Raw genomic sequence first — 576716 nt, 5'->3', positions numbered from 1 at the left:
GCGATCCGCCCTCCGACAAGCCGAGTCAAACGGGGAAGCCTGAACAACCGGGTGACTTGCTTAACAACTGCCGGGATTCGCTTAACGGCGGCGGCAAGAAAAGTGGTAAAACTGGGACGAAAGTCACTTGACTTTTGTCTTGCTTAGCAACAGAAATGTTGGGCTCCATTAGCGTCGTACGTCGAGGACTACCTCTCTGGATCTTCCGAGAGACTGCAGAATCATCTGCTGAGTGGTCTGTGGAGACCTGCATCTTACATACATACAGCAACTGCATCTTAAATACATACAGTGAGCAATTCGGTTGGCACCAATCCTGGACATAAACAGTTTCAACTCCTACCCTCAAAACGACGCTATCGAGCACTGCACACCAGAACAACTAGACACAAGGACAGTTTTTTCCCAAATGCCATCACTCTCTAAACAAATAATTTCATCAACACTGTCAAACTATTTACTGAATCTGCACTACTATTAATCTTCTCATCGTTCCCATCACCAATCTCTTTCCACTTATGACTGTATGACTATAACTTGTTGCTGGCAATCCTTATGATTTATATTGATATATTGACCATCAATTGTGTTGTAAATGTTGTACCTTGATGAACGTATCTTTTCTTTTATGTACACTGAGAGCAGATGCACCAAGACAAATTCCTTGTGTGTCCAATCACACTTGGCCAATGAAGAATTCTATTCTATTCTATTCTATTCTATTCTATTCTATTCTATTCTATTCTATTCTATTCTATTCTATTCTATTCTGTTGGCCTTCATTTAAAAGTCTTGGCCATTCCTCTCGAGGTTGATCCCAAAATAATTTTTTTTTATTTTATTTTTTTAACTGGGAGAGGTGTGTAAAGGATCAGCCAGGTTGATTGCTTGCTTTTATCTTGAATTGTTATTGTTGTGAGCTGCACTGTCGGACAGTTAAATGAATATACATTCATGAATGCCGGCTATCCCTGGCTGGAGAGGCCATTTCCTTGTCTTTTGGGTTGCAGGCTTGCGATGACACAAAATGGCAATAGCAAGAGCACTTAGACTTAAATACCACTTCATGGTGCTTTACAACCCTCTCTAAGCGGTTTACAGAGTCAGCCTATTGTCCCCCAACAATCTGGGTCCTCATTTTACCCACCTTGGAAGGATGGAAGGCTGAGTCAACCTTGAGCTGGTCGGGATTGAACTCCTGGCTGTAGGCAGAGTCAGCCTGCAATACTGCATTCTAACCACTGAGCCACCAGGAATAGGAATGAGAAAGGAAGAAAGGAGGGAGGGAGGGAGGGAGGGAGGGAGGAAGGAAGGAAGGAAGGAAGGAAGGAAGGAAGGAAGGAAGGAAGGAAGGAAGGAAGGAAGGAAGGAAGGAAGGAAGGAAGGAAGGAAGGAATAGCAATAGCACTTAGACTTAAATACCACTTCATGGTGCTTTACAGCCCTCTCTAAGCGGTTTACAGAGTCAGCCTATTGTCCCCCAACAATCTGGGTCCTCATTTTACCCACCTTGGAAGGATGGAAGGCTGAGTCAACCTTGAGCTGGTCAGGATTGAACTCCTGGCTGTAGGCAGAGTCAGCCTGCAACACTGCGTTCTAACCACCGGGCCACCAGGAATGGGAATGAGAAAGGGAAGGAAGAGAGGGAGGGGGGTGGGGGAGGGAAGGGAGGGCAATAGCACTTATATATTGCTTCACAGTCCACTATAAAAATATAGTATATGCAATATAGAATATCCGTATATCTTAACTTCTCTTGTGTCATATTCTCATCCTACATTAGATAATTATTATGTACGATTATACTATGGGCAATTGGACTTTCTTGTTTTTTTCTTTGAAGACCTTTTGCTTCTCATCCCAGAAGCTTCTTCAGTTCTGATAGAACGGTGGGGAATGGAAGGCTTGATATTCCTTGCAGACAGCTGGTCATTTGCATCCTTTTAGAGGGTCCTTGAAGCACTTGGAAGTTTATCTGTGTCTTCAGGGTCACCTGAGTAGGCCTCCTGGTTCCTATAGTCTGCTTTTTTTTTTGAGGACCCTGATTTAGTGCAATATAGAAAAATGCAAATAATTTTTCTGCGGACCACCAAAATTTTCTCACGGACCACCAGTGGTCCACGGACCACCAGTTGGTGACCGCTGCTCGAAAACAAATGCAAATGTACAGCTGTCCGCAAGGAGTATAAACCCTTCCATTCCCCACCATCCTGTCAGAGTTGAGGAAGCTTCTTGGATGAGAAGCGAAACCTCTTCAAAAGAAAAAAAACAAGAAAGTCCAGTTGCCCCCTGAAAAAAGCACCTTTGGGACAACCATGACCTGGATGACTGAGAGTCTCCATAGACTTCCAATCTGAGACAGTTTAAGTCCCATACCGTGGTGGCTCAGGCTGTAAGAAGCCTGTTATTAAAACACAGCAGCCTGCAATTACTGCAGGTTCAAGTCCCACCAGGCCCAAGGTTGACTCAGCCTTCCATCCTTTATAAGGTAGGTAAAATGAGGACCCAGATTGTTGGGGGGGCAATAAATTGACTTTGTAAATATATAAATAGAATGAGACTATTGCCTTACACACTGTAAGCCGCCCTGAGTCTTCGGAGAAGGGCGGGATATAAATGTAAATTTAAAAAAAAATACCTGCAGGCTTGGTGCGACACACACACACACACACACACCCCGATGCCCGTTCCTAAAATCTGACTACGATCCTGATAGTAACCGCATATTAACAACATTTGGACCAGTAGCGCCACTCAATCCCCCGAAAAAACAAATGCTTTAATGTTTGTAAAAAACAGAAAACAAAAAAGGAAAGAAAAGTTGAGTGATAGCTGGACAGTAATTGCTTGAGGCCATTATGTAAAGTAAAGTTCCCCGTGTGACATTGGAAATCGCTCATTTAAAATGCATTTTTTGTAATACTGTTCCTAAACCTATTTTATTCCCTGCGGCCTGTCCAGCTCTCAAAAGCTTTTCTCTTCAAGAATGAATTTCATTCATAATTGATCGTCCTCGCTGCGGCATGACTGTACAAACGGTTACAACTCTCCATAGCGTTTCTAGTCTGGAATATCCTCCAACTCATCTTCCTGGGATCTCTCTGAAAACAGGAGGCTGGTTCTGGTTTTGAAGAGCCACGATGCCCCTTGGGGGGGCCTTTCATTGTTGTTGTTGCTGTTGTTGTTATCTTTTATTCATTCAACATGAAACTCAGTCAACTGAACATTCAAAAAGGCATCACAAATACCATTGACCGGTGCTGATGGTTGATACGGGTTGCTGCCAGCGTCCCAGGTATCAACCAAGTACCTTTATTTATTTATTTATTATTTAGATTTTTATACCGCCCTTCTCCCGAAGGAATCAGGGCAGTGTACAGCCAAATTAAAACAGACCAATATACAAATTAAAACCACAGTTAAAATAACGTATTCTATAAATGGCCGAGAGTTAAAACCGTCAAATTTGACCCATAAATAAAATACACCAATTAAAATTATTAAAATTTGAAAAATTGAAAAATTTAAAATATTAAAAATTAAGCCAGTCCCTCTTGAATAAACAAGTACCTTCTTAAGATGTACGATGTTCCGAGTAGCACTGTTTGTTGTTTTTTTGCAGTTCCGCTGGTGTTATTGCAGGAAGCTGCAATTTCTTGATGTATTTTATAAAATTCTTGGACAAATGTACTAAGTGCCCCGATGACAATGGGATGATGATGATGGTGGTGATGATGATCTCTTTTATGCATTAAACGTGAAACTCATTCAACTGGACATTTAAAAATATGTCACAAATACCATCGACTGGTGCTAATGGTTGATACGGGTTGCTGCCAGCATCCTAGGTATCAACCAAATAGCTTCTTAAGAAGTACGATGTTCTGAGTAGCGCAGTTTTTTGCAGTTCCACCGGCTTTAGAATAGAATAGAATAGAATTTTATTGGCCAAGTGTGATTGGACACACAAGGAATTTGTCTTGGTGCATACGCTCTCAGTGTACATAAAAGAAAAGATTTTACAACACAATTGATGGTCAATATATCAATATAAATCATAAGGATTGCCAACAAGTTATAGTCATACAGTCATAAATGGAAAGAGATTGGTGATGGTGGTGATGATGATTAATAGTAGTGCAGATTCAGTAAATAGTCTGACAGTGTTGAGGGAATTATTTGTTTAGCAGAGTGATGGCCTTCGGGGGGAAAACAGTTCTTGTGTCTAGTTGTTCTGGTGTGCAGTGCTCTATAGCGTCGTTTTGAGGGTAGGAGTTGAAACAGTTTATGTCCAGGATGCGAGGGATCTGCAAATATTTTCACGGCCCTTTTATTGCAGGAAGCTGCAATTGGTTGTTGTTGTTGCTGCTGCTATTATTATTATTATTATTATTATTATTATTATTATTATTATTATTAATTATTATTATTATTATTATTCTCTCCACCATCCTGTAGAAGAACACGGCGTCTCAAAAGGTTGCTGGAAGAAAAGCTTATTGGGCAGAGCACATTCTAGAAGAAACGTGAACTAGAGATATAATCGGGAAGACCCAGCATTAAGAGGGGGCAGCGTGTGGGCTTCCCTACACCCTACTACTCCATAAAAGGGGTGGGGAAACACACACACACACACACACAGACACCGCAGGTCCCACATATCCAGAAAATCCCATCAGTGAGACTGCAAAAACATCTCTTGAGCATTGGAAGGAGCCGACGGGACTGTGGTTTGCTTGTCCGAGGCAGAGATCTCCATACCGTATAAAGGCATGTAAAAAAAGAAAAAGAGGGCAGGTCAGAGAACATGAGGCAGACGAGGAAGAAGACGGGGAAGCAACCTCAAGGACACATTGAAGCTGCCAAAAGAGCAAGATGCAGAACTTTGTTCCTCAACATCTGAAGAGTGGGGGTTGAGGGGGAGGGGGAGGAGGAGGAAGGGGAGGGGGAGGAGAGGAGAAGGAGGGGAGGGAGGAGGAGGGAGGAGGAAGTGGAAGAAGGAGGAGGAGAAGAAGGGAGAAGGAGAAAGGGAGGAGAAGGAGAAGAAGGAGAGGAGGGGGAGGGGAGGAGGAAGACTAGAAGACAGGAAGAGGCCAGGAGGAGGCGGAGGAGGAGAAGGAGAAGAAGGGGAGGAGGGGGAGGGGAGGAGGAAGACTAGAAGACAGGAAGAGGCCAGGAGGAGGCGGAGGAGGGGGAGGAGGAGAAGGAGAAAGGGAGGAGAAGAAGGGGAAGAGGGGGAGGAGAAAAATGAAAAGGAGAGGAGGAGGAAGAGGAAGAGGAAGAGGAGGAGGAGGAGGAGGGAAGGAGGAGAAGGGGAGAGGAGAAAGGGGGAGGAGAAGGATTGACCATAGTTTACCAAGTTGTTTGCTCCGTAGCCAATGACAATTGCTGTTTTTCCAAGCAGGAAGCCTCAAATCCCTCTTCTCTCTCTCTTCTCTTCGTCTTTTACTGCTTGTCTATCATTCCTCACCAACTCTCATCTTTACTGATTAAAATAAGCATGATTCATCAAAAATAAATATTCCTTTAGAAACCAAAGTCACAACGTCACTGAAAAAAAAAGTGACTTATGATCAGTTTTCACACATGCGGTTCGTTCGACCCTTTGCCGCGTTCCCACGGTCACGTGATCAAAATTTAGACGCTTGGCAACTGGCATGGGCTTATGTCAGTTGCGCTATCCCGGAAATCCCGTGATCTCCTTTTGGGACCTTCCCATCTGAGTTCAGACAAGCAAAGCCAACGGGGGTGGGGGGAGAGCCCAATGGTGGGATTCAGCCGGTTCGCACCACTTCGGGAGAACCGGTTGTTACCTTTCTGAGCAGTTTGGTGAACTGGTTGTTGGAAGAAATCATGAGGGCAGAGAACCGGTTGTTAAATTATTTGAATCCCACCACTGGCCAAATTCATTTACACGACTGCATGGTTCCCTTAACTACCGCAGTTTTTTTTGTGTGTGTGTGTTTTGTTTTGGGTTTTTTTGCTTTATTCTGGCAAAAAGCATCAAAAAAAGGGGGCACAACTCTCTTAAACAACTTTCTTGCCTGTCCCTTGGCTGACAGCAACTCCAGCCTGGCCCAGCAAGTTTTTATGCAGTTGACTGTAGCCTAAACTGGCAGGCCGGGTCTCGGATTCTTTGCTTGGTTTTTGCCTCATGAAATAACATCAGAGTAGACGCGGTGGCCAGGTGGCTAAGACGCTGAGCTTGTCGATCGAAAGGTCGGCAGTTCAGTGGTTTGAATCCCGAGTGCCGCGTAACGGGGAGAGCTCCCGTGACTTGTCTCAGTTTCTGCCAACCTAGCAGTTCGAAAGCAGGTAAAAAATGCAAGTAGAAAAATAGGGACCACCTTTGGTGGGAAGGGAACAGCGTTCTGTGCGCCTTTGGCGTTGAGTCATGCTGCCCACATGACCACGGAGACGTCTTTGGACAGCGCTGTCTCTTTGGCTTTGAAATGGAGATGAGCACCACCCCCTAGAGTCGGGAATGACTAGATATCTGTGCAAGGGGAACCTTGGTAAAGGTAAAGGTATTTAGATTTCTATCTATTTCAGTTTCCTTTTGTGAAGAAGGAGGGGAATCTAGGCTTGGACATGGCTTGGTGTTCTCCTTCTTTTCTTTTTTTGTTGAAGTCAGCCATTTAAGCCCCTGGGCTTTTAGACAACTTAATAAACTGCCAAGTTAAAAAAAAAATTGGAGGTTGGAATGACAAGCTTTTAAGCCTCTGGACCAGCACCTCCCAATAAGAGAGAGAGAGAGAGAGAGAGAGAAGCCTTTCTTGGCAAGGCAAATGTTGTCTTTGCAAAAAGCTGCTGCACAAAGAGAGGGAATGAGAGGCTAAAAACACACATATGGAATCAGTTTCAAAACGCGACAAGGTTAAGGGGCAGTTTGGGTGCCACTTACTTCACAAGGGGCATCTAACAGAACAGAACATATGGAATGGAATGGAATGGAATGGAATGGAATGGAAAATATGGAAGGGAAGGGAAGGGAAGGGAAGGGAAGGGGAAGGGAAGGGAAGGGAAGGGAAGGGAGGGGATGGGGAGGGGAAGAGGAAGAGGAAGAGGAAGAGGAAGAGGAAGAACAGAACAGTTGGAAGGGATCTTGGAGGTCTTCCAATCCAACCCCCTGCTCAAGCAGGAGACCATGTACAATTTGAAACAAGTGGCTGTCCAATCTCTTCTTAAAAGCCTTCAGTGATGGAGCACCCACAACTCCTGACGGCCAGCTATTCCACTGGTTTGTTGTTCTCACCGTTAGGAAATTCCTACTCATTCTTGGATGGAAATGGTTTTGTGCCTACTCTGGAAAGAGTTCCAAGTTTCCTCTCCCTGAAAAGATCTCAGAAGCCAAATCGACCTCTGTTTTGAGAGACCAGGAAAACTGCATTTCCGCTTAGCCATTCCTTTCTAAATTTTTGGTCGCTAGCTGGCCTCCATAAATGAAATTTTCCATCAGGGACTGCCACTGGATCCCGTAGCCTTCTTTTCCTTCCTCATGGCCTGGGTTTATCTTAACCTCCTGGAGAGATTTCTGTTGTGGCTGTCTTGCTTCTTCTTAAAACCAAGGTTTGAAATTCTGCGCGCTCCTGGAAATGGCCCTCAGGCTTTAGTTAGGCAACTAGACAGGGGTGGGCCTCAAAAATTTTAGCAAGGCGTTCCCTGTCAGGTTGCTGGGTGGGCGTGGCCATGGTGGGTGTGGCCTAGTCAGCCTCCTGCACCACAGCGGGGGGGGGGTTACCCTCCCTGGGCTCTGGAGGCTTTCCTCGAGCCTCTGGGAGGGTGAAAATTGCCTCCCCAGGCTCTGGAGCCTTCTGGAGGCCTTCCCAAACTTCCGGTAGGCCCATTTTTCACTGTCTCCGAGCCTCCGTACGTGCCTTGCACTTACCTGCATCCAAAACAAGCCGCATGGGGACTCCTAAGAGGGGAGGCCTTGTGGGGACTCCTAAAAGGGGAGGGGTGGAAGGGGCCAATCAGGAGTGGGATTTGGGCGTTCTCCGAACTGCACAGACTCTTAGCTAGAGGTTCTCCCGAACCCCTGGGAACCCCCAGCAGCCCACCCCTGCAAGTGGCACAGGATTTGGTTTCTGGGGTAATCCCATTCCTGCCAGATTCAAGCTGATTATGTGCGATCGGCTTCCTGCAGATTGAATCAAGAAAACGCTCTTGCAAATAATTTCTCTGTGGGCTTCAGACTCCTCGAAAAGCCTCCTTGTGTTTCACACTTAAGTGGAAATGAGACCCACACCTCTGATTTTTCCAGTCTTAGCAAACAGACCATGAGCTAATTAAATCATCTCTCATTATTCTGCCTTTCCACCCACCTCCTGCTTGGAGCAACAGAGCAGCTGACCCTAGTCTAAATTGGAAGTAAATTGTTATTCAGAGACTATCATCATAATTCCAAAAAAAAAAGAGTATCATCACAGCAAACCTTGGATCTGTCTAGGAAAAGCGGTACGGGGTTATTGGTATTAAACTTTAGAGCAGGAGTCAGGAACCCGTGGTTCTGGAGCCGCGTGTGGCTCTTTCATCCCTCTGTTGCGGCTCCCTGTCACCAGTCGGCACCACAATTTTGAGAGGACCTGCCGGTTTGAGACGGGGAAGCACGGCGCACCAGGAGGAGACTCTATGACAAGGGACGGGTTTTCCAGTAGGCTCCACAGTTGATAGGGCTTTCAGTGAGGACAGGTAGAGGAAAAAGGACACCGCATTAGGAGGAGACTCTATGGTGGGGGAAACGGACTTCCGGTCAGCTCCAGAATTGAATGGGGGGGGGGCTTCCGGTTAGGACCTTTGTGGCTCCCGGTGTTTTCTTTTCTGTGGGAAACGGGTCCAAGTGTCTCTTTGAGTGTTTAAAGTTGCCGACCCCTGCTTTAGAGGAAGAATAGGGGTAAGGAGTCGATGAAGGGCCCAGCCTGTTTTGTGACCCTGCCAACCTGCCTGTGCTGAAGCCAAAGGAGGGCATTGTTCACATGTTTTCTTTTATCTGACCGTTATTATTATTTAGCATAGGATGTCAACATGACAGAAGAGAAGTAAACTTATTAAGCCCGTTTAGAGTTTGTTCCTCACAGTCCGAGTGTCCTTCGGGTGGCTTTTTGGCAAACTCCAAGTGGGCTTTCATGTGTTTTGAACATTGAGGACAGCCTTCCATCTAGCCACTCTGCCATAAAGCCCAGTGTTGTGTCTGCGCCCCCGAGCCGGGCCTCCTCCAGAAAGTGACTTGGAAAGTGAGGGGAAAGGGCCATCAGGACTTATCTTGGGAGCACCGGCTTCCCTGGCTCAGCTCCAGGAGCCAGAGGCAGGCCAGGTGGAAGAGATAATGAGGCCTCCGTCCCCTGACTCTTCTCCCCCCCAGGCCACGCCTTCAGATCCAGCTGATGGCAATCAGGCTTGGTTGGAGCCTAGGTTTCGTAAGCAGGAGAGGAGGGAACAACAGAAGCAGGGGTGGGGCAGGCCCAGGAAGTGCTGAGTCATGGAGCCACACCCCACAGGACATAAAAGGCAGCCAGAGCTGCTGTGTCTCTTTGTAGCAGGCAAATCAACTGATTAACTAAGAGCTGAAGTTTGTTCCTGGGTGACTCATCGGCGTCGAGGGAGATAACAGAGACACTTGGCAGACGCTCGCTATTCTGCTGCCAGAGCTGATAGTGCCGGCTAATTAAGCCATCACTCGGATGGAGGCGAAGGGGGGACAGAACACCCAGAACGGTGGAGGGTTACAGTGATGGTTGTCCTTCTAGAACTTTCTCCCATCTCCACACAGGCTCTCTGAAGCTCAGTCAGAGCGACCATCAGGTTCATAGCCACCTTTCTTACCAAGCCCTCCTCCCCTGATTGCTCAATTTGACCAGGCGACCAGCTCTTGGAGGAGTCCTGGTTGTGCCGAACGTCTTCTATTTTAGAGTTATGGAGGCCCCTGTGCTCTTAGGAACCTTCAAAATTTTATTGTAGCCTTCCTCAGATCTGTGCCTTGCAATAATCCTGTCTCCGAGCTCTGCGGGCACTTCCTTTGACTTTGTGGCTTTTCCTCTGCTACGGTATGCATTGTCGGCTGGGATGCCTTTTGTAGAGAGGTGTGCGTGCCTTTCCAAATCACGTCCAGTCGATTTAATTTACCCACAGGTCGACTCCATTCAAGGTGTAGAAACATGTTGGCAACGATCAAGAGAAATGGGAGGCACCCAAGCTAAATTTCACATGTTGTTGCAAAGGGTCTGAATATTTATGCCAATCGATATTTCAGTTTGTTTGTTTTTTTAAAATAAATTTACGGACATTTCTAAAATTCTGTTTCCGCTTTGTCCTTGTGGAATACTGAATGTAGATACATTGGGGGGGTGTGCCTCGCCCGCCCTCCTCTCCTCAGCCGGGCCCCTCCCATCTCCTGCTATCTGAGCCAGAGACTGATAGTGAAGAGGAATGGCCTGGCATGCCTCCAGCCCCCAGCCCTGGCACCATGCCCGGACAGAATGAGCAAACAAACCTCCCTCCTACAGCGTGAGAGCACGAAGCCAGCCACATGCTAGAATTGCTGGCAGCAGAGCAGGAGGACGGAAAGACACAGTGGATGGATCCCCGCTTCCGGAGAATGGAGAGGCGATGTCAGCAAAAGGAAGGTAGGGGCAGGCCTGGATAAGTGCTGAGTCATGGAGCCACACCCCATGGCCTATATAAAGGATCTGCTTTTTGGCATTCCTTGAGTCAAGCAAAGTCTCATCTGGTTGCTGAAGTCACACCTTGGATTCCTGCCTGCCCTGAGAACTCTGACAGGAATTTGGCAAAGCTGCAGAGGCTTTGTGGCCACGCTTGATACAGACTTCCCAGATCCGGCTGTCGGAGGAGGAGTGGGACACGACAGGGGGAGGGGAATGAATTTCAATCACTGTAGAATCAGGCTGCGGCAAAACAAAATTGACAAAAGTGAAGGGGCTCTGAATACTTTCTGAATGCACTGTATATACAGTCTATGTAATTATAAGGAAAACTTCTATGAGGGTATCGCAGTGGTCTCATCACTGGATGTCCAATTCGGCTATCCAGGTGATTGCCTCCAGCCTAGCTTCATGCCAATCTCCCAGAGAACTGGAGAACCAGGGGTTAAATGGTCCCAGTTCAGACCGGATTGGTTAATCCGGTAGCAATGGCAGCAGGTGGTTCGGAGAACCGGTAGCAAAAATCCTCCCGCCCCCCAAAGCCCAGCTGAGCCTCACGATCATCAGAGGGTTTTTTTTTACTTTTAAAAGCATTTTTTAAAAGGTAAAAAAGCTGACGCATGCTAGGCAAAAAATGGGAGGTCTAGGCAAAAAATGGGGTGGGGGGTTCGTTGAGAGAGAGAGAAGGAAGGAAGGAAGGAAGGAAGGAAGGAAGGAAGGAAGGGGGAGGGAGGGAGGAAGGAAGGACTACAAACCAGGCACTAGATATGGCTTCAGAAGATAATCCAGGGCTGGAAGGGACCTGGAGGTCATCTAGTCCAACCCTTCTCCAGCAGGACATTGTTAGTGAGAACATTGTGAAGTGGTATATACTGTAAGTCTGTGCTGTTGCTATCTCTGCAGCGGTGGCACAGTGGTTAGAATGCAGTATTGCAGGCTAATTCTGCCGACTGCCAGCAGTTCGAGTCTCACCAGCTCAGAAGGTTGACTCAGCCTTCCATCCTTCCGAGGTGGGTAAAACGAGGACCCAGATTGTTGGGGGCAAGAGGCTGACTCTGTAAACCACTTAGAGTGTGCTATAAACCACTGTGGAGAGGTATATAATTCTAAGTGCTATTGCTATCATCACACATCTATTACAAGTTTATTAAGAGATGTGGTGCAATGGTTAGAATGCAGAATTGCAGGCTACTTCTGCTGACTGCCGGCTGCCAGCAGTTTGGCAGTTCAATCCTGACTGGCTCAAGGTTGATTCAGCCTTCCATCTTTTGGAGGTCGGTAAAATGAGGATCCAGGTTGTTGGGGGCTCTATGCTGACTTTGAAAACTGCTTTTCAGCCACCTTTTTCAATGCCTTTGTAACTTTGAACGGTCACTAAAAGAACTGTTCTAAGTTGAGAACTATCTGTAATTGGTTATTCCGATAACCAAAGGAATCTCAATTCCATATCTGGCAGAAACTTTGAATAGAATAGAATAGAATAAATTTATTGGCCAAGTGTGATTGGACACACAAGGAATTTGTTTTGGTGCATATGCTCTCAGTGTACATAAAAGGAAAAAAAAATACCTTCATCAAAGGTACAACATTTACAACACAAATGATGGTCATAGGTTGCAATTTAACCCTTAATGATAGCAACAAAAAGTTACAGTCATACAATCATAAGTGGAAAGAGATTGGTGATGGAAACGATGAGAAGATTAATAGTAGTGTAGATTTAGTAAATAGTTTGACATTGTTGAGGGAATTATTTGCCCGAAACCAATGCAGACGACCATTTAAATTAATTTATTAAAAACATATTTAGCAGCAAAACAGATGCAAAACTTCGTGATCTGATCTCCCTTAGTGTCCTTTAGACGTGAGCATTTTAACTTTGAAACAAAACAGGCTTCAAAATGCCGATATTTCTGGTCCAGCGTCCACCAGACGGGACTTGTTATATTTCTGCTGCTACGTTATTGAGTTAGACGGACAGAAGATGGAAGTATCAAGGGTGAGGAAGTAGCACCATTATTTAATAACATTGCTCAAAGGCTAGAGAACATCTTTCTCATTCCTCCTTATGTTGAAGAAAGGAGCTACAACTAACTCCCTACAGCTACTGGATCTCTGAGTTTTGAGTAGTCCCCTTACAACATATGCAGAATACGGTCCGACGCAGGTAGGCTGTCTCCAACGTTGAAGCTGGGTAGAAAAGTTCAGGAAAGCAGCATTGTGCCAATGAAGATTCGTGCTTCCTAACCAACATGATTTGGCTCAATAAAGCAAATATTTGATCACTGGGGAGCCCTTAATAAAGCATCTCTTACCGTTAGCAAGGTAAGAATGTTGCTTCCTTTCCATTCCCACAAACCTTTGACCTGTGTCCATCATGAATGAGGACACCGATGGTATGTTTATCTTTCCATAGCATCTTCTCGGGAGAAGGGATGGCTGTAGAATTAATGTGCGCACCCAGAATAACCACATCGGTGGAATGCCGGTAGCTATTCCGGATTGTTCGGCCAAGTATTTGGACCTCCCAAATCTGGACTTTTTAGAGGGTAGAATTTAGGCTTGTCTGTTTATTTGACTGGCTGGAGTGGGACACCGTATAGGGCTCCCAGAAAGGACCAGTTCCTGGTATTTCTCCACCACATCCTGGTAAATGGGGCCGCTGTTCTTCAGCGCAAACTTAACGGCCGAGTCTTGGTAATGGGGTTGAAAACTCGGACAGGGATAATGCCAACATTCTGGAGAAGAAGATACCACAGGTTGTAGCGCCACACAGACGGAAGCCGGGGGTTTTCCTGGAAGCAGATGTCTGTACCTGTCCAAAAGATAAAGAGAACAATAACAATGGTGACCGTTGTCTGCAGGGGTTGCATTAAGGAAGGCAGCATCGTAAGAGCCACCGTGGTGGCGCAGTGGTTAGAATGCAATACTGCAGGCTACTTCTGCTGACTGCCGACGGCCAGCAGCTCGGCAGTTCGATTCTCACCAGGCTCAACCTTCCGAGGTTGATAAAATGAGGACCCAGATTGTTGGGGGCACGATGTTGACTCTGTAAACCGCTTAGAGAGAGCTGTGGAGCACTGGGAAGCGGTGTATAAGTGGGTGCTGTTGCTATCCCTGCAACGGTGGCACAGTGGTTAGAATGCAGTATTGCAGGCTAATTCTGCCGACTGCCAGCAGCTCGAGTCTCACCGGCTCAAGGTTGACTCAGCCTTCCATCCTTCCGAGGTGGGTAAAATGAGGAGCCAGATTGTTTGGGGGCAATAGGCTGACTCTGTAAACCACTTTAGAGAGGGCTGCAAAGTACTGTGGAGAGGTATATAAGTCTAAGAGCTTTTTTTTTTTTTTTGCATTTATATCCCGCCCTTCTCCGAAGACTCAGGGTGGCTTACACAATGTTAAGCAATAGTCTTCATCCATTTGTATATTATATACAAAGTCAACTTTTATTGCCCCCAACAATCTGGGTCCTCATTTTACCTACCTTATAAAGGATGGAAGGCTGAGTCAACCTTGGGCCTGGTGGGACTAGAACCTGCAATATTGCAAGCAGTTGCTGTTAATAATAGGCTGCATTAGCCTGTTGCGCCACCAGAGGCCCTATTGCTATCATCACAATATTACAAGTATATTAAGAGTCATAGCGGTTTATAAGTCTAAGTGCTATTGCTATTGCTATCATGCGCTGCATTCTATAGACTACTTAAAGGTACAGGTAATCCTCAACTTACAACCATCCGTTTAGTGACAGCTCGAAATTATGACAGTACTGAGAAAAGTGGCTTTTGACTTTTTTCACACTTACAACCATGGCAGCATCGATGCCCAAGGCCACGGGATGAAAATTCAAGACACTTGGCAACTGGTTTATATTTATGCCCGTTTTAGTGTCTGGGGTGGCGGTGGTGTCATGTGATCCCCTTTCGCGACCTTCTGACAAGCAAAGTCAATGGGGAATCCAAAACTCACTTAACAACCGTGTTAGTAACTTAGCACCTGCAGGGATCCATTCAACGACTGCGGGCCAGAACGGTCGTCAAATGAGGCAAAAACTCATGTAACAAATATCTCACCCGGCAGTAGAAATTTGAGGCTCTGTTTGTGGTCGTAGGTTGAGGTCTACCGGTGTTTTAGACTAAGCTGAGATAGGACCTAGATTTGCCCGATCTCATTCTAAGCCATGGGGAAGCCATAGTTTGTTCCTGGGCTGCTTAAGAATGACTCAACCGTTCAGAGGTGGTAGTCAGCCGGTTTGAATGAACCAGTAGCGAACGCCCCAGCTCTATGCCATCCTATTTAGGTGCGTTTTTGAGCCCGGGCGCGTGCACAGAAGGCACACGCGCGAGCAAAGCGCATGTGCGCACTCACATTTGTGAACCAGTAGGGAAAGTAAAGGGACGTAGTGGCTCAGCAGCTAAGATGCTGAGCTTGTAGATCGAACGGTCAGCAGTTCAGTGGTTCGAATCCCAAGTGCCGCATAACAGAGTGAGCTCCCGTGACTTGTCCCAGCTTCTGCCAACCTAGCAGTTCGAAAGCACGTAAAAAAATGCAAGTAGAAAAATAGGGACCACCTTTGGTGGGAAGGGAACAGCGTTCCGTGCGCCTTTAGCGTTGAGTCATGCCGGCCACATGACCACAGAGATGTCTTCGGACAGCGCTGGCTCTTCGGCTTTGAAACGGAGATGAGCACCGCCCCTTAGAGGCGGGAACGACTAGCACATATGTGCGAGGGGAACCTTTACCTATATCTAGGGAAAGTAAGTGAATACCACCGCTGCAACCATCCAAGATGATGGCCTCCTTGCGATGAGGCTGAAGGAATAAGCCTAAATTCTCTGGCAAAGGGAGATATTGGCCCCATTGCAAATGCACACTGAGAGGACTCTATTTTCAGAGATCCACTAAGGACATTGGGAAACTGAGAAACTCTCGTGAGTAGCACCACAACCCAACTGCTTGAACAGAAGGTACACAATTGTTGACCACAATAGCGCCAGGCAACCAGAAGTCCCTTTTAAGAGGCAGCAGAACTGAGAGGGAAGCTTTAAAAAAGTCAGAACAAGAGAAAATTGAGGAGGAACAAAGCAGGAAGGGATTGAAATCCAGCTCCGGTGTCCCTCGGTAACACAACTATCTGGAAGTTTGAATTTCACCACGGTACTTTCTGCCTCTGGTGGAGGGAAAATGTTTGGGAAAGCCATGTATCTTACCTGCTGAGCATTTTGGGAGGTATAATGTTCCCTTGAGCATCCAAAGGTGGAGCCCGACACTCACTCCTGAACTTCAGGTACTCGCACTTGTTCACTTCTTTCTGCGTTAGGCTCAGGACTCGTTTCTTCTGTCTGAGGTCCACAAACAAGCCTTCCCCTTCAATGAATTTGGCGTAGGTGTTCCCATCCAAGAGGGAAGGAGGTGGGACCGGTGGCTCAGCCATGGAGGGCTTCCTGGGAGCAGTGATCCATCGCCACGTGTTGCTATCGAATGGCACGTCCGGTCTGGGCCCGTAGATGGGGGGCAGCCTCCCAACATCCAACCAGGTGTGGTAGCCCCAGATGTGCCAAAGGACAGCTTCCTCGAGAGGGCAACGCATCTTCTGGAGAACTTTGATCTTGGAATCTGTGTGCGGAGGCTTCTGAGTAGCTAGTTTGTGGTAGGGTCGGGGAGAAAACCCCGGCCATAGTATGTATTTCTCCGCACAGAGGTAGTGCCTCTCTTTCCAGGTAGCCATCTTGAAAAGCCCCTCGGAGGAGTCCTAGTTGGGGGAAAAAAGAAAGCGGCTCATCATGGGCTAGTGGTCCCCTGACACCACTAGATGACATCACTAGGGCTCACTGCAGGGGTGAAATGCTCCCGGTTCGGACCGGATCACCCATTCCGGTAGCAATGGCAGTGGGTGGTTCAGAAAACCGGTAGCAAAAATCCCTGCCCCTGCCCCCACCATGGCCAGCTGAGCTGTGTGATCATCAGAGGCTTTTTTTTTTACTTTTAAAAGCATTTTTTCTTCGGCTGAAAAAATGCTTTTAAAAGTTTAAAAAAAGCTTCTGATGATCGCACGGCTCAGCAAGGATCATCAGAGGCTTTTAAAAACATTTTTTACAACCTCTTTAGCTTTTAAAAAGCTCCTCTGATGATCCCAGCTGAGTTGCCTAATCGTCAGAGGCTTTTTTTTTCTTTTAAAGGCAAAAAAAAATGCTTTTAAAAGAAAAGAAAAGCCTCTGACGATCAGGCAACTCAGCTGGGATCGTCAGAGGAGCCTTTGAAAAGGATTTTTTTTTTACAACGTCTTCGGCCAAAGAGGTTGTAGAAAAAATGCTTTTAGAAGTTAAAAAAAAAAAAGTTGGCCATGCCCACCCAGTCACATTACCCACCCACCCCAACCAAGACATACCCACAAAACCGGTAGTAACAAATTTTACATTTCATCATTGGCTCGCTACCTTAGGAGAGTGATTCACACCCTGGTCAGCCCTTCTTTATTCTCCTAACATCGGGAAGGAGATATAGAAACATAGGCCACTGGACAAACAGGACTGAAGAACAGTTTTTATCCATGGGCTGTCAGACTCCTGAATGAAAAATTACCCTACAACCAGGGATGGACTGCTGGGGATTCACAGGGGTTCGGGAGAACCACTAGCTAAGATTCTGTGCAGTTTAGAGAACCCCCAAATCCCATGTGTGGCTGGCCCTGCCCATCCCACCTCTCCCCTCCCATGAGTCCCCATGTGGCCCATTTTGGATGCAGGTAAGTACAGAGCATACACAGAGGCTCAGAGTAGGGCGAAAAACAGGCCTACTGGAAGTTCGGGAAGGCCAGAAACTGGCTTATTTCAGGCCTCCAGAGGGCCTCCAGAGCCTGGGGAGGCCGTTTTGGCCCTCCCGGAAGCTCAAGGAAAGCCTCCGGAGTCCGGGGAGGGCAAAAATGCTCCCCCCACCCCCCGCCATGGTGCAGGCTACACCCACCATGGCCATGCGACCCAGCAACTGGGCAGAGAACCCCTTGCTAAAATTTTTGAAGCCCACCCCTGCCTACAACAACACAGTACAATTGACTTGTGGGGCCGGCTCGACGTGCAATAAGTTCACATGCTGCAATAGAACTGGGTCTTTGTTTGTTTAGCAGTGGGCTAGGGATTTTCTGTCTTTCACCGTGCGTTGTATTGTGTTGGAGGTAGGTGCAGGAAGGGAGGCTCAGCCAAGCTCATTGTACACATGTTGTACTCTGAGAATAAAGGTGTGAATTGAACTGAATTTGAATTTGAATTTGAATCGGCTCACAGCCCTCACAAGCTCCAACAAGGTTACAATATTTTATTCATATGATCCATCTTGTATGCCGCCCATCTAGCCGACCAGTGCGCTCTCACAGAGAGGGCTTCCTTCGGATACCGTCAGCCAGACAATGTCGGCTGGCGCACCTCCAGGGGGAGGGCCTTCTCTGTGGGGGCTCTTGCCCTCTGGAATGAGCTACCTCCGGGGCTCCGTCAACTCCCCGACCTCCGGACCTTCCGCCACGAGCTGAAGACGTTGTTGTTTCGACGTGCAGGACTAGCTTAAATGTAGTTTTAAATTGGGGTTTTAAATTGGGGCTTTTAAATGCGTTTTTTAATTGTATTTAAAAAAAATTTAGGCTGTATATTGAATTAGTTTTTTATACTGTTTTTTAATCTGTATTATATGTATTGTGGTTTTATTGGCTGTGAACCGCCCTGAGTCCTTCGGGAGAAGGGCGGTATACAAATTTAATAAATAAATAAATAAGCCAAAGGGCGACCCTAGAAAGCTTACAGACAATGAATAGAATGTCAGTTTTATTTAATGAAAGGGGCTGGAGGCTAAAACGGATGAAGAACGGTTGAAGGAATTGGGTTTGTCTAGTCCAGTGCAAAGAAGGACCAGGGGTGACATGAAAACAGTGTTCCAATACTTATATGTGTGTCACAAAGAAGGAGGAGGTCAATCTATATTCCCAAGGACCAGAAGGTAAGACAAAAGACCATGGATGGAGATAAATCAAGGAGAGAAGCAACCTGGAATGAATGAGAAGTTTCCAGACAGTTTAGAACAATTAATCAGTGGAACTGCTTGCCTCCAGAAATTGTAGGTGCTCCATCACTGGAGGTTTTTAAGAAGAGATTAGACAACCATTTGTTTGAAATAGTATAGGGCCGTGCTCGCGAACCTATGGCATGTGTGCGATATCTGCGAGCACGCGAGCATTGCCCTAACTCAGCTCCAGTGCTCATGCACGCGCCAATCAGCTGATTTTTGGGCCTTCCGGGCCCACCAGAGATTGGGAAACGAGCAGTTTCCGGCCTCTGGAAGGCCTCTGGGGTCGTGGGGAAGGTCATTTTCACCCTCCCCAGGATATCTAGGAGCCTGGGGACGATGAAAAGGGCCTTCGCTACCCCACTGGAGGCCCTCCAGAGGCTGGAAACCGGCCGTTTCCTAACTTCCGGTGGGACCAGAAGGCCTATTTTTCACACTCCCCAGGCTCCAGAGACTTTCTAGGAGCCTGGGGAGGGCGAAAAACAACAGGCCTTCCAGTCCCACCAGAAGTTGGGAAACGGCCTCTGGAGGGCCTCCGGGGAGTGGAGAAGGCCGTTTTCGTCCTCCCCAGGCTCCAAGAAAGCCTCTGGAGCCTGGAGAGGGTGAAAAATGAGCCTACCAGGCCCACCGTGCCACCACATGCCAAAAACGGCACATTGAATTATGGGTGTGGGCACCTGCATGCACGACACCCCCGCCCCGCACTCCCCCCGCTTTTGCCACGCGATGGCAAAAGGTTAGCCATCACTGGTATAGGGTCTCCTGCTTGAGCAGAGGGATGTGCTAGAAAACCTCTAAGGTCCCTTCCAACTGTTATTCTGTTAAAATGGAAGATAAAACATTCAAACATTAAACAAAGATCTTCCATTTCACAATGCAATTAAAATAAAACCAGGCAGGATGTCTATCTGGAGTCGATGTCAGGCTAAGTGGGTTTGGGTAAACAATATCGTAGAAATTTATACCTTGTGGGTCTCTTTGGCAAGGGTGTGTGTGTGTGGAGAAGTTATTATCTTTAAAATAGATTTATCAGTATTCAACTGAGGGGGAGGGACGATTTATGCATATGCATGTTTTGTTTTGTTTATCCATTTTTGGGGGTGTAGTCTTTAACATAACAACAGAGTTGGAAGGGACCTTGGAGGCCTTCTAGTCCAACCCCCTGCCCAGGCAGGAAACCCTACACCATCTCAGTCAGATGGTTATCCAACATTTTCTTAAAAAATTCCAGTGTTGGAGCATTCACAACTTCTGCAGGCAAGTCGTTCTACTTATTAATTCTTCTGACTGTCAGGAAATTTATCCTTAGTTCTAAGTTGCTTCTCTCCTTTATTAATTTCCACCCATTGCTTCTTGTTCTACCCTCAGGTGCTTTGGAGAACAGCCCGACTCCCTCTTCTTCGTGGCAGCCCCTGAGATATTGGAACACTGCTATCATGTCTCCCCTAGTCCTTCTTTTTATTAAACTAGACATACCCAGTTCCTGCAACTGTTCTTCATATGTTTTAGCCTCCAGTCCCCTAATCATCTTTGTTGCTCTTCTCTGCACTCTTTCTAGAGTCTCAACATCTTTTTTATATCGTGGTGACCAAAACTGAATGCAGTATTCCAAGTGTGGCCTTACCAAGGCATTATAAAGTGATACTAACAGTTCACGTGATCTTGATTCTATCCCTCTGTTTATGCAGCCCAGAACTGTGTTGGCTTTTTTAGCAGCTGCTGCACACTGCTGGCTCATATCTTTGTTCTGCTTTCTTTTGCTTTTCTGTATTCTTCCTTTTTTTTTCTTTTTGGAATGTGCATTTTAATATTTTGAATAACATTAAAAATTGTTTGCAGCTACCGGGGAGGCGAGTGCACATAGGTGGAGATGTTCCATCAGCCACCTCCAATGTGGTACACCACAGGTTAGTTGGCATAGCCATGTCTCCGGGTGTGGGCTTCAAAAATTTTAGCAAGGGGTTCTCTGCCCAGTTGCTGGGTAGGCATGGCCACGGTGGGTGTGGCCTACTCAGCCTCCTGCACCACAATGGGCGGTGGGGGCATTTTTGCCCTCCCCAGGCTCCAGAGGCTTTCCGTGAGCTTCCAGGAGGGTGAACATGGCCTCCCCAGGCTCCGGAGGCCCTCTGGAGGCCGGAAAGGGGCCTGTTTCTAGCCTTCCTGAACTTCCGGTAGGCCTGTTTGTCACCCTCCCCGAGCCTCCACGCACGCCCTCCACTTACTTGCATCCAAAACGGGCTGCGGAGGGACTCCTGGGAGGGGAGGGGCAGGATTGGTGGGGCCAGCCAGGAGTGGGATTTGGGGGGGTTCTCCGAACTGCACAAAATCTTAGCTAGAGGTTAATTCTATCGGGTGAAATGATTTCTCAAATATGTTATTTAAGCATACTTGCCAAGACAATTCTGGCTTTTGTGTCCCAGTCACACTCTGCCATCTCTTTCACTCCTCATCTGCCTTGTAATATCCTTTTCCCCCCTCCTAGTTTAAACAGAATGCCCAAATAACCAAATAACAGAGTTGGAAGGGACCTTGGAGGTCTTCTAGTCCAACCCCCTGCTCAAGCAGGAGAAGCTGCACCATTCCAGACAAGTGGCTGTCCTGTCTCTTCTTAAAAACTTGCAGTGATGGAGTGCCCACAACTTCCGAAATTTCTCCTTAGTTTGTTGTGACCCAGGCCCAAGTAGTTATTACCAGACACAATCAGTCCTAAACAAACATATTTTATTAGAACAGCTGAGAATTACTTCATTCTCAGCTTCATCCAAATGAAGTCCAAAACAAAGTCCTTCAGAAAAAGTCCTTCGGCCTTATCACAAACCTTTGTCTTCTTTGGCACCCTACCAAAAGCTTTTCTTGGCAAGAACCCCACGAAGTTCACCAACAGGAGACAAGAAACAATTGTAGCAACGTTGCTCTCCTACAAAGCACCCAAGAGCCGTTGCTGCTCTTTTAAGCCTTATGGGAGGGCCAATCATCTCCTGGCCTTACTCCCAAGTCGTCCTTTTTGCTTTAGCTGCTCTTGTCTTTGGCAGCTCTTCGCCTGCATGCAGTAGGAACAGGCTCCTCCTGTTGCTCTGCCTCTCTGCTGTCTGCCTCTGAAGGCTCTGGAGTCCACACACCGCTCCCAGATGGCCCTGGCCCCATCTCTACCGCCGATGCAGAGCCCTCGTCCGGGCCTTCCCCTGACTCCAGGACTGACCCATTTTCCTCCCCAGCCTCCTCACTGTCCGACGCTGCCAGGTCTGCAGGCTGCTGGCGGACCACAACATAGTTCTAGGTTGCTTGTCCCCTTCACTAGTTTCCATCCATCGCTTCTTGTCCTGCCTTCGGGTGCTTTGGAGAATAGTTTGACCCTTCCTCTTCTTTGTGGCAACCTTTCAAATATTGGAACACTGTTATCATGTCACCCCTAGTGACAAATGTAGTATACCCTTGGTGTGACAGCAACTGGAGCACTCAGAAATGGTCGTTGCCTGAAGCAAAGCTGAGACAGTTTCAATCCAGAACTTCCAGACTTAGAACAAAATGCACTATCTACGAACATCATCGGTCCATGCTGTTCTAGGAGATGTGGTTGGCGTGTTGTCTTTTTTAAAAAAAATTATACTGTCATTAATTGAATTTTAAAAATAAATCAACAGGAAGAAAAATAAATTGGGAAGAAAATTACAAAGGAGAAAAACAAGCGAAACGAAAACCATCCCCATCTATTCAGAGATACTTATATATAAGTTCTAAACATTTCAATGAACGGTAGCCATATTTCATTATAATCACCCCTAGATAATCTACATATCAATGCAAATGATTCATAAGTTGCTAAGCACTTTTGCAGATATTAAGATCTCTGGATTCTATATTTAACTTTCTAATGCTGAAGAATTAAATATTTTAGATATAGAGCATGGAGAATCCACTTTAACAGAATAACAAGAGTTGGAAGGGGACCTTGGAGGTTTTCTAGTCCAACCTCCCGCTCAGGCAGGAAACCCTACACCACTTCAGACAAATGGTTGTCCAATCTCTTCTTAAAAACCTCCAGTGATGAAGCCCCTACAACTTCTGGTGGCAAGTCATTCCACTGGTTGATTTTTCTCACTGTCAGGAAGGAAATTTCTCCTTAGTTCTTGGTTGCTTCTCTTCTTGATTAGTTTGCATCCATCGTTTCTTGTCCTGCCTTAAGGTGCTTTGGAGAATAGCGTGACTCCCTCTTCTTCTTTGAACTTCCCTTGTCAATTTCAATGCAATACGATGTCCCCCCCCCCAAAAAAAAAACGTCTGGGAATATTAAATGTCTCATTGTTGAGTTAATATATGTAATAACTTTCTCCCCAAATGGAATAATTATAGGTCACTGCACAAGTTTCTTTTTTTAAAAAAAAGCATCGCATAGCCAATAACAATAATTTACTCAACTCTTTTTGATATATGGGGCTCCCCTTGAAAAGCACCTGGAGACTTCAGCTGGTCCAGAATGCGGCTGCGCGGGTTATTGAGGGAGCGGTTCGGAGCTCCCACGTAACACCTATCCTGCGCAGACTGCACTGGCTACCTGTTGTTTTCCAGGTGCACTTCAAGGTATTGGTTACCACCTTTAAAGCGCACCATGGCTTAGGACCGGGCTACTTACGGGACCGCCTACTGCTGGCCTCTATCTCTCAGCGTCCGGCGCGTTCCCACAGAGAGGGACTCCTCAGGGTGCCGTCAGCCAAACAATGTCGACTGGCGGCCCCCAGGGGGAGGGCCTTCTCTGTGGGGGCTCCTACCCTGTGGAACGAGCTTCCCCTCGGGCTTCGACAACTACCTGACCTTAGGACCTTTCGCCGCGAACTTAAAACCTATTTATTTCATATGGCTGGACTGGCCTGATTCTTAAATTTTTAAATTTTAATTGTGGCTTTTAAATTGTGGTAATTTGTATGGGGTGTAGTGTTATTTTAAATTTCGGGCATATTTGAATCAGTTTTTTAAGGGTTGTTTTAATTATGGTGTATATTTCTGTTCTGTATTTTACTTGCCTGTTCACCGCCCTGAGTCCTTCGGGAGAAGGGCGGTATACAAATTAAAACATCATCATTATTATTATTATTATTATTATTATTATTATTATTATTATTATTATTATTATTATTATTATTATTATTATTATTATTATTATTAAGATAAAGGAGTCCAGGGGTGGGTTCTACTTAAGCTTACTACCGGTTCGCAACGGGGATGCTTTGCTCTGCTCGTGCATGCGCTTCTGCGCATGTGTAGATCATCATTTATGACATCCGGGCAGGTCGGAGCGTCCCGCTGAGTTTACTACCGGTTTTATAGAACCGGACAGAACTGGGAGCAACCCACCATTGGATGGAAGTCCAATAAATCTGTAATATTTTACAGAAAAAAATACTATCGAAGGCAGCGGTTCTCAGCCTGTGGGTCGGGACCCCGTTGGGGGTCGAATGACGATTTGCCAGGGGTCGCCTAAGACCATCGGAAATATGGGAAGTATACTTGCAAGTCGAAGAATCGCACTCCAATGGCTGACTCCACAAGCCAGCTGCAGGCTCTTCAGATCGCTAGCCGAATTCGGCTTCAGGCGCGATGAATTAAAAAAGAGAGAAATCTTTGCTCTGATGTCTCCCTCTCAAGCCAGCTGCAATCACTCCCAATCGCTAGCCTAATCTGGCTTCAGGCGCGATAAACTTAATAGGGGAGGAGTCTCCGCTTTAATACCTCTGTCCTCAAGGCAATCGCAAGCAGTTCAGTTCGATAGCCAATACGGCTTCAGGCGCGATAAATTCAAAACGAAAATAATTTTATGGTTGGGGTCGCCACATTGTGGGGAATTTTATTAAAGGGGTTGCCACATCATGGGGAATTGTATTAAAGGGGTCGCAGCACTATAAAGGTTGAGAACCACTGATCTAAGGTCTTTTGAAGACCCAGTATTGATGTTGACACCTCTTCCTATTGCCTAGTTATAATAGGAATTGCTAATTCTTTGTTCTGTTCAACCATTAAAAGTTTGCAGTTCAAACTGATTCATCAGTTTCCTTTTGTTCTTTTTATAGCTTTCCTGGTGACAAATCTTTTTGGTTTTCTTGGTGTGATTTTGGTGTGTGGTTTGTCCTTGCCGTCTTTCTGCTTGATATAAGAAGGATGAATGGGCACCCAGCTGCTTCGGGCCAAAGGCTGGACTAGAACTCACAGTCTCCTGGTTTCTACCCCGGTGCTTTATCATCATCGTCTTTCAATGACCCCGTAATCCTTTGTGGGGTGGAATCTGGGCAACTGAAAGTAGCTGAGTGTTTACTGGCCAAATGCCCTTCCTGTCGCCAACATGGAGTTATATTCAGCAGGTATAATCGCAACGTGCCCAGAGAGAGAAATATCTGCCTCTATCTAGGATCGAACTCACAGCCTCCTGATTGTGAGGCGAGAGCTCCACCTCTGTGCCACTCATCCCTGTGCTTTATCCACGACCCCAGAATGGCTCTCTTATCATCCACGTTGCATGAGAAAAATCAAAATGCCATTTTCTAAAAATCATGTACCACAATCTTTAAACAGAGAGTTTAATGCTTTTTTAATACTAAAAAAAGTTTTAGTATTAGCAACAGGTTTTCAAAGATAATTGAAGGCCTTGAGAAAGAAATGTGTAACGTTTCTCTTGTTCCCAAATTATAAACCATACGACCAGCGGTGGGATTCAAATAATTTAACAACCGGTTCTCTGCCCTAATGACCAGCTGGGTAGGCGTGGCTCGGTGGTCATGTGACCGTGTGGGCGTGGCCAACTCAACATCACTCACGTCAATGGGCGCTTCGCCTTAGCTGTTACAATGTAATAAGGGTTAACCAGAGAGGCAGTTTCTGTAAGCAGGGCAATAAAGATTAGGCTAGAAACACCACCAGAACTTCCTTCCTGCCTTCCTTACAGGATTAGCCCTGTAAAGTGGAAAAGAACAAAATAAGATTTCTTCCAACAACCGGTTCTCCGAACTGCTTAGAAAGCTAACAACCGGTTCTCCCGAATAGGTGCGAACCATTTGAATCCCACCACTGCTTACAACCACAACTGAGGCCCACATTTCTGTTGCTAAATGAGACAGTTAAGGGAGTTTTGCCCCCATTTTTAGGTCCTTTCTGGCCACAGCTGTTAAGTGAATCACTGCAGTTGTTAAGTGAGTAAAATGGTCATTAAGTGAATCTGGCTTCCCCTTTGACTTTGCTTGCAAGAAAGTCGCAAAAAGAGAATCACGTGAGCCCAGGATACTGCAACCGTCGTAAACACATGCTAGTTGCCAAGCATCCGGATTTTGATCACGTGACCAAACGTGAATGCTGGAATGGCGGTAAGTGTGAAAAATGGTCATTAGTCCCCTTTTCCAGTGGTGCTATAACTGCTAACGGTCAGTAAATGAATGAATGTATGTCAAGGACTACTTGTAAATATCTACAGTAGTGGCCAAAATTGTGGAAACCTTTTGGGAAAAGTGTATTTTCTAAAACTAGCTTATAATACCACTTTTTTTGGGGGGGGAGGGGAGTAGTACCATAAAATTATATATCAACGGAAAGATAATTTAATCAAGAACGTAATGCAATAACTTTTATGAAGGATTTGCTATTAGAATAGCAGTGGCAGTATGAAGAAGAAAAGTAAAACACGTAGAAAATAACGAAATATACAAATATGATCACCATGAAAGTTAATGTTAAAGTTAAAACCTATTTATTCCGTCTAGCTGGACTGGCTTGATTTAAAAAATTTTAATTTGTTTTTATGGGTTTTAAATTTTTGTAAATTTTTATAGGGTGTTATTGTATTTTAAATTTTTGGCCAATTGAATAAGTTTTTTAAGGGGTTGTTCTTAATATTATATGTACTGTTCTCTTTGTATTTTATTCTGGCTGTGCACCACCCTGAGTCCTTCGGGAGAAGGGCAGTATACAAATTTAAATATTATTATTATTATTATTATTATTATTATTATTATTAATAATAATAATAATAATAATAATAATAATAATAATAATAATAATAATAATAATAATAATAATACTTAGTTGGGTAACCTTTAGTATGAATTACATCTTCCTTACAACGTCTTCCCATGGAGTGAACCAAATCTTTTAATTCTGCACCTGTTCTAATGTGAAGCCAAGATTGAAGGATTGCTTCTATTAACTGGGTTTTATTGCTGGGTCACTTCTGACTAACAAGTTTCTCCCTAGATTTTCAATTGGGTGAAGGTCTGAGCTATTCCCAAACCATTCCAGCAGTGGAATAGGATTCTCTTGAAACTCCAAAAAAGAAAAAGTGGTGCTATTAGCCATCAAACCTCAAAAATACACTTTTTCCAAAAGGTTTCCACAATTTTGGCCACTACTGTATACTGTAATCTACAGGCCTATATACTTCAAAGAATATATTTTGGAAGAAAATCCGTGTCAAATAACAAGGGGAGCAGGCGATTGTGAATGTTTTGACAAAACTGAATTATGCGACTGAAAAACTGTGTTTCTGCGTATATAAAGCCAAGAAATCTACCTGCCTTTGTTTTGTAAGCTTGTACTTCTTTCTTCTACCTTCTACCAAGTTGGGTTTCCCCACTTTCATAGCTGAAGAATTGCCACAGCAACGAGTTGTGATGTCACATCCTAGGAACTATGACTTCAATCGAGGTCTGAAGGAAGAAAATGGTGACCTCTTTTTCCTACACAGGGATAGGTAAAAGTAAAGGTTCCCCTCGCACATGCGTGCTAGTCATTCCCGACTCTAGGGGGCGGTGTGCTCATCTCCGTTTCAAAGCCGAAGAGCCAGCGCTGTCCGAAGACATCTCCATGGTCATGTGGCCGGCATGACTCAACACCAAAGGCACATGGAACGCTGTTACCTTCCCACCGAAGGCGGTCCCTATTTTTCTACCTGAATTTTTTTACAGGCTTTCGAACTGCTAGGTTGGCAGAAGCTGGGACAAGGAACGGGAGCTCACCCCATTGCGCGACACTAGGGATTCGAACCGCTGAACTGCCGACCTTTCGATTGACAAGCACAGCATCTTAGCCACTGAGCCACAATGTCTTAGAAACTGAGCCACACAGGGATAGGGGGTTTAAAAACATTCTCATTTTGCTTCCCAATTGCGTCAGTTTAATTCCAGGAACTGGTAGCAGATCGCCAGCACTTATTTGTGCTATTTGGTTAAAGGCAAGAGAGCCTGTGTGACATAGAAGTTTAATACAGGAATTAATATAAGCCAGTATTAACTTCTAGGTAATCCCATGCATACTTTGACAAATCCCGTTAAATTCAGGAAGCTATCCTTCTGAAGATGCCCACTTCAGTTCAGACTTTGTTAGGAGTCCATCCTTATCCCACAACTCAATCTGTGATCGTGTTGTGCCTACTCATTTGCGGTGCCCTGATTGATGCTGATAATAAAAAATATCATTCCTGGCTAAAATTCAGATGTACCGTATTTTTCAGAGTATAAGACGTACTAGTTTTGGGGGAGGAAAATGTGAAAAAAGCTGATTGGCAGGTGGATCGGCCTCCTGGAATACCCCCAATCAGCTGTTTCCAGAGGTGAATTTTAGCAACAGGTTCCTTGGTTGTGAGCTCTGTGCCTTGCTTTTTTTTTTTTTTTTGCCTTTTTTCCCTGCCTCTGAAAGCCTCCGAAACAGCTTCAGAAAAAAAAGCCTCTGAAGCTGTTTGGAGGCTTTTTTTTCTGAAGCTGTTTGGGGGCTTCTTTTCTGAAGCCTAATTTCTGATGCTTTTTTCAGCCTCTGAAACCTCCGTTTGAGAAGCTGGGCGGGGCTACATTCAGAGTATAAGACACACCCAGATTTTTCACCCTTTTTGGGGGAGGGAAAGGTGCATCTTATACACCAAAAAAGACAGTATTTAGAACAGCAGATGCCTTCATCTGCGGATTCTTCCTCATAAATGTGTTTATTGTCGGTTTAGCTAGTGCGTGGTGTGGGCGTGGCTCAGGTGTGGTGTGGCTTGGTGGGCATGGCAGGGGAAGGATACTGCAAATTCTCCATTCCCACCCCACTCTGAGGCCAGCCAGAGGTGGGATTTGCTGGTTCTCCGAACTGCTCAAAATTTCCGCTACCAGTTCTCCAGAACCTGCTGGATTTCACCTCTGCTTTTGTCCTGCCTGTCAGGTGCTTTGGAGAATAGCTTGACTCCCACTTCTTTGTGGCAACCCTTGAGATACTGGAACATTGCTATCATGTCTCCCCTAGTCCTTCTTTTCATTAAACTAGGCATACCGAGTTCCTGCAACCGTTCTTCATATGTTTTAGCCTCCGGTCCTGTCATCATCTTTGTTGCTGTTCTCTGCACTCTTTCTAGAGTCTTTACATTGCAGCCACCAAAATGAAAACCACACCAAAGTTGCACAGGATCAGGGGTGAGTCAAAGGGGGGGACTTTATTTTTTTTACCACTGCTAGATTTACATTTGCATCAGTTTGCGACACGCCAGAGTGAAGAGCAACATCAGAAGAGCGATTGCACTGGTTACCTGAATTCTGATTTTTAAGAGCCTCCACCCGAGTTTAAGATTCCATGAGAAAAACGGTAACCTCCCATGTAACGGGTGGGGAGCTTCAAAATATTTAAAAGAGCAGGCGCCCGATATGGATTCGGGAAGGGGTGCTATGCTTCTGCAACTGAGGAAAACTGGTCAGAAAGAAAGAAAAAAAAAGCAAGAAAACTTGCACTTTGTCGGCCTCCCTTCCTGTCATTCCAGCCAGCTGGACCTGAGGGGATCGGTTTTGCTGCAGATATCCCAACCTGAGGGAAATTTTCATCAGTGATTTCATTTCCCGAAGGTCGGTGCTGTCCAGGCAGAATCTAACGCCATCTTGGAATGAGGGCACAGGACTACCAAGACAACGAATAAAGTGACAGGTCACGCTCAGAAACGGAAGGGCCATTCAGACAAACAAGGCTGGATGTTTAGAAGGGGCCATGTGCTCCCTCAAAATCAGTAGACGGCATCCTGCTTAACCAGTGGCCACAATTGCCAAATTGGGGCGGTTAGATGCCTCAGCCCATCTCTGCACCTCTTCTGGTTAGCATCACTTAGGACAGGTGTCTCCAACCTTGGCAACTTTTAAGATTTATGGACTTCAATTCCCAGAATTCAACTCTGGGAGTTGAAGTCCACAAGTTCTGGGAGTTGAAGTCCACAAGTTTGTGGACCACTAAAATTTGTGGACTTCAAGAGGAACTCTGGGAGTTGAAATCCAAGAGTCTTAAAGTCGCCAAGGTTGGAGACCCCTGACTTAGGAGACCACCCAAACCCCATTTTCCAACACGTTTCAAAAGAACTGTCACTGGATCAGAGCTGCTCAAAAGGCCCCCGTTTTGAGAACAGCACGACTTCTTCTGAAGCGCCGGTCTTATTTCAATCTGGAGGTGGCCGGTTTGAGTCTCGAGATCACCATGCTGAGCCTCAAGCCTCGCTTAATGTCTTGCATTCCTTCTTCAGAGGAGGCCAAAGCAGGATTTTAAGAGAATAAAATTATGTGAAAGGACAGATATTCGGGTTTTACTGCTGTGGCAAGGATCATGAACGCAGACGGGCTCTTGTTCTGCTTTAGACACCTCTCAAAAAAGAGCAGGCTGGACCGTTTCGATGGAGGATTACCTCCATTGAAAGCTTTTATCCAGAACCTTACAGGTATGAGTATACCAGTAGTGAAATCCTCTGCGGTTTGCTGCCCGCTCATGCACGCTGCGTGCTAAACGCATGGTGCATGTGGATAAAGGAGGCTTAAGGTGAGGGGGGGGAAACAGCTGTGCCGTGCAATTTAGAACATAAATCGTGCGGCACAGCTGATCATTGGAAATACCAGTTCAGACGAACTGGCAGTATTTTTAACTACCGGGTCATCTGAACCGGTAGCTTTTTAAACTACCAGTTTGCCTGAATTAGTAATTTTTATTACTACTGGTTCGCCTGAACCGGTAGCATTTCACCCCTGGTCTACCAGCGTAGAGCATCCTTTTGCTCTATATCTGGACCCCTGGCTTCACTGTTTTAATTGGTGGAGATTATCAAGGCAACCGGAACTATTCAATCAAGGAATTCAATCTTCTTCCAGCTCCAAGACCCCATGGGAAAAATATTTTTGCTCTGCCCGCAAACTGAGAAGATCAGCTTTTCAGCAATCTTTGGGACCAGAGCAGCGGCCTTTTGGGTTTTTCTTTCAAGCTCCCTGCTCCTGGCAGCAGGAAGGACCCTCGAGAACTGCGGAGCGGCTTCGTGGCTTTTAAGTGCTGGCGAACCGTGCAGAGGCAAAAGATGTTCTATCTAGGCCTAAAATGCAGCATTTTCTGGATAAACGATCCCCGCTTCAGTTGTCAACCAAATACGGCTCCTTAAAATATTTTTCTTGATACGTTTTAAGCCAAGGGGGTCCCCAACCTGTGTGGGCCATGAGGGGTTTGCTACCCGGGTGGTGGAAACGGCCAGCAAGCACGCACACATGTGCGCATCTTTACACGAGCAGTGCGAGCACGGTATGCATGCTCCATGTGTGTGAGTGGCATGGTGCTCGTGGAAATGGAGCTGCGTGTGCGCGCTTGCCGGTGGCTTGCATGAACCATCCCCTCTCCCTCCCTCCCCTAGCCGGTCAACAAAGCCAGAAACGTTAGCAAACTCTGCTTTAGGCTACATACGTGGCAGGACCCCTATGAAGAGGCACCATAATTTATTGTTTTCTGACTGTCTGGCAGCCTTGGACCTTTTCAGACAGCGATATGAGCTTGGTATAGATCAGGCTCCTATTATTAAAATAAGCCAGGGGAGAAAACAAGCAATCCCCCCCCCCCCCAAAAGCATCAAAAAAGGTTCAAGGCTAGGTAAGATAGCCTTTGTATAGCCCAGACGCTTTTCCACAGATGAAATTTTCCTTTGGAAGAAGAAAGTCGTCTCCAAAACGACTGACAGCCCTGGAGCTTTCGACCTGACCTGACCCCTTACAAGGTGTTGTAAATTTGCCAAAACCATCATCGAACAAAGAAAAATAGCTGCAGGAAACAGGAGGGGGACTTTCTTTCAAGCTTCATGGTTAAGGCTTCCTTGATCATTCATATGGGTGACCTCCGAGTTAATCAAGAGCCATATTTGCTGAAGTGCCAAGGGCTGGGTCTTCTGAACGTGCGGCGACGGATGAGGTTATTTTCGGCGAGCCCAGTTGGGTCATTTCAGCTGAGGAAGGAGCTGGGACCAGCTCAGATCGGTCTCCAGATTGTCATTCTCGGGGTCTGGAAAACTGATGTCTAGCGAGAGTTTGCTCCAATTCTCGGGCATGTTGTCCAAGACAAGGTCTTCCAGGAGGGAATTGTCCCCTGCAAACTCACAGGCCACTTTGCTGGATGGAGAAGAAGTGTTCAAGAGCCCAGGCACTAATACACCCATTTCTGCGTTCAGAAGTGGACACTGGGGAGAATCACTCAAGGATTGTCTCAGCGGGGTCTCGTCAAACTCCAGGTCTAAATGATCTTGGAAGGACAGGAACGGCAAGGGAGAAGATCGCGGAGAACTGAAATCAACTTGGCAGCTTTCATTGACCGTAGGGGTCAACCTCCACTGGTCAGTAGGTGGCAGGGGCGTAGAGGTGGTTACGGGTGTTTTGTTTGGGGTGGAAGCAATCGGCAACCTGCAAGTCACTGGAGGTCCTTCTTCTGGACCACAGACAAGGGTTCCTAGAGCTTCCTTCTGAATAGAAGGCCCATGTCCCAGCGGGAAGGAAGTTGGGCCACCACTGAGGGGCAGAAGGAGAACAGGTTCTTCTGAGGAAGAGAGGGCTAAGTGCTGTTTCCTTCTGGATCTGCCCAATTCTTGCCTCTTCATAACCAGCTTGCTTTGGGGGGATGATCGGAAACCTGTAACCTGTCTCTTTTGTTTTATGGGGGATGCTTGGACACAGAGGTTCTGCTCCTCACCGGCTCCCACCGGTTCCTCCTTTATAGGCCATACTGGGACAAAAGAGACCCACTCCTGGGAGTGAAAACTGTCACTCAGAACTCCCGCCGATGGATTTCCGCTGTCTGTACAGCTGCTTTCCTCAAGAGGGCGCTGGAGGGTTAATGGAGAAGACTCTTCGCCACAATAGTCTTCCTCCTTTATGGAACTCGGAGGCGGCGACAGGATTGGGTCTTCGCTGGAGCGCAGGATCTGCAAAACCAACAATGGGAAAGCTGACAATGTTCTTCATTTTTAGCAATAGCAACAGCACTTAGACTTATATACCGCTTCATTGTGCTTTCCAGCCCTCTCTAAGCGGTTTAAAGAGTCAGCCTATTGCCCTCGACAATTTGGGTCCTCATTTTACCCACCTCAGAAGGATGGAAGGCTGAGTCAACTTTCAGCCTGGTGAGATTCGAACGGCAGCCAGCAGCCAGCAGAAGTAGCCTGCAGTACTGCACTCTAACCACTGCGCCACCGTGGCTTTAGACACATTTTCATAGGTAAAGGTTCCCCTCGCACATATGTGCTAGTCATTCCCAACTCTAGGGGGTGGTGCTCATCTCCATTTCAAAGCTGAAGAGCCAGCGCTGTCCGAAGACGTCTCCGTGGTCATGTGGCCGTCATGACTCAACGCCAAAGGCGCACAGAACGCTGTTACCTTCCCATGGTGGCCCCTATTTTCCTATTTGCATTTTTTACCTGCTTTCGAACTGCTAGGTTGGCAGAAGCTGGGACAAGTAACGGGAGCTCATCCCGTTACACAACACTAGGGAGCTCATCCCGTTACACGACACTAGGGAGTCGAACTGCTGAACTGCCGACTTTTCAATCAACAAGGTCGGTGTCTTATCCACTGAGCCACCGTGTCCCCACATTTTCATAGAAGTCAGTTATTTTATAGGCATGGAAAATTATTTTGCCGTCTTAATTTGACAGTTGTTCTTATCCTCCATTTATTCAGGCATTAGAGATGCTTTTTGAGCCGAGAGGGATTGCCAACAACTTCTAAGGAATTTATGCATCAGCCAGAGATCCTGTAGAGGGAGTCCTCAACTTACATCTACAATTCAGCCCAATATTTATGTTGCTAAGCGAGACAGTTAAGTGAATTTTGCCCTGTTCTACAATCTCCCTTGCCGCAATTATTAAGTGAATCACTGCAGTTGTTAAGTTAGTACGCCCGGTTCTTAAGTGAATCCTGGCTTCCCCGTTGACTCTGCTTGTCAGAAGGTCGCAAAAGGAGACCACGTGCCCCAGAACACTGCGACCGCAATAAATACGAGTCGATTGCCAGGCATCTGAATTTTGATCACAGGATCATGGAGATGCTGCCACAGTCGTAAATGTGAAAAATGGTTGAAAGCCAATATTTTCAGAGCCATTGTAACTAAACAATGGTTGTAAGTCGAGGATTAACTGTATTGACCAGGGGTGCCAAACTCGATTTCATTGACGGCCGCATCAGGGTTGTGTTTGACCTCGGGGGGAGGGGAAGTGGGGATGGTGTGTGTGGGTGTGTGTGTGTGGTCAGTTTGACGTCACCTGTGGGTGGCCTGGGCCGGGCTGGGGGGATCCATTGTCCTCCCGGTTTCCATTTTTGGCTGCGAGACCCTCCTGCAGCCCTCTACCACAAGAAACCTTTCAGAGCTCCGTTTTCGGTGGCAGAGGGCTGCAGGAGGCCGCCGCAGCAGAAAACAGAGCTCGGGAGGGCCACATGCAGCAGCCCTCTTAAGCTCCATTTTCTCTGGCAGAGGCACCGCGAGCCGGTTTATCGTTGTTTCCAGGGTGGCCCCACAGGACACATCTAAGCACCCAGTGGGCCGGATCCAGCCTGTGGGCCTTGAGTTTGACACCCCTGATCCAGGCAAACACGTACCCCGAGAAAAACAAGGAGACGTGGGAGACTGACCTTCAGAGCAGGGCGCTCCCCTGTGTTGATCTGCGTGGTCCCCAAAGCAGTCTGGCCTGCAGGCAGAGCTGACCTTGAAGACAACTGAAGATGAAATGGCTCACTCGCTGGGAAGTGGACCGGAACCAAGTAGGAACTGACCCGTGGCAGCAAGGGCTTAATCCTCGGCCCTTAAGAAAGAAAAACTTCATTGTCAGGCCCAAAGTCAAGAACGACACATTGCGACTCTTCCAAGCTGAGTTCTTTATTGTATCCTCACCTGTTGACAGAATCTTGCCAGACTAAACACTCTACTATCTGCATCTACCATATATGCTGTGTGGCTTACAGGAAGTCCTCAACTTACAACAGCTCGTATAGTGACTCTTCAAAGTTACAACGAAAATGTGACTTGTGAACATTTTTCACGCTTACGGCTGTCACAGCGATCCCAAAGTCATGTGATCAAAATTCAGCCACTGATTCATATTTATGACCTTTGAAGTCTTGGGGGGGTCATGTAATCCCCTTTTACGACCTTCTGACAAGCAAAGTCAACAAGGAAAGCCAGGTGCACTTAGCAACCGTGTTAACTAATTTAACAACCGCGGTGATTCATTTAACAACGGCGGTAAGAAAGGTCATAAAAACGGGGCAAAACTAACAAATGTCTCACTTAGCAACATAAATTTTGGGCTCAATTGTGGTCATAAGTCAAGGACTACCTGTATGAGGAAGGAGGGGTCTTCACCCTCTTTCTCTCACACATAATATCTGGACTGAGTTGCCTCTTACGTCTCCGGAATGCAGCCCCTCCCTCACCTGGAATCGTTACATCCTTGCTACATCCCACCATACAGGTGATCCTCGACTTACGACCACAATGGAGTCCAAAACCGATGTAAGCCTTCCCAAATGGACCACACAGGAAATAGGACCAGATGAGCTAAAAGTGTAAGACGACATCAACAAAACCTTACAAGTCTGAAAGTACAAATTATCTTCTGTCTCTGTGTGTTAAATTAGGGAGGATCTTACTGATTTTTTTTCCTACTCTGCCTGTTATACAGTTGCAGGTTCCCTCCCTCTTATCTTATCATTCCCTAGTAGCATCTCTCCTAATCTGCCCGCCTGTTGTGACTCCAGCCCCCGAACCTGGCCCCATGCCTGACAGTGACTCTGAGAGTGAGGGGGAAGGGCCGGTAAAGCTTACCTCGGGAGCACCAATTCCTTTGGCTCGGCTCCAGGAGCCAGAACCAGGCCAGTCGGAGGACGTAATGAGGCCGTCATCCCCTGATTCCTCCCTTCCCCAGGCTACGCCTTCAGACCCAGCTGATAATAATAATCAAGCTTGGCTTGACCCACGGTTCAGAAGATTAGAGAGGCAGTGTCATTAAAAGGAAGGGTGGGGCAGGATCCCCACCCCACAGGATATATAAGGAGCTTTGGGACTGCTCTCACTCCACAGGAAGCAAAAGTTTAGCTGAACCATTTCAAAAAGAGCTGAAAGTCTTGCTATGTGAGTCCTTTGTTTGAACTTCAGACAGCTGCGATTTCTCTGCCAGGACTGATAAGAGCCGGGAATCCACTGGCTGAAGGCCAGCTCGTGGGTCTGAAGTGGGGAAGGAGACAGAACACCGCCGTTTCCCAAGGTCATTCCTATATACCAGGGGTTGGCAACCCACAGCTCTGGAGCCGCATGTGGCTCTTTCCTTCCTCTGCTGTGGCTCCCTGTCACCAGTCGGCTCCACAATTGATAGGGTTTTCGGTTAGGACTGGTAAAGGAAAAAGAGAAGCTGTGCTAGGAGGAGACTGTGGTGGGGGAACCGGACTTCTGGTCAGCTCCAGAATTGAACAGGGGGCTTCCGGTTAGGACCTTTGTGGCTCTTTGAGTGGTAAGGTTGCCAACCCCTGCTATGTACCATTACAGTGATGCTCTTCCTATCAGCCAAATGGTTTCCATTTGCTTCCTCCAAAGATCAGCGTGGAATAGGGGCTTTGCACGGACGCAAACCCATACTTACGGGAAGTCTGGGACTCCACTTTGGTGACTTTCAAGTTCTTCTGCAGATCCAGAGTTGGACGTTTCTGCTGCTGCATTAAGATTGAGACACACAAAAAAGGAAAGTTAGGATCCAACGGCCCAGGACTGATGGAAGGTAAAGCAGCAAGTGGATTTTGATAGAGGACTGGGGGGACTCCGATGAGCCAGCCGTGTGCAGCAGCTGTCAAAAAAGCCAACACAGTTCTAGGCTGCGTAAACAGAGGGATAGAGAATCAAGATCACGTGAAGTGTTAATACTACTTTATTATGCCTTTGGTAAGACCACATTTAGAATATTGCATCCAGTTTTGGTCGCTACGATATAAAACAAGATGTTGAGACTCTGGAAACAGTGCAGAGAAGTGCAACAAAAACGATCAGGGGACCGGAGTCTGTCTGCAAGGGGTATCAATCCTTCCCTTCCCCACCATCCAGTCAGAGCTGAGGAAGCTTCTTGGATGAGAAGCGAAATGTCTTCAAAAGAAAAAAAGCAAGAAAGTCCAGGGGCCTCTTGGGAAAAAAAAAAAAGCACCATTGGAACCATTGGAACAACCGTGAAACATAGACACCAGATCTGTGAATTTCCACCCGGCAGAAGGAGAAAGATGGTTGGTTGGTGGACTGCGGAATCTCGGCCAATGAAAAGCGGAAGGGACGATTGGCCGCCCTGAATGGTCAAGAGAAAAACCAGAGGGGTTCCAGTGAGCTCGGAGAAGCCCATAGTGCAAAGAGAACCAGTCGGCACAAGAGGGCCAGACGTCTCTCGCAGCGGCTGATGTTCGCGACCACCGGACACTCAATTTGTAGAAAGTGTTGATATTGTTCCCTTTCACAATTTGAACTCTTTTGTAATGTTTTATTATGTGACAGCTGTGTTAATATGAAAAGGGAAGATGATACAATTGCTTGCATCGGAACTTTGCATCTTTCACAATGTTTTATAATGTTTTAATATGTGATAGTTGTGTTAATATGAAGGGAAGATGACACAGTTGCTGGCATCGGAACTGTTGTGACTCGTCCTCCCTCCTCTACTCAGCCGGGCTCCTCCCGTCTCCAACCGAGCCTTTTATCAGATTCCGAGTCTGATAATGAAGATGAATGGCCTGTCATGCCTCCAGCCCCCGGCCCTGGCCCCATGTCCGGAGAGGATTCCAGGAGTGAAAGGACAAGTCCGATAAACCTCACTCATATACCGTGTGTTCCTTTGGCTCAGCCGTCAGAGCAGGAAGCCAGCCAGGTGCTGGAATTACTTGGCCCTACTCCCTCTGACCCCTCCCTTTCCCTGACAGCAGATCCAGCTGAAGACAATTCAGATTAGGAGGACCCTCGCTTCCGGAGATCTGAGAGGCGACGCCAGCAGGAGGGGTGGGGCAGGCCTGGATAAATGCTGAGTCATGGAGCCACACCCCACAGCCTATATAAAGGACCTGCTTTTGGCAGTCCAACCTTGAGTCAAGCAAAGTCTTATCTAGTTTGTTGATATCGGACTCTATCGCTGAAGTCACAGCTTGGACTCCTGCCTGCCCTGATAAACCTCAAAGGAACTTGGCAAGCTGCAGAGGCTTCGTTGCCAAGTTTGTTACGGACTTCCTTGACTCATTCGTCGGAGTGGGAGTGGGACACGACAGGAACTTTGCATCTTTCACAATGTTTTATAATGTTTTAATATGTGATAGTTGTGTTAATATGAAAAGGGAAGATGATACAGTTGCTTGCATTGGAACATTGTATGTTTCACAATGTTTTCTGCTTTAATAATACAGTGCTTTAATGTATATATATAATGCTTATAAGGTTAATAAGGTTTTATAATGTTTTAAAATGTGATAGTCGTATTAATGAGAAAGGGAAGATGTTACAGGGGTTATGTCTGCAGTCTTGGCAGGATTAGTTTGAGAAGTATTCCCTGACTTTCGAGGAGCTGCCTTCAGCTGCTCCTGTGAGGTATTTCCGGTTCCTGTCATAGGTAGATATATACCTGTAATGATGGCTTGTTCGCCATCATTCTTACGATTAAAACTACTTGAAACAACTTCGTCTCCTCTCAGTCTCCTGCGCAGGGTCTGTCTGTTATCCAATAGCCTTTTCTCTCATCATCAAATTCACCTTGTCATAGAGATTAAATTTGGACAGGCCTAAAATAATGCTGAAGCCTCATTTTGGGAAGGGCAAAGATCCTTCGTGCCACTTTGACTATGGCTACGAGACATAGCACTTTTTTATTTTGCTAAAGGACGGCGACTAAGGCTATAAATAGATTTTTTTTTTCTCTCTCCAAAGTGTTTGAAATTCTGCCCAAGTCATACTCCCAAGGGAATTCTTAGAAGGGAACTCAATAAAATAAAAAGACCACCGGGTTGATCGTTTCAAAATACATCTTACGCTCCCCCTATGTCCTTGATGGCGAACCTATGGGACGCGTGCCCAAAGTAACATGCAAAGCCATGTCGCATGGCACATGCAGCCTTCCCTCTTTGTCTTATGGGTTTCTGGCATGCGCGATGATCAGCTGTCCTGTGCCAAAAAACCGGTGTGCACATGCGCGCTGGCCAGCTGATCATCAGGTGCGCATGTGTGCTAGAACCCAGAAGTTTGGCTTTTCGGGAGCGCAGCCCCGATGAGCGCACATGTTTCTGTGCGTGTGCCAAAAAAGTTCACCATCACTGACTTACGTGCTTTAGAGAACTAGTCCAGACCGGTTTATTTTTTTAAAAAATAATTCTTAAAAATTAATTTCATTTTATCCAACAGCTGATTTGATATGATTGTAAAAAAAAAAGAGAGAGAGAAAGAAAAATTAATTTCATTTTACTTTGGGGATCAAGGCAATGTACATATCTCCCGTTTTCCCATAACGACCTCGTGAGGAGGGTTGTTGAGAGATGTTGGATCCTAATAAATTAAATTAAATTAATTAAATTAAATCCTAATAAATTAAATTAAAAATAATTCCCTCAACACTGTCAAACTATTTACTAAATCTGCACTATTAATCTTCTCATCGTTCCTATCACCAATCTCTTTCCACTTATGACTTTATGACTGTAACTTTGTTGCTGGTAATCCTTATGATTTATATTGATATTGATTGTTTCTTGATTGCTTATTTGTACCCTATGATTATCATTCAGTGTTGTATCATTAAGTGTTAAATTTGTACCCTATGACCATCATTAAGTGTTGTAAGTGTTGTACCTTGATGAAGGTATCTTTTCTTTTATGTACACTGTGAGCATATGCACCAAGACAAATTCCTTGTGTGTCCAATCACACTTGGCTAATAAAAATTCTATTCTATTCTATTCTATTCTATTCTATTCTATTCTATTCTATTCTATTCTATTCTATTCTATTCTTCATCCATTATTCTATTCTATTCTATTCTATTCAATTGTGTTGTAAATGTTGTACCTTGATGAACGTATCTTTTCTTTTATGTACACTGAGAGCATATGCACCCAGACAAATTCCTTGTGTGTCCAATCACACTTGGCCAATAAAAATTATATTCTATTCTATTCTGATTGCTTGTTCCAGGAGAAGGTGCAAGGAAACAAGCACTCTCGGTGAAGCGGTCACTCTTGTGAGGTAATCCAGGCGGGAAGCACAACCAGATGGACTACCGTGTTTTTCGGAGTATAAGACACGCTTTCCCCCCCACTTAAAAGTGGGTGAAAATTTGGGTATGTCTCATACACCGAATGTAGCCCCGCCGTGCGTCCTCTCAAACTGAGCTTTCGGTGGGTGAAAATACAAGGCGCAGAGGCCAAAATGGCAACCTGGAACAGCTGCTGCCTTGTCAGACCGGGTTCCGCGCTTCGCCTGCTGTACTCACTTGAGCGCCCTACGACGGTTGTTAAGTGAAGCTGGCTTCCCCCCCACTGACTTCACTTCTCGCAAAAGGGGTTCACGCAATAAAGGTGAGATGTTTGCCAAGTGTCTGGATTCGGATCACGTGACTGGAGGGGGGGGGGTGCTGTAAGAGTTGTGTGAAAAACGGTCATAAAGTCGGTCTCTTCAGCGGAGTTGTTACTTCGAACGGTCACTAAACGAACTGCTGTAAGTCAAGGACTACCTGTACATAATCTACGAATAAGCCTTTCGTCCACATTAATCTTGCCCTTGCTCTCCAACAGCTGCTGGCTGTCAATATGCCCTCTTTTCACTTACCGTATTTTTCAGAATATAAGACGCACTTCCCCCACCCCCAAAGAGGGCGAAAATTTCTTATACACCGAATGTAGCCCTGCCCACCCACTGGCCCCCACCCTTTGGCCTCTGCTTCCCAGCAATTTGCCTCCTTGCAGCAAGCAGCAAGAAGAAACAGCCCATTTCAGCTTCAGCACAGCCTGATTAGCAGAAGCAGCTGATTGTCAGTTGGATCGGCCTCCCGACCCTCAGCTGTTTCAGGCTGCAGGGATTGCCATGGCCTACTGCCGCAGGGGCCTCCACTGTTTGCTGCAAGGAGGCAAATTGCTGGGAGGCAGACTTTTTTTTTCTTGTGCTAATCAGGCTGTGCTGAAAATGAAAATGAAACTAAAGCAGGCTGTTTGCTGCAAGGAGGCAGATTGCTGGGAAACAAAGGCAGACTTTTTTTTTTCTTGAGCTAATCAGGCTGTGCTGAAACTGAAACAGGCTGTTTGCTGTTTCCTGCAAAGAGGCAAATTGCTGGGAGGCAGATTTTTTTCTTCTTCTTTTCCTCCCCAAAATATGTAAGTGCGTCTTATAGTCCGGAGCACCTTATACTCCGAAAAATACGATAGGTAAAATGTCACCAAGATAAAATAGTAAGGGGAAACAAGTATTGGGAAGGTTCTTTCCCTGCCTGGTACTTACCTTGAACACCTGGTCCAGCGTTAGGTAGCGGTTTGCTTCAGGATGAATGGTCCAGAATGCAATTTTCCCATTGGCAGATGTCTCCCGAACAAACATGTCATGAAGGGAAAGATTGTGACGGACAGAGTTCTGCATTGCAAAGACAAAACATTCATTGGTTTCAGTTACAAAACAGGTAGCCAGGTTAGGAGGAAAAGAAGTACGTAAAGTCAAAGCGTTGTTATTCCCACACTTGGTGGTCTCTGAGCTTGGTTGCTTTCTTGCAGACGTCTCGTTACCAAACTAGGTAACATCATCAGTGCTAGAAGGGAATAGGGTTTGAGGAAGGATGGTGGTGGAGGAGGAGGAGGAGGGATGTCTGTTTCAACTCCTACCATCAAAACGACGCTACAGAGCACTGCACACCAGAACAACTAGACACAAGAACAGTTTCTTCCTGAACGCCATCGCTCTGCTAAACAAATAATTCCCTCAACACTGTCAAACTATTTACTGAATCTGCACTACTATTAATCTTCTCATCGTTTCCATCACCAATCTCTTTCCACTTATAACTGTATCACTGTAACTTTTTGTTGCTATCATTAAGGGTTAAATTGTACCCTATGACCACCATTTGTGTTGTAAATGTTGTACCTTGATGAACGTATCTTTTCAGAGCATCTATCGTATTTTTCAGAACGTATCTTTACAGAGCATATGCACCGAAGACAAATTCCTTGTGTGTCCAATAACACTTGGCCAATAAATTCTATTCTATTCTATTCTATTCTATTCTATTCTATTCTATTCTATTCTATTCTATTCTATGTGGGGTCCTTGGTGGTCTCTGAGGGTCTTATTTTCGGGGAAACACGGTAATATTTTAATAAGAATCCCCATCGTCTTTTCCGTTCTTATACAGGTCAAAATATGTTTTACCTTCCAGCCTGGCTTGGCAACATGCTTGAAATAGGGGAAGTGATCCTCAATCCAGCCATAGATGTCCTTCAGCATCATGCGCTTCTTCTCCGTGCTGTTGATGGCGAACTGGATCATGGCCATGTAAGAGTAGGGGGGCCGTTCGGAAAAAGATTCCTTCCATAAGGCAGAGGAGACGGTGGCGGCCGTGGGACTACTTCCCTCAGACTGGAAAACGGGCGCGAAAGTCAAAAATTAAGAAAGAAGGGCATCGTACGAAAATCCTCTCAAGCAGTAGTGTCAAATTCAAGGCCCGCCAGCTGGATCCAGGCCCGCAGGGTGTTTAGATCCTGGCCCACCTGGAAACAGCAAAGGACCAGCCCGCGATGCCTCTGCCAGAGAAAACGGAGTCATCCCCCCCACACACACCCTTTTTGGGCACGATGGGGGAGGTGAGCGCTGTTCTCGCTGGCAGAGGGCTAGCAAAACAAACTCGAAACAAAAATGTTTCTTCCCCTTTTGCCTTTATTATTTTATTATTATTATTTATTTGATTTTTATATCGCCCTTCTCCCAAAGGACTCAGGGCGGTGTACAGGCAAAAATAAAACAGATAATACAATATACAATTTAAAAAGCAGATTAAAAAACTTATTTTAAAATTAGCCTGATAGTTTAAAATATACTAAACTAAAAAACCCCATTTAAAATTAATTAATAAAATTTAAAATTTAAAATTAATAAAATTCAATTCAAGCCAGCCCCGCGCGAATGAAAAGATGTGTCTTCAGTTCGCGATGGAAAGTCCGAAGGTCAGGTATTTGGCGTAAACCCGGGGGAAGCTCGTTCCAGAGTGTGGGAGCCCCCACAGAGAAGGCCCTTCCCCTGGGGGCCGCCAGCCGACATTGCTTGGCGGACGGCACCCTGAGAAGTCCCTCTGTGTGAGCGTACGGGTCGGTGGGAGGCCTTTGAGCATGCAAGAAGAGATAGGAAAGAAGAAAGGGAAGGAGGGAAGACAAAGAAAGGAAGATGGGAAGAGAGCAAGGAAGGAAAAATAAGAAAAGAGGGGAAGGGAGAAGAAAGGAGAATGAAGGAAAAAGAATGGAGTGGAGTGGAGTGGAGTAGAGTAGAGTAGAGTAGAAGAGAAGAGAAGAAAAGAAGGAAGGTTATAATGAGTAAGGTAGGGTCTCAGGGAAGTCCTACCATGGCCACCACAGGTGCCCCCAACATGTTGAGTGATGTTGAGCTGGCCACAGCCACCATGGCCATGTGCCCTCCCCCGGGCCCTCCGATGCGGCCCTCCATGAAATTGAGTTTGACACCCCTGCTCTAAAGGAATGCAAATGACCAGCTGTCTGCAAAGAATATAAATCCTTCCATTCCCCACTATCCTGTCAGAGCTGAGGAAGCTTCTTGGATGAGAAGCGAAACGTCTTCAAAAGAAAAAAAAAAGGAAGTCCAGTTGCCTCCTGAAAAAAAGCACCTTTGGAACAACCATGACCTTGTGTGACTAAGAATTTTTACAGACTTTTTAGCTCTACAATTTGGGATGAACACCCTTTGAATGGCACAGGAGTGGGAATGGATTTCCAGAGGGGAAAAAATGCAGGCTACAGGAACCAGGAGCACTAACTCAATAGAATAGAATAGAATAGAATAGAATAGAATAGAATAGAATAGAATAGAATAGAATAGAATAGAATTTTTTATTGGCCAAGTGTGATTGGACACACAAGGAATTTGTCTTGGTGCATATGCTCTCAGTGTACATAAAAGAAAAGATACCTTCATCAAGGTACAACATTTACAACACAATTGATGGTCAATATATCAATATAAATCATAAGGATTGCCAGCAACAAGTTATAGTCATACAGTCATAAGTGGAAAGAGATTGGTGATGGGAAGGACGAGAAGATTAATAGTAGTGCAGATTCAGTAAATAGTCTGACAGTGTTGATGGAATTATTTGTTTAGCAGAGTGATGGCCTTCGGGAAAAAACTGTTCTTGTGTCTAGTTGTTCTGGTGTGCAGTGCTCTATAGCGTCGTTTTGAGGGTAGGGGTTGAAACAGTTTATGTCCAGGATGTGAGGGATCTGTAAATATTTTCACGGCCCTCTTCTTGATTCGTGCAGTATACAGGTCCTCAATGGAAGGCAGGTTGGTAGCAATTCTTTTTTCTGCAGTTCTAATGATCCTCTGAAGTCTGTGTTTTTCTTGTTGGGTTGCAGAACCGAACCAGACAGTTATAGAGGTGCAAATGACAGACTCAATAATTCCTCTGTAGAATTTGATCAGCAGCTCCTTGGGCAGTTTGAGCTTACTGAGTTGGCAGAAAGAACATTCTTTGTTGTCCTTTTTAATGATGTTTTGATGTTAGCTGTCCATTTGAGATCTTGCGATATGATAGAACCCAGAAATTTGAAGGTTTCTACTGTTGATACTGTGTTGTCTAGTATTGTGAGAGGTGGAAGTATGGAAGGGTTTCTCCTAAAGTCTACCACCATTTCTACGGTTTTGAGTGTGTTCAGTTCCAGATTGTTTTGGTTGCACCACAAGGCTAGTCGTTTGACCTCTCGTCTATATGCGGATTCGTCATTGTCTCGAATGAGACCAATCACTGTTGTGTCATCTGCGAACTTCAGTAGCTTAACAGATGGATCGTTGGAGATGCAGTCATTGGTATAGAGAGAGAAGAGAAGTGGGGAGAGCACACAGCCTTGGGGGGCCCCTGTGCTAATTGTACAGGTATTTGATGTGAACTTGCTTAGCTTCACCTGCTGCTTCCTGTTTGTTAGGAAGCTTGTGATCCACTTACAAGTCTGTTCCGGTACCTGTAGCTGGTTTAGCTTAGTTAGAAGAATGTCTGAAGAACTCAGGTGACCATGAGGGCACAGACAAACCTCCAAGTGCTTCAACTGACCCTCTAAACGGATTTAAATGACTAGCTGTCTGCAAAGAATATAAATCCTTCCATTCCCCACTATTAAATATGAGCTGTCCAGCATTTGAATTTTGATCCGGAGATCATGGGGATACTACGGTGATCATAAGTGCGGAAAAATGGTTGTAAGTCTCTTTTTTCAGAGCTGTTGTAATTTCTGAATGGCTACTAAGCGAGTGGTTGCAAGTCAAGGACCATCTTCATCAGAGTTTCCATAAGCAAATTCCTAAGTGTATAAACACAGGTAGTCCTCGACTTATGGAATAGAATAACAGAGTTGGAAGGGACCTTGGAGGTCTTCTAGTCCAACCCCCTGCTCAGGCAGGAAACCTTATACCAGTTCAGACAAATGGTTGTTCAATCTCTTCTTAAAAACTTCCAGTGTTGGAGCAGCCACAACTTCTGGAGGCAAGTTGTTCCACTGATTAATTGTTCTAACTGTCAGGAAATTTCTCCTTAGTTCTAAGTTGCTTCTCTCCTTGATTAGTTTCCATCCATTGCTTCTTGTCCTGCCCTCAGGTGCTTCGGAGAATAGATTAACTCCCTATTGTTTGTGGCAGCCCCTGAGATACTGGAAGACTGCTATCATGTAATCTACTAACCTGGCTGAATTTTGATATTTGACATGAAGGGCTGTGAAAATATTTACAGACGCCTCATCCTGCACAAATTGTTTCAACTCCTACCCTCAAAATGAGGCTATAGAGCACTGCACACACGAGCAATTAGACACAAGAACAGTTTTTTTCCCTGAACGCCATCATTCTGCTAAACAAATAATTCCCTCAACATTGTCAAACTATTCACTAAGTCTGCACTACTATTACTATTAATCTTCTCATCGTTCCCATCACCCATCTCCTCCCATTTATGACTGCGTGACTGTAACTTTGCTGCTTGTATCCTTATGATCTATATCAGTGGTAGTCAACCTGGTCCCTACCGCCCACTAGTGGGTGTTCCAGCTTTCATGGTGGGCGGTAGGGGTTTTGTTCGATACTGAAGCACTTTCCCTTTTTTTAAATTTAACTGACTTTTAAAAAAAATTTCATAGCATTATTTAAAAACATTTTCATTAGGTTTTCATAAAATTCCCCATGACAATTAAAATTTCTGAAAATATACTACTTGTATCGCCCGCGCATAAGTTTAGTTCACGTTACATAAGTGGAACTAAATGGCGCTATAGTGCGACCGCAAACAAAAGAGCCTCGTCCCAGAATAGCTCGCGCATCTCCCCCCACACCACCCAGCTGTAACAGACAAGCAGAGCTGATAGCCGGCGCCCCCACACAACCCAATCCACGATGCGCAACAGGCACGCTATAAAGACGATACACTTTATAAATTACCATTACTGTGGAACTGGTGGGCGGTTAGAAAATTTTACTACTAACAGAGATACAAAAGTGGGCGGTAGGTATAAAAAGGTTGACTACCCCTGATCTATATTGACTGTTTCCTAGTAGGATTTAATTATTTGTACCCCATGACTATCATTAAGTGTTGTACCTTATGATTCTTGATGAATGTATTTTTTCTTTTATGTACACTGAAAACATATGCACCAAGATAAATTCCTTGTGTGTTCAATCACATTTGGCCAATAAAGAATTCTATTCTATTCTGTTCTATTCTATTCTATTCCATATTTTCTATTCTATTCTATTCCATCCCATCCCATATTTTCTATTCTATTCTATTCCATTCCATCCCATATTTTCTATTCTATTCTATTCTATTCTATACTATTCCATCCCATCTTTTCTATTCTATTCTATCCCATATTTCCTATTCTATTCTATTCCATATTTTCTATTCTATTCTATTCTATTCTATTCTATTCTATTCTATTCTTCTATTCTGTTCTGTTCTATTCTATTCCATCCCATCCCATCCTATATATTCTCTTCTCTTCTATTCCATCCCTTACTTTTTTCTTTTCTTTTCTTTTCTTTTCTTTTCTATTCCATTCCACATTTTCTATTCTATTCTATTCCATTCCATCCCATATTTTCTATTCTATTCTATTCTATACTATTCCATCCCATCTTTTCTATTCTATTCTATCCCATATTTCCTATTCTATTCTATTCCATCCCATATTTTTATTGTATTGTATTGTATTGTATTGTATTGTATTCTGTTCTGTTCTATTCTATTCCATCCCATCCCATCCCATCCCATCCCATCCTATATATTCTCTTCTCTTCTATTCCATCCCTTACTTTTTTCTTTTCTTTTCTTTTCTTTTCTTTTCTTTTCTATTCTATTCTATTCTATTCTATTCCATTCCATTCCATTCTACATTTTCTATTCTATTCTATTCTATTCTATTCTATTCTATTCTATTCTATTCTATTCTATTTTCCCAAAAGAAAAAAAAATTCATTTAGGGCAACCACCTCCCACCGTAACAGATATTAAACATTCTTCCCAATACCAAAGGTGCTTTTTTCTTTAAAGAGTCAGCTGGACTGTTATAAGTCGAGGACTGTAATATAGTTTCAAGTTTGTAGATCATTGATGACTTTTAAAACAGAAAACGCGACCACAATCATTCTGGTCCCAAAAGTTCAGTGCACAAATGACATCTGCTTCTATCTCCGCGGGTCTTAAAATCTCCCCTTCTGGCATTTTTTCCCCCTTCCTTAAGCAAATGTGTGTTGTGTCTCGTCTGATCTCACCACAGCCGGGGCCTGCTTATCTGCTTCCGAACACGGAGGAATGTCCTAGTATGCCTCCCGGCCCCAGCCCTGGCTCCATGCCCAGACAGGCTGAAGAGGAGGAAGTATCTCCAGCCCCCAGCTCTGGCTCCATGCCCAGGCAAACGGAGCAACTAGACCCCTCCCCCTCCTCCACAGCATGTGAGCCTGAGGGAGGTCAATTGCCAACAGCTGCCGACTGGAGTGACCCTCGCGTCAGAAGACTTGATAGGCGGAGGCAACAGAAGGAAGGGAGGGGCAGGCCTGGATAAGTGCTGAGTCATGGAGCCACACCCCATGGCCTATATAAAGGACCTGCTTTCTGGCATTCTCTGAGTCAGGCAAAGTCTAAACATATCTTGCTGAAGTCACTTTCTGGTCTCCTGCCTGCCCTGAGGACTTTGCTAGGACTTTGGCAGAGCTGCAGAGGCACACCTGATTCGGATTTCCCTGACCCGGCCGTCAGCGGAGGAGTGGGACACGACAATGTGTATTAATGTTTTGGGGTTTTTTTTTTCCCCCCTGATCAAGAACAGGTCAACTCCATCCCACCTAGAGCAATTCTTCCACGCATAATTCGCAGTCTTGCATCTACCCTTTTAACTTGCTAAAAAGATCTTGGCCTACGTGGATGATGTGCTCTTTTGTGAAGACACGCTCAGGTGACTGGAAATTTTGAGTCATCCTGCCATATTATGACAATACACTGTATTTGAAAGCCTGACTCACTTCAGGGTGGCTTATGAAACCCGCGGCGAATTAGTGAGAAGAGAGCGGATTAACAAGAGTTGGAAGGGACCTTGGAGGTCATCTAGCCCAACCCCCTGCTCCAGGCAGGAAGCGCTATACCGTTTTGGACGAATGGCACTTCCAATCTATTCTTAAAACCGTCTTTTTTTTAAAAAAAAAGAGAAAAGAAACGAGCCACGAGGATGATTCTGGGATCCTCCACTCTTCAGAATTCCATTCATCGATGGTAGGGTATCAAAAACTTTGATTAGTTTATCAGAATATAAAATACGAAGGAAAAATGAAAATAATGGGAAACTAGGGAAGGGGAAAAGGGAAAAGGAGAAAGTGGAGGGGGGAAGGAGAAGGAGGAGAAGAAGATGAAGGAGGAGAAGGAGGAGGGGAGGAGGAGGAGGAGAAGGGGAGGAGGGGGAGGAGGAGAAGGAAGAGGGGAAGGAGAAGGAGATGAAGGAGGAGGGGAGGGGGAGGAGGAGGAGGGGTGGAGGAGGAGGAGGGGAGGAGAAGGAGGAGGAGGAGGAGAAGGGGTGGAGGAGGAGGAGAAGGAGGAGAAAAGGTGTAGACTTCCGAGTCTTTTTAGCACAGTAGAAGAGTTTAATCTCAACTTTTTACTTTTGCATTAGTACAGATAGTCCTTGACTTACAACATCACTGCAGTTGTTACGTTAGTAACAGAGTTGTTAAGTGAATTCAGCTTCCTACTGATGTCACTTGTCAGACAGTCGCAAAAGGGGACCACGTGACCGCAGGACACTGCAACCGTCATAAATACGAGACAGCCGCCATTTTGTCATGTCAGTTGTGCCCCATTTTTCCACCTTTCCTGCCAGAGCTGTTCAGGGAATCACTTACTCATCGTTCAGGGAGTAACCCGGTAGTTAAGCGAATCTGGCTTCCGCATTTACGTTGCTTGTCAGAAGGTCCCAAAACGGGATCACGTGACCCCCCCGGGGGGGGGGGGGGACACTGCAACCGTCATAAAGACGAGTCAGTTGCCAAGCGCTTGAATTTTGATCACTGGGAGGATATCGCAACTGTTGTAAGTGTGGGGGAGGGGAAAGGTCATAAATCATTTTTTTTAGTGCCCTTGTAACTTTGAACGGTCATTAAAACGAAATGCTGTAAGTCAAGGACAACCTGTGCAGACAACGGCTGCGCTTGGCTTTTCAGCTAGAGCAGGGGTCGGCAACCTGGGGCTCTGGAGCCGCATGCGGCTCTTTCACCCCTCTGCTGTGGCTCCCTTTCACTCAAAATATGTGTCACAAAACGCCGATGTGCAGCACCCACCGGCACGTGATTTATTGAGCTTTTCAACCCCCGGTAGGCCAACCATGGATAAATCCGAGAAAAGAGACGTTTCTGAAGAAAACAGAATATTTAATTCAACTACGTATGCTAGTTTTGGTATCAAGAAATAGTCAGGCACGTGAAGGGTTTTGTGACTCCCGGTGTTTTCTTTTCTGTGGGAAGCTGGTCCCAATGTCTCTTTGAGTGTGTTGTGCCTCGCCCGCTTTCCCCGCAGCCGGGGCCTTCTTATCTGCTTCCGAACGCTGAGGAATGTCCTAGCATGCCTCCCGGCCCCAGCCCTGGCTCCATGCCCAGACAGGCTGAGGAAGAAGAAGCACCTCCAGCCCCCAGCCCTGGCTCCATGCCCAGGCAAACGGAGCAACTAGACCCCTCCCCCTCCCCCACAGCATGTGAGCCTGAGGAAGATCAATTACCAACAGCTGCAGACTGGAGTGACCCTCGCTTCAGGAGATTAGATAAGCGGCGGCAACAGAAGGAAGGGAGGGGCAGGCCGGGATAAGTGCTGAGTCATGGAGCCACACCCCATGGCCTATATAAAGGATCTGCTTTCTGGCATTCTCTGAGTCAGGCAAAGTCTACCTTATCTTGCTGAAATCACTTTCTGGTCTCTTGCCTGCCTTGAGAACTTTGCTAGGACTTTGGCAGAGCTGCAGAGGCACGCCTGATTCGGATTTCCCTGACCCGGCCGTCAGCGGAGGAGTGGGACACGACAGAGTGTTTAAGGTTGCAGAACCCTGAGCTAGAGGCTGTTCTTCTCATGCCATTAACCTGATACCCATCTGGAAACATCTGGAGTCATATGTGTGTATGCCCCATGAAACCTCCAGTCTCGTAGAAGCTTCATGTTTAGCTTCATCTGGGCCCTTCGGCCCTTTGCTTACCTTAATTGTCTTCTGTTTGGGGGTCTGGTTTTCCTTCTCCGTGTCTTTTTTCATACTACAGGAGCTCAGCGGGGTCGAAGTCATCTTCCCCAACCACTGGATGTTGGTCAGGCTGCTATTCAAACCAGAGTTGGCTGCCTCCTCACTGCCTACGTGGATACAAACTCAAGAGTTTTTAGACTGCATGTGTAGATCCTTCAAGAGCTTGAAATTTAGCCTTTCAGCAGAAAGAGGCTGGGTATAACTGCAAGAGGGATCTTGGAGGATCCTAGTGGAACAATCGCTTAAATATGAGCCAGCAGTGTGCTGCAGCAGCCAAAAAAGCCAATGCAATCCTAGGCTGCGTTAACAGAGGGATAGAATCAAGAATCAAGAATCAGTGTGGTAAGGCCACACTGGGAATGCTGCATCCAGTTTTGGTCGCCACGATGTAAAAAAAGTTAAGACCCTAGAAAGAGTGCTGTTGTGTCTGCGCCCCCCAAGCTGGGCCTGCTGCCAGAAAGTGACTTGGACAGCGAGGGGGAAGGGCCGTCAGGACTTACCTCAGGAGCACCAGCTTGCCTGGCTCAGCTCCAGGAGCCAGAAACAGGCCAGGTGGAAGAGATAACGAGGCCTCCATCCTCTGACTCTTCCCCCCCCCCAGGCCACACCTGCAGACCCAGCTGACGGCAATCAGGCTTGGTTTTGTAGGCAGGAGAGGAGGGAACAACAGAAGCAAGGGTGGGGCAGGCCTAGGAAGTGCTGAGTCATGGAGCCACACCCCACAGGATATAAAAGGCAGCCAGAGCTGCTGTATCTCTTTGTAACAGGCAAATCCACTGATTAAGAGCTGAAGTTTGTTTCTAGGTGACTCACCAGCGTCGTGGAAGATAAAGGAGCTCTTGGCAGACGCTGGCTATTCTGCTGCCAGAGCTGATAGTGATGGCTAATTAAGCCATCATTCGGACGGAGGCGAGGGAGGACAGAACAAGTGCAGAGAAGAGCAACAAAGATGCTTAGGGGACTGTAGGCTAAAACATATGAAGAACGGTTGCAGGAACTGGGTATGTCTAGTTTAATGAAAAGAAGGACTACGGGAGACATGATAGCAGTGTTCCAATATCTCAGGGGCTGCCACAAAGAAGAGGGAGTCAAGCTATTCTCCGAAGCACCTGAGGGCAGGACAAGAAGCAATGGGTGGAAACCAATCAAGGAGAGAAGCAACCTAGAACTAAGAAGAAATTTCCTGACAGTGAGAACAATTAACCAGTAGAACAACTTGCCTCCAGAAGTTGTGGGTGCTCCAACACTGGAAGTTTTTAAGAAGAGATTAGACAACCATTTGTCTGAAATGGTATAGGTATTCCTGTCTGAGCAGGGGGTTGGACTAGAAGACCTCCAAGGTCCCTCCCAATTCTGTTATTCTATTCTATTATGATAGGGATTCCCAATGGTGTTGGGGTCACCGCTGAAGATACGAATTTCGATAAAGACTATTCGAATCTCAGGGTCCTTGACTTACAAACACAATTGAGCCCCAAATTTCGGTTGCTAAGCGAGACATTTGTGAAGTGATTTTTTTTTTGCCCCATTTTACAACCTCTCTTGACACAGTTGTTAAGTGAATGACTTGGGGTTGTGAAATTGGCAACACGGTCGTTCAGGAAATCTGGCTTCTCCATTGATTTTTGCTTGTCAAGAAGTTTGCAAAAGGTGGTCCCATAGCCTCGGGACACAGCAACGGCCGTAAGTATGAGTCCGTTGCTGAGCCTCCGAATTTTGATCACATGACCACGGGGATGCGGCAATGGATGTAAGTGGGAAAAGCGGTCATAAGTGACTTTTTTCCAATGCCATTGTAACTTCGAATAGTCGCTAAATGTAAGTCGTTGTAAGTCGAGGACTACCTGTATTCTCTGAGCTTGGTTCTTTTCTTGCAGACATTTCATTACCCAGCTAGGTAATATCATCAGTGTTATGATGATGTAGATACCCAGTTGGGCTAATAAAATGTCTGCAAGAAAAGGACTAAGATCAGAGAATACATCTGTAGTACATAATCCCTCAGATATGGGTTTATATCAGTGGTGGGATTCAAATAATTTAACAACCGGTTCTCTGCCCTAATGACCAGCTGGGTAGGCGCGGCTCGGTGGTCATGTGACCGTGTGGGCGTGGCCAACTCAACGTCACTCACGTCGACGGGTGCTTCGCCTTAGCTGTTACAATGTAATAAGGGTTAACCAGAGAGGCAGTTTCTGTAAGCACGGCAATAAAGATTGGGCTAGAAATAACATCAGAATGTTGCCTTCCTTACAGGATTAGCCCTGTAAAGTGGAAAAAAACAAAATAAGATTTCTTCCAACAAACCGGTTCTCCGAACTGCTTAGAAAGTTAACAAACCGGTTCTCCCGAATAGGTGCGAACTGGCTGAATCCCACCACTGGTTTATATCTTATTTCACCTAGCTCTGCCAACAGTTTTCTGCCTTTCTAATGTACAGAAAGATTCCATTTTCCTTAATCACATCCCGGGTAGAGGCAGATATTTCTCTCTCTGGGCACCATGAGAATGTATCTGTTGAACAAAACTCTGCAGCGGGGACAGGAAGGGCATCCGGCCAGTAAACGCTCTGCTAGCTCCATTCAGTTTCCCAAACTCCACCCCGCAAGGGATTATGGGGTCATTTAAAGAAGAAAGATATCCTAAAAATAGTTTATTGAAACGGGTGGCAACCCTAAAATTATCCAAGGAACATAGATATTTTTTTTTTCAAACTGCACTTTAAGGTTTTGGGGACAGACAGCACAAGCAAACCCTTAACAAACAACTCTTAATACAGTAGTGGCCAAAATTGTGGAAACCTTTTGGGAAAAGTGTATTTTCTAAAACTAGCTAATAAGACTTTTTTTGGGGGGGCGGGAAGTAGCACCATAAAATCATATATATCAATGGAAAGATAATTTAACCAAGAATGTAATAACTTTTATGAAGGATTTGCTATTAGAATAGCAGTTACAGTATAAAGAAGAAAAGTGAAACACGTAAAAAAAATGAGATATACAAAAATGATCACCATGTCAGTGAATACTTAGTTGGGTAACCTTTAGCGTGAATGAGGGCTTTACAACGTCTTCTCATGGAGTGAAGTAAGTCTTTGAGTTCTGCAGCTATTATAATGGGAAACCAAGATTGAAGGATAGCTTCTATTAACTGGGTTTTATTGCTGGGTCGCTTCTGACTAGCAAGTTTCTTTAGTCGGCTCCATGGATTTTCAGTTGGGTGAATGTCTGGGCTGTTCCCAGGCCATTCCAGCAGTGGAATAGGATTCTCTTGAAACTTCAAGAAAAAGTGGGGTTATTAGCCATCAAACCTCAAAAATATACTTTTTCCCCCCAAAAGGTTTCCACAATTTTGGCCACCACTGTATATAAAATGCGTCATGAAAATTAACCACACAGTACCAATTGTCAAAAATCATCAGCAAGTGAGTCATCAGCCACCATCAGCAAATGAAACGCAGAACATTTTTTCCAAACAGAATTCCCGGTAAGGGATATATAACAGCAGTCACCAACTGGTGGTCCGTGGACCACTGGTGGTCCGTGAGAAAATTTGGTGGTCCGCAGAAAAATTATTTGCATTTTTTATATTGCACTAAATCAGGGGTCCTCAAACTACGACCCCTCGGTAGAATAGAATAGAATTTTTTATTGGCCAAGTGTGATTGGACACACAAGGAATTTGTCTTGGTGCATATGCTCTCAGTGTACATAAAAAAAAAAAGATACGTTCATCAAGCTACAACATTTACAACACAATTGATCCACATTTGATTCATATATATCAATATAAATCATAAGGATTGCCAGCAACAAGTTATAGTCATACAGTCATAAATGGAAAGAGTTTGGTGATGGGAACTATGAGAAGATTAATAGTAGTGCAGATTCAGTAAATAGTCTGACAGTGTTGAGGGAATTATTTGTTTAGCAGAGTGATGGCCTTCGGGAAAAAACTGTTCTTGTGTCTAGTTGTTCTGGTGTGCAGTGCTCTATAGCGTCGTTTTGAGAGTAGGAGTTGAAACAGTTTATGTCCAGGATGCGAGTGATCTGCAAATATTTTCACAGCCCTCTTCTTGATTCGTGCAGTATACAGGTCCTCAATGGAAGGCAGGTTGGTAGCAATTATTTTTTCTGCAGTTCTAATGATCCTCTGAAGTCTGTGTTTTTCTTGTTGGGTTGCAGAACCGAACCAGACAGTTATAGAGGTGCAAATGACAGACTCAATAATTCCTCTGTAGAACTGGATCAGCAGCTCCTTGGGCAGTTTGAGCTTACTGAGTTGGCGCAGAAAGAACATTCTTTGCTGTCCTTTTTTAATGATGTTTTTGATGCTAGCTGTCCATTTTAGATCTTGCGATATGATAGAACCTAGAAATTTGAAGGTTTCTACTGTTGATACTGTGTTGTCTAGTATTGTGAGAGGTGGAAGTATGGAAGGGTTTCTCCTAAAGTCTACCACCATTTCTACGGTTTTGAGTGTGTTCAGTTCCAGATTGTTTTGGTACGTGCAATGAACATTTGTGTTGCTACAGAGAGTCTCTCCCTTCAAGGTCTTTTTGTGTGGTTGGAGCGGGGCAGAAATTCTGACTTGGGGTCTGCTTCGGCCTCCTGGTGCGGGACTTTGGGTGAAGGCTGGAGGGGAAGCACCGCTGGTGGCAAAGAACCGGAGGGCCTTGTTCCAGTGGGACTGCAGCATGGCCTAGAACTGGGGGACCACCTCAGCCTGCTGAGCCTCCAGGCGGCGGTACCTGGCCTTGCACCCCTGCAGGTTTTCCCTCTGCTTGGAAAGCCTATGCTCCTAGTCCTCTGTGAGGTGCTTCTGCTGAGCTTCCTTTTCGGTCAGATCCAATTTGAACTGAACTGTTTTGCCAAGTCTTTCTCGTGGTGGCTGCTTAGCTCCAACAATTGCTTCCTGTTGGGGCTCTAAGGAGCCCAGGTGGGCAGGCAAGGAGTGGCTGGGAGGGGAGGGGCGAGTAAAGACTGGCGAGGCACCCCTCGACGTGAGTGACATCGAGTTGGCCATGCCCACCCAGTCATATGGCCACCTAGCTACGCCCATCCAGCTGGTCATTAGGCAGATCATATTAGTGGTCCGCGGGATTTAAAATTACGAATTTAGTGGTCCCTGAAGTCCAAAAGGTTGGTGACCCCTGATATATAACACACAATCCACACTCATGGCATGAGAAAATACCCAGGTTACAGGAGACAAAGTGTGGACCCAATTGGTTATACAGATGCCGCCATGAGGTTTCAAGGGGCCGAGCTTAATAGCGGCACCAAACATCTTTTCCAGAAAACGAACAAGCGCTTTCTCCAGGTTATTCCAAAAAGTCATTTTGCTGCCCCAAGTGGATTTTTCAGAAACTAGTCACGCATTTTAATCTGAACCCATGACAGATAGTCCTTGACTCGTAGTGTTGGTTATCACCTTTAAAGCGCTCCATGGCATGGGACCGGGATACTTACGGGACCGCCTGCTGCCGTCAGTTACCTCCCATCGCCCGGTGCGTCCAGTCCGCTCTCACAGGGAGGGCCTCCTTAGGGTGCCATCGGCCAACCAATGTCGGCTGGCGGCCCCCAGGGGAAGAGCGTTCTCTGTGGGGGTCTTGGCCCTGTGGAATGAGCTACCGGTGGGACTCCGTCTTCTTCCTGAACTTAGGACCTTTAAACGCGAGCTCAAGACCTTCTTTTTTCACCAAGCGGGGCTGGCCTGATTGATTTTAATATTGTGGGTTTTTAGTGGGCTCTTAACAGGGGTTTTAATCTTTTCTTGTAATTTTCTTATTTAATATTTTTAATATACAGCGTTTGAATTTAGATTTTTAAACTGGGTATTGTATTTTAAAAAAATTTGGATTATTGTTGTTTTATCTGCTGTACACCGCCCTGAGTCTTCGGAGAAGGGCGGTATAAAAATTTGAAAAATAAATAAATAAAATAAATAAATAAATAAATTCTAGACTGGACTAGATTCTTAAATTTTAATTGTTTAAATTTTAGATTTGGTTTTAACTTGGGGTTTTATTATTTATGTCTATTTTAAATATTCGGCCTATTTAATAAGTTTTTTAGATTAATGTTTTACTGTGTATATTTATGTTGTTTTTAGATGGCTGTACACCGCCCTGAGTCCCTAGGGAGATAGGGCGGTATAAAAATTTGAAAAATAAATAAATAAAATAAATAAATTCATTTTTCAATACAATGCTTTTGGAGTAAAAAAATCTATCTATAGATAGTTTTCTATTTAAGATACCTTAATAATTTAGTTTGCTCAGCATGAAGCGGAGCTTAGTTATGTAGCATGAGGCTGTATATTCTGCAATATTTACATTTTTTTGGTAAACTCGGAAATTATCTTACAGATGACCCCCACCCTTTCAAAGACCTTGGAGTCTTCGTATCCAATGACCTAAGTGCCAAAGTCCACTGCAACTACATCGCAAAAAAGGCATTAAGAGTTGCAAACCTAATCTTATGTAGCTTCTTCTCCAGAAACACTACACTACTAACCAGACGTCACAAAACATTTTCTAGACCAATTCTTGAATACAGCTCGCCTGTCTGGAACCCATACCACATTTCAGACATCAATACAATTGAGTGTGTCCAGCAATATTTTACAAGAAGAGTTCTCCACTCCTCTGATTACAACAAAATACCTTATGCCACCAGACTTGAAATCTTGGGTTTAGAAAACTTAGAACTCCGCCAGGAGTTCGACAGGACCTGTGTTTAACTCATAGAATCATCTATTGCAATGTCCTTCCTGTTGAAGATTACTTCAGCTTCAATCACAACAATACAAGAGCAAACAATAGATTCAAACTTAAAGTTAACCGTTTCAATCTTGATTGCAGAAAATATGACTTCAGTAACAGAGTTGTTAATACTTGGAACACACTACCTGACTCTGTGGTCTCTTCTCAAAATGCCCAAAGCTTTAACTAAATACTGTCTACTATTGACCTCACCCCATTCCTAAGAGGTCTATAAGGGGCGTGCATAAGAGCACAAAAATGCCTACCGTTCCGGTCCTACTGTTTCCTTTCATTATATCCAATTTATATAGTTATTACATGCTTATACTCATATATATGCTTATATGTTATATAGTTGCTTCATGCTTATGCTTATGTATGCTGTTATGACAAATAAATAAATAAATAAATAAATATAAATAAATAAAAAATAAAATAAACTCATTCAATGAATCCAAGCTCTGCAAGCTGAGAGAACACACACCGCATTGAGGCATTCACGCAATTTCACAGTAACCGTGAGATAAATCGTAAGACAAAGTTCAGGAATATTCCTTTATCCCCTTGTTTTGCAAATCTATGTATAGTACAAACTGTATGACTGTTTTGAAGAAAAATGCATCTGCACCACCAGGCTCTAAGTGTGAGGAGGAAGGGCGAGCAGTAAAAATGAAAATGAAACCTTCTAAACAGCTGATCAATATAATATTATTAAATTACAAAAAAAAGAAATTCTAAATCAACATATAGAAATGAGGCCAGAAACATTTTTTACTGGGAATAATTCCAGGGTTGCATGAAAAAGAAATACAGTATTTAATTATCCATATAATTACAGCAGCACGAATAGCCTATGCACAGAGCTTGAAAAATATACCATCTGAAGGCAGTGTAATTAGAAAAATCACGGAATGTGCAGAAATGGATAAGCTTACGGAGCAGATGCAAGAAAAAGAGGAAACAGAATATTATCTAGTATGGGAGAGATGGTATAAATGGTTGGAGGAAAAGGGCCGTGGTAGCTCAGGCTGTTAGAAGCCTGTTATTAGAACACAGCAGCCTGCAATTACTGCAGGTTCAAGCCCGGCCCAAGCCTTGACTCAGCCTTCCATCCTTTATAAGGTAGGTAAAATGAGGACCCAGATTGTTGGGGGGGCAATAAGTTGACTTTGTAAATATACAAATAGAATGAGACTATTGCCTTATACACTGTAAGCCGCCCTGAGTCTTCGGAGAAGGGCGGGATATAAATGTAAATTTAAAAAAAGGGGGGGGGAATAAAAGTGCAAGGAAAGATTAAATAATGGATAAACTAGGAGTAGAAATAGAAGAACAAATAGGAAGAAACAAATTGTTGAAAGGAAATTGGGTACACGTGTATATCTAAGTATATATGTAAATAAAATAATTAGAATAATATAATATATATAATATATATATATTGTGTGTGTGTGTGTGTGTGTATAATATTTGTTTTCTGAGGTTTTCGCGGGTGTTTGTAGGTAGGTCTTTTGTTATTCGGGTTTTCTCCCGTGTAAAATTGGAAGTGTCTTGGCGACGTTTCGACGAAGTCTCATTCGTCATCTTCAGGACACTTCCAATATTATGAGGAGAAACCAATAACGAAGACCTATATATAATATATTAGAGATGTAGGTCTTTGGTTATTCAGGTTTTCTCCCGCGTAAAATTGGAAGTGTCTTGGTGACGTTTCGACGAAGTCTCATTCGTCATCTTCAGGCTTCAGCTTCGTGCTTCGTGCTTCTGGGAGCAATGCTTCGTGCTTCGTGGGAACATTACTCCCAGAAGCACGAAGCTGAAGCCTGAAGATGACGAATGAGACTTCGTCGAAACGTCACCAAGACACTTCCAATTTTACGCGGGAGAAAACCCGAATAACCAAAGACCTACATACAAACACCCGCGAAAACCTCAGAAAACATATATTAGAGATATATGTATAAAAGATACATTAGGATAAGAGAGAGAGAAAATGTATAAGTATTGATCACCGACGCGGAACTTGTTGAAAAGAAGAAAGTGTTACTTGATTTAAATCAAATCCCTCCTGATAAACCTTTAGATCTCTTATCGGTAGATAAGAAAAACAATAATAAAAAACACAAATACAGAATACAGAATTGCAAGGGACTTCAGAGGTCTTCTAGTCCAGCCCCCTGCTGAAGCAGGAGATCCTATACCACTCTGGAAAAATATTTTTTTCAAAAACTTCTGGAGGCAAGCCGTTGGGCTGATCAATCGTTTTAAGTCAGTTGATATTTTAATAAAGGAAATGGCCTTTCCCAGGGGATTTCTATTTAAACAAGACTTTACATAAAAGCAGGTTATAATAAATAGAGAAGACTGCTGTTTCGTGCAGAGTTGAAAAAAAAAACGACAACACTTGCTGACGGTGCAGGTCGTATTATGTACAATGAAATTCCCGCTGCTTTCAGCTCTATTATCGCAAAAGGAGAACGTTTTCCCGCGATATATGACGACCTTAACTCGTTGAAGTTGGGACTTTTTTGTGAGATAATGACATGATTATTTCTTCACCTTCTTGGAATAGCAGAGATGGGCTTACTGATAATACCCTGAATGCTGCCTCCAAGTGGTCCTTGACTTACTACAGTTCATTTAGTGACCGTCCGAAGTTACGGCATCGCTGAAAAAAGGGACTTGTGACCCTTGTTCACACTTACGAGTTTTGCAGCAACCCATTCGGTTGCTTGGCAACAGATTCGCATTTATGACGGTCACATTTTTTGCGACCTTTCGACAGGCAAAGTCAATGGGGAAGCCGGATTCCCTCAACCACTGTGTTACTAATTTAATAATTGAAGTGATTTCACTTAAAAAAAGGTGGCCAGACGAGTCGTAAAATGGGGCAAAACCCACTTCACAAATTTCTCACTTAGCAACATACATTCTGGACCCAGTCGTAAATCAAGGACTACCTGTAATCCCTGAGAATCATCAGCTGCTTAACATCTCCCATAACTTCAAAATGATCAGTGATGATATATAGTTTGATTTCCTACTGAAATAAATAATACGTAGTAATGCATCGGTTCTGCAACCCAACAAGAAAGACACAGACTTCAGAGGATCATTAGAACTGCAGAAAAAATAATTGCTACCAACCTGCCTTCCATTGAGGACCTCTATACTGCACGAATCAAAAAGAGGGCTGGGAAAATATTTACAGACCCCTCACATCCAGGACATAAACTGTTTCAACTCCTACCCTCAAAATGACGCTATAGAGCACTGCACAACAGAACAACTAGACACAAGAACAGTTTTTTTTCCGAAGGCCATCACTCTGCTAAACAAATAATTCCCTCAACACTGTCAAACTATTTACTAAATCTGCACTACTATTAATCTTCTCATCGTTCCCATCACCAATCTCTTTCCACTTATGACTGTATGACTGTAACTTTGTTGCTGGTAATCCTTATGATTTATATTGATATATTGACCATCATTTGTGTTGTAAATGTTGTACCTTGATGAAGGTATCTTTTCTTTTATGTACACTGAGAGCATATGCACCAAGACAAATTCCTTGTGTTTCCAATCACACCTGGCCAATAAAAAAATCTATTCTATTCTATTCTATTCTATCATTGGATAAAAATATTTCCCTTAACTAAAAACCTCCATCCTACATAAACACACTGGAAAGTCATCAAAACCTCTGAAGAACATACAAATGTTATGCAGCTTCTTAGATCTAGTTTTTTCCCACTGATTAGCCATCACTCTGCTAATCAACTAATTCCCACAACACTGTCAAACTATTTACTCGGATTGTACTACTATTATTCTTCTCATCTTTCCTATTTGAATAAATTTGAATAAATTTGAATAAATAAATAAATATTACCTATCTGCTTCTATTTATGGCTATAACCTTATTGCTTGTATCTTTATGATTTATATTGTTTTATTTAGCTTCCTAGTATGATTTCGATTGCTTATTTAGTATCCTATGAATATCGCTAAGTCTTGCATCTTATGATACTTGAGGAATGTATTTTTTATGTACACTGAGAGCTTATGCACTGAAGACAAATTCCTTGTGTGTCCAATCACACTTGGCCAATAAAATTCTATTCTATTCTATTCTATTCTATTCTATTCTATTCTATTCTATTCTATTCTATTCTATTCTATTCTGTTCTGTTCTGTTCTATTCTATTCTATTCTATTCTATTCTATTCTATTCTACTCTACTCTATTCTACTCTACACTTGGTTTTTGGATGAAAATATCAAAAGCTAAACTCAACTTCTCACGAAACTAACTAAATTTAAGTCCAATCCATCTATCCATTATCCCACACACACGGAGTAACTTCCCAATTCTGTCCTGTTAGATGTTAATTCTTAGAAAGGGTTTTGATGGCTTCTCCGTTTTTTGGAAAAGCCAAGCAGGCAGCAATCACCCTCCATCCCGGTCACCATAAAATTTTGCACGGGTAGTCCTCGACTTACGACCACGAATGAGCCCCAAAATGTCTCCTGCTGAGCGAGACCGTTGTCAAATAAGTTTTTTGCCCCATTCTACCAACTTGCTTGCCGCAGCGGTTCAGCGAATCGCTGCCCTTGTTAAATGAAATCTGGCTTCCCCTTTGACTTTGCTTGCCAGATGGTCGCCAAACGGGATCTCACAACTCCGGGATACTGCAACCGTCATAAATACGGAAATATGTCAAAAGTCGGAATTTTTGATCTCGCAACCACGGGGACGCTTCAACAGTCGCAAGTGTGAAAAACAGCCATAAGTCACTTATTTCAGTGCTGTTGTAACTTTGGTCACTAAACGAATGATTGTAAGTCGAGAACTACCAATAGCGATGATTAAAGAGGTTCCGTTTTTAAACCCTGACCTCTCTAAAGTAGTGGCCAAAATTGTGGAAACCTTTTGGGGAAAAGTGTGTTTTCTAAAACTAGCTAATAACACCACTTTTTATTTTTTGGAGTAGTACCATAAAATTATAAATCAATGGAAAGATAATCTAATCAAGAATGTAACGCGATAACTTTTATGAAGGATTTGCTATTAGAATAGCAGTTACAGTATAAAGAAGAAAAGTGGAACACGTAGAAAAAATGAGATGTACAAAAATGATCTCCATAGAAAAAACAAGATATACAAAAATGATTACCGTGTCAGTTAATACTTAGTTGGGTAACCTTTAGCATGAATTACAGCCTTAGAACGTCTTTACATGGAGTGAACCGAGTCTTTTAATTCCGCAGCTGTTATAATATGAAACCAAAATTGAAGGATGGCTTCTATGAATTGGGTTTTATTGCTGGGTCGCTTCTAACTACCAAGTTTCTTTAAGATATCTTAGCCGCCATGGAGCAATATGGATCGACAAGGATAGAGGATAAATAAAACTCCCCTACCGTAACCAGTACTCAACCGTCGCCTCAGGAATCCCACCCTCGTCGCCAGTGCTTCATTCACAGAATGAAGAAGGGAATGGAGGCTTGACGGTTAGCAATAATCCTTTATTAACAACAAACTAACAGCGAGTAAAAATAGGGCAATATTCCCGAACAAACCAACTTCACTCACAGCTGCTACTTATATAGCAGCTATCACCTGTTGGCCAATGAGGCCACTCATTTATAAGCCAATAGGCAATGATTCTCTAGCCTCATACGCTGCAGTGGGCTCCATAGATTTTCAATTGGATGAAGGTCTGGGCTATTCCCAGGCCATTCCAGCAGTGGAATAGGATTATCTTGAAACTCCAAAAAAAAAAAGTGCTGTTATTAGCCATCAAACCTCAAAAATACACTTTTCCCAAAAGGTTTCCACAATTTTGGCCACTACTGTATTCCCCAAAAACGCCTCTACTGGGGCTCCTCGTGGCTCATCATACAAAAGCTTCACAACCAAAAAGTCTACCTACTGGTTTTGTCCTCTTCTTGGCTACCCAAAGTTTGCGAGGCCAAAAAGTCGGACTCTTCCTCCGTCCAGGCCCACATCCCAGTCAGCTTTTCTTCCTCCGGGAGCCCGTGGCTTGCAGTGATGGTCCCTTCTTCAGATCCGGATGGGTTGTGAGACAGCCTGGTCTCCAGGTCCAGAGAGCTACTGGATAGACTCCCCAAGCCTGGGTCCTTCCTAGGAGACTGTTCAGTGGCTAGCAAATCCAGAACGCTTTGGGTTTCTGCTGGGGTAGGACTTCTGCAGACCCCGCGCGGGTTGACCAGGACCAAGCGGTCACCTACTACGGCCGTCTGGGTGGGAGATCCCGGGATGCCTTGGAGATCGCGGGCGATCCCTTGCTGCTCTTGCTTGACCCGGCCAGCTGGGCTCCGGGCTTCTTCGTCCTCCGCAGGGCTGCCCGGCCGGGAGGTCTTCCTCTTCTTCAGGATCAGCGGCTGATGAGAGCGGCTTTTCATGCTGGAGAGCCCAAGGGATCCTCATCGGGAGGCAGAACGGATCCTGCAAAAGAGGCAGCAGCCGATCCTGGTTCAGATCCACGATCTGCGATGGGGGGAAACCGGGGGAGGGGAGGGGGACAAAAGGAAAGTGGGGATCACCCACCGGTCACCCCACGAGATCTATGCCTGGGGGGGGGGGCGTGGGAAGGTGGAGGGGCGGGAGTCACCCAGGGCTTTCCCGGGGAAAGAGCATCGATCCTGGGCTTAGGACGAATGCAACACGGAGCCCACGAAATCCCACCCTACTTCGGCAGGCGGTTCCACAATGGCTCCCGCCGGCCCCGGCTTGCTTGCCTGCCTTTCCTTCCTTCCCTCCCTCCCTCCCCGCCCGGGCGGAGGTTCTTACCGGCCGCCCTTCCAACGGGCTGCGCGGCGAAGCCGGAGCGGCCGGGCGAGCGAGCGAGCGAGCGATGCGGCTCCGCGGGTCGGTTTGAATTTCGCGCCGGCAGGCTCGCTGCGGTCACGTGGGCGGGGCGGCCAATGGCGGGCCGGCCAGGGAGAGAGGGGGCGGGGCGGGCAGGGAGAGAGGGGGCGGGGCCGCCAGGGAGAAGGGGCGGGGCCAGGCTGCCTCCGCTGGACTTTTTCCTTACCGCCGCTGCAGTCGCCGTTCCTCGTTGCTGCGGCGCCGGAGCGGTGGACGCAAAAGCGGAGCCTTCCCGGGCTGGCGCCTCCCAGGACGAGGCGGTGAGATTACAGGGGGGTCCTCAATTTACAACAGAAGGTCCTCACGTTACAACAGTCCATTTAGTGACCGTCCAAAGTTACCATAAGGCTGAGACAAGTGACTTGGGACTGTTTTTTCGCACTTACGACGGTTGCACCATCCCCCACCCCCGCATGGTCCCTTGATCAAGATTCAGACCCTTGGCAACTGCTTCGGATTTATGACGGTAGCAGCGTCCCAAAGTCACGGGAATCCCCTTTTTTTGCAACCTTCCGACGAGCAAGGAAGCCTGATTCACTTAACAACCATGGGACTAACGGTGGTGAGAAAAGGTCGTTAAAGGGGGCAAAACTCCCTTAACTTAATGTTTCACTTAACGTTGGGCTCGGTTGCGGTCGTAAGCCGAGGACTACCTGTGCAGGTACCTCAACTTACGACCACAACTGAACCCAGAATTAGACAAGGCACCCATGCCATTCCAGCTGTCCCCTTTGCAGTCGTTATGTGGAGTATGGGGTGCCTCGGGGTGGGGAAAGCCTTGGGTTGCTGAATGAATGGTCATAAGTTGAGGACTACCTATATAGAGCTGTGGCACGGATGATTACTCAGTCGCGAAGTGTCAGGGAGGGGGATGCCTGTCCTGAACGACGGCTTGTCAGTGCATCTGCCCTGTCTGTCTCTGTCTGTTGTGACTCAGGCCCAAGTAGGTAGTAGGAAACTCAGTCAGTGTAAAAACAAAGAAACTTTATTCGAACAGCTGAGAATTAATTCATTCTCAGCGTAGTTCAACTAAATTAAAGCAAATTCCTCCCAACACACATTCCTCAGTCCTATCACCAACCTTGGTCCAATTAGGCAAACGGCCAAAGGCCTTTCTCGGCAAAAGTTCAGAAGACACCCAATACAAAATAAATGCAAGAAGATGAAGCAATCAATGTTGTTTTCCGGTAAAGAGCCCAAACGCCCTTGCTGGTCTTTTAAGCCTTATGGGAGGGGCCAATCATCTCTTGGCCCTACTCCCGAGTTGTCCTGTCTGCTTGAGCTGCTCTTGCCTTCTGGCAGCTCTTCTCATGCGTGCATTAGGAACAGGTTCCTCCTGTTCCTCTGCCTCACTACTGTCAGCCTCTGGAGGCTCTGTAGTCCACACATCACTCCCCGATGGCCCTGGCCCCACCTCTGCCTCCAACACAGAGCCCTCATCTGGGCCTTCCTCAGCCTCCAGGACTGGCCCATGCTCTTCCTCAGCCTCATCGCCTTTTGTCCCCATGGGAAGGAGAAAAGAGGGGTGGGTTTATGTCCTTGCTTTTGAGAAAGGCATCGTTATCCCAAAAGTGCTTTTCTCTAAAAACCAACTGGACTGTCTGATTTTTCTTTTAGACCTTTCGCTTCTCCTCCAAGGAGCTTCTTCGCTTCTATCGCTTCTTGGATGGGAACCCGAACCCTAAATCGAAATGTCTTCAAGCAAAAATGAAGAAAGTCTAGTTGCCTTTTGAAAAATTACTTTCAGGACAAACCAGGACCTGGATAATGGAGAACGGCCTGGAAACAGCACAGGACCGGCCCGCCGTGCCTCTGCCAGTGAAAATGGGGTACAAGGGAGCGATACGTGGTTCCCCCGGCACCCCGTTTTTAGTTGTGATGGCCTCCTGCAGCCATCATGGGCTGTGTGGGGACTTCTGGGAGGGGAGGGGCAGGATGGGTGGGGCCAGCCAGGAGTGGGATTTGGGGGGAACTGCACAGAATCTTAGCTAGAGGTTCCCCTGAAACCTCCAGCAGTCCACCTCTGAAAACACACACACACACACACGTTCCTGAGGGCTGTTGAAGCAAAACGTGTTTTAGGCTTGCATTCTGCTCCGTTTCCGAACAGCTGTAGATGAGAGAAACCCCACCAAATTCCAAAAGAACTCTCATTTAAAACAGAGACGGCTATTGCAAGAAGGAATTTTATTCTCTAGCACTCAGAACGTTACCTGGTCAGCAGGTAACCAAACACCTGAACATGAATGACCAAGCAGAGAGAGAGAGAGCACCAATAACTTCCCAATTTTATTTTCTGTTTGTATCCTCCCTTCCGTATTCCTTCTGAAACGGACTGGAGATCCTGCGGTGGCCGGAGAGAAGAGCGGCTGCCATTGTGCTGCCAGAGACCCACAACTTCAGGTCACACTGGATCTGCTGTGTGTGTGTGTGTGTGTTGGGGTGGGGTGGGGTGGGGGGGCTTCTTTTTCTCTTTTGTTTTGAGGAGGGGGTGTCAAGATTTTCTTTCAAGGCGTGTTCAGCTTATTTTGGGAGTCACAATCTCTTACGTCCTGCCCAAAAATAATTCCATCGAATTGTCAACAATTGAATATAGGTAGTCCTCGACTTAACAGCAGTTCATTTAGTGACCGAAGTTACAACGCCAATGAAAAAAACGGGACTCGTGACCCGTTTTTCACACGACCGTTGCGGCATCCCCACAATCTTGCGATCAAAAACCGCTTGGCAACTGACTCGTATTTATGACGGTTGCCATATCTCAGGGTTACGTGATCCCCTTTTGCGACCTTCTGGAAAGCAGTGTCCATGGGAGAAGCCAGATTCACTAAACGAACCACGGCAGCGATTGATTCGCTTAACAACTGCGGCAGGAAAGGTCTTCAAACGGGACACCAAACAAACGTCGCACTAAGCAACAGGAATACTGTGCTCAATTGTGGTCCTAAGTCGAGGACTACCTGTAGGAGGTAAAAGGGGAGGTCGTTCCCTAAAATAAATTTAGGAATTGGCAGTATCCCAAGGGCTGTATTAAAAAAAAAAAAAAAGAGCCACGAAATCTTGCAAAAAATATAATACAAGTACATGACTATTTGTTTGCACGCAAGTTTGTTTTTTTGAAAACGAAACGGAAAAAGAAATGGTAAAACTAACAAGATGGTGCCGGTTTTCTCAATTCGGTTGTCCCCCCCCCACTTAAATGTGTCGGGATACAAGGCAGCACAATACCAGGTGCCTGGTAAAAGTGTTATGTATACACAATCCTTTAAAGTAAAGTTGTCCAACTCCTTGGGCGGTCTTGGCAGGGCGAGGAGATGAGCAAAAAAATTCCAAATCCAGAGAGAATGTCCGGGCGGCGAGAGTTTTGCTACTGATAAAGCTCACCCCTCCGAAGGCTGTCAAATCCAGAACCGCACTTCTTTTGGGTCAAAATCCAGAACCGCACTTCTCCTTTTGTGGTTTCGAAGACAGCCGCTCGTTAGCGCATCCTATAGTCATTAGATACGGAGGTTTCGCAAAGCTGCCCTTTAAAATCCAACTCCACCGTGAAGTCCAGGTCACGCTGCAAAGAACATAGAGATCAGATGCTACGAGCGAGAGAAGGTATGCGGGTAAACACTGTACATTGGGTAGATCTGTCATGCCCCTCTTGGAGTCTGCCGGGATTAACTAGACACAAGAACAGTTTTTTCCCGAAGGCCATCACTCTGCTAAACAAATAATTCCATCAACACTGTCAAACTATTTACTGAATCTGCACTACTATTAATCTTCTCATCGTTCCCATCACCAATCACTTTCCACTTACGACTATGACTGTAACTTTGTTGCTGGCAATCCTTATGATTTATATTGATATATTGACCATCAGAACGTATCTTTTCTTTTATGTACACTGAGAGCATATGCACCAAGACAAATTCCTTGTGTGTCCAATCACACTTGCCCAATAAAAAATTCTATTCTATTCTATTCTATTCTATTCTATTCTATTCTATTCTATTCTATTCTATCATTGGATAAAAATATTTCCCTTAACTAAAAACCTCCATCCTACATAAACACACTGGAAAGTCATCAAAACCTCTGAAGAACATACAAATGTTATGCAGCTTCTTAGATCTAGTTTTTTCCCACATGCCATCACTCTGCTAATCAACTAATTCCCACAACACTGTCAAACTATTTACTTAGATTGTACTACTATTATTCTTCTCATCTTTCCTATTACCTATCTGCTTCTATTTATGGCTATAACCTTATTGCTTGTATCTTTACAATTTATATTGTTTTATTTAGTTTCCTAGTATGATTTTGATTGCTTATTCAGTATCCTATGACTATTGCTAAGTCTTGCATCTTAAGATTCTTGAGGAACGTATTTTTTATGAGAGCTTATGCACTGAAGACAAATTCCTTGTGTGTCCAATCACACTTGGCCAATAAAAAATTCTATTCTATTCTATTCTATTTGTGCATTGTGTGAAGGGAGGGAAGGGGGATAGTTACAAAGCAACTTCTTCCTGCAGGTAGTCCTCAACGTATGACCACAATTGAGCCAGTGGTGGGCTCCAAAGTTTTTTACTACCGGTTCTGTGGGTGTGGCTTGGTGGGCGTGGCATGGCATGGCTTGGTGGGCATGGCTTGGTGGGCATGGCAGAGGAAGGATACTGTAAAATCCCCATTCCCTCCCCAATCCAGGAGAAGGTTACTGCAAAATCCCCATTTCCTCCGGATCAGCTGGGACTCGGGAGGCAGAGAATAGATGGGAGAGGGGCCAGTCAGGATTTTTACTACCGGTTCTCTGAACTACTCAAAATTTCCGTTACCGGTTCTCCAGAACTGGTCAGAACCTGCTGAAACCCACCTCTGAATTGAGCCCCAAGTTTCCGTTGCTAAGCTGAGACAGTTCTTAAGTGAGTTTGGGCCCCATTCTACCCCCTTTCTTTCCATGGGATTGTTAAGTGAATCACTGCAGTTTTTAAGTTAGGGACACGGTTGTTAAGTGAATCCGACTTCCCCGTTTTACTTCCCCCGTCAGAAGGTCACAAAAGGGGGATCAAGTGACCCCCGGGGACACTGCGACCGTCATAAATAGGAGCCAGTGGCCAAGCATTTGAATTTTGATCACGTGGCCGTGGGAATGGCGGCGACGGTTGTAATTTAAAAATTATTGCAAGTCACATTTTTCAGTGCCATTGTAACTCTGAATGGTCACTAAACAAATGGTTGTAAGTTGAGGACTACCGGTACAATTTTCAGATGGCTTGTATCCAGTGGTGAAATGTAAAATTTGTTACTACCGGTTCTGTGGGCGTGGCTTGGTGGGGAAGAGGGGTAATGTGACTGGTGGGCGTGGGCAACTTTTTTTTGTTTTTTTATACTTTTAAAAGCATTTTTTCTACAACCTCTTCAGCCGAAGAGGTTGTAAAAAAATGTTTTTAAAAGGCTCGTCTGACGTTCCCAGCTGAGTCACCTGATCGTCAGGGGCTTTTCTTTTAAAAGCATTTTTTTTTTGCCTTTAAAAGAAAAAAAAGCCTCTGACGATCAGGCAACTCAGCTGCGATCATCAGAGCCTTTTAAAAGTATTTTTTTACAACCTCTTCAGCCGAAGAGATTGTTAAAAAAAAAAGCTTTTCAAGAGTTCGGACGATCCCAGCTGAGCCGCTCGATCATCAAAGGTTTTTTTTTTTTTACTTTTAAAAGCATTTTTTCGGCCAAAGAAAAAAATGCTTTTAAAAGTAAAAAAAACAAACAACCTCTGATGATCACGCGGCTCAGCTGGGTGGGGGGGTGGGCAGGGATTTTTGCTACCGGTTCTCCGAACTACCCGCCACCGTTGCTATCGGATCAGGCGATCTGGTCCGAACCGGGAGCATTTCAGCCCTGCTTGTATCCTTAATGGCAGGGGCAGCAAAGAAAAGAAAACATGCCCGTTTCTGGCTTCCGATGCCCATGGGAGGCTGTTTTTGCTCTCCTGGACGCACGAGGAAAGCCTCCAGACCCTGGAGAGGGCGAAAACGCCCCCTACCCACCATGGTGCAGGAGGTCGAGTAGGTCACGCCCACCCAGCATCCGGATAGCGAAACAGTTGCTGAAATTTTTCAATCCCACCCCTGGATGGGAGCCCCCGAACCGAAGCAGTTCACCAAAAAAAAAAAAAAAAAAATCTCCCAACTTGCCATTCAAGAGATTCCTTCCGATTTCAAAACGACACACCGTGCTCCAAAGTTTGATAGAGCGCCCTCGATGCAGCCCTCCAGTCAGACTGTGTGTGCGGTGTGTGTGTGTGTGTGTGTGTGTGAGGGGAACAATTTACAGGGAATTAGAGCAAACTGTATTCGATTGGCAACCTCAGATCAAATCCATGGCTTGCACCAGAGGTGGGTTTCAGCCGGCTCTGACCAGTTCTGCAGAACCGGTAGCGGAAATTTTGAGTCATTCAGAGAACCAGTAAATACCACCTGTCTGGCCCCGCCCCCATCTATTCTCTTCCTCCCGAGTCCCAGCTAATTGGGAGGAAATGGGGATTTTGCAGTAACCTTCCCCTGCCACGCCCACCAAGCCATGCCATGCCATGCTGCGCCCACCAAACCATGCCACGCCCACCAAGCCACGCCCACAGAGCCGGTATTGAAAACCCATCACTGGCCTGCATGGCTCTAAGCTGACCCTCCCCTCGCTGTGATAAAAGACCGAATGTTTTCTGGAGCTGATCCGTGAGCCAGCTGGAGCACTCAAGAGAGCCAAGTTGTTGATATCAAGTCAACAATGTTGTAGGCACAATGGGGGAAAAAAAGCCTTCGCCAACAGAGAGGCTTCTTTTACGCTCGAGGAAAGTCACAAACGTTCCCTTTAGCGAGAACAGATGGTGTCCTGCCACCGGGGCTTCTGGATGGATTTAAATGTTGGTTTCCAGTGACAATTTTTCAGGGTTTGCTCAATTGCCTCAGACGGCTTGCGTTGGCCCGCTGTGCTGATGTTTTCCAGCTTTATGCCAGGTCAGTGAGAGGGAGCTCATGCGTCATCTTGAGTCTTAAAAGGTAAAAGTAAAAGTTCCCCTCGCACGTTATGTGCTAATCGTTCCCGACTCTAGGGGGCAGTGCTCATCTCCGTTTCAAAGTGTCAGTCCATGTGGCCGGCATGACTCAATGCCAAAGGCGCACGGAACGCTGTTCCCTTCCCACCAAAGGTGGTCCCTATTTTTCTACTTGCATTTTTTTTTAAGTACTTTCAAACTGCTAGGTTGGCAGAAGCTGGGACAAGTCACGGGAGCTCACCCTGTTACGCGACGCTGGGGATTCGAACCGCTGAAGTGCCGCCCTTTCGGCCGACAAACTCAGCATCTTAGCCACTAAGCCACCATGTCCCTTCTTGGGTCTTACTGCAAGAGAAAGTCAACCCAGGCTGTCCTTCTCTTATGATCGGTTGCTGTTATTCAGCACTTAAGTTGTGCCTGACTCCCCATATCCAGTGGTGGGATTCACGCGGTTCACACCAGTTCGCGTGAACTATTACTTAAATTACATCCCCCACTCCTGCCCGCTATCAAAGTGGATCCTGGGCGCTGCGCTGCAATGGAGAAATGGGCAACGGAGTGGCCGGCGCGAGGGAAGGAGGAGTCAATCACTGTTGTTTTTAAGTTAGTGACACGGATGTTAAGGGAATCTGGCTTCCCCAATGTCTTGGCTTGTGAGAATTTTGTAAAAGGGGCCTCTGGTGGCTCAGCAGACTACGTCTGTCTGTTATTAACACAGCTGCTTGCAATTACTGCAAGTTCAAGTCCCACCAGGCCCAAGGTTGACTCAGCCTTCCATCCTTTATAAGGTAGGTAAAATGAGGACCCAGATTGTTGGGGGCAATAAAAGTTGACTTTGTGTATAATATACAGATGGATGAAGACTATTGCTTAATATAGTGTAAGCCGACCTGAGTCTTCGGAGAAGGGCGGGATATAAATGCAAATAATAATAATAAAAAAAGGAGCTCGCATGACCTGGGACACTGCGACCATCATAAATATGAACCAGTGGTCAAGCATCAAATGTAAATCACAGGGGGATGCTGCAACAGTCGTCCGTGTGAAAAACGGTCATGCGTCACTTTTTTTCAGTGCCTTGTAACTTTGAACGGTCACTAAATGAACTGCTGTAAGTCGAGAACTACCTGGACTCTAAGATACAGCTAGTCTCACTCGGCATTTGGAAAAGTGGTTTGACCGATTGCTCCTCGCCGAAGTAAGCTTGCGTTGAGTAGATGCATTACAGCAGAGTTCCCCAACTCTTCTTTGCTCAGATCAGGATCTAATTGTTAATCTACTAACTCATTTGACGAAAATGCCTCTTGAACCCTGTCCCTGAAACCAGCTGCCCAACCTGGATGTCAACATTCATATGTGTGTGTGTGTGTGTCGTGTCCCACTCCTCCGCTGACGGCTGGGTCAGGGAAATCCGAATCAGGCTTGCCTCTGCAGCTCTGCCCAAAGTCCTAGCAAAGTCCTCAGAGCAGGCAGGAGACCAGAAAGTGACTTCAGCAAGATAAGTTCGACTTTGCCTGACTCAGAGACTGCCAGAAAGCAGATCCTTTATATAGGCCATGGGGTGTGGCTCCATGACTCAGCACTCATTAAGGCCTGCCCCTCCCTTCCTTCTGTTGCCTCCGCCTATCCAATCTTCTGATGCGAGGGTCACTCCAATCAGCTGTTGGTAATAAACCCTCCTCAGGCTCACATGCTGTGGAGGAGGGGGAGGGGTCTAGCTGCTCCGTTTGCCTGGGCATGGAGCCAGGGCTGGGACCGGAGGTGCCCCTCCTCTGCAGCCTGCTTGGGCATGGAGCCAGGGCTGGGACCGGGAGGTGCCCCCTCCTCTGCAGCTTGTCTGGGCATGGAGCCAGGACTGGGGCCGGGAGGCATACATTCCTCCGTGTTCGGGAGCAGATAAGCAGACCCCGGCTGCGGTGAGAGCGGACAAGACACAACAGTGTGTATATAAAGGTAAAGGTTCCCCTCGCACATACATGCTACTCGTTCCCGATTCTAGGAGGCAGTGCTCATCTCCGTTTGAAAGCCAAAAAGCCAACGCTGTCCGAAGATGTCGCCATGGTCATGTGGCCGGCATGACTCAATGCCAAAGGCGCACGGAATGCTGTTACCTTCCCACCAAAGGTGGTCCCTATTTTCCTACTTGCATTTTTTTTACCTGCTTTCAAACTGCTAGGTTGGCAGAAGCTGGGACAAGTAACGGGAGCTCACCCCATTAAGCGGCACTAGGGATTCAAACCCTGAACTGGCGACCTTTCAGTCGACAAACTCAGCATCTTAGTCACTGAGCCACCACGTCCCTCGTATAGGTTTATGTATATACCAACCTAACTTACCTCATTTTTTTCATTTGGTTTCATGGAAATTGTTCCATAGATTTCTTCCCCTCTTCGGACGGTTAGATAATCCTCCAGGTAAAATACAGTTTGCTTCCAGTGAGTGTAAGGCGCGTCGGGAGCTACAAAACATAAAAGAAAAAGATATATTTGGTTCCTTTTAGAAACTGCCTTTGTTTACCTGCAGATTTTACCTGAGAAGGTAGTTCTGCGAAGCGGCGCTCAGAGATAGGATTAATTTCAGTGATTAATTCAGTAGGTAGGTAGGTCTTGGCATTTTCGGGTCTTTTCCCGTGTAAGGTTGAGAGTATCTTAGCGACGTTTCAACGAGGTCTCACTCATCATCTTCAAGCTTCGAGAAGCACGAAGCCGAAGACACCAGCCTGAAGATGATGAGTGAGACCTCGTCGAAACGTCGCCAAGATACACTCAACCTTACATGGGAAAAGACCCGAAAATGCCAAGACCTACCTACCTACCTACATACATACATACATACATTGTTGTTGTTGTTAGTTGCGAAGTCATGTCCGACCCATCGCGACCCCATGGACGACGTTCCTCCAGGCCTTCCTGTCCTCTATCATCCTCTGGAGTCCATTTAAGCTCACGCCGACTGCTTCATCCAGCCACCTCGTTCTCTGTCGTCCCCTTCTTCTTTTGCCCTCCATCATTCCCAGCATGAGGCCCTTCTCCAGTGAGTCCTTCTTTCTCATTAGGTGGCCAAAGTATTTCAGTTTCCTCTTCAGGATCTGGCCTTCTAAAGAGCAATTAGGGTTGATCTCCTCTAGAACTGACTTGTTTGTTCTCCTTGCAGTCCAAGGGACTCGCAGGAGTCTTCTCCAGCACCAGAGTTCAAAGGCCTCAATTCTTTGGCGCTCAGACTTTCTTATGGTCCAACCTTCACAGCCATACATTGCAACTGGGAAAACCAGACCCTTGACTATACACACTTTTGTTGGCAGGGTGATGTCTCTGCTTTTTAGTACGCTGTCTAGATTTGCCATAGCTTTCCTCCCCAGGAGCAAGCGTCTTTTAATTTCTTGGCTGCAGTCCCCATCTGTGGTGATCTTGGAGCCCAGGAAAAATAAAATCTGTCACTACTGTTAAGTTCGGGAAGTAACGAGGCTGGAGACCAGGGTAGTGACAACAGCTCTTTAATATATGGTGAACCCAGCAACCAGGCTGGGGAAAAACCTCTCCTTATATACAGTTCAACCGGCGGCTTTAACCAATCAGCAACATGCTTGTTTCCCGCCAAAACATTTAAAGATACATTACACTCCTTCCCTCCCAGAAAACACTTTACCCCTATTTACATATTATTTTTCAACGTAATCACGCAAATAGACTGGGCGTCTCCTGACTCTTTCGGACCTGCGCAGTACATTCCCTGGGAGTGGGTCGAGCTGACCGGAGGGGCTGTTTGCTCCTCTCCGCTCCTCCTCTAGGCCATCCGGCCCTGGATTATTAGCAGAGTCGTCCCTGCTGTTTTCTAATGGAACCTGTGGGCGTCGCTGGACCTCCGGAAACTCAGATAAGTCCTGCGATTTTTCCGGGTTTGAGTCAGCTGTGGAATCAAACATTGTATAGTCAGGGCCTGTTTCGTCTAATTCGGATTGTTCGGCTATGCGTTTTCGTATTTGGTCTATGTGGCGCCTCCATACTCGGCCGTCCTTTAACTCCACCAAGTATGATTTTGGACCTGTTCTGTTTAGGATTTGTCCTGCTATCCAGGTTGGGCCTTCACCATAGTTGTGTGCCCACACTCGGTCGCCTATGTCCATTTCTCTTGTTTTCCGATTTCCCCTTGTAACCCTCCGGTGTATAGTTTGGATTTAAGCGGTCTAGTGGGCACCTGAGCTTCGGCCCATTAATAATTCTGCTGGGCTTCTGCGGTTGTGACACAGGGGTTCTGTGTTGGACGGCCAGGAAAACATCGATTTTGTTTGCCAGTCGCCTGGCTTAAGTCTGGACAATGCCTCTTTGCGCTCGGACGGAACGCTCTGCAAGGCCATTCGTCGCAGGGTGGAAAGGCGCCGAGAGGGCATGTCGGATGCCCTCTTCTGCCAAGTACTCCTCAAATTGGGTTGCCGTGGAATTGCGGGCCGTTATCGGAAACTAGCGTGTCGGGCAACCCATGGGTTACAAATAGGTGCCGTAGGACTGAGATCACGGCCTCGGCTGTCATGGATCTCATGAGAATGATTTCCAGCCATTTGGAGTAGGCATCTACTACTACCAGGAAGGTTTGGCCGTGGAAGGGGCCGGCAAAATCAATGTGTATTCTAGACCAGGGCCCCTGGGGTTTCTCCCATTCCCGAACCGGGGCCGTTGGGGGTAGCGGTCTGGACTCCTGGCAGGCCTGACATTTCCCTACCCTTTCAGCAATTTCTGAGTCCATTAAGGGCCACCACACATAGCTTCTCGCTAAGCCCTTCATCCTTACGATCCCTGGGTGCCCCTCGTGGAGGAGATCCAACACCCTTTTCCTCAATTTCTCTGGGATCACCACTCGATCCCCCCATAGCAGGCACCCCCCTTGAGCCGACAGTTCCCCACGTTTCTTTACAAACTCTTTAAAACGCTCGCCCGGCGCAGCGGGCCACCCTCTTTGTACCCAACCAAGTACAGTTCTCAAAATAATGTCTCGGTATGACGCCCGAGCCACCTCCTTAGACGTGACTGGGCCAGAGTCCAGAGAGTCAATCAACAGTATGGGCGTCCCCGGAGTGGGGTCCTCGATCGCCCCTGGTAGTGGGCATCTGCTTAATGCGTCCGCATGCCCCAACTCTTTTCCCGGTCGATGCCACAGTTTGTAGGAGTAGGCGGCTAAAAAGATAGTCCATCGGGTCAATCGGGGCGAAAGTGCCACAGGCGTTGGGCGGTCCCCTGCCAGTAACCCTAACAGTGGTCTATGGTCTGTAACAATTTCAAAGTCTCTACCAAAAACGTATTCGTGAAACTTTTTTACCCCTGACACTATAGCTAGAGCTTCCTTATCCAACTGACTGTAGTTCCTCTCTGTCGAGGACATCGTTCTGGAATAGAAGGCTATTGGGGCTTCTGTGCCATTTGGAAGCCTGTGGCTGAGCACAGCCCCCACCCCGTAAGGGGAAGCATCGCAAACTAATACCAATGGCATTGTGCTATGATACTGTATTAGTAAACTATCGCTCGATAGTAGGTGTTTTACTGCTTCGAAAGCCCTAGCTTCCGTCTTTCCCCAAGACCAAACAGTATTCTTTCCCAGTAACTTATGTAGCGGCTCGGCAACGGTTGCCTTATTTTTCAAAAAGACCGCGTAAAAGTTCACTAGACCCAGGAATGCCTGTAGCTCTGCTTTGTTTTTAGGCGCTGGAGCCTTTCTTATTGCCTTGACCTTGCTTTCAGTGGGGTGGATTCCTTCCTTGTCTATTCTGTAGCCCAAGAACTCTACGGATTCTACCCCTATTTGGCATTTGTTCACTTTAACCTTTAGACCGGCTGACCGGAAAATGCCCAGGACCTTTCTCAGACGTTCCCCCAGATCTTCTAAAGTCTCGGCTGACACCAATACATCGTCAAAATAGGGGACTACCCCGGGAGCCCTTGCAGAAGTCGCCCATTAAATTTTGAAATAGACCAGGTGCCACACTCACCCCAAACTGTAACCGGGTACACTTGAAAGCACCTCTGTGAGTTACAATGGTCTGGGCTTCGGCTGTAGTGGCGTCTACCGGCAGTTGCTGGTAGGCTTGGGCCAAATCTAATTTTGCAAAAACGTGCCCTTGCCCTAGCGAGTGCAGCAAATGTTGCACCACAGGAACCGGGTAAGCGCTTTTCTGTAAGGCTTTGTTTAGCGTCGCCTTATAGTCAGCGCAGATTCTAACTGACCCATCTGGCTTCACTGGGGTGACGATTGGCGTCTCCCACTTTGCGTGATCGACTGGCACCAGAATCCCCTGACTGATGAGCTTGTCTATCTCCTTGTCTATCTTTGGTTTGAGGGCAAAAGGGACTCTCCTCGCCTTTAACCGAATGGGGGCTACCTGGGGGTCTAAATTGAAGGAAATAGGGGTCCCCTTGTACTTGCCCAGGCAGTCCTTGAAGACATCTTCGAACTCGTTCATGAGTGAGTCTTTCAAGTTACAGTCACTTCTGTAGATGCCAGTCACTCCCATGCCCAAAGCACGGAACCAGTCTAGTCCCAACAGACTTGGCAGGGCTCCTTCGACTATCGTGATGGGCAGGGTCATCTTGTGTGGTCCGTATTCGACGCGGACGGAGGTGGTCCCTCGAACAGGGATGCGATTTCCTTGATAGTCGTGGACTCGTAGCCGCTGTGTTTGCAGTTTGCGTTTGGCGATTCTCGCAAAGCTGCAAAAGTGTCCCAGGACATGATTGTGATCGCTGACCCGGTGTCCACTTCTAGTCGGCACGGCACTCCTTCGATTTTCGGTTTAGTGAAGATTTTCTTCTCGGCGGGTTGCTGCACGGCCTATGATCACGGTCGCTCGATTTGAGTTCGCGCCCTTTTGTTTTGACCAATCGCGGGTCGCCTTGCCGATCCTGCGCTCTGATTGGTTGGTTTGAATTTTCGGCGGGAAGGTTGGGTGCTCGACAGACTTGAGCCAGGTGCCCTTCTTCTCGCACCGCCGACATGTAGCGCCCTTGAACTTGCATCGTTGACGCTGGTGTTGCCCTCCGCAACTCCCGCATTCATCCCGGTCTTCTTTGCCCCTTCTCTCGGTGAGGCAAACTCCGTCCTCATCCTCGCCGTCTGATTCGGTCTGGATTTCTTCATTGTGGACCGGGTTGATTTCGGCCGCTGGTTGGCGTGAGTGGCTTTGTAGGGTTTCCGCCGCTTGGGTGGACATCTCATGAGCTCTGGCTTCGCCCAGAGCGTTTGCCAGCGTTAGATTGCTTTTTGATAGCAGCCGCCCGCAAACGAATGTCTCTGACCCCACGGATGAGTTGCTCTAACAGCTCCTCATCCAAGTCTCGGTACCCACAGTCCTTGGAGGCTTTTCAGGGCGGCCATGTAATCGCTGATGGATTCGCCTCTTGCTGTCTGCGCTCTCCAAATTCAAAACGCCGTACGTATTTGGACGGTGTTGGCGCGAAATGGTTCTTCAATAGATTTTGCAGAGTTTGCCACGATACCGATTGTACCGGCGTTGGCTCTGCCAGGGCTTCCGCGATGTCGATGACCTCGGGACCGCAGTGGCTCAGGAAATATGCCCTTTTGCGGTTGTCTGGGACTCCTTGCAGGTCGTTTGCCTCGAGGAAACTCTCAAACGGGTCATGTCGTTCCCATTTCTCCTAGATGGGTCAAGCGGCGCGGGCGGAGTGTAGCTGGCCATCTCGCGTTTCTGCCCTGAGTTTGCTGGGTTCGGTTCTTCCGTGCGTTCAGCCTGCTCCTGGTGCTCTTAGCCTCGAGATCCCACCTTCGTCGCCAGTGTTAAGTTCGGGAAGTAACGAGGCTGGAGACCAGGGTAGTGACAACAGCTCTTTAATATATGGTGAACCCAGCAACCAGGCTGGGGAAAAACCTCTCCTTATATACAGTTCAACCGGCGGCTTTAACCAATCAGCAACGTGCTTGTTTCCCGCCAAAACATTTAAAGATACATTACAACTACCTCCATTTCTTCCCCATCTATCTATCTATACATACATACATACATACATACATATATGTATATCTATACATACATACATACATATATATAAAGAATGGAAAAAATAAAAACAAAGCTTCTTGCACCACTGCCTGGAGTGCAGTTCTGTGCTTGCTTTTGGGCCCGAATTGTTAGAATTACTTCAATGGGAACAATCTCTCCCCCAGATAGCACTCAGGGCAGTAAAAGTGAAAAATGTGGTGGTTTAAAATAATAATAACACGTGTGGCACGCTTTCCACATGAATAAAGCCATCGCTTTTAGGTTTCAATTTTAGAGCATCAGTTCTTTTTTTTTCCCCCAGCGTTTTGAGATGCCAGATCAGAGCCAGCACAGCAGCCGTGTGCTGTTCCCAAAACAATTGACAATGCCGGTTTATAGCGCCCCATGAAACCTGCAATAATTCAATGCCAACTGCAAGGCAAGGCTGAAACGAAGGGGCATCAGGATACATTTAATCGCCGGAGAACTGAACATTTAGGTTACAAGAAATGAATGAAAGTAAGGGGGGGGGAACCATCACGCCTACAAGGAAAGGAAGGAAGGAAGGAAGGAGAGAATGAGAAAGAGAAAGAAAGAAAAAGAAAGAAAGAAAGGAAAAAATGACAGAAGGAAGGGAGGGAGGAAGGGAAGGGAGGAAGGAAGGAAGGGAAGGGAAGGGAAAGAAAAACAAAAAAGATGGAAGGAAGGAAGGAAGGAAGGGAAAGAAAGACAAGGAAGAAAGGAAGGAAGAGAAAAAAGAAAAAAAAGAAAGATGGAAGGAAGGAAGGGAAAGAAAGAAAAAGAAAGAAAGACGGAAGAAAGAAAGAGACGGAATGGAAAGAAAAAAAGGACGGAAGGGAAAGAAAGAAAGAAAGAAAGACGGAAGGAAGGAAGGAAGAGAAAGAAAGACAGACAGAGAGAAGAGAGGAAGGAAGGAAGGAAAGAAAGAAAGATGGAAAGACGGAAAGACGGAAGGAAGGGAAAAAGAAAGAGGAAGGAAGGAAAATAACTTACCTGTAGAAAACCCAATTTTCTTATGGCACTTTGTAAATTCTATATTAAAATAGGTGACCAAGGCATGGATGTAATCATTGCGTTGGATCTGGAGGCAAAACGCAGAGGTGAAGGCCAGGTCTTCTATCTTTACGATGTAAAGGTCAACATCCTGCATTGACAGAGAGATGAAGAGGAGTTATTTATTTATTTATTTATTTATTTATTTATTTATTTATTTATTTATTTATTTATTTATTTATTTATTTATTTATTTATTTGAATTTATATCCCGCCCTTCTCCAAAGACTCAGGGCGGCTTACACTGTGTTAAGCAATAGTCTTCATCCATTTGTAGATTATATACAAAGTCAACTTTTATTGCCCCCAACAATCTGGGTCCTCATTTTACCTACCTTATAAAGGATGGAAGGCTGAGTCAACCTTGGGCCTGGTGGGACTTGAACTTGCAGTAATTGCAAGCAGCTGTGTTAATAACAGACAGACTTAGTCTGCTAAGTTTAATTCAGTATTAAAGATTTCTCCATCTGCAATATTTAAAGCGGGCCTTAGAAGGACAGCACAACCCAATCAGGGTTGTGATTGACCCAATCAGGGCCGTGGTAGCTCAGGCTGTAAAGAAGCCTGTTATTAGAACACAGCAGCCTGCAATTACTGCAGGTTCAAGCCCGGCCCAAGGTTGACTCAGCCTTCCATCCTTTATAAGGTAGGTAAAATGAGGACCCAGATTGTTGGGGGGGGCAATAAGTTGGCTTTGTAAATATACAAATAGAATGAGACTATTGCCTTATACATTGTAAGCCACCCTGAGTCTTCGGAGAAGGGCAGGATGTAAATGTAAATAAAAATAAAAATAAAAAAAATATCAGAAGATGCTTAAGTCGCAAAACGTGTTTAAGAATCAGGACAGGAGCTACTAGATGGAGTGGGACCTTGGTACTCAACATTAATTGAGGCACAATGAATACCAAAAATGATGATTATCGCACCATTTTTTCCCATAAGTAGAGTGGGATGAATGAGATGGGATGGAGTAGAGTAGAGCGGGGTGGGGTGGGGTAGGGTGGGATGGAACGGAACGGAACTTAATGGAACAGAAGAGAATAAAAAGAGGAGATTGGGATGGAATGGGATAGGATGGAACAGAACGGAGCGGAACAGAACAGAACAGAAAATATGGAATGGAATGGAATGAAGAAGAGTAGAGTAGAATGGAATGGAATGGAATAGAATAGAATAGAATTAGAATTTATAATCTTTCCAGCCTGGTTCTGACAAGCAAAGTCAATGGAGGAAGGCAGATTCACTTAACAATTGCAAGAATTTGCCTAATAACTGTAGCAAAATAGGTCATAAAATGAGGTAGTTAACAACTGCCTTTATTAGCAAGAGAAATTAGGGGGCCGTAAGTCGAGGACTACCTGTAATAGAAATAGAAATAGAAATAATATCGCTTAGGCTCAACCCCCTGCTTGCTTGGAGAGGGGTCTGAGACCCTTGTAGTCTTTCCTGCTCAAATTCTGTACCATAAGTTGTTGAATTGTTGAAGCAAAAATAGCAAGCTAGTAGCACGTGGTAGAAGGGACACGGTGGCTCAGTGGCCAAGATGCTGAGCTTGTCGATTGAAAGGTCGGCAGTTCAGCGGTTCGAATCCCTAGTGCCACGTAACGGGGTAGGCTCCCGTTACTTGTCCAAATTACTTCTGCCAAACTAGCAGTTCGAAAGCACGTCAAAAATGTTTTTGTTTCTTAAAACTTTTTCAATTAAAAAAAAAAAATGCAAGTAGAAAAATAGGGACCACCTTTGGTGGGAAGGGAACAGCGTTCTGTGCGCCTTTGGTGTTTAGTCATGTTGGCCAAATAATCACAGAGACGTCTTCTGACAGCGCTGGCTCTTCTGCTTTGAAATGGAGATGAGCACCGCCCCCTAGAGTTGGAATGACTAGCACATAAGTGCGAGGGGTACCTTTACCTTTAACAAGTGGTAAAGTCACCAATTTAAAAGCTTTGCTATTTTGCCTTTTGTTTTCATGGTGTTTCTCTGACTCTGTGTGTGTGTGTGTGTGTGTGTGTGTGTGTGTGTGTGTGTGTGTGTGTGTGAGAGAGAGAGAGAGAGAGAGAGAGAGAGAGAGTTAACTGCATTTCTACCGTGAAATGCCCCAAACAAAGAAAAATGTGGAAAATTAAATTTAAAAGTTGTAATCTTCAGGCTCTCAAAGAATTGCATTTAAATAACAACCTTCTAGCTCAGCGGTCTCCAACCTTGGTCCCTTTAAGACTTGTGGACTTCAACTCCCAGAGTTCCTCAGCCAGCTTTGCTGGCTGAGGGATTCTGGGCATTGAAGTCCACAAGTCTTAAAGGGACCAAGCTTGGAGACCCCTATTTTAGCTACTCAACATATTTTGCTGTGGTTCTGTCTCAACAGGCTATGGATATAAAACAGAACGTTCTACAGCGGATTGAAATTCTACTTGAACTTTACTATAGGAAGTAACCTAAATAATCTGACATAAAACCCCCATTCATTCAAAACTGATCTAACCTTTATTGGAATTCCTTTTTTCATGTTAGGGGATTTTATTTTTTATTTTTGCAACCAGCATATAATGTTTCCTTAGTGCTGCCAATCCTCAGCTGCAGTTCTCACCTCCTCTTTTTTCCCCCTTTCACTGCTTGCAAATTCCTGTTTCTTAAAAACAATTAGTTAACTTGGCCTGGATTTCTTGGAAGTGGGACTAAATGGGAACACAGCAGCCTTTTTAAACACAGCAGCCTTTTTAACAGAAGTGCCACCGCCAGCTTTCGTAATCAAAAAGTATCTATGGGCTCAAGCAGAGCAAACAAATAAAAGGAAACAGTTGCGTTTCCTTTTTCTATTCATATTCCTTCTACACAAGAACTGCAATGCACATTTTGGCACAAGGACCCACAGCCTTCAAGTAGCTGCTACCCAAAAGCCTTTAGCTCTATAGTGTTTTGGGTTCCTTAAAGGCATATTCCTTTTATTATAATTCCCTGGTAAGGCCACACTTGGAATCCTGCATCCAGTTTTGGTCGCCACAATGTAAAAAAGATGTTGAGACTCTAGAAAGAGTGCAGAGAAGAGCAACAAAGATGACAAGGGGACTGGAGGCTAAAACATACGAAGAACGGTTGCAGGAACTGGGTATGTCTAAGTTTAATGAAAAGAAGGACTAGGAGACACATGATAGTGGTCTTCCAATGTCTCAGGGGCTGCCACAAAGAAGAGGGAGTCAAGCTATTCTCCAAAGCACCTGAGGGCAGGACAAGAAGCAATGGGTGGAAACTAATCAAGGAGAGAAGCAACCTAGAACTAAGGAGACATTTCCTGACTGGAACAATTAATCAGTGGAACAGCTTGCCTTTAGAAATTGTAGGGGCTCCATCACTGGAATTTTTAAAGAAGAGACTGGACAACCACTTGTCTGAAACAGTATAGGGTGTCCTGTTTGATCAGGCAAAGGCTGGACTAGAAGACCTCCAAGGTCCCTTCCAGATCTATTCTGATGAATAGAATAAGATAGGGTAGGGTAAGGTAGGTTAGAGTAGAGTAGAATAGGGTAGAGTAGAGTGGAATAGAATAGAATGGAATGGAATGGAATGGAGTAGAGTGGACTGGAATAGAATAGAATAGAATAGAATAGAATAGAATAGAATAGAATAGAATAGAATAGAATAGAATAGAATAGAATAGAATAGAATAGAATAATATTAGAGTGGAGTGGAGTGGAGTGGAGTGGAGTGGAGTGGAGTGGAGTGGAATGGAACGGAACGGAACGGAACGGAACGGAACAGAACAGAACAGAATAGAATAGAATAGAATAGAATAGAATAATAGTGGAGTGGAGTGGAGTGGAATAGAATAGAATAGAATAGAATAGAATAGAATAGAATAGAATAGAATAGAATAGAATAGAATAGAATAATAATTTTGGAGTGGAGTGGAGTTGAATGGAATGGAATGGAATGGAATAGAATGGAATAGGATAGAATAGAATAGAATAGAATAGAATAGAATAGAATAGAGTAGAGTAGAATAGAGTAGAGTAGAGTAGAGTAGAGTAGAATAGAATAATATTAGAGTGGAGTGAAATGGAATGGAATAGAATAGAATAGAATAGAATAGAATAGAATAGAATAGAATAGAATAGAATAGAATAGAATAGAATAATAATTTTGGAGTGGAGTGGAGTGGAGTGGAGTGGAATAGAATAGAATAGAATAGAATAGAATAGAATAGAATAGAATAGAATAGAATAGAATAGAATAGAATAGTTCTTTATTGGCCAACTGTGATTGGACACACCCAGAATTTGTCTCCGCTGCATAAGCTCTCAGTGTACATACGGAGAACAAAGTGATAAATCCTAAATCATAAGATATACAAACAACAAAGTGATAAATCATAAGATATCAATAGTAGAAGGTAATAGGAAAGATGAGAAGGATACAGCAAAACAGTCCTACTACGTGATTAGATATCTAAGCTTAAGACAGGACTGTGGGAATTAAGTGTTCGGCAGAGAGATGGCACGAGGGGAAAAACTGTCTGTATGTCTAGTTGTTTTGGCATGCAATGCCCTATAGCAGTGTCCCAAAAGGAGACGTTGAAACAGTTTTTGTCCGGGATGTGAATGATCTATAGATATTTTCCTAGTCTTCTTTCTGACTCATGCCACAATGCAAGGCAAGCTGGTTGAAGTTTGTTTTCCCTGCAGTCCTAACTATCCATTGAAGTTTATGTTTGTCCTGTTTGGTTGCTGAGACAAACCTGACAGTTATAGAAGTACAAATGAAAGTTCGGAGAAAGAAAACCCAATATCTGCAATTTAGCAGCAGCACGCAAAGACAAATGAAACAGTGGTGCCGTGGCCTAGAGGTGGAGCTCACGCCTCACAATCAGGAGGCTGCGAGTTCAATCCTAGGTAGAGGCAGATATTTCTCTCTTTGGGCACAATGAGAATATATCTGCTGAACAAAGCTCCGCATTGGCAACAGGAAGGGCATCTGGCCATTAAACACTCTGCTAGCTCCATTCAATTGCCCAGACTCCACCCCGCAAGGGATTATGGGGGTCATTAAATGATGATGATGCAAAGACAGGATTTAAACAGGTTAAGGAATAGGAGAAATAAAACTCCTCTGCCTTCAATTTTCCCAACCAACGTACGCTCACTTGCTAATAAGATGGATGAAATACTCCTTTTAAACAGATGAAATTCTGATTTTTTACAATTCAGCAGCCCTATGCTTCTCTGAAACCTGGTTAAATGAATCAGTTGAAGATGGCAGCCTGCATATCCCAGGGTTTCAGATTCAACAATCAGACAGAATTGCAGAAACATCTGGTAAAAAGAAGGGCGGAGGCTTATGCTTATTCTGTGACAAAAACTTAGAGACATTAATTATCAACTGCAAACCATACTATTCGTCTCATGAATTTTCCTCATTTCTTCTAATTGTTGTTTATGTCCCACCACAACCCTGTGTAAACAAGGCATTACGAACTAGCTGACCAAATAATGGAGGCTAAAGCCAAATACCCCAATTCACTGGCCATTATTTTGAAAGATCTAAACAAGGCAAACTTAAGGAAAAAGCTACCAAAATACTTTCAGCATGTCAATTGTCCCACTAGAGACAAGAATACTTTAGACCATTGCTACACAACACTAAAATCCCCAAAGCTTTAACCAAAAACTATCTACTATTGACCTCACCCCATTCTTAAGACATCTATAAGGGGCGTGCATAAGAGCACCAGCGTGCCTACCGTTCCTGTCCTAATGTTCTCTTTGATTGTATCCAAATTTCATGTAGTTATTACATACTTATGCTTATATATATGCTTATATATCTTATAGTTATTTCATGCTTATGCTTATATATACTGTTGTGTCTAAATAAATAAATAAATAAATAAATAAAAGATGCTTATCGGTCTTTACCACAAGCAGCTGTAGGATACTCTGATCATTGCATGATTCACCTTGTACCCGCTTACTGGCAAAGACTTAAAACCACAACACCAACAATTAAATCAGTGAAGACTTGGACTGAGGAGGCAAAGTTGAAGCTACAGACTTGCTTTGACTGCACTGATTGGAATATTTTTGAAGATACCTCTGCAGACTTGGATGCACTCACAGATACTGTAACATCATGTCAGCTTCTGTGAAGACCTATGTGTACCTACAAGGAACTTGCGAATATACAGTAACAACAAACCTTGGTTCAGAGCTAAACTTAAGCAGCAACGTCGTTTCAAAGAGGAAGCCTATAGAAAAGGTAATAAAATACTGTACAATCAGGCCAGAAATGTATTAACAAGGGAGATCAGAGCAGCAAAAAGAAGCTACTCTGAAAATACTCGTGCAGTATTTTGACTTGGGAAGAACCAGCAAACATGGAAAATTCTTAATAATATCACCGGCTATGGCAAACCTCCTTCCCAGGCTGAAGGAAATCAACAACTGACAGATGACTTGAATGTGTCTTACTGCAGGTTTGAAAGGAAACTACAGCCAACTACGGACACAGACTTTAGAGGATAATTAGAACTGCAGAAAAAACAATTATTACCAACCTACCTTCCATTGAGGACCTGTATACTGCACGAGTCAAAAAGAAGGCTGTGAAAATATCTATGGACCCCTCACATCCTGGACATAAACTGTTTCAACTCCTACCCTCAAAACAACGCTATAGAGCACTGCACACCAGAACAACTAGACACAAGAACAGTTTTTTCCCTAACGCCATCACTCTGCTAAACTAATAAGTCCAACACTGTCAAACTATTTACTAAGTCTTCACTACTATTAATCTTCTCATTGTTCCCATCACCCATCTCCTTCCACTAATGACTGTATAATTGTAACTTTGTTGCTTGTATCCTTATGATTTATATTGATATTGATTGTTTCCCGATTGCTTATTTGTACCCTATGACTATCCATAAGTGTTGTACCTTATGATTCTTGATGAACGTATCTTTTCTTTTATGTACACTGAGGGCTTATGCACCAAGACAAATTCCTTGTGTGTCCAATCACACTTGCCCAATAAAGAATTCTATTCTAAGACAAAAGAAAGAGTTTAAAAAAATATAGCCTTGCAGAAGGACCTTGTTTTATAGTTTATATTTTGAAAAGCACCAAACCTTTATTAAACAAGCATTGGTCACCACTTGCTTTGGGTCAACGATGTCCACCAAAGGCTCCTTCATGGCCACATCTCGGATACAGGTCATGTCGAAGCCGTAGACGTTCTCCCACCCTGTTAAGGCAAAGTGGGAAATTGAAGGGCACGTTTTCATTCGGAAAGTAAGCACCTACCGCGGCATTTCTCAACCTTAAACAACTTTCAGATGTGTGGACTTCATCTCCTAGAATTCCCCAGCCAGCAAAGAATTCTGGGAGATGAAGTCCATTTATGTATTACGCACATATTTAAAAGTTGCCCAAGGTTGAGAAACACTGTCCTTGAATAAATCAAATTTAAGAGTCCTCTGAACAATAATAATTATTTTATTTTATTTTTGTATCCGCCCTTATTATTTTTATAAGTAACTCAAGGCGGTGAAAATATCCATCATATTTTCTTCAGTTTATTTTCCACATAACAACCCTGTGAGGTGAGTTGGGCTGAGAGAGAAGACCTAGCCCAAAGTTCACTTAGCTGATTTCCATGGCTAAAGTGGGATTAGAACTCCCAGTCTCTTGGTGATTGGCCCAAAGTCTCTCAGCTGACTTTCATGGCTAAAGCAGGATTAGAACTCTCAGGTTCCTGGTGATTGGCCCAAAGTCACCCAATTGGCTTTTATGGCTTAAAGTAGAACTCCCAGGTGACCTGGTGATTGGCCGAAAGTCACCCAATTGGCTTTTATGACTAAGGTGGGATTAGAACTCCCAGGTTCCTGGTGACTGGCCCAAAGTCACTCAGCTGACTTTCATGGCTAAGGCAGGATTAGAACTCACAGCCTCACAAGAAATGGCTGCTAAAGCTGTTTTTTTTCCCCTTGGAAATGACCAATGGCTGCGTAAGGGAAATGACATGCCTTCAAATTATTGGCAGCGCTAAAGAAGCTCTCATATCTAAGTGAGACATCTTTGTGCCCAAATTAACATTTTGAGCTTTAATTCTTGGTCAGAAAACTGAAGCAAAGTACGACAGATAGTCCTCAACTTACGACCACAATGGAGCCCCAACATTTATGTTATGTTCAGTGAGTTGGCTCCCTTTTAAGACTTCACTGGCCGCATTTGTTAAGTAAATCAATGCGGTTCTTAAATTAGTAACACGGTTGTTAAGCGAATCTGGCTTTCCCCATTGTCGCAAAAGAAGATCGCATCACACACACACACACACACACGCAGGGGACACTGCAACCGTCATAAATGCGAGTCGGTTGTCAAGCATCCAAATTTTGGGGATGGCTGCAACGGTCGTAAGTGTGGAAAACCGGTCATAAGTCACTTTTTTTCAGTGCTGTTGTAACTTCCAGAGGGTCACTAAGTGAACTGTTGTAAGTCGAGGACTACCTGTAGTATCTGGTGTTCAGACGAAATCCATTGCCCCATCACCCCACAGGTAGTCCTCAAGTTACGGCCATAATACAGGTAATTCTCAAATTACGACCATAATTGAGTCAGGCAATTGGGGCCTTAAAAGTCACAGCAGTCACAGCCCATGGGACCGCCCAGATTTTACAAGTTTTGGGATGATACGTTAAGTGAAAGTGGTGCTCATTAAATGATCATTAAGTATCCTTTAAACAAACCTAGTTGTTAAATTGGCATTTTTGACAGAAAACGGAAGTAAACGCCGCTTTTCGTCATCATTCCGAACGGCCGCTAAGCAACCCCGTCGTAAGTCGAGAACTGCCTGTAGTGAGTTGGCTAGAAAAACGCCAGGCATGTGGGTGAATTGTGACGCCATATGGCGGACTCACAGTGGATTTTGAAATCCTTGTACTGCCGATCTTCAATGGCTACCATGTACAAAGCCGCTCGGTCTGGAAACATAAGCCCTCCTGGTTTCTGTTGACGAATTGTGTGGAAATGGATGTCTTAATCTATTCACCTAACAAAAACATCACATTTTTGAAGGCGGATAAAAAAAACGACAACAAAGAATAACCAGACAAATATCCCTTCCTCTTTCATGTCACTTTGCCACTGCAAAGGGCCTGAAAATATGACATTCGGGGCCCTTCTGGGACCTGGACTTGATAGACCCTTTCTTTGGTCTAGGGCAGAGGTGAGGAACGATGCTCCCACCCCATCATCACTTGTGGACTTTAGCTCCCAGAATTCCCAAGCCAACATGGGATTCTGGGAGTTTGGATTACAGATTACAGATTAACAGAGTTGGAAGGAACTTTGGAGGTCATCTAGTCCAGGGGTCTCCAACCTTGGTAACTTTAAGCCTGGAGGATTTCAACTCCCAGAATTTCTGTTCCATGGGTTGGTTGCTCTCATTGTCAGAAAATGTCTCCTGATTTTCAGGTTGAATCTTCCCCTGATCAGTTTCCATCCATTATTCCTTGTCTGGCCTTCAGGTGCTTTGGAGAATAGCTTGACTCCCTCCTTTTTGAAGTCCATAAGTCATAAAAAGGCCATAGTTCCCCACCCTTGGTCGAAAGGGTGCGTTGGATACTGCTAAGTGATTTATACTTTTGATGCTCAAAACCAGTGTTTCTCAATCTTGCCAATTTTAAGATGTCTGGACTTCAATTCCCAAAATTCCCGAGCCAGCATGGAATTCTGGGAGTTGAACTCCATAAGTCATAAAAGGGCCATAGTGTTGTGGTCCTCCAGCAGCCTAAGGAGCTGGCAGCAGAGTCGGACAGTGTGGAGGCCAGGGAGGACAATGGACCAGTCCTGGAGTCAAGGGAAGATCTGAACGAGGGCTCTGCATTGGAGGCAGAGCCATCTGGGAGCGATGCATGGACTCCAGAGCCTCCAGAGGTGGACAGCAGAGAGGCAGAGGAACAGGAAGAGCCTGTTCCTAGTACACGCATGTGAAGAGCTGCCAGAAGGCAAGAGCAGCTCAAGCAAAAAGGATGACTCAGGAGTAAGGCCAGGAGATGATTGGCCCCTCCCATAAGGCTTAAAAGAGCAGCAACGGATCTTGGGCTCTTTGTAGGAAAGCAACTTTGCTACATGTGTTTCTGGTCGGCGTCTCTTGTTTCTGAAATTCGTGGGGCTTGTGGAATGGAGGAGGAGGAGGGGAGGAGGACTGTGGGGTCCTCAGTGCTCTCTGAGCTTGGTTGTTTTCTTGCAGATGTTTCATTACCCAACTAGGTAACATCATCAGTGCTAGGACTCTTGTTTCATAACCGATATACTGTATACGTGATACATCATACAGTGATGGTTATGGAAAGGTGACAGCCATACATTTTAACAAGCACAGCTAAGTAGGAAATATCCTTGGCATTCCCATTTTAGTTGCCACTGAAATTGTGTGGCATCTGTCACTCCACCACCAACCTTTAAAAGACCTTCTAAGAAGCTAATATGGTAGAAGAGACCAAACGCCTACCAGCCACTTGTCCCGCGCGAAGATGACTGTGTTAAGCATGGACTCATAGAAAAGGGAGTAACCCATCCATTCACTGATTATGATATCTACTTTGTCCACAGGCAATTCAATTTCTTCCACTTTGCCCTTAAATATTGTGATGACTAGAAACAGAATCAAAACACATAAAGTTACTGGAGTGAAGCCGACAGCTGAATCTTTGCCCCCTTGATACTCAGTTAGCTGTGGAATTTAAATCCGCATCTTCTTCATATAGAGAGCTCCTTGAAGACCGTCTGTATTATTATACAATAATATAATCTTTATATATAATATTAATATTATAATAATATAATTGTATTATTATATAAACATAATCTTATATAACGTTAATATTATAGCAATATAATTGTATTATTATATAAACATATACTCTTATCATCTTAAATAACATTAATAGTATAGTAATGTAATTATTATTATACAGATATAATCTTAAAATATTATATATTATTATAGCAATATAATTGTATTATTAATAATAGTATAGTTTTACAATATTATAGAATAGAATAGAATAGAATAGAATAGAATAGAATAGAATAGAATAGAATAGAATGGAATGGAATAGAATTTTATTGGCCAAGTGTGATTGGACACACAAGTGTGATTAGACACACAAGGAATTCTATTATACAATATTAATGTTACAATACTATAATTGTATTATTATATAATAATATTATTTTACAATATTACATAATATTAATATTATAGCAATATAATTGTATCATTATATAATAATATTTGTATAATATGATATAATATTAATGTAATAATAATTGCATTATGTAATATAATTATATAATATTATATAATCATGTAATTTTTAAAATATATAATTTAAAAAGACATTTATGTTTGGGTTTGTTTATTTTTTGGGGGGGTTCTTACTGGTTTTAAATCTGATTTTATGACCTTTCTTGCCACGTTATTAAGCAAATTGCTGCAATTGTTAAGTGAATCATGAGGTCGTTAAGCGAATCTGGTTTCCCCCAGCTGGGAAGGTAGCAAATAGCAATCACGTGACCCTGGGATCCTGAAATCATCATCAATGCAGGCTGGTTGCTAAGCAAATTTTGATCATGTGATAGTTGGGATGGGGTCATAAGTGTGAGGACCAGTTGAAACTCACTTTTTCTAGTGTCACTGTAACTTTGAACGATCATTAAAGCCAAGGGTACCCATCTGGGCTATTTGACCAAAAGATTATATTACTTATTACCAGGGGTGAAATCTACCGACTTTTCCTACCGGTTTGGAAGTGCGTGTGCTGTCATCAAGTCCGATTTTTGACCCTCTGCGCATGCATATAGCCTTCTGCACACTCGCAGAGGGTCAAAAACAGGTTACTTCCTGGTTAAAACCCAGAAATAACAACGTCCGGGTGAGTGGGCGGAGCCTTGAGCTGCCGCCGCTACTTGTTAGCCGAACCACATGCTATGGGCGCTACCAGTTCGTGCGAGCCGGACAGAACTGGCAGGATTTCACCACTGCATATTTCTCCCGTTTTTTTAAATTCTGATTTCCCTTTTAGACACAAGTAAGGAACATAGTTTTTGGGAGCCTAAAGTGGGTCACAGACAGAGATTAGGGTCAGGGCCACATAAGGTTAGGTGGTAGCAGCGGGGTGCCACACTTAGGGGGCAGGAGGTGGGGACAGAGGGTTTTTAGGAGAGGAACTCAGAAGCCTTCATCCTTTATCCTATTGTTGTGTCTCGCCCGCTTTCACCGCAGCCGGGGCCTTCTTATCTGCTTCCGAACGCTGAGGAATGTCCTAGCATGCCTCCCGGCCCCAGCCCTGGCTCCATACCCAGACAGGCTGAAGAGGAAGAAGTACCTCCAGCCCCCAGCTCTGGCTCCATGCCCAGGCAAACGGAGCAACTAGACCCCTCCCCCTCCTCCACAGCATGTGAGCCTGAGGGAGGTCAATTGCCAACAGCTGCAGACTGGAGTGACCCTGGCTTCAGGAGAATTGATAGGCAGCGTCAACAGAAGGAAGGGAGGGGCAGGCCTGGATAAGTGCTGAGTCATGGAGCCACACCCCATGGCCTATATAAAGGACCTGCTTTCTGGCATTCTCTGAGTCAGGCAAAGTCGAACATATCTTGCTGAAGTCACTTTCTGATCTCCTGCCTGCCCTGAGGACTTTGCTAGGACTTTGGCAGAGCTGCAGAGGCACACCTGATTCGGATTTCCCTGACCCGGCCGTCAGCGGAGGAGTGGGACACGACACCTATGTAGTCCTCTATGTACGACCACAATGGAGCCCAGAATTTATCTTGCTAAGTGTGAAATTTTCAAGTGAGTCCACTTCTTGCTGCAGTTATTAAGTGAGTCCCTGAAGCTGTTAAATTACTAACACGGTCGTTAAGTGAATCTGGCTTCCCCGTTGACTTTGCTTGACAGAAGGTTCACAAAAGGGGAATCATGTGACACTGGAATGGTCATAACTAGGAACCAGTTGTCAAGCATCCGAATGTAGATCACGTGAGCACGGGGATGTTGCCACGGTCATGAGTGTGAAAAACCATGGTTTTGAATGCCGTTGTAACTTCGGATGGTCACTAAACAAACTGCTGTAAGTCGAGGACTACCTGTCGTGTCCCACTCCTCCGCTGACGGCCGGGTCAGGGAAATCCGAATCAGGCTTGCCTCTGCAGCTCTGCCCAAAGTCCTAGCAAAGTCCTCAGAGAAGGCAGGAGACCAGTAAGTGACTTCAGCAAGATAACTTCGACTTTTGCCTGACTCAGAGACTGCCAGAAAGCAGGTCCTTTATATAGGCCATGGGGTGTGGCTCCATGACTCAGCACTCATTAAGGCCTGCCCCTCCCTTCCTTCTGTTGCCTCCGCCTATCCAGCCTTCTGATGCGAGGGTCACTCCAATCAGCAGCTGTTGGAAATAAACCCTCCTCAGGCTCACATGCTGTGGAGGAGGGGGAGGGGTCTAGCTGCTCCGTTTGCCTGGGCATGGAGCCAGGACTTGGGCCGGGAGGCATACATTCCTCCGTGTTCGGGAGCAGGTAAGAAGGCCCCGGCTGCTCTGAGGGCGGGCAAGACACAACACTACCTGAATATGCCCAACTAGCAGAATACAGCTAGTCCTCGACTTACAACCATTTCAAAGTTACAACAGCCTTAAAAAAAAGTGACTGATAACCGGTCCTCATTCTGACGACCATTGCAGCATCCCCACGGTCTCTTGATCAAAATTCTGTTGCTTGGCAACTGGCATGTATTTACCATGGCTGCAGCATCTTCTTAGGTCATGTGATCACTATTTGTGACCTTCCTAGGGAGCAAAGACACTGTGGAAATCTGGATTCGCCTAACAACTTCATGACTCACTTAATAACTGCCACGAACCACTTCACAATCATGGAAAAAGGGTCATAAATTCAGCCGTGACTCTCTTAACAACCGCCTTGGAAGTCCTGGTTCCAATTGTAGTTGTAAGTCAAGGACTAACTGTAGTTACATGAATCTACGGTTATTATTTTAAACCTTTTCTCTCAGGGCACACTGAGAGTATATCTGCTGAACGAAACTCTGCATCGGTGACAGGAAGGGCATCTGGCCAGTAAAACACTCTGCTAGCTCCATTCAATTGCCCAGACTCCACCCTGCAAGCGATTATGGGGTCGTTATGATGATGATTTTAAATCTTTTCTGATTTCCTATAAACTATAAACATTCTATTCTATTCTATTCTAACTAATTCCTAGTAGAAATAAGAAACTTCCTGGATTACCCTTCATAAAATGAGGGTAAGGAGGCTTTTTTTCCACCTTATTTCATTCTCCATCTTTTAGTAAGACCAAAGCCTTTTTTGCAATAAAATAATATATTTGGAGGCTTATCTCCCTTATTAACAGGAGTGGAGAAGAATTACCGTATTTTTCAGACTATAAGATGCACCTAGATTTAGAGGAAGAAAACAAGAAAAAAATTAGCTTTTGGTCTCCATGCATCGTATTTTTGCCTTCCCTGCCCCCAAGAAGCACTTTGCAGGCCAAAAACAGGCCCATTTTTGGCCTCCCGAACCCTCCGCGCATCCTGTTTTTTTCGAAAACTAATCCATTTTTGGCCTGCAGAGTGCTTCTGGGGGCCGGGGAGGGCAAAAACGCGACACACGGAAGGTTTGGGAGTCCAAAAATGGGCTCATTTTTGGTGAAAATGGGCCGTGCGGAGCACTGCAGACTGCTTCTGGGGGCCGGGGAGGGCAAAAATGTGTAACATGGAGGGTTTGGGAGCCCCAAAATGAGCCAGGCTTTTGTGGAACACTGCAGAGTGCTTCTGGGGGCCAGGGAGGGCAAAAACGTGACACACGGAGGGTTTGGGAGTCCAAAAATGTGCTCATTTTTGGTGAAAACGGGCTATGTGGAGCACTGCAGACTGCTTCTGGGGGCCGGGGAGGGCAAAAATGTGTAACATGGAGGGTTTGGGAGCCCAAAAATGACCTAGGCTTTGGTGAAAACGGGCCATGTGGAACACTGCAGAGTGCTTCTGGGGGCCGGGGAGGGCAAAAATGAGTTCATTTTTGACAAAAACAGGTCGTGTGGAGCACTGCAGAGTGCTTCTGGGGACTGGGAAGGGTGAAAATGTGTCACGTAGAAGGTTCGGAAGCCTAAAAATGAGCCTGTTTTTGGCGAAAATGGGCCGTGCGGAGCACTGCAGACTGCTCCTGGGGGCCAGGGGGGGTTGAAAACATGATGTGTGGAGAGTTCGGGAACCCAAAAACAGGCAGGCCATGCAGAGCACTGCAGAGTGCTTCTGGGGGCCGGGGAGGGCAAAAATGCAATGCGTGGAGGATTCGGGAGCTCAAAAACGGGCCTGTATTCAGTCTCTAAGACGCACCAAAATTTTCACCCATCGTAGAGTGCTTCTATACTCCGAAAAATACGGTCGTTCATGCCACTGTCTTCATGGGACTCATTTGTTGTTTTATTAGATGGAGAATTTTTAAGCAACAGTATGGGATCTTAATGGTAATGATTATCAACCAGGGGGGGTGAGACTATCTTTTCAAGGTGATACAGAAGGTTTTAGTGGATTAAATCATGCTGGCAGCAATTTACTCTTTGATGGTGAATTTCTGACAGCCCTCACCTTAACCAATTTTAAATTGTCGAGGAGATAATAGGCTAAAAAAACCACAAAAAAACGACACAGCCTTTTCAGGAAATGGCACCGATGGAAATAGTATTTAAGTGGCTCTTAATAAGCTCGGACACCGGATGGGGAAGATCAAGGAAAGAAAAAAAAATAAGGGGGGGGGTGGGAATCTGAGATGGGTGAGATTTTTTTTAAAAAGAGGGGGGGAAAAGGACCTTTGAGAAGCACAGTGGAAATAAAAGGGGGGGGGGAAATTAATGAGAAAAAAGAAGAGTTGAAAGCAGCAACTTGCCGGCAGCAGATCCGGAGGTATACGAAGCAAAAAGCTTAAGGAGAATCCGAATATTATTATTATTATTATTATTATTATTATTATTATTATTATTATTATTATTATTATTATTATTATTATTATTATTATTATTATTATTTAAAAAGGACATATGTATGAAATGGAAACTAGACCAGGTCAGAAAGGAAAACGTTGCAGAGATGTAGCCCAAAATTGTTGAAATGGTGACAGGAAAGAGAAATGCAGAAGGTTGCTGAGGTTAACAAAGGATGCTGAGTATTTTTTTTTTTAAAAAAAAGACTTATTTAGATATGTTCAAAATAAAGAGAAAAGCATAGAGTCAGTATATTGGCCCCTCAGTGAAGAAGGAAGAATGCTAAATTAACTAAGAAAGAGCTACTCGGTAGTGGGATTCAGGCAGTTTTGTCCGGTTCGGGAGAACCGGTAGTGACGACTACGGGAGGCTCCGCCCACCCACCCGGACGTAATGTGTGAGCACTGTGTATGCATGGAAGGCCATGTGCATGTGCAGAGGAGATGTGTGCGAGCAAAGCATTTGCAAACCGGTAGGGAAGGGAAGTGAATCCCACCTCTGGAGCTACTCAACTCTTACTAGGTTCACTCTTTTCCAACAAAATCTAAGTGTTCCACTAAAACCAAAGAAGCAGGATGGAGAGATAGGATTTGAGCCTGAAGATTGACAGAAACACAACGTGGGGAGTATCTCTTTCGTCTGATTATGTTTAAAGCGCCACAGAATCACAGGAAAGTCATCCTAGGGGATTGCAGCTGATAGTTGGGCCGAATTCTTATGTATTATCTTGGCGAAATCCTCGAAGGGTGTGGTGGCCTAGAGGTGGAGCTCTCGCCTTACAATCAGGAGGCTGTGAGTTCGATCTTAGAATAGAGGTAGATATTTCTCTCTCTGGGCACAATGAGAATATATTTGCTGGGGGGGAAAAAACTCTGCATTGGCGACACGAAGGGCATCCGGCCAGTAAACACTCAGCTCCGTTCAGACTCCACCCCACAAGGGATTATGGGGTCATTAAAAGAAGATGATGATGATGATGATCGTGGAGAAATCCTGCTGAAGTGAAATGCCAGATCGCTATTTTTCAAAAAGAGGAAAAAAGGAAGATGGAGTAAGCCAAGAGACTCATCAGGCTAACATCAATTCCTGGAAGATTGCTCAGCAGATGTCTCTCAGGCACTTTGAAAACAATGACTAGAAATTACATCTATCTGTCCAGAATCGATCTGCCAGATCATTTATTTACTTGCTAACATTTATATCCTGCTATATTCAATTGATTCTAAGCAGTTAACTTATTTATGGAATGGGTAACTTCCCTAGTAGATTGTGGGAACGCTGTAATACATACTATATCTTGAATTTCTTAAAATGCCCCAAGCCTACTGATTGGCAAGTGGATTAATGTGGATTGGATGGGTATGTATCAGGGGTGAAGTGCTCTGAAGTCTGGTACCGGTTTGCTTTGCTACCGGTTCGCTTCATGCGCGCATGCACAGTGCATGGCAAACACATGCTTTATGTGCATGCACACCACAGGCGCTACCGCACAGCGCTAAAAAAGGAAGATTAAGAAGCCTTTTCTAAGGTAAGTAGAACAGCAAGGGGAGGAACAACTGTGCCACATGATTTCCTGCTTTCTAGCTAATATAAATCATGCGCCACAGCTGATCGTCGGAAATACCGGTTCACCCGAACTGGTAGCGTTTTTTTAACTACCGGTTCAAACGAACCGGTCTGAACCGGAAGCATTTCACCTCTGGTATGCATATATATATATGTTTTATTACATTGAAAAATTATCATCTGTAGTTCCTCGTGAAATTAGATAGAATATGGCGGAGCGGTGTGATGGCCTAGAGATGAAGACACTCGCCTCCGACTCAGAAGGTTGAGAGTTCAATCCTAGGCAGCAACAGAAGTTTCTCTATCAGGGTTCAAGAAGAAAATATTTGCAGCAAGCTCTGCATAGACATCAGAAAGGGCATCCGGCTAGTAAATGCTCAGCTGTATTCAGTCGCCCCGACTCCACCCCGATAAAAAGGGATTTACAGGTTCATAAAAAGAAAAAAAAATTAAGTAAGTACTCCAGGAATCCGTCCTTTAAGCGCTCCTACTTCAGTATATTCATTAATGCTTTGAAGGAAGAGATGGAAGGAATGCACATCAAATGTAAAGATGATTTAAAATTGACTAGGATAACTCACATGCGAGAAGTTACATAAAATTCAGAATGGCCTTGATTGGATAGGAGGCATGGTGGTGCAGTGGTTAGAATGCAGTACGGCTGCCAGCAGTTCGGCAGTTTGAATTTCACCAGGCTCAAGGTTGATTCAGCCTTCCATCCTTCCGAGGTCGATAAAATGAGGACCCAGATTGTCTGGGGGCAAGAGGCTGATTCTGTAAACCACTTAGAGAGGGCTGTAAAAGCACCATGAAGTGGTATATAAGTCTAACTGCTAGTCCTATCTCTGCAATGGTGGCACAGTGATTAGAATGCAGTATTGCAGGCTAATTCTGCCCACTGCCAGCAGTTTGATCCTGACTGGCTCAAGGTTGACTCAGCCTTCCGTCCTTCCGAGGTCGATCAAATGAGGACCCAGATTGTTTGGGGGTGATAGGCTGATTCTGTAAACCGCTTAGAGCAGGGATCTCCAACCTTGGTCCCCTTAAGACCTGTGGACTTCAACTCCCAGAGTCCTCCTGAAGCGGTATATAAGTCTAAGTGCTATTGCTATTGCTATAGAGACATGGGCTGGGAGTAATCGAATGAAATTGTTCTGTCTCCTTCCCCACTTGGATTCATGGCTCTTATCAGACCTGGCAGAGAAATTGCAACTGCCTGCCAAAGTTCAAACAAATGACTCACGTAACAAGACTTTCAGCTCTTTTTGAAACGGTTCAGCTAAACTTTGCTTCCCGTGGAGTGAGAGCAGCCCCAAAGCTCCTTATATATCCTGTGGGGTGGGGCTTCCTTTTGATGACGCCGCCTCTCTAATCTTCTGAAGCGTGGGTCAAGCCAACCTTGATTATTATTATTATCAGCTGGGTCTGAAGGCGTAGCCTGGGGAAGGGAGGAATCAGGGGATGACGGCCTCATTATGTCCTCCGACTGGTCTGATTCTGGCTCCTGGAGCCGAGCCAAAGAATTGGTGCTCCCAAGGTAAGCCTTACCGACCCTTCCCGCTCACTCTCAGAGTCACTGTCGGGCATGGGGCCAGGTTCGGGGGCTGGAGTCACAACAGAAATTTAACAAATAAACTTGAAAGTCTTTGCTTAGGAAACTAAATTCGCACGCACAGATATAAGACAGAAGATCCCTAGCTGGGTCATTGTACTTGGGAAACAGAATAGGAGTTTCATTATAAACTGCACGTAAGCCAGATGTGTGATATGGCTGGGGGGAGAAAAAGACAGATGCAATTTTATGCTTGCCTTATAATTTCCAAATTACAGGAAGTAATCGTTCAACTCTATTCCTTCAATCTGTCAATCAATCAATCAGTTTTGTTCTCTGACAAATTTTAAGACGCAACCTAAAAGCTACCGATTTAGTCATTAAACTATTAAGCTCTATTTTTAAACGGCGTTCACGTGTTATAAGCTGTGATAAGCTGTTCTAGTGATAAGCATAAATTACAGGTAGCCCTCAACTTACAGCCAAAACTGAGCCTCAAATTTCTATTGCTTAAAGGATTATATTTGTTAAGTGAATTTTACGACCTTTCTTGCCACAGCTGTTAAGTGAAGCAGTTGTTAAGTTAGTAACCTGGCTTCCCCATTGACCTTGCATGTCAGAAGGTGCCAGAAGGGGATCGCATGCGACCGTCATAAGGATGAGTCAGTTGGCCAAGCAGCTGAATTTGGATCACGTGACCAAGGGGATGCTGCAATGCTCATAAGTGTGAAAAATGGTTATGAATTCCTGTGCCAATTCTGGACTCCAGAGCTCAAGATAGATTCCGAGAAAATGCAAGCGCTGCAAGGAAGATCAAGGAATTCAAAATTAAATCCTATGAAGACAGATTGAATGACCTTGGTGTGAAAGTTGGAGCTGGCAAGGCAGGAAACGAGATGCTCGGGCTTCACTGGAACTATTTTGTGAATGAGAAGGTAGGACAAGAAGCAACGGATAGAAATTCATCAAGGAGAGAAGCAACTGAGAACTAAGGGGAAATTTCCTGACAGATAAAACAATTAACTAGTGGAACAAATGGCCACCAGAAGTTGTGAATGCTGCAACACTGGATGGTTTTTAAGAGGAGATTGGATAACCATTTGCCTGAAATGGTATAGGGTTTCCTGCCTGGGCAGAGGGTTGGACTAGAAGACCTCCAAGGTCCCTTCCAACTCTGTTATTCTATTCTGTTCTGTTCTGTTCTGTTCTGTTCTGTTCTGTTCTGTTCTGTTCTATTCTACTCTACTCTACTCTACTCTATTTTATTCTATTCTATTATTGTCCTGTCCTATCTATCCTATCCTATCCTATCCTATCCTATCCTATCCTATCCTATCCTATCCTATCCTATCCTATCCTATCCTATCCTATCCTTCCCCTTCCCCTTCCCCTTCCCCTTCCCTTCCCTTTCCTTTCCTATCCTATCCTATCCTATCCTATCCTACCCTACCCTACCCTACCCTATCTTCCCCTTCCCCTTCCCCTTCCTTTCCTTTCCTTTCCTTTCCTTTCCTTTTTTTCCCTTTCCTATCCTATCCTATCCTATCCTACCCTACCCTACTATACCCTACCCTTGCCTCTCTTTCCTCCCTTCCTTTCCTTTCCTTCTCTCCCCACACCTCCCCTCCCTCCCCTTCTCTCCCTTCTGCTCCCTCCTTTCCTTTCCTTTCCTTTCCTTTCCTTTCCTTTCCTTCCCTATCCTATCCTTCTCTAATGAAAGCAGTGTAGGAGGTCATCTGGATTTGCAGAGAGTGGGAGTCATCAGTATGTGGACGGTACCCAATTCTACTTCCTCCCGTCATTCAAGTTCAGAAATCATAGCTATTTTAGAACGTCTGTCGCATGTTGAACGAGGAAGAGCAGCTGAAATTAAATCAGGCAAGACAAAGGTGATATTGACCAAGCTGGATTTGAACACAGAGGTCCGGGCTGTCTGGCATGGGGTTCACTCCCTTTGAGAAAAGATTCGCTCTATGGAAGTGTTGTATAATCCTCACCGCCTGCTGAGTTTTCAAGGAGTGGCTCTGGTGTGAAGTACTTCACTTCTGAACTTTGCACCAGCTGCAAACCTTCCTGAACTGGTTGGAGTAGAGATCAATTACCCATGGCTTAGATCAGTGGTGGGTTTTCAATTTATTTTTACTACAGGTTCTGTGGGTTTGGCTTGGTGAGAGTGGCATGGCTTGGTGGGCGTGGCATGGCTTGGGGGTGTGTGGCTTGGGGGGCATAGCAGGGGAAGGATACTGTAAAATTTCCATTCCCACCCCACTCCAGGGGAAGGATACTGCAAAAATCCCCATTTCCTCCTGATCAGCTGGGAATTGGGAGGCAGAGAATAGATGGGGGCGGGGCCAGTCAGAGGTGGGGTTTGCCGGTTCTCCGAACTACTCAAAATTTCTACTACCAGTTCTCCAGAACTGGTCAGAACCTGCTGAAATCCACCTCTGGTCCACAGTTCTTCAGCACTTTCATAAATGACTGAGATGGAGAGAAGGAGGGTATGCTTATCAAAATTGCAAATGACACCATAGAGTGGGACAGCTAATATTCTAGGAGAAAGTAACATATCGGTAATTCAAATGATGTTGATAAGCTACAGAAATGGACCGGAAAGAACATAATGATGCTTAACAGAGACACATACAAACTTCTTCATAGGAAACACAAGTCAAATGCACACATGTAGAGACATTACAATCCTTCAGATAAGTACAAAGTAAACGTTTTGAAAATGTTGTAAAAAAAAAAATGTTAAAAGCAAACTTAAGACAAATGGAAAAATGTCTGATTGGCCTTCCAATTTTTTGTCTGAGCTGCGCTGGTAAAAATAATGAAATGGAATAACTAATGCATAAGGAACATGAAAAGCAACTACCGCTGCAAAATTAATTTAAGCAATTCATTGATACCGATGGTAAGAAAGGCAGCTAACTGAACTGGTTTTTGGAGGAGGTAAGTTTATCGTGGCTATTAAAAATGGAATCAAATGTTCCTTTTCAGAGATTTTGATCATGGGAGAAATAATTGGAGAGGGAATTATGGACTTCATTTCAAGTTCATTAACTGCTACTTGTGAAACTAAGAAGAAAGACAAGGTCAGAGTGATTAAAGCCACAAATCCAGAGGGATTCTTTAAATACAAAAAACTTCTGCCGTCTTTTATCCCTAGGAAAAGTTAAATAATCATAGGAGAAGCTAAGTAATCATAGGAAAAAAGTTAAGTAATTTATTTATTAAAGTTACCTACCTGCAGACCGCTTTAATCTAATGAAAGGCAGATAATTTTAATAATTAAATTCCTTTTATTGAAATAATTTCCGTATATCAAAAACAGCATCTACACAATTTAACCTTTGGAATGATATAAAAGTAAAAGTCTTCACATCATAAATACCGTAAAGCCCGTCTACAAAGCATCAATTAAAGAAACTGAAAAATAGGGAAAATGGGAACCGCAGATCTTCATCGATATGTCTTACTGTGATCCAAGTGGTTGGATTTGATAATCTTTTCAGAGTAGTCAGATATACTGGAACATTCAATCTGCAAGATAGAAAAGAGGGGGGTGGAAAGGAAGCCCAACACTCAACATGTCCGATAAATCAAATTGCATATGCAGACATCATAAGCTTACTCCAGAGGGGCTGTCCTACCAAGACAAAGGATAATAATAATAATAATAATAATAATAATAATAATAATAATAATAATAATAATAATAATAATAACAACAACAACAACAACAACAACAACAACAACAACAGAGTTGGAAGGGACCTTGGAGGCCTTCTAGTCCAACCCCCTGCCCAGGCAGGAAACCCTACACCATTTCAGACAAATGGCTATCCAACATTTTCTTAAATTTTTCCAGTGTTGGAGCATTCACAGCTTCTGGAGGCAAGTTGTTCTACTTATTAATTGTTCTAAGTGTCGGGAAATTTCTCCTTAGTTCTAAGTTACTTCTCTCCTTGATTGGTTTCCACCCATTGCTTCTTATCCTGCCCTCAGGTGCTTTGGAGAATAGCTTGACTCCCTCTTCTTTGTGGCAGCCCCTGAGATGTTGGAACACTGCTATCATGTCTCCCCTAATCCTTCTTTTCATTAAACTAGACATACCGAGTTCCTGTAACCGTTCTTCATATGTTTTAGCCTCCAGTCCCCTCATCATCTTTGTTGCTCTTCTCTGCACTCTTTCTAGAGTCTCCACATCTTTTTTACAGCATGGCGACCAAAACTGAATGCAATATTCCAAGTGTGGCCTTACCAAGTCATTATAAAGTGGTATTAACACTTCTCGTGATCTTGATTCTATCCCTCTGTTTATGCAGCCCAGAACTGTGTTGGCTTTTTTGGCAGCTGCTAGTTCTAGATGTCGTTTACACCTCATATTGCCGTCTAGTGCAGGGGCTCTCCAAACTTGGCAACTTTAAGACTTGTGGACGTCAGCTCCCAGAATTCCTCAGCCAGCATTCTAAGAATTGAAGTCCATGAGTCTATAAGTTGTCGAGTTAGGAGACCCCTGAATGAAATCAAAGAAAGAAAGAAAGCATGGCAACAAATATGAGCAGATGGGATTATTCCCATTAAAAGGTAAAGGTAAAGGTTCCCCTCGCACATACGTGCTAGTCGTTGCCGACTCTAGGGGGCGGTGTTCATCTCCGTTTCAAAGCCGAAGAGCCAGCGCTGTCCGAAGATGTCTCCGTGGTCATGTGGCCAGCATGACTCAACACCAAAGGCGCACGGAACGCTGTTACCTTCCCACCAAAGGTGGTCCCTATTTTTTCTACTTGCATTTTTACATGCTTTCGAAACTGCTAGGTTGGCAGAAGCTGGGACAAGTAACGGGAGCTCACCCCGTTATACGGCAGCACTAGGGATTCGAACCGCTGAGCTGCCGACCTTTCGATCGACAAGCTCAACGTCCTAGCCCCTGAGCCACCGCGTCCCATATTATTCCCATTACAGTCATCCAATTTGTAATCTCAGCCCTGGCAACTTTAAGATGTGTGGACTTCAACTCCCAGAATTCCCCAGCCAGCTGTGATGGCTAGTGAATTCTGGGAGTTGAAGTTCACAACTGTTGCAAGTTGAGGACTATTTGTACTTACCTGCTGAAGCTGCTAAGGCCACCTTGTGCCAAATGAAGCCTCTGCTTATTCATAAAGCAAGTAATTTCTCCCCCACCCCCCGCAGATCATTAATAAAAATGATGAAATATCAAATCTCGGAGCGTTCCAGTTAATATTTCACTCCAGGCTGAAGAGGACTCCTTAATGAACGCCCGCTGAAAATGATTGTCTAGCTAGCCAGACAGGTGTCCATTCAATTATCATCCCATCTAATCTACAGTTAGCTAGCTTGCTCATCAGAATATCGTGGGCTCCTTGGTCAAGTGCTTTGCTAAAAGGAAGAGAGATTGTGCGTACAGCATTCCTACTGCCAAAGCCAATTGATAAAGGAGAATATTTGCAGCTCAGGGTGGAAATGAGGGGTCCTTGAGCTTCGTTGTTTCCTTGCAGATGTTTCATTAACAAACTAGGTAACATCATCAGCGCTGGAAGGGAGGAGGGTTTGTGGAGAGGAGGAGGAGGAGGAGGAGGAGGAGAAGGACTGTGGGGTCCTTGGTGCTCTCTGAGCTTGGTTGTTTTCTTGCAGATGTTTCATTACCAAACTAGGTAACATCATCAGTGCTGGAAGAGAGTAGGGTTTGTGAGGAGGAGGAGGAGGAGGAGGAGGAGGAGGAGGAGGAGGAAGAGGAAGAGGAGGAGGAGGAGGAGAACTTTGGAGTCCTTGTAGCTCTCTGAGCTTGGTTGTTTTCTTGCAGATGTTTCATTACCAAACTAGGTAACATCATCAGTGCTGGAAGAGAGTAGGGTTTGTGGGGAGGAGGAGGAGGAGGAGGAGGAGGAGGAGGAGGAGGAGGAGGAGGAGGAGGAGCAGGAGAACTTTGGACTCCTTGTAGCTCTCTGAGCTTGGTTGTTTTCTTGCAGATGTTTCATTATCAAACTAGGTAACATCATCAGTGCTGGAAGAGAGTAGGGTTTGTGGGGAGGAGGAGGAGGAGGAGGAGGAGGAGGAGGAGGAGGAGGAGGAGGAGGAGGAGGAGAACTTTGGAGTCCTTGTAGCCAATGTTCCCTCTAATTTTTCACGAGTCTGAGCAAGCACACTAACTCCCTGAGCGGTCCCTTGGACCACTGTGAGCAACATCAGACGTGCAGGTCATGCAAGCATCGCATCCATTCAAGTCACATGATTTATTAAATCCATTCATTTATTTTATTTATTTATTATTATTATTTATTTATTTTATTTTATTTTTTATTATTATTATTTATTATTATTCATTTATTAAATCCATCCATTCAAGTCACATGATTTATTAAATCCATCCATTCAAGTCACATGATTTATTAAATCCATTCATTTATTAAATCCATCCATTCAAGTCACATGATTTATTAAATCCATTCATTTATTAAATCCATCCATTCAAGTCACATGATTTATTAAATCCATCCATTCAAGTCACATGATTTATTAAATCCATCCATTCAAGTCACATGATTTATTAAATCCATCCATTCAAGTCACATGATTTATTAAATCCATCCATTCAAGTCCTTGTAGCTCTCTGAGCTTGGTTGTTTTCTTGCAGACGTTTCATCACCAAACTAGGTAACATCATCAGTGCTGGAAAGGAGTGGGGTTTGTGGAATGATGGTGGTGGTTGTGGTGCTCATGTTAGAGGAGGAAGAGGACTGTGGGGTCCTTGTAGCTCTCTGAGCTTGGTTGTTTTCTTGCAGATGTTTCATTACCAAACTAGGTAATATCATCAGTGCTGGAAGAGAGTAGGGTTTGTGGGGAGGAGGAGGAGGAGGAGGAGGAGGAGGAGGAGGACAAGGAGGAGAAGAGGAGGAGAAGGAGAAGAAGAGAAGAGGAGGAGGAGGAGGAGGGGGAGGAAGAGGAGGAGGAGGAGGAGAACTTTGGAGTCCTTGTAGCTCTCTGAGCTTGGTTGTTTTCTTGCAGACGTTTCATCACCAAACTAGGTAACATCATCAGTGCTGGAAGAGAGTAGGGTTTGTGGGGAGGAGGAGGAGGAGGAGGAGGAGGAGGAGGAGGAGGAGGAGGAGGAGGAAGAGGAGGAGGAGGAGGAGGAGAACTTTGGAGTCCTTGTAGCTCTCTGAGCTTGGTTGTTTTCTTGCAGACGTTTCATCACCAAACTAGGTAACATCATCAGTGCTGGAAGGGAGTGGGGTTTGTGGAATGATGGTGGTGGTTGTGGTGCTCATGTTAGAGGAGGAAGAGGACTGTGGGGTTCTTGGAGGAAGGAAGACCAGGCATCAAAGGACCTGCCTAACAGGTTAGGACATTTTGCAGACAACCTACCCAGTACCAGATGTTTGGGAGTCCAGCTGGCAAACAGAGAAACAAAACAACAACACCAACCATTGCTGCCAAAGCGAAACGATGGGTAGCATCCGTTCTCCTTACCCCATAGACTTTTTTGGCTCCCGCCTTGGCAGCGAACATGGAAAGGATGCCCGTGCCACTCCCGACATCCAGCACAATCTTCTCCTTAAAGACGTGCTTATTGTGGTACATGGAGTTTCGGTAGGTTAATGTGCGCACCTCGTCCTTCAGCATTTCCTGGGTTTAAAAAAAAAAAAAAAGACACCATCTGGTCACATAAAAATAGGAATTTACCAGTGGCAAAATTCAAATTTTTTTTTTTACTACCGGTTCTGTGGGCGTGGCTTGGTGGACATGGGGTGGTTTGGTGGGCGTGGCTGGGGAAGGATACAGCAAAATCCCCATTCCCTCCCCACTCCAGGGGAAGGTTCCTGCAAAATCCCCATTCCCTCCCCACTCCTGGGGGAAGGATACTGCAAAATCCCTATTCCCTCTCCACTTCTGCGGGAAGGATATTGCAAAATCCCTATTCCCTCCCCACTCCAGGGGAAGGATACTGCAAAATCCCTATTCCCTCTCCACTTCTACGGGAGGGATATTGCAAAATCCCTATTCCCTCCCCACTCCAGGGGAAGGTTACTGCAAAATCCCCATTCCCTCCCCACTTCTGGGAGAAGGATATTGCAAAATCTCCATTCCCTCCCCACTCCAGGGGAAGGTTACTGCAAAATCCCCATTCCCTCCCCACTCCTGGGGGAAGGATACTGCAAAATCCCTATTCCCTCTCCACTTCTGCGGGAAGGATATTGCAAAATCCCTATTCCCTCCCCACTCCAGGGGAAGGATACTGCAAAATCCCTATTCCCTCTCCACTTCTACGGGAAGGATATTGCAAAATCCCTATTCCCTCCCCACTCCAGGGGAAGGTTACTGCAAAATCCCCATTCCCTCCCCACTCCTGGGGGAAGGATACTGCAAAATCCCCATTCCCTCCCCACTTCTGGGAGAAGGTTACTGCAAAATCCCCATTCCCTCCCCACTCCTGAGGGAAGGATACTGCAAAATCCCCATTCCCTCCCCACTCCTGGGGGAAGGATATTGCAAAATCCCTATTCCCTCCCCACTCCTGGGGGAAGGATACTGCAAAATCCCCATTCCCACCCCACTTCTGGGGGAAAGGATATTGCAAAATCCCATTCCTCCCCACTTCTGGGAGAAGGTTACTGCAAAATCCCATTCCTCCCACTCCTGAGGGAAGGATACTGCAAAATCATTCCTCCCACTCCTGGGGGAAGGATATTGCAAAATCCCTATTCCCTCCCCACTCCAGGGGAAGGTTACTGCAAAATCCCCATTCCCACCCCACTTCTGGGGGAAAGGATATTGCAAAAAACTCCATTCCCCCCACCCCGCACTCTGGATCCAGCCAGAGGTGGTATTTGCCAGTTCTCCAAACTACTCAAAATTTCTGCTACTGGTTCTCCAGAACCTGTCAGAACCTGCTGGATTTCATCCCTGGAATTTACATTGTTTTTGCCGGCAACTTGAAAATCTCCCTCCCTCCCTCTCTCTCTCCCTCCCTCTCTCTCTCTCTCTCTCTCTCTCCCCCTCCCCCCCTCTCTTTCTCTCTCTCTGAACCAGAAAAGAGACTATTGCCAATTTCGAGAGAAGACGCCAAGGGTTTCTATACCATGGCAACGCGAATACGTTAATCAGTGAGATCAACCTTCAAAGCATATTTTCTTTTACTCAGCCGGCAGCTGTTCCATCCGGGTGACCGACAACAAAAATTGTCATCGAAAACGGAATCTCAAACGTGCCCCCAAAATATCTAGAGCGTTGGCTGTGTAATTAGTTCGTAGCGCAGTTTAATATCGGCATTTCAAATCTCTAGGTGAATGCCGAGCCTGTGAATTGAGCTAACGCGCTTTAATAAATGAAGAAAAAAACAAAAAGTCACTTTCAGCTGCGCGATCCAATTATCCTGCTTGCCGCTCCCAATCTGGAAGATTCTGGTGCCCTCTTTCCCGACGAGCGAATGACAGGTAGTCGTCCCTGACTTACAAGTATTCGTTTAGTGACCGCTAGAAGCTACAACGGACTGAACAAAGGGATTTATGACCATTTCTCACTTCCATCCGTTGGATCAAACAATCAAAATTCAGACGCTCGGCAAGTGGTTCATATTTATGACGGTCGCAATGTCCCCGGGGGGATAACGTGATCCCCTTTTGCGACCTTCTGACATGCGCACACTCAATGGGGAAGGCCGATTCGCTTAACGACCGTGTTCCGAACGTAACAACTGCCCTGATTCACTTAACCCGCTTAACGGCAAGAAAGGTCATAAAACGGGACAAGATTCGCTTCGCAACTGTCTCACTTAGCAACCAAAATTTTCGGCTCAATCCTGGGTTGTTGGGTTGAGGAATACCTATCCCAGACTCTTTGTCATTTTGGGCTGCTGTACACTCCACACAACCAGAAGCCCTTCTGGTCTTTACAAGTAGTCCTCCGGTTACAACAGTTCACTTAATGGCCATTCAAAACTGCTGCGGTGCTGAAAAAAAAAGGACATGACCATTTTTCACAATTATGACCATTGTGACACCCCCCCATGATCATGTGATCAAAATTCAGATGCTTGGCAACTAGCTCATATTGTCGTGTCCCACTCCTCCGCTGACGGCCGGGTCAGGGAAATCCGTATCAGGTGTGCCTCTGCAGCTCTGCCAAAGTCCTAGCAAAGTCCTCAAGGCAGGCAGGAGACCAGAAAGTGACTTCAGCAAGATATATTCGACTTTGCCTGACTCAGAGAATGCCAGAAAGCAGATCCTTTATATAGGCCATGGGGTGTGGCTCCATGACTCAGCACTTATCCCGGCCTGCCCCTCCCTTCCTTCTGTTGACGCCGCTTATCAATTCTCCTGAAGCAAGGGTCACTCCAGTCTGCAGCTGTTGGTAATTGACCTTCCTCAGGCTCACATGCTGTGGGGGAGGGGGAGGAGTCTAGTTGCTCCGTTTGCCTGGGCATGGAGCCAGGGCTGGGGGCTGGAGGCGCTTCTTCTTCCTCGGCCTGTCTGGGCATGGAGCCAGGGCTGGGGCCGGGAGGCATGCTAGGACATTCCTCAGCGTTCGGAAGCAGATAAGATGGGCCCGGCTGCGGGGAAAGCGGACGAGGCACAATACATATTTATGACGGTCGCAGTGTCCCCAGATCTCCTTTTGTGGCCTTCTGATAAGCAAAGTCAATGGGGAAGCCAGGTTCACTTAACAACCATCTTACTAATTGAACAACTGCAGTGATTCACTCAACGACTGTGGCAGGAAAGGACTTAAAACGGAGCCAATCTCACTTAACAAATGTTTTACTTAGCAGCATAAATCTGGGACTTTGTTGCGGGCGTAAATCGAGGGCTATAGATTTTTCTCTATAGGGGAGGAACAAGAAAGGAAATTACTTAGAAGCAACTCTGCGTGCCTTTCTTTGCTTCGTTGTGGCCCATCGGCCGCCGGCCCCTTCAGCAGCCAAATCAGAGGAGGAGGAGGAGAAGTAGGAGTCTGGGCCAGCATCAAGGCAACCTGAGAGCTCCAAGGGGGAAGAGGGAATGGAGCTGGCAGAGAGAGAGAGAGAGACAGAAGCGGAGCCTAGGCCATCCGTCAGCCCTCAGATGGAGAGTCAACAGCCCCCAGGGCTGGAGGTGGCTGATGAGGAAGAGGAGGAACAGCTGGGTCCAGTGCCTGAAGCGTGGCTACACAGAAGGCAGAGGAGAGGAGAGCAGTGGAAATCTATGGGCCAGTCCTCGGGACAGAAGAGCCACCACTGTTAGCGAAGCCCCACCCTAGCTCAGGGGATAAAAGGCAGAGGGCAGAGATGAATAGATGTGGCAGACAACTATTTATCTCCCCTGCCAGACGGACTTGTTAGCCTGCGGTGAGAGAGAAACTTTTTGCCGGGACTGCCAGCACTCCTAATAAAGAAATCTTTGAGTTCACTTCAGAGGGTTTGTCATGTTTAGGGAGCAGGGTCAGAACAGGTCTGGTGAAAAAAGCTGAAATGCTTTGACCACTGAATCCATCTTATTCTATCGCTTACACTGAATCCATCTTATTCTATCTCTTTCAGATAGACCTTTCCTGCCGATTTCTAACTGAGGTAGCAGAAGTGGAAGTCGGGAAGTGGACGTGGTAAAGGCAGTGGTGGGATTAAAGCCCACTGCAACTACATAGCAAAAAAGGCTCTAAGAGTTGTAAACCTAATCTTGCGTAGCTTCTTTTCCAAAAACACCACACTACTAACCAGAGCATATAAAACATTTGCTAGGCCAATTCTAGAATACAGCTCGCCTGTCTGGAACCCACACCACATCTCTGACATCAATACCATTGAACGTGTCCAGAAATATTTTACAAGAAGAGTTCTTCACTCCTCTGAAAACAACAAAATATCTTATCCCACCAGGCTTGAAATCCTAGGCTTAGAAAACTTAGAACTCTGTCGCCGTCGACAAGACCTAAGTTTAACCCATAGAATCATCTATTGTAATGTCCTTCCTGTTAAAGACTACTTCAGCTTTAATTGCAATAATACAAGAGCAACCAATAGATTTAAACTTAATGTCAACCGCTTTAATCTAGATTGCAGAAAATATGACTTCTGTAACAGAATCATCAGTGCTTGGAACACATTACCTGACTCTGTGGTCTCTTCCCATAATCCCAAAAGCTTTAACCAAAAACTTTCTACTATTGACCTCATCCCATTCCTAAGAGGACCGTAAGGGGCGTGCATAAGAGCACAAACGTGCCTACCATTCCTGTCCTATTGTTTTTCTTTTTCTTCTTATATATATATGCTTATACTTCCTTATATTTCCTCATATATATGTTTATATACTGTATAGTCTTTTTGTGTGATGCCTATATATATTGTTGTGACAAATAAATAAATAAATAAATAAATAAATTAGGTCAGAGAACCGGTTGTTAAATTACTTGAATCCCACCACTGGGTAAAGGCAAGAAGGGCACCCTTGGCCCATGGATGTAAGACACCTGGCTCTAAAACCCAATAGTGTCACCTATTGTGGTAAAGGCTGCATTTAGCCGCAATGATTCTGGTTCATTAACAAGGAACCCACACTTCTTACTTTTCATTTTTCTTCCTACTTAACAGTAAATGTCTCCCTTACCCTTCAGGGTTGCACGTTCAAACTCTAATTGAAATGTCATCTATTTTTATTTTATTTTTTTTTGTTCAAGTTCTGACTAGTAATGAGCAATTAGAGAGAACTGTGTCAGTGTCCCCAAAGTATTTTAAATTAACTTCGTTGTTCACTGGATTTACAGACTATGTTGCCTCTGCAGTGTTCCAGGAAGGTGCATTGAATTCTTAGCAGCAACCACTGGTTCGGACCGGTTCAAGCGAACCGGTAGTGGAAATCGCAGGTGGGCCTGCCTGCCCACCCCAGCTCTATGCTGTCCTATTTAGAAACATTTTTTGTCATCAGATACCTGGTTCATATTACCATATGTGGTGGACGTGCGTAGAAGCTAAAAGATACTGGACTAAAATCCACACATACTTATTTATTCAAGCGGGACTGGCATAATAGTTTGATTTTAAATTGAGGTTTTATTAATATTTTTAAATATTTTAAATGTAATTTTAATTATCAGCCGATTTCGTAATTTTGCTATGTTTTAATTTGTTTTTAACTGTACATATTTTGTATTTTATTTCTGGCTGTACACCGCCCTGAGTCCTTCGGGAGAAGGGCGGTATAAAAATGTAATATATAATAAAATAATAATAATAATAATAATAGTTGGAAAAAATGATAAAAAAGCATATAGACTTTAAACCAGAGGTTTTTTTATTGGGAATCATACCTGAAACCTATAAAAGAGAATTGGGATATCCGATTGTGAAGGTAGTAACAGCGGCTAGGATTGTGTTTGCTAAGAATTGGAAAAGTGAAAAGGTACCACCGCACGATGAAATTATTAAGAAAATAATGGAATGTGAGTAAACTGATATTTGAAATCAGAGAACAGAAAGATAAACAATATTATAAGATATGGAATCTATTCTACCAATGGCTAGAGGGGAAAATATCTTAAAAAAGATTTGAGCGAGGTTTTTATAAGGAAAGAATTGTTGAAAGATATAATTGATTTAAGATGATGGAATGAATGATGTAATAAAACTAAATATTAATTTAGAATATTTTATATGAAATGGGAGAATGAAATATTATCGTTAGTTAAATGATTAATTGATTAAAATACTTGGATACGTATCAGATTGATAAAATGTAAAATTAGATAAAGTTAACGTACATGTTGAAATTGCACAAAAGATTTGTAATCAACCAACCGGCACACTGTATTTGTATTGAAGATGTTTTTATGTTTGTTTGTCTAAAAAAAAAAACTTTCAAAAAAAAAAAAGGAACATTTTTGAGGCCTGGCGAACCAGTAGGGAAATTATGTGAATTTCACATCTGGCAGCAACCCCAGCAATGGAATTTATTTAAAGATGAAAATTCTTGCAACTGCCTGTTTGGGCTTCGACTTTCCACAATTTGTGTCTCATTCACAAGTAGAAAATAGCACCTGCCTTTCAATCCCATACACTTCAGTTGCAATTTCACCCTAGGCCGGCAACTGCATCAAAGTAGTTATTGGGCTTATGTAACAAAATGAAATTCAACTGTGAAAAAAATAAGGTTCTACAATTAGGCAAGAAAAACCAAATGCACAGTATATATGCTATTTTGCTCAATAGTAGTAACTGTGAGAGGGATCTTGGAGTCCTAGTGCACAACCAGTTAGATATGAGCCAGCAGTGTGCAACAGCTGCTAAAAAACCCAACAAAGTTCTGGGCTGCAGAAACAGAGGGATAGAATCAAGATCACATGAATTGTTAATACCACTTTATTATGCCTTGGTAAGGCCACACTTGGAATACTGCATCCAGTTTTGGTCGCCACAATGTAAAAAAAATGTGGAGACTCTAGAAAGAGTGCAGAGAAGAGCAGCCAAGATGATTAGGGGATTGGAGGCTAAAACATAAAGAACGGTTGCAGGAATTGGGTATGCCTAGTTTGATGAAAAGAAGGACCAGGGGAGACATGATAGCAGTGTTCCAATATCTCAGGGGCTGCCGCAAAGAAGAGGGAGTCAAGCTGTTCTCCAAAGCACCTAAAGGCAGGACAAGAAGCAATGGGTGGAAACTAATCAAGGAGAGAAGCAACTTAGAACTAAGGAGAAATTTCTTGACTGTTAGAATTAATTAATCAGTGGAACAACTTGCCTCCAGAAGTTGTAAATGCTCCAACACTGGAAGTTTTTAAGAAGAGATTGGATAACCATTGGTCTGAAATGGTGTAGGGTTTCCTGCCTAAGCAGGAGGGGGTTGGACTAAAAGACCTCCAATGTCCCTTGTAACTCTGTTATTCTCTTCTCTTCTCTTCTCTTCTCTTCTCTTCTCTTCACTCCTATCCTATCCTATCCTATCCTATCCTATCCTATCCTATCCTATCCAGCGGTGGGATTCAAGTAATTTAACAACCAGTTCTCTGCCCTAATGATTTCTTCCAACAACCAGTTTGCCAAACTGATCAGAAAGTTAACAACCGGTTCTCCCGAAGTGGTGCGAACTGGCTGAATCCCACCACTGATCCTATCCTATCCTATCCTATCCTATCCTACTGGAGGCCACAAAAACCCAACCCTAAGACTTGCTTTTGTGATGCAGAATTCAAAGATTCTTGTCTGATAATTCTTTAAAGGTGAGACAACGTAAACCACAGATGAGGATGAGAGATTTAAAGCATGTGAGTGATATATCTTGTAAGAATGAACTAGCCCAGAACCATTAACGAACTGTGGCTGTCCTGGTAGGAACAGACATTGATTCTGGAGAACATTGTATGACAACATAACGCCGAGAACAACTATTCTGCTTATCCCAAGAACATGAATGGCCTCTCCTTCCATGGAGCCTTCTAGCTGGCTCTTCAGGACCATGATGAGATGAAGCACTCTAAAAGTTTGGATATCCTAGAGGAGTGGTGAACCTTATAGATTAGCCATCGCCCACAAAGTGCAACAATGTTGAGGGAATCCTCTTGAAGACCACACTGAAAAATGAACAGCATGACTATAATAGGCAAACGCTGTGGTGGAATGTAGCCTGGATTCCCAGGAGGGGGGGGGCTATGTCCAGCAATGGGATTCACATGATGTTGCTACTGGTTCACCGCACGTGTGCACTTTTCATGCATGTGTGCACCCAGTTTGCATGCTCGCCTGCCTTCAGCACATATGCCCAGCCTTTTACACATGCCCTTTGCTCACACACACACCTTCCATGCATTTGGCCAGCCTCAAAAACATGCCTAAATAGGATGGCATAGAGCTGGGGCGGGTGGAAGGGCTCACCCACAATTTCTGCTACTTCGGGCGAACTGGTCCAAACCGGCTGAATACCAGCTCTGGCTATGTTCCAGAGGACCAAGATATAACAAAGTTTAGTTAATTTGGTTGAGAGAAGGAGAGTCAAGACAAATCCTCTCTAGAGATTCTCAGAATATATCTTTAATGGTGGCAAGCCGTGGTTTTAGCACAGTAAGATTTTTCTCTACAGGTTGAGGAACAATAAAGGAAATTGCTTAGGAGCAACTCTGCATGCCTTTCTTCATTTTTAATGTGGGCCAGTGTGCTCACAGTAAAAAAACAACAACAATAAAGGTTATCTTCTCTAAACATCTGCAAAGAAAAAGAAAACCAAGCTCAGAGAGCTGCAAGGACCCCTCGTTTCAATCCTGAGCGATAAATATTCTCCTTTTTTGATGAACACTGGGGCAAAGCATTTTTGTGACAGAATCAGAGGTGGGTTTCACGTAATTTTACCACCAGTTCACCGCGCACCAAAAATGTGACCATGCACGTCTTGCTGTTGTGACCCAGACCCAACTCAGTCAGTGTAAAAACAAACAAACTTTATTAGAACAGCTGAGAATTAACTCATTCCCAGCGTAGTCCAACTAAATTAAAGCAAATTCCTCCCAATACAATTCCTCAGTCCTATCACCAACCTTGGTCCAATTAGGCAAACTGCCAAAGTTCAGAAGACACAGATACGAAACAAATGCAACAAGACGAAGCTATCAACATTGTTTTCCAGCAAAGAGCCCAAATGCCATTGCTGGTCTTTTAAACCTTATGGGAGGGGCCAATCATCTCTTGGCCCTACTCCCGAGTCGTCCTCTTTGCTTGAGCTGCTCTTGCCTTCTGGCAGCTCTTCTCATGTGTGCATTAGGAACAGGCTCCTCCTGTTCCTCTGCCTCACTACTGTCAGCCTCTGGAGGCTCTGGAGTCCGCACCTCACTCCCTGATGGCCCTGGCCCAACCTCAGCCTCTGACGCAGAGCCCTCATCCAGGCCTTCCCCAGCCTCCAGGACTGGTCCACGCTCTTCCTCAGCCTCATCACTGTCCGACTCCGTTGCCAGCTCTGCAGGCTGCTGGCGCACCACAGCACTTGCATGCATGTGACATGGCTTAGAAAACATGGCTAAATAGAATAGAATTTTTTATTGGCCAAGTGTGATTGGACACACAAGGAATTTGTCTTGGTGCATATGCTCTCAGTGTACATAAAAGAAAAGATACGTTCATCAAGGTACAACATTTACAACACAATTGATGATCAATATATCAATATAAATCATAAGGATTGCCAGCAACAAGTTATAGTCATACAGTCATAAGTGGAAAGAGATTGGTGATAGGAACTATGAAACGATTAATAGTAGTGCAGATTCAGTAAATAGTCTGACAGTGTTGAGGGAATTATTTGTTTAGCAGAGTGATGGCCTTCGGGAAAAAACTGTTCTTGTGTCTAGTTGTTCTGGTGTGCAGTGCTCTATAGCGTCGTTTTGAGGGTAGGAGTTGAAACAGTTTATGTCCAGGATGCGAGGGATCTGCAAATATTTTCACGGCTCTCTTCTTGATTCGTGCAGTATACAGGTCCTCAATGGAAGGCAAGTTGGTAGCAATTATTTTTTCTGCAGTTCTAATTATCCTCTGAAGTCTGTGTTTTTCTTGTTGGGTTGCAGAACCGAACCAGACAGTGCCAGGGTGGGCCGACCCGCAGACTGCCCCCTGTGCAGTTCACCCGAATCGGTCGAAACCAGCTGAATATCACCACTGGACAGAATGCAACGTATCTTAAAACTTCCCTGTCCTCAATCCCTGGTGTCTGTCTGTGCTAAACAATTCAACATGGGCTCCTTTTAAGGCAGATACATCTCCAAAGCTCTCCCTGAATTTTAAAGACCTTTTCAAGCGCATTAAAAGCTTTGTCACTATTGAAGACACTTAGGAACCTGATAAGGAAACCTCTATGAAATGATGATGATCCAGAGCTTCACAGGTCAGCCTGGCAATTTTATGAATCTGCTGAGCCCTTTGCCGTTTCCCGCCCCCCCAACAAAAATGTTGTTCTCAATCCACTGCAAACATTTTGGAATGTTAGGTCCAGACAAGGAAGAGTTGGGTTCAGATGTCTATAGAGATTCTCAATCATCCAGGTCGAAGTGCTTTTTCCAAAAGCCAATGGGACTTTCGTGGGTTGTTGTTGTTTTTTCCTGCTCTTTGAAAATGATTCGTTTCTTGTCCAAGAAGCTTCTTCAGTTCCCACTGACTGGTAGGGAATTAGAGTGTAGCTGTGTTATTATTCCACTGGTTGTACATTATTATTATTATTAACTTTTATTCATTAAACACGAAACTCAAGGCAACTCAACATTTAAAAATGTGTCCCAAATATCATTGTATGTTATTGTTATTGTTGTTATTATTGCATTCATTAAACACAAAACTCAGTTGACTCAACATTTAAAAATGTATCACAAATATATTTTTTAATTGAAAAAGTTTTTACAAAAAAAAAGTTCCCCCCCCTTTCCCCCCTCCCCCCACAAATATTATTGACTGGCACGGATGGATGATATGGGTTGCTGCCAGCGTCCTAGGTATCAACCAAGTATCTTCTTAAAATGTATGATATTATTATTATTTACTTTATTCATTAAACATGAAACTCAGTCAACTGAACATTTAAAAATGTATCCCAAATATCATTGTATATTATAGTTATTGTTGTTATTGTTATTATTGCATTCATTAAACACAAAACTCAGTCGACTCAACATTTAAAAATGTATCACAAATATTATTGACTGGCACGGATGGATGATATGGGTTGCTGCCAGCGTCCTAGGTATCAACCAAGTATCTTCTTAAAATGTATAATATTATTATTATTTACTTATTCATTAAACATGAAACTCAGTCAACTGAACATTTAAAAGTGTGTCACAAATATGAGTGACTGGTGCTAATGGTTGATACGGGTTTCTGTCAGTCTCCTAGGTATCAACCAAGTATCTTCTTAAAATATATGATGTTCCGAGTAGCAAGTGTTATTGCAGAAAGCTGCAATAATAATAATAATTATTATTATTGTTATTGTTATTATTATATTTACATAAAATGACAGTATACACAGCAAACGAGATAACTGCTGGATTTGGTATCACAGATCACTAGTCGAACACTTCCCAAGCATTTAGGACTGCGTGATGTATCGGTGAATTATGCGAGCAGATCCCAGTAAGGTGGCATTCTGCAGCTGACCAATGGTGATCTCGTCAGCACTAATCGTTTTTAAGTGCTTGCCTAGGTCTTTAGGCACAACTCCCAGTGTGCCGAGTACCACTGGAACCACCTGCACTGGTTTATGCCAGAGTCTCTGCAATTCGATTCTCAAATCTTGATATCTGGTGACTTTTTCAAATTGTTTCTCATCGATTCTGCTGTCACCAGGTATAGCAATGTCGACAATCCACGCTTTTTTCTTTTCCACAATCGTGATATCCGGGCTATTGTGTTCCAAAACTTTATCAGTCTGTATTCGGAAATCCCACAGTAGTTTTGCATGCTCATTTTCAATCACTTTTTCAGGCTTATGATCCCACCAGTTCTTTGCTACAGGCAGATGGTAGTTGTGACACAAGTTCCAGTGGACCATCTGAGCGACTGTGTTGTGACGTTGTTGGTAGTCGGTCTGAGCTATTGTCTTACAGCAGCTCAGTATGTGATCAATGGTTTCATCCGCTTCTTTGCAGAGTCTGCATTTGGGATCATCAGCAGATTTTGCTATTCTGGCTTTGATTACATTTGTTCTAATGGCTTGTTCTTGGTCCGCAAGAATTAGGCCTTCTGTTTCTTTCTTCAATGTTCCGTTGGTCAGCCATAACCAGGTCTTTTCCTTATCTACTTTTCCTTGGATCTTTTCAAGGAACTGTCCATGCAGTGCTTTGTTATACCAGCTGTCAGCTCGAGCTTGCATCGCTGTTTTCCTATATTGATACTTGGTTGTTGTTGTTGTTGTTGTTGTTGTTGTTATTATTTTATTTACACAAAATGACAGTATACACAGCAAATGAGATAACTATGCTGAATTTCATATCACAGATCACTAGTCGAACGCTTCCCAAGTGTTTAGGACTGTGTAATGTATCAGCGAATTATGCGAGCAGATCCCAGTAAGGTGGCCTTCTGCAGCTGACCAATGGTGATCTTGTCAGCGCCAATTGCTTTTATTTATTTATTTTATTTATTTTATTTGCATTTATATCCCGCCCTTCTCCAAAGACTCAGGGCGGCTTACACTATGTCAGGCAATAGTCTTCATCCATTTTGTATACTATATACAAAGTCAACTTATTGCCCCCCAACAACCTGGGTCCTCATTTTACCTACCTTATAAAGGATGGAAGGCTGAGTCAACCTTGGGCCTGGTGGGACTTGAACCTGCAATATTGCAAGCAGTTGCTGTTAATAACAGGCTGCATTAGCCTGTTGAGCCACCAGAGGCCCTTAAGTGCTTTTATGTGCTTTTAAGTGCTTTATGTTGTTTATTATTATTATTATTATTATTATTATTATTATTATCATCATCATCATCATCACCATCACCATCATCTCTTGTTGTGTTTGTAAGTACACCGAGTGCTTTTGTATTGGATGGGAGATTCTACATGGGAGATTCTCATCCATCCAAGTCCTGGTTGTGTCAAAGGTGTTTTCCCCAAAAGGGAAGTGGACTTCCTTGGTTTTTGGTGGAAGACGTTTCGCTTCTCCTCCAAGGGGCTTCTTCAATTCTGAAACTGAAGCTTCTTCAGAAGTGAAGAAGCTTCTTGGAGGAGAAGGGAAACGTCTTCACGCAAAAACGAAACCCAGTTGCCTTTTGGGAAAAAAAAACACCACTGAATAAAGTCTAAATCCTTCCATTCTCCCGTGTCAGTTGAATCTGAAGAAACTGCTTGGAAGAGAAGTAAAAGTGTGGGGGGGGGAACCCCGATAAAATTCAGTTGCTTGGAATGTGTGTTAAGAAAGAAACTGGAGCCCAATAAATGCTGGTGGAAAATCACCGGCTGGCTTTTTGACAGCATCTCACTCCAGACAGCTATTGTAAATTTCTGAACCTGTTCCCATTGTTCCGTACCTCCAGCTGCTCGTGGGTGATGAGCGACCTATATTGATCCCGCAAAATGGGGTTGCGGCTGCAGCAAGTTGGTTTTTGTTAGAACTATTTGTTCAATATGTGTCTCCAAAACCTTCTTTGCAGGTGCTCCCGGGGGAATCTCAACGACGCAACAGCAAGCCCGAGGACGGTGTTGGCAAAGAAGGTTGGGAGTTTATTTTCACAGTCGAAAATAGGATAGGAGGGGGGGGGGATCTTATTTTATCTCCTCCTGTACAATACTGCCGGCTGCCAAACCAGAAGCTTTTATGCAGTCTCCACTAAATTGCAAAGGTAGAAATGGTAGAAATTCAGAGTCAACTGAGATTGTCTATTTTGACCGGGAGCAGAGAATAAAAATTTTTTTAAAAAAAAAAGCATTCACGGTTTATGAATGAAAAACAACCTAGGTCACAAGTAGGGATAATTATATTGCTCAGACTTGTTATAACGCAGTTGACTAACTCAGAAGAATCCAGTGGCTAAACATTGACTCAATAACATTGTCAATGGTTTTAATACCGAAGCCGCGGGCTTCACTTGGATTCTGCAACGGAAATACAGCGTAAGAGTTTGCCAGAAAGAAACGCTGGTGGGACCGAATTATACACAACCAGGGGAGGGGGGAGCTATTTTGGAAAGCAGATTTCCCACAACAGAGAAGTTTAAGGGATGAGGCCAAGTCTACAACCTACACAGCAATTCTGAAGAGAAATTGCCGATAGGCAGTGGTGGGCTTCACATCATTTAACAACCAGTTCGCCCCAGCACTGAAAATGCATGCATACGGCTTTAAAAATGCAGCTAAATAGGACGGCATAGCGCTGAGGCGGGTGGGCAGGCCCATCCACACGTCACAACTACCAGTTCGCCCGAACTGGTATGAACCAGCTGAATCCCACCCCTGCCAATAGGGTAATATAACCTTTCCTGGATGTCTATGGAGAAAACATTTGCTAGACCAATTGTAGAATACAGCTCGCCAGTTTGGAACCCTCACCACATCTCTGACATCAATACAATTGAACGTGTCCAGAAATATTTTACAAGAAGAGTTCTCCATTCCTCTGAAAACAATAAAATACCCTATCCCACCAGACTTGAAATCCTAGGCTTAGAAAACTTGGAACTCCGTCGCCTTCGACAAGACCTAAGTTTAACTCACAGAATCATCTATTGTAATGTCCTTCCTGTTAAAGACTACTTCAGCTTTAATTGCAATAATACTAGAGTAACCAATAGATTTAACTTAATATCAACCGCTTTAATCTAGATTGCAGAAAATATGACTTCTGTAACAGAATCATCAGTGCTTGGAATACTTTACCTGACTCTGTGGTCTCTTCCCATAATCCCAAAAGCTTTAACCAAAAACTTTCTACTATTGACCTCACCCCATTCCTAAGAGGACCATAAGGGGCGTGCATAAGCGCACAAACGTGCCTACCGTTCCTGTCCTATTGTTTTTCTTTTCTTCTTCCTATATATATGCTTATACCTCCTTATATTTACCCATATATGTGTTTATTTACTATATAATCTTTTTGTATGATATCTACATATATTGTTGTGACAAAATAAAATAAATAAATAAATAAAATAAATTCTCAGTTATCCAGGCCGTGGTTGTCCCCAAGGTGCTTTTTTCAAGAGGCAACTAGACTTTCTGGTTTCTCTTCGAAGACGTTTCGCTTCTCATCCAAGGTGCTTCTTCAGCTCTGACTGGATGGTGGGGAAATGGAAGGATTTATATCCCTTACATTATTATTATTATTATTATTATTATTATTATTATTATTATTATTATTATTATTATTATTGTTATTGTTATTGTTATTGTTATTGTTATTGTTATTGTTATTATTTAATTTTTATACCGCCCTTCTCCCGAAGGACTCAGGGCGGTTCACAGCCAAGTAAAAACAACAGTAAATAAATGCAATACAAATAAAATCAATAATTAAAAAAACTTATTCAATTTGGCCTCGATTTAAAAATACATTTAAAACCCATAAAACCCATTAAAACTTAAAACCCAATAATAAAATTCTAAAAATTCTATGCCAGTCCTGCGCGGAAGAATAGATACGTCTTCAGCTCGCGGCGGAAGGTCCGAAGGTCAGCAAGTTGTCGAAGTCCTGGGGGAAGTTCGTTCCAGAGGGTGGGAGCCCCCACAGAGAAGGCCCTTCTCCTGGGGACTGCCAGCCGGCATTGCTTGGCTGACGGCACCCTGAGGAGTCCCTCCCTATGACTCAACCTCAAGGAGAGGTTGGTTCTCTCCTTGATTAGTTTCCATCCATTAAATGTCTATTGAGATTCTCAGTCATCCATGTCATGGTTGTTCCAAAGGCGCTTTTTCAAGAGGCAACTGGATTTTCTGATTTTTCTTTGAAGACGTTTCGCTTCTCATCTAAGAAGCTTCTTCAGAGCTGAAGAAGCTTCTTGGATGAGAAGTGAAACCAGAGGTGGGTTTCAGCAGGTTCTGACCAGTTCTGGAGAACCGGTAGCGGAAATTTTGAGTAGTTTGGAGAACAGGTAAATACCACCTCTGACTGGCCTCGCCCCCATCTATTCTCTGCCTCCCAAGTCCCAGCTGATCAGGAGGAAATGGGGATTTTTGCAGTAACCTTCCCCTGGAGTGGGGTGGGAATGGGGATTTTACTGTATCCTTCCCCTGCCACGCCCTCCAAGCCACGCCCACCAAGCCATGCCACACCCACAGAACCGGTAGTAAAAAAAATTGAAACCCACCACTGAGTGAAACATCTTCAAAGAAAAACCAGAGAGTCCAGTTGCCTCTTGAAAAAACACATTTGGGATTTCCATCTGTTACTTTTTCTCCTGCCTCCAGGTGCTTTGGAGAAAAGGGCTGACCCTCTTTTCTTTGTGGGAGCCCCTCATATGTTAGAAAACTGCTATCTTGTCATCCCTAGTCCTTCTTTTCGACTAGACATACCCAATTCCTGCAACCGTTCTTCATCGGTTTTAGCCTCCAGTCCCCTAATCTTCTTTGTTGCTCTTCTCTGCACTCTTTCTGGAGTCTTAACTTCTTTTTTATTTTATGGTGACCAAAGCTGGATGCAATATTCCAAGTGTGGCCTTACCAAATGTAGAATTGGCAATTCACGTGATCTTGATTCTATCCCTCTGGTTTGGTTTTGTTTTTGGGGGGGGGTGTTGTTTGTTTTTTTTATTTGCATTTATATCCCGCCCTTCTCCGAAGACTCAGGGCGGCTTACACTATGTCAAGCAATAGTCTTCATCCATTTGTATATTATATACAAAGTCAACTTTTATTGCCCCCAACAATCTGGGTCCTCATTTTACCTACCTTATAAAGGATGGAAGGCTGAGTCAACCTTGGGCCTGGTGGGACTTGAACCTGCAGTAATTGCAAGCAGCTGTGTTAATAACAGACTGTCTTAGCAGTCTGAGCCACTCAAGGACCCTCTGTTCATGCAGCCTAGGACTGCCTTGGATTTTTTTGGCAGCTGCAGCACACGGCTGGCTCCTATTTAAGTGATCGTTCACTGAGACGCCAAGATCCCTCTTGCAATTACTACTACTGGCACCGGATTCCACCTATTCTATACCTGCGAATTTGGTTTTCCTTGCCTAAAAGAGTAAAAATCTTGTTTTTCTCTACACTGAATTTCAAGTGGATTTTTCAAGGTGGATTTCAAAGATGTGGCTTAAGTCCACCCACAAACCCACATAGCACACGGTTCTGGCAGGGGTGAAATGTAAAATTTGTTACTACCAGTTCTGTGGGCATGGCTTGGGGGTTGTAATGTGACTGGGTGGGCGTGGTCAACTTTTTTTTTTTTACTTTTAAAAGCATTTTTTCTACAACCTCTTCGGCCGAAGAGGCTGTAGAAAAAATGCTTCTAAAGGGTTCTGACAATCCCAGCTGAGCCGCGCGATCATCAAAAGCTTTTTTTTTTTTACTTTTAAAAGCATTTTTTCGGCCGAAGAAAAAATGCTTTTAAAAGTAAAAAGAAAAAAAAAACTCTGATGATCGCATGGCTCAGCTGGGCATGGGGGAAGGCGCATGGATTTTTGCTACCATCGCTACCGGATCGTGTGATCTGGTCCGAACCTGGAGCATTTCACCTGTGTGTTCTGGGCGCTGTTACAAAAACACTCAGCCTCTTGGACCGATTTTTACCTCATGGATTCCAAAGTGAGCATACGAATCGAAGTAATAATCCCTCGACGTCATTTCTTCTGGATTCAGGAGTTTCGCCAGCTTGCCTCGGCCGGGACAACTTGGCGGCAACGGAGTTTGAATGGCAGGCGGGGCAGGATTCGGCATGGCGACAGGCTGGAGAGGTTTGGGGGCACCGCTGTAAACCTGAAAGGCATCACAGGAAAAGTAAATTGTCTTAGCATTTCACACCCACAAACCAATTGCTTCTGCGTTTTCAATATTTGCTTTTTCTTTCTATTCATATTTTTCGGTATTTAGGGAATCTTACTTTTTACCAGCTCAAACTCTTGTTCCTGCGTTGATCTCTTTAAATTAGGACAAGAAGCAACGGTATGGAAATGAATCCAGGAGAGAAGCAACCTAGAACTAAGAAGAAATTTCCTGATAGTGAGAACAATTAACCAGTGGAACAACTTGCCTCCAGAAGTTGTGAATGCTCCAACACTGGAAGTTTTTAAGAAGATGACCATTTTTCCACATTTTATGACCATTGCAGCATCCCCATGGTCGCGTGATCAAAAATTCAGAACCTTGGCAACTGACTAAATGAACTCTTGTTGTAAATCAAGGACTATCTGTAATCTGCCTGATATCCTGGCACATTCACTCTCAGACTGCCTTTCTTGCTAACAGCTGCCAGAAAATCTGGCTACTCTCTGCAGTAGGGCTTATACAACCTCACTCAAATGGAGAATCCTTTAAATCACTGACCAAGAAAATGGTCCATTATGGTTGTTAACAGCATCTTTAATAGCTTTTATATCTCCCTTGCATTTCCGGGACCTCAAGTATGACATCTTTCTCGGGAGCTGGCTCAAACCATCCACTTTTCTCGAGCAAAGTTTTCTTGGGCACCGTCCAAGCAAACAATAAATAGGTCTTTGTCAATATCTAAAAGAGAAAGCAACGATCTGGTTTGGGCTGCAAGAGTGGTAGCTGAAATAGCCGTGAAAATATGAAGTGCAAAATTGTTGTGTCCCACTCCTCCACTGACGGCCGGGTCAGGGAAATCCGAATCAGGCGTGCCTCTGCAGCTCTGCCAAAGTCCTAGCAAAGTCCTCAAGGCAGGCAGGAGACCAGAAAGTGACTTCAGCAAGATATGTTCGACTTTGCCTGACTCAGAGACTGCCAGAAAGCAGATCCTTTATAAGGCCATGGGGTGTGGCTCCATGACTCAGCACTTATCCAGGCCTGCCCCTCCCTTCCTTCTGACGCCGCCGCCTATCAATTCTTCCGAAGCGAGGGTCACTCCAGTCGGCAGCTGTTGGTAATAAACCTCCCTCAGGCTCACATGCTGTGGGGGAGGGGGAGGAGTCTAGTTGCTCCGTTTGCCTGGGCATGGAGCCAGGGCTGGGGCCGGGAGGTGCCCCCTCCTCCTCAGCCTGTCTGGGCATGGAGCCAGGGCTGGGGCCGGAGGCATACTAGGACATTCTTCAGCGTTCGGAAGCAGATAAGAAGACCCCGGCTGCGGTGAGAGCGGGCAAGACACAACACAAAATGAGATACACTCAATGAATAAATAAATATCAGAATGACAGAACGAACAGAGTTGGAAACGGTAGTGAAATCCTCCTGGTTTTGTCCAGCTCGCACGAGCTGGTAGTGGTGGCGGCGCATGGTTCGGTGAACCAGTAGCGGCGGCAGCGCGGGGCTCCACCCACTTGCCTGGATGTTGTTACTTCCTGGTTTTAACCAGGAAGTAACCCGTTTTTTGGCCCTCTGTGCATGCGCAGAAGGATTTGCACATGCATAGAGGGTCAAAAATTGGAGGCGACATTGGCGCACGCACTTCCGAACTGGTAGAGAAAGTAAGTAGATTTCACCCCCGGTTGGAAGGAACCTTGGAGGTCTTCTAGTCCAACCCACTGATCAAGTAGGAAACCCTAAACCATTTCAGACAAGTGACTATCCAGCCTCTTCTTAAAAACCTCCAGTGATGGAGCAACCACAACTTCTGAAGGCCAAGCTGTTCCACTGGTTGATTGTCCTCACTGTTAGGAAATTTCTTAGTTCTAGGTTGCTTCTCTCCTTGATTAATCCCCATCCATTGCTTCTTGTCCTACCTCCAGGTGCTTTGAAACACAGGTTGACTTCCTCGTTATTGTGGTAGCCCCTCAAATATTGGAACCCCACTATCATATCATCCCTAGTCTTCCTTTTCATTAAACTAGACATACCTAATTCCTAGACAAGGTTTTCTCCTTGTGGCAGCCCCTCAAATATTGGAACACTGCTATCATGTCACCCATAGCCCTTCTTTTCCCTAGACTAGCCATACCCAATTCCTGCCACCGTTCTTCATATATTTTGGGTTCCAAGCTCTTAATCATCTCTGTTCTCTGTCTTCTTTCCAGAGTCTCAATGTCTTTTTTTTTTACAATCCAGTGACCAAAACTGGATGCAATATTCCAGATGTGGTCTTGCGTACTATTTTATTTTATTTATTTTATCACAACATCATACAAAAAAATTATATAGTATATAAACATATATATGAGTAAATATTAGGAGGTATAAGCATATATATATAGGAAGAAGAAAAGAAAAACAATAGGACAGGAACGGTAGGGATGTTTGTGCGCTTATGCACGCCCCTTATGGTCCTCTTAGGAATGGGGTGAGGTCAATAGTAGAAAGTTTTTGGTTAAAGCTTTTAAGATTATGGGAAGAGACCACAGAGTCAGGTAAAGTATTCCAAGCACTGATGATTCTGTTACAGAAGTCATATTTTCTGCAATCTAGATTAAAGCGGTTGACATTAAGTTTAAATCTATTGGTTGCTCTTGTATTATTGCAATTAAAGCTGAAGTAGTCTTTAACCAGGAAGGACATTACAATAGATGATTCTATGGGTTAAACTTAGGACTTAAACGCGGCTTATTCTGCTTTCTATGTGGCTCCCTGTATCTCCACTATGAGAGTGCTCAAGAAATGTTTGATATTTGAAGTAGCCAAACTACACCAGCCCTATAAATTTCGTCCGCATGATGAAGGGAGGTGGGCAGGGTTCCAGCTGGCCAGATGTTTGCTCTCTCTGGAGCATAATGAAGGCCCTGAAAAGATTTATGGACAACAGTTTGCAGAGCCATCCTCCTCACCTGGAGTTGCCCTCTCTTCTCTAATAAAGTAGTGGCACAAGGAGTTAGATCCCCATGAATCTAACTCCTTGCTTCTTGATCTCAAAACCCCGAGAGAGATTTTTGTGGCATCTCCAGTTTTCCTTCCTATAAAAGACAACTTCAACTTCAATCGCAATATTACAAGAGCAAAAAATAGATTCAAGCTAAATGTCAACCGCTTCAAACTTGATTGCAGAAAATATGACTTCTGCAACAGAGTTGTTAATGCTTGGAACTCATTACCTGACTCTGTGGTCTCTACTTAAAATCCCAAAATCTTCAACCAAACACTGTCCACTATTGACCTCACCCCATTCCTAAGAGGACTATAAGGCGCGTGCATAAGAACACAAAAGTGCCTACCGTTCCTGTCCTATTGTTCCCTTCGTTATATCAAATTAATATAGTTGATGCATATTTTTTTTACTATATATATATATATATATAGATAGATAGATAGATAGATAGATAGATAGATATAGATATATAGATATATAGATATATATATAGATATATTCTTCAAGATATGTTGTTTGATCTATGACAATTGTTTGTGTATACTGTTGTGACAAAAAGAAATTAAAAAAAAAAGATTTTCAAGGGACCACATAATTTCAAGGGACCACAGGATTCCGTATCACCATGAAATTGATAAAACCTGTAGGAGGAGATCAAAAGTTAATGATTACATAGAGACAGGGGTGAAATCCAGCAGGTTCTGACAGATTCTGGAGAACTGGTAGCGGAAATTTTGAGCAGTTCGGAGAACCGGTAGCGGAAATTTTGAGCCGTTTGGAAAACCGGTAAATACCACCTCTGGCTGGCCCCAGAGTGGGGTGGGAATGGGGATTTTGCAGTATCATTCCACTGCCACGCCCACCAAGCCACGCGCACCAAGCCACACCACGCCCACCAAGCCGCGCCCACAGAACCAGTCATAAAAAAAAATCGAATCTCACCACTGCACAGAGATATCTCTGGCTGTGTAGAGCCTCCCTTACTTTCCCTGCCGGTTCGCAAATGTGAGCACGCGGGTGTGCGATTGCTTCACTCACACACGCCCCATCCACGCATGCGCCTGACGTTTCATGCATGCGCTTTCACGTGAAGTGTTAGTGCCACTTTATAATGCCTTGGTAAGGCCACACTTGGAATATTGCATCCAGTTTTGGTCGCCATGATGTAAAAAAGATGTTGAGACTCTAGAAAGAGTGCAGAGAAGAGCAACAAAGAGGATTAGGGGACTGGAGGATAAAACATATGAAGAACGGTTGCAGGAACTGGGTATGTCTAGTTTAATGAAAAGAAGGACTAGGGGAGACATGATAGCAGTGTTCCAATATCTCAGGGGTTGCCACAAAGAAGAGGGAGTCAAACTGTTCTCCAAAGCACCTGAGGGTAGAACAAGAAGCAATGGGTGGAAACTAATCAAGGAGAGAAGCAACTTAAAACTAAGGAGAAATTTCCTGACAGTTAGAACAATTAATAAGTGGAACGACTTGCCTCCAGAAGTTGTGAATGCTCCAACACTGGAAATTGTTAAGAAAATGTTGGATAACCATCTGACTGACATGGTATAGGGTTTCCTGCCTGGGCAGGGGGTTGGACTAGAAGGCCTCCAAGGTCCCTTCCAACTCTCATGTTATGTTATGTTAAAAACATGACTAAATAGGATGGCATAGAGCCAGGGTGGTTGGACAAACCGGTGCGAACCGGTCCAAACTGGCTGAATGCCACTTCTGTTCCCGCCCGTGAATTAAGACAAAGTGTGATTTGGGAGGAAATGCATAAGGTTAACTGAATCAAAAGGCCAAAATGCTTTAATACAGGTGGTCCTCGACTTACGGCCACAATTGAAACCAACACTTCTGTTGTTCCGTGAGACATTTGTTCCCTGAATGTTCTTCCGTTTTATGCCCTTCCTTGCCCTAGTTGTTAAGTGAATCGCTGCTGTTGTGACATTAGTAAGACAGTCGTGAAGTGAATCTGGCTTCCCTCTTGACTTTGCTTGTCAGAAGGTCGCAAAAGGGGATCACGAGACCCCGGGACGCTACAACCGTCATAAATAGGAGTCATGGTGCCAAGACCCTGAATTTTGATCACGTGACCATGGGGATCAGGGGTGGTATTCATTTACTTTCCCTACCAGTTCGCAAAGAGGGACGCGATGGCTTAGTGGGTAAGACGCTGAGCTTGTCGATCGAAAGGTCGGCGGTTCAGCGGTTCAAATCCCTAGTGCCGCGTAATGGGGTGAACTCCCGTGACTTGTCCCAGCTTCTGCCAACCTAGCAGTTCGAAAGCAGGTAAAAAATGCAAGTAGAAAAATAGGGACCATCTTTGGTGGGAAGGGAACAGCATTCCGTGCGCCTTTGGCGTTGAGTCATGCCGGCCACATGACCACGGAGACGTCTTTGGACAGCGCTGGCTCTTCGGCTTTGAAACGGAGAGGAGCACCGCCCCCTAGAGTCGGGAACAACTAGTATGTATGTGCGAGGGGAACTTTTACCTTTACCTGTTCACAAATGTGTCCACGCATGTGCCCAGCCTTTCATGCATGTGCTTTGCTGGTGCTCACGCCTTCTGCACATGCGCCCGGCCTCAAAAATGTGCCAAAATAGGATGACATAGAGGTGGGGCGGGTGAGTGGGGCCACCCGTGATTTCCGCTACCTGTTCGGGCAAACCGGTGCGAACTGGCTGAATACCACTTCTAACGGGGATGCTACAAAGGTTGTAACTGGGAAAAACGGCCTTCAGTCACTTTTTCAGTGCTTTGTAACTTTGAACCGTCACTAAATGAACAGTTGTAAGTCGAGGAATACCTGTACAATTAGCTGTATTTGCAGCTATAACAGCCTCAAAACAGGATCAGTTGTAATTATTGGGTTTGCTACAGGGGAGAAAAGCCGTATCAGAGAAAAACAAACAAATGCATAAGGACAAAATCTGAGGTATTGGCACAGATTAAGTAGTCCTTGTCCTCAGTTAGCACTTGTTTTTCCCCAATTGAGGAAATGAGAGATTAAAAAAAAAAATCGCTCCATAAACCTGAGTTAATCGCATGATCTTCTGTCAATTGGTCCGACACAAACTCCCTTCCCTGGGGGAGCCCTACCCTTGCCCCCTTCTTGCCAAAGACACAGTTAATCGCTCCTTAGCGATGGCCATTCATTAATTCTGCTCCTAGTTTCTCCCCACAGGCTTCTCGGTGCTGACCGACTAAAGAAATCTGTTCCAAATCCTCATATTTGGCAGCACCAATTGCATCTGACTTCAAATCAAGAGTTCAAGTCATTCTGCTTTTTTAATCTTTTTTGCTGAACCCACACTGCCAATTTACAAGCCAGGGTGCTATTCATCAGGTTCTGACAGGTTCCGGAGAACTGGTAGCGGAAATTTTGAGTAGTTCAGAGAACTGGCAAATACCACCTCTGGCTAGCCCTAGGAGTGGGGAGGGAACAGGGATTTTGCAGTATCCTTTCCCCCAGGAGTGGGCAGGGAATGGGGATTTTGCAGTATCCTTCACCTGGAGTGGGATGGAAATGGAGATTTTGCAGTATCCTTCCCCTGGAATGGGAGAGAATGGGGATTTTGCAGTATCCTTCACCTGGAGTGGGATGGAAATGGAGATTTTGCAGTATCCTTCCCCTGGAATGGGAGAGAATGGGGATTTTGCAGTATCCTTCCCCTGGAGTGGGGTGGGAATGGAAATTTTGCAATATCCTTTCCCCAGAAATGGGGTGGGAATGGAGATTTTGCAGTATCCTTCCCCTGCCATGCCCACCAAGCCACACGACACCCACCAAGCCACGCCCACAGAGCCAGTAGTAAAAAAAAATTGAATTCCACCATCGTTTACAACAGCAAAACATTCACCAGGGGGGCCGGGAGGGCGGGATGACGACAACCTGTTAGCACAACTTTTTAATCTTAGCTTTTGGAAGAGATCAGCCAGGAATATCGAAATGGAAGTTTTTTGTCGGGCTTTGGCGAGAAAATAGGACTAGGTTGAAAGGGTAGCCTTGTTGCCGTATTTACCCACCGATCTATTTTAAAAGAGCAGAAAGGTAACACATGAGCTTCAACCACGCTGCCTTTTTCTGGTTGCTAGGTAATATTTTTCTTTCCCCTCGCGAGTCACAACATAGTAATTAGACCTTTCTGTGCAAATACAACATAGACATTATCCTCTGTTGGAATGTTTCCAAGTATGAGAACCTCTTAAAGTATCCCCTCACAAGAGTCTTAAGATTCTTTTCAATCTAATCTTGGATTTCCAGCAGTCTTAGGTGTAGGGTAGGGAGAGAGAAAGAACGAAGGTGTTGGATTGAGCAGCTGATCCCTAAATGAACGGTTGTAAGTCGAGGAATACCTGTACAATTAGCTGTATTTGTAGCTATAACAGCCTCAAAACAGGATCAGGTGTAATTATTGGGTTTGCTACAGGAGAAAAAGCAGATCAGAGAAAACAAACAAATGCATAAGGACAAAATCCGAGGTATTGGCACAGATTAAGTAGTCCTTGTCCTCAGTTAGCACTTGTTTTTCCCCAATTGAGGAAATGAGAGATTAAAAAAAAAAAATCGCTCCATAAACCTGAGTTAATCGCATGATCTTCTGTCAATTGGTCCGACACAAACTCCCTTCCCTGGGGGAGCCCTACCCTTGCCCCCTTCTTGCCAAAGACACAGTTAATCGCCCCTTAGCGATGGCCATTCATTAATTCTGCTCCTAGTTTCTCCCCACAGGCTTCTCGGTGCTGACCGGCTAGAGAAATCTGTTCCAAATCCTCATATTTGGCAGCACCAATTGCATCTGACTTCAAATCAAGAGTTCAAGTCATTCTGCTTTTTTAATCCTTTTTGCTGAACCCACACTGCCAATTTACAAGCCGGGGTGCTATTCATCAGGTTCTGACAGGTTCCGGAGAACTGGTAGCGGAAATTTTGAGTAGTTCAGAGAACTGGCAAATACCACCTCTGGCTAGCCCTAGGAGTGGGGAGGGAACAGGGATTTTGCAGTATCCTTTCCCCCAGGAGTGGGCAGGGAATGGGGATTTTGCAGTATCCTTCCCCTGGAGTGGGAAGGGAATGGGGATTTTGCAATATCCTTCACCTGGAGTGGGATGGAAATGGAGATTTTGCAATATCCTTCCCCTGGAATGGGAGAGAATGGGGATTTTGCAGTATCCTTCACCTGGAGTGGGATGGAAATGGAGATTTTGCAGTATCCTTCCCCTGGAATGGGAGAGAATGGGGATTTTGCAGTATCCTTCCCCTGGAGTGGGGTGGGAATGGAAATTTTGCAATATCCTTTCCCCAGAAATGGGGTGGGAATGGAGATTTTGCAGTATCCTTCCCCTGCCATGCCCACCAAGCCACACCACACCCACCAAGCCACGCCCAAGAACCGGTAGTAAAAAAAAATTGAATTCCACCATCGTTTACAACAGCAAAACATTCACCAGGGGGGCCGGGAGGGCGGGATGACGACAACCTGTTAGCACAACTTTTTAATCTTAGTGTTCTGTTTCCCTTCCCCCAATACTCCCAGCAAAGAGTCCGTCAGAGGCCTTCCTTTTTTTTCCCTTTTATTTACATAGATACATGTCCTGGCCACGTCTACCCACGGGCCTGCCAAGTTTCTGGAGATAACGAGGAAATTATAGATAAGGCCAGAATTACTCACGAATATATTCTTCCCTCCATGAAATAGTTAGCTCGCGCCAAATTCATTGCTTTGTCCGAGACAAAAAACCAGGAAGTCCCGCCTCCTATTTATAGTCTCTGCAGATGTCACTGCATGACAATTATGACTTGGCTTTGTCCCAACTCTTCCGCTGCTGCGCACGTCGATCAAGCCTTCGTAATCTTCGTCCCTCCAAAACTGTTCTTGGGCGTTGCCAAATCAGAAGAAGGCCGGGAGAATCAGGCCGGCCTCCCCTCCTTTGAGTGGGTGCCAGGGAGGAGAGGGCTCAAGAAGCAGGGCTTGCCAGGTCTTCTCCCTCATTTTCTGAATCATCCGAGTCCAGGAGTCTGGGTCCAGGAACCTGGGTCACAACACTATCCCTCACCACAGGGCCCTTCCCCGGGGCTGGATCGGGATGCGGTCGGGCTGGGTTCTGCTCATGGAAGGCCTGCACCAGGTCAGGGCATGAGCGTCGGAGGCATCTACCCAGGAGAAATCAGTCCCGTATCCCTTCCACGCGATCAAATATTGGAAACGACCCTTTAGCCAGCGAGAGTCTCGTCGCTGTGGACTTCAGATTCCTCCGACCCGTCCTCGGCGACAGTGACGGGTGCTGTTGGGCACCGAAGGGGACTCGGTGTGGCCTCAGGAACCAGAAGGGACCGGTGAAAACGGGTGGATCCGCATGGATCGTGGCAGGGTCAGTCGGTAGGCTACCGGGTTGATGACTGCCTCGACAGGAAGCGGGCCGATGAATCGGTGGTCCAACTTCTTTACCGGCGGTCGGACGGGAGGTGTTTGGTGGAGAGCCACCCGGTCTACAACCGCCAGCGGGGGCGTTGCCCGTCGGGAGCGGTCAGCGGACCGTTTGTAGTCCTCCTTTGTCCGATCCAGGTGCTGGCGTACCAACTGTTGGAGCGCATGCAATTCCGTCAGGAAGGTCTGCGTTTCGGGAACAGGAGAGTCCGGTGGTGCCAGAGGAAGAGCAGCGGATGGTACCCCACATTGGCAAAGAACGGGGTCATCTGAGTAGAGGTGTGCTGAGAGTTGTTAAAAGCAAACTCCGCCAGGGACAGGTAGTCGGCCCAGTTGTCCTGTTGCTGGTTGATGAAGCAACGGAGATACTGTTCCAGTATACCGATGACCTTCTCTGTACCCCCGTCGGTCTCCGGATGGTGCGATGACGACAGACATACCTGCACCTCCAACGCGGCCATCAGGCTCTTCCAGAAGCGGGCTGTGAACTGAACTCCAGCGGTCCGAAACCACCCTGTCCGGTAGACCATGGGCGGAAGATGTGCTGCAGAAAGAGGCGGGCGTTTTGCGGCTGTGGGCAGTCAGCGGCATGGGATGAAGTGTGCCATCTTGGTGAGCATGTCCACCACCACCAGCACCGTGGTGAACCCAGAGGACGGCGGCAGGTCTGTCAGGAAATCCATAGAGATCGCCCCAGGGTCTGTCGGGTGTCGGCAAGGGTTGGAGGAGCCGGGAGGGGCCCCGTGGCGGTCTTGGCTTGCCGGCACGGCACGCAGGATGTCACGTAGGCATGTATATCATGCCGCACTGGGCCACCAAAGGTCCGTGTCACCAGGTGGAGGTCTTGAAGAACCCAAAATGTCCTGCTGCAGGGTTGTCGTGGCACTGGGTCATGACGAGGGCTCGGAGTGGTCCTGTGGGCACATATAATCGCCCCCGAAACTTGAGTAAGTCCTCCTCCAAGGTCCAAGGAGACGTGGGGCCCACCTCCCCTCTCCTTTGCTGCGGCCAGGCGTCCTGGCGCTCCGCCTCTCCCCCCTGGGCCCGCAACTCCACTGGCTCCCGTGCTGCGGCCAAGGCTTCTGCCGGCAGCACTGTCCGTGGAGGAAGGGGGTCCTTGGCGCAGAGGTACTCTGGCTTGCGGGACAGGGCATCCGCCCTCCGGTTGTGACCGCTGGGAATGTAGGTCACGCGGAAGTTGAACCGGGCAAAAAACAACGACCACCGGATCTGCCGCTGGTTTAACTTCCGAGCTGTGGTGAGGTGCTCGAGATTCCGATGGTCCGTTCGGACCTCCACCTGATGTCGGGCCCCCTCCAGATGGTGTCGCCAAGCCTCGAATGCAGCCTTGATAGCCAGCAACTCTTTTCCCAGATAGTGTAGTTGCGCTCGGAAGGGTTGAGTTTCCGGAGTAGTAAGCGCAGGAAAAGTGTGCCACCATTCGTCGGAGCCTGTAGCAGCACCGCTCCCAGAGCCACATTGGGCGTCCGTTTCCACCACAAAAGGCCGGAGCGGGTCGGGATGCCTCAGGACGGGTTCCGTGACGAAGGCTTTCTTGAGGCTGTGAATGCTTCTTGCTGCGGGGACCCCACCGAATGCAACCTTCTTCCTGAGGAGCTGGGTAAGTGGAGCTGTCAGTGTGGCGAAGCCGGGATGAAGGTCCGGTAGTAGTTGGCGGCCCAGTAGGCGCTGAACATCCTTCACCCGACGAGGGCTTCCCAGCTACACAAAGCTTCTACTTTACATGGGTCCATGGCTATGCCCTCGGGCGAGATGATATGCCCGAGGAATTCTATGGAAGTCCGGAAGAAGACGATTTCTCCAGCTTCAGATTGAGTTGTTGCTCCCAAGCGTTGCAGAACCAGACTGACGTGTCAAGGTGGCTTTCCTGGACCGAGTAAATCAGGATGTCGTCGAGGTAGATAACCACGAACCGATCCAACATGTCTCGGAACACGCTGCTCATGAAGTGCTGAAAACGGCGGAGCATTGGTCAACCCAAATGGCATGACAGTGTATTCGTAGTGTCCGTATCGGTGCGAATGCCGTCTTCCATTCGCCTCCTTCTCGTATCCGCACCAGGTTGTAGGCCCCGGAGATCGAGCTTGGTGAAGATCGTGGCCTCCCGCAACCTTTCCAGTAGCTCCGGATGAGCGGCAGGGGTAGCGATTCCGCACCGTAATGGCGCGAGCCGCGGTAATCACAGCATAGGCGCAAGTCCCCTGTCTTCTTCTTCACAAAGAGGACCGGGGCCGAGAGGGACTTTGAAGGCGGATGAACCCTCGGGCCAGGTTTTTGTCCAGGAAGTCCCTGAGGGCGCCAACTCGGGCTCCGACATGGAATACAGGCGTCCCACAGGCAGTGGTGCGTTGGGCAGAAGGTCCACGGGCAATCGAGGCCGGCGCGGGGTAGTCGGTCCGCCTCCTTCTCGCTGAACACGTCGGCGAAGTCCGTCAGCTCAGGAGGCAAGGTGATGGCAGCGGTGGGGCGTTCTGGCGGCACAGGTGTGGCGGATGTGATCGACGCACTGCAGACTCGGGAAAGAGATGGCGTTCCGCGACCAGGCCACCTTAGCCCGGTCGTCTGGGAAATCCTCTGGCCTCATAGCCATGTAGACCTGGCACTGTCCCAAGAAGGTCGGGAACATCTCAGGCTGCCCAGAAAACTTATCCGCACGGTTATCGGGCACTTGCGGCGAGGAGGAGGAGGAGTGGGAGGATGGGGGCTGCAGGCACATTCCTGGCAGCAAGTTGGCCTGCCAAGTGAGCCACTTGCTGCTGGAGCTGTTGATTAGCCGCGTGTAGCTGCTCTAACTGCTGCTGTACCTGCTGCTGATCCATCTTTGGTGGAAGATGTTTTAGTCAGGTCTCGGACAAAATGTTCTGTTTCCCTTCCCCCAATACTCCCAGCAAAGAGTCCGTCAGAGGCCTTCCTTTTTTCCCCCTTTTATTTACATAGATACATGTCCTGGCCACGTCTACCCACGGGCCTGCCAAGTTTCTGGAGATAACGAGGAAATTATAGATAAGGCCAGAATTACTCACGAATATATTCTTCCCTCCATGAAATAGTTAGCTCGCGCCAAATTCATTGCTTTGTCCGAGACAAAAAACCAGGAAGTCCCGCCTCCTATTTATAGTCTCTGCAGATGTCACTGCATGACAATTATGACTTGGCTTTGTCCCAACTCTTCCGCTGCTGCGCACGTCGATCAAGCCTTCGTAATCTTGCGTCCCTCCAAAACTGTTCTTGGGGCGTTGCCAAATCAGAAGAAGGCCCGGGAGAATCAGGCCGTGCCGGCCCCTCCCTTTGAGTGGGTGCCAGGGAGGGAGAGGGCTCAAGAGAAACAGGGCTTGCCAGGTCTTCTCCCTCATTTTCTGAATCATCCGAGTCCAGGAGTCTGGGTCCAGGAACCTGGGTCACAACACTTAGCTTTTGGAAGAGGTCAGCCAGGAATATCAAAATGGAAGTTTTTTGACGGGCTTTGGCGAGAAAATAGGACTAGGTTGAAAGGGTAGCCTTGTTGCCGTATTTACCCACCGATCTATTTTAAAAGAGCAGAAAGGTAACACATGAGCTTCAACCACGCTGCCTTTTTCTGGTTGCTAGGTAATATTTTTCTTTCCCCTCGCGAGTCACAACATAGTAATTAGACCTTTCTGTGCAAATACAACATAGACATTATCCTCTGTTGGAAAGTTTCCAAGTATGAGAACCTCTTAAAGTATCCCCTCACAAGAGTCTTAAGATTCTTTTCAATCTAATCTTGGATTTCCAGCAGTCTTAGGTGTAGGGTAGGGAGAGAGAAAGAACGAAGGTGTTGGATTGAGCAGCTGATCCCTAAACGTTAGTTTGATGGATTGTACGTTTTTGGACAGGAAAGTGTGCTACCCATGTTTCCCCGAAAATAAGACCGGGTCTTATATTAATTTTTGCTCCAAAAGATGCATTAGGGCTTATTTTCTGGTTAGGTCTTATTTTTGGGTAAAATACGGTACTAAAAGCACACATCTGGCTGACAATCTTAACTGGGCCTTATTTTGGGGGTAGGATCAAGGGTAAAATCCAGCAGGCTCAGGTTCGGTAGCAGAAATTTTGAGCTGTTCGGAGAACTGGCGAATACCACCTCTGGCTGGTCCCAGAGTGGGGTGGAAATGGAGATTTTGCAGTATCCTTTCCCCAGGAGTGGGGATGGAATGGGGATTTTGCAGTATCTTTCCCCCGGAGTGGGGTGGGAATGGGGATTTTGCAATATCCTTTCCCCAGGAGTGGGGTGGGAATGGGGATTTTGCAGTATCTTTCCCCCGGAGTGGGGTGGGAATGGAAATTTTGCAATATCCTTTTCCCAGGAGTGGGGAGGAAATGGGGATTTTGCTGTATCCTTCCCCTGGAGTGGGGTGGGAATGGAAATTTTGCAATATCCTTTTCCCAGGAGTGGGGAGGGAATGGGGACTTTGCAGTATCCTTCCCCTGGAGTGGGGTGGGAATGGGGATTTTGCAATATCCTTCCCCCAGAAGTGGGGTGGGAATGGAGATTTTGCAATAACCTTCCCCTGCCACGCCCACCAAGCCACGCCCACAAGTCACACCACGCTCACTAAGTCAGACCCACAGAACCGGTAGTAAAAAAAATTGGATTTCACTACTGGAGTAGAGCTTATATTACGAGCATCCTGAAAAATCATGCTAGGAGTTATTTTCCAGTTGGGTCTTATTTTTGGGGAAAGGGTATTTTCTGCCTCCAGTAATAATCATGATTTCCCCCAAGTGAAAAAGTCTCGGGATACGATAGCTGGAGAAAGGTCCCTGGGATTTGTTATCCTGTTCGTGATTCAATAAACTTGGCCATTTGCCCTGCCCCAAAGTACAGATGTCCCATTTTTCACCAAGAGGCAAGCGGTAATGAAGGTCAGGGTTCTGTTTTGATGAAGATGGGATAAGCCGAAGCCAAATCAACAGTAAGCTGGTTTTGTAGCCCTCCAAAGCTCAAATATCAGAGGAGCCTAGTAAGAAGAAGAACAGAGGGAAGCAGAGGGAAAGACGAATCTGGAAAGAACGAGGGTTGCAGCCAGCAAAATGGATCTATTGAGATTCACCTCCCTCGATCCATCTTGCTAAGTGCAACTTTTCATCCTTTCCCGTTCTTGTATTTCTAGAACCTCGCAGCTCTTTCTCTGCTGTTCCCGTTTCTCTGATTTGGGGAATAACAGACTTGGAAGAGTCCTTGGAAATCTTCTAGTCCGACTTCCGGTCGGCGCCACCTTTTTCGCTGGGTGCCTAATTAAGGCACTCCGCACTGGATATCGTAAAAGCTGGTGAAAACAGCGAAGAACAGCTGTTCCCGGCTTCAATTTCCCTCTCTGGTTGAAAGAGAGAGAATAGAGCAGCGGGGGTGGGGTGGGGTGGGGGGAGTGGTAGATTCCCCTAGGGGCTTTGTTTTTGTTATGCAGAGTCCCGAAGGGTTGAATCCCATTGAATCTTGCTTTAATCTCCGGTCTTCAGCGCGCTCCTGCAAAATCTGGAAAAGAGGAAGGGGTCCACCTCTGCTCAGTTGATTTCTTTTTGTGGATTTTTATATGCAGACGGAAGAAGCACGAGTGAACAATTATTGGATTGCAAGTATTTTTGATTTCCTGACTTCCACCTTTTAAAAAGAGATCTTCTAGTCCAATTCCCCTGTTCAAGCAAGAGACCAGTGATGGTTAACCTTTTTTGGTGCTGAGTGCCCAAAGTGCAAGCGCAGGTTCGCAACCTGAAAATGCAATGTCAGTGCCCTCCACGCATGCATATATGTCCCCCATGCATGCCTGCATGTCCCCAGACATGCACCCCCCCCTCCGCACATGCATTTGCCCCCACCACTGCCCTATTTTGGCTTCCAGGTTGGTGCAGGAGGCTTTCCAGGCTCAAAACGGGGTGTGGAGGCCCACATTTTGGGCCTGGAAAGCCTCCTGCACCAACCTGCATCCCCCGTACTTGCGCTCCGTTCCCCCTGAGCATGTGCACATGCGTCCCCTGTATGCACCCCACCCCCTGCGCATGCGTAGCAGAGACCCAAAGACCAGATGGCAATGGGTGGAAATTAATCAAGGAGAGAAGCAACCTAGAACCATTAACCAGAGGAACAACTTGCCTCCAGAAGTTGCGAATGCTCCAACACAGGAAGTTTTTAAGAAAATGTTGGATAACCATTTGTCTGAAGTGGTGTAGGGTTTCCTGCCTAAGCAGGGGGTTGGACTAGACGACCTCCAACTCTATTATTCCATTCCATTCATTCCATTCATTATTCTATTCTATTCTATTCTATTCTATTCTATTCTATTCTATTCTATTCTACTCTACTCTACTCTACTCTACTCTACTCTACTCTACTCTACTCCACTCCACTCCACTCCACTCCACTCCATCTATTCTATTCTATTCTATTCTATTCTATTCTATTCTATTCTATTCTATTCTATTCTATTCTATGCTATGCTATGCTATGCTATGCTATTCTATGCTATTCTATTGCATTCCATTCCATTCCATTCCTTTCCATTCATTATTCTGTTCTGTTCTGTTTTATTCTATTCTATTCTATTCTATTCTATTCTATTCTATTTATTGCAGAAAGGCTGAGCACCAAAGAATTGAGGCCTTTGAACTCTGGTGCTGGAGAAGACTCCTGCGAGTCCCTTGGACTGCAAGGCGAACAAACAAGTCAGTTCTAGAGGAGATCAACTCTGACTGCTCTTTAGAAGGTCAGATCCTGAAGATCCTGAAGGGCTGGGAAGTGGCTCAACAGGCTAATGCAGTCTGTTATTAACACACAGCTGCCTGCAATTACAATTACTGCAGGCTCGAGTCCCACCAGGCCCAAGGTTGACTCAGCCTTCCATCCTTTATAAGGTAGGTAAAATGAGGACCCAGATTGTTGGGGGGACAATACAAGTTGACTTTGTATATAATATACAAATGGATGAGACTATTGCCTTACACAATGTAAGCCGCCCTGAGTCTTCGGAGAAGGGCGGAATATAAATTCAAATAATAAAAAAAAAAAAGATGAAACTGAAATACTTTGGCCACCTAATGAGAAAGAAGGACTCACTGGAGAAGAGCCGAATGCTGGGAAAGATTGAGGGCAAAAGAAGAAGGGGACGACAGAGAACGAGGTGGCTCGATGGAGTCACTGAAGCAGTAGGCATGAGTTTAAATGGACTCCAGAGGATGGTAGAGGACAGGAAGGCCTGGAGGAATGTTGTCCATGGGGTCGCGATGGGTCGGACACGACTTCGCAACTAACAACAACAACAACATTGCATTGCATTGCATTCATTATTCTATTCTATTCTATTCTATTCTATTCTATTCTATTCTATTCTATTCTATTCTATTCTATTCTATTCTATTCTATTCTATTCCATTCCTTTCCTTTCCTTTCCTTTCCTTTCCTTTCCTTCTTTCCTTTCATTATTCTGTTCTGTTCTGTTCTATTCTATTCTATTCTATTCTATTCTATTTATTGCACTGCACTGCACTGCATTCATTATTCTATTCTATTCTATTCTATTCTATTCTATTCTATTCTATTCTATTCTTTCTTCTATAAATGAATCCTGCTGAATTATTTACTGGTGTGCTGGCTGGGTAGCTACAGACTCCGACACCTTCCATGCCTATAGATACTGTATATAATCCTCCAACCTTCTTATTTTGGCAGTTAGCCGGCGCACTTCAACTTGCAAAGAGGAAGGCCATACTCAGAGAGAGAGACTGGCCATTCCCACAAGGCGCTTCCGTCCAGATCCCCCTAATAGCTATTCTTTCTGGTATGACGGATCTTTTGATGTCTTTCGTTCTTAACTTTTGGCTAGGGATGAATCCGGTCTCCCCACGGTCGAGTTCGGCTGAAGGATGCCTCTCGTCTACGTGACTGAAGACAGAACGCTGAAATCTATTCTGGATCTGGCGGTGGCTTGGCTTCCCCGCTTTTAACATTCTTGAATGTCAGCAAATGTGATTTTTGTTTCCTAAATGTTATGGTTATAAATACGGTGCTGAAGAAAAATCGGTATCATCTGTCAAAAATAGTAAGAGTGGGCATTTCAAGCTCTTTCGGAAGAAAAAGAAAAGCACCATAGCAACCAAGCGAAGCGCAACAACTTGCAAATGGAAAGGCAAAACTAGCAGGCTCACCCCTAAATGAAGTGACCTCTTTGTTCCAGCTTTTTTGCAGTTTATAAATAGCCTGAAACCTATTTTCAAAAGCACCCAGGAGGGGTGCAAAGCATGATGCCACATTCAAAACCATATTCTTATTCAGATTGAATTCGATGGACAGAGATGAGTAATCTTATATATACATATACATATACATATACATATGCATACACATACACATACACACACACACAGAGAGAGATATAGTATAGGTAAAGGTTCCCCTCGCACATATGTGCTAGTCTTTCCCGACTCTAGGGGGCGGTGCTCATCTCCATTTCAAGGGAGAGGAGTGAGTGAAGGAAGAAAGTAGGTAGGAAAGAGAGAGGTAGAAAAGGGGGAAAGGAGAGGAAGAAGAAAGGGGAAAGAGAGAGGGTTAGAAAGGGTGGAAGAGAAGAGTAGGGAAGGAGGAGAGGATGTAGAAAAGCAAAGGAGAGGAAGGATGAAGAAAGTAGAAGAAAGTAGAGAAGGGAGGAGGAAAGGTTTGTTAAGGAAGGAAGTGGTAGCTGGGCAGGTCCGAATAAGTCTACTTGCATTTTTTACATGCTTTCAAACTGCTGGGTTGGCAGAAGCTGGGACAAGTAACAGGAGCTCACCCCGTTATGCGGCGCTAGGGATTCGAACCGCTGAACTGCCGACCTTTCGCTCGACAAGCTCAGCGTCTTAGCCACTAAGCCACCGCGTCCCTTTAGATAGATAGATAGATAGATAGATAGATAGATAGATAGATAGATAGATAGATAGATAGATATAGGTATAGATATAGATATAGATATAGATATAGATATAGATATAGATATAGATATAGATATAGATATAGATATATGGCGGATGGTTCGGAGAACCGGTAGCAAAAATACCTGCTCACCCCCCGGCCCAAGCTCAACCGCATGAACATCAGAGGTTTTTGGGTTTTTTTTACTTTTAAAAGCATTTTTTCTTCGGCTGAAAAAATGCTTTTAAAAGTAAAAAAAAAAGCCTCTGATGATCGCGCGGCTCAGCTGGGATTGTCAGAATACTTTAAAAGCTTTTTTTTTTCCCCTGGCGATCCCAGCTGAGTTGCCTGACCATCACAGGCTTTTAAAAGCATTTTTTTATAACCTCTTTGGCCGAAGAGGTTGTAGAAAAAATGCTTTTAAAAGTTAAAAAAAAAAGTTGGCCACGCCAACCCAGTCACATTACCCCCCCACCACCACCAAGCCACGCCCACAGAACCGGTAGTAACAAATTTTACATTTCACCCCTGAGATAGATGATAGATAGATGATAGATAGATAGATAGATAGATAGATAGATAGATAGATAGATAGATAGATAGATAAAGATAGATAGTTTTTATTTTTATTTCTCATAAACATATTTAAATGTACAGTCTCTTACCCATCGTTTTCCATTCATCCTTATCTTTTTACTTTTATTTTTCGTTGTTCGGGGCTGCCCTTCTACCAATTACCCTCCTTTATTTTCTCACCCCCTTTCTTCTTCATCTCCCTTTCTCTTCCTTCTTCCATCTCTTCCTACTTTCTTCATCCCTCCTCTCCTCCCCTTCCCTTTCCTACTTCCCCTTCCCTTCCCCCACTCCTCTCTTCTTCCTCCCTTTCTAACCCTCTCTCTTGCTCCTCTTGCCCCTCCCTGCTCTTCCTCTCAGAGATGAGTAATCTAAGAGTAGGGCAATCTAATAGATTCAGGTCTCTCTGCTTTGAGGCCAGTGGTTCTATCTACCACACCTCTGGAATTTGAACAGTGAATTAGGGCTTACAGAGAACCAGAGGTGAGTCACAACAAAAGCACCTGCCAACACTCACTTTCCAAATGTAACATGTGCAGGTTGTTGCTGTTTTTTAAGAAACAAGAGAGAAGCGAAATAAGGGAGGAAATGCAAGAAAACGGTTCCTGAGTGGCATAAGGTAAAGGTTCTCCTCGCACATATGTGCTAGTCGTTCCCGACTCTAGGGGGCGGTGCTCATCTCCGTTTCAAAGGCGAAGAGCCAGCGTTGTCCAAAGACATTTCCGTGGTCATGTGGCCGGCATGACTCAACGCCAAAGGCACATGGAACGCTGTTACCTTCACACCAAAGGCGCTCCCTATTTTTCAACTTGCATTTTTTACGTGCTTTCGAACTGCTCAGTTGGCAGAAGCTGGGACAAGTCACCGGAGCTCACCCCTTTAGGCGGCACTATTTATTTTTTATTTTATTTTATTTTTCATATTTATTTACCGCCCTATCTCCCTAAGGACTCAGGGCGGTTCACAGGCAGTTAAAATACATATAAATACAGATTAAAACGACGATTAAAAAACTTATTCTGTAGCCAAATTATTAAAAACAGTATAAATAGTAAAAACCCATTAAAACCAGTAAATTTAAAATCTAATCCAGTCCCGCGCAGATGAATAAGTGTGTTTTAAGCTCGCGACGAAAGGTTCGGAGGTTCAGAAGTTGACGAAGTCCTGGAGGGAGTTCGTTCCAGAGGGTGGGAGCCCCCACAGAGAAGGCCCTTCCCCTGGGTGTCGCCAGATGGCACTGCCTAGCTGACGGCACCCTAAGGAGTCCCTCTCTGTGAGAGCGCACGGGTCGGTGAGAGGTATTTGGTAGCAGTAGGCGGTCCCGTAAATAGCCCGGCCCTATGCCATGGAGCGCTTTAAAGATTGTCACCAACACCTTGAAGCGCACCCGGAAGGCCACAGGTAGCCAGTGCAGTCTGCGCAGGATAGGTGTCACACGGGAGCCACTAGGGATTCGAACCGCTGAACTTGCCGACCTTTCATCCACAAGCTCAGTGTCTTAGTCACTGAGCCACTGCACACCCTCTTTTGAGTGTATGGTTAACGCTCCTTCCATTTCCTTCTTCAAGTTCTTCCTGCAAAGACTACAAGGCTAAGGGAAGAATCTTAGAATCATAGAAAGTGCGATTGGCAGGGGTCTTAGAGAACATCTACTCCAACCCTTTGCTCAGTGCTGGGGTCCACTAAATCTCCAGCCCATGGTCATAAACCCCCTTGAGGGCAGCCCATTGTCTTCTTCACCAGAACTTTGGTCTACTCAACACCTTGCTAATTCAGGACGTTCTTCCTTATATCCAACTTAAACCTCCATCCTTCTCTTTTTAACCTTCTCTCTTTTTGTTCTCTCCGTCTTGACCAAGCCCAGCGGTCGGCAACCTTAAGCACTCAAAGACCCACAAAGGCCCTAACCAGGAGGCCCCCCTTTCAATTTTGGAGCCAACCGGAAGTCCAGCTCCCCCCACCATAGTGTCTCTTCCTAGCGCAGCATCCTTTTTCCTCTACCTATCCTAACCGAAAGCCCTATCAATTGTGGAGCTGACTGGCGAGAGGGAGAAAAGAGCCACATGCGGCTCCAGAGCCACAGGTTGCCGACCCCTGACCAAGACCAAGTCTGTCCCTCTTGCATCATGCAGTCTTGGTAGACCATTCGAGAAACTCCCTCTGGTCTCCTCTCTTGCAAGTTAAATAGGAGTAACTTTCATCATTCCTCCACTTTGGATTCTCAGTTAAACCTATCCCAGGTTCCTTATAAAGTGCAATTCCCAGATGTGAGCATTGCAGTTCATTTACCGACCGTTCAAAGTTACAACAGCACTGAAAAATGTGTGGCTCGTGACCGTTTTTCACACTTATGACCGTTGCAGCATCCCCACGGTCACACGTGATCAAAATTCAGATGCTTGACAACCGACTCGTATTTATGACGGTTGAAGCATCCCGGGGTGGGGGGAAGGGAGGAGGGGTCATGTGATCCCCTTTTGCGACCTTCTGACAAACCAAGTCAATGGGGAATCGAGATCCATTTATCAACCCTGTTCCTAACTTAACAAATGCCCTGATTCACTTAACAACAACTCTGGCCAGGAAAGTCGTACCATGGGGCAAACTCGCTTAATGAATGTTTCACTTATAGCGATTTAAACGTTGGGTTCCGTTGTGGTCGTAACTCGAGAAGTACTTGTATTCTCGCTACACAGAGAAAACTAAAGGGGACCATAGCGGTGGGTTTCCAATATTGTTAGCACCAGTTCGCCGCGCACACGCACACTTGCTTCACACGTGGGCATGCCTTACGTGCATTCGCCTGGCCTTCCACATAGGCACTGTGGTTGCTCACACACTTTCCACTCATGTACCCAGCCGAGATCTCCGCTACCGGTTCGTAAGAACCGGTACGAACCGGTTGAATCCACTTCTGGTGGGACCGTTCCCTCTCATGATCAAACAGGATGACTTTGCAAATACAGCCAATATTGCAATGGCTTTTTATGCTACCGCGTCACGTAGCTTGCTCATGATTATGCTCATGGTTGACTAGAATCCTAGGCAGGGGTGAAATCTACTTGCCTTCCCTACCAGTTTGGAAGTGCACGTCTGCGCACGGACCCTCCGCATATGCACAAACCCTTCTGCACATGCGCAGAGGGTAAAAAGCAGGTTACTTCCTGGTTAAAACCAGGAAGTAACAATGACCAGGTGGATGGGCGGAGCCTCGCGTGGCTGTCGCTAACGGTTCTCCGAACCACCTGCTGCCATTGCTACCGGTTCAGCCGAACCGGACAGAACTGGTAGAATTTCATCCCTAATCCTAGGTCTTTCCCCCCCCCCATCCACCTCCTCCAACCAGGCCTTTCTAAAACCACCCCTATGCATTTCCCGCCCCCCCCCCCAGAAAAACGCAGGAACTCTTAGCCCAATAGGCAAGCCTCGTCCAGCCATTTTGAACTGGGATCGGAAGCATCTATGAACACCCTTTGGGTGCGATTTCCCCAAAAGTGCTTTATCAGAAGGCAACTGAACTTTGTTATTTTTTTTTCTTTTGAAGATGTTTCGCTCCTCACCCAAGAAGCTTCTTCAGCTTTGACAGGATGGTGGGGGATGGAAGGATTTATATTCCTTGCAGATAACTGATGATTTGCATCCTTTTTAGAGGCTCCTTGAAGCACTTGGAGGTTTATATCTGTCTTCAGGGTCACCTGAGTGGTGCTCCTGGTTCCTGTAGTCTGCAATTTTTTCCTCTGGGAATCCATTCCTACTCCCACACCATTCAAAGGGATGTTCATCCCAAATTGTACAGCTAAAAGTCTGTAGAGATTCTCAGTCGTCCAGGTTTTTTTCCGTTTAGAAAAAAAAAAAGAACCATTCAGAACCGGTAGCATTCGGTGGAGAATGGAAGGATTTATATTCCTTGCAGAAAAGCTGGTCATTTTTGCATCCTTTTAGAGTCTCATTGAAAAACTTGGAGGTTTATCTTAAAAAACAAGGAAGTCCAGTTGCCTCCTGAAAAAGCACCTTTGGGACAACCACGACCCGGATGACTGAGAATCTCTACAGACTTTTAGCTATACGATTTGGGATGAACCTTGGAATGGTGTGGGAGTAGGAATGGATTTCCAAAGAAAAATTGCAGACTACAGGAACCAGGAGCACTAAATCAGGCGAGATCCTGAAGACACAGATAAACCTCCAAGTGCTTCAACGACCCTCTAAAAGGATGCAAATGACCAGCTGTCTGCAAGAAATATAAATATAAAGGTATATAAATCCTTCCATTACCCCACCGTCCAGTCAGAGCTGAAGAAGCTTCTTGGATGAGAAATGTCTTCAAAAGAAAAGAAAAGAAAAAAACCAAGAAAGTCCAGTTGCCTCCTGAAAAAAGCACCTTTGGGACAACATGATCTGGATGACTGAGAATTTCTACCAACTTTGGGTGCGATTGTTCAACCAGTTGCAAATTTACTCCACACTGTACCTTTGGTCACACATTTAGCCACCTGTCCCAGAAGGATGTCATGAACTATTTTCTCAAATGCCTCTCTGCAATCAAAATATATATTTATCCACAGCTTTCCATTGGTTAACCCAGTCAAAAAACATGCAACCAAAAAAGAGGTGATATTAGGTAGGCACAAGGTAGTCTTGACAAACTCATCCTGGCAACAGTAGTATCGTCTCAGTAGCGCCTGCTTGGCAACTTGCTCTATCTTCTGACTTGCTAATACTAGATCAGGGGTGTCAAACTCGATTTCATCAGGGTTATGTTTGACCTCGGAGGGCCAGGGGGAGGTGGCATGTCTACGGTAGGCATGCCCAGCTTGGTGGGAGCATCTGTGGTGGTCAAGTACTAAGGCAGGACTTCTCTGAGACCCTCCCTCACTCTCATTATAATCTCCTTCCTTCCTTCCTTCCTTCCTTCCTTCCTTCCTTCCTTCCTTCCTTCCTTCCTTCCTTCCCTCCTTCCTCGCATGCCCCCCCCGAGCTCAGTGGTTGGATTCAGCTGTTTTTGTCCGGTTCAGGTGAACCAGTAGCACCGACTGCGGTAGGTCCCGCCCACCCGCTCGGACATAATGCCGTCCTATTTAGCCACGTTTTGGAGGCTGTGCACATGCGTGGGAGGTGCGAGCCAAGAGCATGCGCGGAAGGCCGAGCATGCATGGAAGGTGGCCGAGCATGCACATTCACATTTGCGAACTGGTAGGGAAGGCAATTGAATCCCACCTCTGTCCGAGCTTCATTTTCGCTGGCGGAGGCACCGCAGGCCAGTCCTTTGCTGGTTCCGCGCTGGGCCTGCGGGCCAGATCTACGCAACCCATGGGCCTTGAGTTCGACACCCCTGTACTAGATGGTCAGATGGTCTGTAGCTTTCCAGCCCCTCCTCCTTCCCTTCCAAGTATCCTACCGGCCAGCAGTTTTTTTGGCACCGGGGACCGGTTTCGTGGAAGATGATTTTTCCACGGAGCGTGGGGCAGAGGAGGAGGACCGTGCAACCTAGATCCCTTGCATGCCCAGTTTACGGTGTGTGTGTGTGTGTGTGTGTGTGTGTGTGTGATGCTCCTATGAGAATCTGATACCGGATAATCTGAGGTGGAGCTGAAACTGTGATGCTAGTAGTGCTGTGAAACTTCTACAAATACCGATGAAGCTTTGCTCGCCCGCCAGCTGCTCAGGTGTGCAGCACACTGACCAACAGACCATGGACCGGTACCGGTTCTTTGCCCGAGGGTTGAGGACCCTGGCTATAGAACAGCGGTGCATTTCAGAAATGCTTAATACCAGCTCGCCACGTGCACATGCGCGCTTAGCGCGTGAGCGCTCCTTCTGCGCATGCGCCTGGCCTTCCACACATGGGCTTTGCACGCGCCTTCCACACGTGTTCCCAGCCTTGAAAACATGGCTAAATAGAACATCTTTACACTAGGGCGGGTAGGCAGGCCCACCAGCAGTCGCTGCTCCCGGTTCGCCCAAACTGGTACGAACCAGCTGAATACCACTTCTGCTATAAAAGGAACTCTTTCAAAATATAGAGCTATAATTTCTATCACATGAAGGAGCAGATGTAAACAAAAAAAAACAAAAAAATAACCCACCGAAGTCCAGCTTATGTCCCTTAACTCATTTTCAAGGCCAGGAATATTTCATTCCTGGCTTCCCATTTATGATCGTGCTGCGTTCAGAAAGTAACGGTTCAGAAAACATAACCAGAATAAAATGTTCTTTCTCCTCTCAAGATACCAGAATTCAATCAAAAAGGATTCGCAGTGAGTCCAGAACCAAGCAACAATCCTTCCATTCGATTCATGGCTGCTAAAGAGCTGGTATCCATTTCTGGTTTGGAAAAATCTTAAGAGAATCTGGAGATGGGGGAGCATACTTCGTTACATTTGGGGGAATTGTTAACCCAGGACGATGGGATTCTTTTTTGTTACAATCACAATCTGCATTGGCATTGACATTTTTAGAATAGAATAGAATTCCTTATTGGCCAAGTGTGATTGGACACATAAGGAATTTGTCTTGGTGCATACGCTCTCGGTGTACATAAAAGAAAAGATACATTCGTCAAGAATCATAAGGTACAACACTTAATGACAGTCATGGGGAAACAGTCAATATAAATCTTAAGGATACCAGCAACAAGGTTACAGTCATGCAGTCATAAGTGGGAGGAGGAAGGTGATAGAAACGATGAGAAGATTAATAGTAATGCAGACTCAGTAACTAGTTTGTCAGTGTTGAGGGAATTATTTGTTTAGCAGAGTGATGGCATTCGGGGGAAAACTGTTCTTATGTCTAGTTGTTCTGAACTGGCCTCTAATAATCCAAGTTAAAGAGATGATTTTTTTAAAGCACGCATTTTTTTAAAAAAATCATCCGTAATCTTTGCCCCCTAAAATCGCCTTAACCCCAATTTTCCAATTACAGTTGGTAGTCGCGTGTAAAATCTAAGAAAGATCGGATGGCAGTGCCTTTAGGCTTCAGTTAGATTCAGATACCCTCCTTTCTGGATGGCGTCTCCTTTTTGGAGTGGAAGTTTTGTGTGGGTTTAAGAAGCAGTGGAAGAATCACAAAGATGTTAAGAAAACAAACAAACAAACCTGAGAAGAGCGTTCACCCTCCCCCGGGGTCACCTTTATAAGGATTATAATTGTGTGTTTTCTTTTGGATCGTGGAAGAGCAATCATGTGTTCCTAGCAGGGTCAGACACAAGACCTTTGCGTGCAACATTGGCTAGACTTGACTCCAGCTGTTGCAGATTATTTCAGTTTGCATCATTCTTCCCAGTCAAAAGGGTAGCAAAACCCAAGAATCAGGACGCGATACATCACCCAGCTTGACAATCTTATTAAAACCACCAGTACGTTTCTGCTAGGGGAAAGGGGGGGGGTTCGGCCCACCCTACCCGGTGTATCAAATAAACCGCTAAAGCCCAGGGTTGTCTTGCGGCTCCTGCGGAACGGCGAGACCTCAATGACATTTCCTCCAACCGCTGCTCTCTCTCGAAGGATTACAGATGTGCCACCACCTGCCTCGCCGGTGCTATTTTTAACTTCCCTCTACTACAGCCGCTGCCTCGCAGCCATTAGCACCTCTCTTTCCCCCCCCACCCAGTTTTTTTTTTGATGTATTGCTTCAATTAGCTTCTCCAGGTCCTTCTGCTCCCGTTTCCTCAGTTCACGGGAGTTCAGAAAGCTTTCCTGCATTTAAGTCTTGGGGTGGGGTGGGGGGTGGGAGTGGGGGAGTGGGAGCCAGGCAAGGCAACCGTGCCGGGAGAAGGCGAAGCAACGCGCTCCACGCAGGGCAAGAGAAACTCCTTGAACCCCAGTGCTTAAGTTTTGGCTAAGAAGGGCTACGAAACGGAGAATCCAGCGGTGTAGAAAAGACACGCACACACGCAGAGAGAGATAGAGAGACACAGAGAGAGAGAGAGAGACAGAGAGAGGGAGAGAGAGATACGAGTCGCCGCTCGGATTCAAGAGGCGTCCTTCTGGGTTCAGCACCCTGGACAGCTCCGCCGGCGGACACCGCCCGCCGTCTGCTTGCTAGCTTTGGCAGCAGAGGAGCGAGGCCGGCCCGGGACTAGACGCTGGATTTGGCCGCTTTGCCGACCGCTTACCCGGCGTCGCCTCGGGCTCTCCGGAGCCGGGAGCGAAGAGAAGACCAAGCGGCGCCGCTGGCTACCTACCTCGGCGTTCTCGGTGGCGTTCTCCGCCATTTTCCTCCGGAGGAGCAAGCAGCGGGACGAGTGTTTCATGCCCATAAGAGCGTCCCTTCCCGTGCCCGCAGACGGCGCCCAGCGAGCGGCTCCGCTCTGAGCCAGCCGACCCAGCGCCGCGAGCCGCTTCCTCCTCCTCTTTCTCCTCCTCCTTTCCTCCTCCTCCTTCTCCTCTTTCTCCTCCTCCTTTCCTCCTCCTCCTCCTCCTCCTCCTCCACCTCCTCTTCCTCCTCCTTCTCCGCCTTCTCCTTCTCTTCCTCCTCTTCCTCCTTCTTCTCCTCTTCCTCCTCTCCCCGCCCGCCTCTCCCTCCGCGGTATCCCCCCCCAAGGTCGCTCGCCGCCTCGCTGGCGCTCGGGATGAGTTGTCCCAGGCCGCCCCCTGCGGAAGGGATCCGAGCCCCGCTGAACTGAGCCGAGTCCGGGAGTCCTCGCCTGCCCGCCTTCCTCCTCGTCTCCCCCGCACTACTACCACCACCCCGCCTCCTTCTCCAAGGAAGGGGCTAGCCGGCTCCTTGGCCCCGCCGGACTGCTGTCCCGCGGAAGGCGCGGTGAAGATGGGCGAAGCTTTCTAGGTCAGCCCGGCTGCGGCTCCCGCCTCCCTGCCGCGGACTGGAGCCGCGCTCCTAATAGGAGCCTCCCTCCCCGACTCCCGGGCCTGTCCCGTCCGCCCCGGCGAGACTGCCCCCATCGGAGCCTCTCTGCCCAAACCCCTGAAGCGGCCCCGAGCAGCTGGAGGTCTGTAGAACTGGAGCCCGTAAGGGCCTTCCCGGCCCGAATGGGAGAGGGTTCCCCACCCAGCCTGGAGAGCGCACCCTACCCCCGCTCGCCGCCTTAGCCGGACCAACGCCGCTGTCCTGACTGCGGACCTGCCCGGCTTGATAAGCGAGTTAATAGCCTCTGAAGGACCCCACGCCCCCGCCTAGTGGTTGCGCCAACGGACAAGAGCAATCCTCCCCGCCCGCCCCCCTCCCCGCCAACACAATGAAGGGAAAGGCACCCTTCATCCCGGGATAGCCTCCCTCTCCGGATGGAAGCCAAAGGCCAGAAAGTGCCCCCCTCCCCACCCCTTGAAAAAACAGAAGGGGGGGCTTCACAGACTCCCCCTGCTGCATGCAGCAAAAGCCATCCGTATGCCCTTTTAACGCTGCCTTGGTTCCAGTTCCCCAAAAAACCACGTTTGCGCTCTTCAAGGGGAAAAGAGCTTATTTCCATTTGCCTTTAGCCCCAAATCAGGAGACTGGAAATGCTTAGCTTGTTGCAGTTATGGGATAGCCAAGAGATGGAGACTGGAAATACACTTCTCTCTGTATTCCAATACTGCGAGAAAGCCCTCTCCACCCTTTATCTCCTGCTCCCCATCCCAAAGCTGGGCTGCTATTCCTCCTTCGCCCCTCTCCACCTGCTCCCTCTCTGCTCCTGGTGGCTCCAGTTAACCCTGGCTGGACCCGAGAGCCCTCCCAGATTCAGTTCTCAGCAATGCCCATCACTTTCTGTAATGTGTGAATGATTTTTTTTGGGGGGGGAAGAAGGGGGACAGAGAGGCTGCCTAGGAAACCGTTAGAGAAGAAAGAGACCGGCGCCCCCAGTGGCTTAATGGTCAGAAGAAGAAAGTTAAGGAATTGCCCTAATGGATCGATTACAGTAGTTAAAAGTGGGGGTGGGAAGTTTGGGTTTTCAGATTTGCATGATTCTGTTTGTGTAGCTTTAAAGGTAAAGGTAAAAATTTCTCCTATAGAATAGAATAGAATAGAATAGAATAGAATAGAATAGGGTAGGGTAGGGTAGGGTAGGGTAAATAGAATAGAATAGAGTAGAGTAGGGTAGGGTAGGGTAGGGTAAGGTAGAATAGAATAGAATAGAATAGAATAGAATAGAATAGAATAGAATAGAATAGAATAGAATAGAATAGAACAGGGTAGAGTAGAGTAGAGTAGAGTAGAATAGAATAGAATAGAATAGAATAGAATAGAATAGAATAGAATAGAATAGAATAGAATTCTTTATTGGCCAAGTGTGATTGGATACACAAGGAATTTCTCTTGGTGCATACGCTCTCGGTGTACATAAAAGAAAAGATACATTCGTCAAGAATCATAAGATACAACACTTAATGATAGTCATGGGGAAATAGTCAATATAAATCTTAAAGATACCAGCAACAAGGTTACAGTCATACAGTCATAAGTGGGAGGAGATGGGTGATACGAACGATGAGAAGATTAATAGTAATGCAGATTTAGTAATTAGTTTGACAGTGTTGAGGGAATGTTTAGCAGAGTGATGGCATTCAGGAACAAACTGTTCTTGTGTCTAGTTGTTCTGGTGTGCAGTGCTCTATAGCGTCATTTTGAGGTAGGAGTTGAAACAGTTTATGTTCAGGATGTGAGGGGTCTGTAAATATTTTTACAGCCCTCTTTGTGACTCGTGCAGTATACAAGTCCTCAATGGAAGGCAGGTTATTTTATTATTTATTTATTTATTTGTCACAACAATATATATAAGTATCATACAGAAAAGATTATATAGTGTATAAACATATAGGTTGGCAGTAATTGTTTTTTCTGCAGTTCTAATTATCCTCTGAAGTCTGTGTCTGTCTTGTTTCCAACTCTAGGGGGCAATGCTCACTTTTGTTTCTTAGCTAAAGGAGCCACCATTGTCCAAAGACATTTCCATGTCATATGGCCAGCCTGACTATACGCCAAAGGCACGTGGAACACAGTTACCTTCCCACCACCAAGTGGTACCTTTTTAACTACTCCCATTTGCATGCTTTTGAACTGCTAGGTGGGCAGGAGCTGACGCGAGGATGGGAGCTCACCCCATCGCATGGTGTTCGGGTTCTCGAACCCGGGCTGTCAGCTTTCCAACTGACAAACCCAACCTCTTTAACTCTGAGCCATCATGCCTCTAATGTAGCTTTAAAGGTAAAAGTTCCCCTCACACATATGTGCTACTTATTCCCGACTCTAGGGGGTGGTGCTCATCTCCGTTTCAAAGCCAAAGACCCAACACTGTCCGAAGAAGTCTCTGTGGTCATGTGGCCGGCATGACTAAATGCCAAAGGCTCACGGAACGCTGTTTCCTTCCCACCAAAGGTGGTCCCTATTTTTCTACTTGCATTTTTTACATGCTTTCAAACTGCTAGGTTGGCAGAAGCTGGGACAAGTAACGGGAGCTCGCCCCGTTACACGGCAGCACTAGGGATTTGAACCGCTGAACTGCCGACCTTTCGATCGACAAGCTCAGCGTCTTAGCCACTGAGATACATCTGTAAATGTATCTTTACAATCCAGTAAATCAAGTAAAATTTGTTCTTCTAGTTGTCTCTTTTTCTGACCTAGTGACACTTCTCTTTAAGGACAGAACTGGCTTAGGGCTGCTCAACAGGTCCTTGAAAAAGGCAACATTCATGGAAGCTGAATCACTAAAGCAAGACAACCCAAGCCACAGGGATAGTAGCATGTGTCAACAACAGAAATGGAGAGTGGGGGGAGGGAGAGAGATAGCACACTGACCTTTGGTAGTTGAGGCCATCAACCAGATAACAGTAGCAGAGTTAATCACTGACCTCAATATTTTCCTTGGCTTTCCTTGAAGACCATCAGGGAACAATCCAGCTGGCTGGAACCTGGCTGCAAGTTCCTCATGGCTTTGCTAGTCATAAATCCGGATCGCAATTATCAGAATGGAAGCCCTTCCAACCATTGATGCTATCCACTCACCTCTTGCAACCTCTCGGGTTTTAATTTTGGTGACTTTTCTTTCGGGTTTTGTGCCGGTTGCTTTTCAGCAATTGTGTCTTTTTCCCTTTGGAAATTCTTGTTCCTCGTGGATCCCCTGCAATACCATTGGAGCCCCGAGGATCTTCTGCTTCCTCCCAGCCAGCACTATCGGTGGTGTTGTGGGTTGTCGCAGCTCTGTGTAGTATTGTTGCTTGTCTTCCTGTTTCTTAAAGCAGGGGTCTCCAACCTTTGCAACTTTAAGCCTGGAGGACTTCAACTCCCAGAAACCCCCAGCCAGCTTTGCTGGCTGGGGAATTCTGGGAGTTGAAGTCCTCCAGGCTTAAAGTTATAAAGGTTGGAGACCCCTGTCTTAAACCATAATTGTCAGAAGGTACAATGACTCAGCAGTTAAAGGTTGTTGAGGTCATCAGCTGGAAAAGCTGACCGCTTGGGTTCGAGACCCAAGCATTGCGTGATGGGGTGAGCGCCCATTCCTTGCTCCAACTCCTGCCCATCTAAGCAGCTCGAAAGCATGCAAATGTGACTAGATAAATAGTTACCACTTTGGTGGGAAGGTAACAGCATTCCGCGCCCCACGGCATATAGTCATGGTGGCTACATGACCACAGATGTGTCTTTGGACAAGGCTGGCTCCCTCGGCCAAGAAACAGAGATGACCATTGCTCCCAAGAGTCAGACACGACTGGACAGGGGAAACTTTTACTTTTACCTCGATTGCCGGATAATTTGTTAAATCATGATAAGGTTTTCTCACACACACACACACATTCCTGACCCATGATCCTGATAGACAGCTCAGTTCATGAGCCAGTTTTCACATGCCTTCAGTTCCTCACAGTATAAAATTGTCAACTGCTCTAGCCCATTTGTGTGTGTGTGTGTGTGTTTGTGTGTACGTGTATGTGTGTATGTGGGTGCTTCTTGAAAGCATTGCTCTTTTAAGATCCACTGTTGCCTTTCCAATTCTACAAGGACACTTCATCTTCTCCTGAACCTTCAAAAGTTCTTTCACACGCAAGTCCCTCAAGAATTCCTCCTTTTAGTTAAAGTTCTCCAGATTTAAGAGGCTTGGTACTGAAGGAGAGAGCATAATACTCCAGAATGGTATTATTTTTTATTTTTTCTTACTTCTGGTTGTTCCTCCCCACCCCCTCTCTCCCTCTCTCATCATCCCTCTCTCTCTCAATTTCTATCATCATCTATTAATCATGCATCTATATCAATGATCTCTCTCTCTATTATTTATATATCTATATATCTATCTATATCTAATCTATTATGTTAATCATCTATATTATCTATATCTATCTACTACCTGTCTGTCTGTCTGTCTGTCTGTCTATCTATCATCTATCTTGTCTATCTATTTATCGCTCTACAGTATCTATCATCTATCTTATCTATTTATCACTCTACAATATCTATCCATCTATCTTGTCTATCTTGTCTATCTATCTTGTCTATCTGCCTCTCTGTCTATCTATCTATCTATCTATCTATCTATCTATCTATCTATCTATCTATCTATCTATCTATCTATCTATGTCTATCTATCTATCTATCTATCTATCTATCTATCTATCTATCTATCTATCTATCTATCTATCTATCTATCATCTATCTATCTAGTCTGTCTGTCTATCTATCTATCTATCTATCTATCTATCTATCTATCTATCTATCTATCATCTATCTATCTAGTCTGTCTGTCTGTCTGTCTGTCTGTCTGTCTGTCTATCTATCTATCTATCATCTATCTATCTTCTGTCTGTCTGTCTGTCTATCTCTCTCTCTCTCTCTCTCTCTAGTCTGTCTGTCTGTCTGTCTGTCTGTCTATCTATCTATCTATCTATCTATCTATCTATCTATCTATCTATCTATCATCTATCTATCTTCTGCCTGCCTGTCTGTCTTGTCTATCTGTCTGTCTGTCTGTCTGTCTGTCTGTCTGTCTGTCTGTCTGTCTGTCTGTCTGTCTATCTATCTATCTATCTATCTATCTATCTATCATCTATCTATCTTCTGTCTGTCTGTCTGTCTGTCTGTCTGTCTATCATCTATCTATCTATCTCTTCTGTGTCTGTCTGTCTGTCTATCTATCTATCTATCTATCTATCTATCTATCTATCTATCTTCTGTCTGTCTCTATCTATTCATCTATCTATCTATCTATCTATCATCTATCTATCTTCTGTCTGTCTGTCTGTCTATCTCTCTCTCTCTCTCTCTAGTCTGTCTGTCTGTCTGTCTGTCTATCTATCTATCTATCTATCTATCTATCTATCATCTATCTATCTTCTGTCTGTCTGTCTGTCTGTCTGTCTGTCTATCTATCTCTATCTATCTCTCTCTAGTCTGTCTGTGTCTGTCTGTCTGTCTATCTATCTATCTATCTATCTATCTATCTATCTATCTATCTGTCATCTATCTATCTTCTGCCTGTCTGTCTGTCTGTCTGTCTGTCTGTCTGTCTGTCTGTCTGTCTGTCTATCTATCTATCTATCTATCTATCTATCTATCTATCTATCTATCTATCATCTATCTTCTGTCTGTCTGTCTGTCTGTCTGTCTATCTATCTATCTATCTATCTATCTATCTATCTATCTATCTATCTATCTATCATCTATCTATCTATCTATCATCTATCTATCTTCTGCCTGCCCGTCTGTCTATCTGTCTGTCTGTCTGTCTATCTATCTATCTATCTATCTATCTATCTATCTATCTATCTATCTATCTATCTATCTATCAATCTTCTGTCTGTCTGTCTGTCTGTCTGTCTATCTATCTATCTATCTATCTATCTATCTATCTATCTATCTATCTATCCACCTATCATTTCTCTCTCTCGCAGCATCTATCTATCTATCTATCTATCTATCTATCTATCTATCTATCTATCTATCTATCTATCTATCTATCTATCTATCCACCTATCATTTCTCTCTCTCGCAGCATCTATCTATCTATCTATCTATCTATCTATCTATCTATCTATCTATCTAATCTATATCATCTATCATCTATCATCTATCTATCTCTATCTATCTATCTATCTATCTATCTATCTATCTATCTATCTATCTATCTATCTATCTATCTATCATCTCCAACCAATCAATTTAGAAACAACCCATCTTATCCAAAGTGGCCATTTCCCAAAAGTGGAAGCCTGCTTCCCTCTTGCACGGCCTCTTTCTCTGAATGAATAAATCCTCACCTATTCTCTCTTCAACTGGACGAAGGCCGTTTACTGTTCCAACCTTTTGACTTATTCTCCCCCCCCCCACTTTTCAGGGACTGCTCCAACCTGACATTGGGGTACTGCAATATACCCCAGCTTCAGCAGAAAGGCAAACATGCCACAAGCACTGCCTGTCGCAGCCGTGGCCTCCTGCACGCCTGTCCACACTTTTGCTCTCTTTCTAAATCTGTCACTTTAACCAGGTATCAATTCTGGACTTTAGAGGGAGAAAGTTAGCAGCTCCTCCTGAATTCCTTGGCCAGCCTCTTGTTCGCTCTTTGAGTAGCTTGCTTGGGTAGCTCTTGGTCTTTCTTTCTTTCTTTCTGTCTTCCTTCCTTCCTTCCTTCCTTCCTTCCTTCCTTCCTTCCTTCCTTCCTTCCTTCCTTTCTCTCTCTCTCTCTCTCTCTCTCTCTCTGATTATTTTGTCAAGCATGTATAAGATAACAGATATAAGTATAAACATGATTATGAATACATGAAATGGATACTAATAGAAGGAGACAGTAGGACAGGGACGGTAGGCACACTGGTGCGCTTATGCACGCCTCTTACAGACCTCTTAGGAATGGGGTGAGGTCTTCAGCAGACAGCCTAAGGTTAAAGTTTTGAGGATTTGGGGGAGAAGCCACAGAGTCAGGGAGTGCATTCCAGGTGTTGGCCACTCCGTTGCTGAAGTCGTATTTGGAGCAGTTTACCTTGAGTTTGTATCTATTGTGTGCTCGTGTGTTGTTGCGGTTGAAGCTGAAGTAGTCGCTGACAGGTAGGATGTTGTAGCAGATAATTTTATGTACTACGCTTAGGTCAGACTGTGGGCGGTGTAGTTCTAAGTTGTGTAAGTCCAAAATTTCAAGCCTGGAGTCATAAGGGATTCTGTTTAAGAAAATGTTGGATAATCATTTGTCTGAAGTGGCGTAGGGTTTCCTGCCTGGGCAGGGGGTTTGTTTATTTTATTTATTTATTTATTTATTTTGTCACAACAATATATGTAGGTAGCATACAAAAAGATTATATAGCATATAAACACATATATGAGTAAATATTAGGAGGTATAAGCATATATATATATAGGAAGAAGAAAAGAAAAACAATAGGACAGGAACGGTAGGCACGTTTGTGCGCTTATGCACGCCCCTTATGGTCCTCTTAGGAATGGGGTGAGGTCAATAGTAGAAAGTTTTTGGATAAAGCTTTTGGGATTATGGGAAGAAACCACAGAGTCAGGTAAAGTATTCCAAGCACTGATGATTCTGTTACAGAAGTCATATTTTCTGCAATCTAGATTAAAGCGGTTGACATTAAGTTTAAACCTATTAGTTGCTCTAGTATTATTGCAATTAAAGCTGAAGTAGTCTTTGACAGGAAGGACATTACAATAGATGATTCTGTGAGTTAAACTTAGGTCTTGTTGGAGGTGACGGAGTTCCAAGTTTTCTAAGCCTAGGATTTCAAGTCTGGTGGGATAAGGTATTTTGTTGTTTTCAGAGGGTTGGACTAGAAGACCTCCAAGGTCCCTTCCAACTCTGTTATTATTATTAATTGTTGCGAGCAGAGGAGTGGAGGACTCTTCTTGTGAAATAAAACCTCTGGCCTGGCCAAACTGGTGGTTCCTCCATCACCTTCCTCCTCCAGCAACAAATCTTGAGAAGAAACACAACTGCATCCTGTGTAGCAAAAGGCACCAGAGAAACCAGGTTGACACCATTCAAGTGGCTGAGAGCAGGGATTGACAACGGGGCAAAATGCGTCATAAAATGTTAGCGTATTTATTTCTTTGTTCTGTCTCACTGGTGGGCAATTTTAATTCAAACCGGAGAATATCTCCTATCCCCTCCAACTGGTTGGTCGTGAAGTGCTTCTCTATGGATTGTTCCTAGTCTCCTAACATTATTATTACTATCATTACTATTATTATTACTATTACTATTATTATTATTATTATTATTATTATTATTATTATTATTATTATTATTATTATTTTATTTCTGTGTTGTGGTCCGCCAGCGGCCTGCGGAGCTGGCAACGGAGTCAGACAGTGATGAGGCTGAGATGGGGCCAGGGCCTTCGGGGAGTGATGTGTGGACTCCGGAGCCTCCAGAGACTGATAGTAGTGAGGCAGAGGAACAGGAAAAGCCTGTTCCTAATGCACGCATGAGAAGAGTTGCCAGAAGGCAAGAGCAGCTCAACCAAAGAGGATGACTCGGGAGTAAGGCCAAGAGATGATTGGCCCCTCCCATGAGGCTTAAAAGACCAGCAACGGCATTTGGGCTTTGCTGGAAAACAACGCTGATAGCTTCGTCTTCTTGCATTTATTTTTGTATCAGTGACTTCTGAACGTTTGCCAAGAAAGGCCTTTGGCAGTTTGCCTAATTGGACCAAGGTTTGTGATAGGACTGAGGAATTTGTGTTGGGAGGAATTTGCTTTAATTTAGTTGAACAACGCTGGGAATGAAGTAATTCTCAGCTGTTCAAATAAAGTTTGCTTGTTTTTTCACAGACTGAGTTTCCTACTACCTACTTGGGCCTGGGTCACAACATTCTGTGCTGGAATGCTTTACCGTTCCGAGCAGTTTTTTTAGCTTAGTTAGTGTTTTCTAATTTGGAAAAGACCCCTCCCCCAAAAAAAGCCTTCTGAGATCATTGGCGTTCAAAGCATTCTCACTCGGTATCACACTGTGGCCAAGGCAGGAGGGCGTTGAGAAAAGAAAGCTAGACGTTTGTTTCCATAAAGCATTTCAGCCACCTTCCTGAGGGGGAAAGGCAGCGGAAGTGGTGGTGAGGGGTTTAGTTCTCCGGGTGATTATCGGATCTCTCCCCCGCGGAAAAGATTTAAAACAGGGCGGTGATGTGCGTGGCAGGCTCAGCCTCCTGTTCTTCTCTATTCTGTTCTCCGAGTGCTCAAAAATGTGACGGAACCTCATTTTACCTGGAACGAATTGCAGCTGCCCTATTTTGCAAGTCCCCTGTTCCTCCAAGTAGCTAAGGATAACGCCTCCTCGGCCTCTTTCTTAAGGCAGTAGATGTGTGTGTGTGTGTGTGTGTGTGTGTGTGTGTGTGCGCGCGCGCGGGTGTGCTTCCAGCACTGTCCAGTGCATCTGCTAATAGTGGGGGGAGGGTATGAGGAGGAAGAGGAGGAAGAGAAGGCAAGGAAGGAGGAAGAGGAGAAGGAAGGGAAGAGGAGAAAGCAGGAGGAGGAGGAAGAGGAGGAGGAGGAAGAAGGAAAAGAGGAGGAAGAGGAAGAGAAGAAAGAGAAGGATGAGAAAGAGGAGGAAGGAAGAGGAGGAAGGAGGGGGAAGAGGAGGAGGAGAAGGCAAAGAAGGAGGGAGCAGAGAAGGAAGGAAGAGGAGAAGAGGAGGAGGAAGAGAAGAAGGAAAAGGAGGAGGAAGAAAAAGAGGAGGAAGGAGGAAAAGGAAGAGGAGGAAGGAGGAAGGAGGAAGGAGGAGGAAGAGAAAGGGGAGGAGGAAGAGGAAGAGGAGGAGGAGAAGGAAAAGGAGAAGAAGAGGAGGAAGAGAAAGAGAAGGAGAAATGGAGGAAGAAGATGAGGAGGAAAAGAAAGAGGAGGTGGAAGAGGAAGAAAAGAGGAGGAAGAGAGAGAAGAAAGGAGGAAGAAGAGGCAGAGGAGGAAAAGGAGAAGAGGAGGAGGAAGAGAACCAGGAGGAAGAGGAAGAAGAGAAAGGAGGAGGAAGAGAAAGAGGAGAAAGGAGGAAGAGGAAGAGGAGGAAAAGGAGAAGAGGAGGAGGAAGAAAGAGGAGGAGGAGGAAGAAGAAAGACAAGAAAGAGAAAGAGAAGAAAGGAGGAAGGGGAGGAGGAAGAGAAAGAAGAGGAGGAAGAGGAGGAGAGAAGAGTGTGTGTCCTGGCTGTGAACAATCATGGGTGGGGGCAGGATGCTGGGGAAGGACAGACTACAATAGGGATAAGTTCCCTATCCCAACTGTCCAGTGCACCTGCTACTAGTGAGGGGAGGAGGAGGAGGAGGAGGAGGAGAGTGTGTGTCCTGTTGTGTGAACAATTACAAAGGTGGAGAGGGGAGGGAGGGACAAGATGCTGGAGTAATTAGGGACAAACTTCTCTACCCCAACTGCTCTTCCTCCGGCTGCTTCAACATTTGGTCCTCCAGGCCATCCATTCTCTTCTCTCGGTTATTTCAACCGTCTTCTAAGTTTTGATCCGAAAGTAATGCATGACTTTTTAGGTCATCCCCTTTGAAGTCTAAAAGGAAGGCTGGGGGGAGGGGAGAGGGAGGTTGTTTCCCCTCCCTCCTGCCCCCTTCCTCTCCCAAATGAGCCCCGCTTCACTGGATTTTCGTCTTGTCTTTCCTCCGGGCGCCTCTTCCCCAGTGTTCTCCCCCCTCTCAACCTCCCACTGCAAACCACTCTTCTTCTCCTGCGGTGCTAGTGATAGCCCAGCTCCTTCTTAGACACAAACACACACACACACACACACACTTCCCGCCCATCGTCCCCACTGAAGATGCGGAAGACGTGCAACGAAAATCATCTTTGATTCAATAAATCAGAGCCAATTGGGTTGGCTTACATTGTGTCAAGCAATAGTCTTCATCCATTTGTATATTATATACAAAGTCAACTTTTATTGCCCCCAACAATCTGGGTCCTCATTTCACCTAAAGGATGGAAGGCTGAGTCAACCTTGGGCCTGGTGGGACTTGAACCTGCAGTAATTGCAAGCAGCTGCTGTTAAGAACAGACTGTCTTAGCAGTCTGAGCCACTAGAGGCCCGTTGCGATTTCCCTGCCTGCCTGCCTGCCTGCCTGCCGAGCTCAACTGAACGCTCAAAAGCAGCCAGGAGCATTAACTGTAGGCACAGAGGAGGCGACAAACCTGTGAGAGCAGCGATGGGGATTGGCAAATGGGACCGGATTCAACGAAAAAGCAGACGGATGTCTTATCAATGGAGGCGTGGGGGACGGGGACGATTGGCAGCTGTCCTTCTAAGTACATTCTCACACACACACACACACGCGCGCGCGACCCCCATCCCCCAAATATACCTCTGGACTTTCTACTCTGTCCTGGATATCGGGCATGGATGGGCCAACTCAACCAACCAGTACAATTTATCAGTTATCTATATGTATAAAGAGAAATTTCCTGACAGTGAGAACAATTAACCGGTGGAAGGACTTGCCTCCAGAAGTTGTGGGTGCTTCAACACTGGAGGTTTTTAAGATGATGTTGGACAACCATTTGCCTGTAATGTTGTAGGTTTTCCTGCTTGAGAAGGGGGTTGGACTAGAAGACCTCCAAGGTCCCTTCCAACTCGTTATTCTATTCTATTCTATTCTATTCTATTCTATTCTATTCTATTCTATTCTATTCTTATTCTATTCTATTCTATTCTATTCTTAGTCTATTTTAATCTATTCTCAGCCTTTAATTATTCTATTCTATTCTATTCTATTCTATTCTATTCTATTCTATTCTATTCTTAGTCTATTCTAGTCTTAGTCTATTCTATTCTATTCTCACCCTTTTCTTATTCTATCCTATTCTATCCTATCCTATTCTATTCTATTCTATTCTATTCTTAGTCTATTCTAGTCTATTCTACTCTTATTCTATTCTATTCTATTCCAATCTGTTCTTATTCTATTCTATTCTTAGTCTATTCTATTCTATTCTCAGCCTTTTCTTATTTTATTCTATTCTATTCTATTCTTAGTCTATTTTATTCTATTCTCAGCCTTTTCTTATTCTATTCTATTCTATTCTAGTCTAGTCTATTCTAGTCTAGTCTAGTCTAGTCTAGTCTATTCTACTCTTATTCTATTCTATTCTATTCCAATCTGTTCTTATTCTATTCTATTCTATTCTCAGTCTTTTCTTATTCTATTCTATTCTATTCTATTCTATTGTCTATTCTATTCTTATTCTATTCTTATTCTATTCCATTCCATTCCATTCCAATTTATGTTCTATTGAATTCCAGTCTTCTGCCTGAGCAGGGGGTTGGGCTAGAAGACCTCCAATGTCCCTTCCGATTCTGTTATTCTATTCTATTTTGCTGGGTATTATTCTTCAAAAAAAAAACAAAGAACTTGAATATATTTTCAACTAAAGTTCCGTTGTCTAAAACACCTGGGGTCAGGACAAGTACAGGTAGTCCTCGACTTATGGCCACAGTTGAGCCCACGTTCCTGTTGCTAAATGAGACAGGTGACAAAAGTGAGCTTTGCCCCGTTTTACGAGCTTTCTTGCCACGGTTGTTAAGTGAACCACTGCAGTTGTTAAGTTAGTGACATGGTGGGTTCAGTAAATCTGACTTCCCCACCGGCTTGTCAGAAGGTAGCAAGAGGTGATCACGTGACCCATCCGTCATAAATATGAACCAGTTGCCAAGCATTCCAATATTGATTCCATGACCGTGGGGATCCTTCAAGGGTCGTAAGTGTGAAAAGTGGTCGTAAGTCACTAAACAAGTGGTTGCAAGCAGTGGTGGAATTCAGATTTTTTTTGACTACTGGTTTCTGTGGGCGTGGCTTGGTGGGCACGATAGGGGAAGGATACTGCAAAATCTCCATTCCCACCCCACTCTGGGGCCGGCCAGAAGTTGCATTTGCCGGTTCTCCAAACTACTCTAAATTTCTGCTACCGGTTCTCCAGAACCTGCTGGATTTCACCCCTGGTTGTAAATCAAGGACTACCCGGAGTTAACAGGTAGATCATTAAAGAGCGAAGAAGACATTTTTTTGACAGTGAGAACCATGAATCAGTTAGAAAGACTTTTGCCCCCAGAAGTTGTAGGTGCTCCCATCACTGGAGGTTTTAAGAAGAGCCTGGACAGAAATTTGTCTCAAAAGGATACGGGGTCTCCTGTTTAAGCAGAGGGTTGGACTAGAAGACCTCCAAGGTCCCTTCCAACTCGTTATTCTATTCTATTCTATTCTATTCTATTCTATTTTATTCTATTCTATTCTATTCTATTCTTAGTCTATTCTAGTCTATTCTACTCTTATTCTATTCTATTCTTTTCTATTCTATTCTATTCTATTCCAATCTGTTCTTATTCTATTCTATTCTATTCTTAGTCTATTCTAGTCTTAGTCTATTCTATTCTATTCTCACCCTTTTCTTATTCTATCCTATTCTATTCTATTCTATTCTATTCTATTCTATTCTTAGTCCTATTCTATTCTATTCTTAGTCTATTCTATTCTTAGTCTATTCTATTCTATTCTATTCTATTCTTAGTCTATTCTATTCTATTCTCACCCTTTTCTTATTCTATCCTATCCTATCCTATCCTATCCTATTCTATTCTATTCTATTCTATTCTATTCTTAGTCTATTCTAGTCTTAGTCTATTCTATTCTATTCTATTCTATTCTATTCTATTCTATTCTTAGTCTATTCTATTCTATTCTATTCTTAGTCTATTCTATTCTATTCTCACCCTTTTCTTATTCTATTCTATTCTATTCTATTCTCAGCTTTTTCTTATTCTATTCTATTCTATTCTATTCTATTCTATTCTACTCTCAGTCTTTTCTTATTCTATTCTATTCTATTCTATTCTCAGTCTTTTCTTATTCTATTCTATTCTATTCTATTCTATTCTATTCTATTCTATTGTCTATTCTATTCTTATTCTATTCTTATTCTATTCCATTCCATTCCATTCCATTCCATTCCAATTTATGTTCTATTGAATTCCAGTCTTCTGCCTGAGCAGGGGGTTGGGCTAGAAGACCTCCAATGTCCCTTCTGACTCTGTTATTCTATTCTATTTTGCTGGGTATTATTCTTCAAAAAAAACCCAAAGAACTTGAATATATTTTCAACTAAAGTTCCGTTGTCTAAAACACCTGGGGTCAGGACAAGTACAGGTAGTCCTCGACTTATGACCACAGTTGAGCCCAACATTCCTGTTGCTAAGTGAGACAGATGTCAAAAATGAGCTTTGCCCCATTTTACGAGCTTTCTTGCCACGGTTGTTAAGTGAACCACTGCGGTTGTTAAGTTAGTGACATGGTGGGTTCAGTAAATCTGGCTTCCCCACTGGCTTGTCAGAAGGTAGCAAGAGGTGATCACGTGACCCATCCGTCATAAATATGAACCAGTTGCCAAGCATTCCAATATTGATTCCATGACCGTGGGGATCCTCCAAGGGTCGTAAGTGTGAAAAGTGGCCGTAAGTCACTAAACAAGTGGTTGCAAGCAGTGGTGGAATTCAGATTTTTTTTGACTACTGGTTTCTGTGGGCGTGGCTTGGTGGGCACGATAGGGGAAGGATACTGCAAAATCTCCATTCCCACCCCACTCTGGGGCCAAATGCCAGAAGTGGCATTTGCCGGTTCTCCAAACTACTCTAAATTTCTGCTACCGGTTCTCCAGAACCTGCTGGATTTCACCCCTGGTTGTAAATCAAGGACTACCTGTAGTTAACAGGTAGATCATTAAAGAGGGATCCAACCTAGAACGAAGAAGACATTTTTTTGACAGTGAGAACCATGAATCAGTTAGAAAGACTTTTGCCCCCAGAAGTTGTAGGTGCTCCCATCACTGGAGGTTTTAAGAAGAGCCTGGACAGAAATTTGTCTCAAAAAGATACGGGGTCTCCTGTTTGAGCAGGGGGTTGGACTAGAAGACCTCCAAGGTCTCTTCCAACCCTGTTGCCCCAAAGGTGTTTCCCCACCCCCACCCCGTCCCAAGAAACCACTGGACTTTCTGGTTTTTCTTTGAAGATGTTTTGCTTCTCAACCCAGAAGCCTCTTCAGCTCTAACTGGATAGTGTAGAATGGAAGGATTGATACTCCTTGCAGACAGTTGGTCATCTGCATCCTTTTAGAGAGTCGTTGAGGTCGCTTGGAGGTTTATCTGTGTCCTCGGGGTCTCACCTGAGTGGTGCAAAGGACTATGTTGTAGACCGGAGATAGACAATGTTGTATCCCTCCCCATCCAATTTTGACAAAGGTGGCCTCTTTGACCCCTCTTTCAAACCAGCCGTCCTCTCCGTCCAAAATGTGGACTTTGCTATCTTCGAAAGAACGGCCTTTGTCTCTTTAAATGCAGACGGAACTGCTGTATCTAGTCCTGATGGGGTTTTTCTTCTCCTATCTTGCCGCCACGTGTTTGAGAATCTCCAAGGTCGCTTCCAACTCTGTTATTCAAGGTTCGATTTGCGTGGCGCACGCTTAGCAGCAATAGAGAGCCATGTTTTTATTCAGTATCCGGTTTTATTTAAAACATGCTAAAATGCATAGTTAAATCATCAAAACGATAATGGTTTCCTTCTGGGAATTATCCACCCACACATGTGCAGATTTGTTACAGTACCCCGTCCTTAAGTCAATGGATATGGACAGCTGTATCTTTGACAAGATGTCCTAAGAGCGGGGAGGGGGGTTTATAGAACAGCGAATCCTTAATCACAGGTGTTTTTTTCCCCAGCTGGTTTCTTGGTATGTCCACCTTCCCTCCTTCGCCTGCCCAGCCACCCCCCGGCCCCCAAATTTAGAGCCGATTTCTCCTTGCCCAGGCGTGCCCAAAGACACAGCAAAGGAAAGCCAGGCATCTCTTCTGCTTAAAACAATCACACCTCCCTTAAGCCACTTTTCCCCGTAGGGACGCTATCTTCCCAAGCTTTTCCGTGGGAATGCCAGCAGGTGTGGTAGTTTGGCTGCTGTTTCCGCAGCCTCAAAGGCATACAAAAAAATCCCTCTTACATACTGTACTTAACAATTTTTGGAGCTTATGAATACTCCGGGGTGGGTGGGGGCGAAAAACATGCTGTTAATTCTTTAAATAAAAATTAATAACGCTCTTCTCCCCAGAAAAAAAGAAAAATAAGGTTTCAAACTGGCCTGCTGCCAGATTCTCAGGCTTAACTAAGCTTATATCTTCAGCTGGACGCCTCCACTTCACGTCTCTAAGCAGATATTCCTGCTTAGAACTTATTCTAAAAATGTATTCCCTGTAGAAAATTAGCACGTCGGGCTTGAGGCTAATCTGAAGCCTCTGAAGTGCTTGGCAGCTATGCTTTAAAACTTGGGATTTATATATTCCTAGTGATAGGGGGAGAACGGGACACAACCAGAGATGGTATTCAGCTGGTTTGCACCGGTTTGCCCAAACCGGTAGCGGAAATTGTGGGTGTGCCCGTCCCAGCTCTATGCCATCCTATTTAGGCCCGTTTTTGAGGCTGGGCACATGGGTGGAAGGCATACGCGCCAGCAAAGCACATGCGCGGAAGGCCGGGCACATGCACACACTCACATTTGCGAACCAGTAGGGAAAGTAAGTGAATATCACCCTCCGGGGACAAAGCAAGCTATACAATATCAGTTTGGTTTTTTGTTTTTTTTTTGGAAAGCAAGGTTGTGCAAACAAAACCCTTCCCTTCTCATCCCACCCTTGTCCCATACGTGTTGGTCATCTAAAGTATTTCAAGCAAAAAAAGCCGCAACTTTTCGCACTCCTCAGAGGTGCCAAGAAGATTAGGAGACCCCTAATGGTGGAGAGACCAGTATTTTGGCACACGGGTCCACAGGTTTATAGTGTCCGTAGCAGGAAATGCGCGAGTGCTCAACTGCTTTAAAAAGGGTAGCAAGCAGGCCAATGGTGGGATTCAGCCGGTTCGGGCGAGCCGGTAGTTAAATTACTGGCTAGCCCCTCCCCTCCCTGTCCCTTCCAAGAGTCTCCACACGCCCCATTTTCGATTCCAGGAGGCTACAGGGAGGCCTCCTAGGCCCAAAAAGTGGCGTGGGGGAGGCGGTGCATCCCCCCCCCAGCCAGTTTTTGCTCCCAAGGGGCTGCAGGAGGCCGAGATCTGCCTGTCACAGCCCATGGCGACACCCACCATCCGGTCATTAGGGCAGAGAACCGGTTGTTAAATTATTTGAATCCCACCACCGAAGCAGGATTAACAAGGAGAAGTACAGTTGTATATCTTAGCACATTTTACAAGCATTAAGTACATTTTAATTCCTTTTTTTTTTCCCCCTTTCCCTGCATCGCCTTTCCCAAAGTCCGGGAATAACCCCGGCACTGAAATATTCAAGAGGTAACAGCTGTGCAATTTGAAAAGGGGTTGCAAAGCATGGATGATTTTACCCTATTCCTTCCTGAAATCTAGAAAATAATGGCTTCTCAGAGTGTGCGGGTATGAATCTTATTCTGGAGCCAATTATCTAGAAGTCAAGATAGGACCAGAGGTGGTATTTAGCCGGTTCGGACAAACCGGTAGCGGAGATTACGGATGGGACCACCCACCCTGCCCCAGCTCTATGCCATCCTATTTAGGCATGTTTTTGAGGTTGGGCGCACACAAGGAAGGTTCACACACGCGCAGCAAACCGCAAAGCACATGTGCGGAAGGCGCCCACCTGCGCGGCAAACCGGTGGTAACAAAATGTGAAAAAACCCTCCCCCCTCTGGATAGGACAGTATATGCTTCAAGGCTCAGGCGCACAACCGCGACCTGACCTCGATCAGCGGGAGATGAAATCAGGTTGACTTGAACGATGATGCGTGGTTTTCCTCCCCAGATCTCACAATACTGGACGATTGGACAGTTTCATGGCAAAGTCCGTTCTTTCCTGCCATGTTTGATCCGTTCTGCATTAGGGAAGGCAAATGAAACATTTGCTCTTGGGTTTCCCTTACGTCTCTTACAGGTGAGAAAAGAGAAAATTCAACATGTGGTCGGTAGAAATATTGTTCAGTATGTCGAGTCCAGGGGTCTGCAAACTTAGCTCTTTTAAGACTCATGGACTTCAACTCCCAGAGTTACTGGCTGAGTAACTCTGAGTAACTCTGGGAGTTGAAGTCCACGAGTCTTAAAAGAGCCAAGTTTGCAGACCCCTGGTCTTCTGAGAGACAGTAACTCACACCATGAAGTGTAACTCTTGACTCCATATGCTTGCATCAAGTTCTCCCTCTACACTTCCCCCATCAAATGAGTAAAGATGCACCATCAACATCAATTGTACAAATGAGCCTTCGATAATGAAAGTAATCTACAAAGTTTCGGGCACACGGAAATAACCTGCAAGTGGTGCTTTGAGAAAGCTGGGGAATGAACACACCCTGTCCCCGCTAAGCTCATCATTTTTTAACTTTTGAAACGGCGGCTCAAAATGCAAAGGGTTTGTGTGGTTATACAGGCAGTCCTCGACTTGTGACACTTCAATTTAGCGACCGTTCAAAGTTACACGGAAGCGCTGGATTTTAAAAAAAGATGAAAAAGCACCGGAAAAAAACTGACTTACAACCGTTGCAGCATTTCCCCCCATGGTCCCGTGATTCAAATTCAGATGCTTGGCAACCGGTTCCTATTTATGACGGTCGCAGAGTCCCGGGGTCACACGATCAACTTTTGCGACCTTCTGGCAAGCAGGTCGGAATCTAGGGAAGCCAGAATCACTTAACAACCGAGTTACTAACTGAACTAGCTGCCACGATTCGCTTGAACAACTGTGGCAAGAAGTTGCTGAAATGAGAGGGACACCCCATTGAACAAATGGGCCTCTGGTGGCGCAACAGGCTAATGCAGCCTATTATTAACAGCAACTGCTTGCAATATTGCAGGTTCAAGTCCCACCAGGCCCAAGGTTGACTCAGCCTTCCATCCTTTATAAGGTAGGTAAAATGAGGACCCAGATTGTTGGGGGGCAATAAGTTGACTTTGTATATAGTATACAAATGGATGAAGACTATTGCTTGACATAGTGTAAGCCGCCCTGAGTCTTCGGAGAAGGGCGGGATATAAATGCAAAAAATAAATAAATAAAAAATGTCTGACTAAGGGACATAAATTTTGGGCTCAGTTGTGGTCGTAAGTCGAGGACTACCTGCATACAGAATGCGAACGTTGTGCTTCATTTCACAAGACAACGGAAAACTGTAGGGCAGTGATGGCTAATCTTTTCCGGATCAAGTGCCCAAGGTGTGTACCCGAACTCCCAAAATGCAAGGCACGTGGCCCCCACGCATGCCCCCGTCCGTCATGCATGTGCATACACACACCCCATGTACGCGCCCCGCCTCCCCATGCATTCGCAGCAGAGACCCGACAACCTCCTGGCTGGCAGGAGGTGCGTACACATGCACAGTGGAGCTCAACTGGGGCCACAGCTTGCATGCCCAGAGAGACGCTCTGTGTGCCACCTGTGGCTCTGCGTGCCACAGGTTCGCCATCGCGGCTGTAGGGGAAACCAAATCGTACGGAAAGACAGAGGTGTTACGCGGTTTAAGAAACAAGTTTCAAAGCATTTCTTCCTCCCGTTTTGTTGTTGTTGTTGTTGTTGTTTGTTTGTTTTTAGAAAAACATTGCTTCTTTGTGACATCCCTTCACAAATTCCAGCCCTTCACCAGTTGGAGGATAATTCTAGCACGTAGGATCGCATCTATTTTTTTCTTGAAACCATTTAAAAACAATTAACCAGGTGTACGTATCATCTCTTAGTAACCCATGATGGAGAAACTAAACGTAACTGTCAAAATGCTTCTACTGTGACCAACTGGATACACTGGGAAGATATATCAATGGATCATAGCTTTGTTTATTTTTTTTTTAAAAAAAATTATACCTTGCCTTTCAATTTAGAGAGCACTTGGGCCAGCTATGAAGTTTATCCGAAGTGTGGGAAGATATAATATCACCTGTACGTTGAAAGAGTTTGGGTTAGCACACCTAGGGATGCTGAGAGAACCACCATAAAGTGCATAGACAAATGTGCTTGGAGTAAAACTTTGGTGCGTTGGTTGTGCTTGTGTCACACTGGGTCCAAGTGGGGCCAGTTTTGATTAGCATTGCGCCCTTATAAAACCAAGGAATGTTGCATTGTAGCCTATTCTATATCTTGGCGTTTTAGGCGAAAGCTTTGATTGACCAAACGTCATGATGGACAGCAGAAGGCGATGACCGCAGCATATGGAAGGTGGATACTTGGAATGTAAACGGAGTAAACAAAGAGTTTATGAATTCATGGATGAAATGGAAAAAAAAAAAAAGATGCATTGCACGTGTATGAAATTTAAGGAATTATATAGAGCTGAATCAGGGGTGAAATGCTCCCGGTTCGGTAGAACCGGTAGCGATGGTGGCCGATGGTTCAGAGAACCGGTAGTAATGGCGGTACAAGGCTCCGCCTACCCGCCCGGTTGTCGTTACTTCCTGGTTTTACCAGGAAGTAACCTGTTTTTTACCCTCTTGAGCATGCACAGAAGGGGTTGCACATGCGCAGAGGGTCCGTGCGCGCACATGCACTTCCAAACCAGTTGGGAAGGTTAGTAGATTTCACCCCTGATCTGAATGAAGGTGAAACTGATATTATGGAACTGAGCTGATGAATCCAGGTAGGGAAGCCAGAGTAGAATGAATTGGGAATGAAAGGTTCGTCCATATCAGAAAGTACTAAGTGGTATCATTTAAATTACAGGTAGACGTCAACTGACAACAGTTCGTTTAGTGACCGTTCAAAGCTACGACGGCACTGAAAAAAGTAACTTGTTTGTGGCCATTTTGCACACTTATGACCGTGGCAACATCCCTGTGGTCAGGTGATCAAAATTCAGATACTTGGGAACTGACTCATATTTATGACGGTGGCAGCGTCCCGGGGTCACGTGATCCCCTTCTGCGACCTTCCAAGAAGCAAAGTCAATGGGGGAAGCCAGATTCATTTAACAATCGCGTGACTCACTTAAGGGCTGGAGTGATTCACCCAACCGTTGTGGCAAGGAAGGTTGCAAAATGGGGCAAAATTTGTTTCACAACTGTCTTGCTTAGCCACAGAAATTTTGGGCTCACTTGTGGTTGTATGTCGAGGACTACCTAAATTGTATATTTTTTTTTTTAAAAAAGAGAGAATCCATAATTGCTGATAATTGCATGTTATATGCCAATAGTGATGAAGGAAGAACCAGGGATGAGTTTAGGGAGAAATTTGTACTATCTTTTGAATTGAATTACACAGGAACAAACACATATATACACGGGTGTTTGTATGTAGGTCTTTGGTTGTTCAGGTTTTCTCCCGTGTAAAATTGGAAGTGTCTTGGCGATGTTTCGACGAAGTCTCATTCGTCATCTTCAGGCTTCAGCTTCGTGCTTCTAGGAGCAAGCAGAAGCACGAAGCTGAAGCACGAAGCAGAAGCACGAAGCAGAAGCACGAAGCTTCTGGGAGCAAGCAGAAGCACGAAGCTGAAGCCTGAAGATGACGAATGAGACTTCGTCAAAACGTCGCCAAGACACTTCCAATTTTACATGGGAGAAAACCCGAACAACCAAAGACCTACATATATATATATGTGTGTGTGTTTTCTGAGGTTTTCACGGGTGTTTGTATGTAGGTCTTTGGTTATTCGGGTTTTTTCCCACGTAAAATTGGAAGTGTCTTGGCGACGTTTCAACGAAATCCCATTCGTCATCTTCAGGCTAGGTGTTTACAGCTTCGTGCTGTATATATATATATATATGTATATATATATATATATATATATATATATATATATATATATATATATATATATATATATATATATATATATATACTGTATATATATATATATATATAATAGCTGGACGCCCATGCTTCGCTACGAAATTATGTGCTCGGGCTTGATAAGTTGACACTCGCGGCCTGAAACTTAATGTAGGATGTCTAACTCCGTAGCATCAGAGTGTGTGTTAATATAATGCAACTGGCAGTTGGAACAGAGGGGGAGTGGGAGCAGACCGTCCCAGCCCGCAGCATCCATTGATATTCATCTGGCTAATATCCTGTCAGTGTGTAAGAGAGTTAAGGGGTGTTTGGAAACTCAAGCAGTAGTTGCTGTGTGAGCAAGAAAGAGACAGGAAGGAGGCTGGGTGTGGCTTAGCTCAACTGTTCTGTAGTAAAGCTGCTTGCTGCTGTGAAAGTAAAACTGAAAGGGAAACTCCTCTCCTCTGCTTGTGTTTTGCATTTGGAACAGATTTCTTTTGAGGTGGGGAGGGAGAGTAGAACTCCTTAGCATCAGAGGGTGGAACAGATTTCTTTTGAGGTGGGGAGTGGGAGTAGAACTCCTTAGCATCAGAGCGCATTAATAATAATATAGGAAATGCTAATGCTCTGATGGTCATTTCGAAAAATCCTTTCTTAGTGAGCGCCTAGAAGCCAAGAGGAACATACGTGGCAAATTGGGGCTGATATGAACTTGATAGACCAAGAGAAAAGAAGTGCAGGAAATTTTTTGGAACCCTTTGGAGACTCACAAACAAAACGAGAGTGGTTTAACTTATTTTTAAAAAACATTTTAAGGACACGTACGCGTGGAGAAGGGGTGGGGGTAAAACATCAGAAAGCATATTTGATTTGATTGTTCAGGATGAAAAATGAAAAGAATCGGCGAAGGATAAAAGAGTAATGATAGCTTCTGAGCGGGAGACCAGCTGGCATGTTGCAATTTCTGTCTCAAAAGGAGGTATTTTGGGGGAAAACGGACATGAAAGAAAAGGGAAGATGTTGTAGAAATGAAAGGAGAACCTTTAGAAGAAAATAAAGTATGAATCCTCTATAAAAAAAAAAAATAGTGTTGGAAGATAGACAAACTTCCCAAGACAATCAGTGATGAGATTTAGCCAGTTCTGACCGGTTTGCCCAAACCGGTCGGTAGCAGAGATCGCACCCCGGCGTTATGACGTCCTATTTAGTCACATTTTCGAGCCAAGACGTATGCGCAGGAGGCACGCGTGTGAGCAAAGCGCATGGACGGAAGGCCGGGCGTGGGCACGGAAGGTGTGCGCGCGCTGCGAACCAGTGGTAAAAATATGTAAAACCCACCTCTGGAGATAATGGCTAGAAAATGGACATAAGGGAATAGGATACCAAATCTGCAGTGTATAGAGTTAACAGATACTCCTTGACTTAACAACTGCAATTAGAACTGGACTTTCGGTCATACGTTGTGACGGTCATAAGTCCAGGCACCTACCTGACCGGACCTAAGATTTACAACCAGACATAAATGTGAGCCAATTGCCAAGAGCCAGAAATGCAGTCATGTGACCCGGGGGGAGGGGAAGGTACAGCATTTTACAACAGCCGGAAGTGTTTTTACAGGTCATGAAGAACCCCTTTCAAGGCTCTTCTAATCCTGAAACGGCCATTAAACAAATCAATCCTAAGTCATTAAACAATCAGCCATTTAGTGAGTCATTAAATGACTGTTCGAAGTTCCAGTGGCCCTGCAAAAAGCGACTTATGACCATTTTTCATACTTACGACCATTTCAGCGTCCCTGCGCTCACGTGATCAAAATTCAGACGCTTGGCAATGGACTCGTATTTATGACCGTCGCAGTGTCCTGCGGTTTTTTGTAACCCTCCGACAGGCAAAGTCAATGGGGGTGGGGGGTGGGAAGCCGGATTCACTTAATGACCATTTTACTAACTTAACAACCCCGCAGTGATTCGCTTAATAACCGTGGCAAGAAAGGTCGTAAAAAATGGAGCAAAACTCATTTAACATCTCCCTTAGTAACGGAAATTTCGGGCTCAATTGCAGTCGTACGTCGAGGAGTAGCCGCCCGTGGACAGTAATGAAAACCTGAACAACGATGTTGAGTGGAATGATGAAGTGAGAGAGGCTATGGATGAGAAAAACATGTATAACACTTTAGGAAGTTAGCACCCACCCCTCTCCTAGAAGAATGAAATATTCTAGGAAATATTAAAAAGGCAGATTATTATATTTCCCTGGATTAAAAAATGGGAGAAACATGTTTCTAGGTAGGAAGCAGACTCGCTCTTAATAGCCCCCACCCTCCTCAATAGCCCACAGCGGATGTCAGCACTTAAGAGATAAAGAGATAGCGAGCTCTATTCATAAGCAAATACCCTCACCCAAGATCCAACAAAGGTAGAATTAACCCTCTACCCATCTAGCAACAGAACTCACCACATGGCAGCTGGGGAGATTGCATCACCCAGCAAGGTTCAACCAAGGCCTGGGACTCAAAAGGCAACCTACAAAGTTACCCCTGCCATGGCACCATGGGAGTCTGACAACCAATCAGAATACAAACTCAAATTCAAAGCCCCACAGAGGGCATAAATCTCTCTCTCTCTTTCTCACCCATGTGCTTTTTTTTGCCCAGGACTTCAAAACCACGTGGTCCTGTCCACCATTAAACCATCTTTCCAAGCGGCCTCCATGTTTCCAGTGTCTTTCTCCCCACTTGGAACTGAACCCCGATGGACATTTCTTCCAACAACACAATGACAAGTAAAACAGGGAACAAATTGCAAAGATAGAAAATGTTAGGTCAGTGATGGGAGAAACTTTTCAGCAATAAGTGCCCAAAATGGAATGCGGGTGTATGTGCGCGCGCCGGCACTGGAAACCCGAAGACCAGCTGGCTGGCGCAAGAACGCCTGTTTTTTGGCCCGTTTTCAGGGGCATTTTTGGGCCAGAAAACAGCCCAAAAACTGTCTGAAAACGGCCAAAAACAGCCCAGAAAACAACCAGGGTTTTGCCCATTTTTGGAGGCCTTTTCAAGCTCCAAAAATGGCCTGAAAGCAGCCCAAAAAAACAGCCTGAAAACAGCCGAAAAATGGCCTGAAAACAACTGAAAAACAGCCCAGAAAATGGCCTGGTTTTTGCCCATTTTTGGGGCCCTTTTCAGGCTGTTTTTCAGGCCAAAAATGGCCTGAAAGCGGCCCGGAAAACAGTCTGAAAAAAGATGAAAAACAGCCCAGAAAACGGCCCAGAAAATAGCCTGAAAACAGCCAAAAAATTGCCCAGAAAACGGCCTGGTTTTTGACCATTTTTGGGGCCCTTTTCAGGCTGTTTTTCAGGCCAAAAATGGCCTGAAAGCGGCCCGGAAAACAGCCTGAAAATAGTCTAAAAACGGCCCAGAAAACAGCCTTGAAACAGCCGAAAAAAAGCCTAAAAACAGCCCAGAAAATGGCCTGAAAACAGCCAAAAAATAGCCCAGAAAAACTGCCTGGTTTTTGGCTGTTTCCAGGCCGTTTTCCAGCATGCCAGGATCTGCAAAGACCAGCTGGCACTGGAAACCAGAAGAGCAGCGAGTGACGGCGTGCATGCCCACGGAGAGGGCTCTGCGTGGCACCTCTGGCCCGTGTGCCATAGGTTTGCCATCACGGTGTTAGGTTCTGAAGAACATAGTCAAAGAGAGGAAGGAACCATTATAATTTAAAGAGGCAGAGAAATCGCTTTGGTGATTTGAATGGAAAGTGAAAATAAAATTTGTGGAAGGTGATGGTGATGTTGTTTTTTAAAAAAACGAAGCTTCCGTAGATTGAATTGGAATTAAAAGTTAAAGTGAGACAGTGATATATAATAAAAAAGGAAGGGAATGCAACCGATGTTAGCGTTTGTGAAGATTTGTGAAAAGACCGTCATAACGTTGAAAAAATAGTAAGAAGTAGAAGGTTGAACTGGAGAAATGTAAAAAAATATATATATGCATGCGCTTTGTGTGTGAGGTTGCCGTGTGACTCATTTAACATTGTGCGAAAGATTTGCATCTGTGGCTTAGAAACTGGAAGAAAGCTGCTATTGTTCTCCTGTTATAAGGAGAGATAGCACATCGATGTCGCTTATAAACGTATGCGGTTAAAAAGAAAGAAAGAAAAGGAAAAAAGAGAAGTGGTGTTAGGACCAAGATTGAACGGGGCGCCGAAGGAACGCAGACTGAATATCAAATGGACTAATTAGCATGAAAGAACTATGCATGAGGAGGTTTTGATCCTGGGGAGAGATTTGAAATAAAGAGCGGTACTGCAGCACAATTTACACAAAGGATAGTGTGAATGGGTTGAGGGGAGGGGAGAGAAAGTCACGACTGGAGGAAGTTGATAAATTTATCACAACAGAGAGAGAGAGAGGAGGAAAGAGGAGAGAGAGAGAGAGGAGAGAAGAGAGAGAGGAGAGAGGAGAGAGAGAGGAGAGAGAGAGAGGAGAGAAGAGAGAGAGAGGGAGAAAGAGAGAGCGGAGAGAGAGAGACAGAGAGAGAGAGAGAACAAACCGAAAGGCAATTATTAATTGGTCTACGAATCCGGAGAAAGAAAAGATGAATTTGCAAGGAGAAAGGCATGAAGATATATAATAATAAATTCTTTTGGTGCAAACTTGATTCAGTTAATACTCTCCTTCCTCCCCCACATCCCTCTCCTTATCTCCTGCCTTTGCTTAGCCTGAAGGGTGTATGTATATTTAAGCTACTGTTGACACAGTAAGTAAGTAGGTGTGATGTACTGAGAACAGAATTTCACAGCGAGAAATTTTGTTGATATTTCTGTAATTATTGAAAGCTAAGATGGTCCTTCGGGACAAAGTAATGTGTGTGGGGGTTTTTTTGGTTTTTTTTTTAAGAAATTCAGGCTCTACGATCCAATATACCTGTAGTTAGAATTTCAGGAAAGCGGAAAAGAGCTTATCTGCTTCTTGCAGGCAAAGCTAGAAGCCGGCCCACAATCAACACATATTGCCAATCGCATTCCAGCCTTCAAATGTAGTTTAAAAGGGTGTCGCAAAATTTCTTGCCTCCATCCTGGGGAATGTTTTTTTTTCTCTTTACAACGGTCAGAAATGTTCACTTCCAAGCCTGTCCTAACGTGTTTTTGCAAAGTTTGTTCTATTAGAGCAAGGGGTGTCAAACGCAAGGCTCTGGCCAGGGGTGGGATTCAAAAATTTTAGCAACCGTTGCTGGGAGGGCGTGGCCCTCCTGCACCATGGTGGGGGTGGGGTGGGAGGGTGTTTTTGCCCTCCTCAGACTCCAGAGGCTTTTCTCGAGCCTCCAGGAGGGCAAAAACGGCTTCCCCCAGGTTCCGGAGGCCCTCCGGAGGCCGGAAACAGGCCCATTTCCAGACATCCAGAACTTCTGGGAGGCCCGTTTTTTGCCCTTCCAGAGCCTCTGCACGGGCCCTGCATTTACCTGGCATTCAGATCAGGCTGGGTATGGGTGAGGCCAGCCAGTCCTTGGAACTACCGGTTCGGCGAACCAGATGTAAAATTAGTATCCGGTTCGCCCGAACCGGTCTGACCAGCTGAATCCGATCCCTGGATCTGGACCATGGGGCTGTCCTGGAAAATGTAAGGGGCTGGCCTGCTTCACTTCGGCCCGGGCTACCCAATGTGAAGAGGAAATATGCCAGCAGTTTGGGGAGTGGCATCAAGCTGGCCATGCCCACCCAGTTGGTCACACCCATCCAGACGGCGGCAGCCACCAGTCCCCTCCCCCCAACAAGGTCAACCACAGCTCTGATGCAGCCCTCAATGAAATCTGAGTTTGACACCCCTGCACTAGAATAATTACATGGGGATGATACAGGTAGTCCTCAACTTATGTCCAACAATTATACACTGTAAGCCGCCCTGAGTCTTCGGAGAAGGGCGGGGTATAAATGTAAACAAAAAAAAAATTGAGCCTGGAATTTATGTCATTAAGCGAGACGCTTGTGGAGTGAATTTTGCCCCATTCTACGGCCTTTCTTGACGCAGTTGTTAAGTGAAACATGGCGGTTGATAAGTTAGTCACCTCGGTTGTTAAGTGAATCTGGCTTCCCCCCCTTGACTTTGCTGCGTCAGGCAGTCGCAAAAGGGGATTACCTGACCTCGGGACAGAGCAACGGTCATAAGTAGGAACCGGCGGCCAAGCGTCTGAATTTTGATCGCACGATCATGGGGATGCTGCAAAGGTCGTAACGCAGAAAAATGGTCCTAAGTCACATTTTTCCGTGCCCTTGTAACTTCAAACGGTCACTAAACAAACGGTTGTAAATTGAGGACTATCTGTAGAGCGATCCCTCTGGCTATGCCAAAATGTTTTAAAATTGTCCTAAGGGCTCTTACTGCCTCCTGCAGAGCTAAAATGCTGACCGCTAGCTACCAAAAGATAGCAAAGCAAGAACACTTAGACTTAGATACCGCTTCACAGAGCTTTTACAGCCCTCTCTAAGCAGTTTACAGAGTCAGCCTCTTGCCCCCAACAATCTGGGTCCTCATTTTACCCACCTCGGAAGGATGGAAGGCTGAGTCAACCTTGAGCCGGTGAGATTTGAACGGCCAAACTGCAGGCAGCCTTCAGTCAGCAGAAGTAGCTCTGCAGTACTGCAGTCGGACCGCTGCGCCACCGTGGTTCATAAAATGAAGCATTTTTTGCAGGGAATCTAGATTCCAAGTACCGACAATACAGATAACACCCAGACATGTCACTAGAAATCATGAAACTGCATCTCACTTACTTTGGCCATTGTCAGGCAAGGGGATTATTGAAAAAAAGCAACTGTATTTGGAAGAGTTAGCAGCGAAAGAAAACTAGGCCGTCAAAGAACATGGTTCATGGACACCATCAAACTGACACCAGCCAGAGCATGGAAAAACTCGAAAAAGTAATGCAAAGATAGGAAGATGTGGAGAGACCTGGCCCACAGAATCGCCAAAAGTTGGACACAACTGAAGGGATATCATCATCATCTCCATCATCATCATTCTTAGAATCGATCAAGCTTCTCAGACATCCAAGAGCTTTTCTCAAGCATCTAGGTCAGAGGTCTTCAAATTTCAGCATAGCCGGCTGGAGAATTCTGGGAGTTTTGAAGTCCATAAATCTTAAAGCTGCCAAGTTTGAAGACCTCTGATCTAGGTGATGGTGAATCTATTCTAAACATTTAATTTAAAAGTCCCCATTCCCTTAAAACTTTGTTAGATGTTCTGGAGCAGGGGTCTCCAACCTTGACAACTTTAAGACTTGTGGGCTTTAACTCCCAGAATTCCTCAGCCAGCCAAGCTGTTGAAGAGTTGAAGTCCACAAGTCTTAAAGTTGCCAAGGTTGGAGACCCCCGTTCTGGAGGTAGCAACCTATGGAAGTGGAACAGGGGTGAAATCCTCCCAGTTCGGACCGGATGGGGTGATTCTTGGCAGCTGGTTTGGCGATCCGGTAGCGATGGCGGAGCAAAGCTCCGTCCACCCACCTAGGTGTTGTTATTTCCTGGTTTTAACCAGGAAGTAATGTGTTCATTACCTTCTGTGCATGCGCAAAAGGTTTTGCGGATTCACAGGAGGTCTAAGTGCACATGTGAAGCGCGTGCATGATGCATCCACTTTGAAACCAGTAAGGAAGGTAAGTAGATTTCACTGCTGAAGTGGAATTGGGACCAACCAAGGTATCCATTTAGCAGCACATTTTCAAATTCTGTTTGTCAGTTATTATTCTTTCCCATGTTTGTTGTACATGAAGTGTTAATACCACTTTATAACACCTTGGTAAGGCCACGCTTGGAATCCTGCATCCGGTTTTGGTCGCCGTGATGCTAAAAAGATGTGGAGACTCTAGAAAGAGTGCAGAGAAGAGCAACAAAGAGGATTAGGGGACTGGAGGCTAAAACAGATGAAGAACGGTTGCAGGAACTGGGTATGTCTAGTTTAATGAAAAGAAGGACTAGGGGAGACATGATAGCATTGTTCAAATATCTCAGGGGCTGCCACAAAGAAGAGGGAGTCAAGCTATTCCCCAAAGCACCTGAGGACAGGACAAGAAGCAATGGGTGGAAACTAATCAAGGAGAGAAGCAACCTGGAACTAAGGAGAAATTTCCTGACAGTGAGAACAATTAATCAGTGGAACGACTTGCCTCCAGAAGTTGTGAATGCTCCAACACTGGAAATTTCTAAGAAAATGTTGGATAACCATCTGTCTGACATGGTATAGGGTTTCCTGCCTAAGCAGGGGGTTGGACTAGAAGGCCTCCAAGGTCCCTTCCCGAGACTCTGTTATTCTGTTACAGACTCACATGGCAGGTTGAGGAAACCATGTGTAAAAAGAGGCCGTAAATGGGAAATCGCTTGAGAGACGTGGGGTGGGGGGGACTTCGCAGATAGGACAGGAGGAGAAGTGAAAAGCTAAGCAAAGGGTATGTGAGGTGAACTCAGGCCTCCAAACAAAGGAAACACAGAAAACGCTATAAATAAGTCAACGGACTTAAGAGAAATGCCATCTGGGAGCCGATGAGTTAGAGATAACAAAAAGATTAAGACCTGATCTCAGGCAAACGTAAATGCTAGTTGTATATTTGCAACTAGCGATAAGTAAGAGTCCCACGGGATAACCCTGGATTTGCTTATCAAACTTCTCTGGACCATCCAAAACACACCCACAACGGCTTTAGGCTATTCCAGGCAATGCCCCAGTGAATTTTGTAGGTTTATTTGATCATAATAAGCAATAATTATTTTCTACGTAGGATATAGGAGACAATTTACAGATTACTAGGGGTTGTTGTTTTTTGTTGCTTTTTTTTTAAAAAAAGAAATGATCTCAAACTGTAGTTTCTCATCCAGAAACACAAAGATAACATTCTTTTCTAACGGATGGAAGATGGCCGCATGTGACTCCTTTTGTTTTTTTTTTTTAATAGTAACAAAGTTGGAAGGGACCTTGGAGGTCATCTAGTCCAACCCCCTGCTCACGCAGGAGATCTGTACTAGGGGATTTGAACCGCCAACCTCTCTGACTGACAAGCTCAGCGTCTTAGCCACTGAGTCACCTAGTCAGGTTTATTTAAAAGATGGTAACCATCGTTCACTTATGACACCATGGAAAGCTCTAAAACGGATGGTTTTTCACGTTGGCAGAGTAAAATAATATATTGGGGTTGTATCTCCTTTTTTAAAAAAAAAATATTAGAAATAGATATTGAAGTTTTGTCAAATAGATTTCTTACCTCTTGGCTTAAAGAGTTTGACAGCCCTGGTTTAAATGAAGCAAATACTATAGTTCTTTCCAAACAAAGCCAAGTTTGTTTGTTCTGATGAAAAACCTAGTTCGATATAGGATTAGACATTGTTTTTCTGCCTACTGCTTACCACTACTACTGATGATTATAATAATGCTTTTCAGATTATTGTTCTGACGCTACGATTTTTTCCTTTACTTAATTTGTTTTAGACAGAATCTAAGAGTCGCTATTTCTTTAGAAAACGTTTGATGTGGTTTCTGGGAAGTTTTCTGAAGCAGATTCTGGCTTATTTTTTGATTTCCCATTATTATGATTATTATTATTATTGTGGAACGACTTCTTTTATTTTCCTGCCAAATCAGATTTAATGATGTGCCTTATGTTGTGGAATAAATCAAAGGTTTATTCTCCTTGTCTGCACTACTAAAAAAAAAAAAAAGGGAAAATATTAAAAGGATCACAGAAGATAGAGGAGGGTCTGAGATTCTGTCAGACACAGATGGTAAGTTTGATAAAGATCAGAAATGTTCATTTTGTTTCCTCTGGGGCTGCACCCCGAAGTAACAACTATAAATCAGAAGAAATTCATGAGGCTAATGGATCCATCTCCACAAAGCCTGTGACTGAGGCTTTTAATTTCTGATCCTTTTGATTAGGTTAAAGATTCATGATCATCTTTTTTTAAAAGCGCAAATTTGAAATCATTTCCAATTTCGGATCCAACCAAAGTTAGAATTCCTTTCAGCTGCTTTCACAAATAAACACGCGTAAGGTCATTTTAACTCTACATCGTGTTATTTTAAAAGATTTTCTTCTTAGTGCTATTTATATTCTTTCAAGCAAATTTTTCTTTGGAAAGTCATCTTAACATTTCCACGGATTCAATTAGAGTGACCAGCTGGTAAATATGGATTTAATTCTCCATCTTTTCAGCTGATCATTTGGCATTTATTTTAGATTCAGAATTCAGCTCCTCGTTGCGCTCACCTGGAAGCATTTGTATCTTCCTGAAACGTTGGTTTGTTCAAGGATTAGTTTCAATATTGGAAATTTAATGTCACAAGATAAATAGAGGTGGTAGACAAAACTAACCTCCTCGTGCCTCAAAGCCTCTGTGATGCCATGTTTCCCGTTTAAAAATAGATATTAATCTGCTTCTTGTTGTGATTTTTCAGTAAATTGAACCTTTACTTTTGAAAAACTTAGCTCAGGTTAAACTGTTTTTAAAAAGGTCTATAAAAAAGTGAATTTGGTTTACCAGATTGCTTCTTTAGCAATTTGTTCTACTGAAGTGTTTGGTTCTGATGCTTTTGAGATATTTTAGCCCCTATCCATCCTTTTTTAAAAAAAAATTGAAGGAAGCAATATTAATTACTTGGATAGTACCTACTTGGAATGACCTGTTCTTTCAAAACCAATGGAAAATTGCATTAAAGAACGCGATATTATTTTTATCTTAAAATGTGGTTAACACAGCAAAAAAAAAAAACCTCACCCTATTTTATCTGTATTAAATATCTTAGGGTTGTTTAGTAATGGAGACTTAGTTCAAGAGACAAGAGATTTAATTCTAGATTTGTTCCATTGTTACCATATTTTGGGTTCAAATGTATAAGATTGCAATAATGATTTGAAAATGAGAATGGTTTAAGATATATTCTTGGCTGTATTACTAGCGTTCAGAATCTGGGCATCAAGAACTATAAGTTTCTTGTGCATGAAGATGGTAAAAATAATTATTTTCCTGCAGTAGAACGATAAATCTACACCTGGTTTGCACTGTATGCAATTTTTATTTCTGTTAATTAGTTTGGTATAAAAGGGTTTTTTTAAAAAAAAAAAGAAGTAAAGGGGCCTTGGATCATGCTTTGCACTCTCCTTATCTGAATCTTTCCTGGTATTAATTACGAGACTCCTGCCAGTATCAATGGCACAGGTACTCCTTGCTTAATGACTTACAACTCCTCCTCAAAGTTATGACTGTTCCACACATACAGCCATGGTCACATGGTTCGCATTAGCAACTGTCTCACATTTAGAACCGACTGCAATGTCCGATTTTTCTTTTTTTTTTTTGCCAATTTCTGGCAAAAAAATAAAATAAAATGTCCATTTGAGCGAGTGGATTTGTTCTAACGGCCACGCGGCTTGCTTAACGGCCAAAGCAACGCGCGTTACGACCATCGTAAAAATGATTGCGAAATCCAGTCAGCTCGAGCCAGGACCTGTTTAGTGACTGCAACAACTTAGAACGGACATTCCCGGCTCAACCTGGCCATTACGTGAGGACATTTCCTTCTCTCTCAGAGGCTTCCCTCTGAATGGTTTTCAAGACTACAAAAAAAGGAACTTCGGTCGCACTCCATAGGTCAGGGGTGTCAAATTCAAGGCCCCGGGGTGCTTAGATTCGGCCCATGGGGCCACTCTGGAAACAGCGAAGGTCCAGCCTGTGGGCCTCTGCCAGTGAAAACGGAGCTCAGACGAGCTGCGCGCACCCCCCCCCCCCCCCGAGCTCTGTTTTCACTGACAGAGGGTGGCAGGAGGCCATCACAGCCAAAAACGGAGCTCGGGAGCCTCTTTTTGCTGGCAGAGTGCTCGGGCCGCCACAGGCGCCCCCGACATGAGTGATGTCAAGCTGGCCACGCCTACCTTGGCCACCCCCACACTGAGGTCAAACACAACCCCGATGAAATCGAGGTTGCCTTTCAGCTCACCCACCGTTTCCTTTACGCCCCAGTCGTGTAGCTGAAGCTGAGTCTTCACGCTCTTAATTGTACAAAAATGGAAAATGCTTTTCCTTGGCCTTATCTACTACCTGGGAATAAAAGAGGAAGAGGAGAAATCACTGGCTAATCCTTCACGATTTGTTATTTTTTTCCTGAACGATGTTTTCACTCACACACCTCACATTTATTTTTATAGGATGCAAAGTTGGGCATAACTCTTTCTTTCTTTTCCTTTTTTTTTCGTTTTTGAACAAGCACCGATGAGTGTATATTCTAATGGAAGGATCAGAGGTGGTATTCAGCTGGTTCGGACAGGTTCTGGCGAACTGGTAGCGGAAATTTTGAGTAGTTCGGAGAACCAGCAAATACCACCTCTGGCTGGCCCCGCCCCCGCCTGCCCCGCCCCTTCCAGGAGTCCCCACACACCCTGTTTTGGGTCCCGGGGGGCTGCAGGGCGGCCTAGCCTGTAAGGCTAGGGCACCCAATCGATCTCTTTGCTGCCTCCCAGCTGATCGGCGTGGTTGGTTTATTGCTGCCTCCCAGCTGATCGGCTGGGTCTTCTTTTGTTGCCCTGCAAAGGAGAACGGAGCTGGAAAGCAGGTTAGTGGGGTGGGGAGGGAATAGGGATTTTGTGGTATCCTTCCCCTGCCACGCCCGCCAAGCTACACCCACAGAACCAGTAGTAAAAAAAATTGAATCCCACCACCGGGAAGGATGCAACTTCCTAGTAGTTGCCTATTTTCAGGCGCAAACAATTCTGGCCCCACTTCTCTGAAGTGGGGGAGCCCACCGAGGCACCCCCAGTGGGGTCAGAATAATTTGCTGAATCACTAGAGCCAGGAAATTCTGCAGGACCCTACCAGATATGGAGAAAACAAAGCTGACTTGCAAGAGAGATCCATGATTAATTTTATTTTATTTTTTTTGCTTGGTAGCTTGAAACCCCCCACCCCACCCCCTTTGGAAATGGCTGTTTTATTCTGTTAAATATAAAAAACGATGGCTGGTTGTTGCTAGGGAGGTTATCTGTCCTTCGACAGAAGTCTGCAGGTTTTTTTTTCTTTTTTAAAAGAGCAGAGACCGAAGCCTCAGTAAAGGCGTCTTAGCCTAATTATCAAAAGTATGTCATTCCTATCCTATTTTAAGACTACCAGAAATAAGAACTGAGGGAGGGACATCGGCCCAGTCTCCTGACATGTGCCAATTCGCCGACAAGCAGCAGTAGCAGCAGCAAATTCTAACTTTTTTCTTCTTTCCAGAATAAGATGCTTCCAGAGAGATGTCTGCTTCATGCATAGTATGTCTTACGGCAAAGGTGGGGAACTACGGTCCCTTTTATGACTTGTGGACTTCAGTTCCCAGAATTCCTCAGCCAGCCAATCTGGCTCAAGAATTCTGGGAGTTGGAAGCCCACAGGTCGTAAAAGGACCACAGCAATAGCACTTACACACTGCTTCATAGTACATTAAAGCCCTCTGTACCCAGTTTAACAGAGTCAGAACATTGCCCCCCCCGCAACAATCTGGGTCCTCATTTTACCGACCTCGGAAGGATGGAAGCCTGAATGAACTTTGAGCCGGTCAGGATCGAACTGCTGGCAGTGAGCAGAGTAAGCCTGCAATACGGCATTCTAACCACTTTGTCACCAGGAAGGAGAATGAGAAAGGGAAGAAGAGAGAAAGGAAGGAAGGAAGGAAGGAAGGAAGGAAGGAAGGAAGGAAGGAAGGAAGGAAAGGAAAGGAAAGGAAAAAGGAAGGAAGGAAGGAAGGAAGGAAGGAAGGAAGGAAGGAAGGAAGGAAGGAATATCAATAGCAATAGCACATGTACTTTACAGCCCTCTCTAAGCGGTTTACAGAGTCAGACTATTGCCTCCAACCTGGGCCCTCATTTTACCAACCTCGGAAGGACGGAAGGCTGAGTCAACCTTAAGCCAGTCAGGATCGTACTATTGGCAGTGAGCAGAGTCAGCCTGCAACGCTGCATTCTAACCACTGCACCACCATGGCCACAGTACCCCACCCTTGCCTTATGGGGAAGATCTCCAACTGAAAAATATGAGGTATGTATCCGAGAATCTGCCCTGGTCCCAGAATTCCCACTGCATGATTCCAGCTTAAACCTGGTTTAGACTTCAGCATCACTGCACATAGCAATAGCAACAGCGCTTAGACTTACATACCGCTTTACAGTGCTTTACAGCCCTCTCTAAGCGGTTTACAGAGTCAGCATATTGCTCCCAACAATTGCAGGCAGCCGGCAGCCAGCAGAAGCCGCCTGCAGTACTGCATTCTAACTACTGCGCCACCGCGGCTCATCGGGGAACATATGCGTCTGTCGTTTGGAGCTGGTTGCATAGCATTTATTACTTTGGCAAATGTTAGCTTTCTGGCTAGGGGGCGCTCAAACAACAAAGCACCCAGAAGGCGCCTTGCCATCCGCCCGCCTCCCAACAGGAAGTCGGATCAACCAATCGGCAGGCAGCGTGGTTGAGATTTGGGAAGGCTGTGCGCTGGCCTGTCTACAACCACTCGCAACCTCCATTTACCCATCAACCCCTTTGCAGCAGGGATACCCGTCGACACCTACGCGCAGTTGAAGTCTAAATCAAGCTTTAGCGAGACTCACCGACTGCCGAGTCTCTTTTAAACCGATTATAACAGAAACAGCCGTATTTTTCCTCCTGGTTTTAAATTTTAAAGCTGTTTTAAATTTAAAACAGTTTTTTAAAAATAGTTGTTGTTGTTGTTTTTTCAAAGACTGCACCATTGAAATCAGGGGAGGGGGGACATGAGAGAGCAAAAAAAGGGAAGGAAGGAAAATACTTAAAGTACCCCTGATACCCCCACACCCAAACCCCTCTGTCCAAGCAGATCCAATTCACAGGGAGAGGCGTCATCTGAATGGCTGTGTTCAAGTCCCAGTACTCCAGTTGGGTACCAGCCATTTAAAAAAAAGATCATTTCAAAAAGTTAATAGATACATCCGTCGGCTACGTCAGCGATGTAATACTGATCAGTACTAGAGCGTTACTCCACCTACAAGGTTAGAAACAGGGAGCTTTAAGAAGGAGTAGAAAATTGATTCTGAATTCAGGAACGTTCTCTTCTTTGGCAAAACAATGACCGAGAAGATACAAAAAGGGTTCTGTAAATACTTGCGTTCAGTTTAATCCGTCTTGGAAAAAAATGAACTAAGCTGGGTAGGCAACCCCAAAGTCAGACAAAGGGATTCATATATATATAGATATATATATGTATGTTTTTGTAGTTGTTGTTCTGTCCTAACAGCAACAGTTAAGGGCTGATGAAGTTTAAAAAAGAAGTATTTTTAGGCATCGTATTTTTTACCAGTCCTATGAATCTGCTGGAAGAGAGTCATGGAAAAGGCCATGCCAAGAATCTGGAAGACAAGCAAGAAAAAGGATGTCGGAATTAATTGTGGCATACAAACAGCACTTTTATCGAGGCCCAGACCCATACGATCTCGATCAAAAGTCATCAAAGATGGGGGCCATTGCACTAAGATCTGAATTACCGCTCTTCAGCCGTGACTTTTGTTTTCTTTTTAAGACCCTGTAATCCCTGAATTCAGGGTAGAGTCGGGGCAACTGAAAGGAGCTGAGCATTTACTGGCCGGATGCCCTTCCTGACGCCTACGTGGAGTTCACAGCAAATATTCCCTGAGAGAGAGAGAAACATCCGTCACTACTTAGGATTGAACTCTCAGCGTTCTGAGTGGGAGATGGAGCATCTTTACCGCTAGACATATATATATATATATCATCACCATTAAACTGTTTCAAATTCCTGAGACAAATTCCTTGTGTGTCTAAACACACTTGGCCAAATGAAGTTGACTGCAATTCAATTCATTAGCAGGTTTTGGTAAAGGAAAACAATGGAATAGTTACTTGGATGAGTAACGAAACGTCTCAGCTCAACAAACTTCAGTCCAGTTGCCATGATTTTAACCTTTTTTGGATACTTTTGGTCTGGTTCTGACCAGTTCTGGAGAACCGGTAGCAGAAATTTTGAGTAGTTCAGAGTACCGGTAAATATCACCTCTGGCTGGCCTCACCCCCATCTATTTTGCGCCTCCAGAGTCCCAGCTGATCAGGAGGAAATGGGGATTTTGCAGTATCCTTCCCCCGGAGTGGGGTGGGAATGGAGATTTTACAGTATCCTTCCCCTGCCACACCCACCAAGCCACGCCCACCAAGCCACGCAATGCTCACCACAGAACCGGTAGTAAAAAAAAATTGAATCCCACCACTGGCCTGGATGATTGAATCTTCCTTAACGTATTTCACCAGATGTACTTATCATTGACTCCAGGGACGCAGCCCCAAAGAGCCCAGTTCAAATCTTGCGCCAGGGTCTTGCAATACCTACTTGGGAGACATCGCGACTGCTGTCTCCCAGATTCCCAGCTTGCAAAAAAAAAAATTTAATTTTTTTTAAAAAAAGAAATCCAATTTACTGGTCCTCCCACATCCTGAATCAAAGACATTCTGCCTTGTTGTTTAGTTAGCCCAATACCTGTATTATGAGGAGACACATCCCAACGGCCCCCGGGATATGCTTGTTATCTTCAAACCACGTCATGACCTTCTCGTAGCAGCCCTGGAAAAGAAAAGATTTTTTTAAAAAAACTCTGTTTGATAGCAACAACATTCTGAGCAGGAGAGAGAGGCTGGGGAAGAAGAAAAGGTTCGATTTCTGCCTATCGTCTTCTCCCTTTTGGATTCTCCTTGTAAGCAAGAGCCATTGGCAGCAGAGATGGTATTTTGCCGGTTCGTACCGATTCGGACGAACCGGTTTAGCCATGTTTTCAATGCCGGGCGTATCTGCGGAAGGTGTGTGTGCGGGCAGAGGGGAGAACCGGTGATTAGAATATTGGAAACACACCATTGATTGTCAGGAATTAAACACTTCAAATGAAACTTGACAAGGACTCATGAAGGAGGTGGATTTTGCTCTTTGGCTCACGCACAGATTGCTCACCACAAAGTTGTTTCGTTTCGTTTTTGTTTTTTTTGTTTAGAGATTACGGGACACGATTTTACACGCTCGGCAACGGATTGCGAACTATGTGTCAAGGCAAGGTTATTTTCATTCGGAACGTGTCTCTAGCACGCCCAATTAAAAAAAACAAACCACCTATCTAAATGTATTTTGCGTGAATCTATAACTATCTATTTAATCCCTCGAAGGAATATTTCCAGGGAATTTTAACTGTCGTAAGATTGGACTGGGAAGGTGGAAATACCTCCCAGAAGCACTGCTAAAAAAAACCTCCATAAAGAAACCTCCAGAAAGACTCCGGATTGACTTGAAGGTGACTTTACTTTTTATGTACTACACAGTACTTAAATCCTCTCTGGTGGAACGTTAAGAGAGAGGCACAAGTTCCCTCTGCGATCTGTAATCTAAGTATCAACCAGAGCCAAGTATTTTTAGCACCAGATCAATGCTTGGACAAATGGCTGAGTGAACAACAGTTATTATCTATTAGCAGATTTATGCCTTGGTCCTATCCTGATTTATCTACAGCAGGAGTGTCAAACTAGATTCCTTTGAGGGCTGGACCAGCATTGTAGTCCTCCTCCGTGGGCCGGCCGAGGAGGAGGGGGCCAGGAGCGGGAGGGAGATGTGATGGACATTTTCTGCAGCACTCTGCGAGCTGAAATCGGGCCGCATGCAGACTTATGAGGCCCCTGCAGCCCGTTTTCGGCCTCCATGGCCTCCTGCAGCACTCTGCCGGCTGAAAACGGGCCGCAGGGGGACTTGCAAAGCTGCCTGCAGCCCGTTTTCGGCCTCCATGGCCTCCTGCAGCACTCTGCCAGCTGAAAAGGGGCCGCAGGGGGACTTGCAAAGCTGCCTGCAGCCCGTTTTCGGCCTCCATGGCCTCCTGCAGCATTCTGCCGGCTGAAAAGGGGCCGCAGGGGGACTTGCAAAGCTGCCTGCAGCCCGTTTTCGGCCTCCATGGCCTCCTGCAGCACTCTGCCGGCTGAAAACGGGCCACAGGGGGACTTACAAAGCTGCCTGCAGCCCGTTTTCAGCCTCCATGGCCTCCTGCAGCACTCTGCCGGCCGAAAACAGGCTGCGAGGAGGGACTCACAAGCCCCCCGCCCCCTGCCATGGCCCATTTTGGCCGACAGAGGCACTGTAGGCCGGTCCTTTGATAGTTACAGGTCAGCCCTGTGGGCCAGATCTAAGTACCCCACAGGCTGGATCTGGCCCCTTGAGTTTGACAACCCTGACCTAGAGGTAATTCCCACTGAATTCTACAGGACTTAACGAGTCCTCCTCACGATGGATCACTATTATAGGTGATCCTCGGCTTACAACCATTTGTTTAGTGACCATTCGAAGTTATAGAGACACTGAATAAAGCGACTAACCACCGTTTTTCACCCTTACGGCCGTCGCCGCATCCCCGTGGTCACGTGATCAAGATGCAGCTGCTTGGGTGACCGGCATGTATTTATGACGGTTGCAGTGTCCCGGGGGTGTGTGTGTGTGTAAAATTAAGCTCGCTTAACCCCTGTCTTACTTAGCAATAGAAATCTGGGGCTCGGTGGCGGTCGTACGTCAAGGACTGCCTATATTCCCAGACAAAGAAGTAACCAGGTTTGGAAGGCTCTAGGGAGCGAGGAAGCAGGAGGGCAGCATTCAAGTGATGGGTTACCGTTTTCCACACCAAACTCGTGTTGTTGGAATTCCGACCACAATCTTGGGAATTTTCCATGCAACATCTGTCAGGGACGACGTTATCACCCAATACGGGATACCAGTCTCTATAATCAGTTACCCCACAGCAGTGCATCTATGGGGAGGAAAAAGGGGGAGAATATATCAGTAGGTTTTTTTTTTTTAAAAAAAAGCATTTCTAAGAAAGTTACTTAACAGTTCACAACATTATTACAGACGCGAGAATATATTTCAGAAATGGACATGTTATACATGTAAAATAAAGGCAACTGATCAAGCACCTCACTGCAGGTAGTCCTTGATTAACGACTGCCTTGTGCAGTGACTTTCAAACTTGTGATGGCCCTTCCTTCCTTCCTTCCCTCCTTCCTTTTGTCTCCAGAAGTTGTGAATGCTCCAATACTGGAAGTTTTTAAGAAGAGAGTGGACAACCATTTGTCTGAAATGGTAGAGGGTTTCCTGCCTGAGCAGGGGGTTGGACTAGAAGACCTCCAAGGTCCCTTCCAAACTCTGTTATTCTGTTCTGTTCTGTTATTCCTTCCTTCCTTCCCCTCCCTTCCCTTCCCTTCCCAGCAGGCAGGTAAAAGGCTGCTGCTGGATGGAGCAGGGAAGGAAGGGATTGTGAGAGTGGCTGGGAAACTGTCACAGAATATCACGTGACCGCAGCAATAGTAGCCAGTAGCACTGAAGTAGCTACAGCTTTCCCAGATTTCATTTCCCCCCCAAAAATCGTGGGGTTTGGATTTTGGGTACATTCTAGCTTGTTTCAAACACTGTTGCCCTACAACTAACCGTTTCGCACAGATCACGAGAATGAGCATTTTACTACTATATAGGCAGTGGTTAGATTAAAAAAAAAATTACTACCGGTTCTGTGGGCGTGGTTTGGTGGGCATGGCCAGGGGGTGTGACAGGCAGCACTTGGCCTCCTGCACCCCCCTGGGAGCAAAAATGGATGCACCATGCCCCCCCCATGCCCTGTTTTGGTCCTAGGAGGCCTCCCTGCACTTACCTGAGAGCCAAAATGGGGTGCGTGGAAACTCCTGGAAGAAGCGGGGCCAGCCAGAAATTTAACAACCGGTTCGCCCGAACCGGCTGAATCCCACCACTGTATATAGGTAGATAAGCCTGATTAGCTTTTTAACGTTGGGTGGATTTATATAACAATTTGCAGTGAGTTTTATTTGGTTTATGTTTTAATACAGGGTCATTAAAAGGGAGGTTTATGTAACAATTTGCAATGAGTTTTATTTGGTTTATGTTTTAATACAGGGTCGTTAAAAGGGAGGTTTAATATTGTGGTAAACCCCAGCTCAATAAACGGTGGTTATGGAAATTACTGCAATAGAGAGAGTCACGGAAAGCACATTTTTCAGCAATGAAAACGTTACAGAAGGTTACAGGCAATACAGGCTTGTACATAGATGAGAGTGTAATCAATTCAAAAGGAAAGAAAATGCAGGTTGCTAATGCTACCAAATGCCACAAGGTGGCAGCAGCAGAACAGCAAAGACTTATTGGCTCTCCTGCAGTGGTTGTCTAGTTTTCGACTTAGAATTTCGCTTTGCAAAGACGTAAGTGCTTAAATATTTTACCTCTGCTTGAATGATATTCCATGCGTTCTTCAGCCCCACGTTATTTTCTGTGTTATACAGCTTGAGGCCTTCCTTCAGGTCCTGTTTTGCACTTTCACTCACCTATTTCAGAAAAAAGAATTGTTTTTAAGAGCGCTCGCTGTTAACTCTCTGCAGGTGTAATTTTTCCATGTCATTTGGTTGGACAACGTGTAAACCTACAAGACTAGATGGAACAGAATCTCTTTTGCAGAGTCATCCTTAACGGGTGGAGACCCCTGGCTTCCCCGCGTGGCTTTGGAGAAAAAAATTCCTCAATGCAGGAGGAGTATCTGCAGGGTAGGGTCGAAAAAGTCAAAATGGAAGCCGCAACGGCGCACGTGAAGCTGCGCCGTTTGAAATGTGCATTGCAGCTGCACAGAGGGTGCACTGCAGTAGCCCACAGAGAAAGAAACAAAGGCAGGAGTGACCATAAGAAAGGCCGTGGTGGCGCAGGGATCAGAATGCAGCTTTGCAGGCTAATTCTGCTGACTGCCGACTGACAGCAGTTTTGGCAGTTCGAGTCTCACCGGCTCAAGGTTGACTCAGCCTTCCATCCTTCCGAGGTCGGTAAAATGAGGGCCCAGATTGTTGGGGGCAAGAGGCTGACTCTGTAAACCGCTTAGAGAGGGCTGTAAAAGCACTGTGAAGCGGGATATAAGTCTGCTATTGCTATCTAAGCCATGGTGGCGCAGTGGCTAGAATGCGGTATTGCAGGCAAACTCTGCGGACTGCCAGCAGTTTGATCCTGACCGGCTCAAGGTTGACTCAGCCTTTCTGAGGTTGGTAAAATGAGGACCCAGATGGTTGGGGAGCGAGAGGCTGGCTCTGTAAACCACTTAGAGAGGGCTGTAAAGCACTGTGAAGAGGTATATAAGTAAGTACTATTGCTATTGCTATTCCTTCCTCCCTCCCCCCTCCCTCCCCTCCTTCTTTCCTTTCTCATTCCCATTCCTGGTAGCCCAGTGGTTAGAATGCAGCATTGCAGGCTGACTCTGCCCACTGCCAGGAGTTCGATCTTGACCTGCTCAAGGTTGACTCAGCCTTCCGTCCTTCTGAGGTCGATAAAACGAGGACCCAGATGGTTGGGGGCAATAGGCTGATACTATAAACCGCTTAGAGAAGGCTGTAAAAGCACTGTGAAGCGGGATATAAGTCTACTATTGCTATCTAAGCCATGGTGGCGCAGTGGCTAGTGCGGTATTGCAGGCAAACTCTGCGGACTGCCAGCAGTTTGATCCTGACCGGCTCAAGGTTGACTCAGCCTTCCATCCTTCTGAGGTTGGTAAAATGAGGACCCAGATGGTTGGGGGGCAAGAGGCTGGCTCTGTAAACCACTTAGAGAGGGCTGTAAAGCACTGTGAAGTGGTATATAAGTCTAAGTACTATTGCTATTGCTATTCCTTCCTCCCTCCCCCCTCCCTCCCCTCCTTCTTTCCTTTCTCATTCCCATTCCTGGTAGCCCAGTGGTTAGAATGCAGCATTGCAGGCTGACTCTGCCCACTGCCAGGAGTTCGATCTTGACCTGCTCAAGGTTGACTCAGCCTTCCGTCCTTCCGAGGTCGATAAAACGAGGACCCAGATGGTTGGGGGCAATAGGCTGATACTATAAACCGCTTAGAGAAGGCTGTAAAGCGCTGTGAAGCAGTATATAGCTCTAAGTGCTACCGCTATTGCTATCCTAATCCAGGAAGGAGCGCATTTCAACACAAAATGGATCTGCGCAAAAGGCTTTCCTGGCTGCGCTTGCCACCAGCTCTTTGGAAGGAGCTAAGGGGTGCAGGAAAGACACACACACACACCCCAAATTGTGCACCCGTTTGATCTGGGGAAGCAGAACTCACTCAGAACTAGGAAGGGAGTGTCCCTGAATTCAGTGGTCAGGCAGCCACTCAGCCCTGCTCCTCCTTTCCCAGACCTTCCCCTCTTCCAAGAACGGAGGGAAGTCCTTGGCTGCATCACTCAAACAAGCCAGCCAGAGTATGATTGATGTGTCTGCGTACCAGCAGCCTACTGATGATACCTGATCTCATTCTGATGGATGACCTCCCCGGAGGCCTCCCGTAGGGGTGTAGAGAGAGATGACTGAACCTTCAAGGAACCCCCTACAAATCAAGGGCTTTTCATTCGACCTCTTCCCTTCGGGCTTGGAGAAGAGAGAAGAGCCACTGCAATACTGCACCCCCTCCCTCTCACCCGGTTCTCTTAGTTGATCCAGAAACATTCCCCCAGTGATGGTGAGAGATCAAGGACAGCGGGAGGGGTGGGTGGGTCACGTAGCTGAGCTCCAGCCGAGCTCACCAATAAATGCAATTCATTCCAATCCAATGTCATGCCCCTGCCTCAAACCTGATTGAAAAGAGCCCAGATAACACTAACGGTACTGATATTTAATCATTATATTAGCATTAGCATTCATAACTACTGAAATTAACAATACTATTCTATTCTATTGGCATCCTTCAGTCTCAAAAGACTATGGTATCGTGCTCTGGAAACAGCATCTAGTGTGGCTAAAAAGGCCAATTCGAGAGTAGCAATCCCTATTAAGGTAAAGGTAAAGGTTCCCCTCGCACATACGTGCTAGTCATTGCTGACTCTAGGGGGCGGTGCTCATCTCCGTTTCAAAGCCGAAGAGCCAGCGCTGTCCGAAGAAGTCTCCGTGGTCATGTGGCCAGCATGACTCAACACCAAAGACGCACGGAACACTGTTACCTTCCCACGAAAGGTGGTCCCTATTTTTTCTACTTGCATTTTTTTTACGTGCTTTCGAACTGCTAGGTTGGCAGAAGCTGGGACAAGGAACGGGAGCTCACCCCATTACACAGCAGCACTAGGGATTCGAACCGCCGAGCTGCCAACCTTTCGATCGACAAGCTCAACGCCCTAACCCCTGAGCCACCGCGTCCCTATTACTATTACTAATATTAATATCCAAGATCATGATGGCGAACCTATGACACGTGTGCTTGAGGTAGCATACAGAGCCATCTTTCTAGGCACGCGAGCTGTCGTCCAGCTCACTTGCAGCTGCGCATACGCACGCCCCCGCCACTAGTATTTGGGCCTCCAGTGCACGTGCGTGCAATTCAGGGAACCCAGCTGGTCTTTGGAGCTCTCCTGCACGCGTGCGCATGTTTCGCATGCATTGCACATGCGAAAACAACATATATGCGCAGATGGTGCGACTGCGTGGGCAGCACACAGGGGGAGCCCACACAAAACCTGCACGCATGCGCAGCTGGTGCAATTGCAGGGGAGGCACACAAAAGCCGTGCGCATGGTGCGGTTGCACTCACAGTACACGGGAGAGGAGCCGCACGTTAGCGCGCAAAGCATGTATCTATTTGGTACTCGGTGAGTAAAAAGTTCACCACCACTGGTCTAAGACAATGGTGTAAAAGCATAATCCCATACAAATATGTATTTTCAAACTCTCTCTCTCTCTCTCTCTCTCTCTCTCTCTCCACCTTTTAATGCTGGATTACGCCAACTGCCTGACCTTCGGACCTTCCGCCGTGAGCTCAAGACCTTTTTATTCATCCGTGCGGGACTGGCTTCGTGATTTTTAAATTTTATAATTTTATATTTTTAGAGAGTTTAATTTTAATAGGATATTGTTTTATATCTCAGCCCATATATAAGTTTTTTAATTGTTGTTTTAATTGTATATTGTTCTATTTTTTATTATGGCTGTGAACCGCCCTGAGTCCTTCGGGAGAAGGGCGGTATAAAAATCTAATAAATAAATAAATAAAATAAAATAAAATAAAATAAATAAATAAATAAATAAATAAATAAATAGGTTTTCTTTCTTTCTTTCTTTCTTTTTTTTCTTGGAGCGAGTTGATTAAGCGGTAAATACGCCTAATAGCTTCACAGTTAGGAACCGGTGTGCAAATTAATGTTTTCTGCAGCCTTTTCTTTCTATCGTGATACAATTTTATCCCAAGACTTATAGTTTGGCAATGACCAACAGCTGTTTCTCTGACGGGCCATGCATAGCCCCATAAATAAACTGTTAATTTTTTTTCTCGGTTGACCTAGATCTCTTTATTCAACTGAATGTACCCTTTCTGTAAAATAATGCTTCGGTCACATTCCTGCCTCGACACTCATTATCTTTGGAGGGAATATGCATGCATGTATTTTTTTTTCCCTCCAAGGAATTACACTAAAGAAAAGAAGCTTTGCTTCCAAGGATGAGCTAACCAGCCTCATGGTGTTTCTGTCTGTCTGTGGCTATATAAATACTTACCTTGTCCATATAAACAAAGAACAAAATCAGTAATATCAGTTCAGCCAGGAGAATGATCAGCAGAACGACAAAAAACTGAAAGAAAGGACAAGAAGGAGAGAGTGGACGGTCAGAATCAGCACAGAAACGGTTTAGAAAACCTCACGTCAATGATATCACTGGATAGGAAAAAAAACGAGCTGTGTGGTTACATTAACCTACTTAGGGATGATCAAAACAACAAGGGAAATAAGCTCTGATTAAACCCACCCACCCACCCGACAGCTGTGGCCCATCATCACGTGGCCTGGAAGATCGGTCCAGCGGTCCCTGAATTGGGGTCACAATTCCCCCACGGCAGCTGGACTGTGACCCGTGTGTGTCTTTTTGGGCTAATGGCTCCTGCTTAAATCACAGCTAGAGGTTATGAGTTGGGGGAGGAAAACTGTGTCCAGCTTCAAATGACCCGACCAGTTCTGATTCCACCTAGGACCAAAAGCCTCGGTGACGGCAAATCAACGCTTGATCGGTTGATCCCAAAAATGGTTTTGTTCTTTTGCTTCTCATCCAAGAAGCTTCTTCAGCTCTGACCGGATGGTAGGGAATGGAAGGATTGATACTCCTTGCAGGCAGCTGGTTGTTGGCATCCTTTTTAGACGGTCCACTCGAAGGTTTATCTGTGTCCTCAGCAGGGGTGAAATGCAGGAAATCTTGCTTTCTAGCGAAGCTAAACCGCGCTGCACGGCTGATCATTGGAAATACCAGTTCGGAGGAACTGGTAGCTTTTTTAACTACCGGTTCACCCGAACCGGTAGCTAACTACCAGTTCGTTCAACCAGTTCTCCCGAACCAGAGCAAACTGGTAGCATTTCACCCCTGGAAAAAAGGCAAATTTTTGAAGTCCCTGGTATGAAACAGAAGAGCCGTACAGAATCCAACTTACGCTTAAAAGTAGGCACTTGTTTTCTTTGATGGCACCCAAACAGCCTAGGAAAGCTGTCACCATGACAATGGTCCCAATGGCGATGACCAGGTTGGCAGCCGAAAGCGACGGGAACGTGGGTGAAAACGTGGCGAAGTTTCCTTGGGATACTGAGAGCCATATTCCCACGCCCAGGAGCCCACAGCCGCACAGCTGAACAACAACAACAACAAAAAAGACAGAGACAAAAAAGAGATGAGGATGTTGTGTCCCTGCAGCCGGGGCCTTCTTATCTGCTTCCGAACGCTGAGGAATGTCCTAGCATGCCTCCCGGCCCCAGCCCTGGCTCCATGCCCAGACAGGCTGAGGAAGAAGAAGCGCCTCCAGCCCCCAGCCTTGGCTCCATGCCCAGGCAAACGGAGCAACTAGACCCCTCCCCCTCCCCCACAGCATGTGAGCCTGAGGAAGGTCAATTACCAACAGCTGTAGACTGGAATGACCCTCGCTTCAGGAGAATTGATAAGCGGCGTCAACAGAAGGAAGGGAGGGGCAGGCCGGGATAAGTGCTGAGTCATGGAGCCACACTCCATGGCCTATATAAAGGATCTGCTTTCTGGCATTCTCTGAGCCAGGCAAAGTCTACCTTATCTTGCTGAAGTCACTTTCTGGTTTCCTGCCTGCCTTGAGAACTTTGCTAGGACTTTGGCAGAGCTGCAGAGGCACACCTGATTCGGATTTCCCTGACCCGGCTGTCAGCGGAGGAGTGGGACATGACAGAGGAAGAGGAAAAGCCTTGTGTGTTTGCTCTTTGCCACATAGACTGGCAGGAGACTGGCACTTGGGCTGGTGAAATGGGGGAGATGCCACTAGTGCCCCTTTACGGTGGTGTGCCTGCTGACAATTTCCTAAGAGTGAGAACCATTAATCAGTGGTACAGCTTGCCTCCAGAAGTTGTGGGCGCTCCAACATGGGAGGTTTTTAAGAAGAGACTGGACAGCCATTTGTCTGGAATGGTTTGGGCAGGGGTGTCAAACTCAGTTTCATTGAGAGCTACATCAGGGCTAAAAGTGGTATTCAGCCGGTACAGACCAGTTCGCCCGAACCGGTAGCAGAAATAACAGGTGGGCCCCACCCCAGCTTTATGCCATCCTATTTAGACACATTTTTTACCTGTGCACATGCAAAGCGCATCTGCGGAAGACCATGCACATGTGTACATGCTCACATTTGTGAACCGATAGGGAAGGTAAGTGAATACACCTGATCAGGGGTGTGGTTGACCTCGGGAGGGCAGGCAGGTGTGACCGATTGGGTGGGTGTGGCCAGCTTGACGTCACTTACTGGGCGTGGCCGACTGGTTGGGCATGGCCAGCTGGGTGCGTGTGGCCAGTTTGACGCCACTCCCCAAACTGCTAGCCCAATGTTTCCTCTTCACATTGGGTAGACCAAGCTGAAGCAACGCGGGCTGGCCCCTTACATTTTACAGGACAGCCCCGCGGGCAGGATCCAACCACATTGTGGGCTGTATTCGGCCCGTGGGCCTTGTGTTTGACAGCCCCGGTATAGGGTCTCCTGCTTGAGCATCGTCTCTTGTCTAAGTGACCATCGTATCTTGCCTACAGCAGAGTTTTGCTCTTAGGCAAGAAAAAACCTAATGGACAAATGTAGCGTAGATGAAACCTGGCTCAATATCCATTAACTGATCTTGCAGGCGACGATCCATTAAATATCAGCCAGCCAGCCGTGTACTGCAGCCACCAAAAAAGAGAGGCCCTCTATTAATGCAATCCTAGACTGCATTAATAGAGCGATAGAATCAAGATCATAGGAAGTGTTAGTACCTCTTCATTATGCCTTGGTAAGGCCACACTTGGAATACTGCATCCAGTTTTAAGCATTATGAGGTTAAAAAAAAATACTCTGGAACAGAGGTCTCCACCCTTGGCAACTTTAAGACTTGCGGACTTCAGCAAAGCTGGCTGAGGAACTCTGGAAGCTGAAGTCCACAAGTCTTAAAGGGACCAAGGTTGGAGACCCCTGCTCCAAAGCACCTGAGGGCAGGACAAGAAGCAATGGGTGGAAACTAATCAAGGAGAGAAGCAATTTAGAACTAAAGAGAAATTTCCTGACAGTGAGCGCAATTAATCAGTGGAATGACTTGTGGATGCTCCAACACTGGAGGTTTTAAGTAGAGACTAGACAGCCATTTGTCTGAAATGATAAGAGTTGTCTTCTTCTTGAGCCTAGAAGAGCCTCCAAAGTCCCTTCCAAAGATCAGGGGACCAGCCCCGGGTTCCAAGATCCAGCTGATCACTAGATGACTCCAGAGGTTCAGAAAACTCTAACCCTCTGTTCCTTTGGAGGATTTTGGCAGCCCAGATCCGGTTACCCTAAGCAACCAAGTCTTTCCCTTCAACACACTAAGGCCTAGAAAGAAGCTCAGTTGGTTTTGGGGGCTGGGAAAAAATCACAATGCTGGGTTTGGGAGGGGCTTGGGGGAGCGGCAGGACAAGATCACTGGCTTCCCCAGACAAGAGTTTTATCCCCCAATTCCTCCTTCTTGAAATAGACTCTACGTGCTTCTTAATTAATTCACTTTTATTCTAATACACCATCCTAAACAGATAGCGGAGTATCTAAAAATATGATATTCCTCATCATATATTATATATGTGTGTGTGTGTGTCTTTGGTTATTCGGGTTTTCTCCCGCGTAAAATTGGAAGTGTCTTGGCAACGTTTCGACGACGTCTCATTCGTTATCTTCAGGCTTCCGATTTTACGCGGGAGAAAACCTGAATAACCAAAGACCTACATACAAACACCCGCGAAAACCTCAGAAAACACACACACACACACACACACACACACACACACACACTGGTGGGATTCAGCCAGTATATATATATATAAAAAAACCTGGCATGTGAGAACCTTGCTGTTGGCCACTTGTAATTTTGTAATAGAGCCCCTGTTACTAATTCTTCATAGTTCACTTACACCGCTGGAGGAGTTGGTCAAACAGTGCGACAAGAAGAAGCATGGTAACCAACTATCCAAGTTAACCACGACAAAAATGCACAGATTTTAGGCACTTTCGCCTGCAAGGTTAGAAAAGATTCTAGGACGGTGATGGCGAACTTATGGCACGCGTGCCAGAGGTGGCACACAGAGCCCCCTCTGTGGGCACCCACGCTGTCGCTAGCTGCTCTTCTGGTTTCCAGCGGGCACGTATCCACCAGCCAGTTGGTCTTTGAGGGTGCTGGAGCACCAGAAAACAGCTTGAAAATGGTCTGAAAAACAGCCAAAAAACAGGCCATTTTCGAGCCATTTTCGGGGCTGTTTTTTGGGCCAAAAAAATGCCCCCAAAATGGCCTGAAAATGGCCCCCAAAAAAGCCTAAAATGCCCAAAAAGCAGGCATGCACTCGCCGGCCAACTGGTCTTTGGGGCTCCGGCGCACGCAAAGGCACTCCGGTTTGGGCACTCGTGCTGAAAAGGTTCACCATCACTGTTCTAGAACCTTCCATCCTACCAAGGCCGGTAAAACAAGAAGCCAGATTGTTGGGGGGAAGAGCAATAGGCTGACTCTGTAAACCGCTTTACAGAGGGCTCTAATGGAGGGCTACAGCCAGAGGGCTCTAATGGAGCGTTTCTCAACCTTGGTAGGGTTTTAAGATGGGTGGACTTCCAACTCCCAGAATTCCCCAGCCAATTCCTTAGTTGGCTGGGGAATTCTGGGAGTTGAAGTTCACACACTGTAAAGTTGGCCAGATTGAGAAACACTGCCGTAAAACACTAAAGAGCGGTATAAAAATCTAAGTGCTGTTGCAAAGTACAAGATTCTCCTCCACCACCACTCTGCAAGCCCCACTCTTTGCTAGCACTGATAATGTTACCTACTTGGGTCATGAAATGTCTGCGAGAAAATAACCAAGCTCAGAGAGCACCACAAACCCTCACAATGCCATTACCTCCTCCTCCTCCTCTGTGAGTTTGCGAACTTTTAAATAGGCTCCTTCCAAGCTTTTGGCTTTGAGTTTCGAACATGCCGGGTTGGCAATGCCTAGAATTTCCAGATGTTTTCAAACATCTGGAAGGCGGCAAGCGTGGAAAATGGCATTTAAAATAATGTTTTCTTGTGCGTCTCCCAAACTGGGACGTATTAAGACCGTTGCAGCAAACACAACAGGAAAAAAACAATTCGGTCTCTGCTCCGCTGAATAACCCTCTTTCAGCTAACTTCTCTGGATCGCGCTGTTCTAAATTGAAAGCATTCTTGGTGCTTTTGCATGCATAGAAAAGAAAAAAGAAAAGCAAAAAACCGGAGGGAGTCTCTCTTCCTGCTACCGGCGTTTAAAATTAGAAACTTGCCAAGCTGATTTGAAACTCTTGGCAGATGAGCAAAATATTTTTGGACCGGCATTGTAGCTGGAGACAGCTGACTTTTATTGCTATGACATTATGAATTCTCTAACCCTGTGCTAAATAAACTCAGAGGCGAAGATAAAGCAGGATCCCGGGGCAAGAGAAGATAATGAGAAATAAAGGAGCTGGAGGTGGGTCAGGAAAGGAGGGGGTTTCTTTTGTCGAGCCAGGGAAGTGATGACGACCTCTAGACCAGGGATGAGTAAACTTTTTGCCATCGCGTGGCAAGAAAGGGTGACGGGTTGTCGCGCGTGCGTGTGCCCATACCCATAATTTTATGTACCCCGCCCTCGTGCATGCGACACCCCCACACACACACCCCTGCTGTGGGTGGGACCAGAAGTTGGCAAACGGGCCATTTTCGTCCTCCGGAGGACCTCTGGGGGGATGGGGAAGGCCGTTTTCACCCTCCCCAGAGAGGCCCTGGAGGCTGGGGACAGCAAAAAATGGGCCTACTGGAAGTTTACGGCCATTTACGGCTTCCGGAGTACTTCCGGGAGGGTAGGGAAAGCCGTTTTCACCCTCCCTAGACTCCTAGAGTGGCTCTGGAGCCAGGTGAGAGGAGAAAACGGGCCTTCCCCACTACCCCCCGATCCCCTCTCGTGATCCCCTCAGGAAACAGCGTGTTTCCCTACTTTTGGTGGGCCCAGAAGCCTGGAGCTGAGCTCACGTGCCCACTGATATGGCTACACGTGCCACCAATGGATTAGTAAAGTATCAAATTTAGCAGAAATGGCAAAAATTTCTGCCTATTTGAAAGACTGTACACAAGAAAAATATATTTTGGAATGGAGAAAGTGGATTGATTATATTCAAAATAGGTATCAGATTAAAAAATATCAATTAGTTTTTGAGTGAAGTTAGGAATTGACATGTATTAGAGTTTAAGAAAGAAGGGAATTGATAGTGTGATGGTTTGATGGTGTGAAATGGAATATGTTTTATGTTATATTTTAGATTATGTTTCTTAGTTACAATACCCTGTATTCTGTTCTGGGAAGTCTTGGGGGCGGGGGAAGCGAAGCGAAATCAATCCAATTTACTGGCATAATATGAAGATTTGTTAACAGATTAGAACGTACTTCCTCTCCTTGTTTATTTGGGGAACAGTTGAATTAGTGAATGTCAAGAAGGAATCTCAGAGGGTTTCCTTTTAGGACTTGTGCACTACTTCATACGACAGATACCTCCTACCATCCCCTAATTATCTAAAAGGAAAACATCTAAAAGGTGGATAGATAGATAGATAGATAGATAGATAGATAGATAGATAGATAGATAGATAGATAGATAGATAGATAGATAGAAAGATAGATAGATGATAGATAGATAGAAAGATAGATAGAAAGATAGATAGAAAGATAGATAGATGATTGATAGATAGATGATTGATAGATAGATGAGCTGCTAACTTTCTCCTCTAAAGTCCAGAATTAGTACCTGGTTAAAATGACAGATTTAGAAAGAGATCAAAAGTGTGGACAGGTGTGCAGGAGGCCAACTAGGTCACACCCACCAAGCAACCAGGCAGACAGCCCCTTGCTAAAATTTTTGAAGCCCACACCCTGGACATGTTTAGCCTTTAGGGCAGAGGACTGAGGATATTAAGGGGATACCTTTTAAATACTTGAAATGAAGTCTGGTGGAAGGTCAAGACCTTTCCCCCTGTGGTCTCATAGCAGGAGACGTGGAATCATTTACGGAAAGGCCGTTTCCAAAGGAAGGTTGACATCCAGTGAGACCCTTTCCTAACAGCCTGAGTTTGTGCGGCTGCGTGGAGCCACAGGGAAGTGGAGACCTAAAAGACGATCTATCTGAGATTTCCACGCCAAGGAGGCGGTGGGGGTCAGATCCATTGGCCTCTTTGGGGCCTCTGCGGCTCTAGGACTTTTATATTTCTGTAATGGCTGCTGAGCTGAGCTTTTGAAATATCCCCTTCCTTAAACATTCCTTCTGGCTTTGTCAAGGTTATCTTCTTTTTTTTGCTGACCCATCAAGCCGTCCTCGGCTGGCGAAGCGGTTCTGTAGCTGAGCGAAAGGCAACCTCGCATTGAGCTGGCAATCAATCCAATTTACTGGCATAATATGAAGATTTGTTAACAGATTAGAACGTACTTCCTCTCCTTGTTTATTTGGGGAACAGTTGAATTAGTGAATGTCAAGAAGGAATCTCAGAGGGTTTCCTTTTAGGACTTGTGCACTACTTCATCGACAGATACCTCCTACCATCCCTAATTATCTAAAAGGAAAACATCTAAAAGGTGGATAGATAGATAGACAGACAAACAGATAGATAGACAGACAAACAGATAGATAGATGATTGATAGATAGATAGACAGACAAACAGATAGATAGACAGACAAACAGATAGATAGACAGACAAACAGATAGATAGATGATTGATAGATAGATGATTGATAGATAGATAGACAGACAAACAGATAGATAGATGATTGATAGATAGATAGATAGATAGATGATTGATAGATAGATAATGGATAGATAGATAGATAGATGATAGATGATAGATGATAGATAGATGAGCTGCTAACTTTCTCCTCTAAAGTCCAGAATTAGTACCTGGTTAAAATGACAGATTTAGAAAGAGATCAAAAGTGTGGACAGGTGTGCAGGAGGCCACGGCTGCGACAGGCAGTGCTTGTGGCATGTTTGCCTTTCTGCTGCTGGGGTTGGAGAACCTCCAGCTAAGATTCCATGCAGTTCGGAGAACCTCCAGCTAAGATTCCATGCAGTTCGGAGAACCTCCAGCTAAGATTCCATGCAGTTCGGTCAGATCCATTGGCCTCTTTGGGGCCTCTGCGGCTCTAGGACTTTTATATTTCTGTAATGGCTGCTGAGCTGAGCTTTTGAAATATCCCCTTCCTTAAACATTCCTTCTGGCTTTGTCAAGGTTATCTTCTTTTTTTTGCTGACCCATCAAGCCGTCCTCGGCTGGCGAAGCGGTTCTGTAGCTGAGCGAAAGGCAACCTCGCATTGAGCTGGCAATCAATCCTCTCTGCTCCACCAGACACAAGTAGTTTGGCTCCATCTTATCCTTCTTCCCCCTTTTTTTCAAAGAGGTTGTGGGTTTTGATGCAACGTTGAAATCTGCCTGGAGAGCAATTTTTCTTTCCCCCCCCCCTTTTATCAATTGCCAAATGAAATTTTGTTCAGGAGAAAGAGAGCAGGCGAGGAGGGGGGAAGCGAAGCGAAATCAATCCAATTTACTGGCATAATATGAAGATTTGTTAACAGATTAGAACGTACTTCCTCTCCTTGTTTATTTGGGGAACAGTTGAATTAGTGAATGTCAAGAAGGAATCTCAGAGGGTTTCCTTTTAGGACTTGTGCACTACTTCATACGACAGATACCTCCTACCATCCCCTAATTATCTAAAAGGAAAACATCTAAAAGGTGGATAGATAGATAGATAGATAGATAGATAGATAGATAGATATGGATGGATGATGGATGGATGAGATGGATGGATGGATGGATGATAGGTAGTGTGTGTGTGAGAGAGAGAGTGAGAGAGAGAGAGGTTGGATGATAGATAGATAGATAGATAGATAGATAGATAGATAGATAGATAGATAGATAGATAGATAGATAGATAGATGAGCTGCTAACTTTCTCCCTCTAAAGTCCAGAATTAGTACCTGGTTAAAATGACAGATTTAGAAAGAGATCAAAAGTGTGGACAGGTGTGCAGGAGGCCACGGCTGCGACAGGCAGTGCTTGTGGCATGTTTGCCTTTCTGCTGCTGGGGTATATTGCAGTATCCCAATGTCAGGTTGGAGCAGTCCCTGAAAAGTGGGGGCGGTATAAGTCAAAAGGTTGGAGCAGTAAATGGCCTTCCTCCAACTAAAGAGAGAATAGGTGAGGATTTATTCATTTAGAGAAAGAGGCCGTGCAAGAGGGAAGCAGGCTTCCACTTTTGGGAAGTGGCCACTTTGGATAAGATGGGTTGTTTCTAAATTGATTGGTTGGAGATGATAGATAGATAGATAGATAGATAGATAGATAGATAGATAGATAGATAGATAGATAGATAGATAGATAGATAGATAGATAGATAATGGATAGATAGATGATTGATAGATAGATAGATGATAGATGATAGATAGATAGATAGATAGATAGATAGATAGATAGAAAGATAGATGATAGATGATAGATAGATAGATAGATGATAGATGATAGATAGATAGATAGATAGATAGATAGAAAGATAGATAGATAGATAGATAGATAGATATGGATGGATGGATGGATGGATGGATGGATGATAGGTAGTGTGTGTGTGTGAGAGAGAGTGAGTGTGAGAGAGAGGTTGGATGATAGATAGATAGATAGACAGACAAACAGATAGATAGATAGATAGATATGGATGGATGATGGATGGATGGATGGATGGATGGATGATAGGTAGTGTGTGTGTGAGAGAGAGAGTGAGAGAGAGAGAGAGAGGTTGGATGATAGACAGACAGACAGACAGACAGACAGACAGACAGACAGACAGACAGATAGAGACAGACAGACAGACAGAGAGACATGGATGGATGGTGGATGGATGAGATAGATAAGATATATAATTGGTAGATAGATAGATAAGTAAGGAGAGACGGAAGGAAGGGAGACAGAGAGAGAATAGATCCATAGACACAGACTTTGTCTTACAACTATAATTAAATCTGCAACTTCAGTCAGAAGCCGTGACAGCAATTAAGCAAGTTATCAGGTTACCCCCACTTTTACACTCCCATTTGTGTGTGTGTGTGTGTGTGTGTGTGGGGGGGGGGCAGTCATTAAACAAGCACTGTGGTTGTTAAGCAAACGCCACCATCCTTTTTTGGAAAAAGCACATTTGGGACTCCAGTGACGGAGTTCCCACAACTCTGGAAAACAAGCTATTCCATTGATGAATTGTGCTCACTATCAGGAAATTTCTCCTGACTTCTAAATTGGGTCTCTTTTTGGTGAGCTTCCACCCATTGCTTCTTGTCCTGCTTTCTGGTGCTTTGGAGAATAAGTGGAACCCCCTCACCCTCTTCTCTGTGACAGCTACTCAAGTACTGGAAGACGACCCCCCCCCCTCTAATCCTTCTCTTTGACAAGCCAGAGGCATACCTGGCTCCCTCAACCGCCCATCCAAAACATTTATCATGTTGTTTTTCCCTTTGCACTCTTTCTAGGATCTCTGCATCTTTTTTAAAAAATTCGTTTAGAGCAGGGGTCTCCAACCTCGGCAACTTTAAGACTTGTGGGCTTCAACTCCCAGAGCTTTGCTGGCTGAGGAACTCTGGGAGTTGAAGTCCACAAGTCTTAAAAGTTGCCGAGGTTGGAGACCCCTGGTTTAGAGTCTAAAATACAAAATACAAAAGCAAATAGCAGGAAACACAGAGGAGGAGGAAAGGGAAGAGAGAAGTATAATAATAATAATAATAATAATAATTTAATTTTTATACCGCCCTTCTCCCGAAGGACTCAGGGCGGTAAACAGGCAAATAAAATAATACAATATATTACAATAAAACACATTTTAAAAAACTTATTCAAAATAGCCTAAATTTAAAATACCATACAAAATATAAAAAAATAAACCCCAATAAAATCCATATTTAAAAACCCTATTTAAGCCAGTCCTGCTCGAAAGAATAGATATGTCTTCAGCTCGCGGCGAAAGGTCCGGAGGTCAGGAAGTTGTCGAAGTCCTGGGGGAAGCTCATTCCAGAGGGTAGGTGCCCCCACAGAGAAGGCTCTCCCCCTGGGGGTCGCTGTTTGGCTGACGGCACCCTGAGAAGACCTTCTCTATGGGAGCGTACCGGCCGGTGGGAGGCATGTGGTAACAGAAGGCGGTCCCGAAGATATCCTGGTCCTATGCCAAGTATGGAAGAGAAGTGAGGGGCTCTGCATTTCAAGTACATGAAGGTCCCATTGAGACCACAGGAAATAATCGCTCACCGATCGTGTCGTTTGGGAATTAAAGAATTTTGCCATACTCTTAGTCTAGGACTAAGGGGTGTCAAACTAGAGGCCCGGGGATGTGTGTGTGTGCTTAGGTCTGGCCTGTGGGGACCACCCTTGAAACAGCAAAGGACCAGCCCGCGATGCCTCTGCCAGCAAAAATGATGCTCAGGAGGGCCTTCCCAAGTTCTGTTTTTGCTGGCAGAGGGTTGCAGGAAGCCGTCGCAGCCGAAAATGGAGCTCGGGAGCCCGTTTTCACTGGCAGAGCGCTCGGGACACCAACAGGTGCCCCCGACATGAGTTCGAGCTGGCCACGCTCACCCTGCCCCCCCCCCCAGGTCAAACACGACCTTGATGCGGCCCTCAATGAAATCGAGTTTGAAACCCCTGGTCTAGGATGTAAAGGTAAAATTATTATTCGAAGCTATTTAAGGGATTTCGTACAGTATTAATCAAACCAACCCCCCTTTTTTCCTTCCTCCCTGCCCTGGGCTTACTTTACGCAACATTAGCTAACGCAGGTCCAGCAAATCACGTGATTACAGAAGACATTAGCAAGGCTGGCTGCACCGAAAACACTGAACCGTACGAACAAGCGCGTAAACACGTTCATTGTAGGAATGGTCAAATCGCTGTCAAAAGCGAGTTTTCCTTAAAAGAGGCCAACGGCTTAATTTTTTTTTTTTTTTTACTGGTTCCTTTTTATTTATTTATTTATTTATTTTATTTTATTCAATTTTTATACCGCCCTTCTCCCGAAGGACTCAGGGCGGTGTACAGCCAAGTAAAAAACACAGTATAAACATTAAAAGAAATTAAAACAAACATATTATAGGTGGCCAAATTTAAAACAGTTTAAAACATTAAAAAATAAATAACCCCAATAAAATTTTAGGCCAGTCCCGCTCGAATAAATAGGTGCGTTTTCAGCTCACGGCGAAAAGTCCGAAGATCAGGCACTCGACGTAAACCAGGGGGAAGCTCGTTCCAGAGCGTAGGAGCTCCAACAGAGAAGGCCCTTCCCCTGGGGGCCGCCAACCGACATTGTTTGGCGGACGGCACCCTGAGAAGGCCCTCTCTGTGTGAGCGTACGGGTCGGTGGGAGGCAAAAGGTAACAGCAGGCGGTCTTGTAAGTACCCGGGTCCTAAGCCATGGAGCGCTTTAAAGGTGGTAACCAAAATCTTAAAGCGCACCCGAAAGACCACAGGGAGCCAGTGCAAACTGCGCAGGAGTAGTGTTACATGGGAGCAACGGGTTTTCAAGTCTTTAACCCAGCCAGCTGTGATCCACATCACTTATTTCCTTGTGCAATAAACGCCCTAATTTGTAACCCCTTGCAAACTTTTTAAAGATACCAAAAGACCAAAACAAACAAGCCTACCACCAAAAAAAAAAAAAAAAAAGGCGACTTTTGGAAATGGATAAACATGTTCTAGGACCGCGATGGCGAACCTACGGCATGTGTGCCCGAAGTAGCACGCGGAGCCATGTCGCCTGGTACATACGCCGTCACCTGTTCCTCTTCCGGGTTTCTGGCATGTATGCGCGCGTGACGATCAGCTGGTCTTTTTGCATGCGACAGTGCTGGAAACTAGAGGAGCTCATCTTCCGTTTTCCTGAGTGAGCATGTGCGCCGGCCAGCTAATCGTCGCATGCGCATACGTGCCAGAAACCCGGAAGAGTAGCTGGCTGAAACCGGAAGTTCAGTAGCTGAAACCGGAAGTTCATTTTCCAGTGCGCACATGCGCCCTGGGCAGCTCTTCCAGGTTGCGTCCCAGATGTGCGCATGCCCTCAGTGCCGCAAAGGTTCGCCATTGCTATTCTAGGAAAATGTTTGCTCCTCTCCTAAAGTCAGTATGGAGTCCATATAATGACACTTCGAACCGAATTCTTTCCCAAGATTCATTCAGAGACAAAAATCGGAAAACCTCACACCTGTGATCTGCGCATTAAGTTGCGAGAGGTCTTTAAGATGAGGAACGGTTGCAGGAACTGGGTATGTCTAGTCTAGTGAAAAGAAGGACTAGGGGAGACATGATAGCAGTCTTCCAATATCTCAGGGGCTGCCCCAAAGAAGAGGGAGTCAAGCAGGGGTGAAATGCTCCCGGTTCGGACCGGATCGCCCGATCGGGTATTGATGGCGGCAGATGGTTCGGAGAACCGGTAGCAAAAATCCCTGCCCCCCCCCCCCATGCCCAGCTGAGCCATGCAATCATCAGTGGGGTTTTTTTTACTTTTTTCCTTTGGCCGAAAAAATGCTTTTAAAAGTAAAAAAAAAAGCCTCTGATGATCACGCGGCTCGGCTGGGATCGTCAAAGCCTTTTAAAAGCATTTTTTGTACAACCTATTCGGCCAAACAGGTTGTAGAAAAAATGCTTTTAAAAGTAAAAAAAAAAATAGTTGGCCACTCCCAGCCAGTCACATTAACCCCCCACTACCAAGCCACGTCCACAGAACTGGTAGTAACAAATTTTACATTTCATCACTGGAGTCAAGCTATTCTCCAAAAGCGCCTGAGGGCAGGACAAGAAGCAGTGGATGGAAACTAAACAAGGAGAGAAGCAACTTAGAACTAAGGAGAAATTTCCTGACAGTGAGAACAATTGATCAGTGGAACAACTTGCCTCCAGAAGCTGTGAATGCTCCAACATTGGAGATTTTAAAGAAGATTTTGGACAGTCATTTGCCTGAAATAGTACAGGTAGTCCTTGACTTACAACAGTTCATTTAGTTACAACAAAAAGTGAATTATGACCATTTTTCACATTGGTACAGCATCCCCAGGATCATGTGATCAAATTTTGGATGCTTGGCAACTGGCATGTACATATGACAGCCGCAGTATCCCTGGGGTAACGTGATCCCCTTTTGCGACCCATAATTCAATGTGCGCCCCCCCCACGCATGTGCATGCAAACACACACACACTCGCGCTTCCCCTGCTTTTGGCACGGTGGGCCCAGTAGGCCCTTTTTTCACCCTCCCCAGGCTCCAGAGACTTTCTTGGAGCCTGGGGAGGGAGAAAACGGCCTTCTCCACTCCCCCGGAGGCCCTCCGGAGGCCGGAAACAGCCTGTTTCCTGACTTCCAGTGGGCCCGGAAGGCCCAAAAATCAGCTGGCCAGTGTGCACACCATGCTCAATCTGAGCTAGGGCAACGCTTGCATGCCACCAATATGGCTCCACGTGCCACTTGTGACACACGTGCCATAGGTTCGCCATCGCGGATCTACTCTCGTGTGCTAAAACGCCACTGTGTCTGTGGAGAGCTTCCTTTGGGATCGCCTGAAGCCTTTTGATGTTGAGCAATCTCTGACTTGAAAGTTGCTGTCACAGTCTCGTTTCCCCCTCCCCCCCGGAAGTGATGACTTTGGGGGAGGGTTTGCAATAAAGGGCCTTGGGAAACTAAAATATTCTTCCATCCTGTTTTCTTTTGAGTCCTGCTGTCAAAATTTGCACCCTCATTCTCTTGTGCACAGCCTTTGGAAGGGCCTGGCTGGAAGACGGTGGCATAGGTCGCATTGGAAGAAAAGGACATGAGGATACCCAGCTAGCCTGTGAAGGTGACTACCATGGCGCAAATGTTTGAACCTGCTTCTTTCAAGGCAGGGTAAGTGAACAGGAAGAGACTCATTAAAGGACCTGAACAGGGGTGGGATTCAGCCGGTACGGGCAAATCGAATGCTAATTTTACATCTGGTTCACTGAAACCAGTAGTTGCAAGGACTGGCTGGCCCTGCCAATCTCTCCCCCCTCCTCCCAGGGGTCTCCATGTGGCCCATTTTGGATGCCAGGTAAGTGCAGTGCTCACGCGGAGGCTCTGGGAGGGCAAAAAACAGGCCTCCCGGCAGTTCCAGAAATCTGGAAATGGGCCTATTTCCGGCCTCCGGAGGGCCTCCAGAACCCGGGGGAGGCCATTTTTACCCTCCCGGAGGCTCAAAGAAAGCCTCCAGAGCTTGGGGAGGGCAAAAACGCACCACCACCTCCGTTGCCATGGTGCAGGAGGCCAAGTAGGCCACGCCCACGCAGAAACTGGGCAGACAACCGGTTGCTAAAATTTTTGAATCCCACCACTGGCCCTGAATATCCAAACCTACCATAGAGTAGGGCCTCTGGTGGCTCAACAGGCTAATGCAGCCTGTTATTAACAGCAACTGCTTGCAATATTGCAGGTTCAAGTCCCACCAGGCCCAAGGTTGACTCAGCCTTCCATCCTTTATAAGGTAGGTAAAATGAGGACCCAGATTGTTGGGGGGCAATAAGTTGACTTTGTATATAGTATACAAATGGATGAAGACTATTGCCTGACATAGTGTAAGCCGCCCTGAGTCTTCGGAGAAGGGCGGGATATAAATGCAAATAATAATAATAATAATAATAATAATAATAATAATAATAATAATAATAATAATAATAAGAAGAAGAAGAAGAAGAAGAAGAAGAAGAAGTAGTAGTAGTAGTAGTAGTAGTAGTAGTAGTAGTAGTAGTAGTAGTAGTAGTAGTAGTAGTATTGGAGAACAAACCTGAGATTTTCCTAAACAGAAGCAGGAAAATCTTTCAACGCAAGTCAAGATAATCTGTGGCTTCGGTAACTCAGAGATGAGTTACTGAGGTAAAATCCCCTCCCCAAAAAAAGAACAGGCTGTTCCTCCGACTGCGGGCAGCCACTCCAGCATAACTGAGACGACCATTCCCATTATGAAACGGAGATGATAAATGAACCGGCGGGCTCTGCTGTAAGATATCATTACTCTGTCTTAAGCAAACTAAGGCTAGTTGTCAGGTATGAGAAGACCAGGACCGCATGTGAAGTTCCAATTAAACTGATTTATTACTCATGCCTATGCACAGGGATCTACTCAAAAGTTAGCTAAGGGTCAACGGAATGCAAGAAGGGGTTGGACTTAGTCCCTTCGGATTTAGTCCGTTTGTGACTACGCAGTTGATTCTAAGCTTATTCCTCTTTTGACTCCACCCCCCGGTTCTGCCCCTCCTTCTCCTATACTACTGCATGTCCAAGTGAAAGCATTCTGTTCTTCCATAAAGCCCCAAAGGTGCTTTTTTCAAGAGGCAACTCTGGCTTTTTCTTTGAAGACGTTTCGCTTCTCGCCCAAAGAAGCTTCATCAGGTTTTCAGAAGAAGGTCAGAGTTGAAGAAGCTTCTTGGATGAGAAGCAAAAGAGCTTCAAAGAAAAAACCCAGAAAGTCCAGTTGCCTCTTGAAAAAAAGGCACCTTTGGGACAATCGTGACCTGGAGGACTGAGAAGCCCCAGAGACATTCTTCCGTAAAGGTTGCATTAAGCAATCTCAAAATATCTCATTTGATTTTAATCAGTGGTGGATTGCCCCTGGTTCAGTCCGTGTCGTGTCCTCCTCTGACGGCCGGGTCGGGGAAGTCTGTATCAAGCGTGGCCACAAAGCCTCTGCAGCTTTGCCAAAGTTCTGTCAGAGTTCTCAGGGCAGGCAGGAATCCAAGGTGTGACTTCAGCAATCCAGATGAGACTTTGCCTGACTCAAAGAATGCCAGAAAGCAGATCCTTTATATAGGCCATGGGGTGTGGCTCCATGACTCAGCACTTATCCAGGCCTGCCCCTCCCTTCCTTTTGCTGACGTCGCCTCTCCATTCTCCGGAAGCGTGGACCTGTCCACCCTCCAGCTGCCGGCAATTCCAGCTCATGACTGACTTCATGCTCCTCAGGTTCACATGCTGTGGGGGAGGGGTTTATTTGCTCAGTCTGTCCGGGCATGGTGCCAGGACTGGGGGCTGGAGGCATGCCAGGCCGTTTGTCTGCACTATCAGTCCCTGGCTGAGATAACAGGAGATGAGAGGGGCCCGGCTGCAGAGAGGGGGGCGGACGAGGCACAACAGTCCAGTTCTTGAAAACTGGTAGCAAAATGGGGGGGGAGGCTCCGCCCACCCACCTGGATGTCATCATAGATGATCTGCGCATATGCACACATGCTCCCGTTGCGAACCGGTAGTAAAGGTAAGTAGAACCCGCCCGATTTTAATGTACGATTAACATAGCAGAATGTTCAATGATTGGTTGCATAGGTTTGGCCAGCTTCTTTTCAGTCAATATATTAAAAACTTGCTGGTTCTATGCCACTAAGAGAGTTGTTACTTCATCGCGGAAAACCACAGTTGATTGACCATCTAAAAGGGGACAGAGTCCAGGACATTGATTAAGAATCAGAGGTGAGCGTCACATACCGTAACAACTGGTTCGACCAGCACCAGAAATGTGAATGTGCGCCATCCGTGCATGTGTGCAGTGTCACAAAATACGGGAATTTGCGCACATGCACTGTCCACGCATGTGCACAGTATCACAAAACACAGGAATTCGCTCGCATGTGCCGTCCATACATGCATCCGGCATCAAGCAACACAGTGATATAGGATGGGATTGCGTCTGGGCGGGTTGGCAGGCCCACTCGCAGATCGCAATTACTGGTTTGTTCAAACCCAGCCGAACCTACAGCAGCCAATCACTGGTTAAGAGTAGTTAAATCCTGGCCTCACTTTTTGGTTACCTGTTTTGACCGAAGAGGTATTACCATTATACCTGTTGTAGTCCGTCAGCAGCCTACGGAGCTGACAATGGAGTCAGACAGCGATGAGGCTGAGGTGAGGCCAGGGCCATCGGGAAGTGAGGTGCAGATTCCAGAGCCTCCAGAGACTGATAGTAGTGAGGCAGAGGAACAGGAGGAGCCTGTTCCTAATGCACACATGAGAAGAGCTGCCAGAAGGCAAGAGCACCTCAAGCAAAAAGGGCAACTCAGGAGTAAGGCCAAGAGATGATTGGCCCCTCCCATAAGGCTTAAAACAGACCAGCACTGGCGTTTGGCCTTTGCTGGAAAAAACTTTATAGCTGCATCTTCTGCTTCGTCTTCTGTTTCATATATGTCTTTGTGGCTTCTGGACGTTTGCCAGGATACGGCCTTTGGCTGTTTCCCTAATTGGACTAAGGTTTGTGAGATAACTAAGGAATTTGTGTTGGGAGGAATTTGTTTTATTTTGAGTTGAACGATGCTGGGAATGAAATAATTCCCAGCTGTTCGAATAAAGTTTGTTTTTCCATGGACTAAGTTTATTACTACCTACTTGGGCCTTGGTCACAACAATACCTGAAAAAACTGGTAACAGGCTATTTGCTATAGACTGAACCATACTTGAAGGTTGGTTCGCTCCTTTTGTTTCCATCCATTGCTGCTTGTCCTGCCTTCAGGTGCTTTGGACAAAAAGGCACAATGGATGGAAATTAATCAAGGAGAAAACCAAAGGAGAAATTTCCTGACAGTTAGAACAATGAAAATTCATCAATGGCTAGAAATTATAACTGAGCAACATACTGAGTTCAAGCCAGAAACATGCCTCTTAGGTATATTGTCGGAAAGTTATGACAAAGCAACCATCTACTTTGTGTTACATATATTGACGGGAGCTAGAATTACATATGCTAAATATTGGAAAAATGTGAACACCCCACCGAATGATGTAATTAGGAAAATTTGGGATTGTGCAGAAATGGGACAGATTAACTTTAAAAATTAAAGATAAAGAAGACTTGAAATATTACAGGACATGGAATAAATTTTACAAATAGGTAGAGACAACGAGGTAGAAATGAGAGGGAAGTTTATGAATGTCAGTACAACAAACATGTATAAAATTATGGATATAATGGATATAATCTGGGAAAATTTGTAAATAAGCTAATGTAAGTAGAAACTTAGTTGAAGTTTTCTTTTATTTCCTTTTTGTTGTTGTTCTATTGTTGCAATTGCTGTTAGCATAGTACAGCTTTAGTTATTAGCATGTATGTTATTTATCATTGATCTCTCTCTGGTTGTGCTTTATTGGCACTGTTATCCTGACATGGCACTGTCTTTTCAATAAAATAAAATAATAAAAATAAAAAAGAACAATCAATCAGTGGAACAACTTGCCTTGTGAGTGACTCCATCACTCGATGATTTTTAAGAAGAGATCGGACGACCATTTGTCCGAAATGATATAGAGTCTTCTGCTTGAGCAAGGGGTTGGACTAGAACAGTGGTCACCAACTGGTGGAAATTTTGGTGGTCCACAGACGAATTATTTTGGGCGAAGGCTGGACGAAAACACTACTGATGGCAAAAGAGCCAGGGGGTCTTGTTCCAGCAGGGACTGTATCATGGCCTGGAACTGGCTGTCCATCCCAGTCCGCTCAGCCTCCAGGCACTGGTATCTGGCCTTGAACTCCCGTAGGTCTTCCCTGAGTCAGATCCAATTTGAACTGAGCCAGCTAATTTTGCTAACTCTTTCTCATGGTGGCTGCTTAGCTCCAACAACTGTTCCTATTGGGGCCCTAAGGAGTCCGGGTGGGCAGGTGAGGAATGGCTGGGAGGGGAGGGGCGAGTAGAGACCGGCGAAGCGTCCTTCGATGTGAGAGACATCGAGTTGGCCACGCCCACCCAGTCACATGACCACCTAGCCAGCCGGTCATTAGGCAGATCATATTAGTGGTCCGCAGGATTTAAAATTATGAATTTAGTGATCCCTGAGGTCTGAAAGATTGGGGACCACTGGACTAGAAGACCTCCAAGGTCCCTTCCAACTCTATTTCTGCTATTTCAAGACAGGGTGAAGTTGAAGCAGATCTGTTGTCAACCAGAGGAAGGTATCTTCTCACAAAAGGTGAGAAAATATCCCAGGTAGCTTAAAAGAAGGGGCCTCTGTGGCTCAGACTGCTAATGCGGTCTGTTATTAACAGCAGCTGCTTGCAATTACTGCAGGTTCTAGTCCCACCAGGCCCAAGGTTGACTCAGCCTTCCATCCTTTATGAGGTAGGTAAAATGAGGACCCAGATTGTTGGGGGCAATAAGCTGACTTTGTATATAAATATACAAATAGGTATGAAGACTATTGCTAACATAGTGTAAGCCACCCTGAGTCTTCGGAGAAGGGCGGGATATAAATGCAAATTTAAAAAAAACCAAAACTTCATTCTACCTTGTCTTTGCGGATATAAAGGGCCACCTTCCTTCGATTCCCAATCAAACCTGAATACCAATCGAATCTGAGGGTCAGGCACTCAGGCTCTTAAAATAGCCAGGAGAAAACTCGCAAATCTGCTGAGGCAGTGATGGTACCGTGACTCTCTCTCTAAATAGTTTTCTGTGGGAACCCTTCAGAAATCTTCGTCAAGCTACTGTTCACCATTTTCGTCTATTGTCCGAAGGTGAACCTCGCATTCCTCGGGTTTTAGGAAACCAGGGATATTTAAACGGAGTATTTATGGCAACAGAACTCATATGCTAAACACTCAACCTATGGTATTTCATGCCGCAGCAGTAAAAGAGCCTCAGGTCAGTCGGTGACCTCAGCAGCTGCTGCTTCGTCTTTTCCATGCGCAAGGGGGAAGTTTTCTGCCGACCGCTGGTGGCAAAATATCTTTACGGGGAGCTCAAGATGGGAGAGTCAAAAAAGCAGGGCTTGCTTGGGAGCTGGATCACCAAGGTCAGTTGGGGGCTGTGCGGCTGTTCGTGCTTGGCTCCCGCTTAAAGACAAAATTCGTCCCAGGCACTCCAGAGCTCCTGAATTGGGGGTGGGGGGGTGGCGAAGACTGGTTCAGGGACACGGATCTCATGTGGTTTCCCAAAGACCTTCTCAGCTATGACCTGCAGCACTTTAGAGCAGGGGTCCCCAACCTTTCGGACCTCAGGGACCACTAAATTCATAGTTTTAAATCCCGCGGACCACTACTATGATCTGCCTAATGACCGCCTGGGTAGTCATGTGACTGGGTGGGCGTGGCCAACTTGATGTCATTCACATTGAGGGGCGCCTCGACGGCCTCTACTCGCCCCTCCCCTCTCAGCCACTCCTCAACTGCCCACCCGGACTCCTTAGGGCCCCAATAGGAAGCAGTTGTTGGATCTGACTGAGAAGGGGGCTCAGCAGAAGCACCTCACTGAGGACTAGGAGCATAGGTTTTCCAAGCAGAGGGAAGACTTGCGGGAGTGCAAGGCCAGGTACCAGTGCCTGGAGGCTCAGCGGGCTGGGATGGTCAGCCAGTTCCAGGCCATGATGCAGTCTCTGCTAGAACAAGGCCCTCTGGCTCTTTGCCATCAGCAGCGCTTCCCTCCAGACTTCACCCCAAATAATTTTTCTGCGGACCACCAAAATTTTCTTGTGGACTACCGGTGGTCCAGGGACCACCGGTTGGTGACTACTGCTTTAGAGAATGGGTGTCAAACTCAAGGCCCAGGGGCCAGATCCGGCCTGTGGGATGCTTACATCTGGCCTGGAAACAGCAAAAGGACCAGCCCACAGTGCCTCTGTCATTTTCGCCCTCCCCAGACACCTAGAAAGGTTCTGGAGCCTGGTGAGAGAGAAAAATGGTCTGACCGGGCCCTCGTGTGCCAGGAGTGGGGGGGTCGTGCACCCATCCGCAGGGGGGGGTCGCATAGAATTATGGATGTGAGCACACATGCACACGACAGACACACACACACACACACACACACACACACACACACACACACACTGCTTCTGGCACACGATGGCAAAAAGGTTAGCCATCACTGTGCTAGATCTTCAACACATATTAAAGGAGTAAGTAAAACAAACATGAAGTCTAAGGGCAGAGTTACAGAAAACGGCGAAGAGGAAATCAAGCCTGATGCTCAGATCCTTGGGGACGTGTCACGTGAAGCAAAGGATGTCCCAGATGAACACATTTTGGACAAGGGCCACCTGCTCACCTCACTCCCTCTCCTTTCTGGAATCCATCGCACATGGCAGGACAAAAGTCACAGAACTGATAAGCGGAAGGAACTGCTGAAGGCATCTAATCTACTCTGCTCCGTGTGAGAATCCCCAACAGGTGGTCATCCAGTCCCTGTCTGAATGTTTCCAGGGATGGGGGAAGCCACCACAGCCATTGTTTCACATCTCCTCTTACTCAGCCCAAACTTTCTTCCTTCACACAGTCCAAGGCAGCAGTTCTCAACCTTAGCAACTCTTAAAACATGCGGACTTCAATTCCCATGCTGGCTGAGGATTTCTGGGAATTGAAGTCCACACGTTAATAGAGTTCGGAGGGACCTTGTAGGTCATCTAGTCCAATCCCTCCCCGCCCAAGCAGGAGACCTTACACCATTTCTGAGAGATGGCAGTCCAGTCTCTTCTTTGAAAGCCTCCAGTGAGGAAGCTCCCACAACTTCCGAAGGTAACTTCTGTTCCATGGGTTGATTGTTCTGTCAGAAAATTTCTCCTTATTTCCAGGTTGAGTCTCTCCTTGGTCAGTTTCCATCCATTATTCCTTGTCTGGCCTTCGGGTACTTTGGAGAATAGGTTGATCCCCTTCCTCCTCTCTGTGGCAGCCCCTCAAATATTGGAAGACTGCTATCATGTCTTCTCTGGTCCTTCTCTTCACTAGACTAGCCATGCCCAGTTCCTGCAACCGTTCTTCATATATTTTAGCCTCCAGTCCCCTAATCATCCTGGTTGCTCTTCTCTGCACTCTTTCTAGAGTCTCAACGTCCTTTTTATAGTGTGGTGACCAAAACTGGATGCAGTACTCTACGTGTGGTCTTACTAAGACTTTATAGATTGGTATTAGTACCAGTTCGCAAATGTGAGCGTGGGAGCATGCTCACTTTGCTTGCATGCACCACCTCTGCACATGCACGTGGCCTTTTGAGCATGTGCAGTAGTCACGCTTTATGTCCGGGTGGGTGGGTGGAGCCCCCTGCAGTTACCGCTACCTGTTCATGCAACCTGGAGATAACCGGCTGAATCCCACCAATTAGTATCTCACTTGATCATGATTGTATCCCTCAGTTAAAGCAATTTAGGATTGCATTGGCTTTTTCGTCTGCTGCTGCACACTGCTGGCTCATATTTAGCTGGTTGTCCACGAAGACCCCAAAATCCCTCTCACATTTACTACTCTTAAGCCTGGTTTCACCCACTCTATATTTGTACTTTTGTTTTTTCTTGCCTAAGTGTAACACTTTGCTTTTCTCTACATTGAATTTCATTTTTTTAGAGGGGGCCCAGTGCTCAAGTCTGCTAAGGGTTGTCAAGGTTGAGAAACACTGGACACCAAACCCTAATCCAGATGAAGAGGTCAGGGTAGCAACTCAATCTACTCAGTTTCCAAGAAGGTCACCAGAAGCCACCTAGGGAAAGAGAGCCAACACCGAAAAGAACTAAAATTATATATATTATTCTTAAAACAATATTCCAATAAGCCTAATTCACATTCTGGACACTTGATCATTTTGCCACCAAATTATAGCAGCATGGTCAGTGATGATATTCAGCTGGTTATATCCGGTTCGGGCAAACCGGTAGCGGTGGCAACTGGAGGCTCCGGCTACCTGCCCAGATGTAATCACATCTGTTTTTGAAGCTCTGCGCATGCGCAGGTATGGTTTTTACAAACCGATAGTAAAGGTAAGTGAATACCACCCCTGGGCACGATCCTAGGACGGACAGCTGAGGAACAGCTAAACCAGCTGACATCCCCATCCAGGTTCAGAAACAAGAGTCAGGAAGCAGAAGTTGAGATCCCTAGACTTATGGTCATGGGGGACTTTAACCTGCCTTCTACCGGCATGTCATCAACGTCGGCTCGGGAGTTCATGGCCTCCATGATGGCCATGGACCTGACGCAAGTAGTGGATGGCACTACCAAGATCAGGGGAGGCACACTGGATTTGATTTTCATCTCTGGACAGTGGATGAGTGATCTGGTTTTGGGAGATGTAGTCACTGAGCCGTTGTCATGGTCAGATCACTCTCTCCTTCGTCTGGACTTTCAGACCGCCACCCAACACTGCAGGGAGACGGGACCAATACGGTGGTTCTGTCCCAGGCGCCTGATGGACCCAGAGAGGTTCCTGACGGAGCTTGGGCCATTCCCTGAGGATCTTGCCCATGGCACAGCTGAAGAACTAGTCGCGGCTTGGGAACTGGCCACGGCCGGGGCTTTAGACCGTGTCGTGCCTTTGCGGCCTCTGACCCGGCGTAGGTCTTAACCAGCTCCTTGGTTCTCTGAGGAACTGAGGGAGATGAAACGCTGGAGAAGACGCCTAGAGAGTGTCTGGAGATCCAGCCGTTCGAAAGCTGATCGGACACTAGTTAGGTCTTTTAATAGGACCTACCTAGTGGCACTGAGGGAAGCGAGGTGTTCTTACGTCTCCTCCCTCATTGCGTCGGCAGATAACCGCCTGGCCGCCCTGTTTCGGGTGACCCGCTCCTTACTTCAACAGGGGGTGTGGGATGACCCGTTACAAGGGCATGCCGAGGAGTTTAGTGGTTATCTATACGATAAAATCGCTCAGCTTCAGGATGGTTTGGATCAAAATTGGGTGGATCCAGGTGAGATGTCAGAGACCCATCTTGTCGAGACTGTTTGGGATGGGTTTGATCCTGTGGCTCCCGAGGACATGGACAGGTTGCTGGGGAGGTTGAATGCCACCACATGTTTACTGGACCCGTGCCCCTCCTGGCTGGTGCTGGCCACACAGGAGGTGACACGAGGCTGGCTCCGAGGTATTATAAATGCTTCTTTGTTGGAGGGGGTCATCCCTGCCACCTTGAAAGAGGCGGTGGTGAGACCCCTCCTCAAGAAGCCTTCCCTGGATCCGGCTGTTTTAGGAAATTATCGTCCAGTCTCCAACCTTCGCTTTGTGGCGAAGGTTGTAGAGAGTGTGGTGGCATGTCAATTACCCCGGTACCTGAATGAAACTGTCTATCTAGACCCGTTCCAGTCCGGCTTCCGGCCCGGTTATAGCACGGAGATGGCTTTGGTTGCGTTGGTGGATGATCTCTGGAGGGCCAGGGATAGGGGTTATTCCTCTCCCCTGGTCCTATTAGACCTCTCAGCGGCTTTTGATACCATCGACCATGGTATCCTGCTGCACCGATTGGAGGGATTGGGAGTGGGAGGCACCGTTTATCGGTGGTTCTCCTCCTATCTCTCTGATCAGTTGCAGACGGTGTTGACGGGGGGGCAGAGGTCGTCCCCGAGGCACCTCACTTGTGGGGTGCCGCAGGGGTCGATTCTCTCGCCCCTCCTGTTCAACATCTATATGAAGCCGCTGGGTGAGATCATCAGTGGCTTTGGAGTGAGGTACCATCTGTACGCTGATGATACTCAGCTGTACTTTTCCACCCCGGGCTACCCCAACGAAGCTATCGAAGTGCTGTCCCGGTGTCTGGAAGCCATACGGGTCTGGATGGGGAAAAACAGGCTCAAACTCAATCCCTCCAAGATGGAGTGGCTGTGGATGCCGGCACCCCGGTACAGTCAGTTGCAGCCGCGGCTGACTGTTGGGGGCGAGTTACTGGCCCCGATGGAAAGGGTGTGCAACTTGGGCGTTCTCCTGGATGGACGGCTGTCCTTTGAAGATCATTTGACGGCCGTCTCCAGGAGAGCTTTTTACCAGGTCTGTCTGGTTCGCCAGTTGCGCCCCTTCCTAGATGAGGGTGCCCTATGCATGGTCACTCATGCGCTCGTCACATCTCGCTTGGATTACTGCAATGCTCTCTACATGGGGCTCCTCTTGAAGAGCATCCGGAGGCTTCAGTTGGTTCAGAATGCAGCTGCGCGGGTGATAGAGGGAGCCCCTCGTGGCTCCCATGTGACACCACTCCTGCGCAGACTGCACTGGCTACCTGTGGCCTTTCGGGTACGCTTCAAGGTTTTGGTTACCATCTTTAAAGCGCTCCATGGCATAGGGCCGGGTTATTTACGGGACCGCCTACTGCCACCGACTGCCTCACAGAGAGGGACTCCTTAGGTGCCGTCCGCCAGGCAGTGCCGACTGGTGACACCCAGAGGAAGGGCTTTCTCTGTGGGGGCCCCCACCCTCTGGAACAAGCTTCCCCCAGGACTTCGCCAACTTCCTAGCCTTCGAACCTTCCGCCGCGAGCTTAAGACACATCTATTTATTTGTGCGGGGCTGGCCTAGAGTTTAGTTTTAAAGTTAGTTTTAAATGGGGTTTTGTATTATTTTAACGATAGTTTTAAATTCAGCCTAATGTAATAAGTTTTTTAAATGTTGTTTTAACTTGTATTTATTCTTATGTTTTTTATAAGGCTGTGAACCGCCCTGAGTCCTTCGGGAGATAGGGTGGTATAAAAATTTGAATAATAAATAAATAAAAAATAAAGAAGAAGGTCCAGGCAGAAGACATATGGCACGCCAGGAAGGTCCATCAGGGAATAGAAGTTGCCAGCAATAACGAAGTTAGACTGATCTGGAATGCATTCATTCAATTTTACAGTTCATTTACTGCAATTCGTATCTTGCCTTTCCTTTGGGAACTCTAAGTAGCTTGCAAAGAGGGAGTCCTTCATTTTATCCCTGGAAATATCCTAGGATTTTCATTCTACTAAAACCGTGATGGCGAACCTATAGCATGCGTGCCACAGGTGGCACACGGAGGCATATCAGTGGGCACGAAAACGTTGCCCTGGCTCAGCTCCAGTGCGCATATGCGCATCGGCTAGCTGATTTTCAGGCCTTCCAAGCCCACTGGAAGTCAGGAAACAGTCTGTTTCCGGCCTCCGGGGGGGGGGATGTGGAAGGCTGTTTTCACCCTCCCCAGGCTCCTAGAAAGGCTCTGGAGCCTGGGGAGAACGAAAAATGGGCCTTCCAGTCCCACCGGAAGTCAGCAAACAGGCCGTTTCCGGCCTCCAGAGGGCCTCAGGGGGGGAGGCTGTTTTCACCCCGCCCCCCAGGCTCCAAGAAAGCCTCTGGAGCCTGGGGAGGGCGAAAAACGGGCCTACTGGGTCCACCGTGACTTCACATGTTGAAAGTTGGGGGAGCGCAGGGGGAGTGCGCACACATGCATGGAAGGGTGGGACGTATTGAATTATGGGTGTGGGCATGACCCGGGATGGCTGACAATCTCCATAGACATTTCGCTGGTCCATTAATTAGACTGGAACTGATGAGTTTTCCTATGGGCTTTGGATTGAAAATTAGAACAAAAAGTTAAAACGGAACAAAAATTATTTGGTTCGTTAGTTCCCAGCATGGAATGTATTGTTAGTGGTACGCAAGTACTCTTGAATACAAAATGGGGCTTGTTGTAGGCCTGAGTTGGTTCCTTAAGTGTTCTGTTGAAAGAAAATCTGATTGTGGATTGGGAAAATTTAATACATGAGGGAATAATTTATTTGAAAACTAATGTAGACACATCTTGATCCTTAGGATTGGCAAGCAAGCCAATACATAAACAACTATGGCTTATTGTTGAGGAAGTGAATACTCGTAAATTGCAAAATGATCCATGCACAAAAAGGATGGAGTTTGTGTTGGGATACAGCAACATATTTTTCATCTTTTTGGCATCACTGTGATTAGGAAAGGTCACTTGTATGTTGACCTGAGAAAAAATATGTCACACTAACAATTTGGTTAAAAGTGAGCTGGGTCAGTTGAGAAGTGGACTCACAACTGGCTTGAAAACAGAATATAGCACAATGGAATTGCTGGAAGGATATGTGACGTAGTAGAAGCAAGGGTGTGCAATAAACTGATTTTTAGTTTCAAACACTCCAATTCAGTGTCAATCTGTTCGTTAATTGCTTAAAACTGGAAGTGATTTTTTTGCTCCCCAGGCATAATTCTCACAGAGGTCTTTTTCGACAAGATTTATTGAGATGAACAGGGTGGAGTTAAAAAGAACTACAACTGCATTATTTTCGATTTAGAACCAATATATCCTCACGTACAACTACAGCATAGACATTGCAATTTCCTTCAAACAGCCTTCCTATGCCATGGCAAGAAGGAAGGGGCTCTTGTACCCAACAGGCTGCAACAGAATAGTTCAAAAATATGATATTGTACTTAAAGGCGCTGAATTTAAGTTGCAAGACTAACATATGGTCACTAGATGGCAGCAAAGAGATCTAGAAAGCACTTATTCTTGCCAACCAGCTAGTGCAGGGATCTCCAACCTTGGTCCCTTTAAGACTTGTGGACTTCAACTCCCAGAGTTCCTCAGCCAACTTTGAAGTCCACAAGCCTTAAAGGGACCAAGGTTGGGGACCCCTGAGCTAGTGGTCATATGGATTTATGAAGCCCAAATTTGGTAAGTAAAGGTAAAGGTTCCCCCGCACATGCGTGCTAGTCATTTCCGACTCTAGAGGGCGGTGCTCATCTCTGTTTCAAAGCCGAAGAGCCAGCGCTGTCCAAAGACGTCTCCATGGTCATGTGGCCGGCATGACTCAACGCCAAAGGCGCACGGAACGCTGTTCCCTTCCCACCGAAGGAAGGTATTTTTCTACTTGCATTTTTCAAACTGCTTTCAAACTGCTAGGTTGGCAGAAGCTGGGACAAGTAACGGGAGCTCACTCAGTTATGCAGCGCTAGGGAGTCGAACTACTGAACTACCGACCTTCTGATCGACAAGCTCAGCGTCTTAGCCACTAAGCCACCGCGTCCCTACATAAAATGAAAATTGGAATACAATAGAAAATGATGGAGATTTGGCCCAAAACCTTAATTCCCTCGAGGCTAATTCACATGGGGCCACAAACACAGAATAGTAATCCTTGTCTTAGAAGTATCAACCATCCAATCTACAAAAAAAGTTGGCACAGATTTTTTTTTTTTTTTTTAAAGAAAAAGTAGTCTCAAAAGTGCTTTCTCAAAAGAGTTACCTGGACTTTCTGGTTTTTCTCTGAAGACGTTTTGCTTCTCCTCCAAGAAGCTTCTTCAGCTCTGACTGGATGGTCCTTCCATTCCCCACCACCCAGTCACAGCTGAAGAAGCTTCTCAGAGGAGAAGTGAAACGTCTTCGAAGAAAAAAACTTTAAAAAGTCTTGGAAAAAAAAACATCTTTGGGACAACCACGACCTACCTGGATGACTGAGAATCTTCACAGACATTTAGAAAAATTAGGTTTTGTTTTAAAAAAAAGCAATAGAAGCAAGCAACAATTTAGCAACGCCTGTATATCGCTCTTTGCTGCGCTTGTGTGTTTATCCGTCCTAAGAGATTTTTTTTTTAAAAAAGGCTCCTTTATGGAATATCTTCCATAAATATTAACACAACAAAGCAATCAACCTTGCGGTGGCGCACGTCATTTACCAACTTTGGACCCTCTGGTCCGTTCGCTTGGCCAACAGCTATTTTACTCACTTCAAAGTCACCCTGCTCTAGGACAGGCGCCCTACTGCTATATGATCAACGCCGTTTGCTGGTGTTCCCCAGTGACACAAGCAGCTGCCTAATGCCAGGCTCTCTCTTTTTGGCTTGCGCTTTACAGAAGAGAGCGAGGAGCGCAGCGGGCATCTCCAAGACAAAGCCTGAAGCACATCTAAAACAACATCACCCTCGGAGCTACAACAACCCTCTTTCTGCAGCGATGGCAATTCTTCAGCAGCTCCAACTGACAAGGGTCCATGAACCAACAGCCTCTCCTGTCCTCCTTGCACCAGTTGCTAAGTTGTTAACTGGACTGCATTTATTGCCTCACCCCCTTCTCTGGGATTGATGGTCCTCCCCTTCAGCAAAGCTTCCTGATGCACTTAAGTTAGCAGGGGGACGCGGTGGCTCAAGGGGTTGAAGACGCTGAGCTTGTCAGCTGAAAAGCTGACAAGACCAGATTCGAGGCCCGAGCGCCGCACAATGGGGGTGAGTTCCCATTCCTTGCTGCAGCTCCAGCCCACTTGGTTCAAAACCATGCAAATGCAAGTAGATAAATAGGTACCACTTTGGTGGGAAGATAACAGCGTTCTGTGTGCCTTGGGCGTATAGCCATGCTGGCCACCTGACCACGGAAACTATCTTCGGATAATGCTGGCTCCCTCGGTTAAGAAACAGAGATGAGCACTGACCCATAGAGTCGGACACAAGTGAACAAGGAAACCATCTTTTTAGTATTTAATTAGCTGGTGGCGGAAAGAGTAAAGTAATTTATCTGGGGCACAAAAATACAACCCTATAATAGTAAGATTTGCGGCAGGGGTGAAATGCTACCAGTTCGGGCGAACCAGTAGTAATAAAAGCTACTGGTTCTAATGAACCGGTAGTTAAAAAATGCTACCGGTTCAGACGAACTGGTATTTCCGATGATCAGCTGTGCCGCACGATTTATATTCACTAGAAAGCAGGAAATCCTGCTTTTTAGTGAATATAAATCGCGCAGCACATCTGTTTCCCCCGCTGCTGTTCTACTTACCTTAGAAAATGCTTAAACTTCCTTTTTCAATGCTGTGCAGTAGCGCCTGTAACGTGCACACCCACGCAAAGCATGTGTTTGGAGTACACCACGCATGCGCGTGTGCAGAGTACTGGTAACGAAGCAAACCAGTAACAGATCTCGGAGCATTTCACCATTGATTTGGGGTAACAGTGACTACGTAGGAAAGGGCATCTTGCAGTCAAGAGTGGATTATCAGTGAAAATGCTTATGCCATGTGTAGATGCAGTTAGCAAAGGTAATTTATAAGCGTGGCATCAGTAGAAAAGGAATTTCAAGACAGAGTCCAGGAGAACCCTTGCAGCTCAAGGTTGAAATAAGGGGGTCCTTGGTGTTCTCTGAGTTTGTTTCTTTGCAGACATTTTTTTACTCACCCAGGTAACATCATCAGGGCTAATGAGTATGGAGTTAGCTCCCTGTTTATACTGTATACAGGTTGCCCTGCCAGTTTTGGTGGATGTATGATTGTCTCCTTGATAAACTACCAGTAAACAAAACCACAGGGAAATTAACCTTAGGAATATTGACCAGTTCTGGTCCTTGTACCATTAAACAGTGAGGAAAAATGCAAAACAGGACAATCAAAATCATTTGGGATGAAGCCACTTCCTGACATGGAAAAACTTAGCGACTGAGAACAAAGGAGTTTTAGGGAGATATAAAGGTAAAGGTTCCCCTCGCACGTATGTGCTAGTCGTTCCTGACTCTGGGAGGCGGTGCTCATCTCAGTTTCAAAGCCAAAGAGCCAGCGCTGTCCGAAGACGTCTCTGTGGTCATGTGGCCGGCATGACTCAATGCCAAAGGCACACGGAACACTGTTACCATCCCATCAAAGGTGGTCCCTATTTTTCTACTGGCATTTTTTACATGCTTTCGAACTGCTAGGTTGGCGGAAGCTGGGACAAGTAACGGGAGCTCACCCCATTACGCGGCACTAGGGATTCGAACTGCTGAACCGCTGACCTTTCAATCGACAAGCTCAGCATCTTAGCCATTGAGCCACTGTGTCCCCCACGTGCGGTAAGTACTAAGTGCGGGAAGACTCAGGATCAGCAAAAAGGAATGTTTGGGGCACAATGCATAGGTAAGATAGTTGTGATTATGGAAGCCAAGTCAGATGCAGATAGCTTCACAGGAAGTGAGATCTCAGAGGCAATTAGTAGGGATGGCCGTTTCCCTCCTCATCTCTTGAGTAAGGTTCATCAGAATAACAGAGTTGGAAGGGACCTTGGAGGTCGCCTAGTCCAACCCCCTAGTCAAGCAGGAGACCCCATACCTGTGATGGTGAACCTATGGCACGCACGCCAGAGGTGGTACGCAAAGCCCTCTCTGTGGGCATGCGTGCCATCGCCAGCTACTCTTCCAGTTTCTGGTGCATGCATGAGCACGGCCAGCTGGTCTTTTGGTTTCCGGCGCTCCGGTACACATGCGCACGTGAGCGCAAGCACATTTCGGTTTGGGCACTCAGTGCCAAAAAAGGTTCACCATCACTGCCCTATACCATTCATTTCAGACCAATGGCTGTCCTGTCTCTTCTTAAAAACTTCTACCGATGAAGCACCCGCAACTTGTGAAGTTCTACTGGTTATCTGTTAGGAAATTTCTTCCCAATTCTAGGTTGCTTCTCTCCTTGATTAGTTTCCATCCATTCTTTCTTGTCTTGCCTTCAGGAGCTTTGGAGAATAGCTTGACTCCCTCTTCTTTGTGGCAACCCCTGAGATATTGGAAGACTGCTATCATGTCTCCCCTAGTCCTTCTTTTTGTTAAACTAGACATACCCAGTTCCTGCAACCGTTCTTCATATGTTTTAGCCTCCAGTCCACTAATCATCTTTGTTGCTCTTCTCTGCACTCTTTCTACAGTCTCCACATCTTTTTAGTAACGTGGTGACCAAAACTGGATGCCAGGTGGGCTCTTGCTAAGGCTTTATGAAGCGATACTAATACTTCACGTGATCTTGATTCTACCTCTTTTAATGCAACCTAAGTTTTGTATCGGTTTGCAGACTGCCCACCAGGAAGCGATCGAAAGAGAGGCTCCTGGCCCCCAATGCAATCCTGGACTCTGGCCTTGAAGGACCATAGTTGTGACCGCTGCCGCAGGAAGAAACAAGCATTTCCGAGAGCATTAAGCCTCTGTTCAGCTGCTGCTGCTGCTGTTTCCTCCTATATCCAGAGGCCTTGACCCCTGCATCCTGACCACCCCCCAGGAGCCACTCCCCGCTCTTTCTCAATCACGGCTGTGGACAGGTGGGGGCAAGGTTTGGTTACAGAGGCTTAGAAGCATCCTTTTGTGCGATCAAAAATTAGAACGCAGCGAGGTAGCCATGAAAGGGGAAAAGAGGAAAAGGAAAAGAGAAGCGGCATTCTTTGGTAAGCCCGGCTCAGATCTATGGCTTCTGCAAAGGATGTGCAAGGAAATACAACACGAGCGTGGCTTTGGTGAGGGGCGAGGAAGGAAACTATAAACTGCATCATGACCGCATAGTTGTGGGGGGGGAGAGAGAGAGAGAGGAAGAGAGAGAGAGAGAGAGAGAGAGAGAGAGAGAAGAGAGAGGGAAGAGAAAGAGGAGAGAGAGAGAGAAGAGAGAGAGACAGGAGAGGAGAGAGAGGAGAGAGAAAGAGGGGAGAGGAGAGAGGAGAGGAGAGAGAGGACAGAGGAGAGAGGAAGAGAGGGGAGAGAGAGGGGAGAGGAGAGAGAGAAGAAGAGAAAGAGAGGAGAGCGAGAGGACAGAGGAGAGAGAGAGAGAGAGAGAGAGGAGAAAGACGGAGGGAGGGAGGGAGGGAGGAAGCCATTTGAAAAAAGGAAGAAGGTTGAAATGGATTTGAAAGGGGGGGGGTATTTTCTGTTAACGCAGCACAAGCAGTCCCGTCTGGTACCAAGGCCGACCGAAGATGATTCAGATGAAAGAAAAGCTATCCCTAAAGGGGGGTTTCTTTGACAGGGATGAAGTAAGAGAAGAAGATCCCCATCCACCCACCCCCACTTCACGTTGTTGGCGAGGAAATAAATTCTCCTTCAAAAGGAGTGATGGCTTGGGTATTTTAAAATGGCTTTTGTTTTGCAATGTTGCAAACCACAATCACGGTTGCATTGCGAGAGAGGGAGTGGGGGTGAGAGAGAGAAAGATAATGATGGGTGGACTGGGGCCAATTGCCAGGCGAGATCCCATCCTCCAGGATGGTTAGTGAAACCGGGACACCTCCGAATAGTGCAGCTCAAGTGAACAGAACAGAACAGAACAGAACAGAAAAGGCTGGCCTTTGATATGGAAAATTTCAAGAGTCCTTTGGAAGGGAATGTCAGGCTCCAATTACCGTATTTTTTGGAGTATAAGATGCACTTCCCCCCCCAAAAAAAAGAGGGTGAAAATTTGGGTGCGCCTTATACACTAAATGTAGCCCCATCCACCCGCCGGCCCCCCCAAAAAAGGGGGCACACGGAGGCAGCATTAGGCAATGGCGATCCCTGCAGCCTGAAACAGCTGATCTTCAGGAGCCTGATCAAACCGACAATCAGCTGCTTGTGCTAATCAAGCTGTGCTGAAGCTGAAACAGGCTGTTTGCCGCAAAGAGGCAAATTGCTGGGAGGCAGAGGCAGGTTTTTTTTCCTCTCTTGTGCTAATCAGGCTGTGCTGAAAATGAAACTGAAACAGGCTGATAACTGTTTGCTGCAAGGAGGCAAAGGCAGATTTGTTTTTCTTCTTTTCCTCCCCAAAAAAGATAGGTGCATCTTATAGTCCGGAGCATCTTATACTCTGAAAATTATGGTAATCTGATTTCTTGCTAAAATGCCTTTACGCAGGAATCTTCTCAACTAACACAGTTAGTGCCTGCTTGATAAAAGGTCTATGGGATTCAAGGGAGGCTGGGCTTAGTCCGCTTATGACTATGCGGGGATTCTAAGCTGATCCCTCTTTTGACTCCGCCCCCAGATTCTGCCACAGTTTCTCCTACATTGTGTGCCTGGTTTTTCAGGGTGATGGGAGGGAGGCATTATAGATCAGTAGATTATATTCCTTGCATACTGCAGATTAAAAGGAATGCTTTCTCCATAAATATTGACTGCAGCTGGGGATTAGAGCGGCAAGAAGGGAATGCGACCCTCAAAAGCAAGCTTTGACCTTGATGGATTACATTCCCTCTTTAATCAGGAGGAGGAGGAGGAGGAGGGGATCAGCTAACTCAGCCTTACAAAACCTTCCTTGCCAGATCTCAGTGAGGTAGGGAGGAATTAAGTTTACTGGCATCTACTATACCTGGTTGAAACCCTTGATGTTTTTCTATCAGTGTAACTGGAAAGGGTGTTACTAGGGTTACAAAGGGAAGGCCATGGTTATCCTAGAGATGAGGGGTCCTTGGTGCTCTCTGAGCTTGCTTGCTTGTTTTCTTGCAGACGTTTTCATTACACTAACTAGGTATTGACATCATCAATGAGCACTGATGATGTTACCTAGTTGGGTCATGAAACTTCTGCAAGAAAACAAGCAAGCTCAGAGAGCGCCAAGGACTCCACGGTCCTCCTTCCCCTTCCCCTCCTCCTCCTCCTCCACTCTGCAAACCTACCTACCTCCCTTGTAGCACTGATGATGTCACCCACCCTCTGGAGGCCAGAAACAGCCCGTTTCCCGATTTATGGTAGGGCCGGAAGACCCAAAAAATCAGCTGGCCGGCGCATGCATGTGCACTGAAGCTAAGATAGGGCAATGCTTGCTTGCTCACCGACATGGCATCGCGTACCACCTGTAGCACGTGTGCCATAGTTTCGCCGTCATGGACCTAGGTCATCACTTCTTCCTGCTTCCTAGCCTAACCCTCTCAACCTTGCCCAGGCAAGGTCTCTCTGCCATGGTTGCCCAACAAGATGTCAAGTGGTCCAACAGCTCCTTTTTTTAACTTCTCCCAGAAAGCTGGGAGCACCAGTGACAATGACGAAGAGACCTCAAGTTTGACAGGAAGCAATCATTATGGCTCGGATCATGACACGCAAGGAAAATTTATTGACCATCCTTGAGGAAGACCTTTGCCTGGATCTCCTCATGAAGTAAGTCAATCTCTGAAATAGCCATTCTCTGCTCTCAAAAATCTTGAGGTGATATTTGTGGCTTTGTTAAGTCTCCACGGCTTGGAGAAATAGCAATAGCGCTTAGACTTATATACCGCGTCATAGTGCTTTTACATCCTTCTCTAAGAGGTTTACAGAGTCAGCCTCTTGCCCCCCAACAATCTGGGTCCTCATTTTACCCACCTCGGAAGGATGGAAAGCTGAGTCAACCTTGAGCTCCATCAGGATCGAACTCCAGGCAGTGGGCAGAGTCAGGCTGCAATACCCACTTCACCACCAGGAAGGAGAATGAGAAAGGGAAGAAGAGAGGAAGGAAGGAAGGAAGGAAGGAAGGAAGGAAGGAAGGAAGGAAGGAAGGAAGGAAGGAAGGAAGGAAGGAAGGAAGGAAGGAGTAGCAATAGCACTTAGGTTTACATACCACTTCACACTACTTCACAGCCCTCTGTAAGTGGTTTACAGTCAACATATTTCCCCCAACAATCTGGGTCCTCATTTTACCCACCTCGGAAGGATGGAAGGCTGAGTCAACCTTGAGTTGGTCAGGATCGAACTCCTGGCAGTGGGCAGAAATAGCCTGCAACATTGCATTGTAACAAGTCCACCACTATGGCTTCTTTTCTTCCTTTCTTTTCTTTCTCTTTCCTTCTTTAATTCTTTCTTTTCTTCCTTTGTTTTTCTTTCCTTCACAAGCAATAGCACTTAGATTTATATGCCACTTCACAGTCCTTTACAGCCCTCCCTAAGCTGTTTACAGTCGGCCTCTTGCCTCCAACAATCTGGAATGGGAATTTTGCAGTATTCTTCTCGCAGGAGTGGAGTGGGGAAGGAGATTTCGCAGTATCCTTCTCCTGCCATGCCCACCAAGCCATGCCCACAGAACTGGTAGTAAAAAAATTTTTTAATTCCACCACCGGGTGAGATCCACACACGCCCTCTTGGCCGTCCGTGCAAGCATTAAAATCTGGCTCTGCCAGTTGGCCTGAGGGCCCGATGGGAGCATATCATACTGGTTAATGGACCGAGAGAAGATTCTTCCTCCAACCAATTTTCCCCTTGCTCCTGCCCTGGCCATCTTTGTTAATGTTAATGTTAATATTAATATTTATGATTTTGTAACATTTAATGTAACATTTAAATGCCTTCTGAAGTTGTGGGAGCTTCATCACTGGAGGTTTTCAGGAAGGACCGTGATAGCCAGCAGCCTGCAATTACTGCAGGTTCAAGCCCGGCCCAAGGTTGACTCAGCCTTCCATCCTTTATAAGGTAGGTAAAATGAGGACCCAGATTGTTGGGGGGGGCAATAAGTTGACTTTGTAAATATACAAATAGAATGAGACTATTGCCTTATACACTGTAAGCCGCCCTGAGTCTTCGGAGAAGGGCGGGATATAAATGTAAATTAAAAAAAAAAAAAGAGGTCAGACTGCCATTCGTCGGAAATGGTATAGGCTCTCCTGCTTGAGCGGGTTGAGGGGTTGGACTAGATGACCTACCAGGTCCATTCCAACTCTGTTAATCTAATCTAATGCTTTTTGTCTTGTTTTTACGCTGCTGTAAGCCAAGAGTCACCTCTAGACAAGGTGGGCAGCGAATAAATTTAATAAATAAATGAAAACAAATAAATCCCTCTGGTGTAGCAGCGAAGTGAAGGCGAAAGAAGCAATTCTTTATTGCTAAGAAAATCTTAGTATTTTATTTTATTTTATTATTTTATTTTATTTTTCGTATTTTTATACTGCCCTATCTCCCTAGGGACTCAGGGCGGTTCACAGCCAAATAAAATACATATGAATACAAGATAAAACATACATTAAAAAACTTATTATAAATGGCCGAATAATTAAAATAGCAATATACATAATAAAAATCCTCAATTAAAACCAATTTAAATTTAAAAACTAGTCCAGTCCTGCGCAGATAAATAGATGTGTCTTAAGCTCGTGGCGAAAGGTTTGGAGGTCAGGAAGTAAGCCCACGCTTGGAATACTGCACAGATTTTTGGTCCCACATTTAAAAAAAAAAGATGTAGAGACTCTGGAAAGTGTGCAGAGATGAACAACAAAGATGATTACGGGATTGGAGGCTAAAATACTTGCTGGAATTGGGTATGTCTAGTTTAATGAAAAAAAGGACTAGGGGAGACCTGATAGCAGTCTTCCAAGATCTCAGGGGCTGCCCCAAAGAAGAGGGAGTCAAGCTATTCTCCAAAGCACCTGAGGGTAGAACAAGAAGCAATGGGTGGAAACTAATCAAGGAGAGAAGCAACTTAGAACTAAGATAACTCCTAATGGCTTACCTTTTGAAGTTGTGGGATGCTCCACCACTGGAGGCATTTAAGAAGAGATTGGATAGCCATCTGTCTGAAATTGCATAGGGTCTCCTGCTTGAGCAGGGGGGTTGGATTAGAAGACGTCCAAGGTCCCTTCCAACTCTTTGTTATTCTGTGTTACATCACTGCCTTTTCACACCTTAATCCCAAAGAAGGGGTTGGGTGCAGTGGTGAGTTTCAAAATTTTTACTACCGGTTCTGTGGGCGTGGCTGGTGGGCATGGCATGACTTGGCGGGCGTGGCAGGATACTGTAAAATCTCCCCACTCTCTTCCTACTCCCGGGTAAGGATACTGCAAAATCCACATTTCCTCCCGATCAGCTGGGACTCGGAGGCAGAGAATAGATGGGGGCGGGGCCAGTCAGAGGTGGTATTTACCGGTTCTCCAAACTACTCAAAATTTCCACTACCGGTTCTCCAGAACTGGTCAGAACCTGCTGAAACCCACTTCTGGTTGGGTGGCTCCTAATTCCACACTCACTACCATGTTTCCCCGAAAATAAGACCCAACCAGAAAATAAGTCCTAGCATGATTTTTCAGGATGCTCGTAATATAAGCCCTAACCCCCAAAATAAGCCCCAGTTAAGATTGTCAGCCAGATGGATGAATTTAGTACCGTATTTCCCCCCAAATAGGACCTAACCACAAAATAAGCCCCAATGCAGGGGTCTCCAACCTTGGTCCCTTTAAGACTTGTGGACTTCAACTCCCAGAGTCTCAGCCAGCAAAGCTCTGGGAGTTGAAGTCAACAAGTTTTAAAGGGACCAAGGTTGGAGACCCCTGCTCCAAAGTACCTGAGGGCAGGACAAGAAGCAAAGCTGGCTGAGGAACTCTGGGAGTTGAAGTCCACAAGTCTTAAAGGGACCAAGGTTGGAGACCCCTGCCCTAATGCATCTTTTGCAGCAAAAATTAATATAAGACCCATTCTTATTTTCAGGAAAACACAGTAGTACTGCCCAGCCAGTGTTAACATGTGAGCCTCCCAGGAAAAAACAGGACCGAATCCATAGTTCTCCTTGGAGGACTTGCCTTCTGAAGTGGATCTGAATCCAACGGAACTATCTTTAGCTCCTAAGTTAGCAGATGTGGAGGGCAGATCAGGATCGCATTAATCTCTTTGCCGTTTTGTACTGGATGTGGTAGAATGGGCCAGGGATTCGGACCTATCACACTTCCAGAAAGCAAAGTAGAACAGGGTCGGTATTATCTACAAGTGACCTCCTAAATCAGCCCAGAAAAAGAACTCATTGAGAGTAAAAGGTCATCTGAAAGCAAAACTAATTTGCTTGGCGGAGTGCTGGCAGTCGGCTCGGGAAGTCACACAACCCGACTTACTCTCAGGCTGAAACGTCGGGCCTAATTTTTTCCTTGCTTCCGAGAAGGACACGTCTGCAGAGAGGTGGCATTCAGCCGGTTTGTACCGGTTCGGCGGAACCGATAGCGGCAACTGCGGGTGGGGACGGGCCCATCCACCCGCCCGGACATAATGCCATCCTATTTAGACACATTTTCAAGGCCAGGCGCATGCGTGGAAGGTGTGCATGCAGTGAGGACGGCATTACGTCCTGGTGAATGCGCGGCGAACCGGTGGCAACAATATGTGAAACCCAACCCTACACATTTGGGATACTGTCTCACTCTCCGTGGGCTAGACGTTGCTCATCTCTTTGTGTCAGTCTCCCGTCTGGAGCCTTGTTAGGTCTATTAAACAATGGATGGGAACTAATCAAGGAGAGAAGCATCCAGGGCCTCTGGTGGCTCTACAGACTAATGCAGTCTGTTATTAACAGCAGCTGCTTGCAATTACTGCAGGTTCAAGTCCCACCAGGCCCAAGGTTGACTCAGCCTTCCATCCTTTATAACAGCGGTTCTCAACCTGTGGGTCGGGACCCGTTGGGGGTCGAATGACGATTTGCTAGGGGTCGCCTAAGACCATCGGAAATATGGGAAGTATACTTGCGAGTCGAAGAATCGCGCTCCAATGGTTGACTCCACAAGCCAGCTGCAGGCTCTTCAAATCGCTAGCCGAATTCGGCTTCAGGCGTAATGAATTAAAAAAGAGAGAAATCTTTGCTCTGATGTCTCCCTCTCAAGCCAGCTGCAATCACTCCCAATCGCTAGCCTAATCTGTCTTCAGGCGCCATAAACTTAATAGGGGAGGAGTCTCCGCTTTAATGCCTCTGTCCTCAAGGCAATTGCAAGCAGTTCAGATCGCTAGCCAATAACGGCTTCAGGCGCGATAAATTCAAAACGAAAATAATTTTACGGTTGGGGTCGCCACGTCGTGGGGAATTGTATTAAAGGGGTCGCAGCACTATAAAGGTTGAGAACCACTGCTTTATAAGGTAGGTAAAATGAGGACCCAGATTGTTGGGGGCAATAAAAGTTGACTTTGTATATAATATACAAATGGATGAAGACTATTGCTTAACACAGTGTAAGCCGCCCTGAGTCTTCAGAGAAGGGCGGGATATAAATTCAAATTAAAAAAAAAAAAGGAGAAACTGCCTAACAGTGAGGATAATTAACCAGTGGAAGGGCTTGCCTTCAGAAGTTGTTCGTGCTTCATCACTGGATGTTTTGAAGAAACAAGTGGACAGCCACTTGTCTCAAATTTTCTAGGGTCTCCTGCTTGAGCAAGGGGTTGGACTAGAAGACCTCCAAGGTCCCTTCCAGCTCTACTTTTATTCTACTTTGACAATTCTACACTGGACCGGCCGACAATCAATAAGTACTCTATAATCTACAATTGCTAAAAGTAACAAACAAGCTTATTTGTTTTTATTTATTAAATCTGTATGTTCCCCCCCCCCATCTCTCTACCAAGCAACTCTGGAAGGCTTGTTAGATAGATCTAATATATATATATATATATATAAACGACAGGCAGTCATCGACTTAGTGACTCAGTTCATTCAGTGGCCAAAGTTACAAGTGCACTGAAAAAAGTGACTTATGACCGTTTTTCACACTTACGACCGTTGCAGCACTCCTCGTGGTTAGGTGAACAAAATTCAGATGCTTGGCAACTGGCAATGGCGGTGGTAGTGTCCCGGGAGGGGTGTGTGTCATGTGATCCCGTTTTGCGACCTTCTGACAAGCAAAGTCAAGGGGGAAGCCAGATTCACTTAATGACCGCGTTACTAATTTAACAACTGCAGCGATTCACTTAACCACTGTGGCGAGAAAGGTCGTAAAACGGGTCAAAAAGCTCGCCTAACAAAGGTTTCACTTAGCAACATTAATTTGGGGCTCAATTGTGGTCATAACTTGAGGAGTTACTTTTAAGCCAGTCATGTTTTGAGGCAGTACATTTGGCTATTAACATTGATCCCCAAATGTGGCAAAAAAAAATTGCAGTGTAGCTTTGCTTAGTTCTTAAATTCTATGGGCTGATCAAAAGCATCTTCAGAACTTATGACAATTCGGAGATGGTTCTCCGACAGAGTTTTCTCTGCTCATACATGAAATAAAAGGCTGCCTTTTTTCATGTAAAACATGCTCAGGTTGCTTCTTCGACAGAGAAAATTGGTGGTTTACAGCCCTGCACAATTACCAAGTTGAAAACTACTTACTCAGCTGTAGTTTTACAACTAAACAAACCTCTGGCAGCATCAAACTATTTAATTGGCTCCTTAAAATTAGAGCAGGTAATATTTCTCACGAATAAGCTCAATGCTGGGTGACTTTTTAGATCAGTGGTTCTCAACCTTTATAGTGCTGCGACCCCTTTAATACAATTCCCCACGATGTGGCGACCCCAACCGTAAAATTATTTTCGTTTTGAATTTATCGCGCCTGAAGCCGTATTGGCTAGCGATCTGAACTGCTTGCGATTGCTTTGAGGACGGAGGCATTAAAGCGGAGACTCCTCCCCTATTAAGTTTATCGCGCCTGAAGCCGGATTAGGCTAGTGACTGGGAGTGATTGCAGCTGGCTTGAGAGGGAGACATCAGAGCAAAGATTTCTCTCTTTTTTATTTCATCGCGCCTGAAGCCGAATTCGGCTAGCGATTTGAAGAGCCTGCAGCTGGCTTGTGGAGTCAACCATTGGAGCGTGATTCTTTGATTTGCAAGTATACTTCTCATATTTCCGATGGTCTAAGGCGACCCCTGGCAAATCGTCATTCGACCCCCAACGGGGTCCCGACCCACAGGTTGAGAACCGCTGTTTTAGATGTTCTCCTGGCAGAATTAGGGAAATCGTTTGCCACTGCTGACTTCTGAGATGGTGGTGGTGGTTTGTTGTTGTTTTTTGGTTGTTGTTTTTTTATGAGTTTCCAATCTAGTCTGCTACTTTGGATTTCCTGTAGTCTCTCATCCCCAAAAAATCTTAAGTGTGATTCTAGCTGAGCTTCACAAAAAAAAAACCCATAAAACCACCAGGTGTCAGCAAAGAGTTGAGAATTTTGTTTTTCGTTGCTGCCACCTAGTGTTAATCTGTGTTTCTGCAGCTTTGGTACAGTAGTCTGAACGGTTGAAGTTCAACTCTGCTTAACTTTTCAAGGTTTTGTAAAGATTTCTTTCCTAAACACTTGAAACTAATTATTCAAATATGTAGATAATAAAATAAAATAATAAAAGTCTTCGTTTTCAATCCTTTTGAATGATAATGAGTTGATTTAAGATTATTTTGTTTAAAAAAGTGGCAAGCCAAGGGAAAAAAAAAAAACAACTGCAGGATTTATTACAGGCCAGCTGCCAGATCAGAGGATATGGACCGTGCCTTTGGAAAGCCACACACCAAGTTGTCGAAAAGGCAAGTGAGACTATCAACTATCCCAAGATTGCTGGAAATCTAGCTCACTTACCAGTGGGAAATTTGACAGATCCCACTGGCTCCTCTTCTGACAATTTCAAGTTTTTGAAGAAGAAAGAAGGATGTCCTGACTGAAAGGAGAGGACTTGGTCATGGACTGAAGAGCTCAGGTTTTATAAGTTGGATTAAAAAAAAAAACCCTGAGGAAAAGAAACACATTCCAATGGCGATCAAGACAACTCGGATGGGAAAAGTTAAGAGAAGTCAAGTCATGTATCTCAGACTTCCATAAATAAAAGTTAACAAACAAAGGGCGTTGGTTAATTTTTAAAAAAAATAAAACATCTGCATTCAATTATTTGGAATAGGCTGAACACTGAGTCAACATTGTCAGGATGTCTTATGCCTAGGTCAGCGGTGGGTTTCACATTATGTTACTACCGGTTCACCATGCGCACGCATGCTCACTTAACCCCGTTTGGGGATGCGCCTCCCTTCTGCGCATGTGCCCAGCCCAGGGGTGAAATGTAAAATTTGTTCTGTGGGCGTGGCTTGGTGAGGTGGGAGTGGGGGTATTGTGACTGGGTGGGCGTGGCCAACTTTTTTTTTTTTTACTTTTAAAAGCATTTTTTCTACAACCTCTTCGGCCCAAGAGGTTGTCAAAACAATGCTTTTAAAAGGTTCCGGCGATCAGGCAGCTCAGCTGGGATTGCCAGAGGAGCCTTTTGAAAGCTTTGTTTTTTTACAACCTCTTCGGCTGAAAAAAATGCTTTTAAAGTGTTCTGACGATCTCAGCTGAGCTGCTTTCGGCCGAAAAAAAATGCTTTTAAAAGTAAAAAAAAAAACCTCTGATGATCACGCGGCTCAGCTTGGCGGGAACACTTGGCGGGAGGGGGGGGCAGGAATTTTTGTTACCGGTTCTCCAAACCACCCGCCACCATTGCTACTGGATCGGGTGATCCGGTCCGAACCAGTTGCATTTAACCCCTGGCCCAGCCTCAAAAACGTGCCTAAATAGGATGGCATAGAGCTGGCGTGGCAGGGCAGCCCCACCCATGATTTCCGCTACCAGTTCGGGCAAACCGGTCTGAACCGGCTGAATACCACCTCTAGTCTAGGTGCTAAAGAGCAAAGTTGGGGAAATCTGACTTCATAGAGTATGTAAGAACACTCTAATTGAACAAGAACAAGAAGTACCCAAGGACAATACCCACTCCAACTGCACTAATAGAACTACTTCATTCAGATTATGTCTACAAACAATGAGAAGGATATCAAGTCCAAGGGGGTATGGCCCTCCTTTCTGATGAAGCTAAAACCAGGATAATTATAACTAGGTAAAAATGAAGAAAAAAGGCAAGATTTGGATTAAGTATGAGGAGCTACTTCCTGATGGTAAAAGCTGATAAGCACTGAAACTGCCTATGATCTAACGATTCTAGATTCTCCTCCCTCAGGAGAGATTTTCAAACAAATGCTGGATGGATCTTCTTGGAAATCATTTAGTGGATTTTGGCACTGAGCTGGACATTTGGACCAGATGACCTTGAAAATCCCTTCCAACTCCTACATGTTTATGATCGGGCCAGTTAGCCTATCGTTGATCCTGCAAAACAACACAAGTTGACTTTTTCCGTGTTATTTTTAAGCCCCACCAGGGCAATTATGCTCATTAATCTGGGACTTTTATAGCCCGATTCAAATGCTTCTCAAGAGAGAATGCTTCCCATGCTAGCTGGATGCTATAGTTAAGTCTCCACCCTGCTGATAACTGACATTCCAAAAATGTTGCATTTGATATTTAAAAAGTACATTCTCCTGTAATGTGTACACACAATATTTTCAGTAAAATAGTTATCTTCTGATTTTTTTTTAAATGCTATCATCTGTTTACTTTGCAACAGATTCTGAAGTGAATTCCTCAGCTAATGGATATCTATTAGCTCAGCTAATGGATAACTATTTCAGTGAGACTGAAATATATACATTCACAAGAGAGTCAAGATAAATCCACATCTAATGTAGTTTAGTAGTCCAATCCTACTTGTTAAAGAGAGAGTGTGGGAGAGCCAGGGGGAGGAGTCAAACAGGGAATTAGTCTGGAATCTCTACATGGACACAAGAAGGCAAAATGTGCTATTCAACCTTAACTAGTTTTACCCAGGCGCAAGCATCTTCCTGTGTGAACCCAGTTGTTTGCGCCTGACATTACTGTTCCTATTAACAGGGCAGTATTCCATCCCGTCTCATGTTTATGAAATTTTGATTAAAAATCATTTAAAAATGTGTTTTCCTAACAGACTTTAAAAATGCACATTCCCCTTCCAATCACACTTTTAAAAAAATTGTATAACTTTCACAAACCTACATTCTTTTTTGAAGGAAACTTCCACTCATCTGTCTGGAACCCACACTGCATATCGGATATAAATACAATCGAGAGAGTCCAGAGGTATTTTGCGAGAAGAGTCCTCCACTCCTCTGCTCACAATAAAATACCTTATGCCACCAGACTCCAAATTTTGGGCTTAGACAACTTAGAACTACGCTGACTTCAGTCTGACCTAAGCATAGTACATAAAATTATCTACCACAATATCCTACCCGTCAATGACTACTTCAGCTTCAACCACAACGATACATGAGCAAATAATAGATACAAACTCAAGGTAAACCGCTCCAAACTCGACTGCAGAAAATACGACTTCAGCAACAGAGTGGTCAGTGCCTGGAATGCACTACCTGACTCTGTAGTTTCTCCCCCAAACCTCCATAACTTTAATCTTAGACCAGGGATGTCCAAACTTGGCCCCTTGAAGAGTGGTGGACTTCAACTCCCAGAATTCTCCAACTAGCAACTTGCTTAAATTTATAGCTCATGCTGGCTGGGGAATTCTGGGAGTTGAAGTCCACCACTCTCCAAAGGGCCAAGTTTGGACACCCCTGTCTTAGACTGTCTCCTGCAGACCTCACCCCATTCCTAAGAGGTCTGTAAGGGGGGTGCATAAGCGCACCAATGTGCCTACCGTCCCTGTCCTAATGTCCCCATTTATTCGTATCCTTATCCTGTATTCATAATCATGTTTATACTTATATCTGTTACCTTACATGGTTGACAAATAATAATAACAATAAATAAAACATTGGATAGTGTGGATTTTAAGAAAAATATGTCGAGTTTTTGACAAGAGATCAGTGGATTGTGGCCAACAGATAGATATATGCATACATATAGTTGTAGTAATGTTCATTAGGGGGGAATTAAAAGAATTGTCCGCATAAAAATGAGTTTTGCTTAATTAAAGAGGCAAGTTCATGGGCCAAATTTGGCAACCTGGTACATAACAGTCAATAGGCTGGAAAGTGAATGTGTGAACTGCGGACAACCCCTCACCCTCATAAATCCTTTAGATGCCTTTCCAGTCTACTTGACCCTTGACAGTATTTTAAACTGAGATAAAGTAGAGCTTCCACTGAGGCCCAACAGTTGTGAGCACAGCTGTTCCTTTTTGCATTTATACTGGTTCCAAGGACTCATAACGGGGTTTGGATGAAGCTACCCTCAATGCAGTGGTGGGTTTCAAAATTTTTTACTACCGGTTCTGTGGGGGTGGCATGGCTTGGTGGGCGTGGCAGGGGCAGGATACTGTAAAATCTCCATTCCCTTCCCACTCCAGGGGAAGGATACTACAAAATCCCTATTCCCTCCCTACTCCCGCAGAAGGTTATTGCAAAATCCCCATTTCCTCCCGATCAGCTGGGACTTGGGAGGCAGAGAATAGATGGGGGTGGGGCCAGTCAGACTTTTTACTACTGGTTCTCCAGAACTGGTCAGAACCTGCTGAAACCCACCTCTGACGTACAAACAGAGAGAGAGAATAGCAGAACTGGAAGGGACCTCCGAGGTCTTCTAGTCCAGTGGTGGGTTTCAATTTTTTTTACTATCAGTTCTGTGGGTGTGGCTTAGTGGGCGTGGCATGCTTGGTGGGCGTGGCTTGGTGGGCATGTCAGGGGAAGGATACTGTAAAATCTCCATTCCCAACCAACTCCAGGGGAAGGATACCGTAAAATCTCCATTCCCTCCCCAATCCAGGGGAAGGTTACTACAAAACCCCCATTTCCTCCCAATCAGCTGGGACTCGGGAGGCAGAGAATAGATGGGGGCAGGGCCAGTCAGAATTTTTACTACCGGTTCTCCGAACTACTCAAAATTTCCGCTACCGGTTCTCCAGAACTGGTCAGAACCTGCTGAAACCCACCTCTGCCTCAATGACATGGGCCTCTTGAAGGTCTTTGACACAGCAAAATTTCACGTCCTTCTGGATTTATTGCAAGGATTGGAAATGGGTTTCTCCTTTCTAAGGGAGTCCTAATAATTGATTATGGGGATGGGGATGAGTGAAGCTTTGGGATATTTCATTGTGGGGTACCCGAGACCTCGATATTCTTGTCCTTCCCTGTTTTGCATTGACATGAAACTTTCAAGGAAGGTCATCCATCAATCCGGTGCAATCAACCTATCCATCATGGCTTGTACAGGAAGAGGAACGGAAGTCTTGATGTCGGAAAGCTGTCATGCGTGGATGGGGGGAGGAGAGAGGCTCAGCCTGAAGGAATGTTGCTTCTGGGATGGGGGTCACATCTGCCTCTTGATGGAATTTTCCTCCTTACTGGAGGGAGTCCACAATTTAGGATCTCCCTGGAACATAGCTTCTGCTGAAAGATGGACAGATGCCATAACCAGACCACCTTTTTGTCCTAATTTTAATTAATTAATTCCACTTTTTGGAATTAAGAGTGCATTCAGAGGAGAGTCAAGTGTGCTCTTACTCCTTCTCGCTTAGACTACTGTAATGCACTCTACTTGGGTTTCCCTTGAAGACTGCTCAGAAACTACAGCTGGTTTAAATGCAGCTGTTTGCTTACAGCTCAGGCCTATCCTTACCATTTTTACCGTGCTGCCAAAAAAAAAACAAAAAAAAACCTACATTGGCTTGGCTTTGGAGTTAGGTACAGGTAGTCCTCGACTTGAGACCACAACTGAGCCCAAAAATATCAGTCACTGAGACGTTTGCGATGTGAGTTTTGCCCCATTTTACGAGATTTCTTACCACAGTTGTTAAGTGAATCACTGACGTGATTAAGCTATTAACACGGTTATTAAGTGAATCTGGCTTCCCCATTGGCTTTGCTTGTCAGAAGGTCGCAAAAGGGGATCACATGACCCCGGGGACACAGCAGCGGTCGTAAGTATGGACCAACTGCCAAGTGTCTGAATTTTGATCACACGATCGTGGGAATGCTACAAAGGCTGTAACCGCGAAAAAGGGTCGTGAGTCACTTTTTTCAGTGCCCTTGTAAATTTGAACGGTCACTAAGTGAACCGTTGTAAGTCGAGGACTACCTGTACTCACTCTATGGGCTATCGTCCCATGGAATGGCTAGACTTTAAGAGGCAAAAATGGATCCCTCCCTCAGAAGAGACTGGACAGCCACCTGTCTGGAATGGTATAAGGTCTCCTCCTTGAGCAGCGGGTTGGACTAGAAGACCTCCCAAGGTCCCTTCCAACTCTGTTATTCTGTTCTTTTGGCTTTATAAAAAGCCTTTCAACATCTAATTACTTCGGAAGACCTTGGGAGGCCAATCGCCAGTAAAAAGATAGATGCTGACATCATGAATTTTTGATGAGTTTAGATCAGGCAATTTGCCGTGATTAATAAAGGACTATGCCTCATTATTGGCTTGTATAAATTAAACGGAACCTCGACTTACGACATTTCATTTAGTGGCCATTCAAAGTTACAACAGGCTTGGGGGGAAAAAAAGGGACTCGGGAACATTTTTCCCACTTATCTGACGGTTGCAGCCTCTGATCAAAATTTGGATGCTTGACAACCGGTTTGGATTTATGACGGTGGCTGTGTCCTTTTGATAAGCAAAGTCAATACAGAAGCCAGATGCACTCAACAACTGTGTTACCAACAATCTCAGTGATTCACTTAGTGACGGCGGCAAGAAAAGTCGTAAAACGGGGCAAAAGTCACTTCACAAATGTTTCACTTACTTAACAACGGAAACCTTGGGCTTAATTGTGGTCATAAGTCAAGGACTACCCGCGTACGTTGCTACCTTTACACGTAATAGATACTTGCAATGTTTTTAATTCTACACTGCTGGTTGTCTGCCGCTTATTTATTTATTTATTTATTTATTTTGTCACAACAATATATGTAGGTATCATACAAAAAGATTATATAGTATATGTGTGACACCAAAGCACCATACAAGTCACATAAAGTAATGTCACCCCTCAATTTGTGTTTCGGGCGGAAAAATCACACCCATCTGAAGACTGCGGAGCAAGCAAAGGCAACCCAGGAGGTGTATTAAAAAAATAAAATAAACCAAAGGTGTCTCCCAAGCCCACATGGGCTTCCCCCCCCCCCTCTTTCAAAACTGCACTGTAGCATTGCACCAAACAATTCTTTGGCCGGAGATAGCTTGATAGACACATCCTGAAGTCTAGGGAGACTATTACAAGCGGTCTTTGGAAAGGAATGCTTGGTGGGGTAGGATGGGAATGAAGGAATAGTGAGTCAGGCACTATTGGGAATGTTCTCTTGGAAGTAGATTTCGGCCACCACCACCCAACCCCACCACCACCCCAACAACTCCCCTGTGTACTATTAAAGGCTCTGATTCACAAAGACTGTCCTTCAAGTCCATCTGGCCATTGAGTGGGGGGGGGAAACTAAACTAAAGTAGGTCAATTGGGCAGGGGAGCCAGCTGCTAAGGAAAGAAAAATCTCTCCGGATTCTAATTCGACCGGAACTATAAAACGGTAGAAAAGAAACTTTTAGCAGATGGCAAGAGTGCCCTTTTTATGGCTGAAACCCCCCCCCCCGTGCGTGTTTTTAAACAGCCCAAACTTTTGTTTATTATTTTTGCAATAATGGCTTCGGAATTAGGAAGGAGGGCTCCCGGCTTTGATAGCATTCGAAACTGCAAATATGCCACGAGAAGATAAATCTTAAAAGGAGGAATTGGCCTATCCCACCCACCCCCCATGGAAACCTGCGGGCGGGGGGTGGGTGGGTTCATCGCCACCAGTTCTGGTGGCTGGTGGGGCTTCTCCATCATGTGCTTGGAACTGGCTTCTCTTGGGTCAGCAGATTACAGGGTTTCCCAAGCAGTGCTGGGGAAGGGTAGCACAAAAGCCGCAACAGCCTCTTGGGAGAGGGAGAGAGAGAGAGAGAGAAAAAACAGCCTGCACTTTCCTCCTTGCAGAGTCACTTGCAGGGGGGGCTTTTTCTTCAGGGAGGGGTCCCCCATAAGCAGACCCAGCTGGGGGGGGCGCACCTTGACTTGGGACAGAATACCCAAGCGGGAGGGATGACCCCAGCAAAATATTCCTCCTTGGGAAAGTCTCGCTATTCTTAAAGGCAGAAGGCCTGCCCCTCGTCCGTCCCCCTCCCCACATCCCCAAAGCGCCAGGATGGCAATGAACCCCAAAATGCCCAAACCTGTTTGAAATCTGCCTTCAGCCCCCCCCCAACCCTCTTCAGCAAATCCAGGCTGGGATTATTAAGGGAGAGTTAAGGGGACAGACTGGGAAGGGGAGGGGTTATCCCTGGAGAAGCAGAGAGGTAGAGGGGGGGAAAAACGGGGTACTCAAGAACCCCCCAAAATGCCACACCTCCCCAAAAGGTCCCTCCCCCCTCCCCGCAGCAAATCCAGGCTAGGATTGTCAAGGTAAAGTCAGGAGAGACTGGGAGGCAGGGGTCCCTGCAGAGGCAGGTAGGTAGAAGGGGAAAAAAATGGGGTACTCAAGAACCCCAAACGCCTCCCCACCTTCTCAAAAGGTGCTTTTACGCCTTCTCCCCAAAGCAGATCCAGGCTGGGATTGTCAAGGAACAGTCAGGGGAAAAGAGGGAGAGACTGGGGGCATGTGGGGAGGGGGGAGTTTCTCCTTGCGGAAGAGACAGGTAGAAGAAAAAAACGGGGTCCTCAAGAACCCCTAAATGCCATCCCTCCCCAAAAGGTGCCATTCCCCATCCCCAACCCAACCTCCCCGCTATCAAATCCAGGCTGTGATTCTGGGATTGTCACGGGGAAACTCAGGAGCAAGGAATGGGGGCGGAGGGGTTTAATCCCTGCAAAAGCAGGCAAGCAGAGGAAAAAGCTCAAGAACCCCAAATGCCACAATTCCCCCCAAATCCCCCACCCCAGCCAATCCAGGCTGGGATTATCTAAAGGGGGGGGGAAATCAGGAGAAAGGAGGGAAGATACTGGAACGGGGAGGGGAGGGATTTAATCCCTGCAGAAGAGACTGGTAAAAAAAACAGGAATACACTCAAGAACCCCCCTCCCACAAATGCCCCAATTCCCCCAAAAGGTGCCATTCCTCCCATCCCCCACCCACCCAAGCAAATCCCTGCTGGGATTATCCAGGGAAAATCAGGGGAAAGGAAGGAGAGAGTGGGGGGGGGGAGAAGAGTGGGGAGGGTTTTGTTTTTTTTAAATCCCTGCAGAAGAGGCAGGTAGAAAAAAAATGGAATATACTCAAAAAACCCCAAACACCACAATTCCCCAAAAGGTGCCCTCATCCCCCACCCCCCCACTCCATCCAATCCAGACCGGGATTGTCCAGTAAAAGTCGGGAGAAAGTGGAGGGGGGGGATTGATTAATCCCTGCAGAAGAGACAAGTAGAGGAAAAAAAGGAAATACACTCAAGACATCCTCCCCCCCAAATGTCACAATTCCCCCAAATGCCACAATTCCCCCAAAGGTGCCATCCCTCACCCCATCCCTACCCTCCCACTCCAGCCATTCCGGGCTGGGATTGTCCAGTGAAAGTGAGGAGAAAGTGGAAGGGAGGGTGTTTAATCCCTGCAGAAGAGGCAGATAGGGGGAAAAAAAAGGAAATACACTCAAGACATGCCACAATTCCCCCAAATGCCACAATTCCCCAAAAGGTGCCATCCCCCACCCCATCCCCATCCCATCCTATCTGGGATTGTCCAGTAAAAGTCAGGAGAAAGTGAAGTGGGGAGGGGTGTTTAATCCCTGCAGAAGTGACAGGTAGAAAGCAAAAGGAAATCGACTCAAGACCCCTCCAAATGCCACAATTCCCTCAAATGCCACAATCCCCCCCCCAAAAGGTGCCATTCCCCAGCCCATCCCCCATCCAATTCCATCTGGGATTGTCCAGGGAAAGTCAGGAGAAAGTGGAAAAGGCGGGGGGGGGGCTGTTTTAATCCCCGCAGAAGAGACAGGTAGAGGAAAAAAAGAGGGGGGGTGGGAGGAGAAACAAAAAATTAAAAAAAAAAAAACCACCGGGTTTTTTTTTTACTCACCCAAAAGATCAAATTGAAAAGGAACATCATATATTTCAGGCAGCACAAGCAGCCCCTGGCCATGCTGCACTTCTTAAACTCTAGGAGGAAAACAAAGGATAGATCCAGGTAAAAAACCAGGTATTTGCTGCTGCTGCTGCTGTTGTTGGCGGCGGCGGCGTTGTTGCGGCCGTCGTTCCGAGGCTCGTCCCTTGGCAAGCCGGAGCCCGCGGGCGCACCGGCACCTGCACCTGCACCGGGTCGGCCTTGCCGGCGAGGTCCGGCCGTGCCGTAAAAAGCGCCGGCCGTGAAACCCCGGCTGAAGCGTTTGCCCGTCGGCGAGGCTTTGGCGAAGTCCGAGTCTTTGCTCTCCAGGGACGGGCTCCGGCGGATGGAGGAGTCTTCGCTACTCGACTTCTCCATGCTCGGTGCGGGTAATTGCTGCGGCGGCGACAACGGGCATCGCCCGGCCAAGCCGCTTTCGGCCTCACCGCTCCCCCACCCCTCCCCTTACAGCCTGGCCCGCATCGCCAGCCCCCCTCCTCCTCCTTCCTCTTCCTCCTCCGCAGCCCCCGCTTCTTCAGCGCAGGGAGGGCGGCCCCGTCGGCTCGGCTTTCCACGCCCGGGGTCGAGCCTGAGGAGGAGGAGGCGGCGGCTGTGGTGGTGGTGGTGGTGGCATGGCGCGGGGGGCTTCTTCCTCACGGGCGCTCCGACATGACTTGACGCTTTGCTCCCCGTCCCCTTTTAATCCCTTGGCCCGGGAAGGTGAGGGAGGGAGGGAGGCAGGAAAGTAAGAAGCAGCTGGCGCTGAGGGGGGGGAAAAAAATGAGGGAAGGTCTGGTCCAGCCCCGCGCGCGCACGTCCCTCTCCCCTCTTGCCAGCCCAGCCAGCTCGTCCCGAGCCGCCGGGCTCTCTGCGTGCCCCTGACTGAGGTGCCCGCTCTTAAATAGCCTTCGTTTCCAAGCCCCGCCCCCTTTCGCTCTCGGGGTGGCCAATGGCGAGGGGCCTTTCATCCCACGCGCGCCCGGGATGAGCCCCCCCCTCCTCAAAAAAAAAGAAAGAAAGAAATGACAGGGGCGCTTTAATAGGATTAGCGCTCCTGTGGTGGGGTTTTTTTTGGGTTTTTTTGCCTGTAGAAGTGGAACGAGGGGGGGGGGACGGAGAAGGCTCTTTAGCCATGTATGAATATGAAAGGAGAGGAGGGGGATCCCTCTACCGTCATGTGGAATCAGAAGCCGGAATCTTGTGCCTCTGACCGACTTCCACCCCCCCCACTTAGATCTGGAGGGTGGGGGAATCTCGTATTCCTCCTCATCTCTGCCAAAGGAATTGGGAGGCCAGGCGGTTGGCCTGGTTGCTCGCAAGGTGCGGGGAAGTCACCCCAAACGGGTGGGAGGCAAAGCTGCCGCCTAGGCTAGGTGGCTCGGTGGCTAAGACGCTGAGCTTGTCGATCAGAAATGGTTCGAATCCCTAGTACCAGGTCTCCGGCGTGAGCAGGGGGGTTAGGCTAGATGACCTCCGGTGACCCCCTTCCCAACTCTGTTACCCTTAAATAGGGAATAAGGGACAAGAAGAGTTGGGAAAGGGGACTTGGAGGTCACCCCCTAGCGGCAGGGGTGAAACCTACTTACCTTCCTACCGGTTCGCAACTGCGCATCACATGCGATTTTGGACCCTCTGCATGCACAGAGGGTCAAAATGTCCGGGCAGATGGGCTACTGCTAGGCAGGGGTGAAATGCTACCAGTTCTCCGAACCATGCGCCGCCGCAACTACCGATTCGCCCGAACCAGTGCGAACTAGTAGCATTTCACACCCCTGCCTAGCGGTATTAACAACAATCCGTTGTTAAGCAAGACAGAGGTTAAGTGAGCTTTTCCAATCTTTCTTGCCAGAGTTGTTAAGTGAATCACTGCAGCTGTTAAGTTAGTAACACGGGTTGTTAAGTGAATCTGGCTTCCCCCTTGACTTTGCTGGTCAGAAGATTGCAGTAGGGGATCGCGTCACACACACTCACACACACACGGGGCACGGCAACCCTCGTAAATATGATTCAGTCGCCAAGCGGCTGGATTTTGATCACGTGACCCTGGGGAACGCAATGGTTATAAGCGTAAAAAAAATGGTCGTAAGTCACTTTTTTCAGTTATGTTGTAACTTCGAACAGTCACCAAACAAATGGTTGTAAGTGGGAGGTTACCTGTATACAAAAGGAGTGTGTAACAATCGCTTTCATTGTTATTTAAAAACTAAACAAAACAGGAGCTTGGCTGGTATTTTGTAGCTAGGAAAATGCAGCTTTCGCCAGGGGCTGTAATCTCCTACAAAATTGTCTTAAACAAAAAAAAGCCAGCAAATCCCCATCGTTTCCTACGGCAGAATATTCCAAATATTTTATTCTGTGCAGAAAGTGTTTCTGAGCAACAACACAATTGGAAATAGGCAGACAAATAACACTATCAAATGTTGTCACCTAAACTGTCACTGCAGCATCCTGCCAGTTTGCTTAGTTTCTTACGGGTGTTGCAGAAAATAACCTAACCTGCTGACTGCCGGCTGACTGCAGTTTGGCAGTTCGAATCTCACCAGGCTCAAGGTTGACTCGTCCTTCCGTCCTTCCGAGGTCGTTAAAATGAGGACCCAGATTGTTGGGGGCAAGAGGCTGACCTCTATAAACCGCTTAGAGAGAACTGGAAAGCGGTATATAAATCTACATGCTATTGCTATCTATCATCTATCTGTGTGGTGACGCAGTGGTTAGAAAGTAGTATTGCAAGCTGACTCTGCCGTCTGCCAGGAGTTCGATCCTGACCGGCTCAAGGTTGACTCAGCCTTCCGCCCTTCCGAGGTCATTAAAATGAGGACCCAGATTGTTGGGTGGGGGCAAGAGGCTGACTCTGTAAACCGCTTAGAGTGGGCTGTAAAACACTACGAAGCGGTATGTAAGTCTAAGTGCTATTGCTATTTCAGCAATGGTACTGAGATCTCTAAATAAATAGATAAATAAGTACCAGTTTGGTGGGAAGGTAACAGCAAAGCATTCCGTGTGTTTGCCGTATGCTTTGAGCTGCGGCGGGATGTCAGGCTGGCCACACGACCGCAGAAATGTCTTTGTACGACGCTGGTTCAATGGCGTAAACCACGGATCTCCAACCTTGGCAACTTTAAGACTTGTGGACTTCAACTCCCAGAATTCCCTATAGCTGGCTAGGGAATTCTGGGAGATGAAGTCCACAAGACTTACAGTGATCAAGATTGGAGATGCCTGGCCTAAAGAAACAGAGATAAACATTGCCTCCTACAATCAGCTATGACTAGTGTAGTAAAACCCGCAGAGGTGCCTACTTCTTCTGCTGTTGGTGAAAAAAACAGAGAATTTGGTGGTCTATCCCTCCCTTTCTGCATTTCTGACATATGTCTAGCCAGGATTGTGGTAGCAACCATCATTCATACAGTGGTATCATCCGGCCAACATTTTACCATTTTATGCAAAAGAATATCCCGAAGCACTTTATAAAAATACCTTACAGTATTCTGCTTATTGACCAAGCTCGTAAATCTGTCAAACAAGGAGATAAGATTAGTCTGGCACAAGTTATTTTGGCAACCCTACCCCTAACACTAGGCCTCCCAAGTATTGTGACCCAGGCCCAAAAAGGTAGTAATAAACTTAGTCCGTGGAAAAACAAACTTTATTCGAACAGCTGGGAATTACTTCATTCCCAGTGTCGCTCAACTCAAAGTAAAACAAATGCCTTCCAACACAAATTCTTCAGTTATCTCACAAACCTTAGTCCAATTAGGCAAACTGCCAAAGGCCCTTCCTGGCAAACGTCCAGAAGTCACAAAAACAAAGACGTATACGAAGCAGAGGACAAAGCAGAAAACGCAACTACAACGTTGTTTTCCGGCAAAGCTGAAACACCGGTACTGGTCTGTTTTAAGCCTTATGGGAGGGGCCAATCATCTCTTGGCTCTACTCCCGAGTTGTCCTCTCTGCTGGAACTGCTCTTGCCTTCTGGCAGCTCTTCTCATGCGTGCATTAGGAACAGGCTCCTTCTGTTCCTCTGCCTCACTACTGTCAGCCTCTGGAGGCTCTGGAGTCCGCACCTCACTTCCTGATGGCCCTGGCCCCACCTCAGCCTCATGGCTGTCCGACTCCGTTATCAGCTGCGTAGACTGCTGACGGACCACAACACCAAGGTTACTTGGAGAGTGGTTCTGTAATCACCTCCACTAGTTCCTTCACTACTCTTGGATGGTGTATAACTATCCCTAGAAAAGTAATTCGTTCAAATTAGTCACATTCTCTAACTCCATCCTCAGGTATCCTAAGCAGCAGGTCTAATCGACTAATCAAGGAGCAATCCAACCTAGAAATAAGGAGCAATTTCCTGAGACAATGAAGACAATGGCTTGCCTTCGAAAATTGTGGATGTTCCATCAATGGAGGATTTTATTTTAGAAGAGATTGGACAACCATTTGTCCGAAATAGCATAGGGTCTCCTGCTTGAGCAGGGGGGTTGGTCTAGAAGACCTCCAAAGTGCCGTTCAACTCGGTTGCTCTAATTTATTTCCTCCAGGTAGAGCAATGACCAACTAGGGCTCCGTATTTCCTCCAAAGGAGGAAAAGAGAGATACAAAGTAAGAATTATGGAGTTCTAGCTTCTCGCCATCGCCACTTTCAACGGCACGGGGTTGCTCTAGAAGAGTTCCAAAGTCCCTTCCAACTCGGTTCTTCTGTTTGCTTTTCCCCAGAGCATCACAGTAACCAACTACAGCTCCGTATCTCCTCCAAAGGAAGAAATGGGGATGTGGTGGCTCAGTGGCTAAGACGCCGAGCTTGTCGATCGAAAGGTCGGCAGTTCAGCGGTTCGAATCCCTAGTGTTGCCGCATAACGGGGTGAGCTCCCGTTACTTGTCCCAGCTTCTGCCAACCTAGCAGTTCGAAAGCATGTAAAAAATGCAAATAGAAAAAATAGGGACCACCTTTGGTGGGAAGGTAACAGCGTTCCGTGCGCCTTTGGCGTTGAGTCATGCCGGCCGCATGACCACGGAGACGTCTTCGGACAGCGCTGGCTCTTCGGCTTTGAAATGGAGATGAGCACCGCCCCCTAGAGTCAGGAACGACTAGCATATACGTGCGAGGGGAACCTTTACCTTTAGTTTATCTTCTCACCATCCTCACTTCCAATGGCCCTCCTCCCTCTTCGGCTGGTCTTTTTATTTTTAGCATACCTAAAGATCTGACAATTCTTGAATTCTGCCTGAGGAACTTCTAAACTAGTTGAGGACAACAACCAACTTTCTATCCTGGAAGCCAATCCTGAAATCCCCAGTTGTTGCAAAAAAAAAAAATATATCCAATGATCATTTATGCACAAGGTGGAACTCGGATCCTGCCTTCATCCCTGGTGGATTTTACGAGTAGAAGAACTCAGATATTGTGAAGTTTCCCAGAAGGGTGTAGCTATTTCTGAAGATACTCTGCTGGGAAATTCGACAATGATACCACAAGGGGACTGACATACTTGCATCCTCTCTTGTGTTCTTCTATCTATGGTAAGCATCTTCTCGTTTTTAGCACTATGCAACTTACATCAATAGCCTTAACCCAACAATGCTGGGAGAATTTTGGGGGTTTTTTTGGGGGGTGATTTGGGGCAATTCAGTAACAGAAGAGTTGGAAGGGACCTTGGAGGTCATCTAGTCCAACCCCCTGCTCACCCAGGAGACCTGTCCTAGGGATTCGAACCGCCGAACTGCCAACCTTTCGGATTGACAAGCTCAGTGTCTTAGCCACTGAGCCACCTAGTCAGGCTTCAACATCAGTCAGCCTGCCAAATAAACCAGACAAGACACAAAAACCAGGTAAGTTAATTCTACTTTGCAGGGGAGTCCTCGACTTGCAACAGTTCGTTTAGTGACCGTTCAAAGTTATACGACGTCACTGAAAAAAGTGACGTATTTTCACATGACTCTTGCAGCATCCACATGGCTGCGTAATCAAAATTCAGACGCCCATTGACTCAGATTTACGACGGTTGCAGGGTCCCGGGGATCCCGGGGGTCCCCTTTTGTGACCTTCTGACAAGCAAAGTCCATGGGAAAGCCAGATTCGCTTAACATCCGTGTTGCTAACTTACCGACTGCAGTGATTCACTTAACACTTAACGACGGTGGCAAGAAACAGTCGTAAAATGGGGCAACGCTCACTTAACAAGGTGTTTCAGTTAGCAGCAGAAGTCTGGGGTTAACTTGTGGTCGTAAGGTGAGGTGTAGTACTTATATTATAAAACTAACTCTTGCATACAATTTCGCAGTGGGGAAATTCAAATTCTTTTACTACCTGTTCTGTGGGTGGGCATTATGTGGCTTGGTGGGCATGACAGGATATTGCAAAATCTCCATTACCACCCCACTCCATGGGAAGGATACTGCAAAATCCCCATTTCCACCCCACTCCAGGGGAAGGAATACGGCAAAATCCCCATTTCCACCCCACTCCAGGGGAAGGATACGGCAAAAATCCCCATTTCCACCCCACTCCAGGGGAAAGATATTGCACAATCTCCATTCCCTCCCCACTCCAGGGAAAGGATACTGCAAAATCCCCATTTCCACCCCACTCCAGGGGAAGGATACTGCAAAATCCCCATTTCCACCCCACTCCAGGGGAAGGAATACGGCAAAATCCCCATTTCCACCCCACTCCAGGGAAAGGATACTGCAAAATCCCCATTTCCACCCCACTCCAGGGGAAGGATACTGCAAAATCCCCATTTCCACCCCACTCCAGGGGAAGGAATACGGCAAAATCCCCATTTCCACCCCACTCCAGGGAAAGGATACTGCAAAATCCCCATTTCCACCCCACTCCAGGGGAAGGATACTGCAAAATCTCCATTCCCTCCCCACAGCCAGAGGTGGTATTTGCCGGTTCTCCGCTAAAAATTTCCGCTACGGGTTCTCCAGAACCTGTCAGAACCTACTGGATTTCACCCCTGCAATACAGGCATAATAAATACAATTCTCTCACCATCTCCTTTATAGTTTGAGGTTACTTTCTGAGCTTCTTTATGCGTCTCTGGTTAGGACTTCTTTGTTCTGACCTAGGCTTCCCAAAAGAACCAAGCAGACTCCTTGTCCCGACAAAAACCTCTTTTTATTAAGCTAATGTGAATTCCTCTCATTCACATCCAGCAAAGTCCGGGCAAACAGTCTTTCCAGGGTGAATTTACAACCAGAGACCTCATTAGGCTTGGAGAGCGGCCAGGCCGATATCTTCCAAATGCAACGCTGTACAAGAAAATACTTGGCAAGGAGTCTCTGAGAATCACGGACAGATCTTCACACTAATGAAATGAACTAATTGTCTCTTGCAAACTCCCCTCCCCTTTCGCTCCTCTTTATTCCCTGTGGGAGGGGCCATTTACCATCCACCTGTGTCTTTACTCCCAAGTCGGCCTTTGTTCCTTCCCTTCTCCTGGTAGCTCTGCACATGCGCACATTGGGAACAGGCTCCAGCTGTTCTTCTGCCATACTTATCTCCGACTCCAAAGGTAGCTTATAACTGTCAGATGGCCCTGGCCTCAACTCTGCCTCTGATGCAGAGCACTCATCAGAGCCTTCACCAGACTCCAGACTGGCCATTGTTCCTCCCCAAATGTTGTGACCCAGGCCCAAATAGGTAGTAGGAAACTCAGTCAGTGTAAAACTTTATTAAAACAGCTGAGAATTACTTCCTTCTCAGTGTAGTTCAACTAAATTAAAGCAAATTCCTCCCAATACAATTCCTCGGTCCTATCACCAACCTTGGTCCAAGTAGGCAAACTGCCAGAGGCCTTTCTTGGCAAAAGTTCAGAAGATGCCGATACGAAACAAAGGCAACAAGACAAAGCTATCAACGTTGTTTTCCGGCAAAGAGCCCAAACGCCGTTGCTGATCTTTTAAGCCTTATGGGAGGGGTCAATCATCTCTTGGCCCTACTCCCGAGTCATCCTCTTTGCTTGAGCTGCTCTTGCCTTCTGGCAGCTCTTCTCATGCATGCATTAGGAACAGGCTCCTCCTGTTCCTCTGCCTCACTACTGTCAGCCTCTGGAGGCTCTGGAGTCCGCACATCATCCCTGATGACCCTGGCCCCACCTCTTCCTCCGATGCAGAGCCCTCATCCGGGCCTTCCCCACCCTCCAGGACTGACCCATGCTCTTCCTCAGCCTCATCACTGTCTGACTCTATTGCCAGCTTCGCAGGCTGCTGGCGGACCACAACACCAACCTCCTCACTGTCTGAATCTGCCTCCAGCTCCGCTGGCTGCGCTGATGGGCCACAACACTCTTTTATCTGACTGTTCCTTAGGCAACATCTTTCCCCCTGGTCCCCAAGGCCTTTTCCACATACAGTAGCATCACAGCCCTACACAAAGTGAAATACTAACTTTGCCCTTCATTTCGTATTTCAAGGCAGCCTGAAAACACCTTGAAAACCATGTTGTGCTAATCAATCTGTCAAGAACAAATCTTTTCTGACCGGATAAAACTACCCTTAGCAAAGTCTCTTGTAAGTTAAGTTCAGCAACTGATAACTTCATGGACAACTCCCATCTGTTTTTGTCACTGTCTTCTTTCCAAGGTCCACCTTCCAATCCAATATTTTCTGGTGATCTCCTATTCAAGTAGAGAACAGGCCCTATCCTACTGTTGTAACCCAGGCCCAAGTAGGTAGTAGCAGACGCAATCAGTTCAAAAACAAACAGACTTTATTAGAACAGCTGAGAATTAACTCCTTCTCAGTTGTCGTCCAAGCTAAATCAAAGCAAATTCTTCATAACACAATTCTTCAGTCTTATCACCAACCTTGGTCTAATTAGGCAAACAGTCAAAGGCTTTTCTTGGCAAAAGTTCAAAAGCAGAAGATGCCGACAAGAAATAAATGCAGCAAGACAAGGAGCAAGGCTATCAACGTTGTTTTCCGACAAAGAGCCCAAATGCCGTTGCTGGTCTTTTAAGCCTTATGGGAGGGGCCAATCATCTCTTGGCCCTACTCCCGAGTTGTCCTCTTTGCTTGAGCTGCTCTTGCCTTCTGGCAGCTCTTCTCATGCATGCATTAGGAACAGGCTCCTCCTGTTCCTCTGCCTCACTACTGTCAGCCTCTGGAGGCTCTGGAGTCCGCACATCATCCCTGATGACCCTGGCCCCACCTCTTCCTCTGATGCAGAGCCCTCATCCGGGCCTTCCCCACCCTCCAGGACTGACCCATGTTCTTCCTCAGCCTCATCACTGTCTGACTCCATTGCCAGCTTAGCAGGCTGCTGGCGGACCACAACACCAACCTCCTCACTATCTGAATCTGCCTCCAGCTCCGCTGGCCACTGATGGGCCACAACACTCTTTTATCTGACTGTTCCTTAGGCAACATCTTTCCCCCTGGTCCCCAAGGCCTTTTCCACATACAGTAGCATCACAGCACTACACAAAGTGAAATACTAACTTTGCCCTTCATTTCGTATTTCAAGGCAGCCTGAAAACACCTTGAAAACCATGTTGTGCTAATCAATCTGTCAAGAACAAATCTTTTCTGACCGGATAAAACTACCCTTAGCAAAGTCTCTTGTAAGTTAAGTTCAGCAATTGATAACTTCATGGACAACTCCCATCTGCTTTTGTCACTGTCTTCTTTCCAAGGTCCACCTTCCAATCCAATATTTTCTGGTGATCTCCTATTCAAGTAGAGAACAGGCCCTATCCTACTGTTGTAACCCAGGCCCAAGTAGGTAGTAGCAGACGCAATCAGTTCAAAAACAAACAGACTTTATTAGAACAGCTGAGAATTAACTCCTTCTCAGTTGTCGTCCAAGCTAAATCAAAGCAAATTCTTCATAACACAATTCTTCAGTCTTATCACCAACCTTGGTCTAATTAGGCAAACAGTCAAAGGCTTTTCTTGGCAAAAGTTCAAAAGCAGAAGATGCCGACAAGAAATAAATGCAGCAAGAGAAGGAGCAAGGCTATCAACGTTGTTTTCCGACAAAGAGCCCAAATGCCGTTGCTGGTCTTTTAAGCCTTATGGGAGGGGCCAATCATCTCTTGGCCTTACTCCTGAGTTGTCCTCTTTGCTTGAGCTGCTCTTGCCTTCTGGCAGCTCTTCTCATGCGTGCATTAGGAACAGGCTCCTCCTGTTCCTCTGCCTCACTACTGTCAGCCTCTGGAGGCTCTGGAGCCTGCACATCACTCCCTGATGGCCCTGGCCCCACCTCAGCCTCCGACACAGAGCCCTCATCCAGGCCTTCCCCAGCCTCCAGGACTGGCCCATGTTCTTCCTCAGCCTCATTGCTGTCTGACTCCATTGCCAGCTCCGCAGGCTGCTGGCGGACCACAACACCTATTTCAGGAGCAGCCAAAGTCACCTATACACAGAACATCTGGTCCTTGATTTACACAATTCATTTAGTCATCATCATCTTATTTTAACGACCCCATCATCCCTTGCGGGTTGGGAGTCTGGGCATCTGAATGGAGCTGAGTGTTTTACTGGCCGGATGCCCTTCCCTGTCGCCAATGCGGAGTTTTGTTCAGCAGATATATTCTGATTGTGTCCAGGGAGAGAAATATCTGCCTCTACCTAGGATCGAACTCACAGCCTCCTGATTGTGAGGCGAGAGCTCCACCTCTAGGCCACCGCACCACTCAGTCAATTCATTTAGTGACTGTTCAAAATTACAACGGCACGGAAAGCGCAACTGAAGACCCTTTTCACACTGATGACTATTGCAGCATCCCCATAGTCATGTGATCAAAATTTCAACACTTGGGAACTGAGTCGTGTTTATCATAATTGCAATGTCTCGGGGTCATGTGATCCTCTTTTGTGACAAGCAAAATCAATAGGGAACCCAGGTTTACTTAACAACCGGGCTATGAACTTCATAACTGCAGTGATTCACTTAACCACCACGGCAAGGGAGATCGTAAAATGGAGTAAAATTCACTTAAAAAATGCCCTGCTTAGCAGCATAAATGTTGAGCTCATTTCAATGTCCCGATCTGAACAACTTCCTTTATATAATCCATACCACCCTCCTGAAGGCATTTGAAAAAATCTCTCTCCATATTCTAATTAGCAAGCTGGCTAAATATTGGCCAGATGGCACACCTTACACAGATAGTTTCAATTTAAAAGGGGCAGGAGAAGGAAAGATTAAAATTTAGATCTGGAGCAAGGAAATGGAGGCCGTAGAGAGAGATTCTTTGACTGTTGGGTACTAAATTTTGGTCGCCACGGTATAAAAAAGTCATTGGGACCCTAGAAAGAGTGCAGAGAAGAGCAACAAAGATGATTAGGAGACTGGGGGCTAAAACATATAAAGAACGGTTGCAGGAACTGGGTTGTATGTCTAGTTTAAAGAAAAGAAGGACTAGGGGAGACCTGATAGCAGTCTTCCAATATCTCAGCGGCTGACGCAAAGAAGAGGGAGTCAAGCTATTCTCCAAAGCACCTGAAGGCAGGACAAGAAGCAATGGGTGGAGAGAAACTAATGAAGGAGAGAAGCAACTTAGAACTAAGGAGAAGTTTCCTGACAGTGAGAACAATTAATTAGTGGAACAAGTTGCCTCCAGAAGTTGTGAATGCTCTAACACTGAACATTTTTTCAGAAGAGATTGGATAACCATTTGTCAGAAGTGGTGTAGGGTTTCCTGCCTAAGCAGGGGGTTGGACTAGAAGACCTCCAAGGACCCTTCTGTTATTCTATTCTATTCCATTCCATTCCATTCCATTTTCTATTCTATTCTATTCTATTCTATTCTATTCTATTCTATTCTATTCTATTCTATTCTATTCTATTCTATTCTATTCTATTCTATTCTAATTCTAATTCTAATCTATTCTAAATGCAAGAGAGTCATTTGTATTCATTTAACTTCCTCCTAGTCTGCAGTGAATTGGTTTGCCCTTCAGTTTCTGTTCTCCAAGCCAGGGCCATCCAAGGAATGTTCCTTGTTTGAAGAACCAGACTTTTTGAGGAAGCAAAGCTGACCAGATCAGCTAATACGATCCTCACAAACAGCTCCCAAAACATCCGTTTATACTGCACCTGTCAATAAAACCCTAATCTTAATTCTGGCCTATAACCACCTAGGGCTCCCCCTATTAGAAGCTGGTGCCACATTGTCTATGTTCCAACTCTCTGGCACCGAGCCCGAGTTGAGAGACACATTTGCAAGTTGCATAGCTTTGCCCGGAGCTCGAGTGGATGCCATCGGGACCCGACGATTTATTGCAGTTCTGTCTCTCAGGATGTCCTAAAATATCTTCGCTGGCTACTTCATAGTCGCTGTCGCGTTTCTCTGTGCAGAAAAGTCCACACAGGCTCCACTATCTGCCCTGTATTGTGTGCCACGAAGACAGATGCAAATAATTCATACTATTTGAGGTCAAGAGTCGCGGTGGCGCAGTGGTCAGAGTGTAATACTGCAGGGCTACTTCTGCCAGCTGCCGGCTGCCTGCAATTTGGCAGTTCGAATCTCCCCAGGCTCAAGGCTGACTCAGCCTTCCGTCCTTCTGAGGACGATAAAATGAGGACTCAAATTATTGGGGGCAATAGACTGATTCTGTAAACAGGTTAGAGAGGGCTGTATGTCGTGTCCCACTCCTCCGCTGACGGCCGGGTCAGGGAAATCCGAATCAGGTGTGCCTCTGCAGCTCTGCCAAAGTCCTAGCAAAGTCCTCAGGGCAGGCAGGAGACCAGAAAGTGACTTCAGCAAGATATGTTTAGACTTTGCCTGACTCAGAGAATGCCAGAAAGCAGATCCTTTATATAGGCCATGGGGTGTGGCTTCATGACTCAGCACTTATCCAGGCCTGCCCCTCCCTTCCTTCTGTTGCCTCCGCCTATCAAGTCTTCTGACGCGAGGGTCACTCCAGTCTGCAGCTGTTGGCAATTGACCTTCCTCAGGCTCACATGCTGTGGAGGAGGAGGGGTCTAGTTGCTCCGTTTGCCTGGGCATGGAGCCAGGGCTGGGGCCGGGAGGCATACTAGGACATTCCTCCGTGTTCAGAAGCAGATAAGAAGGCCCCGGCTGTGGTGAGATCGGACAAGACACAACACTGTAAAGCACTGTGAGGCGGTATATAAGTCTGCTATTGCTATTGTTATCTAAGCCGTGGTGGCGCGGCGGTTAGAATGCAGTATTGCAGGCTAATTCTGCTGACTGCCAGTAGTTCAATCTTGACTGACTCAGGCTTCCATCCTTCCGAGGTTGGTAAACTGAGGACCCAGATTGTTGGGGGCAATATGTTGACTAACTAAACCACTTAGAGAGGCCTGTAAAGAATATGAAGCTGTATAAAAGTCTAAGTGCTATTGCTATTGTTATTTAAGCTGCAGGAGCGCAGTGGTTACAATGCAGTATTGCAGGCAGACTCTGCCCACTGCTAGCAGTTCAATCTTGACTGGCTCAAGGTTGATTCAGCCTTCCATCCTTCCGAGGTGGGTAAAATGAGGGCCCAGATTATTGGGGGCAATAGGCTGATTCTGTAAACAGCTTAGAAAGGGCTGTAAAGCACGGTGAAGCGGTATATAAATCTAAGTGCTATTGCTATCTCAGACTTCTCTTTCCTATGGATTCTTCTTTAACCCTACACTGAATTTATTTTAAAAGTCTTGATTACATTCAGCTTTGTGGAGTCAACTTTCTCCTAAAGATCTGGGTCACACGTCCCCTTTTTTTCAGGTAAATTGTAACTTTGAATGGTTTATTAAGTGAAATGGTCGTACCTCAAGGACTACATATATCTACATCTTGTTTGGAGAGCTGGCAATGGGCCCCATCAATGATGCAGCTTGGTACCACCTTCTAATCGCAATAATTTTAATCCAGATATTCACCTGCATCTTTGCAAGATGCAGTTTCAGCACAGGGAGTCCTCGATTTACGACCACAATTGAGCCCAAAATTTCTGCTGCTCAACGAAACATTTCTTAAAGTGACTTTTTCCCCCCATTTACATCTTTCCTTGCCACAGTTCTTAGCTTGAACACACACACCCTTCTATACAGCAGCCCCTTAGATATTGGAAGACTGCTATCATGGCACCCCTAGTCCTTCTTTTCATTAAACTAGACATACCCAGTTCCTGCAACCGTTCTTCATGTGTTTTATCCTCCAGTCCCCAAATCAACTTTGTTGCTCTTCTCTGCACTCTTTCTAGAGTCTCAACATCTTTTGTACATCGTGGTGACCAAACTTGGATGCAGTATTCCATGTGGAATGCCTTACTGAGGCATTATAAAGAGATATTTCCCAATATCAGGGTCTTTTCCAGTCTTTTCATTTGGTGGCCAAAGAATTTGAGTTTCGGCTTCAGTAATCTATCCTTTCCCAGTTGCAATGTATGGCTGTGAAGGTTGGACCATAAGAAAGGCTGAGCGCCAAAGAACTGAGGCCTTTGAACTCTGGTGCTGGAGAAGATTCCTGCGAGTCCCTTGGACTGCAAGGCGATCCAACTGGTCAGTCCTAGAGGAAATCAACCCTGACTGCTCTTTAGAAGGCCAGATCCTGAAGAGGAAACTCAAATCCTTTGGTCACCTAATGAGAAGGAAGGACTCCCTGGAGAAGACCCTCATGCTGGGAACGATGGAGGGCAAAAGAAGAAGGGGACGACGGAGAACGAGGTGGCTGGATGGAGTCACTGAAGCAGTCGGCATGAGCTTAAATGGACTCCAGAGGATGGTAGAGGCCAGGAAGGCCTGGAGGAATGTTGTCCATGGGGTCACGATGGGTCGGAGACAACTTCGCAACTGACAACAACAATCTATCCTTCTAAGGGTTGGTTTCCTTTAGGATCGACCATTTCTTTACCTACATTACAGGGGCGGGTTTCAAAACCTGTCGCTACTGGTTAGTTCATGGGCGTGTGCGGGCTCGCATGCGCAGAAGCATCCAGGCGGGTGGACAGAGTCTCCTGCTGCCGCCGCTACCGGTTCCCACGAACCGGTAGAAACCCACCATCACTGCTACATTATCCTTAAAGAACAATTGCTTTCTTGACAAGGCTGAAAATTATCCTCTGGGGAAATTCTACAAACCCCCCCCCCCCCAATTCCAGGCATCACACCTGTGGTTCAATTGCCCTTCGAGATTTGTTTCAGCTCCCCCCCCTTTTAAAAAAAGGGAGCCCCGTTCTGTTCTTTAAGGTGGCAGGAAATGTCAGAGAGCCGGACATGTTAGCTAACAAGTGGTTCAATATATATATATATATACATATATTTGCCTGTGAGAAAAGAATGGCAAGAATGTGGCTGGCCCAGTGAGATTTCTGCCCGATAATTAAATCTATACGTTACAAGTAGCTTTTCCGTGAGGAAGAAGTGGGGAGGGGGGACCAGGGGGCAGAAACCCAACCTGGGGGCTTCTAAATAAGAATAATCCTTTCTTAGAAATCGGAGCCAGCAGCTGAAGTGATGCGTCATCTTATCGAAAGCTTAAAAGTTCCCCAGATGCTGAGCTCCTCTCTCTGAGAAACTTGGGGAAGGCCGGGATGAACCGATGTGAAATCAACCACTAAATTTAGGGGGGGGAAAACAAAAAACAAAATGTGGAGCCCTCCCGACATGGTAGGTCTTTTTTATTGCTGCTCTTCCTTCCTTCTCTTGTCCCGGACTGAACATTTCTCTAATGGGTAGTCCTCGACGTACGACCATAATGGAGCCCAAGATTTATACTGTTAAGGGAGATGTCTGTTAAGTGAGTTTTCACCCGTTTTACAACTTTGCTTGTCGCTTTTGTGGAGTAAATAACCTCAGTTGTTAAATTAGTAACATGGAATGGAATGGAAAGGAAAGGGAGGGGAGGGCAGGGGAGAGGGGAGGAGAGGAGGGGAGGAGAGGAGAGGGGAGGGAAGGGAAGGGAAGGGAAGGGAAGGGAAGGGAAGGGAAGGGAAGGGAAGAGAAGAGAAGAGAAGAGAAGAGAAGAGAAGAGAAGAGAAAGAAGGGAAGGGAGAGGAGAGGGGAAGGGAAGAGAAGAGAAGAGAAGAGAAGAGAAGAGAAGAGAAGAGAAGAGAAGAGAAGAGAAGAGAAGAGAAGAGAAGAGGGGAATGGAATGGACTGGACTGGACTGGACTGGACTGGAATGGAATGGAATGGAATGGAAGGGGAGGGGAGGGGAGAGGGTAGGGAAGAGAAGAGAAGGGAAGGGAAGGGAATGGAAGGGGAGGGGAGGGGAGGGGACGGGGGAGGGAAGGGAAGAGAAGAGAAGAGAAGAGAAGAGAAGAGAAGAGAAGAGAAGAGAAGAGAAGAGAAGAGAAGAGGGAATGGAATGGAATGGACTGGACTGACTGGACTGGACTGGACTGGACTGGACTGGACTGGACTGACTGGACTGGACTGGAATGGAATGGAATGGAAGGAGGGAGGAGAGGGAGGAAGAGAAGAGAAGGGAAGGAAGGAATGGAAGGGAGGGAGGGACGGGGAGGGAAGGGAAGGAAGAGAAGAGAAGAGAAGAGAAGAGAAGAGAAGAGAAGAGAAGAGAAGAGAAGAGAAGAGAAGAGAAGAGAAGAGAAGAGAAGAGAAGAGAAGAGAGAATGGAATGGAATGGAATGGAATGGAATGGAATGGAATGGAATGGAATGGAAGGGAAGGGAAGGGAAGGGAAGGGAAGGGAAGGGAAGAGAAGAGAAGAGAAGAGAAGAGAAGAGAAGAGAAGAGAAGAGAAGAGAAGAGAAGAGAAGAGAAGAGAAGAGAAGAGAGAATGGAATGGAATGGAATGGAATGGAATGGAATGGAAGGGAAGGGAAGGGAAGGGAAGGGAAGGGACTATGCCTCACTATTAGGAAGTTTCTCCTTAATTCCAGGTTGATTCTCTCCTTGACTCATTTCTATCTAAAGTTTCTCCTCTTGCCTTCCGGTGCTTTGGAAAATAAATTGATCCCCTCCTCTTTGGGGCAGCCTCTCAAATACTGGAAGACTCCTATCATCCCCCACCACCCTGTCCTTCTTTTCTCTAGACTAGCCGGACCCCAATCCTGCAGCCGTTCTTCATATGTTTTAGTCTCCATGCCTTTGATCATCTTTTAGGTAAAGGTAAAGGTTCCCCTCGCACATACGTGCTAGTCGTTCCCGACTCTAGGGGGCAGTGCTCATCTCTGTTTCAAAGCCAAAGAGCCAGCGCTGTCCAAAGACGTCTCCATAGTCATGTGGCCGGCATGACTATATGCCAAAGGCACACGGAACGCTGTTCCCTTCCCACCAAAGGTGGTCCATATTTTTCTACTGGCATTTTTTTACCTGCTTTCGAACTGCTAGGTTGGCGGAAGCTAAGACAAGTAACGGGAGCTCACCCCGTTACGCGGCACTAGGGATTCGAACCGCTGAACTGCCAACCTTTCGACTGACAAGCTCAGCGTCTTAGCCACTAAGCCACCACAATCCCTTGATCATCTTTTAGTTTAGTTTAATTTAGTTTCACGCTTAGTTTCATCCCTCTTGGTTCCAGTGATCAAGAAGTAAGCAGGAAGTGCCAGCGTTCACAACTGCCTTCCAGCATCAGCTTCGCAGCAGTGTTTCTGCCAAGAATGGTTTGCTCTCTGCCAGGCATCCCTCCTCTAATCCCTGCCAGGCAAGATGACTGAAATATTCTCCAGGTGAGACTGCCGTCGGGTGCCACTCCAAAGCATCAGCTGAACTGGCAATGGAACAGTTCGGGCAACGGGAAAAAAATCAGCCCCATATTTTACCAGTTGCTGGGCCTGCCAGTATAATCCTTAAGGTTCATCAAATATGGCCAAAGGCTCCTTTGCTCTCCAAATTCCCTAGCAAGGAAACAATCAGGAAGATCCTAGTTTAAGGGAAGAGTGGCGCGGTGGCCTAGAGGTGGAGCTCTCGCCTCACAATCGGGAGGCTGTGAGTTCGATCCTAGGTAGAGGCAGATATTTCTCTGTCTGGGAATTTATCTGCTGAACAAAACTCTGCCTTGGCGACAGGAAGGGCATCCGGCCAGTAAACACTCAGCTCCATTCAGTTGGCCAGACTGCACCCTGCAAGGGATGATAGGGTCGTTAAAAGGAGACGATGATGATCCTAGATTAAGGCTACAGGTAGTCCTCAACTTACAACCACAACTGAGCCCAAAATCCGTGCTGTTAAGGGGAGACATCTGTTAAGCGAGTTTTGTCCCATTTTTATGACCTTTCTTGCCACGGTTATTAAGTGAATCACTGCAGTTGATAAGTTAGGGACACGGTTGTTAAGTGAATCTCGCTTCCCCCATTGATTTTGCCGTTCAAATCGTGACCACATGACCTTGGTATGAACCAGTTGCCAAGCATCTCAGTTTAGATCACACAGTCACATGGGGATGCTACAAAGGTTGCGATTGTGAAAAATGGCCGCAAGTCACTTCTTTCAGTGCCGTTGTAACTTTCAACAGTCACTAAATGAACAGAGGACTACCTGCATTCCTTACGAAAAGAGCTAAATTCTCTTAAGAATTCTCTTAAGAATTAAGAGCCCTGGTGGTTAGAATGCGGTATTGCAGGCTGACTCTGCCCACTGCCGGGAGTTCGATCCTGACCTGCTCAAGGTTGACTCACCCTTCCATCCTTGCCAAGTTGGTAAAACGAGGAGCCTGATTATTGGGGGAAATAGGCTAACTTTGTAAACCGCTTAGAGAGAGAGCTGTAAAACACTATGGGGGCAGGATATGTATAAGTGCTATTGCTATTAATTGAGAACAAGTAAGCAATGGAAAAGGGACCTGGTGGCTTAGTGGCTAAGACGTTGAGCTTGTCGATCGAAAGATCGGCAGCTCAGCGGTTCGAATCCCTAGTGCTGCCGTGTAACGGGATGAGCTCCCGTTACTTGTCCCACCTTCTGCCAACCTAGCAGTTTCGAAAGCATGTAAAAATGCAAGTAGAAAAATAGGGACCACCTTTGGTGGGAAGGTAACAGCGTTTGGCGTTGAGTCATGCCGGTCACATGACCACGGAGATGTCTTCGGACAGCGCTGGCTCTTCGGCTTTGAAACGGAGATGAGCACCGCCCCCTAGAGTCGGGAACAACTAGCACATATGTGCGAGGGGAACCTTTATCTTTACCTTAAGCAATGGAAAAGCTGGCCTCCTGACACTGTGGGTGCTCCATCGCTGGAGGTTTTCAAGAAAAGATTTGGACAACCATTTCTCCAAGATGGTATAAGGTCTCCTGCCTTGGACAAGAGATTGGGACCAAAAGACTTCCAAGTAGTGGTGGGTTCAAGAGAACGTCTAGCGAAGATTCTATGCAGTTCGGAGAACCCCCAAATCCCACTCCTGGCTGGCCCCGCCTACCCCTCCCCTCCCAGGAATCCCCATGTGGCCCGTTTTGGATGCAGGTAAGTGCAGGGCACGCACAGAGGCTCAGGGAGGGCAAAAAACAGGTTGTGGCCTCCAGAGGGCGTCCAGAGCCTGGAAAGGCGGTTTCTACCTTCCCAGAGGCTCAAGGAAAGCCTCCAGAGCCTGAGGAGGGCAAAAACGCCCACGCTGCTGTGGTGCAGGAGGCTGACTAGGCCACGCCCATCATGGCCACGCCCACCCAGCAACCGGGCAGAGAACCCCTTCCTAAATTTTTGAAGCCTACCCCTGCCTCCAAGGTCTCTTCCAGCCACGTGTTGTGGTCCGCCAGGTGCCTGCAGACCTGGCAGCGGAGTCGGACAGTGAGGAGGCCGGGGAAGACGATGGGCCAGTCCTGAAGTCAGGGAAAGGCCCAGACGAGGGCTCTGCATTGGAGGCAGAGATGGGGTCAGGGCCATCTGGGAGGAATGCTTGGACTCCGGAGCCTCCAGAGGCAGACAGCGGAGAGGCAGAGGAACAGGAGGAGCCTGTTCCTTGTGCATGCATGAGAAGAGCTGCCAGAAGGCAAGAGCAGCTCAAGCAAAGAGGACAACTCAGGAGTAAGGCCAAGAGATGATTGGCCACTCCCATAAGGCTTAAGAGAGCAGCAATGAGCCATTGGGTTCTTTGTGGAAAAGTAACATTGATTTCATTGCTTCTTGGCAGCATCTCTTGAACTTTGTGGGGTTTTTGCCAAGAAAAGCCTTTGGCAGGTTGTCAAAGATGACAAAGTTTGGCGATAAGGCCAAGGACTGTTTATGAATAATTTGTTTTGGACTAAGCTGAGAATGAATTAATTCTCAGCTGTTTGAATAAAATAAATTTGTCCAGGCCTGAATTATGTTTGGTAATCGCTACTTGGGCCTCGGTCGCAACGCTGAGCGATTCCATCTAATTCTATCTGTAGGATCTTTCTTTTAACCAAGACCGGATGTATGGAAGATATTAGAATGCCAAGAATGGAAGGAAGCTAAGATTTTGGAGAAGAATGAGTTGGCCCTTGCCAAAGACAAGTTGAGGACAATGCCCGCCTTTGTCCGGCTGCAAAAGGCAACTTAGGAAAAAAAAAAAAGCCAAATAATCAACTTTTTAAGAAACACAGCAGTGTGCTTATTCAACTGTGGGTGGTTTTTCCAGGCACGGCCTGCCAGCCTAGCTGGGTACATTAATGCTACTAATCCTGCTTGGATTATAAACCAGGAGAAAGGAAGCCCTTGGGGAAGAGATGGGTTTTTTGCTTTGCCCATTCAAGCAAAAGCTCCAACTTGGATGGGTTGAGTCTCACCCACAAGCGAGAAAATTAGATAGAAGCTGAAACTCTCCCGGCCCTAATGAGTTTTGGTTGAATGATAAGGGAGATAAGAGATAAGCAGATTACTATAAATCCATTATAAATCCACAGGCGTTTATTCCTGGCTAAGTGAGGCAGCCGGTAATCCGGTCTATCACCTTTTGATAGATTATCTAAAAGCCAATTAAAAATGCCCCTCTCCTTTGTCACTTGGAACTTTTTCTTTTTTTTTTTTTTTTTTTTTTTTCTTCCAAAAAGTTTTATTGGTCAAAAAAGGTTTATACAAATACATATCAGGTATGGTAAATTTTCATTTTTCTTATACAAGATAAGAATTTTACTCAAAATTTTAAACACATACAACAGCCATATGGCAAGCAGGTGATACGAAGTAGCTAAGTTTATCAATCTTACATACGCAATAAAGAAGGGTCAAGAATAATCAAAATATCATACAAAGGAGAATAAGGAAAACCAACACAATACCAAATATCATTGTCACTTCCTAGTTTTGGATCTCAGAACTCTGGGTTCAGCCTGACCCAACTCCAGGGCCGCAACAGCGGCAGCCGCCTCCCATGGTCTATAACCTCCCTTCTTCAACTCCTGGGTCATCTAATTCCAGGAGGGCTTTGTGTTCCTCCACGAGGCCGCAGCCTCCGCAATTGTACTAATTTTTTCGTAATGCCCTCCCGGAAAATCATCAATCCTCTGGCATCAGCCATCTGAAGCCTACTCCTTCTGGTACAATTTGCTTGACAAAAGTAATATTTCTTTCTCATTTCACGTACCTGTCTGGGAATCTGCCTCAGAATGGCTATCTCCTGCCCCTATAAGTCAGTGCCCCACTCCTATGTTTTCTAAGAATTTCATCTCGCCTCTTCTCACAAATTTGACATGAACCTCTCTAGGAACTGCATGCGTGCATATTTTGAATTAACTCTATAAGCTCGATCCACATCCCAATTCATAAAGTCAACACCTCTCCCAAGAAATTCTCCCAACAGTTTAGTCACAACATCTCTCAAGTCTTCTTGGTCCACTTCTTCCAGATTTTGAAACCTAAGGAAATAAGACATTTTATCCATCTGTAGTCCAAGCACAGCATTGCCTGTCGCCTCCTCTCTTTTCTGCACTGCCCGCATCTCTCCCTCCAGACCTTCCACTTTCTGCTTGTTTTCTGCTGAGACTTGTTGAGTGTCCTTTAAATCCTTTTGGATAGTCACAATTTCTGCTCTTATTTCATCCAGTTTCTTGTCCATATTAGATAACTTTTCCAAAATTCTCTCCATTTCTCCAGCAGTTGGTCTCTGACCTTTGCCATTTAAAAATTTTTAAAATCCTCAGGCAAGCACAGTATCCTTGTAATTTCCTCCGGATCCACCAGGGGCACTCACAGGAGCAACGAGTCCAGAGTACAGTTAGTCAACCAGGAAGTCAAGGAAGTGATGTCATCAAGATTCTCATAGTGAAGGCGGAAGCTGGACGCCACCATTGTTCCCCAGAGGAGGGGCCTCAAACCCTCCCTCCTAAATTTCTCCATCACCTCTTCTCTCCAGAGCTCCACAAAACCGTAATCTTGTTATTTTAAGTTCTCCTCTCTCCAAAGTGATTCGTGCTCCTTCCAGTCGCAGGGAGAGAAACCCCCGCACCGGAGCACTCCACCACATTTGCCGATATCTCCTTCCCTTCTCCCTTCCTCAATTCTTCTCCGTTCCCTGTTCGCCACCAGGCTGCTGCAATTATAAATCCAAAGCCCCGGTGTCACCGGGCACAGCGGCCCAGGCGACGACCAAAGTAATGGCCGCGGCCTGAGGCCTCCGAACCCCTCCGAGCCTAGGACGCGCCAGCATCGGTCCCCCCAGTCCTGTATGTCGGCTGGGAGACCCCTGGCGAGCCGTCCGTGCGGCAGGTGTCCTTTTCGGAACACCTGGCCCCTAAGGGCCTCGGAGGCGGCCGGATTCGGACACTGGAGGCAGGAGAGGCACCTCCAGATGTCCGTTGCCGCCGGATACCGGAAGTCGTCCTTGGAACTTTTTCTAAAGCAGGTATTATTATATTATTATTGTTTCCCAACATACTTGCCCTGCCATTTCTCAATATTCTCTCTTATGCCTGAAGTCAGGCTTTTTAAAGCAAACCTTTCCTTAATGTAAGTTAGTTTAATTTTTACACAAGTACTCTGGCTGTAAAACATAAGCCCTCTTAACAAATGCTCTGTGTTTGGAAATCAACATATTCTTCCTTCAGCCAAATGGGCAGGAGAATTAGAAGAGAAGAGAAGAAAAGAGAAGGGAAGGGAAGGGAAGGGAAGGGAAGGGAAGGGAAGGGAAGGGAAGAGAAGAGAAGAGAAGAGAAGAGAAGAGAAGAGAAGAGAAGAGAAGAGAAGAGAAGAGAAGAGAAGAGAAGAGTTGGAAGGGACCTTGAAGGTCTTCTAGTCCAACCCCCTGCCCATGCAGGAAACCCTACACCACTTCAGACAAATGGTTATCCAATTTTTTCTTAAAAATTTCCAGTGCTGGAGCATTCACAACTTCTGCAGGCAAGTTGTTCCACTAATTAATTTTTCTAACTGTTGGGAATCTTCTCCTTAGTTATAAGTTGCTTCTCTCCTTGATTAGTTTCCACCTGTTGCTTCTTGTCCCGCCCTCAGGTACTTTGGAGCAGGGGTCTCCAACCTTGGTCCCTTTAAGACTTGTTGATTTCAACTCCCAGAGCTTTGCTGGCTGAGGGACTCTGGGAGTTGAAGTCCACAAGTCTTAAAGGAACCAAGGTTGGAGACTCCTGCTTTGGAGAATAGCTTGACTCCCTCTTCTTTGTGGCAGCCCCTGAGAAACTGGAACACTGCTATCATGTCTTCCCTAGTCCTTCTTTTCATTAAACTAGGCATACCCAGTTCCTGCAACCGTTCTTCATATGTTTTAGCCTCCAGTCCCCTAATCACCTTTGTTGCTCTTCTCTGCATTCTTTCCAGAGTCTCAACATCTTTTTTTAAACGGGGTGACCAAAACTATTCCAAGTGTGGTCTTCCTAAACTTACAAATGATGGTCCAATCTTTTCTTAAAAACTTCCAGTGTTGGAGTACTCACAACTTCTGGAGGCAAGCCATTCCGCTGGTTAATTGTTCTAACTGTCAGGAAATTTCTCCTTAGTTCTAGGTTGCTTCTCTCCTTGATTACTTTCCATCCGTTGCTTCTTGTCCTGCCTTCAGGTGCTTTGGAGAATAGCTTGACCCAGGGGTGGGCTTCATAAATTTTATCAAGGGGTTTTGTGCCCGGTTGCTGTGTGTGTATGGCCATGGTGGGCGTGGCCTAGTCCAGAGGTCTCCAACCTTGGTCCCTTTAAGACTTTTGGACTTAAACTCCCAGAGTTCCTCAGCCAGCTTTGCTGGTTGAGGGACTCTGGGAGTTGAAGTCCACAAGTCTTAAAGGGACCAAGATTGGAGACCTCTGGCCTAGTCGGCCTCCGGCACCATGGTAGAAGTGAGATTTTTGCCCTCCCTGGGCTACGGAGGTTTGCCCTGAGCTTCCGGGAGGGTGAAAACAGCCTCCCCAGATTCTGGAGGCTGGAAACGGGCCGAACTTCCAGTAGGCCCATTTTTCGCCCTCCCCAAACCTCTGTGCGCACCTTGCACTTACCTGTATCCAAAATGGGCTGTGTGGGGACTCCTGGGAGGGAAGGGGTAGGCAGGGCCAGCGAAGAGTGGGATTCTGGGGGTTCTCCGAACTGCACAGAATCTTTGTTAGAGGTTCTCCCGAACCCCTGTGAACCCTCAGCAGCCCACCGCTGGGTTGACACCCCCCCCCTCTTCTTTGGGGCAGCCCCTTAGATATTGAAACACTGCCACCCTTAGTCCTTCTTGTCGTGTGCTGGCATGCAAGGCCGGCCATGGCAGAATGTCTTTCGATGGAACTACTTGTCACGTCCCATTAATACACGGCGGCTCCTGAGCCCTCCTGCTTCTCCGCTCATGACCCCCCTCCATTGGCGGAAGGAGGGGAACCGAGTCAGCCCCATAGCTGGGGCCAGCCAGCTGAGGCTCCCTCACAGCTACGCTATTAACTATCCAGCTGGCAGAACAACCAAGGCCCGGAGCTCCCTGGCTGAGCAGCCGTACACTTTGCAAACCATTCCGTTTTTGTCTTCTACTTCATTCGCCTTCCCCTGAAAGTCCTCTTTTCTTTTCTTTTTCTTTAATTGAAAAGCCCAAAGAAATAACTGACTTTTTTTTTTATTATTACTTTATAGATCACCCTGGAAATCTTCCAGGCTGGAAAGGCAGCCCTGAATGTTTTAAACGAAGGAATGACGGCCGAACAAATAATACACAGAAATATAGCATGTTAAGTTCGACTCTGTTCTTTTTGTGGATTGCTTCCATTACCGGAAGCTTTCAAAAAGAGACTGGGCGACCGTTTGTCTGGAATGGTATAGGGCCGTGATGGCGAACCTGTGGCAACGATACTTACGGGACCGTCTACTGCCACCGATTGCCTCCCACCGACCCGTGCGCTCTCACAGGGAGGGACTCCTCAGGGTGCCATCAGCCAGGCAGTGCCGGCTGGTGACGCCCAGGGGAAGGGCCTTTTCTGTGGGGGCTCCCACCCTCTGGAACGAACTTCCCCCAGGACTTCGCCAACTTCCTGACCTTCGTACCTTTCGCCGTGAGCTTAAGACACATCTATTTCAATCGGAAACTTTTGAGAATTCTAGGAGTGGAATGGTCTGATATATAATGGAGTGGAAGAAAAGTATCTTCTTTGTCTTTGGAAGGGGAGTGGAGGTTTTAAGGAACGACTATGGATTATGATTTGTGCTAGTTTTTTTTTTTTGTTTTTAGTTTTATCCCCTGTCCTCGGTTCTCGGAAGTCCTGGGGGATGGGGGGAGGAAGGGGAAGGGAGGGGGAGGGGGTAGAAAATGGATTGATAGTTAATGTACAAAGATGATTGAAGATGTATAATTAATGTAAGATCGGACCTGCCTGGTTACTACTTTAGAATGAAGGGAAGGAAGGAAGGAAGGGAAGAGAAGAAGAGAAGAAGAGAAGAAGAGAAGAGAAGAGAAGGGAAGGAAGGAAGGAAGGAAGGGAAGGAAGGGAAGGGAAGGAAGGGAAGGGAAGGAAGAGAAGAGAAGAGAAGAGAAGAAGAGAAGAGAAGGGAAGGAAGGGAAGGGAAGGAAGGGAAGGAAGGGAAGGGAAGGGAAGGGAAGGGAAGGGAAGGGAAGGGAAGGGAAGGGAAGGGAAGGGAAGGGAAGGGAAGGGAGAGAATGGAATGGAATGGAATGGAATGGAATGGAATGGAATGGAATGGAATGGAATGGAATGGAATGGAATGGGAATGGAATGGAATGGAATGGAATGGAATGGAATGGAATGGAATGGAATGGAATGGAATGGAATGGACTGGACTGGACTGGACTGGACTGGACTGGACTGACTGGACTAGAATTTTAAATTTTAAATTTGGTTTTAATGGGGTTTTATTAGTTTATTGTGGATTTAATATTCGGCCGTATTTAATAAGTTTTTTAAATTGGGGTTTTAACTTGTACTTATATGTATGTTTTACTTGGCTGTAAACTGCCCTGAGTCCCCTGGGAGATAGGGCGGTATAAAAATATGATTAAATAAATAAATAAATAAATAAGTAAGTAAATAAATATCTGTAGGCACCGCGAGCGTTGCCCTAGCTCAGCTCCAGCGTGCATGCACGTGCCGGCCAACTGATTTTCAGGCCTTCCGTGCCAGGGGTGAAATCAACTTACCTTCCTTACAGGTTCAGAAGTACACGCGTCACATGCGTGCGCAGACCTTCTACGCATATGCAAAACCTTCTGCACATTATGTGCAAAACACATTACTTCCTTGTTAAAACCAGGAAGTAGTGACACCCGACGGGTGGGTGGAGCTTTGCTACCAGCCAAGATCGCTACCAGATCCAGTCCGATCCAGGAGCATTTCACTCCTGTTCCGGGCCTACCGGAAGATGGGAAACAGGCTGTTTCCAGCCCCTGGAGGGCCTTCCAGGGGGTAGAGAAGGCCATTTTCGCCCTCCCCAGGCTCCAAGAACGCCTCTGGAGCCTGAGGAGGGCAAAAAACGGGCCTACCGGGCTCACTGGTAACCTTTTTTGCCGCTGTGTGCCAAAAGCGGAGGGGGGAACGCTGAGGGGGTCGCATGTGCGGGGAGGCCATGGGGGGCATTGAATTATGGGTGTGGGCACGCACACGCGTGACGGGCCCCCCCCCCGTGCTCCCCCTGCTTTTGGCACACGACAGCAAAAAGGTTAGTCATCACTGGTATAGGGTTTCCTGCTTGAGCAGGGGGTTGGATTGAAGACCTCGGAGGTCCCTTCCAACTCTATTAGTCTATGTTCTTCTATGTTCATTTGGGCTTGTTTAAATACCACCTTGATTCAACGCAAAGTACGGGCTTTGTAGCTACATTAGAAGAAGATGCGACTTCCTGTAACCAAAAATTCTGGTCATTTGTCCGAAATTGGGTCAAAGGCAGAGCCAAATGGCTGTCCAATCTCTTCTTTAAAACCTCCAGTGATGGAGCAACCACAACTGGGCTCACATTTATGACGGTGACAGTGTCCCGGGGCCATGGGACCATGTTTTGCCCGACCTTGCGACGAGCCAAGCCAACGGAGGATGCCAGTCTGACTTAACAACCGTGTCGCTAACTTAACCGCTGCAGGGATTCCCTTAACCACGGTGGCAAGAAAGGTCGTAAAATGGAGCAAAAACACAACGGTCAATTTCAGGGGTCAGTTCGTGATTCTAAGTCGAGGGCTACCTGGACTAGCTGTCTTGCTGACTTCCTGCCCGCAAACTCATGCGATTGAAGAAGCTTCCAGAGAGAGGAAAGAAAATTCTCGAACGTAGCTCGTCCGTCTGGAACCCGCACTGCGTATCAGACATTAATACAATCAAGAGAGTCCAGAGGTATTTCACGAGAAGAGTCTTCCACTCCTCTGCTCACAAAAGAATCCCTTATGACACCAGGCTTGAAATTTTGGGCTTAGACAACTTAGAACTACGCCGCCTTCGGTCTGACCTAAGTGTAGTACACAAAATTATCTGCTACAACGTCCTATCTGTCAATGACTACTTCAGCTTCAACCACAAGAGTACACGAGCACACAATAGATACAAACTTAAGGTAAACCGCTCCAAACTCGATTGCAGAAAATACGACTTCAGCAACAGAGTGGTCGATGCCTGGAATTCTCTACCTGACTCTGTGGTTTCTTCCCCAAACCCCCAAAACTTTAACCTTAGACCAGGCTCTGGAGCTGCATGTGGCTCCTTTATCCCTCTGCTGCGGCTCCGTCGCTCAAAATATGCTTCACAACCACCAATGTGTGTGGCACCCACCGGCACACAATTTATTGAGCTTTTCGACCCCCAGTACAACAACAATAGATAAATAAGTCTTTTAATACATAGCATAAAGGTAAAAAAAAAAATGATATATGCAGTGTTATCTTCATTTTAGATGTTGATAGGCTTTTTATAAAGTCAAAACAACTGAATAACAGAAGGGACCTTAGAGGTCTTCTAGTCCAACCCCCCCACTCAGGCAGGAGACCCTCTACCAAATGGCTGTCCAATCTCTTCTTTAAAACCTCCAGTGATGGAGCAACCACAACTGGGCTCACATTTATGACGGTGACAGTGTCCCGGGGCCATGGGACCATGTTTTGCCCGACCTTGCGACGAGCCAAGCCAACGGAGAATGCCAGTCTGACTTAACAACCGTGTCACTAACTTAACCGCTGCAGGATTTCCCTTAACCACGGTGGCAAGAAAGGTCGTAAAATGGAGCAAAAACACGCTTAACAACGGTCAATTTCAGGGGTCAGTTTGTGATTCTAAGTCGAGGGCTACCTGGACTAGCTGTCTTGCTGACTTCCTGCCCGCAAACTCATGCGATTGAAGAAGCTTCCAGAGAGAGGAAAGAAAATTCTCGAACGTAGCTCGTCCGTCTGGAACCCGCACTGCGTATCAGACATTAATACAATCGAGAGAGTCCAGAGATATTTCACGAGAAGAGTCCTCCACTCCTCTGCTCACAAAAGAATCTCTTATGACACCAGGCTTGAAATTTTGGGCTTAGACAACTTAGAACTACGCCGCCTTTGGTCTGACCTAAGTGTAGTACACAAAATTATCTGCTACAACGTCCTACCTGTCAATGACTACTTCAGCTTCAACCACAAGAGTACACGAGCACACAATAGATACAAACTTAAGGTAAACCGCTCCAAACTCGATTGCAGAAAATACGACTTCAGCAATAGAGTGGTTGATGCCTGGAATTCTCTACCTGACTCTGTGGTTTCTTCCCCAAACCCCCAAAACTTTAACCTTAGACCAGGCTCTGGAGCTGCATGTGGCTCCTTTATCCCTCTGCTCAAAATATGCTTCACAACCACCAATGTGTGTGGCACCCACCGGCACACAATTTATTGAGCTTTTCGACCCCCAGTACAACAACAATAGATAAATAAGTCTTTTAATACATAGCATAAAGGTAAAAAAAAAAACGATATATGCAGTGTTATCTTCATTTTAGATGTTGAAAGGGTTTTGTGGCTCCCGCTTTTTTCTTTTCTGTGGGAATCGGGTCCAAATGAGTCTTTGAGGGTTTAAGGTTGCTGACCCCTGCCTTAGACTGTCTACTGTTGACCTCACCCCATTCCTAAAAGATCTGTAAAGGGGATGTGCATAAGCGCACCAATGTCCCTACCGTCTCTGACCTACTGTCACCATTTATTTGTAGCCTTATCCTGTATTCATAATCACGTCTATACTTATATCTGTTATAAGTATTCGACTTTGTCGAAACGTCGCCAAGACACTTCTAATTTTACACGGGAAAAAACCCGAACAACCAAAGACCTACATACAAACACCCGTGAAAACCTCAGAAAACAATTATATCTGTTATCTTATACATTTATTTATTTATTTATTTATTTATTTATTTATTTATTTTATTTTATTTTATTTTATTTTATTTTATTTTATTATTTTATTTTATTTTATTTTATTTTATTATTTTATTTTATTTTATTTTATTTTATTTTATTTTATTTTATTATTTTATTTTATTTTATTTTATTTTATTTTATTTTATTTATATACCGCCCTTCTCCCGAAGAACTCAGGGCGGTTTACAGCCAAGGTAAAAGCACAACTCAGAAAAGTTAAAAACATTTAAAAACTACTTAAATTAAAGCTTGAAGGAATATAAGACTATAATAAAACCCCAATAAAAAACTTCATTAAGCCAGCCCTGCACGATGAAATAGAAAAGTCTTTAGCTCGCGGCAGAAGGTCCGGAGGTCAGGGAGTTGACATATCCTCGGAGGCAGCTCATTCCAGAGGGCAGGAGCCCCCACAGAGAAGAGTCTCCCCCTGGGGGTCGCCAGTCTACATTGTTTGACCAATGGCACCCGGAGGAGACCCTCTCTATGTGAGTGCACGGGTCGATGGGAGGCTATTGGTAGCAGCAGGCGGTCTCGTAAATAACCCGGTCCTATGCCATGGAGCACTTTAAAGGTGATAACCAACACCATGAATTGCACCCGAAAGACTACCAGAAGCCAGCTTGCGCAGGACAGGTGTTACATGGGAGGCTCGGGTTGTTCCCACTATTACCTGCGCGGCCGCATTCTGAACCAGTTGGAGCCTCCGGGTGCTCTTTAAGGGGAGCCCTATGTAGAGAGCGTTACAGTAGTCCAGGCGGGAAGTGACGAGAGCATGAGTGACCATGCATAAAGAATTCCGATCCAGAAAGGGACGCAACTGGCGTATCAGGCGAACCTGATAAAAGGCCCCCCCTGGCAACGGCCGTCATATGCTCTTCTAAAGACAGCCGTGCATCCAGGAGGACGCCTAGATTGCGAGCCCTCTCCGTGGGTGCCAATGACTCGCCCCCAACAGCCAGCGATGGCGTCAGCTGGCTATATCGGGACGCCGGCATCCATAGCCACTCAGTCTTGGAAGGGTTGAGTCGGAGCCTGTTTCTCCCCATCCAGACCCGCACGGCCTCCAGACACCGGGACATCACTTCAGTGGCATCGTTGGGATGGTTTGGGGTGGACATGTACAACTGAGTATCGTCAGCGTACAGATGGGATCGCTTGACAACTAAATAAATATAAATAAATAAATAAATAAATAAATAAACAAATAAATAAATAAATAAAAACCCCTCGTGGGTCACTTTCCACCCCAATCGAGCCAGAGTTTATTCCCTCTGGAGCAGAAGGAACTCCACTGGCACTAATGAGGAGTTTGGTATTTGAAACCATCTCCCGATGGAGCAACAGCTGCAGGAAGAAAGAAGAGAGAATGGCTTGAGCCCCTGAACAGCTGGAGCTGCAGAAAGGGGGAGGGGGGGTTGTTCAGAAGTTCCCATGAGCAAGCCGTTTTGGCACTTCCATCCCAGCCCCCATCGGTGCGCCTCTGGCAGGAAGCACACAACGGCCCTGTATCAGCTGCTCCCTCTTTACTCACAGGTTGCAATTAATCTGAAATGTATCCTAGGGCCACTCATCAGGTAAATTCATGGGAGGATCTCAATGGAAACTGTCAGGGGAGGGGAGGGAAGAGAAGGGAAGGAAGGAGGGAAGGGAAGGGAAGGGAAGGGAAGGGAAGAGAAGAGAAGAGAAGAGAAGAGAAGAGAAGAGAAGAGAAGAGAAGAGAAGAGAAGAGAAGAGAAGGAAGAATAGGGTAGGGTAGGATAAGGGAAGGGAAGTAAGGGAAGAGGAGAGGAGAGGGGAGGGGAGGGGAGGAGAAGAGGAGAGGAGAGGAGAGGAAAGAAGAGAAGAGGAGAAAATGGAAGGGAAGAGAAGGGAAGAGAAGAGAAGAGAAGAGAAGAGAAGAGAAGAGAAGAGAAGAGAAGAGAAGGAAGGAAGAGAAGGGAAGGAAGGAAGTAAGGGAAGAGAAGGAAGGGAAGAGGAGAGAGGAGAGGAGAGAGAGAGAGGAGGAGAGGAGAGGAAAGAAGAGAAGGGAAGAGAAGAGAGAGAGAGAAGAGAAGAGAAGAGAAGAGAAGAGAGAAGAGAAGGAAGAATAGGGTAGGGTAGGATAAGGAAGGAAGAAGAGAGAAGAGAAGAGAAGAGAAGAGAAGAGAAGAGAAGAGAAGAGAAGAGAAGAGAAGAGAAGAGAAGACACCTTCTTCTGGACCATACCCGAGATGCTTCAAATTCAACTATTTAAACGGTACATTAATTTACCTATCTCCTACCATTCGTTGCTGCCTAACAACCTCTGCTTTTCTTTCAGCTTTGTAATTTTGTGCAATCCTAAAACCTTAGAGATGGACCAGACCCTTCGAGGCATGGTGTCCAATCTCTGCTCCATGCAGGAATCCAAATTCAGCTTCTACTGACGCATCTCCAGGTGACTTCTCTCCAAATTTCATTCCGAGTTTCTGTCTCTAACAAGTGACGACACCTGTGATCAAGCAGGAGAGGATGTTCGGCTAAAGATGCCCGTCCTTGCCTTAGCCCAGAGGAACTCCACCGTGTAGAATGGGACGGCGCGACTGGAAATACATTTAAAATGATGGAATAACAGAGTTGGAAGGGTCCTCAGAGGTCTTCTAGTCCAACCCCTGTTCAAGCAGGAGACCCATACCATTCCACACAGGTGGCTGTCCAGCCTCTTCTTAAAAGCTTCCAGGGATGGAGCACCCACAACTTCTGGAGGCAAGCCGTTCCATTGGTTGAGACCCCTTTTAGGGTTCAATCCACCCATTTTTGTGTGGAGAATGCTACAGAGTTTACCTAAGATGTAGAGGAAGACTCTTCCCCTCCCAATACAGGGCGGGGCAGCTTCCACCCTAGAACCTTTCGCGTGGTGGAGGAATTTCTTGTTGTGACCTAGGCCCAAGTAGATATTACCAAATGCAATCAGTTCTAAACAAACATATTTTATTAGAACAGCTGAGAATTACTTCATTCTCAGATTAGTCCAAATTAAGTCCAAAACAAAGTCCTTCAGAAAAAGTCCTTTGGCCTTATCACAAACCTTTGTCTTCTTTGGCACCCTGCCAAAGCCTTTTCTTGGCAAGAACCCCACGAAGTTCAGAAACAGGAGACAAGAAACAATTGTAGCAACATTGCTTTCCTACAAAGAGCCCAAGAGCCGTTGCTGCTCTTTTAAGCCTTATGGGAGGGGCCAATCATCTCCTGGCCTTACTCCTGAGTCATCCTTTTTGCCTTAGCTGCTCTTGCCTTCTGGCAGCTCTTCGCATGCGTGCACTAGGAACAGGAGCAGGTTTCTCTGCCTCCCTGCTATCTGCCTCTGGAGGCTCCGGAGTTTGTGCATCGCTCCCAGATGGCCCTGGCCCCACCTCTGCCTCTGACAGAGCCTTGTCCGAACTTCCCCTGACTCCAGGACTGACCCATTGTCCTCCACAGCTTCCTCACTGTCTGACTCTGCTGCCAGCTCTGCAGGCTGCTGGTAGACCACAACATTGCTCTTCCACAGAAACTTACTTCAGATTGTAGATATATCACATCCCCCAGGGGGGTGGGAAAGAAATCCACCCCACTTTGTCCCCTCTGCTATTCCTCCTGAGCTGTCCCAGTCAGGGAGGCCATTCAGCAGGTTCTGACAGGTTCTGGAAAACTGGTAGCGGAAATTTTGAGTAGTTTGGAGAACCGACAAATGCCACCTCTGGCTGGCCCCGGAGTGGGATGGGAATGGACATTTTGCAGTATCCTTTCCCCAGGAGTGGGAAGGGAATGGACATTTTGCAGTATCCTTCCCCCAGGGGTGGGGAGGAAATGGGGATTTTGTAATATCCTTCCCCGAGGAGTGGGGAGGGAATGGGGATTTTGCAGTATCCTTCCCCCAGGAGCGAGCTGGGAATTGAGATTTTGCAGTATCCTTCCTCCAGGAGTGGGAAGGGAAGGGAGATTTTAAAGTATCGTTCCCCCAGGGGTGGGGAGGAAATGGGGATTTTGCAATATCCTTCCCCGAGGAGTGGGGAGGGAATGGGGATTTTGCAATATCCTTCCCCGAGGAGTGGGGAGGGAATGGGGATTTTGCAGTATCCTTCCCCCAGGAGTGGGGAGGGAATGGGGATTTTGCAATATCCTTCCCCCAGGAGTGGGGAGGGAATGGGGATTTTGCAGTATCCTTCCCCTGCCATGCCCACCAAACCACGCCCACAGAACCGGTAGTAACAAACATTTGAATTCCACCACCCAGTCATTGTCTAGCAAGCCCAGAAGGCTGTTTCCATGAGGAGAGTATCTGAGAATTTTATTGGCCAAGTGTGATTGGACACACAAGGAATTTGTCTTGGTGCATATGCTCTCAGTGTACATAAAAGAAAAGATACGTTCATCAAGGTACAACATTTACAACACAATTGATGGTCAATATCTCAATATAAATCATAAGGATTGCCAGCAACAAGTTATAGTCATACAGTCATAAGTGGAAGGAGATGGGTGATGGGAACTATGAAACGATTAATAGTAGTGCAGATTCAGTAAATAGTCTGACAGTGTTGAGGGAATTATTTGTTTAGCAGTTCTGAAAGTCTAATACGAACGACCTTCTGAAGCGGTGAACCTTTTAAGAGATCCTGAAGTTCATTTCTAAATACGGTTAGACTTCCTTATTTGGTGTCCCTCACACGGAGCCAGGATTCCCAATTGAATGAACAGGGCAGCCAGCGTGATCCAAATTCAGAGAGACAGCCAGGGGCTCCCAGACGCCCTCGGCTAATTGTGTGCTCCGGAACAAAAGACATCATAACACGCTGCCCTGGGCTGGCCAAAATAGCTCCTTTTAAATCAATGGTATCTAAAGCAGCCCCCTCTGCAAGAATGTTTATGGATTCTCAGTCATCCAACTGGACTTTTCTTGGTTTTTCCCCGAAGACGTTTCGCTTCTCATCCAAGAAGCTTCTTCAGGTTTTCAAGAGGCAACTGGACTTTCTTGGTTTTTCCCTGAAGATGTTTCGCTTCTCATCCAAGAAGCTTCTTCAGGTTTTCAAGGGGCAACTGGACTTTCTTGGTTTTTCCCTGAAGGCGTTTCGCTTCTCATCCAAGAAGCTTCTTCAGGTTTTCAAGGGGCAACTGGACTTTCTTGGTTTTTCCCTGAAGACGTTTTGCTTCTCATCCAAGAAGCTTCTTCAGGTTCTCAAGAGGCAACTGGACTTTCTTGGTTTTTCCCTGAAGACGTTTTGCTTCTCATCCAAGAAGCTTCTTCAAGTTTTCAAGGGGCAACTGGACTTTCTTGGTTTTTCCTTGAAGACGTTTCGCTTCTCATCCAAGAAGCTTCTTCAGGTTTTCAAGAGGCAACTGGACTTTCTTCGTTTTTCCTTGAAGAGGGAGTTAATGCATGCACAGGAGGCAGGGGGCCGTGCAGTGGGCCATGTGCACATGCACAGGGGCATGGATGGGGGCTGCGTGCGCATTGCATTATGGGGGTTCGGCCACACACACGTGCATTCATCCACGCACCTACTTTGGCCACTCGGTCCGGAAAGCCATTACTGATCTAGATCATTTATTAGATGCTGCTGGAGGAAGAACCAGAGGCAAAAACTGGGAGAGTCACAAGCGAGGGGATCCACCCAGCGCCAGAAGAACTGGAGTTTGGCTGCAACCAAAGAAGAACGTGCCAGAAACACAGCCCTGAGCTCCCAATGGTGGCAGGGTGGACTTCGTAAGGTTCAGTTGCCGGAGAATCAGGCCCGAGTGTGTCAAGGGGAGAAGCTGCGAACATTCCTGAGTCTGTATTTATTTATTTATTTATTTATTTAATCACACTTTTATACCGCCCTCTCTCCCAAGGGACTCAGGGCGGTTTACAGCCTATTAAAAAACACAAATACAGAACTATAAATACAGAAATAAGAACATTAATTAAAAAACTTATTTGATAAGGCCGAATTAAAATTTACAATTAAAACAATAAAACCCCATTAAAACTACATTTGATAAAAAGCTAACCCAGTCCTGCGCAGATAAATAGATGTGTCTTAAGCTCGCGGCGAAAGGTTCTAAGGTCGGGAAGTTGACGGAGTCCCAGGGGAAGTTCATTCCAGAGGGTGGGGGCCCCCACAGAGAAGGCCCTTCCCCTGGGTGTCACCAGTCGGCACTGCTTGGCGGACGGCACCCGAAGGAGTCCCTCCCTTATCCTGTAGATAAGGAAACGTGGGGGGAGGAAGTCACTAGAGGCCGAGCCGTTTGCACTGAAAGCGAAGTCTTCTAAGCAAGACGGTTGGCATGCGAGCTTAGTAAATAAATTAAATAAATCAAATGAAGCATTAGAATTTTAAGCTATTCTCATTTTAACTCGAGTTTTAAGTGTCTTCAGCTGGCATTAGAAGACATAGAATAGACTGGACTAGATTTTAAATTTATATTGGTTTTAATGGGTTTTTATTATTTATATTGTTCTTTTTTAATTATTTGGCTGTGTAGAATAAGTTTTTAATTGATATTTTATTCTGTATTTATATGTACCTTTTTATTTGCCTGTGAACCGCCCTGAGTCCCTAGGGAGATAGGGCGGTATACAAATACGATAAATAAATAAATAAAAATAAATAGATCCGTGATGGCGAACCTATGGCACACATGCCAGAGGCGGCACGCAAAGCACTCTCTGTGGGCACGCGCGCTGTCTTCAGCTGCTTTTCTGGGTTCCGGCCAGCTGGTCTTCGCAGGTGCTGGAGCACCGGAAAACGGCCAGAAAAACCGCCTGAAAATGTCCCCCTAAACAGCTTGAAAATGGCCTGGAAACGGCCCAAAAAATGGTGGAAAACAGTCTGGGTCGCACTTGCATTGCATTTTGGGGGCTCGGGCACACACAGATTTGTGCGTGCGCTTTGGACACTCGGTCCGGAAAAGGTTAGCCATGATGGGTCTAGTCTAATGGAGAGAAGGAGCAGGTGTGAGATGACACCAGTCTTGCAATATTTGAGGGGCTCCTACAAAAATGAAGGGGGGGTCAAACTATTTTCAAAGCACCAAAAGGCAGGAGAAGAAACAATGGATGGAAACTAATCCAGGGGAGAAGCAACCTAGAAATATGTAGCCGTTTCCTAAGGACAAGAGCAATCCGTCTTGCCTTCAAAACTTGTGGTTAGCTCCACCACTGGAGGTTTTCAAAAAGAGACAGAGCAACCGTTGGTCAAGAATGGGATAGTGTTTCCTGCTAGAGCAGGGGGGTTGGACTAGAAGACCTCCAAGGTCCCTTCCAACTTTTATTATTCTGTGTTCTTGTTGTGTCTTGCCTGCTCTCACCGCAGCCGAGGCCTTCTTATCTGCTTCCGAACGCTGAGGAATGTCCTAGTATGCCTCCCGGCCGCAGCCCTGGCTCCATGCCCAGACAGGCTGAGGAGGAGGAAGCACCTCCCGGCCCCAGCCCTGGCTCCATGCCCAGACAGGCTGAGGAGGAGGAAGCACCTCCCGGCCCCAGCCCTGGCTCCATGCCCAGGCAAATGGAGCAACTAGACTCCTCCCCCTCCCCCACAGCATGTGAGCCTGAGGGAGGTCAATTACCAACAGCTGCCGACTGGAGTGACCCTCGCTTCAGAAGAATTGATAGGCAGCGGCGTCAGAAGGAAGGGAGGGGCAGGCCTGGATAAGTGCTGAGTCATGGAGCCACACCCCATGGCCTATATAACGGATCTGCTTTCTGGCATTCTCTGAATCAGGCAAAGTCGAACATATCTTGCTGAAGTCACTTTCTGGTCTCCTGCCTGCCTTGAGGACTTTGCTAGGACTTGGGCAGAGCTGCAGAGGCACGCCTGATTCGGATTTCCCTGACCCGGCCGTCAGCGGAGGAGTGGGACACGACAGTTCTATTCTGGTGATGGCGAACCTTTTCGGCACCAAGTGCCCAAACTGGAATGGTGTGAGCGCCAGAAATCCAAAGACCACCTGGCCGGCATGCGCATGTCTGAAGCAGACTCCAAGTCGGAATTTCTGCCCCCCTCCGATCCCCACAAAAAGACCCCGAAAGGAGGAGACTCTCTGCAGCAACACAAACGTTCATTCCACGTATCCGTCCCAGGGGCCGTAGTTTGAGGACCCCGGATTTAGTGCAATATAAAAAATGCAAATAATTTTTCTGCAGACCACCAAAATTTTCTCATGGACCACCAATGGTCCACGGACCACCAGTTGGTGACCGCTGCATTAGACTGATGACCAGAAGTTGGGAACGCCCCAACGCTGTGGTTTTTAAGAAGAGATTGGACAACCATTGGTCTGAAATGGTTAAAGAGTGATATCCAACACACATTTTTGGACTAGAGCGACATGGATTTTTAGAAAACTCAGAACAATAATGATAAGTAGGTTTCTATAGCTGGAGAAAGTGATGGGAAGAGCAGCCTAAAATCAGGAGCTGTTATTTATTTATTTTTAAAAAAGAAGGTACTAAAAGGACCATCAGGAAAGTGGGGGAGAAAAAACACTTAGAGAATTTTTGAAACGAAAGAAAGGACTTTCTAATCCGCCGAAAGTAGGAGAAGTCAACAGGGGCAAATATACACAATCCATAATAGCCGAGATGCTGTCAGAAAGAATAACGGTGAGAATAAATTGAGGCTGGTAAGGAGGCTGAGAACCCGTCCACGCACTTCTTCAGCGAAGATGAAAATAAAAGGAAGAGGGGTGGAAAAATTTCGTGAACGCAGCAACACTTCTAAACGGGTAATAACGAAGGAAAAGGCAGAGGGGGTCCAGGATTACAGGTGTTTCGCTAGGTAACTCCGAAGTAAAAGAGAGGAAAGCAAAGAATTGAAAGGCCGAGGCTAAGAGAAGTACGAGATCTCAGGGAAGACGTTTGTGTTTTTTCTCAGTCTGAGTGAGTTAATCTTCAAGAGCAACAAAGTGTATCCTGGATAAAGTAGCTGTTGATCATCTCTAGGCAAATTTTTCACCCACACAATCAAGCAAGTCACCAGAATATAAACTGACAGTAACTAGCACTCCCTTCTAGCACTGCTGATGTTAGCTAGTTTGGGTAAGAAAACAAGCAAGCTCAGAGGGCACCAAGGACCCACAGTCTTCCTCCTCCTCCTCCTCCTCCTCCTCCTCCTCTCCACGAACCTTACTCCCTTCTAGCACTGATGATGTTACCTAGTTAGGGTAATGAAACGCCTGGAAGAAAACAACCAAGCTCAGAGACTGAGCACCAAGGACCACACAGTCGTCCTCTCCCCCTCCTCCTCCTCCTCCCCCTCCTCTCCACAAACCCTCCTCCCTTCTAGCACTGATGATGTTACCTAGTTTGGGTAACGAAACATCTGCAAGAAAACAAGCAAGCTCAGAGAGCACCAAGGACCCCTCAAACTTTTCTGTACCGTCTGTGAAAATTCCTGGACAGATGATCAAGTGCCAGACAATTGGCAGAAGACAAATATTTATATCTTTAAAAGGAAGATCTAGCAAAAACAGATAATCACATCCAAGTAATCCTTGATTTATAACAGTTCATTTAGTGACCTTTCAAAGTTACGATAGCACAAATATATACATACATACATACATACATACATACATACATACATACATATATGTCTTTGGTTATTCGGGTTTTCTCCCACGTAAAATTGGAAATGTCTTGGCGACGTTTGGATGAAGTCTCATTCGTCATCTTCAGGCTGGTGTTTACAGCTTCTGTTGTGACCCAGGTTCCTGGACCCAGACTCCTGGACTCGGATGATTCAGAAAATGAGGGAGAAGACCTGGCAAGCCCTGCTTCTCTTGAGCCCTCTCCCTCCCTGGCACCCACTCAGAGGGAGGGGCCGGCGGGGCCTGATTCTCCCGGGCTTTCTTCTGATTTGGCAACGCCCCAAGAACAGTTTTGGAGGGACGCAAGGTTACGAAGGCTTGATCGGCGTGCGCAGCAGCGGAAGAGTTGGGACAAAGCCAAGTCATAATTGTCATGCAGTGACATCTGCAGAGACTATAAATAGGAGGCGGGACTTCCTGGTTTTTTGTCTCGGACAAAACAATGAATTTGGCGCAAGCTAATTCATGGAGGGAAGAATATATTCGTGAGTAATTCTGGCCTTATCTATAATTTCCTCGTTATCTCCAGAAACTTGGCAGGCCCGTGGGTAGACGTGGCCAGGACATGTATCTATGTAAATAAAAGGAAAAAAAAAGGAAGGCCTCTGACGGACTCTTTGCTGGGAGTATTGGGGGAAGGGAAACAGAACATTTTGTCCGAGACCTGACTAAAACATCTTCCACCAAAGATGGATCAGCAGCAGGTACAGCAGCAGTTAGAGCAGCTACACGCAGCTAATCAACAGCTCCAGCAGCAAGTGGCTCACTTGGCAGGCCAACTTGCTGCCAGGAATGTGCCTGCAGCCCCCATCCTCCCACTCCTCCTCCTCGCCGCAGTGCCCGATAACCGTGCGGATAAGTTTTCTGGGCAGCCTGAGATGTTCCCGACCTTCTTGGGACAGTGCCAGCTCTACATGGCTATGAGGCCAGAGGATTTCCCAGGCGACCGGGCTAAGGTGGCCTTCGTGATTAACCTTCTTTCCGGCTCGGCTGCTCGATGGGCCACGCCCTCTTGCTCCAGGACAGCCCCTGCTGGCGGACCAACAGCGTTTTGGCAGCACCTCGCACCATGTATGAGGACCCGTTCGAATGCTGGCGGCAACCAGGCGCCTTAAGGAACTCCGTCAAGGGAAACGCCCCTGCAGGAGTACATCGCGAATTTCGTCTTTTGTGCCAGGACTCTGACTGGAATGATGCAGCGCTGGTGGGCCGCGTTCCAGGAGGGACTCTCAGAGGAATTGCAAGACGAGCTGGCCCGCGTGGGCGCGCGGACCCTCGACAACTTGGTGCCCTTTGTCTCCGCCTCGATGCCCGTCTGCAACGGCGACCGTCCCGTCGCACCCCGGGACCCTCCGTCGACATCTGCACCCCACTTCCTGCACCACCAGCACCCAGGGTCGCCCCACGTTTTGTAACCGCTGCGGAAGAGCCCATGGAGTTGGGAGCGGCCAGACCTCGCCTATAAGCCCAGGAGCGGAACCGGAGGCGCCAAGGGGGATTGTGCCTGTACTGTGGGGAGCCCGCCACTACCGCTTCTTGCCCCAGAAAGCGAAGTGGGGCACGCACGCCGTCCCGAATCACAGCGTGACCAATCGAAGCGGAGCAGGCCCGACCTGGGAAACCCTAGGTCGGGCACGTACTAAGCCCCACTGGACGCTATGGAAGTAGACTCTGGGCCCCTCGGCATCTGATTCTGGACACACGGATATGGTTGGGGAACCAGTCGGACGGGCTCCAGGCGCATGCGCTGGTGGACTCAGGGGCCACAACAAACTTTATGGACCAGGCCTTTGTGACCCAGTTTGCGGTCCCCGTGGTTCCGGTGGACCCTCCGATGCGGGTAGAGACAATTGATGGACGAGAACTGGTGTCCGGCCCCATTAAATTCGCCACCCAGCCTTTGCGCCTGGCTATTGGGGACCATGAGGAGGCGATCCAGTTTTATGTCACGGCGGACCTTCATTTTCCCTTGGTCCTTGGGTTGGCCTGGCTCCGGACCCACGATCCTCAGGTGGCCTGGTCGCGGAACGCCATCTCTTTCCCGAGTCTGCAGTGCGTCGATCACATCCGCCACACCTGTGCCGGCCAGAACGTCCCCACCGCTGCCATCACCTTGCCTCCTGAGCTGACGGACTTCGCCGACGTGTTCAGCGAGAAGGAGGCGGACCGACTACCCCCGCATCGGCCCTACGATTGCCCCGTGGACCTTCTGCCCAACGCACCACTGCCTGTGGGACGCCTGTATTCCATGTCGGAGCCCGAGTTGGCCGCCCTCAGGGACTTCCTGGACAAAAACCTGGCCCGAGGGTTCATCCGGCCTTCAAAGTCCCCTCTCTCGGCCCCGGTCCTCTTTGTGAAGAAGAAGACAGGGGACTTGCGCCTATGCTGTGATTACCGCCGGCTAAACGCCATTACGGTGCGGAATCGCTACCCCCTGCCGCTCATCCCGGAGCTACTGGAAAGGTTGCGGGAGGCCACGATCTTCACCAAGCTCGATCTCCGGGGGGCCTACAACCTGGTGCGGATACGAGAAGGAGACGAATGGAAGACGGCATTCGGCACCCGATACGGACACTACGAATACACTGTCATGCCATTTGGGTTGACCAATGCTCCCGCCGTTTTTCAGCACTTCATGAACGACGTGTTCCGAGACATGTTGGATCGGTTCGTGGTTATCTACCTCGACGACATCCTGATTTACTCCCGGTCCAGGGAAAGCCACCTTCGACACGTCAGTCTGGTTCTGCAACGCTATGGAGCAACAACTCAATGCGAAACTGGAGAAATGCGTCTTCTTCCGGACTTCCATAGAATTCCTCGGGCATATCATCTCGCCCGAGGGCATAGCCATGGACCCATGTAAAGTAGAAGCTTTGTGTAGCTGGGAAGCCCCTCGTCGGGTGAAGGATGTTCAGCGCCTACTGGGCTTCGCCAACTACTACCGGACCTTCATCCCGGGCTTCGCCACACTGACAGCTCCACTTACCCAGCTCCTCAGGAAGAAGGTTGCATTCCGGTGGGGTCCCCCGCAGCAAGAAGCATTCACAGCCCTCAAGAAAGCCTTCGCCACGGAACCCGTCCTGAGGCATCCCGACCCGCTCCGGCCTTTTGTGGTGGAAACGGACGCGTCCAATGTGGCTCTGGGAGCGGTGCTGCTACAGGCTCCGACGAATGGTGGCACACTTTTCCTGCGCTTACTACTCCCGGAAACTCAACCTTCCGAGCGCAACTACACTATCTGGGAAAAGAGTTGCTGGCTATCAAGGCTGCATTCGAGGCTTGGCGACACCATCTGGAGGGCCCGACATCAGGTGGAGGTCGAGCGGACCATCGGAATCTCGAGCACCTCACCACAGCTCGGAAGTTGAACCAGCGGCAGATCCGGTGGTCGTTGTTTTTTGCCCGGTTCAACTTCCGCGTGACCTACATTCCCAGCGGTCACAACCGGAGGGCGGATGCCCTGTCCCGCAAGCCAGAGTACCTCTGCGCCAAGGGCCCCCTTCCTCCACGGACAGTGCTGCCGGCAGAAGCCTTGGCCGCAGCACGGGGGCCAGTGGACTTGCGGGCCCAGGTGCGAGAGGCGCAGCGCCAGGACGCCTGGCCGCAGCAAAGGAGAGCGGAGGTGGGCCCCATGTCTCCTTGGACCTTGGAGGAGGACTTACTCAAGTTTCGGGGGCGATTATATGTGCCCACAGGACCACTCCGAGCCCTCGTCATGACCCAGTGCCACGACAACCCTGCAGCAGGACATTTTGGGTTCTTCAAGACCCTCCACCTGGTGACACGGACCTTTTGGTGGCCCCGAGTGCGGCATGATATACATGCCTACGTGACATCCTGCGTACCGTGCCGGCAAGCCAAGACCGCCACGGGGGCCCCTCCCGGGCTCCTCCAGCCCTTGCCGACACCCGACAGACCCTGGGGGGCGATCTCTATGGATTTCCTGACAGACCTGCCGCCGTCCTCTGGGTTCACCACGGTGCTGGTGGTGGTGGACATGCTCACCAAGATGGCACACTTCATCCCATGCCGCGGACTGCCCACAGCCGCAAAAACGGCCCGTCTCTTTCTGCAGCACATCTTCCGCCTCCATGGTCTACCGGACAGGGTGGTTTCGGACCGCGGAGTTCAGTTCACAGCCCGCTTCTGGAAGAGCCTGATGGCCGCGTTGGAGGTGCAGGTATGTCTGTCGTCATCGCACCATCCGGAGACCGACGGGGGTACAGAGAAGGTCATCGGTATACTGGAACAGTATCTCCGTTGCTTCATCAACCAGCAACAGGACAACTGGGCCGACTACCTGTCCCTGGCGGAGTTTGCTTTTAACAACTCTCAGCACACCTCTACTCAGATGACCCCGTTCTTTGCCAATGTGGGGTACCATCCGCGGCTCTTCCCTCTGGCACCACCGGACTCTCCTGTTCCCGAAACGCAGACCTTCCTGACGGAATTGCATGCGGTCCAACAGTTGGTACGTCAGCAGCTGAATCGGGCAAAGGAGGATTACAAACGGTCCGCCGACCGCTCCCGACGGGCAACGCCCCCGCTGGCAGTTGGAGACCGGGTGTGGCTCTCCACCAAACACCTCCCGTCCGACCGCCCGGTAAAGAAGTTGGACCACCGATTCATCGGCCCGTTCCCTGTCGAGGCAGTCATCAACCCGGTAGCCTACCGACTGACCCTGCCACGATCCATGCGGATCCACCCCGTTTTTCACCGGTCCCTTCTGGTTCCTGAGGCCACACCGAGTCCCCTTCGGTGCCCAACAGCACCCGTCACTGTCGCCGAGGACGGATCGGAGGAATACGAAGTCCACAGCGTACGAGACTCTCGCTGGCTAAAGGGTCGTTTCCAATATTTGATCGCGTGGAAGGGATACGGGACTGATTTCTCCTGGGTAGATGCCTCCGACGTTCATGCCCCTGACCTGGTGCAGGCCTTCCATGGGCAGAACCCAGCCCGACCGCATCCCGATCGTCAGCCCGGGGAAGGGCCCTGCGGTGAGGATAGTGTTGTGACCCAGGTTCCTGGACCCAGACTCCTGGACTCGGATGATTCAGAAAATGAGGAGAAGACCTGGCAAGCCCTGCTTCTCTTGAGCCCTCTCCTCCCTGGCACCCACTCAAAGGGAGGAGGAGGCCGCAAGGCCTGATTCTCCCGGGCCTTCTTCTGATTTGGCAACGCCCAAGAACAGTTTTGGAGGGACGCAAGGTTACGAAGGCTTGATCGGCGCGCAGCAGCGGAAGAGTTGGGACAAAGCCAAGTCATAATTGTCATGCAGTGACATCTGCAGAGACTATAAATAGGAGGCGGGACTTCCTGGTTTTTTGTCTCGGACAAAACAATGAATTTGGCGCAAGCTAATTCATGGAGGGAAGAATATATTCGTGAGTAATTCTGGCCTTATCTATAATTTCCTCGTTATCTCCAGAAACTTGGCAGGCCCGTGGGTAGACGTGGCCAGGACATGTATCTATGTAAATAAAAGGAAAAAAAAGGAAGGCCTCTGACGGACTCTTTGCTGGGAGTATTGGGGAAGGAAACAGAAGCTTCAGTTTAGAGCAGTATGTGATGTAGCTGTTTCTCCCTTTTAATTGTTAAAGTTAAAAGGAAGAAACAGCTGCGATCACACATTGCTCCTAGAAGCACAAAGCTGATAACGCCAGACTGAAGATGATGAATGAGACTTTGTCGAAACATCGCCAAGACACTTCCAATTTTACACAGGAGAAAACCCGAATAACCAAAGACCTACAAACAAACACCCGCGAAAACCTCAGAAAACATACGTACATACATACATACATATCTCAGAGATGGGTTTCAGCAGGTTCTGACCAGTTCTGGAGAACGGTTAGCGGAAGTTTTGAGTAGTTCGGAGAATCGGTAGTAAAAATTCTGATTGGCCCCGCCCCCATCTATTCTTTGCCTCCTGAGTCCCAGCTGATCGGGAGGAAATGGGGATTTTGCAGTAACCTTCCCCTGGATTGGGGAGGGAAGGGAGATTTTGCAGTATCCTTCCCCTGCCATGCCCACCAAGCCATGCCACACCCATAGAACTGGTAGTAAAAAATTTGAATTTTTTACTACCACCCCCGCCCACCCCGGAGCTCCGTTTTTGCTGACAGACTAGAGGGATAGGAAAACAAACTCAAAACAAACACAAAAGGAGAAACGTTTCCCCTTTTGCATTTGAGCATCCAAGAAGGGACAGGAAAAGGAGAAAGGGAAAGATAAAGAAAAAGATGGGAAGATGGGAAGAGAGCAAGGAAGGGAAAAAAAGGAAAGAAGGGACGGAAAGAGAAAGGAGACTGAAGAGGGAACGAAAAAGAAGGAAACGGAAGGAAGGAAAGAAGGAAGGAAGGAAGGAAGGAAGGAAGGAAGGAAGGAAGGAAGGAAGGAAGGAAGGAAGGAAGGAAGGAAGGAGATTATAATGAGAGAGGGATTGTCACAAATGGATAAAAAAATTAGTAAAAAATGTTGGAGATGTGAGATGGAATTGGGGACTTATGAACATATGTGGTATAAATGTGATAAGGTTAAAAAGTTTTGGCAACAATTGGAGAAAATGATATTTGAAATGATGGGGAAAGTAATAATATTGAGAGTGGAAACTATATTATTGTTGATAATTAAGGAAATAGAATTAACAAAATATGAAAAAGAATTGATTAGAATTATGATTATAATAGGTAGAATTATAATAGCTAGATATTGGAAATTAGATGTGATTTTTAGAATAGAAGAGTGGAATTCTAAAATGTGGAAATTAGCCTTAAATGATAAAATGACATGTGATATTAATATTAGAAATGGTGTGTATAAAGAAGATATTTTCTGGAAGACTTGGAAACCATTCGTGGACTATGCGCTTGGAAAATTGGACGCTTCGGTACCTGTACCTCGAGAACGTGGATTTTGGCAATCATGAGGACATATCCGAAGACCCAAATCTTCCTTTTTTTATGTATAGCACAAGGGTGCAATAATGTATTTTCTTTTTTGTTTGTTAGAAAAAAGCAATAAAAAAATAATTAAAAAAAAATATAATGAGAGAGGGGTCAGAGAAATCCTGCCTTAGCACTTGGCCACCACAGATGCCCCTCCCCTGAGGTGGCCACGCCGACCATGGCCACACCCACCATAGACCCGGCCCTCCGAGGTCAAGCACAACCCTGATGCGGCCCTCAATGCAATCGAATTTGACACCCCTGGCTTAGAGAAACGGCCCAAAATTAACAGAAGGAGTTTTAGCAGAAAGAAATGCCAAATTCTTCACTCGGAAAAGGAAAACACCCAAGGCAGAAATGTGAAACGCAGGGCCGATATCAGCCTTGTTAATCTAAGAGCGAGTTCTCGCACAATCCATTCAAAACACGGTTCAACGGAATTCCACCACTGAAGGATTGAAGCTCTCGTGGCAGGCAAAGGAGGAAAACCGTGGGAAAAAGGCCTTGACTCCAAAGTTGTAAACTGGGCGTATATTTTCATGGAGAGGGACACTTTAGCCCGGATAATAAAAAAGGAATACGATAAGCAAAGAAATCCGAAACGCGCCTCCTGCTTCAGTCCGGAAAGAAATGAACAGAATGGTCGATTGTACCAGGAAATGGAGGGGACAGTAGAACTCAACGCAAGCTCCGTGAAAATTTTGGGGCTTCCTGGTATAATGCGTTAAAAAAGGACTACATGCTCATTTTGGAGCCTCACAAGTTCACATCAGCCTCACAGCTCCACGGAGAAGGAGAGTGCACACATCCACTGCTTATTTCTCCCAGCAATAGTTAAAAAGGAAAAAAATTAACATTCAGGTCGTCAGGGGTGGGCTTCAAAAATATTAGCAAAGGGGTTCTCTGCCCGGTTGCTGGGTGGGCGTGGCCATGGTGGGCGTGGCCTACTCGGCCTCCTGCACCATGGCGGGGGAGCGTTTTTGCCCTCCCTGGGGTCTGGAAGCTTTCTTCGAGCCTCCGGGTGGGAAAACGGCCTCCCCAGGCCCCGAAGGCTCTCTGGAGGACAGAAATGGGCCCGTTTCTGGCCTTCCCGAACTTCCGATAGGCCCGTTTTTCGCTCTTCCTGAGCCTCCGTGTGCGCCCTGCACTTACCTGCATCCAAAACAGGCCACATGGGGACTCCTGGGAGGAGCAGGGCAGAGTGGGCGGGGCCAGCCAGGAGTGGGTTTTGGGAGTTCTCTGAACTGCACAGAATCTTAGCTAGAGGTTCTCTCAAATCCCTGAGAACCCCCGGCAGCCCACCCCTGCAGGTAGGTCTCTACTTACAACAGTTCGTTTAAGGCACCGTTCAATGTTACAATGGCACCGACAAAAGTGACTTATGACGGTTTTTCACAGACACGACCGTTGCAGCATCCCCCACGGCCATGTGATCAAAATTCGGACACCTGGCAACCAACTATGATGGCCGTAGTGTCCCGGAGTCACGTGACGAGCAAAGTCAGTGGGAAAGCCAGATTCACTTAACAACCGTGTTACTGACTTAATGACTGAAGTTTCACTGAACAAATGTGGCAAGAAAGGTTGTAACGTGGAGCTAAATTCACTTAACAAATGTCTCATTTAGCAATAGAAATTTTGGGCTCGATTGAGGCCGTACGTTGAGGACTTACCTGTATTTCCTACTGAATTACGTTTCATGCTGGAATCTCTACAGATCAACTACTATCACCCTATGTCACAATCTGCAACAGTTGAGAGATCTTTTCCCGCAGCTCTAAACCACGGGAAATGGTTGAAGATTTCAAACTAAAACTACTCTAGATTGCCATTTCCTTTTACCAGCGATGGGGAATTTCTGTGACTTCATCAGAACGGGCCATGAATCTACAAATTGGGAGATTATGGTACTCGAAGCAATTTCTGACCCATGAGAAGGCTAGACTGGAGCAGAGAGAGCTTAGCTGAGCCACGGTGGCGCAGTGGTTAGAATGCAGTACTGCAGACTACTTCTGCTGACTGCTGGCTGCCTGCAATTTGGCAGTTCGAATCTCACCAGGCTCAAGGTTGACTCAGCCTTCCGTCCTTTCTGAGCTTGGCTGCTTTCTTGCAGATGCCTCGTTACCAAAACTAACAGAATAACGAAGTTGGAAATCCCAAAAGTGCTTTTTCAACAGGCAACTGGATTTTCTGCATCCAGTCAGAGTTGAAGAAGCTTCTCAGATGAGAAGCGAAATGTCTTCCAAGAAAAACCAGAAAATCCCATTGCCTCTTGAAAAAAGCACCTTTTAGACAACCATGGCCTGGATAACTGAGAATCTCCAAAGATATAGTTGGAAGGGACCTTGGAGGTCTTCTAGTCCAACCCCCTGCTCAAGCAGGAGATCCTATAGCCTTCCAGACAAACAGCTGTCCAGTCAGATGCTGTTATTACCTAGGGATCTTGGAGTCCTAGTGGACAACCATTTAAATGTGAGCCAGCAGGGTGCAGCACTGAGCAACCGAGTTCTAGGCTGCATAAACAGAGGGATAGAATCAAGATCACGTGAAGTGTTAATACCACTTTATAATGACTTGGTAAGGCCACACTTGGAATACTGCATCCAGTTTTGGTCACCACGGTGTAAAAAAGATGCTGAGACTCTAGAAAAAATGCAGAGAAGAGCAACAAAGATGATTAGGGGACTGGAGGCTAAAACATATAAAGAACAGTTGCAGGAACTTGGTTGTATGTCTAGTTTGATGAAAAGAAGGGCTCAGGGAGACATGATAACTGTGATAGAATAGAATAGAATAGAATAGAATAGAATAGAATAGAATAGAATAGAATAGAATAGAATAGAATAGAATAGAATTTATTGGCCAAGTGTGATTGGACACACAAGGAATTTGTCTTGGTGCATATGCTCTCAGTGTACATAAAAGAAAAGATACGTTCATCAAGGTACAACATTTACAACACAATTGATGGTCAATATATCAATATAAATCATAAGGATTGCCAGCAACAAGTTATAGTCATACAGTCATAAGTGGAAAGAGATTGGTGATGGGAACTATGAAACGATTAATAGTAGTGCAGATTCAGTAAATAGTGATCCAATATCTCAGGGGCTGCCCCAAAGAAGAGGGAGTCAAGATATTCTCCAAAGCATCTGAGGGTAGAACAAGAAGCAATGGGTGGAAACTAATCCAGGAGAGAAGCAACCTGGAACTAAGGAGAAATTTCCTGATATTGAGAGCAATTAATCCATGGAACAACTTGCCTCCAGAAGTTGCGAATGCTCCAACACTGGAAGTTTTTAAGAAGAGGTTGGATAACCATTTGTCTGAAGTGGTGCAGGGTTTCCTGCCTAAGCAGGGGGTTGGACTAGAAGACCTCCAAGGTCCCTTCCAGCTCTGTTACTCTATTCTATTTTAGTCTGGGTCATAAAACATCTGCAAGAAAACAACCAAGCTCAGAGAGCACCAAGGAGCTCTCCTTTCAACCCTGAGCTACTAATATTCCTTTCCCCCCCCCACTTTTTTTTCCCCTTTCTTTTTTTCTGTTTGGCTCCTTTTGGTCCCCTGAAATGTGGGGCAAAGATTATCTGGATGTTACTTAAAGAGTGCTCTGCATACAAATGCGGTGTGGAATCGGTTCCCCATGAACGAGGAATCGGAGAGGGATAGTTTTCCTCAGACTTAACGCCAGACGCGCACGAAGCCCCCTCTTGTTAATTCAACAACCCACAAAAAAGAAGATGGCAAAACACACACACACACACACACACACAAACAAAAACAACCAGCGTGAAACTTGGCCTGGGTGCAACATCCTGTTCTGCCAGTTAAGAGGATGAAAAATTCTGCCACGGACAGAGCAGGAGGGGGAGGGGAGGGCAGCCGATCTCCTCAGACAAGACAGATAGTCCAGAGCTGGCACAGTTTTTTGACCCTCCTTTCCCCCCCCTCCCCATTCTTGGAAATTCACACTTCTGACACCCTCCTTTCCAGCTGTTCAAACTCCTCGACAGACCAGGGTAGAGAAGGCAGTGGGGGTGGGGGATGGGGTGCTGAATTGGGAAGGATTGTAAGCAATGCTTTCTTTCCTTGAAGGTGGATGTCTTTCAACGGTTTGCCTGCAAGGGGAAGAGGACGATGGAGGAGGAGGAGGAGGGAAGAGACTGGCAGCCACAGCCGGGCTGTATAACCCCTTGAGTATTGCAGCTGAGGCTGGAGGCCCTTTTTAAAAGACTCTCTGCAATTCCCATCGAACTCCTTCCTGTGTCCGGCAACATCCTCAACCTTCCCTCTCTGCCTCAAAGGTGCTTTGTTTTCCAGGAGGCAACTGGTCTTTCTTCTTTCGAAGACGTTTCGCTTCTCATCCAAGAAGCTTCTTCAGCTCTGACTGGATGGTGGGGAGTGGACGGATTTATATTCCCTCCATTTATATTCTTTTATTTATTTATATTCCTATATTCATTCCTTGAGGAATATAGGAAGGATATCCTGGAGGATGCAAATGACCAGCTGTCGGCAAGGAATATAAACCCTTCCATTCCCTATCGTCCTGTCAGAGCTGAAGAAGCTTCTCGGGTGAGAAGTGAAACATCTTCAAAGCAAAAAAAAGCAAGAAAGTCCAGTTGCCTCCTGAAAAAAAGCACCTTTGGGACAACCATGACCTGGATGGCTGAGAATCTCTACAAATCAGGGGTGAAATCCAGCAGGTTCTGTCAGGTTCTGGAGAACCGGTAGCGGAAATTTTGAGTAGTTCAGAGAACCAGCAAATACCACCTCTGGCTGGCCCCCGAGTGGGGTAGGAATGGAGATTTTGCAATATCCTTCCCCCAGGAGTGGGGAGGGAGCGGGGATTTTGCAGTATCCTTCCCCTAGAGTGAGGCGGGAATGGAGATTTTGCAGTATCCTTCCCCTGCCCACCAAGCCACACCCACCAAGCCACACCACACCCACAAAGCCACACCCACAGAACTGGTAGTAAAAAAAAAATTTGGATTTCATCACTGCTACAGACGTTTAGCTACACAATTTGGGATGAACACCCTTGGAATGGTATGGGAGTAGGGATGGATTCCCAGAGAAACAGTTGCAGACTACAGGAACCAGGAGCACTAACTCAGGTGAGACCCTGAGGACACAGACAAACCTCCAAGGGGCCTCAACGACCCTCTAAAAGGATGTAAATGATCAGCTGCCTGCAAGGAATAATAAACCCTTCCATTCCCCACCAGCCTGTCAGAGCTGAAGAAGCTTCTTGGATGAGAAGCGAAACGTCTTCAAAAGAAGAAAAAACAAGAAAGTCCAGTTTCCTCCTGGAAAAGCACCTTTGGGACAACCATGACCTGGAGGACTGAGAATCTCTACAGAGACTTCCCTCTCTGCGCTTCTCCTAAAAGCTCCACCACTGAGCAAGAATTCCCTGGATGTTCTCCCCTCTTTGTGCCCTCCAGGCAGGAGAAGGACAATGTCGTGTCCCACTCCTCCTCTGACGGCCGGGTCTGGGAAGTCTGTATCAAGCGTGGCCACGAAGCCTCTGCAGCTTTGCCAAAGTCCTGTCAGAGTTCTCAGGGCAGGCAGGAATCCAAGGTGTGACTTCAGCAAACCAGATGAGACTTTGCTTGACTCAAGGAATGCCAAAAAGCAGATCCTTTATATAGGCCATGGGGTGTGGCTCCATGACTCAGCACTTATCCAGGCCTGCCCCTCCCTTCCTTTTGCTGATGTCGCCTCTCCATTCTCCGGAAGCGGGGATCCGTCCTCTGTGACTTTCCGTCCTCCTGATCTGCTGCCGGCAATTCTAGCATGTGGCTGGCTTCGTGCTCACACGCTGTAGGAGGGAGGTTTGTTAGCTCATTCCTGACATTCTGTCTGGGCATGGTGCCAGGGCTGGGGGCTGGAGGCTGGAGGCATGCCAGGCCGTTCCTCTTCATTATCAGACTCTGACTCAGATAGCAGGAGATAGGAGGAGCCCGGCTGAGGAGAGGAGGGCGGGCGAGGCACAACAGACAATGCTGGCTGGAGAAGCCAAGCAGAAAGTCACCTGAGCTGACCAGCAGAAGAAGCAACCTTCTTTGTGTCAAGGGCAAAGAATACAGGTCGGTCCTTGACTTACAACCGTTTAGTGACTGTTCGAAGTTACAACGGCCCTGAAAAAAGCGACTTACTACGGTTTTTAAGACCAGGGATGGGTTTCACTTGCCTTTACCACCGGTTCGTGGTACCACCAGTTCGTCGCGCACGTGCACGCTGTCCGTGCATGTGCCTGGCCTTCAGCACATGCACTTTGCTCACTCGTGCGCCTTCTGCGCATGTACCCGGCATCGAAAATGTGCCTAAACAGCATGATATGGAGCTGGGGAGTGTGGGCATGCCTGCAATCGCCACTACCGGTTCGTCTAAACCGGAGCGAACCGGCTGAATCCCACCTCTGCTTAGGACCATTGCAGCATCCTTCTGCTCATGTGAATTTACATTCAGATGCTTGACAACTGACTCCTATTTACGATGGTCGCAGTGTCACGGGGTCGCGGGATCCCCTCTGGCGACCTTCCGAGAAGCAAAGTCAGTGGGGAAAGCAGATTCATTTAACAACCGGGGGTTACTAATCGAACAACTACGGTGATTCACTTCACAAATGTGGAGAGGAACGTCGTAAAACGGGGCAAAACTCACTTCACAAAGGCCTCCCTTAACAGCAGCATAAATTTTGGGCTCAATTGTGGGTTGAGGATCGCCCGCATAAATCTTTCCATTCCCCACCGTTCAAGACAGAACGGAAGAAGCGCCTTGGATGAGAAGTGAAACATTTTCAAGAAAGAAAGAAAAAACCCATTAAAAGTCCAGCATTTTTTGGAAACCAAGAGAGTCCAGTGCTTTTTTGGAAAAACACATTCTAGATAACCTTTCTTGTGATTTTTAAAAAGGGAACCCAACAGGGGTGGGTTCAATGCTGTGCAGCAGAGATGCACCCTCTGTTCTGTCCCCCTCGCCTCAATCCGAGCGATGACTTAATTAGCCGGCAACTATCAGCTTCTGGCAACAAACTAGTGAGTGTCTGCCAAGTGTTATCTCTCTTGATGCTGATGAATCAACCAGGAACAAACAGTACTTCAGCTCTAGTTAAGCAGTTGATTTGCTTGCCACAAAGGGGTATAGCAGTCCTTGCTGCTTTTATATCCTGTGGGGTGTGGCTCCATGACTCAGCACTTCCTAGGCCTGCCCCACCCTTGCTTCTGTTGTTCCTGCCTCTCCTGCCTACGAAACCTAGGGTCCAGCCAGGCCTGATTGCCATCAGCTGGATCTGGAGGCATGGCCTGAGGGGGAAAGAGTCAGGGGACGGAGGCCTCGTTATCTCTTCCACCTGGCCTGCCTCTGGCTCCTGGAGCTGAGCCAGGGAAGCCAGTGCTCCCGAGGTAAGTCCTGACAGCCCTTCCCCCTCACTTTCCAAGTCACTTTCTGGCAGGAGGCCCAGCTCGGGGGGCGCAGACACAACACCCTCAAACTGGAAAAGGGTCAGAGCCCCCAACTGTTCCTGCACCCAAACCTACAAACCCACCCCTTAAAAATAGCAAAAATGGGAACATACCTCCTGCAACGTTACTTCTGGGTCTCCAGCTGGATGGAGTTTGTCAACGGGCTGTAGTTTTTCTCTCTTTCTCCTGCAACACAGAGGCCACACACAAAAGGTTTTTTTGAAAAAGAAGTTTTTTTATTTTATTTTTTTTACAAACATATCAAACCAATGCACGAAACAGTGTGGCACCTCAGTGACATACGTTCTAATACTAATAAAACTAGTAAAATTAATCATAGTTATTACATTCAATCAACATATATTTCTAAGAATGATACACAATTATAACAAATTGCAATCTGTCATTGTTCAATCGTTCCATGTTTTCTCCCATTGTTACTTTATTTTATTATGTCTACACTAACATTCCCCCTTCTCTTCTTTCTATCACTTATTCTAACTTTTAATCATATCACCCAGGTGGTGAAATTCTCCGTGGGTTGCCACAGCGTGTCTTCACTGCCCGCACATGCGTGGTACACGCCAAACGCATGCTTCGTGCAAAAAAAAAAGAAAATTTAAGAAGTTAAGAGAACTGCACGGGGTGGGGGGAAACAGCTGCGCCGTGCAATTTAGATTCGCTAGAAAGCAGGATTTCCTGCTTTCTAAGGAATATAAATTGTGCGGCACAGCTGATCATCGGAAATACCGGTTCACCCGAACCGATAGCTTTTATTACTATTGGTTTGCCCGAACCGCTGTGAACTGGTAGCATTTCACCCCGATGTCACCTTTTATTGAAAAACATTTTCTTTCTAGCCTACCTGGCTTCTACTAATGTCACCTACCTAAAAGAGAGAGAGAGAGAGAGAGAGAGAGAGAGAGAGAGAGAGAAAGAAAGAAAGAAAGAAAGAAAGAAAGAAAGAAAGAAAGAAAGAAAGAAAGAAAGAAAGAAAGAAAGAAAGACAGACAAATCAGAACAACAACAAAGAAATCATTTATCCATCGTCTCTTGCCCACTTCAACACTTTAGTTGCTATGCTTTTTTTTAATTTGCCTCCCACCTTCCTCTCTAGGTTCTTTGTCTCTATCTGTAACTGCTTCTTGACTCTTCAGTCTAGGTATTTCTCCCACCTCTACCCTCTTCCACTGCCTAATTTCCAAAATTTATTAAATAGTATGTATGTATAATGCATTAAGAGAGTTGGAAGATACATTTGGAAGGGAGACAGGGGCTTGGGCCACACACAAAACTTAAGTACCACGCAGACAAGCTCTTGAGTCTAGGACTGTCACGTGGTGTCTGTGCCCTAAGTTAAGCCACAGGAACCAAGTGGGCTGATTTCCTCTGTGTCCATCCTGCTAGTTAAAAGTTGCATTCCCACAACATCGTGAACCTCGGATAGCCCAGCCTAGTGTTTTAAACTAGGTTGGCATGTTGTCCAAACTCAGCCCAAAATTAACCAGAAGGGGGGAGGGGAATATAATAAAAGGAAGAGGAGGATATATATCTATGGAGATTCTCAATCATCCAGGTCGGGTGTCAGCAACCCAAGGCTCCAGAGCCGCATGCGGCTCTTTGGGCCCTGTGCTGCAGCTCCCTGTTCCATCACTGGCTGGCCCTGCCCCTCGCCCTTCCCTCCCAGTCACTCCTTGCCTGGCTTTGGAAATTCGAGAGATACAGAGAAGGGGGAAGAGAGGGAGACGAGGAGCGAGAAAGATAGATACAGAGAGAAAGAGAGAGGGGGGTCTGATAGAGGGGGAGAGAGAGATAGAGAGAGAGAGAGAGAGAGAGAGAGAGATACAGAGAGAAGAGAAAAGGGTTTTGTGGTTTCCAGTGTTTTTTAACAACCGGTTCTCTGCCCTACTGATCGGATGGGTAAGCGTGGCTAGGGGGGGGGTCATGTGACTGGGTGGGAGTGAGTGATGTGGAGTTGGCCATGCTCACCCATGTTTTGTGGCTCCCGGTGGTTTTTTTCTTTTTTTGTGGGGGAAACGGGTCCAAATGTCTCTTTGAGTGTTTAAGGTTGCAGACCCTTGATCCAGGTTGTAGTTATCCTCAAAGTGCCTTTCCTCCCCCCCCCCACAAATGTCTGGATCTCATTATATTGATTCTTGAGCAGCCCCAGTTTGAGCCGGACCCCCAAATTCTGGACAGGCAGGAATGGACTTTTGCAAAATTTGCAAAATTGAGTTTGGCAGCATTGACTGGACAACTGGACTTTCTTGGGTTTCATCTTGGAAGCTTCTTGGATGAGAAGCTGGATGAGGCATTTCCAAAGGAAAATAAAAATCAAGAAAGTCCAGATGCCTTTTGGAAAAAGCACCTTTGGGACGAAGAGGGGGGGGGGATAGCCTTCGTCATTTTTCTGAGGTAAAAGTAAAGGTTCCCCTCGCACATAAGTGCTAGTCGTTGCCGACTCTAGGGGTGGTGCTCATCTCCCTTTCAAAGCCGAAGAGCCAGCACTGTCCGAAGACGTCTCCGTGGTCATGTGGCCGGCATGACTCGACGCCAAAGGCGCACGGAACTGTTACCTTCCCACCAAAGGTGGTCCCTATTTTTTCTACTTGCATTTTTACGTGCTTTCGAAACTGCCAGGTTGGCAGAAGCTGGGATAAATAACAGGAGCTCACCCCGTTACATGGCAGCACTAGGGATTCGAACCGCTGAGTTGCCGACCTTTCGATCAACAAGCTCAACATCCTAGCCCCTGAGCCACCATGTCCCATTTTTTTCTACTCTTTTTTTCTGCACAAACTCAATTTTGCAATTTTGCAGAAGTCCATCCCTGGCTATCAGGAGAATAATTTGGGGTTCCGGTTCGAGCCGGGGGCTGCGCAAGAATAAATAAAAATGAGATCCAGACGGCTGTAAGGAAATGAATTTATTCCTAAAAGCAAAACAGTTTGCTTTTTAAGGGCAGCTGCAGAGAAATGAGGCAGAGTGGCAGACTTTTACAGGTAGAGCTGTTCCAGGCTGTGGAAGTGTCTACTTGCTGCCAGGAGCAAGGGGGAGGGCTCACATGTTCGCATGCCCACACCCATAATTCTATGCACTCCGCACATGCATGCACAACCTCCCTGCTCCTCCTGGCACGCGATGGCCCAGTAGGCCCATTTTTCTCTCTCACCAGGATCCAGAGCCTCTGGGGAGGACGAAAATGGCCTTCCCCACCCCCGAGGCCCTCCAGAGGCTGGAAGAAGCCCATTTGCCAACTTCGGGTAGGGCCCCAGACTCCTAGAAAGGCTCTGCAGGCTGGGGAGAGCAAAAAACAGGCCTTCCGGGCCCACCGGAAGTTTCTGGCCTCTGGAGGGCCTCCGGGGAGGTGGGGAAGGTTGTTTTCGCTCTCCCCAGACTCCTAGAAAGGCTCTGGAGCCTTATGAGAGAGAAAAACAGGCCTTCCCCAGCACCCTCTGAGACTCTCCGGAGGCAAGAAACAACCTGTTTCCCTACTTCTGGTGGGCCCAGAAGGCCCGAAAATCAGCTGGCTGGCGCACACATGTGTGCCAGTTGAGCTCACATGCCGACCAATATTGCTACGTGTGCCACTTGTTGCCATCACAGTTCTAGGGTGACACTTGAGAGGTGTGTGTATTTGTGTGTAGGTATGCTTGTTCTTGTGAATGTGCAGTTCCATTGGAAGACCTAATTTCATTAACTCTACTTACGTTTGCAGACCTTCTCCTTTGATATGTGGACTGGGTCTGGATAACTTATTTGGTGGGTTTGAGGAAGTTTGGGTAAAGGATTTCGGCCCCTGCCCACCGTTTGCAATTTTTGCTGGATTAATTTAGTTTCAGCTTGACTGTACAATTATCTAGCGGAGACGCCGATTTCTGGGACCATTCTGTTCGTGTTTCAAGGGAAGATGGAAAGCAGTCTAAAGAATAAAATGTATTTTGGGATGTAAAAACTTCTCACATGGCTCTGGAGGTCAGGACTTCAAGAAGCATCGTGAAAATGGAGATAAAAATGAAACCAGAACTTTTTATCTTGGGTTTAATAGAAAAAGAATTGGGGGTGGGGGGGATGAAACTTCATTATTATATATGTTGACCACAGAAAGATTATTGTAGGCACAAAAATGGAAGGACACTTTGATTCCTACTAGGGAGGAATGGTTGCAGAAGTTGATGGAGTTGGCCAAAATGGCAAAACAGACCACTTTGATTAAAGAAAAGAACGTAAGTCCTTTCGTTTCCACATGGAAACCGCTTCTGAACTTCATGCTTGATCTGGACAAGAATGAAACTTTGACTTTGGGTTTTACCGATTAGACCAGGGGTGTCAAACTTGATTTCATTGAGGGCCACGTCAGGGTTGTGCTTGACCTTGGGGGGCCCAGCGGGCGTGGCCGGGAGGGGCACAGCCAGCTCAACATTACTCGTGTCAGGGGCATCTGTGGTGGCCCAGGTAGGGTTGGGGGAATCCATTGCAGGAGGCCGTGATGGTCAAAAATGGAGCCTGAGGGAGCTAAGCGCAGCCCGGCCAGGCTCCGTTTTCGGCCTTAATGGCCTCCTGCAGCTTCTCCCACTAATGGTTGCTAACGGAAGCCAACCTGAGTTTCTCAAAAACAGATCATGCCGAACAAAATCATATTTCATTCTTTGACAAAGCGACTAAATTAGTGCACCAACGAAATGCAGTGGACATAAAATAGCTGGATTTTTGGCAAGGCATTCGACAAAGTAGACCGCAGCTTTCTTCTGGGTAAACTAGAAAAATGGGGGATAGACGGCATCGTCACCCGATGGATTTGTAACTGGCTGACAAACTGCGGCGTGCTCGGCCCTCCCGAGCTCCGTTTTCGCTGCCAGAGGCACCGTGGGCCGGTCCTTCGCTGTTTTGAGGGCAGCCCCGCAGGGCAAATCTAAGCACCCCGCGGGCCGGATCCGGCCCCTGGGCCTTGAGAGTGACACCCCTGGATTGGACTGACAGATCTTTAAAGAAATGGCTTGTTCGTATTATTATTATGAAAAGGCAAAAAAGTTGCGATTTGATGTTAATGCCTTGCTTTACTGTAACAGAGTGAATCGGAAGTCAGTGCTTCTTCTTTCTCGTTCTTATCTTTCCTCACTTCTCTTTCCCCTGCCCTTCCCCTCCGACTGCCTTTCTATTTATTTTGTATTTTATGATACTTTATCATTCGATTAAAAAAAAACGTTGACTGAGGACTGGAGGAAGCAAGAACCAAAGAAGTGCCTGCATGGGAAGGCTCTGGCGGCCGTCCGAGGGGAGCACCCACCGGGCGGCTTGGGAGAATGTGTGTGTGTGTGTTTGTGTGCAGTCTGCTCACTTCGTTGGGGCTCCTAATGCCAGCACACACGCATGGATGGACAGAAAATGAGGAGTGGGGGGTGGCAGGGGGATGGCAGCCTGGGGAGGCCGCTCCGAAGGCTGGCCACCGTTTTCGAATCCTGCTATTAGGCCCTGTGGAACAACCTCTTTTGAAGCCTCTGACCGGCCTTCGATCGTCGGGCCCGGCTGAAATAGAAAACTCATCAATTCCCCCTGGGGGTCTCAGATGCCTGGCGGAGTTCCATAAATATGAAATCGTCCAAATGTTGATGTGACAGCTTTGCCTACATTTTTTGTTCAAGCCCTGGATTTGTCTCCGCTGCCATCTAGTGTGCAATTTGGTCCTTTTGTATTTGGAGGGGAGGGAGGGGAGGGAAATAAATCAAGTTTTTCTAGCCTCGCTTTACACGGGAAACCTTATTTTATTTTTTATTTTATTTTTATTTAGGAAATGTATATTGCCGCCTATTCAGACAGGGCGACTCGAGGCGGCTTACAAGAATATTAAAAACCGGATAGAGAAACAATAAAACTAATAAAAGAGAGACTCATATAAGAAATGAATAAAATAACATAATAAAATAATATGATGTAATATTATTTTATATATTAGTTAATACTATAGTATATTAATATTTAAGGCTTTCACACGATGCTTTCTGTTGTCGAGGAACTTAACAGTCACAGAAATGATAGAGAGCCAATGGGAAAGATAGGTTAAATTTCTAGAAAGTTAAGCAGGATTGGGTCCAGGGGTGGGATTCAGCCAGTTCGGACTGGTTCAGGAAAACCGGTACTTGTGACCTGGGGGTGGACTATGCCATCCTATTTAGCTGCATTTTTTAAGCCGTGTGCATGCATGCTCATGTGTGTGTGAACAAAGCCATGGCACGCGTGCTCATGTTTTTAGTGATGCAGCGAACCAGTTGTTAAATTATGTGAAGCCCACCTATGATTGGGTCTGTTTAGAATTTGGATGACAGATGAAAGATAACTAGGGGAAGCAGGAGGGCCTCTGTGGCTCAGACTGCTAATGCAGTCTGTTATTAACAGCAGCTGCCTGCAATTACTGCAGGTTCTAGTCCCACCAGGCCCAAGGTTGACTCAGCCTTCCATCCTTTATAAGGTAGGTAAAATGAGAACCCAGATTGTTGGGGGGGCGATAAGTTGACTTTGTATATAAATATACAAATAGGATGAAGACTATTGCTTAACATAGTGTAAGCCGCCCTGAGTCTTCGGAGAAGGGCGGGATATAAATGCAAATAATAAAAAAAAAGGAGAAGGGAGGCATGTTGTGAGGATGAAGGGTAGAAAGCTATAGATGAGAGAAATCAGATAAGAGGAGACCTGCAAAAAAAAAATGGAGATGACAGCAAGATTGTGCATGATACATGTTCAGAAGACTAGAACAGAATAGAAAATATGGAATGAAATGGAATGGGATCGGATGGAATGGGACAGGACAGGACGGGACGGGACAGAATGGATGGAACAGAATGGAACAAACAGAACAGAACAGAATAGAAAATATTATTATTATTATTATTATTAATCACATTTATATACCGCCCTATCTCCCGAGGGACTCAGGGCGGTTCAAAGGCAAGTAAAAGACATATAAATACACACTAAAACCACATTTAAAAAACTTATTCTACAAAGCCGAATTAAAAAGCAATATAAATAATAAAACCCATTTAAAACCAATATAAATTTAAAAACTAATCCAGTCCTGTGCAAATGAATAAGTGTGTTTTAAGCTCGCGACGAAAGGTTCGGAGGTCCGGAAGTTGACGGAGTCCTGGGGGAAGTTCGTTCCAGAGGGTGGGAGCCCCCACAGAGAAGGCCCTTCCCCTGGGTGTCGCCAGACGGCACTGCCTAGCTGACGGCACCCTGAGGAGTCCCTCTCTGTGAGAGCGCACGGGTCGGTGAGAGGTATTCGGTAGCAGTAGGCGGAATGGAGTAGAGTGGAGTGGAGTGGGGTGGGATGGGATGGGATAGGATGGGACAGGACAGAATGGATAGAACAGAATGGAACAAACGGAACAGAACAGAATACAAAATATGGAATGGAATGGACAGGAACAGAATGGAACGAAATAGATTGGCCAAATGTGATTGGACACACCAGGAATTTGTCTCCTTGATCTCCTGAAATGTGGTCAAAGATAACAAGGACACCAGAATTAAAAGGCGCAGAGAAAATGCAGAGTGGAATTTAGTGTCTAAACCAGACTCATTCTTGTATCATGTCACAGTTCCCAAATTTAGGACAGCTTTATCCTTAGCTGGATTTAATGATCTCCCCACAGCTGTCCTGGAACGGAAATATAGGAAAACCCCATAGGAAACCAGATACTGCCCTTGTAGTATGGATGCCATAGAAACCACAAGCCATGTTTTTCTGTATTGCCAGTTATACAGGGACACTCACCACCAGTTGATTAATTCTCTTTTATTTAAATTTCTGGGGCACTCTGATAGATTTTACCAGCATTATCTGTGACCAAATAAAGATACATTAATTTAGCTAAAAGTAGCAAGGTTTTGCTGCATTAGGTGTAAGATTCTCCCACCAATGATTGCTAACCGAAGCCAACATGGGTTTGTCAAAAACAGATCATGCCGAACAAATCATATTTTCATTCATCGACAAAGCAACTAAATTAGTGCACCAACAAAACGCAGTAGACATAACATATCTGGATTTTAGCAAGGCATTCAACAAAATAGACCACGACTTTCTTCTTGGTAAACTAGAAAAATGTGGGATAGACAGCATCGCCACCAGACGGATTTGTCACCGGCTGACACTGCACTCGATGTGTAATCTTTAATGGAACTACATTGTATGGAGAGAAGTAAGCAGTGGGGTACCACAAGGTTCCGCCTTAGGCTCAGTACTCTTCAATATCCTTGTAAACCATGTAGATGAGGGAATAAAAGAAGAACTCATCAAATTCGCAAAGAACACTAAGATGGCAAGAATAGCTAACACCCCAGAAGATAGGCTCAAGATCCAGTTGGATCTCAACAGACTTGAACACTGGGCCTTATCCAACAAAATAGAATTCAATGTAGAGAAAACTAACGTCTTACACTTAGAACTCATCAAATTTGAGCTCATCAGATTTGCAGATGACACCAAGCTGGCACGAATAGCCAACAGTCCAGAAGATGGGCTCAAGTTACAGAAGGATCTTGACAGACTTGAACATTGGGCGCTATCTAACAAAATGAAATTCAACAGTGAAAAAAGTAAGGATCTACATTTAGGCAAAAAACAAAACAAAATGCACAGGTACCGTATATGTGGTACCTTGCTCAATAGTAGTACCTGTGAGAGGGATCTTGGAGTCCTAGTGGACAACCATTTAGATATGAGCCAGCAGTGTGCAGCAGCTGCCAAAAAAGCCAACACAGTTCTGGGCTGCAGAAACAGAGAGAAAGAATCAAGATCACGTGAAGTGTTAGTGCCACTTTATAATGCCTTGGTAAGGCCACACTTGGAACGCTGCATTCAGTTTTGGTCGCCGCGATGTAAAAAAGATGCTGAGACTCTAGAAAGAGTGCAGAGAAGAGCAACAAAGATGATTAGGGGACTGGAGGCTAAAACATATGAAGAACGATTGCAGGAACTGGGTATGTCTAGTTTAACAAAAAGAAGGACTAGGGGAGACATGATAGCAGTGTTCCAATATCTCAGGGGTTGCCACAAAGAAGAGGGAGTCGGGCTGTTCTCCAAAGCACCTGAGGGTAGAACAAGAAGCAATGGGTGGAAACTGATCAAGGAAAGAAGCAACTTAGAACTAAGGAGAAATTTCCTGACAGTTAGAACAATTAATAAGTGGAACGACTTGCCTGCAGAAGTTGTGAATGCTCCAACACTGAAAATTTTTAAGAAAATGTTGGATAACCATCTGTCTGAGATGGTGTGGGGTTTCCTGCCTGGGCAGGGGGTTGGACTAGAAAGCCTCCAAGGTCCCTTCCAACTCTGTTGTTGTTATTATTATTAGACAATAAAAACCAAAAGTACAGGTAGGTGAAACCAGGCTGGGAGAGGGATCTTAGAATCCTAGTAGACAATCATTTAAATAAGAGCCAGCAGTGTGCAGCAGCAGCCAAACAAGCCAATGCAATCTTAGGATGCATTAACAGAGGGATAAAATCAAGATCACGTGAAGTACTACTACTGCTTTATAAAGTCTTAGCAAGACCACACCTGGAATACTGCATCTAGCTCAGACTGCCCAAGGAACTGCTGATCCAGTTCTACAAAGGAATTACTGAGTCTGTCATCCGCACCTCTATAAACTGTCTGGTTTGGCACTGCAACCAAACAAGGCAGACGCAGACTTCAGAGGATAGTTAGAACTGCAGAAAAAACAATGGCTACCAACGAGTAGTGGGTTCCACTTATCTTCGCTACCGGTTCGGAATTGGGAGTGTGCATGTGTGCTTACTTCGCTTGCATGCAGCGCTTCTGTGCATGCGCAGCTTGTCCGTGATGGTCTGGGAGGGTGGGCGGAGCCTCCCACCGCTGCCTCTACCGGTTCACCTGAACCGGGGCGAACTAGTAGAAACCCACCACTGCTACCAACCTGCCTTCCATTGGGGACCTGTATACTATACGAGCCAGAAAGGTCTGTGAAAATATCTATAGACCCTTCACATCCTGGACATAAACTGTTACAACTTCTTCCCTCAAGAGGACACTATAGGGCACTGCACACCAGAACAACTAGACACAAGAACAATTCCCCCCACCCACATTCCATCACTCTGTTAAACAACAAATTCCCATAACACTGTCAAACTATCTAGTAAGGCTGTATTACCATTATTCTCATCTTTTCCATTACTTATCTCCTTAGCTTCTTACGACTATTAACTCTGTTGCTAGTATCTTATGATTTATATTGTTTTATTTAGTATCCTAGTATGATTTATCTTGATTGCCTATTTAGCGTCCTATAGCTACCGCGAAGTGTTGTAACTTATGATTTATGATGAATGTGTTTTTACAATGACCATGTTTTATCACTTGTTTTTATGTACAATGAGAGCTTATGCACCGGAGACAAATTCCCTGGTGTATCCAATCACACTTGGCCAATAAAGAACTTTATGTTCTATGTTTTGGTCACCACAATCTAAAAAATAGATTTTGGAAAAAGTGCAGAGACGAGCAACAAAGATGATTAAAAGCCTGGAGACTAAAACATATGAAGAACGGTTGCAGGAATTGGGTATGTCTAGTCTAGAGAAAAGAAGGACTAGGGGTGACATGATAACAGTGTTCCAATATTTGAGGGGCTGCCCCAAAGAAGAGAGGGTCAACCTATTTTCCAAAGCACCAGAAGGCAAGACAAAAAGCAATGGATGGAAACTACTCAAGAGTCTTGTTTTGAAAGTGGGTGAAGAGGCAGAACATGATTTGGGGCAGAGGTGGTATGCAGCGGGTTCGGACCGGTTCGAGTGAATCGGTAGCAGAAATTGTCATCCTATTTAGGGAGGTTTTTGAGGCCGGGCGCATGCACAGAAGGCACGCGTGAGATCAAAGCGCATGCGTGGAAGGCTGGGCACAGATGCAGAAGGCAGGCACGTGCGCAAACCAGACGCACACGCACACAAAGGAAGTGTGTGCACGAGCGGCAAACTGATAGCAACATAATGTGCAACCCGCCGCTGGTTTCGGGGGAATGAAGACAGAGTCAGGAAACAACGCAGGAATGTTGTACAGTTCTATGCAAACATAAAAGTGGAATGTCCAAGAATAGACATGAAGATAATGTAAAAAATAATATCCAAGAAGAAATTGAAAAAGAGGAATATGCAGATGTTGAAAAATAACAAAGCTACAGGTATAAATGATATAATAAACACTTGTAAAGATATGAACACGGTTTACTTATGGAATGGTTGTGTGACCGCTTTCACACACGTGTGCAAAGATTGCATCCTTATCCAACAACTGAAAGAACTGCTGTTAAGGAAAGGAAAAAGAGTGAATGCACAAACAGGCATGGATCATTTTGCTGAAGGTGTCCAGGAAGCGACTGGCAGAATTCTGTTCAAAGGAAATCACAAAAAGTCCATTTGCAAAATTGAGTGCATTGTACACTGGCCAGAGGTGGTGTTTCCTTCAGAAGCCAATGAGAAATGACAGAATGGGAGAAAGAACACTGACTGTATGTATCTTGAATTAGGAATAAGTGTACAATAAAATGTGCTGGCTTTGAATTATGGAACACAATGCACGAATACCATGCTGAACGTTGCTCGATGAATGCCACCAGACTTGGATACATGGCAGTAAACAAAATAACAGCGTTGGAAGGAACCTTGGAGGTCTTCTAGTCCAGCCCACTGCTGAAGCGGGAGACCCTATAGCAGTGTTGGCAAACCTTTTCGGCACCGAGTGCCAAAACGGGAGCGCGCGTGCACATACAAGGGAGCACCAGAAGAGCAGCTCCCCGACAAATAGGTATGGGAGCTCTGGAAACTGGAAGAGCAGTTCCCCGGTTGCACGCGTGCGCCGGGAAGCTGAGCTTCCTGTTTCCGGTGTGTGCATGTGCGCCGGTCACCTGGTATTCCGGTTTCTGGCACATATGTGCGCGCAAAGGCCAGCTGGGTGGCCTGCATGCACGTGCTGGAAACCAGAAACTCAGCTTCCTGGCCTCCCCAGGCTGCCACTCCCCTGCCACCCCCCACTCCCCATTTTCTGTCCATCCATGCTGGGTGGCCTGCATGCACGTGCCAGAAACCGGAAACTCAGCTTCCCAGCGTGCACATGCACGCCTGGGAGCTGCTTTTCCGGTTTCCCATGCTTCCGGTTTCCAGAAGAGCAACAGGTGATGGCTGGTGTGCCCGGAAAGATGGGTCTGCATGCCACTTCTAGCACGTGTGCCATAGGTTCGCCATCACGGCCCTTTATATAGGGTTCTAGGGTCTAGGTTTCACTGCGTTATCTTACATATATCACACCTATAACCCAGTAGCCTTGACTCTTTTAACTTTCCCGAGATCAAAAGCATGCCGAATGCAAACTTTGACCTTTCAAGAAAAAGTTGTTTGTATCATTGAAAGCTCTGTTATTGTGTTTTTCTTCTAAGACAAAAGATATTAACGTATGAGTTGTTGTTTTTTTTCTAAACTAAAACCTCATTTTCAGGTTAAATTGCCGTGTTGGCACTTGTGTCAGCTTTGGAAGCCATATTAGGCCGGAAGCTTCCGTGTTGCCACTTTCTCATGTGTGGGAAAGTAGGAGGGGGGATTTAGTAGCGGGGTTGTCTTTAGACGTAATAGCAGTCTTCCTGTCAGTCAAGGTCAGGCCAATCCTGCATCTGGAGAAGGAGTGGTCAGAGTGCTGTCTCGAGATGGGACGGTTGGCGATTGGAGCATGTGATCGACTGAGGAGTGAGGGGATGGTTTTGGGGGTTTTGATTTACTGAGGTAAAACCCGGACCTCTCAGATTCGGGTTTTCCCAGATGTGCCAGTTTACCTATCCTAGTAAATAGAACTTTGAAAGATGCTTGCTTCGGAGTTTTAAGTGGGTTTTTGGGTTGCAGTTTGGGCACTCGGCTTTTATGGTCTGTCAGCAGCCTGAGGAGCTGGCAACGGAGTCGGACAGCGATGAGGCTGAGGTGAGGCCAGGGCCATCAGGGCATGAGGTACCGACTCCGGAGCCTCCAGAGACTGATAGTAGTGAGGCAGAGGAACAGGAGGAGCCTGTTCCTAATGCACGCATGAAAAGAGCTGCCAGAAGGCAAGAGCAGCTCAAGCAGAGAGGACAACTCAGGAGTAAGGCCAAGAGATGATTGGCCCCTCCCATAAGGCTTAGAACAGACCAGCAACGGTGTTTGAGCTTTGCTGGAAAACAACGTTGGTAGCTTCGTCTTCTTCTTCGTCTACGTCTTGCATTTATCTTTGTGACTTCTGAACGTCTGCCAAGAAAGGCCTTTGGCAGTTTGCCTAATTGGACCAAGATTTGCAATAGGATTGAGGAATTTGTGTTGGGAGGAATTTGATTTAATTTAGTTGAACTACACTCAGAATGAAGCAATTCTCAACCGTTCGAATAAAGTTTGTTTGTTTTTTCATGGACTGACTTTCCTACTATCTATTTGGGCCTGGGTCACAACATCAGCCTCTAAAAAGTTCACCATCGCTGCTCTATACCGTTTCAGACAAATCGCTGCCCAGTCTTTTCTTGAAAAGCTCCAGTAATGGAGCACCCACCAACTGCTGGAGACAAGTCTTTCCACTACTAGTTTATGGCTCTCACTATCAGGAAACTTCTTAGTTCTAGGTCGCTTCTCTCCTTGATTCGTTTCCATCCGTCGCTCCTTGTCCTCCTGCCTTCCGTGCGCAGAATAAACTTGGTGCGAGAATAAACAGAATGCTTAATGACTGGTACAGGGCGTCAGTGCAAGAACCTACAGGGTCCTCTGGGCTGTTTAATGTATTTATGATATACGTGGAAAGATGTTGATGGAGAGAGAAGAAGAAGCATGTTGGGTAGGGATTTGAATGCGGGTGTAGCCGACACCGTGCAGTTGGTGAGAGCGGAAAGATTTGCAGCCCACGTTATGGAAAGACGAGCGAGGACCTGAATATGAATGGGGAAGGAAGCTGAGAAGATTCTCAAAAAATAGGTGGGGGGGGGGAGACAATTTGGAATTGATGTAGTATGGAGATCATTAAAACCCGGCTGTGTGCCAGATGCTAAACAGGGAACGCTTGCAGGAGTGTGACGGCGATAAATTAATTTTAGCAAATCTGTGTTTTATCTTATCCTCTTCTCCAAATTTTTTTGCTTACTCATCCTTTACTACGGGTTGCATAATACGTGTGACTTTAAAAGGATCACGTGATGGCTAGGTAAGTAGTAATAATGGAAAGGATTAATTCGGTGGGGCTTTAAGTCTACTCCTGTCAAATTTGGGGACACAGTCAGCCCTGTTCCAATTTTTTTCCCCCGCCATAAATTCATCCAACCTTCAATGTCCTAACGTTGTTTTTCCCCTTCAGGGTCTTTTGTAGATTTTCAACTATGGATACAGCTAGTCCTTGACTTACAACGGTTCAGCCTGTTATTAAGAACACAAAGCCTGCAATTACTGCAGGTTCAAGCCCGGCCCAAGGTTGACTCAGCCTTCCATCCTTTATAAGGTAGGTAAAATGAGGACCCAGATTGTTGGGGGTGGCAATAAGTTGACTTTGTAAAAATATACAAATAGAATGAGACTATTGCCTTATACACTGTAAGCTGCCCTGAGTCTTCGGAGAAGGGCGGGGTATAAATGTAAACAAAACAAAAAAATTTAGTGACCGACCAAAGTTGCAATGGCACAGAAGAATGTGACTGAGAACCGTTTTTCAGAGTTAGGACCGCTGTAGCATCCCCATGATCGTGTGGTCAAAATTCAGAGCATTGGCAAAGGGTTTGTAGTTATGACCATGGCGGCGTCCCAAGGTCACGTGATCCAGGGGTGAAATGCAGCAGGTTCTGACAGATTCTGGAGAACTGGTAGCGGAAATTTTGAGTAGTTCGAAGAACCGGTAGCTGAAATTTTGAGTAGTTTGGAGAACCGGCAAATACCACCTCTGGCTGGCCCCCGAGTGGGGTGGGAATGGAGATTTTGCAATATCCTTCCCCCAGGAGTGGGTAGGGAATGGGGATTTTGCAGTATCCTTTCCCTGCCACGCCCACCAAGCCACACCCACCAAGCCACGGCCACAGAACTGGTAGTAAAAAAAATTCGGATTTCACCACTGACATGATCCCCTTTAGCGACCGTCTGACCAGCAAAGTCAACGGGGAAGCCTGATTCACTTAACAACCGGGTTACTAATTTATCAACCGCAGTGTTTCACTTAACCACCGAGGGAAGGTATGTCGTAAAATGGGGCAAAAAGCCTTGCTTAACGAACATCTCACTGAACAACAGAAAATTTGGGCTCGGTGGTGGTCGCAAGTCAAGGATTACCGGTGTGTTGACTCCTTTCCCTTGCGTGTAATGCTGTACTGTAATTGTTACTTATAAACACTGAAACTGCAGATTGTGCATTTCAGAGTGTAAAGTGACAAATCCCTAAGGAATGTCGAAGCTACTCAGAAGTTACATTTCTCTGATTTTTAAGCTACATTCAGCGGTGCGAAGGCAAGCTTTGATTAAACAAGGTTTGACGGCTGCCTTTCCTGAAATTTTCTCCTCCTTTATAAATGGCTGGTGCCAGCTGACTCTAAGCCATGATGTCCGGACAAGCATCTATTGTTAAATAATCCGAATCGTCCAGTCAATCAACTCTTCTCAGTTGCTATCAAAGGGGAGACTCAGGGCAAAAGAAAAAAAAGAGCATTATTAAACCGCATGTGATCGTGGTCTGAACAGAAGCTGTGTTTGCTGAAGGCGCCGTCCTAAACTCATGTTTACAGTTTACAAAGATCGCCTCTGTTGCTCTCTGTAAGCGAAAGTTGCTTGGCTATTATTGTCATTTTTTGTTTAAAAGATGAGATTGCAAATGTGTGTGTTTGTATACACAGGCATATATATTTGCAATCTCATCTTTTAAACAAAAATGACAATAATGACACGCACACACACCGTGTTTTCCCTAAAATAAGACTGGGTCTTATATTATTTTTTGCTCCAAAAGATGCATTAGGGCTTATTTTCTGCTTAGGTTTTATTTGGGGTGGGAAATACAGTACTAAATGCATCCATCTGGCTGACAATCTTAACTGGGGCTTATTTTGGGTATAGGGCTTATATTACGAGCATCCTGAAATATCAAGCTGGGAGTTATTTCCCAGCCAGGTCTTATTTTCAGAGATATGTTTGTTTACAGTCCAAAAAAGCTGTAACTCTGCAAGACTGTTATCTTCAGGGGCTTCAGTGATACGGCCCATGAACGATGCACAATTTCCTTCTCCTCAGGATGACCAGGAGATAGGAATGGCAAACCCAGAATGGACAACTTTTTCCCAAAACTCCTAAAAAAAAAAAGCTACTGTGCTACAAACAAGAAGATCTGTGATTCTCATAAATTAAAATCTCCAACCAGTTTTCCTTGACTCCTCCTTAAAAAGCAAGAGGATCGAGTAGAACATGAGCTGATTTAGAATAACAGAGTTGGAAGGGACCTTGGAGGTCTTCTAGTCCAACCCCCTGCTTAGGCAGGAAACCCTACACCACTTCAGACAAATGGTTATCCAACCTCTTCTTAAAAACTTCCAGTGTTGGAGCATTCACAACTTCTGCAGGCAAGTTGCTCCATTGATTAATTGTTCTAACTGTCAGGAAATTTGTCCTTAGTTCTAGGTGGCTTCTCACCTTGATTAGTTTCCATTCATTGTTTCTTGTCCTGCCTTCAAGTGGTTTGGAGAATAGTTTGACTCCCTCTTCTTTGTGGCATCCTCTGAGATAATGGAACAGTGCTATCTTGTCTCCCTTAGTCTTTCTTTTCATCAAACTAGACATGCCCAGTTCTTGCAACCGTTCTTCATATGTTTTAGCCTCCAGTCCCCTAATCTGACCAGAAGTTTTTTTGCTAAACATCTTGGATGGTATTTGGGACCATCTGGGAAGACTGAGGACTGGAGAGGAGAGGAAATTTATATACCGACTCTTGGTTGAACTATACCGATAGCATTTAAGCTACTGTAAAGCTGCCATATTTCATGCCTATCAATTACCAACCTTTCTGTTCTACAGCAAATGCATGTGTTTTTATACGTCCTCGACTTAAGACCACAATTGAGCCCCAACGTTCTGCTGCTAAGCCAAAATACTTGTTTAAGTTAGCTTTGCTCCATTTTACAACCTGCCTTGCCACAGTTGTTAAGCAAAAACCGCGGCAGTTGTCAAGTTATGAACACAGTTGAATCTGGCTTGCCCGTTGACTTTGCTTGTCAGAAGGTCACAAAAGGGGATCACACAACCCCCGGGATGTTGCAACCGTCATAAATACGAGACGGTGGCCAAGCATCCGGATTTCGATCACGTGACCCTGGGCAGGCTGCAACGGTCGAAAGTATGGAAAACGGTCGTAAGTTGCTTTTTTTCAGTGCTGTTGTAACTTCAAGCAGTCACTAAACAAACGACTGTAAGTCAAGGACTAACTGTACCTTACTCTTGGTGAAAATGTACTGTTATAAAAGCGTTCAAGAGGCTGAAAACCAGCCGTGTTCCACAACTGTCCATCCCCATCTTTTCCGTTCTGCAGAAATGTGTGCTTGTTACATTTTTAACACCCTGGATATAGAATGAGCATGTCTCTTTTGAGAGCTCCGAGGAAGCATTTTTCTCACTGCTCTTACCAGTGAGAAAATGTAGGCACTGGTTACTCAGCCGTATCCCTGCCCAGAAGGGTCTCCCGAAGGATATCAATCTGATAACATCTGACAGCGTATATATTTATTTCCACCTACTGGTTTTGCACAGTAATTGAAGAGAAGTCTCCGAGAGGTACAGCTGTCATTTCCCATCAGAGAATGGCTGGGATGAAAAAGCAAGCTATTTTGTTTTTCCTTTTGATTTATATCCCACCTTCCTGACAAACGGTCCAGGTGGGTATATAATATTTCCTTTTCCAGCTTTATCCTTAATCTTCGGGGATATGTCAAAGTAGCCGGGGTGGGGGAGGGAGGGAGGTCAGCTTTGCATCCAAATGAAGCAATAAAAACTTCCCGGTGAAATCCAGCAGATTCTGACAGGTTCTGGAGAACCAGTAGCGGAAATTTTAAGCAGTTCGGAGAACCGGCAAATACCACCTCTGGCTGGTCCCAGAGTGGGCTGGGAATGGAGATTTTGCAGTAATCTTCCCCTGGAGTGGGGAGGGAATGGGGATTTTGCAGTAACTTTTCCCTGGAGTGGGAAGGGAATGGAGATTTTGCAGTATCCTTCCCCTGGAATGGGAAGGGAATGGAGATTTTGCAGTATCCTTCCCCCAGGAGTGGCGAGGGATTTTGCAGCATCCTTCCCCTGAAGTGGGGTGGGAATGGAGATTTTATAGTCTCCTTCCCCTGGAGTGGGGAGGGAATGGGGATTTTGCAGTATCCTTCTCCCTGGAGTGGGGAGAGAATGGAGATTTTGCAGTATCCTTCCCCTGGAGTGGGGAGGGAATAGAGATTTTGCAATATCCTTCCCCCAGGAGTGGCGAGGGATTTTGCAGTATCCTTCCCCTGAAGTGGGGTGGGAATGGAGATTTTATAGTCTCCTTCCCCTGGAGTGGGGAGGGAATGGGGATTTTGCAGTATCCTCCCTGGAGTGGGGAGGGAATGGAGATTTTGCAGTATCCTTCCCCTGGAGTCGGGTGGGAATGGAGATTTTGCAGTATCCTTCCCCCAGGAGTGGCGAGGGATTTTGCAGTATCCTTCCCCTGAAGTGGGGTGGGAATGGAGATTTTTACAGTCTCCTTCCTCTGGAGTGGAGAGGGAATGGGGATTTTGCAATACCCTTCCCCTGTCACACCCACCAAGCCACGCCCACAGAACCAGTAGTAAAAAAGATTGAATGCCACCACTGCCGCAATCTGACACTTGCACACCAAATCTACCCACAAAGCACAGCACACCATGGAGGACCTGCAGTGCAAGATCCCACAAAATGGAGCCTTTCGATCCAAGAATCAGAAGGGACCCTTTAGGGGCCCGAAGATTTAGACAAGCTGCATACAAGTGAGTCCTCTATTTAGCTCGCAATTCGAGCCAAAATTTCAATCCCTAAGCAAGACAGTTTGTTAAGTGAGGTTTGCCTCATTTTACAACCCTTCCTGCCGTGCTTGTTAAGCGAATCATGAAGTTAATAACATGGTGGTTAAGTGAATCATGGCTTCCCCACTGGCCTTGCTTGTTAGAGGGTCTCAAAAGGTGATCCCAGGATCCCAGGATCCCGTCATAAATAGCTGCCAGTGGCTAAGCATCCAAAATGTTGATCACATGGCCAAAAGGATGTTGCAATAGCAATAGCACTTAGACTTATATACCGCTTCACAGTCCTTTACAGCCCTTTCTAAGCGGTTTACAGAGCCGGCATGTTGCCCTCAACAGTCTGGGTCCTCATTTTACCGACCTCGGAAGAACGAAAGGCTGCGTCAACCTTGTGCCGGTGAGGATCGAACTGCTGGCAGTCGGCAGAATTATCTTGCAGTACCGCATTCTAAACACTGCGCGACCACGACTCTGGACACGCTCGCAAGTATGAAAAAACAGTCAGAAGTCACTCTTTTCAGTGCCATTGTAAATTCAAGCAGTCACTAAATGAATTTTTTTTTTGTTTACATTTATATCCCGCCCTTCTCCGAAGACTCAGGGCGGCTTACAGTGTGTAAGGCAATAGTCTCATTCTATTTGTATATTTACAAAGTCAATTTATTGCCCCCCCAACAATCTGGGTCCTCATTTTACCTACCTTATAAAGGATGGAAGGCTGAGTCAACCTTGGATCTGGTGGGGCTTGAACCTGCAGTAATTGCAGGCAACTGTGTTTAATAACAGGCTTCTTACAGCCTGAGCCACATCGCGGCCCCTATGATTGTAAGTGGAGGGCCACCAGTAGTGGGTCAGACCCAAGGTTGTCATGATACCGCAACTAAAGAGGCTGGCTGTTGCTTTCAACAGCCAAAGTTGTTTTGGGTGGCTCAGTGGCTTAGACACTGAGCTTGTCGATCAAAAAGGTTGGCAGTTCGGCGGTTCGAGTCCCCAGTACAGGTCTCCTGCGTGAGCAGGGGGTTGGACTAGATGACCTCCAAGATCCCTTCCAACTCTGTTACTGTTAGTATACTCCTCGTTGGGAAAGGTCCACAGTCTGCACAGGTCCAGCAACACATTTATGAACAGGGTAGACACAGCTAGTCCTTGACTTATGACCGGTCCTTCGAAGTTACAACAGAACTCCCCCGGTCTACTTAGAATCCAAGTGCGAAGTTTCAGGTGGCCACCCCCACCTACCCATGGTCACGTGATCGCATTTTGGGTGTCCAACAACTAAGGCACCCAATTTGTGACATCCCACAATCACAAAGCTGTGATTTTGCTCATACTTACGGGACCGCCTGCTGTTACCGTTTGCCTCCCACTGACCCGTACGCTCTCACAGAGAGGGCCTTCTCAGGGTGCTGTCCGCCAAACAATGTCGGCTGGCGGCTCCCAGGGGCAGGGCCTTTTCTGTGGGAGCTCCCACGCTCTGGAATGAGCTTCCCCCTGGTTTACGTCAAGTGCCTGATCTTCGGACCTTTCGCCGTGAGCTGAAAACGCACTTATTTATTCAAGCGGGACTGGCCTAAAATTTTATTGGGTTAAAGTTTTATTGGGTTATTTATATTTTAATATTTTAATTCGTTTTAAATCTGGCCACTTTATAATATGTTTGTTTTAATTTCTTTTAATATTGATATTGTGATTTTTTACTTGGCTGTACACCGCCCTGAGTCCTTCGGGAGAAGGGCGGTATAAAAATTGAATAAAATAAATAAAATAAATAAATAAATTTAAAATGCTACTTTAAAAAAAACAAAACAGAAACACATTTATTTTCATGATTTATCACTTGTTGCTTGTATGTACACTGAGAGCTTATGCACCGGAGACAAATTTCTTGTGTGTCTAATCATACTTGGTCAAGAAAGAATTCTAATTCTGATTTATTTCCCGTTTCCAGCAAAGAACTTCCATTGTGTACAATGAGTTTGCTTTAACAACTGCCAGGTCCAGTTGACAACCGCCGTTGTAAAATCGGGCGTGGTCCCCTGGTGACCTGCTTAACGACTGGCACACCTTACAATCATAATTCCATAATTCAATTACGGTCGTAAATCAAGGACGCTCTGTAAAATGTTAAGTTTCGGAATGGACATTGAATTAACAAAATTAATGGAATGGTTACAGCCTAACAAAGAACTTTCAACTAGCTGAGCCATCAATTTACACAATGACTTTTGCATGATGATGGCCGTTAAATCTTTTGCTTGGAAAACTCTTCAATTACACTAAAAACAGTTTTATGTTCTTTAGAAGAAAAATAACTAGCCAGGAGCTTCATCCGGCTTTTAATATACGAACCTCAGTTAAGAGAAATAAGGGCTGGAAGCAAAATTTATCTAGTTCTAATAATTTGAGAAAGGGACACGGTGGCTCAGGGGCTAGGACGTTGAGGCTTGTCAATCAAAAGGTCGGCAGCTCGGCGGTTCGAATCCCGAGTGCTGCCGTGTAATGGGGTGAGCTCCCGTTACTTGTCCCAGCTTCTGCCAACCTAGCAGTTCGAAAGCACGTAAAAAAATGCAAGTAGAAAAATAGGAACCACCTTTGGTGGAAAGGTAACAGCGTTCCGTGCGCCTTTGGCGTTGAGTCATGCCGGCCACACGACCACGGAGACGTCTTCGGACAGCGCTGGCTCTTCGGCTTTGAAACGGAGATGAGCACCGCCCCTTAGAGTCGGCAATGACTAGCACATATGTGGGAGGGGAACCTTTACCTTTACCTTTAATAATTTGAGAGAGTGCCAAATTAGATTTCTTTTTTTCCCCCCTTATCTGAGCATCTTAAAGGGAATTTAAATTCACTACAGATAACGTTCCAAGAACCTATCACAGCTCATCAAGTTTTCAAGTATTTCTATTTTTAATGCAATCTTTCACAGTAGGCATTATATGAATATTTCTGTTTGTTGCCAACCTGCCTTCCATTGAGGACCTGTATACTGCACGAATCAAGAAGAGGGCCGTGAAAATATTTGCAGATCCCTCGCATCCTGGACATCAACTGTTTCAACTCCTACCCTCAAAACGACGCTACAGAGAATATAATAGAATAGAATAGAATTTTTATTGGCCAAGTGTGATTGGACACACAAGGAATTTGTCTTGGTGCATATGCTCTCAGTGTACATAAAAGAAAAGATACGTTCATCAAGGTACAACATTTACAACACAATTGATGATCAATATATCAATGTAAATCATAAGGATTGCCAGCAACAAGTTATAGTCATACAGTCATAAGTGGAAAGAGATTGGTGATGGGAACTATGAAACGATTAATAGTAGTGCAGATTCAGTAAATAGTCTGACAGTGTTGATGGAATTATTTGTTTAGCAGAGTGATGGCCTTCGGGAAAAAACTGTTCTTGTGTCTAGTTGTTCTGGTGTGCACTGGTGTGCACTGCACACCAGAACAACTAGACACAAGAATAGTTTTTTCCCGAAGGCCATCACTCTGCTAAACAAATAATTCCATCAACACTATCAGACTATTTACTGAATCTGCACTACTATTAATCGTTTCATAGTTCCCATCACCAATCTCTTTCCACTTATGACTGTATGACTATAACTTGTTGCTGGCAATCCTGATGATTTATATTGATATATTGACCATCAATTGTGTTGTAAATGTTGTACCTTGATGAACGTATCTTTTCTTTTATGTACACTGAGAGCATATGCACCAAGACAAATTCCTTGTGTGTCCAATCACACTTGGCCAATAAAATTCTATTCTGTTCTATTCTATTCTATTTATAGGAAAGTACACTTGGCTACTTTATTGTGCTATGTGAATTCTTGACATCAACACGGGGAGTCCTCTACTTATGACCAAAATTTCTGTTGAGACATTCGTTCAGTTAATTTTGCCCCATTTTATGACCTTTTAGGCCGCAGTTGTTAAATGAATCGCCGTGGTTGTTAAATTAGCAACGTGGTTGTTAAGTGAATCTGGCTTTCCCATTGACTTCGATTATAAGAAGGTCGCAAAAGGGGAATCATATGATCCGAGACAGTGCAACTGTCATAATTATGAACCAGTTTGCCAAGGGTCCAAATTTTTCTTTTTTTTTTTTTGCAAAATTTTTTTATTTTTCCATAATAATTCCCACAATTTGACCAGTGTACAATACAATCACTTATCCAACAATCAGTCCCATACTCAAATTATACTCAGTCAGGGCTGCTCGACTGCCACTCCCCCCTTTAATCCTTTCTTCCCTTCTCATCCTTCTTAAACTTCCCCCACCACCTTCTCCTCGCTTTCCTACTTCCCCTCCTCTTTCCCACTTCTCACTACCATCCTTTCTAACCTCTATCTTCTCCTCCTTCTTCTCCTCCTATCCTTTCTTCTCCCTCCCTTCTTTCCTACCTACCTACCTGCCTACCTACCTACTTTCTTCCTTCTTTACTCCTCTTTCCTTACCCTTTCCCTTCGGGAGTGTTTGCCGAGCAGTCCCGACATTACACCATTCCAACTTGTTTAATTCTACCATTATTCCTGTACAATGGCAACCAATCAATTTATAGTCTTCCCCTTCCCCGCCTCCTTCCCCCCCCCCCAAGGGTCCAAATTTTGATCACATGACCATGGGGCGGCTGCAACGGTCTTAAGTGTGAAAAATGGTCACAAGTCGCTTTTTTCAGTGCTCTTGTAACTTCAGATGGTCTTTAAACGAACTGTTGTAAGTTGAGGACTCCCTGTACAGGGAGTCCTCGACTTATGACCACAACTGAGCCCGAAATTTCTCTAGTGAAGTGAGACATTTGTTGTGACCTTGTCTCATTTTATGACCTTTCTCGTTGCAGTTGTTAAGTGAATCACTGCGGTTGATAAGTTAGTAACCCGGTCGTTAAATGAATCTGGCTTCCCCATTTACTTTCCTTGTCCGAAGGGCGAAAAAGGGGACCATATGATCCCCTCAGGACACAGCAACGGGTCATAAATATGAACCAGCTGCCAAGCATTTGAATTTTGATCATGGGGAACTGTGGTGGGACTCAGCCGGTTCAGGCCGGTTCAAGTGAACCGGTAGTTAATTTGCTGACTGGCCCCGCCCCACCAAGGAGTCCCCACGTGCCTCATTTTGGCTCCCAGGGAAGTGCAGGAAGGCCTAGTAGGCCCAAAAACAGGATGTGAGGGGTTGCAGCACGCCCCCCTCCCCCGCAACCCATTTCACTCCCAGGTGGGTGCAGGAGGCCGAGTGCTGCTTGTCACACACCCCTGGCCACGTCCACCCAGATGATCACGAGGGCAGAGAACCGGTTGTTAAATTATTTGAATCCCACCACTGATGGGGAAGCTACAAGTGTTTGTAGGTGTGAAAAACGTTCATAAGCCGTGGGGGGCTGCTGCCGGTTCAGACCGGTTCGGGCGAACAGGTAGTTCCGACCAGCAACTGGGGCTGCCCACCAACTCTGATGCTATCACATCTTATGTAATCTCTGGTTTTTTGATGCCGCCTCCGCACGCTCACATTTGCGGTTCGGGGCGAACCGGTTGCTACTGTTCTGTTTCCCACCCCCAACACTCCCAACAAAAAGTCAGGCCTTCTGCCAACAGTTTATTTACACTTGGCTGGATTCCTTTTGGCACAGAAATGTTCTGGCCACGTCTCCCCACGCGCCTGCCAAAATCTCTGAAACGGTCTGTTATCGAGATAACTAGAAAATTACACATAAAGCAAGAGTCACTCACAAAGAGATTCTTTCATCCATGAAACAGATTGCCCGCGCAAATTCACAGCTTTGTCCAACACAAAAAGCCAAGAAGCTCCTCCTCCTGCTTTTATCCCCTGTGGGTGTCGCTCCGTGACTCATCATTCCCTGGGCCTGCCCCAATGCTTCCTCTGCTGCGCGCGCCGGTCACGTCTTCGCAGTCTCGCATCGAGCCAAGATTGGTCTTGGGGCATTGCCAAATCAGAAGAAGGCCCGAGGGAATCAGGCCTTGCCAGCCCCTCCTCCTCCTCCTGTGTCGGTGCCAGGGAGGAAGAGGGCCCAGGGGAAGCAGGCCTTGCCAGCTCCTCCTCCTCACTCTCTGAATCCTCCTCCTCCAGGAGTCCAAGTCCTGGGGCCTGGGTCACAACAGTTACTGTATGTGACGCCCCCCCCTCTGATCATAAGTCACATTTTTCAGGGCCGTTGTAACTTCCAATGGTCAGTATACGAACCTATAAGTCAAGGACTGCCTGTTCTTCAACAAATCCTAGGGCCAAGTATAAAGAAATCTGTCTTTTATTCTGAAAATAAAGCAGCGATTCCTGGAAATCAGATTCGTCAAGAACGGGTCGATGTCAAACGAACCTTATTCCGCGCTTTGATGGCACGACATCTTTTATAAATAGCGGGAATGCCACAGGCGTCACACGCTTTGATTTCAGGAAAGCATTTGACCAAAAAAAAGGGGGGGCCCTGGTTTGATATATATAAGCTGCAGAGACCATGGAAAGATGGGGGAGGGGCACAGCTGTTATGCAGATTTAGGGTTCTCCATCTCTGGCAGCAAAATGCCACACGCCTCGCCTGAAGGAGTTCCCGCCTGAAGGAGCGTTGGACGCTGCCCTCCGAACACGCTGCTCTTCAGGAGGGCAACCTGTTTTTAATTGGTTCAGTCGTCAGATCAGGGGATATGTAACGAAGAGAGCTTTCGTGAGTTGGGGGGGGGTGTTTGAGAGGCACACTTCTTTAAAAAAAATAATAAAGCATTTTTTTAAAAAAAAATATTTAACATCCTCTTTCGGCGCAAAATAAATGAGCCGCATATTGCATGTTTTCAGCCGATGAAATGCACGGCTGGTGTGGTCTTGTGGTTAAGGCACAAAGCTGGAAATTGGGAGTTCTAAGCAGGAAAGCCAGCTGGATGATCTTGGGCCAATCACCAGGAGACAGTGAATTCTAGTCCCACCTTAGGCATGAAAGCCACTGGGTGCCTTTGAGCCAATCACTAGGAGACAGTGAATTCTAGTCCCGCCGTAGGCATGAAAGTTGGCTGGGTGCCTTTGAGCCAATCATTAGGAGACAGTGAATTCTAGTCCCACCTTAGGCATGAAAGCCAGCTAGGTGAATTTGGGCCAATCACCAGGAGTCAGTGAGTTCTAGTCCTGTCTTAGGCATGAAAGCCAACAAGGTGACTTTGAGCCAATCACCAGGAGGTGATAAGTTCTAGTCCCGCCTTAGGCATGAAAGCCAGCTGGATGACTTTGGGCCAATCACTAGGAGATGGTGAATTCTAGTCCCACCTTAGGCATGAAAGCCAGCTGGGTGCCTTTGAGCCAATCACCAGGAGGCGGTAAATTCTAGTCCCGCTTTAGGCATGAAAGCTGACTGGGTGACTTTGGGCCAATCACCCTCTCTCAGCCCAACCCACCTCACAGGGTCGTTGTTGTTGTGGAAAAAATAGGAGGAGGAAGGAATGTTAGATATGTTCACCACTTCGAGTGATTTACCCAAATAATAAACATGGATCAAAATAAATAACAACAAATAGAAATTATTGATATTTTCACAGATTTTCTTAAACCGACACCAGTGGGTTAAATTAATATAACAATGGTACATTCACTATTCATTTACTGATATTCCAGCCTCATGCTTTTAGTACTATGATCCTTAGTTGACCTTGGTTGATCTTGGAAAGCTAAGCAGAGTCAGACCTGGTCATCCCTGGGAGCAGAGGCTAACAGGATATCCCACAGATGCTTTTTCAAGGGGCAACTGGACTTTCTGGTTTTTTTGTTTGAAAACATTTCCCTTCTCATCCAAGAAGCTTCTTCAGCTCTGACTGGATCAGGGGTCAGCAACCTGCAGCTCTGGAGCCACATGTGGCTCTTTCACCCCTCTGCTGCGGCTCCCTGTTGCTCAAAATATGCATCACAACCGCCAACGTGTGGCATCCGCCAGCACGTGATTTATTGAGCTTTTCTACTCCTGGTAGGCCAATTATGGATAAATCCAAGAAAAGGAAAGTTTCTGAAGAAAACAGAATGTTTAATTCAACTATATATGCTAGTTTTGTGGCCGCTCAGGAAATAGTGAGGCACGGGCAGGGTTTTTGTGGCTCCCGATGTTTTCTTTTCTTTGGAAAACAGGTCCAAATGGCTCTTTGAGTGTTTAAGGTTGCAGACCCCTGGGCTGGATGGTGGGGAATGGAAGGATTTATATTCCTTGCAGACAGCTGGTCATTTGCATTCTTTAAGAGTTCCACAACCCAACAAGACAGGCACAGACTTCAGAGGATAAATAGAACTGAAGAAAAAACAGTTGCTACCAACCTGCCTTCCATTGAGGACCTGTATACTGCACGAGTCAAAAAGAAGGCTGTGAAAATACATACAGATACCTCATATCCTGGACATAAACTGTTTCAACTCCTACCCTCAAAACGACGCTACAGAGCACTGCACACCAGAACAACTAGACACAAGAACAGTTTTTTCCCAAACGTCACCACTCTGCTAAACAAATAATTCCCTCAACACTGTCAAACTATTACTACATCTGCACTATTAATCTCATGGTTCCCATCACCCATCTCCTTCCACTTATGACTGTATGGCTGTAACTTTGTTGCTTGTATCCTTATGATTTATACTGATATTGATTTTTTTCCTGATTGCTTAATTGTACCCTATGACTATCATTAAGTGTTGTTAAGTGTTGTACCTTGATGAAGGTATCTTTTCTTTTATGTACACTGAGAGCGTATGCACCAAGACAAATTCCTTGTGTGTCCAATCACACTTGGCCAATAAAAAATTCTATCTATCTATCTATCTATCTATCTATCTATCTATCTATCTATCTATCTATCTATCTATCCATCCATCCATCCATCCATCCATCCATCCATCCATCTATCTATCTATCTATCTATCTATCTATCTATCTATCTATCTATCTAAATGTCCAGCTGTCTGCAAGGAATATAAATTGTTCCATTTCCCTCCATCCTGTCAGAGCTGAAGAAGCTTCTTGGATGAGAAGCAAAACTTCTTCAAAGAAAAACCAGGAAGCCTAGTTGCCTCTTGAATAAGCACTTTCGGGATCTGGATGACTGAGAATCTCCATAGACATCTAACAGGATATCCTAATCAGATTGACCCTACAGGAACAGGAACATCCTGACGAAAACGGAAATATTTATGGGGAAAAAAGTGTGCAAGAACCCAGAGGAGGGAACAGCCGACAAATGGGGTCTAAGAGAGATGCTCGTTCAGCGTAACCTAAAGTTATAGGAATGCAGAAGCCACAAGATTGTGGCTTCTAGATTGCAGAAAATATGACTTCTGTAACAGAATCATCAGTGCTTGGAACACTTTACCTGACTCTGTGGTCTCTTCCCATAATCCCAAAAGCTTTAACCAAAAACTTTCTACTATTGACCTCACCCCATTCCTAAGAGGACCATAAGGGACGTGCATAAGAGCACAAACATGCCTACCGTTCCTGTCCTATTGTTTTTCTTTCTTTTCTTTTTTTTCTTCATATATATATATATATATATATATGCTTATACCTCCTTATATTTCCTCATATATATGTTTATATACTATATAATCTTTTGTGTGATGCTTATATATATTGTTGTGACAAATAAAAATAAATAAATAAAATAAAGATAGAAAATATCTCTCGAATGCCCCACATTTAAATTCAGTTTAGCTCTGTTTAAGACTGCTGCATTTTTTTTAATTTAGTGTTTTTTTGTGTTTTTGTTTTTTAACTTCCAGAAATACTTGAGTTACAATTCTGAAAGAGGAAACGAGTCATTGAACTAAAAAAAGGACAGGGCAGAAAGCGCAGTCAATGATTAAATTTCCGTAGGCCTCCTGCGCTTCGGTCTAGTGGCCACGCCATGTGACGGAAGCCCAAGAACGGAGGAGGCAAAACAGCCTCTCCCATCCAGGGGACGGTTCCAGACAGAGGAATCAATCCATGGCAGCCGGATGGCAGGTAGCATAAGAAATACCTGGTACAGAGAATTTGTATAAGATGTTCTACAGGTGGCATCTACCCCGACAAGAATTGCCAGAACGTTCAAGGATAAATCTGAAAAATGCTGGAAGTGTCATCAGATACCTGGATCATATTACCATATATGGTGGACATACGTTGAAGCAAAAAGATATTGGATAAAATAGACACGTGGTTGGAGAAAATGATTAAAAAACATATAGATTTTAAGCCAGAAGTCTTTCTGTTGGGAATTATTCCTGAGATATATACTAGAGATGTAATATATTTGATTGTGAATATTATTACAGCAGCCAGGATTATGTTTGCTAAAAACTGGAAAAAATGAGAAATTACCTTTGCAAGACGAAATAATTAGGAAGATGATGGAATGTGCAGAGATGAGTAAATTGACATTTGAAATTAGAGATCAAGACGATAAGCAATATTATGAAATATGGGATTTATTTTACCATTGGTTAGAAGGAAAGATGTGTTAGAAAAGACAATATATGTATATGAAAGAGATGTTTAAGTGGAGATTGCACAAGAAGGTATGTAAACACCCCTTCAGCACATTGTAATTGTTTGATGAGAATGTGGGGGGGGGAGGGTTTGTTGTTGTTGTTATGGAAAAAAATAAAAACTTTTATAATTATAATAAAAAAAGAAATACCTGGTACAGGTAGTCCTCGAATTACGGCCACAATTGGGTCCAAGATTTCTGTTGCTAAGCATGACCGTTGTTGAGCTTTGCCCCGTTTGATGATCTTTCCTGCCACAGTTGTTAAGTGAATCACTGCCATCATTAAGCTAGTAACATGGCTGTTAAGTGAATCTTTGACTTTACTTGTCTGAAGGTCACAAAAGGGGATCGATCACATGAGACACCCAGGACACGGCCACCGCCATCAATACATGCCAGTGGCCGAGCGTCTGAATTTTGATCACATGGCCATAGGGACACTCCAACGGTCGTAAGTGTGAAAAACGGTCACAAGTCACTTTTTCAGTGCCTCTGTAACTTTGAACAGTCCCTAAATGAATACTGTAGTTTTAGAGTGAGAGCTACGCGCCCTTCATTTCGTAACAGAATAACAGAATAGAATAACGGAGTAACAGAATAACAGAGTAACAATAATAGAATGATAGAATAATAAAATAATAAAATAACAGAATAATAGAATAATGAAGTAACAGAATAACAGAATAAAAGAATAACAGAATAATAGAACAATGGAGTAAGAAAAATAGAATAACAGAATAATGGAATAAAAGAATAACAGAATAAAAAAATAACAGAATAATGGAATAACAAAATAATGGAATAACAGAATAACAGAGTTTCAATAACAGAATAAAAGAATAATAGAATAACAGAATAATGGAGTAACAGAATAACAGAGTAACAATAACGGAATAACAGAATAACAGAATAATAGAATAACAGAATAATAGAATAATGGAGTAACAGAATAACAGAGTAACAATAACAGAATAACAGAATGATAGAATAATAGAATAATGAAGTAACAGAATAACAAAATAAAAAAATAACAATAATAGAATAACAGAATAACAGAATAACGGAACAACGGAACAACAGAATAACAGATATGAATGCTGCTTACAAAGGAGAGATGTTTTATTAAAAGGGAAAGGTTGAAGCAGGAGTTAGGCAGGAACTAAGAAATTACTGAGAAAATAGGTAGTCCTCTACTTACTACAGTATTCATTTAGTGACCATTCAAATTATAGAAACACTGAAAAAGCTGGTTTACCACCATTCCTCACCCTTACAGCCATTGCAGCCATCCCATCGTCTGATCAAAATTGAGGCACTTGCAATTGGCATGTATTTCTGAGCAAAACCAATGAAGCTAGCTATAGTAACAGCTGCATAGTTTATTTAACAACGGCAGTGATTCACTTAACAACCACAGCAGAGAAGGCCATAAAACTGGGCATGACTCAACGCTCGGCCACCGTTTCCGTGACTTGATTGCAAAGAGCTCACGGCCTACTACGGTAGTGGTTGGGGACTCCTGTCTTAATCAATCCTTTGGTCAAATGGTTGTCCAGTCTCTTTTTTTTTCTTTTTTTTCAGAGCAAAATTTTTTTATTTTCCATAATAATTCCCACAATTTGACCAGTGTACAATACAATCACTTATCCAACAATCGATCCTATACTCAAGTTATACTCCATCAGGGCTGCTCGACTGCCACTCCCTCCCTTAATCCTTTCTACCCTTCTCATCCTTCTTCGACTTTCCCCACCATCCTTCTCCTCGCTCTCCTACTTCCCCTCCTCTTTCCCACTTCTCACTACCATCCTTTCTAACCCTCTATCTTCTCCTTCTTCTTCTCCTCCTATCCTTTCTTCTCCCTCCCTTCTTTCCTACCCACCCACCTACCTGCCTACCTACTTTCTTCCTTCTTTACTCCTCTTTCCTTACCCTTTCCCTTCAGGAGTGGTTACCGAGCAGTCCCGACTTTACACCATTCCAACTTGTCCGGTCTCTTTTTGAAAACCTCCAGTGATGGGAGCACCCACAACCCCTGGAGACAAGCCATTCTGCTGATGAATTGTTCTCACCATCAGGAAATTTCTCCTTAATTCTAGGTTCCTTCTCTTCTTGATTACTTTCCACCCATTGCTTCTTGTCCTGCCTTCTGGTGCTTTGGAGAACAAGTTAACCCTTCCTTCCTGCGGACCACTAGTATGAGTTTTTTAAAAAGTTTTTTTAAAAAGATAAACAGTATTTAGTGCAATATAGAAAATGCAAATAATTTTTCTGTGGACCACCAAAATTTTCTCGCGGACCACCGGTGGTCCACAGACCACCAATTGGTGACCACTGCTCTAGACGTTGTGGGTGCTTCAGCGGTGAGGTTTTTAAAAAGAGATGGACAACCGTTTGTCTGAAATGGTATAGTATAGGGCCGTGATGGCGAACCTATGGCAGGCGTGCCAGAGCTGGCACGCAGAGCCCTTTCTGCTGGCACATGCACCACCAGCCCAGGTCAGATCTCCGTGGCGGTTTTTTCATGAGCTTCTGTTTCTTTGCAAACGATGAAACAGAAGTTCACGAAAGAAAAAGATCTTACCTCTTGCCGCGCTGCCGGTGTTGGGATGCCCCGCCTCCCGCCAGCCAGCTAGTTTTTGGGTCTCTGCTGCGCATGCGTGCATGTCGGCGTACGAAACCTAGGGTCCAGCCAGGCCTGATTGCCATCAGCCAGGTCTGGAGGCGTGGCCTGGGGGGGAAAGAGTCAGGGGACGGAGGCCTCGTTATCTCCTCCACCTGGCCTTCCTCTGGCTCCTAGAGCTGAGCCAGGGAAGCCGGTGCTCCAGAGGTAAGTCCTGATGGCCCTTCCCCCTCACTTTCCGAGTCACTTTCTGGCAGGGGGCCCAGCTCGGGGGGCGCAGACACAACACAATGCCATTTCTGACTTGCACTTTTCTCCTTTCAGAACTGCTCCGAAGTACCGGGACTTGCCCTCCACAGTTCGCCCTCCTCCATGCAACAGCCTCAATCACTGTTCACACGAGAAATAAGAAATAAGACCTCGAAGTATTTCCACACAGAGATAAATTGTCCCCTCCCCTCTTGCTCGGTCCCTTTTTTTTTCTATCAGGGAAGCTGCCAATAAATGGATAGATTAGATAGATTAGATAGAATGATAGATAGATAGAACGATAGATAGAACAATAGACAGAACGATAGATAGATAGATAGATAGATAGATAGATAGATAGATAGATAGATAGATAGATAGATAGATAGATAGATAGAACATTGGATGGATGGATGGATGGATGGATGGATGGATGGATGGATGGATGGATGGATGGATAAAAAACATTAGATACATAGAATAATAGATAGATGATAGAATGGTAGAACAATTGATAGGTGAGAGGGGGAGAGAGAGGGAGAGGGAGAGAGAGAAGGAAGGGGAGAGAGAGAGAGGGAGAGAGAATATTAGTTAGAATAGATAGATGATAGAACGATAGAACGGTAGATAGAAGAGGGGGAAGAGAGAAGGAGAGAGGGGGAGAGGGAGGGGGAGAGAGAGAGAACATTATATAGATAGAATAGATAGATGATAGAATGATAGATAGGAGAGAGAGGGAGAGAGAGGGAAGAGGGAAGGGAGAGAGGGAGGGAGAGAGAATATTAGATAGAATAGATAGATGATAGAACGATAGATAGGAGAGAGGGGGACAGAGAGAGGGGAAGGGGGAGGGAGAGACAGAACATTATATAGATAGAATAGAGAGATGATAGAACAATAGGAAAGAGAGGGAGAGAGAGGGAAGGAGGGAGGGAGGGGAGTGAAGGAGGGAGAGATGGAGAGAGAGTGGGAGAGAGAGAGAACATTAGATAGATAGAACAATAGCCAGATGACAGATAGAATGATAGAATGATAGATATGAGGGAGAGGGAGAAGGAAAGAGGGAGGGAGGGAGAGAGAACAATAGATAGATGATAGAATGATAGAACGGTAGATAGGAGGGAGAGAGGGAGAGAGGGAGGGAAGGAGAGAGAGAGAGAGAGCGACTGAGAGTCTTCCAGGCGCCGCGAGAGCGCCTGGAAGGAGCCCAAGTCGCGAGTTAACCAAACCGGACCGAAGTTTGGCCAAACGCAAGCTCCTCCCGCCTGGCACTTCGGAGCAAGAGCGGCCGGAGGGGGGCAGCCCATTCCACTACTAAGCCCACTCTCGGGCCCGCCTTTCGGGATGGAGACTCAGCCTTCCCCCCTCCATCCGTCTCCCGTCCGTCCCCCCGGTCCCCACCCCATAGCACCCACTGAGGATCGCGCTGGCAGGAGACCCCCGGCCCGAAGTTGCAAAGGTTGGCGGGCGACGGGAGACAGGGGGGGGCTCTTTGCCCTACCACCCCCCATCCCAGAGCCTTCCCGCCCCGCGCCGCCTTCCTTCCTTCCCCCCGTCCCATCCGACCCCAGCCCTCCGGAGCCCCCCAACCCGGGACCGAACCTCTCCACCGCCCCGGCCGTAACCCTCGCTCCAGCTCGCTTCTTCGGCCTGGCTGCCCTCCGGCCATGCAGGGCGATGAGGGCACTTACCGCCTTGCCGGACGGAGGCACCGCGGCCCGGGTAGCCGGGTCTGCTCGCTTGGCACGGCACGGCACGGCACGGCTCGGCTCGGCTGGCAGCGGAAACCGGGACGGGGCAGGCAGGCAAGCAGGCAGGCAGGCGGCGCCGGGACGGCCAGGCGGGGAGGGACGGAGGCGGAGGCGGAGGCCGGGCGGTGCTGCCCCAAGAGCCAACCCAGCTGCGCGGCAGGGAGGGCTCGGCGCCTCCCAGCTCCGGGCTTTTGAGTCCCTGGCCTGGCTGCCTTCTTGCTTCCTTCCCGGGCTCCTAAAAGGGGCTCCTCCGCTGGCTCGATGGATCGATGAATGGATCGCTTGTCTGGGCTCCGTCTGCGGACTTTCCGTGCCTGCCCGAGTGGACGATTTTGGGTCGCCGCGATGCAAGAAGAAAAAGAGTAGTCCTCAACTTACGACTCCCAACCGACCCCCCCACACACACACACGTTTATGTTGCTGAGCGAAACTATGGGTTTTGCCCCGTTGTACGACTTTTCTGGCCACCTTGGTGAAGCGAATCCCTGCCGTTAAATTGAGTAACCCGGTTGTTAAGGCAATCTAGACTGTCCAAACGAGACTATTGTTTCTCTGTTTCTCTGTGTCGTATCTTAGATAGATAATTAGATGATAGAGAGATTAGATAGATTAGATAGATGATAGAGAGATAGAGATAGAGATGATGGATGGATAGATGGATAGATAGATAGATAGATAGATAGATAGATAGATAGATAGATAGATAGATAGATAGATAGATAGATAGATGATAGAGATGATGGATAGAGATATAGACAGACAGACAGATAGATGAGAGAGAGAGAGATGATGGATAGAGATAGATAGATAAACAGATATAGATGATAGATAGATAGATAGATAGATAGATAGATAAGATGATAGATAGATAGTTAGATGATAGAGAGATTAGATAGATTAGATAGATGATAGATAGAGATAGAGATGATAGATGGATAGATGGATAGATAGATAGATAGATAGATAGATAGATAGATAGATAGATAGATAGATGATAGATAGATAGATAGATGAGATGATAGAGATGATGGATAGAGAGAGAGAGATAGATGAGAGAGAGAGATGATGGATAGAGATAGATAGATAAACAGATATAGATGATAGATAGATAGATAGATAGAATAGATAGATATAGATGATAGATAGAGATGATAGGTAGAGATAGAATGATAGATAGAGATAGAGATGATAGATGGATAGATGGATAGATAGATAGATAGATAGATAGATAGATAGATAGATAGATAGATAGATGATAGAGAGAGAGATGATGGATAGAGATATAGACAGACAGACAGACATAGATGAGAGAGAGAGAGATGATGGATAGATAGAGATAGATAGATAGATAGATAGATAGATAGATAGATAGATAGATAGATAGATAGATAGATAGATAGATAGATAGATAGATAGATAGATAGAGATAGGTGATGGATAGATTGTTAGAGATGATAGATGATAGATATAAATGATGGATTAGATAGAGATGATACTTGGTAGATAGATATAGATGATGGATAGAGGTAGGTAGGTAGGTAGATAGACAGACAGACAGACAGGCAAACACATAATTTTGCATTTATTTATTTTGTCAAGTTCGTGTAGTGTAGGTTGGAGGTGGTGACCCTTTGAGAGCGGTATGCAACGAAAGTTCATGTCTCACTTTATCAGTTGCGGGGATTCACTGAACAAACGTGGCAAGAAAAGTCGTAAAACGGGACAAAAACTCACTTGACAAATGTCTCACTCAGCAACATAAATCTTGGGCTCAATTGTGGTCGTAAGTCGAAGACTACCTGTAACAACTTTCCTGCACGTTAGCCCTGGTAGCCTTAATTTTTCTTCCTAATATTTAGCAGCAGACCAGCTTTGGCATTCTGTTCTTTCGCTTTAGAATAACAGAATCATGGAAGGGACCTTTGGAGGTCTTCTAGTCCAACCCCCTGCTCAAGCAGGAGACCCTATACTATTCCAGACTAATGACTCCTCCAGTCTCCTCTTAAAAGCCTCCAGTGATGGAACATTCACAACTTCTGGTGGCAAGTTGTTCCACTGGTTAATTGTCCTCACTATCAGGAAGTTTCCCCTTCGTTCTAGATTGCTTCTCTCTTTGTTCAGTTTCCATCCGTTGCTTCTTTTAAGTTTTCCCTCCATTCATCTGAGTGGTATCAGCAGCATATTCCCATTTTCTGCGGATTTTCTCCAGCAATTTAATTTGTGGGGTTGTTGGTTTTTTGGTGTTTTTTTTGCTCCTTCTAGCCCAGCCTTCCTCGGGATACAAGCCTGCTCTTAAGTTAAATAAATCACTCATGCTCTAGAAAGCAGAAATGGAGTATAAAATCGTCTTGAAAGCTTGGGCAAACGGGCAGAAATTGACAGGATGAAATTCGAGGGTTTGCAAAGCTGAAAGTCCTCAAAAAAAAAAAAAAAAAGAGATGCCCCGTTTGCTGAGGTGATTCCGTTCCCGCCAAAAAAGGGCGGGATCCGGTTCCCGAGGCCAAATTTTTATTTCACTCAAGAGAGGATTTTGCTTCGTGGCGCATCGTGGTTCCCCGGCAATTGCTAATAACTACTTTGGGTGCTCATTTGAGGGGGAAAGCCACATATATAGCTAGTCCTTGAGTTATGACCTGCTGCTTAGCAACCGTCCAAAGTTATGACAAACCTCCCCCCTGCCCCCACCCCCGAACTATTTTATGTCCCAGTTTCAAAATTCTGATGGCTGCCCCTTCTTCGCTTTATGGCCACGTGATCCCACTACGGGCTGCGTTTAATAGGATTCTACATTTCTTCCCTTGTTTTGCTGGGAACCGGTGCTTAATTCTGGTTTCTGGCAGCAAATAATAATAACAATCCGCCCGCTGGGTTTGCTTAATGACTGCGGTGTTTGCTTAGCAACGGTGGTATTTACATAACCACCACCGCAGGAAAAGATGTTAAAATTGGGCAACGTCAAATAATGAGCCGTTTAACAACCGACACAATTTACGAGCATATTATTCCAGGCTCAAATTATGGTCAATTAAGTTGACGGCTGCCTGTATATGGGAGCTCTAAAGCAGTGGTGAAATATAAAATGTGTTACGAGCGCTTCTGTGGGCGTGGCTTGGTGGGGGGGGTAATGTGACTGGGTGGGCGTGGCCATTTTTTTTTTACTTTTAAAAGCATTTTTTCTACAACCTCTTCAGCTTTTTTTTTGCTTTTTTTTTTTTTTTGCCTGTAAAAGAAAAAAAAAAGCCTCTGGCAATCAGGAAAATCAGCTGGGATCGTCAGAGGAGCCTTTTGAAAGCATTTGTTTCTACAGCCTCTTTGGCCAAAGAGGTTGTAAAAAATGCTTTTAAAAGCCTCTGACAATCAGGCAACTCAGCTAGGATCATTGGAGCCTTTTAAAAGCATTTTTTTACAACCTCTTCGGCCAAAGAGGCTGTAGAAAAAAATGCTTTTAAAAGGCTCTGACGATCCAAGTTGAGTTGCGCGATCATCAGAGGCTTTTTTTTTTTAACTTTTAAAATAATTTTTTCGGCCGAAGAAAAAATGCTTTTAAAAGTAAAAAAAAACAAAAAACCTCTGATGATCATGTGGCTCAGTTGGGCATGGTGGTGGGGCAGAGATTTTTGCTACCGGTTCTCCAAACCACCCGCCTCCATCTCTACCGGAACGGGCGATCCGGTCCAAACCGGGAGCATTTCACCCCTGCTCTAAAGACTCAGAGCAGGAAAAAGGGCAGGTTCTCTTAACAACCACGATTGAGCCTAACATTTACGTTGCTAAGTGAGACACGTGTTCAGGGAGTTTTGCCCCAAGCGAATTGCCATGTTTTGTGACGCTGCACACATGCTCTTGTGCACACTCTCACATTTCCGGCGCTGGGTGAACCGGTTGCTACAGTATGTGAATCCCACTCTACCTAAGCCATCAAGCCATGACTACTAAAGAAAGTAAAGACTGATAGCACAACTGAAATTGTTCCCACAATTTCCCACAGTGACTAGGTCAGATGCCCAGTTCCCAAGTCTCGAGGAGCCACGTGAAAACATCTAATGTGGGCCTGATGAAAGGAGCATGGAAGAAGCAAGGATGTGCCCTATTCATATAAGGGGAAGATGGTTTGCATCAACCAAGCTGGGGAACAAGGAGATTGCTAACTTAGATGTACTTGCTGGGCCCTGATATTAGATCCAGGAAAGGAAAGGTTTAATTCTTTGGGGTGGCAGTTATACCAGGGTCACTGAAATGTGTGGTTATCCAAGCGGGAGGCTCTTCCTGTGATCTCTGGCCTCATTAGTCTGCTGTGTTTTTCTTGACCCATGACCAGCTCGCCACAGCCAACTAGCTGCGGCCAACTTGCCATGGCCAACCCGCCGCGGGAGAAGAGTTACACTAATATCGACAAAACAGTGGAATAACGAAGAAAGGATGCCAGAAGGAGCGACAAAATGAAACTTGAATGACAAAAGTCAAAACACTTGTTTGATGACTTTTAAATAATTAAATTGAACTCTTGAATTGTCCCACAGCGAGTTGACCCGTGTTGAGTTGGCCACAGCGAATTTGGCCATGGTGAGTTGCCTGGCAACTTTTCCGCTTCCCTGTAGCCTTTGTTGGAATCAACTCTCTGATCTCCAGCTCTTGTGTGACATTTGTATAGATTCTGCTCATGAAATTGTGACCTCTGGATTGTCTCACAACCTTGACCTGACTCTCAGAGCTTTGGACTGGATTTTGACTATTCTGTACGCTCCTGTTAAAAGCAAAACCACTCCACCAAAGCAGGTGTTGCTTAGAGACTGTTTTGGATTGCATTCCTTATCTGCTGTTATCTCCTCGACTTCGGGAAAGCTGCTAATTCACCACAGCAACTGTCTGTGTGAGTGTATAAACCAGAAACGGGACAGAATCCATCAAATAATCAGCTAAGCCCACTCAGAGCATTGATTTATTTTTATTTTTTTACATAAGTTATGTCCTGCCTGATTTGACACATTCCAGGCAGCTTGTATAAAATCATAAATATACATTAAAAAATTACAAGAACAATCGATTGCACCAATCAGCATCACCAAACTATCCCTTCAAGCCCAAACAGCATTTGTTACCTTCCCAAATTATAAAGTAATTATCCTGATGGATGGTGAATGTGTTACTCTCTACATCCACCATCCACAAATCACTTTCCAGTTTGTTTGGTTCTTCTAGCTAGATCTGGAGTTGTTAACATCATAACTGCTAACTTGGGGTAATAATCTACTTGCGTTTTCAGATTAAATTTATTCATCTCCCTGCTGATCTGGATGAAAGTTGTCTAAAGTTGTCTGAATCATTGCTACTGGCCTAATTTTTTTTTTTAAATTCAACTTTCAGACAATTTTCTCTGGACGACTGAGAATCTTCATTATGCTGACCTGGATGTTGAGTTCGCACAGAGATTGGTTCGCACCAAGTGGCATCTCCTCTGATTTTGAAGCAGGGGTGAAATCCAGCAAGTTCTGACAGGTTCTGGAGAACCGGTAGCGGTAATGTTGAGCAGTTTGGAGAACCGACAAATATCACCTCTGGCTGGCCTCAAGAGTGGGGAAGGAATGGGGATTTTGCAGTATCCTTCCCCTGCCACGCTCCCTCAAGCCACGCGCACAGAACCGTAGTAGTAAAAAAATTGGGATTTCACTACTGAAATTTGAAGGATCATTTTCAGTTACTGCAGCCTTGGAATATGGACAACTACCTGCCTTGATTCCTGTCTAGGTGGCTTTTGAATCTAGTTGATCCAGTTTAAAAGCCTGTTCTTTATTACATGAGGAGATAATGCTTAACTTTCTCAAAGAGGGAGTCCCGAAGTTCCTTCAGAAGAACCCTGCCTTGAGCCGTAAGGAATGGTTCAACTATACTTGATTTATCCATGTGTCCACTTAGAAATGGTATCTGTTTCAATTTGGCTCCAGATGCGAACTCAATGAAACAGCCTTGTTGCTTTGGTCATTGAATAGATAATGGTAAAGATAATGGACTTGCACATATGTGCTAGTTGTTCCTGACTCTAGAGGGCGGTGCTCATCTCCATTTCAAAGCCAGCGCTGTCCGAAGATGTCTCTGTGGTCATATGGCTGGCATGACTCAACACCAAAGGCGCACGGAACGCTGTTACCTTCCCACCAAAGGTGGTCCCTATTATTCTACTTGCATTTTTTACGTGCTTTCGAACTGCTAGGTTAGCCGAAGCTGGGACAAGTAACAGGAGCTCACCCCATTACATGGCACTAGGGATTCGAAGTGCCGACCTTTCTGATTGACAAGCTCAGTGTCTTAGCCACTGAACCGCTGCATCCCATATTGAATGGATAGGTTTGAATAAAAGATCTAGTGGATATTTAATCATTCTTCCTGCTCAGGGTTAAGAATCCACTAAATTATCTGACAGCGGCCCTCCGGCCATCCAGCAAGCTGAGCCTCCAGTTGTCTAGAACTCTGGGAGTTGAAGTCCACAAGTCTTAAAGGGACCAAGGTTGGAGACCCCTGGACTAGAAGACCTCCAAGGTCCCTTCCAACTCTTTTATTCTGTTCTCATACAATCTGCAGGTTAAAAGGCCAGAGGAATCTGGATGTCCTCACGTATTTTTCCCTGAATATTTATGATGGGAAAAAGAGATGACAGATTGCTGGTTGAGGCGTCTCTGCTTTCCAAGTCATAGTTAATTACACAGTTTGGTGGTGGGTGAGTTTACAAATGTATGAATTCAGGTCAATGGGAAGGGGAAGGGAAGCCAGGCTGCAGCCATATACTCCCGATCCCTCCTTCTCTTGAAGCAATTGTTTTTAGTACAATTAATTAGCAATTGTGTTCTGTCCCCCCTCGCCTCTGTCCGAGCGATGGCTTAATTAGCCGGCACTATCAGCTCTGGCAGCAAACAAGCGAGCATCTGCCAAGTGTCTCTGTTATCTCCCTTGACGCCGATGAGTCACCCAGGAACAAACAGTACTTCAGCTCTTAGCTAAGCAGTTAATTTGCCTGCTATGAAGAGGCACAGCAGCTCTTGCTGCCTTTATATCCTGTGGGGTGTGGCTCCATGACTCAGCACTTCCTAGGCCTGCCCCACCCCTGCTTCTGTTGTTCCCACCTCTCCTGCCTACGAAACCTAGGGTCCAGCCAGGCCTGATTGCCATCAGCTGGGTCTGGAGGCATGGCCTGGGGGGGGAAAGAGTCAGGGGACGGAGGCCTCGTTATCTCTTCCACCTGGCCTGCCTCTGGCTCCTGGAGCTGAGCCAGGGAAGCCGGTGCTCCCGAGGTAAGTCCTGACGGCCCTTCCCCGTCACTTTCCAAGTCACTTTCTGGCAGGAGGCCTGGCTCGGGGGGCGCAGATACAACAAATCATCTTCCATATTTGCATCCCAAGATTTTGTAACAGAGAAGAGCAGCAAAGATGATCAGGGGACTGGAGGCTAAAACATATGAAGAACAGTTAGGTATGTCTAGTTTAATGAAAAGAAGGACTAGGGGTGACATGATAGCAGTGTTCCAATATCTCATGGGTTGCCACAAAGAAGAGGGAGTCAAGCTATTCTCCAAAGCACCTGAGGGCAGGATAAGAAGCAATGAATAGAAACTACAGTAGTGGCCAAAATTGTGGAAACCTTTTGAGGAAAATGTATTTTTGAAGTTTGATGGCTAATAACATCATTTATTTTATTTTTTTGAGTTTCAAGATAATCCTATTCCGCTGCTGGAATAGCCCAGACCTTAACCCAATTTAAAATCTATGGATCCTACTAAAGAAACTTGTTAGTCAGAAGCGACCCAGCAATAAAACCCAGTTAATAGAAGCCATCATTCAATCTTGGTTTCACCTGATAACAGCTGCAGAACTAAAAGACTTGGTTCACTCCATGGGAAGACGTTGTAAGGCCGTAATTCATGCTAAAGGTTACCCAACTAAGTATTCACTGACATGGCGATAATTTTTGTATATCTCGTTTTTTCTACGTGTTTCACTTTTCTTCTTTATACTGTAACTGCCATTCCTTCCTTCATAAAAGTGATTGCATTACATCCTTGATTAAATTATCTTTCCATTGATATATAATTTTACGGTACTAGTCCCAAAAAAAAAGTGATGTTATTAGCTAGTTTTAGAAAATACACTTTTCCCAAAAGGTTCCCACAATTTTGGCCGCTACTGTAATCAAGGAGAGAAGCAACCTGGAACTAAGGAGAAATTTCCTGACGGAACAATTAACCAGAGGAACGGCTTGCCTCCAGAAATTGTGACTGCTCCATCACTGGAGATTTTTAAGAAGAGATTGAACAGTCATTTATCCGGAATGGAAATAAGGTCTCCTGTCTTCAGTAGGCGGGTTGGACTAGAAGACCTCCAAGGTCCCTTCCAGCTGTGTCGTTTCTGTACTCCGTTCTAAAATTTCCATCGAACTAGAGGCAAAACGACTTGCGGTCCTGTAAAAGCCATAAACAATGCCTGACGATATAATCCAGGACTCTGTAGTGTAGGGAAGATGAAAATGATTGTGTGTTTATTTATTAAAGGGAGTTCTACGTGAGCTTTGTTATTGCCTGGAACAGCAAGTTGTTTTTTTAGGCTGTTGCTGCAGCTGAATAGTTTTCTCTTTCACGTTGTCTTCCTGCTCTTTTAAAATCCTATGTGAGACAAAAGCAGATGGAGGGGAATTGTTGTTGTTGTTGTTGTTTTCCCCAAGGTGGACCATTTATTCTATTCTCGTTTCCCGCAGCAACGTGAAAACATGGAAAGATGGGGGGAGACCTTGCTTCTCTCCAGCATTTTAAACTTGGGAAACGGAGCGTCCCCGATGCAGAAACACCACGAGGCCCCTTTATTCATTATTTATTTTATTCACGTTAAAACATTTATACGGCTGCTTATCGTTCAGTCAACGCCAGGCAGCTCCCAATCAAAGATTGGGGCTTGTGATGGTTCAGAGACAGGTTTCCCACGAACGCCACAGCCCTCTGAGAGAAACCATTTCACCAATTAATCATGAATGAGGGCGTTAAAAGTAGAAAATGAGGGAAAGACCTTCACTACGTGTGCTACGGATCCATCCCAACTGGACATTAAAATGAATCGTTTACTGCTGTACTGAAAGCTCAGTCTGCAACATAGGTAGGTAGGTAGGTGGGTAGGTAGGTAGGTAGGTAGGTAGGTAGGTAGGTAGGTAGGTAGGTAGGTAAATAGATAGATAGATAGATAGATAGATAGATAGATAGATAGATAGATAGATAGATAGATAGATAGATAGATAGATAGACAGACAGACAGACAGACAGACAGACAGACACAGCAGACAGATAAGATAGGTAGGTAGGCAGGCAGACAGAGATGAGATAGAATGGATGGATGGATGGATGGGTAGGTAGATAGAGAGAGAGAGAGAGAGAGAGAGAGATAGATAGTTAGTTAGATAGATACACAGACAGACACAGACAGACAGATAAGGTTAGGTAGGTAGGCAGGCAGACAGAGAGAGAGAGAGAGAGAGATGAGATAGAATAGATGGATGGATGGATGGATGGATGGATGGATGGGTAGGTAGATATAGATGATAGATATAGATAAATAGGTAGGTAGGTAGGTAGGTAGATAGATAGATAGATAGATAGATAGATAGATAGATAGATAGATAGATAGATAAGGTAGGTAGGCAGGTAGGTAGGTAGACAGAGAGAGAGATGAGATAGAATAGATGGGTGGGTGGATGGGTAGGTAGGTAGGTAGATATAGATAGATAGATAGATAGATAGATAGATAGATAGATAGATAGATAGATAGATAGATAGATAGATAGATAGACAGACAGACAGATAAGGTAGGTAGGCAGGTAGGTAGGTAGACAGAGAGAGAGATGAGATAGAATAGATGGGTGGGTGGATGGGTAGGTAGGTAGGTAGATTAGATAGATAGATAGATAGATAGATAGATAGATAGATAGATAGATAGATAGATAGATAGATAGATAGATAGATAGATAGATAGATAGATAGATAGATAGACAGACAGATAAGGTAGGTAGGCAGGTAGGTAGGTAGACAGAGAGAGAGATGAGATAGAATAGATGGGTGGGTGGATGGGTAGGTAGGTAGGTAGATATAGATGATAGACATAGATAGATAGATAGATAGATAGATAGATAGATAGATAGATAGATAGATAGATAGATAGATAGATAGATAGACAGACAGACAGACAGACAGACAAGGTAGGTAGGTAGGTAGGCAGGCAGAGAGAGAGAGAGAGAGATATGAGATAGAATGGATGGATGGATGGATGGATGGATGGATGGGTAAGTAGATATAGATGATAGACATAGATAGATAGATAGGTAGATAGATAGATAGATAGATAGATAGATAGATAGATAGATAGATAGATAGATAGATAGATGATAGATAGATAGATAGATAGATAGATAGATAGATAGATAGATAGATAGATAGATAGATAGATAGATAGAGAAAGATTGTCCTTCTATCACTTTCTGGCACTTACTTGACTCAAGTCCTCTTTTTCTTACCTGGCCAAGTGCAATATAGATGCTTTGGTGTTCTCACCCGTCAAGGCACTGCATTCGTAAAAAATTATACTGTAATCCTAGAACAGAGCAGAGGGGGAGGGGGAGAGATTGTCTAAAATTAAAAGATTCCTAATAGTAGTTTTCTGGCAAAGACAAAGGAACCAGAAGAAAGACACCACATGGGTCCTAAAATTCAAACGTGGAAGATGCAGCCAGTGAATTAATTCTCTAACAACTCTGTAGGGTAGAACTAGATTGACAAGACCATTAGAGGAGTTACAGATTTCTCTTCTTCAAATCCCACTTCCCATTTTTTTCCTTCTGTGTTGCTCGAGAACTCTTGAAGTAGCATTCTGTTTGGAGAATAAATGTGACTTCACTATAAGTAACTTGACAGAACAATTAATCGGTGGAACTGCTTGCCTCCGGATGTTTTGGGTGCTCTTATCACTGGAGGCTTTTAAGAAGAAATTCTACAACCACTTGTCTGGAATGGTAGAGGGCCTTATTTTCCAAAACACCAGAAAGCAAGAAAAGAAACAATGGATGGAAACTAATCAAGAAGAGAAGCAACTTAGAACTAAGGAGAAATTTCCTAACAGTGAGAAGAACTGATCAGTTTAACAACTTGCCTTTAGAAATCGTGAGCACTCCAACACTGGAGGCTTTTAAGAAGAGACTGGACAGCCAGTGGTCTCGAATGGTACAGGGTCTCCTGCTTGAGCAGAGGGTTGGACTAGAAGACCTCCAAGGTCCCTTCCAACTCTTGTTATTCTATCTTCTGTCCAATACAGGCCTCCGTAATCTCCAAATTCAGCACAAATCTACGGATGTGAAACTATTCTTATCGCGTTCCCTAAATTATATTCCACAAATTTCATCCAAAGGAAATTAACAACCCTGAAAAGTTGCTGCTTCTGGCAAATAGCACGACTTCGAGATATAAATAATAAATAAATATGCCAGAGAGCATCAACGCTTGTGCTTTAAAAATGTTAAAATACGTCTTCCGTGCTCTTAAACGAGACTAACCCATCAGAAGCTATTTCTCTGGGTTTATGAAGACCTCTGTGGATGGTTAGGATAAAGAGAGCATGTGTGTGAATGCCAACTGCTTGTGCTGGAGATGCACATGTAAGTAACTTGACTAGGGATGACATGACAGCAGTGCTCCAATATCTAAGGGGTTGCCACAAAGAAGAGAGGATCAGCCTATTCTCCAAAGCAGGACAAGAAACAATGGATGCCTTCGGCATGACCTGAGTATAATTCATAAAATCATCTGCTACAATGTCCTTCCTGTCGAAGATATACACATATTCAGGTACCGTATATGTGGTACCTTGCTCAATAGTAGTAACTGTGAGAGGGATCTTGGAGTCCTAGTGGAAAACCATTTAGATATGAGCCAGCAGTGTGCAGCAGCTGCCAAAAAAGCCAACACAGTTCTGGACTGCATAAACAGAGGGATAGAATCAAGATCACGTGAAGTGTTAGTGCCACTTTATAATGTCTTGGTAAGGCCACACTTGGAATATTGCATTCAGTTTTGGTCGCCATGATGTAAAAAAGATGCTGAGACTCTAGAAAGAGTGCAGAGAAGAACAACCAAGAGGATTAGGGGACTGGAGGCTAAAACATATGAAGAACGGTTGCAGGAACTGGGTATGTCTAGTTTAATAAAAAGAAGGACTAGGGGAGACATGATAGCAGTGTTCCAATATCTCAGATGCTGCCACAAAGAAGAGGGAGTCAAACTATTCTCCAAAGCACCTGAGGGTAGAACAAGAAGCAATGGGTGGAAACTAATCAAGGAGAGAAGCAACTTAGAACTAAGGAGAAATATCCTGACAGTTAGAACAATTAATCAGTGGAACAACTTGCCTGCAGAAGTTGTGAATGCTCCAACACTGGAAATTTTTAAGAAAATATTGGATAGCCATTTGTCTGAAATGGTGTAGGGTTTCCTGCCTTGGCAGGGGTTGGACTAGAAGACCTCCAAGGTCCCTTCCAACTCTGTTATTCTGATATGGGGACTTTGAGAGATAATTTGGACTTCCTCTACAGCTGCAGACCAGCTGATTTTGACAGCCTCAAAGCAGTGCACCACAATAAATACAATACTGTATATACTGTATAGTTTTATATATACCAGGGGTCTCCAACCTTGGCAACTTTAAGACTTGTGGATTTCAACTCCCAGACTTCCTCAGCCAGCAAAGGAATTCTAAATCAGCCTGATAAAGGGTCAGTGGAACGTGGAAAAAAGAAAAACGTGAAGGAGAAAGTAAGGATGTGGCTACAATGGAGGGTTTCTTTTAAACCCTTTTTTTCAAAGAAAAAGAAAAATTCACGGGGCCTCCTTGTATGCAGGCTAATGCTCGGAGTGCGGGAAACGACCTTGAATTCTTGTTAAGTCAAGGCAAATATGATTGAAGAGTGATAATGGAGGAAGCCTCCCAGGATGGCAACCGAAGGATAATCTCCGCTCAAAAGGAAGGAGTTGCGCATCTCCGATAAAAGAAGTGGAGGAGAGAAGAAAACAAAGTTAATAAAACATGATTATCGTTCACCCAGCCAAGGAAGAGATATGGAGGATGCGTTTCTGAAGGTGAAATGCTGATCTGATCGCTTTGAAAGAACTTCTGGGAAATCTCTGAACTGCGTCGCTCTTTCAGAGCGTGCCGGCAGGACAACAGGAACCATCGTCCCCGACTTGGCGTTAATGAATACAGATATGAATTCATACAAAAGGCCATCTCCATTGGCACTTGTGCAGTACAGATGGTCCTCGACTCACGACCGCAATTAAGCCAGCATTTCCGTTGCTAAACAGGACAGTTGTTACGTGAGTCACACTTTTTTTTTTTTTTGCCACGGTTAGGCAGAGCGCTGCAGTTATTAAGTGAAGCATGGAGCCTTTAAGCGAGTCTCCATTTTCCCGTTGACTCTGCTCGTCAGAAGCCAGTTGGGAAGATCCGCAAATGGTAATCACATGACCTCGGGGACGCTACAACTGTCACAATACATTGCCAAGTGCTTGAATTTTGACCACGTGACTGTCATATCCCACCCCCACTCCGATGAACGAGTCAAGGAAGTCCGTAACAAACTTGGCAACGAAGCCTCTGCAGCTTGCAAAGTTCCTACGAGGTTTATCAGGGCAGGCAGGAGTCCAAGTTGTGACTTCAGCGATAGGGTCCGGTATCAGCAAACTCGATAAGACTTTGCTTGACTCAAGGTTGGAATGCCAAAAGCAGGTCCTTTATAGAGGCTGTGGGGTGTGGCTCCATGACTCAGCATTTATCCAGGCCTGCCCTACCCCTCCTTCTTCTGGCGTCGCCTCTCAGATCTCTGGAAGTGAGGGTCCACCCACGATGAATTGTCTTCAGCTGGATCTGCTGTCAGTGTCTGGGAAAGGGAGGGGTCAGAGGGAGTAGGCCCGAGTAATTCTACCACCTGGCTGGCTTCCTGCTCTGAAGGCTGAGCCAAAGGAACACACACTGTATGAGTGAGGTTTATCGGACTTCTCCTGTCACTCCTTGAAACCTCTCCGGGCATGGGGCTAGGGCCGGGGGCTGGAGTCATGACAGGCCGTTCATTTTCATTATCAGACTCGGAGTCTGATAAAAGGCCCGGTTGGAGACGGGAGGGGCCCGGCTGAGGAGAGGAGGGAGGACGAGTCACAACAGTGACCATGGAGATGCTGTAATGGTCATAAATGTGAGACTCGGTTATCAGTCACTTTTCTTCAGTGCTGTTGTAACTTTAGCCACTAAATGAATTGTTGTAAGTCAAGGACCACCGGTAGAATCAAGATCATGTGAAGTACTAGTACCACTTTATAAAACTCTAGTAAGGCCAGACCTGGAATACGGCAACCAATTTTGGTCACCATCCTACAAAAAATATATATGTTGAAGCCTTGGAAAAAGTGCAGAGTGTTGTGTCTTGTCCGCTCTCACCGCAGCCAGGGTCTGCTTATCTGCTCCCGAACACGGAGGAATGTATGCCTCCCGGCCCCAGTCCTGGCTCCATGCCCAGACAAGCTGCAGAGGAGGGGGCACCTCCCGGTCCCAGCCCTGGCTCCATGCCCAGGCAAACGGAGCAGCTAGACCCCTCCCCCTCCTCCACAGCATGTGAGCCTGAGGAAGGTTTATTTCCAACAGCTGCTGATTGGAGTGACCCTCGCATCAGAAGACTGGATAGGCGGAGGCAACAGAAGGAAGGGAGGGGCAGGCCTTAATGAGTGCTGAGTCATGGAGCCACACCCCATGGCCTATATAAAGGATCTGCTTTCTGGCAGTCTCTGAGTCAGGCAAAGTCGAACTTATCTTGCTGAAGTCACTTACTGGTCTCCTGCCTGCTCTGAGGACTTTGCTAGGGCTTTGGGGCAGAGCTGCAGAGGCAAGCCTGATTCGGATTTCCCTGACCCGGCCGACAGCGGAGGAGTGGGACACGACACAGAGCAAGAGCCAATAAGAGGATCAAAGGCCTGGAGACTAAAATATATAAAGAACGGTTGCAGGAATTGGGTTTGGTCAGTCTAGAGGAAAGAAGATGTAAGGGGGACATGATAGCAATACTCCAATATTTGAGGGGCTGCCCCAAAGAAGAGGAGGTCAAATTATTCTCCAAAGCACCAGAAGGCAGGACAAGAAACAATGAATGGAAATTAATGGAGAGAAGCAACCTGGAATTAAGGAGAAACTTCCTAACAATGAGAACAATTTACCAGTGAAACAGCTTGGCCTCCAGACGTTGTGGATGCTCCCACACTGGAGGTTTTTTAAGAAGATATTGGATAACCATTTGTCTGAAATAGTATAGGTCCTCCTGCTTGAGCAGGGTCCAAGGTCCCTTCCAATTCCTGTTCTGTTCTGTTCTGTTCCGTTCCGTTCCGTTCCATTCCACTCCATTCCATACCATATTTACTATTCTATCCTATCCTATCCTATTCTATTCTATCCTATCCTATCCTATCCTATCCTATTCTATTCTATTCCACTCCATTCCATTCCATTCTATTCCGTATTTTCTGTTCTGTTCTGTTCCGTTCCGTTCCGTTCCGTTCCGTTCCATTCCACTCCACTCCACTCCACTCCATCTATTCTATTCTATTCTATTCTATTCTATTCTATTCTATTCTATTCTATTCTATTCCATTCCATTCCATTCCATTCCATATTTTCTGTTCTGTTCTGTTCTTTTATTTATTTATTTATTTGTCACAACAATATATATAGGCATCACACAAAAAGATTATACAGTATATAAACATATATATGAGGAAATATAAGGAAGTATAAGCATATATATATAAGAAGAAAAAGAAAAACAATAGGACAGGAACGGTAGGCACGTTTGTGCTCTTGTGTTCTGTTCCGTTCCGTTCCGTTCCACTCCACTCCACTCCATCTATTCTATTCTATTCTATTCTATTCTATTCTATTCTATTCTATTCTATTCTATTCTATTCTATTCTACTCTATTCTATTCCATACCATACCATACCATACCATACACCATATTTTCTATTCTATTCTATTCTATTCTATTCTATTCTATTCTATTCTATTCTATTCTATTCTATTCTATTCTATTCTATTCTATTCCATACCATACCATACCATACCATACCATACCATACCATACCATACCATACACCATATTTTCTATTCTATTCTATTCTATTCTATTCTATTCTATTCTATTCTATTCTATTCTATCCTGTAATGACTTTTAGGAACACAAGAATCTGCTCCAAACTAGACAAGAAGGAAAAGAGGCATCCAAATTCCCTTATCAGGAAGTTAACAGCTCAGTGAGTAGATAATGAAACGGCTCCCGAGGCTTTTGTTGAAACAAGCTACCGAATCAAGGGATTTTTTTCCCCCCCTACAACCGGGAAAAACAAGATGTAGCAGAATAAGCATATTTACTTATGACAATCACAGAAACAGTGGGGTTCCATATTTCTAAGGCTATCCCTAACCTCAATAACAGAAGGAAGGGATTCACTGAATAAATTTGCTTAAGAAGTGGTTTCCGGGGCTATGTGCTAATGGAATATTTATTTTATGCCTAGATTATCTCTTCTTACTGTACCTTGGCTAGACGTTCCCCCAATCTCTTAGGAACCTCTCGTTCTTTTTCCTTATCGACTTTATTGCCGACCAAAAGGACCGGGATGTTCTCTCCAGCTGCCTCCTAGGAAATAAGGAAAATTGAAGGAGAGAGAGTTCTCCGGCGGAAATATATGAGGAAAGCAATCCACAAACTGACAAACGGAAGCATTTATTAGGCTGCCAAGAAGTCCTGAATCATCATCATCATCATCATCTTTTAACGGCCCCATAATCCCTCACGGGGTGGAGTCTGGGCAACTGAATGGAGCTAGCGAGTGTTTACTGGCCGGATGCCCTTCCTGTCGCCAATGCGGAGTTCTGTTCAGCGGATATGTTCTCATTGTGCCCAGAGAGAGAGAAATGTCTGCCTTTACCTAGGATCGAACTCACAGCCTCCTTGATCGTGAGGCGGGAGCTCCACCTCTAGGCCACCGCACCATTCCACCAACGAGCCCTGAATGATATTGTGAAAAGACGGAGCTTTTGAATTACGGAGGAAAATTTAAAGCTAGGCATTGTAGTTCCATCATTTGGATTCAAAAAACTTCTTCAGCTTATAGATTCTCTCCCTCTTATAGATTCTCTTTCTAGTTAGAGAATCCTTTTGTTCTATTCTGGTCCGGATCAAACGGTTTGGAATTCCAATCCCAGCAACTAAAATATACCCTGGGCAGCTGTGCAATTTTCTTTACGTGGATGTTTTTGGACACGCAAAGCTGGACGAGATGCATCCTACACAGTGGTGAGATTCAATTTGTTTCCCTGCCGGTTCTGTGGACGTGGCTTGGTGGCAGTGGTGAGATTCAATTTTTTTTTTACTACTGGTTCTGTGGGTGTGGCTTGGTGGGCATGGCAGGGGAAGGATACTGCAAAATCTCTATTCCCTCCCCACTCCTAGGGGAAGGATGTTGCAAAATCCCCATTCCCTCCCCACCCCAGGGGAAGGATACTGCAAACTCCCCATTCCCTCCCCAATCCAGGGGAAGGATACTGCAAAATACCCATTTCCTCCCCACTCTTGGGGGAAGGATATTGCAAAATCTCCATTTCCACCCCATTCCAGGGAAAGGGTACTGCAAAATCCCCATTTCCTCCCCATTCCTGGGGGAAGGATACTGCAAAATCCCCATTCCCTCCCCAATCCAGGGGAAGGATACTGCAAAATCCCCATTCCCTCCCCATTCCTGGGGGAAGGATACTGCAAAATCCCCATTCCCTCCCCAATCCAGGGGAAGGATACTGCAAAATCCCCATTCCCTCCCCAATCCAGGGGAAGGATACTGCAAAATCTCCATTTCCTCCCCATTCCTGGGGGAAGGATACTGCAAAATCCCCATTTCCTCCCCATTCCTGGGGGAAGGATATTGCAAAATCTCCATTCCCACCCCACTCTGGGACCAGCCAGAGGTGGTATTTTCCACTTCCTTCTGCACATCCCGCCCACCCGTGCCTGCGCCCTCCCCCCCCCCGCATGCGCTGCAGAAACCCGAAAATCAGTTGGACAATGGGAGGCCTGCACGCATGTCAGTGGAGCTGAGCTGGGGCTACGGCTCGCGCACCTGCAGAGAAGGCTGTGCATGCTACCTCTGACCTGCATGCCACAGATTCGCCATCACAGGCCTAAGAGGACCGATGGAACTGAGGACCACTTGGAGGAAAAGGGGGAAAAAAAGACAAAATGCCGGAGAATTCAAATGCAATCGGACTTACCTCTACGCTCACCAACCACTGCTTCACAGCTACAAAGGTGTCTTGTGCGGTTATGTCGTACATCACAACAACCCCGTCAGCTTTCCGGAAGAATTGCTTCGTGATGCTGCGATACCTGAAAGTCGGTGATTTTACAGAACGGGAAGACAAAGGAGCCATCAAACCCAGCCATCTTCCCCGCTCGGCCCAAACTCAGTTCAGTTGAAAACATTCTCGACCCCAATTGGGTCGGCAGTTCAAATTGCTCTTAAGTGTTGAGAAAAGTTTTCTTTTTAAACATCCAGTCAGCATTCCCTTTTCTTTTTTAACCGCTCTTCAAAGAAAATAACACCTGGAACCAAACTTGAATTTCTAAGATTTAACGTGCACCTAGGGGGAGGGGAGGGGTCATTAGACTGATGTCCTTTGAGTTCCGCAGGGGTCGGCAACCTTAAACACTCAAAGAGCCATTTGGAAAACATTTCCCACAGAAAAGAAAATACCGGGAGCCACAAAACCTGGATGGGCAACTCGATGTCACTCACTTCCGCCAGTCATAGGACCCCCCCTAGCCACGCCTACCCAGCCAGTCATTAGGACAGAGAACCGGTTGTTAAAAAACACCGGGAACCACAAAACCCTTTTGACATATTTCTGTTTCTCCCCCCTCTCTGTGTATCTCTCTGTCTCTGCCCTGGCCACTTCTCCATCTCCCGCCATCGCCCTTCTCGGGCCAGGTGAGGAGTGACTGGGAGGGGAGGGGGAGGGGAGGGGCCAGCCAGTGGTGGGATCACCCGACAGGGAGCCACAGCAGAGGGCCCAAAGAGCTGCATGCGGCTCCAGAGCCGCAGATTGCCGACACCCGCTCCAGTCTTTAGCCTTTAACTCTGAATCCTGGCACAGGAGCTGAATTTGAAAAGTTATATCCTGGTATCTAATTCTTGTAAAAAGCTGAAGGGCAGAAACCTCTTTCAGGATTCCTAGCTTAAGAAAAACAACAACCCACAGCTGGTTCGGAAAGCAGAGGAAAAAGGGAATGGCCTTGACAGACAGGAGGAAGAACTGCTGCCAAGGCAACGGTCATTTTACAGAGGCCTGAGTGCAGGCCGTGACATTAACTTGAGAAAAGGCCTCAGACCACTCCCTTCCTAGATTACATGAAGATAAAGGGAGAACATTCTTGCAAGTGTCTGTCATTGCAAAAACTAAAAGTAAAATTTTTCGCTGTCTTGTCATGTCCGACTCTAGGCGATGCTTATTTCTGTTTCCTAACCTAGAGAGCCAGCAATGTCCAAAGACATTTTCCATGTGGCCAGTATGATTATACACCGAGGTGCACAGAATGCTGTTATCTTCCCGCCAAAGTGGTACCTATTTATCTACTCCCATTTGCATGCTTTCGGATTGCTAGGCAGGCAGGAGCTGAGGCAAGTAACGGACGCTCATCCGTCACGTGGCGCTCGGGTCACAAATCTGAGCTGTCAGCTCTCCAGCTGACAAGCTCAGCGTCTTTACCCACTGAGCTATCCCACCCCACTGTCTGTCATTGTAGCTGTTGCCATAAAAGAAGCCCTCACTGATAAGAGTTTATGAGGAGTAGCAACTCTGGTGGAAGGCCCTGCCTGCTGTGTGCCCATTTTAGGGGCACCGATTCACCGTTGGTTCTCACCTGGCGCTCAGCCCTCACCTGTGGCTCCAAGTAGTTGTAACACGTTCATCAGCCACACCCCAGTAAACCGCCTCAGCAGACAGGTCAAAACAGGTGAGGGAAGCCAATGGATCTTTGGTGATTTTCCATTTACGTAGCAGTGGTTTCCTACTCTGGTCTACTTTGAGGATGGACACACCTTACACAGGAATTGGGCAGAGCTACACCACGGGGGCATGCCCTACCAAGATCTCAGCCAGCAGATAAGAAGATCTTGGATTACCTTTCTTGCCCAGCAGTGTCCCAGAGTTGCAGCACCACCTGGCTGCCATCCAAGCTCACCGTTTTCATAGAATAATCCACACCTGTAGAAGACAAACGGCTCCAATTGTATCAGTCAATCAGAGTAGAGCTGGGAGGGACCTCAGAGGTCTTCTAGTCCAACCCCTTGCTCAAGCGGGAGACCCTGTACAATTTCAGACAAATGGCTGTCCAATAATCTCTTCTTAAAAGCCCCCAGTGATGAAACACCCACGACTTCTGAAGGCAAGATGCTCCGCTCGTAATTGTTCTCAGCGTTGGGAAATTTCTCCCTAGTTCTAGGTCAGTTTTCTCCTTGTTAGTTTCCATCTGTTGCTTCTCGTCTTCCTTTCTAGCGCTTTGGAAAATTAGCTGAACCCTGATCCTAACCCTTGGTCCCAACAGCTGATGCCACTGAGAAATATAAGGTTTCTATGCCAGTGTTGAGAAAACTCTAAAAACTCAAGTGCTGAAAAAGGACACTGTTTACATTCTGGAGAATAATAATAAGAAGAAGAAGAAGGAGAAGGAGAAGGAGAAGGAGAAGGAGAAGGAGAAGGAGAAGGAGAAGGAGAAGGAGAAGAACCCAGTAGTCAAACAGTTCTGACAGCTTTACACTTGAAGAGAGGAATGATACAGATCAGTGATGGGATTCAAATTTTTTTACACCGGTTCTGTGGGTGTGGCATGGCTTGGTGGGCGTGGCTTGGTGGGCATGGCAGGGAAAGGATATTGTACCGGTTCTCCGAACTACTCAAAATTTCCGCTGCCGGTTCTCCAGAACTGGTCAGAACCTGCTGAAACCCACCTCTGATATGGATGCTTTGTTTGGTTCAATTTTGCCATCAAAACCGATTTCGAATCATGAATATCTGGTTCACACAGCACAATTGTTGCTGATACACATGGATCTCATCAAATAAACTGCACTGAATCAAAATCAGAATAGAGCTGGGAGGGATCTCAGAGGTCTTCTAGTCCAGCCCCCTGCTCAAGCAGGAGAACCTATACCATCTCAGACAAGTGACAGTCTCTTCTTAAAAACCTCCAGTGATGAAGCAACCACAACTTCTGGAGGCCAGCTGTTCCACTAGTTAATTGTTCTCATTGTCAGGAAATTTCTCCTTAATTCCAGGTTGCTTCTCTCCTTGGTTAGTTTCCATCCATTGTTTCTTGTCCTGCCCTCTGGTCCTTTGGAAAATAAATCGATCCCCTCCTCTTTGTGGCAGCCCCTCAAATACTGGAATATTGCTATCATGTCCCTCCTAGTCTTCTTTTCTCTAGACTAGCCAAACCCAAATCCTGCAACCGTTCTTCATATGTTTTTGTCTCCAGGCTCTTAATCATCCTAGATGCTCTTCTTTGCATCAATTGCCCAGTTCAGTCCTTGGTGTTGAGACATACCTGGTTCAGATCATGAATTGCTGGTGGCTAAGAACAGAGTGAGAGGGATGCGGTGGCTCAGAGGCTAAGATGCTGAGCCTGTCGATCAAAAGGTCAGCATTTCAGCGGTTCGAATCCCTAGTGCTGCCTTGTAACGGGGTGAGCTCCCGTTATTGTCCCAGCTTCTGCCAACCTAGCAGTTCGAAAGCACGTAAAAAAATGCCAGTAGAAAAATAGGGACCACCTTTGGTGGGAAGGGAACAGCATTCCGTGCGCCTTTGGCGTTGAGTCATGCCGGCCACATGACCACGGAGACGTTTTTGGACAGCGCTGGCTCTTTGGCTTTGAAACGGAGATGAGCACCGCCCCCTAGAGTCGGGAACGACTAGCACGTATGTGCAAGGGGAACCTTTACCTTTAAGAACAGAGTTAACTTCTGCAACATCCAAGAGAAAGCAACACCACAGAAGTTCGACCACACCAAAATCAACACTCATCAAAATCCCTTTCCATGCAATTGAGGTGAAATAAAAATTAGGTTTGAACTGCTGGACGTGACTCAGAAGACGCCTGATGCACTGTGGCAAGAAATGCGATCAACCATCACTGGAACCATGGTGTTCTGTCTCCGTCCTCACTTTGGCGTAACGAGCTGGCCTTCAGCCAGTGGGTTCACGTCTCCTATCAGTCCTGGCCGAGAAAACGCAGCTGCCTGCCAAAAAGTTCAAACAGATTAAGACTTCAGCTCACTTCGACACGGTTCAGCTAATTTGCTTCCCGTGGAACTGAGAACAGTCCCAAAGCTCCTTATATATCCTTCTCTTTAATGTAGCCGCCTCTCTAATCTTCTGAAGGGCGGCCCGATCCAGGCTTGATTAGTATGGTTATCAGCTGCGTCTGAAGGCGTAGCCTGAGGAAGGGAGGAATCAGGGAATGTCAGCCTCATTACATCCTCCGACTGGCCTGGTTCTGGCTCCTGGAGCCGGGCCAAAGGAATCGGTGCTTCTGAGGTAAGCCTTACCGGCCCTTCCCCCTCACTCTTGGAGTCACTTTCGGGCATGGGGCCAGGTTCGGGGGCTGGAGCCACAACACATGGTTGAACACCTACCATGCAACAAACCAGAAAAAAAGCGCAAATGGCTTTCAGATGAAACCGCCAAAATTAGCCGAGCAGAGAGAGAGAGAGAAAGGCAGTCAAAGCAGAAGGCAAATGGGAGGAAGAAAAGAGATTGAATGCAGATGTCCAAAGAGCAGTTTCTTTGCTTTCCAAAGAGAACTTTCTTTCTCTTCCAAAGAAAGGCAATAAATTCTGCTAGCACCGGGATTGCAAGCAGCTAGAAGAGACCTCCAGGAAGGGCCACATCAGGAATACATTTGTGAAAATCGAAAGGAATTCCAACACCATTTTACTGCTCATGGATGCATCAACAAAAACAAGCAAGGGAAAACATTTCTGACCAACGAGGTGCCAAGAACAGTTGGCTCAATGAAGGAGAATATTTGTAGCTCAGGGTTGAAATGAGGGGCCCTTGGCGGCGTCTGAGCTTGGTCGTTTTCTTGCAGACGTTTCATCACCATATTAGGTAACATGATCCGTGCTAGTAAGGAATGGGGTTTGCTCTCAGTTTATATTCTAGAGGCTTGCCCTGTCAGTATTGGTGGGAATGGTCTTTGGTGGGCTGTTTACGGTTAGCTTCTTTGGAAGGTCCGTGATTGGACGATTGTTTATTTCTTGATTGTTGGTCTGATCTTAATCTTGGAGTTAATCAGTGGTGGGTTGCCCCCGGTTCGGACCGGTTCGCAAGAACCGGTAGTATAACCGGCGGGAGGCTCCTTCCACCGACCTGGATGTTGTCAGAGGCGATCTGTGAATGTGCAGAAGCTTGTCACGTGAGCAAAGGTAAGTAGAACCCACACTTGGAGTTAATCTATGCCCATCTGGGTGTTGATTGCTGGTAGGGAAGTGTTTTGGTCTTTTTATTCTCTTTTTGGCTTTTCGAGTGTCTCTTTTGCACAGTATGCAAGATACACACTCTCTTGCATACTGTGCAAAAGTATGCAAGAAATAGATACATATTTACGTCTGTTGTCTATTGATAGCTAATTCCCAAAATTGATAGCTAATTCCCAAAATCCCCAAAGCTTTAACCAAAAACTATCTACTATTGACCTCACCCCATTCCTAAGAGGTCTGTAAGGGGCGTGCATAAGAGCACCAGTGTGCCTACCATTCCTGTCCTATTGTTTCCCTCCATTCTATCCAATTAATATAGTTATTACATACTTATGCTTATATATATATATATGCTTATATATTGTATAGTCATTTCATGCTTATGCTTATATATACTGTTGTGACAAATAAAATAAATAAATAAAATAAATAAATAATTTCTCAAGGGTGCCAGGCTTCCAGAAATTCTCTAGTATTTTTGGACTTGGCTTGGCTCTAGGATAGGGGTGGCAAACTCAAGGCAGGCCGTGAGGTGCTTAGATCAAAGGACCACCCCGCAGTGTCCATGCCGGCCAAAACGGAGTGCCTAGGGGGGCTCCTGCACCCCCCCATGGTCCATTTTTAGCCTACATGTCTTTCTGCTGGCCAGAAGCGGGGTGCGTGGGGGGCACGTGCTGCGGGAGGCATCCGTCCCATTTCCCTCCCCCTCCCTGCCCCTCCCCCAGCCAGCTTGCTGATCTGAACCTCAGAGAAATCCAATTTGACACCCCTGGCCTAGGACGATCACATTTTCCCAGTTGAAACTATATGTTGTGCCTCGTCCTCCCTCCTCTCCTCAGCCGGGCCCCTCCCGTCTCCACCCGGGTCTGTTATCAGACTCCGAGTTTGATAATGAAGATGAACGACCTGTCATGCCTCCAGCCCCCGGCCCTGGCCCCATGCCCGGACAGGATGTCAGGAGTGAACAGACAAGCCTGATAAACTTCACTCCTACAGCGTGTGAGCAGGAAGCCAGTCACGTGCTGGAATTACTGACAGCAGATCCAGCTGAAGAGACTTCAAAGTGGGACGATCCTCGCTTCCGGAGATCTGAGAGGTGACGCCAGCAGAAGGAAGGGAGGGGCAGGCCTGGATAAATGCTGAGTCATGGAGCCACACCCCACAGCCTATATAAAGGACCTGCTTTTGGCATTCCAACCTTGAGTCAAGCAAAGTCTCATCTAGTTTGCTGCTATCGGACTCTATCACTGAAGTCACAACTTGGACTCCTGCCTGCCCTGATAAACCTCGAAGGAATTTGACAAGCTGCAGAAGCTTCGTTGCCACGTTTGATACGGACTTCCTTGACCCGGTCATCGGAGGGGGAGGGGGACACGACACTATGGTTCAGTCTGTCCATATATCAAATGAAAGAATTTTCATCATGGCGCATGCAGTATTGCAGGCTAATTCTGCTGACTGCCGGCTGCCAGCAGTTCGAGTCTCACCAGCTCAAGGTTGACTTTCGTCCTTCCAAGGTTGGTAAAATGAGGAGCCAGATTGTTGGGACTAATATGCTGACTCTGTAAACGGCTTAGAGAGTACAGTAATGCATTATGAAGTGGTATATAATTCTAAGTGCTATTGCTATCTATCATTGATCTGTATGGTGCAGTAGTTAGAAAGTAATATTGCTTGACAACTGATTCACATTTATGACTGTTGCGGTATCCTGGGGCCATGTGATTCTATTTTACGACCTTCTTTCAAGCAAAGTCAATGGTAGCACTGGATTCATTTAACAACCATGTTGCTAATTTAACACCAGCAATGATTCGCTTAACAAATGCAGCAAGAAAAACTGTAAATCAGGGCAAAACTCACTAAATTTCTCACTTAGCAACATAAATTCTGGGCTCAGTTGCGGTCATGGGTCGAAGATAACCTATATGGTGACGACACCATTCTCGACACACAACCAATATATCAGAAACCAACTTGATCTATCCGATCAAAAAGAATAGAGAAGAAAGCGAGAATTTTCACCTCTTCTTCAACATCAAACGGGCCAAGCTCATAACCGCGCCAAGGAATGGAACTGTCAAAATAGCGATTGATAGTAATGAGATCAAATGCCTACAAGAATTTATTTTCCTAGCATTGCAGATTGATCAAAGCAGCGAATGCAATCTGGGAAGGTGGGGGGGGGGGGGAAGTGTCAAAATTGAACCGGATTACGCAGCAATAATTAGTGTGAATTATGGAATGTGTAGTTCCCAAGCATTGCAGACTGATTAAAGCAGTGAATGCGATCCAGAAAATAAAATGTCAAAATTATACTTGGTTAAAAAGGTAAAGGTTCCCAATGCACATATGTGCTAGTCGTTCCCGACTCTAGGGGGCAGTGCTCCTCTCCGTTTCAAAGCCGAAGAGCCAGTGCTGTCCGAAGACGTCTCCGTGGTCATGTGGACAGCATGACTCAATGCCAAAGGCGCACAGAACGCTGTTCCCTTCCCACCAAAGATGGTCCCTATTTTTCTACTTGCATTTTTTTACCTGCTTTCGAACTGCTAGGTTGGCAGAAGCTGGGACAAGTAGAGGGAACTCGTCCCGTTACGCGGCACTAGGGATTCGAACCGCTGAACTGCCGACCTTTTGATCGACAAGCTCAGCGTCTTAAGCCATTGAGCCACCGTGTCCCTCGGTGCACAGTCTACTTGGTTGCACAGCAATAATTAGTACTTGGTTTGCACAGCAATATTGAATATTCAAAAATATTCAAAATTGAATATGGGGGGGGAAAAAAGGAACATCAGGCTGGCACCTAAATGGAGATTTGTCTGCAACTATTGTGTTTCTCATCGCTTCCTACGGTTTTGAAAGTTGGAGCACGAAAAAAACCAGACAGGAGGAAAATCGACTCTTTCGAGCTGTGGCATTGGAAAAGGCTCCTGCACACTCCTTGGATAGTGAAGATGACACACAAGCAAGTGGTTGGAGTGTATAAAACCACACGTCACTACTGGGAAGGCAAAAATCACAAAATTCCAGCAATGCCATGCCATCAAACTCATCGGAAAAAGCAGTTATGTACAAGAAAGATGCAGAAAACTATGGATGCTATGAGGAACCACAAGAACTGGGCGAGGAGGAACCACAAGAACTGGGCGAGATACTACAGGGGTTGAAGGAAAATTTGATTGCAAAAAACTATTCAACTACTTATTGAGATTCAAAATGGAAGAAGAAACAGTAAAGGAAATGATAACCTGGGCAAAAAATTTTTGGCTATACTATAGAACTTGAAAACTGGGAAAAATTGTGCGGGGGGTGTGTGTTGGAGGGGGGAGAGTATAAAATGACAATATCAGCAGCAAGCAGAGAAAACCTATACAAAATGTTCTATAGATGGCATCTGCCTCCAGCCAGACTAGTAAAAATGTTTCCAAACAGATCACCGGAATGTTGGAAATGTAAACAGGCGCAGGGAACATTCTATCACATGTGGTGGATTTGCCCAATAGCAAAAAAAATACTGGATATAGATAAGAAAGTGGCTAGAGGAAATAGTAAAACAACAAACAGAGCTAAAACCAGAGATATTTTGTTATTAGGCATATTAACAGGGAACTACAGTATAATAAAAAAAAACCAATATTTAATATGACATGTAATAACAGTGGCTAGAATTGTTTATACGCAAAATTGGAAAAATGGAAATATACCAGCTGAAGAAATGGGGATAAGGAAAATATTAGATTGCGCAGAGATGGATAGGCTGACAATAGAAATAAAAGATAAAGGAGAAACGCAATATTATTTGATTTGGAATGTATGGTATAACTGGTTAGATAGTAGATGCAGAGATTAGGAAATTAACAAGAAAAGATGTTTAACGAACTAGAAAATAGTAATAAGTATAAAGGTAAAGATAGATGAAGAATATATAGTATCACAGTAGGATGTTATAAAACGTAGAATGTAAAAAAATATTCAGAATAACAACTACATATTGTATTCATAATAGCATATATAATATGAATGTGTACCGATACAGGAGTGTTGTAAAGATGGAAATTGTGATGTAAGGCAGAGGTAAAATCCAATTTTTTTTACTACCGGTTCTGTAGGCATGGCTTGGTGGGTGTGGTGTGGCTTGGTGGGCATGGCAGGGGAAAGATACTGCAAAATCCCCATTCCTACCCCGCTCCTGGGGGGAGGATACTGCAAAATCTCCATTCCCTCCCCACTCCTGGGGGAAGGATATTGCAAAATCTCCATTCCCACCCCACTCTGGAGCCAGCCAGAGGGGGTGTTTGCCGGTTCTCCGAACTACTCAAAATTTCCGCTACTGGTTCTCCCGAACCTGTCAGAACTTGCTGGATTTCACCCATGATATAAGGTGAAGAAAATGGTTAAATAAAAATAAATGTAAAAAAAGGAAAAGAAAAAGCAGTTACATTCAGAACGGTCAGAAACGAAATTGTAAAAAATAATAATAATAATAACCCCATGTGACTTGATAGCAGTTTTCCAATATTTGAGGGGCAGACCAGGGAGAAAAGGAGGTGAATCTATTTGCCAAAGGGCCTGAAGGCAAGACAAGAAATAACAGAATTTAATCCTGTTCTTAGCCACCAACAATTCATGATCCGAACCAGGTATGTCTCAACACCAAGGACTGAACTGGGCCATTGATGATTGACTATGCCAGGGGTCTGTAAACTTGGCTCTTTTAAGACTTGAGGACTTCAATTCCCAGAGTTCCCCATCCAGCAAAGCTTAAAAGAGCCAAGTTTGCAGACCCCTGGACTCAGCAAAGCTGGCTGAGGAACTCTGGGAGTTGAAGTCCACAAGTCTTAAAAGAGCCAAGTTTGCAGACCCCTGGCATGGTCAAATCTAGTTTCAGTGCAAAGAAGAGCAACTAAGATGGTTAAAGGCCATGAAATCCCCCCTGGCCTACGTCAAGTGCCTGATCTTCGGACCTTCCGTCGTGAGCTAAAAACATACTTATTTACTCAAGTGGGACTGGCATAATAGTTCGATTTTAAATTGGGGTTTTATTAATATTCTTAAATATTTTAAATTTAATTTTAATTATTAGCCGTTTTTGTAATTTTGCTATGTTTTAATTTGTTTTAATTGTACATATTTTGTATTTTATCTCCGGCTGTACACCGCCCTGAGTCCTTCGGGAGAAGGGCGGTATAAAAATTTAATAAATAAATAAATAAAATAAATAAATAAATAAATAAATAAGGCCTGGAGACTAAAACGTATGAAGAACAGTTGCAGGAATTGGGTTTGGCTAGTCTAGAGAAAAGAAGGACTGGAGGGGGGGACATGATAGCAGTATTCCAGTATTTGAGGGGCTGCTCAAAGAGGATGGGGGGGGGGTCAATTTATTTTCCAAAGCACCAGAAGGCAAGACAAGAAACAATGGATGGAAACTGATCAAAGAGAGAAGCAACTTGTAACTACTAAAGAGAAACTTCCTAACCGTGAGAATAATCAATCAGTGGAATGGTTGGACTTTCAGAAGTTGTGGGTGCTCCAACCCTGGAGGTTTTAAGAAAAGATTGAACAACCATAGTGTTGTGCCTCGCCCGCCCTCCTCTCCTCAGCCGGGCCCCTCCCATCTCCTGCTATCTGAGCCAGAGACTGATAGTGAAGAAGAATGGCCTGGCATGCCTCCAGCCCCCAGCCCTGGCACCATGCCCGGACAGACTGAGCAAACAAACCTCCCTCCTACAGCGTGTGAGCATGAAGCCAGCCACGAGCTAGAATTGCCGGCAGCTGAGAAGGAGGACGAAAAGATACAGTGGACAGATCCCCACTTCCGGAGAATGGAGAGGCGACGTCAGCAAAAGGAAGGGAGGGGCAGGCCTGGATAAGTGCTGAGTCATGGAGCCACACACCATGGCCTATGTAAAGGATCTGCTTTTTGGCATTCCTTGAGTCAGGCAAAGTCTCATCTGGTTTGCTGAAGTCACACCTTGGATTCCTGCCTGCCCTGAGAACTCTGACAGGAATTTGGCAAAGCTGCAGAGGCTTCGTGGCCACGCTTGATACAGACTTCCCAGACCCGGCCGTCAGAGGAGGAGTGGGACACGACACATAGCCTGAGCAGAGGGTTGGACTAGAAGACCTCCAAAGTCCCTTCCAACTCTTTGTTATTCTGTAATTCTCTAATCCAATTGCTTCCAGTTCAGCTTGGTAAACAACTTGTCTTTCAAAATTACACTCCTTTGGTCCAGAAAGTCTCTGCTCATTAACCTCTAAATCCAGATGTTCCCAAAGTTGCTGCTTTCATTTTTTTTTGAAATCTTTGTTTTGATGGCTCTGGTTGGTAAAACCATTCCATAACCGAGAAGTTCTTTTTTTTTTTTCCCCTTTGACCAAATTATTCACTTTTGATTGCCTGTCAGCTTCGTGCCTTGGTTTGCCTAGCAGAGGGAGGTGGACTCTGCTAACATGTTTTTTTTTTTCCATGAGTGCCCGGAAGCCATAGCATTCAACATGACCCTTGTTAATCGGGGCGACGTGAAATTCAAATTGTGTGTTCTTCTGATATTGAATGGCTTTGCTTGGAACAGATTTAGTCTGACTCTTGAGCCGGGACTTGTCTGATATGGTTGACCTGTTTAGCGGAGCCCTTAGCATCACTAGAACACGTGGCGGCCTCTATCACAACCAGAAACTGTTCTTTTGGAAAATTATTACTATCGCTATTCTCATTTGAAAGGCCAGAATGTGATAGGATGTCTGAGAAAAGAGGGGAGGAAGAAGGGTTGTGGGTCCAAGAGACACTTAAGCTCAGAGGAAGGAAGGAGAGTCAGGGTAACTCTGCCTTAACTAATCTAGGAATAAGTTAAATAACGTAATTGTGTTGACAGGCTTCCAGGACTCTGCTACATTTCTCAACTAATAGCGAAGTTTTTTCTAGAAATCACACTAGTTCTTCTACTAAACCAGGGGTCAGCAACCTTAAACACTCAAAGAGCCACAAAGTCCTAACCGGAAGTCCCCCGTTCAATTCTGGAGCTGACCAAAAGTCCGATCCCCCACCATAGAATCTCTTCCTAGCTCAGCATCCTTTTTCTGCTGCCAACTGGAAGTCCGGTTGCACCACATAGTCTCCTCCTAGCGCAACATTTTTTTCTCTACCTGTCCTAACTGAAAGCCCTATCAATTGTGGAGTTAACCGGCAACAGGGTGCTGCAGCAGAGGAATGAAAGAGCCATATGCAGCTCCAGAGCCGCAGGTTGCCGACATCTGTACTAAACCTTCTGGGCAAGATTTTCCAAGAAGTGGTTTGCCCTTGCTTTCTTCCTTCGGCTGAGAGAGAGGGACTGGCTCAAGGTCATCCCGCTGTCCTTGTGTTCACTGCAGGACTAGAACTCACAGTCTCCTGGTTTCCAACCTGTTCGCCTGAACCACTACACTGAACTGGTTCTCATTATAATGAATTTGAAAAGATACATTATATACGAGCCACAATGGCGCAGTGCAGTACTGCAGGCTACTTCCGAGGACTGCCGGCTGCCTGCAATTTGGCAGTTCGAATCTCACCAGGCTCAAGGTTGGCTCAGCCTTCCATCCTTCCAAGGTGGGTAAAATTTGGACCCAGATTGTTTGTCGGCAATAGGCTGACTCTGTAAACTGCTTAGAGAGGGCGGGAAAGCACTGTGAAGTGGTACATAAGTCTAAGTCCTATTGCTATTGCTATATGTGACCTAGAACAGGGGTCTCCAACTTGGGGGCCATGGCCTAATTCCAACCGGGCCATGTGAATCGGGGGCCAGCAGGTGCACACGGCCCCACTAAGGCAAGCAGCCCGCTGCTCGTGTATCCTGGTTCCATTCTCCTTCCCTCCAGCCGGGCCATCAAGCTGCCTGCTCTCGATGCTTCGAAAGAGGAGCGGGGAGGAGCAGAGGCCGAGTGGGACGTGTGCACCCTGCTCATCTTCGCTGACTAGACACAAGAACAGTTTTTTCCCGAAGGCCATCACTCTGCTCAACAAATAATTCCCTCAACACTGTCAAACTATTCACTAAGTCTGCATTACTATTAATCTTCTCATTGTTCCCATCACCCATCTCCTTCCACTTATGACTGTAACTTTGTTGCTTGTATCTTTACGATTTATACTGATATCATTTCCTGATTGCTTATTTGTAGCCTATGACTATCATTAAGTGTTGTACCTTGATGAACGTATCTTTTATGTACACTGCGACCATATGCACCAAGACAAATTCCTTGTGTGTCCAATCACACTTGGCCAATAAAAATTCTATTCTATTCTATTCTATTCTATTCTATTCTATTCTATTCTATTCTATTCTATTCTATTCTGTTCTGTTCCATCATTATCATATGTGTGTCCGTTGTCTCTTACTTACCGACAGTAGCAGCCGTGCCTGGGAAAAACCGTTCTTCGCAGAATTGCTTTAGAAAGGATGTTTTCCCCACAGCTGAATTCCCCACCAGAACTATCTTGAAAATACGATCTGGAGCCATGCGGAATGCTTCATCCTTCACACAAGCACAAATATTAGGCGTTTAGGGTGATAGGTAGTCATAACAACATTCCTTTCTCAGAGAGTCAAGGACATCTTGACCTGCACCTGGACAGCTGGAATTGGGAGACATCTTCAGTTGGGATGGTGCATTGATTGGACCATGGGATGGACATGTGGGTGCTGGGCAGGGACTTGGACTTTCCTTTGGGTGGGGAAAACCTGGAAGCTTTCAGATTCAGGTTTTCCCAGATGTGCCAATATGACATCTCTCATAAAATGGAACTTAGAGGAACCTCAAGGCTCGGAGTTTTCTTTCGTTGGATGTGTTACTTGGAACCCTGAAATAGGGTTGCATTGTTAGGCATAGGATAAAAATGAATGCATAGAAATGGCTGATTCATATTCTTATGGAAAAAAAACCCAAAAAGTTGTGATTTGATGCTAATGCCTTATTTTACTGCAACAGAGAAAGTTGGGAGTCAATCTTTCTTTTTCTTTTTTTTCTTATCCTCCCTCACTTCTCTTCCCCCTCTTCTTCCCCACCGTTTTCCTTTCCGTCGTTTGTATTTTGTATCTTATTTTATCTTATAACTCAATAAAAACGTTTAAACCAGGAGGATAAAGAAGAATGCGATATATAAATGAGAAATAGTTAGGTGATTCTTTTATATGGGATTAATAAGAAAACGATTGATCATGATAAAGATGATAGTATTTGAGCCTTGGGTGCAATCCCAAAACAGCTGGAGCACCGCTTGAACACCGTCGGCATTGACAGAATCCCCATCGGTCAATTGCAAAAGGCAGCTTTGCTTGGAACAGCTTACATCCTGCAATGATACCTTTAAGACCATCAAACATCCATCTCTGCCTAGCTCAGGTCCCTGGGAAGGATTCAATAGGTGGACAAAGCCAGCCTGGACATCTGGCTGACTGTGCGACGAACCATAATAGCAATGATAAAAGATTAAAATACGGAATGTATAATAACACAAAGCAATAAAAGTTAAAACAATGCAATATGGTTTTAACTCTTGCTTACAATAGGAAGTCTCGCTGCTGCTCCCTTGATAAATTTCTATTCCTGAGTTTTAAATTTCTTGTTCTTTGATTAGAAGCAAGAGATTTATGCATCCACATTTTTCATTTTACATCTTTGTAGTATTAATGTAACCTCAGACTGAATAAGGAAAATGCACCTTTCGTTACCTTTTTTCCAATTATATCTAAAGGTGATTGTTCGAAGCTATCCACATGTGGTTTAAACTTTTTACAGGAGAGACCAAAATATTTATTAGAGAATAGAATAGGAATAGGAATAGGAATAGGAATAGGAATAGGAATAGGAATAGGAATAGGAATAGAATAGAATAGAATAGAATAGAATAGAATAGAATAGAATAGAATAGAATAGAATAGAATAGAATGATATTGGAATGGAATGGAATGGAACAGAACAGAACAAAACAGAACAGAACAGAACAGAAGAGAATAGAATAGAATAGAATAGAATAACAGAGTTGGAAGGGAACTTGGAGGTCTTCTAGTCCAACCCCCTGCTTAGGCAGGAAACCCTACCCCACTTCAGACAGATGGTTATCCAACATCTTCTTAAAAACTTCCAGTGTTGGAGCATTTACAACTTCTGGAGGCAAATTGTTCCACTTATTGATTGTTCTAACTGTCGGGAAATTTCTCCTTAGTTCTAAGTTGCTTCTCTCCTTGATTAGTTTCTACCAATTGCTTCTTTATTTATTTATTTTATTTATAATTACATTTTTATACCGCACCATCTCCCGAAGGACTCAGGGCGGTGTACAGCCAATATTAAAATACACATAATACTATGATATAAATATAATAAATAAACACTATTTAAAAAGCAATTTAAAAACAAATATTTAGTGGCTGAATCACTAAAATGGTCGAAGACCGATTAAAAACCCATTAAAATTTCGCTAAAATACATTCTTAGCCTAGTCCCGCTCGGTGAAATAATAAAGTCTTTAGTTCACGCTTGAAGGCCTGGAGGTCGGGGAGTTGGCGTAACCCCGGAGGTAACTCTTTCCATAGGGCTGGTGCCGCCACAGAGAAGGCCCTCCCCCTGGGGGCCGCCAACCTACATTGTTTGGTCGACAGCACCCTGAGGAGGCCCGCACTGTGAGAGCGCACAGGTCGTTGGGAGGCAATCAGTGGCAGAAGGCGGTCTCGCAAATACCCCGGTCCTAAGCCATGGAGCGCTTTAAAGGTGGTAACCAGCACCTGCCCTCAAGTGCTTTGGAGAATAGCTTGACTCCCTCTTCTTTATGGCAGCCCCTGAGATATCAGAACACTGCTCTCATGTCTCCCCTAGTCCTTCTTTTCATTAAACTAGACATACCCATTACAATTTTACTCAGAACTTATCATGAAAGATCTAATGTACGGCTGTTGCCTTCTTTACCTAACTTTATACCCTGATAGGCGTATTCTCATTGTGAATTTTTAGAACCGTATGAATAATGCCTTAGTAAGACTACACTTGGAATAATGCATCCAGCTTTGGTCATCACAATATAAAAAAGATGTGGAGACTCTAGAAAGAATGCAGAGAAAAGCAACAAAGATGATTAGGGGGCTGAAGGCTAAAACATACAAAGAATGGTTGCAGGAACTGGGTATGTCTAGTTTAATGAAAGAAGAACTGGGGTGACATGATAGCAGTGTTCCAACGTTTGAAGGGCTACCACAAAGAAGAGGTGGTCAACTTATTCTCCAAAGAATCTGAATGGAGGACAAGAAGCAATTGATTGCGGAAAATATGACTTGATAACAGAGTTGTTAATGCCTGGAATGCACTACCTGACTCTGTGGTCTCTTCCCAAAATCCCCAAAATCCCCAAAGCTTCAGCCAAAAACTGTCTACTATTGATCTCACCCCATTGCTAAGAGGTCTGTAAGGGGCATGCATAAGAGCACAAGCGTGCCTACCGTTCCTGTCCTATTATTTCCTTTCATTATATCCAATTAATATAGTTATTACATACTTATGCTTATATATATGCTTATATATTGTATAGTTATTTCATGCTTATGCTTATATATACACCGTGTGACAAAATAAATAAATAAATAAATAAAGCAATGGGTGGAAACTAATCAAGGAGAGAAGCAACCTAGAACTAAGAAGAAATTTCCTGACAGTTCGAACAATTAAGCAGTGGAACAACTTACCTGCAGAAGTTTTGAGTGCTTCAACACTGGATGATTTTAAGAAGAGATTGAATAACCATCTGTCTGAAATGCTACAGGGTTTTCTGCTTGAGCAGGGGTTGGACTAGAAGACCTCCAAGGTCCCTATCAACCCTGTAATTCTTTTAATTTTGCCAAAATGCACTTCACCCAAAATAAAATCCAAAATCTGCAAGAAAACAACTCGCTTCCGAGAGTACCAAGGACCCCATAGTTCAACCATAAACTACAAACTATTCTCTTCTGCAAAATCTAAATAATTCAGTTTTCTTCCTTACATTTGTCAGGGTTTCTTTTCCTACGGGCTCTTCCCTAGATGAGGCATGAGACTGTTCAAACTGTGGCTGCCCTTGGACTCCATTCATAGGTCCTCGTTCATCTTCCTCTTTTTCAGACCACCGTATTAGTTGCCTCTCTGTCCTATTCAGAAGATGTGGTAGATGATCTTCTTCAATGGATATTAGCCTTCTGATGTGCTTCCTCTGGGTCGGCCCCCCAAGTTTAGGGGGCTCAGAATCTAATGAAAGATCCACATTCATACTAAGGGCACTTCTTATTTGGGGTGCGCTAAAGGTCTCATCTTCGGACGGCTCGCTGGAAAGCGATGAGGAAAAACACAAACAACAGAATTTGGTCATTTATAACCTAGCGGAAATCTGAACGTTGCTTCTTGCTTTTCATGCCTGAATTCAAACATAGTTGAGGAATATCCAGGACACGAACATTTTTCAAAATATCGGAAGGATAGTCAAACCTTTATAAGTCAACGCATTTTCACGCTAATTCAAAGTTATAAATTATCTTTTATTTCAATGAAACGCAGCTATTAAGCGCCAATCGATAGAGTCACCTTTGCTTTTTAGAATGTTTTTGGACAGATTTGCTTCTCACCGTCACTTCAATGGTTGCTATAACCATTGATTCCTTTATGGAAAGATGTCTATGAGTGACCAATTCATCTGTCTAGGTCTCGGACATTTCAGAACATAAGAGAAATTGAAACTCTTGTCATGCAACTCTTATCCTTCAGATTAAATTTAATCCTCAGAAACTTTATTTTTAAGCTTCTTTTTTAATTTATTCTTATTGTCAAGGAAAATAACCAAAAAGGAATAACATGATAAAGAAGGGGGGAAAAAACAATGCAAGCAATAGGATATATGTAAATAACAAAAAAATTACGAATAACCAGCAGATTGAAAATATTATATGGTTAATTGCACTGGTGCCAGAAGCACTGAGGCACTTCTGGGTTGAAAAGATTAGAAAGTGACATCACCATTGCCCAAAGGACATCCAGTTGGGGGCTCCTTTCAATTCCCCGGCAGGAGCTGGAGCAAAGGACGGGAGCTCAACCCTACCCAATGGCAGCGCGCAGGTCTCGAACGCAGGTTTGCTAATCTCCATCCCAGCCTCCTAAAGGAGCCGTCGTGCTCCTTTATAGGGCTAATCTATTTTAATTAATCATTAACAACTTAAAGTACTACAGGTAGTCCTCAACTTACAACGGTTCGCTTAGTGACTGTTCGAAGTTACGACGACACTGGAAAAAATGACTAAGGACCATTTTTCACACTTATGACCACTGCAGCATCCCCATGGTCATGGTATTTATGTTCGGATGCTTGACAACTGACTCACATTTATGATGATTACCGTGTCCCAGGGCCCTATGATCCCCTTTTCTGACCTTCTGACAAGCAGCATCAATGGGGGAACCAAATTCACTTAACAACCATGTTTCTAATGTAGCAACTGCATTGATTCACTTAACAACAGTGGCAAGAAAAGTCGTAGCAGCAGGCAAGACTCGCTTAGCAAATTTCTCACTTAGCAACATGAATTTTGGGCTCAGCTGTGGTCGTACATTGAGGACGACCTGTATAAGACATCCCATGTAAAATTTCTAGTCAAGGGGTATTTCCAGCAAATTGTAAAAATGCCTTTAAATAAAAACAATATATTGAAAAAAAAATAAAAAAAGCATTGTTTCTTGCTGTATTATGAATACTATCCAATTCTGTAAGTTATCTAAATAATAATAACAACAACAACAACAATAACAACAAAACCAGATCACAGTTGTAGAAAACCAAAACATACAATTTATGGACATCACGATACCAGGAGATGCCAGAGTCGAAGAAAAAGAACTGGAAAAAAATCATGAAATATCGCGACCTGACCATCGAAACTACACGGCTATGGATGAAACATGTAACAGTGATACCCAGGGGCACTTGGTACCATGTCCAAGAATTTTATAAGATACATCAACGAATTGTAGCTTCCTGCAATAACACCAGGGGAACTGCAAAAAAAAAAAAACAGCGCTACTCGGAACATCGTACATCTTAAGAAGGTACTTGTTGATACCTAGGATGCTGGCAGCAACCCGTATCAACCATTAGCACCAGTGAATGCTATTTGTGATGCATTTTTGAATGTTCAGTTGACTTAGTTTCATTTTTAATGAATAATGTAAATAATAATCATGATGATCTTGATCATGATGATCCCAAGACAAAATGGAAGGCTTACCTCTTCAGTGAACTTCTTCTCTCAATATATTTGCCAATAATTGACCCTGACCGTTGTTTCCGGCTGACAGGGGCCTCGTACCCAGATTTCTGTAGAAACATTGTTTTAAAATGTCAAAATATACTTAATAAGGGGTCTCTGGTGGCTCAGACTGCTAAGACAGTCTGTTATTAACAGCAGCTGCTTGCAATTACTGCAGGTTCAAGTCCCACCAGGCCCAAAGTTGACTCAGCCTTCCATCCTTTATAAGGTAGGTAAAATGAGGACCCAGATTGTTGGGGGCAATAAAAGTTGACTTTGTATATAATATACAAATAGGATGAAGACTATTGCTAACATTGTGTAAGCCGTCCTGAGTCTTCGAAGAAGGGCAGGATATAAATGCAAAAAAAACAAAAAAAAAACATGCTGGAATGTCAAAACTATATAGATAAGCTCGTTCGTTCCAGTTAATCCTCAACTTACGACCACAACTGAGCCCAAAATATCTCTTGCTAAGTGAGACATTTGTTAAGTGGATTTTGCCCCATTTTACGACCCTTTTCCTGCCCCAGCTATTAAGGGAAGCGCTGAAGTTGTTAATGATTTATAATATGTGAGAATTTTCTCTTTCAGAAGCTCTAAGCTCTGTCTCCAGCATCCATCAGCGTCCATCAGCTTCTAGAAAAAAATCCTTCATCCTCCTTTGGGTCATTGATTAGGGCAGGGGTCTGCAAACTTGGCTCTTTTAAGGCTTGTGGACTTCAACTCCCAGAGTTCCTCAGCCAGCTGAAGTCCACAAGTCTTAAAAGAGCCAAGTTTGCAGACCTCTGAGTTAAACGAATACAACGAACAATTTTTTAATTGTTTTTTATATTGTATTTATGTGTTTTTTAAGTGCCTGTAAACCGCCCTGAGTCCTTCGGGAGATAGGGCGGTATATAAATATGATCAATAAATAAATAAATAAAATAAATAAATAAATAAGCAGTCCTCCGTTTATAACCGTTTATTCAGCAACTCCGGGCCTCCTGAGGGACCCTTATGCTCTGCATAAGGACTACAATGCGGAGAGCCGGGATGCTTTGTTTAATGACAGCAGCAACTTAATGACCGTAATTTCTGAGCTCAGTTGTGGTGGTAAATCGAGGATTACCTGAATTACAATCTTAATTGTCGTCTCACCAAAAAATGTTAACTAGTCTCCAATTCCCACAAGACCTGGAGCTTAACCGCAGAAGCATCGTTCATAATAAGGGCCGCTGCAAGATAATGTCGAATTCGACCGTGCCAACACAGAGCCTGCGTTGTCTAAATGGGATGGCATTTAAAGTTTTAAGTGTGGAGTTTACAGTTACAGTTTTCGTCTGAGATTTCCATGTAAAAAAAAAAAAACCTTTTTAGCCAAAAAGCTACGAACGTACCCGCTGAAGACACACGTCACGCTCATCGCTCAGATGTTTGTTTCTTTCCCTGTGATTAGGAAGGAAAGGGAAGGGAAGGAAAGGGAAGGGGAGGGGAGGGGAGGGGAAGGGAAGGGAAGGGAAGAAGGAAGGAAGGAAGGAAGGAAGGAAGGAAGGAAGGAAGGAAGGAAGGAAGGAAGGAAGGAAGGAAGGAAGGAGATGGGAAAGGAGGGAGGGGGGAGATGGGAAGGAAGGAAGGAAGGAAGGAAGGAAGGAAGGAAGGAAGGAAGGAAGGAAGGAAGGAAGGAGATGGGAAAGGAGGGAGGGAGGGAGATGAGAAAGAAGGAAGGAAGGAAGGAAGGAAGGAAGGAAGGAAGGAAGGAAGGAAGGAAGGAAGGAAGGAGATGGGAAAGGAGGGAGGGAGGGAGATGAGAAAGAAGGAAGGAAGGAAGGAAGGAAGGAGATGGGAAAGGAGGGAAGGAGATGGAAAGAAAGGAGGGGAAAGAAGAGGGAGGGAAATGGGAAGAAAGGAAGGAAAGGAAGAAGGAGGGAAGGAGAAATGAAGGAAAGAAAGAGAGGGAGATGGGAAGAAAGGGAAGGAAGGAAGGAGATGGGAAAGGAGGAGGGGAGATGGGAAGGAAGGAAGGAAGGAAGGAAGGAAGGAGATGGGAAAGGAGGAAGGAGATGGAAAGAAAGGAGGGAGGAAGGAGGAGGGAGGAAATGGAAAGAAAGGAAGGAAAGGAAGAAGGAGGAAGGAGAAACGAAGGAAAGAAAGAGAGGGAGATGGGAAGAAAGGGGGAAGGAAGGAAGGAAGGGGAAGGAAGGAAGGAAGGAAAGGAAAGGAAAGGAAAGGAAAGGAGGGAGGGAGGGAGGGAGGGAGGGAGGGAGGAAGGGAGGAAGGAAGGAAGGAAGGAAAAACACCAACATTAAAGGGTATCTTTCAAGATTGCCCATTTACCCGTAAACGTTTCCAATCTGGGGGCAAGGTATTTATCCTGGCCAAATGGTTGTACTTTATTCCTCGTTTGTTTTGTGGGGAAATTCTGGGATGTCATTTTTAAAAAGGAGGTTCTGAATGCCAGGATTTGATATGTTTCTTCCACTGGTGAATGACAGAGTGACGAATTAAGGATGGCGCCAAGCAGAAAACGACGTGAGCAGTTCCGAGCAGCTCTTAAGTCGAAAACTACTCGACGCGCAACGGAATCAAGACAAACGAGGCACAGTCAAAATGAGGGGTCTGAATTACCCTTGCGCAAATTAAACCGTTAATGAAAATTGGCCAGAAAACAGCCTGGTTTGTTGGATATTCGATTTGGGGCCTGAGGGGCCTCCCCGAATATCGTCCTCCTAGAATCCAAAATTACATAGCCTCCAGTTAGGAGTCTCCAACCTTGGACCCTTTAAGACTTGTGGACTTCAACTCCCAGAGTCCCTCAGCCAGCAAAGCTGGCTGAGGGACTCTGGGAGTTGAAGTCCACAAGTCTTAAAGGGACCAAGGTTGGAGACCCGTGCTCCAGTTTGTGTCTGCTGCCAGCTGATCTGGTCCCACAGGGGAGGAAGGAGATAAGAGGCGCCCTCCCACTTCCTCCCACAACTGTCATTTGTGAAAAACCACACGGGAAGGTCCAGTTATACTGATTTATTGTTAAAATGGCCGTGCACAGGAATCTTCTCAATTAATCCTTAAGGTAAAGATTCCCCTCGCACATACGTTCCCGACTCTAGGGGGCGGTGCTCATCTCCATTTCAAAACCGAAGAGACAGCGCTGTCTGAAGACGTCTCCATGGTCATGTGGCCGGCATGACTCAATGCCAAAGGTGCGCGGAACGCTGTTACCTTCCCACCAAAGGTGGTCCCTATTTTTTCTACTTGCATTTTTTACGTGCTTTCAAACTGCTAGGTTGGCAGAAACTGGGACAAGTAACGGGAGCTCAGCCTGTTACGCGGCGCTAAGGATTCGAACTGTTGAACTGCCAACCTTTCGATCGGCAAGCTCAGCGTCTTAGCCACTGAGCCACCACATCCCATGTAATTAATCCTTAGAGCCTGCTTAAATTTTAGATAAAGGTCCCTGGAATTTAAGGGAGGTTGAATTGAATAGAATAGAATTTTTTTATTGGCCAAGTGTGATTGGACACACAAGGAATTCGTCTTCGTGCTTAGCTCTCTTGTGACTATGTAGGAATTCTTGGCTGATCCCTCTTTTGACTCCGCCCCTAGGCTCTGCCATCCCTTCTCCTACCTACACCAACCAGTACAGGCAATCCTCAGTTTACAACAATTCGTTTAAGGACTGTTCAAAGTTACAACGGAGCTGAAAAAAGTGACCTATGACCATTTTTTCTCACACACTCATGGCCACCTGATTCAAATTCCAGGTGCTTGGCAACTGACTCGTATTTATGATGGTCGCAGACCTTCTGACAAGGAAAGTCAACGGGGAAGCCAGATTCACTGAACTAACTTAACAATTGCCATGATTCACTTAACGACAAGAGAGGTTGTTAAAATGAGGCCAAACTCACCTAACAAACGTTTCACTGAGCAGCGTAAGTTTTAGGCTCTGCTGTGGTCGTAGGTCAAGGACCACCTGTACATGGTCCTGTTGTTTCAGGAACTTGAGTAAAGGTACTGTCCTTCCTGCACTGTTGTTTCTCAGGACTTAAAAATGAATGGATACAACAGAGATACTACTGGGGCAAGGAGGAACCATTGGTCAGTTATCGAGATGATTTGGTTCTTTTTGAAAGAACTGGCTAATGACTGTGGGTTGCTACCAGGAGTGGTATTTACTTAACCTTCGCTACCAGTTCGCAAAGGTTTGCATCAAAAACGTGGATAAATGGGATGTGATTACATCCGGATGGGTGGGCGGAGCCACATGCAGCCTCCGCTACCAGTTCGCCCGAACCGGATATAACTGGCTGAATACCACCACTGGTTGCTACTTAATTTTTGCCATTAATGGAAACACGGGGGCCTTCCCTGCCACGCCGGCCCATCTAGAATGGCTGGGCCTAGATTTTATGATAAATGCTTCAATTTTACTGGGAAAAATATGTCTGTGCATTTAATCCCTGGCCTGTTTTTATTTAAACGAACAGCTTTGTCCTCCTTATACAACGGCCGTGATATAGAACAGGGGTCTCCAACCTTGGCAACTTTAAGACTTGTGGACTTCAACTCCCGGAGTGACTCAGCCAGCAAAGCTGACTGAGGTATTCTGGGAGTTGAAGTCCACAAGTCTTAAAGTTGCCAAGGTTGAAGACCCCTGATATACAACATATTCATCAAAAAGGAAGATGACTTCCACGCACACACCTGGGAGACACAAGAAGCTGGTTTTGGAAATCTTCTTACCTCAAAAAATCCAATTGTTTAAGGAGTCCTAATTTCTCCCTCTCTAATATTTCTGTCACCCGGCAAACCTCACTGAGAAGAAACAAAAGAAGGGTTATGTAAAATCCAGTTCGACCTGCTTAGACAAAACACCAGTAGAGCTGTGATTTACTTTCTCTGGTTAAGTCTTACACCAATAACTACAGAAATGGACCAAATTCCTAATTACTCCGGTTTATTTATCGTTAATGGCTACTTTTAATCTAAATCCGGACAGAAACTTTGCTCTTGAGACACAATAAAAGGAAAGCAAAGATCCAGTGTGGGAAAATCGTTAAATTTTCATTTTTATGAAGTGAAAAAAAAAAACCTACAATTTTACAGATGCAGCATTAGTTCAATAAAGCTCTTGTTAACTAAGCAAAATCAGCAAATTGTATTCCATGTCTTGCTAAACATTTGTCTGCTCAACTTATTGCTTATTCTCTCTCCCAGATGATGCAAATCATAATCTAATAAAGGAATCTGCCGCGATAACATAAAATTAATGCAGCTCGTAAGAAGTTTGAATCTCTTCTCTGATAATAAAAAAAAATAGGCTTTTCAAGTTTTTTATTCGCTAAAATTCCAGGGAACTAAAAAACAAAATGAGAAGAACATCCAGTGCAAAAACACAACACTGTTGAAAGCTCCTGAAAAAAGTGCTATTTTTATTCTAACAGGGTAACCAATTACCTATTCATAACTAAGGAAGACAGATTGCGTGAGAGACTGAAGCGCTGTGGTTTTGCAATCCCAAAGATGGGCTGTGAGCGAGCAGAGCCCTTAAATAGGGCACCTGTTGGGGTCCGTCAGCAGCCTCCAGAGCTGGCAACGGAGTCGGATAGCGATGAGGCTGAGGTGAGGCCAGGGCCATCGGGGAGTGAGGTGCGGACTCCAGAGCCTCCAGAGACTGATAATAGTGAGGAAGAGGAACAGGAGGAGTCTGTTCCTAATGCACGCATGAGAAGAGCTGTCAAAAGGCAAGAGCAGCTCAAGCAGAGAGGACAACTCGGGAGTAAGGCCAAGAGATGATTGACCTCCTCCCATAAGGCTTAATAACATTTCGGCGTGTGCTGAAAACGCACCTATTTATTCAAGCGGGACTAGCTTAGAAGTTTACTAATTTTAACTGGGGTTATTTATATTTTAGTATTTTAAATTGTTTTAAATTCTGGCCATTTTGCAATATGTTTTGTTTTAGTTTTGTTTTAAAGTGTATATTGTTGATTTTTAATTGGCTGTACACCGCCCTGAGTCCTTCGGGAGAAGGGCGGTATAAAAATCGAATAAAATAAAATAATAAATAAATAAAATAAATAACAGACCAGCACCGATGTTTCAGCTTACCGGAAAACAACGTTGTAGCTGCATCCTCTGCTTCGTGTGTCTTTGTTTTTGTGGTTTCTGGACATTTGCCAGGAAGGGCCTTTGGCAGTTTGCCTAATTGGACTAAGGTTTGTGAGATAACTGAGGAACTTGTGTTGGGAGACATTTGTTTTACTTTGAGTTGAACGACGCTGGGAATTCTTAATAAAGTTTATTTTTCCATGGACTAAGTTTATTACTACCTACTTGGGCCTGGGTCACAACAGCACCAAGGATCTGGAAACCCAATCAGATTTGGCTGCCCTACTCAAAGATGTGTCCTTGGATGGCCATTCACCATTTTTAAAACCATCCAGAGATATAAAGCGAATAACAGTTTACAAATCTGGAATGTAATGCCTTCACAGCAGCTATTCTGGAGGGGAATTATCACAAATCTGATTTTCAACAATATATTGCCCCTGTATGAAGTAGTCCTTGAACTTACAAACAGTTCATTTAGCTACATTTAGTTATCATTCAAAGTTACGACGGTGCTGGTTCAGGATCATTTTTCACGTTTACGACTGTTGCGTCATCTCCATGGTCATGTGACCGAAATTCAGACCCTTGGAAACTGGCTCATACTTATGACAGTTGCAGTGTCCCGGAGTGACTTGATCCCATTTTGCGACCTTCTGACAAGCAAAATCGATGGGGCAAGCCAGATTCACTTACCAACCGGGTTGCTAACTGCAGAGCTTCACTTCACTCTCTGTGGCAAGAAAGGTCGTAATATGGGGCAAAATTCACTTAACAAATGTCTCGCTTAGCAACAGAAATTTGGGGCTCAATTGCGGTTGTGAGTCAAGGACTACCTGTAGTGGAATTAACGCAACACTCCCCCACAGTTTTTACATTTTTTTACATTACAAAGATGCCCAGTTACAGTTAATAAAACCTCATTTGGGCCAATTCTCAGGCCACCCGTAGACTTTTCCCTTCCACTGGCCACTCACAGATCAGCGCCATTTCATTTGTGTCATAAAGGATCTGTCCTTTTATAAAACCAGTCTCCTGATGTTAATTCCCCTTTTCTAGAATTACTCACATTTCCTTTTCTTCCTGCAGTTTTTTAGCTTCCTCCTGAAGTATTTCCAACTGCTGTTGAGCAATAATTAACTCCTCGGAGGTTCTCTCCAGCGAATTCAGAAGCTCTTGGTTAGTAACCCTCAATTTTGTATTTTCCGTGGTGGTGTCGTATTTAACGTTACGTAGCTCTTTGCACTGTTTGTCCAACTGTATAAAAAGAAAAACCGTATTTTAAAAAAACAAAACAAAACCAGTGGAATGGATTTTTTATTAATCACAAGCCCATAAAACGCCTCCAGAGCTTGGTGTTTTGTTTTGTTTTATTGTTTTTAAAAACTATAACAGAAAAAAGAAGAAAAACACAAAGATAGCTATAATGCAAATGCATACATTTTTAAGAAAAAAAATCTACATATAAAATTTTAGCAAAGACCTCTAGATGCCCCAAAGTCAAATCAATTTTTAAAAAAATGTTGGCAACCCATTCAAAATGTCCCAAAGGTGCGTTTTTTCAGGAGGCAACTGGACTTCCTTGTTTTTCTTCGAAGACATTTTGCTCCTTATCCAAGAAGCTTCTTCAGGTCGGACTGGATTTATATGCAGCTGCCTGCAAGGGACGCAGACTCATCCCCATCCAGTCCGAGTTGAGGAAGCTTCTTGGACGAGAAACAAAATGTTTTCAAAGAAAAACCAGAAAGTTCAGTTGCCTCCTGAAAATGCACTTTTGGGACATCCATGACCTAGATGTAGTGGTAGGCTTCAATTTTTTTTTTACTTCTGGTTCTATGGATGTGGCTTGGTGGGTGTGGCAGGGGAAGGATACTGTAAAATCCCCATTCCCTCCCCACTCTGGGGCCAGCCAGAGGTGGTATTTGCCAGTTTTCTGAACTACTTAAAATTTCCGCTACTGGTTCTCTGAATTGCTCAAAATTTCTGCTATCGGTTCTCTAGAACCTGTCAGAACCTGCTGGATTTCACCCCAGGGTGTATGTATGTGTGTATACCAGTAGTGAAATCCCATTTTTTTTTTACTAGTGGTTCTGTGAGTGTGGCTTGGTGGGTGTGGCAGGGGAAGGATACTGCAAAATCCCCATTCCCTCCCCACTCCTGGGAGAAGGATATTGCAAAATCTCCATTCCCTCCCCACTCTGGGGCCAGCCAGAGGTGGTATTTACTGGTTCTCTGAACTGCTCAAAATTTCCGCTACCGGTTCTCCAGAACCTGTCAGAACCTCCTGGATTTCACCTCTGGTGTGTGTGTGTTTGTGTACGTGTGTGTATGTGTGTGTGTATGCAGTATATTTGCTGGCTTTTGTAATCTGCTTACGTTCAATCAATTACAGAACCACTTGCACTAAATAAATAATTAATCTTTCCGAATAAAAGAAAAAAAAATTTTTTTTTTGCAAAATTCAATTATCATATCATCTTAGGCTTAAACCAGCATTACCATGACAACAATGTAATAAAGCTGCTGATGGCTGAAACTGGCGCTTTTTCAAAAGAGCGCAAATAAAACGAACATGGCCCTAAAACAGGTTAGAAGGGAGATAGCAGGAGTGGCCCATAAATCCTCCAAGAACAGTGACAACAAGCCAATCCGCCTGAACGGGTTATTTTTCAGGCCCGAGTGAATTTCTTGGTTTACCTACACTTGAACCTTCAACTGCCGATAAGAAACATTTGGGATTATTTACAGCTTCCAGCCAATGTCTGAATAAAAGCTCGGTTGAGTCAGATCCACAAAGGTCAGGCTGATATTTATGCGATACAGATCAACCGACCAGCCGGCTAAAGAAGTTAAATTCACTATATCAGACTTGAAAAATAAGCAGAGGGCAATGCAGTCTGAGGGGCTGATCTTTTGTTTAAAATGATTTGTTCCAGAGGTCGTATCGGTCAGGCAGTGTGGTTGTTGTGGTCCGCCAGCAACCTACAGAGCTGGCAACGGAGTCGGACAACGATGAGGCTGAGGTGAGGCAGTGAGGTGCGGACTCCAAACCCTCCAGAGCCTTATAGTAGTGAGGCAGAGGAACAGGAGGAGCCTCTTCCTAATGCACACATGAGAAGAGCTGCCAGAAGGCAAGAGCCTGGGCCTCTGGTGGCTCAGCAGACTAAGTCTATCTGTTATTAACACAGCTGCCTGCAATTACTGCAAGTTCAAGTTCCACCAGGCCCAAGGTTGACTCAGCCTTCCATCCTTTATAAGGTAGGTAAAATGAGGACCCAGATTGTTGGGGGCAATAAAGTTGACTTTGTATATAATATACAAATGGATGAAGACTATTGCTTAACACAGTGTAAGCCGCCCTGAGTCTTCAGAGAAGGGCGGGATATAAATTCAAATTAAAAAAAAAAAAGCAAAGAGGGCAACTCAGGAGTAAGGCCAAGAGATGATTGGCCCCTCCCATAAGGCTTAAAACAGACCAACACCAGTGTTTCAGCTTTGCCAGAAAACAACGTTGTAGCTGCGTCTTCTGCTCCGTCTTCTGCTTCGTGTACGTTTTTGTTTTTGTGGCTTCTGGATATTTGCCAGGAAGGGCCTTTGGCAGTTTGCCTAACTGGACTAAGGTTTGTAAGATAACTGAAGAATTTGTGTTTGGGAGACATTTGTTTTATTTTGAGTTGAATGACGCTGGGAATGAAGTAATTCCCAGCTGTTTGAATAAAGTTTATTTTTCCACGGACTAAGTTTATTGCTACCTATTTAGGCCTGGGTCACAACAGTGGTAGTTTTTAAGGTCCCTGTTTCTTTTCTGTCAGAGGAAGCAGAAGAAATGAAATTCTTTGCTTTTTAGAGGGTTAAATTTATATTTATTTATATTTGGGTAGTTCAGGTTGCCTTGATTAAAAAAAAAAAAACACTTTGCTTTTTAGACGTTTTGTCCAGTGGAATATTCCAGAAAGCAAGTGGAATATTTGTCCAGTGGAATATTCCGGAAAGCAAGTGGAATATTTGTCCAGTGGAATATTCCAGAAAGCAAGTGGAATATTTGTCCAGTGGAATATTCCGGAAAGCAAGCAAACCGTCACAAAATACAGGTACTCCTCGACTTATGACCACCATGGAGCCCAGAATTTTCTTGGTGGCAAATGACACTGACGTTAAGTGAATTTTGCCCCACTTTACGACCTCCCTCGCCATAGTTGATAAGAGAATCACTGCAGTTGTTAAGTTAGTAACGTGGTTGTTAAATGAATCTGGCTTCCCCCCATTGACTGGTCAGAAGGTCGCAAAAGGAGATCACACGACTCGGTCTGCAACCGTCATAAATACAAGTCAATTGTCTAAATTTTGATCGTGGGTCCATGGGGGACGCTGCAATGGTTGTTAAGTGTGAAAAAGGGTCGTAAGTCACTTTTTTCAGGGCCGTTGTAGCTTTGAACAATCACTAAGCGTTGAGGACTACCTGTAGTACTTTAAGTTGTTAATGATTAATTAAAATAGATTAGCCTTATAAAGGAGCACGACGGCTCCTTTAGGAGGCTGGGATGGAGATTAGCAAGCCTGCGTTCGAGACCTGCGTGCTGCCGTTGGATAGGGTTGAGCTCCCATCCTTTGCTCCAGCTCCTGCCAGGGACCTGAAAGGAGCCCCCAACTGGACGTCCTCTGGGCAATGGTGATGTCACCTGCTCAGTGGTGGGTTGTCCCCAGTTTGGACCGGTAGTAAAACTGGCGAGAGGCTCCGTCCACTGACCCAAATGTCATCAAAACTCTTCTGTGCATGCGAGTGGAGTGCGCGCGCGCGGGCACGATGCAAACCAGTAGTAAAGTTAAGTAGAACTCACCCCTGCACCTGCTAATCCTTTCAACCCGTAAGTGCTCAGTGCTTCTGACACCAGTGCAATTAGCCATGTAATATTTTCAATCTGCTGGTTATTGGTAATTTGTTCATTATCTTATTACTCGTATTGTTGTTGGGTTTTGTTTTGTTTTTTGGTTCTTTACCGTGTTATTCCTTTTTGGTTATTTTCCTTGACAATAATAATACATTAAAAAGCAGTTTAAAAATAAAATTTCTGAGGATTAAATTTAACTTGAAGAATAAAGTACTAAATATAAAAAGTCGCATGACTAAGAGTTTCCATTTCTCCTGTTTTCTGAAATGTCCTGGACAGATGAATTGGTTCAGTCATAAACATCTTTCCATAAAGGAACCAATGGTTATAGCAACCATTGAAGCGACAGTGAGACTTGGTTCAAAGCTAATAGGCTTTCTTACAAGTGCAGCTAAAATGATATACCAGACTGCCACCGTATGGCTAAACTTACTTAAAAAAAAAATTGCTGCTCTTACAACAGCATAATTTCCACCTACTATTTTCTGCTTCTGAGACAGTTGCTCGAATTCCTTCTCCTTTTCAACAAGTTTTTGTTCCAGTTCCTGCTGTCGGGACTGGAACCTCTCAGCGCCCTGCAAAATTGGACAATTAAAAAAAAAAAAACCAACAGCAGAGGGTTTTAGTTAAAAGCACTCTCTGGGGCAGGGGTGTCAAACTGGATTTCTTTGAGGACCGCATCAGGGTTGTGTTTGAGCTTGGGGGGCTGGGGTGGGCGTGGCCAGGGTGGGTGTGGCCAGCATGACATCACTTGGGTCGGGGGGGGGAGCTATGGTGACCCAAGCGCTCTGCCAGAGGAAATGGGTTCCCGAACTCCGTTTTCGACTGTGATGGCCTCCTGCAACCATCTGCCGGTGAAAATAGAGCTGGTTGGGGGAGGCACGTGTGGCCTTGCAAGCTCCATTTTTGGACTTCCTGGACTCATTGACTCGCCGTTTGCTCACAGCGTTGTGCTGGACTACTTGCAGCCAGAGGGGTGTTTGAGGGGTGGTGTGTGTGTGTGTGTGTGTGTGTGTAATCACTTTGCTTTGGGACTTGCCGTAACGTAGGAGCGTTTGGGGAAACTTGGAGCAATCAAATGGGTGATTTGAACTGTCAGCTGATTGTGTTGCCTCTGTGCTGTGTGTCCTGGATCAGGGGGTCTGCAAACTTGGCTCTTTTAAGACTTGTGGACTTCAACTCCCAGAGTTCCTCAGCCAGCAAAGCTGGGAGTTGAAGTCCACAAGTCTTAAAAGAGCCAAGTTTGCAGACCCCTGTCCTGGATCATCACAGTTTGCTTAACATCATTTTTAAGTGACAACGGACCACCAAATGGTAGTTATGATCCAGTTATGATACACATCCCCCCCTCTCCCCCCACAGTCACACGGCCGCATTTGGGGGGGCTCAAGAATCAGTTCGCATTGATAGCTGCTTGTGGTGTCCTGCAGCCACGAGTTACATTTTTATCGAAAGCCACTGTTTACTTCCAACTTTTGGCCCCCAAGAAATTCCCCCATAATGAACAATGGAGCTTAACAAGCTTAACAAGCTCCATTAAAAAAAAAAAAAAAGCTTGTAAAATCAGGATGGTTATGGGACGGCCTGCTTTATGACCATCTTGACTGGCAACTGTCGTGGGCAGATTCCATTAGTCATAAACTGAGGACCATCCGTATTGTTAACTAGAATGGATCAAGAAAGGCAGAATATGATGATGCCCAGAAAGGAGAGTCTGGTAAGTGATAGGATTTAAAGACAAAAGGAATGGCGTTAGAATTTTAATTCTTAAATTACATGATCCAATGCTAGGCGCTATAGTTTATTTTACTATTATAGTGTGAGAATAATTCTGCAGTCATATTCTACATCCTTTCACACCCATAGTCAGTGATGGGCTGCTGCTGGTTCAGACCGGTTCGGGCGAACCGGTAGTTCCGACTATCAGATGGCCCCGCCCACCTGCACCCACGCTATCCTGTTCTATATTTCCTTCTTTCTGGCTCAGTTGATTCGCACAGCATAGCTAATTTTCCCGCCTCCAGTGTTCTACCTAAGGGGCTGCCTTAGAAGGTAACCAGCTGAGCTTCAAATTGCTGTATTTTGAATGCTGCGCGCAAGTGTGTTAGGCGCGTGTAGCCCGTGTGCGCACTCAGAGCACTCTCTCACAGAACCAGTTGTTAAACGGGTTGCAGCCCACCGCTGCCCATATTAAAAGAACACTTGCCTCCAAAACGACTTTTTCTTTCTCGGTTTTGATCTGCTGCTCCATTTCTTCATACAGATGCTGGATTTCATCATCGTAGGCAGACATTTTGCTGATATGGGATTTTTTAAAAATACAATAAATTACATCTCGGTTGGAGCACCAGCCACAAAAAAAAAACAGTCACCAGCAAAAAAAAGAGAGACGAGAAACCGTATAATCATGTTTCTGAGAGAAAGTTCAGCGTGGATAGGCAGGCAAATGTACCAGATAAATCTACAGCTGCTTTGCAAGTCGTGCTCAGGAACATTTCAGTACAGGTAGTCCTCAAGTTACAACAGCTCGTTTAGTGACCGTTCAAAGTCACAACAGCGTTACAACATTACAACAAAGTTACAACTGAAAAAAGTGACTTTGTGTTCGCCAGATTCACATAACAACTGTGTTACTAACTCATAAGCTACAGTGATTCTCTTAATAACTATGGCAAGAAAGGTTGTAAAACGAAGCAAAATTCACTTAATAACTGTCTCGCTATAGCAACACAAATGTTGGGACTCAATTGCGGCCGTAAATCGAGGACTATCAGTACATCCTACATGCCATCTGTCATCTGCACCTCTCTAACGGTCTGGTTTGGTTCTGCAACCCAACAAGACAGACACAGACTTTAGAGGATAATTAGAACTGCAGAAAAAACAATGGCTACCACCTGCCTTCCATTGAGGACCTGCATACTGCACGAGTCAAAAAGAGGGCTGTGAAAATATTTACAGACCCCTCACATCATGGAGATAAACTGTTTCAACTCCTATCCTCAAAACGATGCTATAGAGCACTGCACATCAGAACAACTAGCCACAAGGACAGTTTTTCCCCGAACGCCATCACTCTGCTAAACAAATAATTCCCTCAACACTGTCAAACTATTCACTAAATCTGCACTTCTATTAATCTTCTCATCGTTCCCATCACCCATTTCCTCCCACTTATGACTGTATGACTGTAACTTTGTTGCTTGTATCCTTACGATTTATATTGATTGTTTCCTAGTATGATTCAGTTGCTTATTTGTACCCTATGACTATCATTAAGTGTTGTACCAGGGGTGAAATCCAGCAGGTTCTGACAGGTTCTGGAGAACCGGTAGCGGAAATTTTGAGTAGTTCAGAGAACCAGCAAATACCATCCCTGGCTGGCCCCAGAGTGGGATGGGAATGGGGATTTTGCAGTATCCTTTCCCTGGAGTTGGGTGGGAATGGGGATTTTGCAGTATCCTTCCCCTGCCACACCCACCAAGCCACGCCCACCAAGCCACACCACGGCCACCAAGCCACGGCCACAATACCGGTAGTAAAAAAATTTGGATTTTACCACTGTGTTGTACCTTATGATTCTTGACGAGTGTATCTTGTCTTTTTACGTACACCGACAGCATATGCACCAAAGACAAATTCCTTGTGTGTCCAATCACACTTGGCCAATAAAGAATTTTATCTATCTATCTAACTAGATGCGGGTTTTACGAGGAGTTAATGGGATGGATATTATACTCGCGGGGCCAAAAACCTCGCATGGATCCCATCAAACCTGCTTGCTGTCGCTTTCGACGTGTGTTACGCATTCACCGGGAGTTTCTGCCCCAAGCGAATCCCCGATGAAAGAAACGGGAAGTGAATCCCCTGAGAAAGCCGTCACAAAAGATGAATTTACTTTTGTAGGGCGCACTCCAAGGTGTTCTTTTCATCGTCAGCTTCGTGGAGCTGAGAGAAGATTTTTGCCAGGAATTCTTCGAAATTGGAAAGCAGGTGAGGCTCATGTATCCTCAGGTGCAGCCAGAGTTTCTTCACGTCATCTTCACTGGGGGGAGAGTGGGAAAAAAGAAAGAAAAAAGAAGAAAAAATGCAGGTTAGGATCTAATTCTCAGAGGTTTCAGTAGAAAGTATAATTTTAGCATTCTGGTACCATAAAGTAAGAATCCTGAGGATAGATGAAAGAATCAGCGGTTTTTTTCCTTTCCTTTCCTTTTTTTTCCCCCCCAATTCTGATTTCATTTATTTATTGAGCTTACGTGGTCTTTCATCTTAAACTTGACTATGACTGCAGGCAGCGAACAGAGAATAAAAATTAGATTAAAAATCTTATCAAAGTAAATCCAGGTAGTTTTTGACTTACAACCGTAACTGAGCCCAAAACCGCCAGTGATGGGGCGCCTACAACTTCTGGAGGCCAGCTGGTCCCCACTGGTTAATTGTGTTCCCACTCATTACTTGAGTGCAGCAAATGGAAAGCAATTGCCAAAACATTCTCGAGAATTCTGTTTTCCACTCTGGAAAACTGAAACAGAATTCCAGTTGGGCCGCAGAGCAGATGACAAAAGGGGAGAATAAAATAAGAGAACCACAGAAACTCATTTTGGATCTGCTCTTGGGAGACTGGAAAATACAGTAGTGGCCAAAATTGTGGAAACCTTTTGGGGAAAGTGTATTTTTGAGGTTTGATGGCTAATAAAACCACATTTTGGGGGCGAGTTTCAAGATAATCCTATTTCACTGCTGGAATGGCCTGGGAATAGCCCAGTTCTTCACCCAATTGAAAATCTAGGGAGCCGACTAGGGGTGGGTTCCAAATTTTTTTACTACCGGTTCTGTGGATGTGGCTTATTTGGTAGGCGTGGCTTGGTGGTCATGTAAAGGCTACTACTATTGCCAGGTGAAAATTATAAATATTTTTTTCCCCAATGATATTTTAAACTAATAATAATAATAACAACAACAATCTGGAACTGGGTTTTCTTGCACAGGTGGGTATATTTTTTCAACCATGATATATAACAGCATTCGTACATCTGACCTTTTTCCAGGCCGACATAGCACAAACCGGAAGGATGGAGTGTCTGTGCTTCTTCTGCCTCTCCATTGATCCAGGGCAGGGGTGAAATGTAAAATTTGTTACTACCGGTTCTGTGGGCGTAGCTTGGTGGGAGGGGTAATGTGACTGGGTAGGCGTGGCCAACCTTTTTTTATTTTTTACTTTTAAAAGCATTTTTTTCTACAACCTCTTTGGCCGAAGAGGTTGTTAAAAAATGCTTTTAAAAGCCTGTAATGATCAGGCAACTCAGCTGGGATCGCCAGAGGAAAAAAAGCTTTTAAAGGGTTCTGACGAGCCCAGATGAGCCACGTGATCATCAGAGGCTTTTTTTTAACTTTTAAAAGCATTTTCCCAGCGGAAGGAAAAATGCTTTTAAAAATAAAAAAAAACAACCTCTGATAATCGCGCGGCTCAGCTGGGCATGGGGGGTGGGCAGGGATTTTTGCTACCAGTTCTCCGAACCACCCGCCAGCATCGCTACTGGATCGGGCAATCCGGTCCAAACCGGGAGCATTTCACCCCTGTTTCAAGGGCCATACTTACTCCTTCAAGATATTCTCGGCTCCAAGTTGTACCATGAGATTTGAAAACTGGTCGTCTTCTTCATTTCCTGCTGCGACGCTTTCTTTCGATTTAGGATGAAAGTCAGTTTCACGGACCTCAGCAAAGTTTTCCTTCCTCCCCGACAAAAACTGGCCTGCGGGTTTTAAAAGATGTGATTTTATTGGCCCTTGGGGGCGTTTGCAACAAATGGAAACCGAATCTAGTTGTAAATTCCGTGAAAAATAAATCGCATTAAATTAGCCCCTGTAATCTGGAAGGAGAAAAAAAAAATGTGTCATTTTCTGATAAAGATTACAACAGAAGAGGATTAAAATTCTAGAAATTGTTTCGAGGTAATGCCTGACTTACAACAGTTCGTTTAATATCTCTTCAAAGTTACAACAGCCCTGAAAGTTATGATGGTTTCATGTTTACGACCATTGCAGCATCTCGCCCCCCATGGCCACGTGATCAAAATCCAGATGCTTGGCAACTGATTCATATTTATGACGGTCGCAGTGTCCCGGGGTCATGTGATCGCCTTTTGTGAACTTGTGAAAGCAAAATCCATGGGGAAGCCAAGTTCACTTAACAACGGTGCCATTTTAACAACTGCAGTGGTTCCCTCAAACAAGAAAAGTCGTAAAATGGGGCAGAGCTCACTTAACAAATTTCTGACTTAACAACATACATTTTGGGCTCGGTTGTGGTCAGAAGTTGAGGACTACCTGTGAAACGGGACAAAACTCACTTAACAACAGTAGTGACACCCCTTTATTAAGGTGAGCATCTGCCCTTGGAGAGCAAAGGAGGACACTGCTGAAAACTTTTCTCAAACTATTTACTAAATCTACACTACTATTAATCTTCTCATTGTTTTCATCACCAATCTCTTTCCACTTATGACTGTATGACTGTAACTTTTTGTTGCTATCATTAAGGGTTAAATTGCAACCTATGACCATCATTTGTGTTGTAAATGTTGTACCTTTGATGAAGGTATTTTTTTTCTTTTATGTACACTGAGAGCATATGTACCAAAACAAATTCCTTGTGTGTCCAATCACACTTGACCAATAAATTCTATTCTATTCTATTCTATTCTTTGGGATTTCTTCTGAGAAAAGCAACTTAAAAAAGAAAACTAAGCCTTCCCAACTGAAGCTTAGTCATCCAGGACAGGGGTCTCCAACCTTGGTCCCTTTAAGACTTGTGGACTTCAACTCCCAGAGTTCCTCAGCCAGCTGCGCTGGCTGAGGGACTCTGGGAGTTGAAGTCCACAAGTCTTAAAGGGACCAAGGTTGGAGACTCCTGATCCAGGATATAGGAAGGAACTGAAGCCACACAGAGTATTAAATGGGGTAAGTAAATAGAATTGTACAACGAATGAACGAACTAGGTAAGCTTAGCCTATCGAAGAGAAGGATTAGGGGGGAACGTAATGGCTGTCTTCCAGTACTTGAGGGGCTGTCACAGAGACAGGGTGGGGGTCAACTTATTCTCCAATGCACCAGAGGGCAAGAAGTAATGGGTGGAAACATCTTAAAGAGAGATCCAACCTTGAAGAAGTAAGGAGAAATTGCCTGACAGTGAGAACAATGAATCAACGGAGCAACCCAAAGCAAGGGATGTCCCAATTAAAGGATCCCATGAGCTGCGGTGGCGCAGTGGTTAGAGTACAGAACTGCAGGCTACTTCTGCTGACTGCCGGCTGCCAGCAGTTCGACAGTTCGAATCTCACCAGGCTGAAGGTTGACTCAGGCTTCCATCCTTCCGAGGTGGGTAAAATGAGGACCCAGATTGTTGAGGGCAATATGCTGACTCTGTAAACCGCTTAGAGAGGGCTGTAAAAGCCCTGTGAAGCGGTATATAAGTCTAAGTTTTATTCCTATTCCTATTCCTATTCCTTCCTTCCTTCCTTCCTTCCTTTCTCCCTCCCTCCCTCCCTCCCTCCCTCCCTTCCTTTCCTTCCTCATTCTTATTCCTTGTGGCACAGTGGTCAGAATGCACTACTGCAGGCTAATTCTGCCCACTGCCAGCAGTTTGATTCTAACTGGTTCAAGGTTGGCTCAGCCTTCCATCCTTCCGAGGTGGGTAAAATGAAGACCCAGATCGTTGGGGGCAAGAGGCTGACTCTGTAAACCGCTTAAAGAGGGCTGTAAAAAGCACCGTGAACTGGTATATAAGTCTAAGTGTTATTGCTATTGGCTTTCCTCTAGATCAAGTTATGCTGCGGGCAGATGAGAAATCAAATAATATAAATGAACACATAAAAGGAACCACTAAAATAGGAATTGAAAGTTAGCGGAATTACTTCTAAAGCACGATGTGGACGGAGAACTCACTGAATCCGGTGGTGAATTCTTCTAGAGTAAGAGAGCCATTGCCATCTGCATCCAGAGTGTCAAATACTTTCTCCAGCTCTTCGGGGACAAGCGGTAACTCACCATGGAGCCTCTAAAATGACAATGTTTTCCTCGGTTACACAGGCGTTACGTGTGAATTAAAAGGTTAATTTTGAAAAGATCTTGAAAACAAAAAGCACAAATAATTTTAGGTGAATGCAGTGGTGGGATTCAACCGGTTCTGTCCGGATCGTGTGAACCGGTAGCAGTGGCTGCAGGAGGCTCCGCCCACCCACCCAGACATAATGCGTGACTATTGAGCATGCGCAGTCACATTTCTGAACCGGTAGGAAAGGTAAGTGAATCCCACCTCTTGGTGAATGGAAGATTGCTTTTCTTTTTACCCAGTGAGATTGCAACTATCTAGTAAGGAATAAGCCTCATTGACGCATGAGGATTTCGCCCCGTGTCTTACTAAGATAATGTCTGGATTCAGAGAGAGTTACTAAAGCGCCAAGAAATTTGGAACCCATGCAATGCCTAAATTTAAATAGCCATCAGTGACACAAAATTCTGCAGATGTGATAAAGGACCATTCCTGTAAGTAGAGTACAGGGAGTCCTCTACTTACAACAATTTGTTTAGTGACTGATCAAAATTACGATGTCACTGAAAAAAAGTGCCATATGACCATTTTTCACACTCATGACCAGAGACGGTATTCAGCCGGTTTGGAGCGGTTCAGGCGAACCGGTAGCGGAAATCGCAGGTGGGCCCCGCCACACGCCATCCTATGGCATCTATGCCATCCTATTTAGGCACGTTTTTGAGGCCGGGCGCATGCACGAAAGGTTGCACGCGCAAGCAAAGCACATGTGCGAAAGGCCGGGCGCATGTGTAGAAGGCAATTGCGTGAAGTGTGTCAGGGTTCCAAGGAATACCCCCAACGAAATAAAGCTCTGAGGCTTGAAGTTCCCCAAATTTCCAATTTATTAGAGATGTCATGTTGGTACAGCTGGGAAAACCCGAAACTGAAATCTTCCAGGTTTTCCACACCCAGTTGACAGTTCGCAGCCCTGCCCCACACCCACAAGTTCATCACATTGTCCAATCAACTCTTCACGCTCAATTGGATACAATCTTCAGGCAGTCTACATCAGACGCAGGCAAAAGTCCTTGAATACGGAATGTTGTTATGACTAACTTTCTACTGCTCCAACAACAACCCCCTCCCAACTTCCTCAGCTAAAATATGTGGCGGTTAAGAAGCAAAAAAAAAAAATTGCCTTCCAAAACTGACAAAGTGAGCACGCGCGCGGCGAACCGGTGGTAACAAAATGTGAACCCCACCACTGCTCAAGACCATTATAGCATCCTCATGGTCACATGATCAAAATTCAGACGCTTCACAACTGACTCGCATTTATGACGGTTTCAGTCTCCCCGGATCATGCGAATACCTTTTGAGAGCTTCTGACAAACAAAGTCAATGGGGAAGCCAGATTCATTTTACCGCCATGTTACTAACTTAATAACTGCAGTGATCCACTTAAGAACCGTGGCAAGAGAGGTCATAAAACAGGGCAACATTCACTTAACTGTCTCATTTAGCAACAGAAATGTTGGGGGTCCATTATGGTCGTAAGTCAGGACTTACCTCAGGACTTACCCCAGGACTTCGTCAACTTCCTGACCTTTGAACCTTCCGCCGCAAGCTTAAAACACATCTATTTATTTGTACAGGACTGAACTAGAATTTCAATTTTAAATTTAATTTTAATGGGGTTTTATCATTTTAATCGTAATTTTAAATTTTGGCCTATTTAAATAAGTTTTTTAATTAGTTTTTATTTTGCATTATATTTGTATTTTTATTGGGCTGTAAACCGCCCTGAGTCCTTCGGGAGATAGGGCGGTATAAAAATTTGATTAAATAAATAAATAAATAAATAAATAAAGTCGAGGACCGCCTGTGATTTCTCAACACTTTTGGTCATTCTCCTCCTTTTAATACGGATTGGGCTTCACATTCTTGTCATGGTGATTTATCCTTTGGCTAGTAGAGACCTAATTTAGAGGATCCTAGACATTTGTTCTATAAAGAACATTGATTCTAAGCTCCACCATAAGACAGTCCTTCAACAGTAGTGGCCAAAATTGTGGAAACCTTTTGGGAAAAGTGTATTTTCTAAAACTAGCTGATAATACCAATAATAACTTTTTGGAGTAGTACCATAAAATTATATATCGATGGAAAGATAATTTAATCAAGAATGTAATTCAATAATGTTGATGAAGGATTTGTTATTAGAATAGCAGTTACAGTATAAAGAAGAAAAGTGAAACACAGAAAAAACGACATATACAAAAATGATCACTATAGAAAAAACGAGATATACAAAAATTATCACCATGTCAGTTAATACTTAGTTGGGTAACCTTTAGCACGAATTACAACATCTTCCCATGGAGTGAACCAAGTCCTTTAGTTCTGCAGCTGTTATTATGTGAAACCAAGATTGAATGATGGCTTCTATTAACTGGGTTTTATTGCTGGGTCACTACTGACTAACACGGTTCTTTAGTCAGCTCCATAGATTTTCAATTGGGTGAAGGTCTGAGCTGTTCCCAGGCCATTCCAGCAGTGGAATAGGATTATCTTGAAACTCCTCCCCAAAAAATAAGGGGCGTCCATAAGAGCACAAAAGTGCCTACCGTTCCTGTCCAATTGTTCCCTTCATTATATCAAATTAATATAGCTGTTGCATACTTTTACTTATATATTTTTTTTCTTTTATAATGTGTTGTTTTTTTATGTCGATGTTTGTGTATACTGTTGTGACAAAATGAAATTAAATTTTAAAAAAAGTTGTGTTATTAGCCCTCAAACCTCAAAAATACACTTTTCCCAAAAGGTTTCCAGAATTTTGGCCACTACTATAGTTATAATAATGAAACATTGGGTAGCTATAATGAATGAATGAATGAATGAATGAATGAATCTATCTTTATCCCTTAAGATTTGCAAAGATCCTTGTGACTCCTCCTAAGGAAAGGGCATCAATTCTATCCCCTTTCTGTAAACAGCCTTTCTGCTTCCTGATCTGCTTGCTTCTATATTCCTAAATCTTCTGGATCCTTATCACTGGCTTCTAATCTTAAAATTAACTCCCATGAGGTCCATTGTCCCAGGACCTTTAACACAGGTCTAATGATCCTAAAATTCCCTACTCGGCCCTCACTACAGACCTACTCATCGGGACGCTCTTAAACAATAAAAAGTAAAGGTTGCCCTCACACACATGTGTTAGTCGTTCCTGACTCGGGTGTGGGGGGCAGTGCTCATCTCCGTTTCAAAGCCAAAGAGCCAGCACTGTCTGAAGACGTCTCCGTGGTCATGTGGCAGGCATGACTAAACGCCAAAGGCACACGGAACGCTGTTTCCTTCCCACCAAAGGTGGTCTCTATTTTTCTACTTGCCTTTTTTATGTGCTTTCAAACTGCTAGGTTGGCAGAAACTGGGACAAGTAACAGAAGCTCACCCCGTTATGCGGCACTAGGGATTCGAACCGCTGAACTGCCGACCTTTCAATCGGCAAGCTCAGCGTCTTAGCCACTGAGCCACTGCGTCCCTTCTTAAACAATACATAAGCCAATACTCATAAGGGACTTTCTGCCAGGTTTACATCCTTCATCCTGTGTGTGTGTTATCTTTCTTGTGTTGAACTAATTTACAGCCAAGTAATAAAGCGGTGGAGCCAGTTTGGTGCGATGATTAAGGTATTAGGCTTAGAAACTGGAAGACTGCGACTTCTAATCCCACTTTAGGCACAAAGCCAGCCGGGTGACCTTGGGCCAGTCACTTTCCCTCAACCCTAGGAAGGAGGCAATAGCAAAATATTTCTGGAAGTATACCTTGCCAAGTGAACTGCAGGGGACACATCCAGGCAATCTCCAAGAATTGGACATGATTAATAGTTGTTGTTTTTTTTAAAGTGTGAGAATAAAAATGCTATTCATTCTTGCCGGCTCCCAACTATAACTTCAAACAGGAGAGATTTATTTATTTATTTATTTATTTATTTATTTATTTATTTATTTATTTATTTATTTTGTCACAACAATATTTGTACGTATCATACAAAAAGATTATATAGTATATAACACATATATGAGTAAATATTAGGAGGTGTAAGCATATATATATATATATAGGAAGAAGAAAAGAAAAACAATAGGACAGGAACGGTAGGCACGTTTGTGCGCTTATGCACGCCCCTTATGGTCCTCTTAGGAATGGGGTGAGGTCAATAGTAGAAAGTTTTTGGTTAAAGCTTTTAGGATTATGGGAAGAGACCACAGAGTCAGGTAAAGTATTCCAAGCACTGATGATTCTGTTACAGAAGTCATATTTTCTGCAATCTAGATTAAAGCGGTTGACATTAAGTTTAAATCTATTAGTTGCTCTAGTATTATTGCAATTAAAGCTGAAGTAGTCTTTAACAGGAAGGACATTACAATAGATGATTCTGTGAGTTAAACTTAGGTCTTGTCGAAGGTGACGGAGTTCCAAGTTTTCTAAGCCTAGGATTTCAAGTCTGGTGGGATAAGGTATTTTATTGTTTTCAGAGGAATGGAGAACTCTTCTTGTAAAATATTTCTGGACACGTTCAATTGTATTGATGTCAGAGATGTGGTGAGGGTTCCAAACAGGTGAGCTGTATTCTAGAATTGGTCTAGCAAATGTTTTATATGCTCTGGTTAGTAGTGTGGTGTTTTTGGAAAAGAAGCTACGCAAGATTAGGTTTACAACTCTTAGAGCTTTTTTTGCTATGTAGTTGCAGTGGGCTTTGGCACTTAGATCATTTGACATGAAAACTCCAAGGTCTTTAACGGGATGGGGGTCGTCAGTAAGGTAATGTCCATCTAGTATGTACTTAGTGTTTGGGTTCTTTTTTCCTATATGTAAGACTGAGCATTTGCTGGATGAAATTTGGAGCTGCCAATTTTTAGACCAAGCAGTTAGATGATCAAGATCGTTTTGAATGATAGATGTATTATCAGTGGTGTTAAATAGTTTTGACATCTATTAATAAATAAATAAGAAAGAAAGAAAGAAAGAAAAACAGGGTTCCTGGAGAAAGGAATGAAATACTGATATAAATCTACTTTTTGGGATTTACCTGCATGTCATGGCGAGCAATAAACCCTTTCCCTTCTACATCGCAGATCTGGAAGAATTCGTGCGCTTTGGCTAACACATCCAGTTGGCTTCCCGAGTCACCTTCTACTGTGCTGCTCTCAGGATCTTCCTGAAGCTGAGCCACACGCGTTTTCCATCTGTCCATCTTCACAGGTTTTCATGAAGTTGCCATTTTGTTAGTCTCAAAACGCAGCCCGTGAGCTGAACACCAAAAGAACGGAGAACAGATTAGGAGTCTTGCATTGAGGAACCTTTGTGAGAAATTATTTTTGCAACCACTCCTACAAATAGTTTCTGAAGTACCAAAGAACTGCCTAAAAAGTAAACATACAGCCTGTTTGACATTCTCATTAAGCTAGGCGAGTTAACATTGTTGTTTTATTTATTTTATAAGGATGTGCTGAATGTGTTGTTCACCAAACCCCAAAAAAAACACCTTGGGGATGTAGAGCACTAAGCATTAAAAATTAAATCAGTCAATCAGAACAGAGCTGGAAGGGACCTTGGAGGTCTTCTAGTCCAACCCCTGCCTCAAGCAGGACACCCATTTAAGACAAATATCTCAGGGGCTGCCACAAAGAAGAGAGAGTCAAGCTATTCTCCATAGCATCTGAGGGCAGGACAAGAAGCAACGGGTGGAAACTAATCAAGGAGAGAAGCAATCTAGAACTAAGGAGAAATTTCCTGACAGTTAGAACAATTAATGAGTGGAACTACTTGCCTCCAGAAGGTGTGAATGCTCCAACACTGGAAGTTTTTAAGAAGAGATTAGATAACCATTTGTCTGAAGTGGTGTAGAATTTCCTGCCTAAGCAGGGGATTGGACTAGAAGACCTCCAAGGTCCCTTCCAACTCTGTTATTCTATTCTGTTCTGTTCTGTTCTGTTCTGTGCTGTGCTGTGCTGTGCTGTGCTGTGCTGTGCTGTGCTGTGCTGTGCTGTGCTGTGCTGTGCTATGCTATGCTATGCTATGCTATTCTACTCTACTCTACTCTAATCTAATCTAATCTAATCTAATCTAATCTAATCTAATCTAATCTAATCTAATCTAATCTAGTCTAAATGGTTGTCCAATCTCTTCTTAAAAACTTCCAGTCTTGGAGCACCCACAATTTCTGGAAGCAAGCTGTTCCACTGGTTAATTGTCCTCACTGTTAGGAAATTTCTCCTTAATTCCTTCAGGTTGCTTGATTAGTTTCCATCCATTGTTTCTTGTCTCGTTTTCTGGGGCAAGCTACATCATGCCATCATATCATCAATGCCAACTGAAAGTGATTTCTTTGCTGTTCTTCTGCCAATGCACCAAGCTAGCGAAATGAGAGCTTAAGTAGAAGACTGTTGGGGAGATCCATAGCTGGCACTAAAAATGCACCCCGTGCTCAGCAACAGTTCAATAAATGAGGATAATCTATTAGACAATAACTTGCTGATGCGCTTAAAAATTAGAAATCAGATTGGTATAAAATATTCCTTAATTAAAAGATTTGTTCTATAATTTGCAAGGAAGTTATTTTTTCCCCCCACACCACAGCTATTTTCCACAAATCTCTCAATATCATTGATTTAAGGAGAGACGTTTCTAGTTATTTTGCCACCATAAACATTTTATTTTAGCTAAAAAAATAATAATAATATGTTGCCTTATGCCAGCTCTCAGCAACAGAATTGTTACACTGCATCATCTCAGAATCTTTATTAAAAAAAATTGAAAAGCTACATGAAAATTAAGAACCAACGTTTCTTGCCAAATGTTTCTAAATGCAATACAACCATCCAGTCAGTAACAGTAAGAGAGTTGGAAGGGACCTTGGAGGTCATCTAGTCCAAACCCCTGCTCACGCAGGAGACTTATACTAGGGATTCGAACCATTGAACTGCCGACCTTTCTGATCGACAAGCTCAGTGTAACAACATTGCCAAAAAGGCACTAAGAGTTGTTAACCTAATCTTGCGTAGCTTCTTCTCTGGTAATATTGTACTACTAACTAGAGCATACAAAACTTTTGCTAGACCGATTCTTGAATGCAGTTCATCTGTCTGGAACCCGCACTGCATATCAGACATAAATACAATCGAGGGAGTCCAGAGATATTTTACGAGAAGAGTCCTTCACTCCTCTACTCGCAACAAAATACCTTATGCCACCAGACTCCAAATTTTCGGCTTGGACAACTTAGAACGACGCTGACTTCAGTCTGACCTAAGCATAGTACATAAAATTATCTACCACAATGTCCTACCTGTCAATGACTACTTCAACCACAATGATACACGAGCAAATAATAGATACAAACTCAAGGTAAACCGCTCCAAACTCGATTGCAGAAAATGTGACTTCAGTAACAGAATGGTCAATGCCTGGAATGCACTACCTGACTCTGTAGTTCCTTCCCCAAACCCCCAAAACTTTAACCTTAGACTGTCTACATTTGACCTCACCCCATTCCTAAGAGGTCTGTAAGGGGTGTGCATAAGGGCACCCGCATGCCTACCATCCTTGTCCTAATATTCCTTTTTACTTTCATGTATCCAAATTATGTTTATACTTTTACCTGTTATCTATGATTGACAAATAAAATGAAATGAATACAAAGTGTCTTAGCCACTGAGCCACCTAGACAGGGCTATTGGGGGTGGGCACATGATGCCATTGGTTTCCTAAGCAGTCGTTCCATGATTGAATAGCTCTTACATGTTCAGCTTGAATCTCCTTTCTTGGGTTCCAAGCCTTTTCTCCTTGCACAACAGAGAACACACCAGGTCAGAGAAGAGCAACGAAGATGATTAGGGGACTGGAGGCTAAAACATATATGAAGAACGGTTGCAGGAACTGGGCATGGCTAGTCTAGTCTAGTGAAAAGAAGGACCAAGGGCAACATGATAGCAGTTTTCTAATATTTGAGGTGTAGGAAGTTAGCATCCACTCCTCTCCTAGAAAAATGAAATATTCTAGAAAATATTAAAAAAGGCAGAATATTATATTTCCCTGGATGAGAAGAGGAGGAACATGTTTTAAAGACAAAGCAGCTCCCTGCACACACACCCCAATGGGCCATTAAGGCCTGGGCCAGTCTATTCTACATAATCAAGATCCACCTCCTTCAGGCAGAGCCATAATAGGAATTGCCCAAAGCCCCTTCATTACATCATCACCCAGCAAGAGTCCACCAAGCCTGGGACTCAAAAGACAACCTACAAAGTTACCCCTGCCAGGGCCCCGTGGGAGTCTGATAACCAATCGGAACACAAGCTAAAATTCAAAGCCCAACGGAGGGCATAAAGCCCAAGCACTCTCAGCATCTTTGCCCTTTTTTCGCCCAAGATCTCCAAGTGATGTGATCTTGTTCATCAATAAACCTTCTTTCCAAGCAACATCCATGAATCCGGTGTCTTTTCCCCCACTTGGAACTGAACCCAGAAGGATATTCTTCCAAAGGAGGGACTGCCACAAAGAAGAGGGAGTTAGGCTATTCTCCAAAGCAGGGGTCTCCAACCTTGGTCCCTTTAAGACTTGTGGACTTCAACTCCCAGAGTCCAAACGGACTAAGGTTGGAAACCCCTGCTCCAAAGCACCTGAAGGTAGAACAAGAAGCAATGGGTGGAAACTAATCAAGGAGAGAATCAACTTAGAACTAAGGAGAAATTTCCTGACAATGAGAACAATTAATCAGTGGAACAACTTGCCTCCAGAAGTTGTGAATGCTCCAACACTGGAAGTTTTTAAGATGTTGGATAACCATTTGTCTAAAATGCTATAGGGTTCCCTGCCTAAGCAGGGGGTTGGACTAGAAGACCTCCAAGGTCCCTTCCAACTCTGTTATTCTCTTTAACAGCTACCTCTGCATGGCAGTCTTTTAAAGATTGGCAGACTCCAATCACAGGGCTTCTTCGTGTCTTCCCTTTAGCAAGCTAAGCCGGCCCAGATCCTTGATCTGTTCCGCAAAGGGCGTGGTTTCCAAAGCCAAGAGAATAATCAGTATTTTTTTTCCCCCTCCTGCTGTTTGGTGGGTCGGAGGAGAACAAAGCTGTGGACTCCACCAATAGTTGCCCTCCGCGTGCTTTCCACACATCACAATACAAGTGTGTACTTGTATACCATAAAAGTTGCCCACTTCGCCTGAAATCTATTAAAAATAGATTTTAAAGGATTGCAACTTGGAGATATCTGGCCTGCTTGATATCCCCTCCCAAAGATCTAACTTTCTGCGGTCAACTCCTGAAGCTGCTTTTCTGCCAGGTAACAAGTTAAAGTCAGGGACACGGTAGCTCAGGGGCTAGGACATTGAGCTTGTTGATCGAAAGTTCGGCAGCTCAGTGGTTCAAAACCCTAGTGCTGCCAGCTTCTGCCAACCTAGCAGTTTCAAAAGCACGTAAAAATGCAAGTAGAAAAAATAGGGACCACCTTTGGTGGGAAGGTAACAGCGTTCTGTGCACCTTTGGCATTGAGTCATGCCGGCCACATGACCACGGAGACGTCTTTGGACAGCGCTGGCTCTTCGGCTTTGAAACGGAGATGAGCACCGCCCCCTAGAGTCGGCAACGACTAGCACATATGTGCGAGGGAAACCTTTACCTTTTACCTAACAAGTTAAAAGCAACTGATAATCTCCCAAGCATCTGGGTATTTTTGAAGCCCCAGATTGGACTCTGAAGGAGTTGTGTACCATCTCAAGTGGAAACAGAGGCAGACTTATTAGCCTCTTGTGTGTACTCAGCTATTGGGCTTAAAAGTCTCACGTATCTGGTAGATTCCGAAAGGTCTTAAAATAAATATGCAGAAAGCTTTTGGATTTCTCTCGAGGGAAGAGGTTAACCAGGTCCAGAATGATAACAAAGGCAACCCGACTACCTCAACCTATGAACGGTTGCCTTTGTTTAATTCAGTTTGTTATATCTTTACCTTATGAGAATGAATGCAGCATTGTGGCCAAGATCAGGAAAGTGCAGCCAGGCCTTCCCCGTCAAATTTGTACAGGAAGTACTGTGTATCTGTGGCGCCAAGACTGTTTACTACTGTAGCGTTTAGACATTTGCATCTGCTCGTCCTAGTTGAGTTTAATAGGGGTGGTGCGGAAATCCATGTCAACCACAGGAAACGTACCAGTCATTTCGAGTCTGTCAAGCTTGAAATGTAATGCAACGAAATTTCATTTTCACATACGCCGATCAGTGGTACATTTAAAGTGACAATAAAGTTATTCTAACTCTAAGTCTTCTTTGTGTTCGCTAGGAAAAAGAAAAAAAAAGAACCCGAATCAGGATTTTTACACACCGTTCATTAAGACGGAGATTATGTAGGCTGAGGTCTTAGAAAATTCTGGGCGCATATATATAAAATAATATAAGAAATATTAGATAGGCGTAAACAGGATTTGAATAGATACGAAGGGAATGTGTACGTAACTGGAGTGTGATAAAATGTACAAAACATATCTATGGAATATGCACGATGTTATATTGTAATCTACACAAAAGAAAAAGTATGGAACAGACAAGTCACACCATGTCTAATGTTTTTAAATTGTATATTTAATAAAATTAATAATTTAAAAAGAAGAAAGAAAGATAATTCTGGGCATGCGGATTTAGAAAAGAATTTGGATCTCGGGTTCCTCAAAACTAGCCCTGATGTAATGTGAATTTGGGCCAGTTTGGTTTAGTGGCTAAATCACCAGATAGATAGCGGGAGATGGTGAATTCTAATCCTGCTTTTGCCATGAAGGCCAGCTGGGTGACTTTGGGCCACTCCTTCTCTCTCTCCTCAGGCTGACTCACCTCATAGATTGTTGACTTTTGGGGGGAAAATATTAGGAGGAAGGTGTGTTTGATATGTTTGCCACCTTGAGTTGTTTGCAAAAATAAGAAAAGCAGGATACAAATAAAGAAATATTATTTTTTGCTTCCTTGAGTTAACGATAGAAAATAATAAAAGACAAGATAAAAAAAACCATCATGTTGTAAGCCGGCCAGCCAGACTCATTGAATACGAAATGGCAGGCAAATAAATTTTATAAACACACACACACACACACACACACACGCAAGAAAAGGAGACAAACATGGAAAGAATGAATTGCCTCTCATGCAAACTCTAAGCAGACTAAAGAGATGAGTCAAAAAGAGGGATGTGAAAATATTTACAGACCCTTCGCATCCATAAATAGTTGAAATTGTTAAGGAGTTGAAACATAAATTGTTTAAACTATTGAAGTTCGCAGATGACACAACAGTGATTGGTCTCATTCGAGACAATGACGAATCCGCATATAGATGAGAGGTCGAACGACTAGCCTTGTGATGCAACCAGAACAATCTGGAACTAAACACACTCAAAACCGTAGAAATGATGGTGGACTTTAGGAGAAACCCTTCCATACTTCCACCTCTCACAATACTAGACAACACAGTATCAACAGTAGAGACCTTCAAATTTCTGGGTTCTACCTATCGCAAGACCTAAAATGGACACCTAACATCAAAAACGTCATCAAAAAAGGACAAAAAAGAATGTTCTTTCTGCGCCAATTCAGAAAGCTCAAACTGCCCAAGGAGCTGCTGATCCACTTCTACAGAGGAATGATTGAGTCTGTCATCTGCACCTCTATAACTGTCTGGTTTGGTTCTGCAACCCAACAAGACAGACACAGACTTCAGAGGATAATTAGAACTGCAGAAAAAACAGTGACTACCAACCTGCCTTCCATTGAGGATCTGTATACTGCACGAATCAAAAAGAGGGCTGTGAAAATATTTATAGACCCCTCACATCCTGGACATAAATTGTTTCAACTCCTACCCTCAAAACAACGTTAAAGAGCACTGCACAACAGAACAACTAGACACAAGGACAGTTTCTTCCTGAATGCCATCACTCTGCTAAACAAATAATTCCCTCAACGCTGTCAAACTAGTTGCTAAGTCTGCATTACTTTTAATCTTCTCATTATTCCTATCACCCATCTCCTCCCACTTGTGACTGTATGACTGTAACCTTGTTGCTGGTATCCTTAAGATTTATATTGATTGTTTCCTAATATGATTTGAGTGCTTATTTGTTCCCTACGACTATAATTAAGTGTTGTACCTTATGATTCTTGACAAATGTATCTTGTCTTTTTATATAAACTGAGAGCATATTTACCAGAGACAAAGTCCTTGTGTGTCCAATCACACCTGGCCAATAAAGAATTCTATTCTATTCTATTCATGAACACTGCATCTGCAATGCTAATGGCACACAGAATGTCAGTTCTAAATGACACACACACATATCAACTTATCAAAAGCAGACAGCAGGGAGACGCAATGTAATAATATTCTGGGACTCCTGTGCCCCCAAATTACTTTCATGTCAAGAATGATGTAGCCCTCTACCTAGTAGTAAATAAGAGGGATCAGCAGCATTACCATCTGGCATAATAACCCCTGAGCAAACTACCATAGATACATCACACGCTATTCCTAAGAGAGGAGCACAGCTTGTAAATATGCCAATATGTATACAGAAGGAGACACACCTGGAATGTAAACCAGTTAAGGAATGGAGGTTCACCACCTGGCTGGCAGGTTAGCACTGTTACTGTATTTTATAGAAAGTTGAGTGAAGACTTTTCACCTCAAGTAAGTAACAGAACAACAGAGCCGACGGGGACTCTGGAGGCCTTCCAGTTCCACCACCTGCTCAAGCAAGAGATCTGATATCATTCAAATGTCTGTCGAGTCTCTTCTTAAAAATCTCCAGTATTGGAGCATTCATGACTTCTGGAGGCAAGTTGTTCCACTGATTAATTGCTCTCACTGTCAGGAAATTTCTCCTTAGTTCTAGGTTGCTTCTCTCCTTGATTAGTTTCCACCCGTTGCTTCTTGTCCTGCCCTCAGGTGCTTTGGAGAATAGCTTGACTCCCTCTTCTTTGGGGCAGCCCCTGAGATATTGGAACACTGCTATCTTGTCACCCTCAGTCCTTCTCTTTGTTAGACTAGACATACCCAGTTCATCTAAGGGCACTTCAAGAATAAATGGTGCCTCTTGATCGAACCTGGGTGATCTTTCTCATCTAGCACAGGGGTCACCAATCTTTCGGACCTCAGGGATCACTAAATTCATAATTTTAAATTCTGTGGACCACTAATATGATCTGCCTAATGACCGGCTGGGTGAGTGTGGCGAGGTAGTCATTTGACTGGATGAGCATGGCCAACTCCATGTCACTCATATTGAGGGGCACCTCACCGGCTCTACTCGCCCCTCCCCTCCCAGCCACTTCTCGCCTCCCCACCTGGGTTCCTTAGGGCCCCAACAGGAAGCAGTTGCTGGAGCTAAGCAGCCACCACGAGAAAGAGTTGGCAAAACAGCTGGCTCTGTTTTCAAATTGGATCTGACCAAGGAGGAGGCTCAGCAGAATGAACCTCACTGAGAATTACAAGCATAGGCTTTCCAAGTAGAGGGAAGACCTGCGGGAGTGCAAGGCCAGGTACCAGCGCCTGGAGCAGGCTGAGATGGTCAGCCAGTTCCAGGCCATGATGCAGTCCCACTGGAACAAGGCCTTCTGGCTCTTCACCACTAGCAGCGCTTCCCTCCAGTCTTCACCCAAAGCCCCGCACCAGGATGCCGAAGCAGACCCCAAGTCAGAATTTCTGCCTCCCTCCGACCCACATAAAAAGACCCCAAAAGGGGGAGAATCTCTGCTGCAACACAAATGTTCATTGCACGTATCTGGCCCAGGGGCCTTAGTTTGAGGACCCCTGATTTAGTGCAATATTTATTTATTTATTTATTTATTTATTTATTTATTTATTTATTTATCATATTTATATACCGCCCTATCTCCCTAGGGACTCAGGGCGGTTCACAGGCAAATAAAAATACATATAAATACAGGATAAAATAGCAATTAAAAAACTTATTCTACATAGCCCGATTATATTAAAAAACCATATCCATAATAAAACCCATTAAAACCAATATAAAACCAATTTAAAATTTAAAATCTACTCCAGTCCTGCACAAGTAAATAGATGTGTTTTAAGCTCGCGGCAGAAGGTTCGGAGGTCCGGGAGTTGACGAAGTCCTGGGGGGAGTTCGTTCCAGAGGGTGGGAGCCCCCACAGAGAAGGCCCTTCCCCTGGGTGTCGCCAGACGGCACTGCCTAGCTGACGGCACCCTGAGGAGTCCCTCTCTGTGAGAGCGCATGGGTCGGTGAGAGGTATTCGGTAGCAGTAGGCGGTCCCGTAAGTAACCCGGCCCTATGCCATGGAGCGCTTTAAAGGTGGTTACCAAAATCTTGAAGCGCACCCGGAAGGCCACAGGCAGCCAGTGCAGTCTGCGCAGGAGAGGTGTCACATGGGAGCAATATAAAAAACGCAAATAATTTTTCTGTGGACCACCAACATTTTCTTGCGGACCACTAGTGCTCCACGGACCACCAGTTGGTGACTGCTGATCTAGCATACATTTCCTTTCCTTTTCTTTTTAAGCATAATTCTATAGATTGGCAGAGATTGGCACCTCCACGGAGTGTTCCTATGGTCTACCAAAGAGATGCTGGCTTGTGATACGAAGTCTCTTTGTGGCCAATCTAACTGGATGTGGCAAGGCACAGCCTGGGTTCTCCCTCGGTTACAAGTTTCCACAGAAGATTGACAGAAATGACCTCAGATGGAGGTTTATTCGTTGTTATTACAGCTCGTCCTCCACTTACAATAGCTTGCTTAGTGACCGATCAAAGTTACAACAGCATTCAAAAAAAAGTGACCCTTTTTCACACTTATAACCGTTGAAGCATCCCCGTGGAGACGTGATTGAAATTCAGATGCTTGGCAACTGTTTCATATGTATGACGGTTGCAGCGTCCCTGACTGTCGCGTGATTCCCCTTGTGTGACCTTCTAACAAGCAACATCGATGGGGGAGCCAGATTCACTTAACAACCATGTCGCTAACTGAACTGCAGTGATTCACTTAACAAACGTGGCAAGGAAGCTCGTAAAATGGGGCAAAGCTCACTTAGCGAATGTCCTGCTTAGCCACATACATTTTAGGCACAACTGTGGTCCTAAGTCGAGGACTACCTCTATCTATCCCGCTGCAGAGTCTGCAGGCTGAATTCGGATAAGATTCCCCCATACCAACAGGACACCTACAAACAGAAACTTCTTGGTAGGATGGGCGATTTTTTTTAAATTTGCATTTATATCCCGCCCTTCTCCGAAGACTCAGGGCGGCTTACACTATGTTAAGCAATAGTCTCATTCTATTTGTATATTTACAAAGTCAACTTATTGCCCCCAACAATCTGGGTCCTCATTTTACCTACCTTATAAAGGACGGAAGGCTGAGTCAACCCTGGGCCTGGTGGGGCTTGAACCTGCAGTACTTGCAAGCAGCTGTGTTAATAACAGACCGTCTTAGCAGTCTGAGCCACCAGAGGCCCATATTGTAAGGCCCATATTGTAAGTAATATTTATATTTACCGTATATACTCGAATATAAGCCGATCCGAGTATAAGCCGAGGTCCCCAATTTTACCCCAAAAACTGGGGTAAACTGGGGACTCGAGTATAAGCCGAGGGTGGGAAATGAGGCACCTACCGGTTGAAACCTCCTCCTCAGCTGAGAAGGCTGGCTCCCCGCCCGCCTCTCACTGCACCGGCAGGGCTTCCCCACCGTCCGGTAAAATGTGAAAAAGAAAAAAACTCGAGTATAAGCCGATCCGAGTATAAGCCGATCCGAGTATAAGCCGAGGGCTTAAAAAACCTCGAGTATAAGCCGTATAGACCCGAGTATAAGCCGAGGGGACGTTTTTCAGCACAAAAAACGTGCTGAAAAACTCGGCTTATACTCGAGTATATACGGTATATTATTTAAGCTTCGAATTATGAGCCAGGTGATTATCATTCTTTTGATAAAAGTAACCGGGCACTGTTGTTACAGCTCAAGATCCTAGCAAATGTATTAGCCGTGGCAATAAGGAAATTGTTGTGGTCCGTCAGCAGCCTACAGAGCTGGCAACGGAGTGGGACAGCAGTGAGGCTGAGGTGAGGCCAGGGCCATCGGGAAGTGAGGTGCGGACTCCAAAGCCTCTGGAGACTGATAGTAGTGAGGCAGAGGAACAGGAGGGGCCTGTTCCTAATGCACATGAGAAGAGCTGCCAGAAGGCAAGAGCAGCTCAAGCAAAAAGGACAATTCAGGAGTAGGGCCAAGAGATGATTGGCCCTCCCATAAGGCTTAGAACAGACCAGCAATGACGTTTGGGCTTTGCTGGAAAACAACATTGGTAGCTTTGTCTTCTGCTTCGTCTACTGTCTTGCATTTATTTCTGTGACCTCTGAACTTTTGCCAAGAAAGGCCTTTGGCAGTTTGCCTAATTGGACCAAGGTTTGCAATAGGACTGAGGAATTTGTGTTGGGAGGAATCGGTTTTAATTTCAGTTGAACGACGCTGGGAATGAAGTAATTCTCAGCTGTTCAAATAAAGTTCGCTTGTTTTTTTCACGGACTGAGTTTCCTACTACCTACTTGGGCCTGGGTCACAACAGAAATAGTTTTCACAAACATTCATTCTTTAACAGGCTATAACTTACAGGTGGTTCCTATGACATCTGTAATTTTTTTCTTTTGATTCCTCACCCAATAGTTGCCCATCTGATACAGAAGCTAGTCAAACAATAAGACAGAGTTGAACAACGGGTCTTCACTCTCCACTTCCCGCTGCATAATAACCGTATTGTCTGACGAAAGGTGCCTTGAAAGTTTTATGTCTCTTTTGTAAACTTTTGATTCATCGTAATAACGGAGCTGCCCCTATGAACATACGGGGTTCAGAGGTGGATTAGGTCTGTGGAATTGGGTTTGGGGGTTTTTTTGCTTTTCCCAGGTTAAGTGAGAGCAATCAACCCATGGAACAGAAGTTGCCTTCGGAAGTTGTGGGAGCTTCATCACTTAGAAGCTTTCAAGGGGAGATTGGATTGCCATTTGTCGGGGATGGTGTAGGGCCTCCTGCTTGGGCAGGGGGGTTGGACTAGATGACCTACAAGGTCCCTTCCAACTCCGTTAATCCAATCTAAAGTGTATATCAAGTGTGCATTCCTTTTCTTAAAAAAAAAGTTACAGATTATGCAATTTTTAAAGAACATTTTGAAAATGCCTGCTGGGAAAAACGAACCAAAAAAAAACACAACATAATTTTGAAATACTCCGAATTTCGTAACTATAAACCTTAAAAATCTCCCTCAAGAAAAACCTGCTTCTTCTTGCTGCTAGCTCTCAGCTACATGTAAACTGTACTGAACAGGATCGGCAGAAGGACGTAGCGAGCGCCGACTCTTTGAAACACAAAAAGGATTACTGGCTGCATTCCAATATCTAAAACACAGAGGAAATAAACGCAAGCACGCTCATCTCTTAAAACACTGCTAAAATGGCTACTTGGAAGTTTGATTTCTTTCTGTTTCTGAGTATTTTCCCCCCTTTTTGATGCAGACCTGCCTGTATTTAAAAGAAAGAAAAAGTACCCTAGCAGATAAGGGAACTTACTCACCGCTGTCTCTCGTATTGGCTGGTGCCTCCTGCAGTCAAACTGCAGTCTGAAGCCTGATCTTTTGAGTCTACCTGAGCTTACGGACACTGAAAAGGAAGAAGGAAGAGCACAGAAGAGGACTCAGTGCCTTGCTCAACCAACACGTAGGGCTGAGAAAGGGAACGGTGGGCGGAAGGGGAGCGAGTCTAACCAGTTCTACCTCCTTTTTAAGTCCTGTCAATATGCCTATATGCATGAGTGTGTCTCCCAGCCTGCGTTTTTTTTCTAGAGCCGTTAAGTTAGGGAAGCTTTAAGGATCTCGTCTGATTAAAAAAATTGATGGGCCATTTAATGGATCTACCCCAAAATACAGTTACAGGACAGGCACTAACACAGCCGGGAGTTAGTATCCACAAGTTAGAGTGTAATTGGAGATGTCTTACTTAATAAGTCAAGCAGGAATTGGGGATGTCTACGGTGTTTCCCCGAAAATAAGACCCTATCTTATATATATATATAATTTATTTATTTTGCCAATCATATATAAGATAACAGATCTTATATATAAGTATAAACATAATTTGGATACATGAAAAGAGTAAGTAAAAAGGAATATTAGGACAGGGACAGTAGGCACGCAGGTGCACTTACGCACGCCCCTTACAGACCTCTTAGGAATGGGGTGAGGTCAACAGTACACAGTCTAAGGTTAAAGGTTTGGGGAAGAAACTACAGAGTCAGGTAGTGCATTCCAGGCATTGACCACTCTGTTACTGAAGTCGTATTTTCTGCAATCGAGTTTGGAGCTATTTACCTTGAGTTTGTATCTATTATTTGCTCGTGTATTGTGGTTGAAGCTGAAGTGGTCATTGACAGGTAGGACATTGTGGTAGATGATTTTATGTACTATGCTTATGTCAGACTGAAGTCGACGTTGTTCTAAATTGTCTAAGCCCAAAATTTGAAGTCTGGTGGCATAAGGTATTTTATTGCGGGTAGAGGAGTGGAGAACTCTTCTCATAAAATATCTCTGGACTCTCTCAATTGTATTTATGCCCGATATGCAGTATGGGTTCCAGGCAGATGAGCTGTATTCAAGAATTGGTCTAGCAAAGGTTTTGTATGCTCTAATTAGTAGTACAATATTACCAGAGAAGCCTTGAACTCTTAAATAAGCATTCGCCTTATTGCCATGTGCTCAAAAGGGCCTCTGTGGCTCAGACTGGTAAGACAATCTGTTATTAACAGCAGCTGCCTGCAATTACTGCAGATTCAAGCCCCACCAGGCCCAAGGTTGACTCAGCCTTCCATCCTTTATAAGGTAGGTAAAATGAGGACCCAGATTGTTGGGGGCAATAAGTTGACTTTGTATATAATATACAAATGGATGAAGACTATTGCTTGACATAGTGTAAGCCGCCCTGAGTCTTCGGAGAAGGGTGGGATATAAATGCAAATTTAAAAAAAAAGTCTGATTGGGCTTATTATCAGGGGATCTCTTATTTTGGGGGAAAAGAAGGACTGTGGGTGACATGATAGTGATGTCCAATATTTGAGGGGCTGCCACAAAGAAGAGGAGGGTCAACCAATTCCCCAAAGCACCCGAAAGCAAGGCAAGAAACAATGGATGGAGACTAATCACGGAGAGAAGCAAACTAGAACTAAGGAGAAACTTCCTAACAGTGAGGACAATTAATCAGTGGTCAGATGTTGTGGGTGCTCCATCATTGGAGGCTTTTGAGAAGAGACTGGATAGTCACTTACCTGAAATGATATAGGGTCTCCTGCTTGAGCAGGGAGTTGGATTAGGAGGGAAACAGTAGCTCAGTGGCTAAGATGCTGAGCTTGTCGATTGAAAGGTTGGCAGTTCAGCGGTTCGAATCCCTAGTGCTGCATAACTGGGTGAGCTCCCGTGATTTGTCTCAGCTTCTGCCAACCTAGCAGTTTGAAAGCACGTAAAAAAGGCAAGTAGAAAAATAGGGACCACCTTTGGTGGGAAGGTCACAGCGTTCCGTGCGCCTTTGGCGTTTAGTCATGCCGAGCACAAGACAGAGACGTCTTCGAACAGCGCTGGCTCTTCGGCTTTGAAACAGAGATGAGCACCGCCCCCTAGAGTCTGGAATGACTAGCACATATGTGCAAGTGGAACCTTTACCTTTAAAGCCCCTTCTAACTCTGTTATTCACAGTCCAGGTAGAAATCTTCTACAGGTAGTCCTCAAATTAGAACAGTGGATTTAATGACCATTCAAAGTTACAACAGCACTGAAAAAAGTGACTTGTGACAATTTTTCACACTTATGACCCTTTCAGCATCTCCATGATCACATGATCAAAATTCAGATGCTTGGCAACTGACCCATATTTATGACAGCTGCAGTGTCCTGGGATCACCTGATCACATATTTTATTTTTCCTAAAAAAAAAAGTTTTTATTTTTCACAACAACAACAAAAAACAAATTCTCATCGAAAATTACAATGTGCTGAAGGGGTGTCATCTTGTGATCTTCTGACAAGCGAAATCAATGGGGAAGCCAGATTCACTTAAAAACCATATTACTAATTTAACAACTGCAGTGATTCACTTAACAACTGTGGCCAGAACGGTTGTAAAATGGGGCAAAACTCACTTAAAAACAGAATTGTTGGGCTCAATTGTGGTCAGGAAGTCGAAGATTTACCTGTATTCAGGGGTGGGCTTCAAAAATTTTAGCAAGGGGTTCTCTGCCCGGTTGCTGGGTGGGCGTGGCCATGATGGGCGTGGCCTAGTTGGCCTCCTGCACCACGATCGGTGGGGGCACGTTTTTGCCCTCCCTGGGCTCCAGAGGCTTCCAGTAGGCCCGTTTTTCGCCCTCACCAAGCCTCTGCACGCACCCTGCACTTACCTGCATCCAAAACGGACCCTGTGGGGACTTCTGCGAGGGGAGGGGTGGGCAGGGCCAGCCAGGAGTGGGCTTTGGGGGTTCTTCGAACTGCACAGAATCTTAGCTAGAAGTTCTCCTGAATTCCTGGGAACCCCCAGCAGCCCACGCCTGCCTGTATTCCAAATTATGAAAAGTAGGACAGGTCTATTCTATAAATTAGAAAGCACATAAGCAGAAGAAAATCAACTTGTCCTCCAGATGACAAGCATTGCCCAGTTTGTAAGAGAAAGTTTCCACCTGTCATGTATTTAAGAATAATTTTTAGACAAGCTGAATGGTTAAAAACACAAAGCTCTTCCTGAAACACACACACCCGCTTATGAATTGCATCACTCATGTTTAACTGTGAAAGGTTGCAAAGCGGCTTTGATACTGGCAATTATGGGGAGAGGAAGAGATCCATTAAGAACTGAGCAATATTTCGGTTTTCAAAGGATTTTTAAATGATGTTCATATGACACTTAGAAATCTCCTTTGACGCCAAGTCTCCAGGACACTCCTTTCATCTTTTGTTTTTTGCACATCATCTCCTTAAATTGCAAAAATGCCTTCTAGTCTAGGCACCCATCAAATATTATTTTGCCTTTTTTTTTGTTTTTCAATTGTCAGTTGATCTTGTTTTATCCCCCCCCCTTTCTTTTTTTTAGCATTTGTTTTTACTTTGTTTATTCAGAACTGACAGCAGGTTCATTCACCGGGAGGGATTTAAATGTAAATGTTTCACATCCAGCTGGAAGGCCCGTTATTATGTTGTGGGTTGTGAGTGATGGAACAGCCAGGCAGGATGCAGGCTAGATCCCATAGAATAGGGGTTTGCTGGCTGAGGAACTCTGGGAGTTGAAGTCCACAAGTCTTAAAAGAGCCAAGTTTGCAGACCCCTGCCATAGAAGACAGAAATGATCATCCAGACTCACTTATTCAAGAACAAACGGTGCTTCTTGACTGAACAGGGCTGGGTGGCTTATTTAACATATGTTTCCTTTTCTTTTTAAGCTCTGTATGTTTGCCATTGCCAGTCCTACGTTATCTCTTCTCTACCCCAGTGCTTGTTCCAGTATCCTCTTGCTTCATTCCACCCGTGCGTTGCCCTTCCAGGATCTAGCTTTCTAGTGCCCGGTCTCTAGACTTCTCTCACCTGCTTTTGTCTCCGTCCTCACCCATCCCTTGGCAAGGCCAAGGAAGCATGGCAGTCTAGTTCCAACGCCCGATCCATCGTATCCTGCAACCTAGGGGCAATCCTGCCCAGCTTGCCACGCGAGTCTTCTTTCTTTCAGCAATTCCTTCCTTCCATCTAGTTCTTCCTTTCCTTTCCTCTTTTCTTCTGCCTATTTTTTCCTGTCCTTTCCTTTCTCCCATTTCTTCCTTTCCTTTCCTCCTTCCATCTTTTAGCACAGGGCCCCCCCAAGGCTGTGTGCTCTCTCCACTTCTCTTCTCTCTGTATACCAATGACTGTATCTCAAACGATCCATCTGTTAAACTACTGAAGTTTGCAGATGACACAACAGTGATTGGTCTCATTCGAGACAATGATGAATCCGCATATAGACGGGAGGTTGAACGATTAGCTTTGTGGTGCGACCGGAACAATCTGGAACTGAACACACTCAAAACTGTAGATATGGTGGTAGACTTTAGGAGAAACCCTTCCATACTTTCACCTCTTACAATACTAGACAACACAGTATCAACAGTAGAAACCTTCAAATTTCTAGGTTCTATCATATCGCAAGATCTCAAATGGACGCCTAACATCAAAAACATCTTCAAAAAAGGACAACAAAGAATGTTCTTTTGCGCCAATTCAGAAAGCTCAAACTGCCCAAGGAGCTGCTGATCTAGTTCTACAGAGGAATGATTGAGTCTGTCATCTGCATCTCTATAACTGTCTGGTTTGGTTCTGCAACCCAACAAGACAGACACAGACTTCAGAGGATAATTAGAACTGCAGAAAAAAACAATGGCTACCAACCTGCCTCCACTGAGGACCTGTATACTGCACCAGTCAAAAAGAGGGCTGTGAAAATATTTACAGACCCCTCGCATCCTGGACATAAATTGTTTCAACTCCTACTCTCAAAACAACGCTATAGAACACTGCACACCGGAACAACTAGACACAAGGACAGTTTCTTCCTGAACGCCATCAATCTGCTAAACAAATAATTCCCTCAACACTGACAAACTAATTACTAAGTCTGCACTATTATTAATCTTCTAATCGCTCCCATCACCCATCTCCTTCCTCTTATGGCTGTATGACTGTTAACCTTGTTGCTGGTATCCTTAAGATTTACTTACTTATTTGTTCCCTATGACTCTCATTAATTGTTGTACCTTATGATTCTTGACGAATGTATCTTTTCTTTTATGTACACTGAGAGCGTATGCACCAAAGAGAAATTCCTTGTGTGTCCAATCACACTTGGCCAATCAAAATTCTATTCTATTCTATTCTGTCTTGCTTTTCTTCACTTTCTTTCTTTCCTTCCTTTCCTTTCCCCCTCCCTTCCTTCCACCTATTTCTTTTCTTTCTTTTTCCTTTCTTTCCCCTTCCTTCTGCCTATTTCTTCCTTCAATTTCTTCCTGTCCTTTTCTCCAATCTACCTCTTTCCTTGCTTCTGCCAGTTTCTTCCTTCAATTTCCTTTCCTCCTTCCATCTATTTCTTCCTTTCCTTTCTTCCTCCCTTTTCTTTCTTCCTTCCACCTATTTCTTCCTTTCCTTTCCTCCACTCTACCTCCTTCCTTCCATTTCTTCTTTTCCTTTCCCCCTTCCTCCCTTCCACCTATTTTTCCTTTCCCCTCCCTTCTTCTGCCTATTTCTTTCTTTCCTTCCTTTCCGTTCCTTTCCTCCTTCCTTCTGCCTATTTATTCCTTTCCTTTCCCCTTTCCTCCCTTACCTATTTTTCCTTTCGCCCTTCCTTCCGCCTATTTCTTCTTTTCCTTTCCCCCTTCCACCCTTCCACCTATTTTTCCTTTCCCCCTTCCTTCCTTCTGCCTATTTCTTCCTTTCCTCCTTCCTTCCTTCTTCTTCTTCTTCCTTCCATTTCTTCCTTCCTTTCCCCTTCCTTCCTTACCTATTTTTCCTTTCGCCCTTCCTTCCTTCTGCCTACTTCTTCCTTTCCTTCCTTCTTTTCCTTTCTTCTGCCTATTTCTTCTTTTCCTTTCCCCCTTCCACCCGTTTCTTCCTTTCCCTTCCTTCCCCCTATTTCTTCTTTTCCTTTCCTTTCCTCCTTCCTTCCTTCTATTTCTTCTTTTCCTTTCCCCCTTCCACTTATTTCTTCCTTTCCCTTCCTTCTTTCCTTCCTTCTGCCTATTTCTTCTTTTCCTTTCCTCCTTCTTTCTACCTATTTCTTTTCCTTTCTTCCTTCCTTCTGCCTATTTCTTCCTTCCATTTCTTCCTTTCCACTCCCTTTCCCCTTCCTTCCTTCCGTCGTTCCTCCCTCCCTCCCATCTATTTCTTCCATTCCCCTCCCTCCTTCCATTGCTCCCATCCCTCCTTCCCTCACCCCCAAAGGCGAGCCTGCCCAACAGAGGCCATTCCTCCCCCCCCACGAACCCTCCCAACCGCCACCCAAACAAGGAAAAGGCTCGCGCGCAAGCCCCGCCCCTCCCCTCCCCTCCCCCAGTCGATTCCGAAGGAGGGCGGGGACCTCTTCTTCCCCGCCGCCCATTTCTCGCGAGACTTCACCCGACCGCCATTGGCCCGGGGCGCGGCGCGCCGGCATGACGTCATTCGTGCGGGCGGCATCGACAAAGAGGGAAAGTATGGTCGCCTTCGGTTTAACGGTCATCCGGCAGTGAGTATCTGGGGGGGCGGGGCCCGGGGGAGCTTGCTATGCGGGGCCGCCGAAGGATGAGGCCGTCGCGGGGTTCAGCCTACCTTCGCGGCTCTTCCGCCGGGCCCTGTGGGTGGCGCACGGGAGGGAAGAGGGCGACCCAGCCGTTTGGCCAAGCCCGCTGAAGAAGCCCTGAGCCCGGGGTGGATGTCACCTCGAGGCTGAACTTCCCAGAGGGACGGGAGCGGGTCTCTGGAATAATCTAGCCGGTTTTGGCCTAGCGGTTAAGGCACCAGGCCGGAAAAAACAAGGAGATCAGTATGTTCAAGTCCCACCTTAGCCATGAATGCCTCTCTTAGCCCAACCCACCTCACAGGGTTGTTTTTGTGGGTAAAATAGGAGGAGGAAGGTGTGTTGGGTTAAGGTTTACAGCCTTGAGTTTATTTATAAAAATAATAAACAGAGAGCCTAGCCTCTCTCTCTCTTAGCCCAACCCACCTCACAGGGTTGTTGTTGTTTGGGTAAAATAGGAGGAGGAAGGTGTGTTGGGTTAGGGCTCACAGCCTTGAGTTTATTTATAAAATAAATATAAACAAAATAAATAAATAAAATATAAAATAAATATAAAATTAAAAAAAGGGGCCTCTGGTGGCTCAGACTGCTAAGACAGTCTGTTATTAACACAGCTGCTTGCAATTACTGCAGGTTCAAGTCCCACCAGGCCCAAGGTTGACTCAGCCTTCCATCCTTTATAAAGTAGGTAAAATGAGGACCCAGATTGTTGGGGGCAATAAGTTGACTTTGTATATAATATACAAATGGATGAAGACTATTGCTTGACATAGTGTAAGCCGCCCTGAGTCTTTGGAGAAGGGCAGGATATAAATGCAAATAAATAAATAAATAAATAAAAATAATAAACAGAGAGCCTAGCCTCTCTCTCTCTCTTAGCCCAACCCACCTCACAGGGATGTTGTTGTTTGGGTAAAATAGGAGGAGGAAGGTGTGTTGGGTTAGGGCTCACGGCCTTGAGTTTATTTATAAAAATAATATTGGTCCCCCAAGGCGATAATATCCTGATTATCTATTTATATATGTAGATCACTGGCTTATCAGTATCCCATCACTTTAAAGACACCACTTAGGTTTTCTTTAAACATATTTTCCAGTTCCTGTTCTTGTAGTCAGTATCTATGTGCTATATCTAAGTATCTAGAAGTATCTAAGTATCTAGAAGTAGTATCCTCTTCAGCAGTACCTTAGTGTACTATGCTTCCAGTAACTGTTCCTCAGCTGCACTTTTCTGAGAATCCTTGATTTGGAAAGAGCATTTCAACGCATAAATTCAAATTAGGGTATCTCCCAAAGACTCTTGTCCTGCATTTGTTTTGAATATGGCTCGTGAGGAAGAGCTCATATCTTCCTCTGGAAAAAGTTACGTTCTTAGCATTAGGATGATTTTTCTAGCATCCAACCAGACTCTTCCTTTATGTAATTTGAGATGGTTGTTCTTGGTTCTATACTCTGTGATGACAGAGAATTGTCTGTGTAGTACCCTTGAAAAATCCTCAGTGATTTTCTTTTCTCAAGTCTAACCTAACCACTTTTCTTAGTCTCTCATTGTGTTTCTCTGCCCCTGTTCTAGTTTCTCTGAACGGTTCTTTAAGTTTGGTGTTTAGAACTAAGTACAGTAGTATAGCCCCTTACCAGTTTATAAAACAAGGATTGTGCTTGCCCATTATTTCCATTTGTAAAAATGCTTCTATTGAAGCTACTTTTTAAAAAGACATTTCCACACTGCTAATTTCCACAGAATTTATGACAGATTCTTTTTACATGTATTACATGTATTATTACAAGGTACGCCAGGAATCACCCATCCTGCAGGGCATTGGTGTTAAATTTTGTTTCCATTTCTAGGGTATTAGCTGTTGTATCCAATTTTGGGTCAGCTGTGTTCTTGTTCTGCTTTCTTTCTCCCCTTTCATCCAAGTAACTATTGAAAATATTGAAGAGTTCTGGGATCAGAACCAAAGCCTGTGGCAACCCTAATTCTATACCTCATTTTAGTGGATGAAGAACTTTAGATAAGCACCCAAAGGTTCTTTTTAAAAGGCAGCTTGATTTTTTTCCTTGAAAATACTTCGCTTCTCATCCAAGAAGCATCTTTAGTTTATGTAGACATATAAATAAGCACCCCTTGACTATAATTTACAAGCCAACTATGGGTTTCCATGTGGAACTTGCCATGCAACTTATACTTCACTTGCTTGGTAATCAGAATGTCACGAGGTCTTTTGCTAAATGCTTAGATTACAAGAACATAACAATACCCTACAAAATTGGATCCCTGTCCAACAATCTGTTCTTATAGTAGCCAACTAACTGCCCAGTGACCAACCAACTCTACTAGTCTCGCAGCAAATGGACTGGAGTGGGAATTCCATTGGTGTGGAGGCTGTCAGGCTTTGATTCCCATAACTTCTATGAATTGGTCCAACCTTTTGAAGCCAGTCAAGCTGATAACCAGCATTATAGGTCACAGTAAACTCCAAAGTTGAACTGTATACTGTATAAAAATATTTCCTTTGTCCTGATTCTTCCAGTATTGAATTTCATTGAGTAATCTCTGGTTTTAAGTCCAGTTACCTCAGGTCCACAACGTTCTTGCATTCTATAGCTATATCATTTAAAAAAAAAAAAGCCAAGCCTGATAATGCTTCTTGGCAAATCTAGGCTGACTTCTACTCCTTTTTTCATTTTTAAAAGGGTTTACAGATTAATCACTTTATGACCCACCGTAGGATTTTCCAAAGTATCAGTGCGAGATTGATTTAAACTGTATTTCTCTGGTCCCCCTTTTCTTCATTTTTGAAGATAGAGACAATGTTTGCTCTCTTCCAGTCATCTGGTAACTGACCATTCTCCAGAATTTCTGAAAAAAATAATGGATGGAAATTTGGCTGAGGCCTTCAGCCAGTTCCTTTAATATCCCAAGAGGGAGTCTACCTGGTTGTGGAGATTTCCTTTTATTCAAGGGCGGTAGGCAGTCCTGGCCTATTGACTTTAGCTTGGGCATTCTGTTCTTTCAAATAGCTCTTGACAATTGTGCTGATCTCTTAGAGAAGACCAAAATAAAAGAGTCCAGTCTATCCGTCTTCTCTTTGTTATCCATTAGCGTTCTGCTGTATTCACAGAGCAGGTGAGATAATGACATTTTTATTTTGAACGGATGTGAAACTTGTTAAAACTATACTCATAGTTTTAACTATACTCATTCTGAACTTGTTTTCTTAACGCCATCTTCACTAATCTGCGTTTGTCTGTCTGTACTCTTCCTACATCTGTTTCTAGTTTTACTCTCTGTTTCCTTTCAGGTTTACAGACTTAGACAATGACGTGTGTGTGTGTGTGTGTGTGTGTGTGTGTGTGTGTGTGTGTGTGTGTAAAACAATGTGTCCCTTCCTGGAATGGTTTTTAGAATCTTCCTTTTTAGGAACCCTTTCCCCCTTCAATCTTGGGTTTCTTCTCCTGTGGTTTTGGGAAGGACTCCTAATGACCTGTGTCCTTGGGAGCCTTGATTATTCTGGATTCTGAACTACCTAAATTACTCTGTGTAAATTTACTCCCTCTCCCTAATCAACTGTGTATGAAGTCTATTACAAAGCAAAACCTGAAGATTGAAATAGAGATCACAGATCCTGTATTCGCTCCCAAGTCTACCTTAGGATTTCTTACTTTTTTAAAAATTATTTTATTATGATACACAATCTGACAAACACACAACACACAACATATAAATATCTCCTATTTTTAAACAAGTAGTAGTAGTAAACAACACTACTTGTTTCTTAGTGGTCGCCTTTCGCTTTTATACCTTTCCCCCCATTTCTCATTTATTATTTTATTTTCTTTCTTATCCCATTTTCTTTATTTACATTAAATTATCTAATACTAATAGCTTTATTTTTCTACGTTCTTATATACCTATTATTTACATATTGTGCAATTCTAATTTCTCCCCTTTATTTTGTTCCTTTATTTCTAATCTTAAGCCATTCATACCATTTGTTCCAGATTATATAATAATCTGTCTCTTCTTTCTCTTTAATTTCTTTTGTTAACTTGTCCATTTTGGCACATTCTAAAACCTTCCCTATCACTTCTTCGTCTGTTGGTGTCTTTTCCTGTTTCCAATTTTGTGCGTATGTTATTCGTGCAGCTGTTACAATGTGTAAAATCTTTTATTTTATTTATTTATAATTTAATTTCTATACTGCCCTTCTCCCGAAGGACTCAGGGCAGTTTACAAATATTTTCTTTCTTTGGTGTATGTTCTCCTAGTAAATAAACTAGAATTCCTAGTAAAAATGTTTCCGGCTTATTTTCAGTTGGTTGTTCTGTTATTTTTTCTAGCCATTTCTTTATATTTGCCCAGAATTTTTTGGCCACTAGACACGTTAGGATTTCATTATCCTAATGAAGAGCAAACAAGAGCAAACAACCTTTAAATGTGAATAATGGCCTCTAAAAGCACACAGTGATGCTAATAAAAACCATTGGACCAAAATCTTCGGCATTTTCTTCCCCTCAAGCATAGTAGGCACTTCATTCAGCTTTTCTAGTAAATTCAAAAACATGAGAAACTCCGTGGTTCCAGAATGCAGTTTTGCTTATTTTCCATAATTATGTAGAAATGCTGCTGAATACTGTAGAGGCTGCCGACAATAAAAAAAATAATTTATATCATCTTACGTTGAAAGCAGTAAACTTCCTTCCAAAGCTACGATCTTATGCGGCTGAGGAAAATTCTAACATATTTAAAGGTTTTAAAAATTCAGTTCTTGTAATTACGGATTTTTAAATCAACAGCAGTGAGAATGCAAAGGACAGTTCTGGTTTTTTTTTCCTCAAGCATTAAAAGCATTTTCTAAACTGTTACAATTTAAATACTTTGATATGAACATTGCAAAACTCTTAATTAGCTTGTGCAATTGATTACTTTTACTGTTGTATCAAATTGTTTAGTGAAGCACGAGAAGAAAAAATCCAGACTTAATCTGAAATTTTGATTTCAACTTGCTGATACCAGTACAAGCAGAAGGTTGCCTACTAGCCAATTCTATAGAACGGTATTGAATTCTGATGGAGAAAGACAGGGATAATTAACACTGAGAGCTAAGTAGGCGTCTCTCAGCCAGAGTCAGCTTGGGTCACTAATTCTTCTCTAATGAAATTGTCTGCACAATAAATTAAGTATCGATTGCTTTAATTGGGTTGTCTGTTTATCTTGTTTATAGCTCTATACATTTATCTATTCATCAGTCGTCTTAATAAACATAATCCACTTTTCATTATTAATGAAGAGTAGAGTAGAATAGAATGAATTAGGAATAGAATAGAATAGAATAGAATAGAATAGAATAGAATAGAATAGAATAGAATAGAATAGAATAGAATAGAATTGGAAGGGACCTTGTAGGACATCTAGTCCAACCCTCCTGCCCAAGCAGGAGAGCCTATACCATTTCTGACAGATGGCAGTTCAGTCTCTTCTTGAAAGTCTCCAGTGATGAAGCTCCCACAACTTCTGAAAGCAATTTCTGTTCCATTTGTTGTCTATTCTCACTGTCAGAAAATTTCTCCTTATTTCTACATTGAATCTCTCCTTGACCAGTTTCCATATACAAAAAAACAGCAGCAAATTAATTAATTAATTAATTTATTTGCTGCTGTTTTTTTGTATATAGATGTCAGGTATTTCCTCTTAGGTAAAGGTAATGGCTCCCCTCGCACATATGTGCTAGTCGTTCCCGACTCTAGGGGGCGGTGCTCATCTCCGTTTCAAACCCAAAGAGCCAGCACTGTCCGAAGACGTCTCCTTGGTCATGTGGCCGGCATGACTCAATGCCAAAGGTGCACAGAATGCTGTTCCCTTCCCACCAAAGGTGGTCCCTATTTTTCTACTTGCATTTTTTATGTGCTTTCGAACTGCTAGGTTGGCAAAAGCTGGGACAAGTAACGGGAGCTCACCCAGTTACGCAGCACTAGGGATTTGAACCGCTGAACTACCGAACTTTCGATTGACAAGCTCAGCGTCTTAACCACTGAGCCACCTCTAGTCTCTAATTTCCTCTTAGACCCTTTTATTGTTTGCATTGATGCTGGCAGGCCGCGGTAATTCCAATTCTCCCCCTTGATCATATAACACTTCCTCACTGATCATATAACACTGTATCTAACCCCAAATACAGATTCGTGCCAATCTTTCCAGCTAGGGAAATGATGAGTTTTCGCTGCTTAATCTCTCACAATTCTCCTGATCGTTTTAGTGACGTGCATCCCTGCGATCAAGTCAGGGTTAAGGAGTCATTGGTAGATCCCTGGAGCGATGCCTGGGCCTCAAGAGAGGGCAGGGAACATGCGCCAGTGCCTCTTCGTTACACAGTAAGCATCCCCACCAGCAATGTTGGTGTTTGTGGCGTGTAACAAAATTGTGCGTTTCGTTATCCCAGGGAAAGACTGGGCTAGCCCAGCTGAGTCAGTGCTGTAAGGGCTGAGTAACATTAAAAATTCCTGGCTAAAAATTCTCAGTCGGAATTGGTTTTTCTCCTGTTTTTGAGTTTCTGTTTGTTTGTTTTTTTCCCCCACAGTGGACAAACGAGATACAACAAAGAGAAGATAATGCAAGGTTTGTCTCTTCTGGCGGTTATTAAATCAGAGAGCCCATTACTTTTATTTGAACCTTGATTTGATTTTACATTGAACATTTATTGCAGGTAGTCCTCAATTTGCAATGGTTCCTTTAAGTGAGCGTTCAAAGGTACAAAGGCACTGGGTTAAAAAAAAAGACTTCATGACCATTTTTCACACTTACGATGCAGCATTCCCACTGTTGCGTGATCCAAATTCGCTGCTTGGCAACTGGCGTGTATTTAAGACGGTTGCAACTGTCCCGGGGTCACGTGATCAGCTTCCGCAACCTCCTTGCAAGCGAAGCCCATGGGGATGCCAGATTCACTTAACAACCGTGCGACTAACTTAAACATTGCTTAACACAATGTAAGCCGCCTTGACTCTTCAGAGAAGGGCGGGATATAAATTCAAATTAAAACAAAAAACGAGCGATTCACTTAACCAGCGGTGGCAAGAAAAGTCGTCAAATTGGGCAATTGTCTCACTTAGCAACAGAAAATTTGGGGGCTTGATTGCGGTTGTAAGTTGAGGACTACCTGTACTACGTATATCTGAGGCAGGTGGGAACAGCCACAGGGGCCAGAAAGCGGACTTTCCTGCTTCCACAATGTGAAGGAGTGGGCTTCCTGAGTGCTTTCACATGTGTTCTGTCCCCCCACCCCACCTCAGTCCGAGAGACACATGAACTGACTCAATTAGCCAGCAATTTAGTCCACGGCAGCTATCAGCTCTGGCAGCAGACCAGCGAATGTCTGCCAAGGTTTTCTTTATCTTCCCTGATGTTACCGGAGCAACCAGGAAGTCAGGAACAAACAGCAATCCAGGCCAAATGCTCAGTCAAATAGTTCAGCTCAAGTTTCTCCAGTCAGTTTGCTTTGTCCGTCACAAAGTAGTAGAGCAGCCTCTCCTGCTTTTATACTCTGTGGGGTGTGGCTCAGTGATTCAGCACTCTCTAGGCCTGCCCCACCCCTTCTTTTTTTGTTTTCGCCTCTCTTGTCTACGAAACCTGGGATCTAACCAGGACTGATTGTCTACAGCTGGGTCTGGAAGCATTGCCTGGGCGAGGGGAGACACAGGAGACAGAGGCCTCGTCACCTCCTTCACCTGGCCTGCCTCCTGGAACTGAGCCAGAGAGGCCAGCCCTGCAGAGGGGAGGCCCGATGGCCCTTCCCCCTCACTCTCTGAGTCACTTTTTGGCAAGGGGCCAGGCCGGGGGGGGGGGGGGCTGGAGCCACAACAGCATGCTCCAAAGCATCCCTTCTGAAGTGTGCACTTCCCTGGGTTGGCATTGTCCCAGGTGGTGACAGATGGGGCATCTGCCAGGAGAACAAGTTCCCCTGCCCCTTGGGTCTGCAACCTTAAACACTCAAAAGAGCCATTTGGATCCGTTTCCCACAGAAAAGGAAAACACTGGGAGCCACAAAACCTGGGTGGGTGTGGCCAACACCTCATCACTCACATGATCTCCTGCCCCCCCCCCCCAGGCATGCCTACCCAGCCGGTCATTAGGGCAGAGAAACGGTTGTTAAAAAACACTGGGAACCACAAAATTGTTTGGATATCTCCCTCCCTCCCCTCCCTCCCCTCTCTCTCCATATCTCTCTCTGCATGCATGGGGGACGGGGTCTTCTCCGATCTCTGCATGTTCCCCACTAGGGTCCCCTACCTTTCTACTCCATTTCTGCCGCCCGGACCAACCTGGAAGCCAAAACGGGGTGCAGGAGGGAGGTGCATGCATGTGGGGGCCTGGGCACATGCGGGGGGCGGGGGCACATGCACGGTGAATGCTCGCATTGCATTTTGTGGGTTCGGGCACACACGTGTGCATTCATGCGTGCTTTTAGCACTCGGCAGCAAAAAGGTTAACCATCGCTGGCCTAACTTCTTTTAGAACAGCGGTTCTCAACCTGTGGGTCGGGACCCCATTGGGGGTCGAATGACGATTTGCCAGGGGTCGCCTAAGACCATCGGAAATATGGGAAGTATACTTGCGAGTCGAAGAATCGCGCTCCAGTGCTTGACTTCACAAGCCAACTGCAGGCTCTTCAAATCGCTAGCCGAATTCGGCTTCAGGCGCGATGAATTAAAAAAGAGAGAAATCTTTGCTCTGATGTCTCCCTCTCAAGCCAGCTGCAATCACTCCCAATCGCTAGCCTAATCTGGCTTCAGGCGCCATAAACTTAATAGGGGAGGAGTCTCCGCTTTAATGCCTCCGTCCTCAATGCAATCGCAAGCAGTTCAGATCGCTAGCCAATATGGCTTCAGGCGCAATAAATTCAAAACGAAAATAATTTTACGGTTGGGGGTTGCCACATCGTGGGGAATTGTATTAAAGGGGTCGCCACATCATGGGGAATTGTATTAAAGGGGTCGCAGCACTATAAAGGTTGAGAACCACTGTTTTAGAAGGGCTTCTCTTTGTAGCTGAATGTTTTCCCTGATCTTTGGAGAGTATCAGCTGATGAGGGCTAAAAGATGCTTGTTCTAACTGTTGGACACATTCCCATGGTGGCTCTTGCAGGTCAGGGTTTGGATGAGCCTCTCACAGACACTGGGTTCAAGCAAGCCAATGCAGCTGGGATGTATCTCCGTCATATCAGATTTACTCACGTCTTCACCAGTGACCTGATTCGGGCAAAGCAGGCAAGTATCTTGTAGGTGAAATTGTGCACGAAGAAATATTTAAGACTTGTTGGGAGATGTAGAAATTCGATAAATGGTCATAATTCTAGGGGTTTGTTTTTGGAGTTCATTTTGTGTGTGTGTGTGTGTGTGTGTGTGTGATAAGTACTGCAAAATTGTAACGATTAGTGAATTGATTAACAATGCGGTCTTAAAAGTTGCATTCATAGAGGGTAAAAAATAAACTTCCATTTTTAATTAGTTTACCTACTCTTTAATTCTATTTTATAGGCATTAGGTATGTTCGCCACCTTGAGTTGTTTATAAAAATTATAAAGGTGGGATAAAAAAAATATATACATTCAATTTTATAGCTACTAAGATTGTTGGCCGGGCAGGTACAAAAACAGCCAGAGAAATGATTGAAGCCTGGGAAATGGGCCCCTTGTCAATCAACTGGAGCAGGGGTCTCCAACCTTGGCAACTTTAAGACTTGTGGACTTCAACTCCCAGAATACCTCAGCCAGCAAAGCTGGCTGAGGAATTCTGGGAGTTGAAATCCACAAGTCTTAAAGTTGTCAAGGTTGGAGACCCCTGAAGTGGAGCTTATCAGGTATTTAGGAACCGAGGGCTTGGCAGCACAAGGAAACGACAGCCAATCGCCAGCCATCCACACACCAATCAGCCAATAGGAAGGCACCACATAAATACCATTCACAAAATAGCCCAAAGCACATAATCTAGTAGAGAGGAGTTCCCTGAAAATGAATTCCCAACATGAGTTCAAAGGCTCGGGAGAGTAAACCTCTGGTTCCAATGGCTGACCCAGATTCAGTCTTCCAACATTATCCTGCTGTAACTTACAGCAGTTCATTTAGTGACCATTCAAAGTCACAATGGCACCGGCGAGGGGTAGAAATGACTTTTAGTCCCGTGATCAAAATTCAGGCACTTGGCAATTCTCTCATATTTAAGCGAGTTGCAGTGTCCCATAATCCCCTTTTGACAAGCAAAATCAAGGTGGATTCACTTAACAACCGTGTTACTAACTTCTCAGCTGCAGCGATTCAACTCACAACTGTGGCAAGAAAGGTCGTTTAAAAAAGGGGGCAAAACTCACTTAAGAACTGTCTCACCAAACAACAGAAATGTTGGGCTTAATTGTGGACATAAGTTGAGGACTATTTGTATTTCCTTTTTTTAAAAAACAAAAAATCGTAAACCACCCAGAGTTATTAAGGAGTCAACCTTAATATCTGGAAATAAATGCAACTTTAAAAAAAAAAAAACTTTTTTTCAATATTCATTTTAACATTTCAGACCACGGCTTCAATTCTTATGAATAGCCAGCACTGCAGAGAGATTCCTGTAAAATGTGATGCCCGCCTTCGAGAACGGGTAAGTATTTCTTTGCCCCTATAGAAGATCAACGCCAGGTTCCCATGGCATTGGCAGCGTGTCAGCATTCCAGAAAAAAAAAACCCACTCCAAGTAAAAGAGTCGGGGGACAAGCAGTTCTTTTAGGGGGACTACAGGAGATCCTTCAGGAAGGGAGGGAGGGAAGGAAGGATTCTTTATTGGCCAAGTGTGATTGAACACACAAGGAATTTGTCTTTGGTGCATATGCTCTCAGTGTACATAAAGGAAAAGATACGTTCATCAAGAATCATAAGGTTCAACACTTAATGATAGTCATAGGGGACAAATAAGCAAGAATAGAATAGAATAGAATAGAATAGAATAGAATAGAATAGAATAGAATAGAATAGAATAGAATAGAATAGAATAGAATTCTTTATTGGCCAAGTGTGATTGGACACACAAGGAATTTGTCTTGGTGCATATGCTCTCAGTGTACATAAAAGAAAAGATATGTTCATCAAGAATCATAAGGTACAACACTTAATGATAGTCATAGGGGACAAATAAGCAAGAATAGAATAGAATAGAATAGAATAGAATAGAATAGAATAGAATAGAATAGAATAGAATAGAATAGAATTCTTTATTGGCCAAGTGTGATTGGACACACAAGGAATTTGTCTTTGGTGCATACGCTCTCAGTGTACATAAAGGAAAAGATACATTCATCAAGAATCATAAGGTACAACACTTAATGATAGTCATAGGATACAAATAAGCAATCAAGTCATAGTAGGAAACAATATAAATTGTAAGGATACAAGCAACAAAGTTACCGTCATACAGTCATAAGTGGAAGGAGATGGGTGGTGGGAACGATGAGAAGATTAATAGTAGTGCAGATTTATTCAATAGTTTGACAGTGTTGAGGGAATTATTTGTTTAGCAGAGTCAGGAAAAAACTGTTCTTGTGCAGTGCTCGATAGCGTCATTTTGAGGGTAGGAGTTGCTCCTTTTCTTTGTTTCTTCTCCAAAGGAGAAGGGAAGTGTGTCTGCAGCAGGCGTGGAAATGCTAGCTGCATTCTTGCCGCAACCCTCACCACATAATTCTCTCCCCTGTCTTGACAGAAATACGGAGTAGCGGAAGGGAGGCCTCTCAGCGATCTTAAGGCCATGGCCAAGGAAGCTGGGGAGCCATATCTCTCTTTTACCCCTCCTGGAGGAGAAACCCTGGATGAAGTAAGGACTCGGTCGGGGTTTATGATCCGTTGGGAAGCGACTGACTGAACCTATATGCACTTGTGAATGGCTGAGGGGGCTGACTCCCCAAGGCAGCAAGGGTCTCGCTAAAATATCTCCAGCAAGCAGAGAGACTCAGGCTGAACTGCAGAAGAATAGCAGCAGAGGGAAGGAAGAGGCAGCTAAGATGCCTATTTTACTTGCACATCGCAGCTAGCAACTAGACATGTGTGCAAATCCTTTTGACAGCTATCAGTCAAAATAGGTCATTCATATATGCAGGATTTGCAGGTACAAGTGTAAAAGGTTCACACCTCGTCCTCGATGGATATGCACACTCTACCCACAAGTACGTCTTTTATATTCTTTACACTGTGCAGCCATAGCAGCCAAATCTTTCTCTCTCACACACACACATCCACATCCACAGAAGCAACATACAAGCACATATCGCTAAGAAACAGATAATTTACTTCTAGGTACATTCAGCACACTTAACAATAGCAATAGCACTTTAGACTTACATACCGCTTCACAGTGCTTTACTCTCTTAAGTGGTCTATAGAGTCAGCCCACAAAAATTTGGGTCCTCATTTTACCAACCTCGCAAGGATGGAAGGCTGAGTCAATCTTGAGCTGGTCAGGATCGAAGTCCAGGCTGTGGGCAGAGTTAGCCTGCAATACTGCATTGTAACCACTGCACCACCATGAAGGAGAATAAGAAAGGGAATAAGGGAGGGAGGGAGGAAGGGAAGGAATAAATAAAAATAGCACTTAGACTTATATACTACTTCACATTGCTTTACAGCCCTCTCTAAGCGGTTTACAGAGTCAGCACATTGGCAAGAAGTCAGGAACAGATCTTCACTCTAATGAATTGAACTAATTGCCTCCTGCAAACTCCACTCCCCTTTCGCTCCTCTTTTTATTCCCTATGGGAGGGGCCATTCACCATCCACCTGTGGCTTTACTCCTGAGTCGACCCTTGTTCCTTAGCTGTTCCCTTCTCCTGGCAGCTCTGCGCATGCGCACACTGGGAACAGGATCCAGCTGTTCTTCTGCCCTACTGATGTCTGACTGCGAAGGCAGCTGACAACTGTCAAGACGGCCCTGGCCCCCCTCTCCGCCTCTGACGCAGAGCACACATCACAGCCTTAGGAGCCGCCCATGTTCCTCCTCAATCTCTTCAATGTCTGAATCTTCCACCAGCTCCGCTTGCAGGCCACCACACTTTTCATCTGATTTTTCTCTCCCTTCAGGTGAAAGCCCGCGTCAAGGATTTCTTCGGATACCTTTGCAATCTGGTTGCCCAGGAGGCATGTCTAGAAAAACAAGTTTCGCCGGGCGCAGAAGCAAATACAGAAATGGCAGAAGGAAGTCCTGCCACTTCGTTGCCAAACCACCACGGTGGACCGGATTCTAATTCCGAAGGAGTTGCGTCAGGACTGGCAGCCAACATCCTAGTTGTGAGTCATGGGGCATACATGAGAAACTGGATTGGCTATTTCATTTCAGACCTGCAGTGTAGTTTGCCAGCCACGGTGACAAAGGCCGATTTGTCCTCGGTTACTCCCAATACTGGGATTAGCCGCTTCATTGTAAAACTGGAAATGAGGGATAGCCTCCTTCCGCCTCAGATCCGCTGCCTTTTTCTCAATAGAAGCGATCACTTACGTGACATGAGTGACAGCTGAGCGCACGCAGCTGTACAACGTTTAACCCAGAAGGAAATTATTTATGCCCCGCGTGGAATCGCATTATTGCCTTTTTTTTTTTTCCAATTATGTTTGAAAACGTAGCATGTCGGAAAGAATTTTTCCGCTAAGGAATTTAAACTTTTGTTTTGCTTCTCCGTCTTTCTTGACCCTTGTTGAAGGAAAAAAAAAAAAAAAAAGAACACAGCATTGGCTGGTGGAAAAGGTGATATTCTGGAGAAGTTTCTGGAACCGATTGCTGTTGTAAACGCTTTCCTGGAGCCATTAAGGAAAGGGCAGAATTTGAATAATACTGCAGTATAAATTAACAGGTGAATCTTACGATCAGTGTTCCCCCAGCCTTTCCGCCTCTATGGACCGGCGCTGAAACAGTGGCAGCAGCAGTGTGGGGAGGAGAGGGGATGGTTTGGGGCGTGCATGTGCCGCTTTCGCAAATGCAGCTGTGCGCAAAACTATCCCCTCTTCCCCCCTACCATTGTTTCCACCGGTCCAGAAAGGTTGGGGTTTTTACAAATGCAGTTGTGCGCATGACCGCACACATGTATTCGCCCACCCCTTCCGCGGCCTGGTTCCAAACGGGCCACGGACCACCACCAAGCCGTGGACCGGGAGTTGGGAGGCCCCTGTTTTAGACGATTTAATCAGGATCAGACCGTGAGTGAGAGCGTAATCTAGCTTCCCTTTTTAAGAGCAGGCCTCTAAAAGAGTGGAATCCCTCTGCTGGATGGAATGTAGTATGGGATGATCCCAGCAGAAAGTTTAGACACAGAGTAACTCTGCCTAAGAAACAAACAAAAAAAATTCCCTATCTTTTGTTTTAATAGTTTTAAATAATTTGGACAACTTAGCATCCTTTAGCTCTGTAGAGATTCTCAGTCATCCAGGTTGTGGTTGTCCCAAAGGTGCTTTTTTCAGGAGGCAACTGGACTTTCTTGTCCTTTCTTTTGAAGACATTTCGCTTCTCATCCAAGAAGCTTCTCCAGTTCTGACTGGATGGTGGAGAACGGAAGGAATTTATATTCCTTGCAGACAGCTGGTCATTTGCATCCTTTTAAAGGGCCCTTGGAGCACCTGGAGATTTATTTGTGTCCTCCAAGTGGTGTCAACAACTCTAAAAGGATGCAAATGACCAGCTGTCTGGAAGTAATATAAATCCTTCCATTCCCCACGGTCCTGTCGGAGCTGAAGAAGATTCTTGGATGAGAAGTAAAACTTCAAAGAAAAAGGCAAGGCAGTCCAGTTGCCTCCTGAAAAAAAGCACCTTTAGAATCCCTTAGTAACTGTTTTAATACCAAAAAAACCAGAAAACAAAACCAGATCTGATCCTGCAGAAAACTCCTGTCCCAGTCCAATTGTGTGCTGTCCAGTGATGAAATCCCCCGCGGGTTGCCACTAGTTTGCTGCCTATGCATGCACGGTGTGTGGCAAACGCGTGCTGCATGCAAGGGCAGTGCACACCAAATGCACGTTGCGCACGTGCATGCACAGTGCATGCCAAACGCACAGAATGCGCAGTGCGCACCAAACGCAACAACGAGGGGGGAAAACAGCTGTGCCGCATGATTTAGATTTGCTAGAAAGCAGGATTTCCTTACATTAGCGAATGTAAATCGCGCGGCACAGCTGATCGTCGGAAATACCGGTTCACGTGAACCGGTAGCTTTTTTTTTTTTTAACTACCGGTTTGCCCAAACTGGTAGCTTTTGTTACTACCAGTTCACGCGAACCGGTAGCATTTCACTCCTGCTGTTGTCCTAACAGGATTCAAGCTTGCTTTAGGAGAATTTGCACAAGGGAGCTCCCTAGTGGAATTTGCCTTATGATTATCCCTGGGAATAATCATGCAATATATATATATTGAAAGAAAATATACACACACACACACATATATATATATATTTAGTAGGACTAAATTCAGCCAGAAATCATATATATATATATATATGATTTTTCTTCTGGAAAAAATAAAAAATGCTACCGAGCCAAACCATATTTTTATTGTATAAGCAAGATGAAGTTGGACCTTCCATGTTATTTTTGGCAACATATTCCAAAAACCATCAGAGAATTGAGGGGCTGGCGATGGTTCTTAAACCCCTACTCTGTGGTCGCTACTGAGAATTAAAATAATGGTGCACTGTTGTTGTTGTTGCTTTGTCACCTCGCGTTGGCCAGTAAAGCTGTCGCTCTAATGTGAATTATTCCGATGCATTCTCATACTTGTGGGCATTAGACTTGGGTTGTTATGATTCTGTTCTGAGACCCAGTCCTTTATTCATGGAGGTATGTTAGGACATTTCTCTGTAACACGGAGACCAAACGCATGAGTCTTTATGCTGCATACTAACGCTCAGAAATTGGTTTATGGCTACTATGGTTTAGATGTTCTTATCCCCCACATGCCAAAGACGAGGAAGACGTAAAACTTCACCGAGTTGTATTTGTGGAAAGTGCAATTAGGTCAGCCAAGTTCTTCTTCTACACTTCCTTTCCTGGATGGCATTAAAAGAGCCAGTGGCCTCACCTCTTTGGAAGAAAGGTCTTGAGATATGCCAGAAGGAGCATCATGCCTTGACATTCAAAATCTAGCTTTTCCTAGATAGAAATTCTATACCTCCAGACATCCTCGCCTTGCATGCGCTGTTGACTCTTAAATTTCAGAGATGCAGGAACCGAGGTCTTGTCTTGTTTTTTTCCCCGAATGTGTATTTAAGACGCATAATTTTCCATCAGTTGGTTTTCTTTGTGTTTGACCTCAAGCCCACGGCCCAAACATTTAGCCCTTTGTTAAATTATCAACTGCTCCGTATTTTAATGTATGCGAAACACTTGCCGTGTTTATATTTATTGAACCTTCAGCCTGTTGTTTTTTGTTACTCCTTCTGATAATGTTACTTTCGAGATCATTAAAATATACACCTTTTAAGTGAACCGCACAGTCTGGTTTGTGGGGTTTTTTTTGGTAAAACCAACCAACCGACCAAAACTATGGCTACATGAATGAGAGATGGAGAATGGCAGAACGGGATGCGATGTGGTTACACTATTTTTTGCACTATAAGACGCTCCAGACCATAAGAGGCACCTAGCTTTTGGGGAGGAAAACAAATAAAATTCTGCTCCTGCCTCCCAGCAATTTACCTCCTTGCAGCAAACAGCAAACAGCCTGGTCAGCTTCAGCACAGCCTGATTTAGCACGAGCAGCTGATTGGCGGTTGGATCGGCTTCCTGGAATAACGCCGATCAGCTGTTCCAGACTGCAGGGGTTTGCACCGCCCATCACTGCTCGCCCCATTTTCGACCTCTGCGTGCCCTGTTTTCAGCTTCCACGTGTCCCGTTTTCAGCCCTACCAGGCAGTGGGGATCTCTACCGCCGTTAGGGGAGCGGCAATCCTCGCTGCCTGGAACAGGCCGTAAACGGGACACACGGAGGCTGAAAATGGGGCGCGCAGCGATGGGCGGTGCAAACCCCTGCAGCCTGGAACAGCTGATCGGCATTATTCCGGGAAGCCGATCCAACCGCCAATCAGCTGCTCGTGCTAAATCAGGCTGTGCTGAAGCTGACCAGGCTGTTTGCTGTTTGCTGCAAGGAAGCAAATTGCTGGGAGGCAGAGGCCGAAGGGTGGGCTGGGCTTCGGCAGCATTCGTTCTATAAGATGCACAGACATTTCCACCCACTTTTTTGGGGGAGGGAAAGTGCATCTTATAAACCGAAAAATACTTAAAAGGAGAACACGAGGGTGCACCGAATTGAAATAGGGAACGTTTAATAAAGGTATCCTTCTTTCCTGAAAACATTTATTTTTGTCTTCATGGGAAGACAGAATGGAGGGGCAGAATAACACACACAAATACTCATAAATTTATCTTCAATAGGTAAATAATTCAAATAAATAAATAAATATGAAAATAGAAAAATACATACTTTGCCTTCTCATTATCTGCTTTGTGGAGTATTGCAACTCCGTTCTCCGGGAAGGGAGCCTTATCTGCCCGTTCCCCTCCATCTGGTTGTTGATAACCCATGCCAAAACACACAAGATTTGGCATTTCCTGCACGAAGCCTACCTTCGGCCGACAGGTTGATCGGATGTGGGTCAGTATCCCGAATGCAGCTAAGGTTAGTCATGGGAGAGTCCAGCTGAGACCCAAAGGAAGAAACTCCTGGAGATGATCCTAGCTGAATCGGACTCCTCCTCGTTTTGGGATATTGTGAGATATTGGCTCACGTTTGGGAAGGGGATTGCCTACAAAAGAAGCAACTGGTGTCGTACATATTCGTGACGCAAAACAAGGAAACCAGGTACCCCTCTTGCGATGTCCTGTCTCTTGGCTTGGTGCTCAGAGCCTGCGGGATGTGCAACAATCCGGGATACCCAACACAGGGGTGTCAAACTCGATTTCTTCGAGTGCCATATCAGGGTTGTGTTTGACCTTGGGGGGGGGCGTGGCCAGCTCGATGTCACTCGTGTCAGGGGGCGCCTGCAGTGGCCTGAGTGCTCTGCCAGCGAAAATGGGCTCCTGAGCTCCGTTTTCGGCTGCTATAGCCTCCTGCAACCCTCTGCTAGCGAAAACGGAGCTCAGGGGGGTTGTGGGCGGTCCACCCAAATTCTTTTCACTGGCAGAGGCACCACGGGCTGGTCCTTTGCTATTTCCAGGATGGCCCCGCGGGCCAAATTTAAGCACCACACGGGCCAGATCCAGCCCTCGGGCCTTGAGTTTTACACCCCTGAGCTAGAGAGTTTCCATTGATGTAGAAGAAAAACAAGTGCTTTGATACTGACTTGCATTTTCACCATCGATAAAGCGCATAAGAAATTTTAAAAAGCAAAGACACCAGTAAATGCGATGCTGTACAGCAGAATAAAACTATAATATAATAGTTGCAGTGGGAATCAGGGACAAATAATTAATACCCAAGAGAATTGGAGGAGGATCCAGCTAACAACTACCAGCTAACTAAGTCTGGTGCACCGTTCCCACAGTATTTTCTGCTCCCGACACTGCTTCTTCCAAACTCTCGTCTCATATCCTGGCATCACTTGGATTTGAACCCCAGCCCAGAGGGTTGGTTGCCCGCTAATGCTTTAACAGCCCGCAAAGCTGCTCTATGGAGCATCTCAGCCTCGTTCTCCAGGAAGGGAGCCTTGTCTCCCCGTTCCCATCCATCTGTGTCGTGTCCCACTCCTCCGCTGACGGCCGGGTCAGGGAAATCCGAATCAGGCGTGCCTCTGCAGCTCTAGCAAAGTCCTCAGGGCAGGCAGGAGACCAGAAAGTGACTTCAGCAAGATATGTTTAGACTTTGCCTGACTCAGAGAATGCCAGAAAGCAGGTCCTTTATATAGGCCATGGGGTGTGGCTCCATGACTCAGCACTTATCCAGGCCTGCCCCTCCCTTCCTTCTGACGCCGCCGCCTATCAATTCTTCTGAAGCGAGGATCACTCCAGTCGGCAGCTGTTGGTAATTGACCTCCCTCAGGCTCACATGCTGTGGGGGAGGGGGAGGGGTCTAGTTGCTCCGTTTGCCTGGGCATGGAGCCAGGGCTGGGGCCGGGAGGTGTTTCCTCCTGTCTGGGCATGGAGCCAGGGCTGGGGCCGGGAGGCATACTAGGACATTCCTCAGCGTTCAGAAGCAGATAAGAAGGCCCTGGCTGCGGTGAGAGCGGGCAAGACACAACAATCTGGTCGGAGATAACCCATGCCAAGATGGCAAGATTTGGCGTTTCCTGCAGAAAACCTATCTTCGGCCAACAGGTTGATGGGATGGCTCAGCATCCTGAATCCAGCTAAGGTTAGCCATGAGGGAGTCCTGCTGAGATCTAATAAGGTCATCCTAGCTCAATGGGACAACCTCTACTCATTTTGGGACATTGTGAGATATTAGGTCCTGTCAGATGTTGTTTTGGTTTGCTCCTCCACAACAGTCTCAGTTTCTCATGTGGCCCCTTGAGAAAATGAATTGCCCATCCCAGTAATAGAGGGCGTTTTTCTCTTTCTATCACTGCTGATCCAAAGATTTGGCTTCTTTAAAGGTCCTGGGAATTCTCCTTTGACTTAGAGTCAAAGCAAAGTCAAAGGTTCAACCGATAACATGTTGGCCACTTCACCATCTCTGCCAGCCAGCTGTGGGTGGACTGTGGCACAACAAGAACTCTATACACTGTACATCATTACAGGATGAAGCTTAAAAACTGAAATGTAAATAGAGGAATTGATATAAAACTCGCCTCATAACCCACATTCCAGGTTCGTCATTCAGGTTGGTAAGGCCCAGGGCTAGAACCGGAAAGATCCATCAACATAGTTACAACTACAGTTGAGCCCGAAATTTATGTTGCGAAGCGAAACATTTGTTAAGCCATCTTTGCCCCATTTTAAGCTCTTTCCGATGCGGTGGCTCAGGGGCCAAGACGCTTGTCGATCAGTCGGCAGTTCAGCGGTTCAAATCCCTAGTGCCATGTAATGGGGTGAGCTCCCGTTACTTGTCCCAGCTTCTGCCAATCTACCAGTTCGAAAGCATGTAAAAAATGCAAGTAGAAATATAGGGTGGGAAGGTAACAGCGTTCCGTGCGCCTTTGGCGTTGAGTCATGCCGGCCACATGATCACGGAGACGTCTTCGGACAGCACTGGCTCTTTGGCTTTGAAACGGAGATGAGCAGTGCCCGCTAGAGTCAGGAACAATTAGCACGTATGTGCGAGGGGAACCTTTACCTTTAAGCCCTTTCCTGCCAGAGTTGTTAAGGGAATCACCACAGTGGTTAAGTTGCTAAGACGGGTGGTTTTTTTGTTTTTGTTTTTTGTTTACATTTATACCCCACCCTTCTCCGAAGACTCAGGGCGGCTTACAGTGTATAAGGCAATAGTCTCATTCTATTTGTATATTTTTACAAAGTCAACTTATTGCCCCCCCAACAATCTGGGTCCTCATTTTACCTACCTTATAAAGGATGGAAGGCTGAGTCAACCTTGGGCCGGGCTCGAACCTGCAGTAATTGCAGGCTACTGTGTTCTTAATAACAGGCTTTTACCAGCGTGAGCTAAACCGGCCCTTCTTTGACTTTGCTTGTCAAAAGTTCGCAAAAGGGGATTGCAAGACCCCCATGACATTGCAACCCTCATAAAGACCAGTCGGTGGCTAAGCATCTGAATTTTCATCACGCGACCCTCGGGATGCTGGTAAGAGTAAAAAAAAATTTCTAAGTCCCCCCCCTTTTTTTAAGCGCTGTTGTAATTTTGAACAGTCACTAAATGAACTGTTGTAAGTCAAGGACTACCTGTACACAGCTGTGACCCCCATATTCTGAACAATTCATCTGAAAAAAAAAAAAAAGGAATTTAGCTTTCTTTGATGGTTCCAGGAGAGAAGTCTGGTTCTCGCCCGAGGTTCAGTGGTCTGTTCGCGGGCTTGAAAATCTTAGTCTCCCTGTGGCGCCGTTTGGGTCTTGGTCTTCCTCGAGGAAGCAGGGATGGATGCCGTTCACCAATGGTAGTTCTTCCGGTATCTTTCCTTGCAAGACGCCCCCACATGGATCCTCACCATTGTCAGTGACAGGGGTGACTTCTGGCTGACGCACTGGCGTGTGGAACTGGCTTAAGGGGATTTCATTCCTTCTGGTTAAAAACTGAGATAAATGCGGTAGATCCTGATTGGGACGCAGTGGTCCCTTAACTTTTCCTAAGCTGACGAGGAAATTGTGCCCGACGGACTCGTAAACGTCGAAGCTGGTTTCGAGCAGCGTGTGTTTAAAATCGCAGTCCTGGTGGCTGAAGGAATGCTAAAGGAGAGACAAACACCTAGTAAAGACAACCGAAACACAAACCACAGGTCAAGGCAGAGGTGAAGATCAGCCACATCTTAGGGCAATGATGGCTAACCTTTTTGCCGTCGCGTGCCAAAAGCGGGGGGAGCGCAGGGGGTCATGCACGTGCGTGCCCCACATGCATGCGCGCATAAGCCCCCCCATGTTTCCCCCGCTTTTGGCATGCAATGGCATGATGGGCCTTGTAGGCCCGTTTTTCTCTCTCCCCAGGCTCCAGAGGCTTTCTAGGAGCCTGGGGTAAGTGAAAACAGCCTTCCCCATCCCCCCAGAAGCCTCCCGGACTTGCTGACTTCCGGTGGGACCAGAAGGCCCATTTTTTGCTCTCCTCAGGCTCCAGAGCCTTTCTAGGAGCCTGGGGAGGGTGAAAACAGCCTTCCTCATCCCTCCCGGAGGCCAGAAACAGCCCATTTCCCAACTTCCGGTGGGCCCAGAAGGCCTGAAAATCTGCTGGCCGGCACACGCATGCACACCGGAGCTGAGCTAGGGCAACGCTCGCATGCCTACCAATATGGCTCCACGTGCCACCTGTGGCATGTGTGCCGTAGGTTTGCCATCACAGTTCTATACCATTAAGGTGAACCTTTTCGGCACCGAGTGCCCAAACCGGAATGCGTGTGTGCGCCAGCCAATTGGTCTTTGGGTTTCCGGAGTGTGCATGTGTGCCGGCGAGCTGGTCTTCATGTACTCCGGAGCATCGGAAACCCGAAAATCAGCTGATGGGTGCACTCATGCGCACCACCCAGCTGATCTTCTGGTTTCCAGCGCTCCGGGGTGCGAAGACCAGCATGTGCGCTGGAAACCAAAAGAGCAGCTGGCGACGGCATGTGTGCCCACAGAGAGGGCTCCGCATGCCACCTCTGGCACACATTTTATTTATTTTATTTATTTATTTATTTAATTAAACTTTTATACCGCCCTTCTCCCGAAGGACTCAGGGCGGTGTACAGCCTGCATTAAAACAATTTATATACACACTAAAATAACAATTAAAAAACTTATTCCATAAAGGCCAAAATTAAAACCGTCCAATTGACCATATAAAATACCCAATAAAATACAATTAAAATTTAAAATTTAAAAATTTAAAAATTTAGCATTTAAAAAATCAGGCCAGTCCCGCTTGGATAAATAAATAAGTTTTCAGTTCCTGGCGAACTGAACATGCCACAGGTTCACCATCAAGGCCTTACGGTGAAAAATTCCTACAGCGCACTTGGGTGTCGAATATTTTCCCAAAACCCTTGTTCTTTCTGCTCGTTTAGAATATTTAATTTCACCCTTCTTGCATCTCAAAAGAGTTTGGTTTGCAAAGGGTGCAACCGCTGTGTTTGGCATACTGAACGAGTATTTAAATAGCCTTCAGGTTTGAGGGAAGCTGACAGATGTCTACAATCCTGGAGAGTCGGTGACTCGTTTTGGTTTTGGTTTGTTTAGGTAGGCCTCAAACACAGGATTGTCTTCAAAGTCTCCTTCATACATATTCATGTATCATGTTCCGTTCTCCCCCCCACTGTTGTGGGAAAGGAGAAAGGCATATTTTTTTATAGAAATTGTAGAAGGACATCAAGTATAGACGGTGTACTTATCTAATCTCATAAATGTTGCTCAAGCCTGAAGTTGCACATAGGAACAAAGGGACGAGATACCTGTGTTAGGACCAAAGCTGCTTTTAGCTTTACTGGCATGGTGATTGACTTAGTGACAACTCCCAGAAAGTCATAGTTATTAGACATAAATTGTAAATAAAATGAATATAGGGGCCTTGGATAGATTGAGTTCTTAGCGAATGACGAAATGGTGGCAGGTAAACTACAATGGCGATAAGGAATATTAAAAAAAAGTATATTGGTGATCTAAGATGTGTCTGCTATACCTGCTTGTACGTGGTATACCCGCTTTGAAAAGTAGTAAACTAAAATTATCATTGTTTTCTTTTAAACGTTTGGGCTTCTAATCATTTCAAAACTAGACAACGAATCCCACACTGTCAATAGCCCAGTGGATCAGGCTCAAAATGGAGAGAACTACATGTCCCTCCAATGTAGAAGAGCAGGCTGTTGTGTCTCGTCCGATCTCACCACAACCGGGGCCTTCTTATCTGCTTCCGAACACGGAGGAATGTCCTAGTATGCCTCCCGGCCCCAGCCCTGGCTCCATGCCCAGACAGGCTGAAGAGGAGGAAGTACCTCCAGCCCCCAGCTCTGGCTCCATGCCCAGGCAAACGGAGCAACTAGACCCCTCCCCCTCCTCCACAGCATGTGAGCCTGAGGGAGGTCAATTGCCAACAGCTGCAATGACCCTCGCATCAGAAGACTTGATAGACGGAGGCAACAGAAGGAAGGGAGGGGCAGGCCTGGATAAGTGCTGAGTCATGGAGCCACACCCCATGGCCTATATAAAGGATCTGCTTTCTGGCATTCTCTGAGTCAGGCAAAGTCTAAACATATCTTGCTGAAGTCACTTTCTGGTCTCCTGCCTGCCCTGAGGACTTTGCTAGGACTTTGGCAGAGCTGCAGAGGCACGCCTGATTCGGATTTCCCTGACCCGGCTGTCAGCGGAGGAGTGGGACACGACACAGGCAGAGGGTTGGGGAGGGTTAGAATTTAGCGCATCATCCACTTAAGAGTCATTATATTCCCACAAAAAGTTTCATTCCAACCCCTCTTGAATTCCTTTAACCCTTTTCTGGGGCCAATTTAGTATTGGCCCCAGGAGCTGATTAAGCTCTTGTGTCTCAATAACCATGAACAATAATTTTTTAAAACTGCAACTTAACCTATGGTCCTGACATCCAAGTTCTCCTTAGAATAATTACAACACGCTGTGGATGTCCTAGGACAGTGTTGGTGAACCTTTCGTGTTCTCGCGTGCCGGCCCGCGTGCCAGAAGTGGTGCGCGAAACCGTCCCATGACGAATGCGCGGCCTCGCCGGCTCCTGTCGCGTTCTTGCACTCAAATGCATGCCAGCTTGCTGGCCGTCACTCACGCAGTTCCGATGACCCCGGAAGTGCGGCGATCCATCGCGCATGCGCGAGACACTAACCCGGAAGGCCAGGTGCCGGTTCGCGCAAGTGCAATAAATCGCTGCACTTCCGGGGTCCGCCGGCACCACGCGCGCGACGGCCAGCTAGCTGGCACGCGTTTGAGCACAAGAACGTGATGAAGAGCTGGCGAGGCCATGCATTTGGCACAGGACGGTTTCGCGTGCCACCTCCGGCACGCGTGCCATAGGTTCGCCAACACTGTTCTAGGAGGAAGGTGTGAGCACCAATTCACATCATGTTATGTCACCGTATCTCCAGGGAAAGAATCCAACGTGCCCAAGTCACAAATTGAAAGGGCTTGAGCATGGTATAATTGTCTTCTTCCACCTGCTACCCTATTTCTCCGAAAACAAGACATCCCCTGATAATGAGCCCAATCGGGCTTTTGAGCGCATGCGCTAAAAATAACACCCCCCCTGAAAATAAGCCCTCCCTGAAAATATTTAAATGCATGCACAGCCGGTCCCCGCCATTTCCTCTGGTTAGGGTTAGGGAGACAGAGCTGGAAATCAGGTAAGATGGCAAGAGGAGCCCCATCTTGCTCCACGTGCCCCAAAATAATAAGTCCTCCCTGAAAATAAGGCCCAGGGTTCAAAAAAATATAAGACAGGGTCTTATTTTCAAGGAAACACGGTAGACCAAGAAACGTACTCGAACTCTCACAACACGAGTTCTTAATGGCTTGGCTGCGCTAGGAAAGGAGTCAAATAATCCAAAATGAATATTGGGACTTACCGATCCGAAGAGATTTCCGTTGCTGTGCATACAAAGGTTGAGACTGTCCCTCACACCAATGATCCTTACAAAGCCTGGACTTACAGCTTTGATAAACAAAGCACCTGGAAGGAAACGGGCTAAATATTAGGAGAGCTCTTCGAACATATCTCAAGCCAGAAATAGCAGCCTCCCCTAACAGAATACTATTATCTGATGCCTTCCCAGTCTTCCCAAATTCTGGCCAATCGTGGAAATGCGTTTGCCCACAGACTCCGTCAAAAAGGAAAACTCTCTTTTTAAAGACCCTGTAATCCCTTAATTCAGGGAAGACTTGGAGCGACTGGATGGAGTTGACCATTTACTGGCTGGATGCCCTTCCTGACACCACCCAGAGTTCACAACAAATATCTTTCCTTTGCACCCTAGAGAGGAATATCTTCCACTATCTAGGATCGAACTCTCAACTTTCAGAGTTGTGCGCGAGAATTTTCACTACTCAGCCACCATCAATTTAAAAGGGTAAAAGAATGTTCCAGAAATATTTTACAAGAAGAGTTCTCCACTCCTCTGAATACAACAAAATACCTTTTTGCCACCAGACTTGAAATCTGGGGTTTAGAAAACTTAAAACTCCGCCGCCTTCGACAGGACCTGTGTTTAACTCATAGAATCATCTATTGCAATGTCCTTCCTGTCAAAGACTACTTCAGCTTCAATTGCAATAATACTAGAGCAACCAATAGATTTAAATTTAAGGTCAACCGCTTTAATCTAGATTGCAGAAAATATGACTTCTGTAACAGAATCATCAGTGCTTGGAATACTTTACCTGACTCTGTGGTCTCTTCTCAAAATCCCCAAAGCTTTAACCAAAAACTGTCTACTATTGACCTCACCCCATTCCTAAGAGGTCCGTAAGGGGCATGCATAAGAGCACAAACATGCCTACCGTTCCTGTCCTATTGTTTTCTTTCATTATATCCAATCAATATAGTTATTGCATACTTATGCTTATATATATATGCTTATATATTATATAGTTACTTTCATGCTTATGCTTATATATACTGTTGAGACAAAATAAATAAATAAATAAAATAAAAAATAAAGATATAGCCGTTTCTTTTTTAAGCTGGATTTCAGAAGCAATATTATTTTGTATGTAATTTTGTTTTGTTTTTTTCCTGATTATAAAATGATAATAAGGTAGGATAAAATAATAAAGTGTGCAAAGCTAGACAAACTGTACTACAATACAGAAAGATCCAAAACAAGAGAATGGAAAGAGACATAGAACCCATGTTCCTGCTAAAGCCATGGGGAACAAGTCAACTCTCCATGAAGGGAAAGGTGTCTCCCCCCATCCAGACCTCCAGAACCAAGAAGGTCCCACTTTGGAAGCTCAAGGAGAAAAGCCAAGTTATCTTTGGCAACAGAGAAGCCCACGGAGGGTCCTAACTATAATTTCAATGAAAGCATCTTCAGCCAATCTTATCCACAATGAAAATGAATATAATCTAAATATGAGGGTGATGTTTCTCTCCAAAGACTATTTTATTATAACTGAACTATAGGGGATTTTGAACTCCTAAAAGGAGAACTCATAAAATCTTGCAAATGTAAAGATAATGGAACAGACGTTTTAATGTGGAGCTCTTTGATACTAGGCGATCTGTGATCTGTAACTGTCTGGTTTGGATCTGCAACCCAACAAGAAAGACACAGACTTCAGAGGATCATTAGAACTGCAGAAAAAATAATTGCTACCAACCTGCCTTCCATTGAGGACCTGTATACTGCACGAGTCAAAAAGGGGGCTGTGAAAATAACTACAGACTCCTCACATCCTGGACATAAACTGTTTCAACTCCTATCCTCAAAACGATGCTATAGAGCACTGCACAACAGAACAACTAGACACGACAGGTTTTTCCCAAACACCATCACTCTGCTAAACAAATAATTCCCTCAACACTGTCAAACTATTTACTAAATCTGCACTACTATTAATCTTCTCATCGTTCCCATCACCAATCTTTTTTTTAATTTGAATTTATATCCCGCCCTTCTCCGAAGACTCAGGGCGGCTTACACTGTGTTAAGCAATAGTCTTCATCCATTTGTATATTATATACAAAGTCAACTTTTATTGCCCCCAACAATCTGGGTCCTCATTTTACCTACCTTATAAAGGATGGAAGGCTGAGTCAACCTTGACTCTCTTTTCACTTATGACTGTATGACTGTAACTTTGTTGCTGGTAATCCTTATGATTTATATTGATATTGATTGTTCCTGATTGTTTATTTGTACCCTATGATTATCATTAAGTGTTGTATCATTAAGTGTTAAATTGTACCCTATGACCATCATTTGTGTAGTAAATGTTGTACCTTGATGAATGTATCTTTTCTTTTATATACACTGAGAGCATATGCACCCAGACAAATTCCTTGTGTGTCCAATCACACTTGGCCAATAAAAATTCTATTCTATTCTATTCTATTCTATTCTGGCTCATCGTCTCATGTCATCAAAGGTTTCATAAAGTTCTGCAAAATTTTAATTCCATGAGAGTAAAGGTTATGGGTTTTGGATGCATTCAGTAAGGGACTATTTCAGGCATACTATTTAAGCTTCGGTGGCACAATGGTTAGAGTGCAGTACTGCAGGCTACTTCTGCTGATTGCTGGCTAACTGCAATTTTGCTGTTCAAATCTCACCAGGCTCAAGGTTGACTCAGCCTTCCATCCTTCCGAGGTGGGTAACACGAGGACCCAGATTGTTGGAGGCAAGAGGCTGACATTGTAAACCGCTTAGAGAGGGCGGTAAAGCACTGTAAAGCAGTATATAAGTCTAAGTGCTATTGCTATCTGGGTTCCAAACATTTTGCCCTACGATGCACAGTTTAGCTCACTTAAAAATCACAGCAGGAGAGTTTTAGTAGTATACAGATCGAGATTTCTGATTATTATTAATGATCTATCAGCATTTAAAAAGAAACTGCAAAAAGAGGACTTTAATTTATCTACTTTTGTCCCTTGTCTAAAGAGTTTGAGTAGATGGCATAATATTCAGCTAGATGAGATGGATATTTCCTAGTAGATCCTGAGAGATCTCTTAAGATTTCCTCCCTGGATTAAGCAATCCCTTACTGTATTGTTGGATTGCTGGAACTGTTACCATTTTGGTGTAGGAGTGGCTAACGGTTAGAAAATAGGAAACTGTGAGTTCAAATCTTAGCTTAGACACGAAAGCGGTGGGGTGACTTTCGGGCCAGCTCAACCCATCTCACAGGGTTGTTGTTACGGGAAAAGTCAGAGGAAATACTAACATTTAATTGATATATAGCAGATTTAGTGGTATTATCCAACTTTTAGGAGTTTTGCAATTTACATAGAGAAAAGTAGCTCTCCTCAGGGTAGCAGGTGGACCCTAAGCCTCAGCCTCTTCACCACTCCATAGCTGGAGAGCTGTCTCCTGGATTTTAGGCCAGCACCTTCAAGCTTCACCAGACTGGCTCTCCACCCTTCAGGCAGGTAATCCACTCGCTTTAGAGGACCTTCCAAAGACCTATCTCCTCCAACTCTTTAAAAGCCCTCTACGGCTACGTTCTCGGGTTCATCCTTGCCCACACGCACACACCTCCCCCAGTAAATCTACTCAAAGATTCTTGCACTGGTTCCCACCTGAGTGGAGACAGCTACTACTTCCCTACAATAAGCACGTTGGTCCTTGCTAACCTAACACTAAGGAGAAAAAGTTCCTGAGTGTTAGAGCAACAAATTGGTGGGAAAAGCTTGCCTCCAGAAGTTAGCGAGATGGCTCCAACCCTGGAGGCTTTTAAGAAGAGATTGGATAATCATTTGTCTGAAATGGTCTAAGGATTCCTGTGTGAGCAGGGGGGTTGGACTAGAAGACCTCCAAGGTCCCTTCCAACTCTGTTATTGAATTCCTAGAACTCTGGAGCCTCCGGGGGTGATCCTGGACATGATCCCCACTCCCTCCATTCCTCCCGCACCAGCCAGCTCCACCGGGCACTTACTGTACTCTGTTGATTGTTCTCGTTGTCACTTGATTACTGCCTGAGCAGGGGGGGTTGGACTACAACAGGGGTCCCCAACCTTTGGACCTCAGGGACCACTAAATTCATAATTTAAAATCCCACGGGCCACTAATATAATCTGCCTAATGTCCTGCTGGGTGGGCGTGGCTAGGTGATCATGTGACTATATGGGCGTATGTCACTCACATCAAGGGGCGCCTCGCCAGCCTCTACTCACCCTTCTCCTGCCAGCCAATTCTCGCCTCCCGACCTGGGCTTCTTAGGGCCCCAACAGGAAACAGGGAACTAAGCAGCCATGGCTCAGTTCAAATAGGATCTGACCGAGAAGAAGGCTCAGCAGTAGCACCTCACTGAGGACTAGGAGCATAGGCTTTCCAAGCAGAGGGAAGACCTGCAGGAGTGCAAGGCCAGGTATCGGCGCCTGGAGGCTCAGTGGGCTAAGATGGTCAGCCAGTTCCACGCCATGATGCAGTCCCACTGGAACAAGGCCCTCCGTCTCCTTGCCACTTTGCCTCCCTTCAGCCTTCACCCAAAGCCCCACAACAGGAGGCTGAAGCAGACCCCAAGTCAGAATTTCACCCCCCCTCTCCAACCCACACAGAAAGACCCCGAAGGGGGAGACTCTCTGCAGCAACACAAATGTTCATTGCACATATCCCGCCCAGGGACCATATTTTCAGGACCCCTGATTTAGAGCAATATAAAAAAAATGCACACAATTTTTCTGTGGACCACCAAAATTTTCTCACGGACCACCAGTTGGTGACCGCTGGACTAGAAGACCTCCAGCTCTGTTATTGAATTCCTAGTACTTTGAAGCCTCCAGGGGTGTTCCTCGATATGCCCCTACCTCCCTTCCATCCCTCCCGCAGCAGCCAACTCCACAGCTCTGCCGGAAACTTACTGTCCACGGTTTGGGACGGTGTGCCGTCCACCTGTCCGTTGGGACTGATCTGCAGGAAGAAACCCTTCTTGCCACTGGAGGTGTAGAGATGCACTAGATCGTCGGAGCTGCTCCAGATGGGGGAGGCAACCGCGGGTCCCCAGCTGCAGGCAGCCAGAGGCAGCAGAAGCCTGAGGGCCCGGAGAAACCCTGGAGCTGGGACAGGGAGCATGGTGCTCACTTGGCTTGTAAGATGTAGGACCCAAAAGGCGATCTTGGTTCTTCTCCTTTGCTGACCACTCACCAATACTGGGGGCCCTGGTCCTTCAGCCCCGGCTTTATGCAGGATGGCTGGCAGGGGGAGGATGCGTGAGAGCGGGAGGCAGGAGAAAGGAAGAGACACCCACTTCCATAAACCATCAGATCATGAAGGGACCAGTGATGGTTCTTCCATCAATGCTTACTGAGAATTAAAAACGATTGTGAACGTCTTGGTCACCTTGTGTTGGCCAGTAAAACTATTTGTGCTAATGTGAATCATTGATGCATCCTGATGCCTGTGGGCGTTAGATTTGTACCGTGATAATTTTGTTATGGGACCTAGTCCATTATTCATAGAGGTCGTCCCAAAGGTGCTTTTTCAGGAGGCAACTGGACTTTCTTGTTTTGCTTGCCTCCTGAAAAAGTACCTTCGGTGACCTCCGGTGGCCTCCGGTGGCTCAGCAGACTAAGTCTGTCTGTTATTAACACAGCTGCTTACAATTACTGCAAGTTCAAGTCCCACCAGGCCCAAGGTTGACTCAGCCTTCCATCCTTTATAAGGTAGGTAAAATGAGGACCCAGATTGTTGGGGGCAATAAAGTTGACTTTGTATATAATATGCAAATGGATGAAGACTATTGCTTAACACAGTGTAAGCCGCCCTGAGTCTTCGGAGAAGGGCAGGCTATAAATTCAAATTAAAAAAAAACAAAAAAAAACACACCATGTCCTGGATGACTGAGAATCTCTACAGACATTCATGGAGGTAAGAGAACATGATTCTCTATAATACGGAGGCCAAACGCACCAGTCTTTATGTTGCCTATGAACACTCAGATATTACTTTACAACTATTATGGTTGAGAGGTGGTATCACCTACACATCAAAGAGGAACAAGACGTAACACTTCTCCAACTGGACATCTGTAGAAAGTGCAATTAGATCAATCGAGCTCTTTTTCTCCACCTCTTTTCCACTGTCAGGGGCCTCCTGGTTTGGAGGAAGGGTCCTGAGATGTGCCAGAAGGAGCCTCAAACTTTGACATTCAAAGTCTAGTTTTCTCTAGATAGAAAATAGATACCTCCAAATATTAGACACCTTTCGACCTGAGGGGCTCATCTTCCGGCGTCATATCTTTTTTCCTTTTGGTACGGTCCATGGGGTTTTCGTGGCAAAGATATTGGAGTGGGTTGCCATTTCCTTCTCCAGTGGATCACGATTTGTCAGAACACTCTGCTATGACCTGTCCGTCTTGGGTATCCCTGCACAGCATAGCTCATAGCTTCATTGAGCTACGCAAGCCCCTTCACCATGACAAGGCATTAATCCATGAAGTTGGCTTGAAACTCAACATTAAGAAAACTAAGATCATGGCATCTGGCTCTTTCAATTCCTAGCAGATAGATGGGGAAGAAATGGAGATAACAGATTTAATTTTCCTGGGCTCCAAGATCACCGCAGATGGGGACTGCAGCCAAGAAATTAAAAGACGCTTGCTCCTGGGGAGGAAAGCTATGGCAAATCTAGACAGCGTACTAAAAAGCAGAGACATCACCTTGCCAACAAAAGAGCAGTTAGTCAAGGCTATGGTTTTCCCAATTGCAATGTATGGCTGTGAAAGTTGGACTATAAGGAAGCTTGAGCGCCAAAGAATTGAGGCCTTTGAACTACAGTGCAGAAGACTCCTGCGAGTCCCTTGGACTGCAAGGAGAACAAACAAGTCAGTCCTACAGGAGATCAACCCTGACTGCTCTTTAGAAGGCCAGATCCTGAAGAGGAAACTCAAATACTTTGGCCACCTAATGAGAAGGAAGGACTCACTGGAGAAGAGCCTAATGCTGGGAAAGATTGAGGGCAAAAGAAGAAAGGGACGGCAGAGAACAAGGTGGCTGGATGGAGTCACTGAAGCAGTCGGCGTGAGCTTAAATGGGCTCCAGAGGATGGTAGAGGACAGGAAGGCCTGGAGGAACGTTGTCCATGGGATTGCGATGGGTCGGACATGACTTTGCAACTAACAACAACAAAAATATCCTTGCTTTGCATGAGCTCTTGACTCTCATTTCAGATATGGAGATCTTGGGCTTATTTCTGATTCCAGACAAATAGAATTTGGTTTACATATTACCCTTTAAAATCGATTGTCCTTGAACATTAATTTTAAATTGATCTGATCCATCTTAGAGGGCTTCGATGGAGGATGCCAAAGAAGATCAGCCATAATGGAGAGAAACCTCCCATGGTTTTGTGCACCCATATCCTATCAGGACTGGAAAGCAGATACAGTATTTGTTACAGCTAAAATAGAGATGGATTCATAGGGCTGGAAGGGTGCTCAGAGGTCTTCTAGTCCAACCCCATGCTCAAGGCAGGAGCCTTATTCCATCCCAGGCAATTGGTTGTCCAGTCTATTTTATGAAAACGTCCAGTGATGAGCACCCACAACCCAATAGGCAGGGCCACACCACTGATTAAGTGTTCTCAGTTGTCCAAAAATTTTTCCTCATTCTACTTTGGATCTCTCCTTAATTCTTGGCTGCCTTCTGATGCTCTAGAGGTTAAGTCAATCCCCTCTTCTCTGTGACAGCCCCTCAAATATTGGAAGACACCTATCATGTCACCCCTAATCCTTCTCCTTGATAGGACAGATGGCTTGGTTGGTTGGTTGGTTTGCTTCCTTCCTTCCTTCCCTGGGAGAAGATGACCAACGGCACTGTTGTGTTCACAGCCATGAAGGCAACACGTGAAGGCCCCTTTGATTTGACAGCACAGATCTGTGGAGGCTCAGACACGCTTTCTTCCTGGCCTTCCGCCGGCATTTGAGGCGTTGCCAGGAAGGAGGGACCTGGAGAGGGAGGCCTTGTCGGCTCCTCTCCCTCACTCTCAGAGTCCTCCTCCTCCATGAGGACAGGCTCGGGGGCCGGAGTCACAACAAGACCCCTGACTTCCTCCTTATTTCTATGGACACAGTTCTTCACGAGAAAATTTGCAAGCCACAACGATCCCACTGGGACATCAGACAAAACGTTCGCATTTAGAAGAAGAAAATGTTTTTCAGAATCATTGCGCCTGGACTTCATGCTCTGGCTAGGTGGACATTTCCTGTTTCCAGTTAACAAGATGAACCAGAGGGATCTTCTGCCTCTGCTTCTGCTTCTGGTTAAGGGGCTGGATGTATAGTTGACAAATCTGAAAAAGTCCCCTTGTGCTGAATGCTGAGGTGCACAGTGCTGCCCCCTTCACAAGGGTGGAAAAGATCTTGGGTGGATTTGGGAATTTGTAACATGGCAGAGAATCATTTCTCGAGACATGAGAACGATCCTGCTTGGAACTCGGAAGTCACCGCACTGAATTAAACCAGGAACATTTAATAAATACACTTTTCGTTCTTGAAAAACATGGAACATTTATTTTGTCTTCATCGAGAGACAGAATTAGAGTGGGGAGAGAATAATAAACATCGTAAATACATCTTCAATATGTAAAACATTCAAATGAACAAATATGACAATAGAAAAAATACATAGAGCGCTCTCTCATTGTCTGATACTTTTCCAGGATGTTCTTGGGTTTGCCTGACGTGGATTTGAACTCCAGCCTGGGAGGATTGCTGCCCGCTAATGCTTTAACAGCCCACAAAGTTGCTTTATGGAGCATCTCAACTCCGTTCTCCAGGAAGGGAGCCTTATGTGCCCGTTCCCCTCCATCTGGTCGTAGATAGCCCATGCCAAGATACCAAGTTTTGGCATTTCCTGCACAAAGCCTACCTTTGGCCAACAGATTGATGGGATGGGTCAACATCCTGAATCCAGTCATGAGGGGGGTCCCTGCTGTGATTCCAAGGAAGAAACTCACGGAGATGATCCTAGCTGAATGCGACAACTTCTACTCAATTTTGGGATATTGTGAGATATTAGGTTATGTCAGGCGCTATTTTGGAAGAGGGTTGCCTACAAATGAAGCAACTACGTTGTTGTACATATATACAGTTTTACAGTCCTTTACAGCCCTCTCTAAGATTCAGCATATTGCCTCTCAACAATCTGGGTCCTCATTTTACCCACCTCGGAAGGACAGAAGGCTGAGTCAACCTTGAGCCGAGTGAATAGAGTACTGTACTCTAACCACTGCGTCACTGTGACTCACCGTGGCAATGCAGAACAATGAAGCCAGGTACCCCTCTTGTTGTTGTGTCTGCATCCCCCGAGCTGGGCCTGCTGCCAGAAAGTGACTTGGAAAGTGAAGGGGAAGGGCCGTCAGGACTTACCTCGGGAGCACCGGCTTGCCTGGCTCAGCTCCAGGAGCCAGAAACAAGCCAGGTGGAAGAGATAACGAGGCCTCCATCCCCTGACTCTTCCCCCCACCAGACCACGCCTGCAGACCCAGCTGATGGCAATCAAGCTTGGTTTTGTAGGCAGGAGAGGAGGGAACAACAGAAGCAAGGGTGGGGCAGGCCTAGGAAGTGCTGAGTCATGGAGCCACACCCCACAGGATATAAAAGACAGAGAGAGCTGCTGTGCCTCTTTGTAACAGGCAAATCCACTGATTAAGAGCTGAAGTTTGTTTCTAGGTGACTTACCACCGTCATGGAAGATAACGGAGGCTCTTGGCAGACGCTGGCTATTCTGCTGCCAGAGCTGATAGTGATGGCTAATTAAGCCATCATTCGGATGGAGGCAAGGGAGGACCGAACACTTGTGAAGTCCTGTCTCTTGGCCCAGTGCTCAAAGACTGAGGGATGTGGACCATTTCTCACAAGGATATTCACTGCAGGGGTAACGCAGGTCATTCAGAAGATAATACAGGGTATTCCTCGACTTACGACCACCACATCTGAGCCCCAAATTTCTGTTGCTAAGTGAGAGATTTGTTAAGTGAGTTCTGCCCCATTTTACTATTCTTCTCACTGCAGTTGTTAAATGGATCTGGCTTCTCCCTGGACTTTACCTGTCAGGAGGTTGCCAAGGTGTTCTCGTAACCCTGGGACACTGCAGCCAGTATAAATGGGAACCTAATTACAGGCATCGGAATTTTGGTCATGTCACTTTTTTGGTGTGTGACTTTGAACGGTCACTAAATTGACTGTTGTAAGTTGAGGACTACCTGTAGAGCTGACCTGGGCATTTCACAGCCCCCTGGGCTAAATTTTCATCCCTTTGCCAATGCCGTGTGGCCCGCATGGATTGCTTTTATTTTGAAGATGATTGCTATTTATTTTTCAATTTGCATATATGTGTGCATGGATGCCTATGCATCCTCACAAGGGTATATGTTTCTCCCTCCATTACAGTCCTAGTTTATTATGTGGCCCCTTGGAAAACTTAATTGCCCATCCCTGTAATAGAGGGTGCAGAGAATTTTACTTTAAAGGTTCTGGATATTCTCCTTAGACCGGAGCCAAATCATATCAAAGGTTCCATCAATAAGATGCTGGCAACTTCACCATCTCTGCCAGTCAGCTGTGGGTGGACTGTGGCATGACAATCAGTGGTGGGTTGCTCCCGGTTCAGTCCGGTTCTATAGAACCGGTAGTAAAACAAGTGGGAGGCTCCGCCCACCCACCATCACATCATCATGGGTGATGTGCGCATGCACAGAAGCTTCTGCGCATGTGCAGAAGCATGTGCGTGAATGAACGAAGCAAGCGCATGCGCGCGCTCCCGTTGCAAACCAGTAGTAAAGGTAAGTAGAACCCACCCCTGTGTACAACATTACAATGGGGAAGCTAAACATTAAAATGTGGTTAGAGCAAAAGATATAAAATTCCCCTCATAACACACATTCTAGGTTTGTCATTCAGGTTGCTAAGGACCGGGGCTACAATTATAGTTAGGACTACAATTGAGGCCAAAATTTAGGTTGCTAAGTGAAACATTTGTTAAGTGAATTTTGCCCCATTTTAAGCCCTTTCCTGCCTCAGTTGTTAAGTTAGAATCATGGTTGTTAAGTGAATTGGCTTCTCCATTGCTTTTGCTCATCAGAAGGTCACAAAATGGGGAATTCAACCAGAAGCACTGCAGCGAGACAGTCAGGAATTAGTGGGCTCCAATGAACCTTGGGAAATTCTTGGCTGACAAACCGCTGTCGGGGGGGGGGGGTCTTCGGACCGGATCAGACCTGTAGGGACAGAAAAGAAGGAGAGGCACCTCCGATGACCAAGAGGAGCAGGAAAGTTCCTCAGAGGTCAGAGAAAACTCTTTGACTCGGTGGCAGGGGTGGCAGCCATAGCGGCCATCATAAAGCTGGGGCAACTGGAATAAGTTTTGTGCAGGAGCGGTGATTTGGACGGAGTACTGGTACTGGGTGAGTGATTGGCCAGCTCACAGATAAAAAAAGAAATATTTTTAAATTGTTAAAAGATGCCCCAGAGAAGGAAAATTAGCTAATGGGCATTGGGGAATATTAATGGGGAGAGAAGAACAAAGCGGAAGTTTAAAGTGTTAAAGCCCAGAACGGAGCTTGATATTTGGATTAAAATTTGAGTGGAGATAATCAAATTATTAAAAGAAGAAACCCTAAATAGCTGTGAAGAGGACTGGAAATAATTTTAAAACTTTTGACCATTGAAGGAAGAACAAAGAAAAGCTTAAAATTAAAAGGCCCTGTAAAAGAAACTGTTTAAGTGGATTTGGAACTGGATTTTAAATCGGAATTTGGGGGATACAAAATTAAGAAGAAGACGCAAATTGGCAAATATAGGCAACATGGATTCAATAAATAAATTGGATATTGTGTTAGTTTGTTGATTGGAATTGTGAATTGGAGAGAGACATCTACAGACGAAAAAAACACTACAATGATTAACTTGGGGGGGGAAAGAATTGCTTAAAGTGATAAGTGCAGCGGGAACCTTTGAGGGGGATTTGTTTTCTTTTAAGCTGTTTGATCTTGATATAATCTTGATATAATAAAAGTTAAAATTGGAACAACAACAGTCCAGAAACAACAAAATGGCTCAGGAACTAATTGAAATGATTAAAATGATGCGTATATCACTCAAACTGGAATTAAATGAAATTATTACAATGATGCATGGAAAACCTAAGCCTGATGAACTAGAGACTGTGTTAGAACATAACCAAGTGGATAAAGAAACCATGAATGAGAAGCAAGAAATTAGCACTGAAGATAAAGACATTGACTGTGAAAAATTAAAGGATTATGTTGTGAACTTTAAAGATTACATTGGGATTAACAATGACAAAAATAGAGAGGTTGGAAAGAGACAAGGAGAGAAAGAAGAGGGGAAGAGACAAAACACAAAGAATTTAAATGATTACACTGGGATCAACAGTGGGAAAATAAAGGGGAAGGGGATTTTAACAACAGAAGAAAAGAAGAGAATGGGAGAAAGGGAGAAAGGAGTAATTAATGAAAAGGAAAAAGGAAAATATGTTATATATTTAGAACTGTAAATGAATGGTAGTAAGATTAATATATGTGATTTTAACATTTGAACAGGATGATACAGGAAAGAAATTGTATGAATATTAATATCTATAATTGTAACAGTGGAATTCATTAAACGCATTTGAAATTATATTGTATTGTGAAAAGGGATTAATGGATTATTTACTAAGAGGAGAAAGAATGGAAAAGATGAAAATTGATTTTGTTTATTGTTTATTATGAAGAGATTAAGATACTGTTGGCAATCATTGAAATTAAAGAAGTAATTAATGGAAAGGAAAAGGGAAAATATGTTATATATCTATAATTATAAATGAATTGTAGTAAGTTTGATATATGTGATTGTAATATTTGGAATATCTTTAATTGTAATAATGGAAAGACAACTGGAATTGAGAAACAGAAATGAATGACTTTAATGTTATGTACTTAAGTGAATTTCAATAATATATCCGATTGTAGTATTTGGATAAGCTGGTGGAGGAAAGAAGTGGAAAAGAGGGAAAATCAATCCCCTCTTCTCTGTGACAGCCCCTCAAATATTGGAAGACAACTATCATGTCACCCCTAATCCTTCTCCTTAATAGGACAGACGGCTTGGTTGGTTGGTTGGTTTCCTTCCTTCCTTCCCTGGGAGGAGACGACCAATGGCATTGCTGTGTTCACAGCCATGAAGCCAACACGTGAAGGCCCCTTTGGTTTGACCGCACAGGGGAGACCTGTTCTGTCCCCTCCATCTCACCTAAGAAAACACACGTGTCGAAGAACGTCTGCCAGCAATTTATTTACAAGTTGGCCTGGTTCCCTTTGGCAGAGGAAAGTTCTGGCAGCGATTCCTCAAGTGCCTGCCAAGTTCTTATCAAGAGTCAGCGTGTTACAGTCCGTCACCAGAGCAACCAGGAGACTACAGAATGATCAAGAGTTACTCACGAAAATCCAAGCCTTAAATTCAAAAATTGTCTGAAGCTCACACAATGCAGTTCACCCTTAGTAGCTTTTGTCTGTCACAAGGGTCAGATGGCAACCCCACCCACTTTTATCCCCTGTGGGGTGCGGCTCAGTGACTCAGAACTCACTGGGCCTGCTACAGCTCTTCCTCTGCTGCGCATGCCTCTCTTGCCGACGGTGCCTAGGGTCTATCCAGGATTGATCCTCCTTGTCCTCTATCTGTGGAGGCTCAGACACGCCTTCTTCCTGGCCTTCCGCTGGCACTTGAGGCGTTGCCAGGAAGGAGGGACCTGGAGAGGGAGGCCTTGTCGGCTCCTCTTCCTCACTCTCAGAATCCTCCTCCTCCATGAGGACAGGCTCGGGAGCCGGAGTCACAACAAGACCCCTGACTTTCTCCTTATTTCTATGGACACAGTTCTTCACGAGAAAACGTGCTAGCCGCAACGATCCCACTGGGATATCAGACAAAACATTCGTATTTAGAAGAAAAGATCTTGGATGGATTTCTAACGTAACAGAGAATCATTTCTTGAGACATGAGAATGATCCTGCTTGGAACTCAGGAGTCACTGCGCTGAATTAAACCAGGAACGTTTAATAAAGACACTTTTCTTTCTTGAAAAAAATGAAGCATTTTATTTTGTCTTGATCAAGATACAGAATTAGAGGGGGGCGAGAATAATAAACATCATAGGTAAAGGTAAAGCTTCCCCTTGCACATATGTGCTAGTCATTCCCAACTCTAGGGGGTGGTCCTCATCTCAGTTTCAAAGCCGAAGAGCCAGCGCCGTCTGAAGACGTCTCCGTGGTCATGTGGCCAGCATGACTAAATGCCAAAGGCACATGGAACACTGTTACCTTCCCACCAAAGGTGGTCCCTATTTTTCTACTTGCATTTTTTATGGGCTTTCAAACTGCTAGCTTGGCAGAAGCTGGGACAAGTAACGGGAGCTCACCCCATTACTCAGCACTAGGGATTCGAACCACTGAACTGCCGACCTTTCAATCGACAAGCTCAATGTCTTAGCCATTAAGCCACTGCGTCCCCCCAATAAACATCATAAATACTCATAAATAAAACTTCAATATGTAAATAATCTAAATAAATAGAAAAATACACACATTGCATTCTCATTGTTTGATACTTTTCATTGCACCTAGACTTCACGCTCTGGCTACGTGGACATTTCCTGCTTCCAGTTAAGAAAATGTGCTAGGAACCAGAGGTACCTCCTGGTTCTGGTTTTGGTTCTGGTTCAGCGGCTGGTTGTATAGTTGACAAATCTGAAAAAGTCCCATTGTGATGAATGTTGAAGTGCACAGCTTCACAAGGGTGGGAAAGATCTTGGTTGGGTTTGGGAATTTGTAACATGGCAGAGAATCATTTCTAGAGACATGAGAAGGATCCTGCTTGGAACTCGAGAGTCACCGCACTGAGTTAAACCAGGAATATTTAATAACAACACTTTTTGCTCTTGAAAAATATGAAACATTTATTTTGTCTTCATCAAGAGACAGAATTAGAGGGGAGAGAGAATAATGAACGTCATAAATACTCATAAATTCAACTTCAATATGTAAATAATCCAAACAAATAAATAAATAGAAACATACACTTATTGCATTCTCATTGTCTGATCATTTTCCAGGATGTTCTTGTCAACAACTCCCATCAAAGCCCCCCCCCCATTTTTTTAGGGTACATACATCCCAATTGGGACCTTCAATAAAACATTACAGTGTTCCATGTTCCATGTTGAGCACTGCGTCCCCCCCTTTCCCCACTCAATTATCTAATCACAATGGATTCTGGGACAGAAGCGTTACCATCATTTTCTCCCCCACAAAGTTGTCTTTTTTTAAAAAATAATAATAATTTTTGCCCGGCCCATGAGATTTGAACAGTTCATTTTTCATTTGCTGCCTGAAATGGTGCTGTATCATCACGGTGCTATATCATCAATTCCACTAACGACAGTTTAGCCTTTGGGAAGACACCCTCAGATGAAGTACACCCATCGCTCTGCGTCCAATCCTGAAAACAGACTCGGCAGCTGAGATTGGAATTAGAACGCCCATCGCTGAGCGAGGCAGTCGTTAAGGGAGTCACATTTTTTTTGTGCCACAGCAAATCACTGTAAAGTGATTCCTGTATCTGTTAATTAAATCTGGCTTTAAATCGGGCTGCCTGCTAATGCTTTTAACAGCCCACAGAGTTGCTTTATGGAGCATCTCAACCCCGTTCTGCAGGAAGGGAGCCTTGTCTGCCCGTTCCCCTCCATCTGGTTGGAGATAACCCATGGCAAGATTTGGCGTTTCCGGCAGAAAACCTACCTTCGGCCAACAGGTTGATGGGATGGGTCAGCATACTGAATCCAGGTAAGGTTAGCCATGAGGGAGTCCTGCTGAGATCTAATAACATCATCCTAGCTGAATCGGACAACTTTTATTCGTTTTGGGATATTGTGAGATACTAGGTCCTGTCAGATGTTGTTTTGGTTTGCTCCTCCACAACAGTCTCAGTTTCTCATGTGCCCCCTTGAATAGAATAGAATAGAATAGAATAGAATAGAATAGAATAGAATAGAATAGAATAGAATAGAATAGAATAGAATAGAATAGAATAGAATTGAATTTTATCGGCCAAGTGTGATTGGACACACAAGGAATTTGTCTTGGTGCATATGCTCTCAGTGTACACAAAAAAGAAAATTGAGAAAATTAATTGCCCATCCCTGTAATAGAGGGTGTTTTTCTCTTTCTACCACTGCTGATCCAAAGATTTGGTTTCTTTAAAGGTCCTGGGAATTCTCCTTTGACTCAAGTCAAAGGTTCAACTGATAACATGTTGGCCACTTCACCATCTCTGCCAGCCAGCTGTGGGTGGACTGTGGCACGACAAGAACTCTATATACTGTACAGCATTACATGGGTGAAGCTTAAAACTGAAATGTCGATAGAGCAAAAGTTATAAAACTCGCTTCACAACCCACATTCCAGTTCCATCATTCAGGTTGGAAAAGACCAGGGCTAGAATTTGGAGGATTCACAAAAATAGTCCTTAAGATACAACTACAATTGAGCCCCAAATTTATAGAATAGAATAGAATAGAATTTTATTGGCCAAGTGTGATTGGACACACAAGGAATTTGTCTTGGTGCATATGCTCTCAGTCTACATAAAAGAAAAGATACGTTCATCAAGGTACAACATTTACAACACTATTGATGATCAATATATCAATATAAAGGATTGCCAGCAACAAGTTATAGTCATACAGTCATAAGTGGAAAGAGATTGGTGATGGGAACTATGAAACGATTAATAGTAGTGCAGATTCAGTAAATAGTCTGACAGTGTTGAGGGAATTATTTGTTTAGCAGAGTGATGGCCTTCGGGAAAAAACTGTTCTTGTGTCTAGTTGTTCTGGTGTGCAGTGCTCTATAGCGTCGTTTTGAGGGTAGGAGTTGAAACAGTTTATGTCCAGGATGCGAGGGATCTGCAAATATTTTCACGGCCCTCTTCTTGATTCGTGCAGTATACAGGTCCTCAATGGAAGGCAGGTTGGTAGCAATTATTTTTCCTGCAGTTCTAATTATCCTCTGAAGTCTGTGTTTTTCTTGTTGGGTTGCAGAACCGAACCAGACAGTTATAGAGGTGCAAATGACAGACTCAATAATTCCTCTGTAGAATTGGATCAGCAGCTCCTTGGGCAGTTTGAGCTTCCTGAGTTGGCGCAGAAAGAACATTCTTTGTTGTCCTTTTTTAATGATGTTTTTGATGTTAGCTGTCCATTTGAGATCTTGCGATATGATAGAACCCAGAAATTTGAAGGTTTCTACTGTTGATACTGTGTTGTCTAGTATTGTGAGAGGTGGAAGTATGGAATGCTGCTAAGTGAAACATTTATTAAGCGAGCTTTGCCCCATTGTAACCCCTTTTCTGCCAGAGTTGCTAAGTGAACCACTGCAGCTGTTAAGTTAGTAAGACAGTTGTTAAGTCACCCTGGATCCCCCATTGAGTTTGCTCATCATAAGGGGATCACGTGACCCGGGGGACATGGCAACCGTCATAAAGAAGAGTCAATGGCCAAGCATCTAAATTTTGATCACGTGACCCTGTGGATGCTGGTAAGAGTGAAAAACATTCCTAAGTCCGTCCATCCATTCCCCCCTGCCCCGCTTTTTAGTGCTGTTGTACCTTTGAACGTCACTAAATGAACTGTTGTAAGTCAAGGACTACCGGTACACAGCTGTGATCCCCCCCCCACTCATTCTGTACAATTCATCTGAAAAAAAGGAATTTAGTTTTCTTTGACAGGTCAGGAGGGGGTCCGGTTCTTCTCTCAGGTTCAATGGTTTGTTCAGGGCCTACGAAATCTTCAGCTCAACTGGCTTAAGGGGATTTCATTACTTCTAGGTAAAAACTGAGAAAAAGATGGTAGCCTCCGATCGGGACCAAATGGTCCCTTATCACTTCCTAGGCTGACAAGTAACTTGTGCTTGACGGATTCATAAACTTCATAGTTGTTTTCGAGCCAAATGGATTTATAAACGCAATTGTCATGTGTGAAGTAAATCTAAAGGAGACACAAACACAAAATAAAGACAACTCATAGTTTGTTCTGTCCTCCTCCGCCTCCGTCCGAATGATGGCTTAATTAGTATCAGCTCTGGCGGCAAAAGAGCCAGCGTCTGCAAAGAGCCCTCGTTATTTTCCACGACGCTGTGAGTCACAAACTTCAGCTCTAGTCAATCAGTGGATTTGCCTGTTACAAAGAGACACATCAGCTATCGCTGCCTTTTATCTCCTGTTGGGTGTGGCTCCATGACTCAGCACTTCCTAGGCCTGCCCCACCCTTGCTTCTGTTGTTCCCTCCTCTCCTGCTTACGAAACCTAGGGTTCAACCAAGTCTGATTGCTGTCAGCTGGGTCTGCAGGCGTGGCCTGGGGGGTAAAGAGTCAGGAGAAGGAGGCCTCGTTATCTCTTTCACTTGGCCTGCTTCTGGGTCCTGGAGCTGATCCAGGGAGGCCGGTGCTTCCGAGGTAAGTCCTGATGGCCCTTCCCCCTCACTGTCCAAATCACTTTCTGGCAGCAGGCCCAGCTGCGAGTCATTTTCTGGCAGCAGGCCCGGCTCCAAGGCATTTTCGGGCATGGGGCCAGATTCGGGGGCGGGAGCCACAACACCAGGGGTCTCAAATTCGATTTCATTGAAGGCTGCGTCACCGTTGTGTTTGATCTTGGGGGGGGCGGAGTAGGTGTGGCCATGGTGGGCATGGCCACCTCGACGTCACTCGTGTCTGGAGCGCCTGCGGAGGCCCAAGCGCTCTGCCAGAGAAAACGGGCTAGTCCTTTGCTGTTTCCAGGGCAGCCCCGCGAGCCAGATCTAAGCATCCTGTGGGCCGGATCCCTCCTCGGGCCTTCAGTTTTACACCCCCGTGCTAGACCAAGAAACCTACTTGAACTCTCATAACACAAGTTCTTAATAGCTTGGCTGCACCAGGAAAGGAGTCAAATAATCCAAAATGAATATTAGGACTCACCGTCCCGAAGAGATTTCCGTTGCTTTGCATACAAAGGAAGTATCGGGTCTTCGTACCAATGATGTCTATATAGCCTCCAGGAATAGCTTTGCGTATCACGGCACCTGGAAGTGAACAGGTTAAATATTAGGAGAGTTCTTCATACATATCTTAAGCCAGAAATAGCGACCTCCAATAGCAACTTCAAATATCAGAATACTATTATCTGATGCCTTCCCAGTCTTCCCAAATTCTGGCCAATTGTGGCAATGCGTTTGCCCATAGACTCAGTCAAAAGGGAAAGCTCTCGTTTTAATGATCCTGTAATCCCTTAATTCAGGGAAGACTTAGAGCGACTGGATGGAGTTGAGCATCTACTGGCTGGATGCCCTTCCTGATGCCACCCGGAGTTCACAACAGATATCTTTCCTTTGCACCCTAAGAGAGAATCAAACTCTCGACTTTCTGAGTTGGGAGGCGAACATTTTCACTACTCGGCCGCCATCAGTCGAAAGGGAAAACAATCTTCCTAACTGTAAGAAAGAGATGTGGCACTTCCTTTTTAAAGTTGGATTTTAGAAGCAATATTATTGTGTATGTAATTTATTTTACAAAAATCTCATATACAATTAGGTCCAGATGAAGGTAAAGGTAAACGTTTCCCCTGTCCAGTCATTTCCATCTCGAGTGGACAATGCTCACCTCTATTTCTTAGTTGATTGTCTGAAGAAATGTCTATGATCAGATGACTTGTATGATTATACAACACGGCACATAGAACCACTTTTATATTCCCACCGAAATGGTACCTGTTTATCTATTCGCATGTGCACGCTTTCGAACCTCTAGGTGGGCAGGAGCTTGGGCAAGTGTCCAGATAAGATAAAATAATAAAACTGCAAAGCTAGACAAACTTTAGTACAATACAGGAAGACCCCAAACAAGAGAATGAAGAAAGACATGGAACCCATATTCCTGTGAAAGCCATGGGGAACAAGGTAAATCTCCATGAAGGGAAGTGTTGTGACTCCAGCCCCCGAACCTGGCCCCATGCCCGAAAGTGACTCCGAGAGTGAGGAGAAAGGGCCGGTAAGGCTTACCTCGGTAGCACCGATTCCTTTGGCTCGGCTCCAGGAGCCAGAACCAGACCAGTCGGAGGACGTAATGAGGCCGTCATCTCCTGATTCCTCCCTTCCCCAGGCTATGCCTTCAGACCCAGCTGATAATAATAATAAAGCTTGGCTTGACCCGCGCTTCAGAAGATTAGAGAGGCGGTGTCATCAAAAGGAAGGGTGGGGCAGGAGCCCAACCCCACAGGATATATAAGGAGCTTTGGGACTGCTCTCACTCCACGGGAAGCAAAGTTTAGTTGAACTGTTTCAAAAAGAGCTGAAAGTCTTGCTACGTGAGTCATTTGTTTGAAATTTGGCAGGCAGCTGCAATTTCTCTGCCAGGACTAATAAGAGCCGTGAATCCACTGGCTGAAGGCCAGCTCGTGAGTCTGAAGTGGGGGAGGAGACAGAACAGGCAGGGTGTCTCCCTCTAGATCCAAGAAAGTGCCACTTTGGAAGCCCAAGGAGAAAAGCCAAGGTATCTTTGGCAAGAGAGAAGCCACAGAGAGTCCTATAAAGGCATCTTCAGTCAATCCCATCTTCACTGAATGTAGAATAGAATAGAATAGAATAGAATAGAATAGAATAGAATAGAATAGAATAGAATAGAATAGAATAGAATAGAATAGAATAGAATAGAATTCTTTATTGGCCAAGTGTGATTGGACACACAAGGAATTTGTCTTTGGTGTATATGCTCTCGGTGTACATAAGGAGAATAAAATACATTCATCAAGAATAAAAAGATACAACACTTAGTGATAGTCAAGGTTACTAAAAAGCTATCAAATCGTACTAGGAAACAAATAAAAACAATATAATTGAAAGATACAAGCCACATGGTTATAGTAATAAGTGGGAAGAGAGAGATACTAGTAAGGAAGAGAATAATAATAGTAATACAGTCTTAGTAAATTACTTGACAGCATTGTGGGAATTAGTTGTTAAGCAGAGTGATGGCATTCGGGGGAAAAACTGTAAATAAATAAATACAATCTAAATTAGAGGTTATCTTAGGGTGATGTTTCTCTCTAAAGACTATTTTATTATAACAGAACAATAGGGGATTTTGAACTCATAAAAGGAGAACTCATAAAATCTTGCAAATGTAAAGAGAATGGAACAGACGTTTTAATGTGGAGCTCTTTGATACTAGGCGATCTGTGATCGCCTGGCTCATCGTCTCAGAGACGTTGCCTTATAAGATTCTTCAATGCCTTCCAGAATAGCAAAGTTTCTAATGTAATTGAAAAGTTCTTAAATATTCAGGAAGATATCCAGAGGTGTCTTAATCAAGGCATCTGGCTTGAAAGTAGCTTATGTCGAAGTGTACGGTACACTCAGGAGCTGACAATAGGAAATGTTTTGTGCATTGTACGCTGTTTATTTTTATTTTATTTTATTTGTTTGTCAAACACGTACAAGGTAGCAAGTGTAAGTATGAACATAAACATGAACAAAGGAAGTAAATACAAATAAATGGGGACAATAAGACAGGGAGGGTAGGCACGCTGATGCGCTTATGTACACCCCCTTTATGGACCTTTTAGGAATGGGGTGAGGGCAGTGGTGAAATCTTCCCCTGTTTGCCACTGGTTCACTGCCCGCGTATGCGCAGTGCACACCAAATACATGCGGCATTCGTGCATGTGCAATGGATGCCAAATACTTACTGCACATGCACACATGGACAGTACGCGCCAAACGCATGCTTCACGCGGAAAAAGGAGGCTTGGAAAGGTGAGTAGAACAGTGAGGGGGGGAACAGTTGTGCCACGCGATTTAGATTCACTAGATTTCCTGCTTTCTAGCAATTTTAAATCATGCTACACAGCTGATCATCGGAAATACCCGTTCGGACGAATTGGTAGCTTTTTTTTACTACCGGTTTGCCCGTACTGGTAGTTTTTAACCATTACCGGTTTGCCCATACCGGTGCGAACTGGTATCATTTCACTGCTGGGTGAGGTCCATGGTAGACAGGTTAAGGTTGAAACTGTGAGGGTTTGAGGATGTAACAGCAGAATTAGGTAGAGTATTCTAGGCATTTTCCACTCTGTTGTTAAGTTGTATTTTCTGCAATCAAGTTTGGAGTGGTTTACCTTGCGTTCATATCGATCGTTTGCCCGTGTATTATTGAGATTGAAGCTGAAGAAGTCATTGACAGATAAGATGTATCAGACAATTTTGTGTACTATGCTTATATCAGACCGCAGGTGGCACAGTTCCAGATTGTCCAAGCCCAAAATTTCAAGCCTGGTGGCATAAGGGACTCTATTGTGAGTAGAGGAGTGGAGGACTCTTCTCGTGAAATATCTCAGGACCTGCTCAGTCGTATTAATGTCCGATATACAGTGTGGATTCAAAGGCACGTGAGCTGTATTCGAGAATTGGTCTGGCAAAGGTTTTTTTTTTTTTTTTTTTTTTTTTTTTTTTTTTTATTCAAAAAGTTTTTATTAGTCAAAAAAGGTTTATACAAATACATATCAGGTATGGTAAATTTTCGTTTTTCTTATCTAAAATAAGAATTTTACTCAAATTTTTTAACACATACAACAGCCATAAGGCAAGCAGGTGACACGAAGTAGCTAAGTTTGCAAATTTTAAATACGTAATAAAGAAGAGTCAAGAATAATCAGAATATCGTACAAAAGAGAATAAGGAAAACCAACACAATCCCAAATATCTTTATCACTTCCTAGTTTTGGATCTCAGAACTCTGGGTTCAGCCTGACCCAACTCCAGGGCCGCAACAGCGGCAGCCGCTTCAGCCCCATGATCTATAACCTCCCTTCTTCAATTCCTGGGTCATCTGATTCCAGGAAGGCTTTGTGTTCCTCCACATAGGCCGTAGCCTCCACAATTGTACTGATTTTTTCGTAATGCCCTCCGGAAAATCATCAATCCCTCTGGCATCAGCCATCTGAAGCCCACTCCCTTCTGGTACAATTTGCTTGACAAAAATAATATTTCTTTCTTTTTCACGTACCTGTCTGGGAATCTGCCTCAGAATGGCTATCTCCTGCCCCTGTAAATCAGTGCCCCACTCCTATGTTTTCTAAGAATTTCATCTCTCGTCTCTCTTCTCACAAATTTGACATGAACCTCTCTGGGAACTGCATGCGTGCATATTGCTAATTAACTCTATAAACTCGATCCACATCCCAATTCATGAAATCAACACCTCTCCCAAGAAATTCTCCCAACAATTTAGTCACAACATCTCTCAAGTCTTCTTGGTCCACTTCTTCCAAATTTTGAAACCTAAGGAAATAAGACATTTTATCCATCTGTAGTCCAAGCACAGCATTGCCTGTCGTCTCCTCTCTTTTCTGCACTGCCCGCATCTCACCCTCAGACCTTCCACTTTCTGCTTGTTTTCTGCTGAGACTTGTTGAGTATCCTTTAAATCCTTTTGGATAGTCACAATTTCTGCTCTTATTTCCGTTTGGCCTCTTTGCAAATCATCCAATTTCTTGTCCATATTGGATAACTTTTCCAGAATTCTCTCCATCTCTCCAGCAGTTCGTCTCTGACCTTTGCCATTTGAAAAAAAAGTATTCAAAATCCTCAGGCAAGCACAGTATCCTTGTAATTTCCTCCGGATCCACCAGGGGGCACTCACAGGAGCAACGAGTCCAGAGTACAGTTAGTCAACCAGGAAGCCGAAGGGAAGTGATGTCATCAAAATTCTCATAGTGAAGGCGGAAGCTGGACGCCACCACTGTTCCCCAGAAGGAGGGGGGGCCTCAAACCTTCCCTCCTAAATTTCTCCATCACCTCTTCTCTCCAGAGCTCCACAAAACCGGTAATCTTCTTATTTTAAGTTCTCCTCTCTCCAGAATAACTCGTGCTCCTTCCAACCGCAGGGGAGAAAAAACCCCCCCGCACTCCGGAGCACTCCACTCACGTTTACCGATATTCCCTTCCCTTCTCCTCCTCAATTCTTCTCCGTGCCCTGTTCACCACCAGGCTGCTGCAGTTATAAATCCAATGCCCCGGTATCACCGGGCACAGCGGCCCAGGCGACGACCAAAATAATGGCCGCGGCCTGTGGCCTCCGAACCCCGCCAAGCCTAGGACGCGCCAGCATCGGTCCCCACAGTCCTGTATATCGGCTGGGAGACCCCTGGCGAGCCGTCCGTACGGCAGGTGTCCTTTTCGGAACACCTGGCCCCTGAGGGCCTCGGCGGCGGCCGGATTCGGGCGCTGGAGGCAGGAGAAACCTTCCAGACGTCCGTTGCCGCTGGATACCGGAAGTCGTCTCCGGTCTGGCAAAGGTTTTGTATGCCCTAGTTAGCAATTCAATGTTACCAGAGAAATTGTAAAAAAAAAATAAAAACAAATAAATTATAAAAAAAATGTCACCAGAGAAGAAGCTTCGCAAAATAAGGTTAACAAATCTTAAAGCCTTTTTGGCAATGCTGTTACAGTGAGCTCTGGGGCTTAGATCGTTTAAGATAAGTATTCCTAGGTCCTTGACAGAGTGAGGATTATCTACAACAGGGGTCCCCAACCTTTTGGACCTCAGGAACACCAAGTTCATAATTTTAAATCCCGCTGACCACTAATACGAATCCAGCGCGCCACTTGTTGAAGCATGATGGGATGGCGTCCTTCAGGCACTCTCCCTCCTCTCTCTTTCTCTCTCTCTCTTTTTCTCCCCCCTCTCTCCCCTCTCTTTCTCATTCTCTCTTTCTCTCTCTCTCTTCCCCTTTCTTTCTCTCTCTCCCACTCTCTCTCTCTCTCATTCTCTCTCTCTATCCCCTCTCTTTCTCTCTCTCCCCCACTCATTCTCTCTCATTCATCTCTCTCTCATCTCTCTCTCTCTCTCTCCCTCTCATTCTCTCTCATCTCTTTCTCTCTCTCCCCACACTCTCTCTCTCATTCTGATTCTCTTTCTCTCTCTGATTCTCTTTCACTCTGTCTCTCTCTCATTCTCTCTGATTCTCTCTGATTCTGATTCTCTATTTCTCATTCTCTCTGTGTCACTCTATGATTCTCTCTCTGATTCTCTCTGTCTCCTTCTCTTTCTCTCCTTCTGTCTCTTTTTCTCTATTTCATTTTGCATGGCATCAGCATTTCGCCTCGGTATATTTGCCCAGCCAGTGGAGCAAAGCAGCCCTCGTCTCCTGCCGCTTGGGACTCAAAGCAGTCAGAGGAAACACTAACATCTAATTGATATATAGCAGACTTAATGGTATTATCCAACTTTTAGCAGTTTTGCAATTTACACAAAGGTAAGTGGCTCTCCCCAGGGTAGCAGGGGGACCCTAAGCCTCAACCCCTTCACCGCTCCATAGCTGGAGAGCTGTCTCCTGGATTTTAGGCCAGCATCTTCAAGCCACACCAGACTGGCTCTCCATTCTTCAGGCAGGTAATCGACTCGCTTTAGAGGACCCTCCAGAGACCTCTCTCCTCCAACTCTTTAAAAGCCCTCTACGGCTACGTCCTTGGGTTCATTCTTGCCCACACGCACACACCTCCCTCACCTCCCCTTCTGTTCAACATCTATATGAAGCCGCTGGGTGAGATCATCAGTGGCTTCGGTGTGAGGTACCAGCTGTACGCTGATGACACCCAGCTGTACTTTTCCACACCGGGCCACCCCAACGAAGCTATCGAAGTGTTGTCCCGGTGCTTGGAAGCCGTACGGGTCTGGATGGGGAGAAACAGGCTCAGGCTCAATCCCTCCAAGACAGAGTGGCTGTGGATGCCGGCATCTCGGTACAGTCAGCTGAGTCTTCGGCTGACTGTCGGGGGCGAGTCATTGGCCCCGATGGAACGGGTGCGCAACTTGGGCGTCCTCCTGGATGAACGGCTGTCTTTTGAAGATCACTTGACGGCCGTCTCCAGGAGAGCTTTTTACCAGGTTCGCCTGGTGCGCCAGTTGCGCCCCTTTCTAGACCGGGATGCCCTGTGCACGGTCACTCACGCCCTCGTGACGTCTCGCCTGGATTACTGCAATGCTCTCTACATGGGGCTCCCCTTGAAGGGCATCCGGAGGCTTCAGTTAGTCCAGAATGCAGCTGCGCGGGTGATAGAGGGAGCCCCTCGTGGCTCCCGTGTGACACCTATCCTGCGCAGACTGCACTGGCTGCCTGTGGCCTTCTGGGTGCGCTTCAAGGTTTTGGTGAACATCTTTAAAGCGCTCCATGGCATAGGGCCGGGTTACTTACGGGACCGCCTACTGCTACCGGATACCTCTCACCGACCCGTGCACTCTCACAGAGAGGGACTCCTCAGGGTGCCGTCAGCGAGACAGTGTCGTCTGGCGACACCCAGGGGAAGGGCCTTCTCTGTGGGGGCTCCCACCCTCTGGAACGAACTCCCCCCAGGACTTCGTCAACTTCCGGACCTCCGAACCTTTCGTCGCGAGCTTAAAAGACATTTATTCATCTGCGCAGGACTGGATTAGTTTTTAAATTCGTGGGTTTTTAAGGGGTTTTAAATGGGTTTTTAATGGGTTTTTAATGGGTTTTATTATTTGCTAAATTTTAATTGCGGCCAAATTGAATAAGTTTTTTAGTGGTATTTTAATAGTATTTATTTTGTAATAGTACTGTTTATTTTATCTGGCTGTAAACCGCCCTGAGTCCTTCGGGAGAAGGGCGGTATAAAAATTTAAATAATAAATAAATAAATAAATAAATAAATAAATAAATAAATCTGCCCAAAGATTCTGCACTGGTTCCCACCTGCGTGGAGACAGTTACTACTTCCCTACAATAAGCACGTTGGTCCTTGCTAACCTAACACTAAGGAGAAAATTTTCCTGAATGTTAGAGCAACTGATTGGTGGAACAGCTTGCCTCCAGAAGTTGTGAGATGGCTCCAACCCTGGAGGCTTTTAAGAAGATATTGGACAATCATTTGTCTGAATTGGTCTAAGCTTTCCTGCCTGAACACAAGGGTTGGACTAGAAGACCTCCAAAGTCCCTTCCAACTCTTTTATTGAACTCCTAGCACTCTGGAGCCTCTGGGGATGATCCTGGACATGCCCCTCCTTCCCTTCCATCCCTCCCGCAGCAGTCAACTCCGCAGCTCCTCCAAAAACATACTGTACACGGTCTCAAATGGTGTGCCATCCACGCGTCCATCCGTCCGGATCTGCAGATGGAAGCTCCTATATTGGTTGGCAGTGTAGAGGTGCACCACTTCGTTGCTGTGCCGCCAGACGGAGGGCTGGCTGCAGGTGACCAGAGGCAGCAGAAGTCTGAGGGTGCATAGAAATGCTGGAGCCAGGACATGGCGCATGGTGCTCGCTTGGCTTGGAAGATGCAGGACCCAAAAGTCAATCTTGGTCCTCTCCTTTGCTGACCACTCGCCGATGCTGGGCGCATGGCCCCTTAGGGTTTTATGCAGGAGGGCTGGGGGGACGGGACGGGATGGGTGGAATGGGGGGCAGAAGAAAGGAAGAAACACCCACTTCCAAAACCATCAGATCATGAAGGGACCAGTTCTTCCACCAATGCTCTGCAGTTGCTACTGAGAATTAAAAACGATTGTGAATGTCTTGGTCACCTTTTGTTGGCCAGTAAAGCTATTTGTGCTAATGTGAATCATTGATCCATCCTGATGCCTGTGGGCATTAGATTTGTACCGTGATAATTTTGTTATGGGACCTAGTCCATTATTCATGGAGGTCGTGCCAAAGGTGCTTTTTCAGGAGGCAACTGGACTTTCTTGTTTTGCTTGCCTCCTGAAAAAGCACCTTCGGGACAACCATGGCCTGGATGACTGAGAATCTCTACAGACATTCATGGAGGTAAGAGAACATGATTCTCTATAATACGGAGGCCAAACGCACCAGTCTTTATGTTGCCTACGAACACTCGGGTATTAGTTTATGGCTATTATGTTTGACGCGGTGGCTTAGTGAATGGGACGCGGTGGCTTAGTGGGTAAGACGCTGAGCTTGTCGTTCGAATCCCTAGTGCTGCGTTACAGGGTGACCTCCTGTTACTTGTCCCAGCTTCTGCCAACCTAGCAGTTCAAAAGCAAAATAGGGACCACCTTTGGTGGGAAGGTAACAGCGTTTCATGCGCCTTTGGTGTTTAGTCATGCTGGCCACATGACCACGGAGATGTCTTTGGACAGCACTGGCTCTTCAGCTTTGAAATGGAGATGAGCTCCACCCTATAGTCAGGAACGACTGGCACATATGTGTGAGGGGAACCTTTACCTTTATTATGGTTGAGATGTGGCATCACCGACATGTCAAAGAGGAACAAGACGTAAACTTCAACAATGGACATCTGTAGAAAGTGCAATTAGATCAATCAAGCTCTTTTTCCCCACCTCTTTTCCACTCTCAGGGGCCTCCTGGTTTGGAGGAAGGGTCCTGAGATGTACCAGAAGGAGCTTCAACCTTTGACATTCAAAGTCTAGTTTTCTCTAGATAGAAAATAGATACCTCCAAATATCCTTGCTTTGCATGAGCTCTTGACTCTCGTTTCAGATATGGAGATCCTGGGTTTATTTCTGATTCTGAACAAATAGAATTCGGTTTACATTTTACCTTTTAAAATGGATTTTCCTTGAACATTAATTTTAAATCGATCTACTCTATCTTAGATGGGTTTGATGGAGGATGCCAAACAAGATCAGCTGTGTCTTCTACAAGCCGTAATGGAGACATACTTCCCTTGTTGAGTGTGTGCATACCTTATCAGGACTGAACGGCAGATATTTGTCGCAACTGAAATTACAAGTAAAACGTAGACACACAGGGCTGGAAGGAGCGGTCCCCTGGTCCAGCCCCATGCTCAAAGCAGGAGTCTTATTCCATTCCACATAGTTGGTTGTCTAGTCTATTGTTTAAAACCTTCAGTGATGGAGCACCCACAACCCCAGTCGGCAGGGCCCTTCCACTAATTAATTGTTCTCACTTGTCAAAAAAAAATTCTCCTTATTCTACGTTGGATCTCTCCTTAATTCTTGCCAGCCCACTGATGCCCTAGACTAGAGGATAAGTCAATCCCCTCTTCTCTGTGACAGCCCCTCAAATATTGGAAGACAACTATCATGTCACCCCTAATCCTTCTCCTTGATAGGACAGATGGCTTGGTTGGTTGGTTGGTTGGTTTGCTTCCTTCCTTCCTTCCGTGGGAGAAGACCAATGGCACTGTTCACAGCAGGGGTGAAATCTAAAAATTTTCCTACCGGTTCTGTGGGCGTGGCTTAATTGGTGGGTGTGGCTTGGTGGTCAGGTGACTGAATGGGCACAGCCAATAATAATAAATAATAAAAATAAAGTATACAAAACTTGGGAGCGCACCGGTCTACCTTCTTTAAAAATAGAGGCACCGGTCTACTAATTGCCTTTTTTTGGGGTGCACCAGTCTACCTTCTTTAAAAATAGAGGCACTGGTCTATTAGCCGCCTACAGTGCTGATCAGCTGTAGTGTAGCCCTTTGAAGCGCCGTGGCAGTCATTTAAGGCGTTTGCAGCTATATCACCACCGAGAGCTTCAGGGACAGAGAAGAAGAGCAGCAAGGCATGGGCGGGGGAGAGGCAGGGATTTTTGCTACCGGTTCTCCGAACTAGCCGCCCCCATCGCTACCAGATTGCGTGATCCGGTCCGAACCGGGAGCATTTCACCCCTGGTTCACAGCCATGAAGGCAACATGTAAAGGCCCCTTTGGTTTGACAGCACAGGGGAGACCCCTGACTTCCTCCTTATTTCTATGGACACAGTTCATCACGAGAAAACTTGCTAGCCGCAACGATCCCACTGGGACATCAGACAAAACATTCGCATTTAGAAGAAGAAAATGTTTTTTAGAATCATTACGCCTGGACTTCACGCTCTGGCTATGTGGACGTTTCCCGTTTCCAGTTAAGAAGATGCCCTATGAGCCAGAGGGACCTCCTGGTTCTGCTTTTGATTTAGGGGCTGGATGCATAGTTGAGAAGTCTGAAAAAGTCCCATTGTGATGAATGTTGAAGTGCACAGCTTCACAAGGGTGGGAAAGATCTTGGTTGGGTTTGGGAATTTGTAACATGGCAGAGAATCATTTCTCGAGACACGAGAAGGATCCTGCTTGGAACTCGGGAGTCACCGCACTGAGTTAAACCAGGAATGTTTAATAACAACACTTTTTGTTCTTGAAAAATATGAAACATTTATTTTGTCTTCATCAAGAGACAGAATTAGAGGGGAGAGAGAATAATGAACGTCATAAATACTCATAAATACAACTTCAATATGTAAATAATCCAAATAAATAAATAAATAGAAACACACTTATTGCATTCTCATTGTCTGATCATTTTCCAGGATGTTCTTGTCAACAACTCCCATCAAAGCCCGCCCCCCAAACAATTTTTTTAGGGTACATACATCCCAATTGGGACCTTCAATAAAACATTACAGTGTTCCATGTTCCATGTTGAGCACTGCGTCCCCCCTTTCCCCACTCAATTATCTAATCTCAATGGATTTTGGGGCAGAAGCGTTACCATCATTTTCAAAGTTGTTGTTTTTTAACAAAATAATAATAATTTTTGCCCGGCCCATGAGATTTGAGCAGTTCATTTTTCATTTGCCGCCTGAAATGGTGCTGTATCATCACACGATTCCACTAACCACAGTTTAGCCTTTGGGAAAACACCCTCGGATGAAGGACACCCATCGCTCTGCATCCCATCCTGAAAACAGGCTCGGCAGCTGAGATTGGAATTAGAACTCCCATCGCTAAGCCAGGCAGTCGTTAAGGGAGTCACACTGGATTTTACCATCTTTTTTTTTTTTTTTGCCATAGCAAGTCACTGCAAAGTAATTCCTGTGGTTTTTAGGTAAATCTGGCTTCCACCATTGGACTTGCTTGATGTGGATTTGAACCCCAGCCTGGAAGGATGGCTGTTAATGCTTTTAACAGCTCACAAAGTTGTTTTATGAAGCATCTCAATTCCATTGTCCAGGAAGGGAGCCTTGTCAAAAAAAGCTCTAAGAGTTGTAAACCTAATCTTACGTAGCTTCTTTTCCAAAAACACTACACTACTAACCAGAGCATATAAAACATTTGCTAGACCAATTCTAGAATACAGCTCGCCTGTTTGGAACCCTCACCACATCTCTGACATCAATACAATTGAACGTGTCCAGAAATATTTTACAAGAAGAGTTCTCCACTCCTCTGAATACAACAAAATACCTTATCCCACCAGACTTGAAATCCTAGGCTTAGAAAACTTGGAACTCCGTCGCCTTCGACAAGACCTAAGTTTAACTCATAGAATCATCTATTGTAATGTCCTTCCTGTTAAAGACTACTTCAGCTTTAATTGCAATAATACAAGAGCAACCAATAGATTTAAACTTAATATCAACCGCTTTAATCTAGATTGCAGAAAATATGACTTCTGTAACAGAATCTTCAGTGCTTGGAATACTTTACCTGACTCTGTGGTCTCTTCCCATAATCCCAAAAGCTTTAACCAAAAACTTTCTATATTGACCTCACCCCATTCCTAAGAGGACTATAAGGGGCGTGCATAAGAGCACAAACTTGCCTACCGTTCCTGTCCTATTGTTTTTCTTTTCTTCTTCCTATATGTATATATCTGGTTGTAGATAACCCACGGCAAGATTTGGCGTTTCCTGCACAAAGCTTACCTTTGGCCAACAGGTTGATAGGATGGGTCAGCTAAGGTCAGTCCTTCTGAGATCCAATAACATCATCCTCGACCTAATTGAATTGGACAACTTCCACTCTTTTCTATTAACATTTGGCTTGCGCTGTTGGGTTTGCTTGTCCTAAGCGAGGTCACCAATGATTATCGCGTAGCTCAGGATGTAGGAATCATTGTTACATACATGTTGGTTTGCCCAGAACCCAAATATCTGATCCCAAGACCTTTTTCAGCACTGCTGCAAATTTGAACAGTTGCTAAATTAATGAGAATAAGCCAAGGACTGCTTGTATACTGGGCTAGACTTCAAAACTGACAATTATTGCCCTTCAGACTGATTGTTATTATTATTTTACTAATCTTTACCTACAGAATTTTCCGTTGATGCAGAAGAAGAATTAGCGTTATGACACTGACTTGCATTTTCATCATAGATAAAGCTCAGAAGAAATCAAGGAGCAAAGATACTGATAAGTGCAATGCCGTACAGCAGAATAAAACAACCGTATAATAATTGGAGTGGGAATCGGGGACAAATAATGAATCCCCAGGAGAATTGGATGAACTCTAAATCTAATCTGGTGCATCGTTCCCGCCGAAGACTTTTTCTAGGAGTTTTCTGCCACAAAGATAACCTCCTCCAAACTCTCATCTCATATCTTGACATCGAAGGAGTCGGGCATGACCTAAATTTGAATCCCAGCCCGGAAGGACGGCTGCCCGCTTAATGCTTTTAACAGCCCACAAAGTTGCTTTATGGAGCATCTCCAGGAAGGGAGCCTTGTCTGCCCGTTCCCCTCCATCTGGTCATAGATAACCCATGCCAAGATGGCAAGATTTGACGTTTCCAGCAGAAAACCTACCTTCGGCCAACAGGGATGGGTCAGCATCCTGAATCCAGCTAAGGTTAGCCATGAGGGAGTCCTGCTGAGATCTAATAAGGTCATCCTAGCTGAATCGGAGAACTTCTACTCGTTTTGGGACATTGTGAGATATTAGGTCCTGTCAGATGTTGTTTTGGTTTGCTCCTCCACAACAGTCTCAGTTTCTCATGTGGCCCCTTGAGAAAATTAATTGCCCATCCCTGTAATAGAGGGTGTTTTTCTCTTTCTACCATTGCTGATCCAAAGATTTGGCTTCTTTAAAGGTCCTGGGAATTCTCCTTTGACTTAGAGTCAAAGCAAAGTCAAAGGTTCAACCGATAACATGTTGGCCACTTCACCATCTCTGCCAGCCAGCTGTGGGTGGACTGTGGCGTGACAAGAACTTTATACACTGTACAGCATTACAGGGGTGAAGCTTAAACACTGAAATGTAAATAGAGGAATTGATATCAAACTCGCCTCACAACCCACGTTCCAGGTCCGTCATCCAGGTTGGAAAAGACCAGGGCTAGAACTGGGAGGATACACAAAGATAGTCCTTGAGATACGACTACATTTAAGCCCCCAGATTTATGCTGCTAAGCGAAACATTTGTTAAGTGAGCTGCGTCCCATTTTTCAGCCCGTGAGTTGTTAAGGGAGTCACTGCGGCGGTTAAGTTAGTAAGAAGGGTTCCCCCCTTGACCTGGCTCATCAGAGAAGATCGCAAAAGGGGATTACGTGACTCCGGGGGACCCTGCCACTATCACAAAGACGAGTCGGTGGCCAAGCGTCTGAATTTTGATCACGTGACCACAGGGGCGCGGAAACGGTCGTAGAAGTGAAAAAGATTCCTAAGTCTTCCCCCCTTTTTTTTAGTGCCGTTGTAACTTTGAACGGTCACTAAATGAAGTTGAGGGCTACCTGTACACAGCGGTGGCCTCCCTTATTCACCTGAAAAAGGAATTTAGCTTTCTTTGATGGTTCCCAGAGAGAAGTCTGTTTTTCTTCTCGGGTTCAGGAATCCGTTCGGGGGCTAGGAAACCTTCGGCTCAGCGTGGCGCCGTTTGGGTCTCTCTCTTCAGAATTTGAGCTGGTCAAGCAAGGGTGGATGCCCACCTCATCTGGGCTTTCTTCCGGTATCTTTCCTGCCAAGATGCCCCCGCACAGCTCGGCATCGTCGTCCCAGCGGTCTCGTTGCTGAGGCACCGGCGTGTTGAACTGGCTTAAGGGGATTTCGTTCCTTCGGGTTAAAAACTGAGAGAAAGCCGGCGGATTCATATGGGGAAACAACAGTTGCTTTGCCCTCCCCAGGCTAACCAGGTAGTTGTACTTGGGGGACTGGTAAATATCATAGCCGTTTTCGAGTAGCGTGTGTTTAAAAACGCAATCCTCGTTGCCGAAGGAATTCTAAAGGAAACAAACGCAAAAGGTCAAGACAGAGGTGAAAATCAAGCCGTAGCTTAGGGTCAAAAATCATCCACGGCACATTAGATCACGGATATTTTCCAAATATTTGTTCTTTCTACAGAGCGGTGCGGTGGCCTAGAGGTGGAGCTCTCGCCTCACAATCAGGAGGCTGTGAGTTTGAGCCTAGGAAGAGGCATATATTTCTCACTCTGGGCACACTGAGAATATATCTACTGAACAAAACTCTGTATTGGCAACCAGAAGGGCATCTGGCCATTAAAAGACTCTGCTAGCTCCATTCAGTTGCCCAGACTGCACCTGGGCATTGTGGGGTCATTAAAGGATGAGGACGATTTGTTCTTTCTACAGATAGTCCCCACAACTTACAACGGTTCAACTTAGTGACCATGTCAAGTCACCACAGCAGTGAAAAAAGTGACTTGTTTGACCATTTTTCCACACTTAAGACCGTTCCACTATCCCCATAGTTGTTGTGCCTCGTCCTCCCTCCTCTCCTCAGCCGGGCCCCTCCCGTCTCCTCCAGCCTGTTATCAGACTCCGAGTCTGATAATGAAGATGAACGGCCTGTCATGCCTCCAGCCCCCGGCCCTGGCCCCATGCTCGGAGAGGATGTCAGGAGTGAACTGACCAGCCTGATAAACTTCACTCCTACAGCGTGTGAGCAGGAAACCAGCCACGTGCTGGAATTACTGACAGCAGATCCAGCTGAAGAGAATTCAAAGTGGGAGGATCCTCGCTTCCGGAGATCTGAGAGGTGACGCCAGCAGAAGGAAGGGAGGGGCAGGCCTGGATAAATGCTGAGTCATGGAGCCACACCCCACAGCCTATATAAAGGACCTGCTTTTGGCATTCCAACCTTGAGTCAAGCAAAGTCTCATCTAGTTTGCCGATATCGGACTCTATCACTGAAGTCACAACTTGGACTCCTGCCTGCCCTGAGAAACCTCGAAGGAATTTGGTAAGCTGCAGAGGCTTCGTGGCCAAGTTTGTTACGGACTTCCTTGACCCGGTCGTCGGAGGGGGAGGGGGACACGACAATAGTCAAGGGATCCAAATTTGGATACTTGGCAACCAGCTCAGATTTATGACGGTTGCAGTGTCCCAGGTGGGGGGAGGGGCTGTCCCCTTCCTCTTGTGTGACCTCCTGAAAAGCAATGGGGAAGCCGGATTCCATTTAACAACCGTGGTTCCTAACTTAACAGTTGCAGCAATTCACTTAACAACTGTAGCACAAAAGTGACCTTGTTTTAGTGACTGCTCCAAGTTACAACGGCCCTGAAAAAAGTGACTTATGACTGTTTTTCCACACTTATGACTGCTGCAGCATCCCCATGGTCATGTGACCAAACTTCAAACGCTTGGCAGCTGACTCCTATTTATGACCGTTGCAATGTCCCAAGGTCACGTGATCCCCTTTTGCAACCTTCTGACTGTTGTGGTCCGTCAGCAGCCTACGGAGCTGGCAACATGAGACTGAGGTGAGGCCAGGGCCATCGGGGAGTGAGGTGCGGACTCCAGAGCCTCCAGAGACTGATAGCAGTGAGGCAGAGGAACAGGAGGAGCCTATTCCTAATGCACACATGAGAAGAGCTGCCAGAAGGCAAGAGCAGCTCAAGCAGAGAGGACAACTCAGGAGTAGGGCCAAGAGATGATTGGCCCCTCCCATAAGGCTTAAAACAGACCAGCAACAGCATTTGAGCTTTGCTGGAAAACAATGTTGGTAGTTTCGTCTTCTGCTTCATCTATGTCTTGCATTTATTTTTGTGACTTCTGCACGTTTGCCAAGAAAGGCCTTTGGCAGTTTGCCTAATTGAACCAAGGTTTGCGATAGGACTGAGGCATTTGTGTTGGAAGGTATTTGTTTTAATCTCAGTTGAACGACGCTGGGAATGAAGTAATTCTCAGCTGTTCGGATAAAGTTTGTTTTTTCACGGACTGAGTTTCCTCCTACCTATTTGGGCCTTGGTCACAACACTGACAAGCAAAGTCAATAGGGAAATCCAGATTCACTTAACAACCATGTTACTACCTTGACATCTGCAGTGATTCACTTAGCAATGGGGGCACAAAATGGGGCAAATGTTACTCACTTAACAACGGAAACTTTGGGCTCCATTGGGGTCGTAAAATGAGGACTTAATGCTTTGGCTGCACTAGGAAAGGAGTCAAAGAATCCAAAATGAATATTAGGACTCACCAATCCAAAGAGATTTCCGTTATTGTCCATACAAAGGTTGAGTCCGCTGTTCGCACCAATGATCACTACATAGCCCACACTTTCAGTTTTGATCATCAAAGCACCTGGAAGCGAACAGGTTAAATATTAGGAGATCTCTTCAACATCTCTTAAACCAGAAATAGCAACTTCAAATATCAGAATACTATTGTCCGATGCAGGGGTGAAATCTAAAAATTTTCCCTACCGGTTCTGTGGGTGTGGCTTAATTGGTGGGTGTGGCTTGGTGGTCAGGTGACTTGAATGAGCATGGCCAATAATAATAAATAATAAAAATAATAAAGTATACAAAACTTGGGAGCGCACCGGTCTACCTTCTTTAAAAATAGAGGCACCGGTTTACTAATTGCCTTTTTTTGGGAGGCACCGGTCTACCTTCTTTAAAAATAGAGGCACCGGTCTACTAGCCGCCTACAGCACTGATCAGCTGTAGTGCGGCCCTTTGAAGCACCGCGGTGGTCATTTAAGGCCGTTTGCAGCTTCAGGGACAGAGAAGAGGAACAGCGAGGTGTGGGTGGTGCGGGGGGGTGGAGGTATTTGTGCTACTGGTTCTCCGAACTACTCACCCCCATCACTACTGGATAGTGCGATCCGGTCCGAACCGGGAGCATTTCACACCTGGTCTGATGCCTTCCCAGTCTTCCCACATTCTGGCTGATAGTGGCAAAACATTTGCCTACAGTCTCGGTCAAAAGGCAAAACTCTCTTTTTAATGACCCTGTAAATCCCTTAATTCAGGGACGAATTGGAGCGACTGGGTAGAGTCGAGCATTTACTGGCTGGATGGCGCCATCCTGGAGTTCATAACAGTGGTGAAATCCAATTTTTTTTTAGTACCAGTTCTGTGGGCATGGCTTGGTGGGCATGGCAGGGGAAGGATACTGCAAAATCCCCATTCCCTCCCCACTCCTGGGGGAAGGATATTGCAAAATCCCCATTCCCTCCCCACTCCTGGGAGAAGGCTATTTCAAAATCCCCATTCCCACCCTACTCTGGGGCCAGCCAGAGGTGGTATTTGCCAGTTCTCTGAACTATTCAAAATTTCCGCTACCGGTTCTCCAGAACCTGTCAGAACCTGCTGGATTTCCCTCCTGGTTCATAACAGATATCTTTCTTTCTTTCTTTCTTTTTTTTGCATCCTAGGAGAGAAATATCTGCCGCTATCCAGGATCGAACTCTCAATGTTCTGAGTTGGAGGCTAGCATTTTCACTACTCGGCCAACATCAGTCAAAAGGGAAAACAGCATTCCTATTTGTAAGAAAGAGAGGTAGCACTTTCTGTTTAAGAGAGATTGCGGAAGAAATATTATTGTGTATGTAATTTGTTTTTCAAAAAATCTAATCTAAAATTAGATCTAGATAAAGATCCCTTCCAGCGGTGAAATCCACTTACCTTCGTTACTGGCTTGGGAATGGGAGTGCATGGGAGCACATGTGGGTGGGTGGAGCCTCCCGTCCCTGGCGCTACTGGTTTGGCAAACCAGATAGAACCGGGGGGGGGGGAGGTTTCACCACTGATCCCTTCCCCGAAGTGGTACCTGTTTATCTACTCGCATGAAGGGTTGAAATGCCCCTGGTTCAGACCGGATCACCTGATCCGGTAGCGATGGTGGCTGGTGGTTCGGAGAACCGGTAGCAAAAATCCCTGCCCTCCTTCCGCATACCCAGCTGAGTCGCGTGATCATCAGAGGTGTGGTTGTTTTTTTTTTACTTTTAAAAGCATTTTTTTCTTTGGCCGAAAAAATGCTTTTAAAAGTAAAAAAAAAGTCTCTGATGATCGCGCAGCTCAGCTGGGATCGTCAAAGGAGGCTTTTAAAAGCATTTTTTCTACAACCTCTTCAGCTGAAGAGGTTGTAGAAAAAATGCTTTTAAAAGGCTCCACTGACCTTCCCAGCTGAGTTGTCTGATCGTCAGAGGCTTCTTTTTTCTTTTAAAGTAAAAAAAATGCTTTTAAAAGAAAAGAAAAGCCTCTGACCATCAGGCAACTCAGCTGGGGTCATCAGAGCCTTTTAAAAGCATTTTTTACAACCTCTTCGGACGACGAGATTGTAGAAAAAATGCTTTTAAAAGTAAAAAAAAAAAGTTGGCCACCACCCAGTCACATTACCCCCCACCAAGCCATGCCCACAGAACCGGTAGTAACAAATTTTACATTTCACCACTGCTCGCATTTGCATACTTTCGAACCAACAGGTGGGCAGGAGTTCTGGCAAGTGTCGAGATAAGATGAAATAATAAAATTGCAAAGCTAGACAAACTGTACCACAATATAGGAAGACCCCACACAAGAGAATGGAGAGAGACTTCGAACCCATGTTCCTGCTAAAGCCATGGGGAACAAGTCAACTCTCCATGAAGGGAGGGGTGTCTCCCCCCTGCCCCAGACCTCCAGAACCAAGAAGGTCCCACTTGGGAAGTCGAAGGCGGAAAGCCAAGATATCTTTGACAAGAGAGCAGCTACGGAGGGTCCAAACTATGTTTTCAATGAAAGCATCTTCAATCGATCTCACCTCCAAGGAATATAAATCCATACGATCTAAATTAGAGGTTTCTTAAATTGAGGTTTCTCTCCCAAGTCCTTTTTTTTATAACTTTTAAAAGCATTTTTTTCTTTGGCCGAAAAAATGCTTTTAAAAGTAAAAAAAAGTCTCTGATGATCGCGCAGCTCAGCTGGGATCGTCAAAGGAGGCTTTTAAAAGCATTTTTTACAACCTCTTCGGACGACGAGATTGTAGAAAAAATGCTTTTAAAAGGCTCCACTGACCTTCCCAGCTGAGTTGTCTGATCGTCAGAGGCTTCTTTTTTCTTTTAAAGTAAAAAAAATGCTTTTAAAAGAAAAGAAAAGCCTCTGACTATCAGGCTACTCAGCTGGGGTCATCAGAGCCTTTTAAAAGCATTTTTTTACAACCTCTTCAGACAAAGAGATTGTAGAAAAAATGCTTTTAAAAGTAAAAAAAAAAAGTTGGCCACCACCCAGTCACATTACCCCCCCACCAAGCCACGCCCACAGAACCAGTAGTAACAAATTTTACATTTCATCACTGCTCGCATTTGCATACTTTCGAACCAACAGGTGGGCAGGAGTTCTGGCAAGTGTCGAGATAAGATGAAATAATAAAATTGCAAAGCTAGACAAACTGTACCACAATATAGGAAGACCCCACACAAGAGAATGGAGAGCGACTTCGAACCCATGTTCCTGCTAAAGCCATGGGGAACAAGTCAACTCTCCATGAAGGGAGGGGTGTCTCCCCCCTGCCCCAGACCTCCAGAACCAAGAAGGTCCCACTTGGGAAGTCGAAGGCGGAAAGCCAAGATATCTTTGACAAGAGAGCAGCTACGGAGGGTCCAAACTATGTTTTCAATGAAAGCATCTTCAATCGATCTCACCTCCAAGGAATATAAATCCATACGATCTAAATTAGAGGTTTCTTAAATTGAGGTTTCTCTCCCAAGTCCTTTTTTTTTTTTTAGTTATTAAAAGAGGCCAATATGAAATGTTGAACTCAATAAAATGCACAGCTTGCAAACGTCAAGATAATGGAACAGAGGTTTTAATTTTGAGCTTTTAATACTAGACAATCTGTGATCGATTGGGTCATAGCAGAGCTTCTAATGCAGAGATGGGTTTCAGCAGGTTCTGACCAGTTCTGGAGAACCCGTAGCGGAAATTTTGACTAGTTTGGGGAATCGGTAGTAAAATTATGTCTGGCCCTGCCCCCCTCTATTCTCTGCCTCCTGAGTCCCAGCTGATTGGGAAGAAATGGGGATTTTGCAGTAACCTTCCCCTGGATTGGGGTGGGAATGGAGATTTTACAGTATCCTTCCCCTGCCACGCCCACCAAGCCATGCCACACCCACCAAGCCACATCCACAGAATCGGTAGTAAAAAAATTTGAAACCCACCACTGTTCTAATGTATTTGAAAAGGTCTTTAAAATTCAGGGAGATAGCCAGAGATGTCTTAATCAGGGCAGCTGGCATTAAAAGTAGCTGATGTTGAACTGCACAGCACAGTTCCCACGTGGAAGGAAGCGGACCTGAGTGGGGACAGCTATTTCCATACAACCAGCAACTTGCTAGCCTAGAACTAAGGAGAGATTTCCTGACTTGTTAGAACAATTCATCAGTGGAACAACTTGCCTCCAGAAGTTGTGAATGCTCCAACCCTGGAAGGTTTTAAGGAGAGATTGGGCAACCGTTTGTCTCAAATGGGATAAAATAAAAGAGAATAAAAGAGTTGGAAGGGACCTTGTAGGTCCATCTAGTCCAACCCGCACCCACCCACTCAAGCAGGAGACCCTACACCACTTCCGACAGATGGCAGTCCAGTCTCTTCTTGAACACTTCCAGTGATGAAGCTCCCACAACTTGGGTTGGTTGTTCTCGCTGTCACTTGATTAGTGCCTGAGCAGTGGGGTGGACTAGAAGACCTCTAAGGACCCTTCCAGCTCTGTTATTGAATTCCTTGGGGGGGGTGGGTGTCTGTGATCCTGGACATGCCCCCCTCCTTATCTCCATCCCTCCATCCATCCCGCACCAGCCAGCCTCGCAGCTCCTCCGGGGACTTACTATAGATTGTTCTCACTGCCACTTGATTAGTGCCTCAGCAGCGGGGTGGATTAGAAGACCTCTAAGGACCCTTCCAACTCTGTTATTGAATTCCTAGCACTCTGAAGCCTCCGGAGTAATCCTGGACACCCCCCACCCCCCTCCTCTCCATCCATCCCGCACCAGCCAGCCTCGCAGCTCCTCCGGGGACTTACTATACTCTTGATTGTTCTCACTCACTACTGCCTGAGCAGGGGGGTGGATTAGAAGACCTCTAGGGACCCTCCCAAATCTGTTATTGAATTCCTAGCACTCTGAAGCCTCCGGGGTAATCCTGGACCCCCCACCCCTCCTCTCCATCCATCCAGCACCAGCCAGCCTCGCAGCTCCTCCGGAGACTTACTATACTCTTGATTGTTCTCACTCACTACTGCCTGAGCAGGGGGGTGGATTAGAAGACCTCTAGGGACCCTCCCAAATCTGTTATTGAATTCCTAGCACTCTGAAGCCTCCGGAGTAATCCTGGACACCCCACCACCACCCCCCTCCTCTCCATCCATCCCGCACCAGCCAGCCTCGCAGCTCCTCCGGGGACTTACTATGCACGGTCTGGGACGGGCTGCCATCCACGCGTCCGTCGGGATGGATCTGCAGGTGGATGCTCTTCCTGGCGCTGGAGGTGTAGAGGTGGACCAGTTCGTCGGCGTTGCTCCAGATGGGGGAGGCGACGGCGGGGCCCCAGCCGCTGGCCACCAGCGGCAGCAGGAGCCTGAGGACGCGGAGAAACGCCGGAGCCGGGACGGGGCGCATGATGCTGGCTTGGCTTGGAAGATGCAGGAGGACCCGAAAAGGCGATCTTGGTTCTTCTCCTTTGCTGACCAGTCGCCGATGCTGGGCGCCTTGGTCCTTCGACCCTGGCTTTATGCAGGACGGCTGTTGGGGGGGGGGAGGCGGGTGGAAGGGGGGCGGGAGAAAGGAAGATACACCCTTGGCTTTTTTTTTCCCTTCCTTCCTTCTTTCCTTCTTTCTTTCTTTTTTTTTTTTTTTAGGATCCTGCAGATCTCAGGAAGAAGGGTGAGAGGGAGTTCTCATAGGGCTGTAGCATTTTCCCAAATAAGCAGGTTTGGGGGGCACTGATCAAACTTTGCCTGGTTATCTGGAAAGGAAGGCAGGAGGATAGCCATAGCACTTAGATTTATATCCCGCTTCGCAGGGCTTTTACAGCCCTCTCTAAGCGGTTTACAAAATCAGCTTCTTGCCCCCAACAATCTGGGTCCTCATTTTACCCACCTCAGAAAGATAGAAGGCTGAGTCAACCTTGAGCCGCTCAGGATCGAACTTCAGGCCATGGGCAAAGTTTGCCTGCTATAGAATAGAATAGAATAGAATAGAATAGAATAGAATAGAATAGAATAGAATAGAATAGAAAATATGGAATGGAGTGGAATGGAGTGGAATGGAGTAGAATAGAATAGAATAGAATAGAATAGAATAGAATAGAATAGAATAGAAAATATGGAATAGAATAGAATAGAATAGAATAGAATAGAATAGAATAGAATAGAATAGAATAGAAAATATGGAATGGAGTGGAATAGAATAGAATAGAATAGAATAGAATAGAATAGAATAGAATAGAATAGAATAGAATAGAATAGAATAGAATAGGGGCTCTATTCTACATGGGGCTCCCCTTGAAGAGCACCCAAGGCTCCAGTTGGTCCAGAATGCGGCTGCGCGGGTGATAGAGGGAGCCACTCGTGGCTCCCATGTAACACCACTCCTGCGCAAGCTGCACTGGCTGCCTGTGGTCTTTCGGGTGCACTTCAAGGTGTTGGTTACCACCTTTAAAGCGCTCCATAGCTTAGGACCGGGTTACTTACGGGACCGCCTACTGCTACCGTTTGCCTCCCATCGACCCGTACGCTGTCACAGAGAGGGCCTCCTCAGGGTACCGTCAGCCAAGCAATGTCGGCTGGCGGCCCCCAGGGGAAGGGCCTTCTCTGTGGGGGCTCCCACCCTCTGGAACAAACTTCCCCCAGGACTTCGTCAACTTCCTGACCTTCGGACCTTTCGCCGCGAGCTGAAGACATATTTATTCACGCAGGACTGGCATAGAATTTTAGTCATTTTTATTTGGTTTTAAATTTTATTTAGTGGGTTTTACTGTTTTAAATATATTTTAATTAAGGGCCATATTTTAAAAGTTTTTTAATTACTGTTTTATCTTGTATTTATTCATTGTTATTTTATCTGGCTGTGAACCGCCCTGAGTCCTTCGGGAGAACGACGGTATAAAAATTTAATTAATTAAATAAAGAAAGAAGGAAAGAATAGAATAGAATAGAATAGAATAGAATAGAATAGAATAGAATAGAATAGAATAGAATAGAATAGAATAGAATAGAATTTTTATGCTGCATTCTAACAGGAAGGGAGGGAGGGAAGGGAAAGGAAGGGAAGGGAAGGGAAGGGAAGGGAAGGGAGGAAGGAAGATAGATAACAATAACACTTAGACTTATATCCGGCTTCACAGTGCTTTACAGCCCTCTCTAAGCAGTTTATAGAGACAGCCTATTGCCCCCCCAACAATCTGGGTTTTTATTTTACCAAATTTGGAAGGATGGGAGGCTGAGTCAACCTGGAGGAACGCAGGTGTTTTCCCGTTTCTCAGTTATCCATCACTCAAATTCCATTCTTGTTCCTCCATTTCCTCCCCTCCTCCCATCGGGGGTTGGGGTTTTGGGTGGGGGGAACTTTTAAAACTGTCCAGGTAGCCTTTCGCAGCCCCTGAATGGCCCTGAAGCACGGGTGTCCTCAGGTGTTTTGAGTTACAGATCAAAAGAAAAATGGTCCTTCCCTTCACTTTAATGATAACTTCTTTTGGACCAGGGAATTTCATATTCACCTCTGCTGAATGTCAAGAATTGGATGCGCGTGGCGAACAATGTTCCAGAAAGACAGCAGATCTTGGCTGGACAGGCGGCTTGCAAATGTATTTAGTCAGTTATTTCTTTCCCATTTTTATGATGTTTAGAAATAACTCAGAGTGGTGAACACAACTAATATTCTTCATCCTATTTTCCCCACAATAACAACCCTGTGAGGTGGGCTGGGTTGAAAGAGATTGACTGGCTGAAAGCCACCCAACTGTCTACCGCTGTCCTGCCTAAAGTAGGACTAGAATTCTCTGTGTCCTGGTGATTGGCCCAAAGTCACCCAGTCTTTCGTGCCTAAGGCAGAACCAGAACTCACCATCTCCTAGTGATTGGCCCGAAGTCACCCAGTCGGCTTCCGTGCCTAAGGCAGAACCAGAACTCACTGCCTCCTAGTGATTGGCCCGAAGTCACTCAGTCGGCTTCCGTGCCTAAGGCAGAACTAGAACACACCATCTCCTAGTGATTGACTTGAAGTCGCCCAGCCGGCTTTCGTGCCTAAGGCAGAACTAGAACTCACCATCTCCTAGTGATTGACCCAAAGTCACCCAACTGGCTTTCATGGATTCTCAATATTACATCACTGAATTTCTGGAGATATGCATAATCATTTAATCCAGAGGAGTGACAGCATACATGCTGAGGGAAAAAATGGTGAGAAGTGGGAACTCATGGAGAAGTTTATAAGCCAATCTGATGTACAGATGCAAATAGAGAACTGATTTAGATCATCACTATGACTCTCCCCTCCCGCCGTGGAAATTTGTTTCTTTTCTTTCACTAGGACTCCTTTCAGTGTCAAGAAATCTCCCCGAGGGAAGATGGCGGTCATGTGATCGACTTCCATCTTTTCATCATGAGCTCTCCAAGGTCTTCCTCTCTGCAGCCCATCGATAGTTCTGTTGTGACCCAGGCCCAAAACTTAGTCTATGGAAAAACAGACTTTATTCGAACAGCTGGGAAGTAAAACAAATGCCTCCCAACACAAATTCCTCAGTTATCTCACAAACCTTAGTCCAATTAGGCAAATTGCCAAAGGCCCTTCCTGGCAAATGTCCTGAAGCCACAAAAACAAAGATGTACACGAAGCAGAGGACGAAGCAGAAGACGTAGCTACAACATAGTTTTCTGACAAAGCTGAAACACCGTTGCTGGTCTGTTTTAAGCCTTATGGGAGGGGCCAATCATCTCTTGGCCTTACTCCCGAGTTGTCCTCTCTGCTTGAGCTGCTCTTGCCTTCTGGCAGCTCTTCTCACACGTGCATTAGGAACAGGTTTCTCCTGTTCCTCTGCCTCACTACTGTAAGTCTCTGGAGGCTCTGGAGTCCGCACCTCACTTCCCGATGGCCCTGGCCCCACTTCAGCCTCACCTCTGTCCGACTCCATTGCCAGCTCCGCAGGCTGCTGGCGGACCACAATAAGTTCAGATCCCCCATCTATGAAGATCCACAGTCCTCCGAGCTCATGATGGTCTCAAAAGTGCTTTTTTCAAAAGGTAACGATACTTTCTTGAGGGTTTTATTTTCCCCCTTGAAAATGTTTCGCTTCTCATCCAAGAAGCTTCTTCAGTTTTCATTGGATGAATGGAATAGAACAAGGGTCAGCAACTTGCGGCTCTGGAGCCGCATGCGGCTCTTTCACCCCTCTGCTGCGGCTCTCTGTCACTCAAAATATACGTCAATGTGCGACACCTTCCGGTACGCGATTTATTGAGCTTTTCAACCCCCGGTAGGCCAACCATGGATAAATCCAATACAAGAAAAGTTTCAGAAGAAAACAGAATGTTTAATTCAACTACATATTCTAGTTTTGTGACCACTCAAGAAATAGTCAGGCAGGGGAACGGTTTTGTGGCTCCCAGTGTTTTCTTTTCTGTGGGAAACGAATCCAAATGGCTCTTTTGAGTGTTTAAGGTTGCAGACTCCTGGAATAGAACAACAGAGTTGGAAGGGACCTCGGAGGTCTTCTAGTCCAATCCCCTAGGGGTATAGGCAGGGAAACCCTATACCTGTGATGGCAAACCTATGGCACGCGTGCCCAAAGTGGCACGCAGAGCCATGTCGCCTGGCACGCGCGGCATCGCCCGCTCCTCTTCTGGGTTCCTGGAGCTCATGCATGCACAACGATCAGCTGGCTTTTTTGCATGCGGCAGTGCTGGAAATGAGAAGAGCTGGTCTGCGTGAGCGTGCGTGCCGGCCAGCTGATCGTTGCGTGCACATGCGCACCAGAAACTCAGAAGAGTAGATGGCTGAAACCGGAAGTTCATTTTCAGGTGTGCGCATGCGCCCTGGGCAGCTCCTCTTCCGGGTTGAAGCCCTGACAAGGGCACGCATGCTCCCTCTTGGGCACTCAGTGCCGAAAAGGGTCGCCATCACTGCCCTATAGCATTTCAATGGGAATGGATGAGAACAACAGAGAAGAGCCTTCTGGAAAAGAAGTCCCCCCCCCCCCCTGCCCTTAAAAAAAATGACTTTTACTTTTGGGCCATTCCCTGTCAACTGCAACTGGCCCATTGGCCACAAGCTGGACATGCTAGGACTTGGTTCAAAACTCCGCTGACTCCGACATGACCTGTGTTTAACACACAGAATCATCTATTGCAATATCCTTCCTGCAAAAGGCTACTTCAGCTTCAATCGCAATAATACAAGAGCAAACAATAGATTCAAACTTAATGTCAACCGCTTCAAACTTGATTGCAGAAAATAGAACTTCTGTAACAGAGTTGTTAACACTTAGAACTCATTACCTGACTCTGTGGTCTCTACTCAAAATCCCAAAATCTTCAACCAAAAACTGTCTACTATTGACCTCACCCCATTCCTAAGAGGACTATAAGGGGCGTGCATAAGAGCACAAAAGTGCCTACCGTTCCTGTCCTATTGTTCCCTTTCGTTATATCAAACTAACATAGTTATCGCATTCTTTTGCTTATATATATATTTTTCTTATAAGATGTGTTGTTGTTTTATGTCGATGTTTGTGTATACTGTTGTGACAAAATGAAATAAATAAAAAATAAAAAAAATTCAAGGATGAAGAAGCTGTGCCGTGTTTTGGGGCATGGATGAGGCCAACTTTTTTTTATCTTTCCCGATGACTCCTGAAGTCAGAGAGGGTCTTTCATCTGTGCAGACCTCAGGCAAGGCACCTCCTCTTTCTGGTCCCAATCTAGAAGAGGGCTGGAGAGGATCATCTCCCAGGGGATTCAGAAATGAACGAGGCCTTCTTCAGCTCAAGGGCTGACTTTTATAGAACGTCCATCAATCCTCTCAACCTCAAGCAAGGCTAGGCGATCCTGATACCTGATGGAATAAAAATCCTTCTTTGACAACTATATACCTATTTAATAAATCTATTATACCCTCACGAGTACAATGTACATTGATATATACATTTCCAGACACTCATTATCTCTTGTTTTTGGCATTTTTCCTCCCCTCAAGCCAGTCGTAGAATTTACTCCAGACCTCATAGTACCTTGATTCGCTTTTATCTTTGAGTTCTAGAGTAAGTCTGTATACAACTGTATATAGTTGCAGGAGTAGTAGTAATATAGTATATACTTGATATATAAGGAATTAGGAGATATGTAAATTTGTATATACGGTAGACTGAGTAATATATGATATAGTAACTTGAACTTGACGTAAATGTTAAAAACCAGGGACATGAAGCAATGTCCATTGTTTTTGTTTGTTTTTAAATCTAATAAAAAATTTCCAAAAAAAATAATTCCTTCTTTGCAGATTATTTGTCTGAAGTGGTGTAGGGTTTCCTGCCTAAGCAGGGGGTTGGACTAGAAGACCTCCAAGGTCCCTTCCAACTCTGCTATTCTATTCTAACTAACTATTGCAGGTGTAATCAACATGCACAAACCACAGATCTCTTGTAGGTTGACTAGATTAATCAATCAGAATAGAGCTGGAAGGGACCTTCGAGGTCTTCTAGTCCAGCCCTCTGCTCAAGCAGAAGACCCTATACCATTTCAGTCAAGTGACGGTCCAGTCTCTTCTTAAAACTTACACTGAGAGCATCTGTACCAAAGACAAATTCCTTGTGTGTCTAATCACACTTGGCCAATACAAAATTCTATTCTATTCTACTCTACTCTACTCTACTCTATTCTACTCTACTCTACTCTACTCTACTCTATTCTATTCTATTCTATTCTATTCTATTCTATTCTATTCTATTCTATTCTATTCTATTCTAAACCTCCAGTGATGGAGCACCCACTACTTCTGGAGGCAAGTTGTTCCACTGGTTAATTGCTCTCACTGTTAGGAAATTTCTCCTTAGTTCTAATTTGCTTCTCTCCTTGATTAGTTTTCCATCCATTGCTTCTTGTCCTGCCCTCAGGTGCTTTGGAGAATAAGTTGAACACACACACCCCGCTCCTCTTTGCGGGGGTCAGCTTACAGGTAGCCCTCATGGCCACAATTGAGCCCAAACTTTCTGTCGCTAAGTAGGAAATTGGGTAAGTGAGTTTTGCCCGATTCTACGACTTTTCTTGCCAGAATTGTTAAGTGAATCACTGCGGTTGATAAGTTAGTCACGCGACTGTTAAGTGAATCTAGCTTCCCCATTGACTTTGCTTGTCAGAAGGTCGCGAAAGGGGGACCGCGTGACCCTGGGACACAGCAACGGTCATAATTAGGAACCAGCCAAAAGATCCTAAATTGCAATCCTAAACTGCCTTACAGAGGGATACGGTCAAGAACAGGTGAGGTATTAATACCACTCTATAAACCCTTAGTAAGACCACACCTAGAATGCTGCATCCAGTTTTGGTCACCACACTATAAAAAAAGGATGTTGAGACTCTGGAAAGAGTGCAGAGAAGAGCAACCAAGAGGATTAGGGGACTGGAGGCTAAAACATACAAAGAACGGTTGCAGGAACTGGGCATGGCTAGTCTAGGGAAGAGAAGGACCAGGGGAGACAGGATAGCAGTCTTCCAATATTTGAGGGGCTGCCACAGAGAGGAGGAAGGGGGTCAAGCTATTTTCCAAAGTACCTGAAGGCCAGAGAAGGAATAATGGATGGAAACTGACCAAGGAGAGATTCAACCTGGAAATAAGGAGAAATTTTCTGACAGTGACAGCAATCAACCCATGGAACCGAAGTTGCCTTCAGAAGTTGTGGGAGCTTCATCACTGGAAGCTTCCAAGAAGAGACTGGACTGCCACCTGCTTGGGCGGAGGGTTGGACTATATGACCTCCAAGGTCCCTTCCAACCCTGTTGGTCTGTTAAAGTGGAAGTTGCAGGTGCTCCATTGCTGGAGGTTTTAAGACCACTTACGACCGCAGTTAGAGCCAACATTTCTATGGCGAAGGAAGAAGGTTGTTAAATAAACTGTGGCCCGATTTTCACAACCATTTTGCCACATCGTTGAAGCCGATCGCGGCAGTTGTTAAGTGAATCGTGGTGTTGTTAAGGGAATCCGGATTCCCCCCCTCCCCCCCAATGACAATGCTTGTCAGAAGACAGATGAGACGGTCACAAATGGTGATCACGTGACCCAAGTCTCCAACTGCCCAAATTTTGATCGCATGACGGTGAAGCGGCCATGACGGTTGTAAGTCCTTTTTGTTTTTTTCAGTGCCACTGTCACTTCGAGCGGTTGGTAAATGAATGATTGTAAGTTGAGGACTATCTGAATCAATTAATAACATGTTTCCCTGTTAAATAGGTAAAGGTTCCCATCGCACATATGTGCTAGTCGTTCCCGACTCTAGGGGGGCGGTGCTCCTCTCCGTTTCAAAGCCGAAGAGCCAGCGCTGTCCAAAGACGTCTCCATGGTCATGTGGCTGGCATGACTCAACGCCAAAGGCGCACGTAACGCTGTTCCCTTCCCACCAAAGGTGGTCCCTATTTTTCTACTTGCCTTTTTTATGTGCTTTCGAACTGCTAGGTTGGCAGAAGGTTGGGACAAATAACGGGAGCTCACCCCGTTACACGGCGCTAGGGATTCGAACCGCTGAACTGCCGAACTTTCGATCGACAAGCTCAGCGTTTTACCCACTAAGCCACCTCGTCCCTTACAGTTTTAAACTTACTGAATGGCTATCTATAGCCTCCAAACAATATCAGAGGCTTGAGTTTGATACAGTGCCGCTACAGGGGGTCCTGGACTTACAACCGTTCATTTAGTGACCGTTCAAAGTTACAACAGCATGGGAAGAAGTGATTTATGACCATGTTTCACACTTATGACTGTTGCAGCATTGCCATGGTCACGTGATCAAAATCCAGATGCTTGGCAATTGGCTCATATTTATGTTAGTTGCTGGGCTCCAGGGTCATATGATCCCCCTTTTTCAACCTTCTGACAAGCAAAGTTAACAGGGAAGCCAGATTCACTTAACAACAGTCGTACTAACTTAACAACTGCAACATTTGGGGTTCAATTGCAGTTGTTAGTTGAGGACTAACCGTATTTGTAGTGCAGTTTTAACAGATAAAGTAAGATTTCAGAAGATATACCTGTATTTTTCGGAGTATAAGACGCACCTTTTCCCCCCCAAAAAGAGGGTGAAAATCTGGGTGTGTCTTATACTCCGAATGTAGCCCCACCCAGCTTCTCAAACAGAGGTTTCAAAGGCTGAAAAAAGCATCAGAAACAAAGCTTCAGAAAAAAAAAGCCCCCAAACAAAGCTTCAGAAAAAAAGCCTCCAAACAGAGATTCAGAAAAAAAGCCCCCAAACAGAGATTCAGAGGCTTTTTTTTCTGTTTTGGAGGCTTTCAGAGGCAGAAAAAAGTTTTTTCTGAAACAGAATTTCAGAGGCAGGGAAAAAAAACCAAAAAAAGCAAGCCACAGAGCTCACAACCAAGGAACCTGTTGCTAAAATTCAGGTCTGGGAACAGCTGATTGGGGGTATTCCGGGAGGCCAATCCACCTGCCAATCAGCTTTTTTCGTATTTTCCTCCCCAAAAACTAAGGTGCGTCTTATACTCCGGTGTGTTTTATACTCCGAAAAATACAGTACTTGAAAATATACTTTAGAGTGGTGCGGTGGCCTAGAGGTGGAGTTCTCGCCTCACGATCAGGAGGCTGTGAGTTCGATCCTAGATAGAGGCAGATATTTCTCTCTCTAGGCACAATGAGAATATATCTGCTGGGGGGGGGGAAACTCTGCATTGGCAACAGGAAGGGCATCCGGCCAGTAAACATTCAGCTCCATTCAGGTGCCCAGACTCCACCCCCGCAAGGGATTATGCGGTCATTAAAAGATGATAATGATGTTAATGCCTGGAATGCACTACCAGACTCTGTGGTCTCATCCCAAAATCCCCAAAACTTTAACCTAAGATTGTCTACTGTTGACCTCACCCCATTCCTAAGAGGTCTGTAAGGGGCATGCATAAGAGCACCAGCGTGCCTACCGTCCCTGTCCTAATGTTCCCTTTAATTGTATTCATTTTATGTATTCAATTCATGCTTATACTTATATATATTATTTAATCACGAATCAAGAAGAGGGCCGTGAAAATATTTGCAGATCCCTCGCATCCTGGACATAAACTGTTTCAACTCCTACCCTCAAAACGACGCTATAGAGCACTGCACACCAGAACAACTAGACACAAGAACAGTTTTTTCCCGAAGGCCAACACTCTGCTAAACAAATAATTCCCTCAACACTGTCAGACTATTTACTGAATCTGCACTACTATTAATCGTTTCATAGTTCCCATCACCAATCTCTTTCCACTTATGACTGTATGACTATAACTTGTTGCTGGCAATCCTTATGATTTATATTGATATATCGATCATCAATTGTGTTGTAAATGTTGTACCTTGAGGAACGTATCTTTTCTTTTATGTACACTAAGAGCATATGCACCAAGACAAATTCCTTGTGTGTCCAATCACACTTGGCCAATAAAAGTTCTATTCTATTCTATATGTATTCAACTAACTAACTAAATAAATAAACAATACCTGAAGATATATTCGAAACTGGAACATTTAGAAGATTAACTGTGTTATGTATTAACAGTTGTGCCTTTAAATATTTGAGCGGGAAATCAGCACGTTGCTGATTGGACGAAGCCTCCAGCAGAACTGTATAAAAGGAGAGGTTTTTCCCCCAGCCTGTTGCTGGGTTCACCCTATATTAAAGAGCTGTTGTCACTACCCTGGTCTCCAGCCTCGTTACTTCCCGAACTCAACATTTGGCGACGAAGGTGGGATTTCGAGGCTAAGGAGAACCAGAACCGAGCTGAAGCACGCTAGTCCCGAACCCAGCAAACTCAGGGCAGAAACGCGGAAATGGCAAACACGCCACCCGCACCGTACAACCCGGGCAAGGAGAAATGGGGAACATATATGACCCGTTTCGAAAGCTTTCTAGAAGCCAACGAACTACAGGGGATCCCTGATAACCGCAAGCGGGCTTACTTCCTAAGCCATTGCGGGCCGGAGGTAATCGAGATTGCGGAAGCCCTGGCAGAGCCAACGCCGATACAATCGGTATCGTGGCCGACTCTGCAGACTTTGCTGAAGAACCATTTCGCACCGGCGCCGTCCAAATCGTGCAGCGGTTTGAATTCGGAGAACGTAGACAGATGGAGGCGAGTCCATCGGTGACTACATGGCCGCTTTAAGAAGAGCGTCCAAGGACTGCGGATACCGAGACTTAGGCGAAGTGCTACTCGAGCAACTCATCCGAGGGTCAAGGACATCCGCCACGGCGACGACTGCTAGCCAGGAGCAACCTGACACTAGCCACCGCTCTGGGCGAGGCCAGAGCACACGAAATGTCTACTAAAGCAGCAGAGACTCTGCAAAAGCCTCTTCAATCCAAGGCGGCGCAAAGCCAACGCCAGTACACCAGGAGGAGATTCAGTCCGAATCCGAAGGTGAGGCGAGGATGAGGAAGGGTCTGCCGGACCGAGAAACGCGACACTGAGGACCGTGACGAGTGCGGAAGCTGCGGAGGGCAGCATCAGCGCCAGCGCTGCAGGTTTAAAGACGCAACATGCCGGCGGTGTGGGAAGAAAGGGCACTTAGCTCAGGTTTGCAGAGGGGCCCAACCTTCCGCCGAAAATTCAAATCGGCCAATCAAAGCGGAACCGGAAAGGCGGCCCGCGATTGGTTCAAACAAGAAAGGCGAAGTCTAACCAAACGACTGTCATTATAGGCGCCTCAACCAACGTGGAAAGAAGATTTTCACAAAGCCCAAGATCGAGGGAGTACGGTGCAGGCTTGAAGTGGACACGGATCAGCGATCACCATCATGTCCTGGGACACCCTGGCGAAGTCGCTGCCGTCCGTCGCGGCGCCATCTGCAAGCACAGCGGCTACGAGTGCACGACTACCAGGGAATCGCATCCCTGTTCGAGGACCACCTCCGTCCGAGTCGAGTACGGCCCTCACAAAAGACCCTGCCCATCACGATCGTCGAAGGAACTCTGCCCAGTCTGTTGGGACTAGACTGGTTTCGTGCCCTGGGCATGGGAGTGACTGGCATCTACAGAAGTGACTGCAATTTGAAAGACATTCTCTTTAACGAGTTCGAAGATGTCTTCATGGACTGCCTGGGCAAGTACAAGGGACCCCTATTTCCTTCAACTTAGACCCCAGGTAGCCCCATTAGGCTTAAGGCGAGGAGAGTCCTTCTGCCCTAAAACCAAAAATTGATAAGGAGCTGGACAAGCTCATAAATCAGGGGGTTTTGGTGCCAGTCGATCACGCAAAGTGGGAGACGCCAATCGTCACCCCCATCAAATCGGACGGGTCAATTAGAATTTGCGCTGACTACAAGGCGGCGCTTAACAAAGCCTTACAGAAAAGCGTGCCGGTTCCGTAGTGCACCATTTATTGCACTCTTTGGGGCAAGGGCAAGTCTTTGCAAAGTTAGCCTTGGCCCAAGCCTACCAACAACTGCCAGTAGACGCCCGCACAGCCGAAGCCCAAACGATTGTGACGCACAGGGGGGCATTCAAGTGCACCCGATTGCAATTTGGGGTTAGTGTGGCACCAGGGCTGTTCCAAAACCTGATGGAACGACTACTGCAAGGGCTCCCAGGGGTAGTTCCCTACTTCGATGATGTCCTAATTTCAGGGGAAAACATGGAGGAATTGGGGGAGCGGTTAAGAAAGGTCTTGAGCATTTTCCGGACAGCCGGATTAAAAGTCAAGACAAATAAATGTCAGATAGGGGTCGAATCGGTCGATTTCTTGGGCTACCGGATAGACAAGAAAGGAATTCACCCTACTGAGAGCAAGGTTAAGGCAATTAGGAAGGCTCCAGCGCCCAAAAACAAAGCAGAGCTGCAGGCATTCCTGGGATTGGTTAATTTTTACGGTCTTTTGAAGAACAAAGCAACTGCTATGGAACCGCTGCATAGGCTCTTAGGAAAAATACTGTTTGGTCTTGGGAAAGTCAGAAAATAGGGCTTTTGAAGCAGTAAAGAACCTGCTCTCAAGTGATAGCCTGCTCATCCAATATCACGACTCACTACCCCTAGTGCTGGTTTTGCGTCGTCCCTTATGGGGTGGGGCTGTACTCAGCCATAGACTTCAAACGGCACAGAAGCCCCTATAGCGTTCTACTCTAGAACGATGTCCTCCCCAGAGAGGAACTACAGCCAATTAGACAAAGAAGCATTAGCCATTGTATCAGGGGTCAAAAAATTCCATGAGTATGTCTTTGGGCGGAATTTTGAAATCGTGACTGACCACAGACCGTTACTTGGATTACTGGCTGGCGATCGCCAACGCCTGTGGCACTTTCGCCACGCTTGACTCGATGGACTATATTTTTAGCCGCTTACTCATACAAGCTGCAGCATCGACCGGGAAAGAAGTGGGGCATGCAGGCGCATTGAGCCGATGCCCACTGCCAGGGCGACCGAAGACCCCACTCCGGGACACCCATCCTCCTTATTGACTCGTTGGACTCTGGCCCAGTCACATCAAAGGAAGTGGCTCGGGCATCATACCGGGACATTGTGTTAAGGACTGTACTCGGTTGGGTACAGAGAGGGTGGCCGCTGCGCGGGCGAACGGTTCAAAGAATTTGTTAAGAAACGTGATGAGCTCTCGGCTCAAGGGGTGCCTGTTATGGGGTGATCGTGTAATAATTCCTGTTAAGTTAAGGGGCAAGGTATTGGACCTCCTCCACGAGGTCACCCAGGCATCGTAAGGATGAAGGGTTAGCTAGAAGCTATGTATGGTGGCCACTCATGGGCAGAGATTGCTGAGAGGGTAGGGAAATGCCAAGCTTGCCAAGAGTCCAGACCGCTACCCCAACAGCCCCAGTCAGAGAATGGGAAAAGCCCCAAGGGCCTTGGTCAAGAATCCACATTGACTTTGCTGGCCCTTTCACGGCCAAACGTTCCTAGTGGTGGTGGACGATTTTCCAAATGGTTAGAGATCATACTTATGAAGTCCACCACAGCCGAAGCAGTAATCGCAACCCTCGCCACCTATTCACAACTCACGGGTTGCCGGACACTCTGGTGTCCGACAATGGGCCCCAATTCACGGCAGCCCAGTTTGAAGAGTACCTGGCAGAGGAAGGCATCCGACATGCCCTCTCTGCACCTTTCCACCCTGCGTCGAATGGCCTTGCAGGCGTTCCGTCCGGGCGCTAAGGAGGCATTGTCAGGCTCAAGCCAGGTGACTGGCAAACAAAATAGACTTTTTCCTAGCCGTCCAGCACAGAACCCCAAGCACAGCCACTGGAAAAGCCCAGCCGAATTGCTAATGGGACGGAAACTCCGTGCCCACTTGACCGTTTGAACCCCATTACACCCGAGGGTTACAAGGGGGAGCTAGAAAAAACAAGGGAAATGAGCATAGGCGACCGGGTGTGGGCCCGAAACTATGGGGACGGCCCGAGTTGGGTCGCCGGACAAGTAACAAAAGTAACAGGGCCAAAATCGTATGTGGTAGAGCTACCAGACAACCGAGTGTGGCGGCGCCACATAGATCAGTTAAGGAAACGAATAACTGACCAAACCAAACCAACAGAGACAGGTAATGACCAATACCACTTTGAATCCACAGCTGACAATGACCCGGGGGAGGCGCAAGACTTAGCTGAGGTCCCAGAGTTCCAGCGGCGCCATCAGGTCCCCGAGGGAAGCAGCAGGGAAAATTCCAAAATTAATCCAAGGCCGGATGGCCAAGAAAAAGAGTCGGCCAATAATCCAGAGCCCGATGGCCCAGAGAAAGAGCTGGGAGGAGAAAACAGCCCCTCCGACCAGCTCAAAACACCACCCAGAACTGAACCGCGCAGGTCAGAAAGAACTAGGAGACGCCCAGGTTATTTGCGTGACTACGTCGAAAAATAACATGTAAATAAATATGTAAATAAGACCAAGTGTTTTCTGGGAGGGGAGGAGTGTTATGTATTAACAGTTGTGCCTTTAAATATTTGAGCGGGAAATCAGCACGTTGCTGATTGGACGAAGCCTCCAGCAGAACTGTATAAAAGGAGAGGTTTTTCCCCCAGCCTGTTGCTGGGTTCACCCTATATTAAAGAGCTGTTGTCACTACCCTGGTCTCCAGCCTCGTTACTTCCCGAACTCAACAAACTGGAACATTTAGGAGATTAAGAACAGAAGGGACAGAAAACACCGAGCAAAATTAGGATAAATGCAATTCTGACACCAAACTCAAATTCTTGCTTTGAGCTCCATGCACAGAAACTTAATCTCTCCTAATCAGAAAAACGGCTTCATAATTCCAGTTTGTCCCGTCAGCCTTATCCTTATCCTTATTCTGAAGGATCTACTTGTTGAAACAAAAACGGAAGTTAAAACAAACAGAAATGAGCTGAACCCCAAATCTGACCTCCCCGGAAACAGCACGTTCTAAAAAAAATATAAAAAGATAACCAGAACTGATTTATACACCAATGGACCGCAAGTTGGTATGTTCGCCAGGGGAAGGACGGCAAATATTTCCTGACCTTCCCTTTTGGCAGATGTGCTATTAAAACAAACATTGTCTGTGTACGCTTTCTTTTTAGCGTGGACGTAAACAGAGGATCTAGGAAGTCCGTGTGTTAGTAAGTGAAGATGTGAAGGTGGGCCCTTTCTATAGCTGGTATATTCTAGGCATAATTACAGACAGAGTCAACCGCATGTACTCTGGTGCGATTGCTCCCTAGCCCAAGAGTTGTTAAATCTCACATCCTGCAGTGACTGTATTTGGGGAGTTTGTCTCTGTCACCCAACCCACACACAGCAAACTTCCTGGTTCTGCTAACCAACATGAAGCGGATGAAGTCATCGCTTGAATATTAGCCTGCAGTGCAGGTGTTGCCAAATCCACGGTCTGACTGTACTGTAGATCTTCCACATTGTTGTTGTTATTGTTAGTTGTGAAGTCGTGTCCGACCCATTGCAACCCCATGGACAACGTTCCTCCAGGCCTTCCTGGCCTCTACCATCCCCTGGAGTCCATTTAAGCTCAAGCCAAATGCTTCAGTGACTCCATCTAGCCACCTCGTTCTCTGTCGTTCCATTCTTCTTTTGCCCTCAATCTTTCCCAGCATGAGGGTCATCTCCAGGGAGTCCTTCCTTCTCATTAGGTGGCCAAAGAATTTGAGTTTCATCTTCAGGATCTGGCCTTCTAAAGAACAGTCAGGGTTGATCTCCTCTAGGATTGATCAGTTGGATCGCCTTGCAGTCCAAGGGACTCGCAGGAGTCTTCTCCAGCACCAGAGTTCAAAGGCCTCAATTCTTTGGCGCTCAGCCTTCCTTATGGTCCAACTTTCACAGCCGTACATTGCAACTGGGAAAACCATAGCCTTGACTATGACAGTGAGAGCAATCAACCATTGGAACAGAAGGCGCCTTCAGAAGTTGTGGGAGTTTCATCACCGGAACCCCTTCCTCTCTTTATATTCCATATAAAGATGGACTAGATGACCTACAAGGTCCCTTCCAACTCTGTTATTTATTTACGCAATAAAGCGATTTATTGTTTGGCCCTGGCAAGACACACAAGGCTAGCAACCATTAAAATCTCTCCCTCCTGTACAATAGTGGCCAAAATTGTGGAAACCTTTAGGGAAAAGTGTATTTTTGAGGTTTGATGGCTAATAACACCACTTTTTTTTTTTTTTGAGTTTCAAGATAATCCTATTCCACTGCTAGAATGGCCTGGGAATAGCCCAGACCTTCACCCAATTGAAAATCTATGGAGCCGACTAAAGAAACTTGTTAGTCAGAAGTGACCCAGCAATAAAACTCAGTTAATAGAAGCAATCCTTCAATCTTGATTTCCCATTAGAACAGCAGTCCTTTAGAACAGCAGTCCTACTATTAATCTTCCCATAGTTCCCATCACCAATCTCTTTCCATTTATGACTGTATGACTATTATTATTATTATTATTTATTAAATTTTTATACCGCCCTTCTCCCGAAGGACTCAACTATAACTTGTTGCTGGCAATCCTTATGATTTATATTGATATATTGACCATCAATTGTGTTGTAAATGTTGTACTTTGATGAATGTATCTTTTCTTTTATGTACACTGAGAGCATATGCACCAAGACAAATTCCTTGTCTAATCACACTTGGCCAATAAAAATTCTATTCTATTCTATTCTAACAGCAGTCCTTTAGAACTGAAAGATTTGGTTCACTCTGATGGGCTGTATGCTAAAATAAAACCAGGTCATGATACGCACTTGAAAATACTTCAGGAAGTCTTTTAATTGGGGAGTGTGTCTGGCAAGAACAAAGAAGCTTATCTACAGGAAATATGCAGGTGTAAATCTTGTAACAATTCTGGGTAGTTAGAAAGCTGATAAAAGTAACAAGAGTTAGACAACTTATAAGCCTCAGCTAACCGTTAGGAATAGTGATGGCCTGCAGCCAATAAAATGTGTATTAGATAACTCCTGGGGCATTCATTAGCCCAGGTTTAGGAATAGGGACAGCTAGAGACCAATAGAACAAATTGTAGAATTGTTACTGAAATGTTTATTAGATGATATTTCTTATTACCTCGCCTTGTCCCGCCTTCTCTTTTAGTGAAAAGGTATAAAGCTTTCTTAGTCCTTTGCTCTTGGTTCTTGGCATTTTGGCCAGGAGCCCTTTTCCCTGGAGTACTTCAATAAAAAGCAACCAGAAAACTCACACTTTGTGTCTGGCGTCCATCATTGGCTTCGGCACCAGGCTCACACACCCAAATTGGGGACAACAACTCCATGGGAAGATTCATGCTAATTCATGCTAAAGGTTACCCAACAAAGTATTAACTGACATGGTGATCATTTTTGTCTCTCCTGTTTTTTCTAGGGTGATCATTTTTTTAAAAAAAGTTTTTTTTATTTTATAGACAAACATTTAATACATCATTCCTTCCATGTGACATCTTGGTGTTTCCTTCATCACTCCATTTTGTTGTTGTTATTTCTATTTTCTTCACTTCAATTTAATCTATTACCATTTTTTCACAAGCACAGTATTAATTATACCTTTCTTTACATAATAACCCGCTGCTTATCTGTCTTTTTTCTAACCAATGGTAAAATTTATCCCATAGCTTAAAATATTCTGAATCCTCTCTTTCTTTGATCATCAAAGTTAATCTATTCATTTCTGCACAGTCTACATTTTTTTTTAATAATTTCTCCTATGGTGATAATTTTTTGTAGATCTCGTTTTTTCTACGTGTTACACTTGTCTTCTTTATACGGTAACTCCTATTCTAATAGCAAATCCTTCATAAAAGTTATTGCATTACATTCTTGATTCAATTATCTTTCCATTGATATATAATTTTATGGTACTATTTCCCATACACACACACACACACACACAAAGTGGTGTTATTAGCTAGTTTTAGAAAATATACTTTTCCCCATAGGTTTCCACAATTTTGGTCGCTTCTGCAGATGAAGCGAATTAGTAGCAGTGAATCGGTAGGAAAGATCAAACCACGAAACATCTTGTAAGCTGGAAACATTTAAAAGCAATTTTCTCGTGATGCAAATCCTCAATGTCTATTTACTTTTACTCTGAGGTTTGGGCAAGCGTATGAATCAGACCAAAGAAAACTGAACAGCCCGATACAAACGTAGTATGTTTTTTTTTTCCCTCCAGACTCAGCGGAAGGAATGTGGCACTTCCATTATAATTTACCTACCTACACACACGCTAAGTGGGCGTTTCGATCTGCGAGTGGCCAAAAAGGAAAACACCACACTCTCTTTCTCCCTCAAAAAAAAAAAAAAAAAAGGAAGATCCTGATGGGTTGAAGAACAAGACATTTTTTTTTGCAACCAGGGAGATCAACAGCCCATGCCATAAAAGGACTTTCTGGACGTAAGAGGATGCAGCCCTTGGGCATGGACCGAGTTTGCGGGACGCTCTTGGCTACGTCATCAATAAAAATAACCCTCTTGACAATTGGCAGCAGACAGAACGTAAACCTCCAGAGGTAATTCCGGGGAGGGAAAAAATAAATATATAATCTCTTGGAACATTTGCATTTTGAAATATTTACGGAGGTATCATAACAGGAAGTGGATCCCCTCCCCCCATACTAAGTTGACTTACATAAGAATGTTGAGGGCAAGTTTTATTTCTTGCCCATCAAATTGTACAAAGGAAAGAATGGAATGATATCTAAGAACAATTTAATGGGCTTAAACCACATTCCAGCCACTTCTAACGTCAGGGGCCTGGTGTTCTCACCTAGCTTCCCCAGCAGCACGAAGCCAAGTCTTCGTCCCAATAAACCCCTTTTATTTCATTTACAGCAAAGTCTTTCCTCTCCCACAGTCTTTCAAGATACTTCACAATTACCGACCTTTATCAGGCTTGGAGAGTGGCCAGACCGATATCTTTCAGACTCCACACTGTAACCAACAATATTTGGCAAGAATGCAGGAACAGATCTTCACCCAAATGAACTAATTGTCTCCTGCAAACTCCCCTCCCCTTTGCTCCTCTTTATTCCCTATTGGAGGGGCCATTCACCATCCACCTGTGGCTTTACTCCTGAGTCGACCCTTGTTCCTTAGCTGTTCCCTTCTCCTGGCAGTTCTGCGCATGCGCACACTGGGAACAGGATCCAGCTGTTCTTCTGCCTCACTGATGTCTGACTCCAAAGGCAGCTGATAACTGTCAGACGGCCCTGGCCCCAACTCTGCCTCCAGTGCATAGCCCTCATCGGAGCCTTCCCTAGACTCCAGGACTGGCCCACGTTCCTCCCTAACCCCCTCACTGTCTGAATCTGCTGCCAGATCCGCTGGCCGCTGGCGGGCCACAACACCTGGCTGTGAAGCAGAGGGAAAAGTCAGAGTGCTACACACTCTCAAACAGCTCAAATGGCCTCTGAAGTGGACACTGATGGCCATGAGGCTGAACCCTTGAAGGACACAACACTTCCTACACAATCTCAGTAGCCTCTTCTATGGGAAGGCTGGAGGCCAGAGTGGAGGAACCTTGTTCAGGCTGCAGCCCTCACGGGCAAGAGAGATGGAGTCAGCATGCCTCTAGTCCTCATTCATTCTTTCCAAAATTGGTATTTTTATTACCAGTTACCAAATACTCTGGTGCCCTTCCTGCTTCGGTTAACTGGTCGGAGAGCCATTCTTTGGGATTGTCCAGCTTGCTGTTGAACCCATGGTCTCTTTTGACACGTACAAGAGTTTCAAGAACACTTCGGGATGTCTCACTAAAAGAGACGGAGCAGGTCATCCGATAGACATGATATTATAGGCATATTTGGTGAAGCGGGTGGTTAAAATGCACTGTTGCTGGCGAACTCTGCCCACAGCCTGGAGTTCAAGCCTGATGGGGCATAAGGTTAACTCACAGCCTTCCATCCTTCTGAGGTCGGTAAAATGAGGATCCAGATTGTTGGGGGCAATACAGCTGGCATTGTAAACCGCCCAGAGAGAGGGGGGGGGAAAGCGCCACGGTGGGTATATATAAATCTAAGTCCTATTGCTATATTTTACTTCTTTGCTAATCAACATCTCTAGCAGATAACAAATTCCCTGTTGGAAATTGGCCATTTTTGGCTGGGATGGGAATAAACTTGTGTCTGACAATTAATGCCCTACTTTGAAAAATTATTGAAAACTCTGGTGGCTTCATGTATTTATAAACTACAGAGCTGCTCTAAACCAGGGGTCTCCAACCTTGGTCCCTTTAAGACTTGTGGACTTCAACTCCCAGAGTTCCTCAGCCAGCTTTTGCTGGCTGAGGGACTCTGGGAGTTGAAGTCCACAAGTCTTAAAGGGACCAAGGTTGGAGACCCCTGCTCTAAACTCCAGCCCCAATGACAACAAAAGTTGGATGCAGCCAGGCAGTTTCATCAAGACTGTTTCTGAAACTGAAGCCAACAATCCAGAGCAATTTTTCTTTCTATCTTTCCATCCTTCTATTAATTCTTGAATAATTATAGTCATTATAATTGTTATTTATATTATAATTATAATAATTATAATTATTTTTATTTTATTATTATATAATAATTGAATTGAACCAATTCTTGAATACAGCTCGACTGTCTGGGACTCATACCACATTTCTGACATCAATACAATTGAACGTTTCCAGAAATATTTTACAAGAAGAGTTCTCCACTCCTCTGAATACAACAAAATATCTTATGCCACCAGACTTGAAATCCTGGGCTTAGAAAATTTAGAACTACGCCGCCTTCGACATGATCTGAGTTTAACTCATAAAATCATCTGTTACAATGTCCTTCCTGTCAAAGACTACTTCAGCTTCAATTGCAACAATACACGAGCACACAATAGATTTAAGCTTAATGTTAACCGCTCCAATCTTGATTGCAGAAAATATGATTTCAGTAACAGAGTTGTTAATGCTTGGAATAAACTACCTGACTCCGTGGTCTCTTCCCAAATTCCCCAAAGCTTCAATCAAAAACTGTCTACTATTGACCTCACCCCATTCCTAAGAGGTCTGTAAGGGGCGTGCATAAGAGCACAAGCGTGCCTACCGTTCCTGTCCTATTGTTTCCTTTCATTATATCCAATTAATATAGTTATTACATACTCATACTGATATGTGCTTATATATTGTATAGTTATTACATGCTTATGCTTATATATACTGTGTGACAAATAATAATAATAATAATAATTCCAACTTTCCAGCGGCTTTTAATTTTCTCAGTTGCTATTTCTGATTCCAATTCCTGATAACAAAATACCTTATATTCTTATTGTAAAAAAAGAAATCCCTCCAGATTCTTGGTAACAGTGTGCTGGTTTCCTTCCGCATACCAGTTCTGCAGTATATTTCCAACTGGATCAACAAGAACATATATTCCTATTTGAGATGTCACCGTAGCAGCAAACATGAGATTTTGTAAAATATGCAAGTGATTACACCTTTTGGATCACAGCAACATCCTTAGATTAAGGAGCTTTAAGCTTAGAAATGAGTATTTCTGAACATATATATTTTATATATAAATGTTGTAAGTTACCCAGAATCACTTTGAAGTGAGATGGGCGGCAAAAAAATCTAAAATCTAAATAAAAATAAGGAAAAAGGCAGGTTTTTATACAAATAACTGTGGACAGGGCTGAAGTCAATTACAACAGAAAGCCACCAATGCAAATTTCTCATTTGGAAACAAACTTGAGTAATCCAAAATTCTAACAGCACATTATCCATGTACACCAAGCTGTTTTTGAACCAGACATGGACATGAACAGCAACAAGTGTCGGCTATTCTGGTTTTTTCTCTGCTGTGGGTTTTTATCAGCACACTAGTGGAAACATCAAAGAGACCAGCTTTGCACAAGATCAGATCTCTGGGACTCTGATGGATCTTCTGGCCTTCTTGAGTGGACCATCTAAGACTGCGAGGCGAACCTATGGCATACAAGCAACAAAGTTACAGTCATACAGTCATAAGTGGAAAGAGATGGGTGATAGGAACAATGAGAAGATTAATAGTAGAATAGAATAGAATAGAATGTGCCTACCGTTCCTGTCCTATTGTTTTTCTTTTTCTTCCTCATATATATATATATATATATATATATATATATATATATATATATATATATATATATATATATATATATATATATATATATATATATATATATATATATATATATATATATATATATATATATATATATATATATATATATATATATATATATGCTTATATATACTGTGTGACAAATAATAATAATTCCAACTTTCCAGCGGCTTTTAATTTTCTCAGTTGCTATTTCTGATTCCAATTCCTGATAACAAAATACCTTATGCCACCAGACTTGAAATCCTGGGCTTAGAAAATTTAGAACTACGCCGCCTTCGAAATGATCTGAGTTTAACTCATAAAATCATCTATTACAATGTCCTTCCTGTCAAAGACTACTTCAGTTTCAATAGCAACAATACACGAGCACACAATAGATTTAAGCTTAGAAATGAGTATTTCTGAACATATATATTTTATATATATATATGCTTATACCTCCTAATATTTACTCATATATATGTTTATATACTATATAATCTTTTTTGTATGATACTTATATATATATTGTTGTGACAAAATAAATAAATAAATAAAATAAATAAATAAAAAATCTGCAGAGATTCTTAGTCATCCAGGTTGTCCCAAAGGTGCTTTTCCAGGAGGAAACTGGACTTTCTTGTTTTTTCTTCTTTTGAAGACGTTTCGCTTCTCCTCCAAGAAGCTTCTTCAGCTCTGACAGGATGGTGGGGAATGGAAGGGTTTATTATTCCTTGCAGACAGCTGGTTGTTTGCATCCTCTAAAAGGAAGGAATATAAATAAATAAAGGACTATAAATGGAGGGAATATAAACCCTTCCGTTCCCCATCATCCAGTCAGAGCTGAAGAAGCTTCTTGGAGGAGAAGCAAAACGTCACCAAACGAAGAAAAAAAAACGAAGTCCAGTTGCCTCCTGAAAAAGCAACTTTGGGACAACCATGACCTGGATGACTGAGAATCTCTACAGACCAGGGGTCTCCAACCTTGGCCACTTTAAGCCTGGCGGACTTCAACTCCCAGAATTCCCCAGCCAGCTTTGCTGGCTGGGGAATTCTGGGAGTTGAAGTCCGCCAGGCTTAAAGTGGCCAAGGTTGGAGACCCCTGCTAGATTATGAACTGAGATATCCCATCTTTTAGAAACCAAGTTCATACTAGACCCCAGAGTGAAAGAGTGGGAGCCACACACCCCCAAAAAAGCCCTTCCCCAATCAAGAAGAAAAAGCAAAGAAAAAAAATCAGAATTGAGATCTGAAAGTTTCCCTAAGAGACTCCGAAGTCAGAGAAAGCAGGCGGGGGGGAGAGGAAAGGGGAGGGGCCGGGCCCGAGGAGAGGGACGTAACCAGAAACCGCGCCTAGCAGTGTCTCCCGCCGCTTTCCGTAGTAGCCGGAAGTCCCCGTTCTCCCACTTCCGTTTCCGCCGGCGGCGGTTATGGCGCGAAGGTGGGCTCCGGGGAAACCGGGGGAGGTGGGGAAGGGTGAGGGATGTGGGGGGGGGAGGGGAGGGGAAGATCGGGAATGAGGGGAAGCGGGCGGCCGAGTCTTCCCCTATGACCGCTGCGCTTCCCCGGCAGGAGCGGCCGGAGCGGGAGGGCGGCCCCCGCGGACCCGTTCCAGGAGGGCGACGAGGGTGAGTCGGGGAGCGAGCAAGGCGGGGGAGGGGAGACGGGTGGGGCGGGGGTCTCGGCGAGGGCCTAACCGGACCCCCCTCACACACACCCCTCTCTCCCCGCCCGCAGACGAGGACTTCGCCGCGCCGCCGAAGAAGGCTCGCCCCGCCGGGAAGAGGTGAGACTGAGAGAGAAAATGAGGAGGAGGAGGAGGCTGCGTGTAATACGGGCAGAGGGATTCTGTGCTGTATGCTAGTATATAGATATGTGTGGGTGCTGTATATATATATATATATATATATCACCCACACATATCTATATACTATAGTATATATATACTATATACATATCTATATACTCGCATACAGCACAGTATCTATATACTCGCATACAGCACAGAATATATATATATATATATATATATATATATATATATATATATATATATATATATATATATATATATATATATATATATATATATATATATATATATAGCACCCACACATATATATGTGAGTATATAGATATGTGTGGCTGATATATATATATATATATATATATATATATATATATATATATATATATATAGCACCCACACATATCTATATACTCGCATATAGTATATATATATACTATAGATAGATAGATAGATAGATAGATAGATAGATAGATAGATAGATAGATAGATAGATAGATATAGGGCCGCGGTGTGGCTCAGGCTGTAAGAAGCCTGTTATTAAACACAGCTGCTTGCAATTACTGCAGGTTCAAGTCCCACCAGGCCCAAGGTTGACTCAGCCTTCCATCCTTTATAAGGTAGGTAAAATGAGGACCCAGATTGTTGGGGGGGCAATAAGTTGACTTTGTATATAAATATACAAATAGAATGAGACTATTGCCTTACACACTGTAAGCTGCCCTGAGTCTTCGGAGAAGGGCGGGATATAAATGTAAATACACACACACACACACATATATACATACACACAGATATATGCATATGTGCGTGTGTGTGGATAGATAGATAAATGCACACAGACACATGTAAATAGGTTTAGATTGTAGCTACGTGCATATATATATGTATACATAGATATATGTGAGTGTAGATCATACGGGAATATATATTTTGTGTATAAGAATGAATATATATGAGTGTATATATTATATGAATGTATGTATATGTATGTGTATGAATGTATACGTGTATGTATATTGTATGTGAATATATTTGTGTACATGTATGAATATGAGTGTATATTATATATGAATGTATATGTATGTGTGGATGAATATATAAGTGTATGTATATACGTATGTATATTGTATGTGAATATATATTTGTCTATGTATGAATATATGAGTATATATTATATATGAATATGTGTATATGTATGTGTATGAATATGAATATGTGTATGTATATACATATGTATATTGTATGTGAATATATGTGTGTATGAATATACATATATGTGTATATATGTATGTGCATATATTTATGCATATATGTGTATACATAAACGTGTATGTATATTTGTATACATTGTATATGCATATGTTGTATATGAATATATGTGTGTATATGTTTGTGCGTATGTATAGTGTATAAATGTATAAATATGTATGTATAGAATACTTGTATGTGTATGTATATTAAAACGTGTGTATATATGTGATATATGTATGTATACATATATGCATGTGTATTGTATATTAATATGTGTGTATTCATATCTCCAAACTACATTATTTATGATAATGATATTTAATCAAGTTGATTGCAAACTTGCCATGGACAGCAAGCAGCTGTTGCAAAGGAATTGCAGCCTTAGGATCCATCAGTCAAAATGTGGCGTTTAAATCATAAGAAATTGTGAATGATGTCTCCCCTCCAAGTGTGGAAAAATACTGCAAAATTCCATTTGTAGCAATTATCTCTTTATTACCCGCTACTCTACAAGATTGCCCATTCTGTTAACAAGGACTTAGGATCCCGAAGATTTGCTGTCTACTTTATTGGACCAGCTGGTTTAGCAAAGGTTATTCTGTTGTTGTGGCTGAACTTTAATGACATCATTTGTTTCCGATGCCTGCAGAATTTTGGGATGGGCAGTGGCTGAACATTGGAGTGTCCTTTGCCCAACTGGAGGGGGGAAAAAATTCTGCCTTGTTTTCTGTTTCAGAGTTCCCCTCGGTGAGAAACTTTTCCAGAGAGACTTGGAAGTTACCTTAGCCCTGTCATTGAATGAATATTTGGGAAACAAAGATAAAATTCAGAAAAAAGGTGATTCTTAAAACTCTCAAGATAAAAATACCGTTTTTTATGTACATCTTTGGGAGTGGTGATATGTTATTTCTTGAAATTGTTCATTTCTTGCCTTACTTTTTGCTGATAGAATAGTCAAGTTATACAGAAGGCAGCATGTTTCAGGTTTGCTATTCCTGCCACTCAGGGACTGCCTTTAGCAGCATCCCTTGAAGTGAAGGTGCCAGGAACTCGGTCTGATACTGCGCAGGTAATCCCCAATTTAAGACCACAATCGAACCCAACATTTCTGTTGCTGAGTGAGTTGATTAAGTGAGTTTTGCCCCATTGTGTGACCTTTCTTGATACAGCTGTTAAGCGAACCACTGCAGTTAAGTTACTTACACAGTTGTTAAGTGGATCTGGCTTCACCATTGACTTTGCTTGTCAGAAGGTCGCAAAAAGGTGATCGCATGAACCCGGGAAGAAAATTAATGTCCCGGGGACGTTTCGACGAAGTCTCATTCGTCATCTTCAGGCTTCAGCATCGTGCTTCTGGGAGCAATGTGTGATTGCAGCTGTTTCTTCCTTTTTAACTGCTAGTGGGGGTTTGAACTAAGAAGAAACAGCTGCAATCACACATTGCTCCCAGAAGCACGATGCTGAAGCCTGAAGATGACGAATGAGACTTCGTCGAAACGTCCCCAAGACACTTCCAATTTTACGCGGGAGAAAACCCGAATAACCAAAGACCTACATACAAACACCCGCGAAAACCTCAGAAAACAAATATATATGTATGTATGTATGTATGTATGTATGTATATGTATATATCTCTTTGGTTATTCGGGTTTTCTCCCGCGTAAAATTAGAAGTGTCTTGGTGACGTTTCAACGAAGTCTCATTCGTCATCTTCAGGCTTCAGCTTTGTGCTTCTAGGAGCAATGTGTGATCGCAGCTGTTTCTTCCTTTTAACTGCTAGTGGGGGTAACCCACTACGCGGGAGAAAACCCAAATAACCAAAGACCTACATACAAACACCCGCGAAAACCTCAGAAAACATATATATGTATGTATGTATGTATGTGCAAATTACCTCTTATTTGCAAGTGCATAAGACATCCAGCATTCTCCATTATCTTCTTTCCACATGGACAATAACTTCAGCCTAGAACTCTAGTCGTCTGGGCCCATAAGGACGATGGGTTTATTTCCTTCATCTAAATTCCCAATGTTGTTCAGTGAAAACATGTCCAGTCTGGCTGACTGTCAGAGTGGTAGTGAGTCATCAGTGGATGGAAGGTGAGTTAGACACTTTGAGCTCTTGCTGTTGTATGGACTGTAGGTGCCCTGTTCAGAACGGGTGCAAGAGAAGCCCAGCAGAATCCACAGCCTCGTCTTGGTCAGAGGACATGGCCTCTGACACTTCTCTTTCCTTCTGAAGCATCGTCTTCACTGTTTAATTTCAATTCTAGATGACCGTGCTGAACCTAAGGCAGCCGTAGAGGATTTCAAACAGGAAGCTGTGTTATCCACACCAGAGATGGAGAACGATGAAAACTTATCTGCCAGTAAGATTGACCTGAAGATGGCATGTAGCATTCTTTCCCTAATATCATGCCCTAAGTTTGCCTCTTGGGGTTTTCGCCCTTTTTTCCTCTTAAATTGCATTTACTTGAGAATACCTAGAAGTATGTGGTGGCTCAATGGCTAAGACGCTGAGCTTGTCGATCGGAAGGTCGGCAGTTCAGCGGTTCGAATCCCTAGTGTCGCATAACACGGTGAGCTCCCGTTACTTGTCCCAGCTTCTGCCAACCTAGTAGTTTGAAAGCACATAATAATGCAAGGTGTTGTGGTCCACCAGCAGCCTGTGGAGCGGGCAGTGGAGTCGGACACTGAGGAGGCTGGGGAGGACAATGGGCCAGTCCTGGAGTCAGGGGAAGGCCCGGACGAGGGGTCTGCGTTGGAGGCAGAGATGGGGCCAGGGCCATCTGGGAGCAATGCGTGGACTCTGGAGCTTCCAGAGACGGACAATAGAGAGGCAGAGGAACAGGAGGAGCTTGTTCCTAGTACATGCATCGAAGAGCTGCCAGAAGGCAAGAGCAGCTAAAGCAAAAAGGACGACTCAGGAGTACGAGCAGGAGATGATTGGCCCCTCCCATAAGTCTTAAAAGAGCAGGAAAGGTTCTTGGGCTCTTTGTAGGAAAGCAACATTGTTTCTTGTGTTTCGAACTTGTGGGGCTTTGCCAAGAAAAGCCTTCGGCAGGGTGCCATAAAGCCGAAGGACTTTTTCTGAAGGACTTGTTTTGGAATTAATTTGGACTAAGCTGAGAATGAAGTAATTCTCAGCTGTTCTAATAAAATATGTTTGTTTAGGACTGTCTGGTAATTGCCTAGGTCACAACACAAGTAAAAAAATAGGGATCACCTTTGGTGGGAAAGTAAAAGCTTTTTGTACGCCTTTGTCTTTGAGTCATGCGTGCCACATGACCACGGAGATGTCTTTGGACAGCGCTGGCTCTTCGGCTTTGAAACAGTGATGAGCACTGCCTCCTAGAGTAAGGAACAACTAGCACATATGTGCGAGGGGAACCTTTACCTTTACCTTAGAAGCTGATTGTAACTATGCGTGTGACCCTTTTATTTCACCGCATTTTTAAACTCAAGTAATTTTGTACAGACCCACTCAATGTTGTCATTTTGAGCTAGCACAGCGAGTAGAATTCTATTCTAGAAAAAGATTTTCCTGCAAACAGAATGAAACAAGTGTGATGATATTAAAATATTTAGTGTGTCACTGTGAAACTCTGTGTTAAAAATCATCCCTTCTCAGTACCCTGTTGTCCCCGCCCCCAAAGTACCACCACCACCCCCGCCCCCAAAGGCACCTGGGCTTTGTTGTTTTTTCTTTGCAAATGTTTCGCTTCTCATCCAAGAAGCTTCTTCAGTTCTGGGCAAATGTTGTATGCAATTAATCTGCATTTCTTAAAGCAGGGGTCTCCAACCTTGGTCCCTTTAAGACTTGTGGACTTCAACTCCCAGAGTCCCTCAGCCAGCAAAGCTGGCTGAGGAACTCTGGGAGTTGAAGTCCACAAGTCTTAAAGGGACCAAGGTTGGAGACCCCTGTCTTAAAAGGAGGAGTTATTCAGTAACCCTCCATCCGTTCGTTACTTTTTCCATCTTTCAATCTCACGATTAGATCAGGAAAACTCTCAGCCACCTTCGGAGGTTGAATTAGGTTCTTTGAAATCGGTTGGGAAGCCTTTGAAAACCTCAAGCCCTTCAGTGCCCAAGAAGCCCAGCTGGACACCCCCAGGTATGTTCGTTCACACGGATGACCCAGTCTCTCTCTGCCCTAGGCATTTGGGTTCAAGAAAGAAAGCATCTCGGGACATGCGATGGGGAGGTTGTATGAGGCATTTTTCATCCCAGAGGATGGAGCACAGCTGGACCAGAAACCAAGGCTGTTGCCCCTGCCTTGAATCAGGAAGCTCTGGGAACCTGGGGTATTTTGGGGAGGAAAAATAGGTAAACAGGGGCTTTGGGGAAGTGCTGGGTTTCAAAAATTTTTACTACCGGTTCTGTGGGTGTGGCTTGGTAGGCATGGCTTGGTGGGCGTGGTATGGCTTGGTGGGCGTGGCATGGGGGCGTGGCAGGGGAAGGATGCTGTAAAATCTCCATTCCCACCCCACTCCAGGGGAAGGATACTGTAAAATCTCCGTTCTCTCCCCACTCCAGGGGAAGGATCCTGTAAAATCCCCATTCCCACCCCACTCCAGGGGAAGGATACTGCAAAATCCCCATTTCTACCCCACACCAGGGGAAGGATACTGCAAAATCCCCATTCCCACTCCAGGGGAAGGATACTGTAAAATCCCCATTCCCACACCACTCCTGGGAGAAGGATACTGCAGAATCTCCATTCCCACCCCACTTCAGGGGAAAGATACTGCAAAATTTCCATTCCCACCCCACTTCAAGGGAAGGATACTGCAGAATCTCCATTCCCACCCCGCACCAGGGGAAGGATACTGCAAAATCCCCATTCCCTCTCCAATCCAGGGGAAGGATACTGCAAAATCCCCATTTCCTCCCTATGAGCCGGGACTCGGGAGGCAGCGAATAGATGGTGGCGGGGCCAGTCAGAATTTGGGGGATTAATCCTGAAAACGAGCTTATTTCTATTTAATGATTTGTAGCCCACTTTTATTATTTTTACAAATGACTTTAACGTGGTGAACATACCCAACACACCTCCCTCCTCTTATTTTCCCCACAGCAACGACCCTGGGAGGTGGGCTGGGCTGAGCTGAGAGAGAGAGAGAGAGAAGGACTGGCCCAAAGTCACCCAGCTTGCTTTCATGGCTAAGGCGGGATTTGAACTCACAATCTCCTACTTTCTAGCCTGGTGCCTTAACCACTAGACCAAACTTATTAATGTGATTTAATATGATTCTTACATTTGATTAACAGCTGCTACAAAAAAAAACAATTTGTGAAATCGGGTGAGGTCACGGGATGGCTCCGTTTAAAGATTAACATGATTTGCGACCCTAATTACGGGCTCAATTTTAGTTGTACGTCGAGGACTACCTGTAAAGTATCGGAGGGGGATCTTTGAAAGTACCCCAGAATCTGTTGTGATGTACAGGTAGTCCTCGATGTACAACTAAAATTGAGCCCGTAATTAGGGTCTCAAATCATGTGAATTAGGGACACTGCAACCGTCATCAAGACATGCCAGTTGCCAAGCATCTGGGTTTTGATCACATGATGCAGAAATGGTCATAAGCGTGAAAAACAGTTTTTTCAGTGGCGTCATAACTTGGAATGGTCACTAAACAGTCTGTCGTAAATCGAGGATTACCTGTTGTGTTTTTTTTTTTGCATTTGTTTCAGGTGCATCTGGAAGCAAAACCAGCCCATTGGGAAGAGCTCCTGTTAGATCACCTGTTCACAGTCTCCGGCTTGGCCTCTCCAGACTTGCCAAAGTGAAACCTTTGCACCCATCTTGTGCCGGTACCTAAGAGGGCTTAGGCTGGGACGAGAAGGCTGCAGTTTGAGGTGGAACAGAGGAAAAATCAGTTTTTTAAAAAATACAGAACCAGGCGCAAGCAATAAAGGCATCCCAATTGGGAAAACGCCTTTTAAAAATGGGTTCTGTCCCTTAAAATATCCAGCAATAACGCCATGGGTTTATTTATTGTCCCTCAAAAGATCTAAGTGATAATGCCCTGGTTCCATCTGCTTTCCCTCAAAGAGTTGGCCAACGAAACACAACCCAATCTTTCTAGTTTTATCCCAGTTTGGCCAAGTGTAGCTTTTGAGGATTGCATAACCAGCAACAGTGGTTCGGAGCATCTTCTGACCATGTAGAGCCGCGTTTCTCAACCGTGGCAACTTTTAAGAGATGTGGACTTCAACTCCCAGAATTCTCCAGCCAAACCCTGGGGAATTTGGGGAGTTGAAGTCCACATGTCTTAAAGTTGCCACGGTTGAGAAACAGAATGTGTCTAGAGAGTGTGTTTTAAAACCGCTATGAAAGCAACGTGTTATTCCCTCCTTGGTTTTACTTCTAATAGAAAACACTGTCATTACCATCAGTTTACAGCTGTTATTTACCTGACCAATGAAGTGCGCGTTCAGCTTCTAGTCCTTGCAAGCATTATTCGCTCTTTGAATGAGATACTGAATGTAGTGATCGAACATATTTATCATTGCGACTTTAGACAATGAAATAAATTTTTTTTTTAGAAAAAACAAGCTAGGTGATTTCTTTTTATTTTTACAGTCAACTGTATTATAAGTTACAAAGAGAGACAACAAACACAAAAAAATAATAATAAAAAAATGGTGACAGGGACTCAAAAAGGGAAACGTTAAGTGACGGGGAAAAATCATTTTTAAAAATTGACTTCTGACTTCAGTTTGGACAAATACAGTCAAGTCGCCTTTTAAAACCAAACCAAAACATAAAAATACATATTTGAATATTTTTCTAATCAATAATTCTATGATAGAACAACCTATTTAAACAAACATAAAACATACAGTGCACACATAGAACAGCAAGATTGAAAATACACAATGTTTCTATAATAACTGATTCAGTCATCAAATCCTAAAGTCAGAACTTTTATCTTTCTTGAACAAGAAATCTAGCCTCCTTATAGAAACAAAGAGATAGATGATAGAGATGATTGACAGATAGATGGATGGATGGCTGACAGATGATAGGTGATATAGATAGATGACAAATGACATTGTTGTGCCTCGTCCTCCCTCTCAGCCAGGCCCCTCCCATCTACACCCAGGCCTGTTATCAGACTCCAAGTCTGATAATGAAGATGAACGGCCTGTCATGCCTCCAGCCCCCGGTCCTGGCACCATGCCCAGAGAGGATGTCAGGAGTGAACTGACCAGCCCGAGAAACTTCACTCCTACAGTGTGTGAGCAGGAAGCCAGCCACGTGCTGGAATTACTGACTACAGATCCAGCTGAAGAGAATTCAAAGTGGGAGGATCCTCGCTTCCGGAGATCCGAGAGGCGACAGCAGCAGAAGGAAGGGAGGGGCAGGCCTGGATAAATGCTGAGTCAGGGAGCCACACCCCACAGCCTATATAAAGGACCTGCTTTTGGCATTCCAACCTTGAGTCAAGCAAAGTCTCATCTAGTTTGCTGCTATTGCTGAAGTCACAACTTGGACTCCTGCCTGCCCTGAGAAACCTCGAAGGAATTTGACAAGCTGCAGAGGCTTCGTTGCCACTCTTGATACGGACTTCCTAGACCCGGTCGTCGGAGGGGGAGGGGGACACGACACATATATAGGATAGATGACAAATGATAGATGACTGATAGAAATGGTAGAGAGAGACAGACAGATAGATAGTTACCGTAGATCCGTGATTGCAAATCTATGGCATGCATGCCACAGGTGGCATACAGAGCCCTCTGCGGCCACACAAAGCCATCACCCCAGCTCAGCTCTACCACGCATGTGCGCACGCCTCCTGCCAGCCAGCTGGTTTTTGGGTCTCTGCGTGAGGTGCATATGGGAGATGCGTGTGCATGCATGGGTGGTTGGGTTGCACGCACGGGGGTCACGCGTGGAAGGTTATGCATGCATGTGCAGGGGCACATGCGGGGGTCACATGCATACATGGGGGTGGGGCACGGGGTCATGTGCATGCATGGACAGGCGCATAGCATTATGGTCGTGCGCACGAGCACTTTCGGTACTCGGCGCAGAAAAGTTTAGCCGTCACTGCCATAGATAGATAGGTGAAAGATAGATGATAAAAGACATGACTGATAGATGATAGGCGAATGACAGATGGAATACAGAGATAGGTGATAGAAATACATGTACTATAAAACCCAATTTGCAAAAAAACCAGTGTTCCCAACAGGCTGCAAGATGACAGCAGTGCTCTGCTATACTGTAATTCGTAGGCTTTACAAATTACAGTTCAGAACTTAACTGAAGAGAAAAATCTTTGGGAAATAGGCTGCGTGGGCAGAGAAAGAAACCTAGCGGTAGTAAGGTTTCACGAGAGAGACTAGACTGGTGTGTGCCACATGAGATGTTCACTTAGTGAAGATGCTGGACCAGGGGCACAGCCCCACCCCACCCCAGCCATGGAAGTACCTTAGAGCAGGGGTCTGCAAACTTGGCTCTTTTAAGACTTGTGGACTTCAAGTCCCAGAGTTCCTCAACCAGCAAAGCCCCCCACCCCAAGCCGTTTTCACTGTCGGAGGGATATTGTTGTGACCCAGGCCCAAGTAGGTAGTAGGAAACTCAGTCCGTGCGAAAACAAACTTTATTCAAACAGATGCGAATTACTTCATTCCCAGCGTAGTTCAACTAAATTAAAACAAATTCCTCCCAACACAAATTCCTCAGTCCTATAGCAAACCTTGGTCCAATTAGGCAAACTGCCAAAGGCCTTTCTTGGCAAAAGTTCAGAAGATACAAAAATAAATGCAAGATGTAGACGAGGCAGAAGATGAAGCTACCAACGTTGTTTTCCAGCAAAGCTCAAATGCCGTTGCTGGTCTGTTTTAAGCCTTATGGGAGGGGCCAATCATCTCTTGGCTCTACTCCTGAGTTGTCCTCTCTGCTTGAGCTGCTCTTGCCTTCTGGCAGCTCTTCTCATGCATGCATTAGGGACAGGCTCCTCCTGTTCCTCTTCCTCACTACTATCAGGCTCTGGAGTCTGCACCTCACGCCCCGATGGCCCTGGTCTTACCTCAGCTTCATCGCTGTCCAACTCCATTGCCAGCTCCGTAGGCTGCTGACGGACCACAACAGATATCAAAACAAACTAAAAACAAAAACAAAAGTGAGAAATGTTTCCCCTTTTGCATTTCAGCATGCAAGAAGGGACAGGAAAGGAGAAAAGGAAAGAGGAAAGAAAAAAAAGAAAAGTGAAGATGGGAAGAGAGCAAGGAAGGAAAAATAAGGAAAGGGGGAGAAGAAAAGATAATGAAGAGGGAAGGAAAGAAAAGGGAAGGAAGGAAGGAGATTATAATGAGAGCAAGGGAGGGTCTCAGGGAAGTCCTGCCTTAATATTTGGCCACCACAGCTGCTCCCAACCTTAAAGTCCTGTGTCACACCCACCATGGCCACGCCCCACCAGCCCTCCAAGGTCAAACACAACCCTCAGTGAAATCAAGTTTGACACCCCTGCCCTAGAATAAATTATTCCTCTCCTCCAAGTTCAAGGAAGGCTGGTATATTAGGCTGCAGCATCCAGATCACCAGCAGATGGCAGCAAATCCCGACTCTTCCTCTCTTTGCTGCCATCTAATGGTTGTTCAGGGCTCTGCATCCCAGATTGGTTGCCATCATTCAGAGAATTCTGTCTGTTCTTTCTATTGTGAGATCATGCGTTCTCTTTTTTTCCCCTTTGTGAACAAAGCTTCTCTAATTCTTTCAATCCAAATATTTAAAGAAAGGGGAACATTACGAGCCGCCTTTGCTCTATCTCCCTCCTTCCTTTCCTAGGCTTCTATAACCCCAGCCTACCTGATCAAATCATTTTTTTTTAAAGGAAGCAAACATAGGAGGAATTCTTCAAACACGTCATGCTGTCTAAATATTCATTCTTTCCATCTGCTCAGTTGACAGATTTGCCTGGCTAGACAAGCCGCTAAGCTAGAAAAGAAGTTCCTAGTCAGGTGTAAAGAATACAGAATAACAAGAGTTGGAAGGGACCTTGGAGATCTTCTAGTCCAACCCTCTGCTTAAGCAGGAGACCCTGTACCGTTCCAGACAAATGGCTGTCCACTCTCTTCTTAAAACCTTCCAGTGATGGAGCACACACAACTTCTGGAGGTTGATTAAACTCCCTGTTAATTCTTCTCACTGCCATAAAATTTCTCCTTAATTCTTGGTTCCATCCATAAGTTTCTACCTGTTACTTCTTGACTTGCTCTCAGGCGCTTTTGTAGAGTAGGTCAACCCTCTCTTCTCTGCGACAACCCCTCAAATATTGGAAGACCGCTATCATGTCCTTCTCCCCCGAGTCCTTCTCTTCGTTAGATAAGACATTCCCAGTTCTTGCAGTGTTCATCGTGTGATTTATCTTCCAGAGTCCTAATTATCTTGGTTGCTCTTCTCTGCACACTCTCCAGAGTCCCCTCATCTTTTTATACCGTGTTGACCGAAACTGGACAGTGGTCTTACTCCTGCAATATAAAACATCACGTGACCTTGTTACTATCATACTGAAGTTTGTCCCATCGTCCATTACAGGGGCTGGATCCCTCTGGGGAAGGCCTACACTCAGGCAAGGAAGAGAATAGAATAACGGGACCTTGGAGGTCTTCTAGTCCAACCCCTTGCTTAGGCAGGAAACTACACCACTTCAGACAAATGGTTATCCAATCTCTTCTTAAAAACTTCCAGTGTTGGAGCATTCGCAACTTCTGGAGGCAAGTTGTTCCACTGATGAATTCTTCTGATTGTCAGGAAATTTCTCCTTAGTTCTAAATTGCTTCTCTCCTTGATGAGTTTCCACCTGTTGCTTCTTGTTCTCCCCTCAGGTGCTTTGGAGAATAGCTTCACTCCTTCTTTTTTGTGGCAACCCCTGAGATGTCAGGACACTGCTATCATGTCGCCCCGAGTCCTTCTTTTCATCAAACTAGACATACCCAGTTCCCGCAACCGTTCTTCATATGTTTTAGCCTCCAGTCCTCTAATCTTTGTTGCTCTTCTCTGCACTCTTTCCAGAGTCTCTTTTTTACACTGTGGTGACCAAAATTGGATGCCGTATTCCAAGTGTGGCCTTACCAAGGCGTTATAAAGTGGTATTAACGCTTCTTGAAATTTAGAAAATGTAGCTCTTCGAGACAGCAGATGGAAAAGAGCTCAGCAGTGCCCTTCAAGGCTGTAGGATAATCCAGCCTTTTAAGGCAGCTGCATCGTCCGCAACCAGGCATTCCTACCCTGGAGGGTTACATCACAGACCCTGCCGTCTACAAAACTCCATTGGCCACCTCCCATTGTCTCCCATTGTTATCTCAGAATGCAGCAAATATTAGGGGAGGGGGGAGCTCACAACTGGGAAAGGCTGCAATGGGAGGCCACCGTTTTGATTGGCGTCGGCGGTAGCTGACCTACGTCTGCTTCTGTGGAGCCGGATGTCTCTGTGAATACCTGGGCCCATGGGAAAGCCCCCAAAAAAGAAATTGCCACTCCCCGAGCAAAATATCCAAAGATCTGCTGTGGAGCACAAGTTGGAAACCGGGGACTATCAGGAGCCGAGTGCCGTGGCTTGTCCTAATCCTTCTGCGGCTCCCCCTGTGGAAGTTGGTGACCCCTTGGAAATTTCATGGAAGACTTTTCTCTCGGTCCTGAGGTCCATGGAAGAATGCTCAGAAAATATGAGGAACTCGTTGGTGCCGCAGTTCATCACTTCTCAGCCTGTCCTGCCCAGGTCAGGGGGAATCTCTTCCACCTCTGTAGATTTCAGTCAAAGTACAGTAGTGGCTAAAATGGTGGAAACCTTTTTGGGAAAAGTGTATTTTCTAAAACTAGCTAATAACACCACTTTTTTGGGCGCGCGGGAGTAGTACCCTTACATTATATATCAATGGAAAGATAATTTACTGTATTTTTCAGAGTATAAGACGCACCTTTTCCCCCCAGAAAAGAGGGTGAAAATCTGGGTGCGTCTTATATTCCGAATGTAGCCCTGCCCAGCTTCTCAAATGGAGGTTTCAGAGGCTGAAAAAAGCATCAGAAACGAAGCTTCAGAAAAAAAGCCTCCAAACAGAGACTCAGCCTTCCATCCTTTATAAGGTAGGTAAAATGAGGACCCAGATTGTTGGGGGCAATAAGTTGACTTTGTATATAATATACAAATGGATGAAGACTATTGCTTGACATAGTGTAAGCCGCCCTGAGTCTTCGGAGAAGGGCGGGATATAAATGCAAAAAAAAAAAAAAAGAATTAAAAAAAGAAGCCTCCAAACAGAGCTTCAGAGGCTTTTTTTCTGAAGCTGTTTCAGAAATTTCAGAGGCAGTAAAAAAAGCAAAAAAAAGCAAGGCACAGAGCTCACAACCAAGGAACCTGTTGCTAAAATTCACCGCTGGGAACAGCTGATTGGGGGCGTTCCGGGAGGCCTATCCACCTGCCAATCAGCTTTTTTCTTATTTTCCTCCCCAAAAACTAAGGCGCGTCTTATACTCTGGTGCGTCTTACACTCCGAAAAATACGGTAATCAAGAATGTAATGCAAATAACTTTTATGAAGGATTTGCTATTAGAATAGCAGTTACAGTATTTTTACAGTATACAGTAAAAGTGAAACACCTAGAAAAAAATGAGGTATACAAAAATTATCACCCTGCCAGCTCTTGTCACTTCCCGTCTGGATTATTGCAATGCTCTCTACATGGGGCTACCCCTGAAGTGCACTCAGAGGCTTCAGTTAGTCCAGAATGCGGCTGCGCGGGTGATAGAGGGAGCCCCTCGTGGCTCCCGTGTAACACCGCTCCTGCGCAGTCTGCACTGGCTACCTGTGGTCTTTCGGGTGCGCTTCAAGGTGTTGGTTACCACCTTTAAAGCGCTCCATGGCTTAGGGCCCGGGTACTTACGGGACTGCCTGCTGTTACCTTATGCCTCCCACCGACCCGTACGCTCTCACAGAGAGGGTCTTCTCAGGATGCCGTCCGCCAAGCAATGTCGGCTGGTGGCCCCCAGGGGAAGGGCCTTCTCTGTTGGAGCACCTACCCTCTGGAACGAACTTCCCCCTGGTTTGCGTCAATTACCTGACCTTCGGACCTTTCGCCGTGAGTTGAAAATGCATTTGTTTATCCAAGCGGGACTGGCTTAATTTTTAAATTTCTTGAATTTTAATAATTTTAATTGGGGTATTTTAACCATGGGTCAAATTTGACGGTTTTAAATCTTTCGGCCACTAATATAATATGTTATTTTAATTGTTGTTTTAATCTGTATATTGTTTTTGTTTTAAATCTGGCTGTACACCGCCCTGAGTCCTTCGGGAGAAGGGCGGTATAAAAATCTAAATAATAAATAAAATAAATAAATAAATAAATAAATACTTAGTTGGGTAACCTTTAGCATGAATTATGGCCTTACAATGTCTTCCCATGAAGTGAACCAAGTCTTTTCGTTCTGCAGCTATTATCACGTGAAACCAAGATTGAATGACGGCTTCTATTAACTGGGTTTTATTGCTGGGTCCCTTCTGACTAACAAGTTTCTTTAGTGGGCTCCATAGATCTTCAATTGGGTGAAGGTCTGGGCTATTCCCAGGCCATTCCAGCAGTGGAATAGGATTATCTTGGAACTCTCCCCCCAAAAAGTGGTGTTATTAGCCCTCAAACCTCAAAAATACACTTTTTTCCAAAAGGTTTCCACAATTTTGGCCACTATTGTACATGAATAACTGAGGGGACTTTTTTTTCCATTTTACCTGGGCATTAAGATCACAGTGGTTGGCCATGTTGTGGGTTCTAGACAAGGGCAATTAAGCCTCGGTGGCGCAGTGATTAGAGTGCAGTACTGCATGTTATTTCTGCCGGCTGCCGGCTGCCTGCAATTTGGAAGTTCAAATCTCACCAGGCTCAAGGTTGACTCAGCCTTCCGTCCTTCCGAGGTTGGTAAAATGAGGACCCAGATTGTTGGGGGGCAAGAGGCTGACTCTGTAAATCACTTAAGAGAGGGCTCTAAAGCACTATAAAGCAGTATATAAGTCTAAGTACTATTGCTGTTGCTAAGACCTGATGTCGTGTCCCACTCCTCCTCTGACGGCCGGGTCTGGGAAGTCTGTATCAAGCGTGGCCACGAAGCCTCTGCAGCTTTGCCAAATTCCTGTCAGAGTTCTCAGGGCAGGCAGGAATCCAAGGTGTGACTTCAGCAACCAGGTGAGACTTTGCTTGACTCAAGGAATGCCAAAAAGCAGATCCTTTATATAGGCCATGAGGTGTGGCTCCATGACTCAGCACTTATCCAGGCCTGCCCCTCCCTTCCTTTTGCTGACGTCGCCTCTCCATTCTCCGGAAGCGGGGATCCGTTCACTGTGTCTTTTCGTCCTCCTGCTGTGCTGCCGGCAATTCTAGCACGTGGCTGGCTTCATGCTCACACGCTTTAGGAGGGAGGTTTGTTTGCTCATTCTGTCCGGGCATGATGCCAGGGCTGGGGGCTGGAGGCATGCCAGGCCATTCTTCTTCACTATCAGTCTCTGGCTCAGATAGCAGGAGATGGGAGGGGCCCAGCTGAGGAGAGAAGGGCGGGTGAGGCATAACACCTTACCATTGCAGGTTTGCTTTCATATAAATATATATTTTTATATTTAGATGCATCCCACAGCTGGTGAGGTTTAGGAGCAGGACCTCTGATTTCCTTATAAGGCAGGTGTAGACATTTAAATTCCTTACAAGGCAGGAGTAGCAGTCAAACAAAGTTTAGAGAAATGGACTGAAATCAGGGGTAGGCTGCTGGTGGTTCGCAGGGGTTCGGGAGAATCTCTAGCTAAGATTCTGTGCAGTTCGGAGAACCCCCAAACCCCACTTCTGGATGGCTTCAACCACCCCATCCCTCCCAGGAATTCTCACGCAGCCTATTTTGGATGCAGGTAAGTGCAGGGTGCACAAGGAGGCTCGGGGAGGGCGAAAACGGGCCTATCAGACGTTCAGGCCCATTTCCAGCCTCAAGGGCCTTCGGAGCCTGGGGAGGCTGTTTTCGCCCTCCCAGAGGCTCGAGGAAAGCCTCCAGAGCCCGGGGAGGGCAAAAACGCACCCTCTGCTGTGGTGCAGGAAGCCAACTAGGCCACACCCACCGTGGCCACACCCACCGTGGCCACGCCCACCCAGCAACCGGACAGAGAACCCCTTGCTAAAATTTTTGAAGCCCACCCATGACTGAAATCACAGGATGAGATGGAACAGAAGTGAGTAAAAAAATAACAACACCCGCTTCTCAGAAAACCAAAGGCACAGGTCGATTGTGGCTCAACTGGGTGATGTCTGCCTTGGTAACCATATTTTGGAAAGGCAGAGAAATAGTAGCATGCAAATTTTTTTTTATGAGCCGGTTGTTTGTTGCGGTTGCAGAAATGGTAACTATAAATGCTTTTTAAAGCAGTTCCATCGCTGGAGGTTTTCGAGAAGAGACTGGACAGCCATTTGCCTGCAATGGTAGAGGTCAGTCTCCCCTGCTTGAGTAGGGGGTTGGACTGGAAGACCTCCAAGCTCCCTTCCAACCCTATTTTGTGTTCTAAAAGGAAACGCAATCCGGCGGCCTGGGGAGAAATCACATTTCCAAATAATTCGATGGAATTGTTTCTCTTGTTCTATTTTAGCCTGACCCATGTTGAGGCATCCTTGGTACCCTCTGAGCTTGCTTGTTTTCTTATAGACCGGTGGTGGGTTTCAAAAATTTTTACTACCAGTTCTGTGGGTGTGGCTTGGTGGGCGTGGCATTGCATGGTGGGCGTGGCTTGGTGGGCATGGCAGGGGAAGGATACTGTAAAATCTCCATTCCCTCCTCACTCCAGGGGAAGGATACTGCAAAGTCCCCATTTCCTCCTGATCAGCTGGGTCTCCGGAGGCAGGGAATAGATGGGGGCGGGGCCAGTCAGAATTTTTACTACCGGTTCCCTGAACTACTCAAAATTTCCGCTACTGGTTCTCCAGAACTGGTCAGAACCTGCTGAAACCTACCTCTGTTGAAGACGTTTTATTACCCAAACTAGGTAACATCATCAGTGCACCGATCAGGGGTGAAATGCTCCTGGTTCAGATCGGATCGCCTGATCCAATAGTGATGGTGGCGGGTGGTTCGGAGAATCGGTAACAAAAATCTCTGCCCCCCCCCATGCCCAGCTGAGCCGCGTAATCATCGGAGGGTTTTTTTTTTACTTTTAAAAGCATTTTTTCTTTGGCCGAAGAAGTAGTAGAAAAAATGCTTTTAAAAGGCTCTGGTGATCCCAGCTAAATTGCCTGATCATCAGAGGACCCTTTTAAAAGCCTTAAAAGCATTCGGCTGAAGAGGTTGTAGAAAAAATGCTTTTAAAGTAAAAAAAAAAAAGTTGGCCACACCCACCCAGTCACATAACACCCCCCCAAGCCACACCCACAGAACCAGTAGTAACAAATTTTACATTTCACCAGTGGCAGAGCTTAGTATATATTAATTTATTTTATATCCTGCCTTTTTAATTATGCAAAACTCAAGGCAGCTTACAGCAATTCACACGATGGATCAGGAAACTTTTTTAATTATCCAGCTGTGAAGCCCTCTACCCATCGTCCTGCTAGAAAGTACAGCATCTTTTAGAACTTCTGATACATTCTGGAATTCTTGATCCTCGTGGCAGAATCTTGGGATCGCCTGGATGTCATAGCCCCCTATAAGAATTTTAAGGAGAATTTGATTCCCCCGCCCCCCCCGCCATGGTTAGGGATAGCATGGCAATGTTGCTAAAAAAATTTGTCTTAAACGGTAGTCCCTTTGTGTTGTACAGGGGTGAGTGTTTTGAATCACTGCACATTGGTTATTGTCAGGCGTCAACAACCAGATCTACACGTTAAGGGGTCAATTAGTGTTTTGACCTAGGCTTCACCGAAATATGACACAGACTCCTTGTCCTGAAAAAAACAACAATAACACCTTTGTTCTGTCCTCCTTCGCCTCCGTCCAAGTGATGGCTTAATTAGCCGGCACTATCAGCTCTGGCAGCAGAATAGCGAATGTCTGCCAAGTTCTCTGATATCTCCCTCGATGCTGGTGAGTCACTTCAGCTCTCAGTTAATCAGTTGATTTGCCGGCTACGAAGAGACACAGCAGTGCTCACTGCCTTTATATCCTGTGAGGTGTGGCTCCATGACTCAGCACTTCCTAGGCCTGCCCCACCCTTGCTTCTGTTCTTCCCTCCTCTCCTGCCTACAAAATCTAGGGTCCAACCACGCCTGATTGCTATCAGCTGGGTCTGAAGGCGTGGCCTGGGCGGGAGAAAGAGTCAGGGGACGGAGGCCTCGTTATCTCTTCCACCTGGCCTGCTTCTGGCTCCTGGAGCTGAGTCAGGGAAGCCGGTGCTCCCGAGGTAAGTCCTGATGGCCCTTCCCCCTCACTTTCCAAGTCACTTTCTGGCAGGAGGCCTGGCTCGGGGGGCGCAGACACAACACCCTTTTTATTTGGCTAATGTGAATTCCTAGCATTCACATCCAGCAAAGTCCCGGCAAACAGTCTTTCAAGGGTGAATTGCAAACACAGACCTTATCAGTCCTTGGATAGTTGCCAAGCCAATAGCTTCTTGATGCAACGCTGTACAAGGAAATACTTGGCAAGGAGTCTCTGTGAGGCACAACTCAGATAAGCTAATCTTTACACGAATAATGAACAAACTGTCTCCTTCAAACACCACTCCCCTTTCGCTCCTATTTCTTTCCTATGGGAGGGGCCATTCACCATCCCCTTGTGATTTTCCTCCCGAGTCAACCCTTGTTCCTTAACTGTTCCCTTTTCCTGACAGCTCTGCACATACACACATCGGGAACAGGCTCCCGCTGTTCTTCAGCCCCACTAATCTCCAACACTGAAGGTAGCTGATAACTGTCAGACGGCCCTGGCCCCATCTCTGCCTCCGACGCAGAGCACTTCCCCAACTCCAGGACTGGCCCATGTTCCTCCCCAGCCTCCTCACTGTCTGAGTTTGCTGCCAGCCCTGCTGGCCGCTGGGGGGGGGCCCACAACACTTAGTTATTTGATTGCTCAAGCCTATAACATGGGTATCTTCTCAGCCTAATCTGGTCAGACTAGTTAAGATTCCATGGCATTCAAGGTGGGGTCAGAATTTGCCTTCTTATGCCCATGTAGGGATTCCAGGCTAATTCCTCGTTTGACTAATTCCCCTGGCTCGACCAATCTCTCTTTGACAGCTATATTCTAAAGCAGGGGTCGGCAACCTTAAACACTTCAAAGAGTCATTTGGACCCATTTCCCAAAGAAAAGAAAACACCGGGAGGCGCAAAACTCTTCTTGTGCCTGATTAGTTAAAACCAGGAAGTAATGACACCCAGGTGGGTGGGTGGAGCTTCGTTCCGCCATCGCTATCAGATCTTTTTATTTTATTTTATTTATTTATTTATTTGTCACACAGTATATATATAAGCATAAGCATGAAATAACTATACAATATATAAGCATATATATGAGTATGAGTGTGTAATAACTATATTAATTGGATATAACGAAAGGAAACAATAGGACAGGAATGGTAGGCACGTTGGTGCTCTTATGCACGCCCCTTACAGACCTCTTAGGAATGGGGTGAGGTCAATAGTAGAGAGTTTTTGGTTGAAGCTTTGGGGATTTTGGGAAGAGACCACAGAGTCAGGTAGTGTATTCCAAGCATTAACAACTCTGTTACTGAAGTCATAATATTTTCTGCAATCATGATTGGAGCGGTTAACATTAAGTTTAAATCTATTGTGTGCTTGTGTACTGTTGCAATTGAAGCTGAAGTAGTCTTCGACAGGAAGGACATTGTAATAGATGATTCTATGAGTTAAACTCAGGTCATGTCGAAGGCGGCGCAGTTCTAAATTTCTAAACCCAGGATTTCAAGTCTGGTGGCATAAGGTATTTTGTTGTATTCAGAGGAGTGGAGAACTCTTCTTGTAAAATATTTCTGGACACGTTCAATTGTATTGATGTCAGAAATGTGGTATGGGTTCCAAACAGTCGAGCTGTATTCAGGAATTGGTCTAGCAAATGGTTTATATGCTCTGGTTAGTAGTGTAGTGTTTCTGGAGAAGCTACGCAAGAACCAGTAGTTTGGATCGCTGAACTACCGGCCATGATTGCTACCAGATCATGCATTCCGGTCCGATCCGGAAGCATTTCACTCCTGTGTGACCCCTAATTGTCTCACCTCACTTCACCTCAACATTTCATTTCATTTCACTGTAACAAAGCACCCTGTATTGTAGGAAATGCAACGCACCCTTTCAAAAGCCCGCCTGAGGCTCTGCGTGTAAAGTGCCTTTTTTAGAGATTCTTCAAATTATTTTTAATGGGTTTGCGTAGCAAGCGCACCTCACCATTCCCAATCTCTTATTCTATTTGATTTGGTCATGAATGACGCTCCTTGATGCGTTTGAGTTTTATTTTTATTTTGACATGACAAGACATCTCATCTGCTACAGTTGGAGGAAATAATACCCAAACTCTGTATTTTGAAAAAAATAAGGTTGTTGTTGTTTTTAACATGACATCTCATTTGCTACAGCTGGAGGAAATAATACCCAAACTCTGTATTTTGAAAAAAATAAGGTGGTTGTTGTTTTTAACATGACATCTCATTTGCTACACCTAGAGGAAACAGTATCCTAACCCCTGCATTGTGAAAAATACGGTTTTCTTCAATGTTTGTAACCTAATCATAGTTCTACTGTGGTGTTTTTTTTTTCCAGAAAGAAGATTAGTGCCAAGTCTGAAAAAATCAGGAAAGGACGATCAAGTGCTCTCCCTGTTATACTGAAACCTGGTGAAAAACCCAACCTTCTCATCCAAAAGGTGAGCAAAGGTAGTTTTAAGTAGCTGTGCTGTGGCCTGTTGTGGCCGCCAGCCCCTCCAGCAGCCGAATCAGAGGAGGAAGAGGAGGTGTGGTTGTCAGGGTCAGCATCCAAGCAACTTGAGAGCTCTGAGGGGGAAGAGGGAATGGAGCTGGCAGAGAGAGAGAGAGAGAGAGAGAGTGGTCACTTGAATTTACAACAGCACTGAAAAAGTAGCTTACAACTTATCCTCGCACTTATGACAGTCGTAGCATCCCCAGGGTCCTGTGATCAAAATCTGGGGGCTTGACAATTAGCGAAAACTGCTGCCGTTGTGATCTTTTTCTTTCAGTGCTGCTGAAGAATAGAATAGAATAGAATAGAATAGAATAGAATAGAATAGAATAGAATAGAATAGAATAGAATAGAATAGAATAGAATAGAATAGAATAGAATATTTTATTGGCCAAGTGTGATTGGACACATAAGGAATTTGTCTTTGGTGCATATGCTCTCAGTGTACATAAAAGAAAAGATACCTTCATCAAGAATCATAAGGTACAATACTTAATGATAGTCATAGGGTACAAATAAGCAATCAGGAAACAATCAATATCAGTATAAATCGTAAGGATACAAGCAACGAAGTTACAATCATGCAGTCATAAGTGGGAGGAGATGGGTGATGGGAACAATGAGAAGATTAATAGTAGTGCAGATTTAGTGAATAGTTTGACAGTGTTGAGGGAATTATTTGTTTAGCAGGGTGATGGCGTTTGGGAAAAAACTGTTCTTGTGTCTAGTTGTTCTGGTGTGCAGTGCTCTGTAGCGTCCTTTTGTGGGTAGGAGTTGAAACAGTTTATGTCCAGGATGTGAGGGGTCTGTAGATATTTTCCCAGCTCTCTTTCTGACTCGTGCAGTATACAGGTCCTCAATGGAAGGCAGGTTGGTAGCCATTGTTTTTTCTGCAGTTCTAACGATCCTCTGAAGTCTGTAACATACAGACTAACCAACATAGAAACATGGTCTTCTTAATTCAGGGCAGAACGTGGTCAATGTGTTTGGCAGGTCTGCAGGTTTCTTTGCCAGATTTGACCAAGGGATTCTTGGTTCAAACTTCCAAGGGCAGAGAACAAAATGGCGGCACCTTCTCGTGACAGGTAGGAAAAATGACGGAAGACACAATGGCGTCCCATGGAAGGTTTGTAGTGGAAAGACATCTCGAAGGAGGAAAGGAGACTACACAACCCAAACTCCTCCAACAGTTCCTTTGAACAAAGTTTTGAAAATGTTACTGGTCGGTCGTTTTGATGCATTGTACTTCCTCCTCCTCCTCCTCCTCCTCCTCCTCCTCCTCCTCCTCCTCTTCTTCTTCTTCTTCTTCTTCTTCTAGGAGAGGGAGCTGTGTGCCACTGTTCACAATTCCAAGCAAGATGGAGGAAAAAGTAGAATCGGATCAGGACACGTTGATCCTTGCGGTGAGGTGATTTTGAATCACGAATGCATCGAGATTACACACTTTCATTTTTAACCTTCCCTAAATGTTTTGAATCATTGAAGGCTTCAGGTCCCACCAGTTTTTATTTTCCATGGGGAACAAAATGAGAACCCCACAGGTGGTATCACTCCTAAGCATAATTAGTATTTCCAAGCATACGTTTGGCTCGGTATGATATCCTGAGGCATTTTGTCCTAGCAATGCCTCAGGACATTGTATAGAGCCAATTTGGTTGAGCGGTTAAGGCACCAGGAGAGAAAGCAGGAGGCCACGAGTTCAGGTCTCAGCCACGAAAGCCAACTGAGTGAACTTTGGACCGGTCATTCTCTCTCATCCCAACCCACCTCATAGGGTTGTTGTGGGGAAAACAGAAGGAGGGAGGTGTGTTCCATATGTTCCAAACCTTGAGTTATAATAATTAATGAAGACAGGAGATGATAGATAGTTAGATAGATAGATAGATAGATAGATAGATAGATAGATAGATAGATAGATAGATAGATAGATAGATAGATAGATAGATAGAAGCACAAAGCTGAAGCCTGAAAATGACGAATGAGACTTCGTCGAAACGTCACCAAGACACTTCCAATTTTATGCGGGAGAAAACCCGAATAACCAACGACCTACATACAAACACCCGCGAAAACCTCAGAAGATAGATAGATAGATAGATAGATAGATAGATAGATAGATAGATAGATAGATAGATAGATGGTAATCTTCCTTAACCATAGCCATAGCCTCAGCCTCAGCCTCAGCCTCAGCCTCAGCCTCAGCCTCAGCCTCAGCCTGAACCTCAAGTTTAAGCTTAAGCTTAAGCTTAAGCTTAAGCTTGACCTCAACCTTAACCTTAAGCCCTAGCCTTGGTGTTGTGACTCCAACCCCCGAACCTGGCACCATGCCCGAAAGTGACTCCGAAAGTGAGGGGGAAGGGCCGGTAAGGCTTACCTCGGGAACACCGATTCCTTTGGCCTGACTCCAGAAGCCAGAACCAGACCAGTCGGAGGACGTAATGAGGCCGTCATCCCCTGATTCCTCCCTTCCTCAGGCTACGCCTTCAGACCCAGCTGACAATAATAATAATCAAGTTTGGCTTGACCCGCGCTTCAGAAGATTAGAGAGGTGGCGTCATCAAAGGGAAGGGTGGGGCAGGAGCCCCACCCCACAGGATATATATAAGGAGCTTTGGGACTGCTCTCACTCCACAGGAAGCAAAAGTTTAGCTGAACCGTTTCAAAAAGAGCTGAAAGTCTTGCTCTGTGAGTCATTTGTTTGAACTTTGGCAGGCAGCTGCGATTTCTCTGCCAGGACTGATAAGAGCCGTGAATCCACTGGCTGAAGGCCAGCTCGTTAATCCGAAGTGGGGAAGGAGACAGAACACTTGGCCTCAGCCTCAGTCTCTTCATTTGAATCTCAAAATAAATGCTTGTAACACTTTCCAATTTTGAGGGGAAAAAGTAAGGCTGTTTTAAAGAGCTTCTGGGTTTATTAAAAAATAAACAACCCTTAAATTAGATTAAAATCTCCAGCAGAGAAACAATGATGAAAAATTTCAGGACTCTTTTTTTTAATGGGGTGATAAAAATGAATCCGTTAAGGTGGCCGTCCTATCTAAATGTTCTCTTTCTTTCTTTCTCTCTCTTTTTAAAAGCAGGAAAGACTCCTAAAGGAGACACATGTTATACAGCAAGCAAAACCAAGTTAGAACCAACGTCATGTGAGACGAGCTACGCCCAAATAGGTTTGGTAAGCAATTACATTTATCAGTTACATACCTGACCAGCCTAAAGTGCTTTTTAAGCTATTCCACTACGAGCTCTACAAACCTTTATGAGGACAAAATAATGGAAACTATATAGATCAGTGTCGGCGAACCTATGGCACACGTGCCAGAAACAGCACATGAAACCATCCCGCGAAGATTGTGCGGCCTCGCCAGCTCCTCTTCTGTGTTCCTGTGATCAAATGCGCGCTGGACAACTGCCTGTAGCACACGCGGGAACGGTGGAATCTGGAAGAGCAACATTCCGGCACACATGCGCAGGCCAGCCCCTGACTGTTCATCAGGTGTGCTTCCATGCTGGTATCTGGGTGTTTGGGTGGCCAGCTTGCGCATGCACGATGGACCGCCACTCTTCCAGGTATCGCCGCTCCCGCGCGCGTGAAGGCCAATGGGGCTGTGGATACCTCGCAATATGCTGACTCTGTAAACCACTTAGAGGGGGCTGTAAAAGCATTACGAAGCAGTATATAAGTCTAATTGCTATTGCTATTAAAGGTTGAAATATATTTGGTTTATCATTGCAGTCTCTACCAGAGCCTAAAACCTTAGTCCAAAAGCAGAGGGAGGTGCCAAGTTTAATTTCCCAAGAAAATACACCTCTAACTCAGAAATTCAAGAAAGGAAACATAAGACTGTCAAATTCTAAGGTGAGAATTCAGATTAAAATTACCCTCCCGTTTTTTTAGTGAGAAATATTCAGTTTTTCCTTTTCTCCCTCAATTACAATATTTCAATTTAGAGAAATCTGTAACATTGTCAATACAAGATGCTCTCTTCTGCATATAAAAAAATGATCTTTGTTTAGATACAAAAGTAGTTCTTAGATACAGGTTGTTACCAGGGGTGAAATGCTCCCAGTTCGGACCAGATTGCATGATCTGGTAGCGATGGGGGAGGATAGTTCGGAGAACCGGTAGCCCCCCCCACCGCCCAAACCTCGCTGTTCCTCTTCTCTGTCCCTGAAGCTCTCAGAGGTGATATAGCTGCAAACAGCCTTAAATGACTGCCGCGGTGCTTCAAAGGGCTGCACTACAGCTGATCAACGCTGTAGGCGGCTAGTCGACTGGTGTCTCTATTTTTAAAGAAGGTAGACCGGTGCCTCCCCAAAAAAGGCAATTAGTAGACCGGTGCCTCTATTCTTAAAGAAGGTAGACCGGTGCCTCCCCAAAAAAGGCAATTGGTAGACCGGTGCCTCTATTTTTAAAGAAGGTAGACAAAACTTGGGAGCGGTGCGCTTCCAAGTTTTGTATACTTTATTATTTTTATCATTTATTATTATTGGCCATGCCCATTCAGTCACCTGATCATTAAGCCACGCCCACCAATTAAGGCATGCCCACAGAACCAGTAGGGAAAATTTTTTAGATTTCACCCCTGGTTGTTACCATTCATTTAGTGACGGGTGGGTTTCATTTACCTTTACCACCGGTTCACCGTGCATGCACGCTCGCTTTACACGCCTGTGCCCTGTCCACACATACGCCCAGCCTTCCGCTCATGTGCTTTGCTCGCTCGTGCCCCTTCCGTGCATACACCCGGCCTCGAAAACACGCCTAAATAGCACGGCATGGAGCCCGGACGGGTGGGCTGGCCCATTCCCGATCACCACTATCGGTTCGCTCGAACCAATGCGAACCGTCTGAATAACACCTCTGTTTAGAGACCATTCGAAATTACAATGGCACTGAAAAAAGTGATTTTTATGATTTTTCTTGCCTCGGTTAGTAAGTGAATCACGGAGGTTGTTAAGTTAGAAACCCGGTTGTTAAATGAATCTGGCTTCCCCACTGACTTTGCTTGTCAGAAGGTCACAAAAGGGGATCGCATGACGAGGGGGGACGACGACACTGCAACGGTCATAAATATGAATCGGTTGCCAAGCGTCCGAATTTGGATTGTGAGACCATGGGGATGCTGTAACGGTTGCAAGTGTGAAAAATGGTCATGCATTACTTTTTTCAGTGCCGAAAGTGTCATTTCGAAAAGGTCATTAAATGAACTCCGTAAATTGAGGACTACCTGTAATAAATTTGGGATACAATTATCCCGCTATTGGGTTATATCTTTTTATTTATTTATTTATTTATTGTTCACACTTTTATACTGCCCTATCTCCCTAGGGACTCAGGGCGGTTTACAGCCATATAAAAACATATATATATACAGAGTAAAACATTAATTTAAAAAACTTATTATATAGGCCGAATATTTAAAATAGAGATATAAATAATAAAACCCCATTAAAACCAGATTTAAAATTTAAACATTTAAAAATTTAAAAATTCTAGTCCAGTCCTGCGCAGATAAATAGATGTGTCTTAAGCTCGCGGCGGAAGGCTCGAAGGTCAGGAAGTTGGCGAAGTCCTGGGGGAAGCTCGTTCCAGAGGGTGGGAGCCCCCACAGAGAAGGCCCTTCCCCTGGGTGTCGCCAGTCGGCAATGCCTGGCGGACGGTACCCTAAGGAGTCCCTCTCTGTGAGAGCGTACGGGTCGGTGAGAGGCATTCGGTGGCAGCAGACGGTCCCGTAAGTAGCCGGGCCCTATGCCATGGAGCGCTTTGAAGATCATTACCAAAACCTTGAAGCGCACCCGGAAGGCCACAGGCAGCCAGTGCAGTCTGCGCAGGAGAGGTGTTACGTGGGAGCCACGAGGGGCTCCCTCTATCACCCGCGCAGCCGCATTCTGACCTACCTGGAGTCTCCGGGTGCTTCTCAAGGGGAGCCCCATGTAGAGAGCATTGCAGTAATCCTTGGCATGTGGGAATCCAGAAAGCCTTCCAAGTGAGGCTCTTCAAGAATAATTTTGGGCCTGAGGTAACTTTCCCTGTTTGCTTTTTCTGGTTTTGCAAATTTGGATGCAACCTCCTTAGTCCTTTCCTTCCATTTGATGCTTTCAAACAGTGACAATCCCACCTCCTTTTGGGATATTGATTTTGATCCCTCCGTTTAGGCCTGTGTTGAGGCTGTTACACGAGAAACTTTGAATTGGACTTATTTGGAATAATAATAATAAAAAATTAGGTACATCTAATGAGCATATTAGGGACGTGGTGGCTTAGTGGCTAAGACGCTGAGTGTGTCAATCGAAAGGTCGGCAGTCCAGTGGTTCGAATCCCTAGTGCCGTGTAATGGGGTGAGCTCCCGTTACTTGTCCCAACTTCTGCCAACCTAGCAGTTCGAAAGCACATAAAAATGCAAGTAGAAAAATAGGGACCACCTTTGGTGGGAAGATAACACCATTCCGTGTGCCTTTGGCATTGAGTCATGCCGGCCACATGACCATAGAGATGTCTTTGGACAGTGTTGGCTCTTTGGCTTTTAAACAGAGATGAGCACCACCCTCTAGAGTCGGGAACGACTAGCACATATGTGCGAGGGGAACCTTTACCTTTACCTTATATAACTGTACTAGGCACCGAAGTCACAAGGGAATAATTTTCCATGCTAATTTTGCCGTTGTTCTCCATTTTCCCCAGATAGCAGCACTGTCTCGTCCTAAATTGCCATCTCAAGAGACCAGCCGACGTGGAGCCAACAGAATTTTCCGACAGGTATTTGCACAGGAATGTGTTGGCAACTGATGACCCCTGTAATGGCTTCCAATTCAAGATCGTCTTCATGGATTGTTTCAAGCAAGGGCCTCCAAACTTGGCTCCTTGAAAACTGGTGGACTTCAACTCCCAGAATTTTTTTTTTTAATTTCATTTTGTCACAACAGTATATACAATCATCAACATAAAACAATAACCCATCATGAGAGAAAAAAATATATATAAGTAAAAGTATAAGTAAAAGTATGCATATAATACTATAATGAAGGGAACAATAGGACAGGAACGGTAGGCACTTTTGTGCTCTTATGCACACCCCTTATAGTCCTCTTAGGAAAGGGGTGAGGTCAATAGTAGACAGTTTTTGGTTGAAGATTTTGGGGTTTTGAGTAGAGACTATAGAGTCAGGTAGTGAGTTCCAAGCATTAACAACTCTGTTACAAAAGTCATATTTTCTGCAACCAAGTTTGAAGCGGTTGACATTAAGTTTGAATCTATTTTTTGCTCTTGTATTGTTGCGATTGAAGCTGAAGTAGTCTTTTACAGGAAGGATATTACAATAGATGATTCTGTGTGTTAAAAACAGATCATGTCGGAGTCAGCGGAGTTCTAAGTTTTCTAATCCCAGGATTTCAAGCCTGGTGGTATAAGGTATTTTGTTGTTTTCGGAGGAGCGAAGAACTCTTCTAGTAAAATATTTCTGGACGCGTTCGATAGTATTAATGTCAGAGATGTGGTATGAGTTCCAGACGGATGAGCTGTATTCAAGAATAGGTCTGGCAAATGTTTTGTATGCTCTGGTTAGTAGTGTAGAATTTTTGGAAAAGAAGCTACGTAAAATTAGGTTTACAACTCTTAGACTTAGAGCTTTTTTTGCTGTGTAGTTGCAGTGGGCTTTGGCATTTAGGTCATTTGATATGAAAACTCCAAGGTCTTTGACAGGGAGGGGGGTCGTCTGTAGGGTAATGTCCATCAAGCTTGTACTTGATGTTAGGGAGTTGTTAGGGAATTTAACAATGTTAATTTAACAATGTTAGGGAATTCTGGGAGTTGAAGTCCACCAGTCTTCAAGGGGCCAAGTTTGGAGTTCCCTGCTTTAAAGCAATGTTTTTCAACCTTTAAACTCTGTGGACTTCAACTCCCAGAATTCCTAGGTTGCCCATCTCATGAAGACAACGAGACGAATTTTCTCAGCCTTATGGGAAATCTAAAGGATTGCCTTCCACCTCCAACCTTAAGTGGCCATTTGCAGGTAGTCCTCGACTTACGACCACAATGGAGCCCAACATTTCTGTGGTTGTGAGATGGTCGTTAAGTGAGTTTTGACCCATTTTACGACCTTCCTGGCCACAGTTGCTAAGTGAATCCCTGCGGTTGTTGAATAAGTAACACGATTGTTAAATGAATCTGGCTTCCTCATTGACTGTGCTTGTCAGATGGTCCCAAAAATTGATCGCATGACTCCGGGATATTGCAAATGTCATAAATATGAGTCAGTTGCTAAAAGCCTGGATTTTGATCACGTGACCACGGAGATATTGCAATCGTCGTAAGTGTGAAAAACCCTCATAAGTCACTTTTACCAGTGCCGTTGTAACTTTGGTCACTAAATGAACTAAATGTAAATCGAGAACTATCTGTAAAGGAGTCCAAAGAGATGGCAAGGCTTCTGGGACCATAGAAAATTGGCTGGTCTCTTGACCAGAGAACCTTTGGTGTGGTTTTCTAAACCTTCTACAAAAATGTGCATATAATATATTATGAAAGTTGACTGCTGGGATTAACTCTGTATTTTTTTTTCTTTTAATGACCCTTGCGGGGCGGAGTTGGGGCAACTGAATGGAGCTGAATATTTACTGGCCGGATGCCCTTCCTGTTGCCAATGCGGAGTTTTGCAGCAGATATATTCTCAGTGTGCCCAGGGAGAGAAATATCTGTCTCTACCTAGGATCGAACTCATAGCCTCCTGATTGTGAGGCGAGAGGTCCACTTCTAGGCCACCACACCACTCTGGGATTAACTCTGTATTTTCTCCTCAGAAATTAAACAGCAATATCAACGCCCTCCCTCACTTGGACTGTCCAGCCAAATCAAGTTTGGTGACAACTGCTTTGAAGCCTCTACAGCAAGATGCGCTTTTCCCACAAATAGCCACCAAATCTTTTCAGTCTGTGACAACTCTGCATTCGGTAAGTTTCCTCCGTGGTGAACCGAGGCCCTAAAAGTAAAGGAATAAAAATATCAAGCTCAAGAAAACAGGAGTCCGGGCAATTGAAATGAACGTAGGTTGATTGTTTGCTAACGCTCTCTAGAAGAATCTGAACTACTAACGGTCTAGAAGAATCTGAACTACTAATGCTCAAAGCAAATTGGAAGTAGATAAAAGTCAATTGTGGGCTGGACTTAGATCTCTTGTGGGCGCGAAGGGACTTGAGATTGATGACTTAATTAGAGGAAATTGGCATTGACTAAAGCAGGGGTGTCAAACTCAAGGCCTGCTGGCCAGATCCGTCCTGCAATGTGTTCAGATCTGGCCCTTGGTGCCGTCCTGGTCTACCCAGCGTGAAGAGAAAAGATGAGGCCAGCATGACTTTGGCCTGGTCTACCCAGTAGGAAGAGCAAAGATGAGGCCAGTGTGGCTTCGGCCTGGTCTACCCAATGCAAAGAGGAAACATGCCAGCAGTTTGGGGAGTGGCGTCAAGCTGGCCACGCCCACCCAGTTGGCCACACCCACCCAGTCGGCCACGCCCGACCGGCCCCACGTGGTCAGCCACAACCCTGATGCGGCCCTCAGTGAAATTTAGTTTGACAACCCTGGTCTAAAGCATGGGTGTCAAACTCGCAACATCACATTGCCATTACGGGACGTTTCGTGACATTTTTCACCTTTGCAGAGCTGGGCTGGGTGTGGCCAGTGCGTGACGCATCTGGCCCAGGGGCTGCCAGTTTGACACCCCTGGTCTAAAGGGACAATATCTAAAGGTACAATATTTTGGGAGGAATTCATTGGAGAAAGCCATTACGCTTGGAAGACCTAGCAGTAAAAGGCCGCCCAAAGAATATGGTGGCTGGACGCCATAAAAGCTGACACCAGCCAGAGCATAGAACAATTCAAAGCAGCAGTGCAAGATCGGAAGACCTGGATAGACCTGGCCTACAAAATCGCCAAGAATCGGACAGGACTGAATGGATAACATCATCATCATCATCCTCAAAGGGACAAGTTGTGGTATGAGAAAGGAAGGTGAGCTGAGCCAATTCCCAAGATAGAAGCTTGTACCCTTCCATTTCTATTTTATTTTTATTTTTTATTTTTATTTATTAGATTTTTATACCGCCCTTTTCCCGAAGGACTCAGGGCGGTGTACAGCCAAGGATAAAAACTCAATATATATACAATTAAAACCAGAATTTAAAACAAAGCAAATTACAAAAAGGCCGACATTAAAATTTGAAAATTTAAAATTTCTAATAATGAACCTGATTCTTGGTTAGCTTTGTTACAGAGACTAGCCTGGCCTAGCGTCAGGGTTCCAAGTAACACTCGCAACGAAAAAAGACTCTGAGCACGAGAAAGGGGTTACACTGGGGGGGCGGGGGTCTCTACGCAACCATGGAGGTCTGGTCCCTTCTGGGCCATTTAGAACAGGGGTCTCCAACCTTAATCCCTAAAGGGGACCAAGGTTGGAGACCCCTGATTTAGAAGATCTAAAGACAGTGCAGTTGGGAGGGTGAAGGAGAAACAAGGTGTAAACTCCAAAACGACAAAAGTGCATTTTTTAAAATTCCTGATTCTTCTGCAACTTTAATTTTGCAAAAAAAAAAAAAAAAAAAGACAGAGAAGCAAATGCACCCTTTATTGATTTTGATGCTATGTTGTTGTTGTTTTTATCCCGGCGATATCATCCCCTGAAAGTTGTTGTTTTTTTTTTGAGCCTGGCAAAGTAAATAATAAATCACAGAAATAATGAAGTGGCTTTAAGAAAAAAAGAAAGAAAGAAACAAATCTCTTGCCGCTTTGCAGGATAACCGATCTCAAATCCAACCGTTTCCACCCACCCTCTCCGAAAACATCCCCAGGGGGCTGAGCAGTAAATCTGGAGACATCGAGAAAACTCACAACCTCAAGTTCCCACTAACTTCAGCAGGTACACAGTACTAGGATAAACGCTAAAGGGAAAAAAGAAGAGAAACCATTCAATTTCTGTACAGTGCCAGCGAACTGGTAGCAAACCGGTTTAGATTTCACCACTAGGTGGTGAAATCTAAACCGGTTTGCTACCAGTTCGTTGGCTTCTCCAGAAGCGGTAGTTAAAAACGCTTTAAAAAGTAAAAGAAAAAAGTTCCGACAATCGTGCGTTACTGAGGCGATCTTCGGATCTTTTTTTTTTTTTTACTTTTTTTTACTACCGGTTTGACAAACCAGTAGTATTTTTTACTACCAATTCGGGCGAACCAGCCCCAATCAGTAGCATTTCACTCCTGGTACCACATTTCCCTCCAAATGGGATGATTATAATATCATGGAAAACCAAGAAATATTATTTAAAAGCAACTGGCTGAAGTGGGGAAAATCGTATCTCCTTTCCTAAAAGCTTAGTTGAAGCGTTCCTTGACTTCTCCTACAGAACCATCCTTCAGGTTTACAGATCGTAACGTTCAGAAAAGCCGAGAAACAGAACTTTTGATATTTAGGTATTTAGGTATTTAGGTATTTAGGATTTTGAAGGCTAAAACCAAACACTTTAAATCAGGGGTCTCCAATCTTGGCAGCTTTAAGGCTTGTGGACTTCAACTCCCAGAATTCCTCAGCCAGCTTTGCTTTGGCTGAAAAAATGCTTTTAAAAGTAAAAAAAAAAAAGCCTCTGATGGTCACACGGCTCAGCTGGGATCATCAGAGCCTTTTAAAAGCATTTTGTCTAGAACCTCTTCGGCCGAAGAGATCGTAGAAAAAATGCTTTTAAAAGGCTCCTCTGGCGATCCCAGCTGAGTTGCCTGATCACCAGAGCCTTTTAAAAGCATTTTTTACAACCTCTTCAGCCAGAGAGGTTGTAAAAAAATGCCTTTAAAAGGTTCCTCTGACAATCCCAGCTGAGTTGCCTGATCGTCAGATGTTTTTCTTTTCTTTTAAAGGCATTTTTTTTTGCCTTTAAAAGAAAAGCCTCTGACGATCAGGCAACTCAGCTGGGATTGTCGGAGGAGTCTTTTAAAAGCATTTTTTCTAGAACCTCTTCGGCCGAAGAGGTCATAGAAAAAATGCTTTTAAAAGTAAAAAAAAAAAGTTGGCCACACCCACCCAGTCACATTACCCCACCACCACCAAGCCATGCCCACAGAACCGGTAGTAACAAATTTCACCACTGAGATGGCTCTGTATGCCATTTCTGGTACGCATGGCATAGGTTCGTCCTCACGGCCCTACACTATTTCAGAAACTGTGGTGATAAGTTTGAGGGCAGAGGATGAGAAATGGGAACAGTTTACATGTTTATTTATTTATTTATTTTATTTATTTACATTTATATCCTGCCCTTCTCCGAAGACTCAGGGCGGCTTACATTGTATAAGTCAATAGTCTCATTCTATTTGTATTTTTATATACAAAGTCAACTTATTGCCCCCCCAACAATCTGGGTTCTCATTTTACCTACCTTATAAAGGATGGAAGGCTGAGTCAAGCTTGGGCCTGATGGGACTTGAACTTGCAATAATTGCAAGCAGCTGTGTTTAATAACAGGCTTCTTACAGCCTGAGCCACACCGTTTGCCCTTAAATATTGTTAAATATTGATTTGGATACCTACGATATCGTCAGGTCTTTTAATATCCCTTTGACTTCCTTCACCAACCAGAAGCCTTGAAACATTTTAAAAACCAACTCACCCTGTATGAACAACGAGAAATCAAGGACTATAAAGAACTGTGGTTTCTTGGCCTGGGTGCAAAAAAGATTGAGGGATACATTGATGGAGAGAACAGCAACACTTACGATGACGACCATGGTTCCTATAAAAAGGTGAGAGGCTGACGTGGTGGTCGATCTTGGCATCCAGATCATGGCAGAAGACCCACAGGGCAAAATCTCTGCAGCTGGAATTGGGTAGCAGATGCCCAAGGAGGTGGGTGGTCTTAAGTCTCACAGGAACTGGGTACGTCTGGTTGTGATGTCTCCCTTGGAGGGTTCCCTAGATACTTCCTTAGAGGCCATTTTGGGGGAGGATGAGTCAATTCCTGGCATGTCAGGAATTGAGTTGATTGAACGGCCATCCAGAAAGGATTTGGCTGAGGTTCCAGCTGGGAAAAGCTTGCTGTTGTGGTCCCTCAGCAGCCTACGGAGCTGGCAACAGAGTCAGACAGCGATGAGGCTGAGATGGGGCCAGGGCCATCGGGAAGTGAGGTGCGGACTCCAGAGCCTCCAGAGACTGATAATAGTGAGGAAGAGGAAAAGGAGGAGCCTGTTTCTAATACACGCATGAGAAGAGCTGCCAGAAGGCAAGAGCAGCTCAAGCAGAGAGGACAACTTGGGAGTAGGGCCAAGAGATGATTGGCCCCTCCCATAAGGCTTAAAACAGACCAGCACCGGTGTTTCAGCTTGCCGGAAAACAACACATAGCTGTGTTCTCTGCTTCCTGTTTGTCTCTGATTTTGTGGCTTCTGGACATTTGCCAGGAAGGGCCTTTGGCAGTTTGCCTAATTGGACTAAGGTTTGCGAGAGAACTGAGGAATTTGTGTTGGGAGGCATTTGTTTTACTTTGAGTTGAACGACGCTGGGAATGAAGTAATTCCCAGCTGTTCGAATAAAGTTTATTTTTCCACGGACTGAGTTTGTTGCTACCTACTTGGGTCTGGGTCACAACACTCGCAGTGGAAGATGGCCAGTGAAGAGGAGGAGGAACTGCCTTCTGCACCTGATCCGAGAACACTGCACTACATGTTCTTGGATCAGATGAAGAAGGCAGTTCCTCCTCCTCTTCTATGGCCTTCTGCCACTGTGACCTTTCCCCAGCTGGAGCCTCAGCCAAATCCCTTCCAAAGAAAAGGCAGGAGTAGAGAAGGTCTGCCGGACTAACTGAGAGGAGAAAGTCCCACCCATCTTGATGGGCTGCACCAGAAGCTGGCTATTTATCACAGCAGACAGATGGCGGCACAACATGTATGTGCTTTCTGGTCGTCATGATTCCTGCTTCATTCTGGATTGACACCATGTTTGTGTTGTGATGCAGGCCCAAGTAGGTAGTAGTAGACGCAATCAGTTCCAAAAGAAACAGACTTTATTAGAACAGCTGAGAATTAACTCATTCTCAGCATCGTCCAAACTAAATCAAAGCAAATTCTTCATAACACAATTCTCCAGTCTTATCACCAACCTTGATCTAATTAGGCAAACTGCCAAAGGCTTTTCTTGGCAAAAATTCAGAAGCAGAAGACGCTGACAAGAAATAAATGCAGCAAGACAAGGAGCAATTCTATCAATGTTGTTTTCCGACAGAGCTCAAATGCTGTTGCTGGTCTTTTAAGCCTTATGGGAGGGGCCAATCATCTCTTGGTCCTACTCCCAAGTCATCCTTTTTGCTTTAGCTGCTCTTGCCTTCTGGCAGCTCTTCTCATGTGTGCACTAGGAACAGGCTCCTCCTGTTCCTCTGCCTCACTACTGTCCGCCTCTGGAGGCTCCGGAGTCCGCGCATTGCTCGCAGATGGCCCTGTCCCCATCTCTGCCGATGCAGAGCCCTCATCCGGGCCTTCCCCTGACTCCAGGACTGACCCATTGTCTTCCCCAGACTCCTCACTGTCCGACTCTGCTGCCAGCCCTGCAGGCTACTGGTGGATCACAACAATAAGAACTAACAGGTGGAAGATCATTAAAGAAGGCTCCAAGCCTGCAACCTAGAATTAAGAAGAAACTTCCTAACAGTGAGAACAATTAACCAGCGGAAAGGCTTGTCTTCAGAAATTGAATGTGCTCCATTGCTGGGACCTAGAATGACGATATATTTTTGCTTCGTGTGTGTTTTGTGAATGTGGCATGAGAAGTAGCGGAAACATATAGTATGTTTACTTTGTACGTTGTTGTCACTCTGTGTAGGTACTAAGCGATCATATTGCATATAGATATGAAATCCTGGCTATAATTGGGAAAGGATCCTTTGGCCACGTTGTGAAGTGTTTGGATCACAAGACCGGTGAAAAAGTAGCAGTCAAAATAATAAGGAACAAAAAGAGGTAGGATCATCTTGAGTCATTGTTTTGTTTTACATTTTATTAATAAAGAATAAAATATCGGAAACTAGTTGGATAGAGGATTGACTCCTAATTTTTTTTCCGTTTAATTACGATTTATTGTCTTTGGTGTAAGAGTTAATTTATAGCCAGAAGATTAAAGAAAAAAAAATTGGCAGCAAACAAACCAAGAAAAATCAGTTTGTTGCTATATTTGTCTGCCAAACATATCAGGGTGTGTGTTTCAGTCCTTATAAATGCTCCCAGCTTTCGTTAGTAGATGGCAGAGGAAAATGTAATCTTAAAAAGAGAAGATTATGGAACAGAAACAAAAGCCAATTAAGGAAGCCCAGCGGCGACTAGCGTTGGGTTCTAACCCAACCAGGTTATGTATGTCTGCTCACATTAGTGCTTTGCATTATGAGAGTCCTCAACTTACAACCTCAGTTGTAACCAGAATTCCTATTGCTAAGCAAGGCACAGCTGTCAAGGGAATCATTGCGATTGTTAAGTGAATAAGTAACTGTGGGACGATCACTTAAACATGAGCCAGCGGTGTGCAGCAGCTGCCAAATAAGTGAATACAATCCTTGATTGTATAAACAGAGGCATAGAATCAAACTCACGTGACGTATTAGTACTACTGTATAAAGCCTTGGTACGGCCGCACCTGGAACAGTGCAGCCATTACAAAAAAGATGCTGAGACTTTGGAAAAAGTGCAGAGAAGAGCAACTAAAATGATTAAAGGCCTGGTGATTTAAACATATAAAAAATGGTTGCAGGATTTGGGTTTAGCTAGTCTAGAGAAAAGAAGGACTGGGGGAATAATGGAATGTGCTGAAATGAGTAAATTGACATTTGAAATTAGAGAACAGGAAGATAAACAAGTATTATAAGATATAGGACTTATTTTACCAACGGTTAGAAAAAAAAATATGGTAATGAAGTTTGATAGAGGTTTTTATAATACAGGAATTGCTGAAATACACAAAATATAATGTATTATTATTGGTTTGATTTAGGATGAAATAAATGATACAATATAAGCTATAATAATACCGTAAAGTTTAGAACTTTCAGTATGAAGCGAGGGAAGAAATATTTACAGTTAAAATAAATGACTAATGGATCAAACAACTGGACATGTATTAGATTGGTAGAACGTGAAATTAGATAAATTATAAGTTACGAATATGATGAAAATGCACAAAAGATTCGTAACCAACTGACACACGTATTGTATTGAAGATGTTTTTATGTATGTCTGTCTAAAAAATAAACATTTTTTTTTAAAAAGAAGGACTGGGGCGGGGGGGAAACGACACGATAGCAGTATTCCAATATTTGAGGGGCTGCCACAAAGAAGAGGGGGTCAACTTATTCTCCAAAGCACCAGAAGGCAAGATAAGAAAAACGGATGGGAAACTAATCAAGGAGAGAAGCAACTTGGAATTAAGGAGAAACTTCCAAATAGTGAGGACAATTAACCAGTAGAAGGGCTTCCCTCCAGAAGTTGTGGATGCTTCATCATTGTAGGTTTTTGAGAAGATTTTTTTTTTAATTGCATTTATATCCCGTCCTTCTCCGAAGACTCAGGGCGGCTTACACTATGTCAAGCAATAATCTTCATCCTTTTGTATATTATATACAAAGTCAACTTATCGCCCCCAACAATCTGGGTCCTCATTTTACCTACCTTATAAAGGATGGAAGGCTGAGTCAACCTTGGGCCTGGTGGGACTTGAACCTGCAGTAATTGCAAGGAGCTGCTGTTAATAACAGACTGTCTTACCAGTCTGAGCCACCAGGAGGCCCTGTCCACCAGATTGGACAGCTACCTATCTGATATGGTAGCTGTCTCCTGCTTGAGCAGGAGGCTGGACTAGAAGACCTCCAAGGTCCCTTCCAGCTCTGTTCTGATTGACTGATTGATCGATCGATCGAATCGTGCAGCTGTTAATCAATGCCAATTTCCCCAACTGAGTTTGCTTGTCGGAAGATCAACAGTAGAAACCTTTAAATTTCTACGTTCTATCATATCGCAAGATCTAAAATGGACAGCTAACATCAAAAACATCATCAAAAAAGGACAACAAAGAATGTTCTTTCTGCGCCAACCCAGTAAGCTCAAACTGCCCAAGGAGCTGCTGATTCAGTTCTACAGAGGAATTATTGAGTCTGTCATCTGCACCTCTATAACTGTCTGGTTCGATTCTGCAACCCAACAAGAAAGACACAGACTTCAGAGGATCATTAGAACTGCAGAAAAAACAATGGCTACCAACCTGCCTTCCATTGAGGACCTGTATACTGCACGAATCAAGAAAAGGGCTGTGAAAATATTTACAGATCCCTCACATCCAGGACATAAACTGTTTCAACTCCTACCCTCAAAATGACGCTATAGAGCACTGCACACCAGAACAACTAGACACAAGGACAGTTCTTTCCCGAAGGCCATCACTCTGCTAAACAAATAATTCCCTCAACACTGTCAAACTATTTACTAAATCTGCACTACTATTAATCTTCTCATCGTTCCCATCACCCATCTCTTTCCACTTATGACTGTATGACTGTAACTTTGTTGCTGGCAATCCTTATGATTTATATTGATATATTGACCATCAATTGTGTTGTAAATGTTGTACCTTGATGAACGTATCTTTTCTTTTATGTACACTGAGAGCATATGCACCAAGACAAATTCCTTGTGTGTCCAATCACACTTGGCCAATAAAAATTCTATTCTATTCTAAGATCGCTGGGAATGTCGCAAATGGGGATCATTTGAACCCGGAATGCTAATACATGCCAGTTGACCAATGTCCAAATTTTGATCATGTGACTATGGGGATGCTGCAACAGTTGTCAGTAGGAGAACCGTTGTAACGTCAAACAGTCACAAACAATTGTACGTCAAGGGCTATTTATTTATTTATTTTATTTGATTTTTATACCGCCCTTCTCCCGAAGGACTCCGGGCGGTGTACAGGCATAATAAAACCGACAATACAATATATAAGTTTAAAATACGATTTAAAAAACTTATTTTAAATTAGCCCAATGATTAAAATTTCCCATACTAAAAACCCCGTTTAAAATAAATTTATTTAAAATAAATAAATTTAAACATTAAAATCCCAATTTAAGCCAGCCCCGCGTGGATAAAAAGATGAGTCTTGAGTTCGCGACGAAATGTCCGAAGGTCGGGTATTTGGGGTAAACCCGGGGGAAGCTCGTTCCAGAGTGTGGGAGCCCCCACAGAGAAGGCCTGTATGTTAAGAGAAGGCTGTATGAGAAGGCTACCTGTATGTTAACTAGATTAAGAGTCATTAGGGACCACCGCCCAGATCAAAATCACATATTAGCGGTGTTATGAATCTCAGGGGCTGCCCCAAAGAAGAGGGAGTCAAGCTATTCTTCAAAGCACCTGAGGGCAAGACAAGAAGCAATGGGTGGAAACTAATCAAAGTGACAAGCAACTTAGAACTAAGGAGAAATTTCCTGACATTCAGAACAATTAATGAGTGGAACAACTTGCCTGCAGAAGTTGTGAATGCTCCAACATTGGATTTTTTAAAGAAGAGATTGGATAACCATTTGTCTGAAGTGGTGTAGGGTTTCCTGCCTAAGCAGGGGGTTGGACTAGAAGACCTCCGAAGTCCCTTCCAACTCTGTTATTCTAAATTCTAATATTGTGTAATTTCCCCCCTTATATTCAGATTCCACAGTCAGGCTTTGGTTGAAGTTGGCATCTTAAATTCGCTACGGCAAAAGGACCAAGATAATACATATAACGTCGTCCACATGAAAGAGTATTTTTGCTTCCGTAATCATTTCTGCATCTCCTTTGAATTATTAGGGTAAGGCACTGTTCTGCATCTCCAGTTAATACTTTCTATAGTGATTGAGTGTGAATTTGCTGGATCTTATTTTCTCCATCTTAGCAATCCTTCATCATAACAGCTAGGCAGGATGGCATCGGCAGCTATAAATGAGACAGCTTCAGTTTTAGTACTGAATGCAAATGTTGTCGGTCAATGACGTAAGCAATCAAACAAACAAACGAATAAATATAAGGGAGTTGACCGGGGTGGGTTCTACTTAGCTTTACTACCGGTTTGCATCATGCCCATGCAATGCATGCACAGATCACTTTTGATGATGTTCGGGTCAGTGGACGGAGCCTCCCACCGGTTTTACTACTGGTTCTATAGAATTGGTCTGAACCGGGGGCAGCCCATCACTGGAGTTGACCCAGAAACAAGAGAGTTTGGAAAGCTAATCTACTACATCAGGGGTGTCAAACCCAAGACCCTTGGGCCAGATCAGGCCCGCAAGGTGCATAGATCTGGTCTGTGGAGCCACGTAAAAACAGTGGTGCCTCTGTCAGCGAAAACGGAGCTTGGGAGGGCCGCATTTAGACCTTCTGACAGGGGTGAAATGCTACCGGATCGGACCAGATAGCACAAGCAATGGTGGCCGGTAGTTCAGCAATCCGGTAGCGATGGCGGAGCAAAACTCCGCCCACTTTTGTGTTACATTTTGTGCATGCGCAGAAGGTCTGCGTGTACATGTGACACGTGTGGGCGGCACGTGGGCGGCACTTCCAAGCCGATAAGGGAGGTAAATAGATTTCACCCCTGCCTCCTGAGTTCTGTTTTCGCTGGCAGAGAGTCGCAGGAGGCCGTGGCAGCCGAAAATTGAGTTTGCAAGGGCCCATTTTTGCTGCCAGAGCATTCGGGCCGCTACAGGTGCCCCTGACATGAGTGACGCCGAGCTGGCCACACCCACTCCCCCCTGCCCCCGAGGTAAAACACAACCCTAATGCAGCCCTCAATGAAACCAAGTTTGACACCCCTGTACTACACCGTAACCCTGATCCTACAGGCAAAAGGGGAAAATGCAAATCCTAGGTGTTTTGTTTTTTCTGAGCTAATCTTGTCAGCTTTGGCTCCTTGTGTATTAGGTGCTTATTTGGAGTTTCTGCTTGCTCTTTGAGAATGGCCCAGTCTTTCTGAATGGATACTATATCTCCACTCCTAAAGACTAGCCTCTTCATGCTTCTGCTTGAAGCTGTTTTTCTATAGCAGGAAGACTGGGGCTGTTTTCTGCCCTTAAGAGGTCTCTCCTCTTTGTCTTCAGGGGAAATATTCTATTCTGCCTCTTTTTAATATTAAGAATAATGAATGTTTTATTCTGCAGAAGGGAGGGACTTCCTACAATATCCTGAATGCTCTCAGAGACTTTGAACTGAATCACAGCTTTAAATGTTCAGAGAATTGAACTGCCACTCTTTTCGCGCAGTGGCCTTTCCACGCGCGCGGTTGGTAAAAAAACGCCTATTTTTCACCCCACAGTTCAAATTTATACGAATTAATCAAGAAAAATAATTTCCAAGGTTTTACTTTGGGCTTGATTCGCCGTTTCACCCATTGCATCTTAAGATGTTTGCAGCTCTTATACACGGAAAAAATTATCCACTGTGATCTGAAGCCTGTAAGTACCATCTTTTCGATACCGGTGAAGTTTTCGATGATGTTTGCATTATGTTTTGGAAATTTAAAACATTTTGGTGTAAGGAAGCGCTCTTCTGCACAGATAGGAATTCTAATTTTGTTAGGGATTGTCAATGCTTTGGATATGCCTAATGAACTTAAAGCTCAAGATAAAGGAATTTTTTCCCCCCCCTTAGCGGAGGTCCCTTGTATGTGCTACTTCCGTTTTGCTGTAGAGTCTACAAAGCCCACTGATGTTACCTAGTTTGATAATGAAAGGTCTGAAGGAAACGACCAAGCGCAGAGAGCACCAAGGACCGCACAATTTACAAAATTGTATTCCTCTTGCTTGTCTGAGTCTCCATTGTTTTAAACAAGAAATAACTCCCTCAACTATCCAAAAAGACCTTGATCATCTAACCACTTGGTCTAAAACTTGGCAACTCCAAATCTCAACCAGCAAATACTCAGTCTTACATATTGGAAAAAAGAACCCAAACACTAAGTACATACTAGATGGACATTACCTTACAGACGACCCCCATCCCGTTAAAGACCTTGGAGTTTTCATGTCAAATGATCTAAGTGCCAAAGCCCACTGTAACTACATAGCAAAAAAGGCTCTAAGAGTTGTAAACCTAATCTTGCGTAGCTTCTTTTCCAAAAACACTACACTACTAACCAGAGCATATAAAACATTTGCTAGACCAATTCTAGAATACAGCTCGCCTGTTTGGAACCCTCACCATATCTCTGACATCAATACAATTGACCGTGTCCAGAAATATTTTACAAGAAGAGTTCTCCATTCCTCTGAAAACAACAAAATACCTTATGCCACCAGACTTGAAATCCTAGGCTTAGAAAACTTGGAACTCGGTCGCCTTCGACAAGACTTAAGTTTAACTCATAGAATCATCTATTGTAATGTCCTTCCTGTTAAAGACTACTTCAGCTTTAATTGCAATAATACAAGAGCAACCAATAGATTTAAAGTTAATGTCAACCGCTTTAATCTAGATTGCAGAAAATATGACTTCTGTAACAGAATCATCAGTGCTTGGAATACTTTACCTGACTCTGTGGTCTCTTCCTATAATCCCAAAAGCTTTAACCAAAAACTTTCTACTATTGACCTCACCCCATTCCTAAGAGGACCATAAGGGGCGTGCATAAGCGCACAAACGTGCCTACCGTTCCTGTCTTATTGTTTTTCTTTTCTTCTTCCTATATATACATAGGAAGGTTTTCACGGGTGTTTGTATGTAGGTCTTTGGTTGTTCGGGTTTTCTCCCGTGTAAAATTGGAAATGTCTTGGCAACGTTTCGACGAAGTCTCATTCGTCATCTTCAGGCTTCGTCATATATAAGCATATATATATGCTTATACCTCCTAATATTTACTCATATATATATATATATATATATATATATATATATATATATATATATATATATATATATATATATATATATATATATATAAGCATATATATATGCTTATACCTCCTAATATTTACTCATATATATGTTTATATACTATATAATCTTTTTATATGATGTTGTGACAAAATAAATAAATAAATAAATAAAACTATGGTACGACAGCAGTGATGGCGAACCTTTTTAGCACCGAGTGCCCAAACCGGAACTTGTGTGCAGGTGCAGGCATGTGTGCATGCCAGCGCACCCGAAACCCAAAAACCAGCTGGCCGGGGCGCTGTTGTGCCTCGTCCTCCTTCCTCTCCTCAGCCGGGCCCCTCCCGTCTCCTCCCAGGCCTGCTATCAGACTCGGAGTCTGATAATGAAGATGAACGGCTTTTCATGCCTCCAGCCCCCGGCCCTGGCCCCATGCCCGGACAGGATGTCAGGAATGAACAAACAAACCTCACTCATTCTGCGTGTGTTCCTTTGGCTCAGCCATCAGAGGAAGTCAGCCACAGATTGGAATTACTCGGGCCTACTCCTTCTGACCCCTCCCTTTCTCAAACAGCAGAAGACAATTCAAAGTGGGAGGATCCTCGCTTCCGGAGATCTGAGAGGTGACGCCAGCAGAAGGAAGGGAGGGGCAGGCCTGGATAAATGCTGAGTCATGGAGCCACACCCCACAGCCTATATAAAGGACCTGCTTGTGGCATTCCAACTTTGAGTCAAGCAAAGTCTCATCTAGCTTGCTGAAGTCACAACTTGGACTCCTGCCTGCCCTGAGAAACCTCGGAGGAATTTGGCAAAGCTACAGAGGCTTCGTTGCCATGCTTGATATGGACTTCCTAGACCTGGTCGTCGGAGGGGGAGTGGGACACGGCAGGCACATGCGCTCATCAGCCAGTTGGTCTTCGGGTTTCCGGCATGCACATATGTGCCAGCCAGCTGGTCTTTGCGCACACTGAAACACCAGAAACCCAAAGACCAGCTGGCTGGCGCATGCATGCCTGGTTTTTGGTTCGTTTTGGCCATTTTTTTGGCTCTTTTCAGGCTGTTTTTTGGTCATTTTCAGGACATTTTTTGACCAGCTGGCTGGAAACCAAAAGAGCAGCTGGCAACAGTGCACATGCCCACAGAGAGGGCTCTGTGTGCCACCTCTGGCACACGTGCCATAGGTTCGCCATCACTGTGCTATAGCAATAACAATAACACTTAGATTTACATACTGCTTTACAGTGCTTTACAGCCCCATCTAAGCAGTTTACAGAGTCAGCCTATTGCCCCCCAACAATCTGGGTCCTCATTTTACCCACCTCGGAAGGAAGGAAGGCTGAGTCAACCTTGAGCCAGTTAGAATCGAACTGATGGCAGTGGGCAGAATTAGCCTGCAGTACTGCATTCTGACCACTGTGCCCCAAGGAACGAGAAAGGGAATGGAGGGAGGGAAGGAAGGAAGGAAGGAAGGAAGGAAGGAAGGAAGGAAGGAAGGAAGGAAGGAAGGAAGGAAGGAAGGAAGGAAGGAAGGAAGGAATAGTCATAGGAATAGCACTTAGACTTATATACCGCTTCACAGGGCTTTTACAGCCCTCTCTAAGCAGTTTACAGAGCCAGCCTATTGCCCCCAACAATCTGGGTCCTCATTTTACCCACCTCGGAAGGAAGGAAGGCTGAGTCAACCTTGAGCTTGGTGAGATTTGAACTGCCAAATTGCAGGCAGCCAGCAGGCAGCAGAAGTAGCCTGCAGTACTGCACTCTGACCACTCCGCCACTGTGGTTCATAAACCGCACAATTCATTTTTTTTTTTTAAAAATCCTTTTTGTTGTCCTCTGTCCTAGAGCAGTGGCCCCCAAACCTTTTGGGCACCAGGGATCGGGTCCGTGGAGAGAGGTTTTTCCGCGGGCTGGAGGGAGCGTGGTTTCACATGGGCCTTTGCTTGTTTGCGTGGCCCAGTTTCTAGGATACCACGGATTGGTGCTAGTCCATAAACGAGGGATTGGGGACTGCTGTTCTAGAGTTTTCTATTGGTAGCTTATCACTCTTTGGCCCTAGAAAGATAGCGTACATAAACTCAACTGCTTCGGAATGTAATATTTAGTACATAATTTTAATTTAAAATGCTAGAGAATTCCTGGAAGCCAGACAAATTAGCCATCAACAGACACATAGACAAAAACGACATCTACCTACTGTGCAAAAGAGACAATCAACAAGCCCAAAAGGGGACAAAACGATCAAAACGCTTCCCCACCAGCAATCGACACCCAGCAATCAACACTGTCATACGGATCCTGTTTCCAGTTACAGCTTGATGACCTGAATGGGGTGGGGGGAATGAATATGTCAACAGTTTGTTAACCTGATAGATGAAACGTACTGATATTTTCTCCCTTGGTCTTATTCTTTTTTTATAAAACAACATTCTTTAGGAGAACATATTAATAAGCCAATCTTCAGCTGGACAAATTTCATTCAAAGTTATTGATTTTGGATCGAGCTGCTACGAACATCAAAGAGGTTCGCGGAGTCAAGTAGATACAATTTTTTACTTGATTTAAAAAAAAAAATACTTTGAATTGATTTCGCTTATTCTATAGATGTAAAGGGGATCACAAAATGCTGACAGGGCAATCCTGTAGCATTTCCTTCTCTCGGTCAATGTCTTGGAGCTCATATAAGGGAGTTTGCACCTGAGTAGCTATTTTTCTCACAAATACAGGTAGTCCTTGACTTACGATCACAATTGAACCCAAAATGTATGTTGTTAACTGAAACATTTGTTAAATGTTTCATTTGACAACATAACCGAATGTTAAAAGCGGTTTTTGCCCAGGGGTGAAATCCAGCAGGTTCTGACAGGTTCTGGAGAACTGATAGCGGAAATTTTGAGTAGTTCAGAGAGGAGAGGAGAACAGTGGAAATCTATGGGCTGGTCCTTGGGACACAAGAGCCACTGCTGCTAGAGAAACCCCACCCTAGCTCTGGGGATAAAAGGCAGGGGGCAGAGATGAATAAATGTGGCAGACAACTATTCATCTCCCTCCCGGACAGACTTGTTAGCCTGCGTTGAGAGAGAAACTTTTTGCCGGGCTGCTGGCGCTCCTAATAAAGGAATCATTGAGTTTCTGTAGTTAACATACAGAGGGTTGGTCATGTTTGGGGAGCTGGGTCAGAACAGTCAAGCATCCTCCATAGCAGGGGTCTCCAACCTTGGCAACTTTAAGCCTGGAGGACTTCAGTTCCCAGAATTCCCCAGCCAGCTTTGTTGGCTGGAGTATTCTGGGAGTTGAAGTCCTCCAGGCTTAAAGTTGCCAAGGTTGGAGACCCCTGCTCCAAAGCAAATGCGGAGGATGGGGAACTAGTCAAGAGAGAGGCACAGATTCAGATGCAGGATGGGGGGCGGAGGTTCGTATTGCAGGAATAAGCCATGGAAGCAACTGCTTCAAAACAACAAGCAGAACGTTAGATCTATTGGCACAAATAGTGACTTACAGAGTAAAGACTGTCACACCTATCCTGCGTGGCCTGCACTGGCTGCCGGTAGCCTTCCGGGTGCAATTCAAGGTGTTAGTGACCACCTTCAAAGCGCTCCATGGCTTAGGACTGGGTTACTTACGAGACCGCCTACTGCCACCGTTGGCCTCCCAACGATCTGTGCGCTCCCACAGAGTGGGCCTGCTCAGGACGCCGTCGACCAAACAATGCCGGTTGGCGACCCCCCAGGAGGAGAGCCTTCTCTGTGGCAGCACCGGCCCTTTGGAACGAGCTGCCTCCGGGGTTACGCCAACTCCCCGACCTCCGAACCTTCAAGCGGGAACTGAAGACCTTACTATTTAATCGTGCGGGACTAGCCTAAGTGTATTTTAACTATAATTTTAAATTTTAAGGGGTTTTACATCGGTCTAGGACCGTTTTAGTTAATTAGGCCTATTTAATATTCGTTTTAAATCCGTTTTTAAATTTGTTATTTATATTATGTATTCTTTGTGTTTTTAAACGGCTGTAAACCGCCCTGAGTCCTTCGGGAGAAGGGCGGTATAGATATTGAACTATAAATAAAAAATAAATAAAAGGTGGCAGAGGAAAATCAGAGAAATGCTGGGAGGGAGGCGTTTTTGATAGTGACTGAGCTACCCTCTCTCATGATTTTTTTCCCCCTCCGGTGTCCATTCCCCCTTTCTTGTTTGCTTTAGTGTACACTTATGTCCAAAGCCGGTTTTATCGTTCTCCAGAAGTCATTCTGGGCCACCCGTATACAACCTCGATCGATATGTGGAGCTTGGGTTGCATCATCGTCGAGCTCTACACGGGGTACCCTCTTTTCCCAGGGGAAAATGAAGTGGAGCAGCTTGCCTGCATTATGGAGGTACCTTCTGTTACATCACTAACTGAGGTCGGTAAAATGAGGACCCAGATTGTTGGGGGCAGTGTGCCAACTCTGTAAATGCTTAGAGAGGGTTGTAAAGCACTATGTAGTGGTATATAAATCTAAGACAGGGGTCTTCAACCTTGGTCCCTTTAAGACTTGTGGACTTCAACTCCCAGAGTCTCTCAGCCAGCAAACCTGGCTGAGGGACTCTGGGAGTTGAAGTCCACAAATCTTTAAGGGCCCAAGGTTGAGACCCCTGCTCCAAAGCAAATGCAGAGGATGGGGAACCAGTCAAGGGAGAGGCACAGATTCAGATGCAGGATGGGGGTGCAGAGGTTCGTATTGCAGGAATAAGCCATGGAAGCAACTGCTTCAAAACAACAAGCAGAACGTTAGATCTATTGGCACAAATAGTGACTTACAGAGTAAAGACTGTCACACCTATCCTGCGTGGCCTGCACTGGCTGCCGGTAGCCTTCCGGGTGCAATTCAAGGTGTTAGTGACCACCTTCAAAGCGCTCCATGGCTTAGGACTGGGTTACTTACAAGACCGCCTACTGCCACCGTTGGCCTCCCAACGACCTGTGCGCTCCCACAGAATGGGCCTGCTCAGGGTGCCGTCGACCAAACAATGCCGGTTGGCGACCCCCAGGAGGAGAGCCTTCTCTGTGGCAGCACCGGCCCTTTGGAACGAGCTGCCTCCGGGGTTACGCCAACTCCCCGACCTCCGAACCTTCAAGCGGGAACTGAAGACCTTACTATTTAATCGTGCGGGACTAGCCTAAGTGTATTTTAACTATAATTTTAAATTTTAAGGGGTTTTACGTCGGTCTATGACCGTTTTAGTTAATTAGGCCTATTTAATATTCGTTTTAAATCCATTTTTAAATTTGTTATTTATATTATGTATTCTTTGTGTTTTTAAATGGCTGTAAACCGCCCTGAGTCCTTCGGGAGAAGGGCGGTATAGATATTGAACTATAAATAAAAAATAAATAAAAGGTGGCAGAGGAAAATCAGAGAAATGCTGGGAGGGAGGCGTGAGAGAAACATTTTTGATAGTGACTGAGCTACCCTCTCTCATGATTTTTTTCCCCCTCTGGTGTCCATTCCCCCTTTCTTGTTTGCTTTAGTGTACACTTATGTCCAAAGCCGGTTTTATCGTTCTCCAGAAGTCATTCTGGGCCACCCGTATACAACCTCGATCGATATGTGGAGCTTGGGTTGCATCATCGTCGAGCTCTACACGGGGTACCCTCTTTTCCCAGGGGAAAATGAAGTGGAGCAGCTTGCCTGCATTATGGAGGTACCTTCTGTTACATCACTAACTGAGGTCGGTAAAATGAGGACCCAGATTGTTGGGGGCAGTGTGCCAACTCTGTAAATGCTTAGAGAGGGTTGTAAAGCACTATGTAGTGGTATATAAGTCTAAGACACTGGTCTCCAACCTTGGTCCCTTTAAGACTTGTGGACTTCAACTCCCTGAGTCCCTCAGCCAGCAAACCTGGCTGAGGGACTCTGGGAGTTGAAGTCCACAAGTCTTAAAGGGACCAAGGTTGGAGACCCCTGGTCTAAGAGACCCGTCTAGCCACCCCTGAATTCCATTGAATTTTATCTAGTGCCAATTTAGCTTTGACCATGAATAGGTAAAGATTCTTATATACACGTAGCATGGAATCAATTTGAAGCGCTTTGAATTAAACTCCTGTTCCCGGTTACTTGTGCCTGACAGGTGTTCTTGTACATCTTCCAGTGCTGTTCTCCTCAGCCACATAGTTTCACCTGGATTTATAGCAGTGCAATATCCCTTGTCACAACCTAGCACAGCGTTAAATAGAGCAAGCGTTAAATCTAGTCGCTCACTCTGAGCTGAGTCCTGAAACAGTCACTCAATTCACAGCTCAGCTTTGGACTTCAACTGTCAGTTTTGGAAGGCAATTTTCTTTCTTGCTTCTTAACTGCCACATATTTTAGCTGGGGAAGTTGGGAGGGGGTTGTTGTTGGAGCGGTAGAAAGTTAGTCATAACAACATTCCGTATTCAAGGACATCCTGCGTCTGATGTAGACTGCCTGAAGATTGTATCCAATTGGGTGTGAAGAGTTGATTGGACAATGTGATGAACTTGTGGGTGTGGGACAGGACTGTGAACTGTCAACTGGGTGTGGAAAACCTGGAAGATTTCAGTTTCGGGTTTTCCCAACTGTGCCAACATGACATCTCTAATAATTTGGAACATTGAGGAACCTCAAGCCTCAGAGCTTTATTTCGTTGGGGGTGTTCCTTGGAACCCTGACATCAATTATATTAACTACTGATTGCTTTACGGAGAAACTGTAAACTTTGTTTCTCCTCCCCTTCCTTCGTCCCTCCCTTCCTCTCTCCCTCTCTATCTTTCATCTCTCTCTCTCTTTCATCTCTCTGTTTCTGTCTCTGTTTCTTTTCTTTCATTTTAAAGATCTTAGGACTTCCGCCATCTGATTTCATTCAAACTGCATCAAGAAAACGAACATTCTTTGGTAAGCATTGATCATTAGTGAACAATTCACTTAATAGAATAGAATAGAATTTTTTTTATTGGCCAAGTGTGATTGCACACACAAGGAATTTGTCTTGGTGCATACGCTCTCAGTGTACATAAAAGAAAAGATACGTTCATCAAGAATTCTAAGGTACATTAAGTGGCTATAATGATGTTGAAAGAAGCCTCTATTTTGAGGACTGCTTTATGCAGGGAGAATGTGGCTCTTGATTTAAGCATTTATCCACCTAATATTTAATAGGAGGATGAAATAACACCCTCCCCCCGCTTCATCATGGGAAAAGCTGTGGTGATGAAGTGGTTGGAATGCAGTATTGCAGACTAACTCTGCCCACAGCCATGAGTTCAATCCTGACCAGTTCAAGGTTGACTCAGCCTTCTGTCTTTCTGAGGTCGGTAAAATGAGGCCCCAGATTGTTGGGGGCAATATGCTGACTCTGTAAATCACTTAGCATTGTGAAGCGGTATATAAGTCTAAGTGTTGGTGCTATAAACATAATATAAGACGTATAAAATATATAAATTGTAAGAGCCATGGTTGCGCAGTGGTTAGAATGCAGTATTGCAGGCTAACTCTGCCCACTGCCAGGCGTTCGATCCTGATGGAGCTCACGATTGACTCAGCCTTCGTGAGGTTGGTAAAATGAGGAACCCACATTGTTGGGGGCAACTGGCTGACTCTGTAAACCGCTTAGAGAGGACTGTATAGCACTGTGAAGCGGTATATAAGTCTAAGTGCTGGTGCTATTTTACGCAAATGGGCTATTTTGGATCCTACATGTTCACGTTGTCACTGTTACACAACGAAGTGCAACAGATGCACTGAACAACACTGTCTGAGCTGGCACTAGCCAGAAAGCTTTGCTTTGGACCCAAGGAAGAAAATATATGGGTGGATGCTGACCCAAGGGATATTGTGTTTGTAGAGAAAAATATGATGGCCCTTTTGAATGTAGCATGCACTGCGTAAAAATTGGGACCCACCCCTATGCCTACAGCCAATTAATTCTGTATTAAAAGAATTCATACTTGGCTGCCTGGCTATAAAGTGAAACGTCTAGCTCCACAGGCAATTTCAGACAAACAAGTGATGTGCAAGACTGCAACATTGGCTCCCTCTGACTATGTGTATTTTCTCCTGCGTAGACTGACAGTTTGTGCAAATGTCTCTCCGTTTCACAATTTCAGCTGACGTGGAAATGTACCCGTGGTTGTAAAATCCGTTTCCCTCTTTTGTAGATTCCAACGGAGTTCCGAAAAGCGTCACGAACACTAGAGGGAAAATAAGGAACCCAAATTCCAAAGATCTAAACGCTGTTTTGAAAACGCACGTTGGCTCCTTTCTGGATTTCCTCAAGAAGTGCCTCGTGTGAGATTATTTTTTTTGAAACAAGATTATTTTGCTAAATCCTTGCTTTTATTTTTCCCATGCTTTAAAAAAAAAAAAGAAAGAAAGAAATAGCTGTAGAGAAATGGAGAATTGTAAAGAAGTTATTCTTGGATAGCTTAATTCCCCATTTGGTCAATTATCTCTGGAAATGGTTTGTTAGGAAAATGCTACGACAGTGATTTCCAGTTGCATTTGATGAGTAATTGGAAAGCGTACTAAATAGTTTTTTGTAATAAGACTTTCCTGTGGATTTTGAAGAATTTTCTTAGCATATTCCATGTTCTCACACAATCATGGACAGGGGTGAAATGCTCCTGGTTCGGACCGGATCGCACGATTCATTAGCAATGGGGACGGATAGTTCGGAGAATCGGTAGCAAAAATCCCTGCTCCCCCCACCGCCCACGCCTCGCTGTTCCTCTTCTCTGTCCCTGAAGCTCTCGGTCGTGATATAGCTGCTAACAGTCTTAAATGACTGCCGCAGCGCTTCAAAAGGTCGCACTACAGCTCATCAGCGCTGTAGGCGGCTAGTAGACCGGTGCCTCTATTTTTAAAGAAGGTAGACCGGTGCCTCCCAAAAAAAGGCAATTAGTAGACCGGAGCTTCTATTTTTAAAGAAGGTAGACCGGTGCGCTCCCAAGTTTTGTATATTGTTTATTATTTTTATTATTTATTATTATTGGCCATGCCCATTCAGTCACCTGACCACCAAGCCATGCCCACCGGGTCACCTGACCACCAAGCCACACCCACCAATTAAGCCACGCCCACAGAACCGGTAGGGAAAATTTTTAGATTTCACCCCTGATCATGAATGTCTGCAGTGACTACAAAATATGACAAAATAAGCAAAGAGGCCTGGCTAGGATCTTGCTTCAAGCAAAGTGGGCCCTTAGATGCTTCCAAATGTTATGCAGGGTCTTTGCCATTAAGATGAAACATCTGTAAGCTGCCACTGTAACTTCATTGTGAGTCAAGCTCACAAAAGAGTTGTAAAATAGGAAGATGGAATCAAACTGACTGGAGCACCCAAATGGCAAAAGTTTTTTTTCCCCCTTAGAATTCCTTGTCACCCAAGCTCTCCTGGCAGCACAATGGCTCAGTGGCTAAGACCCTGAGCTTGTCAGCTGGAAAACCAGCAGCCCAGGTTCAAGACCCGAGAGCCATACGACGGGGTGAGCTCCCGTCCTCGCTCCAGCTCCTGCCAACCTAGCAGTTTGAAAGCATGCAAATGTGAATAGATAAATAGGTACCACTTTGGTGGGAAGGTAACAGCGTTCCGTGATTTTATGCTGGCCACATGATTGCAGCAATACCCTGTTTCCTCAAAAATAAGACATCCCCCGATAATAAGACCAATCGGGATTTTGAGCGCATGCGCTAAAATAATCCTCCCCCCGAAAATAAGCCCTCCCTGAAAATATTTAAACGTAGAGCTGGAAATCAGGTAAGACAGCAAGAGGAGCCCCATCTTGCTCCACATGCCCCAAAATAATAAAACCTCCCCCCAAAAAAGGCCAAGCACTTATTTCAGGGTTCAAAAAAATATAAGACAGGGTCTTATTTTCGGGGAAACACGGTGTTGTGGCTCTGGGCCCCGGGCCTGGCCTCCTGGAGCCGGATGACTCGGAAAGTTAGGAGGAGGAGCTGGCAAGGCCTCCTTCCCCCCCTGGATCTTCCTCCTCCCTGGCACTGTCCCAGATTCCAGCTGCAGGCCAGGAGGAGGAGCTGACAAGGCCTCTTTCCCCCGACCCCTCCTCCTCCCTGGCAATGCCCCAAGAACCAGCTGCTGAGGATCAATCTTGGCTAGATGTGAAACAGTGATGCCGAGAGAAGCGTGCGCAGCAGAGGAAAGGGTGGGGCAGGCCCAGGGAGTGCTGAGTTATGGAGCCACACCCCACAGGGGATAAAAGCAGGGAGAGTGCTCCGTAGGCCCTTGTGTTGGACAAAGTTACGGACTACTGGCTTTTGGACTGCTTTGGACTGAAGGCTGGGATTACTTGTGAGTACTTTAGATCATCCTGCAGACACCTGGTTGCCCTGGCAATGGCCTGTCGGCACGCTGCTGCTTGATAAGGACTTGGCTGGCATGTGAAGGAATGTTGCCAGAACTTTTGCTGCCAGAAGGAACCCGGCCAAGTGTAAATAAATTGCTGGCAGACAGCCTCGGCTAGTGTATTGTTTTGGGAAGGAAGGGAGGGGACAGAACACACGGTATCTTTGGTCAGGGCTGGCTCAATGGCCTTGAAATGGAAATGAGCAACACCCTCTGGAGTTGGCAATGACTAGCACAGTAAAACCCACTGGGACTCCTTTATTTTTAGCTTTTTAAGCTTTACCTCTTCTTTTTAGTACACAATAGTCCTTAAGGTGCAGCTATTCATTTAGTGACCATTCAAGATGACATCACTGGAAAAAATGGCATGACCATTCCTTGTACTTATGACAGCATCTGCGATCACAATTTGGGTGCTTAGCAACCAACGTATATTTATGAGGGTTGCAGCATCCTGAAATCATGTGGTCACTTTTTGCAACCTTCCCAGGCGGCTTCTGATAAGCAAAGTCGATGGGGAAAGCTAGATTTGCTTAATGACCATGTGACTCATTTAACAACTGCAAAAATTCACTTCACAACCAGGTAAAACAGGTTGCAAAATCGTGCATGTCTCACTTAGCCTTGCTCAGCAACGGAAATGTTGGTCGTAATTGTGGTTGTACGTCGAGGACTACCTGTATTAAATAGATGCTCGGTTCTTCATTCGGACCTTCCCAAAGTAGTCCTTGACCTATGACCGCAACTGAACCCTACATTTCTGTTACTAAACGGGAGAGTTGTTAAGTGAGTTTTGCCCCATTCTCTAATCTTTCTCGTTACAATTGTTAAGTGAATCACTGCAGTTGTTAAGCCAGTAACACAATTGTTTAGTGAATCCGGCTTCCCTGTTGACTTTGCTTGTCAGAAAATCGCCAAAGGGGACCACCTGACTTTGGGTCACAGCAACCGTCGTAAGTATGAACCAGTTGCCAAGCATCCAAATTTTGATCACATGAGGTCTTAAGTTATAATAAGGCCGAATATTATTAAACCGAATACAGTCCGGTTTAATAATAGCCAGTTTCCAACACGGAGTAGAAGTTTGCTTCCTTCAATACAGGCAGTCTTTGACTTACGGCAATAATTGATCCCGAAATTTCTGTTGCCAAGTGAGACACGTTTGTCAAGGGAATCCCTGCGGTTGTTGAGTTAGTAACCCGGTTGTTAAGTGAACCTGGTTTCCCCATTAATGTTGCTTGTCAGAAGCTCGCAAAAGGGGAACAGGTCACCCTGGGACGCTGCAATTGTCATAAATACGAGTCAGTTGCCAAGTGTGCAAATTTGGACCATGTGTCTGTAGGAACACTGCAACCGTCAGAAGACGGCTATAAGTAACCTTTTTCAGTTGCCGTTGTAATTTCGAATGGTCTCTAAGGGAACTGTTGTAAATTGAGGACTGCCTGTATTGCATCCATGCAGACCCGTCATTAAATATAGGATGTTGTCCATGATTAGAGGAGGAGAGGAGAGGAGAAGAGAAGAGAAGAGAAGAGAAGAGAAGAGAAGAGAAGAGAAGAGAAAATGTGGAATGGAATGGAATGGAATGGAATGGAATGGAATGGAATGGAATGGAATAGAATAGAATACAATAGAATAGGAATGATTAGAGTAGGAGAGGAGAGGAGAAGAGAACAGAACAGAACAGAACAGAAAATGTGGAATGGAATGGAATAGAATAGAATAGAATAGAATAGAATAGAATAGAATAGAATAGAATAGAATAGAATAATTAGAGTAGGAGAGGAGAGGAGAAGAGAAGAGAACAGAACAGAACAGAACAGAAGAGAAAATGTGGAATGGAATGAAATGGAATGGAATGGAATGGAATGGAATAGAATAGAATAGAATAGAATAGAATAGAATAGAATAGAATAGAATAGAATGATTAGAGTAGCAGAGGAGAGGAAAGGAGAAGAGAAGAGAACAGAACAGAACAGAACAGAAAATGTGGAATGGAATGGAATGGAATGGAACGGAACGGAACGGAACGGAACGGAACGGAACAGAACAGAACAGAACAGAACAGAACAGAACAGAATAGAATGATTAGAGTAGGAGAGGAGAGGAGAGAAGAGGAGAAGAGAAGAGAAGAGAAGAGAAGAGAAGAGAACAGAACAGAACAGAACAGAACAGAACAGAACAGAACAGAAAATGTGGAATGGAATGGAATGGAATGGAATGGAATAGAATAGAATAGAATAGAATAGAAGGGACCTTGGAGGTCCTAGTCCAGCTCCCTGCTCAAGCAGGAGAACTTATACCATTTCAGATAAATGACTGTCTAGACCAGGGTTGTCAAACTCGCGGGCTGTGGGCCGGATGTGTCACATGCTGGCTCCACCCCCGCCCGGTTTAGCGAAGGGGGAAAGTCCCGATACGTCACGTGACGATGCCATGACGACACAAGTTTGACACCCCTGGTCTAGATTCTTCTTAAAAACATCCAGTGATGGAGCACCCTCGATTTCTAGAGGCAAGCCATTCCACTGGTTAATTGTTCTCACTGTTAGGAAGTTTCTCCTTAATTCCAGGTTTTTTCTCTCTTTGATCAGTTTCCATCCATTGCTTCTTGTCCTGCTCTCTAGTGCTTTGGAGAATAGCTTGACTCCCTCTTCTTTGTGGCAGCCACTCAAATACTGGAACACTGCTATCATGTCACCCCTAGTCCTTCTTTTCTTTAGACTAGCCAGACCCAAAACCTGCAGCCGTTCTTCATACGGTTTAGTCTCCAGGCCTTTGATCATCTGAGTCGCCTTTTATTAAGGTAAAGGAAAAGGTTCCCCTCAGACATACGTGCTAGTCGTTCCTGACTCTATCATCTCCTCCTGACTCCTCATCTCCGTTTCAAAGCCGAAGAGCCAGCGCTATCCAAAGACGTCTCCATGGTCATGTGGCCGGCATGACTAAACCCCGAAGGTGCACGGAACGCTGTTCCCTTCCCACCAAAGATGGTCCCTATTTTTCTACTTGCATTTTTTACATGCTTTCGAACTGCTAGGTTGGCAGAAGCTGGAACAAGTAACGGGAGCTCACCCCATTACGCAGCACCAGGGATTCGAACCGCTGAACTGCCAACCTTTCGATAGACAAGCTCAGCGCCTTAGACACCGAGCCACTGGGTCCCTTTTATAAATCTATTTTATTTTATTTTATTTTATTTTAGCCTTTTATTAGTCTAGCCTTAATCTGGGTTTTTTATTATCCTCTCTTCATATCAAGATGGAAACCTTCTTTGCGCATGATTCCGGAAGAAGCCATCCACCACGCCTGGATGGAGGAACCGTGGCCGCCCAGACTGAAACAGAAGCCCAAGACGGCTACAAAGCCGAGTGAGACAACTTTCTACACGCCAGCAGAGAAGAAAAAGGAAAACGCTCATAAAAATACACAGATAGAAAAAGGAGGTTGTTTAGTTTTAATTCTTGCTTTCCTTTTAAAAATAATAATAATAATAATCAAAGCTCTACATGTACTCCTTGACTTACAACCGTTCATTCAGCGACTGTATGAAGTTAGGACAGTGTTAAAAAAAAAAAAGGTGACTGAGGACCAGTCCTCACACTTATGACAGCCCCACCCCTCAGCAGTGGTGGGATTCAAATAATTTAACAACTAGTTCTCTGCCCTAATGGATGGGCGTGGCCATGGTGGGCATGGACAGGGGGTGTGACAGCCTGCACCCCTCTGGGAGCAAAAATGGGCCGTGGGGGGGCACCACCACCTCCGCGCCCCATTTTGGGCCTAGTAGGCCTCCCAGGAGGGAGCAAAAACAGGCTACGAGAGCCGCGCTACATCCCCCTGCAACCTCTTTTGGGCCTAGTAGGCCTCCCTGCAACCTCTTGGGAGCAAAAATCAGTCAGGGATGTGTGACTTCTGGAAGAGGCAGGGAGGGGAGGGGAGGGGCCAGCCAGCAATTTAACAACCGGTTCGGCCGAAGTGGTGCGAACCGGTTGAATCCCACTATTGCCCTACAGTCATTTGGGCAGTCAAAATTTGGGCAGCTGGCAATGGTACATTTATTTTACAACAGAATAAGCATCCCGGGGTCACATAATCGCCACTTCCCAGGGGACTTCTGACAAGCTAAATCAACAGGGGAAGCTGGATTCGCTTAACGGCTGCGTGATTCGCTCAACGACTGCGTCCAAAGTCATAAAATCTGGCGTGACTCGCTTAGGAGCTGTGATGTGGCATTGGTTAGAATGCAGTATAAGCAGTCCTTGACATGCAACAGTTCATCTAGTGACCGTTCGAAGCTACCACTGAAAAAAAGTGACTCGTGACCGTTTTTCACACTTACGACCTGGGCAGGATACCCCATGATCACGTGATCCAAATTCTGATGCTTGACAACTGGTTCATAGTCATGACATTGTTGTGTCCCGGGGTCACGTGATCCCCTTTTGTGATCTTCTCATGAACAAAATCAATGGGGGCAGCCAGATTCACTTAACAACCAGGTTACTAACTTATCCACTGCAGTGATTCACTGAACAACGGTGGCGAGATAGGCCGTCAAATGAGGCGAAACTCCCTTAAAAATGTCTCGATTAACAACAGAACTATGGGGCTCAATTATGGTCGTAAGTTGAGGACTACCTGTATAAAGAACATTTTCCTGGTGATGTGTACAGCAGTGGCACAATCGGTGGGTTCTCTATCTATCTTTTTAGTTTTTAAGAAGCAGCCTTTGGGGTGTAGTTTAATTGATTTATTTTTTTTTGCACATTGCAGAGGGCTGGACTAGATGATCCCTTTGGTTCCCTCCAGCTCCACAGTTCTATGATTCTATGGCTTCTCTCTGTCAAGCTGGGTGGCAGGAAGCATAGCAGGTAGCTTTCATTAGATTTAAAATCAACAAGAACCAAACCAAAGGGACGATATTCCCTCTAAATTCAAAAGTGAGAAAAGAAAAAAATGAATTTAAAGAAATGATTCTCAGAGAATTGCTGAGTTTGTCACAATTTTGTTGCTTGCTTTCATTATTGTGTGATGGGCAGGCTAGCGCCAGTAAAATAATATTACAGGTAGTCCTCGGCTTATGACCGTTCATTTAGTGACCATTTGAAGTTACAGCAGCACTGAAAAAGTGACTTATGGCCATTTTTTCACACTTACAGCCATTGAAGTATCCCCATTGGCTTAAAGACCCTGCGATTCACTTAACAACCATGGCAAAAAAAAAATATTACCGTATTTTTCAGACTATAAGACGCACCTGACTAATAAGACGTACCGAAATTTAGAAGAAGAAAACAACAAAAAAAGTTTTTGGCCGCCATGTGCCCCATTTTTGGGCCTTTTTTTTTTTTTTGCTCTTTTTGAGCTGTTTTTTGGCCCGTTTTTGAGGCTTTTTTCCAGCCCATTTTTGAGGCTTTTTTCAGCTTTTTTTTTTTGCCTGTTTTCAAGGCTTTTTTTCGCTTGTTTTTGAGGCCCATTTTTTCCCCGAAAAACGGGCCAAAAAAAGCCTCGAAAATGGGCCGAAATAAACTCTGAAAACAGGGTGTGCAGAGGCAAAAAAAAAACGGCCGGTGGGTGAGCGGGGCTTCGGCAATATTCTGTCTATAAGACACACAGACATTTTCACCCCCTTCTGGGAGACAAAAAAAGTGTGTCTTATAGTCCGAAAAATACGGTAATAAAATCAGGCCCTGCTCACTTAACAACTGCCTTGCTTAACAATAGGAGTCGTGCTCCCCATTGTAGTCGTAAGTCGAGGATTACCTGTATTTGAAAGCTTGGCTAGCGGCCAATTGCTGCTCTCTGGTTTTAGTCTTCAAACCCAACAATAATATTTTGCCGTCTTTCCTTTTCTGCAGATGACATCGCTCGGGAACAGCCCAGCACAGAAGTAAAATCCGACCCACCTGAAAAATTACCTGCTTCGCATCAAAAACTTTCTCCCGTTGCATTGTCCAAAGATGTAAATAAAGAGGAAAATCAAGACTCAGTTAAACCAGATACTCCAGCAAAGGAAGCAGAACCTCTGATGGAGAAAGTGGCTAAAAGAGATCACAGGCCAGGAAAAGTCTTGCAAAAAAATACAAGCATCTTACCACCCATTAAGTACAAGCGGTGACTGATTCTCTTTCCGTACAGTTCCTAGATAAATATTTTGCTGTAACGTGCTCGAGAACAGAAATTTTAATGCATCTCTCTCTAATCGTGGTCTGTGCGCTTTTATTGGCGGTGTTGGGCCTTAGATGGGACTACTAGACCTCGCGGTCTCCCGGTTTCTAATAAACTGAATTCACATGTGCCGGATGTTGAATCATGGACTCTTAAGGAACTTTGCCAGGCTCCCCAAACAAAGAAAAAAGAAAGAAAAAAAGATCATGCTATGAAAATATAGTAATTTGTGTATTCAAGCAATAAATCGTGGTTTGTTCATTCAAGCGAGCTGAAAATTTATCAGGGAGCGGAAAATCACGTACCAAAGACATGAATAGGTTTGTAGATGAATAGAGTAAGGTTTAATAAATGTGAAGAAGAAATAGTGCTACAAATTCAAGATAAATATCACCTATAAAATGGTTTAACTACAAAAAAAAAACAAAACCCCAAATAACATTTTAAGCAAAATAATGTGTCTGGCTGTTTTTTTGCAAAGGAGTGGAGTCCCATATAAAGCTTAGGAATAGGACATATCTAAAGGAGTGGTGTGGTGGCCTAGAGGCAAAGCTCTCGCCTCACAATCAGGAGGCTGTGAGTTCAATCCTAGGTAGAAGCATATATTTCTTTTTGGACACAATGAGAATATATCTGCTGAACAAAACTCCGCATTGGCAACAGGAAGGGCATCTGGCCATTAAACACTCTGCTAGCTAGCTCCATTCATTCAGTTGCCCAGACTCCACCCCACAAGGGATTATGGGCTACCTGTTAAAAGGAGATAACGATTAGGACATCTCTAAGAAAAGATAAAGGAAAAAGAAGGTTCAGGACTGGACAGCCACTTCTCAGAAATGGTATAGGGGGCTTGAGCAGGGACTTGGACTAGATAACCTACAAGGTCCCTTCCAACTCTGTTATTCTGGTATAGGGATGTCCCAAAAGCAATAGTAAACCATTTTAGCTTAGGGTTAAGAGTTAGGGCAATGATGGCTAACCTTTTTCTTGTTGTGTGCAGAAAGTGTGCATGCACGACAGTGCATGTGCGTGCCAGCACCCATAATGCAATGCACGCCCCCCCTGCGCATGTGCGCATAACCCTCCACACTCCCCCTGCCCCCCACGTGTGCGCACATGACCCCCCCGCCCCCCGTTTTTGGCCTAGCAGGCCTCCCTCCAACCTCCTGGACCCAAAAACGGGCCATGGGGGAGCACACCCTGCATGCCCAGTTTTGGGCCTAGCAGGACTCCCTGTAGCCTCCTGGGCTGGGGGAGCACGCCGCACCCCCTACGCTCTGTCCCCTGTGCATACACGCACATCTCCTGCATGTGTCCCACCCCCGCACATCCCCAAAATCAGCTGGCCGGAGGGAGGCACACCTGTGCCTGTGCGGTGGAGCTGAGCTGGGTGACGGCTCACGTGCCCGCAGAGAGGGCTCCGTGCGCCAGCTGTGGTTCACCATCACGGAGTTGGGGTTTGAGAAGAAAAATGTTGGATGGAATTTTCAGGAGGGTTTGCCGATCCCAGATTTGTGGTGACACCAGAAACAGACTTAGTCAAGAGGCTAATTGATTTTTATGAGCCTTCAGAAGGAAGAGGAAAAGGAGCCACAGGGCCTTGAGTGATTGGAATGATGGGCAGGAGATTAACGAGCCTGCGTTCAGGGGGTTAGCAAACCCATATTGGAGATTTGAGAACTGTCATGGGATGGGGCTGAGTTCTTATTCTTCCCTCCAGCTCTTGCCCAGGACAAGAAAAGAATCCCCAACTGGACATCTCCCAAGCAACAGTGATGTCATCGGCTCATCCTTTCAACCCAGCAGTGCCTCACTGCTTCTGACACACTGGTGGGATTCAGCCGGTTCGGATCAGTTCAGGCGAACTGGTAGTTAAATTGCTGCCTGACCCCACCTCTCCCCCCCGCCCCTTCCAGGAGTTCCCACACGCCCAATTTTGGCTCCCAGATAAGTGCAGGAAGGCCTCCTAGGGCCAAAGTGGGGTGCAGGGGGGAAACTCCCCCCTACATGGCCCATCTTCGCATCTGCCAATCAGCTTTTTTTTATTTTCCTCCCCAAAAACTAAGGTGCGTCTTATACTCAGGTGCGTCTTATACTCTGAAAAATACGGTAACTGGAAAATAAGCCCTAGCATGATTTTTCAGGATGCTGGTAATTAAGCCATACCGCAAAAATAAGCCCCAGTTAAGATCATCAACCAGACAGTTGCATTTACCGTAATTTCCCAAAAATAAGCCCTAACCAGAAAAAAAGCCCTAATGCATCTTTTGGAGCAAAAATTAATATAAGACCTGGTCTTATTTTTGAGGAAATTCTGTACTTAAGTGGTGATCTACTAGAATACCTAGATGCCACTCACATTGAGTCAAGTACCATCTACTCTATGCCTGTACATTTGATTTTCTTGCCTATGTATAACCTCCTGGGTTTCACAAGAGCAATTAAGACTTAGCTTTACCATCCAACCCAATAGGAAGAATTGATTTGTGTGTAAGGAAGGAATTTCAGAACCGTGACTTTTTAATTTTAATTTTAATTTTTAATTTTAATTAAGGTTGACTCAGCCTTCCATCCTTTATAAGGTAGGTAAAATGAGGACCCAGATTGTTGGGGGGGCAATAAGTTGACTTTGTAAATATACAAATAAAATGAGACTATTGCCTTATACACTGTAAGCCGCCCTGAGTCTTCGGAGAAGGGCGGGATATAAATGTAAATTTTTTTTAAAAAAAAAAATGTTTGTGGTTAAACCCTTACAGCTAAGTTTGAAATGGTTATTTATATATACCAGTGATGGCTAACCTTTTTGCCATTGCATGCCAGGAGGGGGGGGTCGTGCACGTGGCCACACCCATAATTCTTTTTTTTTTTTTTTTTATTCAAAAAGTTTTACAAAAATTTTTTCCCCCCCTTTCCCCCCCTCCTCCCCCCTCCCTTCACAACCCCCCTCCCCCCCCCCCGACTTCCCGGAACGAGCACAAGGTATAGTTAAAGATAAAACAAACATATGCTAAAAAGTTTTCGTCCCAACTTAATTATACCCCTACAATCATCAATTCCTAACTTCCCCCAAAAGCAATCAAAATAATACATCATAATCATTCAAAACAGTCTGATAACTCTTAGTCTGATATCTACGTTGAATATAGTCAATCCATTTTTCCATTCCTTTAAGTATCTTTCTTGCGTATTGTCTTTCAAAAAGGCTGATATCTTCGCCATCTCAGCCAAATTGGCAACTTTCAATATCCATTCTTGTATTGTTGGTACTTCTTTTTTCTTCCAATATTGTCCTATTAGTAATCTTGCTGCAGTTATTAGATTTAAAATCAATTTAGTCTCAATTACTGTACAATCCGTAATAATTCCCAACAAGAAAAATTGCAGGAACTTTATCTTCTTTTCAGAACATTTTGTAAAATCCACCAAATTTTTATCCAAAAGGCCTTTATGTCCTTACAAGTCCACCAAATGTGAAAATATGTAGCGTCATCACAATTACATCTCCAACATTTTGCCTGCATTTCTGGATACATACACGATAATTTTTAGGATCTAGATGCCATCTATAAAACATTTTATAAAAATTTTCCTCAGATTCTGTGCCTCGTGAATTTAACATTTCTAACCCAAATTCTTTCCCACGTTTCCAATAATATTGGCTCCTGAAAATTTTGTGCCCACTTTATCATACAGTCCTTTACCAAGTCCCTTTCAGAATCTATTTCAAGTAACACATTATACAATCTCTTTATATGCTCCTGAGACTGATTTCTAATTTGCTTTACCAAATTTCCCTCGTTCTGCTCTATACCAATTTTTTGATCTCTCTTCCATCTAGCATGTAATTGCTCATATTGAAACCAAGTATAATTTTTCCCTTCCTCTCTTAATACTTGCAGAGATTTTAACTGCAAATTACCTCTTTCAGTATACAAAAGATCTTTATATGTAATCATTTCCTGCTTCTGTTCTATGTTTATATTTTCTACTGTATGTCTAGGACATGCCCATATAGGAACCTTATAATTTAGTTTATAAGAGTATTTTTCCAAACACGCAGAAGGGCATTTCTTAGCACATGATTTTTAAAGGCCTTATCCACTTTTTTGTCATAAATTAAATATGCATGCCATCCATATAACAAGTCATAACCTTCTATATTCAAAATTCTGTCCTCTGTTAAATTAAACCAATCACTTATTGCAGAGAGAGCAGCTGCTTCATAGTATAATTTAAAATTAGGCATTTTAAACCTCCCTTTCCGAGAATCTTGAATTATTTTCATTTTAACCCTAGCTTTTTTACCTTCCCATATAAATTTGTTAATTCCCTTCTGCCATTCCTCAAGATTCTTATCTTTCTTAATTATTGGTATCATCTGAAAGAGGAATAAAAATCTAGGTAAAACATTCATTTTAATAGCAGCAATTCTCCCCAGCAAAGATAATTGCAATTTCCAAACAATCAACTCCTTCTGAACTTTTTGCCATAAAACCTCATAGTTATTCTTATACAATTTCACATTTGATGACGTAATATAAACCCCTAAATACTTAACCTTCTTTACAATTTCAAATCCTGTTACTTCCTCTAGTTTTTCTTTCTGTTGTCTGGCCATATTTTTTATTATCACTTTTGTCTTTTCTGATTTACCTTAAACCCTGAGACATTCCCATATTGATCAATTATTTCCAACAAAGATTTACTAGAATTTATAGGGTTTGTTAAAGTAATCACCAAATCATCTGCAAAAGCTCTTAACTTATATTCATACTGTCTAACTCTAATTCCTCTATCTCCTTTACTTCTCGTATTTTATCCAATAATGGTTCTAGAGTTAAAATAAACAATAATGGTGATAAAGGACATCCCTGTCTTGTTCCTTTCGCAATCTTAAAAGGTTCTGTTAAGCTACCATTGATTATAATCTGTGCTGTTTGCTCTCCATAAATTGCCCTAATTATTCTTAAAAAACCATCTCCAAATTGCATCTTTTCTATTAATTTAAATAAAAAATCCCAATGCAATCGATCAAAAGCTTTCTCTGCATCGAGAAAAATAAATGCTGCTGGAATAAAATTTTTCTTTTCTAAGTACTCCAGTAAATTAACAATCTGCCTAACATTATTCCTCATCTGTCTCCCTTTTATAAATCCAGATTGATCATTATGAATTCTTCGCTGCAGAATCAACATTAATCTATTAGCTATTATTTTAACAAATAATCATTATTTAAAAGTGAGATTGGCCTATAATTCCCAGGTTTAGAACAATCCTGTTCCTCTTTTGGTATCAATGAAATAAAAGAGGTTCTCCATGAGGGGGGAATTCCCCCTCCTAGTTGTATCTGATTAAATAATTCCTTAAGTGGACCTAACATCTCATCCTGTAAATTCCTATAATAACTAACTGTAAGCCCATCCGTACCAGGAGTTTTCCCCATCTTTAATTGTTTAATTACCAAAATAATTTCTTCCGAGGTTATAGGCCGATTCAATTCATCCGTTTGTTCTAAAGTTAAATTTTTAACCTTATATTCCTTCAAATACTTATCAATATCCCTATTCGATATATTATCTTTAAGATATAAATTTGTATAATATTCTAAAAAAGCTTTTTTAATTTTATCCTGTTGATATCTCTCTTTACCTTTGTATTCTATTTTTCTATAGTACGTTGTTTTGTCTTTTCCTTAAAGTGT

General features: G+C 45.1%; 9 protein-coding genes and 1 long non-coding RNA gene across 20 annotated transcripts; 3 read left to right on the top strand and 7 right to left on the bottom strand.

Annotated features, from left to right (window-relative positions):
• Positions 1-13214: 13214 nt before the first annotated feature.
• TEX52 (testis expressed 52) lies at positions 13215-16386 on the bottom strand. Its single transcript, XM_058190496.1, has 2 exons — positions 15869-16386; positions 13215-13473 (listed from the first exon to the last, which is right to left on the bottom strand). Exons 1-2 carry the CDS (start codon positions 16384-16386, stop codon positions 13215-13217), a joined length of 777 nt encoding a protein of 258 aa, XP_058046479.1.
• A 15024-nt stretch (positions 16387-31410) lies between these two features.
• On the bottom strand, positions 31411-64237 carry FOXM1 (forkhead box M1). The gene is made up of 7 exons (XM_058190529.1): positions 63697-64237; positions 50951-51099; positions 42387-42593; positions 41466-41594; positions 36607-36676; positions 34604-34773; positions 31411-32901 (listed from the first exon to the last, which is right to left on the bottom strand). Exons 1-7 carry the CDS (start codon positions 64187-64189, stop codon positions 31924-31926), a joined length of 2196 nt encoding a protein of 731 aa, XP_058046512.1. The 5' UTR covers positions 64190-64237; the 3' UTR covers positions 31411-31923.
• A 3629-nt stretch (positions 64238-67866) lies between these two features.
• On the bottom strand, positions 67867-125265 carry PRMT8 (protein arginine methyltransferase 8). Its single transcript, XM_058189587.1, has 9 exons — positions 125093-125265; positions 107408-107563; positions 103396-103459; positions 91259-91401; positions 89664-89751; positions 87873-87988; positions 80690-80840; positions 74031-74152; positions 67867-68217 (listed from the first exon to the last, which is right to left on the bottom strand). Exons 1-9 carry the CDS (start codon positions 125237-125239, stop codon positions 68134-68136), a joined length of 1071 nt encoding a protein of 356 aa, XP_058045570.1. The 5' UTR covers positions 125240-125265; the 3' UTR covers positions 67867-68133.
• A 53997-nt stretch (positions 125266-179262) lies between these two features.
• TSPAN9 (tetraspanin 9) lies at positions 179263-339389 on the bottom strand. 3 transcript variants are annotated; one of them, XM_058189590.1, is made up of 9 exons: positions 339205-339389; positions 305167-305239; positions 251428-251507; positions 200323-200514; positions 199401-199475; positions 195125-195226; positions 193507-193644; positions 191355-191438; positions 179267-190215 (listed from the first exon to the last, which is right to left on the bottom strand). In XM_058189590.1, exons 3-9 carry the CDS (start codon positions 251488-251490, stop codon positions 190144-190146), a joined length of 726 nt encoding a protein of 241 aa, XP_058045573.1. In that variant the 5' UTR covers positions 251491-251507; positions 305167-305239; positions 339205-339389; the 3' UTR covers positions 179267-190143. The 3 variants fall into 3 exon arrangements, with proteins under 3 accessions (XP_058045572.1, XP_058045573.1, XP_058045571.1); XM_058189588.1 differs by lacking the exons at positions 305167-305239; positions 339205-339389 and having other exon boundaries at positions 251428-252307; XM_058189589.1 differs by lacking the exons at positions 200323-200514; positions 305167-305239; positions 339205-339389 and having other exon boundaries at positions 179263-190215; positions 251428-252307.
• Positions 339390-344008: 4619 nt separating this feature from the next.
• On the bottom strand, positions 344009-417917 carry CRACR2A (calcium release activated channel regulator 2A). Of its 6 annotated transcripts, none has more exons than XM_058190433.1 (19): positions 417903-417917; positions 406231-406556; positions 401312-401532; positions 396129-396240; positions 393784-393937; positions 392083-392229; positions 390391-390481; positions 388664-388759; positions 384365-384552; positions 381928-381999; positions 378585-378633; positions 377182-377270; positions 374919-375234; positions 371290-371422; positions 359552-359633; positions 357642-357756; positions 355912-356013; positions 349804-349880; positions 344014-347911 (listed from the first exon to the last, which is right to left on the bottom strand). In XM_058190433.1, the coding sequence occupies exons 3-19, from the start codon at positions 401474-401476 to the stop codon at positions 347821-347823; spliced, it is 2079 nt and encodes a 692-aa protein (XP_058046416.1). In that variant the 5' UTR covers positions 401477-401532; positions 406231-406556; positions 417903-417917; the 3' UTR covers positions 344014-347820. The 6 variants fall into 6 exon arrangements, with proteins under 6 accessions (XP_058046419.1, XP_058046416.1, XP_058046415.1 ...); XM_058190432.1 differs by lacking the exon at positions 417903-417917 and adding an exon at positions 413864-414004; XM_058190434.1 differs by lacking the exon at positions 417903-417917 and adding an exon at positions 413864-414004 and having other exon boundaries at positions 406432-406556.
• Positions 417918-420481: 2564 nt separating this feature from the next.
• Positions 420482-437139, top strand: TIGAR (TP53 induced glycolysis regulatory phosphatase). Of its 2 annotated transcripts, XM_058191069.1 has the most exons (7): positions 420482-420564; positions 426876-426990; positions 427197-427234; positions 429761-429882; positions 431182-431259; positions 432352-432462; positions 433722-437139. In XM_058191069.1, the coding sequence occupies exons 2-7, from the start codon at positions 426935-426937 to the stop codon at positions 434154-434156; spliced, it is 840 nt and encodes a 279-aa protein (XP_058047052.1). In that variant the 5' UTR covers positions 420482-420564; positions 426876-426934; the 3' UTR covers positions 434157-437139. The 2 variants fall into 2 exon arrangements, with proteins under 2 accessions (XP_058047052.1, XP_058047051.1); XM_058191068.1 differs by lacking the exon at positions 426876-426990 and having other exon boundaries at positions 420488-420564.
• A 42337-nt stretch (positions 437140-479476) lies between these two features.
• Positions 479477-507301, bottom strand: FGF23 (fibroblast growth factor 23). Its single transcript, XM_058190495.1, has 4 exons — positions 507146-507301; positions 487277-487610; positions 482088-482191; positions 479477-479869 (listed from the first exon to the last, which is right to left on the bottom strand). The coding sequence occupies exons 1-4, from the start codon at positions 507299-507301 to the stop codon at positions 479477-479479; spliced, it is 987 nt and encodes a 328-aa protein (XP_058046478.1).
• A 3709-nt stretch (positions 507302-511010) lies between these two features.
• On the top strand, positions 511011-519247 carry RAD51AP1 (RAD51 associated protein 1). 3 transcript variants are annotated; one of them, XM_058190747.1, is made up of 7 exons: positions 511016-511065; positions 511197-511252; positions 511362-511410; positions 513422-513522; positions 514960-515055; positions 516684-516800; positions 518384-519247. In XM_058190747.1, the coding sequence occupies exons 1-7, from the start codon at positions 511055-511057 to the stop codon at positions 518509-518511; spliced, it is 558 nt and encodes a 185-aa protein (XP_058046730.1). In that variant the 5' UTR covers positions 511016-511054; the 3' UTR covers positions 518512-519247. The 3 variants fall into 3 exon arrangements, with proteins under 3 accessions (XP_058046732.1, XP_058046731.1, XP_058046730.1); XM_058190749.1 differs by lacking the exon at positions 516684-516800 and having other exon boundaries at positions 511011-511065; XM_058190748.1 differs by lacking the exon at positions 514960-515055 and having other exon boundaries at positions 511013-511065.
• Positions 519248-519361: 114 nt separating this feature from the next.
• DYRK4 (dual specificity tyrosine phosphorylation regulated kinase 4) lies at positions 519362-571367 on the top strand. The gene is made up of 18 exons (XM_058190750.1): positions 519362-524424; positions 532433-532535; positions 533907-533991; positions 535669-535760; positions 536322-536444; positions 539271-539345; positions 541385-541534; positions 543370-543493; positions 545197-545360; positions 547428-547564; positions 551289-551429; positions 552927-553065; positions 556916-557003; positions 558680-558852; positions 561312-561372; positions 562635-562764; positions 568103-568287; positions 570703-571367. The coding sequence occupies exons 1-18, from the start codon at positions 524153-524155 to the stop codon at positions 570960-570962; spliced, it is 2502 nt and encodes an 833-aa protein (XP_058046733.1). The 5' UTR covers positions 519362-524152; the 3' UTR covers positions 570963-571367.
• LOC131202125 (uncharacterized) lies at positions 562848-566353 on the bottom strand. Its single transcript, XR_009156067.1, has 2 exons — positions 563517-566353; positions 562848-563486 (listed from the first exon to the last, which is right to left on the bottom strand). It is a non-coding gene; the product is annotated as an uncharacterized LOC131202125 (long non-coding RNA).
• Positions 571368-576716: the final 5349 nt, after the last annotated feature.

This window comes from Ahaetulla prasina, chromosome 7 (genome assembly GCF_028640845.1).
Source record: "Ahaetulla prasina isolate Xishuangbanna chromosome 7, ASM2864084v1, whole genome shotgun sequence".
Classification (NCBI taxonomy): Eukaryota; Metazoa; Chordata; class Lepidosauria; order Squamata; family Colubridae; genus Ahaetulla; species Ahaetulla prasina.
The sequence above is the reverse complement of the archived record's forward strand: the minus strand, read 5'-3'. Positions and strand labels throughout refer to the sequence as shown.

Excerpts from the sequence above, each read along its gene's own strand:
- TSPAN9 (XM_058189588.1), bottom strand. The coding sequence starts at position 251,829 with ATGGAGAAGTCGAGTAGCGAAGACTCCTCCATCCGCCGGAGCCCGTCC. Across the intron at positions 200,515-251,427 it reads TTTTCAATTTGATCTTTTGG|CTGTGCGGCTGTGGGCTCCT; the intron begins GTGAGTAAAAAA and ends GTTGTTGTTCAG. Across the intron at positions 193,645-195,124 it reads GGAATATCATTCAAGCAGAG|ATGCACTGCTGTGGGGTAAC; the intron begins GTAAAATATTTA and ends TCCTCCCCATAG.
- TEX52 (XM_058190496.1), bottom strand. The coding sequence starts at position 16,386 with ATGGCTACCTGGAAAGAGAGGCACTACCTCTGTGCGGAGAAATACATA. Across the intron at positions 13,474-15,868 it reads CCTCCCAAAATGCTCAGCAG|GTACAGACATCTGCTTCCAG; the intron begins GTAAGATACATG and ends TCTTTTGGACAG.
- PRMT8 (XM_058189587.1), bottom strand. The coding sequence starts at position 125,239 with ATGCCGAATCCTGCCCCGCCTGCCATTCAAACTCCGTTGCCGCCAAGT. Across the intron at positions 89,752-91,258 it reads TCGCGCGGGACAAGTGGCTG|AAACCAGGAGGGCTTATGTT; the intron begins GTAGGCGTTTGG and ends ATTCGTCAACAG. Across the intron at positions 68,218-74,030 it reads AACCAAATGAAAAAAATGAG|CGTGACCTGGACTTCACGGT; the intron begins GTAAGTTAGGTT and ends TGTTCTTTGCAG.
- RAD51AP1 (XM_058190747.1), top strand. Across the intron at positions 511,253-511,361 it reads GTTCCAGGAGGGCGACGAGG|ACGAGGACTTCGCCGCGCCG; the intron begins GTGAGTCGGGGA and ends CCCCGCCCGCAG. Across the intron at positions 515,056-516,683 it reads CGATGAAAACTTATCTGCCA|ATCAGGAAAACTCTCAGCCA; the intron begins GTAAGATTGACC and ends TCTCACGATTAG.
- FGF23 (XM_058190495.1), bottom strand. The coding sequence starts at position 507,301 with ATGACCTGCTCCGTCTCTTTTAGTGAGACATCCCGAAGTGTTCTTGAA. Across the intron at positions 487,611-507,145 it reads GAAGGGCACCAGAGTATTTG|CCGTCCTGCATAAAGCCAGG; the intron begins GTAACTGGTAAT and ends CCCCCCCAACAG. Across the intron at positions 479,870-482,087 it reads ACGGAAATCTCTTTGGATTG|AATTCCTTCGGCAACGAGGA; the intron begins GTGAGTCCTAAT and ends TGTTTCCTTTAG.
- CRACR2A (XM_058190433.1), bottom strand. The coding sequence starts at position 401,476 with ATGGACAGATGGAAAACGCGTGTGGCTCAGCTTCAGGAAGATCCTGAG. Across the intron at positions 393,938-396,128 it reads AGAATTCACCACCGGATTCA|GCCAGTTTTTGTCGGGGAGG; the intron begins GTGAGTTCTCCG and ends TAAAACCCGCAG. Across the intron at positions 357,757-359,551 it reads GACACTGCTGGGCAAGAAAG|GTATCGCAGCATCACGAAGC; the intron begins GTAATCCAAGAT and ends ACCGACTTTCAG.
- DYRK4 (XM_058190750.1), top strand. The coding sequence starts at position 524,153 with ATGGGAAAGCCCCCAAAAAAGAAATTGCCACTCCCCGAGCAAAATATC. Across the intron at positions 539,346-541,384 it reads CCAACAGAATTTTCCGACAG|AAATTAAACAGCAATATCAA; the intron begins GTATTTGCACAG and ends TTTTCTCCTCAG. Across the intron at positions 553,066-556,915 it reads TCCACTGTGATCTGAAGCCT|GAGAACATATTAATAAGCCA; the intron begins GTAAGTACCATC and ends AACATTCTTTAG.
- FOXM1 (XM_058190529.1), bottom strand. The coding sequence starts at position 64,189 with ATGAAAAGCCGCTCTCATCAGCCGCTGATCCTGAAGAAGAGGAAGACC. Across the intron at positions 36,677-41,465 it reads CGCTGGACCAGGTGTTCAAG|CAGCAGAAACGTCCAACTCT; the intron begins GTAAGTACCAGG and ends ATCTTAATGCAG. Across the intron at positions 34,774-36,606 it reads AGTGGAGTCCCAGACTTCCC|GGCCGAGGATTAAGCCCTTG; the intron begins GTAAGTATGGGT and ends TTCTTTCTTAAG.
- TIGAR (XM_058191068.1), top strand. The coding sequence starts at position 420,491 with ATGACGTCATTCGTGCGGGCGGCATCGACAAAGAGGGAAAGTATGGTC. Across the intron at positions 427,235-429,760 it reads CAAAGAGAAGATAATGCAAG|GTCAGGGTTTGGATGAGCCT; the intron begins GTTTGTCTCTTC and ends TGGCTCTTGCAG. Across the intron at positions 429,883-431,181 it reads ACCTGATTCGGGCAAAGCAG|ACCACGGCTTCAATTCTTAT; the intron begins GCAAGTATCTTG and ends TTAACATTTCAG.